Source organism: Lissotriton helveticus, chromosome 4_1 (genome assembly GCF_964261635.1).
Source record: "Lissotriton helveticus chromosome 4_1, aLisHel1.1, whole genome shotgun sequence".
Lineage (NCBI taxonomy): Eukaryota > Metazoa > Chordata > Amphibia > Caudata > Salamandridae > Lissotriton > Lissotriton helveticus.
In genome coordinates this window covers 1,436,288,773-1,436,841,568 of record NC_136063.1, presented here as the reverse complement: position 1 = coordinate 1,436,841,568, position 552,796 = coordinate 1,436,288,773, and the positions used below count along the sequence as shown (strand labels likewise).

Genomic DNA, 552,796 nt, shown 5'->3' with positions numbered 1-552,796 from the left:
TGATAGAAGGTATGGTGTGCTGGTTTTCTGTTCAGCCAGATTGGAGTGGACTGTCCTTTTGATATATATATATATATATATTTATATTTATATATTGTTTCCAACTCTTGCACCTCGGCCTTGGATGCCAACGTTGACACAGGTACAGACCACGAAATACGCGTAAATGGTATGAAAAGGTGTTTTTTATTGTCCCATCGTCTCCAGCATGACGTGTTTCGGCTAAGTCACTGTAGCCTTGTTCACATGACAGTTAGAACCAATGGTAGTGTTTAAATAGTGAGTGCAATCACTAGGTGGGTCGATAAGCGCATAGACATAGAAAACATAACTTAAAGTGCAGTCACATTCGATGTGGATATCATATCAAGTGCAAAAGAGCAAATTACATATAAAATAAATAATCCATAGACAATCAAATTAACAAATAATCCTTAGTTGCAAAATACTGTTTAAGAAATACAAAACCACATATTTAAGGACTTGAAATATTTCGATTTCATGACCACAACATGAGGGTTTGGACTGCATGGCATAATTAAATGCCCTTAATACAAAAATGTTTCTAATTCGCTAAAGTTAAGACCAGCCCAAAAGGACATAAAGTGCTAGTGCAAGATTATATGAATGTGCAAATCAGTGCGTAGTGCAAATTACAGTGAAACTTGGATAAAAAGATATTAAAATCATCATATCACATTTCCAAGCTAAAAATTGCAAATCGATCAATGGAAGCACTGGTAGAAAAACATGTTAAAAATCATTATAATGATGATCTACACCAAGGGTACTCACAAACTATCTCTCGGGGGCCAAATTTACAGTTTGGTTTGTGCCCGAGGGCCGCACCAGTGGGGGCGGGGTCAGTGGGGTAGGGGGCAGGGCTAGAGCAATAAAGAAAACTGACCATGAGGTTGATCACAGGTCCCTGCAGCGGACGCCTTCGTCCACTGAGCTACCAGACCCGGCATACACACATCTCTCTCTCTCTCTTTCTCTCTTGGTCTCCCTCTCTCGCTCTAGCTCTCTCTCTCCCTCCCTCTCTCCCTGTCTCACTTCCTCTCACTCTCTCTCACTCCCTCTCACTCTCTCTCTCTCACTCTCTCTCACTCCCTCTCACTCTCTCTCTCTCACTCTAATAGTCGGCGCTGAATCAATAGTACACACACTACTTTAACCAAATAAACGCTGGGCAATCCCTCTTAATAAAACCTGGCCTTTGCTATAAATGTGTTGCTGAATGTGAAAGAGTATTCGAATTCTTACAGGCATCCAGTATAGGGAAAGTGCTAAATTACCTTGTTTGGGTTTAAAACCGATTACATGTAAGAAGGTTACTCAAAGCTGCAGTAGCATTTGTTAGCGCTGATTATTTTTGGACAAAAATGTAAATCGTAATTTTCTCTCGGGTGGTCTTGCATTCCGTGGTAGACCCTGAATGTGGGCAATAGACTGAGCGAGCGAGAAGTGTCGATTAAGTAGGTGGTTTTCCAGCTAAAGAATGCGCTTTTCTTTTGAGGTGTGCATGTGTTTATAAGTCCCCCTCCCTCTCATCTCACCCTGCCTGTGTGTCTGCCGGGGCACACACACACTCACAGCCGCACCCGAGCACTTAACAGGTCTTTAAAAGACCGTTTTCATGTTAATGAGGCCTTGATATATTTCACCTCTCATGCCCCTGCAACTTTACTCTGGCTATCGCTAGGATCGCTCGGCCCCCACAGAGCAGCAGAGTCTCTCGCGCTGCTGCAGACACTCTTAAAAAACAAATAATTAAAACACGGGCATGATGACTTAAGGTCCGCGGGCCGCCACGGAAGGTTTGCCGGGCAGCCAGCGGCCCGCGGGCCGTACTAGGAGTACCCGTGATCTACACGTTAAAAGGTTAAACCACATATTGTTTACATTTGGTTTCAGGTAAAAGATTTAATCTAATTATCATGACATTGAAATCTAAACTTGGACTGCTGGTTACAGAGAATACCACATATCTCTAAATATTCCTCAAGAAAAATGTTTCCTATTATGAGCAGGGTTACTGGAGTATAATATAATGCCTAATACGGACCATAACCAGGAAACAGGGATATTGTCGGGAGTACCGAAGTAAGAGATGGCCACTGAAAGCAAATATAAACGATCCCACAGAACTTGTATTGGTAATGAGGGGGATTGGATTCAATGATGATTGTTAGATTAACTAATGCACTGTACAAAAGCTTCAAAAAACCTTCTAATCCATTACAAAAAACAGTGCAGGTCTTCCCCTGTATTCATCCCTCTTGGGATCCTGGTATCGAGTAAGAGAATGTATTTGCTTTCCAACTGTCTTAGTTGTCTTTCCCTATTGCCTCCCCTGATGTTTTTGGGTACCGCATCAATGATAAAATACTTCAAATCATTGAGGTTTCTCTTATGAACCAGTCCAAAGTGGCACGCCAAAGGATAGTTTTCAACTGAGTTAACAATTGTTCTCAAATGTTGGAGGATACGGTTAAAAGCTTGTAACTTAGTACTGCCAATATATTTTAGCCCGCAAGTGCATTGTAATACGTAAACCGCAAAATCAGTGCGGCACGTGTATAGCTCTCTGATCTGTATTGGCTTGGAGTCAAATGCAGAGTAATACTCACTGGTGTTAATGCCAAATTTACAAGCTCTGCATGATATACATTTATGAAAGCCTGATTTATTAGATAGCCAGTTTTTACTCAATGTTGCTTCAGGACTAGGTTTAACCAGGGCATCCCTCATAGAGGGTGCCTTCCTGAAGGTGATTGATGGCTCATCTGGTAGCAGTGGGGCTAAGCTGATATCAGTTTTGAGCAGCGGCCAGTGTTTTTTCAGTATCCCCCTCACTTTCCTTTCCTCAGTGTTGAATGTAGTGATGAGGCTAATCTTTTCCTCTATTTTGTTGGGCTCCTGGTTATTCTTGCTACTCCCAAGAGTGAGGAATTCATCTCTACTTAAACTGTTGGCTTTATCTCTAGACTTGTGTAATTCCTTGGGGCAATAGCCTCGGGCAAGAAATCTATTGTACGCCTCATTTTGGCATATCTCCAAATCCTGGTCTGAACTACATATCCTTCGCATCCTAAGGAACTCCCCATAGGGGATGCTCCTGATGAGGTGGCCTGGATGAGAACTGCGGGCGTGCAGGATCGCGTTACCTGCTGTTGATTTCCTATGTAGCCGCGTCTGAATCTTGTTATCACTAATATAGATCTTTACATCAAGAAATTGGATCTGACTAGTACTTATTTGTGATGTAAATTGTAAATTTAGATCATTCTCATTAATAGTGTTAACAAATTTTTATTTTATTTTTTTATTTTTTTTAAAAACCTTTATTGCACAAAGAAAGCTCACAAATACGGGCCTACAACCCCACGGGCTGGCCACCACACGGTAAAAAACGTAGCAAAGGAGAATAAGTTCCTCACAGGATATGACACCAGGAGCACAGGAGAAACAACAAAGGCCATCGAGCAATCAGCAAAAACAGGATAACAAAAGGTTAATTTTCTAATACGGGGCGGGGGAACAGAAGAATAACGGGCCGTGGAAGGAACAACAGGGGAGGGGCCGCGGCAAGCCGCCATTTTAAGAACACAGGATGAAACAAAAAGCCATACAAACATAGCTACCAAAGAATATACACATAATCGGCGTACAAAGAAGCGACAATGGCATCAGTCAAACCGCGCTCACCCTTCACCGCCCCCACCCAAATTGTAGAGACAGAACCAAAAAGGCCCCCATTGCAAAATACAATACGATACGCACCCCAACGGAAAGAAAGAGACCCCCATAAAGGAGGAAGGGGAAGAGGGAAAAAGGGGGACAAAAGAGGGACTCCCACCAAATCACGCACCCCCAGGAGACAAAACAGAACAACATGACCCGGCAAGTGATATACCAAAAAGTCGATACCAAAAGAACCAGCGGGCCACAATCAGACACACACCGGAATACGAACGCCACAGAAACTCCCCAGGGGGACACATGAGGAGACAGAGTCCCGAAAAGGTGAATACACAAGAGCCATAGAACAAAAAAAGGAAGAAAAGAGGGGGGAAAAAGACCCCCCAATAGAGACAGACCCCACCCACCCACCCTAAAGCCCACCCTGCACCCCTGCAGAAGGCTACGGCCTACCCCCCCGCAGCGTGCCTGTCGCCCTAATTAGAACCCGAAATATAGCGGAGTAAAGTTAAGTCGGAAACAGAAGACAAAAACGGGAGGGGCAGGGGAAGGGAACACGGGATGGGAGACACATACATACACATACACGGGGGAGGGCCGGGAAACAGGAGGAAACGCACCCGGCCACCCGCCTGAATCGAAGCTCCAAGACCCCGGGAAGCCAGAGATTATCAGGTTAAAGTCCAAGAGCACCAAACAATCACACATAACCATACCAGGACACATTGACCATCTAAATCAGTACATGACTACCGCACGCAGATGCCAGTGCACATCAGCCCTGTCCCTGTTTGTCCAAAGTGAGAACAGTCCGGTCCAGCGAGGACCAGGCCACGAAGAACAGAAGGCAGACAGCAGGAAAATACAACGGCAGTCCAGAAAATACACGGGAAGTACAACACGGAAGATCCAGGAAAGTCACGAAGTGTAGCAAACGATGCAGGCACAGGTCCAAGGATATGTCCAAAGAAACCGACCCATCTGGGCCAGCACAGGAGAGATCGCCGGGCAGCGGCGGCAAAAAGGAACCGGGAGAGTCATGAAAGTCAGGCCGAGCAAAATCCAGCTCCCGGGCCAGAGGCAAAGGAGGCAGAGCCGGAGGAGGAGGCATCATCAAGGTCCGCACACCCACGGACGCGGTCGTAGCCGGGGCCAATTCTGCCAGGATAATTCCAGCCGTACCCCGCAACGGCAAAGCCACATCCGGTCGTGGGGGCCCGGGAGGCCCGTAGCGAGGAACCATCTCCGAAGTAATGACAGGCGCGGCCACCAAGAGTCGCCAGGAGAGCAGGGCATCCAGGACCTCCTTAAGTGTAGGAAAACCTTTACAGTATTCGGCACCCGGGCCATGCGGCGGGCCTCCAGCGCTCGTCCAGGCCCGGCCGAGACAATTGGGGTCGGTCGCCATTTGAGAGCCCAACAAGGCCGCGCGGCCGCCAACCTCCGCCGGGGCGACTGAAAGGCAAGTATAGTCGCGCCGACCAGCGGCAGAGCACCCCGGGCAGGAAGGGGGGCCACCAGAAGAAAGGGACCTCACCGGCCACCCAACGCCGCCGGTTCCGTTCTCCGAGTCCGGGCGGCAAAATCAAAATGGCCGGACTGGAGAACAAAGGGGGAGCAAGCCGGATACACGAGGAGCTCCGGCAATGGAAGGCAGCGCCTCCACCAAAGGCCTCCTCCCCACAGGAATCAGCCAGGAAGGACCTCCGGCCCACACGAACAACAGCCTTCCGACCACCTCCATCGCGCCCCGAAGGGCAGCACCGTAGGCTCCGTCCGGCCCGGGAGCCAGCAAGAAGATCCAGGCCAGTCCGCCTCCGACGCCACAAAACGATCGGGGGGCACCGCTCCGGATCCACAGCAGCCAGGACAACCGGAACAAGAGGTAAGTGCCTGCAGGGCGTCGTAGCACTACCACACAGCAAAGAGGGCTTCCCGGGGCAGGATAACAGCAGGATAAATGTGAAAATACAGGCAGGCGAACGGAGCCGAGCTAAAGCGCGGCCATCTCGGTCGCGAGCTAGGCTCCTCCCCAGTGTTAACAAAATTGATGGCTGATTCATGAGTCCATTTCCAAATCATGCATATGTCATCAATAAAACGCCAAAAATGGACTATGTTGTCCGTAAATAGGGGACTCAGTGACCCCCTGAGGACATGCTTCTCCCACCACCCCACATGTAAACATGCGTAGGTGGGGGAGAAGCATGCCCCCATAGCCACACCTCTTAATTGTTGGTACACTTCCCTGTTAAACAGAAAGTAATTGTTATTTAAGCACAGTTGTATCATCCTAAGTAGCATGATATTATGCTGTCTATAAACAATACTTCGTTTATCTAAAAAGTACTTAATGGCATTGAGCCCATCTGCATGTTGGATGCTGGTATATAAAGTGCTAATGTAAAGAGCAATGAGTACAAAATCAGTCTCCCATTCAACCTCTTTAAGTTTAGAAAGGAAGTGTCCAGTATCTTTAATGAACGAAGGCAGTGCTTCCACAAATTCATGTAGGAAATGGTCCACATATTTGGAAATTGCTTCTAATAAGCTGCCCTGGGCTGAGATGATCGGTCGCCCAGGTACAGGGATAGTTAGCTTATGAATTTTAGGGATGAGATAGAGAGTGGGCGTGACAACATAGTCATTTTTCAGGAATGCATGTTCTTGTTTGCTCAGAAGGCCTTCTCGTTTCCATTGGTTCAGTTCTTTGTGTATATTATCTTTCAAACATCTGATATCATTAAATGTACCTTTTCTGTAACAAGTCAAATCACTGAGGTGTCGCTGTGCTTCCTCCATATACAAAGTACGTGGCCAAATGACTGTGTTACCCCCCTTATCAGCTTTGTTGATTATCAAGTTCGAGTTACTTCTGAGTTTGCTGTACTGTTTTTCCATATACCTCATTCGCTTGGCCTTTCTAGATGTATTGCTCTGTAACTCTTTCAGATCTTCTACTACAATGTCACTAAAAGCATCAATATTATCTTTAGGCATATGTGGGCAAAAAGTGGATGGAGGTTTGAACTGGGTGACACATGGTTGATTCATGGCAATACCAATCGCTTGTAAATGTTCTTGTGTTGATCCTTCTTCCAATTGGTCAATTTGAAGTGCTTTTTGAGCTTAAGCTTCCGAATAAATTTGATATATATTGCAAAATTATCATACGCAGTGAAGATGCTGAGAAGGCATTCCAGGATATAGTTTCCCCTTTACTGTGCAAGACGGTGACGCATCTTCATTGAGGGTACTATTTCTTTTACTCATAATACAAGCATGCACCCGGAACGAGCACCACTTCTGACATCCCTTGTGCAGAGAATGGTAGTGTAATATGTGTGTGTGTGGGGGGGGTTAGAGTGTGTGTTAGTGATTAGAATTAATTTAATTTACATAATTATTATTCTTATAGCCTGCCTCCACTGTTTTCTATGACAGTGAGTTGCAGTCCCAGTGGTTGCCCGTCTGCAGTGCTTGACCTACTCCATGGCTAATAAGTCTTTAGTAGAATTACAAGTGTATTTTGTGACTAACACATTTCTTACTCTTATGTGGATGAGTGTTTAATATTAGCATGACCCTCCCAAAACCATTCCTTAAATTTTCATTACCACCCATTTTTTAGCAGTTTTTCTTAATTTTGCCACCGCTCCCCCTGACCCGCCCATCTTTACTACTAAATCACATACTTTTGTGTGCGGAAGTCTCTGCCACCGAAATGGAGATCTACTTATAGAAAAAGAATGGTGTAGATGACTCCAGCTCTAAGGTTGTGGACTGCATTTTGTAGTAATGAAGTAGTACTACTGGAGTACTGCCTCACATACTCCAAATGCTTTTTGAACATTAGGCTCTTTGTTTCTAGGCACAGCGGTAGGCCACAACTGAAAGTAGCAAATATTATATAAGAATGTGAGAAAGAAAAACTCCATTCCTGAGCCATGACACTTGCATGCATCTTTCTCACCCAACCAGACACATAGCATTCCCACATACCAACCCCTTCTTGTATATGCAATCATTTTCAATGAAAGTGGCATTAAGAAACATAAATAGCACTTTGTTTGCACATGATTTCCTTTTTTAGCAAATGCCTTCACGGCCAATTTTCTTATGTTATCTATGTGAATACTGCTTTTAAGTTTAATTGAATTTCTTATAAACTTGCACAGCACTAATGCCTGAAATAGCCTGGGTAGTGCTCTAAGAAATTTAACAAGCATTGGAAAAGCCAGTAGGTCTGACCTTGGCAAGCTGGTATAAAGGTTACTTTTTAAATTAGAAGAACACAACATTAAAAAGCACAAAGGAAACATGTTGTCATTTCAATGTAGCAGCCATATGCTTGAAATAGAATGAAGAAATAAAAAAAAACCATTACATACAATTTTGAAAAAACAATATAGATGCTTTCTAGCAAGCAGGTGTACTATGAAAATTTTTCAGTTTTAATGCGCATCACATCACATCACATGAAAATATGAATTTTCATGGTGCAAAGAAAAGACACTATTGGCTTTGAATTACAATAAATTGGATTGTGCCTCATTGCATTGCGGCATTTGTATATTGCTTACTACTCCTATGTGGAGTGCTGAAGAGTTTACCCACAGGGTAGCAAGTTACATCATGTAAGGTGTGTGGTCAGAAAGATGTTGGTTTTGTTTAAGCCTTTGTGGTAAGTAGGAATTGTTTCATGCTGTGTGTGATGACCACCGACGTGTGGTTATTATGGCATGTGATGAGGAGCCTGGTGGTTTGATGGGTGAGGGTATTTAAGAGATAGACATGCAAATAATAATAATAATGACTAAAACATAATGGCAGGGTTCTGCCTCAGCGGCAGAACCCAAAGAATCAGACTGTCACCCTTCCTCTCCGAACCCATGGAAATCAACTGCGGAGTACCCCAAGGATCATCGCTCAGCCCCACATTCTTTAACATCTACATGGTCCCCCTCGCCGACATTGTCAGACACCACAAACTCAGCATAGTATCCAAGACCATCGACACCCGGCTCATCCTCTCCCTCACCAAGGATCCCGTCACCAACAGACTCAACTTTCAGGAAGGACGTCACATCCTGGATGAGCAGCAGCTGCCTGAAGCTTAACTCAGAGAAGACAGAGGTCCTCGTCCTCAGACCCTCCCCCTCCGCATGGGACAACACTTGGTGGCCCACTGCCCTCTGCAGCCCTCCCACCCCCACGGACCATGCCCGAAACCTCGGCATCGTACTCTACTCCTCCCTTTCCATAACCTGACAGGTCAATGCCGTCACCTCCAGCTGTTTCAACACCCTCCGCATCCTCCGAAAGACTTTCAAATGGATCCCCCTGATTCGAGGAAAACCGTCACCCATGCACTCATAACCAGCAGACGGGACTACGGAAATGCCCTCTATGCCGGGATTAACAAGTCGCTGCTCCACAAACTCTAGACCATACAAAAGACCGCAGCCAGACTCATCCTCGGCATCCCCGACACAAACACATCACCCAACACTTCCATAACCTCCACTGGCTCCCCGTTGAGAAAAGAGTCACTTTCAAGATACTCACCCATGCCTACAAATGCCTCCACAACACTGGACCCCTATACCTCAACGAAAGAATCTCCTTCCACGTACCCAAGAGAAACCTCTGATCCGTCAACCTCACCCTCGCTGAAACCCCACGAATCCGCAAAGCAAGAACAGGTGGAAGAGCCTTCTCCTACGTGGCAGCCAAGACCTAGAACACGCCCCCTCCCTGAACATCTTCAGGAAGACACTCAAGCCCTGGCTCTTCAACTGAACAGAGCTGCTTATCCCAACCACTCCAGCACCTTGAGACCCTAATGGGTGAGTAGCGCGATTACAATTCCCCTGATTGATTGATTGATCGATTGATGCTTAGTGTAGGTGCACCAACACAGGAGGAAATGGTTCAGTAATCCGTATGGCAACAATCACCAGGCAGAGATGGTGCAGAGTGAGTAAAAGGGTAAGAATTGGAATTGGTGCGTGAGCAGTAACTATGCAATTTTTAAGGCAATGATACTGCCTACTGCTGAACAAATACACCCCATGAACGAGGAAGGAAATGGAAAAGCAATCGAGGCTGACAACCTGAGCAGAAAGTACACATTCTTTACAAAGCTCAGATTCCAACTACTTCTGCTAGGCCAAAGGAAGCCAATGTTTTGAGCAGGATTTCGAACTCAAAGCCCTTCTCAAGCTCTTGAAGGCTCCCCAATGCGATTTGCGAAGAACACCTTTTATGTATCTCCTCTCAAGCTATAATTCATTTAGATCTCCTCTGTCTCATCTCTTTCAATTCTCCCTCTCTTCCCCCATTATCTCTGCTCTCACGTTTAGCAAAAGCCCTTTGTTCTGAGACAATATTAGCCAAGAGGTGTATATAGTCCTGTCTTAGGCAACTCCTAATTCATCTTCTCTGAAAGCCGACTCCAGGAATCTTAGGGGCAGATTTACAAGCCCCTTGCGCCTCTTTTACGCTGCCGTTGTGTCACTTTTGTGACGCAGCGGTGGCGCAAAAGATGCGCCATGCTGCGGGGTATTTAAAACGTGACGCATCTGCATCACGTTTTAAAGCCCTGCGCCAGAAGTAGGCGTTCCTGCGCAGGGCTTCCAAAAGTGGCTGAGTGAAATCTACTAGATTTCACTCAGTCACTTTTGAGCCCATGCTGCGTAAAAACCCAGCGCCTGCTTGAAGCAGGCGTAAGGATTGACGCAGCATTGTAAAGATAGGGCCCCCCCAGAGCATTGCTGGAGCTGCATCGCACCTGCGACGCAAGTCCAGCAATGCGCTGCCTTTACGACACAGATGCGTCACGCATCTGTCCCGTTTTTGCCCCATGGTGCGCCGCATTTACAATGCGGCGCATCCATGGTGGCGGAGCTGTGGCGCACAATACCTGGCGCATCCCTGCTGATATGCAGGGATGCGTCAGTTATTGTTAATCTCCCCGCAGTGTGATGATTGAGCTTGCTGGGTATGGCAGCTCCAGCCTGACCTGGGACAGCAGAGCCTTTACTTGCTTTGTTCATCCACAAACTTTGGCAGTGGACCTGGTAGCCACATTTTAGAGAAAAATGAAACTACGCATTACTACTTTAGGGCTGGCTGCAATGTTGTGAGCTAGCCTTGCTGATGCCTGGGCACTTAGCTCCATCCTGCAAAGATATGTTCCGCAATCTGTCTTTATCAGTAATAGAAGAAGAGAGTTTGCAGAGCCCAGCCAACCAGGAAAAAATCAAACTTTCCCCAATCTCTTTAAGTCTGGTTGTAATGTCTCACCCTAGCCTTTCTGATTCTGGGGCACCTGGTCCCATCCTGAGAACCCTTCCTGTTGCAAACATATGATCAGCAATCTGCTTTTATTTCGAATTAGAATATGAAAGTACGCATAGCCATGCCAGTTAAGAAAAAAACAGACTGCCTCTATCACTTTAAGGGTTGTCACAAAGTCTCGGGTTGGCCTTGATGATTCCTGGGCTATTGATCCCAACCAATTAACCATTCCCAATGCAAATATATAACCTACAGTCTGCCTTTATCAACATTAGATGATCAAAGCACGCCAAATACCACCAGCCAGCAAAAATCAAACTACTCCCAACCACTTTAAAGCTGTCCACAATATCATGGGCTAGCCTTGCTGATTCCTGGGCACTTGAACCTCCAGCATTGCAGAAATATTGGCCACATCCAGTCATTATCAGCATTCGAAGCTGAAGTAGAATGAGCCCTGCCCAGCAGTAACTTTACGTTGACCAGAGATGTCTTGGTGGCAGGAACGTTAGCTGGAGCATTCATTTTGACTCTGTAGTTCAAGTCTGCCTTTTAAGAGTGGATCCTTTTGCTCACTCGTAGTATTGCATTGAACTCTAGCATTTATATAGAGCATAGGACTCCTGTGTGGGTCGTTGAAGTGCTTACCCAAGTAGATAGCAATCTTCACCAGGTAGGGTGTGTCCCTCTGGCCGAAAGACAGAAACTCTCTGCCAAGGATCGCAAAAAGCGGGATACTGGTGATGATTTGCCAGGAGGCTGTGTACGCTGCATCTTAAACACACCATATGTTTGTATTAGAACTGACCTTGCTCTCCTAAACAATTTCCATTTTCCTTTTTCAGTAAGTGCCTATTCATTCCTGTTCAGTAACGCCATGTGTGGAAAATGACTAAAATTAGGTATATATAAGCGGAGTTCATTCATGTTCACCACAGCCACTGTTGAAAGTAAAGTAAGAATCGTGAAACAGTGGCCACGCCATCCTGTCCCTTTTAGGCCCCATCATGCTCGTAAGTGGCAGCCATTTTGTGTGTCGTGGCCTCTCTGCCCACTGCCAATAGCCTGCGCGTCTCTCCCCCTCACTCCCCGGCCTCGCAAGCATTCCCCCGCGCCCCGACAGCCCCCGGTCTCTCCTGCTTGGGCCATAAGCGCACCTCTAACGCAACCCTGTCTCCGAGCCACATCCCGTGCTGAACCCCCTCACTCTTTCATCTCATTCAAAGAACAGGCCCTTTTGATAACCTCTTCCTCCCTGCCCGATTGTCCGGCCTGATCCCAGGCCATCACCTAGCCCAACAGATGCAGTTTATTGCCCCCTACAGTAGGACCTCGCCTCACATCAAAGGAGCGGGGATTAATCAATGCTTTCGCACCCCGAAGATCCGACTGGTCAGACACATCCCCGTTCCCAGCGGAATGTCCAGCTGCGCGATAACCACCACATGCTGAGATCGGGGTGGGAACGCTACTGTAGATGTGTGTGGGAACGGGCCTGGCCCGGGGATTCCGAGGATGTCTTTTCTGTCCTTCAAAGAAACATTACGGATGCAGTGTATGTAATAAAGCCATAAACCTGTGTATAAGAGGCCAGGCCTCAGAGATGCGGTTAGAGCACCTCGAGAAGATACCCTGTTGTCTGATTTGACGTGTTCTGCTCCGTCGGAATAAACTCCTGGTTCCTGCCTTCTGTCTCCAGCGCCTGCCTTTTTGTTTGGTAATTTTGAATGGTATGAGAGGCGGCTAACGCCGGGCAAACACTGAAGGGTTCTTGGTCGAATTTGGCTCTACCTTTTTACAATTGGCGTCCCAAACCCAAACGTGGGACCCATCAGCGACACGTGGATCCAGTGGGAGAGGTCCCAACGACAGAGTGAACGACTGCAACAATCGGGAAGTGCACCTGCCCGATAGACCCTCGTCTGGCAGCCGATCATCCGAACTTCACTGGTTCCGAGCAGACCTCTCTCGAGTGATCTACGGTCCTGACTGGGAACCATCACGGAGAATAGAGGACGATCAGGCGCTGGAAGCGGAAGACGAGAAACTGTCCATGCGGTCCGGGTAAGGTCGTGTAACACGACAAATTGCGAATTGATTGTTTGATTGTTTGAAAATACTAGTATTACTCATTTGATTGTTTCTGAGAGATTCTCTATTTGCAAATAAGCACAGAGTCGCAATACTCTGTTTAGTCTTTGCAGATAGTGAAGGGTAGGTAATGCAGGCCTTTGCCCCCATTGTAATCCGTCGTGCCTGCCTCCCCTTCCATTTGATTGATTGTTATCCAAGCATTTACTGTTTTGGAATTGGTTCTCTTTGGATCATTCTCTATTTGCAAACAAGCACAGAGTCGCAATACTCTGTTTAGTCTTTGCAGATAGTGAAGGATAGGTAACGCAGGCTTTTGCCCCCATTGTAATCCGTCGTGCCTATTTTTATCCCTCATTTGATTGATTGTTTATCCGAACATTGATCGTTCGGAATTGGTTCTCTTTGGATCATTCTCTATTTGCAAACAAGCACAGAGTCGCAATACTCTGTTTAGTCTTTGCAGATAGTGAAGGATAGGTAACGCAGGCTTTTGCCCCCATTGTAATCCGTCGTGCCTATTTTTATCCCTCATTTGATTGATTGTTTATCCGAACACATTGATTGTTCTGAATTGGTTCTCTTTGGGTTATTCTCTATTCACAAATAAGCACAGAGTCGCAATACTCTGTTTAGTCTTTGCGGATAGTGAAGGATAGGTAGTGCAGACTTTTGTCCCCTTTGTAACCCGTCATGCCTATCTTCGCCCCGTTTGTTGGTAGTTGGTTCAGCCCGGACCGCTTATTAGAGGTAGATCATCCGGCTCCACCGGAGGACACCCCTAATAAAAAGGACATATATATAAAAATACGGATTAGCCGTTGTATCGTGCTAGCAAACTATAACATAAAAATCGTTAGGGAAAACAAAAGGAATCGAACAAAATCAGTAGGCCACTGATGGGATCTTTTTGGCCCCGCTAAAATAGAAATATTAGGAACAACCCCTCATGAGAAATATGAAACTAGTGAGAAGAACCGAGCTCGACGCCATGATGGCTGCAAGACAGCTCGGCTCCACCGCCCACCCCGCCCAAGTAACGACAAACTCTATGCAAATATTATAAATATATGCAACACTCCAGCCAAGTAACATGTTAAAACTTTTTATTAAACAACTATTTAAAACTTTTTATTAAACAACCATTTACATGGCAGCCGGCTGCAACAACAAACCCAACGCATTCGCCGTCTGCTTAAAGCTGTTCCTGTCCCGCCTTCAATGTTGGGCTACTTTGGGCTACTTTTTAGTTGGCTTTGGGCTATAAAAAGTCTACAAAAGCCATCAGCCGGCGAGGTAGCGTCGGTGGCGGCCCGTTGTGCGAATAGGCCGGAGGCTACCCAACGCGCCAAGACCCGTCCCCGGATCATCCAGAGGTGATGTCCAGCAAGTTGTGTGCGGGGGATGCCTTGCTGATGGCTCCCCCCTTTGTTGCCTGGTCCAGCCATTTTTTTATACCTGCGCCAGGAGATGGCGCGGGGCGCCCGGAGATGGTGTGGGGCACCCGCGGAGAGGTGGCACGGACGGCCCCCTCTCCCCCGCGCCCCCCAGGTGGAGGTTCCTCTCCTGCACCAAGACTGCCATTAGCGTTCCACTCGCGGACCCCCCCACGGCTGGCTGACCGGGAGGGGCCGCTCCGGTCGCCATGGTGAAGGGCAGCTGCTGGGGGGCTCTCAAGATGGCGGCCGACACCCCGGATTTGGGCCTGGTCCATTAGGATGGCTCTGGGCTACCTTGGAACTCGGATGCTTGCCTGCTCGGGCATGAGCCCCACTCTTGAAGACGTCCTCTCAGTTTTAAAGATTCTACGAGAGTCGTTGGCCCTCGACTCCCACGGGCTTCCGGTGGGGGCAACCGCCACTGTTGCTCGACTATCCCCCATGGATATGCCGCTGCCCCGGGCGACCGCCGCCTTATCCACATCTGGTGCCAAAGGAAAGACTGATTCAACGCATCTGTGGAGGGATACGCCTGCTGTCCCGCTCTCCGGAGTGGCCACAACGTTGTCACAAGATGGTGGCGCTCTCATGCTGACACCAGCCCTTGTCCGAATTACTAAGAGACACTGTAGACTGCCAACTCGATCAGCTCCGGTGGGACCTCAGCGTGACCCGGTAGGGAAGATTTTGCCTTCCTCGCCTTTAAGTCGCGGTTTATGCCGCCTGTCCTTTCTGCTGGCGTTTATGGAATTTTCTTGAACTGCCGAAAGGGATTCTGGTCCGGCTGCTAGTTATTGGAGGCATTTGAACTATACTCTGGACCCGCCTGGCCTCGGCCAAAATGGCGCCAGTATGGGTGGGACTTGCAACTCCTTATGACGATTCTAGTTACTTAGCCTTGATGTTATGGGGGATGTATGCGGTCTTTGTGCACATGGCGGGTGGGGAAGTGTACTGACTGAGCATGCAGACAACCCTATTGATGTCGGGTTTATTTACTATTGATTATTGTATTATTTAAGCTCCGAAGTAAATGTTACTCCTGATACTCGCCCTGGTATGCGTATGAACGATTTTATTGTAACTGATCCTGTTTTACTTTCAATTATAAAATCAACCTTCACTGACCCTGCAACCGTTTGTCACGTTTAGTTTTTTCCAATTAAATGGCTCGCTCGTTACGTACTCCTATACTACAGTGTAATCTCTCCTTACCTCATGCGTTTCCCGTCTGCCCCGTGGCCGGCCTGTATGGTTGGAGGACCGTATTTGAATGCTGACATTTTTACAATCAAGGTTTTAAAAGAAAAATATATGGAACTAGCATCGTAACAGTCATTTTAGATTGATAGGGTTGTTTTTTTAAATACCATGCTCTGCGAACAGGAACGACCCTATACCACCGTAAACCTTTTCTTTTCCTCGAATAAAAACATGAATCCGTCACCCCCCCACCTTATACTAAATACCCCTGGCCTCTGACTCTCCCCTACACGCGGTCTGTACTACCGCCCTCGGGCGATCTATGTAATGAACAGACTACCATTGGTTGTCTTTGCCCCACTACCACTTCCTCTGGGCTTCAATGCCGAGACATAAGGGACTGCATCCCAGAGAGATAAGTCAAGTACGTGGTAGGTAAAAACATTTTCGTGTTTATGCGCGCTGATGTGCTTTGAACGCTGCCCCCCCCTCTTTTCCTTTTTGCAGGTTACATCGGAATTTCAGCTGAAGTATGGAGAAGACCTAAAACCGCACCGTGTTCCACGCGAGGAAAATAGGCTAGCTCTGTTAGAACGGTACATTATATGTAGGAGCTATCTCTGGGAGCATGAAAAATTGTATGGTATGAATGTATGCATGGGCCCTGATTTGTACGGTATGAATGCGTATGTGTGGCGCACGTCTGGGTCAATAAAAGAATGCTTTTGTGTATGATTGAGGCGTGGATCGAAACGGTTAATGGGATAGGAAAATTAAGCCCGAACATGGTACCTGCATGTAAAAGACGAATAAAAATATAGCACTTTCTCTCTCTGGAGCTAGCGAATGGGAGAGTGGCCTACACCAGAAACTTGAAGGCTTATTTCAGTACAACGAACCCAACCCCAACCGATATCCCAAATGTACACCCAAAATAATGCGCACCAGTGAGTCAATTTATGTGCTGACTAAATAAGAGAAGTTAAGAGTACCCCGGGTTGGGGTTCATCCAGAATCCTCCTCAGCCCAGATATTAGGGATATTGTTATTTTTTTAGATTTACCCCTCCTTCTTCCACCCTCATAGAAAAGTCAGGATTGTACCATCGCACGTCCGACTGACACCCCTCCTTTACCTCAGCTTGGATCATCATTTGCTAGATGTTGGAAGACCCCACCGTGAGTATAAGCACGACTGGACTAGTGTCCGACCAATTAAAAAGGAGTAAGTATTTTTGAAGCGAGGTTACCAACAAAAATTGTCTACTATTAGGAAGGAAGGAGAACAAAGAGCTCGACCCCCAGAATGAATTAAAGGGAATACTGAGAATACGCAACATGCATGACAAAGTCCTTTTGCCCAAAATAGCTCTGTGTTCTGTCTTAGGTTTCCGTACTTGATGTATGTACTGTCGCACCCTGTCTGGTATTTGTGTGTACGTAAACTATGAATTTATGTTTTCCCTCAGCTTGTGTTTTATACGTGAAACCGACCCGTACTGTTCTATATGTGTGCGCACTGAATAACCTATTATTATACACGTCTCTCTCTCTCTCTCTCTCTCTTTATGTTGGACGTGTACTAATAGCCTATTTGGTGCACACGACGCTCTCTCCCTCTGAGGGCTCCCTTGCTCCCCTTTTGAATAAATGACGACCCTGTACCTCACCGGCACAGGTATAATTGGCTTTAGACACGACAGTGTGTGAACAAATTGACAGAAACAAAACAATCGTATTTTGCCATATTACTACCTCTCCTTTCTGTAAAATGATGGAACTTAATTGGCTGAGAAAGAAAGGACAGGTAAGACGACTAATGTCCCCTAATCTGACCCTTAAAAGGGAACTATATGTCAGTGGCTTTTGTTTCAGTGCTTTAGTAACACCACCCTCATCATTCGGATTACCACCGCCCATTGCACAAAAGTAGAATGTCCGAAAAGTCCCCGTTTTTCCAGAATGGTCCCCGTTCTGTAAACCAGCCGTCCCAGAAAATCTTAAAGACTGTAGCTGATGACCTTGTTTTTAAAGATAAATTGTCCAAAAACTGATAAAAGTTAGCCGTTGCTGTCAGAAAAGAAAAAAAATGCTTAACGTATGTCCTTCCCTGGAAAAGGTAGCTGTAAGCCCATGATAATAAGCACTTCACACTTTTTATGAATTAGCAGACTTTGAAGAAAAAAATAGCTCAACAGGATTTGTTTTAGAAAAACACAAGTCTCTACTGGAGGAGCCGGTTTGAATTCGATGAACCATGTAATTGTTGGATATCAGACTTCTTGCCACGCTTGCGAATATGACAGGAATAGACACCAGACAGACATGATGTTTGAAAATGGAAAGATACTTGCAGACCTGCACCACAGCCATGATGCATGAGTTAACAGCATACACCAATGTAAGGGTTACTAAGCATTCACCCTATCGTGACCAATAAACGTTTCCCCGACTACTTGGGGTTGGGAGAGAAATTAAAGTGTGTAAACATTTTCCCCTGCCAGTTCTTTAAGACTTGTTTTTTGTAATCATTTAAAGATAACGTGCGGTCGTCGGAGGAGAGGGGCCGGATGTGAGGCACGGCCTGGCTGCAGATCGGGGAATATCTATGACCTCGACCAAGGTGGAGCCACAGAGCAAAGAGTTGCGGGACAAGGCACCATTCTCAATGTGGGAAGTGAAGGAAAGAAGGGCTGTCCAGAAGCCCCTGCATGTTGATGAGCTTGTGCCGAAAGTCCCAGCCCATTGTGCCCGATCGATGGGCCCACTTGCTTGAAATTTCTGCCCTCCTTGGTCCGTTTCAGACCCGATCCCACTCCACCCTCTTTTCCCTCGGCCTCCCAAAGCACGCCCCCCATCACCCCCTTTTTTCATATGGAGTTTTTGAACTTGACTTAAAGAAGAAACACAGCACAAAAGATAGAATAGGGTTTGTCCCGAAAGAAGAACGGAATACGGGTACCCCGACTAAAGTACCTATGGTAGATTAGTTAGGTAGCAGGACAAACAGGACTGTGGTCCGAGAGCAAAGAGTGGCCACACCCTGCAACGCGAAGTCTGAATCCGAGCTGGACGCATAGCTCCACCGCCGGTGCTCAACAGTGCCAACGAAAGAAGAAAAGCAATGAGAGCCTACCAGTGATGGCTCGCTGTAATAAGACACTGGAAAGACGAACCTTTTTTTCGAACATTGCCACCCCTTGACTGTCCCTTGTATTAAGTTGAATTCCTCTCCCTACCGCTTTGTATTGATTATTACCCAATTGAGCTTTCCAAACCTTACATCGGTCACTTCCAACTGTACATGGATAACTAAGAAGGCGTTAACTCTGTATCTTGATGATTGTAGAACACCAGTTATGCACATGAACATGCTGTCTAGTTTTGACCCCCATGGAGTCCAGACCTCAAGTGATAATAGCCCTTATCCTGCCAGAACATTTTTGTATTCGAACGAATCTCCTACATCGTCTAATGTAATGTCCCCGCCCCCAAGGTCTAACGTATGACGCAGCTAATGTAATTTTGTATGCACTGTCTCCCCGCCCACCACATTGACTACATATGGTTATGTACGATTCTGTCTGCATTGATAGCAGAATTATTTCCATCTGCCTGTAATGCATATGGGCTACCAAAGCGAATTGTATAACTAATGTCAGCTTGTACATCCTCACCTATGACATGAACAGGAATGAACTAACTTATGATAAAAACTGGGGACTGTGGAAAATGACTAAAATTAGGTATATATAAGCGGCGTTCATTCATGTTCACCACAGCCACTGTTGAAAGTAAAGTAAGAATCGTGAAACAGTGGCCACGCCATCCTGTCCCTTTTAGGCCCCATCATGCTCGTAAGTGGCAGCCATTTTGTGTGTCGTGGCCTCTCTGCCCACTGCCAATAGCCTGCGCGTCTCTCCCCCTCACTCCCCGGCCTCGCAAGCATTCCCCCACGCCCCGACAGCCCCGGGTCTCTCCTGCTTGGGCCATAAGCGCACCTCTAACGCAACCCTGTCTCCGAGCCACATCCCGTGCTGAACCCCCTCACTCTTTCATCTCATTCAAAGAACAGGCCCTTTTGATAACCTCTTCCTCCCTGCCCGATTGTCCGGCCTGATCCCAGGCCATCACCTAGCCCAACAGATGCAGTTTATTGCCCCCTACAGTAGGACCTCGCCTCACATCAAATGAGCGGGGATTAATCAATGCTTTCGCACCCCGAAGATCCAACTGGTCACACACATCCCCGTTCCCAGCGGAATGTCCAGCTGCGCGATAACCACCACATGCTGAGATCGGGGTGGGAACTCTACTGTAGATGTGTGTGGGAACGGGCCTGGCCCGGGGATTCCGAGGATGTCTTTTCTGTCCTTCAAAGAAACATTACGGATGCAGTGTATGTAATAAAAGCCATAAACCTGTGTATAAGAGGCCAGGCCTCAGAGATGCGGTTAGAGCACCTCGAGAAGATACCCTGTTGTCTGATTTGACGTGTTCTGCTCCGTCGGAATAAACTCCTGTTTCCTGCCTTCTGTCTCCAGCGCCTGCCTTTTTGTTTGGTAATTTCGAATGGTATGAGAGGCGGCTAACGCCAGGCAAACACTGAAGGGTTCTTGGTCGAATTCGGCTCTACCTTTTTACACATGGACTTGGCAATATGTCATTGTGTGGCAGCTTCTAAAGCAACTTGTTAACCTGCTGCATCAATTTTTTACTCTTCTTGTCTAGAAAATAATGATTGCCTGTGTCCTGCTTAAGAACTTTCTTGCACACAGTATGCACTACTAGCATGTCTGGTGTGAAATGCATACAAATAAAAAGAAGGGCCTGTGGTGCTGGTTACATGTCTTCCCCAGCCGAAGGGGAAGGGGGCTCACCTTAACAGGGTCTTTAAATTGATCCATTGGAGCACTTTAGTATTGTGTTGAGCACAGGATGAATCAAGAGTAGTGCGTTCAAGTTTGAAATCATACGCTTACGAATGCATAGGTACCTTGTGGTGTGCCAATGCTCTTGCTATGATAGAGTGATATGCAGAGGTTTAATGTAGATTTTCTTAGTAAGATATGAAAGGAAAGTCTTAATTTTATTAAAGACATGGAGGCAAGTATTATGCTTCTCTGATCTTGCATTTATTTAAATAGTAGCAGCCAAGACCGTGAAAAAACTACAAATCCCACGAGGCTTATCCTGAAGTAGCCAAAGGGAGAAAAAAAGTACTTATAAGAACCAATAGTATCACAGACTCACCTATAACACCTATCTTGACTACTAACAGTCCTCTTTTCTTGAGTGAGAATTTAAGAATAAATAGTAAACAAAGGAAACATAGATAACCCAATGGTAAACGCTAATGTAAAGAGTTCTTTGCAAAAGTCCGTAAATCTGAGCCCCAAATTTAGACCTAGAAATTGCTGATAAAAGGAGCCACCAAGAAAATCTGAATCTGCATCTGAAGCACTCACAGACAAAGAGCCAGGGCATGTCAAAGTCTCTTTAGGGTGGAGCTGAAGCAACTGTCAGGGTGGGAAAAAACACCAGGTTAATACTGTGTTGAGGTGCATACTCGCCTCAGTGTCTTTAATACAATTAAGACTTCCCTTCATAACTTAAAAGGAAAATCTACATTTCATTGCAAGATGTTTGAAGAATGTTCATTACAACAGAAGATGCAGTATGTACAGGTTGTCGGAGGGATGGGCGGAAACAGAAGCGAGGGGGCTGGATATGGGTTATATTGGAATTGTTTTTTGCAGCCAATAACTCAATTGGAATTAACTCAAAAGTATCACGGATGATGTCTCAGTCACTTCATTCTTTTGCTTCTTCTCTCTCTTCCAGGTGTTCCGGATCTCTGGTGGGGTCCTGTGGACCCCACCAGAGGAGGAGCAGAAGAACAGAAAGGAGGGGTAAGTCACTGTGGTATGTTTGTGGAAGGCAGCATTAATCCCGTCACCACACCAGGGTGGAAAGTAGTGCACAAAAAAACCCAATACAATTCATCTATTCTTATGGTGCCTGGTTCCTGGCTTTCTATCAGTGCCCGGATTTTCCTAAAGTCCCCTTCCCTTTTGGTTGATATACTCCCTTTTGGTATCAGAGTTTAGTGGACTCAGGAATGACAAACACATGAGAGAAAAAAAAATAGTAACGGTTTCTTTTTCTGTGCTATGGGTGAGAAAGAGAAATGGAGGAGAACGGGATCGGGGAAGGGTGAGAGTAAATGTGAGAAGGGGTTAAAGAGAGTCAAACAGAGCCTTTTGGACATTGGGAAACGATAAATCACCTGCTAGCCCCCAACCTCACTCCCAACCTCCCCAAAGGTGCTCCCCGTTTAAGCCACGTACCGCCTCTGCCGCAACTCGCCTCGCACCACTCGTCTGGGGATTACTCGGTCTCGTTATCTGCTTCTCGCGATCCTCCGCTTTCTCGGGTCGTCTCTGGTACCTCTGGGGTTGTTGCCATTGAGCCGCCTACGTCCGATGAGTCTGCTTCTTGCTTCCTCTCTAGCTCCTTTACTCCTCCCCCGGGCTCCTCTGATTGGCTCCGCCTTCGTCCTGGCTTTTCCTGTGGGTATGAACAACAGTCCGTCTTCATTGTTGATTCCCTGTTCCAGCGCCTGTGGACGTCATCTGGACCAGAAAGTAACACGGACCATAGTGGTGCGCTCACAGGTAAGTCGGAGTTTTGGGGGGAAAGCGAGGGCGTCCTCTCATACAGGTTTAGAATAAAATGTGTGAAAAATATTATCATTAGACCAATCAGCTGATCTCAGGATGTCCTTGTAACAAGGTGTCCGAGTTGCCCAGTACCCAGGGGGACAGCGAGGAAATGGACTGGTGGACATATAATGATAAGGATTCCCTTCATCCTTCCTCACAGGACGAACAACACTCGTGGCATGCCCTTGCTGAAGGAAATCGATATGGCCCCTTTAACTGGCCGTGTGCCCCGGAAGAAGGCCCCTCCCACAATGACGTGTGCTATGCATCATTGGATAAGACACCGGAGGTCCAAGGAGAGGTGTGTGACATCACCGGAGGAAGGGAGAGCAAGACGGAGGAATTGGTGCGAGAGTACGGAGCCCTGAACGCCGAGCCGGGACGAGAAGCAGACGTGCCCCAAGAAGAAGCAGACGCGCTACAGAAAGAAGCAGACGAGCCAGGAGGCCAACGAGACGGCGCTGCGCCCGGCCACACTCCCGAGGGAGGAGTGTGGCTCCAACAGGTACGGGCCAAGTTCACAAGCTGGGTGGGGCGAAGGGGACTGTTCCCGCGTTAAATACCCTCAGCTTCCTAGTGGTCCCGCACCTACTTGAACCCTGTAAATAACCCTACCCTCACTACGAGTCACTGTATCGGCAAGGCAACGCTATGCACTAAAGGTGTCCCTCACTTCCCCGGTGTCCCCGAGTAAAAGAAAGAGGACGGAAAGTAATTAGTCCTTTCTTTGTTTTGTTTCCCCCCCGGTCATCCTGAGAGCTGCCTCGTTCAACTGCCCTGATCCCGGGCAAGAAGATTATCGGATAAGCGGCTGAACCCATAATCACCACGGACCCAGCAGAGTTCGCCAGAGACAGACTGACTTTAAGAAAGAAAAAACTGTACATGAAAATAAAACCCGCTTTGCCCAAACCTCGTGTCCAGCCCATTACTGACCCCCCTTTACAAGTGGTGTCAGAAGTGGGATTACCTGACCCCCACCAGCAATCCCTGATGGAACAAGTAATCCAGCATTTAATAGACGGACAAGATAAGTTGGAATGGGCTATAAAAAACCAGATTACCCTAGCGGATGCAGATAGGGAGCTCTTTAAAAATGCCATCAGTGCTCAAATAGATAGCCTCCAGAAAGTAGCACAAGTGCCTAGTTCCAGCACCGACCGCAGAGCGGGTGTTCCCCATCCCTCGGGGGTATCACTACAAAAATACGTTGCTGGTGAAGACCCGGACGCATTCCTCTCTAATTTTGAGAGAGCTGCACAGGCCTGTGGTTGGCCAATAGAGAAGTGGCCGTTCTTTCTAGCACCGTTATTGAGTGGAGAGGCTCAAGCAGCCTACCAAGTAGCTAATCATGCAGGAAACACTCCCTATGCAGAAATCAAAGACGTTATCCTTGACCATCTCGGGTTGGACCCTGAGGCGTATCGTGTACGGTTTAGAAAGGAAAAAGGGGTAACGGGGGAAAACCCCAAAACGTTATATTTGAGATTGAAGATGGCAGCCGAAAAGTGGTTAAAACCGACTCAAAGAAGCAAAGAGGAGATTATGGACAATATAATCCTTGAACAATTCATGGAAGCATTGCCATATGGAACGCAAAGATGGCTCCGCCAGCATTCTGGATTGACAGTGGCCCAAGCCATAGAAATGGCCACAAACTACTCTAGAGCCCAACCTAGGACTTTTGCGTGGGACTCAGAAAAAAACACCAAGCCAAATGTAACCCACAAAACAGAGAAAAAGAAACCAGAACCACTTCCACCCCTGAAACCACGACCCTTCCGGATGGACAGTGTGCAGTTCAAGGGACCCCAGTGTTTTGACTGTGGGGAGTGGGGACATATAGCCCGGATGTGCCCAAAGCGGAAGCCTCCAGAAGAACCCATGGAGGTTGGATACATCCCCAGAGCTGTCATGTATACTGCCGAGATGGGACCCTCCTTCTATGTACGTATCTTGATAAATGATAAATATATCATGGGCCTGTTGGACTCGGGATGCCGCCAGTCCGTAGTACAGGAGAAGTTAGTACTGCCTTCTCAAATTATACCCAAAGAACAGGTACATATCAGATGCGTCCATGGTGATGTAAAGCCATATCCAGTGGCCCAGATGGTCATAAAACCACAAAATCGAGCCCCTGTAGCTATCAAAGTAGGAGTAATAGACACCTTGCCAGAAGATATCATACTAGGTGTGGATAACCCCGACTTTTTGTCACTGTTCAGAGACCGCTTTCCTACCTCCTCTAAACAGGGCTCTGCCTACTTAGCAAAGGAACCTTGGGTACTGGATAGGAACTTTAGATTCGTGCAGGCCAATGACACGACACTCTTTAATGCCTGGGAATCTGCCCATGCTGGTAAGACCTCCACCTCCCTGACGTATCCCAGGTTTGTGATAACCAACGACCTGCTCTATAGGGAAGGCAAGGCAGGAGATTCCCCTCAGTTGGTAGTACCTACGGCTTTCAGGGAACAGATCCTCTATTATGCCCATTCTCATATAACCGCAGGACACTCAGGGGCAGAAAAAACCACCCAAAACATAACCAGACACTTTTATTGGCCTGGCATCTATAAAGAGGCTGAGTTGTACTGCAAGAAATGTGAGATCTGCCAAAAGAAAAACATGACACGTCCACAAGCGGTACCGCTACAATCCATGCCACTCATAGGAAAACCCTTCGAAAGAGTTGGGATGGATCTTATAGGTCCCTTACCACGTTCCTCGAGCGGACATACATATGCATTGGTCATAGTGGATTATCACACCCGGTTTCCAGAGGCTTTTGCCCTGAAGGCTCCCACTACTAAAAATGTAGCCGACAAAATGGTCGAATTGTTTTCCAGAGTAGGGTTCCCAAAGGAGATCCTTACCGACCAAGGTACTCCTTTTGTGTCAAAATTAATGAGGGAAGTCTGTAAGACGTTAGATTTACACCAGATTAGAACATCAGCATACCACCCTCAAACGGATGGCCTCGTAGAGAGGTACAACCGCACGCTAAAAACAACACTGAAAAAAATGCTATCTGTAGAACATAAAGATTGGGATAAGGTTCTACCCCTGGCCCTGTATGTTCTACGGGCACAAGTACAGAGTAGCATAGGTTGTTCTCCTTTTGAGCTATTGTATGGTAGACAACCCAGGTCACTCCTGGAGATAACCAAAGATGCATGGGAACAGGAGGAGTCAGAGGAACAACGGTCTCTGTTGGACTATACCCAACAACTTAAGTCCAAGTTGGGAAAACTAAGAGATCTGGCGTATTCCCACTTAGAACAGAGCCAACGGAAACAGAAGTTTCAATATGACAAAGGGAAAAGATGGAGAAGACTGGACAAAGGAGATTGGGTATTGGTCTTGCTTCCCTCTTCCTCCCAAAAATTCAAAAGTGAATGGTTAGGTCCCTATCCTGTTGTAGAAACGATAGGCAACACCACCTACCGAGTACAACTATCCCCGTCCAGATGTCAGACGTTTCATATCAACCTGCTAAAAAAGTGGATAGGACCCCCTCCTAAATCAACACACTTCGGTCTGCCGGTAAACAGAAAAACAAGCACCCTAGAGCAGTTGCCCTTAAACCCCGAGTTGTCGGTGCAAGAGAAAGATGACCTGATGAAGGCAATAAAACCTTATGCTCATGTATTTTCTGATACCCCTGGTCTGACTCATTTGTCCGAACACAGAATACAGACAGAGGAAGGCAAAATAGTCAAACAACGTCCATACAGGGTTCCTGCAGCTAGAAGAGGGGATGTGAAAAGGGAAGTACAGGACATGCTCGAGTTAGGGGTAATCCGACCCTCCCACAGCCAATGGTCTTCCCCTATTGTTATGATCCCAAAGCCAGACGGGTCCACCCGTTTTTGCATGGATTTTAGGGCCTTGAATGCCATTTCAGCCTTTGACGCTTATCCTATACCAAGGGTGGACGAGCTAGTAGAGAGAATAGGGGAGGCAAAATACATAACAACACTAGACCTCACAAAAGGCTATTGGCAGGTGCCATTGAGAGAAGAGGATAGGAAGAAGACAGCGTTCGCCATAGAAGAAGGCCTCTATGAGTTCAATGTTCTTCCCTTTGGACTGCACGGGGCCCCGGCCACGTTTCAAAGATTAATGAACAATGTACTTGCCACCCACACCAAATATTGTTCTGTTTATTTGGACGATATTGTAATTTTCAGTAGAACATGGGAAGAACATCTATCCCATGTACGGTACGTTATACAAGAACTCGACAAAGCAGGCCTACATATAAACGCAAAAAAATCAAGGGCAGCCTTTTCCAGGGTGAAATATCTTGGTTTCCTGTTAGGGGAGGGTGTAATAGCACTGCAGGAAGACAAAGTGAAAGCCATTGTACGAACCCCTTTTCCCTCCACCAAAAGAGAACTACGGGGATTCTTGGGTCTAGTAGGATACTATAGACGATTTATCGCAAACTTTGCGGCAACAGCAAGTCCCTTGACCGACCTACTGAGTAAGTCCTCAAAACTCTCCCACTTGAGCCGGCTGTCCATCGAAGCCAAGGAGGCGTTCGAAACTCTAAAAAGGGCTATCACAACAAGTCCGGTTCTCATACCTCCCGATTTTGAAAAACCTTTTTCATTGGCTACGGATGCCTCTGATATCGGACTAGGTGCCGTATTGTCACAGGAGGGGGAGGATGGAAAGGAACATCCTATTTTGTTCCTTAGCCGCAAATTGCATCCCCGAGAAAGGAAATACCCAACAATAGAGCGAGAATGCCTAGCAATTAGATGGGCCATTGACAAACTGCGATATTATTTGGAAGGTCGTCCTTTTGTGCTGTTTACAGACCACGCACCTTTACAATGGATGCAAAGAAACTCCTCCCAAAACCCTAGAGTTCTCAGATGGTTTTTGTTCCTCCAGCCCTTTTCCTTTGTCGTAAAACATCGCAAGGGACGTGACAATGGCAACGCAGACTTTCTGTCTCGATCGCCTCTTCTCCCCGAACGGGAGAATCCAGGGGGGGAGGAGTCTAACAAGGTGTCCGAGTTGCCCAGTACCCAGGGGGACAGCGAGGAAATGGACTGGTGGACATATAATGATAAGGATTCCCTTCATCCTTCCTCACAGGACGAACAACACTCGTGGCATGCCCTTGCTGAAGGAAATCGATATGGCGCCTTTAACTGGCCGTGTGCCCCGGAAGAAGGCCCCTCCCACAATGACGTGTGCTATGCATCATTGGATAAAACACCGGAGGTCCAAGGAGAGGTGTGTGACATCACTGGAGGAAGGGAGAGCAAGACGGAGGAATTGGTGCGAGAATACGGAGCCCTGAACGCCGAGCCGGGACGAGAAGCAGACGTGCCCCAAGAAGAAGCAGACGCGCTACAGAAAGAAGCAGACGAGCCAGGAGGCCAACGAGACGGCGCTGCGCCCGGCCACACTCCCGAGGGAGGAGTTTGGCTCCAACAGGTACGGGCCAAGTTCACAAGCTGGGTGGGGCGAAGGGGACTGTTCCCGCGTTAAATACCCTCAGCTTCCTAGTGGTCCCGCACCTACTTGAACCCTGTAAATAACCCTACCCTCACTACGAGTCACTGTATCGGCAAGGCAACGCTATGCACTAAAGGTGTCCCTCACTTCCCCGGTGTCCCCGAGTAAAAGAAAGAGGACGGAAAGTAATTAGTCCTTTCTTTGTTTTGTTTTTCCCCCGGTCATCCTGAGAGCTGCCTCGTTCAACTGCCCTGATCCCGGGCAAGAAGATTATCGGATAAGCGGCTGAACCCATAATCACCACGGACCCAGCAGAGTTCGCCAGAGACAGACTGACTTTAAGAAAGAAAAAACTGTACATGAAAATAAAACCCGCTTTGCCCAAACCTCGTGTCCAGCCCATTACTGACCCCCCTTTACAGTCCTCTAGATGGGAACTGGCCCAGAAGCCATAGCACCCCTTGATGAGTGGGCTCCAAAAATGGAAGTATCAATACCCGCCAGAGACATAACCCACTTAACCCAGCAAGCGAGAGTAGGATAAGACACTGATTTGTGGGGTTTTCTGAAGGAAACAGGAAGCTGGGTGTCTGAGGACATTCTCAGATCAATTGTGCTGTGTACATACACTTTATGACATTTTACAAAACAAAGCTTAGGATGATAAAAAAAAATGGGTTAAATACAGTAGTCGAATTTCTTTTTGTACATTTGCGAACTGTGAACAGCACACCCGCAGGAGTAAACTTGCGAAAAGATATATCTAACGCTTTAACATCAGACAGACGTTTAACTGAAATAAGGCATAATAGCATAGTGAGCTTTGTAGACAACATTGTAAGTGAAAGATCAGCATTATCAGGCCAGGAAAGAAACAATTTCAAAACATTATTTACATTCCACAATTTACAATTTTTTCAGATTAGGAGGGTTGCAAAATGTGACTCCCTTTATAAGTCGTCAGACGAGCGGATGCTCTCCCACCGGTTTTCCATTGATATAGGGCTGATTCATAGAGATGGCAGATCTGTAAAGGTTTATAGTTCGATGGGTCTTTATACCACTAGCATCACCTGCCAGGAAATTATCAATGTAGGTTATATCCACTGAAAATGGGTTGATAGATTTTACCACACACCAGCTTGACCATAAAGACCTGGCTCATTTGTAAGCCTCGGTGGTCCCTGGAGCCCAGGATTTATCAATGTACTCTGAAGCTTCTGGCGAAATAAAAGGGAAAGACTGGGAGCTCCTGCTATTTTCCAAGCAGAAAGAATGAGGAAGTTGTCTAACACTAGATTGTGAGAAAGCCCAGACGGGTCCAGGAGGAGGTTGGGAATTGCTAATTCTAGGAGAGGAGGGAACCATACCGGTGATCGCCAGAATGGAACCCTTAGAACCAGTATGGCTTGCTGTCTTCTGACCTGTGCCAGGACCCTGTTGATCATAAGAAAGGGAGGAAAAGCATAGTTGATAGAGTGGGAACAATCTTGTAAGAAAGCATCTGAGGCTAAAGCTAGGTAATCTGGGCGCCGGCTGAAGAATTGGGGAAACTGAGAATTAAGTCTGGTGGCGAAGAGGTCTATTTGGAAAGGTTCCCATTTGCAAAGTAAAGACCTGAATACTGAAGGATGAAGTCTTCAATTGCTTCAGTCACAAAGGGAATGAGAATGCTAGTCTGCAATGGTGTTGAGGTCCCCTGGCAAATACTCTGCATGAACTGAAATGTTATTTAGGAAGCAGAATTCCCCAAAACTCTTTGCCATTTCTGCAGGCGGCTTGGATCTGGTGCCACAGAGATGATTGATGTATCAAAGTGCGGTAATGTTGTCCATATGAAGAAGAATGGAGCAGTCCACCCTGTGTTTTTGCCAGGCTTCTGATTGCAAAGGAACCTGCCAGCTCTCTAAACAGTTTACATGCGATCTGGACTCCTCGTGAGACCATGGACGCCAGTGAGATTGGTCCACATCGGTCGCCCCAGCCTGTCCGGCTTGCATCTGTTTCTAACACAAGACCTGGGGCTTACGTGAAAATGGTTCTGCCGGCATCTTAATGATTTATCCAGGATTGAAGCCCTAGAAGATTTGGGATCAATATTTATGAAATCGGGGAAAGTGAGACCCCTGCGCAAATGGCAAATTTTCAGCCTTTGGAGAGCCCGATAATTGAGAGGGCCTGGGGAAATGGCCTGTATGGAGGAGGACAGAAGACCCACGATTCTCGCCAGGGATCTGAGAGAAATCAAAGAACTCCAAAGAGTCTATAGAATCTAAGAATTTATGTCCTTGACTTTCGCCGGTGGAAGGTACAGAGTCGTGCTGGAAGAGTTTATCAGAAAACCTAAGAATTACATATGATTTGAAGGAATAAGAATTCATTTCTCTGTGTTGATGAGAAAGCAAAGATCTGAAAGAAGGGAACAAGTGAAGTGAACTTGAGATTGGAGGTAAGTCAGATTTAGCACATTAAAAGAATATTTTCTAGGTAATTGATAAGCCTGGTACCTTGGGATCTGAGATGATCGACCATGGGCTTAATTCATTTTGAGGAAAAACAACATGTTTGTTTCTGCCAATGGAACTGAAAACATTTCTTGTGATTGTGATGAATGGGCCTGTTGTGGTAATGAGTCCCTGAGATGAATGATAGTCTCAATCTTGAAATGGCTGTAAACTACAAACTGGTTGAAATGTCTAAGAGTGATAACCGGTCTCCTCTTTTTGTTTTTCTTTTGTACTAAGAAAAAGGAACTGAAGAAACCTAAGGGACCGGGAGGAGAAAGGGGAATTGCCTGTTTTTGTAAAAGCTACTCTATTTCTGGAGATATCAGATTGGACATTTCAGAAGAGAATTTTGGAGGGGGAGGAAACACGGATTGAAAAGGCCTTTTGTAAAGCTCTATAGCATAACCTTGGACTGTGTTTAAAACCCAGGGATCTGATGTTATGGAATGCCACTTTGTGAGAAATAAACTGAGCCAGCCTCCTACAAGAAGATGGCCAGAAGAGAAACTCATATATAACAAAATAGGAGATGATTGGTGAATTTATGAAACCTTATTCATATGCTCAGAAGAAAAGTCCATCAAACACAGATAATTTGATGAGCACTAGGCATATGGGCCGATCCCATCAGCCCACCACTCTGGCGGAGCATCGTCATCTGGGAACCGTTGGAGTGAAGTCTGTGTCGCCAATATTGCCCATAGGCTAACTGTTCTGGCACATGACCTCTCTCTCCTGATGAACTCGGCCAAAGTGCTCTCAAAGTATGTTAGTGCTGGTGGTGTGCATTGCAATGTGAGTGTGATAACTAAAAATGACTATAAGGGCGAAAAATATGTTTATTCAGGATCGTCCAAATGTCATGATTAAAAACAACCTGATAGTATGAAAAAAATAACTATCTTTTGGCAAAAGGTAAGGTCAACATGTTTCAGCCGTAAGGGTAGCAGTGACCGGCTTTCGTCAGGACCTAAAACAAGGTGGTATGCTACTGCAATATTAAGAAATGTATGTAACAAAATTAAATACAATATCAGAGAATGAGCTACATCCGTGGTCATAAACCACCCTACCGGAACTGAATATGATCTGTGTAAGGCAGTAAGTAGGTATGTAGTCTTCTTTCCTGAAAGTGAAAAAAATTACACTGGTAGATGAACAAAAAATCCTTTGAGCAACAATGAATAGCTTGATGCTAGTCTAAAAAATCAGTAGACAGCAAAGCCCTAAAAGTGGCCAATGAATTTAATTTTAATTTTATATGTAGAAGTTATAGTACACACCCAGCTTTCTGTGGGAGTAAGCCTCACCTCACCCGGCAACTGCTCTGTGACTGAGGCCCCGCTCTATTCGTGAGTAAAACATTTAGACACATGTGAGAGACCCAGAGTGTGATCCCTTGTTAAAACAATCACAGCAAATACAGAAAACCTAAATCAAATATAAAATCTTCAACAATCCACTAAGTAACTAGGCAGAAAAACCTTCCTAAAAAAATGGGTTTATACAGAGGGTCCAAAGTAAAAAAGAGGTTCATATCACCCCAGGTCAGAAGACTGATATTCTGGACCCTCTGCATATAGGAATACATTACATATGCCTGGTATGCGATTTATAAGGGATTATATGCAATTTGGTTGCTGTCAGAGCATGTTTAGATGACCCTTCAACTCAGTCAATGATTCTCTAACAGACTAAGAACTGCCTGGCTCCAATCCTATATTTTCTAAGCAGTATAGGAATGTAAGAGAAGCAGGATACAAGGGGAAACAGGTTACTAGCTCCTAAATGAGTATCATAGCACTCTGTCTAGAAATGAAGAGTGTCGAAGTCAGGCTCCTTACCTGTCCGTCGGTACCTCCAGTTGAATTCCAAGCCGTAGGGGAGGTATTTGACGTCAGGCTGGTGTGGTTTTTATAGCGTCGCTGATTGGCTTAATTGGCTTAAAGGTTTTCTTCTAGAAGACCTGTTTGTTTATGGCGCCTGCGCATTGCCGTTCAGTGTGCGTCAGATAGCGCGTCGATACCTGGTTTGGTGCGCGAGCCTGCGCACTACTGAGTACTCCTGGCGCGCTCAGTTTTTCGTGATTATGATATGCTTACGACGTAATGAGCTGCCAATTAGGAAAGCCCTTTCACATTTTCCCCAATTAAGCCAAATAATGGTCTCAACATTAGTGGACGGCGCTGACTGTCCAACCTTTTTGGAAGGTGATTCCTTTATCAAGGCATGGCACTCTCAAGGCGTTACTTGGTATGGAGCCAAGGCTAAGTTTGAGGTCGAGCCACGGAGGGAGGATCTTCTGTGGAGGGAGCAGCTTCAGTTGATGGAGGATCCTTAGTGAATCTCTGTGTTCAGGTACGAAACCAGAGGTCTGCTACTAGTCCTAGTTGTAGGTTTCATAGAGTTGCCTGGAGATTCTATTCCAGCGTCAGAGTCATGAGAGGGCACGTATGCTGTACTCTCACTCTCAACCGACCCCACTGCTACGAAGATCAACTCCCACAACTTTATGAAGAGTGTCTCTGCTTGGATGAAGGGCAACTGCCTGAAGCTCAAACACAGACAAAACTGAAGTTCTGATCTTCGGCAAACACACTGCCCTCTAGATCTACTCCTTGTGGCCGTCGGAACTCGGCCCCACTCCCCAGCCGAAAGACCATGTCCGCAACCTCAGCACCATCCTTGACAGCAAACTCTCCATGAAACGTCAGGTCAACGCCGTCTCCTTAGCCTGCTTCCATACACTCTGCATGCTCTGAAAAATCTTCAAGTGGCTCCCCCCCCAGCACCAGGAAGACAGTGACGCAAGCCCTCATCACCAGCCGACTGGACTACAGCAACGCACTCTACGCAGGCACCATCGCCAAACTCATGCCAAGCCTCCAGACCATCCAGAATGCAGCTGCCAGACTGAACCTCAACCTGCCCAGGAGAACCCACATCACCCAGCACTTCAAATAACTCCAATGGCTCCCAGTCCAGAAGAGATGCCATTTCAAGCTCCTGACCCATGCCTACAAAGCCCTCCACGAATAAGGACCCGCCTACATGAACACTGCCTGAATTTCCACCGACCCCTCAAGAACCTCCGCTCTGAACACCTCGTCCTCGCACACCCTGGATGACGCTCCTTCTCCCATCTCGCTGCCAAAGCCTGGAACTCCCTCCACCTTCACACTGCTCCCTCGTTGACCCACTTCAGAAAGGAGCTCAAGACCTGGCTTTTCGTCTAAGGGCTGCTGCAAGTGCCTGGATACCCTCTCGGGTGACAAGCCGCGCTCTTCAAGTATGACCTGATTGATTGATTGTGTGGCTCCTGGTCTACAGGATAGGCCTCCCTTGTTGTCATTGGAGATTACGCCTTCAACATCTTCAAGGGCAAATGGTAACTTAGTAAAGTCTCAGCGCTACATTATAAAGTAATGCTCCCACCTCCAATCGCGTCAGTGCTGAATGGGCTTTCTTTAAATAAAATGTTATAAGCCGAACACTCACTTTCTGTTCGGTTCTTCAGTAAAAATTTTTAGAGACCCAATGCTGGCGGACCACTGGAACTTATAGCAAAAAGGATACATTAAAACATGAAAGGATGACTAATTTTTTTTTTAAAAGGGTGATGAACGGAATGCAAATAGCGCTGTGAAAAAAAGTAGAATGCTGTCACGCAAAATGAAGTGTGCTGACCTATTGCCCCAAGCTGTATGCTGTTGAAGGGAACACCAACATGTGAATGGCTATTGAACAGACCAATAGCTGAACAGGGCTAAACCAACGCCCCTCTTAGCATGAATACATATATGTATTTTTTTTACTCTATTACATGAGCCTGCAAAAGCTAAAGTTGTCACTAGGCCAGACTTTAAAAAATTGAATAAATGACCCCATGTTTCTCATTACCATTCATGGCTGCAAAGGAGATATTTTCCATTTTGCATTACTGAAAGCGGTTAAGTCGTTATAATATGCATTAACGTGTTACGTGATCTTCAGTGGGGGGGTTAAAACCCGTGTACGCCGGTATTCGAGCCACAACAGGGCCCAGAGCTCGGTGGAATCCGCAGCTCTCTCTCAGCAGCTTCCCCGAGCAGGTTCATTCATGCTTCCTCTGCCAGCACAGCAGCCCTGCCCTAATCCGGGAACAATGCACCGGCAGGTCCCACAACACAATTGGCTGAACTTTGACCTGCATCCTCTTCAGCGCCCCCCCCCCCCCCGCCCGCCGCGCGGACACAAAGGAGTGTGCTGGAACGGTGTGACCACAGCTGGCGCGGCTCTTTGTGGCCTATCGCCGTGTCTGATTATTCCAGCGTAATCTCCCGTTGACCTTGCAGTGCTGGACCTAATTGAACTGCTAAGAAGGCTGCATCGGAGCGCGAGAGCAAAAAAATAAATACCCGAGGTGGGTGGAGGGGAGGGAAGAAGCCGACACCACACAGGGGTGGCACCAGGGTCAGAGTATGGGAATGAATGACGTCATCTTTCAAGCACCCTTGGTATTTCCTGATTGTTCATGGATGTTGGATAGCGTTAATTAGAAAGATAGACCGAATTATATATCGCGTTGTATGGGTATCTTTATAGCTCAGACTTGGTCTGGGGAGGGAGGATTACAGCGGAAGACTTTATAGTGTTTATTCACAGCCCCTTGCGGCCTGTGCGTCACTTTTAAAATGGGAAAAAGTGACGTACCAGCAGCTCAAGGGGCTTGTTATGGGAGTAAAATGCAAGCGAGATTACTGAGCACGTGGGTCTAGAAAATGATAATTGGGCTTGGGGCAGGGTTTGGAAGGAGGGACGGTTTGCAAGGGGTTGGTGGAGATCACAGGAGCAAGAAATTCCGTGGGCAGCAGAAGTATGAATAAAAGGTGGACACAGACCCCCCAGGATATAGCGGCATAGATTAGCAAATTTAGCGGCACAAATATGGAAATTTAGTGGCATTTTTGCGGCACTTTATTTTACTCATAAACATTCATTCTCAGCCTTAAATCAATGGAAACTGTTTTAGCAGAGTAGCCTGCTTTGAAATAGGCAACCTGGGATATGGGACAGAAGAAGCAGCCCACTGGTGAAGGTTGTTATCCCTTGGAAATGCAATCCTCCATTTGCTTTAGTATAGGTTCTGAGAAGCCCAACAAAGATGACCTGGTAGCATCCCATAAGAAATGGCATTCCAGAAGCTACCTTAGTGAAATTAAATAATTGCCTAAGATCACACAATGTGCCATGTTACAGCCAGTTTGGAAAGCCAAGGTCAGGCAACCCAGGCCAGGGCCTTTCGAATGTAAGCGGCTGGACAACTTCTGAAGGTCCCCCAACCAGGGCAGTCCTGGGAATGCAAACTAGCCCTGGCAATTAGGTCTGATTGGCCGGGGGTGAAGAATGGCTGGTGGGAAACACTGCTGCTGCGTTTTTGTTCCAGGGGGGGCGATATTGCAGCATTGCTGCAAAACGGGCCCCAGTAACAACAAGCATTTACAATGCAAGTCTTTCGCCTTTGGAAAAGTTAGAGCTATTGGCATTGTAAATGACAAAATTTGTATTTATGTGTTGGTTTTGAAAACAGATAAATAAATGGCATTGTCATTTACATTGCCATTAGCAATGGGCTAATGGGGCTGGGCTCTTGTAAAATGGGATGGGAACAGCCAGGAGCGCCTGAGTGTGCCTAAACAGTGACACGGACAGCGGGGGGGGGGGCAGCGTTTCTAGGTATGCAGAGGCTCGCGGTGTTTTCCAAACCTGGAACCACGACTTCCTACCGAATTATAACAATTAATGAGTGAGTTCGATTAATAGAGCTCTGACATAATGAGATGGATGCCGTAATATGTCACGTCGGTCCTTGGCAACAAACGGGGTGCCCTCGCCTCCTTGAACAAGTATATATTTTAGGAGTCCACCAACTGATAAATGTACTTTAATGTATGTATACCTCACGAGTGTAAATTCAGCCAAGAAGATAAGATGTGCACCTGTGTACAAAAAGTTAGTGAGTCAAAACGCCAAATTGGTGGGAGCAGAGCTAAAATATATAGGGTCAAAGACTGGGGAAAGCTCCAGACAAGTGAAGTCTAATCATCGGCAGCTCCCTGGTGTAATAAAAAGTTCACAGACTCCCTTGGGTGACTCCATTAACCAGGGGACCCAGGTATAACATGCATTTTAATCCATCGGAGGATGAGGGGGCATGAGCGACAGCAGCGTGTCACTAAACACCGAAGCAGACACAAGGCACTGCTTTGCAGACGGCATTCCCGAGTGGCACAGCGACGCGTCCTAAGGCGGCAGTGTGCAGTCACAGTGCCTCAAGCGGCGGATGTGACCTCCCAGCTGGCATCGGGACAGCGTCAGCCTTCGGCTTCATCGCCGAATCCGGAGTTGCAATTAATAGTACTGTGTGTGTGTGTCCTGCACAAATCACTGAAACGCACGCCCAATGGGGCCTGTCAAATGGCATTTAATTCTACACTGCTTCAGTCTCAGAGTACAGGGGATCTGCAGCTGAGGAGCAACGAGGGAGTCACAGGAGGAGACATGCAGTCACTGGAGCAGGCAGGCAGTGTGACGCCCGGCCCAGCCTGCAGACAGGGACCAGGGGTGCACAGCAACGAGGGAGTCACTGAAGCAGACAGGCAGTACTAGGTACGCAGCATGGAGGGAGCCACTAGAGCAGGCAGAGTGACGCCCGGCACAGCCTGCAGACAGGGACCAGGGGTGCACAGCAACGAGGGAGTCACAGGAGCAGACAGGCAGTATTGGGGTGCGCAGCATGGAGGGAGCCACTGGAGCAGACAGGCGGTATGACACCCCGGCACAGCCTGCAGACAGTACCGGGGTGCGCAGCAACGAGGGAGTCACAGGAGCAGACAGGCAGTATTGGGATGCGCAGCAATGAGGGACTCACAGGAGCAGACTGGCAGTATTGTGGTTCGCAGCAAAGAGGGAGTCACAGAAGCAGACAGGCAGTGCTAAGCCCGGCAAAGCCTACAGGCAGGGACTGCGGGTGCAGACACTCCCTCGCAGAAGCAGACAGACACTCGGTGCAGGAACAAAGCAGGGGTAACCACCCAGACAACGCGTCAGAAGACACAGGGTGTAGAGGAGGCAAGGGCTGTAGGAAGCGAGGCGCTTCACGGGCTTTGGGTGGGTCACGGCGCTGTAAGTGGCCAGGTACTTTCATCTAAAAGGGAAAGTAGCTGCACCTCTCAATGGGGTGCGCGCGCTAATTTTGACAGGAAGGACCCAGCACTTTTCAATACAACGGGTCCACGGGAATAGCGGGTGCCTGCACCTTACAGCTCCATTCAAGGCCTGCTCGGTCCAGAGGCCGATCACACACACGAGGAAGAGGAGGAGGGCTCAAGCGATGACGCCGCTCACGTGAACGGAGGGTGGCATGCCTGAGGGGCACCGAGGCAAAGAAAACGAAGGAACGTGTGCCCGACATTTAATCTGGGAGGACGCATGGCATATGGTGGTAAGGAGGCAATCACCACATGCCATTTGAAGAAGGGAAATAAATGAGGTGGTTCAAGAAAGGGGTCGAGGGGTCACATGGATGGTAAAGGAGAGTTCCATGACGAGAAGTACGTATGGTCCAAAGAGCTGAACTGGAATAGAACTATGAAACAAGGAAAGGCACGGACAGCAGGAGGGAGGGCAGGAAAGGCACGGACAGCGGGAGGGAGGGCAGGAAAGGCACGGACAGCGGGAGGGGGTGGGAAAGGCACGGACAGCGGGAGGGGGGTGCGGGAACGGGCACACGGACAGCGGGAGGGGGGGCGGCGGGAACGGGCACACGGACAGCGGGAGGGGGGGCGGCGGGAACAGCCACAATCAAAAGCACTCACCTGGACCTGGACTTCCTCCGGCGGCGGTCCGCCGCGGAATGACCAAAAGAAACATGGACGACCAAAAAAATAAACCCCGCCCACCGCCGCACTGACGTCCTAAAAGGGGCAGGATGAGAAAAACATCGCAGGAACGCCCACGAGTCGCCTCGCAGAATGACGGACGCCTCTGTTTTCCAATGGCTAGCCTCCATTTATGGAGCTAGCCAATGGAAGACAGAGGCGGGACACAAGCCACATATTATTCTCAAAAGTTTTCGCCCTGCGCGAAAGTCTGCTGCGCAGCTTTCGGCGAGGTGAAACCTAAAAACTGCGTTCACTGGTCCGAAACCGTCCCCACTATTCCGGCCTACCGGGAAACCATCCTGTGCCCGCTACAGCCAGTCCTTTACAGGCATCTATTTCACCTTCTCTGAAAACCCCCTAATGGTTGTGAATTAGGGAACAGGTTCAAATTAAAGACTTGATCATGGCCCATCATGCTTTTTATGGTTCTGGTCCTCACTACCTTTCGGCTAGACTTCAGCACCATCTTCTGAGTAGGTCTCTTCAGTGGATCTCGTTGTTCATCGGAGCCCTGCTTATTACAGGTCCCAAAAATCTAACGGAAAAAGTGGGGCAGCACACATTCAACTATCAGACATTGTGTGTTTGGAATCAGCTTATGTTCCATCTTCAGAAATTGGGTCAGAGCCACTTTTCAGGTAAAGCATCAAAACCTGGATGTTTGGCCTGGCTTTCTAAGAGGGTTCTTTGTTCTGTAGTTGGATGATGAAGCAGTTCCTCCTACAGCTGGAACACTCTTCGGAGTATCTGTTGCAATTTATAAATAGCTGATTGATTGATTGATTGATTAACTAATTGAATGACATGGATGTTGACTTAACATGCTCTGTTATCCGTCTGGTGTCTGTTGTCATGGTAGCACAGTACAGGCAGTGCAAGAACAGTGGAAGTGTTGGCAGGTGACAGAGGACCTGCAAAGGAGCAAATGGCAAGATGGGGATGAAACAAAATTGAGGCGTATTCACTGGCTCTTTCCCAGAGTGCTGAGGACATTATCATGGCATATGGAGACAAAATACATTTAAGGTAGGGTTGAGCTACTAAAATACAAGTTGGGCAATACTCACTATGTGATTGTGACAGTTAAAACAGTGAGGCATACCAGGCTGTGGTACTGGGATGCATAGTGTTGCCAGTCCTGGTTGGGACCCTACCTCAGAAAGAGGTGGTGCAACTGCAGCTGTGACCAAAATGCAGGAATGAAAACAATGCTTCCCTTGGATCATAAATACTAGTCATACCCTAGCAACATACTGTGCAATTTCCAAAAACCTGTAAACGTCCATGCAAATGTCAGAAGCAACTACAAACATACGCAGATACTTTTATCTGTGAACAGGGTCCTGAATTTCAAGAAAAGTGCAAAATCTGTCACAGAAATCCCATACTCTGTTTCACCAGGAATTTTAGAGGAGGTCTCCAGGAGCCCTGTCAAAGGGGTTGGATCCCCTATTGTGTGTTGTCAAACTCATGTGGATATCCACAGAAAAACAGGAATCTCCATTCAAGAGGTTTTACGAGGCTTCATTGCACCCACGTTTTTACTAATTCCCTATCTTTATGTGACTGCATACTGTATGTTTTTATTACTAGTAGTAGCAGGTGTAGTGGTAGCAGGATTATCTTTGTTATTATTGTATTACCATTAGTAGTATTCTTACTATTGTTATTATTCGTTTTCATATTCGTATTACTGTCGTTATTCATTTTATTATTATTGTAATTTTTATTATTATTGTTAATGATAATACTAATGACAATACTAATAATACTTCAGAAAAACCATCAGAATAATGATGTTAGTCATAAAAATAATAATTATTAATATTATTATTATTATCGTTTTTTCATTCCGTAGTTCTCATTGCTGTCTTGGATTTCAAATACTTGTGCTCATAAAAGATCTTACATTAAAACACAGCTGTCTTATGTGAAACCAACAAGACTCGGTCGCATGCAGCCAATGAATGAAAAAGGCTGATTTACTCACAATGCACGGATGCTAAAGTGCGGATCACTATTTTTAGATGTACATTTCACAACATGCTTCAGAACCCAATACGTGTGTGCAGAATGCCTATTGTGTATTCTTCCAAACGGCTCAAATTATGGCTGTTTATAACCACTAAATCCTGTGATGCTGCCGAACAAGAATATTTATTGGTCAGGTGTCCATAAACCTGTATAAACCCACACAGACACGTAACCAGTGCAAATACTTAAACAAGTCGGGCAGCAGTGTAAGTGCATGAAGTGACGTCAGTGAGACACGGCTGTCCACCTGTATTGGACATTGCAGCAACATTAACTTCTGAAATCGTTTTTAAAAAGTGCCGATTTTGCGGGCACTTTTGTAAAAATCGAAGCATTTTTACAAAAGTGCAGATTTCGCAGGCACTTTTGTAAAAATCGCTGCATTTTTACCAAAGTGCAGATTTCACGGCAAACCGCGAACTCCTGGAGGGTCTGTTTACTTAAGGAATAATGAGAGGGACAGAGCCTGCGGGTTGTTGGTCATCATATAAAGCAGGAAATGTCTCGGCACAATATTTTCGAGACGGCGTATGCTTACCGTTGTACGTAATTACCCAATTGTTATAAACAAAGAGAGAGTGGCCCCACTATCCAAGAGTCAGGGTACCATATACAATAGTATATCAAATCAGGACCCAAAAAATCAATTGTAATTTTTTTAGTATGTATCAAAAACACATTTATTAAGAAAACTATTTAGATCAGATACAATACAATTCATAAATACAATAATTTTTAAAAAGTTAAAAAATGTGTTTTTGATACATACTAATTTTTTTTTTATAATTGATTTTTGGCTCTTGATTTGATAGTTGACTGAGGGTATTTGAACGGCCTTTGAATGATTGAGTGTGGATTATTCTTGATATTGTGATCCAAGATAAATTCTCTGTTAATACATAACCACCCAATCACAATCTTACACAACGCGATATGTTGGTGTTTAACGCAAGTACATTTTCACAGTGAGAGTAATGCCAGTCCTTGTGAGTTATGAGTTACCACTGCATGTTTAACCATCCAGGGACTGGTTCTAGGCAGGGTCACTAGAAATATGCGGCAGGAGAGGGCCAAATTATACAGCAGCGTTGATTAAATTATGTGGTAAGAAAAATCAAATTATGCGGCATAATGCTGCACATTTTTAAATAGTATTACTACATTATTTTGTTTTTTTTACACTTGTTAAAACGGTCTAGGCGTTTGGTGCACCTTATTAGTACCAGTTTAACACCCAAATATAGCAACAAGCAACAGAAGGGTGAACAGTCAACCTTTGCAAAAGGCCTTCCACTGCGTGGTAACGTGCTGCTGCGTTTTTCGTAACTTTTGAACCGTTTGAGCTGGAAACAAATTTATTTTTGTCAAAATGTGCAGCTTATGCAGCAGATGATGGATTTTTTGGCAAATGCAGCAAATATATAACTAAGCGAAAAATGCTGTGGCCGCACAATCGCATAATTCCAGTGACCCTGGTTATAGGTAGCACTTATAAGGTGGGAGGACACCAGAGGGGCAGAATACCCAATTCCTGCCTACATCTCACACTATATGGCAGCAGGCGCGCAATGCCCATTGGGCTTTAAGAGGTTTAATACCCTCGTTGTGGCTCACTTGAAATGCATATTGGCTGTGCAGTTGCTGGGCCTTGCTGCTGTACCTTAAGGTTTTTGCAGTCAGCTGGTATCTGCTTCACCTTCTACAATTCAATGCCAGTTTCAAACCAGCAAGTGTCGTCCTGTGGGTTAACACGCTGCTATGACACAGACCAGGTACCTTGCCTGTTTTTTAATGTCTGCATGGAGTAGATTTTAAAGCTCAAGCTTGGTGCGCAGACAAATCTTGAAATGTAACACATTTATTAGTTGCCTTATGCTTTTCTGCCCATGCCCGCTTTTTCCATCCCATGCGCTGCAGTGCATATCGATTACTAATGCATCATCCTCAATAGGCCTTCACCTGGGCCTTAGCACTGGTCATCCTGCCCTCTATCCCTGTAGTCACTCTTCTCATGCCGCTGCCTCCTCTCCTGCTCCCTGCTATCCTCTATTTATTTTTTTCTACATCTGCCGCTTCCCACTTACATTTCACTTTTGTATTATTTTTTTATTTACTGTTGTATCTATCCCATGTATCTACTTCCCTGTTTTTTTCAAAATGTCCTCAATATGAATGAAAGACAAACAAATATTAAATTGACCTAAAAGCAATAACTGTCAAGACAGCATTCACGACAAAGTGTAGATGGTGAGGAAGATGGCGGGGGAAGAGCGGTGTGCAGCAGGGAGTGGATTTGAAGACGAGATAAAATTAGATGAGAGGTTGATCTGCAGTGCAAAGCATCACATGTCTAGTGTGTTGCCGCACAATGAACCAATGGAGAGGTTAGGACTGTTTGAGAACCACATTTCAGTGCCTGTTTTATTAAGGAGAGAACACTAAAGTTGATTTCTCATCTCGAGTTAGGAATGAACATGTAGTAGACATAAAGGAGTTCCTGTGCTGATAAAATGAGTTGCTGCACATTTGGAAAGAGTGGGACTGTGTCATAAACAGGTCCCATCTTCTTGTAGAGCTGAGCTGCAACACAGATGCAGCTGAGAGCCTTTATACATAGATAGTGTCAAACCCAGGTAGAGATGGAGTAGAGTCCAACCACAGATGGAACAGAGGGCATATAAATACATTGTTGAACTCATTTACAGACAGTTCCTTTCTTGCACTAAACTAGAGCTGATTCTTTGGTATGCATAGATAGCCAGTTCACAGGCAGAGTCGAGCTATGTTAGTACTCATTCCAACAAAGTAAAAGCTGATCTCTGTTGGGATTGATATATTTGGTACCAACTCCTATTCAGTGGAAGTAACTCAGACCTCTCTCCTAGGTTAGTCACCAACATGGCTTGTCTGTGTTTCGAAGTGAAGGGGAGGTGGGAAGGAGTTTGAGAGTGAGAGAAAAGGAATTGACTGAAGAATTTGTGGAACGAGATAGTAACAAGAGATACAGAATAGTGAAAAAGAAGAGCGAGAAAGTCTTAGCGAATATGGAGGCAAAAGGGGACAAATAAATGAGAGAAGAATGGGAGTGAGACAGCGAAGAAGAGAAGAGTGTAAAATGAGAGAGGGCAGAGTCAGTGATTTGTGAACAAACAGCACAACAATGATGCTTAGGCAAATTATACAGCACATTTCACCAATTCCTTTTGCTTCTGTCTTCAGCAGACGTCTGGATGTCACTTCTCAGTAGATGATCCACCCCTGGCAGCAGAAGTCTCCAGGTATCAATCTCTAATGTAACATTTTTAACACCAGCACCTTGATAGCTGGGGACCTGGGTTTGAATCCAGCTTGGCACACAAATGAACAATATGCAGTTCTGCGCAAACCACAATCTCATTGTGCCTAAACTTTAAATATGTGAGATGCTAGTGTAAATATGTGTAATTTAATGATTTGAGGCCCCACTTGAGATCATCTCCCGTAGGGAGAGGAGTTGGCTTAACGGCTAGGGTGGTCGACCTCGAATCTGGGGAACTGGGTTTGAGTCTCGGCAATGACGATGAACATCCTGTGATTCTGGGCGAATCACTTAATCTCCCTGTGCCTATCAATAAAATGAACGTGTCCTCACGTAACGCAACTGGTGCTATGTAAAGCGCTCTGATACCCGATTAAGGTCTAGTTCTCGCTATATAAAACTCTGTAAAATAAATAAAAAATAAATGTACAGTGCCCTGTTGCTAACCAGGTAGGTCAGTGCAATATAAATATCAACACGTTTGTTTTACATTGTGAACAGGTATTCTACATATTCCACTTTGTGCATGCCACTACCGTTTGCACTCTAGGTGACCCATCCTCATTTTGTGACAGCCAGATATAAGCCCCCCATAATTTTATTCATCCCAGCACAGGCTCCATCCACAACATTAATGGGATTCATATGTCTACTTCTCTGTGTCTATGGGAGCGAACTCATGTGCTCATTGGGCGATGCTCCCACAAACATCTGCTTGTTCTTTGGAACCATTTGCTTATGTAGCTTATGTTGCTTTTAGGAAGAAAATACACCTTCCTATAGAGCTTCAGTGCTTTATTTCCTGTGTGTCAGACATGAAAACCAGACACAGGACTCCATTGGTACCATCTTGCTTTTATCTGATGCTCACATAATCTGGCTAGAAAATACAGGCATGAATAAATGCTGTTATGTGTGTTAGCACATTGAAGGCACACCTGCTGGGGTTGCTAACGTGTGTTCTCACACTGGCTCAGAGGGTGCCTTCCCCCATTGCGTGAACTGGCAGCCTCACCATTGTGGCTTGAACTAATAGTTCCCCCAGACTTTCAATTCTAGTTGCGCCCCTGACAGCAAGCATTAAAGATTATTCCACCCATAATATGGGTATAACACACAGGTACCAGCGGTACTGAGTCCTTTTCCACATCATTCTCCTTTCTAGGCCGAATATCTAGGTAGCCCTTTTTCACAGTAATTTTTAACCTGCTTTGAGCAGGTGGAAAATGGGTGTGGGGAACTGCTGCTGGTCAGGATTGGGAGGGGCAAAGTGAGGGCTCAGCAGAGTAGCGCAATGCCAGGGAGAGCGTTGTCTGCTTCCCCTAGTGGTGGTTGAAAACACTCCCCTGAAATATCTAAAAGGCTAATTAATCTATTGTTTGATGCACACCTTGTATTACCTTTTAGACCACCAGCCTCTAGTAGTATTGATACTGCCAGGATGCTACAAGGGCCGCCAACTCTTCTCAGCTTCAGGGATACTATTGTCCACTTGATATCTTTAAATTAAAACCAATTGTGTATCTGTCTATCTACAGCACCAGGCTGGGCGTTATAGTGTTTTGCCGGGGATGTGCTGAACAAGGGGTTTGGTATCAGTTCCAGCTGGATACCATCCTGCATAACTGGAGGGCCATATAAATTATCTAGATGTGCTATCCAGGTATAAATGAATGCCCACTTATTAGCGCACAGCAATACGGCAACAATGCCAGATTATAACAACTGGCCGGCTGGAATGTCTTTATTTAAGCGCCCATTTAGACAGCTCAATCCAAACTTGGCCAACTAGTCGACCAAAATAGCATCCTTCTTTGTAGAAGCCTCTGCCAGAAATATAGCTGCCTGTACCTTCTACTGGTCTAACTGAGTCTGTATTAAATTGTCCATTCGTTCTGGCAACAATCTGAGTTAAAATCGTGAAACCAATATAGCATCAGGATATTTCAATAAGGCATTTTTTAAAGCTGTTTCCAACTCGTCAATCTAGTTACTCCAAATGCTAAACAACTATTTTTGAATATTCATATTGATCAACATTAATATTTTCCTTTCTTTGTTATTTACTCTTACTTCCACTATTATTTATCTAAAATACTACTTTAGGACCCCACCACCTCTATAATGTTTGTTACAATTTTGGTGGAACTGAGAGTCAGTAACCCTGCTAAGAGTTTACCACTTCCTCTTTCGTTACCAGGGCTATCAATTGTCACAAAGCCCTCAATATTTGTGTTCTAATGCAACCAAGTTTCTTGTAATAATACAATGTGACGATTACTTAATATTTCATCTAGGGGGCTCTTTTTTTTATTATTTGGAATCAGTGTACATTCCAACTTACGAGTTTGAAGTTACGGCAAAACACCATATTCTCTGCGTCCTCCTCCCAGCCGACCAAATCTGGACTACTACGATGACTCAACAGAGGAGCATATCAAGCTCCACTCTGGGAGCCAAGCTAAAATGATTGAAAGGCATATTATTTGAGCTGACAATTCTCAGATAATTGTTGAACGGCATTCCTATAGGGCTGATAAAGGCTGGGGTGGACTAAAGTATTTGTTGATTGGAACAAGATAAATTCTCTCTGTTTTGAAGGCAGACCCTCATGGCGATTCAATTCCGGATTTACTGTTTGCTGCACTTAGATTTCAAAACCTTTTGTTGTTATCCTCAGACTTTGACCCAGCAGTTCTTCCTCTGCCTTACACACAATGTTGGCTTTCAGAGGTGATATAAATCCACCTTGGTCAATTTTCTACCCCTTCATACACCTGGAAACCCACAAGGGCAAGGTCCCCAGATGATATTTCTAAAAGTGATAGTATCTTCTTGAAAGTAAATAGCAACTTGGACCTGTTCTATGGGTGCAATGTTTTAGCTTCTTCCTTTTTCTGATTAAATCATATAGTAAGGAATGCCCAATTGGTTTTGGGATTGCGACCCGAGTGGCCGATGCCTCCGCTGAATAGACCACCTCCCCAGATGTATCTGAGTTCAATTCTCTCTGGGAGACATTTACATTAAGGCTTCCTTCAATGGATGGAATGTTTATGGTTTGAGAGTTTTTAAATTTTCCCTTTTTGCCCTTCTTTTGCCCTTTTTAGAGGATTTTATACTGGTGGACCTAGTGTTACCTCTCAAACGAGCTGGCACTGCGGTGTGTGCTCGACAGTTGGGTCTCCGATGTGGTATTAAAACTGTCTGGCATTTCCCATCTGATGAGCTAGCGCCATGACACTTTAGGGTAAAAGTATCGCGCTTCATACATTTCTTTTTCATTTCTTTTTCATTTCATTTCATTACACCTCCTAAATTCCGCCACCAATGGTTTGGTTACATTAGGTGTGGGAATTCCTCTGGCACTCTCCTGCTTCTCTTCTCTTTTTGAGTTACTCAACCCAAAAGACTTCTGTTTATACTTTTTGTACCAGCTGGCTAAGGACAACATATAATTTGGGGTGAATTTCAGACACACATAATTATACCTTTTCCTAACTAGCAAGGGTTTTCTGAAGATGTATTCTGTATGGGATCTCGTGCTAGGCAATCTCTCCATCCTTGGACCAACCAGGCAGGAGGAGAGCTGCCCTGTGTAATTATTTTCCAATCTTCCTGACTTTCAATATGCTCTAACAGGGAATTTTCATGAGGACTAAGTCTGGGAACTTCTCCCATGTTCGCAAATGAGACCCTCCAAAGAAACAATTGATGATTTTTGCACAAATTTAATTTCAGAAATCCCTTGTTTTTCTGTGGGAATTCCCTCTCTTTTTCCAAAGGCAGGTCTGTCTTAAGCTTAAAACGCTTAGAAACAAATTTCCGAGTTGAGTTAGGGAGGGGAGAACTACTCCTGTCACTTTCTGCATTTGTAGACCTTTCTCTCATCTTTTTCTTGTTCCATCGCTTTTTTGGTGACATATCCTTTGCCCTTCTGACTCATACCTGTTATTTCAATGGAGGACAACTTATTAGATCTTAAGGATTGGGCAGAGTAAAAAACTGGGGTAGTCATGCAATAACTTGCTCCTGTGACCATCTGGAATGCAGCCCCAGTAGAAATAAATATTAGCCAAGAGAAATATTACAGAAAATGATGAAGGGCTATTTAAGAGAGGACCAGATTCAGTCTCAGAATCTGGAGCCTCGCAATGCTATTGGCTGAGTACCATAATCAAGCCTGTTCCTATCAATTTATCAATGTGATGAAAGTTCTCTTTGGGAGCGGTAACCATTGATGATGAAACAAATGGCCATGGGGTAAATGTCAATCTGCGGTTGTAGAGCCACTTACCTCTCCTCCACAGCTCGCCTCCCTTCTTATCAACTGCTTCTGCCACCACCCTTCTATGAGCTAATGGATCCCAGGCCTCAGATTGGACCCCGGGACTGCCTGGGTACTTTACAAACTTTCTCCTGCCCACTTTCTTTTTCTTAACCCACTACTATTTCAGTAAAACCACTTAGAAGGTCCAGAACAGGTGGATGTTAGAAAGTCGACCTGGGGCTAGTCTCTTACACCATTTTACAAACCCGAGTATCAACCTAATCCTGTCAAGGTGAGGTGTGACCCTCTGCCCTCCTCTCCTGGAGGCCAGCGACCCGTTCAGACACCCTGCTGCGCACACTAACCACCCTGGCTCCCTGGGGGTGGGGCTGGACACAGTGGCGCTGGGCTAGGAATTCGCAGACCCCCCCCTCAGTCAGGTAGAAAAGAGTTTATTGCTATCATATGGACTAGTATGGTGGCCAATCAGAAAGATGTTGCATCTTTATAGAAGGAAGGGTATACCTGCAGCCTTATATGGAACAATTCTCTGGGGGGCGAGGGAGCAAAGTATCCTGCAAACACACAAGAATGTATTCTTAGCCAGGCTTCTTGCTTTACCACGCTCAACCCCTACCTTTGTTACTTACAGGGAACTAGGTGTAATGTGTGTGGGGGATAAAATCGACCTGTCTGTAATTTCTGGCTGTAATTGCAAACACAACAGTGATGGACAGAATGTGGATCAATGTCACACGTTCACCCCAGTCCAAAGATCTGGGCCCAAATCCATCGTTTTTCCACTCCACACCACCCTGGGTTAGACAATGGCGATATGCAAATCAGCGCTGACCCTGTGCCCCATGGGAACAGTCCAGTCCGAACTACAAAAGCCATGTCCTTCCCAGAACGTAATTTCTGGCTGGCATAATATCTGGTGCAAACCTGGTATGAAATTCACAGAGACATCATTATTGACTGCCTTACCCTTGAGCACTGTAATACATTTCCCTGGCTGATGCATGTTAACAGGCATTTGAAGGAATTTGATGTAGAAGCCCATATTAAGAACCCAGCAGACATAATACAGTATGGCAAGAATTAACTAAAAGCCATTTTTATAAGTAAACGTTCAGGATAGAGGGAATTCAAACAATTATCTGGAAGGGCCCCCAACAAAATGGACTTCAGGGCTATCTTGTTATGGTCACAGATAAACAGAAAAGATTCTATTTGACCAAGTTACACTTAAATATTGTACATCGCCTTGTAGCAATCCCAAAAAGAGACACATGTTTGAATAAACTGCCTAGATATCCCTGCGATGGCATGTCAGTCCAGTCCTCAATGAACATTTTATTATTTTGTGGTTGTTATTTCCAAATTAGGAAACAAATGTTACGCCCTGTTCTTTTACTGAGAAAGTTTATGAAGTATCAGGAAACTTGCAATTACCTATGTAGTCTTGAGACTGATTATATCTATCATGTAGTGTCTCTTTTTATTAGCGGTGCTATAAAAATAAGGAAGACTCTCACCCTGTAAGAATACGATTAGCTATGCGACTAATATTCATATCACTCTCTTTGATATTTTGATGTATTATATTACTTTTTTTTAAATCCCATGCTATTTACTGTTTTCAACTGTGGTTTTTATGACATAATGAATTTGATGATTGACGTATTCACTTCTTCACTTCTGCTTGCTTTTATGATTATTTATAATTGAATAAAGCTGAACTTGGCTTGACGTGTGGTGGCCCAGTCCTCACTATGAATTGACAACACTATAGAATCATCTGCAGGCGCCCGCCAACAGCAGGCCTCTATTATCTCCAGCCTCCTGCAACCTCTGGGGCTGCATGAACCCCCCCTACTGGGAAACAGCACTGGTTGAACCGAGTGGCGGGGGAGGAGGCAGCTCAACACCGCTCAGGCCACAAATGGTGGATGATTGTCCCTTTCCCCTGCTGGCCCATTCGCTAGAAGTAGGCGCCTTTGAGCAGGGTGGTGTACGGGCAGGTGGTGCCTTGGCTTTAGCGCAGCTCTGTTCCTGTCAGAAGCTCTAACGCACACACATGGGATGTCATGGCAGGCACAAGCATGGCGTGGTGTTGGAGCACTGTGGAAGAGTGTATGAGGCTATCAAGCAGAAATACCAGAATACCAGAAGAAAGGTAGGTCGCAAGACGAGAATCAAAATGAAAAAGAAAAGTACAAGGAACCAAGCACAAGGACTACTGGACCATGAAGGGACCTCAAGAAAAACACTAACTTGTGGAACTGGCCTGGAGGTGGAGTAAACAACATAGGTGCAAGGACACATACATGGGTGCAAACTAAAGTGAAGGGGAGAACTACAGCTGGTACGCACCACATTGACAGGTGTCTGCTCCATCTTGAAGGGACCTTAAGTACCTGAAACTTCCACTAACACGCCAAAAGTTCAGACCAAACCAGGAAGTTAGGATCTCAGTTGAAAATCTGTTGTGCAGGCTAGTGTATTCCATACTCTCCAAGCCCTTGCATCTGTCTTTGCTGTAATCTGGAATCAGCTATAGCCTCAACTTTATATTTCATTGAACCAAAGGCTTTGAGTCTGAAGACATGAAAGTCTTGGGCCAGTGTGAAGGTAGTACCAAGTGGTATACAGAAGTCAATATTTGACCATCAATCTCAAAGGGGCCTAGATATTCTGGAGTGAATTTGAGGTGAGAACCTGAATTGTCGTTGGAGTCAGGCAGCTCAACTAGCCATGTTGAGTTTGTTGTAGTTATTGTCTCCTAGATGAGCTGAGAGGGTTAGGAGATTTCGTTGTTGCCAAAGAAGAAATATACCTCACAACTGGGTGTTCTCCATTATTGTGGATATACTTCATATATGGTGGTGACCTATCAGAGAGCCCTGTCAGGGTTTGTGTGCGAAGGGATTTAGGCCGGTCACTACGCAGCAACTGGGGACTCAGTGCTCTAATACTGTGTCAAATACAATAACCTTGGAGGGCCCATACACCTGCTCTACAGATGCCTCCATGTTCTAAGAAACACATGGGTGGGGCGGATGACTTGGATTTCTTTGTATCAAGAAGACAGATGGAGAGGACTGGTCATAAGGGGCTTCAGCTGCCAGGCCTGGTCAACCATTGAAGCTGGTTATACAGGAGATGCTCCAGAATACAGAAAGAACTACAAGAGAAACTGCCTAAAAGCAGGCCATTCTAAGCTGAAGACTACAATGAACAAAAGAGAGGGCCACTTAAGACAGTGGCAGATGGATTCACTAGAACCGGCGTCATGTATAAAAGAGGGTGAATGATGCATGTGTAGCACATTTAAACTGCCGTTTAAATACTTGGCGTGACTGGAAAACCATGCAAGGGTTCCATAGCTGCAAGTCATCAGCTTTGCCGTGGGAATTTAAGGGTTAGATCTAAGAGGTTTCCTGGGGACCTGGAGGGAAGGTCTTGAGGGTCTACAACTGGAGATTGTAGTGTGTCAGTGGGTCAGATCAGATACTGGGAAGGACACCTTGGGAATGGAGTGGGACTCTGCTCATGGTTCAGTGCAATACTGAGCTAGCTTTGGAACATGTTCTGAACAAAGTTAAGAAGAATGGCCCAAGGTGAAGTTCTGTGAATTTTCAGCTTCAGATATATATTGATGTGAACGGTGGCAGAGAAATGAGAAGGAACTTCCTTGTGCCAGTACAGAAGGTGTTCCTAAACTTAGAGCAAAGGAAAGAATAGTGTTCCCAGCTAAGTTGAAAAAGCAATGCAACTACATTCAATACATTTTCAGGGGCATGGAGAAGAGTGAGGGGTTGATAAAAGAGTGCAAAATAGGCCAGGTCAGGGCTGGAGACGCTGTGTGTTTTGTTGAATTGGGTGGTGGGGCACAACAAAGTTTGTTTCTCATAATAAAACTAAGGGCTGAGTTTCTTTACTATTTTTCCTTTTTATGGGCTATTGTGCATTGAATGCTGAAGACAATTGGGAATTTTGATGCCATGTGTCTCAGAGTTTTGGTCAAGAGGTTCTCAAAGAGGGTGCGACTGAACCAATCAAAGATAAGGAAATGTTATTGTGAAGTTGCCCTAATGATTTGTTGGTCACATTCTATGGTTTAAGTACTTTCTGGGATTATGTAATGAAGTGAATATTGTAATTGCTCAAAAACCATTTAAAGATATATGATTTAAAAACAATTTGAAGCATGCCAGTGAAAGCAGATGTATTGAAACATTTTTGTCTGTACTGTTTTACTCCACACAGCACTACATAAACACGTTTTTGAATTGTTGGAGGGTACAATTGTTGTTTCAAAGTTATTTCCGGACAGCGTGCAAATGTGGGACAAACGGCAATGCAGGATGCAGATGGAGTCCAGAAATGAATTGCACAAGCACCTAGAGAGGCCACAAAGAAAAGCAAATGCTATGATAAATGCAAGGCAGCGTCACGAGCTGTAGTTCAACCGAGAACTTACATGAGGGTGGAACACCCTCATTGTAGGGGTCAAAGCAGCATGTATAGTGAACCAGAGGAAGCAGATAATTTTGAAGAAAGAGTGGTTAAATAAAGAAGTGGTAAATGGTGGAACATGGCACATTCAGGGACAATGAGCGCATACAATGGTGGTTAGGTATAATTCCAGTTTTGAAGGGAATATGGGTGAAGAGGAGGAAGAATCCCAGAAAAGTGGAATAGTTGAAGAAGGTATTGGTGAGACAAGTTAGTGAACATGGTGGCAATAATGTGAATAAGGCGGAGTATGTGTATGAAAATGTTGGAGTAGATAGGGGATGAATATATGGCAACTTGTCTTTGAATGTTGGTATACAAAGATTATTCAAGTGAGTAATACAGTGACTGCTGACACAGATCGGGGGTGGAGGGTAGGAAAAATATTAAACGTACCTCCTTGCCGCCGTGTCTCTTCTCGTCAGCCCTCCTGTCTTCGCTCTGCTCCAGAAGCACCCAGGTTCCCCCGTGCCAATCACAACACTGCAGTGTAGCGTTGAGATTGGTCCGAGCTCCATGGTTCAGCGCTCAGCCAGTTACTGGGAGCATGGACATGTTCTCCACCCAGGCTGTAATGAAACCTGCGCGGAGAACTTGCAAAGTGCGCATGGCGGTTTGGCCGGCCTGGTATGGCCGGCCAAACTGTAATGTACACTGATAACAGGACATACCACTCCTGTGGGTGCCTATTACCCCCCTGGCCCACCCCCAAGACTCCGGGACACAAAATGACAGTATAATAAACCATGGTTTATTATCGTTTTATTTTTATTTTCTTTGGGCTGCTGGAAGGGTGAGGTGATGCTCCTCCGCCATAGCGGAGGAGCCACCGCTAAATACATGCACAAGAATGTGAGTGGTAAAATGAATGCTGTCAATGGTGTTACATGAGCGGAATGTTAAGACAGCAGTGTCCGAGGGACTGTTGGGGGTAATAGTTGGTGGAAGTCACTGCTGTGTTTTTTTTTTATGTTTAGAGTCAGGAACTCTCTGTGTTAAATACAATTGTTTTTTCCAGATTGTTATTTTAGGAGATTGTGATTACAAGAGGAAAAGAGGGTGGGAGAAAGTAGGCAATAGAAGCTATGCAAGGAGGTGGTGCATGCTAGACAATGGCCAGGGTCTCAGTGCAAAAGAAGGATAACAAAAGGACTGTCCTCGCATCCTAAATAGGGAAAAGGGGTCCAGATATATTAAGGGATTGTACTCGACAAAGTGCACCTGAAAGGGCGACTAAAGAAAAAGAAGAACAGACAGAGGAAGACGCAGAACCTGCAGAGAGGATATAAAGGAACCAATAGAGGGAGGACAGGGAGTAGATGGAGAAGCAATGACAAGGGCAGCACAGTTCCAGGAGTGCAAGAAAACAAGCATTGGAAAAGCCAATAGGTCTCACCTAGAGACCTCCTGGATTTGCCAATGTTTTTTAGTCATATTGTACAGCCTCGTGGCTGCTGTACAGCATGGCTTACCCAAAAGATTTTAAGGCGTGATGATGTGGCTACTGTGTCATTTTGCAGGCGCATGCATGTGATCAACACACATGCCCGCGCCTGTAAAAGGACATATGTTTTTATTTTTACTTTTTATTTACCAAACTGAGATGGATAAGTATTTTTTTTAAAGTAGCATGAACATGCTTTTTAAAAACTAACTAGAGATCATGAGGGCAAAGGGAGAAACATGGAAAAGAGAGCAACGTAGCGCGCGCTGGGGGAGAAGCACACAGGTGAGAATGTAACACAAGTGCAAGTGAGGGAGAGAAGCATATCGGCAAGAGAGATCACATGAAGAGAGGTAGAAAAGCACATGAGGGCGACGGCTGAAAAACACATGAACTCTCATGGGGTGCTTGAATAAAAAGAAAAATAGGTCTCTAAACATGAGCAAAGGAAGCATAGAAGCTAGACACTCAAAGAGAAGGTGAAGAGGCTTTGCTCCATGGGAAGGACAAACACAAGATGGACAGGCGGAAACAAAGATAGCCATTGAATACAAAGCAAGCAAATAAGAGTGACAGTAAAACCAACCAATAGCAAGCAATAGGTGGGTTGCAAGCCCCTGTGTGTTATTGGTAAGTCTGCAATATGTATTTTGCAATCAGAGAGCTTGTGCTGCTTGGAAGGCTCGACCTAAAAATCCCAGAGTTCCAAAGATCACTATATGTAGTGACGAGAAGTATGAGACTAATTGGGCCTTGAAAATGGGAGGGGAGAGAGCTTCATTAACTGCTCCAGTAACAGTTGCCTCCTGGAATCTGTACAAATATATCAAAGCCGAGTGAAACTATAAAGGGTAAAGGGTAATATAAAGGGTGTTGAAGTGATTAAGCAGTACCTGGCAAATTCATGATTGTGGTTTGGACACTAAGAAAAATATATGAAATGATGTAAATCCTTGGGAGAGGTAGGAGGAGGAAGTAAGTGGAGTGGGAGAGGCGGAGGGGGAGTGGCAGTGCACAACAGATAATACAGACAGTGAGAAGTGGACCAGAGAGAGGTTTTATTTCCCAGACAGTTTTGCAAGGGAGGGGGATAACACCGAGTAGGGCCCTGATGAAAAAGGAGGGAGATCCTAGATTAGAGCGTGCTAAAACCTTGAAGAAGAGAGAGTGACAGAGTGGTGCTATAAGTGGGTGAATCTAGGACCTGTGACAGTCAGATAAGAGGAAGGGAAGCTCACTTTTAGGCGAGGGCAGTGTCTGAGACACACTTCATTTAAGAGAATGAAACAGGCAGAAAAGGCTGATAATATAGGGAGTAGCAAACATTTTATCAAGCGACATAATGTGACACAGGAAAAAATACAAGTGAAGGGGAATTTACAAAGCAAAAAGAATATGATATCAACAAATAGAAAACAGGCAAAGGAAAAATATATTCTAAGGACTGAGTGGAAATCCTGGGACAAATCCTTATAGAACAAAGAGAAGATGGCCAAGACTTGCAAGAGATAATGAGGACAAAAGGTAGCGTCAATGTTGATGGCAGAATGGAATTGGTGACAAACAATCGGAGTGCAAGATAAGAAACATTGAGTGCCAAGGCTGGGCAAAAGAGCAGTCAATACAATGATAAATTAAGCAAAAGAGGGAAACACTGAAGGAAGCCAAATCCAAGAACAGTGACACACTGAACAAGGGCTGCAAACTCACCTACATTACTAAACTGCTAGGTGCATACCCATTGACATACACCAAAGAAATTTGGGCAGAGAAATTCATCAAGGTGTTCAAATTGATGCACAGAGATGTGAGGTGTCAAGAGGGATCAACAAAGCAGGAGAGATGAGAAAACTAGGCTACTGTTGCTCATGAGTGCAAAGATGTGGCTGTTGTTTTTCTTAATATCTGCATACTTCCACAATGAGAAATTAGATGACAGTTGTTTGGTGCTTTTAAAATATACAGATGTTGTTAAGAAGACACAGGCTCAGATAGGCTGAAGAATTCTGCTCATGCACAGGGGAAGACCTGACCAAGGTATGCGGCAATCTTGATACGGATCTGGAGCTTCAGTGGGTACCACCTGCAAGGCCTGTTCTGGCAGCACACACAGTGAGTTACCAGTGCCTTACATCTCTTCCTTGGGCACCCCACCCAAAGACAGGAGGGTACCTAACAAATTAACAGAGATATGCAAGAGGGTACAAAGAATTTGGAACGATATCTGTCAGACTACTTACCATGCATGCCTCAAGCCAATGGTCTTTGTCGTAGGTTTATGCTGAAATCTCCTCAAAGTTAAGACAGGTTTGTCAGGGCCCCCAATTGACAATGATGATTTATACTGTTTCACAATCAATATGTTAAATTGGCAAGTATTATGAGCACAGAAAGCTCAACTTTGCAAGGGGGATTTGGGGAGATGTTCAGATAAATAGAAGGCAAAATCTGATGCTCAGTGCACTTTTTAATATCTTAAACCACGTGTCAAATATAACACATTGTGTGCAGACAAAGAGTTTTGAAGGGTGGTTGGGGCGATAGCCTTCCTTTTTAGTGTTACTTACCATTTTCTCACAATACATATGCACCATTTCACAACCTGCAGGCGTGGATGAGGCAGTTTCACACTTCGTACCACTGCCTTTCTAGCCACACCCCCCACCATCTGCGGAATCCCTACATATCCCTGCCTCTCAGAAGTGGAGGCCCCACTCTATGGTTTAAATCGGTCTATCAAATGGCAACAATGTGGAGCACAATGCGCAGTCACCGAAACAACTCCCCTGCTTTACAGTCTCCACCCACAGGAAACCACCAAACATGTCACCATTCTGTATTTCACAGGAAAATCAGAATATTTAAAACACCGCCAGGGTTGGACTGGAATACTGATTAGGCCCTAACACCACAATAAAAGTGGTTCCAGTAGTGAATTAGATAACTAAAAAAGTGACCCAGGTTTGCAAATTGTGGCACTTAGAACTTGTGAAGACAGGCTGTATAAGTGCTTTTGCAAAGTATGGAAGACTGCATGGATTTGAGCTTGCTGCAGACAAGGTTGTTTTAATATCAGGTTAGTGAACAATGTCCGATGGTCTGGTCTGACAGGTCAGTTTGTGGGCCTTGGGGGAAAAATCGAGAATGGCATTTCGTCCAGAGGGCTAGAGAAAGGATTGAGAATACCACTTGTAATGTTGATGATCATTTTGCAGCACTAGATACAACAACAGACTTCACCACCCTCTATAATCACATTTTTTAGGTCTGCCTAGGCAGCACATGCACTGTCTCTTCAAGATATGCTGTTCCTAAAATATTGGCTTAAGACACTGTCCATCTTTTCAATTGGCTTCTCTAAATGTCCTTTGTAAATGCTGGCTTTTTATTGGTGAATAGGTTTAGTAGTCCCACCTTTTGGACTTCTGTATTCTCCCATGAGAACTGCCCCTGTTACATGAGTTCCTACTCTTCAGGTTATTTAGGATACACTGAGAGAACTCTTTTTTTTTTGCTAGCCTGCCTCTGCTCATGTTAAGTGTTCTGGTTACTTTGTGTATCAGCTTCATGAAATTCTCGCAGCCGCTGCTTCATTTGATGTGCTGTTTGCCCATCTTTGATGTTTATTTAGCTTCGCCACCACTTACTCTGCCCATGCCGACCCCACATCCAGCCCCTCACCCCTCCCACAACACTGCTTTTTATTTTTGCACCCATCTTCGGTGCTTCAGCTTTGCCATCACTTAATATCCCCGTGCCACTCCCCCCAACCACCCTCAGCACTACTTTATTTAAAAAAAATAGTTTTATTTTTTTGCGGTATTGTATAGTGCGAACTCGCCCAAAGGCATCAGAGTGTGTTACATGACCACCAGTTGCATTACAGATGGGCACATTCAATTTTCAGGCAGGGGAGATTAACTGATTTGTGCAGAATCACAGGATGCTTGAGCTGACGCCGAGACTCAAACCTGGTTTCCCAGCTTCAAGGTCGGGCGCTCAGGCCGTTATGCCATATCCAACCCCTGCTTCTTCCTCTGTTGTTCCTTCCTCTTTCCTCCTCATGTGGTCACTCCTTCTAGGCATGCCTCGCTCAGGATTTCTCCCCTCTCAGGTCCTGCCCTCCTCTCCGGTTTCTACCTCTTCCCTCCTCCTCAGGCTGTATCTCCTTCTAGCCCCTCCTCATTCAGTCTTTCTCCCCTCCCTCCTCTCTGGTTCCTCCCTCTTCCCTCCGCTGGTCTAGCCCTTGCTCATGATGCTGCGTGCTCCTCAGTCCTGTGGTGGACACCCACCCCCTTCATTGCTTCCGGTCCAAGAGTCCCTTCCTCCAATGCCCCCGCAGCTCTGTCCTCCAGCCCGCGCACACAGCTCAGAGCCCAGCCTTCCCCTGTTTTTATAAATACCTGCAATGGCCTAATTGCCTATCGATTCCCAGAACTGGCCACCTGCTGGGTTTTTATGATCGACAATCACTGTGACAATGGTGCAAATACTCATTTGATGAGTACCTGTACCAGAGTGCACTGAGGGCATGTTACTTCCATGAACTATGAGTGTAACTGGCCTCTTCAGAGGGAGCTGGACTCAGCCTTAGGTCTGCATTGTTAAAATGGTTGTATTGTTAGGAAACTTCAAAATAAGTGCATTTTTATTCTTATATCCTCTGCGTTTGGAAATCTGGACATTCAAACTACAGCCGCTGCAGGGTTTATGAAGTATTCATGTTGGTGAGGCAGTGGATAGTGCACAGGCAGCACTCGGCGGCCTGCACTGACCGCACGTAATGAACACTGGTAATTGCTGAGCCAGGTAGTTAAAAGCAGTGAAATGGCACCTCTGTGGGTTGAGGGATCCCTGCCTTTATAATGAGCTCAGGTTTGCAACCGTGTCTTTATGGACTCCCTTTTAACTTTACTGCTAGCATGCAGCCCCTACCATACCAGTACTTTGTGTCAAGGAAGCTCATATTTGTTATTTCCTCACTTTATCTGTTCTGCTTGTGAGGGAAGTTGAGCTGCTGCTTATCCATGCTGTATCAGGCTGTTGTGTGTGATGGAAGCTTGCACTTCTCTTCTCAGTTCTGGATCTATTTACTGTAAGAGGGAAGCTTGATCTGCTGCAGTTCGTGGTGTAATGCCCTGGCAACCGCCCATATTTTGGTCCCAGCAGATATTATTGATTAGGAACCAGGTTCCAGGCCACTCCTAGCAGCTTCCTCTGCCTGTGTCCAGGGACAGTGACAGAGCCTGTCCTGGGCAAAGGCAGCAGCTCTCTCACACTCATTTTTGAGTGGACTACTGGAGATCAGCTGCATGCAAAGCTCTGAAGGGGCACTTTTCACCCTTCTCCAGAGTGGCGGCTACAATGCAAGATATGATCCGGTCAGTTAGCCTGGTGAATCATGAACTGGGGCCAAATTACGATGGGAGAGGGATAGTAAAATGATGCTTCACTAAGGTGGCAAAAATTCGAGCACAGGCACTGCATTTTACCCCTGCATATGTGTAGCAGGCTGAACAATAATCCCTGCATACATTGGAGCTTTCATCACTGATTTCATATTTAGCTGCTGCAGGTGTTTCAACCTCCTGAACTTTATATACAGGACATAGAGGGACGCAGACATTTACATAGACATACAAAGAGATAGACAGACTACTATAGGTACATGGTGGCTTAACACAAAGATAAACTTCGGCGTGCTCAAACCGACAGATATATACAGACACAGTCATACAGAGATGCAGGGAGGCACACACAAGCATACACAGAGATATACAGACACAGGAAGATACAAACACACATCAAAACAGACACATGGTTGCATACACTGCACACATGTATAGACATACACACAGATTAAACTCATAATAGACACACCCACTTAAAGACACCTACACACACCAACACATACAGACATAGGCATACAACAATATACACACAAACTCATGAATACAGACACAGGAGCACAATTGTGCACCCACAGGTATACAAAGAAGCAACTGCTATACAAATGCTACAATACAGTTGAACACACCCACATAGACACCTACACACTGATTCATCTATACAGGCCCATGCACAGACTCATAAAGACTCATAGACTTAAACACATGTACAATCTGTGTATTACTAAAATCACAAAAATCTATATTTTTGCAACACCATTATATCTCAAACATTTTTGTAGCAGTCTATATTATACAGTATGTGATGAAAAATGTAAATAATAACTTACATATTCACACAGGTTTCTGACCTTGAAGCACTAAACATACACACGCCACTATACTCTACTACACTAACCAAGATTTAATTCCGTTTCCTAAGGCAGTGATGCATTACAGAATCAGACTGCATGACCCAGTGTGTAGTAATTGTCTCTTCAATCCCTGAGGGCACAGCAATAAGGGTAATATTCTGAAGGGCTAAACCCTTATATATAGGGTAACATGCTGCATGGCTAAACACTTATGAATCAGACTGCTTGACCCAGTGTGCAGTACTTCTATTGCTCCTCAATCCCTGACGGCACAGCGCCCAGGGTAACATGCTGCATGGCTACACACTTATGAATCAGACTGCTTGACCCAGTGTGCAGTAAATGTATAGCTCTTCAATCCCTGACGGCACAGCACCCAGGGTAATACGCTGAATGGCTAAACACTTGTACATAGGGTAACATGCTGCATGGCTAAACACTTATGAATCAGACTGTTTGACCCAGTGTGCAGTAATTCTATAGCTCTTCAATCCCTGACGGCACAGCGCCCAGGGTTACATGCATGGCTAAACACTTATGAATCAGACTGCTTGACCCAGTGTGCAGTAACTCTATAGGTCTTCAATCCCTGACGGCACAGCACCCAGGGTAATGCTGCATGGCTAAACACTTATGAATCAGACTGCTTGACCCAGTGTGAAGTAATTCTATAGCTCTTCAATCCCTGACGGCACAGCGCCCAGGGTAACATGCTGCAGGGCTACACACTTATGAATCAGACTGCTTGCCCCGGGGTGCAGTAATTGTATAGCTCTTCAATCCCTGACGGCACACCGCCCAGGGTAACATGCTGCAGGGCTACACACTTATGAATCAGACTGCTTGACCCAGTGTGCAGTAATTCTATAGCTCTTCAATCCCTGACGGCACAGCACCCAGGGATAATACGCTGAATGGCTAAACACTTGTACATAGGGTAACATGCTGCATGGCTAAACACTTATGAATCAGACTGCTTGACCCAGTGTGCAGTAATTCTATAGCTCTTCAATCCCTGACGGCACAGCACCCAGGGTAATGCTGCATGGCTAAACACTTATGAATCAGACTGCTTGACCCAGTGTGCAGTAATTCTATAGCTCTTCAATCCCTAACGGCACAGCGCCCAGAGTAACATGCTGCATGGCTAAACACTAAATGAATCAGACTTCATGACTCAGTGTGCAGTAAATGTATAGCTCTTCAATCCCTGACGGCACAGCACCCAGGGTAATACGCTGAATGGCTAAACACTTATACATAGGGTAACATGCAGCAGGGCTAAACACTTATGAATCAGACTGCTTGACCCAGTGTTTAGTAATTCTGTAGCTCTTCAATCCCTGACGGCCCAGGGTAACATGATGCATGGCTAAACACTAAATGAATCAGACTTCATGACTCAGTGTGCAGTAAATGTATAGCTCTTCAATCCCTGACGGCACAGCACCCAGGGTAATGCTGCAGGGCTAAACACTTATGAATCAGACTGTTTGACCCAGTGTGCAGTAATTCTATATCTCTTCAATCCCTGACGGCACAGCGCCCAGGGTAACATGCTGCATGTCTAAACACTTATGAATCAGACTGTTTGACCCAGTGTGCAGTAATTCTATATCTCTTCAATCCCTGACGGCACAGCGCCCAGGGTAACATGCTGCATGTCTAAACACTTATGAATCAGACTGCTTGACCCAGTGTGCAGTAATTCTATAGCTCTTCAATCCCCGACGGCACAGCACCCAGGGTAACATGCTGCAGGGCTAAACACTTATGAATCAGACTGCTTGACCCAGTGTGCAGTAATTCTATTGCTCTTCTATCCCTGATGTCACAGTGCCCAGGGTAATATGCTGCAGGGCTAAACACTTATGAATCAGTCTGCTTGACCCAGTGTGCAGTAATTGTATAGCTCTTCAATCCCCAACGGCACAGCACCCAGGGTAACATGCTGCATGGCTAAACACTTATGAATCAGACTGCTTGACCCAGTGTGCAGTAACTCTATAGCTCTTCAATCCCCAACGGCACAGCGCCCAGGGTAACATGCTGCATGGCTAAACTCTAAATGAATCAGACTGCTTGACCCAGTGTTTAGTAATTCTATAGCTCTTCAATCCCTGACGGCACAGCGCCCAGGGTAACATGCTGCATGGCTAAACACTTATGAATCAGTCTGCTTGACCTAGTGCGCAGTAATTCTATAGCTCTTCAATCCCTGACGGCCCAGGGTAACATGATGCATGGCTAAACACTAAATGAATCGGACTTCATGACTCAGTGTGCAGTAAATGTATAGCTCTTCAATCCCTGACGGCACAGCACCCAGGGTAATGCTGCAGGGCTAAACACTTATGAATCAGACTGCTTGACCCAGTGTGCAGTAATTCTATTGCTCTTCTATCCCTGATGTCACAGTGGCCAGGGTAATATGCTGCAGGGCTAAACACTTATGAATCAGTCTGCTTGACCCAGTGTGCAGTAATTGTATAGCTCTTCAATCCCCAACTGCACAGCACCCAGGGTAACATGCTGCATGGCTAAACACTTATGAATCAGACTGCTTGACCCAGTGTGCAGTAACTCTATAGCTCTTCAATCCCCAACGGCACAGCGCCCAGGGTAACATGCTGCATGGCTAAACACTAAATGAATCAGACTGCTTGACCCAGTGTGCAGTAATTGTATAGCTCTTCAATCCCTGACGGCACACCGCCCAGGGTAACATGCTGCATGGCTAAACACTTATGAATCAGACTGCTTGACCCAGTGTGCAGTAATTGTATAGCTCTTCAATCCCTGACGGCACACCGCCCAGGGTAACATGCTGCATGGCTAAACACTTATGAATCAGACTGCTTGACCCAGTGTGCAGTAATTCTATAGCTCTTCGATCCCCGACGGCACAGTACCCAGGGTAACATGCTGCATGGCTAAACACTTATGAATCAGACTTCATGACCCAGTGTGCAGTAATTCTATAGCTCTTCAATCCCTGACGGCACAGCACCCAGGGTAACATGCTGCATGGCTAAACACTTATGAATCAAACTTCATGACCCAGTGTGCAGTAATTCTATAGCTCTTCAATCCCTGACGGCACAGCACCCAGGGTAACATGCTGCATGGCTAAACACTTATGAATCAGACTGCTTGACCCAGTGTGCAGTAATTGTATAGCTCTTCAATCCCTGACGGCACACCGCCCAGGGTAACATGCTGCATGGCTAAACGCTTATGAATCAGACTGCTTGACCCAGTGTGCAGTAATTGTATAGCTCTTCAATCCCCGACGGCACAGCGTCAAGGGTAATATGCTGCAGGGCTAAACACTTATTCATAGGGTAACATGCTGCATGGCTAAACGCTTATGAATCAGACTGCTTGACCCAGTGTGCAGTAATTGTATAGCTCTTCAATCCCCGACGGCACAGCGTCAAGGGTAATATGCTGCAGGGCTAAACACTTATTCATAGGGTAACATGCTGCATGGCTAAACACTTATGAATCAGACTTCATGACCCATTGTGCAGTAATTCTATAGCTCTTCAATCCCTGACAGCACAGCACCCATGGTAACATGCTGCAGGGCTAAACACTTATGAATCAGTCTGCTTGACCCAGTGTGCAGTAATTCTATAGCTCTTCGATCCCCGACGGCACAGTACCCAGGGTAACATGCTGCATGGCTAAACACTTATAAGGTCCCAAAAGGTAACCTTTTGGCTATGCCAATGCTTGTCCAAATCATGCAATGCATTGAGACCTATTCCTGAAATTTCCAACACATTTCACCCATCGGTGATAAACACCAGAATCGAGTAGCTCCTGACCCTATAACGTGTGGTCATGGTGGTTGACTGGCTCAGGCTGGGCAGCAACAGTTGTCTCTGAAGGGAAGCACCACAACCACGTATAGATAGTCTAGCATGGGTTTGCTGGTGGGGTATAGACAGCGTAGTAAGCAGTAAGTTCAACTTCACCAGAGTTGGAGGTGGGTTAAAAGAACGGAGGCATAAAAAGTATTGCTTTCAAGCGTAACCCAAGAACAGATTCCTGGCAAAAGCAACATAAGGAGCAGAAGTTTAGAAAACAGCAACACCCCCAGCAGAAGGTCTTAACACCGTAGGAATTTAATTATTTGTTCCATAGAGAAGGCTGAGGTTACTATAATGCATCTATCACTGGCATCTGCAGTCTTTCTAGTCACAAGTGTGTCTTCAAACACAGCAGTTGAAATAAACATCTTGCAGTGACCACAATCTTTTTAATTAAAAACAAATGGGAAAGGGGGATTCGAACTAAATGAGAATCAAAAAGCTTTGGCTTGTTTAGTGTAACTGCAACCTGCCTCTGGCGTGTTTCTTGCTGGTGTTGACTTTCCGTCGTTGCATATGCCTGGGTTAATTTACGCAATCAGTTGCAGTTCGGGAAACTGGCAGTCTTTTTGAGAACCGAGACTTTTGTTTCTAATCTTCATACTTTGACACAGAACAAGAGAGATCAAGGCGGGGAAAAGAAGAGAAAAACAGAAAACAGTGGCAAGGGTGTGTGCAGGGCTGAAAAGGAACCTCAGACAGTCTGATATGGTGGCAGAGACTATTGTGTTGGTGGAAGAGAGAGGCATGAGGTGAAAAAGACTAGACAGCCTTGGTATTCAGCAACCTGACATTCAGCAGTGGCGCTGGCAGCCATTTTAGAAACAAATTGAGGCCCAGCCCTTATTCTTTTACAAATTAAACACTGCTAGTCTCTAAACATCGGATGGCCTATATTCTGGCACAGGAGACGTGAAAGCTGGAAAATCAGCTTGCTCAGGCCAACTTTTTACATCTCTGTAACCCGTGACATCGGTCTACTAATTCTCAGGAGTTCAACTACGCACCTACTTATTCTTTTGATAAGAGTTTTGTCATGTGACCAATATTAAAACTGCTTGTGTAGTACGGTGTATATTTGAGCTCTGTCTTTTATTGAAAAGCCCTGTTCCATGGCTTATGTATGGGAGGAGTCCCCATGCTGGCAAGCTCTGTGACTCAGAAAGGCACCAGCTAGGATGTAAATGATCTTGATAATCTTCTGGAAAAATGTTACTGCAGGGACTACAATGTATAAACGGGAAAGGTGGCAGGCATTTACACTATTTCTTTTAGTTATTTTATTAAGGTACAACGTTCTATAAATATATACAAAATATTGTGTCGGACTGCCTGTAAAGTACTTCGGAATGCTTTGACCTGGGGGAGAATTTTTTGTGCGGAGCACCAGAGGTACAGAATAATTTAAGCAGCAATAGAGTGACAGGAGGAAGGGTCATCAGTTAATCAGTGGGTGTGGACAAATGGTTTTGGTCCTGCTTAAAAGAAACATCTACAGCATTCTCCAAGATGGTTGACAAGACCGCAGATTCATCAGTAGGAAGACACAAGATAGCAAAAAGCATAACTTTTGTAGTCCACATTTTGATTTCACCATAGGTCCGCTGGATAAAGTTTATACTCCGGCAGTACATCGACCAGAAAACACCATACGGGTTCAGAGCAAAATCTCAAGCAGACCACTTTTGTTACCGGATGCTGTAGAAACAGAATTCCTTCAGAAGTCATACATCATTTATATTGAAAAAACAGACACGGGTGAAACTGAAGTCAACAATGGTGCAGTGAATAAGAAACCCACGATGGAAGGCTTATGAAGATCCATGGGTTGGGGGAAAAACAAAAACAAAGCTCTCACAAAGAAAACTGGAGGTTCAGGTGGAGGTAGTCAAGGTAGAGCATTGGCTTCTGGGAAAACTGGTAAGCCAAATGCTCCAAGACAGCATTCAGAAATGTAGGAATGCAGCAAGTGTCACAACAAATGGCTTTAAAAATAGGTGTCAACATCGAGCAGGGTACCCATGCTTAACCCTGCCGTCTTCAGCCAGGATAGCTTGACTCCACGTCTGGGCATACCCTTCCCACATAGGGTGAACAGCAAAACACACAAGATGATGGACGGAATGTTGCACAATGGCAAAACATTCACCCCCAGTCGCAGATCTGGGTTTAATCCATCGTTATTTTGCTCACCAAGCCACCCCAGTTCAGACATGGCCATATGCAAATCAGTCTTAACCCTGTGCCTCATGGGAACAGTCCAGCCTGAACTTGCTGTTCACCCTATGTGGGAAGGGTATGCCCAGACGTGGGTCCCTTGCTCACTAAGCCACTGGAGTCAAGATATCCTGGCTGAAGACGGCTGTTAGCCAGAAACCGGTCCTAGGATGCTTGATTCCGGTCCAGGAAAGACATGGCTTGGCAGTTCGGGCTGGACTGTTCCCATGAGATCTATCTGCCGCTTTTGATACCATCTCTCATAGCATCCTGCTAGCCAGACTAAAATCTTGCGGCATCTCCAACGTGGCGCTGGCTTGGATTACTTCCTTCTTGTCGAATCGGAGGCAAGCAGTCTCCTTAGGTACCTTTCTCTCCTCAGAACGCACCATCACCACGGGAGTCCCACAGGGTGCCTCACTTAGTCCACTTCTCTTTAATATATATATGGCCTGCTCATCTCCCTCATATCTTCTGATGGGATTGAAACAGCATCCTATGCTGATGACACTCAGCTTATCCTGTCACTCGAAAAAAACTCTACGGAAGCTGAAGACAATTTTAAAGCCTGTCTTATGGCAGTCATCAAGTGGATGACAACCAACCATCTCCTCTGTAATATGGATAAGACAGAAATCCTGCTGATAGGGAAAGAGAACCCCTTTCAACCTAAGGACTGGTGGCCCGAAGAGGCAGTAGCCCCTCCATCCACAGAGGAGGTGGCAAAAAACCTGGGGGTGTGGTTAGACTCCTCTTTTCTTTTAAACCCCACGTACTTAAGATGGTGGGTACATGCTTTGGCATAATTAAAACCCTGAGAAGATTATTTGATCTGATTCCGTTGGTCGCAAGGAAAACAGTTGCAGTGGCTTTAATACTCTCACGCCTAGACTACTGCAATAGCCTCCTGGCAGGGGTCAACAAATCTACCCTGAGGAGACTACAGGTGGTGCAATATGCAGCAGCTAGACTGGTCCTAAAACTTCTCCGCAGCCTCAGCAGCTCTGCAAACCCTCCATTGGCTTCCGCTACACAAAATAATTATATTTAAACTTCTCCTCACGACATTCAGAGCAACTCGCCGACTAGGGCCAGTATATCTCTCCACAAGATTTACACCATACACAACAAGGAGGACTCGCAGATCCACCTCTGCAAACCTTCTCAAATTGCCAGGTTTCAAACTCAAAACCAGGGGAGGGAAGTTGGCTGCTGTGTTAGGGACAAGAGCCTGGAACTTCATGCCAAACAAACTGACATCAATAGAATCTGAAGAGCAGTTTAGGAAGGCCTTAAAGACATGGATCTATGGAACATCTGACGAATCGTGCTTTGCACTCATCTAGATCCTAACCCCTCACTGCTGAAGCCCGTTATCCTATAGCGCCAGGAGGCTCCTGTGGGAGTGAAAGTTTGCGCTTTATAAATGCAACATTTCATTTCATATCAAGACCTACAGGATCACACAGAATCCAACAAACTTTGTCCCAGACCACAATATTGTATCACAGAATCTGATTGTTGCACCATAAGGGTCCGTGTTCATTTGTTTCCAAATGCAGTTAAGTTAACTGGGGTATTGTTGGCTCACTAAAATGCTGTCCTTGCTAATGCAGATCAACAGCAATTGATCAAGTTTTAACATGTCTAGTGCCTTACAATATCCGTCAGTAGCTAACTAAAACATGCGTAGGGAGATGCCTATGAGCCAACACAAAACGACTCAATTCCTCCATACCATTCCAATTCAAGAAACAAGAGGTGGCACTTGTCCACATACCTTAGTTATGAACCATAAAGCGCGTCCTATACGTATAGCTGCGGTTCCACATTATAGTCATCCATGCCTAGGAAGAGGGTGTGCTCTGCTCAATTGGTAAATCACTGTTTCCCTTCAGTACGAGCCCTGGAAATCTACAAACACCCAACAAATACAAGTGACACAGATATTGTTACTCATATTCAAGTCATGACCCTTCTAAGCTTGCACTAATGCTTGTATGTAATATGTGCATTTACATCATGCCTGTGTGTCTGCAAAATACGTGTGCACGGAAATTTGAAAGTTCTCCATATCTGTTCATCAATGTCATCTTTTGATTGACACATGTGACACAAAATGTTTTTTTATGTCATATTCTTTTATCCTTGTGTCATGGGTGCTAGTGCTCACCTACCCATATTCATCTCATTAGTGTCTTAAAAAAGTGTAATATCACTCCCTATGAGTCCTCTACTACTTCCTTCCATATTTTTCAGCTCACGTTTACAGGCATGATGAACAAATTCACATTCTGTGCTCGACCTTGAGCTACAATGTGTAATCGTGTATCTTGGTGTGATTTCAAGGTTTATTTTGTCTTCACCTTAACTGTTTCATAATCTGCCTGGTGTTTCTTCAGACAAGCGATTTCTTACACATCATCTTTTAAATGTTGGCAATAAAAATGTTGTTCAAAGTTCCACTGTCGTGACAGATCCTAGCCATACATATAGCCACTCTTTGCAGTACCCAATAATTAAGAACATTTCAGCATATCCAGGTGCATGGAGGTCGTAGCATCCTGGACCGTCAAAACAACAGATTTTCATGCTTAGTGATCCCCTCGAATGCTAAATAAAGTAATAAAAAACACCTCTATTTCCTGACGTGGATTTTTTAAGGCTATCCTCACTGCACCCTAGTCTATTAATCTCCCCACTATCAATTAAAAGCTGTATATTGTCAGCTTTAGGGGTTCGACGCCTACAGCACCTGGTATCCGGAACTCGTGACTCATTTACATTTATTTTCACAAGCAAATTGCACTGTTAATAGAAATAATGCCTTCTAAATTTTCATAATCGCTTCAACAAGTACATGATTGACAAGTACTTAACGAACAAGTTACTTACCACTGGTAACACTCTTTCTGGTGTATACATTATTGAACCGTATATTCCTCAACTTGAAACTATTGCTCAGGCATCAGACTGGATCCAGATAACTCTAAAGCAGTACTCCTGCACACTGACAGGTGGTGCCCTGTGGCTCAGCAAAGACTTCGCTCCGCTGCGAAAGTGACAAACTGAGCCATATTAAAAAGCCACCCATACACGCTGATGTCCGTTCCTTTCAGATGGCATATCTGTGCCCTCAGAGCCCATCATCAAATTGGTATGACCAAGGTGGAAATCTCTAGATTGGGACCTTTTTAAATGGAAAAAAGGAGTCTGTACCCCAGAACGGGGCAGTGAGGAATATGCAGTTACAGTATCCACCAGAAAGAGCATTACTAAAGGTATGTAACTTGTTCTTTTGATGGATACTCCTAACTAGAGATTCCTGGACATTTGTCAGGCTGCTATGTGGGCTTCAGTGCACACGTTCACAAACCACTACTGTATGTACAGTCAGGTCCATCACGGAGGACATATTGCCCCTTTGGTCTTGCAGGACTTTTTAGTCTGAGTCATACCACAGATCCACCACCTTGGGAGGTAGTCCTTTGGTATCTATTTACGAGGTGAGGAATCCACTCTAGGCGGAATGAGTCTCTGAGAGACCGCCTTCTTGGGAACTCCAGTGCACACAATTTATGTTATGTTATGTTAGCCCAACTTGTAGAGCGCAACAGCTGCCTCAGCAAAGAGGCATCCCGGTGCTGTCTGCAGCGAGACTAAAAACTAGAGCCTAAACCAAAGGGAAGAGATTGGTTTTGATTGCGTTCCTAAATGTCAGATAAGTATCCAGACTGCGAATATGGAGGTGAAGGGAATTCCAGAGCTTGGCCGCTAAGTTGCGGAAAGATTGCCCCCGGCCCGTAGACGTTTTACCTGCGGGACAAGAGCCAGGCATAGCCCCATAGAGCACAGATTGCGAGTGGGTGTGTATGGTACCAATAGCTTGGACAAAATACATGGCGACGAGAGTTTCAGAATTTTGAAGGCCAGGCAGAGAGCTTTGAATTCTATGCACTTGGCCATAGGCAGCCAGTGTAACCGCCGGCTCACACCCGAAGTGTGGCACCTTCTATGCCTAGGAGTCCAAGAAGAATTCTGGCAGCCGCATTTTGGACCCTTTGCAAGCGCATGACCTCTGCTTTATTAGCCCCCAGAAAGAGCGAACTGGCATAGTCAAACCTTGACAGTATGGCCACTTGAACAATCAATTGTCTGGTGGGTGGGTCGTTGTAACCCAGAATGGGTTTCAATACCCAGAATAGGCCGAAACCCATGCCTGTTATTTTCTTGGTGTGGTCCTGAAATCTGAGGGTTGAATCCATCCATATCCGTAGATTTTTCACCACCGACTTAGGGGTGGGTGTGCACTCCCTAGGGTGTTTGGCCACCAGTTCTTACTCCATAGCTCGATGTCTTTACCCACCAACAACACCTCTGATTTATTAGCATTAAGCTGGAGGCAGTTAGCGGTTTTCCACTCTTTGACTGCCGCCAGCCCACTCCTAAATTAAAGGGCATCCTGCGTAGAATCGTCGGAGAGAACAATCACCAGCTGCATCTCATCGGTATAAGAGACAATGGCGAAACCCCGATCCATGGCTATCACTGCCAGTGGTTGTACATACAAATTGAAGAGTACGGGACTGAGGGCAGAGCCCTTTGGCACACCCTGGCCAATAGACTGGACACGTGAGAGGAAAGGCGGGGCAGACACCTGGAAAGTTCTTTCAGAAAGAAAGATCTAAAGTAAACCATTCCAAGGCAGAACCACTGATTTCGGCCTCCTCCAGACGATTTAGAAGGATCTGGTGGGATACAGTGTCAAACACGGCACTGATATCTAACAGGAGCAGTGCCACGGTGTTACCAGCATCTAGAACAGTCAGCAGATGTTTGGTCACAGCAAGGAGCGCTGTCTCTGTACTGTGCCCCGGGAGGAAACTGTTCTGCGTGGGATCCAGGATGCCGTTGGTGTTCAAGAATGCTGTAAGGGTGGTATTAATGTGTGCCTCAGCGATTTAAGCTGCCCAAGGTAGAAGAGAAATAGGGCGGAAATTTTCTAATTTCACTGGATCCAGTGACGTTTTTTTAAGAAGGGGGACTACCATGGCCTGTTTCCATTGCCTAGGAACCGTTGCTGTGGAGAGGGAGGTATTGAGCCATATTTAATTTTGCTGAAGAGAAGATGGAGCTCATCCTGATAAGCATGGGGAAAAGCCTTAAAAGTATGAGTGGTAGGGGGTCTGGGTACGGGATTAAGACAGGCAGGGGCCATATATAGTCTCCACTTTTTTAACAAAAAAAGTGGCAAGGTCCTCACAATGCTGCTCAGACGTGATCACAGAGGCCATGGGGGTTTTCCTAAGTTCAAAATCATTTAGTATTTTAAAAATGCACTTGGTCGGATTGCTACTAGACTCAATTTCCTTAGCAAAGTAGGCAGCACGCTCAGCTTGTATAGCCTGATGATAACTTTTGATGGCAGTCTGATAACATCTCTTAGCCAGCAGGTGATAATCCCTTCTCCACGCCCGATCCAATTTTATACGTGCTTTACGCATTACAGCCTGTCTGTGAGAAAAGTGTTCACATTGCGTGTTTTCGTGACATTGAGTCAAGGTTCTCCCCATTTCTGGAACACACATTGCACCACATCTGGGTGTAACTGCCATTCCCGATCCGCTAGGCATCACTGGCTGAGTTTTTCTGCCTTGGAATTTAAAGATCCTGCCAGGTAGTTCGTGATCAGAGGGATGCCATGATGACTCAACCACTTTCAGAGGTGAAGAATCTCCTGCCACATGACCTAAGACCCCACCCCACCCAACTCCATTTGTTGCACTATCAAAAGATGATAGTTTTGTCTGGAAGAACCTGAACCAGCCTCCCCTAGATGGTTGCAGGAAGGCCTTCAAAGCCAAGCAAATCACCCGTAAAACCAACAGATTGATTTGGAGCTGGGTTTCCACCAATGACCAGAGTTCTATGATCTCCACCTCTCTCACTTGGCCTTCCGTACCCAGCAGTGATGAATCAGGCACCACCGTGAGCTCTAGTTGTGGTGAGGAGAGAGGTCTGCCGCTGGTCAAATCGCGGTCGATTAACTACCACAGCAGTTTTTTTGCAGTCTCCTCCAAAACCTGAATGTAATCCGATATTTTCCCTGGTGCTGTGCCCATTAGGACTTCAGATACCTGTGCAGAGTCCGCATATGCCACCTGGCATGGTCGACCAACAGAATGTAGGACAAAAGGTCCAGAAGTCAGGTAGCTATGGTCACTAGGATCCAGGACTGAGGCTGAAACGGGATCATATCCTGAATATCCTGGACTCTGCGCTCAGCAGGATAGGCATGGAATTGCACTATATTCTGGATATCTCTGAAACACTGAAGCATCTGTGAAGAAGCAAGGTGTGACTTTCGCATGTTGATAGTGAACCTCAACAATGTTAGAAGGTTCCTGTCCTTTGAAGGTGGTTTACGACTGACTGGGCAAACCCACCTTCAACACCCAGTCATCGAGGTAGGAGAAAACTGAAACCCCCAACCTCCGAAGGTGTGCTATGACCACCACTATTGCAAAAAGAACAGATGATGGATGGAATGCTGAACAAATCAAAACATTCACCCCAGTCACAGATCTGTGATAAGTCCATCTTTTTTTGCACACCTGGCTATTCCAGCTTAGAACCAGCCATATGCAAATCAGTCTTTATCATGCTCCCCATGGGAACACACCAGCTCGAACTACCAGGCCAGATCCTCCGTGGACCAGAAACATGCATCCTGAGACCGGTTTCGGGGTATCACCCCACATCAGCCAGGCAAGCTTGAATCTGGTGGTGTAGCAAGCACGAGACCCACGTCTGGGTATACAAATCCATTTAGGGCAACAAATGCAAAAAGAATAGATGCTGAACAAATAAAACATTCATCCCAGTCACAGATCTGGGTTAAATCCATAGTTATTTTGCACGCCACGCCATTCCAGCTGAGACCCAGCCATATGCAAATCAGTCTTGACCATCACTATGACATTGGTGTACATGTGGGGGCAAAGGTGAGGCCAAAAGGGAGGTGCAAAGTGGAAAAAATGCTCCTGGCTTACTGTGAACCTGCATGTCTCCACAACAGGAAAATGGAAATAAACGTCCTGCAAGCGTGAGCATCTTGAATTTATCCCTTCACAGAAAAGCACTGAGAGGGCTAAGGCCTCAAACAAGGCTGGGGCCTCCGTCCTTCTTTGGCACACGGAAGTAGCGGGAATATCTGAGTCATATTTCAGAGTGAGACACCCTCTATATGGCCCCCTTAGCCAAAATGACCTGCACTTCCTGCTGCGTAATGGACACATGGTCCTACAGCAGCCATCCTGATGGTGATGGAATCTGCGGTGTGGCAGAAAGAAATGGAAGTGCACAACCCTGTAGGACAATTAGGAGGACCCATCTGTCTGAAGCAATTTCCTGCCACCCCTAAAAAAAATAGTGGATCCTGCCTCTTACAGGGTGGCTGTGTGTTGCATAGGATAAAATAAAGCTATTTTAGGGTGTTGCAGCAGGGCCTGGGCTCTGAGCTTTGCAGTGTCCCCGATGCCCTGGACATTGTCTCTAGGAGTCGTGGCCCCATCATTGAAATGACATTCAGTAGCTTATTTTGCTGGCAGTGGGGTCTGGCAAAGTCCACAAGCTAAACCCCTGGCATATACATAAAAGGGAAGAAAATGTTGAGAAGACTTGTCTGGCAGGCATGGAGAGACCCAATGAATGAGCAGTAGCACAACTCTCTTTGAACTGTTTGAACCGCATTCTCAAAGAGGCAAGAGCCATCAAATGGCATCCATCAGTGAATCCTGTGGACTTTGTTCAAGTATGGCGCTAAAGCACCACAATCGTGCCAATTTGCTTGTAGGCTTGGCCATGAATAAGTATCCACAGCAACGAACAGTCTAATTGTTTCAGGAATGTTCCAGCCCAGTGAACAATGCAACCTTAATGGTACAGATGGTGGCTGTGCTTCATGGCTTTTCCACATGGAGTTTTCACGGATTCACACTCCTTTGTATGTCTTGAAGAGGCGAAGATTTGATAGGCCGAAACGTGTCGACCACATACTATGAGAAGTCCACACTGAAGATATAAAAGGATAATTTATTTATAGACCACTGTCTAAACCCTGTTGGATGTTTCACAAACATATATACTTGACAGCACAAGACCTAGTAGACTATCTTTAGAAGAACCTTTATTGGAATTTAGCCTTGGTCATCTTATGGTATAACTACATATTTCATACAAGGATAGTGTAATCTATGAACCAAACACTTTGGAAACTTTTGATTTACATATTTGCCAACTAAATTGATTTTAAAAGATGTATTGTACATATATGAGATATTCAGGCTTTATATGGATCTCGAAAGGAGGTATCTGTATATAAGCTTAATACTAATGCTCTAAAAAAATGTTTTATTTGTCCAATAATAATTTATGCGTTATTGTTGAACAAACATTCAAGGCAAATCTGTCCTGCTAGAGTTATCTCTGTCTTGTTGGTTTGGCCTGAATCAGAGCAGAAAATGTGATGTAGTGTCTGTGAGTAGCGGCGTGGTAAAGGTAGTGTGTCGGAGTCAGAAGGACTGCCAATTAGTGGCTCTGCAAAGGGATCAGTATGCAGCTTCGGCCAAGATCGAGATGACTTTGGCTCAGATTTGGAAAGCACTACAGGTTGTGGACCCTCCTCCAGTGCCGGAAGCACTGATGTTGAAGCGCCCAGCACAGATTGTGATGTCGGCACTGAAGGCAATTGAGAGTCCAAAGCGGGTTCGAGGGGCATATACAATGCCCAGGGTGATCCCGCTGGTGGTAGCCTGACTGGAGGCCCTTGTTGACCCGTGGGAAATGAAGGCGCAATGGAGGGAGCAGGAAGCATACCAAAAATATGCTGCATGGCCTTTTGGAAAGCCTTGATGGCGGAGAAGTCATCAACAGGCCCGGAGAGGTGGAGTGCATTGGGATCAGACTTGGAGCAGGATTCTCAGGAGACCATGATTGGGACTGTGCAGCACGCTGACACCCTTGCGCCTTCTCTGGATATAGAGAATAGTGAGGAAGGGGACGATTGCTGCTTAGACTTCTTGTGCTTCTTCTTTGAGCTACTTGAAGCCTTTGGGAGCAGGAACAGGACCTTGCTCTTGGCTTTTTGTGGTGTTTTGAGACGCAGAACTTTGCTTCAAAATATCGTATGGCCGTCGGGTTCATCTGGGCACAGTCATCGCACATTTTGGAGTTGTGTTGCGACCCCAGATACAGAGGCACCCCTTGTGGGCATCTGTAACAGATATTCATTTCCGACAGACCCTACAAGCTTTACACCCTGTCATTTTAGGAGGAAACATTTTCCTTTGAAATTGGAATAAAAAGATTTGGGAAGATTCTCATCAGACTAAAGAAGTATAGTGCCAGATCTGCAAATGGAAGCATGCCAGGGTAATTGGCAGTCATTTATGTGTGGCTCTTTTCCTCACTTTCGCAGCCGAATGAGGTCAGTGTGGAGCCACAAAGCGCCAACTATCAGGGCGCAGGATCAAGTCTGACGATTAGGGAATATTCACAAGGTGAGGAATCTGCGGTTGGAACTATCCACCAAAAAGACCAGATATAAATATTAGGCCTTAAAGATGATCTCAAAGATGATCTCATTTTGGTGTCTTTATCCGAGAACAACATAAGCCTTCAATAGTAGAAATAGGTTTACTGACACGTTTATTTTCATCCATTATCTAGCCACAAATTTTGTCTTCGTGTTATTCCTCAAATATACTCTTGATTTAGTCTGTTAAGGATATCGCAAAGCACAAATTGAAGCTGTGTGAGAGAGAACAATATTACCCCTACAAATGTGTATATTACATGTGAAACACTTTCAGAAGTGCCGAACAATAAGGAAGGAGTGTGCAAAAAGAAGTGTTTGACTCAAATGGTCCTATTAAAGAAGAACTTCGATTAAATCAGGTGTTCCGGGTACTCTAAATACAAGACCATACATCCTTAAGGTAGAGAGATCAATGTAGTACAGACCAATGAGCAGAAGTTATGAAGTTACTTCTCCAGACATTCTTCAAGGTGTGCTCTTGTTCCAGAATTCATATTTTTTTTGTAAATATTCTTTTTTTTGATGACAGGGCAAAGTTAAAAACAGCAGTTACAAATTGAAACTTAATATGCATCTCACGTCTCACAGCACATTGACATAGTCATGACTCCAGTACATTCAGTACATTAATTTTGGCAGAAAGTTACAATCAATTATCTCACTCATCTCCCTCAGTCCAGAATTCTTTTTTTAAGGAGAGTAGAGTATGTGGCACAGCAGGCAGAGCTGCAGACTCAGGAGTTGGGGATCCAGATTTGAGTCTCGGCATCAATTAAAAATCTTGTGATTCTGGGCAAATCATATAATCTCCCTGTGCCCATGGAAAGAGCCTGGATACCCTCACATGTGATAAGCTGCGCTATTTAAATTTACAAATTAATTAAAGTTATTTTTCCCAAAAGAAATTCCCAAGAGAGAAGTTTCTATTGCTGAGGTTGTACTTACAACTTAAACTTGGGTACTGTAGAAGTTGTACCAGAATAAACTGAGTGTATAGCTGGGAACACACAGCCTAGCCCAAAAAAGAGTAATGCATCCTTTCTCCTTTTCTATCAATGTTACATTATTTGAGAGAATAGTCGGCGGAAGTCAGAGTAGACTCTGATCTGTGCAAACAACAGAAACAGGACACTCCAATGGTCGATCCACATCCCTCAAGGAATTCCCCCGATGAAACTCCATCAATTTGTCTCCCAAATAGAATGGCAATAGCTTTAAAGCATAATAACAAGTCCAATACACAGAACTATCTCTTTAACCTTCTCATATTAGTGTCTATTAGAGGACCTTGTAGAAAACAATGTTTTAGCACTAAGGGCCAGATGTAGGTAGCCAAATACCGGTCGGTAACGGCCGAAATCGGCCGTTACCGACCGGTATTTGGCTTTTGAGATGTAGGTGGGTCGTTATTTACAGAATCGGTATATATTTACCGATTTGGTAAATTTACCACTTCTGTATTTTACCGAATCGGTAAATATACCGATTCTGTAAATCCATAGGTAGCTGACACTCCTAAGAGTGACACAGGCCCTTAAGAGTCGGTATTTTACCACACAATCTTATTGTGTGGTAAAATACCAAATTCAGGTGTGCATGCACATCTGTAATATAAATAATTCTGAAGCTTATAAAGCGCATGGTTACACTTACTAGTGTGTCCCCGCGCTGGATACACCACTGAGGAACCCGTCCTGGCCTGTTCCTGTGAGGAGCCCAACTCCTGGGCACCCCCCTAGTGAAGCCAGGCATCCTTAGCGATTAGGGCCGGTGTGGAGACTAAGCAAGCTATTGCCCAGAGTTGCAGCGTGGGACCCCATGATTAGAGTAGGCACCGTGCCGAGAATTATCGGGTCCGCGGACATTTGAGCTCAAGACCCTGCCGCGACAGGAATTGAACCCTGGTCCCGGGCCAGACCTCTGCATCAGGGTCTGCTGCTCTAATCAGTGAGCCACACTCCTCCACCGGTGCAATGTGACACACAGACATGCCCTTAGGGCATGTATGTGTGCCACATGTCACACAAGCCTGTACTTGGGGTGCTAGAGGGTGTCAAAGTGACACCCCCTGCACCCTTGCAGGATTCGGTATTTACCGATTCTGTAAATACCGAATCTGTATTTCCCATTGATTCCTATGGGCTTCAAGGCCCATAGGAATCAATGTGAAATACCGATTCTGTATTTACAGAATCGGTAAATACCGAATCTTACCGAATTGGTAATTGGAAAATAAGATTTACCTACATATGCCTCCTTCCTATTTACCTACTCTTAAATACCGAATCGGTATGATTCGGTATTTAAGAGTCGGTAAATAGGAATTACCTACATCTGGCCCTTAGTCTCTGCTCTTCCTTCTGTCCCTGAACAAGAGTCAGTCTGTCCGGAAAAATCTCTTCTGACTACTTGTTTGACAAATAAAGATAGAGTCAAAAAGAAAGCTGAAGAGGTCCAAAGATTCCTTTTGTCTGTAGAACATGTTATGAGAGTAAGCAGGACCAGTGTTGCGAATAGAAGTAGGAACCACATTAGGCACTTTAGAATTCAACCCCCTTTTTGATGGGATACTAGTGAAGAGCTCTGTAGGTTGACTGGATGCATGGTTCGTGTTTCAGGTTAATCACACGGCTTGGTCGTGCACAATCAACAGTTTGCGGACAACAATTTTGGACAGGCCATAGTAAAGGAAATTATAATCATCCGAGTAGAATATTACCACAGCCTTGGACATATGATGTCTGAACCAAAGTAGGGGGTGAGGTTATGGTAACTATGAAAGTAGGTTTACTAGACGACTTTGTTAATTTGGCCACTCAAGCATAGGTGAATATGAATTCAAGATTATATACCATAGGCAGTTGCTGAGGAGATTGCAGATCTGAAGATATACTGTTAAAAACATTCAAAGCACTAATTAATACCTTTCAATAAAAAGCATGGCATGACAGTTGATCGCACTACAGAAAGCTACCAGTAATGCAGCGGACACCCTGGCTGCTGTTCTCAGTACTACCCTAGATTGCCTTCCCATGCCTTTCAAAGCAACCAATCGTCGTTGTGTCAAGTTTTAAATGCTAACTTACCGTTCGCTACAAGCTGAATGCAATGTATTTTCTTTTAAAAAAGGCAACATAAGATCCAATTCAATAATCACCACAAAACACGCCAGCAATTAGTTTTATTTGTGCGACTTTTTCAGAAATGAAGGAAAATGAGATTCCCTAAGAATAGAGAATTTCAGCATTGATTTTTAAGCGTCACACTTATGTATACAATTGAAATGTACAAAACACTTTTTACAACAAAGCACTGATTTCAGGTTGTAACTGTATTTTTCAGAGCATTTTTATTCTTTTTTTACAAAGGAGTAATATCACCATCCTAGGAATGGTATAAGAAAAGGGCAATTACAATAATGAAAGGAATATAGCAAAACTGAAAATATCAGGTGAGAGTTTTGATGCGGTTAATAAACGAATAACTCCAAAATCTTACATTTTATGTGAGCTATTTGGAGATATTCTAAAGTACTGAGGAGTAAAGAAAAGCCTGTAAAATGTGGGTGTTGCAAAAAAGACTGGTCTTTCTACAGGGTGACAGTATAACATTGGTAACATCGTTCTGTAGGAGCATAGAAGATTCACACTTGAAAGCAACTCTTTTTAAAAAAAAAATATTTGTGGTAATATGTATCTTTTGACAAATGTACATCCATTTATAGTTATATGCCAGTAAGCATACATTAAAGCTTGGTTCGATGGGAATCGTGTACATTCCTTTTAGTGCAATAAAGCAGCAGTTAACGTAGCAGATGGGCGAAACAACTTGGCATGTGGGTAAACAATGTTTATGAAGGAGAATTTTCCTGCAAACGCATTTTTGAAAAATTTCACACCTGCTTTTTTATTAAATTCTACAACATTTTTTTATTAAGTGTCAAGTTGGTTAAAAAGACAATTGCAAATTTCGAGTAGCCATTTCAACCCATTAACATGATAAACGAATCAGTATGAAATGTGCAACTGACACTGTCTGACCTACATCATTAGATCTAAAGAAGTATAGGAGAATATATGTCAGGCGTGTAAGGCAAGCGGATACAAAATGCACAAGAATAGGATAAAAAGAACATATTGGCTAGGTTTTTCACACTGGAAGTGTCCTTAGCACGTGGAACAAATAGCCATATGGACGGCAACGTAAACAATTAAAGTGGCTAAAAAAAAGAATTAAAACATTTTTGGGAATAAACTGTGAAAATACATGACTGCCTGCATAAATTGTATCTCGACTATTTGTGCATCTCCTAATGAAACGGGTGCTTCAGAGCTAAACTGATAAAAAGGGATGTACAGCGTTGTTTGTTGTTGCATTCAATTGTCACATTTCAAAGCTATCACAAATAAAATAAATAGAAGATATATCTATATTGATATATTGTGACAAATCACCAGATACATTCATCTCATGCAGCAAATGTTCTCTCCGTGATCACGATAAGGCACGACAGTATGAGGTCCGTTGCATGTGCAAATATTTTTTTTTACATCCATAGACGGTAAAATCCCAAAACGATGGTAAGGCATGTGAATACAGAACCTATAGGAGGAAAACAAAACATCATAAAGAACTTTATATTTTACAGTTATCACAGAAAAAAATCATGACATAGCAACTCAGTGCTTTGTATTAATACCTTGGAATAACATCTGCCTATGGATCAAAAGTCAAAGAGCGATTGACCATGGACTACAAATGCAAATGAGAACATAGACCATGGACTACAAATCCAAATGAGAACTAAGTGTCATTAAAGTTGCCTCCATGTAGGTGGTCCAGTGTGGGATTGGGAAAAGGGCAACAACAGTACTGGATGCAAAGCTGTAAGAAATGATGGGTGATAATCATTCTGATGTCTTGGTTCTGTGGAGCAATTTAGGAAACATTTCAGTCTGTGCATTGTAAAGGCGCAGCAGATGCATATCCCTTTGCATAGGACGCCTGCACAGGTGGCTATAGGTGAAAGGCTGGCCTCCCAATCCGTATATCATACAAAGATCGATAAAATGAGAGCCACTTGAGTAATTAACACAGTATTCAAGCTTTTAGAGATACCTACATATCTGATGTAAACACAAACACTCATTGTTATAGTCATTTGTCCAGAAGAGCGAAAAATAGTTTAAAGTTGCTCATGGCAAACTTATGTAGGTACACTTACCTTACATGTGTTCGTTGTACCTACAATTCCTATGGAGGGAGCAACATGCAGCCTGATTGGAGATGGTCAACTCCATTAAAACCTAGCATTAACGGTTTGACGAGTTTACCCTATATATGGTTAAAAACGAGTTTACCCTATATATGGTTAAAAATAAATTCACCCTATATATGGTTAAAAACAAGTTCACCCTACATATGTTTAAAAACCAACCCATCAGTCACCAGTTATCCTTCCCCCCAACTTTAATTCCAACCTACAGAGCGCAAGCAACACATAAGCATTAACGAAACAGGCTGGAAAATGTGGCAATATCTGTACAAGCAATCATGTTTAAGCACAGAATATATTAGGTCTGACCCATTCATTATGGTATATTTTTTCATGTCCACACCATCTTCAATGACTGGCAAAAGAATACCAGTATGGGATGGAGGAATCCCAGCCAGAAACACACTGAATAAAAAGATATAATTATGTGTAATTGCTCTACTAAAACGCATATAAATAGCGGAGTAAGAGTCAGCATAATTTAAGTCTAAGTTTGGAACGTAAATCAGGTTGCAGTACTCAGAACAGAAACTTGGTAAACACAACAAATCTACCCTGAATCTGATCACGAGTTGCAAGCCCTCAGGTGTCATCATGGTTAGCAAAGCTATACTATAAATAGGGCTCCCAGTTTTACGGTATTTATATTTTTGTAATTTCCGCCTGTATTTATCCATATTTATTTTTGGTTTCGTGAAAAAATGAGGCTGAAATGTGTATATTTCTGCATTTATTTAACCAGTTAATGTGCACTTGTGCCTGAACGCCTGACAGGTTTCAATGATATATACACACTCGGATGGTAAAACATTAACTTCTGTTTAAGGCTCTTTACTAAAATCCCTCTATTTTTTTAAACCCTTTGCCTGTCAGTCCGCACAGCTATTGCCCTGGCAGTCATGACAGACATGTCACACTTAGAATCACTCAAAAACAACCCAATTTCCTTTTTTATCAACATTTAAAAATAAATACAGACAGGAAAATAAATGGTTTAGGTCTGTATTTATCTGTAAAAATCCGTAAAAACTGAAAACAGGGAGCCTTAACTATACAGTATTTACAGTGCACAGACTATGTGGGCATTGCATTTTGCAATGACAATCTGACTGAAAACTACCACCACCAATTGCTGAATCTTTCTCATTGGCTACTGGCTGTCTCCTGGTAGACGAGTTAGACCCAATATATCGAGTTCGTGCAAGATCATTTCACTTCTAAGGGCAGAAGACCTGTCAAAAACACAGGAAGACTATCATCCTGATTCAGCTGAAAATAGAAGATAACATGCAACTTAACCAAATGACAATGGCAAACAATCTACTCTGGATAAGCGAGAAAATACTTCAGGTGATCTTTGCGTTTTTTCAAATAAATTACAGTGAAAAACATTGTTTAAAGTGAGCAGCATCGAGGATACTGTAAGGACCCTTTTGAAGGACCAACTATCAAATCTTTTGACCACTGCAAAACTGAATTTCGACTCTCCGACACAGCACGACATCAATACTTCCAATTGCACCATTGGGCATTGCACCATTGGGCATTGCATTCTCCTGACACCCTTGTGGCCTCTCACTGCCTTACACGTTTAGAAACTGTGGTCTGTACATTTGCGGGCACCCGGTGCCTTGTCTCTAGGACATACGATGTACTGCAACACTCTCGCTTCTTACATAGCCACCCGTACTAGCTGAAATGGGCCCTCGATGGCTCCCCCCGACATCTCACAGAACCAATGGGAATTACTGTGGAGGGAATTCCCTAAAATGCAAAGAAGTATTCCCCAACAAGAAACTGCATATATGATTATGGCACTACACCCCTACCCACTCTATATATCCTACAACCTCAACCTCGTGCTGGAGCTGCAGGGCTCAGCTGGATGAATTTCACCACATATGGTGGGCAAGGCCACCTATTGCCAAATTTCAGACGGAGATTCTGAGAAACATAAAAGGCCCCCGGGCTACCTGATTCCGGCAGACTACCACACAGTTTTCTGGGTATCTGCCCAATGACACTGGAAGCAATGACCCATGCTGACTGGTATCTTATAAAACATATGACGAAGGCAGCAAAACAGCTCAAGGCTCTGGCCTGGGAAACCCTTCTGGTCCTCCTGTAGAGTCCTGATTCATGAAACTTTGACACATCCTAGTAATGGAGCAATTGACTCAAACTGTCATCCTCAGAGAAAAAATGACTGCACCTCTGAACACATCTTGTTGACTATATGTCCTGGCCTCAATATCTAAATTTCCAACTACCCAAACGTCGCAGCCTCCACCTGTTTGACTAGACTGGGAAGACTTGAGCACACCCTCGCTTCCACCGATGGGTCACACCAGTGGGGACACCCTAGACCCTGGGGCAAGTCCCTCTCCTCTCCCCTTCCTTCCCTTAACATACCTGCCATTACTGCTTCAGGGCTGGAGACTTCTTGATAATATTTCGTTCTTCTCCCTCCCCCTTTATTTCTATGGTCTCCTGTTAAACTGTTATCCTCTGCATAGAGGAACAGCTACGAGGGGACCTGCAGTCCTTTTCTTGGGAACACTCACCCATCACCCAGACATAGACTAGAACGCAAGGGCCTCCAACTCTCCTTTGTCTAGGAGGAAGTTTTCGTGGGCAGGTATCTCCCTACTTCACATCATGACGCACCATACGCCTCTCAAGATTACGCTCAGACATAGACAGCACTCACCTGCCACCTATGTTTGTTTGGCTGCCCCAATGCCATGACTCTGCTATGTTAAAGTCTATTTTGCTTGTGATGAGGCGCCTCTGCCCTTGTACTGTTACTGGTTTGGTGTATTGTCTGAACGTCATGAAAACTCAAAAAAACTGATTTTGATAAACAAAAGTATTGATAAAGATGTCTGAAACTGGGAGGGAACACAAACTCAGCCTCCGATTGGCAAGGCAGGGAACCGGCAACCGGTCGATGGGCCTGTAAATAAGGCCCGCTTTTTTGGTGGCAGTCTCAGTCTCCATCGCAAGGGCACAAAGTCAACGGCTGTAGTTAAAGCCTTTGCATACATATAATGAGCCTGACCTGATGCACATTAAGGTCTGCCTGCCGCATTGTCAGAGGCAGAATGACAATGGGCTGCTCTGGCTGTCACAGCATGACGTGTGTCTGCCCTCTGGCTCCCTCCAGGTGTGACAGCGGCTTCATGGAGCTCCTGATGGGAAGCCATTAGCACTTGCTTTGCAGGGGACTCGGGCAGAGGAAAAGACTAGAGCCGGTAGTAGGGGGGTTGGGGAGTTATTTTTGTATCCCTCCCCCGCACTGAACATGCAGAGATAAATTCGTTTTCGCTGTTCTTCTTTGCCTGCCATAAATCAATTGCTGCAGTCAACAGGGAGAGATCGTGGCCTTAGCCGACTCTGAAACTGGGAAACAGGGTTTGAGTCCCAGAGTCAATTCAACACCCTGTGATTCTGGGCAAATCACTTAATCTACACGATCCTGACTGTCTGTAATGTTCTCTGGTGCTAATGTATAACTCCAATGTTTCTGGGCGAATTTCATGCTATATAAAACTGCATGTATTTGAGGAAATTGACACTATTTTTATTTTTGCATTTACACAATAGCATAATTTCCTTTATTGGAAAGTACACGTGATGTTAGCAGTAAAACAAAACACATACACCTTTCACCAGTCTCGGAGCATTGGAGAGCCTCTCTTAAGTACTGTAAAACATAAATATCTAAAAGCCCAGGGTGAGTGTGAAAGGCATTCTAGGTCTGTGCCATTTCCGGTTTCCCAGCGGACATTAATCAAAACATCCAAAGCAAACTTATAGATTGGTATGGGTATAAGTCCCCTACCCTCTTCAATCTCTACCTTGAACCATTAGCTGAAATTCTTTGCACGGCCAACATCTCCTTCCACATGTACGCCGATGATACTCCGATATACATCAAAATCTCTCCTCTTGAGGAGGTTACCCATCTGAATGACACCCTGAAACTGACTGTTCAATGGCTCGCCAATAACCAGCTCAAACTAAAAACAGAGTTCCTTCTCATCTCCTGAAATGGATTAACTCGATCACAGTACTCAACTGCACACTGACCATGGTGGATTCTGCCAAATCTCTCGGTATAACCTTGGACAGCAACCTGAATATGCGTGAACACATCAACTCGATGGCCAAAACGGCCAGGTTCCATCTGAGCTACTTGAGAAAACTAAAGCCCTTCCTTGAAACTGATGACCTAAAAATCACAGTTCAGGTGTCAGTTATCTCTAGAATTGAATACGGCTGCTCTACCATATCTGGCCTGCCAAAGACTTCTGCAGCCCCTCTAAAAGCTTGCTTCAACACAGCAGCCAGACTCCTATCTGGCTCCAAAACATTTGACCACATTTCACCACATCTGAAGGCCTTAAACTGGCTTCCTCTTGAGGCCAGAATCCAGCTCAAGCTGGTCTGCATCACACACAAAGCCCTGTACACAAACTCCCCGGAATACCTCGCCCAGAAAATTGTGGTATATGGGATATTCAGAAACTCCCGGTCCGCCAGAGACCTTGTGTTCCAGCCACCCTGCTTCCGCAAGGAAAAAACATATAACCAAGCGTTCTCTGGGGCTGTACCAAGAATCTGGAGCTCACTACAATCCTCCATCAGAAGAATACCTTCTCTGTCATTCTTCAAAAAGGAATCTAAAACCTTCCTAATGAACAAATTCCTCCAATAACTCTCCTTTATCGGGCCAAGCCCCCTTTTATCATGGTTTTTGTTTCTGTGCATAATCTCCTGTACTGGTTGGCCCTCTCTTTGTACCAATTCTCACTCCTTCAATGTTCTGCCGGTTCTCTCTGCATTTTGCTATCATTTGTTGCTGGTTTGCCCTTTTTATCGCAGACATGTCGCTTGCTGATTTTGGTACTGCATTGATTATTGTATATAACTCTGGATTTTGTCCTATTGGGTTCAATTCCCTAGCCCCCATTCCTTGCATTTTGTCTATGCCTAACCTGTACGTAACATGTTTATCCCTGTAAAGCTCTCTGATACCCTAACAGGTCACGTTTGCGCTCTATAAAACCTCAAATAAATAAATAAAATAGAAAGAAGAGCAATTAAACATGAATTCCTAGTATTTTTTTAATAATTCTGGACTTCAAACGTATATTTTTTCCATTGGAATGTTAATTTCCAATTAAGTACTGCCCTTATAAGCCCCAGAATTATTTCATTACCGCAAATGTTTGCCAACACTTAGCTCCAAGACCGTAACCAACCAATTTAATGCGAAAGGTTGCAATCTGCGAACACGAGCCACTTTCTTTTGGCTACCTCGGCCTAACTGTGGCCAGGGCTGGATAGGCCGTAGCGGGCCCAGGTGTTTCCCCGGTGAGCCGCCAGGGTGGGGGCCGGTTTTGGGCCCCTGGGGGGGGGGGCATTTTTATTACTGGGGGCTAGCAATATTGGCCCCCCGTAACAAAATCGGCCAAAACTGGCCTTTGCGAAGAGCTCGGCCGCAGCCTCGCATGCCCCCAGGGGGGCTGGCCGAGCAATTTGCCAGCGCCGATTTCGGTTCCCAGTCTGGCCCTGACTGTGGCCCCAATCCAACTTAGCACATTCTTGTACGATAAAAGTCCATAAAGGAACTAAAGAAGTGATCAATTCTAGTAGCCAGCAGAGATGGTATTTAAACGATCATTGCTAATAAGAACCTTGAGATTAACCCTGGCCAGACACTGACAAAATTGAATAACTAATGTACCAATGTAAAAAATAGATGCCTTATATGCGCGCCAAATATAAAACCTCTAAAATTTAAATTAGTAGGTTTTCCAAGAGGTTTAGGATAAGGTAGCTTCACATTTTGAGCGTGGTGAATAAAGCACAATAACTGCAGTAACATCACATGGCAAATAGAGCAAGCCTGGCAAGTGGAAGTCCAAGCAACGTCAAAGAGAATCTCTTGCTCCACCTACCCACACCCATTTTGCCGACCAGCAGTGTGACACTAGTCGGTAAGTAAAAAATAAAATGTAAACGACTTGTGTAACATGATAAACAGGAATAATATCCCAGATACAACTTCAAAAATCTCAAAAACAAGGAAACAGAGAAAGAATCCAGAAAATAAGTCATAGGAAACAGTTACTACTTATATTAGCAATATTTAAACAAAACATTTATTAGAAAAGGTGTAGTTATAGCATAGAAATGCATACATGCTTAAGATGTAATATTATGCACTTGAAACATTTTGAATTGAAGATATTCATTACCATATAAAAAAGAAATATGCCACCGAGTGAACAAGCTATCGACTGCACAATTCCTGCTTCTGAGGGAAGAAAATCTGATTTTTTTTCTTTAGTTGTCTGATTGTCAACTATGTGATACCAAGCATTCCTAAATCTCAGTTTATGGATTGAGGGGGGTGGGGGAAGTAGTGTTAGGATGAATACCATCACATGCAAGGAAGGCTAAGACATCCTGCAACATTTCAGCTTTTTCTGGGCTTCCCTGTGAATTTCCCCCAGTGACCCAAGAATCCGTGAGTCCACTGGAGGTGCTCCATGTTTACCCTCGTTCCATCAACTCCGCACACCCCTTTGTTGGACTAAGGTTGATTCACTTTGTACCAACGCTCATGGTTTACCTCTTTTCTGAGAAATGTATAATAAACGATCAGAGTGGGAGCATGGGCTTTGACCATGAAACAAATCAAATAAGGAATTCTGAAAGATTGTAACCTAGACCCTTTTTTGTTTTGGAGTATAGCGTCATGACACAACAACGAGCTTTTGACACAAATTTAAATGAAAAAGTCCCTCATGCAAGACCTCACCTTACAAATCGGTTTAATAGATTTCCAAAACTGGATGACCACTAACTTCCTCAGGCTCAATTCCTAACTGACTGAATTTATCACATTTTCTCCTCAGATCACCAAACATGAACTGAATAGCTAAATGAAATAGCTGCTTTTGTCTTCATCCCCTCTAAATGAATCACATTTGAGGACCTCTGGCTTAACTCCGGCCCCTCACTAAATGCCTACATCAAACACCATGTTCAATTCTGCGCTCCCAGACAAAGAGGAAAGCCTTTTCAGCAACCATCAGGCTTGTAGGATGAGGTCAACCTACTGGTTATTTCCCAAATAGTCTAAAGAAATGCGCCACAGACATGTCTGCCAAGAACAAAATTTGCTTCACTAAACCCATTATTCCATTGGCTGCATGACTGGTATGTGGAATGAATGATTTCAATAACATAGCTCCGAATCCAGGGTATTGTGAGATATCCACTTGCTGCTCCTTGAAGTCAGAATACAATTCACATTTGCATGAGTGTTATCTAAAGCACTAACAATGAGACTGTTTCATCCACCCTGAATATTTCTAAAATTAAGAAGGAGCTCAGAAGCAAGGCTGTAATTCGACTACAAATATGAAAATTCTAGACCCTCATGACGTGAGGCCAAACTTTCTCTGAAGCAGAGCCTCCTTTCTACTATGCTCTGCCTCAGGATTTGAGACTATAAATTTACCTCTCCCAGTTCACAAAAGAATCCCAGGGATAAGTTACTTGTTAAACACAATAATGATTAGACTCTGCTAGTACACTCACTAATTTCTGTAACCATGCTTTAACCCAAACCCTTCTCTCCCCTCTGACTGTAAAGGATACTTCATTCGGCTAACTTTTTTTAAAAAATGTGCTATGATACCCTTAGTCTACGATTTCATTCGATAGCAAGGGGAAAAAAGTAGTGGATGCTGGATGCTACACTTTCAGATCAGCCTGAGTGAGTGGTCTTCTGGAAGCAAATTAGACTCAGGGGCACAGACATGTTTATTTGTACCCCTGATGTAGAAGAAGCCAACTGTCTGCAGGATGACTTCTGAGAAAAATGTACTTCTATAGAGCACAGTTACCAGAGGTGTTCTCAATGATTTCAAGCAGATAACGCTGTGTGTAGTTAATGCCCCACAAAACAGAATAATCCCCTCAGGCTGTATCTGTCTTTTGTGGACGACAATCTGCAAGTTTGGAATGTTTTGTATGCAAAAAATATGTTGAAGACCACATCCTCTTAGAGGAGTAGCAATTGGCTTTTAGGCCTGGACACGTGACTGAATCTGCCCTGCTCCTGAACGAACTTAGGATGCTGGTAGATGGTGGTCAGTCAGCAGTCCTGATCTTACGAGATCTCTTGGGCGCATTCCATGTGGTTAACCACAGTAGGCTCCTGGCTCGACTTGCCTCCATCAGAGTATGTGGTACCGTATTGAACTGGATGGGCTCCTAGTTGTCGGAACGTTCCCAGGCGGTTGCTCTTCCACCCTACCGCTTGGACTTTAAGACTATGAAATATGGAGTTTCACAAGGCTTGGCACTTAGCCCATTTCTTTTCAACATGTATATGAGGCCACTAGTTGCATGAATGACATCATCAGCTGGCTAAACTCCAACTACCTCAATTTTAACCGGGAGAAAACAGTGTTCTCAATGGCATGGCAAGACCTTTTGGCGCCTGTTGCGGTCCCTGAGTTTGCTGCCCGCGGCCGATTCCTGTCCTTGCCGCCAAGCAACGTCCACAGGTAAGAACCCGCAAAACTCGTGCTGCCTGGGGCGGATGCCCATGCAACCCCCATCCCTCCTTGCTACGCCACTGGCTGTTCTGCAAATAAAGTCCCTGTTATACTCCTGTTGAATTTCTGGCCTGTACCAACTGACGAAGAGCTGATACAATCCGAATTGGTCCACAACTTGGGAGTCACATTTGACAACAAGTTGTCCATCTAGTGTCATATAAATACAGTTTCTGGCACATGCTTTTCACTACTCCGGGGTCTCCGGAAGCTCCTTCCTCTGTTGCCTACCAACGTCAAATCTATAATTGTACATAGTGTTATTCTAAAAGTTAAAGTCCACATTTGTAAAGCGCACAATCACCCGTAAGGGTCTCTAGGCGCTGGGGGCCGTCGGGAAGATTAAGCGAGCTATTGCCCAGAGTCACATGGTGCTGGGCTACCCTGCCGCCGGAGCCGGGGATCGAACCATGGTCCCCAGATTCCAGCGTCAGTCGCCCTGGCCGCGGCGCCACACCTCTCCCACTAAGCAGGTTAGACTACTGCAATGCCCTGCTGCTAGGAGCGGTGGAATTCCTGTTAAACAGACCACACAGAGTTCAAGTCTCTGCCGCCAAACTGGCATTGAACAGACCCAGGAGAGCTTCAGCTTCTAATGCATTAAAGGATCTCCATTGGTTACCTTTGAGTCAGATAATAGTTTTTAAATCACTATGTACAGTTTTTATAGCACACCAGGGTCCAGGACCAGTCCCCCTGCAAAACAGAATAAAAAGATACTCCCCAAGCAGATGCCTCCGCTCCACAACAGCTAATGTTGTCTGTATTGATAAACTCAGCAATACAGGACAAGGTGGGTGAGCTTTTATGGTTAATGCAGCCCAGCTATGGAATCAGCTATCTGCCTTCCTTAGATCCCGGTCTGATCTACTGCACTTTAGAAAAGCCCCGGTTCTTCTCTAAAAATCCCCCTCTTCACATTTTAGCAATTATTTAGCTGCCGCGGTCTTCTTTCTTAGTCGCAGGTAGAGGTCTTGGCGCCAGGATACCAGTATGGTGATAGCGCATTCTATAAATGTTTTAAATAAATACGTTTTCCTCCTGGTATTGTGCCCGCAAAGACCCTATAGATGCCTAATGTGCTAGGAGAATAAATATTCATTACTGGGCAGGCCGAGACATCTGCCTCTCAATAATAGCTAAGCACCCCATTCTCCGTGTTTTGAGATGGGCATTAATAAGTAACAGACAGACCAGGCTGGGTGATTAGATCTGGCATCCACAAACAGACCACTTGGTGCCTGCTCTATCCTGTGCTCTCCTATACTCAGAATGGATGTCTGTCAAAATGTGCTGCCCCAGGGTGGGAGAGGATTTTACTTTTAACGGAATGCTTGAATTTTGGTTAGCCCTGGGTTTCCATTGGTGCCCACAAAATTGTATAATGTATGTGAAGGCGTCCTTGAGTCCACGTTGTACTGAATCTAGACATTGAGAATAATTTGTTCAGGCAGGCATAGCCAGGAATTGGCGTCTGAAGGCTGCTATTTCCCTCGAGGCCAAGGCCAGCCTTTGGGCTCGGGTACAAGTCCTGCTGCTACCTCCTGCACTGGATGCAAAGGAGAACAAAGGTCAAGGCTCAGCAGACTACAACCTGCATGCAGATCATCTTGCAGAAATGGAACACCTAAGGCTACAGCCCAGTTATCCAGCCAGATCTGATAATGATGTAAACACGGCCTGCCGACAGCCTTACATAATTGAGAGTGTGGTGTGCTTGCATCATCTAGGACATGCCGTTGGATCTACCCAAATCGAGTGACCCATTGTGCTGTTTGACATCAGAAAATATTTATTTGATCCTTCTTAAATCCAAAAATGAAATTCGTGTACATGTATATTCCATGGCTACAAGTATGACTATGAACATGCTTTTCATTATCTATCGTAAAACTACTCATACTCAAGGTCAGAGTTTTCAGAACATAGCTGGCAATCCTAGCAACTGGGACAGGAAATCCTCAATATCCAGTCCCCTAACCAGCAGTCAATTGTCTTGTTATAAGCAACATTACTCTTATGAGCAGGATATGAATCTGAGCTATGGCAAGGTAAGAAATGTATGCCGCAGCGAGACCATATCACTCTACTAACCTTATATGAAAGAAACAGTAGAAATGTAACTCATATATCTAAAAATGTAAACAACCAACATATTATCCAAGTATGGGTCTCAAATCTGTCACTTGTTATCACCCTCCTTTCTGTGTAGTCCTGGGCGAAATTTGAATTACACCAGCATCATTTGCATAATTTCTGGAATTTTGCATTACACCATTATTCTACCCTACTTCACGTAATTATGCACCATTCATTAAAAAAATTTACAGTGAACATGCCATTCTTTTCCAAAGTTTGCCATGAATGCACAGGAGCAACAGAATATTAGCAGCTGTGTGGTTTTTTCCAATTTTATTCTGAGCGAAATACATTCTTGCGTCAAAAATTGACACCAGATTTGCATTTTGCATAATTACATATACATTTACGTAATTTTGCATGATTACACAAAAGCGAATTAAGTGAAATTCACACTCTATTATTTTGCCTTCCTGAAATCCTCAAATGTATCTTCCCCTAACAGTGAACTCCGTGCTCCACCTCCTCTTACTTCTATGGTTGTCCTTCTCGTACAGTTAAGCACGCCCTTCCTTCTAGAACAATTTTGTGATTTCTGGTGCTTTCTCCATCTCCTTTCTGTCTCACTCCTGTCGCCACATTCCCCAGCCTCTAACAGGGTTTCAATATAATGGTTGTTCATCATTAATTATCTTTCGTTTAGTGAGTTACAAGAGCATATACTATAATGCAATGCAGTGGTTAGTTTCTAAAAAAAATAAGTGCTGGGGCTCTCAGCAGGAGGCAACTTGCACCAGCTCATTTATTCTGTTAACACCGCCCAAAACAGAACAAATTACTATGCTAGTCATGAAAGTGGGGAGAGGATGTGGTGTAATGGCCAAAGCTGCCGACTTCAGAGCTGGGGAACCAGGTCAGAGTCTCTGCGTCGGCTCAACATCCTATGACTCTGAGCAAATCACTCATTCTGCCCGTGCCTACCATAAATGTCCTTAACTGGTGCTCATAAAAAGCGCTGGTATTGATGATTAAGTGCCGGTACTGAGCATCGGAAACCACTGGCTCAAATTAAGCACTGCTGCCATGTCTTGAAGTCTTCTTGTAAACTGTTCAAACTACCTCTGTGCTTCTGAAGGTGCCGGGTATCTTCAGGGAAAATTATTATCTTTGATCCTATGGAACAGTCTGCCTGAACGCAGTGTGTCCCACCTGGGTGCACTTCATATGGGTTAAACTAATTCTCCAACTCCAAAACACCAGCAACCATGTATCCCAGTTCAAGGTCCCAAGGTGGAGTCCTTGTCATAGTTTATCTATGTTTATAGGCCAGATATCGGGATGGCATTCATGAGCTAATCTTTCAGAGGAGATGGCTGAAGGGAATGTGGATCATCGGTTTTCTTAAATTTCTCTATTGTAGCCCATCATTTCTTCTAGGCTTGGATCGCGTTGACAAGATAGGACCCCAAAGAACTCTACTTCACAGCATAGCTTTTGGATTCTGGAAATGGACTTCCAAAACAGTCCGTCTTAAGGGGCATTCCTGTTGAAAAATAACTTTTTTATCCTGAACCTACTGAGTTGGAAACAAAAGCTTTAACAGTTTCCACAAGTTCTTAGTCTGACATTAGTCAAATTTGTGAAAACAAAGCAAGCCCTGTGGTGCGCTAGTGTCTAATCATTCACAGCAGAGAAAAAGTTGAGTGCGACAATCAGCACTATCATTCTCTAAGAACAATTGACACACTCAAAACCCTACCTCAGCTGCTAGACAGTCTCATCTATCTTCTAACAGAGATAGTAAATTAAATTATTTTGCTCTTAAAGAAGCTTTGCCTTCTTAGCCGAAACTGAGGACTTCAAAATAAAGGAGTGGTCAAAAAATGCACATTTGTTAGAAGCACCGTATTCTTTTCAAATGTGTAAGTTTAATTTATCTAAACCCAGGCCCAGCTTACTGAAGGAGCCTGTGTGTAAACGGAAGGGCCAGGACAGTGAGGCAATTTCTGTGCTAACTTTCCTGCGCTGGCCTTCCAAGAGCGGAGCGAACACCAGGGCGTGTGTGCTCAACAGCTCATATGCACCATATGGATGGAGGGAAAGGAGTTTGTGTATGTAAGTATACTACCAAGTCTCCAGCTGTACAGGTGGGAATCACATGTCCATGGATAGTCTATGTGCAGGCAAATGTCAATTATATAATTTCCATCACCAAGTTAAGGGGTAGAACTGAAACACTTCAAAACTCCATCATGATTAGCATGAGCACCGGTGTCCTGTGGTCTCACATGCAGGAAGGGGTCCTGGCTTACCCTTGCCTTTACTGTGTATTATCATGTGTCTGCCAGGTAAGGACTCCCAAAAGGAAAAGAGAGCAATGCTAGACCCACATCTGCGTTCAGCACACTCTGAATATTGGCTGCTGAAGTGCAATGATCTTCTTCTGCCACACAACTACCCATGTCCAAAAATCACGAACTTTGCTTAAGGGTAAGATGTGTAACTGCAGAGTAATTTGCATACAAGTAACACATTCTGTGCTCAGCGGCGGCAACCAAAAACATAGGGCGTGTGGGGTCGCGTGGGAGGCGTTGCACGGGGGGAATACAATATTACAAAATATATAGAAACTTACCTTTTTCCGCCTCCAGCGTCGCATTTCCTCTCGTCATCTCTCCTCTTCCTGCCTGCTGGTCCTAGCAGCCCCTTGGACAGAATCCCTGTCCAATCAGCACGGGGATTGGTCTGAGCAGGCAGAAAAGATACCCTGCTCAGATCAGGGAGTCTGTGGGATTTCTCCAGCTCGGCTACTCAATGCAGCTGGGCTGGGCAAACCTAAGTGCGCATGTGTGTTTTGGTGAGCCTGAGACAGCCGGCCAAAACACATAGCACTCCTCCTCTGCCCCGCCCCTCCCAACACCGCTGGTTAAGAGCAGGGCACATTTAAAATAAAACAATGCAGGGACATTTTTTTATTTGACATTTGCTGGCTCTGAGCCAGGCAGTAGGGCGACGCTCCTCCGCCATTGTGGAAGATCCGCCACAGTCTGTGCTTGAACAAATTCCATTTGTTAAGCTGATCATGTGCAAAAGATGCTTTTATGTCTGTAAATGCAGATGGAAAAAAAGTGTTGTGACTAAGACTCTAAATTTATTGGGAGAGATCTGTGGAGGAGAGGGGTCTAAAAGTCCGAATGGAATGCCTGTAGGACATTCTTTCTCGTCATACTCATATAGCAAGCTTTTCAGCTGTGAGTACAAGTCTCTTGATCCATTAGTTGCTGCTGAAGGTCGCTACACTCCAAAGGATACTAAAAGCAGAGGAAGCTCCAGAAAAAGGCCAATATGCTTGGGAGGGGAATCCTTTAACTTTGTTAAGCACCACTGGATTTTGTAGTATTCCCTAAAATGCGAAACTGCTGGATATAGAATAACCTTCGAGATTCGAAGAGCAAAAAGTCAACCTCGACCAATAGCGGGAATGGTCAGCAGCAGCAGGGTCGAAACCCAAGATGCTGTAGCCAACTTATGCCCAGAAGGTACAGATCAATGCAAGATTTTCAGCGTATCTACATGGGGTTCATTGAATCTAGGTGATTTACTTATTGGAAATTTGGCATGGAACTGATCATCCTGGATCCAATTGGATATGACTGCTCTATGGCTGTTCCACATGAATGAAAGTCCTTAGCTTTCATTGTTAAACAGCACAACCCTGAAGGATGTATGGAAATTTTTGCAAGCAGGCTGGCAGGGTAACAGTGAAAAGTATTTTGTACAAAAAGGCATCACAGGCCTTCCGGAATATTCAGAAAAGGTCATTCAGATAAAAAGAAAAAACCAAACCTGCAATATACACAACTTCCTGCAGCAGCGGAAAACGTGTACCATTACTTGAGAGGAGACATACAAGATGCCACTACTACAGAAAGGGGTAGACCGTAACTATATACAGGTGTGGTGAAAGAGTCCTTCTCTAATGACAGTCTATAAAAGAATTGAAAAAATGGATAAACAATGGAAGCTGTTAAGGGACTGAGAAGGGGGGGTGGTCTCAAATGTGTGAGGGCTAAGGTTTCGACCTTTGGCTTCAAAAAATATGGACCACTTGGGTGTGTTTTTTAAGGCTGGAGAAGTGCCAGCGGCTAATACTCAAATAACAGTTACTGTAAAAAAATAAAATCAGATTTTCTTTACAGCAATTCAGATTCTAAAAAAGACCTAATTGTATTGTTTTTGGGAGATTTTTCACTTCACATGGCATGAAAATACCAACCAGGCCAATAAAACACTGGTCAGGTGGCAACCACTTGCGAGGCATAAATGAAACATGTAGATATCAGAGTATTCCGTTTTAATCGTAGGCATTTTTGTTACAAAGGGCTACAGCGGACTCCGAGAAAGGACTAAAACGAAGATGAACTTGGTGCAATCCAAATGTGTATTTCCAATATGTATTTGGAATGCAGCACTTACATTTTTAGGTCTGAACCATTGTCTAATTTGAACTCCCAAGACACCTGTGGCTTATGAACCGACCCCAAAGCCACACCAGTCATAACCTTTGTAAGTGATACCACATCAAACCCTCCCTCAACACACAATCGCACTCAGTCCATGTTGTCATAAGGATCGGATACAAAATCCTGTTTACTGTGCTAGGTTTATATACAGAAACTTGCACATCACTACACCCCAAACAGATACCTTCGCTCAATGTCGCCATACCTTAGCAAACAACAGTCATTCAAGACGATGAAATAGGGTTGAACGTTACTGGTGGTACAAGAACCTATACTTTGGAATGCCCAAATTTGCGATGAAAACCAAACTTCAAATAACTTCTATGTATTTAACTATTCACATTTACGGTAAAATAAAACTGTCAAATACACCTAACAGAGAACAGGTTCGCGTTTCAAGATTTTCAGATATGATTGATCACCTGGACTCAAGCACTCTGTCTCCTTCCAGGATTCGACGACAGAAGTAGAGGCTATGGTAATTCTCAGCTTGGTTATGGCCCCTCCCAACTCACTGTCCTATCAAAAGTAGACCAGCCTCACTCAGAGCTGTACTTAATGTTGCCGCCAGGGTCGTTACAAGCAAGCAAAAAATAAAGAGCAACACTTTACCCTTTCGATTGCCTACCTTAAGTGTCTCAATCAAACACAGCACGCTGCAATATAAGAACTGCTTGCCTCTCGTTCAAAGCCCTCAACCTCCAAAGCCTTAAAAATGTCGCTCAGAAACTCTCCCCTGAAGGCTGCTGCTTCCTCTACTGCAAAGATAAATGCTCGCTCTCCATTTTTCATTTCACAAATATATCCATGCTTCATAGATCTTTCGCCAGGAAAGCTCAGAAGGATTGGAATGGCCTTCCTCTCTAGACTTCAGAAAAGCCACCTCATGTTAAAGCTTCAAATCCCTCCTAAATAACTTGCTCCTTGTGACTGTTTAACGTCACCTCTTGCAATTTTTTTCTTTGTGTAATGATGTACCATACTCCAAAATTCTACTACTTCCGCCATGCTTCCTCTGCTGAAATGTTTTTATTATTTAACTCCCAACATTCTGCTGTCCCTGTAGTAGCCGCTTACACCTTAACATACAGTACTAAGGGCCTGATGGGTTACTCCGTCACGATGGTGACGGATATCCTGTCCGTCTAAATATAAATCCCATAGGATATTATGGAATTTATATTTCAACAGGTGGGATATGTGTCACCGTTGTGACAGAGTAAACCCATTGCCAAGATCTAAATCAGGCCCTAAGTCTTCTGTGTGTTTCCCACGCTCACTACTTGACAAACATGCCACCTGCTGCTTGCAGATATATATATATATATATATATATATATATATATGTACATACATACATACATACACACACCCACACACATATATAAATTATTATTTTTCCAGCTGGATGATGCTAAACTTGTTTATATGTTTATTGGGGCTCATATCTAAGACAGTGTTCATATTTATCCCTCATTACCTATGTACACATCCTGTAGTTAGTTTTGTTCTATAATTACCCAGTATTTGAATTGTAAATGATTTGTTTCATTAAACTATAAGTCAATGTCTGGTTGACTTTGCCTGGTTTTACACCTTTCCTCTGTATAGCACTCTGAAACCAAGTTGGGTGGAGTTTGGGCTTCATAAGACTATAATGGGGTTCTGTCTCCCCCACGGTAGCTCGGGAGAGTGGCACTGGTCACTGAAGTCTGGATGTGGGGATAGGTGAGGGCATTGGGAAGGGTGTGATTTAGTGTAGTTTACTAGTGTTGGGTGATCACAAGTTCAGCTTCTTTGACAGACTTCTGATCCACGGGCTCTCAGCATAGGCCAGCAGTTTTTTCCCTGCCACCCACTTGACCCACTTTTGATGTGAAGATCGTGGGAAAGTTTTCACACCACACTCCATGCTAAAAAGGATCAACAGCACGGTGCCTTGACCTCCTGCACCTAACCTCAATGGTGCATTCAAAAGTGCATAGAGTCCTATGCGAGGTCTAACAAAGATCTAACTGAATTTGAAATCACTAGTCATGCCAGATTCACTTTTATTATTTTAAATCTTTATTGTAAAATTCAGGTAGATTATTTCATTGCTTGATGAGACACAATCTCCAAAGAAACCGTAAATGAAAGGCAACATCCAAATGTCATAAAATGCTTCCATTATGAACTATTCGTCGGCTTAAAAAAAAACAAAATCACATGCATGTGTCTAACAACAATGCCAAGGGACGGGAGTTGCTTATTTGTGTAAAAATGATACTTCGGTAGCGTCGTAGTTGTCAAGTAAGGAACTGCCTTCTTCAAGTAGGCTATCCGTGCACAGCCTCTCCGTGCACAGTCTCACCGCGTGTTTCCAACAGATTATTACATTATTGGGAGGTGGCGGGCACCGAGGATAAGGCACCAATATGGCACGGCCTGTACCAGAGCGTGTCAGGTCGCGCATTTATCAGCCTCACGCACACATTTTTCTTCAGACACGGAAGCTGCTCTGCCCCCGGAAGTGCGAGGCTCGAGGGACACCGCCGCCGCCTCTCTCCACGCTCTCATCAGATCTCGTCTTTGTGATCGAACAGGAGGGGATCATGATTTACAAGCAAGGGGATTCTTTGAGTGTGTAAAAACACGTTTTCGGGCAGATGTACAGTCACCTCATCAAGCAACTGGCTCGGGCGGGAAAAACAGGAAATGGTCCCATGACACGTGCGGAAATGGTAATGTGAAGGAACCCATTGTTGTAGTCTGCGTGGGGCAATGCGGGGCGTGACAGCGTTTAGATCTCGTGATAGGAAGTCTCTATGGCCCTCCTTATTTAAGAATTATCGCAGACTGGATATCACAGATTGGCTAGGATCCCCCCCAACTCTGGGCAGGACTAGCAGAGGAAGGCTCTGTGGCCCTTACTGCTGACTGGAAAACTCAAATTGGCTTTGATTCACCCACAGTGGGCAGTAATCCCACAAGAGAGTCGACTGTCTGCTACTTACTGCAATCAGCGTGGATTTACCAATAAATGGTAAATACTGATGGAGCGGGATAGAAAACAAAAATTTGTTTAAACCCATGAAGTCACACTTCCATAAATAAATTAATAATGCTAACAACTTGTGCTGTGTGTATAATAATTCAACCTAGTTTAAAGTTGCATACACAAAAGACATGTGGGAAACTAAAATGTGTGCTCATAAATGTGCATTATGTTGCATTCTTATGTATGTGGAAAATAATAAAATAATCTTGTCTATTGTCATGTCATAACTAATAGCAGCTGTTTTTAAAATAATGGCATGTGCTTATTTTGCTTCCCTTGTCTATGTGATGTCATTTCTACTATTCTAGGTGCACATAAGGCTTTATGGATTATGAAGACTGGTAGATATAAAATGCTGCTTTATTTGTGCTTTACTGCTAGGTAATTTAGACTAATGGGTTAATTATTAGCAATGATGGGAGGCAACAGAACAAACTGTATTTCTTTCATTAATTATTCTTTGTGTTTGTTTATATAATAGTTTTACAAATGAAGCTTAGAGATGGCTGCAGGAAAATTAGTACCCTTTTAAAAGTGACGCAGGAAGGTGGCGCAGAAAAATTGACGCTTTCTGAAAGAGGCCTAATGATGAAAATGGCTCAAGTGAAAATAATTCCAAGAAGGATGGAAAAGGCCTCTGAGCTTTTATTTTGAAAGGTTTTGGATTGAACTGCTAAAAAGATGACTTTTTGGAGAAATTTGCTAACGTTTGCTAACGTGCCACGGGAGTTCAGAGCTGACTAAGCTCAAGGTTAAAAAGGAAGCTGTCGCTACAAAATGTAGCAGTCTAAGGAGAGCTGCCAAGACTTACATTACGGGTACAACAACATTTGGAAAGTCTGGTCACGTTGGTGCTTGGAAAGGGACTTGGATCCCGTGGAGGCACCTATGATTGATATAGTTAATTTTCTTGGAGAACAATTCGATAGAGGTTCAAGTTACAGATCTCTCAATTGTTTTAGATCTGCTATATCTGCAGGACATTCTCTAATTAACAATAAAACGGTAGGTAAAAATCCTAATATTTGTAGAATACTTAAAAGTATCAGACTTAGAAGACCTCCTCAACCTAGCTATCAATCTCTTTGGGATGTTAATTTAATTCTTGACCTTTTTTGTTCTTGGCCAGTTAATTCCCTTCTCAGCAGGAAGAATCTTTCTATCAAATTAGCTACTCTTCTTTGCTTAATTTCATGCATTAGAGTCTCTGATGTTAAAGCTCTAGATATTTCTTTTAGATCTTACGATATGTTTGGAGTAAAATTTGAAATACATAGAAGAACTAAAACCATGTCAGATTCTATTTTCTATCCTCGTTTTGATACTTGCACTAAACTCTGTGTTGTTCAATGTATGAAAGAATATGATGTGAGAATGAACTCTCTTCGTCCTTTGAATGTATCTCAGTTACTCCTCTCTTTTGTTAAACCCCATAAAGGAATTTCTTCTAGCTCTATTGCTGGATGGGTTAAAACAGTCATGAAACTTCCTGGAATCAATCTGAATATTTTTAAACCACATTCTATTAGAGGCGCAATGGCCAGTAAGTCATTCTGCTCAGGTGGTAAGTTAGATGATATTCTAATGGCTGCTGATTGGTCTAATTCTAGAACCTTTGCTCATCATTATTGCAAACCTGTTTCTCACATGTCTGATGTTGATTTACATGGCTACCAACATGCATAATGGTAGCCTCCGGTCTTGTAATGAAATTGCGATTCTCCTATTTACATGACCAGAGAATCTGGATTTCATTAAAGACACGGAGGCTAACATTATCCCTCCCACCCTTCCCTGGGTGGTTGATTAAATGATATAATATATATATATATAATATATGTTATGATATGCTTATTTGAATTTTTTACTTACAAACCAACATTATTTTCCTTTGCAGGATTACTTACATCCTTTCCTTTGTCAGGAATTGTTATTTAGATGATTGTTTATTATTCTTGTCCTTAATACTTTTATTTGGATTTATTAACAACCTTGCTTTGCCTTGCAGATAACTTGTCTTCTTGATTTCACACCTGTGTATCAATCGTGGATGGTGTTTTCTTCCGTCATCCTTCCTCAAGTTTGATGTTTCATTGGATTTGTTTGGACTTTTCCTTTTTCATTGTCACCACATTTAAAAGAGGGTGATTGCCTAGTGATTCATGCTATTGTTGATTCATATGTATTCTAAGTTGGAACTTTTGCTTTGTGACATATGCGGCTATGCTTGGACTGCATTAGGTTGAGGAGGTCTTCTAAGTCTGATACTTTTAAGTATTCTACAAATATTAGGATTTTTACCTACCGTTTTATTGTTAATTAGAGAATGTCCTGCAGATATAGCAGATCTAAAACAATTGAGAGATCTGTAACTTGAACCTCTATCGAATTGTTCTCCAAGAAAATTAACTATATCAATCATAGGTGCCTCCACGGGATCCAAGTCCCTTTCCAAGCACCAACGTGACCAGACTTTCCAAATGTTGTTGTACCCGTAATGTGTTCCAGGGGCCCATGACTCTCCAAGGAGAGTTGAAGCTGTTGACGAAAGTCTAGCGAGATCGTTAGACTTGGGATGGCCAAAAAGGAGTTACTAGGACAATTGAGGATCGTTCTTGTCTCACTTTCTGAAGGAGTCTCTGGATCATTGCAAATGGAGGGAAGGCATAAGCGTTGATCCCTACCCAAGGTTGGAGAAAGGCATTCACTGCTAGAGCACCAGGATCGGGCATCCAGCTGAAATAAGATATCAATTGGGTAGTCAATCTGCTCGCAAATAAATCTATTTGGGATGGGCCCCAGAAATGATTGAGGGAGTTGAAAACAGAAGTGTTGAGCTTCCAGTCGCTGTAATCCAAGATGAATCTTGAATTCCAATCTGCGCAAAGATTGGATTTCCCTGGAAGGTATTCTGCTCTCAGAGAGATTTTGTGTTCTAGGCAGAAAAACCAAAGCTTCTTTGCTAGAATGGAGAGGTCTTCTGACTTGGTCCCTCCTAGACGGTTTATGTAAGCAACGGCAGACATATTGTCCATTTTCAATATGACTGATCTTCCTTGAAGAAAGCGTTTGAAGCTCATTAGAGCATAAAGTCCTGCAGTTAATTCTAGATAATTGATTTAGTGCAGGGACTCTTGTTGGGACCAAATTCCTCCAGTGTTCTGGTTCAGTAGACAAGCACCCCAGCCATGAAGGCTGGCATCCGATTCTAGAATAAAATCTGGTGCTGAACCAAAGATCGCTCTCCCATTCCATGCATCTAGATTGTCTAAACACCATGTTAAGTTCTAAGATTGCATCTGGGTTTAAGGAAATTCGATCTCCGTACCAAAGACCTGACCTGAGAGCTCTTGCTTTTATTCTCTGAAGGGCTCGATAATTCAGTGGTCCCGCAAAAATGGCCTGAATGGAGGAAGATAGAAGGCCTAGAAGTCTTGCTAGTTCTCTTAGGGAGAGATTTTCTTGTTTCAATACATGTCTTATCACCTTTATTATTTTGGCAATCTTCTTGGGAGGGAGAAGGAGAAGACATTCTGTTGTGTCTACTGTGAAGCCCAGGAACTCCATCTTCTTTGAAGGGACTAGAATGGATTTTTCCCAGTTTATGATAAAACCCAGACTTTCTAAGAGGTCTATAACTGTCTTCAGATCTTTGATGATTTGAGCATAGTCTTGAGAAAGAATCAGGATGTCGTCTAAGTAAATGATGAGACAAATCCCTTTTTCTCTTAGACATGAGGCAACTGCTCTCATTACCTTGGTGAAACACCATGGGGCAGAAGAGAGGCCGAAGGGAAGAGCCTGAAATTGAAAGAGATGTTTTTTCCAAATGAACTGAAGAAAGGGTTACATTGTTATTGTTTTTGCAAATTGATATTTTTCCTTACAGGTTAATTATAATTAGTGACACAGGTAAATTAGGAGATATATTAAATTGACCAAATTATAAAGTTTTATACACCTGGTAGTGTTAAATTAATTAATTAATTAATTAGCAAGTGCTGCAAAGCAAATTTAGAGAGTACATTTACCAAAATAATTAAATAAAATGTCTTCCTTATATAAGAAAATGAAAAAGGTTGTAGCTAAATGTGAGAATAAATTAAAGATTCCAAAATTAGTGAAAATAAATAATAAAGGTGTCAGAGTAGAAAATAGAGATCAGTGTAAAATCGATGTTGTAAATATGGATCAGAACAGAAATTCACGAAGACCCCCAGAACAGATTAATGCAACGCCAAAAGTGTCAGATCAGATTGATAAAGTGCCAGTTCAGAATTTTACTAAAATTAATGCAATTGAAAAACATGATGAAATGATTGGTACATCTGGAATTAATATTCCTGATCATGTAAATTCATCAAATGATTTAAAGGAGTCCATGAAAATTATGGAAACAGTGACAGTCCCTGTACTTAGGAAAGATGAAATTAATTCCGCAGTTTTAAAGGTCCCATTAACTGAAAAGGTTTATTCCATTGTACTTGAGATTGAATTAGTAGGGACTACAGATCAGCAAGAAACAGAGATGACTTCAGTTCTGGTAAGTGAGAAGTCTGACATTGACCTAATTGAATTGACACAGTCAGACGAGTCAAAATTCTGGTCAATTAAAAAGGAAACTGAGATAAATGAGTTAAATAAAGAGTTACAAATACAACGACAGGTAATGACTCAAGAGATTGAGATGGCTTCATTGCCATTGCAAAATTTTATTAATGAACAGTCAGAGAAAACGGATACAGGATTAATTAATGAACAAGAAAACAGTCTAAAAGGATTAGATGTACTTCCAGAATATTGGTATAAAAATGATGTTCTTTTGAGTGAAGACATCAAAGTAAAGGACGTAATTAATCAACAGATTAAAACATTGACTTTTACAGGTTCACTTTTCAGAAATGCAAATTTAATTAAAAGATTGATTGATGATATACAATTGGCAGAAAGGTTTGCTGTCATGATATGTGCAGCATACAAAATGAATGATGAACATGCTTTGAGTTCACTAATACTAACATCTATAGTTGAAACATGGCAGGTAGTCAAAGACTTACGAGATGATGCAACTCATGAGGAGAAAAACACATGGTTGAGAAACACATGGTTGAGTGCAAATTTTAGACAGCGAGATGAGGATGAGATTTGGATACACAAAGATGGTAGAGTAGTTTTACCAAATAGCATGATTACTGACATGGACAATATGTGCCATAAAATTGCAGAATTTCATTACCAGAGGTGTCTGACTTGTCAGCAAGTGAATACAATTAAGAGAACAATTATGAGATTGGGAACAGAATTACAGGAGAGTGGTTCATTGACTAGATTACAAATGGATTTCTGTGAGATGTCACTGTATGATAAACTGTGCTACATTTTTGTGATTATTTGTTTGATTACAAAATGGGTTGAAACATTTCAGATGCGACATGATGATGAAATTACTGTTGCAAAGTTATCAGATAACAGAAAACATATTGAAAACAGATTGCTCCATTGTACAGATAGAACAGAAATTTCAGATGTTGAGGAGCATGAGAACAGTACTATAAAAGACAGAGATGCAAAAATGTGCCTAACTGCAGGTACAAAGTGGACAGATGTCCTTCCACTTGTTTTGATGTTTCTGAGAAACACTACTGATAAAAAGACAGATTTAAGTCCACGTGAGATTATGATGGACAAGGTCATGAGACAGACATTCATACCAGAGAAGAAAATGATGACTATCAATGATAGCATCAATTTGGAGAACTGCAGGAATTTATCAGATGAAATGATTTCTGTGTTTGATGAAGATGAAACTGAAGTGCAAACAAGAGAAAAAGAGCAAGTACTTGAATTGTTACCAGGAAAAAGAATCAGGAAAAAGGTTCGTCTAAAAAGAAATACTCTAGTGCCAAGGTGGCAGAAAAGGAGGCTAGTCAGTCTTGTCACAACAAATGCAGAGAAGTGCAAAAGACTGAAGAGGTGGATTGACACTGGCCATACTTTTCGTGTATCTACACCTGAAAATCCTGATGAGGATAGTGTCACAACTGTTGATTCAGATTCTGAAGAAGAGCCTGAAGAGAATCCAGATTTTGAAGATCGACAAGTTAGTCGACATCTGGAGAACATGAATAGAAAACAAGCCTTGATTGAAGAAGACTTGAAAGTTGTGACTGAAGACTCAGAAAATGATGGAAATCTGTCAGATAAAGAAGCAGAAGAAGAATGTGATCAGATTATGATTCAAGACCAGGAGAGTATTGAAAAGCAGAAAAGTAGCTCTGAAAGCAGGAACAGGAATTCTGAAACTGGGAAGTTGAAGGTAATTGAAGAAGAAAATGAATTGCCAAGTACCAGCTACAAAGATGACGTTCCTAATGGAGTGAAGCTGCTGAGTAAAGAAGTACCTGAGTCCAGAATGAAAATATCTGACACTGAAACTGATGAAAGTGATGAAGATTCTGAAATAAGAAAATTCAGAAAAGGAGCTTGGAGAACAGAATGTAATGTGACCAAGCAAAAGAAGAAATTACCAAGAAAAAGTGATAACTGGCCAGAAGAAAATGAAGGCCTAAAATTCAAATTGAGACACAGATCAAAGGAACAGATTGATGAGATATCAAGTGAAAAAGATTCTAAAAAGAAAAGTGAGGCAGGAAAGAAAATAGAAGTGATACCTGTAATGGAGGTAAATAGTCACAGTCAGGAAAAGATTGAAAACAAAAGTGACAATGATTGAAGTACATGCCTGTTAAAATTTTTGGTTTCTATTTTTGGCATAAGGCTGAAGAAATCTTGTTAGATGACACAAGGTCGAAGAAATACTGTTAGCTGAAAAATTAATTTGTGACATTAGGTCGAAGAAAAACTGTTAGAAGGTTTAAAAAAAAAAAAAAAAAAAAAAAAAAAAAATTGAAAAAGGGGGGTGTTAGAAATTTTTAGAAAATTTAGGTAAAATTTTTAAAATTTTTGTTTTATTTTTCTTTGCAAGCTTAATGCAATTATAATTCTGCTTTGGATAATTTAGGTTATTGTTCTTTTAGAAATAATCAAGGAGAAGTTTAAAGTTTATATGACAAGCAAGATACAGACATTTTATTAGTTATAGTTTTTGCAACACTTTTGTCGAAGCTTAGTTGTATGATACACAAGAGAAAGAAATAGAACTAGAGGGGTTTCTTAAAACTCAATATGAGAGTTGTAGATAAACTGATGAGATAAGTCTTTAGAAATACTAACACAGGTGAAATTGAATCATGTTCATCTTAGATAAAATCTTTGCTAAATTTTTGGGTGCTGGTGTGGTGATTTGTTAATCACCAGATGAGGGAGTTGATGGAGCGGGATAGAAAACAAAAATTTGTTTAAACCCATGAAGTCACACTTCCATAAATAAATTAATAATGCTAACAACTTGTGCTGTGTGTATAATAATTCAACCTAGTTTAAAGTTGCATACACAAAAGACATGTGGGAAACTAAAATGTGTGCTCATAAATGTGCATTATGTTGCATTCTTATGTATGTGGAAAATAATAAAATAATCTTGTCTATTGTCATGTCATAACTAATAGCAGCTGTTTTTAAAATAATGGCATGTGCTTATTTTGCTTCCCTTGTCTATGTGATGTCATTTCTACTATTCTAGGTGCACATAAGGCTTTATGGATTATGAAGACTGGTAGATATAAAATGCTGCTTTATTTGTGCTTTACTGCTAGGTAATTTAGACTAATGGGTTAATTATTAGCAATGATGGGAGGCAACAGAACAAACTGTATTTCTTTCATTAATTATTCTTTGTGTTTGTTTATATAATAGTTTTACAAATGAAGCTTAGAGATGGCTGCAGGAAAATTAGTACCCTTTTAAAAGTGACGCAGGAAGGTGGCGCAGAAAAATTGACGCTTTCTGAAAGAGGCCTAATGATGAAAATGGCTCAAGTGAAAATAATTCCAAGAAGGATGGAAAAGGCCTCTGAGCTTTTATTTTGAAAGGTTTTGGATTGAACTGCTAAAAAGATGACTTTTTGGAGAAATTTGCTAACGTTTGCTAACGTGCCACGGGAGTTCAGAGCTGACTAAGCTCAAGGTTAAAAAGGAAGCTGTCGCTACAAAATGTAGCAGTCTAAGGAGAGCTGCCAAGACTTCTAAATGAACAATGGACTAGTGAATTTGCCCGGGCATGCAAGAAAGAGGTGTCACAGTTTACTGTGGTACGAGGTGGCTCAGCCAATGGAGAATTAGAATTCGTCTGCTGGAATGTGAAAAATAGTTAGCTCAGCTAAAATTAGGGTATAAGAATAGGTTCAGAGAACACATAGTTGGCTTACGCTCGAGAATTCTGGAGGACGATGTTATGCTGATGGACTTTACACGTGAGGACAGGAGTTTTTATTAATTACTTTATTATTAGGTGATGAGGGTAGAGACAGAGATATAGTTAGGATTTTGGGAAATGCTTAATTTTACTTATTCCTGCTAATGAATAATAATTCTTGATTTATGCTCTTTTTATTAATACTGAATAAATCTTTCTTTATGACATTTTCTAATGCTTGTTTAATAAAATACCAAAATCTAAGTTTTCCTAGATGTGTTAAAATAAACTTTCTAAAATGACAAGCTGGTCTTGATTATTGCAGATGGTTTAAACAACTATATTTAGATCTTATCGCCTCATGATTCAAGCGCTCTATTGTTGTTATGGGCCTAGTGTTGTAGTGTAAGTTTTGTGGTAGTAGATAGTGTCATTTGTGCAATATTTTGGTGAGAGCGCTGGATCAATACCACCAGGGGAAATCACCGCCAGACTGCAAATAAAGTAGGTGAAACATGTATTTATATGCATGTAGCTGTAGCAGCTATACAAATACCCCTGGGTTTCAAAATGTTATAACACCGGCAGCAACACTTACCACTCTGATGGAAAATGTCTTATTTCATTGATAATGATGCAGGAGCGTTTTGTCCTGAAATAGCACCGAGCTTTAACTGACCAATCAGCAGCACAAAGCCGATCTTATTTTTGCTGGTGATGTTGGGACAGGCATGTCCCCGTCAAGGTGTGCCTGAATGCCTAAAGTGAGTATCTGGTTTCCTGGTGTTTGATTTTGTCACCAGTCTGATACTGATTTGGTGGGTGTCCGAAAGGCTTAAATTGTCAATTGATATGAGCGAGGCCTTGAACCTTGAGAAGTGCACTAAGTGTGTAATTTATTTGAGAGTGGACTACCGGCCCTGTCATGGTTTTAGCATGTACAGCAGTGGTGGGAGCATACTGTGTTTTGTGAATTAGTCACCAAACCTTTGTACCTGTGTCACTGGAGGGGAGGCCCACTAGCCCGCTCATGTAAAGTTCTCCGTCTTTGTGCTAACCCCAGTTCTAGCGCTAACATCCCAGTGCATTTTTTTCATGTATGTATATGTGTAGCCTGTGCTTTGCATGCGTTGCGTATACAATTGAACCAGATAATTAATAAAGGGGTGTGGTTCTTTTTAGAATCCCCTGGAATGTCCAGTGCGCAACGTGAAGGTGAGGTTGTGACCCTGACATTCTCAATAACAACAAACCAAGCAAATTCTGTAGGTGTTAGTATGACATCCTGTGTGGTACACCCTGCTCTGGATTCAAATGAATCAGAGGAACACAAAAATCCATGGTCTCGTGAAAGGTATCCAAGAAGGTGTTATTTCAGTAATTAAACATATCTTTAGGTCGTGAAGAATCTCTGGAGCACAGCTGTATGATGCCATGGTGTGCAGTCACAATGAGTTGCAAAGCTTCAACTATAATTTACAGTTAGATAAATCTGCTTTGCACAGGTGCACACATTGTGGCCATATGTAAAACCCATCATTTTGTTTTTGTGCCAATATGCGCGCACGCATAAGGATTCAGTACCTTACACTTAATTGTGCAACAAAATTACTCGAAGTAGCTGTTGTCTGGACCACAGATTAGAGAAGTATTCCTTAATGACTTCGGGGCGCACTTCACCTCTATGCAGGATTCATTTGCTGCAATAACTGGCGGCAGCAATTAGCACACAAAAGTAATTTCCCCCGATATGCTGTGCCATGACTTCTTTGCAGAATTTGTAAGTTCTTGTAAAAGAATAATGATAAACATACTCTTAGGATTTGAGGTTTGGCACAGAAGTGGTGAATGTATGTGGTCTCCTTCGTGTTACTGTACCTGATGCAGATGGTTCCAGGCAGCCTAATGGCCCCGCAGGGGTGAGCGGCGCGAGACGTCTCCCCCTGCGGATTTCGCCCAGAATGGTAGGGTCCAGGAGCGCGCTAGAGAGCGTCAGGGCAGTTAGATTAGCGTAGTGCTGAGGAGATTAGACGCAGGGAGTTTTAGAGAGGGCGTTTCGTTTTTTCTTAGCAGAATAGCGGAATCGGAATTTCAGGCATTTTAATCACTTTGGTGATATCAGTAGCGAAGGATAGTTAGAGTGAGTACGTTTATTATTTTAAAAATGGACATGAGTGACAAACTTGTAGCAGCGCTGAGAGTGATTCAGCAGGAGGGCAGGGAAGACCTGCTGACGCAGGCAGCGCTCGACGAAATGATGCCCCCAAAACGCCCACCACAGAGGCAAGCGGCAAAAGGAGTGAGGTATGCGATTGAAGCATGTCAACCGGCTTCTGTCAGAAAACAAAAAAGGCGCGTTCGTTCATTGAGTGCTGGGGCTGAGGAGGCTTGGCGTCATGGGGAGAGGAGTAAGACTGTGTCAGCATCAAGAGCGTCGTCCCTCACACGCCAGAAACAAGTGAGTGCGTTAGATAACAGGCAAAGCGGACCTGAAGTGAATATGCTGGTGGAGGGAACCCCTTCGAGAGCTGCCACAAGTGGTGCGCAGGTTTCCCTGAAGAGAAAAGGGAAAGAAAAGACGGTAAAGAAGGTAGCCCTTACGCAGGATGGTTTGGGGACGCAGTGCTTGGCATTTTCTCCTCAACCCTTGAATAGGATTCCTGTCAGTGAGGCAACGGGGATTGATAATGGACAGGATAGCGTAACTCAGAGGTTCATCATGAGAGGGGGGTCGGGGTCGTTGGTGGCATATTCAAGTGACAGCGAGGATGACGAAGTGGTCTACGACACACAACCCTCACATGCCACCCATAGTCAAAGGATTCAGATTCAGCCACCTCAGAATTCTTCGAAGTTTCCCATGGCTGTAGTAGTGGGTCCTCCAGTGTTTAAACATGACGCAATGGTACAAGGTTTGCAGAAAATAAGGAGTTAGGTCCCGGGACACAGGGTCAGCTGGACCATAGAATAATTTATAAAAAGAGAAATGCTGGCCCTGCGATTTTTGATAGCTATATTTTGAGCAACAAACCAAATCCTTGTTATGATTTGTATGGTCGAATTTATTTAAACCATTTACTTTTTCATATAAATCTCATTAAGTTAAAGCATTGATTGCATGAGAAAAACACTACGTACATACAATTTATACAAAAACATTTGACAAAGAATTTTAACAAAAATACATAAATACATATAACAAAATGACATCCAATCATTTAGTGTACATAAATATACAAATACGGTCATACGAGAAGCATCAGTCGTTATGTAGTATTAAGCAATGAAGCTATTTGCAGTAAGGAAAAGAAAACAAAATGAATTGTAACAAATACAAATTTTCAATTGTCTGATAAATAAACTTGAATTCTTTCTGCTATTGCCAATTCCTTTCTGCTATTGCCGACGCGTTTCGAACTCGCTCTGGCATTTGGCAAGTTCTCATCAGGGCTTTCTCGTATTATTCTTCTTTATTTTCAAGTTGGCAGCGGGTTTTCAATTTTCAAGAGATCTTATTCAATCAATGTAGATTCGGTTCTTCAAACCAGTAGTCTGCACTTCTGTTTGGTAAATATTTGAAACAGCCGTGCGTGGGACAAAAATCAGCTCCCACCCGCCAGCCGGCGGTGGACACGTCTTATTGCACCTTATTGTTGGCGCTTGGGCTGTTTGAATGCAGTTCCCCTGTTTTTCTAACTTCTAGCCGGTTTCAGTTCGTTTTTATATTCGTTTTTATGTTCTAAATGTTGGTGATCTTGAAGAAACACACGCTCCCAAGTGCACTCCAAACCAATCCAGGGAGTCATAAAACATAAAAACGAATATAAAAACGAACTGAAACCGGCTAGAAGTTAGAAAAACAGGGGAACTGCATTCAAACAGCCCAAGCGCCAACAATAAGGTGCAATAAGACGTGTCCACCGCCGGCTGGCGGGTGGGAGCTGATTTTTGTCCCACGCACGGCTGTTTCAAATATTTACCAAACAGAAGTGCAGACTACTGGTTTGAAGAACCGAATCTACATTGATTGAATAAGATCTCTTGAAAATTGAAAACCCGCTGCCAACTTGAAAATAAAGAAGAATAATACGAGAAAGCCCTGATGAGAACTTGCCAAATGCCAGAGCGAGTTCGAAACGCGTCGGCAATAGCAGAAAGGAATTGGCAATAGCAGAAAGAATTCAAGTTTATTTATCAGACAATTGAAAATTTGTATTTGTTACAATTCATTTTGTTTTCTTTTCCTTACTGCAAATAGCTTCATTGCTTAATACTACATAACGACTGATGCTTCTCGTATGACCGTATTTGTATATTTATGTACACTAAATGATTGGATGTCATTTTGTTATATGTATTTTTGTTAAAATTCTTTGTCAAATGTTTTTGTATAAATTGTATGTACGTAGTGTTTTTCTCATGCAATCAATGCTTTAACTTAATGAGATTTATATGAAAAAGTAAATGGTTTAAATAAATTCGACCATACAAATCATAACAAGGATTTGGTTTGTTGCTCAAAATATAGCTATCAAAAATCGCAGGGCCAGCATTTCTCTTTTTATAAAAAAAAAGCAATGGTACAAGGGACACAGGAGATGAGTGATTCTGAGGTGGAGGAGGAGGTTTCTGTGGGTTCAGACACGGATGACGAATTTGAACAGGAGCAAGGACGGGGAACATGGCGTGCGGAACAGGAAAGCAGGCGGTGGGACACTCAATATATGTTTCCGCGGTCCCGCCTTTCACCGTATGAAGTGCAACGCAAGAAGAATATACAGCTTGGAAGTGGAGACAGTCAGTCACATTGGGTTGAGCGCCCCATGTGCACTGAAATTCCGGCTAGAGTTCAGGCTCCTGTGGAGGTTGTTCATACCTCAAGAATGCCACGCGACATGGTTGAGGCGCAGATGGTTGGTGTTCGGAATGCGCCATCTGTTCAGGCGGCTGCCCCTATCGTGTCACGGTACACTGCGGAGCTTGGTAAAGTATGCGCCAGCGAATCTAGAGCGGATTTTTTGCGAGCAGACAGGTCTCAGGAGCGGAGCTCTGATCTGTTGGTCGAATTTTGACGGGGGTGTGGGGGATGGAGCTTGCCCAAGTTCTAGTGGAGGGTGTCAGGTGAGGAGTGTGTTTCGTCAGCCAGCAGGGGGTCAGGTGGGAAGCGCAAAGAAGAGCAAAAAGAGTATACATTCAAAACAGAGTGTAGTGGGGTTGGCGGAAAAAGAAGTCAGGGTTGGGGGGGGGGGCAACAAATTCTTCTTTGTTGTTACAGAAGTCAAGTGCGGATTTTTCTGTGGCGAATGTGGCCCCGAGAGACTATCAAGAGCGGATGTCTCCGACCGAATTGCAGCAGCGGGCAGGACAGCTACCATGCGGTAAGCATCAGTGGTGGACAGTGTGGGAGGAGGGTAGAGATGACAGGGGGACGGTCCGGGACTTGCCTGTGGTGCAAGTTGTTGGGGGAAGGGAAGGCGGGAGGAAGGGTGGGCCAGGTGAGTTGGCAGTTTCTGGTACTTTGCTTCCGAGGAAAGCATTAAATGCAGGAGTTTTACCTCAAGAGTTGCCCGTTATAACAGGAGGGAAGGCTAGTGATGCAGCATCGGAACATGTTCTCAATGTTAGGCAGCGGCTGCCTTATATGGGCTTGGCGATGCCGCTGGGGTCCCATTTGTCAGAAAAAACTAAGCAGCGGATATGGAATCACGAGTTTGTGGACATATTCAAATTGCTGCATCGAGACATACAGGCCAAGGAAGGTTCCAAAGAGGAGGAATGGGAGTTAGCGCGATGTCCCAGGGTACCCCGTACGATTGAGAACTGGACCTCCGCATTTTTGATCTACGCGAGCATTTATTGTGAACGGTACCCCGAAAGGTCCGTCGCTCTTTACAAATACATGGACATAGTAAGGAAGGCTCAGTTACACTTTGGGGGATACTCCTGGCTTAATTACGATGAGAAGTTTTGAGCCCGTATTAGTATTTGCGTAGAGAAGCCTTGGGGTGACGTAGACTCGGAGCTTTGGCTTCAATGGATGTCCACATCACATCCATCGGCTACGACACACACCGCAAGCGGCTTGCCAGTTCCCTACCGGCCCTTTCTATGGCGTCCCGCTCAACTTGGAGCGGGTACATGGGGAAGAGGTGTTTCATCCGGTACAGGAGCCTGTTGGAATTATAACAGAGGATTGTGCAACAGACCATTGTGCCGTTTTAAACACGACTGTTCCCACTGCGGGGGGCGTCATCCGCTCACGCAATGTAATGCCCCAGCGGGAGGTTTCAGTGGGCATAGAGGCAGTGAACAACAGCTGTTTCCAGAGCACGGTGGTTGGGCAGCGAGAGGTAGAGGCACCCCTTTCCCTCCTTTCCCAAAAGGCGCCTACTCCCATTAGATTAACTAGCTTGGTGCCTTGGTTGAATAGATATCACGATACTGAGGCAGCATCCCGTTTGTTTTGGGGGTTTCAGGAAGGTTTCAAATTGGGGTATCAAGGGCCTAGGCAACAGAGGTGGGCTGACAATCTGCGTTCGGCGAAAGAGATGCCGGAGGTGGTAAGTAAAAAACTAAAAATGGAAATTGAAGCAGGTAGAATAGCGGGCCCTTTCAGGTATTGCCCTTTACCGAACTTGATCGTGTCTCCTATTGGAGTCATTCCCAAGAAACATGCTGGTGAATATCGTATGATTCAGCATCTATCCTGGCCAGAAGGGGGATCTATAAATGATTTTATATCTGAATTGGACACTTCAGTATCTTACACTACAGTGGATGAAGCAATGGAACTAGTGACAGGCATGGGAAAAGGAGCTGAAATGGCGAAATGTGATATTCAGTCTGCCTTTTGGTTAATGCCAATTCACCCTACTGACTTTGATTTATTGGGGATGTTTCTATTTTGTTGACAGGGTATTGCCAATGGGCTGTGCGGCCTCTTGTGCGATTTTTTAAATGTTCAGTACATTCATACAATGGATTTTCTCTCAGACGTGTGCAATAGGTGTATGTTGTCACTACTTGGATGATTTCCTTTTCATAGGAAAGGCAAATACGGGACACTGTAAAGAAGCGCTGACGCATTTCCAGACACTTGCTAAGGCTCTTGGGGTCCCTTTAGCACCAGACAAGACCGAAGGCCCTGTCACAGTGATAACTTTTTTGGGCATTGAACTAGATACCACGCATATGACAGCACGCCTTCCTCAAAATAAGATTAGTGAGATTAAGGCTTTTATCCTCACAGTTTTAAACACAACTAAGATTGAAGTGAGACAGGTGCAGCGCTTGTTGGGTTATTTAAACTTCGCCTGTCGAGTGGTGAGGGCGGGACGGACGTTTTGTAGATGTCTAGGCATGGCTTTATCTGGTGCATATCTCCCACACCACAGAGTGCGTGTGACAAAAAACATCAAGGAAGATTTAAGAGTGTGGTTATGTTTTTTAGACAACTTTAATGGCATTCCTTTACAATTTGTGCATGACAATTTTGTGTGGCAAGTGCAAATCTATTCTGACGCTGCGGGGTCCAGTGGCTTTGGTGTCTTCTGGGACGGGCGGTGGTGCGCAGAGGGTTGGCCAGACCATTGGAAAAACCAAGGGAGAAGCATCGCTTTTCTAGAGCTTTTTCCGCTCATTGTAGCATTACTAGTGTGGGGCCAAGAATTTCAGAACAGGTCGGTGTTATTTCATGTTGATAACATGACCGTTGTGAATCTGATTAATAACCAGAAAGCGAAAGATGTTAGAGTTTTACAATTACTGAGAATGTTCATGCTTTTAAGTTTACAATTCAACATGATGTTCAAAGCGCGACATGTCCCAGGGGTTAATAATTGCATTGCTGCTGCTCTTTCCCGATTTCAATGGCAGAAATTCCGCGAATTGGCGCCAGGGGCGGATCTCTACAAAACAGAAGTGCCACACAACATTTGGGCCCTAGGGGAGTGAGGATCGTTCAACTAGTCGAGCAGTCCATTGCCCCTTCGACTAGAAGAAGTTATGTGCAAGCATGGCAGGAGTTTTTACATTACAAGCAGAGTTTGGGTGGATCTGAGTCAGTGGGGAAAGTTACAGGTGGTATTTGCGATTTTGTGCTGACTTTAATAGATAAAGGTTTGTCGCACACCACAATTGCAGGAAAATTGGCTGGTTTATCATTTTATGGTCAATTATTGTGGGATTTTGACCCGGTGGATGATCAGCTGGTAAAGAAAATGTTGAGGGGTTTACAGAAGGGGTCAATTGGTTTAATGCGGCCAAGAGCTCCCATTACATTTGAGTTGTTGCAGAAGTTGTTAGGACAATTAAGTTTGTTTTGTTATGATCTTTGGGAAATTGGGCGTTTTAGATTAGCTATGATTTGGATGTTTTTTGGGGCTTTTAGGGTTTCCGAAGTTTTGGGTATTGGAAGGGATAGAGGTTTGTCCAGTGCGGAGATTGCATTAAGAGAAAATAGGCTGGGGATATGGGTGAGGAAGTCTAAAACAGATCAACTAGGCCGAGGCATGTGGGTTTTTCTAAATGGGAGTGGGATGGCTGACTGTTGCCCGGTGCAGGAGTGGGTTCGATTTGTTTCTAGAGAACCGATGACAACAGGTCACATTTTCATTCATAAAACTGGGGAGAAAATTACTAGTTCCCAATTTTTAGCAGTATTGAGACGGGCTCTGACATACTTGGGGGAAAATCCAAAATCGTTTGCCACACACTCTTTTCGTATAGGGGCTGCTACAGAGGCGGGAAGATTGGGATTGGACGTGCTAAAACGCATTGGTAGGTGGAAGTCGAACAGTTACAAATGTTACGTGCGCAAATAAACTTGTTGTTGTGTATCTGGTTGGGGGTGCGTTGGTCTAATTTTTCTTTCATTTCAGGTACTGTGCGGGGTGCAAATTCGAAGTTTAAACGGCAGACCCGGATAGTAGGCCATTCGTTTGTAAAGTGGCCAGCCCTGTTCGCAGAAGAGCAGATTTATGGACGATCACTGGGTATTCCTAGTGCGCAGCACGAAGTAGTCTGGAAGGGTAAAGGAGGCATGCAGTGGGATGATTTAATTCCAACACTAACACAGATGTTTCACATGCGAGGTTGTCCGGACCACCTTATCGTCCACGTAGGTGAGAATGATTTTGTTAAAATGTCAGGACTTGCGCTCATAAAGCGCATGCAACTTGATTTGACGGTACTAAGGATGAATTGGTCGACCACTCGCTTGTTTTGGACTGAGTTCGTATACAGACAATCTTGGCGACAGGCCAGGTCACATGCAGCAGTCGAGAAGGCCAGGCGGAAACTAAATAAAGCCATGCGGGTTTTTTGTAAAGTGATGAAGATTGGGGTTTTACAGCATGAGAACATCTCGAGTAGCGAGAGTCATCTTTTTCGAGATGACGGAGTCCATTTGTCTCAGTTAGGCATGACCTACTACTTGGTTGAAATCAGAGACATGCTGGCGCAAGAGCTACAAGTGAATCTTTGGTGCAGTTCGCAATTGTAAAAGAAGTCTGTTTTTTCTTTGGGGTGGGGCCAGGAAAACTCGTTGGTTTTCCTGGGTGGCGTAAAATCCCCAGGGAGGAGGGGTCTAGAGCGGGCTCCTCCAGTTATTAGTTAGATAGGGGGAATTATACAGAACAATGGAGGGGAAAAAATGGAAAGTAAATGTTGGGGAAGTTATGATGAGTTCAATACAAGAAAAGAGATTATTTGATGGTTTCGGTATAAAGTCTAAATTTATAATGAAAGAAAATAAATAAATAAAGAAATGGTTTTGGTTCAAATGCCAAATTTACATGTTTGATGATCTGTTGGGAAATTTATGAAGTTCATATCCTGAATAAAGTGGCCTTTTCTGCTATGAGAAAGCGAGTGGTCTCAATTTGTGGGCGATGGCCCCGCAGGGGTGAGCGGCGCGAGACGTCGCCCCCTGCGGATTTCGCCCAGAATGGTAGGGTCCAGGAGCGCGCTAGAGAGAGCGTCAGGGCAGTTAGATTAGCGTAGTGCTGAGGAGATTAGACGCAGGGAGTTTTAGAGAGGGCGTTTCGTTTTTTCTTAGCAGAATCCCACCCACCCTCCCAAAAACGAAAAAAAAAAAAAAAAATAAGCAGGAGAGGGAGACACAGACGATGTACTCTGTGAAGAGGAACAACGCGTTATATGTGTTGCGTATAGTATATATATATATGCATTGGTGTATCGCTTAGTTTCCGAGCATATATTGGAGTATTTGCATATATATATATATATTTATATAGTGCTTTGCCACTTCAGGATGCGTTTCCCAGTACAGATGGCTGAGGCGTAAAATCCCCAGGGAGGAGGGGTCTAGAGCGGGCTCCTCCAGTTATTAGTTAGATAGGGGGAATTATACAGAACAATGGAGGGGAAAAAATGGAAAGAAAATGTTGGGGAAGTTATGATGAGTTCAATACAAGAAAAGAGATTATTTGATGGTTTCGGTATAAAGTCTAAATTTATAATGAAAGGAAATAAATAAATAAAGAAATGGTTTCGGTTCAAATGCCAAATTTACATGTTTGATGATCTGTTGGGAAATTTATGAAGTTCATATCCTGAATAAAGTGGCCTTTTCTGCTATGAGAAAGCGAGTGGTCTCAATTTGTGGGCGATATTCAGTTATATCACGAGGATTTGTTTACTTTACCTCTGTCGTTTGTATGGCCACTGCATTGAAACTGAGCACTACTTCTGCATGGTTTGGGGATTTCTTAAATAACTGAAGTCCTGATGATCGGTTATCACACAATTTAGGGACTTATTTAGAGGTTGGTGTATGGAGTAAAGCCCGTCATGATGGCTGAGGATTTCATCCCTGCCTTTACTCCGTCAGCCAAGTTTAGAGTTCACTGCCGACCCATTTGATCCAGCCACTCAAAATAAGGGCAGACTGTCCAATGGCTTACCTCAGACAGTCGGTACTCCAGCCAGACCGTTGGAGGAAAGTTTATGCTGATGGAGTACATTTTATTCCTTTGGTGTAAACCTGGCAATCTGCCTGACTCAGACTAGGGCGAATTGACCAGGAGTTTGCTAAACTATAAAACAGGCCCTTAGTAAGGAAATTATTTTTTATAAAGTACTACAAGTTAGTGATTTATGTTGGTCGGTAGACTGAAAAGTAGATTAGAACACTGGAATGTTGAGAGCTCTTTTGAAAACAAGAGAGTTCTTTGGGCTTCTAATGGCCGGTAGAATACCGGAACATCAACAATCCAGTGTTTAACAAAGGACTCACTGAGTCTAGGGGTATTTCCAGCCCCTCATGCTCCATGAGGCCTTTGTTGTTACAAATTAGAACATTCTTCCCCTTAGGGACGGAATGTTCTAATAGCCCTCCGTAGCGGGCTCTACTGACCATTAAAGACTTGTTAAAGGCCCTCACCTTTGGGTCGGGTCTTTAGCGCTGGAGCGAGCTTTTAATTGCCGGTAGAGCCGACTGTAGCAGGCTCTAAAGCTATATTATGATCCAGCCAAGGATCTTTGTGGCATGGTTTGTGTAGACTTGGGAGTGTAATCTCATGAGGAGATAAAAGATTCCAGTGCTTGTAAGGCAGCAAACGTCACAGCAAGAGTAATGCTGGTACACTGGTGGTGTGTCAGCTTACCTGTGAGCAGGTTTTTTACATTACTGTGCTGTTTGCCAACTGGGTGTTGGAAGGCTTATGGGTCTGTGGCGGGATCGATGGAAACACGTACTCGGGTGGTTTCGGTAAAGCAGGTTTTATTGCTTTTCTTAACAGACGCTTGCGCTGCGGTGGATTTCGGTAGTAGGGAAGAGGTGGTTCGGACCCTCGTCGTGCCGGTGAACTCCTCTCCTTCCGGTAATCTCCTCCCTCCCGTGGACTTCTGGGAGCTGTAGGCGCGTCCGTGTTGTCAGCCGGTCTCGGGATACATGCAACAAAAGAGAAATGCACTCAGCAAAGGGCTCTGGTTCACTGAGAGCTTAAGGGAAGGGTGTGGGGGAGTTACACACGTGCACACATGGTTCAGCGAGGTGTCGGAAGTGCAGTAGGGGAGGGGTCAGTGACTGGATAACGGTGGCGGGTGAACTACGGAGGTTTAAAACTTCTCCTACCCGCCCAGCCCACGATACGGTCCCGTACCTGGGTTAGCCACACTTCCCTTGAAGTGCGGCTGGGCGAAGCGCCTTGTCGTTGGCCTCCTGGCACTGCAACTGCTGGGCTCGCATCTTCCTTCTCTCCTTCTTCCTGCTCGTTCTTGTCCCCGTCTCTGCTTTCTCGGCACCGTACGACTCCTTCCTCCCTCCTCGACTCCTTGACTCCTCCGGGTGATGAACACCCCTCCCTCACCGTGGAGTCGGCTTTTGTTTCCGGGGTCCCAGCTGACCAGGGGGCGTGGCCGGGCACCAACTCCGTCCAATTAAAGAAACAGCTCTCGCCTTCGTCCCGAGAGTTGGATGCGTCCCATTGCCCCGTCTTGTTCCCGAAGTCAGGCTGCTGCAAGGATGACAAAGAGGGGAACAGACATCGAGGGGGTGTAGGAGAATGGGCCGGTCCCTCCGCCACCTGGTCACAGGGTCTTTAATCATTTGTGTATTTTGTCTCAGTGACAGACACCTGTATAAATGTTGTTGTGCGAAGAGTCTAAAATCCTCCAATTTTGAAGCTCCTGTGATGTTGGCAATCTAATTTTAATGCTGTGGATGCCTGAATAAGAGGCAGATGGGATTAGGCTGCTGAAGAGATAGGAATTAGGAGAGAAAGAGAGAGAGTGGAGGTCAGGAGCCACCATTTTAGATGGCGAGCCATTTGTACAGATTCCCTGAGGTGTAAAAATATATTTGAGAGCTCCCTGGCACCTCTCTTGGGCAGGGTCGTTTCTACCATTAGGAAAAACTAAGCGGTCGCCTAGGGCGGCAAAAGGGGGGCATCCGGGGAAAAAACATGAGTTTGGCAATCCACTTGGCGCCAGTTGTGTGAAATAACCCAGTAGTGGCAGCTAATGTTGCATTTTGAAAGTTTTAAATTTGTCACATTTCCCTAAATGTCAGTTTTTTCATTTTAATCCAAAATATATCTTTGTTTTGTGTTACGCATTCACTGAGGAAGTTTCATTTGCAGCACATTAATAATTGTCAGAATTGTTTGTTTGTGTGTTCCCCGTCGGAAATCGCAGTAGACCAGTTTTTAACGACTTCTAACGGATCCAGAGGTGGCGCATGGCTGTTTCAGACGTAGACTACCTATGTCCAGCGGAACTAACAAGGCAAATTCTAGCAACTAAATTAAAAACTAATGTCAGGTGGAGCCAGGCGAGACTGGTAGGATCTCTTCTGCATTTGAAGAGAAAAAAAGCATTTACAATGCAACTGTCTCGCCTTTGCAAAATTTAGAGCTATTGGCATTGTAAATGACAACATTTTTATTTATGTGTTGGTTCTGAAAACAGATAAATAAATGGCATTGTCATTTACAATGCCAATAGCTTAATCTCTCGCAAATGCGAGACCTATTGCATTTGCAATGCAATAGGTCGCGTATTTACGACAGTTTGAGCTATTGACATTGCAAATAACCACGTTTTATTTATGTTTAAAAAACACACACACAGCCACACACACACAGCCATACACACACACACACAGAGCCACACACACACACAGAGCCACACACAGAGCCACACACACACAGAGCCACCCACACACACACACACACACACAGAGCCACACACACACAGAGCCACACACACACACACAGAGCCACCCACACACACACACAGAGCCACCCACACACACACACAGAGCCACACACACACACAGCCACACACAGAGCCACACACACAAACAGAGCCACACACAAACACACAGAGCCACACACACACACACACAGAGCCACACACACACACACAGAGCCACACACACACACACAGAGCCACACACACACACACACAGAGCCACACACACACAGAGCCACACACACACAGAGCCAGACACACACACAGAGCCAGACACACACACAGAGCCAGACACACACAGAGCCAGGCACACACAGAGCCAGGCACACACAGAGCCAGACACACACACAGAGCCAGACACACACACACAGAGCCAGACACACACACACAGAGCCAGACACACACACACAGAGCCACACACACAGAGCCAGACACACACACAGAGCCAGACACACACACAGAGCCAGACACACACACAGAGCCAGACACACACACACAGAGCCAGACACACACAACACCAAGCCACCACCACTATTTAAAAATCAAAGAAATGTAAGACGCATGTCAAAAACCAACAACCATGACGAGTGGAACCAGCTGGTCAATCCTCAAAGGGGCACCCAACTGGGCTATTCCTCACCACGCCCAACCATTTTGCCTACACTCGCAGAAACTGACATCAGAGCAAAAGCTCAGAATTACATCATGGTATGTGGCTGGTCTGAGGGCAGTTCTACAAGCAAAATCTGAGGTGGCTTCCTACATAAAGTGATATCATCTGCCTACAGGAAACGTGGGCGCTCACCCCAACTGTCTTACATGGCTTCTACGATCTGTTTAAACAAGCCAAATGCACTAACATATTTGTCCAGCCACAACGTCGTTTCTCTGTCTTTATGAAGCAAACCAACAAGATCAAAGTTGTGCCCCACAATCAAAACTCCCCAGCTCTGCAAGTGGCAACAGTCTCAGGTTTAACAATAGCTCATAAAAATCTTCCATTGCTCCTGATCGACTGCTATCAGTCACACAGCACCCTCAAATAAATCTTAACAATCAATTACATCTTCCTGTGTAAAACCTTCGCAAATAATCTTACCAACTTTGAGATTTCCAACAGGGGGAAAGCAACCACAATCCCCTGACTCTAACTATGGACCTAGGAATACCAATGCCGACACCATTTAGCGCAGTGGACACTCCCGCATGCACGGAAGCTACAAAGTTAGACAGGAGGATCAAATGTAGGGCCACAGATACATCCACAGTGATCAACTGGCTACGCAAGGTGCCCAGAAAATTCAAAAATGAACAGGGAGACTTAAAAAAAAACTGTCTCAAACTGGCAACAGAACTTATGGACTCTTTACTCGCCACTGGAGCCCGTAAGCAAAGACCACCTTCCCCCGGCAAAAGGGAAGGTTCAGCTCAATCAACTAGAAAATAAGTCCACCGTTATTCACGGAGAAATCTAAGAAGATCCCTGCGCAACTATAAGCTCAAACCCACCACTAAACAGGCACCGGAAGCCACTGAATCATGTAACACGTATACAAAATAACCAAACCTCTCCAAGCCCTAAACAGGGTAAATACAGCACCCCCCACATGAGTCAACCCATTAAACTGACAGTAGTCGACACAGACAAGCATGTACGAAACTACACAGCCATCCAGCACGTCGGAATCCTGTGCGGCGTGCTGCGATAGGCTGAGAGGCCCGTAATGCTCCAATCCTATATCACCTTACTCGTTAGCAGTACCTCCTCTAAATCTAGACAACTCTCGGGATATGTTCTGCCTCGGGATTGGTGTTAACCCGACCCGGGATGATAAAAGAATTATGAGCAAATGAACATCCGTTAAAAGATCAACGACGGACATAATTAGCAGAGTGAATTGCATGGATGGTCAATGTAAGCAATGAACAAGTGGTCTTTTTAAGTGGGTCATATACTGACATGACACAAACAATGCAGCTCCACCCCGCCGCCTGCACTGCTGACAGTCGAGAGCTCCTTGCACTTGTCGCACGGCAGCCGGCCCACCCCCTTTTGTACCGCTTTGGCCGCCATAAGTGTGGCAGGGTATGCTCAGACGTGAGTCCCTTGCTCACTTTGCCACTGGATTCAAGCAAGCCGGGCTGAAGACGGCTGTAATGCCAGAAACCGGTCCTCGGAAGCTTGTTTCCGGTCCAAGGAAGGCATGGCTTGGCAGTTCGGGCTGGACTGTTCCCATGAGGCACAGGGTCGGACTGATTTGCATATAGCCATGTCTGAACTGGGGTGGCAGAGTGGGCTAAAGAACGGTGATGGATCAAACCCAGATCTTTTGACTGGGTGTGAGTGTTTGATTGGCTCAGATGCTCCGTCCATCACCACCCCCTTTTGTACCGCTTTGGCCGCCATAAGTGTGGCAGGGTATACTCAGACGTGAGTCCCTTGCTCACTTTGCCACTGGATTCAAGCAAGCCGTGCTGAAGACGGTTGTAATGCCAGAAACCGGTCCTCGGAAGCTTGTTTCCGGTCCAGGGAAGGCATGGCTTGGGAGTTCGGGCTGGACTGTTCCCATGAGGCACAGGGTCGGACTGATTTGCATATAGCCATGTCTGAACTCGGGTGGCAGAGTGGGCTAAAGAACGGTGATGGATCAAACCCAGATCTTTTGACTGGGTGTGAGTGTTTGATTGGCTCAGATGCTCTGTCCATCACCACCCCCTTTTGTACCGCTTTGGCCGCCATAAGTGTGGCAGGGTATGCTCAGACGTGAGTCCCTTGCTCACTTTGCCACTGAATTCAAGCAAGCCGGGCTGAAGACGGCTGTAATGCCAGAAACCGGTCCTCGGAAGCTTGTTTCCGGTCCAGGGAAGGCATGGCTTGGCAGTTCGGGCTGAACTGTTCCCATGAGGCATAGGGTCGGACTGATTTGCATATAGCCATGTCTGAACTGGGGTGGCAGAGTGGGCTAAAGAACGGTGATGGATCAAACCCAGATCTTTTGACTGGGTGTGAGTGTTTGATTGGCTCAAATGCTCCGTCCATCACCACCCCCTTTTGTACCGCGATAGGCTGAGAGGCCCGTAATGCTCCAATCCTATATCACCTTACTCGTTAGCAGTACCTCCTCTAAATCTAGACAACTCTCGGGATATGTTTTGCCTCGGGATTGGTGTTAACCCGACCTGGGATGCTAAAAGAATTATGAGCAAATGAACATCCGTTAAAAGATCAACGACGGACATAATTAGCAGAGTGAATTGCACGGATGGTCAATGTAAGCAATGAACAAGTGGTCTTTTTAAGTGGGTCACATACTGACATGACACAAACAATGCAGCTCCACCCCGCCGCCTGCACTGCTGACAGTCGAGAGCTCCTTGCACTTGTCACACGGCAGCGGGCCCACCCCCTTTTGTACCGCTTTGGCCGCCATAAGTGTGGCAGGGTATGCTCAGACGTGAGTCCCTTGCTCACTTTGCCACTGGATTCAAGCAAGCCGGGCTGAAGACGGCTGTAATGCCAGAAACCGGTCCTCGGAAGCTTGTTTCCGGTCCAAGGAAGGCATGGCTTGGCAGTTCGGGCTGGACTGTTCCCATGAGGCACAGGGTCGGACTGATTTGCATATAGCCATGTCTGAACTGGGGTGGCAGAGTGGGTTAAAGAACGGTGATGGATCAAACCCAGATCTTTTGACTGGGTGGGAGTGTTTGATTGGCTCAGATGCTGCGTCCATCACCACCCCCTTTTGTACCGCTTTGGCCGCCATAAGTGTGGCAGGGTATGCTCAGACGTGAGTCCCTTGCTCACTTCGCCACTGGATTCAAGCAAGCCGTGCTGAAGACGGTTGTAATGCCAGAAACCGGTCCTCGGAAGCTTGTTTCCGGTCCAGGGAAGGCATGGCTTGGCAGTTCGGGCTGGACTGTTCCCATGAGGCACAGGGTCGGACTGATTTGCATATAGCCATGTCTGAACTGGGGTGGCAGAGTGGGCTAAGGAACGGTGATGGATCAAACCCAGATCTTTTGACTGGGTGCGAGTGTTTGATTGGCTCAGATGCTCCTTCCATCACCACCCCCTTTTGTACCGCTTTGGCCGCCATAAGTGTGGCAGGGTATGCTCAGACGTGAGTCCCTTGCTCACTTTGCCACTGGATTCAAGCAAGCGGGGCTGAAGACGGCTGTAATGCCAGAAACCGGTCCTCGGAAGCTTGTTTCCGGTCCAGGGAAGGCATGGCTTGGCAGTTCGGGCTGGACTGTTCCCATGAGGCACAGGGTCGGACTGATTTGCATATAGCCATGTCTGAACTCGGGTGGCAGAGTGGGCTAAAGAACAGTGATGGATCAAACCCAGATCTTTTGACTGGGAGTGAGTGTTTGATTGGCTCAGATGCTCCGTCCATCACCACCCCCTTTTGTACCGCTTTGGCCGCCATAAGTGTGGCAGGGTATGCTCAGATGTGAGTCCCTTGCTCACTTTGCCACTGGATTCAAGCAAGCCGGGCTGAAGACGGCTGTAATGCCAGAAACCGGTCCTCGGAAGCTTGTTTCCGGTCCAGGGAAGGCATGGCTTGGCAGTTCGGGCTGAACTGTTCCCATGAGGCACAGGGTCGGACTGATTTGCATATAGCCATGTCTGAACTGGGGTGGCAGAGTGGGCTAAAGAACGGTGATGGATCAAACCCAGATCTTTTGACTGGGTGTGAGTGTTTGATTGGCTCAGATGCTCCGTCCATCACCACCCCCTTTTGTACCGCGATAGGCTGAGAGGCCCGTAATGCTCCAATCCTATATCACCTTTCTCGTTAGCAGTACCTCCTCTAAATCTAGACAACTCTCGGGATATGTTCTGCCTCGGGATTGGTGTTAACCCGACCTGGGATGCTAAAAGAATTATAAGCAAATGAACATCCGTTAAAAGATCAACGACGGACATAATTAGCAGAGTGAATTGCACGGATGGTCAATGTAAGCAATGAACAAGTGGTCTTTTTAAGTGGGTCACATACTGACATGACACAAACAATGCAGCTCCACCCCGCCGCCTGCACTGCTGACAGTCGAGAGCTCCTTGCACTTGTCGCACGGCAGTCGGCCCAGCAGGTGAGCTACCTGGAAAGCGCGCCTCCAAGCCTGGCGCCTCCGACCCCGGCCGCGCACGTAAGGGGCCGTCGTCTATCCTTGTGAGGAGAGGGGGGCAGGGCGGGGAGTGGGGTCCGTGCCGCGGACACCTGTGGGCGAGGAGTGCGTTTCGCCAGGCCTTGACCGCTGTGTAGTTGGTGTGTTGTGTCAACAGACAGCTGGCACTGATCGCTTCCGTTGTCATTGGTGGCTGAGGGGTTAAACTCCACTGATGTCCCGGCCGTGGGGACCTGGAGAAACGCCTGGCTGACGGGAAGAGGGTGCCCTCAACATATGGGCCGGCTGGCACCTAGACCCCTCCATGTTCGGGTGCATTGGTCCAGTAGATTCAAGTGACGCGAATTCGGGCTGTAACCTGAGCTATATCTGGGCAGACTGGACCTCGGGCACTGCACCGCCGGGATACTCCTGGAACGGGGTCCGAACTGTGACCCTAAGGACTGAATGATAGAGAGCAATGGCAAAGCACATGCCACAAGAGTAGCGTGCCAGGGAAGAGGCTAAATCAAGAAGTGCTACTAGCAAAGTTGAAAACAGCAATAGAAGGGAGACAGAAAGAAGCTAGTAGGCGCTGAGATACCACAGGAAGACATAGGGGTGAGGGCGAGAGGCAGAGATATTCAAAATTCGAGCAGAAGCAGGGAAAAGAAAGAAGAAAAAGGAAGGCAGCACTTAAGAGAGGAGGTGTTGCAGAGAGGGGTTGTGCATTTTACTCGGGAGGAAAGATAGAGACTGTTGGGAAAGGTAAATGAGTGAATTGCTACAGATTTAAACGAGCAAGGATATCTGGAGATATGTATGGAAAATATGGAGGGAAACAAGGCTGGGATATGAAACAAGTATCGCGGAGGCCATGACATACACTTTTCTCTCTCGACTTCCTGCTGGCGTAAAAGCTTTCTTATCTTCTTTATGGGGCCATCTGTTGGCCCCATAAAGAAGATAAGAAAGCTTTTACGCCAGCAGGAAGTCAAGTCAGCCAGTCTTAAAGGGACGGGGCTTAAAGAGAAAGAAATACGTCATGGCGACCTCTTCTCCAATGGCTGGCCACCATTTAGGAGGCCAGCCAATGGAGAAGAGGGGTGGGGCTTAACCCTCGCTAGAGAAACTCACCCTAAAACATAAAATCTCGCGAGCTCGACTGCACATGTGCCCATTCCGCCACGCAAGACCTAAAACACATTTAAATGTTGGTCAAAATAGCGAGTTGGAACCTGGTATATGGGATTTCCTTCTCTGGGTGCTGCGTCTATTACTTACATCTCATTGGGCCCTGCAAATGGGAACAACTGGAAGAGCTTAATGTGCACTCCGTCAGGTCTCTCTCTCTCTGAGTCTAGGCAGTTTTCGGAAGTGACAAGCCACAGCGGAAGCCATGGAGACCTGGAGACCCAGAGGCCTGGAGTCGGAGTCGCTGAGCCCCGCATCAACGAGTGGAGGCTGCCTGTGCGGAGGTTAAGGCGACCCAGCAAGGCAAGTGAGCAGTTGTGCAGGGGGTGAAAAGGCTAGTGTAGCGGTTCCTCCCATTCCCGTATGTGAGGAGGCAGTCGGCGTGGGTGCTAGGCCCGCGCAGCTTGCGCAACTGCTTTCTTTGCAATCTTTATTTGCTTGCAAGGAAAGCAGGAGTTACGTGGCTTTTGTTGTCCATCATGGTGTTCTCTGAGCAGTGTTGGCAACAGTGAGGCCTAAAATTGCAACAAGACGCCCTGCCATTCCTTGAAGCTCTTAGCTAGCCTGCAGTTTACGAGGCAGAGGTCACGTTAATAAAATGCACCTCACCTAGAGCGAGCAAGCGCTCCTGACTTCCCGCGAGCAAAAGAGCTGCTGGAATGAATTATTGAGATGCATCATATAGAGGAATTGATGGTTGAATGTTCTATACCTGCTGTATTTTGTGTTGCACTGATATTTCATTTTCATGTGAGCAGTGTGTTATTTCGTGTTTGGTATAATTATATAGAAAGGTTGTTTCCAGGAGATTTATATAGCGCAATATCAGAGCGGTTTACATGAGCACCAGTTGCGTTGTACAAGGACACTTTTTTTCGCTGGGCAGTGGGCATGGGGGTATTAAGTGATTTGCCCAGGATCACAGGATGTTGAGCGTCATTGCTGAGAGTGGAACCCGGCTCCCCAGATTTGAGATCGACCGCCCTAGCCTGTTATGCCATATCCTCTCCCAATATTAGGTCATGTTTGTGTCTCCTGCGCACCTGAGTCTGTGCTCCGTTTGGCTGGATTTCCTGCTCGGATGCGCCGGAAAGCAGAAAAGCAAAAGTGGAGTTGAACCGTGATGACAGGGGGGAGAGACCGATGGTAGTAAAAGGGAGGGGGTGGCATTTTTCAATTCTCGCCTAGGACGGCAAAACACCTAATAAAGGCCCTGTTCTTGGGCATTCCCTCAGAGAGGTGCCAGGTTCCAGAAACCAGATGTGGGTTTCAGTAAACCAACCTCTCTTGGCAGTAGTATAGGTGTAGGTAAGTGGGAAACCATTTGCGCGGTAGAAAGTGGATAGATGACTAATGGAAATCCAAGAGCAGGGAGGTAACGACCCATCTGTAAATATGCGCCTGAAGATTCACCATAGTCTAAAGTAAGTAAATTGGCAATTCCTAGTGAAGCAGTTTAATCACCAATATCTGGTGAATGAAATGTGTTCCACGAAATAGCTAATTATTATATTACATATTCAAAGTGCCTTGCCACAATGTCGTCAGTGATATGTTTACAGGAAGGAAGGAAGAGAAATGTAGGTAATATATATTTTTCCAGGAAGGAAGGAAGGAAGGAAGAGAAATTTAGATACAATTTTTACCCAGCAGAGTCTGAGGCCTGTGCAGTTCAGGTGTATGGTTTGCATTTGTAATGACGAAAGGTGCTAATCCCTCATGATAACATTGTTACAATTGTTTGTTTTCCAGGATTCTCGGTATGTCTAGCCATTATGTCTTCATCCACCAAGCACAAAATGAACGATCAATTGAAAGAAGTATTACGTTTCACATTAGGGAAAGTGGAGGCACTACTTTTGTGAATACATACATTGTAAAGATTGTTACCCTGGTTCTATTAAGCACTTATATCACTATGGAGTGTCCAAAGAGTTCAGATATTCATTTTGAGGCTTGCTGAGCAAAGACTGCTATTCTGAATAAGGCTCTGCACATATTTTCACACATCAGCTGGACACATGATACTGCACCACACTTTGTGTGGCTCATCTATGCAGACAACTTTCTTCTCAAGACAAAGTAATAATTAATAGTAACTTTTAATTAGAAGTTAGAATAGCCAGCCACAGTGCATGCAAATGACATCCTTTGAGACCCTGCTGGGTGATATGTGCGCTTAATAAAATCTTATGACTTATGCAGCATTCTCTGGGGTGGCAATGACCCACCAAATGCTGACCTTATGGCTACAAGGCTGCAGGTGGTGGAAACTAAGCTAATGAAAATCTTTTAGGATTTACTTCCAGTGGCGCGATGGGGGAATACAACCATCTTTTTGGGGTTTGTATCGTATGTGTGCAATCGAAAGCCACACCACAGAAGGAGAGAGAGCGAACACAGCTGATATTGAGAGGGCGAGGAAGGTTCAAGGCCCGTGGCACAATTAAGTTAAAGGCAGAGCCCAGCAAGAATGTATCCACTGTTTTCTGGCCACTGAAATAATTGCTTTATGGAAGAGGATGGACCTGAGCAAAACATGCTATCTCATCATTCTAGCCTGAATATCTGGCAAGACTCCAGAGCTGGTGGACCAACATTGGAAACCCACGACCGACATCAATAGGCCTTTTCAGCACTTCGCCGTGTTTGACACTGGCTCTCACAATTACCTCGTGCTATTTATTGCACTAGAAATGAAGGCAGCAGAGTCTATACAGAAAGAAGAGAAGCAAAAAATAGCTTGAACTGCTCTACCTCGTGTTGGACAGTTTTGGGGACAGAGTTGCCTACATTTTGAGCTCCAATTATCCACCTTCAGACACTGAACTGTTTATCGCTTTGCAGGCATAGGGCTTTATCAGATGTCTTCCTCTGTCCCCCGCCTAACATGGGTAGAGTAAATGGGGAAACAACATTTCTTTCAGATGTTTGGACTGGTCAAGACAACACAGACTCCAGCTCCAATTTTCATTTTGCTTTGCGTACAGGCCAGCTATCCAAACCATTGTTGTAATTTTATTCGTCCACCAGTATTTTGAATTTCACATTATGTTTTCAACAGATGTTGATTTAAATATTAGTGCCATATGCCTCAGAGCAAGGCAGGATTTGGGACTCTACTATGGTGGCATGCCATACCGTTTTCACAGGTAGGGTCTCTCCGAGTGTGGGTTATCATGTGTTCACAAATTAGCCAGGGTCTTCTGAGTGCAGTTGTGGATCAGAATTTAGTTTTCTTTGTTTATAGAAGGGTATTTGGAGACATAATCTAGATCGTAGGGCTATAATGACATTAATATGCATAGAGTTCCAGTTTAAACTTCCTTCTGGGGCAACCAAGAAGCAGTATTGACATCCCTGGCTGGTGGATGCGAAGACAGAGCATTTGAGGTTGAAGCTAAACCAGACAATGTGGAAATGAGAATGAATTATGGAGACATATTTGACTGAGGTATTATGGGGAGCATTCAACGTCCCTCTAGTGAGGTTTTCTCTTCTCCCTCCCTGGACCAATACTTTTGGTGATTTAGTCCATAGTGGATTGAATACGTACTTTGATAAGGCAGCTGTAGTCACAGTGGAGGAAATTATGTTTGTGTCCCAGTCCATCGAATGGTATAGTGCTTAATGTTGAGTGGGTCAGCATGCAAGTCTAATCACGTGCAGAACTCGGTACTTCGTATTTGCTTTTTCAAGCTATCACGCCAACAATGGACATTCATCATTCCTGGCCCCATTATGAGGAGCTGGTTATACCACATCAGTATTTCTGCTACCAAATGACTGATTCCTTGGGTAGTCATATTTTCTGGAGTTTCAAACACCGCAGTATTCCGACTTTGCCACGAAAAAAGATGGCTTGAAAAATGGGGAAATGCCTCTGGAATTGGGAACATGGTACCCTATTTCCACTGTAATTCCACATTCTAATGGATACTTTTAACTGCAGATTCCTCATCTTTTGAATTTCTCCACACACCAGACTGGATCCAAAACGATTTCAAAATAATTGTTCCCACACACGGGAGATGGTGGTATCAGATTCCACTTTCACCGTGCTCCACCTCTGGAGTGACCACACAGAGCTGAATATAGGTGCGACCCTTGCACCATAAAGTCAGTTCCTTCTTTTCTGTGCCATTTGAAGCAGATCTGGAGCACTGCTGTGAACTTTGTTGGTTTTCACCAATGACAAAATTGTGTTTTTCAGAAAAAGAGAGTCTGCTATGGAAATGTTACCCTAGAAATCACACACTTCAAACCGTGCCACTACTGCAGGAAGCAGAGTAGGTCACAGAGCCACTCAATGCCAGCAACGGAATTTTAAGACCTAAGCATGACTCAACGTCATGCAACAAATGGTCCCAGATGCACTGTAGGTGATCAGCGATTGGGAGACACAGCTTTTTGTCGCTGAACACAAACAGCAAGGTAGATCACGCTCCAAGTTGTAGATGCACTCTCGCTCCAGGCCCTGGTTCCACATCAGGTCAACAGCTTCTAGTAAGTCAAAGATGAAGCAGAGGGACAAGTCATGTCAGAAGTCCAAGATGGTCTTGCCCCAGTCTTGCCACTCTCACTCTCACTCCAACAAGAAGTTGTGCAATCGGTCCTGATGTGTCCTGATGTGGTGGGGAAGGGTGTTCCAGTTTTTGACTGCAATGTAGGTGAAGGAGCATACTCCAGATTTGCTGGGGTATTAACACAAGGTGTAGTGTGTAGTGTGTAGTAGAGTGCAGTAGCCTGGTGGTTTGGTGGAAGTTGAAACAGTGGTTAGGGTAGGCAGGTCCGACGAGGGCTTTGTATGTGTGGGTGAGCAATTTGAATTGGCATCGCTTCTGGATTGGTAGCTACTCTCTGAGGTGGGGTGTGATGTTTGAGTATGGAGGATGTTGAGGATGAGTCTGGTGGCGGCGTTCTGGGTAGCCCGGAGCATTTGTATGAGTAGATTCATAATGCAGACTTAGTGTGTGTTGCCACAGTCTAGTCTGTAGTGATGAGTCTGGTTGACTGTGCATCTGGTGTCAGTGGGGACCATTGGAATATATTGTGGCTTATACGAAGGATGAAGAGGCATTCACTTGTTTGGCCATGATGAGTCTGTCGTCCAAGATGATGTTGAGGTTCTTGCCGCGGTCATTGTGGGTGGGTGTGGGTCCCAGGTATGTTGGCCATCAGAAGGAGCTCTTGTTCCCAAAGATCAGGACTTCTATTTTATCAGTGTTCAGTTTAAGGCAGTTCTCTTTCATCCAGTTTGCTACGTTTTTACATGCATGTGGTGACGTGGTTACTGGTGGTGTTGTTGGTGTTTGAGAGGGAGAGGATGAGCTGCATGTTGTCTGCTTAGGAGTGAGTGTTGATTCCGTGGGATTATATGAAGTGGACGAGTGGCGCCATGTAGTTGTTGCAGAGGGTAGGGCTCAGGGTGGTTCCATGTACTGATAATATTGCTGCAGGGAATTGTATCAAAGGCTGCAGAGAGGTGGAGTAGGATGAGTGCTGTGGTTTCCCCTTTGTCCGTGATGGTTCAGATGTCATCAAATAAGAGCAATATCCGTGCAGTGGTTGCTGCGGAATCCATACTGTGAGATGTCTGGTAGTTTCGTGTTTTCTTGGGGTGGTATCTGGGATTAAAATTGCCTTTAGGAATCCACTATGTTCAAATCCTTTGATCCTTTATGGATCCTTTGGCAAGATTAAAAACAGGCGGTTCAATGTATATGTAGTAATTATGGACTCATACATCAACAGCAGTCAACATGTTTCAGCCCCTCATTTAAAGTCTTGGTCAAATGGCTTTCTTCAGGACCATCAAGAATAATAGATCCCTACTTATGCTGCCTAATCAAATGTTACATTTGTGTGAATGCTGCACTATTTTTGCTTGATATTTTATCAAATTGCATTCTTATTTGCATGTCATGCTTACAGACCATACTGTGTATTCTTGTCAGTTGGCTAGCTGTAAATCAAAGGTGGAGACTAAGTTAAAACATTCATTCATTATATACTTTTTCTCTTTGGTGAATTTTTGTTATAGGTACCCACACTACTAAATTGTGACCTCATGGTTTTGTGCATGCATCTTCCCTATATTTTTAGACTGATGCTTTTCAAGCTCTAAAAGGTTCTTGTTCCAACCTCCTATATTGGTGACATGGTATCCTTTAAAACTTGTGTGCAGCTCATGCTGTCGACTACCATAGACACCAACGCAGACCTACTGACAGAAATCTTGCTGCCTTGGCTTGTTGCTTCGGAGCACTTACTGCCTATTAATGAGGTCCTGATGAAAACCTTGATGACGACTTGATCCAAGTCGTGTCCAACTCATTAAGTTGGCAAGTAGCTGGATATAATAGGCCACAAACCTGGAGAGACGCCTTTTTTGATTCCGCACTCAAAGCCAGAGAGTTTTTAATTCAAGCTTCTATAAGCAACGGATTCCCTACCATGCCGCCAGAAAGAGAATTGAAAAGCATTGATAAAATTCAGGAACAGGGTTTTCTCTTTCGCTACTTTGGCCCCGAGATCCCTGAACGCTGTTTGCCTATTGCGACCGTACATACTTATGCACTTCGGAAAGTGGCCAGCGAGATTTTGCCAACCTTCCTAAATGAATTCATGAACAGTTTGCTTAGACCAGTCAAGATAAACAATATGTACCAAAATATATCTTGAGGGCCAGCCTGGACACAATGGACTGTGAGTCGCGCTACACGCATCAGTATTGTGATCAGGCATCATACCTGGATGTGCACCATAGGATTTTCCAGTTATGTGCAGGCATCCCTTAAATGCCATTTGATGATTTCAGGCTTTTTACTGAGATGACGGATTCTGCTTTGGAGCATTTTACAGACTGGCATGCTTCGGCATTCGCTTTACTTTTACTCTCTCTGGCCTGTTATTTCCATCGACTTTACTTTAAATGTATTGGATGCCCTCAAGGACTTGCCTACTGCTCCATGGCAGGTCTAGCAACCCTAAGACAGCTTAACTCCGGGCTTTTGCAGCATAAGAGGGCATGGTAGTGGCACAGGGCAAGAACATCACAGCTGGGGCTAAGCCGCCTTTATTCCCCTCCCATAGTCATGCATGACTGGTAGGGGGAAGAATTCGTTTTTTCCTGCAGAATTGGCATACTATAACTTCAGACCGGTGGGTGGTGGATATCTTTCAAAAAGGTTAGATTTCAGCGAAACAAGCCTCCATCTTAGTGCATTGAGGAATTTAAAAAGTGATGAAATAAATGCTTGAATTAATCTCAGCTACTGGTAAATACAGAGGGCCACATTTTAGACCATCAATTGTTTGCCCACCATAGCACCTCAGGGAGTAACCAGCCATATATAAATCAGCATTGGACCTGCTCCAATAGGAATACTTCAAGCCTGAAGTGCTAGGCCAGGCCCCCACTGAAGCAGAACACAAACAACCACCAGACCACTTTTAACATATTTGGGCCTTGCCAGTGGGGTTTAGCCTGGTTCCAGACGTACAGTGAGCAACAAACCATGTCAATTGCACTTAGGGCATTGCACTGAGGAATAAAAAAAAAGTGATGTATGTAATGCTTGAATTAATATTAGCCACTGGCAAATACTCGGGCCACATCCTACAACACACTTTTTTTCACCACCATACTTGCGCAGGAAGTTTGGTCATGAATGGCTAAAGCAGCCTAAGTGCTACCCCTATTATTGTTTTAGGTGGCCAAACAAAATGGAGGACTTTTGACGATTCTAAACCTTCACCTTCTGAACGCCTTCCTGTGGAAGTACGGGTTCAAGATGTACTGAATCCTTGGACCAGCGTTCCAAAGACACTTCCTTTGGTCTCACCTCTGCCACTTGGGTGCTTACCAAGGTGATGATGGTAGTGACGGCCTATCTTCAGAAGTTGAGGATATATGTATTCCTGTAACTCAATAATTAATGGTTGAAGGAAGCCTACCCACACTCAGTTGTAGATCACCTGCCAACAATAGTAATCAGGGCCGGACTGGGAACCCAAAGCAGCCCAGGCAATTTTCTCAGATTAGCTCCTGGGGAAGCAATGCCTGGCCCCTGGAGGTTGGAAACACTTGCTTTCTGCTTTTGTAACTAGAGGCTGATATTTCAGCACTGTTGCAAAACGGGTCCCCCAATAACAAAACCGGCTCCCACCCTCCCGGGGAAACGCCCAATGCCCGGTACGGCCAGGTACAGCCAGTCTGGCACGGATATTTACCCTTCTGTCATCTCTGGGGTTTTCCATCACCAAGCCGAAATCTGGCCTGAAGCCTATGCAAAGTTTTCCCTTCATAGTGTGGAGACTGTCCGGTTAACCCTTTGTAGGCCAAACTGTAGAACGTTTTGTTATTTGTTCAATCACTAGCAAGGCAACTGTGGTGGGCACTATTGAGGTTATTTGTTGGCCCTTTCGGCCTCCCTACTTTTGTCTGATCAACCTTAGTTATTCAAATCACCAGGTGATGCGCTTTTTGAAGTGTCTCACATACTGTAGAACGTTTTGTTATTTGTTCAATCACTAGCAAGGCAACTGTGGTGGGCACTATTGAGGTTATTTGTTGGCCCTTTCGGCCTCCCTACTTTTGTCTGATCAACCTTAGTTATTCAAATCACCAGGTGATGCGCTTTTTGAAGTGTCTCACATACAAGACCTCCAAGCAGTCTTCATTATACCTTAATTTGGTCCTTACATTCTAAATATATATTCCCTCGAAGGCCTATGTAGATTTATTATCAGAGAAATGACCATCAAGATGGTATTTCTCATTGCAGTTACTTTTACGCATGTCAGGGAGCTGCAGGCACTATCAGTGCAACCTTCATAACCACCTTTTCCCCAGATAAACTGGTGCGGCAAACTCACAATTCCTTTTTGCAGAAAGTGTTATCGCCCTTTGATATGGGAAATTCTATCAATCTCTGCCCTTTTCGCTCTGCTTCACCCCTCTAAGGCGAGGACGCTTCACTGACTGAACACAAAAGCAGCTCTTAGCTTTTACATCAAGCACACAATAAAACTGAGAGGATGACCAGCTTTTTATTGGCTCTGCCGTTTTACTGAGGGAAAGATAGCTTAGAAGTGAGCCTTGTCTAGGTGGCTCATCTGTGCATAAAGACATTCTATGCCCTTGCCAAGAGGAAGCCTCCTGAGGGCATTCAGACCCATTCCACCAGGGCCAATGTCACTATGACTGCATTGACAAAAGGTGTTCAGATGTCAGACACCTGCCAGGTTCCCAATATGGGCCTCCATGCACACCCTCAACAGGCATAACTGCCTCGTCAAGACAGGCTTTCACCTGCTTGGTCCTACAGGATTTCCTAATGTCAATCCAGCTCTCAGATGCTCCACCTTTTTGGGAGGTACGGTTTTGGTATCCATTCAAAAGGTGAGAAATCTGAAGTAAGAAATATCTATCAGGAGAACAAGGTACTTACCACAGATAACATTCTTTCTGATAGATACTGCAGTTTTTCTCACTGCTGTCCATCCTCCCTATTCCGTGAAGAAAACTTTCAGTGTTCTAAAGAGGTCACAAGGTAGATTTTGCACATTGTCATTCTTCCAATTTGTCACAAGAAATCTGCACCCTCTGAGTTTAAAGGTAAAAAATGATGTTATTGTACAGGGTGGGTATCCCTATACCGGTCAAAGCTGTCCGTTCAGGAGGCAGAGCGAGGTTGCTGCTGAATCCGATGATCCCACCTGCCAGCGCATGGTAGCAGTTAGTATGAAAATGTTCCGGATCCAGTCTGATGCTCTGCAAAATTGATAAGCTGAGGAGAATCCACCAGAAAAAGCATTACAGAAGGTAAGTAAGTTGGTTTTTTGGCCATTTCCTCATCTAGAAATGTGAGCTTTAGAAGTAATTCCCGATTGTAGAACCTCTTCAGGCTGCTCACTGGCACTTGGCGGGAATTATCATGTGAGCTACCGCTTGGGAAGCTCTTGTGATAAATTAAACCCTTCTGGTCGAAGAGTAATTTCTTTTCAAACCCCCCACAAATATGATCATTCTTTCCTCCTTTGTGGACACAAAGTAGTCACAGTACTTTCTGTCTTTTGTTCATGCAGGCCAGCAAGTTTGTTGTTGATTGGAAACCTCACTGCTCCAGGTGGTGTGTCTTGCCTAGCCTACTGAGCAGGATTTGCTTGCTTCTTCACCCTGGTATAGTTGACGTTGATTGCCCTCTGTGGTGGATGCTCAGGCGTACACTCGGTCAACGGAGCCTAGGCAGCGCCAATACAGGCAGTAGAGCAGCTGTGCTGGTGTTGCGCATCTTGAAGTAGGACGGGTCCCTCTCCTTGAGTTCTTCTTCCATGTCAGACAATCCCCTCCAACCCAAACAAATATAGGAGCCAACCTGGTTGCGACGGTGAGGCAGCTGATGTCTTATGTGCTTTTCGGAAAACTAGCTGTATTTTTTTAGGCATAGCTCAGTAAGGCCCAACACCCACCTATGCCTTTTCTTATCTAGGCACTAGCTTCTAGTAGTGGGATTGCCCTCTACCACTTTGGGGGTCTCCAGGAAGGCCTTTGATGTCAAGCACTTCCAGGAGACTCCGATAGCTACAGCAGCCATCAACGTTTGCTCACTTTGCTGTCCTCCTTGTCTAGGCAGCACCTTCCTCTTGTAATGACACCTTCAGTGCTCCTCCTGAGCAGACAGCCAGTGCCTTCACCCAAGGCAGATTCAAAAGGCAGCTTATCCTGGCAGGCTGTCAGACTTTCAGAGGTTCTGATCCAGAGTTTGGCAAGGGGGATTGGCAGTTAATACCCCTACCTCAGTGCAATAAATAATTGCCACTGGTGTGGGCCTCGGATTCCAGTAGAGAAGTCTTATCACATTGGCTAGAAAGGTATACTCCATCTTTATAATAAAGTTACAGACAGTAGTTGTGTAGTCCAACAGTCAGCTCAGAGACTCAGTACTTGACAAGTCTGCCCATTTTGCATATTCTGCTCAGACTGGTTGAAGCAAGGTCTAGGATGCAGCTGCAAGTCTCTTGTCAGGAGCAACCCAAAACAAAGGTATAAAAGAGAGTGAAGATGCCCAACAACCTGTTAACCTGCGGGAGCCAGTCCTCCAGTGAATAATGGGCTAGCAAAGGGCAAGGAGGAACAACAATCTAAGCAAGCTTCAAGGGGCCCCTCTGTCGCCTCTCCTCCACACCAAAAAGTCTGACCTACTATAAAGGATCTCTGGAATGGCCTCAGTTTACATTACGTCCTATATATCCATTCCAAGAGGGTGGCTACATTCCTAGAGACATTGAGACCATTTTTGAATTAACCGCATTCTCAGAAGTAGAAGGTGATGGACCAAGGATGGTTACCAAAAAGTGTGTTAATTGCATAAAAAATAGAAACAGAGGGGTGCTTCAGGAACAAAAGCATAAAAACGAGTTTGAACTTTGAGAGTCTACGTAGGCTAGCTAGAGATCTGCAAACCTTACAGTGGGTTCCACAGTGTGAGAAATGTGGATTATTATATGGTGTGGATGTGGGACCTCACCATGCAATAATGACAAATCCTTATCAGGTCCAATCAGGTTTGTTTGTAAAACCATAGCTCAGTCCTGGGTAGCTGTGGCACAGAGCAATGAGGCTTTTTCAAAGGAATAAGTGTAAAGCATTAAGAAGCATTAAAACAGTAAAATAAGAAGAAAATAATAAACAAGAAAAATGCAACCCCAATTTATGAAAATCAGTTGTATTGTTTATCTTTAAATAGAGACATGAAATACAAATATTCACTGGAGGATTCCAAAGATATAAACTTTTAAAGAAACATTAAACCACTGCTTTTCACTCGATGCAATAAATCTTTCCAATCTACAGCAATAGCTGTTTTAGATTAACCACGACAAGCAATGTGAAATCAACTATATTGGCACTCTTGGATTTGCCAGCTGCTTTAGGGAGCCAGTCACAGGGCCCAGTCAGGTCCAGGGGGACAGTTACCCGTCGGTCTTAGCAATCTCCAATCCAGTTCTGAATCCTTAGGTCGAACTGCCATTAAAGTCAATGGAATGCTCCTGATTGCTGATCCTGTTGCAAGGGATAGTGAATGCTGAAGATACTGATGAGGCTAAACCGCTGCAGTGGGTCTTCCTGTGGCCACCCTTCAGTTCTCGAACCTGGGGAGAGGGGGTGACTTTGGCCTCATGGGTTGATCTCCCTATAGTGTCTGGGTGAAGTACAGCGCATCTAGGGGTCTCCGGTGCAGCAATCCTAGCGGTGTCCTTTGGTTGGCAATAACAAGCAGTCCTTCTTTGGTCTTCTCTTCAGAACAGGCATGACCTGAGCTCTGGGGGTCAGGGATGCCACTTTTATGCTTGTTACAAGCCAAGGGGATGGTTGCGACTAACTAGCCAATGGGTTACCAGGTCACCTTTCGCCTGATGACTTCCTGCAAACTGTGACACCTAGCTGTTCCAGGTGTACTATACTGCTGATTCCCAACATGGCAAGAACCTTCTCGGAGGTCGGATTCCTTTCCAACCGAGCCCATCAGAATGGCACTGTCGGAAAGGAATCTGAATGGACAAGTCCGATGGGGTTAGGATGGCTCTGACCGAGGGTTGGAGCCATTCCCAACCGAATCGGGTCCTTAGTGTGATTAGCCTTTACCCTTCAAAAGTAGCTCCTCCTTTAATACTCACCTTTGGTGCTTATACCCACTATAGCCATCCTGTCAGGAGGAGGTCACTCCTGAGAGTCATGTTTGCCTCCCCAGGAGAGCAGCAGGCTGTCTCGAGGACATCAGCGGTTTGCAACAGAAACAGCTAATGGAAAACTTGGGAGACAAAGTGGCAACCTTCTAAAGTTGCAATTTGTAAAATAGTTACATTAAATTCAACATGCGCAACAAGTTGGGTTACATGCAACAACTCTTTAGATACCTTGAAGTACCAGATTTAGTAGTCCCATTTGGAAGTTAGCACTGCTGAGCGTGTAACTCCATACTCGCCAATGAGGCTACTAGCCTTACTACAGTAAAGAGGACAACGCATAGTTTTTACTATCTGGACATGTAAAGTCATCAAAACACACGTCCATTTTTAATATAATGCACCCTGCCTTTAGGGCTTGTTAGGTCTACCTTAGGGGTGACCTATAAATATTAAAAAGGAAGGTATGGGTTTTGCCAAGGGTTGAAATGGCAGTGCTCTAACAGTGTACAAATACAGAGTGGGTGTCATTCTTTGCTTTTTTACATTCATGGTAGCACAACCAGTGCTTCAGTCCATGAGGTACACTTAACTTACAAGCCCTGGGAACACCCGATACAATATACAATACACAATATACTATAAGTTAACTTATGCCAAGGGGGTTTCAACCAATTAAACATGCACTTTTTAAGGGTTTCTTAAAGGGCCACTGGAACTGGGGCCTAGTTGGTAAAGCTTAGTGCACTTTAAGAGTCGCAAAACCAGCAGCATGAGACTAAAGGTTTGAGGGGGTGATGAAGCAAAAAGAGGCTCTTCCTTACACACAGAATCAGGCAAACAAAATAAACCTATACACATACAATTTATTTTAATAAAACTTTACACATCAATGTCATTACAGTAATATCACATCTTCCCAGTCCGGAACTGTGCTCACTGCTTGTACCTTGAGGCTGTTTTCGGAAGTGATTCACCCATGAAGCACTCTATGGGTACTTGGCGTTTCTACACAGGCTTCCGAAAACATTTGAAAAATTCTCGTTACTTCACAGGTAGTTTGGTGTGGGTAAGGTGAATAGACTTTTATACAACAACAAAGAACTACAAAATGGCCACTCGTCCAAAAATAACAAACCTGCCTGAAACAAGCTTCCAAATCAACCATGAGGAATCCAGCATTAATAAAGAGTGATGGGAATTTCTCTCAGGCACAATGGCGCATTCAGTGGGTTGGAGGGGGAGGAGGAGGACAACAGGGTTGCAGGCCCAAAATAAGAGGACAACAAACATGCACTCTAGGCAGTTCTTGACACAAAGACACCGACAAAGGCTGCCCTGGGGACATAGACAGTATGGGCAAATGAGATAGATAGACCCATTCCCCACCTCAAGCCCCTTTTACTTACATGCACGCGCGCACACACGCACACATGCACGCTCCCCCCCACCCCCTTTTCAAGGGATGAACACAGATTTCCAGACATTTTCTCAAATTAAGGAAATAATCTGAAACACTTTGGCCGTAAAAGAACCAAGAAATGGAAGCGTTGAAGGGAGTTAAAAGAACAAAACAAATAGTATATTGTAATCACTTGCAGGGGAACAGTCGTACAAAAGAGGAAGAGAAAAACACACTTTGAAACAAACAAGATTAGCACAAAAGACTATTGTGGGAAGTAAATAGTTCATGAAATTGAAAAGACACCACAACATTACAAAAAAGAAGAATATGTGGCTAATGAATGAGTTGTTGGCACCTGTGGCATGCAGCAGGTACATTAAGTTCCGTTCCCAGGTAACCAATAAGAAGGTAGATAATACAGAGTAAAGCAATGTACTGTAAAACCAAGGGAGGGCTTCTGAAACCCTTCAAAGGGCGTACCATCCTCAGTATTTACTTGTGAAGTGTTCCAAAAAGGATTTTTTATTTTCCGCCTTTTCTTTTCAACTTTGCTGAAATTGTAAATGAGCACTGCCTTCTATAAATAAGCATTATTTAACTTGCATGGTCTAAATACACCCAACCCATAATTACACATACTGTCATGCAGTAACAGTTATCATTCGTTCAACGCACACCACACACTAACTTCAGATGCTGGAAACTCGTGTTACTTTTACAAAATGTTCATGTACTCATAACCAGATAAACCTTAGACCTTGGAAGGATGAACAACAAAGACAACCAAACTATAATATGAAGCCTTAAGCTCACATACAGGAGACTGGTTGTAGGTGAACTTACACATTGAACTATCTAAATGGCTAAATGGCCCCTGCAATAAAGTGCCCATATGCCCTCTATTTCACCCAACTGACCAGCAGCTGGTTGGGATGATAATGTTTTTTTATACAATAAAACAAGGTGTGTCATGAGTCAAATTTATTTCAGGTTTAAAAAATGTACAAGACAAACAATATACGTAGATACGAAGGTGGCCATGAGTGTTGTAATTACAATGTACAGAGAAGTCTGGAACCGACCCACTATATACCTGATCAATTGATTTTTTGATGTACTTGGTGATGTGTGATTTGTTGAAAAGCTAAATAAAAGTTTATAATCAAAAAAAAATATATATATATATACAAGAAATGTATCAACAGTGGGAAAAAAACTACTGGTAAACGTGCCACATCAACAATAAACCATACCAGCCCTTTGCATGAATATTGGCAACAAGAGCTTTCAACATACATGCTCTTACAAACACAATAATACTGGCTTTACCTGCTAAATATTTTATAGTATCGAGCTTGTGGGATTCCTGCATGGTTTTCATCCCAGCTACTTCTGTGTCAATCTTCCTGTTGATCTGAGTCAATGCTCGATCTTGCTGAGCATACTTAAGGAGACAAAAGCATTCAATTAGTGCAAGATATTATAGATCTATTCACGTAAATTAGCATTCAAACCCAAATAAGCGATGATCCCCTGTAAAACAAAGAGCATCAACCAACCGGTCACACCCACTTCTGCATTAGACACAAGATCATTGGCCCTGCTAACATTCGTTGAACGATTTGCTGTTCCAGTGAAAGACTTGACCATCAACCCCCTCAAGGTACTGACAGCAAGCCTCCACTATCACCCCATCCTCCACACAGGTCCCCATATCCACTACTGATTCTCAGTCACGGGATGGGATTTATCGTAAGATGACACATCCACACTGAGACTACTGTGTTGGACTACTAAGCACCCAGAGCCTCATTCACAAACTGCACTTTGTACGATGTTTTGTAGTACTACAAGATGTATGTTTTACCTACACTTATGTGTATGAGTTCTCCACCCTGACTGCGAGATCGCAACGCCCACAATTATAGGTTTTAGTAGTATATGTGGGTGGGACACACAGGAGGGGGCAGGAAAAGGGGCAGGTTTAGGGAGAGTCAGGGATGTGTTTAGTGAGGGACGTCAACCATCCACACAAGAATAGGCTCTGGTGGTGGAGACATGTAACTTACACCCTTGTAGCAAGTTTACACTTTGAATTTGTGAATACTGAACGTTTTAAACTTACTCCAAAGTGTAAACTCAGTCAAAAGTTTAAGTTACCTTTGTGAATTAGGCCTCCTCCCCAATTAATTCAATTTGCTCAAATTCTCACCCTACCAGTGGTATTTACTGGATAATTCCGACCCACCATGTACCATTTATTTGACTTTATTTACTGTCCAACTGAGAGCAATGAAATGAGCAAGAAATCATGAATGTTCTAATCAGATTTTTAATGGTCGGGTTCAAATAGTCGACAAAATGTTAAAAAAAATGTGCTTACTCTTTCCTTTACTACAGAACTGAAGGTTTGCTTGTCAAAAATGTTTGGCTACACATAGTATGCCAATTGTGTTATCTAGTACAGCATGTATACATTCTGAATACAACGTTTACCCCAAAGCAAAGTGACTTACGCAAACACATTTGCCAAAATAAACCTGAATTCTTACCAATGCTCTTATTTCTGTTCTTGCTTCCAGCAACTTCTTTTCGCTCTCAGCATACTAGAATCAGAAAGGATATTTTAAGGCAAATTCCAATAGGAGAAAAATACAATCGTAGTACAATTTTAAGTAAACTGAAACATCATTTATAGGTTAGCATGTTATTACATACATCTCTGTTTAATGTGCAGAACATTAAATCTCAGTATTAAACTTTTTTTTATGTACCCTGCCTCCTAGCATTTGTATTTTCGTCATGGGGAGTACCTCACTGACAAGTTACGGTGAGGTGTGACCCTCCCTTTCCGTCACTTAACCAGTCCCATACTGTAGGAGCTTGTACTCCCTTCCCGACATGCACATCTTCTTCCTCCCCCCCCCTCATTGTCTGAGTTCTGTCCATCTTGTTTGCTCTTCTATTCTCCTATATGTCCTTGCCCTTCTCTGATCCAGTTGTATCAGCAAAAACAACAGTTGATGGACAGAATGCAGAACAATGTCATACATTCACCGAAGTACAGAGATCTGGGCCTAAATCCATTGTTTTTTTGCACTCCACACCACCCCAGTTCAGACATGGCCATATGTAAATCAGCCTTGACCCTGTGCCTCATGGGAACAGTCCAGCCCGAACTGCCAAGCCATGTCTTTCCTGGACCGGAATCAAGCATCCTAGGACTGGATTCTGGCTATCAGCCGTCTTCAGTCAGGATTGCTTGACTCCAGTGGTGTGGAGAGCATGGGACTCAGGGTTCAATTCCCCGCCTCGGCGGGTCTTGGTCTCAACATTCCACGGACCTGATAATTCTCGCCTCGGTGCCTATTCCAATCATGGAGTCCCACACGGCAACTCTGGGCAATAGCTTGCTTAATCTCCACAACAGCCCCCACAAGGCTAAGGATGCCTGGCCTCCACCTTGGGGGTGCCCAGGAGTGGACACCTCACAGGGAAAGCCAGGATGGGTTCCACAGCGGTATTCGTACAAGCACCTTGAGACCCTTGCGGGTGAGTAGTGCGCTATACAAGTATCAATTTACATTTGCATTACAGTGGGATATGCTTGAGGTTCCAACCGAACCCAGTGCGTGGTTTTGCTGGATGGTGCTGAGAAGGGTGTACGGTGTGATTTGAGATTGAACAGTATTTGATGGTGATCAGACCAGTCGATAGGTAAGATGAAGTGAAGGGAGACAAGTTCACATTTCATAATAATAGCATCGAGTTGAACCTTTATTGTGGGTTTGTTTGTTATAGAGTTGCTTGAGGTCGTTTATTTCCAGTAGGTTATTTAGCAGTGGCGGCTGGTGACATTTGAAAGTGGTGAGGCATAACAGTAGTGGTGGAGCACACCATGGCAAGCAAGCATACTGAGCGAGCCCGAACAACCTTAGGAGGGTTCGGGGGTGTTCTCCCCCTGAGAATTTTTTTTTAAAATGAGTGGGCAAATGGTAAACTTTCAAGACTTTTGGAAGCCACTGTGCTAAACAGAAACAGGCCACTGCCTCCCCTAAAAGTGTTCCAGATCAAGATTCACCAGTGTATTTCAGATTTATCTGATGCCATATTTGAAAGGCCAGAAAGAGAACCAGTCATATTGGATAGGCTGCACAGGCTGGCCTCAAGGGCTCAGTAAAGGGCTTGCTTCTAGATCGTCTATAGCTGATACATTTCCACACATAAATGGAGGCCATAGTGGCAAAATTGGCAAAACAAGCTAAAACCTCTACTAAAATGGCTTAACAAAGATTCTCAAAGTGCAAATCTTCAATCAGGGTCTGGCTCTCAGATTACATAACCAAATCAACATCTTTACCTTTCCAGGGAAGCCCAATCTCCTTCATTGGGGGATCAGATATAGCTCTTCCCAGATCTTTCAGCTGTCTCATGAACCGGAAACCCTTTAAGCTTGTCACAGACTTTCTGTCAGTCAAAGGCATCATATATCACTAGGGATAGCCCCACAGAGGGATCTTCCTGCGGGAGGGTCGACAGCCCTTCACATCCCTGAAGGAAGCCTGGTGACCGGATGCTGAGGATGAGGAGGTGCTCTCCTCTAGGGAAAACAGAGATGTAATCCATGAGTGAGAGGTGGCATAGTGTTTTGTGTCACCATAAGAACGACAGACAAAATTGAGATAAGGAAGGAGCGAGTGATCCAGCAGCCATGAAGTATGAGCGACAACCCACAGAAGGACGACCCGACACGTAAGAGAGACAGTGGAGATAAGAAAGAGACAGGCAGAAGTGAAGCCCTTCAAGGGAACCAAAAACAGTGCTTTAGGAGATGATCGCCATGTTCCTCATGCACTGGTACTTGGAATCATCCCTAGATAGATGCTTTCATCAGCCACATAATGCTGAGAGAAGTTTAAATTGTTCTTGGTCACTGGGTTTCAAAGCAAGAAAGGCTAGTCCTGAAATCCTCTTGGCATTTGTAGGGATAGTTCAGCAAAAGCTGTAGTTGGTGTAGGTGGTTAGATAACTAGAGAATACCAATTCGATCTTATCCCTAACAAGTTGAAATTTTGACAAAAGTATAAGCAAGAATTCCACCAAGTCAATGGAGCAGAACCATTAAGGTCTTGTTAAAGACTAACAGCTCCAATACCTCTGCCAGGCTGGGATTCATCTAGCCAAAAAATTGACAGATGTGGCGATACACCAGAAATCCACTGGCTTTCTTTGCTGAAAGGGCAATATGCTTTTGCCTCATTCTATGTTTGCATCATGGACAAGTTCCTGCATCAGATTAAGGTTTTGGGACATTGTTTCTCAGTCTATTTCTCTGAATGCTGGGGTACTCAGTTTGGAAGTTAGTTATACATACAATGACAAACAATTTGGTACAACACAGTAAATGGCAGCACAACGACAGTACTAGAAACAGGGAAAGTGCACGATCAAGAAAGAGGCCAGGAAGCTAAAAATCCACAAAAATGCCAGAAATTAACATCTCGCCCAAGGCCTCATGAATCTGCCACTTTAATCTGCAGGTTGCACACTAGAACCCAAGTTAGGTAGCTCGCCAGATGAACGCACGTGCCACCTCACTCAGGCAGATCACAGATTCGAACCCCAGTAAAAGAGCTTGCCGAGTTCATGATTGCACTTTTGTTTACACAGCAGGTCACGACTGAACCGTCCTATTCATTCTTTCAGCTATTAACGCCTCAATAAAAGAGCCAAGAAGCAATGCGCATTCTTGGTGAGCGCTAAATAAACTAGATCTATTCAACATGAAAAAACATCATCTGTGCACCCTGTCCCTGTACGATCAGACACAACAAGAAAAGAATTTACTGAAAATCTGACAACATTCCCACAATAGATTGCCACATGGGTTTTTAACTTGAAAACAGTTCCTTAAACACTGCAGACATTAGAGCGAGAAAGGGTTTCTTTCCTAAGTGTGCTGTCGACTCGCGACATTCTCAAAGCCTACAGGCCGGTGTATTTATGTCAGGGGATGAAGGGCGAGCGGTAGGGTGGGTGGAGAATGTAGGGTAAGGAAAGACAGAAGCGGCAGCGACTGGATTAGGGTCTCTTGTTCCAGCAGAAGCTAAATACTGCTCTGCAGCCTGTGACTGCAGAGCACGAATGAGAAACGTGTGTATTGTGTAGGTGTATCGGTTATGTATGTGTGGATGTCTGCCTGACTGTCGTGAGGTATGTATATCTGAAGTGTGCATGTTTCTCCTGTGGGTGTGTCTGCTCTGTGTGTGCCCTTCCGCTGCGTTTGTCTGTTTTGGATGTACAATGTACGTGTTCATGAGTGCGTGTGTCTGCACCTCATTGCATGTTTGATTGGTCTGAGCATGTGTCTGTCTGTCTTCTGCGTGTTAGGCATGTACGCATCACACATTTGCCAGCACATCAGGTTGCGAATGCACCATATGGGGAAATGTCATACGCCAGAGCTTGTTTCACGTCCGGAAGCCAAAAAATGTGATCACATCCCTGACTCCTGTGTTAATAATACCCCAATAGCTGCCTATTGGTCCCGAGCACACTGCAGATAATTTTGCATCACCCACGAACTTTTACACACAGATACACCCATCAACAAGACAGAAAAGCTCACATTCTCTTGTCTTTTAGTTGGGTGTAGTGGGCATAAGATTCATGGGTGATGCCTTTAGAACTCACTTCCTGTTGCAATTCCTCTGTCCCACCGTCCCCTCTCTCATTTCTCTTTCTAACTTTTACCCTGTGCATCTGACACACCGTTTTTGGTGTTACTCCCCTTTCCGTGCTTCCCACGTCCTCTGCACTTTAATTTTTTCTTATCTACTTGAATTGGTTTTGCCTGCTTCCCCACGTAATTTGTTCTTGTGTGTACTTGCTATGTAATGTATGATCTATGTAAGCTGGCCGTTTCCATTGGAAAAGGACAGATGGATCATACATTGTAGGGTGAGTGGATGGACAGATGGTTGAAACAAAGATGAAAAGGTGAAATGAACTCTAAGGAGGGTCAGTTTGCTCTGTCCAGGTGCACAGTGTGATTAGTTTCAAATAACTGGTTTTAAGAACATGTGACTCTTCCCTGGGGTACAGAAACCGGTTGTTACATTTTCACAAGGATTGCTTAAGAAACATAAGTACAGGGTGGCCAGGTTCCTTTTCAGAGGAGTCCAACAACCTAATGTTTAGACTTCAATGAGGTGGAACTTACCAGATGATGGAGGGAGAAAAAAAAGATCTACAAAATGTCTCAAGGAAAGATTGTATATGTCTTGCACAAGAAAGTCTCCACTCTACAGTGGTCCTCAACAGTGTTGAATAAGAAAATGTCCATTATAACAAACAAGACGTTTTAGAAAATATCAATGTGTTATGTTAAAAAACAGACTTCTATAACACATAGCTGCCCCAGCAACAGGGCTTCCCAACGCTAGACCAAGAGAACATGGTAGAGGTAAATACTCTCACCGAAGAAAGAGATCTAAAGATGGAAAAACTAATCAGAAAAGAGCCATGTCTTAATTGATTTCCTGAAGCTGAGATGGTTATGCATTTTCCTGAGGTAGCGAGGCAATTTGTTCCATAGGGCAGGAGCCATGGCTCGGAGGAGCATCCTCCTGCTGTTACCTGAGGGACAAGGATTACGTTGAAGTCAGCCGAGCAGAGGGGCCTGGATGGCAAATATGGAGAATGAAGCCTGGTAAGGTTAGGAGCACCTTTGGAGGGAAGAATCTTATGGGCAATGCACAGGGTTTTAAAATGTGTACATTTATCCACAGGAAGCCAATGGAGCTTCCGAGGAGGGAGAAGAGCAGTCTTGCTGCGGCATTTTGGGCAATCTAGAGTCTTTTTGTAACTGATTTGTTGGCACCTAGGTACAGGATATTACAATAGTCCAGGCAAAACAAGATTAGAGATTGAATATTAGTCTGTCTAGTTTGGGCATCGAAAAAGCTAATGATAGTTTTGAGGTTTCTCAAAACACTGAAGCAGGTACCTGCCACTGATTTAGCTTCGGTCTCGAAAGAAAGAGTGTCATCAATCCATACTACTAAATTCTTAATGGCCAGTTTAGGCTTGTGAAAGGGTCCATGGCTGAATGGCCACCAGTGGTCTCCCCAGGTGTGGGTGTGTTTTCTTAACAGAAGGTTTTCGGTTTTGTTAGCGTTTAGTTATATACAGTTGTTATTCATCCACTTAGCAACAGCAAACAACCCTTTCTGATAGTTGGCCATGTCTTGAGTTACACTGGCCGAGAGTGAAAGAATAAACTGAGTATCGTGCATGTACGATACAAGTGAGAGCCCAAAAGATTTCAGCAATTGCGCTAGAGGTTGGAAGTAAATATAAAATAAGGTCGCGGTCAGCGAGGTGCCCTGGAAGACTCCTTATTGCAAGGACTGTTGGTGAGATGCAAACATGGGAGACTCTACTTGAAATTAACGTTCACTCAAAAAAGAGGTAAGCCACGTCAGAGCTGACCCTTGGATCCCTATACCATGTAATCTCTGCAGTAGCACCTTATGAGACACTGTGTCAAACATGGTGCTTACATCCAGCAGAATCAGGGCACATGAACCGCCTTCATCCAAGGCACTGCGAAGTGTCTCTGACATTGCTATGAGTGCAGATTCAATGCTGTGAGAAGGCCTGAAACCATTTTGGGATGTGCCTGAAATAGGATTCTCCTCCTGAAACTTTATCAATGCACAATTGACATGTTTCTCTAACACCTTAGCTAAATAAGGTAGGAGAGAAATGGGGCTGTAGATTTCTGGCTCGGCTGGGTCCAAGGAAGGTTTTTTTTAAGCAAATGTGCGTGGATCCAAGCACAAGGCACCATAGCAGAAGTCAGAGAGAGATTAATGAGCCAGATTTTACTTGATTACAAAATGCCTGTAGAGAGGCAGTGTTGAATAGAGGAAACGCCTTCAGTTTGGTTCTAGGGCCTGCGGCATTTAAGTGCTGTCCGACAGATCGGAAGTAGTGCTTGAGGAAAAGTGTGAGTAGATGTCCCTAATATTACCAATGAAGTAATCTGCTAGGTTGTCGCTGTGGTCAGTAGAGGCCTCAATAGGCTTGGCCGAAAGAGCTGGTTTAATTAAACTATTGACTAAAGTAAACATTTCTTTAGCTGGATTGATGCTATTGTGGATTTGGTTGGAGAAGGACTCCGTCCTAACTTTCTTGATCATTTTGTGATTTTATTTAAAGCGGTCATATATTGTACTGAGAGGAGAATCATAGGTTTTCTACGGGCTCGCTCAAGCACTTTATGGTGTTTTGTTGCGGCAACAAGAATCTCATTAAACCTTGGGGTTGAAGGTTTATTTTTTACCAGCCCCTTTCAAGCGGGGATAAAGATGTCAAGGGCTGAGGTAAGCCAGGAATTTACCTTGTTTTCAGCGGTGGATGTTTAACGGAGGACGATTGGCCTGAATATAATTTCGAAATTCCTGTAGATCCAGTTTTTGCCATGGTCGCTTCAGAATAGAGTTAGGAGCCAAGGTGCATTCCTGAACGGTGATGTTGATAGTCATGGGGACCATATAATGGTCAGTCCAGGCCATGGGGTAGAAACATGTAAATTATTTAAGTTGGAAAACACATGATCGAGAAGGTGGTTGGCAAAGTTTGTAGATTCTACAACTATTTGGGACAGTTGCATGGCTGTAAGGTCGTCCAGAAAGTTGTGAACTTCACTGTCCTGAATGGAGTAAAAATGTAGATTCAGATTGCCAAAAATGTGAAATATGCGTGTTTTATAACTACCATTACACTTGGTTGACTCTAGAGGAGATCTGTAAGGGCATAAGTCTCTCCTAAACATTACGTAAACATTGTGGACCATTTTGGGCACTGTGCACTTTAAGAAAAATCCTTTTGCTACAGTAATAGCTTCTTTCGTGCAATATCCAGGACACACTCTGTCAGTCAGTCCGATCCCGCAGCAGGTGCCAGTGGCATGACACAGTGATTATCAGGGAAAGTGTGTGCCCAAATATCTGACCATGGTGTGATCAACCGGAGACCATTCAAATTGGAACAAGCATTTTCAATGCAATGGATTCGCCTTTGGAAAAGTTAGAGCTAATGGCAATGTAAATGACAATGCCATCTATTTTGCTATTCTCAAAACAAACACATAAATTCAAATTTTGACATTTACAATGCCAATAGCTCTAACTTTTCCAAAGGCGAAACCATTGCATTGAAAATGCTTGTTCCTTGAGATAGCACTAGCAGGCTCCAGGGAGCTAGGTTTCGCAGGGGCTTCACCGGTAGACAGGCCGGGGTGCTTCCTTCAGCATAGTGTAACGAAGCAATGAGGGATACGGTGGAAAAGGAACTTAAAGGGACGGGGAAATATTGGGGGGAGGAAGGGCATGGGGTAGAGAGTACAAACAAGGGAGCTTGAGTGAGGGCAACGCAGATATGCGATGAGTAAAGCATAATGGAAAGCGGGCAGGATGGAAGAGTGGGGTGTACACGCTCTTGGCCGAGAGGTAGAGAAGAGGTGAGCGAACTACGAAAGGGGAAACAGAAAAAATAGTTTAAGAGGGGAGAGCAGTGCGAACGGGAGACAGGGGGGGAAGGGGTTAAACATTGTTTAAATACGTCGCAGACCCACGGTGAGGGTGCTAGGACACACCCCCAGTCCAGGAGGCAGTGGCAGACAGCGGGGTGTTCCCGCCAAAGACCAAGGGGTGTGGGGGTGCGGTGCTGGTCAGAAGCGGGGTGCCGGTGAGACTAGGAGTGTTCATTGACAAAGAGTGCTGGTGAGAGTAGGGGTGTTTGTGGAGGAATAGTGCTACTGAGGGGGAGCTTCTGGCGGAGGGGGGTGATGAGCAGGAGGGGTGTGAGGAAAGCAATACTCGAGGAAGGGGAGTGCTGGTGAGTGGGCATGCTATGTGGGATAGGGGTTAGTGGTAAGTCCCTTCGGCTGGAGAAGAAGGGGTACAGGTGAAAAAAGAGTGGGTATCCGGAGGTACAGGAGTTTTGCTTGGTGGAGAGGTGCTTGGTTAGAATTTCTGGTGCAGGAAGGTGTTAGAAAGGGGCGCTAGAAGAGGCGCTCTCGGAAGTGACCGGAGATGTGGGGGGAAGGGGCCCTGGAAAAGAGTGCTGACGAGAGGAGGGTTGCTGGAGATGGGAGAGTGCCTTGGGGGAGGGGTGCTGAAGGTGGTGGTAGGGAGAGGAAAGGTTCTCGTAAAAGGGGCGGGCTGTGTGCGCGCCCGGTGTAAGCTCCTTGCCAGAGGTTTTTGACCCCCACCCCGTGTGATATGTTAGGCTGATCCTATCTGGGAGAGCAGGACAGGCAGTCTGTACATTCCAGCGCACCCCTGTCCAGCTCCGGTGCAGGCGGAAAGCTGCGAGACCCCAGAGGAGGAGGGAGTAAAGAACCCGGGACAAGGCAGACCCCCTTGTGAGAAACGCAGAGCGCAGGGCAAGTCGGTCCTGTGCTTTCCCTTCCAGGGTCACAACCAATGCATGTCGTAAGCCGTGTGCAGGGCAGGTCGCTGTGCTCAACACTGAAGCATCCAGTGCAGAGCGCACGCAACATCCTTGACGCGCGGAACCACCCGGCGCGAGCAGCTTAACGTGTGTAACATTACCGAAGTGAAGCTGTATCCAGCGTGCACAGTGCAGCCTATACTACATCTCAGAAAAGGAGTTCACTGAGGACTGGACAGAACGGACTGCCCTACTGGTACTGCCGAGGATCTCACAAATCACGCATCAGCCGGTGCAGGAAGGCGAGGCGATGGCGAGGCGATTCTGGGGCGTGTTTGGCCAGAATGACATGCACAAGACGTGCACAAAGGGGCCGGATGAGAAAAACATCCCAGGAACGCCCACGAGTCGCCTCGCAGGATGACGGACGCTTCTGTTTGCCAATGGCTAGCGTCCATTTATGGAGCTAGCCAATGGGATACAGAGGCGGGCCGAACATCCATACTGTTGACAAAAGTTTTCGACCTGGGCGGAGCTCTGCGAGCTCTCGCCAGGTCGAAACCTAAAAAAGTAGCACAATGACGGCAATGCCTTCTTAGTGCATGAAATGCCCTTTGTGTGTTGCTGTTGTGCTGTTAGCCAGGATGGCAGAAGGCACAGTTGGCATTCAAACATCTGGTTTCACTTTGGGTTCGTTCAATGGTACCATCCAGAAGAAACCTAAGAAAAAGCTGGTTGGCAATGAAAATAGATGTTGAAAGGTTTTCGTAATGTGGCTCACAGAAAAAGACTTGAACATGTTTTGATAACTCCTTTTTAGGTCTCGGAGAGGCGCGGGAGGAGCAGCGAAGCTGCTGCCACGCCTCGGCGAGAGATATTGTTTCTAAAAAGGGTACGGTCAGCCCCGCCCCGTTTTTCATTGGGTAGCGTCAGCGTTCATGGTAAAAGCTGGCTTCCCATTGGAAAAGAGGGGTTTTGGGTGCCACCTTGTCCACTTTTCGCACTGCCCCTCCGGACAATGTAGCCTGTTTTGTGGCTGGCGTAAAAGAGTAATCTTATTTGCTTGTTTATTTAACAAGCAGATAAGAACATTCTTCACGTCAGCTGCGAAGCAGGCACCGAGCACAGAGGCGCACAGGGTCACGGGGAGGATAGAGGGATCCCGTCCACGGGGGCGTTTTGCAGCTTGCAGTGCAGGAAACAGTTGGCCTGATAGTGGGTATCTGCTCCTGGGCTGACCGAACGTTGTATTACGTGCCCTCGGCGTCCAGATATTTTCATTAAAATGAATCAACAGTGGCAGGCTCGGCGAAAAGGAAGGAAGTCCCCGTGTGTTTATTTGAAGCTTGCTGTCAGAGCTCAGTTCAAAGAACAAACTTCACACTTCAGGCCTCTTGACATGCTCGACTTCTGCACGAATCCCAGAGGAAGAAGTATGCAGAGAGCTGGTGGAGGGAACAGGCCGGCTTCTTACCGCTTGTTTATTATTTGTTTTATTGTGTGTTAGCCACGGTGACACCTTTACTACTTTAATGCAGAATAACACATTGGTTTTTCCATAGTGGGAAAGTCCCATAAATTAAGCCTGGGTGGCACAGTTGCCTATTACGTCCTCTGCAAGTGCCAGAGTTTAACATTTGGTCTCAGGTTTGAACCCAGCGAGTCAGCTCGAACATTCGTCATGTTTCCGACATTTATAAAACAAGCAAAACTGAGTTCTAAAACAACAAAATGGTTAGGAGCACTTGGATGCTTGTTCTGAGAGAGAGGGTGTCTAAAACCGGTCACAATATAGCTCTTTCTCTCTAACTGCAGTCAAAACATGAGGCTTTTAGGAGCTATATCGTCCCCCCACCAGTTACCTTGTGGCATTCCTTTCGGACCATTCTGTCTTATGCTCCTCATAATGTATGTCATGTCACAGCTTCTTTAGCGGTATAAATTTAAATTCCAAATGTAGGCTTGTGACAACCAAGTCCATCCCTGGGAAGACAACAGCTCACAGAATATATAGCGGGCACCGATCTGAAGTCATCAGAAAGCTTTACATGAGCACTGCTTGCATTCAAAGTGCACATATACATTTTTTAGACGCAGGGAGGTTAAGTAATTTGCCGTGAATGACCCCATGTTTGAGCCTTCTGGCAGATTTGAACATGGCCCCCCAGCTTTGAAATCGGCCCTCTAACCGTTAAGCCGCACGTTTCTGAGGTGACCTTGAATACCTGGACGCCAAGCGGGCGTCTCTGTGTTAGTGTTGATAGCATGCTCGAGGAGACCCGTGATTGTAGGGCCAGAGTGTCGCAGATTCATATGTTACTGTCATTAAAACCTTTTAGATGGAGGTGCATTTATGGGAGTGCACAACAGAGGCAGTCACTACCCAACCGCGGTAAATCAACTCCTGCCCTGCCCATAAGTAAACCCGGAAAAGATCCCTCAAAATGAAGCATGAGGCACGGCGTCCATGGACACCTGCTTATAAAACAAAAGGCAAGGTTTGTTTACATAGCGTGGAAAAATGCAAATGCTGTCTAAACATGAAGCGCGGTGTCCTGAAGTGGGTGCCCTGCCGATTAATGTGGGAGGGTCAAGGGAAAGAACTGACAAAAAGAGGAAGAGGGTCTGAGTTTTTAGTCTTTGTGGAAGCTAAAAATAAGAAGGTCTCATAACACTTCCCCCTCATTCATTTCCCCAATTCAGAGGCCTGAATGGGCCTTATCGTCATAATCCATGCGGCTGCGATGTAACTTTGAACAGTCATTTGGGCTAAACCAGTAAGCTACGTACTTTGAAAATACATATGGTCTGAAGCCATCACTCTATCATGCCTGAATGCCAATGTCTAGGGTTCATCTGTGAGTGTTTCTTTGTGTGCTTGAGGCCACTCAGTGGTGTGCACCACAATACATAAAAGAACAAGCATTTGCAATGCGATAGGTCTCGCATTTACGCAACTTTGAGCTATTGGCATTGTAAATGACAATGCCTTTTATTTATGTTTTGTTTTTTCAAACATAAATAAAAGGCATTGTCATTTACAAGGCCAGTAGATTAAACTTGCGTATATGCAAGACTTATTGCATTGCAAATGCTTGTTCTGTATGCTGTGGTGTGCATGGGGAAAAAACTCCATGCAATAGCCCAGCGGCAAAGTAGAAGTGTTTGCACAGAAGTAGGATAGAAAGTTCTTAAAAACAATAGTGACTGTAGACAGAGTAAGAGAACCCTCCGAAATGGAAAAGGCTACCCTGCTTGTTAGAAATTGAGTTTTTGGTTGAAAGAGGTATGCATCCTGTCCAAGCAGGAACCGCAATCCTAATCAGGGTAAGTCACAACACATTCTAAATTATCTTGTGATCGTCCTCTGGTAGCTTGGCACATGAGTAAAGTATTTGTGTAACACTTCGAACAGTAACACAGTGAGGACACCACAAAAAGACTCCACACCAGGTTAGAAATATAGAAAATAATTTTATAAATAAAACAAGACCAGAACGACAAAAACCCAACAAGTAGAAGTAGAGGTATGATTTGTTTAAAGAATTAATGTAAAATAGAGCTTTGAAGCAAGTGCTTAAATGGGATATCTGGTCGCGCTGGACCGTGGCAAAGTCACGAGTTCAGGCCAACCGCGATAGAGCACAGGCAGGATAGAGGGACCCATGTAGGTCTGCTGAACAACAGTATCGTGACCCGGGCTTGCGTCAACGTCAAAGATGATGCGAGGTGCAGCCGAAGCGATGCATCGGTGTCAAGCCACACTTGATCTTGGCAAGCTCCCACTTGGCCTTTTTAAAATTGTCCCAATCTCTATGTGTTTCATTTAAAATTGAAATAGCGCTGAACTTACAGGAGGCTCGCTCGGACTACTAGAACGCCTCATCCACTTCCGCCCTGCTCCCGGGTCCGATCACGTGACCACGAGGAGGGGCATAGACACCAGGATGACTTAAGAGCCGGTCTCAGCACGGGAGCGGGCACTCGAGAACAGAGGCCGCCCCAACCACTGCGGCAACTACCACTGCGTAATTAAGGACACTAATCCTTACATTTTTTTAAATTGAAGCTTCCACTTGGCCTTTTTAAAAATGTTTACGATCTCTATGTGTTTGATTCAAAATTTAAATTGCGCTGCACTTACCGGAGGCTCGCTCTGACTACTAGAGCGCCTCATCTACTTTCGCCCTGCTCCCGGGTCTGATCACGTGACCACGAGGAGGGGCATAGACACCAGGCTGACTTAAGAGCCGGTCTCAGCGCGGGAGCGGGCACTCGAGAACAGAGGCCGCCCCAACCACTGCGGCAACTACCACTGCGCAATTAAGGGCGCAAATCCTTACTTTAAAAAAAATTGAAGGTCCCACTTGGCCTTTTTAAAAATTGTCACAATCTCTATGTGTTTGATTTAAAATTGAAATAGCGCTGCACTTACCGGAGGCTCGCTCTGACTACTAGAGCGCCTCCTCCACTTCCGCCCTGCTCCCGGGTCCAAACACATGACCACGAGGAGGGGCATAGACACCATGCTGACTTAAGAGCTGGTCTCAGCGCAGGAGCGGTTACTCGAGAACAGAGGCCGCCCCAACCACTGGCCAACTACCACTGCGCGATTAAGGACGCAAATCCTTACCTTTTTAAAATTCAAGCTCCTACTTGGCCTTTTTAAAAATTGGCGCCTCATCCACTTCCGCCCTGCTCCCGGGTCCGATCACGTGACCACGAGGAGGGGCATAGACACCAGGCTGACTTAAATGCCGGCTCCAGCGCGGGAGCGCAGCGGGCGCGCCGTCCGCGTGCCAAAGCAAGCCCGTCTGCGCCCGTCCGTGCCCAACCGGGACCAGGGGCCAAGACCCCTGGCCCCCGCCTCCTGTACTGCACGGAAGACCTCCGGAGCCTGGCCCATAATACTGTGCCTCTCAGTGCTTCTACTATTGAAACACTCAGATCACAAAAACTACTCAGGGCCCATAGGGGAACTGTCTCACACAGGCTCACTACACTCCCCTCAAAGCCACCTCAAGCCCTCACACCCCGTGGACCCAAGGTGGCCATCCTTAACACCCGCTCCCTAAAAAAACATAACCTCAAGCTTTTTTTCCTCCTGCAAGATAACACCTTAGACCTCCTTGGCATCACAGAAACCTGGCTTGAGGAGTCCTCTACCCCGGATATAGTAGCCTCCCTTCCTCCAAACTATGGTGTCATTCACCACAACAGACCGAGCAGTACCAGAGGGGGTGGGGTAGCAATTTTACATAAACAAGAGTTGAAGGCCGAAATCATCTTGGCAGAAAGCATTGAGGGGGCTGAGGTGTTAGGGGCAAAAATCTGCTCCCCAACTACCTGCTTAGCCATCTTAATAGTTTACCAGCCCCTGCATTCATCCCACAAATTCGTGGAGCTTTTAATTGAACTAGTCAATGACATCCGCACACGCTACCAATGCTTACTAATAATGGGAGATTTTAATTTCCATTGGGATCAGACTCCCATGGAAAGCCAGGCCATCCAGCTCAATGAAGCACTGACCTCCCTGGAACTTAAACAAGTGGTACACGCTCCCACACACGAGAAGGGCCATACTCTAGACCTAGTCTGGTCATCCCACCCGTTTACCTGCCCGATAGACATTAGTCCCTGCGCCTGGTCCGACCACAACCTAATTAGTGTCCAGCTTCCAGCCACCAAGCGTGCAGCTAACCCTGCTCCGGTGTGGAAAGTACAGCGAGGTTGGAAAAAAATCCGAGCAGATGACCTGGTTGACACCCTAAAAAACACAGTCCCTCCGAATCCAACTAGGGGAAATCCTGACTCTGCTAGCATTGCCCTGTCCACCTGGCTGAAGCAGGCCATAGACATAGTTGCTCCCCTGCATAGAGTCATATCCAGGGACAAAGGCAAAGGGGCCCCATGGTTCAATGACTCCCTAAGAGCCCTGAAGCAAACCCTCCACCAACAGGAGGGAGCGTGGCGGAAAGCCTACAACGCAGATTCCCGCACAGAGTACCTCTCAGTGCTTGGAGCCTATAAAAAAGCCATCCTTGCAAGGAAAGCCGAATTCTACGAACTTCGGATCACCACAGCTAAGGACACTCAAAATGAAACCTTTCGTGTACTCTCTGAGCTAAGACAAACAGAGACTGTGAAGCCCGCACATAGCCCAGAGGATTGTAACAAGTTTCAATCCTTCTTCCTTGACAAAGTCAAGAACCTATTGAACGTGATCACAGCAACTCCCATCCTGTCCTGTCCACTTTCACCGGTCCCCCCTGGCCCCCTTGTTTGCGGCACCACTCACTGTTTTCCCCACTCTGACCATCGACTCTCTGCCCCCCTTAATGGGACGGGTCAAGTCAGTCTCCTTAGCAAACCCGTGTCCACCAACCATTTTCAAGATGGCACTACCAGGGATTGAGGACGAGGTACTTTCACTTCTCAATCAATCCCTGGTACATGGGACCGTCCCCGCTAACCTCAAAGAAGCACGTGTCATCCCACTCCTGAAGAAGCCAGGAGCCGATGTGAAGAACTTAAAACATTTTAGGCCGATCTCCCAACTCCCATTCCTAGCAAAAGTGCTGGAGCAGCACGTGCTGAAATCTATGTCCCACCACCTCGAAATAAACAACCTCCTGCAGCACAACCAGGCAGGGTTCAGGGCCTATCACAGCACAGGAATGGTCATGCTAGCAGTGCTGGACGATCTCAGGCTCCGGGCTGACAAGAAAAGGCCGTGTGCCCTGGTCTTACTGGATCTGTCCGTGGCATTTGATATGGTCAACCACAACCTACTTCTGTCGCGGATACACGATCTTGGAGTCCAGGGCACAGCCCTCAAATGGCTCACATCCTTCCTCAGCGGCCGGTCACAGAGAGTACAGCTGTTGACCCACACGTCCGATTCAGGCAGTCTTTCCTGTGGAGTCCCGCAGGAATCGGCACTGCCCCCCTCCTCTTTAACGCCTACCTGCAGCCCTTGATAGCCGCCCTAAACACCATGGATTGCCAGATCTATAATTACGCTGATGACACTCAACTCATCATCCAGAGCGACAACTCCCCAGCCTCTCACGCTAAAACACAAAACATCCTTAAATTTATCACCAACTGGATGATGGCCAACTCCTTAAAAATCAACCCGGACAAGACCGAGGTCTTGGCCATCACCACTGCCTCTAAACCTTGGAGCAACCTCTTCTGGCCCCAGGAACTGGGCGCCGACCCAGTCCCGGCCATGGCTGTTAAGAGCCTAGGCATCAAAGTGGATGCTAATCTCTCCATGACCCAGCAGGTGTCTGCAGTAGTGGGTACTTGCGCCGGCCTGATGAGACAGCTCCGTAAGCTCGCCCCCCTCTTGAGCTTTTCCACCCTCAGACTGATCGTGTTGGCAATGATAATCTCTCGTCTTGACTACGGAAACGCCTTGTACATAGGCCTCCCGGAGAAATTACTTGCCAGATTTCAGGTCACCATGAACAATGCTGCCAGGCTAATTTTCAGACTGCCCAGAGGGGCCCCTGCCACCCCTCCTCCAACAACTGTACTGGCTCCCAGTAAAGCAGAGAACCAAGTTCAAGGGCCTCTGCATCATGCATAAGGCCATCTATCGCCAAGCCCCTAGGTACTTCAAAGATCGCCTAAAACTTTACACCCTGAATCGGGCGCTCCGGTCCTCAGAGGCCTGCCTACTGACATGCCCTCGCTTCCGGCTTACCTCCAAAGGGGGTAGAGCCTTTTCCATCGCTATCCCCCCATTGTGGAATAAACTACCAGAGACACTGCGCAAAGAGCGCGCCCTTCTTCCCTTTAGGAAGAAGCTAAAAACAGTCCTTTGCTTAGAAGCTTGGGGCTCTCCCCAATGCTAATCCCTTCGCATCTGCAGGCCAGGCCGTGCCTCTCTCTCTTGAGAGCGCTTAGAGACCTGTCGGTGATAATTGCGCTCTACAGATATAAAATACAAATACAAGTGGGCGAGATGCATTGAGTTCCTCCATGCAATGGTGGCGGTGCTTCGGTTTCGAGTGTGCGGCGCATGTTCCGAAGGCAATGTGCATTTACTGCTCACACAACAGGCAATTCTGAAGGTGATGCGCTAATTCAGAGTGCCATGCAACAGCCCTGTTCCACGCTTCAATAAAGATGCGCCGGTTCTGACGCACGCAAAGGTGAAGATGCAATGGTTTTAATGAGGATGTGTGGGTTCTGGCTGTAGCAGCACTTTATACCAGCTTCCAAGGGTCTAGGACTGGGTTGGCACCACTTGGCAGGGCATAACTGCAGAAAGCAAAGTTCAGGTGATGTAGCAGGATGCGTTGAATTCTTTGCTGTCCCTGAGACTTAGAACAGGAGGCAAGCCAGAAAGCCCTTGGAGTCACTCTGGGTTCAAGTGATGCATGTCCAGTCCTTCTTACCCAAGAAGGAGAACAGCAGGCAGCAGGGCAGCTCAGCAAGGGACGAGTTCAGCAAAGCAGCAGCCCTACAGAGTGGTAGTCATTTCAGCTATTCTTTGTCCAGGCAGAACCTTCACAGGCCCAGAAGTGTACTAAAGTCATTGTGTCAGATGTCTAGTTATTATACCCAGTTGTGCCTTTGAAGTGGAGAAGACTTCAAAGATGGCTTTGAAGTGCATAGAGGTCAACCCTGCCTGCCCAGGTTCCAGACTCACTACAGGGGGAGTATGCATGCCTTTGTGTGTGGACAGGACACAACCTGTTCAAATGTAAGCGTGAGAATGTGCCCAGCTTCTTCCTACCATCTCCCAGGATGGCCCATCAAGACACACTTAAGCTCCCTTTGTGTGAGGCTATGTAGAGGGAATACACAAAGCCCAGCTCTCAACCAACCTAGAATCAACAAGGACAGGTAGCAGGCACCAAATGGCTAAATTAAGTAAATGCCAACTTTCTAAAAGTTGCATTTTCAGAACTGCAATTTAAAATCTGACTTCACCATAAGTTGTGATTTTAAATCGTAAGTCCAGGGACACCAAATATGAAAAGTATATCTCTTCAGAATTGGGAATCACGCTTAAAAAATAAAGATATAGAAAGGAACTATATATGTCCCTATGCTAATCACCCTGACTCCTGGAGGTGTGTAACATGTCCCTAAATGGTTGTGCCACCTTACCTTTAACACATTAAAGGAATTCCAGCGGGAAACTGTTTGGTCCCAATGATTTCCTACTTTTCAGTTGGGACAGGACCTCTACTATCTACCCTTCTATAATATCCTTCATCAAAGAATGCCTAATGGACCTCTTTAGCCTCAGGACTGGAATATCGGTCACAAATTTGCACATATCCTTCACAGCCTCCGGAGAGAGGCGTGGGGCACATAAATCCCTGAAATTGTGTGTAAAGGTTTGCGCAATGCTCTCATCCATGTCTACCAGAGCACCCTGGGATGTGCGGATCATAGATATCCATCTCTGGCCTTCTTCCTTTTTGGCCAACCAGGCCATCAATTTCTGTTTGGCCCTAGAGTGTTGTGGCCTCTTGGTGCAGCTTTTGCCAGTATTCCTCTCTAAGTTAGGACAAACGGTCTGCCAGGTCGGGGTCAGGGGCCTCCCCCAAATCTCATCCACTACACTACCTTTGCTAGTCTATAGCGTCTCTTCCCCGAGATGTTGGAGATCATACAACTCTGTATCACCATCTTGTAGGCCTCTCAAAGGGCCATCTCTGAGGCCACTGAATCCCTATTTAATCTAAAGTATTTGGCTTTCACATCCTGTACGCATCTCTGGGTAATCCAATCCGTCAGTTCCCTGGGGTCCAACTGCCAGCCAGCACAAGCGTGCCTACTCAGACACCATTGCTCAGTAAATAACGGAATTGTCCAAAATACCCCTTGGGAGTTAAGTCATATTTCAGAATCTACCAAGTTGGGCTACTGGTACTAAGAAGTAGTCAAGGTGAGCGAGGGAGCGAGCAGCATTGGATGAGTAGGAGTATTGTCTAACTCCCCGATGGGCAATCCGCCAAAGACCAGCCAACCCCTGGGCTTCCACAAACCTACACAGGCGTGTGTCACCCATTGGTGTCTCCCCAAGTGGAGCACACTGACCAAGTCCCCCTGTAGGGTAAGATTACGGTCAACACCCACCACCAACAGTGCCTCTGGGATTTCAGCCAGCCAATCCCTCATCCTCTTCAGGACCTCACCCTGAAGGTCCAGGAGAAGATACCAAGATGCCAAAACCAGCTTCTCCCCATCCTACAGACCCTTCACTGCTGCCCAGCAACCCCCGGGGCCGACCCACGTTTTGATTATTTGGAGGGGCAGGGACCGACGGACTAGGATCCGCATACCCCTAGACCCTGTGGAGTAGCCTGCGTGGGCCAGGGTGTTATACCGACCTCTGCCCAGAAATCCGCAGTTATTTCATACAAAGTGTGTCTCTTGCAATAGTATAAGGTCTTGGGAGTCTCTTGCTTACTGCCTAGACTATTAACATTTATGATACAATTTCAAGGAAAGTGCCTCCGTACAAGGCGGGAAGCTCAGCCTGTGACATCTCTGGGAGTTAGATAGGTGCCCCTTAGCAAGCACCTCACCACTCCATGTCGTTACACCCTGCTGCGGCCCCAAACCTCCCAATCTCACCCCACTCAGCTACCTCATGCTGCAGGTGTACAACCACCAGCTTTTCTAATGCCCAAGTTGCCTGTCGCCCAATCCAACATGAAACATACATTACTATTTGTTCAAATAGTCTAACTAAATGTGGTCCAATTGGTAAGAGGGAGGGAGGTGTGCCCCACAGGCAGGAGCAATGACTGCTCATCAGCAGTCAGACCAATTTGTGCACCCCCCTCAATGTCTGGATAAGTCACTCCGAATCCACCCTCAAGTCCCCAATCATTACAAAACCTCATCTGCAGTCACAGGGGTAACCACTGGAAGGGATGGCTCCTCTGTGTCCTCTTCAGAGATAGACGTATCAGTAGCAGCTTGTCTGAGTCTCTATCAAGTAGTTCCCAGCGGTTTTGCCAGAGTATAGGAGAACCTCCCCGCAGTGCTGCCACAACTTTGTCCCTTTCCCGTTGCGCTTAAACCTTGGTGAAGTTGCCATGGAACGGCGCTACGGATGGACCTCTGCCCCTGTGGTTGCCATCCAGAGGAGCATTCCGCATTCTGAGCAGCAGGGAGTGGGTGACCCTGTCTTTCCAACCAGTCCCACACGTCCCCTGCTGTGTCAAAAAAATGGTATCTGAAATTATGTGGTCGAAATACAGAGGTAAGCCGGGAACAGCTAGGCATACTTAACGTTGAGATGGCGCATATGCCACTTCATGGCTAGATAGATGTATTGCTGGTTCTGTATCGCAGTTGTGTAGTCTGGATAAATGTTGACCAGTAGGTCATCGATCGTTTTGGCCCATGTGAGCGTGCATACTGAAGGATGTGGTCACTGTCTACAAAGTTCAATAAGTGGGCAAAAATCGGTCTGGGGAGTGACCCGGGTGCTGGGGGTTTACTAGGTATGTGGTGCGCATGATGCACTGTAAAAAAGGGTCGAGATCTTTCCCTACAACACTGTTACACGAACAGTTCAGCACATTGCCCCTCCGTATGCTACGGTGCCCTAACCAGGCAACTATTGTTGTGCCGAAAGCGACCCTCAGTGTCCTCCAACTAAGCTATAAGAAAGTGTATATCTTTTTGCAGATTGCGCAGTTGAACATCATGATTCATTACCGTCAGGTGTCGCTGCACCAATATGGATTTTACAGTAACCGCTCTGTCCATCTGCTTTTTATGATCTGCCTGTAGTAGACCCAAATCCACCACCAATGCTTCAATCTTCTGCTTGCTTCAATCTTCTGCTCCAGGGTGTCCTTGGTGTCCCGAATAGCTGCCAGAATGATGGCGTTATGTGCCTCCAAGTCAATTTCTTTCCCCCTCTTCGCAGGGCCTTCCGCAAGCGACCAGCCCCCATCCTGGCTGCCCCCCAGTTTGTTGCGGACCATTGTGATATAAGGTGGGGCATGTATCTCTACCACACCTACCCCACCAACTCTCTTGCACCAAAACATCCCTCAAAATTTCCACCTCCAGGTGAGGGGGGTTGGGTGGAGTGGCCAGGACCGTGAAGCAAGGAGTCCCCAAGTTATGTCACTGCAGTCACATGGGTCGGCTTCACCACAGCAAGATACCAGGCTGCAGTCGTCCTCATTGCCCTGGTGCATCTGCAATAGGACGGCCCTGACCAATTGGATGAGTAGAACCCCCGTTATGGAGGCTGTCCCTTGTCTCATAAAGTCAGGGCGGGTGCACGCCCTTTTGATTGCCCCTTATGTTTTCACCAGTGCCAGGTCCTCAGTGGCCTGCAGAGCGCCAGGAGGGGAGAGCACTCACAAATGTGCCAATGGGCCGCCCCTGCGCATCCTTGCCCACCAGGGGCCGCCATTCCTCCAAGTCCCATGGGGCTTCTACACTTTCCAATACTCCAAAAGCCCACATGTTGGCTACTCAGACAGTTTCAGGGGCAGATTACAATCCCCTCAATGGCACACTTATGCAGGCCAACGCATCCCCACGGCCTCCTATTCTATTCTATTCTATTCTATGTTTGGTGAAGCGCAACAGCTACCCCAGCAATGGGGCGTCCCGGCGCTGAGAGACAGGCACACACCTTACTGGACGGGGGAGGGGGGAATGGAAAAATACCCTAGGGGGCAGGGAAAAGGAGAGTTTTGATTGCCTTACGAAAGACCGAGAGAGTATCTATGGAGCGTATACTGAGGGAAAGACGTATACTGAGGGAAAGACAGATTGCTTTTTTACAATGTGAAGATGGTAGTAGGCTTTTGGAAGAGAAGAAGATCACGCATTTCATTATGTCTGCTCTTTAAGTCTATTAGACAAAGGACAAACATTTCCAAATATTAATTAATTAATTCATATTTTTCTTGGAGTGAGAATCCAAGCCCTGAGTGTAGGCATTGTGCCATTGAAACTCATTCTCCAGGTGAAAACAATTTGGCACTACAAGGCCACAAGATGCCATTGACGTCAATATTCTCCTAGAGAGTCTGAGGCTGTTAGTGATGGAATGGACTTTTCCCTATGTAGTATGGAGTATCTACCAAATAACTGGAGTATTTAAAAAGGTAAGAGCAAGGATCAGACTGACTTGAGAGAACCCCTAAGAGAAAGGCAGGCTAAAACATGAAAACCCGAGTTATGTGCACCGATAACCTGTGTGTAGGAAAAAGGGCCCAGCACTTCAAGGGTTACCTAGGAGACCACCAAGGCACATGACATTTCAAATATATGCATGCTAGACTTTGATCCCCCGTGACGATGCATGAATTAGACCACTTATGTCCAGGCACTGGATGAAAATGCATATCCAAGTTATACAGTCCCAAGATATGCATCTGCATACATTAGATCAGTACCATTAGATAAGGCTAAATGAATGGAATATTCAAATGCAATGGACTGAATGGCTGTCAGCTCCACAAACACGAAAGCTACCTGCGCAAAAGGTGCAGTGGGTTAAGCGAGGTGGTGCACAAGTACTCAACAAAAACAAAAAAAGAATATTTTTGAAAAGACAGTCACTATTCCCAGTTTTCTTTTTACAAAAGAAATCAAAGTTTACCATTTCTTTTACTCTGCTCTTCTGCACGTTGAAATCCAAGTTGTTTTCTGCACGGACCTTGACAATTTCATCCTACAAAATAAAAAGAGAATTAGGAACTACTACCTTCCACAGACCTGCAACAAGACCATGTTTACTCAACGCTATTGGATCACCACAGAAGTGCATTTCACTTACTGGATGGTACCTACCAGCCATGAGAGTCGGCATCCTTTAATAAACGTTCTGCACAGCTAAATGTGACCAAAACAATTCACATATTTTTTTTTCCAGGGTTTTATATAGTGCGACCTAGAACCTAAGATATCAGAGCACTTTACATGAGCACCAGTTTCGTTACACAAGGATACATTCATTTTTGTTAGGCACGGGGAGATTAAGTGATTTGTACAGAATCACAGGATGTTGAGTGTAAGAAAGTAGGATCTGCTTCTTATGGTTACCTGCAGCCTTTGGAGACCATTCTCCGGGGTTGTCTGCGATGCAGCCAGACATGTAGGTTAAGTTCCATTATAACCTTGCGGTAAATGCTAACTTTAAAACGGCTGCTTAGAAACATGTTGTGCTTGGTGTCAAACACTTTAAAATCATACCTCCACACCATTAACTGGTGAGGGAAGTATGATTCCACTCTTCAGAAGCAAGCTTCATGGGTCACCGGTCTACCCTGTACCAGCTTTCTCGACCTGGGCAACGCAAAATGGACACTGCCAGCCACAGACACATTTCTGCTCTCCTGCTGCTGAGCCAAGCTTGAGCAGAGGAAGGCATGACAATAGGCATCCTGCCACAGGAAGGTGTAACCACCTCCCAGACAGGGTTTAGTGTATTGGGGCTGGGTGGGTGGATGCACTCAGAGTGCCAGAAAGTCTGCACTGGGGGCACATTTGGTGTCCCCCTGCATAGTCCAGCTCAAACCAGTTCTGGGAGCCAATGGCTCCTGCTCTGGCGCGCAACTGGACAAAGGACATGGGTGTAGCGGTATACAACCTTTACAACACAACTTTTACAACGCACTACCATTACAACGAAACTTTTACAACGCAACATCCATTACAACGCATGCATTTACAACGCAGTCATTACAACGCATGACAGTACAACGCACACCACTACAACGCATGCCATTACAACGCAGTCATTACAACGCATACTATTACAACGCATAGCATTACAACACATAATACCCCACACTATCCAACACTTACCCTACTGTTGCACCCCCTGGAGTTAGAATAGTAATTTTTACCCCTAAACTATCCAACACTTTCCCTACTGTTGCACCCCCTGGAGTTAGAATAGTAATTTGTACCCCTGCACTATCCAACACTTACCTTACATGCAATGCAATGTAATGCGTTGTAATGGTATACGTTGGAAATGTAGTATGCGTTGTAGTGGAATGCGTTGTAAAGGTTGTTTCAAAGAATTTGTTGTAATGGCATGCGTTGTAATGGATGTTGCGGTGTAAAAAATGCGTTGTAAAGGTAGGCGTTGTAAAAGTATGCGTTGTAACGTCATACATCTGGGTGTAGCCACCCCTCTGTCCTGGGAGGCTCCCCTGAATCTGTCCAACCCGTTCCCGTGGGCATAAAGTGGGTTACCTGGCTTTGGATTTTACCTGGACAAGATACTACTAAGAAGAAACCAAGTACTTCGACAGTCTACGCTGGACGACTGAAGATTTCAGCAACACAGGAGATGGGTTTCCAAAGGTCCCTGAGGTCGATCTGCCCTCTCAGCGATTCTGAGACCAGTATCCCTTGTGGGGACCGTGTGACCTGAACCCCTGTGCATCGCGTACATTTGCAAGTGCATATGCTTGTTGGCGATTCCCGAGCTTGTGCATTGGAGTCCGTGTAGTCCTGACCCCAAGCAGTATTTGCACTGAAGAAATCCGGCCTCCTCGCACTGAGTGCTCTGTGGGCTGGTTCTTTGCAAACTTGCTTGAGGTCTCCTCACGACTCCTTGTCCGTTGGCCTGTGGGTCCTGGCGAGGGTCACCTTGTTTATTCTTGGGCTTCCCTGGTTGCTACAGATGTCCCTGACTCTCCTTTGCTTGGAGAGTCCCCTGGACCTTGCTGGTCCAAACGTAACCTGTTTGTCCTTCCTACGTGTGTTGCATTTGCCAAGGCTTGTTGGAGTTCCAGCCACACATCGACCCCTCAGCACTCGACATCCTTCGTGGGACAGCTCACCTCCGGATCCTGATCATCCTCGACGTCTCCTGGTCCCTGTGGCTGCAGAGACAAGCATCCCTTCTTCGCACTTGAAGCACCAGACATCGGTGGGTATTCGACTACGATGCCCCTGATCACCTGAAGTGACCCAGACTCTGTCCCCTCTGCTTTCAGGTTCCTCTCACCTAGACTCCAGGCTTGGATTCCACCTGACACTCTTCACCTTCCTGGCAGCAGTACTTCTTTGCAGCTTTCCATTGAAAACAACAAAGGTTTCCGACACTACTTGACCCCTACGCACCCGGCTCCTCTCAGATAGGTAACACCGGTACTTCGGTACTCATTGGTGGGTTGGCTCTAGAACCTCCTATGTTCCAAAGGGTTTGTTTGAGGTCCTCGTAGAAGTGTCCTTAAACTGTAACTTTGCAACTGCGACTTTCCCATAGAGTTGTACGGAGCCCATGGTTGTGTTTCCTCACTGGGTGGTTCTTTGGGGTCCCAGCAATTCTACCTGCTCTAGACACTGTGTCTAGTCAAGTCATGATTGTTATACCATCTTTTTTTAGCATATGGTTCGGTCTCCCCCTGGAGCCCGCTGGGCATTGTGCTACTTACGAATGTTCGATTCATCCAGTTTTGAGTGCTTTCTGTTCTAACCTCGTGTAGAGGGTAGTAGAGAGTGTTATATTATTAAATACATATTTTTATATAACTACTGTGTGGTTCTTCTTTCATTTAGTCATTCAGGAGGTGATATTCTGGTAAAACAAGCTGCATTACATTCCTTCAAGATTAAGCCTGAAGGCTGCTCTCCACAGCTAACACTAGGATAGCGTTCTAAAGGTTATCTTTGACCTCATACATCATAAGGGTGGTGTGGACTGGCACAGGGTGCCCACTTTAATTGGTGGACAGCAGGCCACCTTCTAAAATTGGGATCGCCTGTCAGGGCAAGGGGAATCCATCATAAATTGTTGCCAAATTAGAAATGATAAATTTGGAGGTAGTAACAATCGTATAAATTACATGATCTTCATTATGTCCACCAAAGTCACTGTGTCATTCACTTCTCTCGAAGAAACCATACTGTTGTGTACTCAATCCGATTACTATTTGTATGTTTATATCAAAGTGATCTAAGGTGGCAACTTACGGTTAATTGCTTTTTCAGTTGCAGCAGCTCCATTTTAACTTTCTACAAACAAGTACAAAAAAGAACATTTTAGATAAAACACATAAAATAACAATCACTGAAGAATACAACATTGGAAATGGCGGATGCAGAATGAGTCAAATGGCTTACTTCCATTAAAGTGTGTCTTTTATGTCCGTTTTTGGTCTGGTGTGAAAGCGTAGCTGGCGCCACACCTTCCGTAAACATAAGAACAGGGTTTTAATAAGCATTATTCGAGAGAAGCTTAGGCTCTGCCCGCATGTTGATCTTTTACAGTACAAGCGTGGTCAGCAGTTTTTGACTTTGTAAAAAGTACTTACAGTGCCATCAGATGTGTAGGGGTGTGCAAAGTTTCCCTAATTTGCATTTGAGTAATGCAAAATGTGGGGAATATTATACATATTTACACAACAAGAAAAACTGGCATTTGGTGCTATATTTTAGAGTGAAATGCAACTTTGGCCACAAGATATTTTGCATTAAAAAACCAAAGCAAGGAACACAAGTGCTGCAAACAGCAGATTCTTGTAGTCTGGTTGTTAGTGTTGTTCTCATGCGCTCGCACTAAATTATTGCAGGAAATGGCACATTCATTACACAACGTGGTGTAACAGTGTAAATTCAGGAATTTTGCCTGACAAACGAAATGTGAAATACCAAAATTATGCAAGAATATAAAAATCCCTAGCTTTCATAATGGAAAGTTTAAATTCTATTAATGATTCAGAAAAGGGGGTGGTGATGAACAGAGTGTCTGAATTAAGCAGACCACTCTTACCCAGTCCAAAGATCAGGGCTTGATCCATCACCGTTATTTAGCTCACTGCCCCATCCCAGCTCAGAACCTGGCTATATGCAAATTAGTCTGTCCCTGGCCCAGTGCATCATGGGAACAGGGCAGACCAAACTACCAAGCCAATTCTTCACCAGAAAGGAGACAAGCTACCGGGGACCGGTTTCTGGCATTTCAGCCTCGTCGGCCCGGCTTGCTTGAATCCTGATGGAGCAGTGAGCAAGGGACTCATGTCTGAGTATACCCTGCCACACCTATAGTGGCCAAAAATGATTCAGAAAAGGGGGTGGTGATGAACAGAGTGTCTGAATTAAGCAGACCACTCTTACCCAGTCCAAAGATCAGGGCTTGATCCATCACCGTTATTTAGCTCACTGCCCCATCCCAGCTCGGGACAGGAACAAACTAATTTGCATATAGCCAAGTTCTGAGCTGGGATGGTGCAGTGAGCTAAAAAACGGTGATGGATCAAGCCCTGATCTTTGGACTGGGTAAGAGTGGTCTGCTTAATTCAGGCACTCTGTTCATCACCACCCCCTTTTCTGAGTCATTTTGTCCACCATAAGCGTGGAAGGGTATACTCAGATGTGAGTCCCTTGCTCATTGCACCATCAGGATTCAAGCAAGCCGGGCCGACGAGGCTGAAATGCCAGAAACCGGTCCCCGGTAGCTTGTTTCCTTCCCAGTATAAGAATTGGCTTGGTAGTTTGGTTTGCCCTGTTCCCATCATGCACTGGGACAGGAACAGACTAATTTGCATATAGCCAAGTTCTGAGCTGGGATGGTGCAGTGAGCTAAAAAACGGTGATGGATCAAGCCCTGATCTTTGGACTGGGTAAGAGTGGTCTGCTTAATTCAGGCACTCTGTTCATCACCACCCCCTTTTCTGAATCATTTTGTCCACCATAAGCGTGGAAGGGTATACTCAGATGTGAGTCCCTTGCTCATTGCACCATCAGGATTCAAGCAAGCCGGGCCGACGAGGCTGAAATGCCAGAAACCGGTCCCCGGTAGCTTGTTTCCTTCCCAGTATAAGAATTGGCTTGGTAGTTTGGTTTGCCCTGTTCCCATCATGCACTGGGACAGGAACAGACTAATTTGCATATAGCCAAGTTCTGAGCTGGGATGGTGCAGTGAGCTAAAAAACGGTGATGGATCAAGCCCTGATCTTTGGACTGGGTAAGAGTGGTCTGCTTAATTCAGGCACTCTGTTCATCACCACCCCCTTTTCTGAATCATTTTGTCCACCATAAGCGTGGAAGGGTATACTCAGATGTGAGTCCCTTGCTCATTGCACCATCAGGATTCAAGCAAGCCGGGCCGACGAGGCTGAAATGCCAGAAACCGGTCCCCGGTAGCTTGTTTCCTTCCCAGTATAAGAATTGGCTTGGTAGTTTGGTTTGCCCTGTTCCCATCATGCACTGGGACAGGAACAGACTAATTTGCATATAGCCAAGTTCTGAGCTGGGATGGTGCAGTGAGCTAAAAAACGGTGATGGATCAAGCCCTGATCTTTGGACTGGGTAAGAGTGGTCTGCTTAATTCAGGCACTCTGTTCATCACCACCCCCTTTTCTGAATTAAATTCTATTAATGACACAGAGACATGAATTATGCTATAGTTTCTTTGCTTTATTTTAACCGCAGCCATATTAAAACATTAATAAACTGCAAATCCCTTGGACACTTTGAGAGTAAAGTTCATCACAGTTCATCCAATCAGGGTGCACATATCCCTCTAATAGTCCTCTGTTTATTTTGGCTCCTTTTTTTGTGCGACAAATCTGCTGGATAGTTAGAGCCAGATTCATCAAACTAAAATCTGCTCGCAAAGGCCAGATTCTGAGTATCTGGCCCTTTGCGAGCGCCATTTTTGCATTTGGGATTCATCATCCCAAATGCAAAAATCGCAATTCTAGAAATCGCTAAATTGCCATAAATTGCATTTAAGGAATCTCAATTTGAGATTCCTTAAATGCAATTCATGAACCATTTTAAAATTGCGAATTCGCAATCTGGGGCCGCTATTTACTGCGAAGTCTTACTATGTGGTAAATAGCAAAAACTTTGAAAAATGCACTAAAGTGCATTTTTCAAAGTTTCATGTTGCGCACACACATGCCCTAAGGGCATGTGTGTGCGCAACATATGTGCACACATCAATTTCAGGGTTGCAACAGGGTGTCCTTTGGACACCCCTGCACCCTTGAAATCACAATCTCAATTTGCGAATCGCTAATTGCGATTAGCAAATTGAGATTCTCTTCCCATTCTTCCTATGGGCCTCTAGGCCCATAGGAATGAATGGGGAGATATTCCTTAATTGCAACTCGCAATTTGCGAGTCGCAATTAAGGAATTACTAGAAATCGCTATTTTGTAAGTGATTTCTTGATTAATAGCATTTTGCTATTCCTTAATAGCGATTTGGTATTTTTCGCTATTAAGGAATAGCAAAATGTGTTCTTGATGAATCTGGGGGTTATTCTTTAGTTCTGCTTGTTGAAATCTTTTCCTGTGAACAAGAAAACGCTGGTAAGAACATGTTCCCAATGTTCAGAAAATCATGCATAACCATGTAACCTGAAAACTGTATAGCGCCATTATGTACCGGAAAAAGCACACACAAACGGTCTTACAAGGGCATGTAATCATAAAGATATTCCTTAGATCCATTACAAAAATCCTTCTCAACACCGGGGGGGGGGGTGGAGGGGGGGGGGGACCAGTTGGTCCTCAACCCTGATGGGATAATCCCCGCCTCTGTGTCCTTAATAGAATTGAAACTTTCCATTATGAAAGCTAGTAAATTTTAGATTCTATGTCAGGCCTGGACGCGAGGATTCTGCTACTGCAAAGCATATCCACCCCTAGGGTTGTCATGGTAGGAAGTGGTTTAAAATAGAAATGCCTGAACATTGAGTCCGATGACTAATCCGCTGCATTCATGATATCTTCCAAGCATAGTGCCAAGTATAATACCTTATAGGCCACCACTCCTCTGGTAGAATGTTCCCCAAACATTTTCATGTCTATGCCTGCTTCTTACATGGCCCATGTAACCCATCTAGCAATGGCAGGGGAGGACAAGGTTCAGTGTGGTTTTCTATGAGCTATAAAGAGTTGTTGTTCCACAGGAGGGCGGGAGTCTTCAGTCATGGCTTTGTAAGCATTAATTCATCTCACCACGCACAGTTTTGGAGAATGTGGAAAAGTTGGATAGGATACCACCTGAAAGTTGGTTACGTTTGTCTCGAAATTTGGAAGGTAATACCTTCTGGAGTGAACACTCGTCTGGTGATGTCTAACGCTCTGACATGAGACCTTCATCTACAGGAAATCCAGCATAGGAGAGAGGTCAATTTGGCTGACAGTTGTTTCCTAGAAAGATGTTTATTTTGAAACCAAGAAATAAACAGGTTAAGTGCTACATTAACATCTCACAGTATCGCAGTTCAGGAGGAAAGGATAAACGTATACCCCTGAGGATTTTGGGAACCAAAGTGTTTTCACCCACAGGGAGGCCTTTGACTGGGGGGTGCCCCGCTGATATTGTTGAGTGAAAACTATTCACTGTTATGTAAGCCAAACCCTTGGATGCCAAGGTGTCTAGAAAATTCAGGATACTGACAATTTCCGCCCCCATCGTGATCTAAGTGTCTTTGATGACACCAACCCCCTTCATCTAGACTAATCCGATCAATATCTCCTAACTGTGTTGCCTGCCCATTCCTTGGTGAGAAGATTTTCAGGCTGGAGCGAATGTCCGGGGACATGTCACCGTCCCCGGTCATCCTCCACACCATAAGCTGCAGCAAACCCTCCAGAACCAGATGGCGCTAGGGATGCCCTGAAAGATTCTTGAGGAAAGCTGGGAAAAGGGGTAGACAGATTGGAGAGTCCCAAGAAAGTTCCATCACAACTGGAAACAATGCTTGAGACTTCCAGAATGGAGTGATTACCATCACAGTCGCCCTTTATCACCTAACTTGGGTGGAAAGTCGCATTATCATGGAGTATGGTGTGAGTGCATATCCTGTCACCTTCTTCCAGTGTTGCTGGAAGGCATCTGTGGCGTATTCCAATGGATCTGCCCTCCAACTGAAGAATGTAGCCCCTTGGTGGTCCAACTGGGTCGCAAACAGATCCACTGAGAATGGACCCATCTGGATTCCAGTGCATGGAACACTGACGGAGCTAACTTCCAGAGGCTGAGATCCCAAAGGTACCTTGATTACCAATCTGCCACTTGATTTGCTGAGCCTGGGAGATGTTCTGCCGTGATTGAGATTTGGTTCTCGAGCCAGTATACCCATAAGCTCTAGGCCAAGTCCAATAAAGGTTTGGACCTTGTCCCCCCCAGATATTTGATGTACTGGACCGCCGCCACATTGTCCATCTTGAGGAGGACACAGCATTGAATCTTCTCCTTCTTCCAACACTTGACCGTGAGTGAGCCAGCCATCAGTTCTAGAGAGTTAATGTGTAGAGCACTCTCTTGTCCTGACCATTTTCTCTGGTGGAGAGTTCTCCGCATCGTGCTCCCCCGCCCACTCCGCTGCCATCGGATTAGATCACTAAGTCTGGATGTGATCCAAAAATGGCCCGTCCATTCCAAGCCTCCATGTGGGCTAGCCACCATTAGAGTTCCGCTTTCATCAAGTTTGTCAAAGGTACCAACTGCGAATACATCAGCCCCCTGTGGAGATGTGTTATCTTGAGCCTTTGAAGGGCCCTGTAGTGTGGAGGGGCAGAAAAAATGGCCTGAATGAAGGAGGAGAGGAGTCCTACCACCCTCTGTCTCAAGGACGAGACCGGTCTGGCTAGTGTGCAATTCAACTTGTGCCTGATCTTGGCCACCTTCTTGGATGGAAGGCTCGGGTGGCTTGGACTGAGTCCACTAAAAACACCAGGAACACCAGGGACTGCGTCGGGGATAAGACCAACTTTTTCTCGTTGATGAGAAAACCAAGAAACTGGAGGAGACCGGCAGCCGAAGGAGGACTAGCAATACAGTCTGGCTTTGATTCATCAGCAATATATCGTCCAAGTACATGATTAGCAAATGCCTCTGGACCGGAAGTGTTCTACCACGGGTTTGAGAACCTTGGTGACAGCCCAAATGGGAGCATCATGAATTTGAATGTGGCTTGATGCCAATGGAACTGCAGAAAGCGCCTATGAGGTGGAAAGATAGGTACTGGTAAATATGCGTCTTTGAGATTGAGTCGTGCTAAACAGTTGTTGGGAAGAAGAATGCCTCTGAGGAGATGAATCCCCATTTGGAAGTGGCGGAAGACCTATCACTCATTTAATTATTTGAGATTGATGATGGGTCCACCACAAACAAATTGCTGATAAACCTTTAAGTGTATGGGTGTGTCTGGAATATTGCTCCTTTGGAAAGGAGGTCTTGGACTTCGGAATCGACTAAGGAGGTCTCCACGTTGAAGAAGTGCAAAGGAGGCGGGGGCCGGGGCTAAACGGGGGAGCCATAAAACTATCTGGAACCCCCTGGTTGATCTGTAAATCCCAAGCACTGGATGTCAGGGACTTCCAGTTGTGGGCAAAATCTGTAAACCAGTTCCCAAACCTTACGTGGGTAAAAGGTATCACAATTACCGGGAGAGGTGCCTTGCTGGTGTCCCCCTTGGGGTCCTTCTCTGGAGACCATGTCGATGGTATCCATGGGTGGGGTAAAACCCACCAAACTTTGAGTGATCCTGCCATTGCCCACACCCAGAGGATTGGCCCCGGAATGAGGCCTGTTGCTGCCCACAGCCAGCCGAGTGCCCCATTCCACCCCCGGCCCCGATGAAAATACTAGAATGAAATATCTTTTTAAGGAAGACTGAGCTTTTCAAATGAACCGAATGTGGCGATTAATTTATTTAGCACTTTAATAAAGGGGTCGCCGAATAGCCCTCCCTGTGCCACTGGGCCACTTTCTGTGCTGGCCAGATCCCCCAACTTTGGGTCGAGTTTAATGAGCAGGGACTTCCTCCGCTCAGACGACAGGGCAGAGTTGACTTTGCCAAGGAATATTATGGTCCTCTGTGCATATCCGGACAGGACTTCTGGGGAGATAAAGGATCGCGAGGCCTTTGCATATCTAATATTCTGGTAAGGGGACCGGCAATGTCAAGGAGCTTGTCCTGACAGAACCAATAAGTGCGATCAATGCCCTTCTTAGGGTCACGGCTGTACTTGCCGAGGAAAGTCGCCATGTGGGGGTCTAACTCTGGGGTAAGAGCAACTTTACCCGCCATGGATGGGCCTTGAGGTGGTTGCTGATCTCCTTATCTAGACATTTCCTAAATCTCTCTGCCACTTATGTGGGTACATTGCCCGTAGTGATCCAATCAGATGAAAGCAAGAGGTCCTCTGGGTCAGGCATGTCCGAGTCTAACCCAGGTGTGGTATTTTCGCGGCCAGGTGACTTCGGATCAGAAGAGGGGCACCAGGGCTCTATATCCCCTTCTGAGGCAGGTGAGTCATCACCTGCCTCAGAAGGGGAGGCAGGATATGTCACTAGGCTTAAGGTGGGCTTTTGAGGCACGGGGGAGTGGGGGGGGGGAGGGTGAGTACCCACTGTCTCGGGAAGGGTACTGTGAACAAGGAAGGCACGATTCAGCGGGTGGAAGGCATCCAAATCGACACTTGGGTCATGGGTGCACTTCTTCTTTGAGGTTTGGGGCGACTCAGGTTGGCCTGTAGGTGCAAGGGTGGATGACCCTTTGGGTTCTTCCCTCGGTTTGAGGGGTCTTAGGCACAGCACTCCTGAGCAAAGGAATTTTTGCTCCAGGGGTGCCATAGCGTTCAAGACCACCCTCTGTATGGAGGTATCCATGATCTCGCAAAACTCATCGTCAATGGGGAGTAAGATACTGAATCTTCCTCCATGTAGGAATCCTGTATGTCCTGCATGACCAGGATACTTTATGTTAGCTGAACCAGGTAATCAAAGGGGCCTGAGAAGGCACAATAGGGCAGTGGACACCAAAATGCCCTTATACTCACTGGGCTAAATAATTAAACTGGTAGTGTACAGTTGTGACTGAAAAAATCTGTTTGAATTATGACTAAATAATGAAAGCCTGGGTAGGGCGTCCTAGATCACTTATGGGGGCCTGCATGTAATCACGCTGAACACTAGACACTATGTAATTGACAACGTTCACTGACCTCAAATAGGGACTCCCAATGCGGGGCGTGAACATGCGCACTGGAGCAGGAAGGGAGAATCTGCCAAAGGGCAAAAATACAGACCTCCGGCGTAGAAGCGTCTCACTCCAGGCACACAGGGTTTGAGGAGAGGACGTTGGCAGTTGAAGAAAGAGGAGGAGACTACTTAAACAGAGGACTACGAGAGGGATATGTGCACTATAATTGGATGAACTTTTCTCCCAAAGTGTTCATGGGATTTGTAGTTTAGTAATGGCTGCTGCTGAAATAAAGTGAAGAAGGTAAAGCATAATCCTCGCCACCGGTCCAGACATAGTATACACCTTTATAATGGATATTTCACCCTGTGGTGGGTCACATGCTGCTCTAGCACCAGTGAGTAAGGACATAATCTTTTGCTACTGATTATCAATCTAGAGGGCAGAGGAAAGAATTTAATAGAGCTTCCATTATTGGTTAAAAAGGGGGTTTCCCACTGAAACGATGGACTGGCACCACATCTAATGTGATAGAGAGTATTATTGTTATGCTAGTCTTTCCTTGAAGTCTATGTAGTGTTTGTAGAATGGGGCAGATGGACTGCGGCCACTGAATCAAGGGAGCATTGGCATGAAAATCTTCTATTCCCCCTCCACCCTTGACCAAGGGTGGAGGGGTTGATTTATAAGTTATCCCTCTGAGTTGGACGACAGGATCTGAGATCAGTGGCCCACATAACGTGAACCATGGAGAAGCAGGTCAATTACCATCCGCTTATCAGGTTGGACAGGGTGAAAGGGTTCAAAGAGGATCTCCTTCTGAGGTTTTCATGGCTTTGTCTTTGAAAAGCCCCCTTTGCCTTGGCCATGGACAGGGGAGGAAGGGTGCCATCTGTAGGAAGGTGGATATCTGACTATGGTTACCCCCAAACTTTTTGCCTAGTGTTTAGCTGGTTTTTTACTTAGTTGGCCTGGGATCCTGCTATTCAGGGCCCCAGACTAATTGCTCTCTCCTTAAAATGGACTCCATGTACCTTAGGTACATACACAATTGGAAATGGTTCACCTTATTGGCCCCTGTAACAGTGTACCCTAGGTACCCAGGGCATAGGTGTTTCCAAGGCCTACCAGGGGCTGCAGCATGTATTATGCCACCCCTGGCCTGGCCTCCATATTTGACACAACTGGCTGATCACTCAGCTGGGGTAAGTTGGTGTAATCACCTCTTGCTTAGGTATAGTATATCTATATCTAACTTAAAATGGACACATATGTTCCTATCAGCCATTCCTATGGAAGGCCTCATCAATCCTGGAGGCAGAGTGCTTGGAAATATGTGAGATGGTGCCCTAGCATGAGCTGAGCCTGTCTGCAGCTTTCGGAACCAAGTCCTTTAGCTGTTCCATGATACTGCCATACCATATACTCTTAAGTGCATTATGAACCTGTGGTATATAAATAAATAATACCGGATCTAGGTTTTACTGGACATAGTAATAACAGATAGCTCAATAAATAAGAGTCAAGATTCGAGGTAGTAGGAGTTTGCAGGTTTAATACAGCATAAAGGACAGGAACAGGACAACCTGCATAGGAATAGGATGGCAGGGCCCGGCAGCTGCCGGGGCTGGATATGGGATGAGCGCGCTAACTTTAATAACAGTACACAAGCATATATACTAAAACAGTTGCATTACAGCGAATACAGTAGGCGGAGCAGTGGGTGTGGTCAATAGCAGTCGCGAAAGATAAGAGTGAAAGTGGGTGTAACAAGAGGCGTGTACATAGACATGTGATGTAAACGTAACAGAATATGTCATAAATGGGGCGGAAACATGGAGGGGGCTACCTAAGGAGCCGGGACCTCTGACCTAATGGTGCGCGCAAACTGACAATGACGTGTTACTAGGAGAAGCTGGGGGCTATGAACTCTGTGCTAGGAGTAGAGACTGAAGTCTGGAGAGTCAGGGCGACATGTACCTAAACCCTATCTAGTATCTAATGTTTAGAGGACATGTTGATATAAACTAAGAGTCAGGAGGGGAGAGGCTAACAGACTCTAAGACTGGAGCATGCATTATTCTACATGTAGTGCGTGTTGAGGAATATTAAATGACCATTAAATACAGTATTTCTCTTACATGGAGACGTAAAGGCTAGACGATGACGGAAACTATTGATGCGATTCAGTAGCTTAGGAATGCAGAGAAGGAGGGCTGGACTGATAACTAGAATCATAACATACTCTTGGCAGACTCAGAGGCAGAGCCAGGCCGAGCCGGGCACTGCGAGGCAGGAAGTAAGTGAAGGGTCGAGGATACAGGTGGGGGCTGTATCGCTCCTCAGCGAGGGTTCACGAGACAGAAGCTGAATCTGGTGTCCGGGCCCATTTGAGGCCTAGAAAACGGGGACTTTACAATGAAATAACGTGCACACTGAGAAACGTGGCAACGTAACTTTACATAGGCCTAATATTCTTAGTATTCACGAGAACTGGAAACTGGCATACTAGAGATGGACACAACTATAATTGCATCTTAAATCGAACATGGGGAATACATATGCATATTAATCATGCACACATAACATAAGATGGGGGACACGTAGGGACACAGAACATGGCAAAATTTACTTTTCCACATTCCCTCCTTGTCACTACGTTTCCATCAGGAAACATCAATATTCATGATACCATCTATCATTTCATACAGTATCATTTGCTCGTCTCGGATTGTCTTGGAACGGGATTTAGAACGGGACTTGGAACTAGGAATACAAGAGGTAGCACAAATGCCGCAAATCGCAGGGCCACATTGTATACAGAGGCAGCAACTGAATATGATCGCTACTGCAATACCCAGAAATGACAATACTTTCCATCCCCAGGCGGAAATTATATTCCAGAACCAACCGGACCATGTCCAGGTGCCTGGATCTTGGTGTAACATATGGGCAATTTTATGGAGTCTGGTTATGGCTGAATAAACAGACGGCGCGTTATTAGGAATGAAAATGCAGCAACTAGATCCGATGACTCTACATGCCCCGCCCCTATCGGCCAGTATGACGTCAAGGACGAGACGATTCTGGAGCACGACAATTCTCATAAAGGATTGTTCTTCGGTTAAGTTACCTAGAGCAGAAGTAGTCTCAATCACTACTGCTTCAAGTGTTCTGGTTAATCTACGTATCAGTTTACTATTTACAACAGTGCCTAAGTAGGGGAAGACACCTTTATTGATATCTATGTATTGTTCTAGAGCAGTTTCAGTATAATCGACAATCGGGAGGTCTCTTTTGTGTCTAGTATGTACTAGGTGGGAATTCCTATGGTAGTCAGGTGGGGCTAGAAAAACTGGTGGCAGTAGGAAGGCAATGTAACAGGTTCCCTCCCAATCGAGGGGCAGACGAACATATGCGGTCTGACCACAAACAAAATAAGAATGACGTGAAGCTTTGAAAATAGATTTCCTACTGTCACTATACTTGACAATAGTAGTACAATCACTATGGCCTACATGTACGGAACCATTATTTCGGACACATAATTCGCCTTTAACTGGTAATACTGATATAGTAGGCAGGTCTGGAGTAGAATCAGACTGAACATTCAGGACCATGAAATTCGAAGAATAATTACCTAAATTATAAACTTCATTTTCTAGATCTAACCCTATTCTGTGGGGAAGACCTTGCTTGTCTGGAAAACATGTACTGTTAAGAAAAGACATATCTGTTGAGGATGACGTTAACGTGGACCATGCTCCACACGAACCATTATGTGAAAATGGATAAGGAAAGAGTGGCAGAACTCCCTTCGGTGTCTGGAAAGGGGGGAGTCGACCACACACCCAACAATTAGTGGCATTGCTGGTCTGGTGTGAATAATGTAACATGCGGATAAAAGAATTATTTCGCATAGCGAGACGATATGAGAGTTCATGAGGAGGCAGATCACTAAACGTGTGTTCTACTGTAGCATTAGCAGACTTATTTACATGAGAAACTGGAAAATACAAATAAAATGCATAACATGTGCAGGTAATCATAAGGCTGAAAAACAATATGAAACTTAGAAAAACGATACATCGGATTGAGTTTTGACTAACTCTCTCACTATGGGGGTCTATTTTATACATGTCAGACACCGGTCTAACCGTTTCACCTAGGGGAGGACTTAGACAATCAAACTGGCTGACTTATTTTACTAGACCTTAATTTGAGCTTATACTCCTGTTGCGGAGTTTTCTCTAATAGGGAGGGTTCAGTATCATTGTCTTTTGCGGGACAGTCCTTAAGAATAGTACTTTGGCAGTCTTTAAGATCCTCGGAAATGTTCTTGGTAACAGACTTCAATCCAAAAAATCTTTTCACATGTGACAAATGGACCCAGCCCTTCCTGCCTTCCAGCTTGACGGCAGTACGGGTGGCCAGGAGGACCTGTCGGGGTTCCTTCCAGCGAGGCTCCAGCGGACTTGAACGATCAAAATTCCGGACAAGAACCATGCATCCGGGAACGATGTCATGCGGTGCCACCTCGGTATTGTCTGGAAATGCGGCAGCAACCTGTGAACGACAAGAGTTGAGGGCAGACATCAAGGAAGCTAGGTAATCTGTCAGCATATTACTTGAAACATCGGTAATACTTCGAGGTCTAGGTGTACCCCACATGTTAGGGGGGCGGCCGAATACAACCTCATACGGGGACAGACCTGATCTGGAATGTGCGACCATGCGCATATAAAATAAAGCGACTGGCAGAGCTACTAGCCAGTCCACACCTTTCTCTTTACAAATCTTGGCAATACGGATTTTCAGGGTCTGATTATGTCTCTCTACTAGACCAGCTGCTTCAGGATGGCGTACACAATGGAACTTCCACTGGTACCCTAACAACAGGGAAATGTGTTTCATAAGCTCGGATGAGAATGGCTGGCCGTTATCAGAATATACGATTCTAGGGAGTCCATAACGGGGGAAGAATTCACGAACCAACTGCTTGGCAGTGGTCGCGGCTGTGTAATCTGGGACTGGATATGCTTCTGTCCACCTGGACAAAGCGCATACAACTACAAGGACATACTTGAAACCTCGACATCGCTCCATCTGAATATAATCCATCTGGAGGACTTCAAAAGGGTGGTCAGGGGGCTGGAATCCACCTTGTTCCACCGGGACACTTTTACCTGGATTAAACTGACAACATATCATACAGGTACGGACTTTCTGTTTGGCTGCAGCCCGTAAATGCTTGTTGAACCAAATGTTCTGGATACTGTCTAACATAGCTTTTTCTCCTAAATGTGCTGGACTATGTGCGGTATTGATAATGACTTGAACCATAGAGTCGGGGAGAAACCATGTGGCTTTACCCTTCGTTACCCATCCCTGATCTGTCTGGACCCCTCCTTGTTCGGACCATTTCTTGAGTTCATCGGGAGTAGCATGTAACTGAATATCTATGACATCTTGAGTGGGGTCCTTAACTGTCATACAGGTAGTCGGATCTGGAGTGTGTGTCGGTGTTGGATTAACTGAAATGTCTGGAGTCTGAGCTGTAAGCTTGGCTGTGCGATCTGCTAGATCATTACCTTGAGAAATAGTATCAGTAACTTTCGTATGTGCTTTGCATTTCATGATAGCAATAGATGTCGGTAAATGTATGGCATCTAACAGAGCCTGAATAAGGAGACCATGCTGAATCTTGGTTCCATGAGAAGTCATGAAACCTCTCTCCTGCCAGAGCACTCCAAAGTCGTGTACGACTCCAAATGCGTAACGTGAATCTGTGTAAACATTAACTTTCAGGTTCTTAGCGTGTATGCAGGCTTGAGTCAGAGCAACTAGCTCTGCTGCTTGAGCAGACAGGGTGTCAATACAGTGTGTTTCTATAACTTCAGTGTCTGTAGTCACTGCATACGCGGCTACTAGTTCTCCTGTACTTGTTCTCATACATGAACCATCCACATAAAGTGTCAGGTCGGGATCTGGTAATGGAATATCTGTCAGATCTTGTCTTGGCTTAGTCATAATGTTAACTACTTCCACACAGTCGTGTGTGGCAGGATTTGAATTAACTGATGGTAACAGTGTAGCAGGATTTAGAACGTTGCAGCGTCTGATTTCTATGTGTGGCTGGAACAGTGTCAATTCATAACCTGTTAAACGTGCAATTGTCAAGTGCTGAGTCTGTGTTCGGTTTAAAAGAACTTCCACAGAGTGTGGAACTTGTACTGTCAAGGAATGTCCTAATACTATGGAATCACTTTGTCTGATAGCTAGTGCTGTGGCTGCAACTGACTTGAGGCACGCAGTCAGAGCCTGGGCTACAGGATCTAGTGTGCTCGAAAAATAAGCACATGGCTTGTATTGTCCTGCTTGATCTTGTGTGAGAACAGATAATGCTGTACCTTCACGTTCAGTGACGAAAAGTGTAAAAGGCTTACTGTAGTTCGGTGTAGCTAGAACTGGAGCTTGGCATAGAGCTTTCTTTAATTCATTGAAACTAAGTGTATGTTCAGATGTCCAAGGGAGGACAGTCGATACGGCTGCCTCCTGTGTCGTTAACTGTATCAGTGGCTTGGCTAGAAATGCATACTGAGGAATCCATTGTCTGCAGTAAGAAGTAAGGCCGATAAAAGCACGTACCTCCTTCTGGGTCTTGGGCTGAGGAAGACTCGCTATTAACTGGATACGGCCAGGTGTCAACTGCCTACCCCTCTTGGACAGCAAGTGGCCTAAGTAGATCACTTGCTGGACACAGAATTGAAGCTTCGAAGGGGACACCTTGTGCCCCATCTCGGCAAGGAAATACAAGACTGTAAGGGATGCTCGCTCGCAAGCACGTTCAGAACGGGCTGTGATTAGTAGATCATCGACATACTGGAGCAGGGCAGTGTCAGTTGGCATGTGAATGTTGTCTAGTTGTCTCTTAAGTGCTTGACTGTAAATACTAGGGCTTTCTGTGAAACCTTGAGGAGCTCGTGTGAACATATAGCTCCTTCCATTTAAACAAAATCCGAAAAGAAACTGGCTGTCTGGATGAATGGGGACACTGAAAAACGCGTTCTTGAGGTCTATGACTGTAAAAAATGAGGCTTCGGAATCAATGGCTGTCAATAGGGAAGAGATATCTGGGACAACTGGGTACTGGGGAATAATACATTTATTAAGTTCTCGAAGGTCAATCACTAATCGATATACTGGGGGTGCATTTGGATCAGTACGTTTCATGACTGGAATGATCGGAGAATTACATACATTGGAGTCAGTTTCTACAACTACTCCTTGAGCCATGAGCTCGTCAATGATTTTGGATAAGGCTGCTACAGCCTCAGGTGGCAATCTGTACTGTCTGATTCGCGGTAACACTACACCTGGTTTGAGAGTCACACGATGGGGTGTGATTTGCATATAACCTACATCAGTTGGACCTTGCGCCCATAGATGCTGCGGAACATTGGACAATCTTGGATCAAAATCTCGTAATACATAGTGACCCTTGAAGTCACGTAGGAACAGTCGTATTCCCTCTGGGGAGCAGCAAATAACTGCACCTAATTCTTTCAGTGTTTTAATACCTAACAGATTTTCTGGACATGACTTCGTAAGTAACAGATCAGTAGTGCGGGACAATGGACCTACTTCTAGAGTAACTGGCTTAGATATCTCGTTTACAATAGGCTTTCCTGAAAATCCAAGGGAAACATTTCTAGAGCCTGAGAGCGGAGCCCCTGGAACTTCGGCGTGACTGATGGTCGTCCTACTTGCCCCTGTATCAATCAGAAACTTTCTGTCTTTCCCTAATACTTGACTATGAACATAGGGACCCTCTTGATCTACAGGTATCTCGATGAGAGGCAAGCCTACCTCCCTCTCTAGGCTGTTTCATGAATATGGCTGATACTCTGGATACTCTGACTGTGCATACTGGTACATCTGCTGTGTAACATGCTGTGTTGCAGCAATAGGCTGCGGTGCTGGAACTGTCTGTTGTGCATTCTGTGGCTGAGAAGTCTGTGAAACTTGTTCTTGTCTAGGCGGACGTGGTCTTTCTTTAGTCTTACCAGTAGCTATATTGTGTTTCAGAACTGCACACTCGTTTATATAATGACCTGGCTGTTTACAATAATTGCATGTCCCTTTAACGGGAACTGCAGGATGACTTGCTTGATTCGGACCCCTCTTCTGACTGTCTTGAGGAACAGATTGTGCAACTAGTACTTTCATTTTCGTGTCTTTCATACGTTTCCTTTCATGATCTTGCTCTTCTCTGATTCTATTCTGGTGGTACTGGAGCATCTGTAACATCTGGGACGGAGTACTAGCTTGCCAGGTACTTTCGACTTTCAAAACTCGATTCTTAACTTGTGGACTTGAATTCTCGACTAGTTTAGTAACAAAAAGATGAGGGTATGACTCGCTACTCGTTTTCAATCCACTGTTTATAATAAAACATTTTTCAAATCTAGAATAAAAATCACTAGTGTCTTCGTCTTGTTTCTGTTTACAGGCTGAGATTGCATCCCAGTCTTCCTTTTTAGTGGCTAATAATCTTGGCAAAACTTGTATCAATAATTCAGGTAATTCTTTACATTTCTCTCCAAGACCGGTACCTGGTACTCGTATCTTATCTTCAGCTTCTAGAACTGCCCAATCGATCTTTTTCTCTCCCACCTCCCAATCTTTTTCCTTGAGTTTTTCATATACCCCTGCGGGCAACAGGACTTTTAGCATTTTAATTATATCTGGATACGTGTATTCTCCCATACGGAGCATGTCTTTTAATTCTCGGTGGAACCCTGCTGGATCTTTGTCATGACAGGGAATTAATTTCTTCATCTCTAAGAGTTCCATCTTTGTAATCGGGGTGTAAACAAACACTCGTTGCATTTCACCATCCGTTGTCCTAACTGGGTGTACTTCTCGTAACGGATTCTGTCTGTCTATGTAAAACGGTTTACTTTCTGGAGGTGAGACATGAACAAAATGCGGGTTCAAGAACGTTCTATATTTGTGGCGCTGTTCTAGAATAACACTAATTAAATCGGTACCTAGACCTTTCCATCTATACTGGAGTAACTCGTTCAGGACATCGTGTAACGGACCTGGATCAGAATGTTGACCCTCATACAGAGTAATGAGGTGCTGGATCATATACATACCCACCAGTCGCTGCTCGGTTGGGGGCAATTTCAGAAACATTTGTGCCACTATTTCATCTGGGAAAGTGGTAGAATCAGTAATCCATCGGACTGCTGATCGGAATAGTTCTTGTTCATGCATAGTACTTAACTCACTATAACCGATTCGTGACTTCAGAATGTGATCGGTAGCTTGAAATACTTGTTCTAGAGAACCTTGTTCTGGTGCTGGATGATGAAAAACTGTCTTGTGTTCTAGGCATAAATGGCGATCTGGAAATCTAGATTTTCCTACATACGCTATTCTAGTGGGATTCTCGTCGTCTACCTCTTCGGTAGAGTCATTTTCTTTCTCGCTTACTTGTGCTGCTTTACGTTGTTCGTGTAACTTTAGTATTTCTTTACGAATTTTCTTGTACATACTCTCTATACTACTGATAGTCTTGTGCTTACCCTCGGCTATATTATCACTCCACCTTGTCAGGATTCTCATTTCGCTCGGATCTCTGGACGGGTAATCTTGTTCCCTTATTAAACAATTAATCAGAAACTTTAATATCATGAGCTGGATCTCAGCTTTCCTTTGAGACATGGCTTCGCCAATACTTTCTGGATCATCCCCTGTACGGATGAAACGATATATTCTGTCTAGATCTCCTTTCATATCTGGTAGGGTGTCTAAATACCCGGTCACCCGTCTTACACGGATGGAATATATTACTGTACTATCATCACCTGCAACCGGATCATAGCGGCATTCAGTAAGAGCTCGTCGGATATCTGCAACGGACTTAAATTTGGGCGTACGTTGTAACGCACATTCATGTAACTCGGCCAACGTTCTACGTTGGTGTGGTGGCGGGGTACCAGGAGGACCTCCTCCTGCGGCCCCTAAACTGGAATCGTCGACTGACACTCTTCGTGCTGGCAGAGTGGGAAATTGTAATGCAGGCTGAACCGGGGGTACCGTAACAGGTACTCCGGTGTCTGGAGGAACAGGAATTGCCTGATTTACAGGGACTGGCGGAACAGGATTTGCATATTCCGGGACTGTGTCGTCCAAATAGGACGAGATGAAAATATCAGCTGCGGTCGGTTTGTGACGTAGCTTAGTCGGAACTAATGTGGGCGGAAAATTACTGGATGCCTCCGGGGTCGCTTTTGGCAAGCCCTCGGCAAGAAGAGGATACATACCCTTAATAAGGGCATGCCTCTGTCTGTCTGACTGTTCGGTTTTGACTCGTTCACCTATCTCGATTAATTCCCTTTCTTGGGCTCGTTCTAAAGATTCTCTACTTAGTTCTGACTTTCTGATTTCTTTTTCGGTTCTTTTATGAGATTCTTTGCGCCATAACTCGATGGCATCTTTCTGTGACTGTCTGGCTTTCTTTTTCCACAATGCTTCTTCTACTCGCATGATGCACTCGGCATCCCATGTGCCTGATACAGGCCATCTATACTTTTCCTCTAACTGTTTGGTATACTCTACCCATAAATCTAGATATAATATGGCACTTATGCCATGCTTTTGATACATAAAATGACCTGGACTGTCCCTAGGCGGGACAGGAACTGCTGCTTCTAGCAGACCTTTTCTGGTTTTTAACTGACGTAGTTTAGAAAATAAGGGCATGACTGAACTGTAACCTAGACACAATACGCAATTACAATACACAATGAACACGATAAATACTCCACATTCATACCACGACATTACAATACATGAAAAACATTTAAAATAACAGTTCGAACAGAATACTACCTGGAATACTGGAAACAGAATACATGAATTTTCTCGAGAAACAGAACTGACTAGAACAGAAACTAGATGTACTGCTAAAACAGTACGAAACTCACCGGTCTCATAAAGAGACACGTTAGGACCCGCATCCACCAAAGTGGACACTTCGTTTTGGGTCTGTGTACCACCAACCCACGGACCAGAGTCAATTTAGATTGACCCTGTCTAGATACTACCCCAGCAATGGTACTCACCGGGCAGCAAGAACGGAAGGCCTCGGACTGGACTGGACTGCTTCGACGCCGGACGGACGAACTTCGGACTTCTGTTACGGGTGGGCCTCCGGATACCTCGGACCTTGGACTCTCGGCTTGGGCTCTGGTCGGGACTCGCCGCGTTCCTCCACCGCCTCGTCTGGATGCTGGACCGCCACCTCCGTCTCCTCCGTGGGCCTGAGGGATACTTGAAGCAGAAATATCTGCCGGTGCGCAGAAGAGTTCCGTCACGGCTGCAGAGGGTCAGGGGGCCGGCGTGGCTTCGCCGGCGCGTGGGGAAAGGGCAAGTCCCTATTCGGGCGCCATTATGTGGTATATAAATAAATAATACCGGATCTAGGTTTTACTGGACATAGTAATAACAGATAGCTCAATAAATAAGAGTCAAGATTCGAGGTAGTAGGAGTTTGCAGGTTTAATACAGCATAAAGGACAGGAACAGGACAACCTGCATAGGAATAGGATGGCAGGGCCCGGCAGCTGCCGGGGCTGGATATGGGATGAGCGCGCTAACTTTAATAACAGTACACAAGCATATATACTAAAACAGTTGCATTACAGCGAATACAGTAGGCGGAGCAGTGGGTGTGGTCAATAGCAGTCGCGAAAGATAAGAGTGAAAGTGGGTGTAACAAGAGGCGTGTACATAGACATGTGATGTAAAGGTAACAGAATATGTCATAAATGGGGCGGAAACATGGAGGGGGCTACCTAAGGAGCCGGGACCTCTGACCTAATGGTGCGCGCAAACTGACAATGACGTGTTACTAGGAGAAGCTGGGGGCTATGAACTCTGTGCTAGGAGTAGAGACTGAAGTCTGGAGAGTCAGGGCGACATGTACCTAAACCCTATCTAGTATCTAATGTTTAGAGGACATGTTGATATAAACTAAGAGTCAGGAGGGGAGAGGCTAACAGACTCTAAGACTGGAGCATGCATTATTCTACATGTAGTGCGTGTTGAGGAATATTAAATGACCATTAAATACAGTATTTCTCTTACATGGAGACGTAAAGGCTAGACGATGACGGAAACTATTGATGCGATTCAGTAGCTTAGGAATGCAGAGTAGGAGGGCTGGACTGATAACTAGAATCATAACATACTCTTGGCAGACTCAGAGGCAGAGCCAGGCCGAGCCGGGCACTGCGAGGCAGGAAGTAAGTGAAGGGTCGAGGATACAGGTGGGGGCTGTATCGCTCCTCAGCGAGGGTTCAGGAGACAGAAGCTGAATCTGGTGTCCGGGCCCATTTGAGGCCTAGAAAACGGGGACTTTACAATGAAATAACGTGCACACTGAGAAACGTGGCAACGTAACTTTACATAGGCCTAATATTCGTAGTATTCACGAGAACTGGAAACTGGCATACTAGAGATGGACACAACTATAATTGCATCTTAAATCGAACATGGGGAATACATATGCATATTAATCATGCACACATAACATAAGATGGGGGACACGTAGGGACACAGAACATGGCAAAATTTACTTTTCCACAAACCTCGCGGTCAATGCTATCTTTGGTTTGGCTTTATCAAAACATGTCGAGTAAGGTGTCATACGAATTGGAATACTACCCCCTCGCCAGTTCTGAAGAAGAGACCCGTGGAGGAACCGAGAGGAACCGAGAGACGTGGGACCGGCCATCTTGAAAGACCACCGAGAAGCTGACTGCGCAGCACCCGAGGCACCCTCGACGCTGTGCTTTGGGGTTTGAGAAGCCCCACCACCGAGCAGCATCTGCACCAAAGATCAGCCCCCCAGCATCTCCACGATCTGCGTGGGGCCCTTTTGCACTTTGCCACTCGACGCGTCATCCCGGTCGCTAGCCCGTTGGCTGGTGGCCATCTTGGCGACGAAATCTACGAACAACACCACTGGTCTGGTTGCTCCAGACTGGCCCTTGCTCCCCTGAAAAGGAGAGCCCGCTCTGACCTTGCTGGTCTGAGTAACAAGCTTTCTTCACTTCCTGCGAGGCTTGCATTAGCCAAGGCTTGTTTGCTCCAATCAAGTTGCCGACACCGCCATCAGCTAGAGCCTTCGTGGGACAGCCCGTGATCGACTCCTGGACGTCCTCGGCCTCTTCGTGTCCACGTGGCTGCAGAGACAAGCTACACCTCTTCACCTGTTGGCACCCGACATCGCCTGGTTCCATCCTGGTTCCACGGTAGTCACTGGCTAGTGACTTTCAACATTGTCCCCTCTGCTTTCAGGTCTTCACATCTTCAGATCCATCCTTGGATCCACCGGAACTCTCCTCGACGACCCGCCTGCAGCATCTTCATCTCCAGGCACCATCGACCTGCGTGACGAAACCCGACACATCTTCGCACCTGTGCACCCGCTTCCAGTGGGTGAGGTAACTCAGCAACGCCGGTGTTCCTACACTGGTACACACCTCTAGTGCCTAGATCTAAAGTTTTGTCCTTCTAGGTCAGTCGGAAGGTTCCTAAAACAGTAACTTTATAACTTTTACGCACCATTGACATTGCATTGGTGCATGCGTGTGCTTTAAGCGCTGCACCCGAGTCCCGCGGGCCTTTCCCAACTTCTTCACTGTTAGTCCCGAACAGCTCCAGCGATTCCCCAGGCACTAGGCCTATTTCCTTTCCCATTGGTGGTTCTTATACCACTATTTTAGTATATGGTTTAAGTGGCCCCTAGGGCTCATCCATATTGTGCAACTTTTGTATATTTAAACTGTGTTTTGTTTTAACGCATTTGCTTCTATGCTCATAAAGAGTATAGGGGAGTTTGTAGTAAATAAATATATAAATATTTTCAATATATATCTGTGTGGTGTCCTTTCATTTGGTATTCAAGGGGGATTGTGTATGGTAAAACAGCTTGCTTCACATGCCTTTACAGAGTTTAGCCTAAGACTGCTTTGTCCACGCTACTAGGATAGCTGGTCTATAAGGTTGACTTACAACCAATCATCATAAGGGTTGCTTGGCAAGGTACAAGGTGATCACTAGAACTAGTGAGCATCATATACCAGGCCAACTTCTCACACCATCCCTCCCACACATGGGAATCCAGAATCTTCACAAAAAGAGTCCAGAGGAAAATGAGCAAGTCATTGGACTAAAAAGACCACAAACTTACCATAATATGCTGAAATACTAAAAACAAAAGATGCAGGCTTGTAAATTCACAGTGTGGGGTAAAAACACCTCCTTTTGGGACTGGAGGACAGGACAGCTTAAGAGGGAAGTAGATGCAAGCTTAAGGGTCCGGACTATGCACCAGGACTTCAAAGTTCATTATTTGCTAAACATATTGGTGATCTATCGTATCGGGCAGCATGAACATCCACCTAGTCTGTTATTGTGGCGGATGGGAGACTAGAATTATCAGCATCTATTCACCAATTACTACCCTGTTGACCTCTGTATTAGTCCAAAGATACTCACTCTTAAGTACAAGTTCCCCAGGTCAAATCTGTTGTCAATTGGATCAATTTACAACTTCCCATCCTCCAGAAAATGCACCAATTCCTCAGAACCAACAATGAGGAAGTCCTAACAAGAGCCATTGTGATGGCACATCTCTAATGCTCTAACTTCATCTTAACCACCCCACGCTCCCAAAGAAGCTCACTGACAGGTTAACAAAGACTGCAAAATCAAGTGGCCAGAAGGGACATGAACAGGGGAAAATGTAAGCATATAGGGCCAGCTTTGAAAGAAATATGCAGGTTCCCAATGGATGCGACAATCATGTTTAAAGTCCTCTGTACCATCCACATGTCCAAATGGGAAACTTACCTGCGTATTAAATGGGCATGCATAGATGCCTGACACAGGAGAGCTCAATATGGCAGCAAACCTAGCTTGTGGGGCTGTCACATGCTTGAGACAGGATTATTTAAAGGGACACAGGGACAAACTGAACCCAGTACCAGACTTTAATACTTTGGAGTCCAAACTTACCAAGGAGAATATAGAGATTAAAAGCATTTTCAAGTTATTTAGAACCAGGGCTTAATTTGAGTCAGTGGTTTCTGGTGCCCAGCACCAGCACTTAATCAAACACTGGTGCTTTTCATGAACACCAGTTAAGGACATATTCCTTTATGGTAGGCACGGGGAGATTAAGTGATTTACCCAGAATCACAGGATGTTGAGCCGACGTCGAGAATCAAACCTGATTTCGCAGCTCAGTCAAAAGCTCTGGCCATTATGCCACATCCTCTACCCACTTTCATGGTTAGTAGTTGGTTCTGTTTTAGGCAGCGCTAACAGGAGAAATGGGCTGCTGCACGCTGCCTCCTGACGAGAGCCCAGCACTTTTTACAAATTAACCACTGTAAAGAACACTCAAACAACTCCCCAGACCACCTTCTGATACATAAGGAACAATGGGAACAAGATGTAGGCAAAATAGAGGAGGAGGGCTAGATAGATGCAGTAATGGTGGCTAGACAGGAAGCAATATCAGCACATGTATCATGTACTGATACTGCAGTACTGTAGTTTAAAGGCAACCTTACGAGATGCAGTCCATCCATATATTCTTAGGAGGCGAGGGCGTAGGTGGCAATATTCCCCATGGAATTATGGACATGTAGTTATATGTCCTAAACCTGCGGGCATGTGCAGCATTACAATACGGGAATCATCTTTTTCAATAATTTTTATTTTGAATTCCTTCTCTGTGTTTTGCTGCTATATTCCCTGTAGGACTCAAGGTATTTAATTATTTTGAAATAATAGTACTTATTTTAAGTGTGTTATTCCTACCACTGCTGAGAATAATCCTCAAAGAGACCCGTCATTATACAATTTTCATACCAGAAGGGTAACATTATAGCAGGGTTAGCATATAGTGCACAAGCGGAATGTACAACACAGGGCAACTTAGTAGGCAGCAAGTAGGGTTTTTTGGTTTCGATCTTCAGTCTTACAAGAGACACTCTTAAATATGGAGGTCTGGTACGACCTACTTTGACCTTGTGAGTCCATTGCACTTTGTCATTCAGGCCACACTCAAAGGTCCTTAATCAGTATATCCATCGCTGGTGGGGGGGGCGCGGCCAACCGCTGACAATGGCAGATGTTTCTAACTCCAGACGCCCTAGTAGCCTGCCTAATCCGCCAATCATGAATATGGTGACACCCCTCCACACCCCTCAACGAAGAGGAGCCCCAGCTGTGACTGCCAATACCTCCAGTGAATTACTCAGCTGCCTAGATGCTGCGCTGACTCGTCCTAAACTGGTGTCAGCGTGAGGTGCGGCCTTGCTAACTGGGACGATGTGACCCCCGGGGGAAGTGGGGTCAGCAGACCAGTCTCCGCCGGGGTGTTCGTGCGAGGACAGGGCGGACGTATAGGGTTAGGGGTGGGGTTTTAGTTAGGGTTTAAAGAGGGCAGGGGAGGAGTTGTCTGCCTCTTCCTGCCCAGAGTGCCGTTAGGGAAGGATCAGTTAGCTTTAGTTGATTAGTTTAGAGTTTAGGTGTAGGCCCAACTTGGCGGTTGTGGCGTTTTTTTGTGAGCAGAGGAGAGGTCGGGAGCGGTTGCGGCGAGGGAACGTTTTAATTGCAGAGGCGGCGCCGGACGCGGAGGCTGTCCGTGCTCGCTGCAGACTCTGGGGCCGCGCTGGGAGCGGATCTCCTGCGGCCCGGTGTGCTAGAGGAGGCGTTGGTTGGAATGACCTGCATGCCTTGAGCAGCGTCGGCCGGGGTTGCTGCAGCGGTGGTGGCGTGCCAGGACGAGGCCCCACCACCGCATAGAGGTATGTCTGGGTGGGGCTAGGGACAAATGAGCCAGGGAAGTGTGGGGATGGCGTAAGAGCCTGCCCCTACGGTTGCCAGGAGACGCTGTCACTCCTCTTGAGCCTTTGGGACCAGGGGGGAGGGGCGGGAGCAAGCCCACACATCACCGCACTGCTGAGGCGACGGCAGCAAGGGAGGTGGAGTACGGGGGTGGAAGCGGGGGGCCCACCCTCTTTGCATTGGAGAACGAAGGTCCTGGGTGCGGCTGAGGGGCCCCGAGGTAAGTGGGTAGGATTAGGTGAAGGGGGGATCCATGGCTGGAGTAGGGATGACCGCGACGGCACAGAGACCTGGCGGCACTGGGGCCCCCTCAGGTTCTTACAGCCGGGGGGGGAGTAGAGGGGGGGGCACAAGCCGGTGATAGAAGCTGGCAGAGGCAGGGCTGGGCCGGTGGGACGCAAAACTGTCATAGATTTTCTGCCATGATTCTCGGAAGCGTGGGACAGCGTATCAGTTGCTGGCGGTGTTGCGAATGGCGCTGAGACATTTGGGCAATGATCCTGCGCGGTATAGTACACATTCCTTTCGCATTGGCGCGGTGACGGCGTGTTTGGGGTGGTCTTGGGATAGGATACAGCAGATTGGGAGGTGGAGATCACTGCTGCGAGCGCTATGTGCGAAAATGAGTCCACTTTGAATCAGGAAAGACCAGTGACGGTTTTTGGTATAATGTTGAAGGACAGTTTGTATTAACATTCGTTTTTCTTCGTAGGTTGCGTTGGGGGTCCGGAGGCCAAGACGGTTACCTGGATTGTTGGGCACTCGTTTGTACATTGGGCTTTGAAGTAGGCAGACAGGCAGGTATACAGCCGTAGCCTGGGCCTGTGCAGCAGCCACAACGAGGTTCTTTGGTCGGGGAAGAGCAGGATGCGCTTGGGAGCACAAAGAGGTTGACTTGATAAAACAGTCTGGTGTGTCCGTGCTGCATTTGATGTAACGCAATTTGGAAGCCATGAAGAGCAATCTTGCAGGCGCATTCATTGTTTGGACAGAGTTTGTGCTGAGGAAAATCCAGAGGGGGCACTGAAGCCAGCTGCGATTGAAAAGGTGCAATGAGAGTCTTCTGTGGGAAGGCAGGCATCAAAGTGATTGCACATGTGGGTTTGCGGCTGGGAGAGCCACTCCTTTTCCGCGATGATGGTGTGCACCTTTCGCACATTGGTAAGGCATATTACATAATAGAAATGAGGGATGTCATCAGTAAGCTCTGGAACGAGTCCATTTGGTGCTGCCGGGTTTGAGGGCGAAAGGTGCACTGCAAATTTGGGGTGGGGCAGAGAACCCCCCCTACGGGGGTTCCCTGGTTGTCAGACTGTGGAGCGGTGGGGATGCGGCCCCCGGGGAAAGTAGGGTCAGCAGACCAGTCTTCCCCCGGGGTGTTAGCGTGAGGCCGAGGACAGGGTTAGGGGGTTGGGTTAGGGGTGGGGTCTTAGTTAGGGTTTAAAGAGGACAGGGAAAGAGTTACCAGCCTCTTCCTGCTCTCAGTGCCATTAGGGAAGGATCAGTTAGCTTTAGTTGATCCACCCGCCCACCCTCATGCTAAGGGAGTGGGAAGCGGGTTAAGTACCCGTTGGAGCGTGCCAGTTTAGGAAGAATTGAATTTTGGGTCATGCAAGACTGTGGAGGGGTGGGGAGTCTATGACAGGCATACTCATGCCCAGAGAGGGGGATACAGGTGCATGATGGGAGTGCGGGATGCAAGAGTGCGATGGCTGGAGATGCTGGAGGAGGTTGAAGGAGAAGTGTGGAAGCGAATGGAAGAAGGGAGGAGATCGCGGAGTGAAGCGGGATAGAATAACTGGAGTGTGGGAATGGATGATGGATGAAAGACATGACGTTTTTGGGGTTGTTGATAAGTTATTGATGTTTGGTTAAATAGTTTGTAGTCAACCCTTTCCTAATAAATGGCCTTAAATGCTAAACATCAGCGTAGAGTGGTTATTGCGCGATGTGCCTGTGCTGCGCTCTCCCTGGCCTGAATCGGACCACTGGCCCGACTGCAGGGTGCTCATTGCAGCAAACACAGTCCCCGACACCTCACCTCATCACCCTGGACACCTTCTGTGCCTCTAGAGCGATGCTCGTCGTGCCCCTGGCGGATGGGGCTGAAGGCAAGTGCTGCTGCCGCCCTGCAGGTTTATACCCAGGAAGCAGAGTCCCCTGATGGAAGCTGCATGAATCTCACTTGGCGCGGCTGCTGTCAGCTAAGGTGAGGCAGCAGTCCTTGCAGCGCCTGCGGAGCACGGCAACGATAGTGTGGGAAGGCGTGCGTCTAGAGGCAGAGGCCCCCCGAACTTGACAGTTGTGATGGTGGCTTGAGTGAGAAGTGGCGGTCTGCCCCCTGAGCCTGGATGTTATGGATTACCTGGGCCCTAAATGAGATTTAGAGAGGCCGGGCCCCACAGCCAAAGAATTGTTGGCACCTGCGAGACGCGCTGGGAGGCCCACACATTGATCATCAACTATGTGACTGGGGGGCACCGTTGTAGCGCGGTGGCTACTATGGACCCCTGAAAAATCTAAACCTGCCTGGGCCCTTGGAGTTTGTGGGACACAGGTCTGAGGCCGAATGAAAGGGCCCTCCCCACACAATCACTGCTGAGGCCTGGGATCAACAAAAGGCACTGGAGGCTAAAGGCGGCTGTGGAGGCCTACCACACCATACTTTAGGGCCTGTAGACCACGCTCTGGTGCCAAATGACTTCTCCGCATGCTGCCCATCAGTGTTGAAATATCAAAGTAATTGGGGGTCAGACCTGGCTTGACTCTCCCTGGTGAAAGGGTGCAGCTCTCCCATCGACCTCTCCCCACACTGGGCCCATCGTATGTGCGCTTGATTGTCTACCCTGCGGTGGGGCATCACTGGCCCTGTTGCCCCATCTCTGTACCAGTCCACATGAGGTGTTAATAGTGCACAATACATAGAGCCTGTTACCTCACAGGCCCGACAACCTGGTATGAGCTCAGACCCCTGCCTCACACAAGTTCAGCTCCTAAGAACAGTGTTTGAACCTACTGCTCATCCTGCCATTCAAATGATTACACATCCTCTTGAAGAGTGCATTCCACTTACAAACGTGGCTCCCCCCAGGACAAACTAAACGTGATTTTCCAAGAAATCTGTGAGCCTAGATCCACCATTGAACACCGCATTGAAATCCTGTCGCCCGATCTAGGAATTTTACAAAATGACCATCTCAAACTCTCAGAGAAAGTGACAACAGCCAAAAAAGCACATTGGCTACACTGGCCCCTCAACAGGCCTCACACTCTACTGCAATTGCTGAACTCCAAAAGCAGCTAACAGCACTACAGGACTACAGGACTGGGCAGAAGATGCAGAGGGCCGCACATGTCGCAATAATGTGCACATTGTGGAAATGCCAGAGGGGGGTAGAGGGCTCAAACCCAACGTTATTCATTGAACAATGGCTCCAGGTGACAGTAGCCCCCCAAAGACTTTCCAACCTTTTGACTGTGGAGAGTGCACATAGGGTGCCGACCAAACGCCCTTTCCCGGGAATACTACCACCCTCCATGAACGCACATATTCTCAATTTCAGAGATCGGGATGCTCTCCTCCAGAAGGCGAGGGCTCCCATAACAATGGACAAAGCTACGGTGTTGCTCTTCCCGGATTACACATAGCAAGTACAGCGCCGCCGTGCTTCTTTCCTGGCGGTCAAACAACAATTGCACACTGAAGGGCTCACATACGCCTTAATGTACCCGGCACACTTGAAAGTAATACATGACCAAAACTCCCTATTTTTTGACTCTTCAAACACTCTGTGGGAGTGGATAGAACAACATTATCCCAATGCCCTCCTGCCTCAGAGGAACCACAGAGGAAACCACAAGACCGTCCTTGACGCCATAGGCGCAGATTGACTCGAAAGGCAACCTCTAAGGCAGCACCATCCCCGCAACAGGCCCTGGACAGTAGGAAAGCCGTCTTGGCGACGATGTCCTCGATGGGATCACAATAGCAGCAGGCACCCTCCAGCTCCTCAGCAAGTGTTGACTGAGATTTGGACTTGAATGCAAGTATGGCTCTTTTCCCTACTATGACGCCACAGACTGTGGACATAGAGGACTGGTACCTACTCAGCATTGGACTACTCGGTTGTTCAAACTGCCACGTCTGGCAGTTGGTCCAGATAAGTTTCACTCTGCGATCCCCTGCCCCTTGTTTTCTATTGTTATCCCCTCTTCCTATATCCCCCCTCTGCTCCCCTTTCCTCACTTCCCCTCCCTAACCTTTAGGGCGGGTGTACGCGCAATTATATGCTTGTAAAGTCAAGTATCTATGATCCATCAACTTGTCTTCAATGACGTGGCCTGCATTGTTCACTGATGGCGTGTTTCTATTTTCTCAGGAGTCGCCGCTGGCACAACATATAGAGCATACACACTTGTTGTGCGGGTTAACTCACCATTAACTATCCTTCATTTGGTTTATTTACAGGTATTTGTCACTAATGTTCTTGTGGTGCCCGAGCAGTGCACTGTACCCACTGCTAAGGACACTCCGATTTTCCCCCCAGATACAGGTGTTGGCACCCTCCATAATCGGTTGCACTATGTATCATTTTGTTTTTGCTAACTGTTTATTAGTCTGTCTTTGTTAGGACGAGTGCTTTCCATTGGACCTAGCATTTGGGATATGTTCCTATGTTTGTTATGTTGGGTCCTCTGCCTGCCATGCTCATATATACATCATGAGGGTCCCCGCCAAGTTAACTAGTTGCGAAATGTTATCATGTTGACTGCATCACAGCACTATAAGATATTGACGCGGAAGATAAGGGGTATGGGGTCAGTCCATAAGCACCACAGAATCCTAGCACAACTCCATCACCGTAAGGCGCATATAGTCTATTTACAAGAGACCCATCCTTCGGCCCATGAGGCCGCTGAACTGCGCAACAAATGGAGGGGTCAGTTATTTACCCTAGGCGCTGCCATAGATTCTTATTTTACTGATATTGAAGGCACAGCCTCCCCACCACTTACAGAATGGGAGGTGTTGAAGGTTATGATAAGGGGAGTATCTATAGCTACCACAACAGGTGCTAGGCACTCTATACTCCGCAATTTGCAACATACAGAAATGTTGGGATCCCTTGAGCATGAGTCAATGCATGACCCCACATGGCCTAGAGGACCTCCAGAACACTAGGATATGGCACGCTGAGTTATTGGAACGTCTGAAAATAATTGACTATAGATCATACAAACAAAAGATCCACTCTGAGTGAGACAGGGCTGGAACACTGCTCGCCCGCATGATTAGACCGCCACTGTTTCCAAATCTTAACCATTCATCATGACACCGTCTGGAACAAACTGCACTACAGAAGTTGAGATTAATGATGCCTTCGGCCCATTATTGCACTGAGCTTTACATGGTTCTGCCTATACTACCTTACTCTGTCGGGGACGACTTCCTACTTAAGAATCCCACAATTTTCACCTGTAGCGCGGGCGTCGTTAGAGGCCCTCTTGAAGCCACCTGATTTACGACAAGCAATAAAGGAGATGGTACGTAATAAAACACCTGGCATAGATGGTTTGCCTATTGAATTTTACACTACCTTTGCCTCCCGACTAGTCCCACGCCTTGAGAAATTAAACACAGTGTCCCTAGAAGCAGGAAACCCTACCTCCGACTACCAAACAAGCCTTAGTTACTTCTCTGCTTAACCCCTTCCATGCTCAAGACGGAACGGTTCCGTCATGAGCGTCGGGTGAGCTGTGCTCATGACGGAACCGTTCCGTCATGAGCCCATAGGCTCAATAGAACCTTCAGCACAGCGCGAAAATTCGTGCCGCGCTGAAGGGGTTAAACCAGGCCGGGCCTCAGAAGATCTCTCATTGTATAACCCACTTTCCCTTTTCACTTATGAATATAAGATCCTCAGCAGAGTGCTAGCCCTATGGTTACTCCCCTTGCTCCCTGATTTAGTCCACATTGACAGCTGTGGCTTCATCCCACATCGGAGCACCTCTGTGAACATTAGCCGTTTATATCAGGTGATGGAAATATCACATTGTCCATTTCCGGACTGCTGGTTGCCTTTCATTGGACCTTCAACAGACTTTTGATTCTTTAGACTGGAACTATATGTTCTCAGTTCTAAAAACATTTAATAATCCTTCCACCTTTATTAATTGGATTAAACTATTTGACACCTCTTCCACAGTAAGAGCCAAAACAGGCACACATATCTCTGAGCAATATCTGATGCCCAGAGGGACACGAAAAGGGTTTCCATTGTTGCCTCTGTTATTTGTGTTAGCAATGGAACCTTTTGCACAGAAACTTAGACATGAGGACACCTCTGACAGGGTATCCTTCAAGACCTCCCTCAACCTTTACCACAACCTGCTGAGGGCAACATAGAAGACAGTCATAGCTGCACGCATCAAAGCCAGTGCCAACAACCCCAAGGAACTTTAAAGCATTGTTAAAGAATTCTCCAACCTGGCTGCCAGCGAAAACAACATTACACCCTCACAGGAATTGTGCCACAACCACTCTGACTTCTTCCATGACAAGAGCACAACTATATACAGAAACTTCGAACCCCAACCCACACCTACAGACTTCCTTGACAGATATGTCACCACCACAACCGACACGAACCACAGACTGACCACCTGGAACCTCCTCTCCACCCAGGTCACCATCTCCACCATGAAATCCATCCACTCGGGAGCTCCCATGCCGGCACCACATCTTCAACCTTGGAAAGCAAAGGATCAGCCAGAATCGCACCACCCTGCTCAACACCTCTATCACCACAGCAACATTTCCTGACACTTGGAAACAGACTGAAGTCAGACAACTACTAAAAAAAAACTCCGCTGCCCCCAGTGAACTCAAAAACTACAGGCCAATCTCCTTGCTCCCATTCCCAGCAAAGTGACTGACAAAGATCATCAACAAGCAACTCATGAGACACCTGAAGCAGAACCAGCTACTTGACGCCTCCCAATCTGGCTGCCGCAGCAATCGCAACCCACTGACGACATCCGAACCCTCCTCAACCAAGGAGAAACACCAGCTATGATCCTCCTCGACCTCTCAGCAACCTTCGACATAATATACCACCACACGCGGATTGAAAAACCACACCACATGGGCATCCAAGGGTACGTGTTCAGATAGATCACCTCCTTCCTCACCTGAAGAACCCAGAGTATCCACCTACCATCTTTCACCTCCAAACCCAAGGAGATCACCTGCATTGTCCCACAGGGCTCATCCCTCAGCCCTACTCTCTTCAATGCATATATGACCCCACTGGCCAACTTCGTCAGATCCCATGGTCTCAATATAATTTCCTAGGCAGACAACACCCAACTCATCCTTTCACTCACAGACACCCCCACCACCCCCACAACCAACTTCCACAGATGCATGACATGTGTCGCTGACTGGATGCAGAAAAACTGCCTGCAGCTGAACACAGACAAGATGGAAGTACTGATATCCGGCACCAGCAGCAACACATGGAACCACTCCCGGTGGCCATCAGACATAGGATCCACACCCACTCCTTCCGACCACGCCGGAAAACTCGGAATTATCATTGACAACAAGCTCATCATGAAATCAGAGCTCAACGCTGTCTCCTCTGCCTGTTTCCCTATTCTGCACATGCTACATAAGATCTTCTAGTGGTTGCCCCTAGACATAAGACACCGTGAAACAGGCCCTTATCACCAGCCGACTGGACTATGGCTGTGCCCTCTATGTAAGAATCACCGTACTGCTCCTACAGAGACTACAGCTCATACAGAACGCTGCAGCCAGACTCATCTTCAGCCTTCCTTGACAAACCCATATCACACTCCACTTAAGGCAACTCCTCTGGCTCCCCATACAGAAGAGATGCCAATTCAAGCTGCTGACTAACACACACAAGGCTCTACACAACCAAGAATCTGTCTACATTAACCACCGCCTGAACTTCCACCAAGACTACACTCCGCCTACCTCTCATTTGCCCTTACTCCCTGCATCTACTCAAGCACAAGTAAAGGACGCTCCTTCACCCACATCGCAGCAAAGACCTGGAACAGCCTCCCAACTCATTTCCAGACCATCACCTCACCCAACTCACCTTCTGAATGGCAATCAAAACCTGACTGTTTGAATAATCCTCCGGGACCCACAAGCGCCTGGATTCCCTATCGGGTGATTAGCCGCGCTTTATACATCCTGATTGATTGATTGAGGAATTGCAATTAGTTATGTTTTTGAGCCTCCAGGGTTGTGCGCAATTCAAGGTCCAGTTCTTTCATTTTTTTTGTGTATCTGCACACATTGCAATGCCCACTGGGAGAGTGGTCTACAATTGGGAGAAGATTCCATGATCTTGGTTTGTCAAGGCTGAAACTGTCCGATGTCAATTTGTGAACTTTGGCATCGGACAGTGGCAGCCTTGACAAACCTATGGTTTCTTTCAAGCATGGAAGATCTCTTAGAGACACTTTGGAATGCACTAGACCAAAAAAAGAGACAACTGAGAACACATTGTCAAGATCATGGAATCTTTCCCACCATTATAGGTCACTCTCCCTGAGGACGAAAAGAACACAAGTTTTCCTTTAATTGAATTTTTCCCATAATTCTTTGTATCCTGTGGCATGCCCACATTGACGTTGGAAAGCATTTCCTGTGTAAATACAGACCAACCCAGGAAGGGGGCATTTCAAGATACTCTAGATAGGAGGTGAGCAGGTTAGATGGTAGCGCCCACCTCTTGACGATGTGAGTACTTACATTTTCCTCTATTTATGGAGGACTGCTGAACTCAATTTGGGCAGTCTTTGATGGATTACTACACAACATATAATCAACTTGCTATTGCAATCAATACTTTATTGAAAGATATGCATTTTCGAGACTTAACAAAGGCTATCATTTAAACTATTTGTTGTCTATGTCCATGTGCATGTGACGTGATTACTTTACTGCACATTGTTTGTTTATACACTACTATGTCCAACATTCTCGATGACCTTGCTCCGCTAAAACTAAAAAGAGCCCCGATCAAAGACAGGAACCTCTGGTTCAACGGATCCCTCAACAATGAGATGAGATCCCTCCTGCAGACAGAACGCAACTGGAAACAGCACCCGTCAGCAGCCCATCTGAAACTTCTCCGCCAGCCCAGAAATCCCTACAATAGGAAAATCCTCAACTCAAAAAAAGAACTCTTCAAAATAGAACTGGAGAACGCCAAGAATAGACCTCGCAAGCTATTCGAGTTGGTCAAACACCAATCTAACAAACTGGCTAAAGCCTCCAAAGAAACCCCTAAAGCACTAATATCATGCAAGGAATTTTCCTCCTTCTTCTGTGACAAAATCTCTGCCCTAGGAAACGAACTTAAAGCCCCAACACACTCCCAAACCACGCTAGCTCTACCTCTTCTCTCCGCGTTGCCCTCCCAGATTTTACCCAAAAACCTAGCACACTGGTCCAACTTCAAAGTCTACGACAAACCCTCTCCCTCAAAAATTCTATCCTCCTTAAACCCGAACAATCATTACAACAATCCTCCCCCACTCTAACTGCCTAGCCGCCGCCACTCAAGCTATCATCCCTTCTTGGACTGCAATAATCAACGCATCCCTCCTACAGGGAACAATACATGACTCTCTTAAAGTCGGCCCCATCTTAAAAAACATACGCTGTATCCTGCACCCCCAGACAATTATAGACCCACATTCAACATCCAACTCCTAGCGAATGTTCTGGAGAAATGTATGCAACAGCAGTTGAGCCAGCACATCACCAACTTCCACGTACTAGATGACTTCCAATCTGGTTTCAGACCTGGTCACAGCACTGAAACCTCCCTCCTTCACATCGTGGATGATGCCCTCCAAGCCCTTGACCAAGGCAAAACCTGTCTCCTAATCCTTCTAGACCTATCCTCCGCTTTCGACACGGTTAACCACGAAACACTCTTTGAATGCCTCAAACTCAGGATGGGATTGCATGGCACCATTCTCTAATGGTTTAGGACCTTCCTCCAGAATCGCTCACAGAGAAGCCTAATCAACGATAACTTATCCGCTCCCACTCCGTTCACGGTTGGAGTCCCCCAAGGATCAACCCTCTCCCCAACCCTCTTCAATCTTTACCTTGAACCTCTCACAGAAGTGCTAAGCACAGCTAAGGGAAACATCCTTTACAACGCAACTTTTACCACGCAGTGCTTTTACATCGCAACTTTTACAACGCAAACCATTACAACGCATTGCGCTGGGGGGCGCTCTAGGATAGGGAATAGATTTAATTTACTATCCACCACCTTCCCTAGTGTCCACGGGGACTGGAGTTGGAATAGTAAATTAAACTATTCACTATCCAGCACCCCAAAGCGCTATGCGTTGTAATGGTATGTGTTGTAAAAACTGCGATGTAAAAGCATGCGATGTAAAAGCATGCGTTGTAATGTCATACATCCCACAGCTAATAATGCCTACCACATGTATGCCGACGACACACAGATCTACATTAAAATCTCTTCTCCGGAGGACGTTCTCTCCCTGAATGAGGCCTTGAAGCTGACTGTGCATTGGATCACCTCTAACCACCTCAAACTTAACGCAAAAAAACTAAATTTCTTCTAATCTCCCCAACCAAAACCAACCCAGACATTCAAGAATGGATCAAGGCTATCACAGCGTTAAACGTCCCCCCTACCATTGTGGACTCTGCTAAATCCCTTGGAATAACCCTGGACTGCAGCTTGAATATGCGTGGTAAAATCAACTCGATGGCCAAAACAGCCATATTTCACCTGAGCTACCTAAGAAACCTTAAACCCTTCCTCGACACTCCCGACCTAAAAATGGCAATCCAGGCACTAGTCATCTCCAAACTAGAATATGGATGCTCTACCCTCGCAGGTCTACCCAAGACCTCTTTGGCCCCATTGAAAGCCTGCCTCAACGCCGCTGTCAGACTCCTAACAGCTTCAAAGAAATTCTACCACATCTCTCCCCACCTGAAAGCTTAAAATGGCTTCCTCTCGAGGCCAGATTCCAACTTAAGCTAGCTTGCATCACTCACAAGGCTCTATACTCCAATTCCCCGGCATTTCTTGCCCAGAAACTCGCGATATCCAGAGGAACAAGAAACTCCCAGTCTGCCAGAGACCTTTTGCTCCAACCGGCACGGTTGCGGGAAAAAAAACGTACAATCGGGCCTTCTCTGGGGCCACTCCAAGAATTTGGAACTCTCTCCCGCCCCCCAACAAAAGACTTCCCTCTTTGGCACGCTTCAAAAAAGAGGCCAACACTTTCCTAATGGGCACATTCTTCTCCTAACGCTGGCATTACATTCACCTCAGTGACTTTGTTCCACCCACTATTACGGCATTATCCATGGTCTTTCCGGATGATAACAATGTGGTTTCAAGAGGAAAGTGTTAGCGCCACCACCGGATATTTCAAGCTTTTGCACTAGATAATTGGGTGTTTTGAGGTTGAGGGCTTTGTGCGCCAGGCAAGCAATCATTAGTTGACTACGAGCTTCGTAGGGCAACCTACTATCCTTGGCCCTTTTGCATTTTTTCGGCTCAGATGAGTCCAGTCAAGGTCATTGTAGCAAGGTGTTCACTGGAAAAGATGGGCAGAACTAGAAGTTGCCTGTCTTTATCAAAAAGAGAACCTGCCACCGAGCCTTCTCCAGTGCTGCCCCTAAGATCTGGAACTCTCTTTCACCGGAAGTACGCAGAATCTCCTCCACGGTTGCTTTCAGATTGGAAGCCTAAACATTCCTAATGAACAAGTTCTTACCTCAAATGAGTTAGGATCGTTTGCTCTAAGTCACTGACCCTACAACCGTTAGACCTTCATTGGATGCTTCTTTCCTTTACCTCATCATTTGCCCCCCTCCTAGCCCGCTATGTATCAGTTATTGTATTATTTGCCTTTGAACCCTTTGTCCTGTAATTATTTATGTGTGTTATCTTATTTGATGTAGATATTGCTTTTATTACCTTACTGCCATCCTTTTGTAAAGCGCTCTCATATTCTTCGGGATCTTGTGGACGCTATATAAAACTTTATAAATAAATAAATACCTACCCGGCACTTTGAGACTACTACTTCTTTTTTTTTTTGTATAATGTATCTACCTGTTTTTATCCCACATGTATCCTGGGATTGAAGTGGCTTGGTTTTTGGAATAATGTATGTACCTGTTTTTATCCCAATTGTATCCACTCCTCCTAAGTCTTTTGTATACCACCTGTCAATCCTGTAAAGCACTCTGATACCCTCTCGGGTCTGGTTCGCGCTCTATTAAACTCTAAATAAATTAAAAAAAGAATTAAAAAACTACAAAATGGGAGCATTTATCTGAAATTGCCACAATATCGATTCGTAAAGAAATAGAATCTCTTTTCATGACCAGAATTGAGCATGACCCTCTTGTGTGACAACACAATCTCTATATTTTGGTTGTGGTGTATTTGCATGAATTGTGCGTTATGTGTAATTATATTGCTTTGTTTAACAAACCTGGGCATACAAGCTTAATATCAGTCTTTTACTCCATAGGGAGGATGAATACATTTATGGATAACTTTAAGGTACCGCCTGAGCTATTCTGCATGGAACACAGCATGGTGAAAATCTGAAAGGCCAGCTCCCACTCCCAGTTTGTTTATTGGTGCCACCCTACTTATAGCAAGGATTATGACCCCTCTCAATTGAGCATCATTTGATTTTACAATAATAATTTCTCCTGTTTACTGTCCCAGAAAGGGGAAAGTGTTTTCTGTCACTTCCTTTAGGCACACGAGACGAACTCCAGATATAATTTTGAAGGAAAGAAACACCCGTTCTTTCATATGTAATCAGTGTGTGACTACTGAGGTGGTGCCCCCCCATCCAGTCTATTAGGCTCAACAGAATCCATAAGTAGGGACATTTCTCTAACAGCAAGGTATGAATGTTCTTCTACACCTGCACGTCTTTTCACAATTTTACCTCCCAGTCTTAACGCAGAAAAGATGTACCTCGGTCTACTGATTTGCGGTGCTCAGTATGGGGTGAGTACGCCTTCAGGGAAGTTAGTACGTATACACACTAAAACCTAAATGTCTGCTCTACGCACGAGTGAACTAAAGGAGAGCCATTCCATACTAATCAGTAAAGTTAAGATGAGGCTTTTTAAACTCTGTTTCAAATATGAAATGCCAATAGCATGACTGCAGCAAAAAAGGAAGGCAGATTTTTGTTTACTATGCATTCTTATACCATTGATCGTGTGGTTGTAGGGGGTAATACATCCACACACCTGCAATTGTTGGCAAAGACTGATCCAGACACTGCAGTTACTTGATGTCTACATTGGATCCTACCTAGATCATGTAGCCTTCGCATGAAAATAAGGCTGGACCAACTGCTGAAAAAAGGCCAAAAGCACTGGCAAGGCATAGTGGCCCGCAGGATATTGTGCAATTGCGACCTCTGTGTAACTGGCAAATTTTGCCATCTGTTAAAAAAATAATTAAATACATTAAGGCCGCACCTGTACTTTATTTTAGTAAAAGGTGACACCTGAAGAACACCAATTTCAACCAATCTGTTCTCTTTTGAAAATCATCTGACAGTGATATCAAGAGAACATTTTTAAGTAATATTGTTAAGTGACTATAACTGTAAATTAATAAGGAAAAGAATGTTAAATGCTACGCATATCTGTCGACAATTGAGATGTATTGTTGTTTTATATTTCGTTTATGAGGTCCGAAAGGCTAAAAAAACAATATAAAATATTAATAAAGCTACAACCAAATGACTGTATCTTTTTGGTTCGACTAAAAATGGGTATCAGGACCAGCGCTACCCTCCAATACATAAGACTTACGGAAGCTTTGAAAAGAGCCAAGATGACTACTTTGTCGATACTTCGAGGGTTTTAACATCATGAGGATGCATGGTTGGATAGGAGAATGCCCCACAGAGATAAAAACTCCAATACAAGCTTCCCTCTTAGATGCCACCCATTGGGCAATAAAAGACATTGGAAGCCACATTCCTAGGATTAGAACCACAAGACCTTCAGGGGAAAAATGGTGTTCCAAATAGAAATTAAGGTCACTCCGAATGCCCAGATGGCGAGTATCCTTTTCAGACCTGATCTTGGATTAGCAAAAAAGTTCAAAAAGAGCATTTATTGATTCAGATGGTGATCTGACAGACATTTATGAATAAAAATAAAAAGGGTCTTAAGAACTATTTTACCAGCGTGGAAAACCATACAAGTGTATGGTACAGAAAACCTCTACAACTCAGCCAGCCAGCAAGCAGATTGATCAGCAGCCAAAAAGCAGGATTACTAAGGCTTATAAACGGATTATGAACCAATGGCATAAAAATAACATTGAAACATGATGGCTGTCCCTAGATGATATTTGTTTAGGAGTCTATCAAAATACTTTTCATCAACTTTGTTATGGAAATAAATAAGTGCCTTGGTTTTGAAAAGGAAACTATACTTTTCAGAGAATCTCTATGCACCTATTCCAAAAATGTTCAGCCTCAGGGTGTGACCTATTTGCCGGGTATGGACGGACTAATAGAGCAGGCCAGCTACGGCATTAGGAAGTTTGGTCATTCGTTTTGTCCACACACCAAGGACAACATCTTGGTCAATTTTTTTTACTTTTGCTGCTTACAGAAGGTATCATTTTTGGTTGGAAGATCCAATGAGCTCATGTACCAGGTTAACATGCTCTTATGTAGAAAGCAAAAATGAGCAGCACAGCACCCGATGAGATGTGAAAACTGAAATAGAGTGGAAAAGTCAAACAGGATCATCCAGGTTGAGAAGGCCTACGCAGCATGTGGCTCAACCATGCACGGGTGCTATGCCCAGGAATCAGATATAAAAAGATTTAAAAAATTATGGGGACAGAACCGACAAATAGATGAGTGGGGGAAGGACCATGATAAAGACTAAAATAAAAAAAAGATGAAAACCTGTACCTAAAGGAAGACTTGAAACAAAACTTGCAGAAATGTATTTAAAATAAATGGCATTTGCCAAGCTGATATTATTTACCTGATAAATGAAGTTCGTTTTGAAGTTTTTGTGGAAACAAATTATACAGAATGGCTTAGTCAGAACTTTTGTTGTACAATGGTTTTTACTCAAATTCAGTGAGAAACGTAAAAAAGAGGTCCCAAAAGGCTTACAACAGAGCTAGGAGGTTGTGTTCGCTCAATTTTCAATGGGAGTTCCTTTAGACAATTTCAAAGTGAACCAGGTGGTTTTGAGCCATGCGGTTATAGTGCGCGTGCAAGCCCACCCCACAAACAGATTAAGAAATGAAATCCTATAATATGAAATTCATAGAAATTCCCTCAGGTAAGCAAAGAGAAGATAATTATGGCGTATCTGCAAAGGAAGGTTAGTCAGGCTGAAAAGCCAGGGACTGGTGACGCACAGTCTGAAGTTTCCATTTTCAGTCTCCATAGTAAAGATACACACACCCATAAACACACACATATAATGTTTAGAGTAACCAAATTGCATTGCTACATTACCTCAGGAGCTACGGATGCAGTAATCCAAGATCTTCAGAGAGAAGGCGGAGTTACCACAACTGGTCGACTCAGGGGAGCCAGTGTGTCTTAGTCACAAGGTACTTTTATGACCATTAAGCCAAGATGCTACTTCATAAAAAGCACGGTGTGATATCAAATCAAACTTTGCAAAAAAAATTATTCTCCAGCCAAATTAAACGAGTGCTGTAGGTTGAGTCACAAGCTGAACAAACACAAGGAGATGACGGACGGAGCGCCAAAACCTTTCCGACACTCACCACCAGTCACAGGGTTTAATCCATCATCGTTCTTTAGCTCACTTCGCCACCTCAGTTCAGACCCAGCTATATGCAAATCATTCTTGACCCTGTCCCTCATGGGAACAGTCCAGCCCGAACTACCAAGCCAGGTCTTCCCTGAACCGGAAACAAGCATCCTGGGTCTGGTTTCGGGCTAACAGCCCTCATCAGCCAGGCTAGCTTGAATCCAGAGGCAAAGTGAGCAAAGGACCCACATCTGGGCATACATTGCCAACTTAGGGTGAACAAAGCAAACACAAGGAGAAGATGGACAGAGGGAGGAAACTTTTCAGACCCTCACCCCCAGTTACAGATCTGGGTTGAATCCATCATCGTTCTTTAGCTCACTTCACCACCTCAGTTCAGGCCCAGCTATATGCAAATCAGTCTTGACCCTGTGTCTCATGGGAACAGTCCAGCCCGAACTGCCAAGCCAGGTCTTCCCTGAACCGGAAACAAGCATCCTGGGACTGGTTTTGCGCTAACAGCCCTCATCATCCAGGCTAGCTTGAATCCAGAGGCAAAGTGAGCAAAGGATCCACGTCTGGGCATATTCTGCCAACTTAGGGCAAACAAAGCAAACACAAGGAGATGATGGACGGAGCGCTGAAACTTTTCAGACACTCACCCCCAGTCACAGATCTGGGTTGAATCCTTCATCGTTCTTTAGGTCACTTCGTCACCTCAGTTCAGACCCAGCTATATGCACATTAGTCTTGGCCCTGTGCCAGGCCAGTGGATTCCATTCTAGAGGTTCACTGAGTGGAATGCAGCCTTCCAAGTGATTCCTACAATTGACCTGCACTCCTCCCTTGGGCTCTCACACGGATATGATTTAAGGGGAGGAGTGCAGCGTCTCCAATATGAAGGTGTGGATCTGTAGCACTGCGTTTTTCAGGTGACTCATGCAAGGTGCTGCATCAGAGAGACCTGGCCTACTGAAGCTGCGCATTACACAGAAACTTTAAGCACCAAGTGCAGAGGATGCAGTCACACCACAACTGGTGTGGTGAGTAATCAAACATTTAGCACTGGGCGGGTGGAGCTGCCGAGCAAGCTTGAAAGTGGAGCCCAAAATAGAAAATGTTACAACATTCATCACTTACAAGCTTTATGACTGTCACAATTACTAATGGCACACCTGCTTCAGTTTGTGAATGAGGATTTGTGCATGGTTGGACCTCTCCTCACACAGTGTACCATCAACGCATTCACCTGGAGGCCGGTCTGCAGCTCGGAAACCATCTTTGGCTCAATGTGCCCAGACCTTAGCCCATTTGCCTGCATGAGCTGAGAATATAACCGACATCTATGGAGTACTTAGAAAGTTACTCACTCTACTCTGGAAATTTAAGGGCCACTAATTAGTCATAAAACATTTCCAATATTAACAACCTGAGCGCCACTCAAGTAAGAATAGAATCTGCCCACTTCTGCCACTTCATGGGTGCCTAAGGAAAGTGTATGCTCTATCTGGCGAAACAAAACAATAATAATGGCATATTTCTTTGCTAATGACCTGTTCCCGATTGGTCAACCTGCCAGAATGCCGACTGAATCTGATTCTTATCAGCCTACACCCCGAGAAAGTTCTGACGGTCATCATGTCACTTTGAAGGAATGCATATACTTTACAACTTAATAACAACATGCGCACGGTCACACTCTCAAAAAGCATATTTACGGGTTACACTTATTATCTAGGCAAGGCAACTGCCGCTCAGACCAAATTGAAGTAAAAGATCTGAGAACACAAACTTACCTCGTTTTGGGTTCGCAGAGCAGAAAACTCGCTTTTCTCCAAAATGATCATATCCTTTTTCACCGAAGTAATTTGGGACATTACTTGCTGAAGAGTTATCTCCTAGAGCGAGATAAAAGAGACCAACTCACGTCAAAGACACAGGTACTTTATTTGGGGGGGGGGGGGGTGGAATCAGGAAGTTGTGTGTTGTATATTTATTTATATTTATTGAAATTTGAATACAAATTCTTTTCTAGGCCCCAAGAGTAGCTGCAAGAAACAAAAATACCTGTAACTTTATATTTACAGCTCTGGTTATTTGATGGTAGTATGGAAGCATATCTAGAATAAGCACTCACTAGTTCGTAAAGAAATGTGACAAAGAGAGAATCTTACCATATCTTTTCTCCTCATTATTGCATTAAATGGAAGTACATTGTTGCTATTAAGATCAAGCAGAGCATAGTTTACACAATTTTTCTCAAAACAGTACACTTATCAACAACGCCATACAGGTAGGTACAGTCGTCTTGAACGTTTGCACAACCTCAGCTAGTGCTACTGGTTAAGCCAAACTCCTGAGGACTCTGGCCCCTTAACTAATCTGACAAGGCAACGTTGCAGGGATTCTGCTCAGGAACAGAACTATGCTTGGGACCACAGAATGCTGTCAAGTAGGCACCAAGTCACAATAAGTACCACCTCGGCATCCCTGAGCCAGAGTCTGACTAGCTATAGTGTCTTACTTGCCCTCCTAACCATATCCAAACAGACAAGTGTGTTGACACCTCAGAAACAACACTTCTGACCCTCTCAGGGATCACAGTAATAGGGAACCCCCTTTTGCTCTGAAACTGTTACCCAGCGCTAACGCGCATTTGTGCATTTGTATTTTATAAACTATTGGGCTGGGGCTTGTCTTACCTGTCTCCTCTGCTCTGGACCCCGTTCCGCCCCGGCATTGTGCCGTTTGTGCGGAGGGTCGCAACATCGAGCACCACTTCCTGCCCTACCCCACTTCTGCCCTGCCTCTCCCTCGCGCAGGTCAGCGGTCTAGTGGCTCACTTCCCTTTTGGATATAATGGTGACCTGGTGGAAGCGCAGCGGACGAGCGCAGCGGACGAGCGCAGCGGGAGCGCCGACTTCGCGCCGAAGTTGCGCCAAAGTCGAGCCCGTCTGCGCCCCTCCGCGGCCGACCGGGGCTAGGGGCACCCCACTCTGCTCAGCTGATTAGATACACTCCATCACAGCTTTGCTCCTACTGGACCCCTGGTACCATTCCTCTCACTGTATTCAATCGTGTGACCTCCCTTGGTTTGTTTACTCCGTCTCTTTGTTCTCCTCCGGAGATTGTTACCCAGTTGACACTTTTGCCTTCTACCCTACCCCCCCCACCCCACCCCCTTCCTTCAATCCTCAAATACCGGTATTTAACATCTCGGCTGCCCTACTTAACACCCGGTCAGCTGTTCAACACCAGTACGAGCTATTTGATTATATTGACACGCATGAACCTGATCTCTTGTTTTTAACCGAGACCTGGTTCAGAGCGGACTCCCTGCCCAATGTTCTAGCTGCATTGCCCCCTTCACATTCTGCCATCCGAGCGGATCGGCCTGAGGGCAAGACGGGCGGAGGAGTAGCCTTGATAGCTCGTGCTGACTTGCACTTTCAGATCCTTCCCTCTCCTATAATCCCTGAAGTTGACTACTTGGTAGCGCGCTCGACCTCATACCAAACCCCTTTGACCTGCGTCCTTGTCTACCGCCCCCCTCAACTCACTTCATCTTTCATTCCTAGTTTTCAAGATCTCCTGGCTACTCTGGCGATAAATAATTCGTCAGTCTTAGTCCTAGGGGACTTTAATTATTGGCCTAACGACCCCGCCGAAACCTCTTACTCCAAGCATTTCAATGACCTCATGATTAGCCTCAACTTTGTACCTCACATTCATAGCCCCACTCATATTCATGGTCATGCACTGGACCAAATCTGGGCCCTAAATGTCCCTACAACGCCCCCCACCATCTCTCCCTGCCCTTGGTCGGACCATTCTCTCATTTCCTTTTCCCTTGCACTATCCCCTGAGGTTAAGCCCCCGCTCCCCAAGAATACCTGGATCAGGAAATGGGGCAAAGCCGATATGCCGTCCCTCTGCTCGTCCTTGTCCGAGTCCAGCCCTGACCTCTCAGGCCTTGCAGCCTCAGACCAATTGGAATCCATCAATAATTGGCTGATTCAATCGGGCGACGAATTCGCTCCCCTGAGGCGGATTACGGTTAAGCGAGCCCATGCAGCTAATAGGTGGTTCCACTCTGACCTTAAGGTGAAAAAACTAGCTGCACGGAGAGCTGAGAGAGCTTGGAGGAGAGCCTATAGCCCTTTACTGAAATCTGCATACCATTCTGCCTTACAGACTTACAAAAAAGGCATTCTTGAGGCTAAAACAGAATACTACTCAGGAAGGATTTTAGAGGCAGAGTCCCAGTCCAAAGAGATCTTTGCTACCGTCCATGAATTGGCAGCATCCGATAGAGTCACGACAACAGTCCCTCCCTCTCAACATCTCTGCGATTCGCTAAATGAATTTTTCATCGAGAAGGTCGCACAGATAAAAATTAATATACCACCTCCTTCGCTAACCTTTGTTAACCCGCCCCCTCTACTTCCAAACTGGCTAGCATTCCTCTGCTGACCAAGGACTCACTCCTCCCTCTGCTTCGACTGGTGAAGTCGGGCTCCCCCTTGGATTTTGGTCCCGCCCATGTTTTAAGAGAGATCTTCTCGGCCTGTCCTACCCCTCCCCTCACGTTTCTGAACGACTCACTAAGCAATGGTGTGGTTCCCTCCTCTCACAAATCAGCAGTCATCATCCCGATCTTAAAAAAAAACTGGCGCTGATCCCTTGTCCCCAGCTAATTACCGCCCCATCTCCCTCTTGCCCTATTTGGGAAAGATCTTAGAAACCCACGTCACGAGTACCCTGAGCACTTATGTGGAGGCAAATCATTGTCTCTCCCCTTGCCAGGCGGGCTTCCGACCTCTACACTCCACAGAGAAGGTAGTGATCTCAGTGATGGACGGACTCCGTGAGGGTATTGACATCAACCTCCCGCAAGCCCTTGTTCTCTTGGACCTGTCCGCCGCTTTTGACACAGTGGATCATTCCATTCTTCTCACTCGTGTCAGGGCGGCGGGCATAGAGGGCTCTGCCCTCTCCTGGCTCAATTCCTTCCTGTGTGACAGGGCACAGGCTGTTCATCTTGCTGGTTTTACTGCCTCCTCACGAAAGGTGGAGTGCGGCGTCCCTCAGGGCTCTTCCTTATCCCCTCTTTTGTTTAATTTATACATCTATCCCCTTATTTTTTCATTGCAGCAGCTCGAGGTCACGGTGTTTAATTACTCCGATGATCTCCAGCTTATCTTTAATCTCTCTCACTACCCCTCCTCTGTTCAGAATTTTCAAACCGTTATGTTATTCATCCAAGATTGGATGAACTGCAACCACCTTAAACTCAACCCTGACAAGACAGAGCTGGTCTTGACAGGAGGTGGTTGCAGCCCCTGGTCCCCCTCGTTTTGGCCCCTTCACTTGGTGTCCCCCCCCCTCCCGGTTCCTAAAGTTAAAACCCTTGGGATCTTTCTCAATTCCCAACTATCTGTAAACCCCCAGGTCAGTTCGGTGGTTTCCTCTTGCTTTTTTTCCCTCCGGATAATTAGGAAGATATCTCGCTTCTTCTCCCTCCCGGCACTGAAAATAATTGTGATGGCAATGGTGCTCTCGCGCCTTGATTATGGGAACATAATCTATAACGGCGCACCGGCCTATGCCATACACCGATTGCAGCTAGTGCAAAATCAGGCTGCTCACCTGATCCATGGGCTGCCCAAATTCCATCGAGCAACCCCACTGCTGAAATCATTGCACTGGCTACCTGTGAGGGAGCGGGCCTTATTTAAACTAGGTTGCCTCACCTTCCAGGCTAGGATGGGCACTGCCCCCGAGTTTATATGCTCAGCCATCAAACCCTACCTGCCGGGCAGAGAACTCCGCTCTACCCACATGGCACTCCTGGTCACACCTCGCTTTAAGAAAAAGAAAGCAGGTGGGGCGAAATTTGCGGTCCTTGCTCCTGTCTTCTGGAACTCCCTCCCCATGACACTCAGATCCGCAACCTCCTATTTGGAGTTCCGGAAGAATCTGAAAACCTTCCTTTTTTCCAGAGCTTTTGCTGCCTAACCTGCCCCTCTTGCTGCTGTTGCTAGTAGTAGCTCCTATAGCGCCATGAAACCGCTGGGTATAAGCGCGCTAAATAAATGCTTTTAAATTCAAATTCAAATTGCTCTCCCACTCGTCCACAATAACATATAACAGAGACAAGAAGGAAGTTTGTAATGTTTATTTAAACTATTGTGCTCTAGAATGCAGTATTTGTGCCACAATCAGAAAACAAATGCTTAACAAAAATACCATCAGCATGGTCAGTAAAGCCCGGTCATATTAGAAGACAGATAAAGCCTAACCCCAGTCCCTTTTACAGAAGCGGAATGATTATACATCAAAGATCTCTGGGATTAGCAGCGTACCCATACCGTAGCATACATAGATGGACGTTCTAAATCTCAGGTACAGCTGTGATCTTCTCTCAGAACGTCTGACTAGGCACATATGCTCACAAACAGCTGGCCTCATTTGTTGTGTCTAGGTACTAGTGCCTGACCAGAACGCAATAACAAGGGACATTGTTGTTTGACCTTATCTGCTGTGCTCAGACTAAATCCCAGGAAAGAACAGAACGTGAAAACAGGTTTGTGCGAAAACAACTGCAAATTCTGTGAGCAAATACAATGTGGCACAGAAATAAACATGTTTATATAGTAACGTGCGCAAAGCAAATGCGGCCTGTATCATGCACTGTTAGGCTAACACAAATGTCACCAAATTCACAATTGTATAGGTTGCTTTGGTTTTGAAATGTGTCCTTTGTTATATTATATTGTTCCCAGCCCTGAAGAGTCACAGGTAGCGACCTGTTGACGAAACACGTGTCGGCTGGCGTTGGTTCTCTTTCAAGAACATTTCTACATAAAATAACCCTCATGAAACTACCGGTGTCGACTAAACTATATTTTCAATTTTGTATCAACTTTATACTTTATACGTGTGCCCAGGACTTGTACAAATACAATGTGGCACAGAAATAAACCTGTTTATATAGTAACGTGCGCAAAGCAAATGCGGCCTGTATCATGCACAGTTAGGCTAACATAGAGAAAACTACAATGGGCAATGCACTGAACACGACCGTAATAAACATTTTATTTATTAGGATGCCTGAATCGTCTGTCTGAAGTGTTGTACCTCGCAATGGTATATTTTTGGAGGCAGTTGAGTTTACCTTAAAGATTTGGCAGTGCTAAGTAATCTCGGAGTAATGATGACACAAACACCTCCACATCTCCCCCTCAGTCCTCCAATGATGGTATGTTAGTACACAATTAAATGGCTACAAATAGAGGCATCTTTGTGGTAATGATGTCTTATGACAACATACTGGCGAGTGGGCAGGTTGCATTTCTACATAGCCGCGCGGGACATTCAGGTATCACTCTGGATATAAGAGGGTTTCAAGTTTTTGATTAAAAGAAAAAACAAAACAGTTCATTCCTCAGTAAATAGACTGCATGGTGGTTGGGTTGTAAGTGAATGATCATGAAAATGGCCGATTCCTACAATACACTCATCTTAAAGCCTGCTTGGTGTCTTCTTCAGAAAGGTCAAGCGAGGCCTATATTTATTCGCCAGTCGGGAATTTCCAGCTTGAACAGCAAACAACTCCTCATGTCACAGACCGGATTCAGGGATGGTGTGACCCATCAATAGGACTGCTCTTTCTGTACTTGTGAGAGAAATACTTGAACGAATCCAGTCCTTGAATTTATTACGCATGAAGACATTTCAGTGTATGGACCCCGACACTGACAATCAGGCCGACAACCCTTTTCCATGATACCTGTATATCTAGGCCGAATTGAGCCAGTTGACATTTCTGGGCACTGCACAGGCATCATTTACCATCTACAAGGCTAGTAGATGTGACTGTACTAGAATATCATTCGGGTTGGTCTGTAGAATGTTCATGTGTATTTCGATGCCTTTGGCAAGCTCCACCCATCAACCTTTATTGGTTGTCACCATGTTTCAACTTTTTAATATTAGTCCTCACATCAGAAATTGCTGTTTTGTGATGGTGGCAGTAGTGGGTTCACTGGTCTCGCTAGAGCCCAGATGGCTACTTTTAATGATTAGAAGTGACTCAGACTGGACTAGGCACAAGGAAATCTGGCTGGCACTGGCGGCAGGGGTGGCAAAAAGGAATATCGCAAGGGCCTGGGGCTCGCGGACTCCGCCCCAGTGGGACCAATGGGTGCGAGAAATAGACTGGTGCCAGAGGGCCGAAGAAACCATCTACAAAAGCAGAGGATGTGCCAAGAAATGGCGGATAATTTGGGGGCAAAGGCGGAAATACAGGAAGAGAAGGGGTGGTTTGGGACTGTAGTACCAACTGTCATTTGTCTCACTTGTGCCATCAAAGGTCCGTCATTGTCCTGTGAACTGCGGTTTCACCGCATGCACTGTGCTAAATGTCCTGTATTGTTTGATGATATGAGCAATGTTAATAAAAAGATTCCTAAAAAATTTTTTAAAATGCTATTTTGAAGCCGCGCTAAAAACGCACCTTTTGTGATCATATTCCTCCAATTTGCTGGGTCTCCTTTAAGCTCTCGGTGAGCAGTAACTTTCATTGATTTATCTTTTCTACTTCAGGAAAGTTACTGTTTATTAACTTCAATAACACTTAGATAATTATGCCCCCCACCCCCACCAGAAATACCTTGTATTCTTCAAATATGAACAGCAACTTCTGTTACTGCACAAAGAGGAATTATGAGTCGTGGACTCAATTTGCAACAGCTGGGTAAATTTTGGCAGGCCAAATCTGATGAAAGTTATTGGGGTAAATATATCTGCAAAATACTGGACCTGCACATATTGGTGCAGTAAACATAACAAAAACCAGACATGGGAATTTAGGTGTGATAGGGAGCAAAATACTGAACACATGAATTTTGAAGTGGTATGCACCAAAATCTGAATGATATGCCCCATTAGGCAGACACAACTAGTAATAGGTGTTAATTATCACACATGATAAAGTCCGAACACCTCAATGTTGGATTTCACATGCCAAATAATTATTGAATGAATGAATGAACGAAGGGAGACTTATACCGCGCAACTTAGCCCAAGGGCATCAATTATTGTGTGCAATGGGGCACTCGTAATGAGGCCCTAAGCTTCCTCCACTAATGTGTTGCACCACTGCATTCTTAAGGACTCAACAAGAAAAATTGCAAAGCTCCAAGTAAGAGATCAAAGGGGAATAGCACATTTTCATGGGTGCCGCCAGTGAAACGCCAAACACAAAGGGACTCTTCTTGTTTGGGCCAGCGGGCTAGAAATAATGCTCAACCCACTCACAGGGAGTACGGCCAGTACTCAATATAACCAATATTGTTAAACTGCAAGACATTTACCGCTAAATGTAAAATTCCTACGTTATTTTACTAACGACCAGTGAACAATCTAGAACATTGCAGTACCACAAGGCCAGCACTTAATAGTGAAAATAACTTATCAACACGTCGTTTCCAGAGGTTGCCATGTTCTAAGGCTGAGTCCACCCTGGGCTTATACGCATGTTCATAAGGATGTAAAAACCACTGTAAAGTAACAAGCTACTCTGCTGTTTTATCCTTAGACAATTAGCCCACTAGATTTCTACTCTGTATGCCATATTGCTTTCAGAACATATTATCGCCCATACAGTTCCTCGTTCCCAGGACATGGAGTGAGATGTTACCCCTCTGCCCTGCCTACCATGGATGCCACTTAACCTCTCATGCAACAGACACACCTAAGCAAGACAAGCGTCATGCAATCTACCCACGTATACTGAAGACCATGTAGACCTCTGAATACAGGATTTCACCTCCAGGGAGGTCACTGCATCTTTCTGAGGATAGAAGGCCCCATCTATCTGCAACAAAAGCCTTCATCACCGAGATTTTGATACCCACAGCTCCACATACCACTTCACTTCAATCACCAAGATATGGACTGACCTGAAAGATTACTCCCTAACTCAACGTTCCTGCATCTCCTTATTTGACTCCTGCTCCTATACCTTACTGGTAGACTTGAATCAAATTACTGAGCCTAATATAATAATTGTCTTGGCAAGAGCGAAACCTAAAGATTGTCCTATTCAGCCTCATACTCTCTTTATAGCAAAATTCAGCTTTCCTCTTTTTCCCCATCTTCTTCTCCTATTTAATGCTTTGCTCTTGTCCAGAATTTGAACTGCCTCCTATGTATCAGTTAGTGTCCTGCCAGGCAATGCTAAAAAAACCTTAATTGGGTGCGACTGATTTATCTAATTTCCATCCGATCCCCTTTCTCCCTTGGTTAGCTACAATTCTATAATGTGTTGGTTTCTCTCAACTGTTCTCTTTTCTAACAATATATTTTCCTGCGTACAATTTGGATTTTGTCAAGCCTATTCTGCTTAGGCTGCTTTATTTTCAGTTTTTAATCTTCTGCAGCATGTTCATCATTGAGAGGTGTGGCTCACTGGTTAGAGGCGGCAGACCCGGAAGCAGAGAACGGCCCGGGACCAGGGTTCAATTCCCGACGCGGCAGGGTCGTGGACCAGGGTCAGTGGACTCGACAATTCTCGCCTCGGTGCCTACTCTAACCAGGGATCACACTCGGCAACTCTGGGCATTAAGCTTGCCTCATCTCTACAACGGCCCCCCACAGACGCCGGGGATGCCTGGTTTCACCTTGGAGATACCCAGAAGGGACCATCTCACAGGGAAAGCCAGGACGGGTTCCCCAGGGGTCTTCAGCGCCGGGACGCTCACGGGCAGCTGTGCGCTTTACAAGTCCAACACATTTACATTACAGCCTGTCCTTTATTTATATTCAGTTAGGCCTCTCTGCATTGTTTGGGTCAGGGTTGACTTTGGAGAACTCTGCTAAATGAGATTTCTAATACATTATCCAAGGAAATCTTGTATTCTGCCAATGGCGCTCTCACAGTTCAACACCCCAAAGACTCCATTGCCTACTGTTGCTCTCTAAGGTAAGGTACCAAGCAGTTCAGATTACTGCAAGGAATTCACATTCTAAATGTTACTGTATGTAGTAATGGTTCAGTCCGAATAAGTCGCTGCTTTGAATGACCACAGCTGGCGAGAAAGCATAGGTTCTCATCCAGGCACAGGTTTTGAGAGGACAGGTGCAACCCCTTGGGCACCTGTGATCTTCCAACTATTGTGTTCTAAAGAAACTCCGACATAACACCAGCAAGTCCTTGTCCATCTCGTCTGTTGCACAGCAGGAGTTAAAGGGCAGCATCCTGTTCTGCTGTTCGTGACGTCAGACAAACTGACAGGAGAAAGAAACACTAACAAGGTTGCTTTCCCTCGCATTGCACACAAGGCGCTCTGCAGCCAAAAGGACTTGACATTAAACAACAAGCCAAGGTCCCTCTCGCCCCAGATAGGACTGTTGCTCTTTCAGATCCAGGAATCTTAGAGTGCAGGACGATTCCAATTTCAGAGGAAAAATACAAAATTACAGAAACCATCCGTATCCATGAATTGCAAGGTTCCTCGGGGCAATGTTACCTTTTAGTACAGAAACTGTCCATTTATTCTGAATGGCAAAAAGGATGTGGTGTAAGAAACAAACAATAAGCCCGATTAAAAATTAAAAGTTGAAACTGTAAGGACGGTCACATTACACTGATAACTGCAGAGGCACAGCTGTTCGAAAGTGTTTAGTAGACAATAAAGGACCAGGAGAATGATCTGTTGGGAAAGAGCTCTGTTTGCCATAACTGTACAAATGTAAAAAATGTAAAAAAAAAAAAAAAGCTGTAGTGTTTAAGCGTTGGTTATCACGACCTAGGGAAAGAGTGTACACTCCTATACATTTTACGCAAAATATATCATGCTCTCAATACTGAGTTGAGACGATGCTTGTTTCCGGTCCAGGGAAGTCATGGCTTGGCAGTTCGGGCTGGACTGTTCCCATGAGGTACAGGGTCAGACTGATTTGCATATGGCCATGTCTGAACTGGGGTGGCGGAGTGGGCTAAAGAACGGTGATGGATTAAACCCAGATCAGTTGACTGGGGGTGAGTGCTTGTATTGTCGGCGCTCCGTCCATCACCATCTTTGGTTTTGCTTTGTTCGCCATAAGTTGGCAGGGTATGCTCAGACATGAGTCCCTTGCTCACTTTGCCACTGGATTCAAGCAAGCCGGGCTGTAGACAGCTGTAATGCCAGAAGCCGGTCCTCGGAAGCTTGTTTCCGGTCCAGGGAAGGCATGGCTTGGCAGTTCGGGCTGGACTGTTCCCATGAGGCACAGGGTCAGACTGATTAGCATATGGCCATGTCTGAACTGGGGTGACGGAGTGGGCTAAAGAACGGTGATGGATTAAACCCAGATCAGTTGACTGGGGGTGAGTGCTTGTATTGTCGGCGCTCCGTCCATTACCACCTTTGGTTTTGCTCAATACTGAGTTGGCATTCTTGGTGTTTGTGTTTATTATCCATCCGTGCTCAGAATGCAAATCAAGTCCTGTACTCCTAAACAAAGTAAGGAAAAAATCTAGATTCAAGAAAAAATGTGGAGGTGAATGCTATAACAAGCAGTGGCAGAACCCAAAGGTCTGCATTAGCTGCCAGTCTTTTGGCTTTCAGGCTGTTTTTAGGTCGTGCCTGTCGTACGCATCGCGAAACGCTGACGCCAGCGAGGGTTGTGGACTTGCCTCGGAAGTGGGACAGGAGATGGTCAGCAGGAGTACAGGGTCATGGTGGGGTGGAACAGTATGACCGGGATGAGTATCTAGGGGGCCGGTTGGATTTCAGTGGGCCAGTTGGGAGGCAACAAGGTGAGAGTGTTGTTTCTAGGACGGGCAGGAGTTGGGGTCAAGCTTCCGCGGCGGTAGGGTCTAGGTTGGTTTGGAGTTATGTTGATGAAGGGAGGTCGTATTTACCAGTGGCGAGTACGGGCAGGATTGTGCAGTCAAGGCGGATAAGAAGGCGGTCGGCGGGCACGGTGGTGTCTAGTTGGCAGGGGCCAGAGTCCGTTTTTTTTCTATTAGGGGTCCCAGCATTTCAGTCCAAACTTGTTCTTTTCAGGATTCAGATCAGCGTGGCGCAGCAGACTCGGTAGGGCGCGGTTCGGCCCAACTGCGCAGAGGTGAAGGGAGGGTAGAGCCTTGCGCTGCACTTTCCATACCACTGAGGGATCACGTCGCGGTCAGCACACAAAGGTCAGGCGCGACGTTGCTGGCCCCAACGAATAGCAGGTCTAGGTGGTCTACTTTACCGTCGGCTATGGAGCTTCAGAGTCAACGCTTGGGGGAGTACCGACGGGTACAGTCGGCTCCCCAGCCAGGAGGATGCCCAGAGGCCTTGAGGGCCAGTGTTGGTAATACGGGGTCTGGTAGGACCCGTGAGGTTGAATTTGATAATGAGGGGCTTCAAGTGGTGGAGCCGATTTTGCTTGATTATGATGATGACAGCCCCGAGGAAGGGGAATTGCAGGATATGGAAGGAGGAGGGCGCTCTCACGTATCTCATAGTGTTTTACAGGTTTCAGGAGTGGTACAGAAGCCAAGGAACAGACGAGAGCACAGACCCTTGGTGAGGGCTCCTCGGACAAGGGACAGAGTGGAATTATGGGCTCGGCAGTCGGAGTCCGGTGGAGCAGCTTCTTTAGAGCCAGGTGAGACAGCTCATACACAGGCCAAACCAAAAATGGTGTCTGTGGGGACTGGGGTAGAGGGGGTCGGGGGGATGTTGGAGGGGAGATTGCTCAAAGGTAAATATGTTAAGGACGCGGGAGTGGGCACTGAGGATGGAAATGTGGCCTTGGGCAATAAGGTGGAGAGTGGGACTAATACTGATGCAGCCGTGGGAGTTAAAGAGCCACTTGATAGTAAGGAATTAAACATTAAAAAGCTGCCTTACATGGGGGTAACCAAGCCGTTGGGTGCTCATTTAATGTTGGCAACCAAGGAGCGCATTTGGAAGGGTGAGTATGTTGAAATATTGAAACTCCTGCACAGGGAGGTTAGGTCTAAGGAAGGTTATAAGGAGGAGGAGCATGAATTGGCTAAGCGCCCTAAAGTGCTGTTGACTATTGAGAACTGGACGGCAAAGTTTTTAATTTATGCAAGCGTATATTGTGAGAAATTCCCGGAGCGCAGCATGTCTATATTTAAATATATGGATGTGATTCGGAAAGAGCAGATTACTGGAGGAGGTTATGCATGGGCGCAATACGATGTGGAGTTTCGGGCTCGGATGGCATGGAATTCTGAAGCAAAGTGGGGGGAGTTAGATACAGATTTATGGCAGCATACCATGGGAGCGGCTGCAGGCGGCAAGACCTTTTTTTACAGCTAGCGGGTTGCCATTAATTTATCAGCCCTTTCAGGGGAAGCCCACCTGGGGTGGGGTGGGAAGCGGAGCGGCTACACAGACTGGAATGGGGGCATGCTGGGACTTCAATAAAGGATTATGCACTAGGGAATATTGCAAGTACAGACATGAATGCTCCAACTGAGGTAAGCGCCATCCCCTTGTTAGATGTTGGGGACCTAAACCGCAAGGTAGTCAGCAAGGGAATCAGACAAGTGCAGGTACTTCTGGCACCTCACGGCAATTTCAGGGGGGACGAGGTGGGAGAGGGGCGCAGGGCCCTGGGCCAAAGGGCTCCGCCAGTTAGGCTGTCAAAGCTTGAACATGCAATACGGGAGTATGAGGATGTGGGGGTGAAACAAAAGCTTTTGGAGGGTTTTCAGTATGGATTTCATTTGGGCAATCAGGGACCAAGGCAGAGAAAATGGGCAGATAACTTAAAGTCAGCGGCGGAGCATAGCGGGGTGGTGCGAGAAAAACTGAGTAGAGAAGTGCATGAGGAAAGGATGGCAGGCCCTTTTGATGACTGGCCAACAGAGAACTTGATAATATCACCTATTGGAGTGGTGCCCAAGAAAGAGCAAGGGCAATACAGGCTAATTCAGCATTTGTCATGGCTGGAGGGGTCTTCGGTGAATGATTTCATTGATGAGGAGGCTGCCTCAGTTTCTTATTCCTCGGTTGACGTGGCCATGTCACTAGTGGTGACTGCGGGCGCAACCGCAGAGATGGCAAAATGTGATATTAAGTCTGAGTTTCGGTTGCTTCCAGTCCATCCAGATGATTGGGATCTTCTGGGTATCCATTTCGAGGGTAAATGGTACGTGGACAAAGCATTACCGATGGGTTGCTCCATGTCATGTGCTCTATTTTAATGTTTCAGCACATTTTTGCAATGGCATTTCACGCACTACACAGGTCACACCTTGGTAACACACTATTTAGATGATTTTTTCTTTGTTGGTCCCCCGGGCTCCGCGGAGTGCCAGACAGCTCTGGACACTTTCCATGAGCTCATGGAGGACATGGGTGTGCCCTTAGGTCCTGAAAAAACAATGGGACCCGCTACAGTTTTATCCTTTTTGGTTATTGCAATTGATTGAGTGGCAATGCGGGCTCGCTTGCCGGATGACAAAAAGTTGAAAATGCTAGAATTGCTGGTCAGTATGCTGTCAAAACAGAAGGTGAAGGTGAAGGAGATTCAGGTGTTGCTGGGACATCTTAACTTCGCTTGCAGGGTGGTCAGGGCAGGGAGGACTTTCTGTAGGAGATTGGGTAGAGCTTTGGCTGGTCAGCATCTGCCTCACCACCGTGTCCGCATGTCTGTGGGAGTGAAGGAGGATTTGCGTATGTGGTCCGTTTTTCTTACTTCCTTTAATGGTGTGCCACTGGTCAGAGAGAAAGATGTGCAGTGGGATGTGCAAATGTTTTCGGATGCAGCGGGCAGTGACGGTTTTGGCCTATATTGGCGAGGCAGGTGGTGTGTAGAAAAGTGGCCACAAGACTGGAGGGATGGAGGGAGGAGCATAACATTTTGTTGAACTTTTCCCATTGTTAGTGGCATTGACCCTTTGGGGGGAGGAACTGGCACACAAGAAGGTTCTTTTTCGGGTGGACAACATGGCAGTGGTCGAGATCGTCAACAGGCAGTCAGCTAGAGATGAACAGATTTTGAAGGTAATGAGGGTTTTTGTTCCTGGCTGCCTGAAGCATGACATTACATTTCGAGCTTTGCACATTCCTGGTGTGGACAATGACATAGCTGATGCTTTGTCTCGTTCGCAGTGGGGGAGATTCCGTGGGCTGGCCAAGGAGACGGACAGGACACCGACCCCAATGCCGGAACATCTGTGGTATGTAGGCAACGTCGGGTATTACAACTGGTGGTAGGTTCTTTGTCTGCGTCCACGTGAACAGCATATTCCCTGGCATGGAAGGAGTTTTTGGCGTCTGGGGCATGTAGACGGAAAGAAGCTTGGCGTCGTTCTGAAGATGTAGTTCAGTTCATTTTGGATCTTATAGAGAGAGGCCTTTCTCGGGTGACCATCGCAGGGAAGTTAGCAGGTATCTCTTTTATGAGGAAACTCTTTTGGGGTTATTCTCCTTCGGCTGGCGAGGTTGGGAAGAGAATGCTTGAAGGTTGGGCTAGGGAGCGGGGAGTTGTTCAGTTTTCCCGTGCTCCCCTCTCGTGGCAGAATTTGGCTCGTTTGTTGGAAGTTTTACCTTTGGCTTGCAGGAATGACTTTGAAGCTTGTTTGTTTGCCGCTTTGATGGCATTCATGTTTTTTGGGGCTTTTCGAGTCTCAGAGCTATTGGGTTCCAAATCAAAAAAGGGAATTTCTTGCCAAGAAGTGTTTTTCTCAGAAGAAGGTGTGCATATTTGGCTTTCTAGTTCTAAAACCGATCAGAGGAAGATGGGAAAAGGGATTTGGTTGGAAGGGAGGACTCCTAAGATTACGTGTCCATTGTGTTTGGCCCATCGCTGGAAGACATTGTCAAGGGGGTCAGAGTGCGATCCCGTTTTTCAGCACATTAATGGGGCGCCAGTAACAGCATACCAACTGCGCATGGTGTTGCGTAAAGCTTTGCAGATGATTTGGTTGGACGGGGAGCAATATGGAACTCACTCTTCTAGGATAGGGGCAGCGACTGAAGCGCAAAATAGGGGATGGTCTCAAGGGGAAATCATGCGGTTAGGGCGCTGGTCGTCAAATTGTTTTCAGCGTTATGTGAGGGGCAACGCGGGGGAGGTGCATGCGTCATCCTCTTTGCTTTGAGATTCATTGTATTTTTCTCTTTACATGTTCTGTGGCTGGACCCCAGTCTAAAGAAGTGACGGTTTGGATAGTGGGGCATTCGTTCATCAAATGGGCCCAGGTTCAGGTGGCCCAAAGTTATTTTGGAAAAATGTTGGGTTTAATGACCAAATGTTTAATATTGTGTGGAAGGGAAAAGGGGGTATGCTTTGGAGAGAAATCATTCCATGTTTGAATAAGGCGATGGTGAGGGGCCCATGTCCGGATATTTTATTGATACACTCGGGAGAGGACGATCTTTGTGGGGTAAAAGGTGTGGTCTTGCTGCGGGCTATAAAGAGGGATTTATCTTTAATTAAAGAGCGATGGTCTGGTTGCCATGTGTTATGGACAGTATTAGTTCCGCGAAGGATCTGGATAGGGGCGGTGAACCCCAGAGCCATTGACAGGGCCAGGAAGAAGGTGAACTCAGAGATTTCAAGGTTTTGCCGTCAGTTGGGTTTCGGGAGAGTGTTACACCGGGATATTCGCTTTGAGTCAGTTGAGTTCTTCCGTGACGAAGGAATTCATTTATCCAGGTTCGGAATGGGTCTTTATTTGTTGGAGATCATCAAAGTTTTATCTAGATGCTTGAATGTTCAGAAGTGAGTTTTCAAATGTTTCCTACTGTGGGGGGGGGGGGCAGAAAGGGGGGTAGTTTCCCTCCCCCGTCTTTCTGGGTGGCGGGGTCTATTTGTTTTTGGGCAGTTTTGGCAGAGGTTTGTTGATTAATGGGTAACTTGTGTTATCGATAGGGAAAGGATAGGTTGGTCGTTTTTAGTTTGGTTACACGTTTTGGGGGATTTGACAGATGTGAAGGGGCAGGCATGGGAGTTGGTTAACGAAGGGCTTGTATTAATATAAGTTATAATGGTTGATATGGTGATGTAATGTTTGAAATGTTGTATTGTATGGGTGGGGACGGGGTCATGAAAATTTTAGGGCGGGGGGCTGGGTTAGGGTTGTTACGTATTTAGTGAGGCTTAGTTTTGGAAGGCTTTTTGCAGAGGTTTAATAATATGTGATGCACACCTGTTCCAATAAAAGCGCCCTTTTCCACATATTCCTTGTCGTGGTCTGCTTCACCCCCCCTCACACCTCCCTCCCAAGGTATGGGGGTAGGTTGTGGCGCATTTTCCTTTTATTCTCCTGCAGTGCGGTCCTGTTCTACACAGACTCGGCATGGGGATTGGAGTGGCGGTGAGCACTTGTGTGCCACTTTCTATTTTTTCTGCCTGGCGACATGCATTGCCCTTGCCCCGCGAGTTTGGTCCCACCTGGCCGTTCTAGGCGGCTTTGCCTGGGAGTCCGGCTGTAGTGGACTCAGGGGCTCCTTGGTGATGGACTCGGCCGATTTCTTTGTTTGGGCATTCGCACCTCCGTGCAGGCTCTTTACATGTTTTTTGTCCTGCTAAGCAGTTCTGTGTTGCTTGTTTTTGGGGGGGGGGAGGGGGTAGAAGGGGTCTTTGTGGCATGGTGGCGTGCAAAAGTATTTGGTAGGCACTTCTCGGCACGAGGCCCCACCCCCTCCTCACACTGTGAAATTGTTCTTCAAGTTGGCAGGAATGTTTAAACCATTAAACTAGAGTTGAGTCAGTTGATGTAAACCAGAACTACAGACCCCAGAAGGCACCATGTTAATAAATGAATGCCCAATGCTGAAACCTGATGACATGAAGTTCACTGGCAGCGGTACTTTAAACCCCTCACTCCTCCGGAAGTCTAACACTTAATTCGATCTTGCAGTTTCTTTGGGTTTCTGTAGGCTGTATGGTAAAAATCAGTGGGGTGCCCGAATTTAAATCCAGACACCCACCTTTCTAGCAATAAAGCTTTACGGCAAGTGATTAATTGATCACAGCACTTGTGGGTGTTTTTTAGGCTTTTTTGTAAAATGTTTTTTTAGCACGAAATGGGTGCTCCCATCATAATGGATCTGATTTCGAGGTAAAATATAGCACTAAATGTCAGTTTGGCTTATATGTTGTGGAATTTGACTTAATTACACAAAATAAATTTTCAGACACCCCTAAAAATATTAAAAGGGGAACGCAGAATAATATAATTATGTGGTGAGAAATTGGAATTGATTTCACGCACTGTTTTCAGTGTTGTATTTTAAGACGAAGACCAGTGGCTTCGTGGGTTTTAATACATACAGAGACCAGAAAAGAATCCTTTTGTAATGGGATATTTGTTTTCCTGGATTTCTTACTTCGGAAAGGCGAATCCCTTTCCCTGTGTAATATAACTGCATGAACATATTACTGCCATCTTAATGAGGCCTTTAAGAATATTTACGAAAGGCGTTTTCCATTCTCGTCATCTCCTGGTGTATATATACTTTGACGTATTACTCATCGCTCACAGGTGCAGTCAAAGTGGTAGTTTTAGGAAAGAACTATGTGTTCATCTGTTCCTCAAACTTGCGTCCACATCTTGTGCCAAGTTTGAGGAACAGATGAACACGTTAGAAAACGAGTTGTTTGTGGTCGTATTTTTTTTATTTTTATTGAATCCTACAAACTAGCTCACATCAATGACCGCTGTAATTCTCTTGTATGTTTTCTCCCTTTTAAATGATTGATTTTGTGCATTTGCTATGCATTTTTAAAGAATTTTGTGTCTACCTCTTATATTGAATTGATTTTAAGCTTTTGAAAGTCTGCAATATTTGCTATATGGACTGTTTTTAAAAAAAAGTTTGCGACAAACATTTTTAGTTAACCTTGTAGTATCTGGCTCATTCAGGATTGGGGTTATGAGTGCTTGCTTTGTGGGTATCCGTGTGTAGAGCTGGTGGAAGACCAGTGGTTGTTATGTTATGTTAATTTTATTTATATAGCACGTTAACCGCATGCGTGCAGGCGGAATTCCGCTCGCACGCTGAGATTTTGTAAAGTGCATGTTACGTGACGAGCTGGGCTCGTCATGAGCGTGCGAGGAGGCTACCTCATGACGAGCCCAGCTCGTCATGAGCGTGGAAGGGGTTAATGCCCAAGGGCGTTCCAAAGGGAATTATTTATGACTTGACTGTCTTTCATGGAGCCCTGTCCCTTTGGACTGGGGGTCCCTCCCATTGCATTTATGGACGTTGATATTATACTGCGCTTCATACAGCATGGTCAGCGCTCAACAAATAATAAAAACTGCCAGACGCAAGCCCAATCTATTTTTGGTTCCCTCGCATTATTAAAGTTTGAGCTATTGGCATTGCTAAATAATGCAACAGCAATAGCTCAAACTTTAATACTGTGAGACCTATTGCATTGCAAATGCTTGTTTTGTTTTGTCATAGTTTTTGCAAACGTGTATTATTAGGGATGCTGCCTAGCATTCATAAATCTAAAATACAAACAAAACCATTGGCTACAAGCAAAAACATGTTTTTAGTCTCAAAAAGTGCACATTGCCATGGCACTGAAGATAACTTCTCTGTGTGATTTGTATTATGAAAGATCAGAATGCCATCCCTTGCAGTGAAGTCAGCCAATAAATGAAGTGGGCTGATCCACTGCCGAGGATGTATGTTGTAATGTCCCATAACAATGGATTAGGAGGGCTGTCTGAAAGCCACTAGGAGTATGGAGCGAAGAAAAAGCGGAGCAGTTTGGAGCATGGCAGCCCGTCTGGAAGGAAGGAAGTAACCGCGAGGACTAAGACAGCAACCTTGATCTACGAGGCAAGAGAAACCTGGAAGTAAACTAGTACCAGGAAATTTACATTATTGCCCATCCTGAGACATTTCAGGCTCAGAACGACAACAACTGTTGGAAAGCTGTAGTGTCCTACACAAAAGTAAAGATGCCCTGATGAATACCTTCACCCAAAACACTTTTTTTGGTCCTCCTTTGAAGGTTGAAACGTGTCAGCTTTTGTTTTCTGCAAGGTCAAGAGTAACCATATAAGAAAAGTGCAAAGTCTGGACTTGAGTGAACAAGTGTAGGTATAGAGTCATTTGATCAATAGTCTGACCTCTTTAGGACCCATAAAGTCACCTGGCATCGTGGATCTAGTTACAATAGGTCCCGATAATGTATAAATAATTGAAGGACAAAGGTTATTTTTTCATGGCAATTATGTGTTTCGTGTAACACCATATGTAATAGTATATGTTGTGTCATGCACTGACCATGTCTTCATTCGTGACTTGTAAATATTGTTATATGTTTCTCCAGTGTTTGTGTACATTTTTAATGAGGAGCATGCTGTAAATATTGATTCAGAAAAAACTCAATGAGTATAAGAGAGAGTTACAAAAAAAGAAACCAACGAGCCCAGTGTTAATAAATATGAATTCTGAAGACATTATAAATAATGTTTGATTTGGGGTGGGAGAGGTATTCTTTGTAAGACTATGAGTATACTAGACATACAATTTTAGTTATATCAAAAGGTCATGCCTAATGGCAGACATTAAATAAAAATAATAAATAACTACCGTAACCCAAAGTTTTTCAGGGATTCCTGGCACCGCTGCTGCTGAATGCCAGGCTTGCCGAATATCAAGGCAGACTTCAACCACCTGCATGTATGTCTCAAGTTCTGTAGTAGGGGATCTCTGTGTATAGTCATAATCTAGTGAATAGTCCCGCCCATGTGCGTGGACCCCGGAGCAATCAAAAATAATCTCTTACATTGTCAAAAAATGCAGAAATGCATAGACACTTAAGAGAAAATTTTAAAGAGATAATGCAGCCTAAAAAGGCTACACTGTCCAGTACTTCAACTAGAAATTCCACCATAAAATCCACAAAACAGCAAAAGCCTGTACAGATTTCCATTGCTTTAATAGCAAACTCCCTCAGGAATGATAGAGAGAAGAACCTGGACAGACAAGCCCCATAGGCTGCCATTATGTGGCTCAAAACATGATACTGTGCCTTTAAGAGAATCTTCCAGAACCTTCTCCCAGTATCCCAGAATGCATAGCAGGTCCAACTTACTTTCAGTTCTTTTTTCCGGCTCCTGCAAGCAGGACCCTGGAGCATTGAGCTCTCCCTTTTCAAGGGTTTTGTTGGTGTTTTTTCACTAAATTCGATTTTGTGTACTTTTAAAGTACTTTGGTGACTTTCTTCTTGGTTTTCTGCACTCTTTTGTTGTCCATAATGCCTGCATTATTTGACAAATGCCCAGAGTGCTCCAGGAAGAAGGCCAAGTCAGACCCCCATGAGGTGTGTATCCTCTGCCTTCCCTCTTCCCACATCCCAGAGGAGTGTGTGATCTGTAGAGGCTTCTCTGGCAGGACCCTGAAGGACAGGAGGAAGATCAGACTTCAGGGACTTGAAGAAAGAAGACTGAAGGCTCAAGGTGGGTCTGGAGGGGCTTCTGCTGCCCATGCTGAGGCCTCTGGGGGGCTCCCCAGGGGCCGGAAGTCCAGCAAACGTCCAAGGTCTCCGTCTGGGTCTGTTGCTATGACCACGACGTCGAGAGGAAGGTCCACGGCCAGTTCCCGGTCTCCCCAGGGCTCTGGGTTGAGAAAACGTCGCCCGTCGACGGACGTATACAGGCCGCCATCGAACCCGGTGTCGATTTCCTCGTCGCCGGCGTCGAGTGGACGGCATCGGAGGGCCCGGCGTCGGCGACACCGCCGTTCGCCGTCGAGGACGAAGACATGTCGTCGTCGAGGGGATCCTCGTCGTCGAGGTCGCCGTCGAGACGGAAGAGGTCTCCGGCGCTGAAGAAGTCGACGTCGAGGCGGTCGAAGAGGTCGGCGTCGAGGCGATCGAAGAGGTCGTCGTCGAGGCGGTCGAGGTCGCTGTCGAGGCGTCAGCGCCCGTCGTCGAGGTTTAGAGGTTCGTCCATCTGGTCGGGGTCGACGTCGAGGCATAGAAGCCGGTCGACGCCGAGGAGTGTGAAACGGTCGACGCCGAAGGGCCGCTCGACGTCGAAGGAACCACGGTCGACGTCTGAGCACCGGTCTTCGACGTCAGGGGGTCGTAAGGACAGGCCTAGGACTGTGGGGGGCTCCCCTCAGTCAGGACAGGATGGTGGCTCGCCGGGAACGGCGTACTCTGAGGTGTATACCCCTAAGAAGACTGTTGCACCGCCTCCTCTTCCTCCTTTGCCTAGGGGTCCTCCTCCGAAGGCTTAGACTCCTCCTCCATTGCCTCCTCTACCTGCTCTTCCGTCAGGACCGCAGGCCCCGGTGCCGGGTGCTCCTCCTCCGGTTCCACAGAGATCGGTGTCGATGCCCAGACTTCCGACACCTCCGAAGAAGACTCCTAAGTCGAAGGTTCCTCCTAAGCCCAAGACGTCCGACCCGGGGAGGCCGGCGGAGCGTCCCAGACCCAGGAGATCGAGGTCACGCTCAGGGAGAAGGGACAGATCTAGGAGTGGACACGGATCCTCCTCGAGATCCAGACATCGCCATAGGAGGCATAGGTCCAGGTCGCGTTCGGCCTCTGGGACCCGTTCCTATTCACCTACATTGTCGGATTCGCCGGAGACGAGGGTGTCTCCGATAGATGACATTGGCACGTTCCAGGAGGTTCTCCTGCGAGGGGCGGCGAAGTTGGGGATCAAGGTTACGGCCCCTACGCCCTCAACTTCTGTGATCTTCGAGACGTTGCATACGAAGCACCTGTCTCGCCCCCTACTGCCTTTGGTGCCAGGACTGGTTGAGCCTGCTGAACAGCTCTTCCTTACGCCGGCGGTGGTGAAAGCTGCCCCCTCCAGGCTTGTCAAGAAGTACAGGGCTCCAGAGTCGGACCCGGCCTTCTTGCGGAAGGACCCGGTGCCGGATTCGGTGATTGTGACGGCAGCTCGGAAACTACATGCTACCTCCCCGTCCTCCACTGTGCCTCCGGATAAGGAGAGTCGCTGGATTGACTCTGCTGGACGGAAGGCGTGTGGGACGTCCTCCACGACGATGAAGGCCTCCAGTGACTCGGCGTTGTTGGGACGATACGACCGTGCACTGTGGGATTCCATGGAACAGTTTGCAGACCTTGTTCCGCGCGACAGGAAAGAGGACTTCATGGAGATCGTCCAGGAAGGGATGCTGGTTTCGAACCAGGCCATCAGCGCCGCGGCGGATATCTCCCTGCTGGCCGCGCATTCCCTCTTTAGCCACCGTGGGGAAACTCACTGCACTTGGCATCCTACGCAAATCCCCCTCCCTCCACGACTTCTGCACCCCCCCGACTGTCCCTTTAAAGAACCATATCTCCATCCGGGTATTATATTTAAACACCCGTTCAATGGTGAGACATCAGGCAGACATCTTCACCTTGCTGACGCAAGAAAACCCTGACCTACTCCTGCTGACTGAGTCCTGGCTCACGGAGGATTCTCTCCCCGACATCTTGGCTGCCCTTCCCCCAGATTATTTTATCCTCCATGCTGATCGTATCGCTGACCACCCTGGTGGCGGGGTGGCGGCTATCATTTCAAAACGATTTCATCTTATTTCCTCGTCCTCATTCGTATTATCACAAGTTGAGAACCTGATTATTAGTCTGGGAACGGAAGCCGGGGCTTTCTCTTTTGCCCTTTTATATCGCCCTCCTCGACCGATGCCGGATTTTGCAGAGAAACTATGCAAACAATTGACTGCTCTTCTGCCATCATATTCCAGTTTCGCCCTCTTTGGGGATTTTAATTACTGGTTTAACGATGTCAATGCAGGGGCACAAGCCACGGCATTACCCGAGACCCTGACAAGTCTGAATCTGAGTCAGCATGTTTCTTCACCCACTCACGTAAAAGGTCACATATTAGATCAGGTTTGGACTACTAACTTAACCCTTTCCCAACCTTCTACACTTCCATGTGTGTGGTCGGACCACTACATAGTCGACACGACCATCACTCTTAGTGGGCGGACTAAGGCCCCCATGATGGCAGGTGGCTCCTCACGCAAATGGAATAAACTCGACTCTAAGGGATTTTTAGCAACCCTGGCCTCTACCTGCCCGATCACTTCCCCCTATGATGATGTTAACAGGATGGACACTGACATCGGTGGCTGGTTAAAAGGGGCCAGCGACCAATTTGCCCCAGTAATTAAGTTCCCCTGTACCAGACGTCCTAACGCCAACCGGTGGTTCTCTGATAACCTCAAGCAATTAAAGCTTGAGGTTCGCCAACTGGAACGTATATGGAGGCGGGATTATTCCAACTCATCTAGACAGAGATATGCAACAGCTCGCAGAGAATATAAATTAGCTATTCTCTCAGCTAAATCGGAGCATATCTCCGATAGAATCCTCTCAGCTACTAATAAATCTCGAGAGGTGTTCAGGATTATGAATGAGTTGACTACTGACGACAGGACTCTCCCAGCCCAAACACCGACTAAGGAGACCTGTGAGGCCCTTAATCTTTTCTTCATCGAGAAGATTATTAAAATAAAAGACTCCATTATCCCTGCCTCACAGCCGTCATCACTCCTCGACGCTTCCCTGAATAACCCTCTATCCTTTACTCTGTTCCCTACCCTAGACGCCTCCACTTTAGCGAAATTAGCCACCCGTGTAAGATCGGGGTCACCGAATGACCACTGTCCTCCCTCGGTACTGCGGGACATCTGCCTTAAGTTGCCAGAATGCATACTACCTCTCCTGAATGCATCCCTTATTTCTGGCACAGTCCCCAGCTCCTTTAAGGAAGCAATTCTGGTGCCGCTCTTGAAAAAGCCAGGGGCGGATGCTGCTGAACCCTCTAACTATCGACCAATTTCCCTGTTGCCCTATTTGTCAAAACTCCTCGAAGCCCATGTCACCCGGTGTTTTTCCAACTTCATCGAGAGTTCTTGCTTCCTCGAGCCCAATCAGGCCGGCTTTAGGCCGGCCCACTCAACGGAAGCTGTTATTCTGGCAGTCATGGATACCTTGAGAGGGAATGCAGACGCCAAGAGACCACAGGCCCTTGTCCTTTTGGACCTGTCTGCCGCGTTCGACACGGTGGATCATGATATCCTTCTCCACCGTGTCGGACAGGCAGGCATTCAGGGTCCTGCTCTTAGATGGGTCGAGTCATTCCTCACAGGCAGGTCACAAGCTGTACGCCTAGGTCCCTTCACCGCGTCAAAATCTTCCACTACTTGCGGAGTCCCCCAAGGCTCTTCACTTTCCCCTTTCTTATTTAATCTTTATCTCCGCCCTTTAATTCGTTCTCTCCATAATTGGGACGTTACAGTCTTCAATTATGCAGATGACTTGCAGCTCGTCTTCCCACTTGATTCTCCACAGGCGGTTAACAACTTTCACGCCGTTATGACTTACATCCAACAATGGATGAATCTAAATCAGTTAAAACTTAACCCTGGAAAGACTGAGCTGCTTCTCCCTGGTTCAAGTGCTGCATATTGGGGCCCGCAGTTCTGGCCCCCTGACTTCGGTCCCCCTCCTACACCACTCAAGGCAGTCAGGAGCTTGGGGGTGACGATCGACGCGGAGCTGTCACTTAAAGCTCAAGTGGGTGCTACGATCTCTTCGTGCATGTTCCAACTCCGAAAGATCCGGAAGATCAGGGACCTACTCCCACATGCGGCCCTATGTCAGGTCGTCATATCCCTTGTCCTATCGCGCCTTGATTTTTCCAATTCCCTTTACCATGCACTCCCACGATTTCTTCTGCACCGTCTTCAGGTCGTGCAGAATCAGGCAGCCCGCCTCATCTTTAAGATCCCTAGGTGGCAATCTGCGAAGCATCTGCTCCGCAGGCTCCATTGGCTGCCAGTGAAGGAGAGGGCAGCCTTCAAGCTGGGCTGCGTGGTATTTAAATCCTTCACTGTCCTTGTCCTGCTTTTCTGAAATCCTTGGTCACTCTGTATCGACCTGCACGCTCCCTCCGTTCAGCTCATCATCACCTGCTTGTCACCCCCAAATTCAAAATTAATAAATTTGGGGGTCGTCGTTTTGTTTCTCTTGCCCCTAAATTTTGGAACCCCCTCCCTCAGACCATTAAATCCAGTGCATCCCTTCTCCAGTTCAGGAAACTTCTTAAAACTTTCCTGTTTACTCTTTCTGGGTAATCTTCTCTTCTTTTTTCCTTCACACGTCCCTCCAGCAAGCGCCAAGAAACCTTCGGGTGTTAGTGCGCTCAAAAAGTGCCATCTAACATAACATAACATACTGCCACGGTATCAATCAGAGACGCCATGCTTGGCTCCGGCTGACGTCGCTCAAGCCTGAAGCGCAACAACGAGTGGCAAATCTGCCGTTTTCCGGCGACACCCTCTTCGGGAAACACTCAGATGACGAAATGGCCAGGATGAAGGCCGAGGCTGAAACCCTGACGGCTGTGGGCTTGGAGAAGCCCAAAGAAAAGTAACCCTTCCGCCAGTTCCAATGACGGTTCGGGTCGCAGGGTCGAGGAAGGGGACAGTCTTCTGGGCAACATCAGCAGCAGCAACAACAGCAGCAGTACAGAAGACCCTTCCAGAAACGTCAGAGGGGTAGAGGTGGACAGCAGTCCTCTACCGCCAACAAGGGCCCGGCTGGGTCTCGACCCTGAGCGGTTACTTCCCCTTCGTCCGTTACCCGCTCCGGTGGGGGGAAGCGTTCAATTTTTTCTGGCAGAGTGGAGAAAAATTACTCAGGACAAGTGGGTGCTGAATATTGTTTGCAATGGATACAGTCTTCGGTTCATCAGCCCTCCTCCATCGATTCCTCCGGTCAGCTCGCAGTATCAACTGCGCGAGCTCCAGGGATGTACCATGTTACTCCGCATACTTTTACTCCGCATACCGTTACAACGCGACTTTTACAACGCATACCATTACAACGCATAGCGCTTTGGGGTGCTGGATAGTGGTAAGTATAATTTACTATTCTAACTCCAGTCCCCGTGGACCCTAGGGAAGGTGTTGGATAGTAAATTATACTTATTCCCTATCCTAGAGCGCCCCCCAGCGCAATGCGTTGTAATGGTATGCGGAGTAAAAGTCGCGCTGTAATGGTAGTGCGGAGTAAAAGATGCGTTGTAACGGGTGTATACCGAGCTCCAGGCGGAGGCCGACATCCTTCTAAGGAAAAGGGCGATAGAAGATGTACCTCTGTCTCAAAGAGGAAGAGGTCTGTACTCCCGGTTCTTTCTGGTCCGCAAGAAGGACAAGAACGAGTTCAGGCCCATTCTGGACTTGCGACAGGCAAACAAATGGATTCGCAGAGAAAAGTTTCGCATGCTGTCGTTGCATCAGATTTATCCTCAGCTGCAGCGGGGAGACTGGCTTTGTGCCATAGACCTACAGGATGCGTACTTGCATGTGCCCATTGCACACAAACACAGGAAGTTCCTGCGATTTCAAGTCGGCACCAATCACTATCAGTACACGGTACTTCTGTTTGGGCTGAAGTCTGCGCCCCGGACGTTCTCGAAGTGCATGGCAGTGGTAGCGGCACACCTGAGGAAGAACAAGGTGTTTGTCTACCCGTACCTGGACGATTGGTTGATCAAGGCCTCCTCCTTCTCGGAAGCTCAAGCACACTTCCAGAAGACGTGCGTTCTCTTGAACAAGCTGGGGTTGCACATCAACATGTCCAAGTCTGTCCCGACTCCGGTCCAGTGCATCCAGTACTTGGGAGCCTCCATCGATACGCTGTCGGCAAGCGTGTCTCCTTCGGAAGAGCGACGTTTATCACTCCTTCGGAAGGCTCAGGCTCTCATGTCCACTCCATCCACGACAGTGAGGACGGTGTCTTCTCTGCTGGGATCGATGGCCTCTTGCATCTTCCTGACACCGCATGCGCGGCTGCACATGCGACCGCTGCAGGAATGCTTGGAAGATCAGTGGGACCAGAGGAGAGGATCTTGGGACGACAAGATACGACTGTCTCTACATGCTCTTCAGTCTCTGAAGTGGTGGTGTTCAGTGGAGAATCTCCTCAGGGGGGTTCCCTTCCACAAGGACATTCCCACTCAGACTATCGTGACGGATGCTTCTCTCCTGGGTTGGGGAGCGCACTCCGGAGACCTGCAGATTCAAGGGACGTGGTCCCCGTCGGAGTCCACGTACCACATCAATTTCCTGGAACTCAGGGCTGTTCACTTGGCGCTGAAGGCTTTTCACCCGTCCTTCCGGACCGACTCTCTGCTTGTACAGACGGACAATACGACCACGATGTATTACCTCAACAAGCAGGGGGGCTCTAGATCACGCACTCTGTCTCAGGAGGCGCAGGCGATCTGGCATTGGCTTCTGGCTCGAGGACTCTCGATAACGGCCACTCATCTGCCAGGTGTGCAGAATGTTCAGGCAGACGAGCTGAGCAGACTGATTCAGGAAAACCATGAATGGGTCCTAAACGACGAAGTACTAGGAGAAGTCTTCGCAAGGTGGGGAACTCCAGACATCGATCTGTTCGCCACCGCCGAAAACAGCAAATGCCGAGGCTTCGCCTCCAGGTACTACCAGCCGGGGACGCTGGGGAACGCGTTATGGATCAACTGGTCGAACAGCTTTCTGTACGCTTTTCCACCCATTCCCCTGATTCCAGCGGTTCTCATCAAGCTCTCCCAATCCAGGGCGAAGATGATTCCGATTGCCCCGGAATGGCCCAGACAATGGTGGTTCACGGATCTGCTTCACCGGTCTCTCCTTCCTCACATGAAGCTGCCGTGCAGGCCGGACCTTCTCACGAAGTTCGGGGGGCGGATGGTGCACCCCAACCTCTCGTCTTTGAGTTTGGCGGCATGGCTCCTGAAATAGTGCAATATGGCCATTTGAATCTCCCAGAGGATTGTATGGACATACTGAAGGAGGCTAAGCGACCTTCCACTCGGACTTCTTATGCTTACAAGTGGAAGAGGTTTTGCATCTGGTGCCAGTCTAAGAACTATGACCCTACGACATGCAAGGAAAATGTCATCCTTCCATATCTGCTACATCTGGCGCAGTCTGGCCTTAATGTCCATTCCATTAAGGTTCATCTGGCTGCTTTGACTGCCTACAGGAAATGCCCTTCACAGACTTCCTTCTTCCAGATCCCTGTGATCAAGGATTTTTTGGAAGGCTTGAAGAAAGTGTTCCCTCCTGTCAGGCTTCCTTCGTCTTCATGGGACTTGAATGTGGTGCTGTCCAGATTGATGAAGGAGCCTTTTGAACCTATTCATAAGGCTTCGTTGCAGCACCTGTCCTGGAAGGCGGCGTTCCTCGTGGCCATTACATCGGCCCGCAGGGTGAGTGAAATTCAGGAGTTGTGTTGCCAAGAACCTTATACTGTATTTCATGCTGCTAAGGTTGTTATGCGTACTCACCCTAAGTTTCTTCCCAAGGTTGTTTCTGATTTTCATATCAACCAGACTATAACTTTGCCTACGTTTTTTCAGAATCCTTCCTCTCCAGCGGAAAGGTCTTTGCATTCCCTGGATGTTAGGAGGGTGTTGAAATTTTATCTGGATAAAACCAAGGATATTCGTAGGTCAGACCAATTGTTCATCAATTATGGATCAGTCAGGACGGGTCTTGCGACCTCTAAACAGTCTATCTCGCGGTGGATTGTGTCCTGCATACAATTGTGTTACCAAAAAGCTAATAAGACCTTAGGAGGTAAGCCTAAGGCTCATTCCACCAGGGGCAAGGCTGCCACGACAGCATTGCTCCGTAATGTTCCGATTGAAGAAATCTGCAAGGCGGCCACTTGGAAGTCGGTTCATACCTTTGCTAAGCATTACTACCTGGACACTGATGCCAGGGCAGACGCTCAGGTTGGACAGGCTTCGCTGCGAAATCTGTTCGCACAATAGTGGTGTTAATTCTCTTTTCTCCACCGCCGCTTTGGTGTGGGGATGGGCTTGCCATTCTATTCACTAGATTATGACTATACACAGAGATCCCCTACTACAGAAGGAGTAGTTTCTGTCCTGTAACTCCAGTTCTGTAGTAGGGGTATCTCTGTTATAGTCATAAGCGCCCGCCCTCCTCCCCGGTGGAGAGAGACATATTCCTTTAAGGAATGCTACAGGTCTGGCGTGTGACGCCTTCAAAAAGAACGGAAAGTAAGTTGGACCTGCTATGCATTCTGGGATACTGGGAGAAGGTTCTGGAAGATTTTCTTAAAGGCACAGTATCCTGTTTTGAGCCACATAATGGCAGCCTATGGGGCTGGTCTGTCCAGGTTCTTCTCTCTATCATTCCTGAGGGAGTTTGCTATTGTAGCAATGGAAATCTGTACAGGCTTTTGCTGTTTTGTGGATTTTATGGTGGAATTTCTAGTTGAAGTACTGGACAGTGTAGCCTTTTTAGGCTGCATTATCTGTCTTTAAAATTTTCTCTTAAGTGTCTATGCATTTCTGCATTTTTTGACACTGTAAGAGATTATTTTTGATTGCTCCGGGGTCCACGCACATGGGCGGGACTATTCACTAGCTTATGACTATAACAGAGATACCCCTACTACAGAACTGGAGTTACAGGACAGAAACTACTCCATCTCACTCTTGCAGGTTCTTTTTCACCCCAAGTTACTTTCTTTGGTACTTCTTTTCTAATGTTCTCATTCTTCTTTCTCGCTTTCCTGCTTTTCTCTTGCTTGCTGTGTGTCAAAATCCAAAGATAGAAAATAAGCCTTGAGGGCTTATGCCCACTAACTGTAACCACCTGCACAAACTAGGCACTGCATAACTAGGTCCCCATGAAATGAGCCAGCCCCATCACCAATGTCACGAGCTGGAAAAAGCTGAAGGTTGACGAAAATAGAGGTGAATGTGTTACATCCAACTGTGGTCCAAGAGAATGTTAGGCGGTATACTCTGGAGTTAAACATCTTCAGAAATGCAAAATTCTGAATGCTGCTGTCCTACACTCAAGACATCCATACCAGCTGGGAACTTTCGGAAGCTAGAGAGAGATGGTCTGGCAAGTGACTGGGAGAAGTTGACAATGGAATAATGTAAGCACATGGTGGTGAGGCAAATACAGACAGGCACACGAGAGTTGAAAATACAGCCCTACAACATTGTGGGTACTTTTTTCAAAGTGGTTACAGAAGATGCGGACAATCGTGGGAGACTCAATTTATGTGGGTTTTAGAGAAAAAGAGAGTGTTACTTGGTGATAAACCTAATTTATAGGAGTTATAAAAGGGACCAATGCTCATACCAGCACGGACACACACTTATGCTGAGCTGTTCCTGGAGGCTTGGACACTCCTTTGCCACTTTTTTCCTACACGAGTCTAGCATATTGGTTTAATAGACTGACTTCCAGTCCATCAGAGAACTCCTGTCAAAGTGTTATATGTGTTCATGAATGCTTCCCTATTGTATCCAGGTACATACTCTTTCTTACATGTTCTGTGAATAAAATTTGGTGTTCAAAATACCAAGTAGTAATTTTATTCTTTCTGCAGGAAGTACACTAATGAAGGCAGTGTGTGGTACCATCCAGAGCAGCACCTGCAAGCTACTCAGGACCTGGTTATATAGGGAATACCTGAATGACCCTTTCTGAAACTGTCTATATAATTATGTAAAGAACAAAAGAGCGCTCTATAGAGATAAATCCATTGTAGGTTTTTATACCGCAATAGCGGAGTACCTCACTACCGTGAATCCATTACAATTCTGTATTTAATAAACCACTTCACAATTATTGCCTTAGTAATGAATTCCCAATAGTGACTGACTCCGCCATTCTGACACAAAAACATATAATTAATTTATCCCTATAAAAAGCTCCTTTGTTTCTTACATATTTTACTTTCTGATCAGATTCAGTTTAGCTTAATGAGGTGTGCCACTACATGGCTTATGATCAAGGTTTTAGCAACTGTTCATCAAGGTATTCTTGACAAAGCAACAAATGCCATTGTGCTACATCTTTCTGAAGTCGCTCAAACAAATAGCACATATTTGGACACTTCTCAAAAGCACTGTTAAAAGCACAAAGAGACAATTCAGTTTGTGTAGTGAGTTACTGAACTGTTCAGTAATAATAAATGGATCCTAATAATAATTAAACTCTGCATAACTACGCTAGCGAGTTCAAGTTCAGAACCTTGAATGTGTTTTTGATACTAAAAGGTAAAGAATTGTATCCTTAGCCTACTCAACGATACTAATTTTATCGATTTCTGAAAAATGAAAAACAGGTCGGGCCCTCCAAGATTTAAATTGGCAACCATTGGGTCGAACATATATCTGCCCAGTTGATGCATTATGCCACTACACCACCAGATCCTTCTTATGCATAAATCTTTGTCTGTGAAATGTTGGTGAGGGACATGGAGAGCTAAGGACTACATAATGAGGAAAAGCCTACGTATAGGTTAGTCAGTACCCATGTGTGCCTATTACAAATGCTTGCCATATCCACAGTCCCTTCCAGAACCGGAGCCTAGATGATTTGTTCTTTGTCGGACCTTGGGTTAGGGAGAAATAGGACCACTTATTGGCACACGTGGTCCGGGAATACAACAGACTGACCTGGCAAAATCATTCTGGTGAAATAATTGGAGGGATGGCCATCATCAGCTGCCGTCTATCTGCTACCAACATACATTTTACCAGCGGTGGCAAATTTAAATTTGTGGCAAAATAATCTACACCTACTGGACACAGGGAACATATACGAGCATTATGAATATGTGCCTTGTCCATATTGACAAACTATCAAACACATACCAAGGGATATTGCTTAGATGCCATTTTATCATGGGGATTAGGATACACCTCACGAGCATTATTTCTATGGCCTGGTTGACATAGCACTCGGCTGATTTAAAAAATAATATGCAATTCTGTGCCAATAGAGAACACAGCAATCAAACAAAAGGAAAATGTAGTATCTTCCAATGTGAGAGATGCTAAATCTCTTGCTGTGCGATAACATGAGATTCACTGTAGTCTTTTATATAGGTGCTGAAGTTTAAACAGAACATCTCCTTTAAAGATTGGCATTCAGGAGTCCGGGAAGCACATCTTTTTAAGGCTACCAGCCATGGTTAAGAATATCAGCAGACATAAATTTAAATTTAAAACTACCATACATTTAACGGACTTAAAACAACATTTGACAAGTTATATGAAAGACATTTACCCTGCTAAACCTGAGCTCCTAGGCAATAGAGTCTCAGCGGCCAATCTCACTAATATGTGCTTTTCTTACGTTTTTCCAGCCACACCAAACTTACTAAACCATTTAACTGGTCCTTTTCTGGTTTGGTTGCCACAGAAATTGAATTGTAAATACCATTTCTCTGGGATTACCAAATTGATAAATCTATCTTTAGGCAAAGGAATTGCCTTGCTTGCACGAAGAAAGTTGGTCTTGGCAACACTCTTGATAAAGCCATTTTGAGATGGGAGCATGATAAGCAATTAGGGTTTAACTTCTCGCCTTCCCTGTCTGGCTGAGAATCTAGAACGAGTGGTGGCAAATCAGTTTCAGGCGTCTGTAGAGCGAATGAATGATGCTGCTACACATACTAATACCACACGTGCCATTACAATGCGGGTATTACTACGCCAGCACCCCTACAACGGCCTTCCATTACAACGCATACTTTTACCACGCATATGCCTTTACCACACATGCCATTACAACGCAAAGGCATGCATGCTAAAGGCATAAACTTGGTAAAAGTGTCCAAGGTAAGTTACACTACCCTGCTCTACCCTAAACCCTAAAACACTACTTGTGCACGACCCTCCGCGACCAACAGTCCTCTCCCTACCGTAAAACACTACCCTGCATGACCTCCCCAACCCTATCCTAAACCACTACCCTGCATGACCCTCCCCAGTCCTCCTCTAACTCTAAAACACTACCCCTGCACGACCCTGCCCCCGATTCCCAGTACTCTCCGTAACCTAAAACACTACCCGGCACGACCCCCCCGACCCTCCCCTAAACCCTAAAACACTACCCCTGCCCGACCCTCCCCCAGTCCTCTCCCAACCATAAAACACTACCCATGCACACAACCCCGATCCCCTTTTACCCTAAATAGTAACCCCCACCCCCGCCCAATCCGCCCCTTACTTGTGTCTCCTTGTGATTCCTCTCTCTCTTCACGGTTCCTTGTTCCCGCGGTCTGAGGGGCTATGCACGTCGTTGTGAGGAAACAGAAGAGCCTCGGTTTCCTCACAACGATGTGATCACCTATATTTTTTTACAATGTGCTTTTACCATACATACCATTACAACAAAATTTGTTGAAAAGGCATGCGTGGTAAAAGCACATGCATTGTAAAAAACAAGCATAGTAAAGACCAGGCGTTGTTACAACGCATGCGTGGCAACGCTTGCGTTGTAAAGGCATGAGGGGTAGCAGCCACGATGTAATGGCTGTTTCCCCAGCACGTGTTGTAAAAAAATTAGTAGTATAGACTGCGTTATTACAACGCATGCGTGTTAACGCTTGCGCTGTAATGGCATGAGGGGTAGCAGCCGCGATGTAATGGCGGTTTCCCTTGTAGAGCGCCATAAGTACCCCATCAATCAATATTTAGACTGTGACCTGTTAGGATAAAACACAGAACACATCTACTGGCAGCTCTAGACTAGAGTCATTTAGCTCTCCTAATCCTGCTTGATTTATCAGAAGCTTTAGGCAACTCCTATGTTTTCTTTTTTTTTTTTATTCTCGAGTATGGTTGGTCAGGTAGAAGAGCCTGTACAGTGCTGGATTCATTCAGAGGTGGGAGGGTGATATTGAGTAACGGTGAATCATTTTTAGTATCAATGAACTTCGTGGTGCTTCGAGGTTCCCGATCCCCTTCTTTTAATGTTTAAAATATTTATGATTGCCTTGACATGTTTACGATAAATGCATGTTAATTGATTTTTTTCTTTAGAAACTTTTGTTTACGTGTAGAATATTTCTACTCATACTTTAATTATGGACGGCCCAATACTTTGAAAGCTTCTGAAAGCTAGAAAACATACGTAAGGGTACATAGATTGAATGATTTACACAAGAAGTATGGAAATGTTTTATTTGTTGCAAAATACGCATAATGTTTTGCATAATTAAGTGAAATAAATGTTACCAGTTTCTCAAGTAACGTTTCTCCGCAAGGGTATAAACACAAAGGGCCACATGTATCAAAAAAAGAGTTTTGCGATTTTTAGCAAATCGCAATTAGAGAATAGAAAAATGCGATGTATGTAGGATTTGCTAAAAATTTTGCGAATCCTACATATTCCTAAGAAATGTGCACAGAAATGTGCACAGGCTCCCGGTGGTGCAAATATTCTTTCTTCTTATGTCATCCACACTAACTCTCACTTTATGTATATTTCTGAAAGTTGGCGTTATGAGGTCTCTTTCTGTGATGTCATTGGGCCAGAGGTCATACAATGTCTGAGATTATATAAAATCACTTCCTGTGGTGCTAATCAGGAAAACACCAAACTGACAATGCTGCTTTTTTTTGGCATAGGTTAGGGAACCTGCATAGGCCTGAACATCCAGAGAAAACTAGAAAAATAGGTACCTGGTGAACCACTTCATAGATCTTATACATAACGTGTATACAACAAAATGGTTGCCAATGGAGAGGAACGAACCAGCATTTAACGCAGCTCCATAGACTTCTTAACATGCAAGGAGCAAAATCGAAAACAAAATCAAATATTAATATTTCAAAGCATACTAGAAATAAGCTATAAAAACCTGTTTATGATATCACTAGAAGCTCCTAAAGAGCCCTCCCAACACCCCTGCATGCCTTTTACCTGTGAAATTAAGGACGAAGATCTGACCATTCACAAATAAAATGACCCCTGCTTATAGTCTTGTGGGGGTTTGTGGCTCTTAAATAGGCAGTGAATTAAATATCTGTCAGTTTAAGTACTTTCGCATCATCTTAGATAAGAGGACGCATAACACAGGTGCACTATATGTGTGTGCTGCGCATAATTTCCTGTGCATAACATTCCATCAATTTTGTAGGCTCTTGGAATAAGTACTACAAAACATAAGTCATCAGGTGTTCCATTGGTAAAAGTATATGTAAAAAATATTTGCATTGTTTGGGACAGAGTAAAATGCTAAAGGTGCACCACAGTCGTCCACATTTCAGGGGGGTGATGCCCAACATTTCCTGCTGTTAGATCAAGTCAGAAGCAGAGAACCTTCATTTGATTCGAAGAGTAGTGTTTTGACTGATCACATAATATCGGCACTCTTGCAGATGTGAAGCCAAGCCCAGTGGCAAACCAAAGGCATAGCTTCATAATAACACCCAACAACGCTGAGTCAGGCTAAAGGGTCTGCCACATGACCATCTGTCTTCATTCTCAATCTAGTGAAGTCACAAGGAGAAACTAGCCATGTTGTAGGGCCTGCTCTATCAGCTAAACAATGTGTGTGTGTGTAATGGGGCATGAAAGAAGAGTGCTAGCATAGCCTACTCACAAATAAGGGCAATCTCTCAAACCATCCTAATTTATTACATACAATCCTTCTCTCCACGACATTTAACACACTGTGGTGAAGATCCGACTTCCGAAAAACCAAAGGTGGTGATGGACGGAGCGTTGACAATACAAACACTCACCCCCAGTCAACTGATCTGGGTTTAATCCATCACCGTTCTTTAGCTCACTCCGCCACCCCAGTTCAGACATGGCCATATGCAAATCAGTCTGACCCTGTGCCTCATGGGAACAGTCCAGCCTGAACTCCCAAGCCATGTCTTCCCTGGACCGGAATCAAGCTTCCCAGGACCGGTTTCTGGCATTACAGCCGTCTTCAACCGGGCTTGCTTGCCTCCAGTGGCAAAGTTAGCAAGGGACTCACGTCTGAGCATACCCTGCCAACTTAGGGCGAACAAAGAAAAACCAAAGGTGGTGATGGACGGAGCGTTGACAATACAAACACTCACCCCCAGTCAACTCCCTCCAAGCCCACCTCTCAGTCTATCAAACCGAACAATAGGTTGTCTCCAAATGAGGTGCTATAGAAAGAGAACAGCAGAGGACCAAGAACAGATCATTGAGGAACAAAAATAGAATGACTCATTGGTGGGAATCTACTATTTCAAAGAGACAACAGGCTTCTGACTTTCCACCAAATCTGTACACCACTGCAACCAACCACATCATTAAAAAAACAGCTTTTGATACACACTATCTGTTATGCGTATTCTCTTAACCAACTACAAGCCTATAACCTTGGATTACTCTGGCGTTTCAATACTGATAATCAAGATGAGGGCACTTCTGCCGTCAAGAACTAGATTATAACCCTGAAAACCCCGACATCTAGAAACGTTTCTTGAACACACACCCTCAATCTCTCGACAATGCCAAGTGCTCTTACTTTGAAAACAAAAGCAGAACACTATGTTTTCATTCCAGTCTCTCACGTACTATTAGTAACGTAATCCCACCACAACATCCACCATCAATGAATCCACACTCTGATCCATCAACTGAACATCATACCTCTCCTCCAAGCTCTCCCTCATCAGAGATGCGCTCAATAATTTACTTGCATGCAAATCTTCTTGTACCACATTCTCTCCTGACTCCAATTGTGCATCTCCAACTGTCTCATTGCAATTCAACACTGGACGGCCCACACTCATCTCCAAGGCAGATGTCCTCCACCTTCCATCCTCCTCTGCTCTCATTCACTCACTTAACTCAACTTCCCTCCTGACTTACTGATTTTTGCCTAAAAATCTGGAGGTTTTTTTAAACCCTCAGTGCACACAGAAGTGTTCATTGCTACCACCGCCATTTCAGCTTGATATGAAGTAATATACAAAAGAAAACTACATCCATGTCCCCCGTTCCTAATGATACGGGACATTCGCAAAAGTACTTTGCCTACTCTTAAACAAGCATTGATAAGGCATGGGTTTCAACTATGTAATGAATAAAGAGATGTTTTCATGAATCAGTGTCCGAAAGAAGGAAAGCGCTCCCAGACAGATGACACAGGAGTGGAGCAGCAGCCAGAGCTGCAGACTCGAGAGCAGGGAATGCCGTTTCAAGTCTCGGCGGCACCGCACAACATTCTGTGATTCTTAGCAAATCACTTATTCTCTCCAGGTGATAAATTGTTATATAAAAATGCTGCAAGACGAAAAGGCAAAACTTTATGGAAATATAGTTCCACTAAAGCGGACGTTAATAGTATTTCGGTGGCGGGAAACTGATAAGAGAAGCAGACGAGGAACAAGCATTGGTAAATGCATGAAAATATGCTACAACGAATTGAAATGGAGGAAAGGTAAGAGGCATGCCCAGGAACCAATGAGAAGCCAGGAAAGAGAGGCGAAGAGATGCAAGTCCCTTTTAATTTTATACTAAAAACAATAGATTTCTCAAGCACAGTGCAAGCGCTGTGCTGGCAAAACCTAAAAATGAAAAGAAAACTTTTCATTTTTCTTTTTCAAAACATCCAGTTTTCCTTGAAGGAAAACTGGCTGAATTTCAACAATAAAAAATTGCTTCATTGAAAAACAATCACACACATTGTGGTCTGCTGATCCCAGAAGACCTCAATCTCTGTGATTTTTGCAATTCCCAATCAGTTTCAAAGCCAAGAGCTACCTCATGAGTATTAATAAAGTAGGTCTATTTGCAACCCACTGGGAATTGCAAAATGTATTAAACACACATGTACATGGATGTTTGCAATTACCAAATAACGAATCACAAAAATGTGCTACTTGGTAATTGCAAACACTTTTCTGCGTATATCTGGCCCTTGGTTTATGCAAACCCGAATCTGCTAGTCGCACCGAAACCACATTTTGCAGCAGCCAGGTTCCAATCTGTCCATCTAAATGGACACCAACACTGGGACACACTCCTTCCCGACATCCCCACCTGAGCCGCATATCAATTAGCCCAAAATCAGCTGGAAGAACCATTTCACGAGACTGGCGAGATAGAACAGCCATGAAAGCACATGGTTATTAAATTGTACCTGTATCTATTATGAATGTACACCATGTATGAGACCTGTCTATATGCCATTTCTAATGACGTTGTGCACTTGTCACACCACAGTATGCTTTTACAATGGCTAAATCGTAAACAATGGTTTGTGTTACTCACCCTGTCTGCTATGTACCGCCTCTGTCCTTTTGTACAACCCTTCCGCTACCAATATAATTTCACTTGTGTCAAATAAATAAACATATATATATATTTCCCTGCAGCCTCACCTAATGATTATTATTAATGACCGGCCAGTAGGTGGTTTTAAACTGGGCAGGAGCTCGGGGCATAGCGTGGATGTTATACATTGGCACTGCTGGGTGGTACAAAGGGACACCCTTTCTCCACAAAGTCTCGCCAGTTTGCAACAACATCAGGCCTGCTCCTCAATTAATACCCACTGCCAGGTAGGGTGAACGACGGATCCACAGAGGTCACATGCACCCTCCTCCATGTAACCTGCTAACATCACCAGAACATATGTTCTCCCTTTGATCTCACAAACTAAACAGAAAATTACCAAGAGAGTAGATATGTAGGCGAGAAGTAGAGCAACTTTGACATGTAGTTGAGAGGAGCATTGGATAGACGGCGTGGGGCAAGTGTGGTGTGTATTGAGAACATTCCGCCATCACTTGAGCATCTACACACCACCTAATGCTTGGAGCTTTGACCTGCTTCCTACTGGAGTAAATCAATTCATATGAAACTGCCAGAGCACTGAGAAGACATCAAGGTCTTCCTGAAGAGAAGCGCTGCATGCGTCATGGTGCTTAAACTTTTAACAACATTGATCACATGATACTAGTTAAGTGTGCACCTAGTACCAACCCATAGAGCCAAGTCCTTGTCCAGATCATCTGCTGCACAGCAGGAGTTAAAGGGCAGCATCCTGTTCTGCTGTTCGTGACGTCAGACAAACTGACAGGAGAAAGAAACACTAACAAGATTGCTTTCCCTCACATTGCACACAAGGCGTTCTGCAGCCAAAAGGACTTGACATTCAACAACAAGCCAAGGTCCCTCTCGCCTCAGATAGGACTGTTGCTCTTTCAGATCCAGGAATCTTCGAGTGCAGAACGATTCCAATTTCAGAGGAAAAATACAATATTACAGAAAGCAATTGCATACAAGAATTGCAATGTTCCTGGTGGAGTGTTACCTTTTAGGTCAGAACCAGTCGATTTATTCTGAATGGCAAGACGGATGTGGTGTAACAAGCTAACAAAAAGCCCGATTAAAAAATATTATTTGTATCTGTAAGGACGGTCACACTACACAAAGTGCAGGGGTAGAGATGCTAGAACATATTTAGAAGAGAATAAGTAATTAAAAGGAGATTGATATGTCGAGGAAAAGGATTCTAGTTGGCGTAACTCTACAAATGCCAAATAAAACGGCTGTAGAGTTTAAGCAGTGTGTAGACTGGCCTAGGGAAAAATAACACACTTCTTATACATTCTGTGCACGATAAATCCTGCTCTCAATTCTGTAGTTACCATTCTTGGCTTCTGTGTTTATTCTCCGTCCTTACTCGGAATGCAAAGCTTATTCTCAAACATGAGCCAAAAACTTGATTTAAGTAAAAACTTACAGACAAATATTAAAGCAAGCATTGGCAAAGCCAAAAGGTCTGCAGTTTTGTTTTTTCATGGTTTTTGCAGACGTTTATTGTTAGGGATGCTGCCTGACCTTCGTCAATGTAAAATTAAAAAACATAAATTCCATTGGCTTAAAGCAAGAAATTTTTTTCGTCCCAAAAAGCACATACTGCCATGGTAGTCCATGCCATTCAAGGGAACTACTTTGTGTTTGATGTGCTTCTTTTGAAAGAGCAGAATGACGTCTCTCACAGTGAAGTTAGCCAGTGCCTGAAGTGGGCTGACCCACTGCCCCATGAGGTCTGCTGTAGTGTAGTGGGCGGCAGAGAAAAGTGAATGACACAATCACATAACAATGGATGAGAAGGGTTGGCTGAAAGCCTCTATCGGTATAGTAAATATACAATTTTAGTAAAATCAACTATATCTGCAAACTTTTGAATAAAACAATTAATAAAAAAAAAAAGGTCAAGGTTAACGCCAAACATAAAGTAATAATAAAAAATAGGAACAGTGGCCCAAAGTGTTTCTTAGAAGCCTGGAGACGCTGCTGCTGAATGACAGCGTTGCCGAATATTTAGGCTGCCTCCAACCACCCCACATGCAGGTCTCATTATCTCAACTCTGGCAGATTCTTTTTCACCCCCAGCTACTTTCTTTGTTACTGCTTTCCTATAAAAAAAAATCATTCTCCTTTCTCTTTTTCAGGCCTTTCTTTCACTTTCTTTGGGTCAAACTCCTAAAATGGAAAATAAGTCTTGGTCCCAAAAAATGAAGGCTGGTGCCCACTAACTGCAATCACCTGCATGAACTAGGCACTGCGTAAAAGGACTTCAGAAATTGAGCCAGCCTTCTCCCCCAGTGTCGCGAGCTCGAAAAACCTGTAGGCTGCAGAAAATAAAGGAGTATGTGCTCCAAGAGAATGTTAGGTGGTACACTTCAGAATCATAAATACAAAATTCTGAAGTTGTTGCCTGCATGCCAGCGGGGAGTTTTCGGAAGCTGGAGACAGGTGGTCTGGCAAGTGACCGAGAGAAGTAGACAATAGAATAACAAAAGTACACGGTGGAAAGGCAGCTACATATACGCACAGCAGAGTCGAACATATAGTCCTACAACATTGTGGCTATTTGATTTTCTAAAATGGTACAGAATACGTGGATAATCATAGGAGACTTAATTCATACGTCATTAATGATCTACTTCATTTATTAGAATATAAAACGGGTTAGTGCCCAGACCAACATAGACACACCCTTCTGCTAAACTGTTCATGGAGATTTCGGGCCAGATGTATGAAAATACAATTTTGCATTTCCCGAATAGCGACTCCATGGGAATTGCTATTTAGAAATTGCAAAATGATTTGTATGAAATTACCGATTTCCTAATAGCGATTCCTACAAAGTAGCGATAGTTATTAGGAAATCTCATGCCATTCGTACCAATGGGTTGGTTTTGCATTTTCCAAAATAGCGAGTTCTCATTAGGAAATCACTATTTTGGAAATGCTAAACCGAGGATGGTTATGGACATAAGCCCCCCGTGATGCACTCCAAAAATAGCAGTGCACATGTAGAGCACACACATGCTGTAGGGCATGGGTACTCACAAACTTTCTCTCGGGGGCCAAATTTACAGTGTGGTTTGTGTCCGAGGGCCGCACCGGTGGGGGCGGGGTCAGTGGAGGAGGGGGCGGGGCTAGAACAACAACAAAAACTGTGACCATGAGGTTGTTCACAGGTCCCTGCAGCGGACGCCTTCGTCCACTGAGCCACCAGACCCCGCATACACACATCACTCTCTCTCTCTCTCCCTCTATCTCCCTCTCCCTCTCTCTCAACCTCTCTCAACCTCTATCTCCCTCTCTCCCTCTCTCCCTACCTCTCTCCCTATTTCTCCCTCTGTCTCACTCAGACTGTCTCACCCCCTCTCACTCTCTCTCTCTCCCTCTCTGACTCCCTCTGACTCACTCACTCTGACTGTCTCACTCCCTCTGTCTCCCTTTCTCTCCTTCCCTCTCCCTCTGTCTCCCTCTCTCCTTCCCTCTCCCACTCTGCCGCCCTCCTCACACTGTCGCCCCTCCTCACACTGTCGCCTTCCTCCCTCTGTCACCCTCCTCCCTCCCTCTGTCACCCTCCTCCCTCCCTCTGTCTGTCACCCTCCTCCCTCTGTCTGTCACCCTCCTCCCTCCCTCCTCCCTCCCTCTGTCTCCCTCCCTCTCCCTTTCTCTGTCTCCCTCCCTCTCCCTTTCTCTGTCTCCCTCCCTCTCCCTCTCTCTGCCTCCCTTTCCCTCCCTCCCTCGCTCTCCCTCTGTCTGCGTCCCTTTCCCTCTCTCCCTCGCTCTCCCTCTGTCTGCCTCCCTTTCCCTGCCTCCCTCTCCCTCTGTCTGCGTCCCGTTCCCTCCCTCCCTCTCCCTCTCTCTGCCTCCCTTACCCTCCCTCCCTCGCTCTCCCTCTAACTGCCTCCTTTTCCCTCCCTCCCTCCCTCTCCCTGCCTACCTTTCCCTCCCTCGCTCTCCCTCTGTCTGTCTCCCTTTCCCTCCCTCGCTCTCCCGCTCTCTGCCTCCCTTTCCCTCCCTCGCTCTCCCTCCTTTTCCCTCTCTCCCTTGCTCTCACTCTGTCTCCTTCCCTTTCTCTTACTCCCTCTATCTTCCTTCCTCCGTCACCCTCTTCATCTCTCCCTGCCTGTCTGTGCCCGGGCTGAGACAGCTTCGGGGCACACACACACACACAGCTGCACGAGCACTCCACAGGTCTTTAAAAGACCATTTGTATGTTAATGAGGCTTTTGTCTTTCACCTCTTAGCGCCCCTGCCCCTGCAGCTCCACTCTGACTATCACGGAATGCCCGGGCCCCTACAGAGCAGAAGAGTCTCGGCCCCCAGTGTTTGCAGACACTGTAAATGTTTGTTTTTTTTAACACGGGTAAATTGTCTGCAAGGTCCGCGGGCCGCCAGGGAAGGCTTGCCGGGCCGCTGACGGCCCGCGGGCCGTACTAGGAGTACCCATGCTGTAGGGGCATGTGTGCGCTCTACTGCACTTTAAAAAAGCTTTTTTCAGATTGCATTTGGTTACCATCGACTTTAAGTCTATGGTAAATGCTTTTCCTAAATGCTCATTTTGCATGTAGGAAATGCTTTGTATGTGCAAAGCACATGTGTGCTAAGAAATTGCAAATAGGAATCCCCATTTGCGATTTATTTAGGTAACTGCAAAATGAGATTATAACTGGGTAAAAATTGCATTTTGCTGTTCCCGAAAGGCCGTTGTACATAGAAAGAGGCTGTTTCTTAACATGCTGGAATTGCAGTTCAGCCCGTTAAGAAATGCAAAAGGCCTTTGTGCATCTGGCCCTTTGATACAGGGACGAATTTACTTAGCCACTTTTTAGGTCTCGCGTGTGAACGCAGCGCATGCGCTGTTTCGCTAGCGAGACTATTGTTGCCGCTTTCTGTGCCGTAGGGAGACAGGAGGTGGTACGCGCGGACAGGAGATGTGCACTCAGTACACGTGCACATCTCCTGTCCACGCGTGCCACCTCCTTTCTCCCTTCGGCAGAGAAACCGGCAGCACAGTGCGCGCATCGCCTCTCACAGCACTTACTGCCTTATCCCCTGGCCCCACGGCACCGAGGGGAGGCACAACCTTCCTCACATCTGCTGAGACAAATCAACAGGGCTAGAAAAAGAGGGGAAAGGGAAAATAAACACAGTAAATTGCTTTTTTTGCAACATGTCTTGTTTATTAATTCTGGATTCCAAATCCGAGTCTCAGGGCTGAATGCCACCTTCACCCATCACTGTTGGTGACCCCTCCATCCTTGCGGGTTAGATTTGTGAAAAGCAGGCATGAGTGGCGTATGCAACTGGTGACCTGAAGCTGCAGAGAGTGGTGGAGGACATGTCAGGGAGGGGGTGGTGACGGAGAAGGGGGCGTCACCATTCCAACACATGGGGGACGATCATACCGAAATTGCCTCTTTCCTCTGATTTAAAGACTCTCTCCCCCCCGGCTCCTCCCTGAGGCCAGTTAGCGACTGTAATTGGATTCCTGATGGGGCTGTAATTAATTGGGAGATTTTATTAGTGTCAACTCTGACGTGTGGCTCTGGCAGCCGAGGTCTGGGGGGTGTACAGAGATAAGAAAGGGGGGGGGGGAGACGCGGGACACCTAGGTGTAGTTTACCAAGACCTTAGGGAGTCGAGGGTGAGACAGAGGGGCAGTGGGAAAGTGGTAGTGCTCAGTGAGGGGGTGGAGCAGTGAGACATATGCGCAAGTAATGGGGAAGTATAGGGATACAGTTGTGTTTATCCAGAAATCAGGCTCATGGCGTGTTGTGATTTCCCGAGGATCACACAATGTCATCAAGTGGGAACGCCAGGATTATTACTCAGGTCATCAGAGAACGTAGAATCCAGGGGACAAGATCTCTGCTGTAACTATCTTGTGGATCCACTAGGCAAAACCGCCTTTCACCTGTGTCCCTGGCCGGCAGCGTGTGCCCACATTCTGTAGCCCCACCCACACTCTACTCTACTTGCCCTGCAGACTCCAAACCGGGTGTGTGCCCCCTACCCAGCTCTGGGCCCTCCACTCAAACACTGCAGTAGCCATCATGGTCCAGTGGTCTCCAAGGCCATTTGCCCAGGCTCTGTGCCCTCCACCCCTGCTCGGAAACCTTCTTCCAGGCTCTGTGCCCTCCACCACTGCTCAGAAACCTTCTTCCAGGCTCCGTGCCCTCCACCGAAGCTCTACAGTGTACGTTCAGGCCCAGTGACCCCCCCCAGCCTCTGTAGCCCCAATCCAGGTTCTGTCCCAGAGCCAACATAAGAAAAGAGAGTGACAAACTGTGCATTTTAAACATAAGGGCTAAACAGTTTTAGAATAAACCTATACATGCAGGTATCACCACAAAGGAGAGCCATAGTATCATTAATGTATGTTGAACTTTAAACCGGAGATGATCCAGCACAAGGGAGGCTTAAGGCAGTGTTACAATAGCTGCAAAAGCTCGAAAAAAGAAATTTCTGCACTATTTTCAAGAATATAAACAACAGCTAGAGTCCAATTCTACCAGAGACGCTGCCCCTCGTCATGAGGGAGAGGCGAAAAAAATCTTTGCTGGGTTGACGAGGTCAAACTCACACCTATCAGGCTGTGAAATCTTTAGCTATGCACATTTCGGCTCAGGCAGCCAGGCACCTGTTTAATTAGCGTATGTACAGCGCCTGGATCCTTGAGCTAAACATAAAGCGTGTCTTTAAGGCTGACCGTTGCTCATCCTGAGAGACACTCTTCATGCATCAGAAAAAAGTAGAGACATGGACCCTCCGCCCTTAATGATGGGCCACTACTGTCCAGAGGAGCGCCAATGAGCACTGTCAACTCAGTGAAAACGAATGCCTAGGGCCGGAAGAGTTAGGCGATTATGTGACTGAGGCATCCACATTGGCTCTGCCCTTCCCTTGCAGACATAGCCGCCTCCACCTCGGCTCAGTTGCTCCTCCCCAGGAATCTCTGTAGCCTATACCCAGGCTCTGGCACTCCAACCATGCTCTCCTTCTCCCATGCCATCTGTCGTGATACCAGGCATAGTCTGCGCATTGCGTGCAGGACTTGCCACCACCTCGCTATGCCAGAAGCACGGACCTGGTGCCTCAGGCACAGACCCAGCACGGAGCCTATCTCAGTGCCATGTGCTTTCAGTCTGACACCTCCGATGGCAGCAGCTGTTCACTCATTGGCATCTCTGCGTGTGACAACTGCCAGGCTACTGCTAATGAGAGGTGCCATCATCACAGTACCCTTCCACAGACCCCCACCCTCCCTAGACCCACCATTAAAGAATCAGTGATGGTTCATGAAACATAAAAATCCTCAAACTGTTCACACCTCGTATATTCATGCCGAGAAATCACCTCTGCCAAGCAGACAGCCCCCAACTAGTGTCCTGTGGAAAACCACCACCAACATTCACATTTAAGACCGGAGTTAGAGTTGGCGGACAGGTTACTCTGTCACAACTTGACGATTATGTCCACGGATATAATGCACATGTAATAAGGCACAGGATTGGACTGGGACAGAAAATAGGCCCTGGCACCAAATTATAAGTGGCACCCATTAGTGAATTAGATAGCTTAAAAATCCAGCATTTGCAATGCAATAGGTCTCGCAGTTACCAGAGTTTCACCTATTGGCATTGTAAATAACAATGCCTTTTATTTATGTTTTAAAAACAAAAACAAAAATAAAAGGCATTGTTATTTGCAAAGTCAATAGCTCAAACTCCCATAAATGCGAGACCTATTGCATTGCAAATGCTTGTTTCCTACTTGAGTCTAGTCTAAGGGCTAAATGGACTGACACCCAGTCCGCCAGAGAACTCCCATCAAAGTGTTTTATGTTCGTGGACGCTTCCTGCTTATATCCAAGTACATAATCCTTCTCACATAATCTGTGTTGAAAGTGTGGTGTTCAAAAGACCAGGCAAATTAATTGTTTTCTGTTGGAAGTACATCATTGAATACACTGGGTGGCAAAATGCAGGCAAGTCTCTTCCAGTCAGTGCCACTCAAGTGTGGGTCAGTGTATCGTAATCAGGTGTGCCACTACCTGACTTATGATCAATGTTTTAGCAACTGTTCATTGGGTATTCTTGATAAAGCAGCAAACGGAATTGTGCTGCATCTTTCTGAAGTCTTTAAAACTAATCGCACATAGTTGAACAATACCCCAAATCATTGTTAAATGCACCAAGAGACAATTCAGTTTGTGTGGTGAGTTATTGAACTGATCAGTGATAATAAATGAACACTAATAATAACTAAACTCTGCATAACTAAGCAAGAGGAGGGCAGAGGCTAATTTCATACCAATGAATGGGCAGGGGCTACCGAAACATAACAGTCATTTATCCTTACCCCCCTCAATGATACTCATTTATTGATTTCAGAATAAAAGATTGTGTGGGCCCCCCAGATTTAAATTGGCAACCACTGCACAGAGACTCGGCAAGGCTAATGGAGAAGGTATAAGCAAGCCACAGAGCAGAGATTAAGTTCTAAAAAGAATCTATAGCGGTTCTACAACTATGGATATGGCACTCGTATGACACATTTTTTAAAGTGATACCCAACATGAGGATTATCTACTGAGTATACAATAGCCACAGCGACTAATGCAGTAATGGCACACATGGTTTAAAGCCAGTTTCAATCAGATGAGAAATTAAAAAGAATTCAGCAGCCAAAGAAAGGATACTTTAATTAAAGGATTACAGAGTGCCCTAAGGGCAAGGACAATTGACACAAGCCAGACTTTGCCATAAGGGAGATCAGGGACAAAGAAGAACATTGGAGTGCCCATACTGTGGACATTTGGCAGAGATCGCTGTTAGCATTTAGCTGAAGCCATCTTGTTTCTGGCAGCCATCTTGTTGACCATGTGCTCCCCATGTGCTCTTTCCTTATTCGCTGTTGCTTGCCTTTGTGCTTTGGTCAAGAACTGGCTATACTTCGCCCCTGCTACTCTGCACATGCTCAGAAGAGTCTGTAGCTGCCCATGCACCTGCTCTAGTTCATTACTGTCAGGCTGTTTTAACTGGAGGTCGGCAATCAATGGCCCCTCCTTCTTTGTTGACTCTGCATTCTCTGTATGACCATTTATGTGTGTAACTCTTCCTATGTAAACTTCTACCGCCTCCTTTTGAGCTCCTGTGTGGGTATAAAAGACCTATGGTTCTTCTACTCCATGTGCTACTTCATACACTGCCGAAGGGTGTTGTGCAACTGTAGTTCCACCTCATGAGCTTTATTAAATTGTTTTTTTGACATTTCAGTTTCCGTGCCAACTTCTATTTGCTGGTCTGAGGACTTGTGTGCAGAGAAGGGCGAACCCCTAGCATCGGTAGGCCTTGCTGAGGTCTACTTCTACAATAAGTACTACTGCAAATAAGCAGGACTAGGACCAACGGATCCCCTACCATACCTCTACTGCATTTAAATTTACAATAGTAAGCGGTCCTGAAGAAGGTGGTCCTAATCAGCTTACCACCGAAACGTGCGTTGGCCTGGTTGTTGCCAGCAGGCTGCATAACCATGGACATTTAAGAAGATTTAATCACCATGAGTTCTGATCAGCAAGCCATTTCCTAGCTGGAAACTGTTGAATGCAGTGTGATGTATGAATGAGTTTGTGTGGTATGTTTTGATTGCATGTGAGGTTGGTATGATTGTGTTTCTGGTAGGGTAATGTTTATACACTGCTTTGTTAATTTGACAATATTTATTGTATTTATTATCATATTTTGATCTGCTACTTGGTCATAGGTGTCATTATGCCTATCTACATTTTTTGCATACAGATTGTTAAAAAATAAAAAAATGTTTGTCTCATTACTCATGAAATGGTATTATAAGAACAAATGAAAAAATGAGATAAAAGAAAGAAAAGAAAAATATTTTTCCAAGAAAGAATACATTCTCTGCAAGTATAATTGCTGCATTTCATATCATTGAGGGAGAGCCCAATAGACCCAGTGTTGGCCAAAGAGAATTAGTGAGTGGTCGAGTAGGAGGTTTATATATTTGCAACCACTGCATCAAAAACATATCTCCTCAGTTGATGCATTATTCTACTCCACCATCAGATCCTGCTCATGCATAAATCCTGGTCTATGAAATGTTGGTGAGGGACACGGAGGCCACTTAGCCTGAGTGTAGGTCAGCCAGTACCCATGTGTGTCTATTTCAAATGTTTGCCCTATCCAGTCTCTTTTAGAACCGGCGCCTAGATGATTTGTTCTTGGTCTAAACAGGCGTTAGGGAGAAATGTGGGCACTTATTGGCACCCATGGTTCGAGAATACTACAGAATTATCTGGCAATCATTCCCAGTGAAATAGGTGGAGGGTTGGCCATCATTGGTTGCAGTCTTCCTGCTACGAACATACCTTTTAGCAGTGGAAAATTAAATGTTTACGCTAAATAACCTACACCTCTGGATACAAGAAGATATGTGAAATTTAGGAATTATGCAAGATTATGCCGGTGTAATACAAATGTTGAGAAGTCCAAAAAAGAAGAGCATAGGATAGTATGCAGTAGGAGGAACAGGGTGGTGTGCAAGAAGAATGGCTGATGCACTGTAGTCAGCTTGCTTCCCCAGCCACTCCTTCCCACCCTCCGCCGTCAGTTTGCTGCCTCTTTCCTTCCCATCCACCCTTCCTTGTTAGCTTGCTGCCTCAGCCCCTGCCTCCCGTCCTCTATTGTCCATGTGTTTCCCCACTATGTCTCGCGTGCCCTCTTCCCCACCTGTGTCCTTCACTCCTGCTCTCCGTCTATTGACATTGCCTCATCCTCCACCCACTCCCCTGTTTGTTTGTTTTTTAATAAAAGAGTCTGTGAGACCTGGAAGTCACAGTCATTTAAAAAAATTATTTTTAGCCGTGCTGCTGCATACCACTGATAATCATTGCCAAAGCCAATAACTGTCATAAGAAAGACCTGCTTGCTTTGCCCATGCTTATTCTCGTTGGAACCAAGACTGAAACATCCCCATTAAATGAGCAATTCTGAGTCTCAATTTACATTCCCAGTAAAATAGCAATTCGGAGTCCCAGTTTAAGATAAAGCATCACTATATATGGTGTAGTGTCGTGAGACTATGTCTGCTAGACCACTGCGGTTCTGGCCGGACTCAATAAGGAATTATGTAACTTGCTGGGAGGTGTTACGGTATGGTTATTAAGGGTTATGACGTACGGAGTGTGGGGGTGTGCGTGATTGTATGTTGTGGAATAAAGACGTCTACTACAGAGCTCAGAGTGTGCCATATTCATTTTGCGTGCTCCCAGGCTGGGGAGGATGCTTTAACCACTTGGCTGCTAAGGGGTGTGCGAGGGGTTCCATTGACTTTCCATTGAAATCAATGGAAAGTCCATGACGAGTTACCCTTGTCATTAGCGCTGAAGGGGTTAAATGAGGACAAGTAGGGAATCTGTGCCCCCAAAAAACGAGACTGCTCTCCCTGAGAGTTTGCAATGCTACAGTAAATTGCTCATGGCAGCCACGTGTGTCCAAATTAAGGAAAAGTAGTTTGCAGTTGGCGTGTGTGGAATTGAAGCCCCGCTGAAACCCACATACAGCCCTCAAAGAAGTTGAAGGTGTTGCAGAGGTGCACATTCAAAAAGCCCACCAGAAACCCACTGCTAAGACCAAAAGAAGAGATATTGTGCCACATCATAACACAGAGCCATCATTGATACAAGACAAAACTCTAAAGGCAGCCACAACCAAGTACAATGCAAAAAGATAAACCCAACACTGATCAAGTGCGAGAGTTGGAACAGTCATCAACCATCGAGGAGGAAGGAAGCGCCATACATCCTAATAATGGTTACAGCGGCACAAGGAAATTATTTAAAGGAGGAGCGGATTTAGGTGCACAGCAAAAGCTGTCTGAACAGCATATGGTTTAAACAGCAGGAGAGGGGGGCGTGACCAAGATGGCGGTGTGAGCAGACGTGCTACACCGTCGCTCCCGCCGATGGCCCAACACAGCACCGGCTTTCAGCCTAATTAAGCTACAGACCGATCTTGGAACTGGACTGGTTCGCGTGCGGGCACCCCAGACGCACTAACCCGGTACACACCGGGCCGACGGGGCTTGTCTTTCCGCGGATCGAAGTGAACGAGCGGTGCGGCAGCCGGACCATGAGGAGGTGCGGCGAGGTGCGGCAGTGGCAGCCAGCGGAGACCCGAGTCCATCCTGCAGGGATGAAGGCTTGTAAGCGACCGGCTGGGGGTGCATCCGCCTGCGATGACCCCTCTTCCCGGAGGTCCCTATATGTCTCGGTACAGCAGAGGTTGAGCTCCTCGAGGAGGTGGAAGCTGGTGGGAGCTGCGTCCGCCCACGATCTTGAGGAGGCCTGGTGTGACACCGGTGACATCGGGCTGGTCGAAGGCCCCGTGATCCTACCTGTGGCCCTCCTGCCCCAACGTCCGCAGGCCTGACCCCACCCCAAGGCGGCGATCAGTAAGTGTGCAGCGGTGGAGAGAGGAGCCGCAGAGACAGGTGCCGTTCAGCCGCCGTGGCTAGGGGACCTGCTATGAGAGGCCCGGGGTCTGCCTGCAGGACCAGCAGCCGCTTGCGAGGGAAGAGAGATGAAGGACGGGCCCGGTGTGACCAGTGCCTACACCCTCGGCGGCGGGGTTCTTGTCAGCCCCATCGCAGCGATGCCGCGACCGGGACCAGAGAGGAGCAGAGCCCACCCGCCATCTTGAGGTGCCCGGCTGCGCCCGGGTGGATCTGGGGTAGGTCGAGGGTCCCGCGGCCCGCCCGGGACTCTTCCGCCCTGGCGAGGACAGGCAAGTGGTCTCTGAGGGGGGCCACTGCGTGGCGAGGGACACCAGAGGGGAGACACGCTGAGTCGGGTGGCGGTCTGCCATGGGCCACGTGGGGCCCAGCAGTGAAGCAGGGAGTCGGGCGGCTGGTCTGGTCACCGCCCAGTGGAGGTGAAAGCCTATACCTGCACCTATCATCCTCTGGAGCGCCTTGGGGGCCCCGCAGTAGTGGATAGCGAGGAAGTGAGACTGACTAACGGGCCCAGAGGGGGGATATTTAAGCAGACGGCTTGGTGGTGACAGAGGGGGTAGCGACATGAAGGCAAGGAGAGGGAAGAGACGACACAGGTTGTCACCTGGGATTGGCCGGGCCACGAGGGGCCCCTATCAGTGAAGCAGAGTCTAGCGGCTAGTGTGGGGATTGCCAGGTAGAGGGGAAAGACTGCTGTGGCGCCCGTAAACCTCTAAAGCGCCCAGGGGGCTCCACCTTAGTGGCTGGAGGTGAAGCGAGGCGGCCCCCCAGTGACTGGCGGCCCCAGAGGCGGAAGATTCCAGCGATCCGCTGGGTTGGTGGTGGAGGGGACGACGGCTCTGAGCAGGGGAGAGGAGGCGATAAGGTACCTGTAAACACATGGGATTAGCAGGGAGACCCTGTTCTGCTGCCTCTACTTGGACAACATCACAGCCTGGCCCCCCACGCCTCGTGACGTGTGATCTTGCTTCGTGACGTGGCTCAAGAAGAAGGCGCCGTGTCTTGCGGCCTATTGACCAGACTTAGACTGCGGAGCGACATGTCCTCCTCCCGGGGGCGTAAGGACAGATGCCATAAAGATTTATTTACGAAGGCGCAAGCCGTTCAGCACACTGGTGATATGGCAGCGGGGACAGGGCATTCCGCACCCACACGTGGCAACAATAGTGAACCGATCACCAAAGCCTTCCTGGAGTCCCTGTTTGTCGCACTGAGGGAAGATCTGCACACCCTCAAGCGAGAACTCACAGCAGAAATCAAAGATGTCCGTAGGGAGATGGACGGCATCGGAGAGAGAGTCGCCGAGCTAGAGGAGAAGAGCAATGGGAGAAATACGGAGATGGTGGCTCTACAACAGGAAATCCTCAAAATTCATGACCAACAGGTAGACCTCCAGTAGCATCTTGAGGACCTGGAGAACCGCTACCGTCGGCATAACATTCGGAAACGATGTGTAAAGACGGATAAGGAGGCGGATGACCTCTTTAAATACACCAGGGAACTCTTCAACCATATCCTGGGCCGACCAATGGATGTTGACCTACGCCTGGACAGAGCGCACAGAGTGGGCCCACCACGGGCCGTGACGGCCCGCCTTCTGATATCCTGGTTTGTGTGCAGGACTTCCGAACTAAAGAAGACATCCTACAAAAGGCGCGACAAATGCACCCCCTGTCGTTTCGGGGTCAGACCCCTGTTCTTTACCAGGACCAAGCAGCGCTCACCTTACAAAAGAGGAGAACTTTCAAGCCTATTACATTGTTTCTCCAGCAACACAAGATTTCATACAGCTGGGGTCACCCATTTCGACTGGTGTTTCGCAAGGATGGCAAATTGTACCAGCTGCGCTCCCTAACAGAGGCATGCAATTTGCTTGGCGTGGACCCCCCCCCCCCCCCCGAGGACAGTGGAGACGATGGGCCTAAACTGAACATGGATGACGACAAACCCCGTTTGCGCCAGCAAGGCCGGAGGCGCCGACCGAGAAATAAACCACCTCCTGCTGAGATTTCGCAGGGCCAGAAGTCGGCCCTGGAAACCCTATCCTTGGAACTGGCTAAATCACAGCCTGGCTGACTCACACGGTCCCGGATGTTTGATCTGAGGGAGTTATCTTACGCAATGGACCTCGGGAGGGGAGGGGCCGCCTTTGTCCGCAAAGTTCCCCCCATGTTACCTTTCTTCCTTCCTTCCGACCATCGAGGGATGATGGACTACGAGTTACTTCTTTCTGTTTCTTTCTGTTAAGGCTGCATATTGCGGAAGGACGCTCAATTGACATTTGGTTGGGGTTTTTGTTTTTTGGGGAATTTGAGGTTCCTTGTCCACCTTTTTTAATCCGCCACATATTCTCGCTTAGACACTATCTCCTAATACACCAGTTGTCATGTTCTTGCAATTCAGAGGATCCCGGATCCTGTCTAATGCCATTCATCTCTCTTAGGACGCATGCCCCCTACTACTCTTAAAATCCTCACCTTGAATGTGCGGGGTCTTATCAACCCTGTTAAGGGCAAATCGGTCCTGTGGTGCTTAGAAAACTCCAGAGCAGACATATGCCTACTCCAGGAAACACACTTATTGCGTAAAGACTGCCACTGCCTTAAATCTCCCAGGTTCCCGACCCAGATGTTTTCATCTGGCCCTGCTAAATCAGCGGGGGTGGCCATATTGGTCGCGAAGAGATTCCGGGGAGATATCCTCTATAAGGAAGCTGAAATTAAAGGTGACTGCTTACCTACCGATTCGCTTTAGGCGGCCTCACATTCACGATTGGTTCAGTATACGGCCCAATGAAGGGCAAGAGAAATTTTTGCACTCCGCATTCACCGAAGCGAAGGCCACGACGGAATGCAGGATTTTACTGGGGGGCGACTTAAACATGGTCTTCGATAACATTGCAGACAGATCTTGCCAGCGTACTACCCATACAGGTGCACTCTCCGCGCCAGGTTTGACCCGATTGCGCGAATTAGATCTTAACGACCTCTGGTGATGCGCTCATACGCATAGCTGCGAATTCTCCTACTATTCCAACGCACACAAGACATATGCTAGATTGGATTATCTGCTCGCATCCACTCCCTTACAGGCACTAGCCGCGACAGTGGAGATAGGCACAGCCTCCCTGTCGGATCATGCACTGGTCATTGCCACCTTCACACTCCCATTGCCACCTTCACACCCCCCCCCCATGCGGCGTCCCCCAAGGGTGTGCCACCTCCGCAATACCCTCCTGCACCGCGCCGCATTGGTAGAGCAGATACAGCGCACCATAAAAGATTATCTCACCCACAATGCAAACACCGACATTTCACTTTCCACGCAGTGGAGGGCGCTTAAGGCAGTCATTCGGGGGGAAATTGTGGCCATCTCGACGGCGGAGAACATAGAGCGCAGGCATAAGAGAGACGACTTCTCCCAGAAAACGAAGGAGTTAGAGCAGATACATTAACATACGGGAGCACTCTGCGTCTGGTGCCAGCTCAAAGTCATGCGACAACAGCTAGCCGCTCTAGACCAGGATAGAGCGGAGTATGCAGCCCTCCGGCTGCGACACGTTTACTATGTTGGGGGAGACAGATGTGGCCGCCTACTCGCCCAGAAACAGAGAGACCCGCCAAAAGCAAGGGGTTAAGGAGATCCAGCGGGAGGATGGCATGCGAGTCTCTTCAGACGCAGAGATTGCTGAGAAGTTTCGGGATTTATATGCCCATCTATATACTAGCTCCCCTCTCTCCCCCGCAGACGGCGCAGACTATCTTGCCCTTGATGGCCTTCCCACTCTGACCAAGGCTCAGGCAGAGCACCTCGATCGCGACATAGGGATAGAAGAGGTAATTGCGGCCATCTCACAGTTCTAACTTGCCAAAGCCCCGGGACCCGATGGCTTCTCTGCTACATTTTACAAAATGTTCTGTTCGGCGTTGGCCCCAGTTCTAACCAAATTGTTAAACTCATTCGCTGAACCAGGGACGATCCTAGCTGAAATGCTCGAGGCCTCCATAGTGGTCATCCAGAAAAAGGGAAAGGACAAGTCAGTATGTGGGCATATCGCCCCATCTCCCTTTTCAACGACCTCAAGTTATACACTGGGATTCTGGCGACCCGTCTCTTGCCCTATATGCCCAAGCTCATTGACCGAGACCAGGCAGGGTTTATTCCTCAACGGCAGACAAGTGACAACGCAAAACATGTTTTTCACCTCATTGAAAAAGCCTCTCGGTCGCAAGGTGAATATATGATGCTCACCATCGACGCCGAAAAGACCTACGATTGGGTTCACTGGCCCTATCTAGAACAGGTACTTGCCCAGGCGGGACTTGGGAAAATAATTTGGACACTTATCCTCAATTGCTATAAATTCCCATCGGCTACAATGTGGATCAATGGCAACACATCATCTCGTTTCCCAATAGAGAGGGGAACATGTCAGGGATGCCCCCTGTCGCCGCTCCTTTTCGCCTTTTATATGGAGCCGCTGGCCCACCGCCTCCGAACTCATTCGGAGATTGCGGGTATTCGGTTCGATGGATACACCCATACGGTCATCTGTGTGCCGACGATGTCCTGATCTCTCTGTCGGACCCCCTCCTCCCATTACCACCATGCCTGGCTGAGCTGGACTTGTTTGCGTTGGCCTCGGGATTCAGGATGAACATGGACAAATCGGTCGCTCTGGATCTCTCCCTCACGCCCTCCACCTGTGCACACCTCATAGACCCCTACCCCATACAATGGGCGATAGACGCGATCCTGTACCTGGGGATCCAACTGACTCGCTTCCTAGAGGAGATAGCATGTATCAACTACACAAGACTGCGGAAAAAAATACGTAAAGAGCTGAGCCAATGGAAGTGTTATCTGCCATCATGGCTAGGTAAAATAGCGGCCATTAGGATGACCATTATGTCTCAAATTTTATACCAGTTTCACACCCTCCCTCTCCGACCCCCAATAGGCTGGATTAAACAGACACAATCCGAATTGGCACGCTTTATATGGAATGGTCGCAAACCTCGGATGAAGCTGGCATTGACAATGCTCCCTCCGGAGGTAGGGGGTCTTGGTGTCCCTGATCTCCTTCTTTACTTTCAAGCAGCCCAGCTACGACACTTAGTTGAGTGGAGTCATTTGGAGTCAGAGAAACACTGGCCCTTCCAGGATCAGGCAATTGCTGCCAAACCCTTGCAGGGTATACCCTTCTTACGTAGGAAACAGAGGCCACCCCCTCTCTATGAATTCCCACATCACTCGGGTCTTGCTAAACACATGGGATCATACCAATCTTAAACACAATCTCACTACCTTCCCCTCGCCGTTCACCCCGCTGTTAGAGAATCCTGACTTCCAGCCGGGTATGACCATCGCCGCCCGATGGAGATCCTACGGCTGCCGCTCGGCGGGCCATCTTTTTGATCTAGACAGAATGATCCCGTTCCTTTAACTTAAATTGGATTATGAAATTCCCGAGCCAGAGAGACTCCGATACTGCCAGATGCGGCATTGGGTCCTCCACTCCCAGATGAAGCCCTCCGCCAGCAGGTTCCTGACTCCATACGAAAAGTGGCTTGTTAACCGTACATCTGATAAAAAGCTTACTTCAGATCATTATAAAATGCTTATAGCCCGGAACACACACATGCGTAGCGCCAGCCGCACGAGGTGGGAAAAGGACCCAGGTAGAGCACTCACTCACAAGGAATGGGAAGGGATATATTATAGAGCCCGTCATTCAGCATACCACATGGGATTGACAGAAACCTTCACCAAACTTGTCACCTATTGTACTATACCCCAGAGAGGCTACACTCTATGGACCCTTCTCAATATGCCACCTGTAAGCGGGGTTGCGGGGAGGTCGGCACTTTGGTTCTTCTGCTCTAGAACTGTGCACGCATACAGGGGTACTGGACTCAAATCTTGGATGAAATAGACACACACCTAGATACGCAAATACCACGCTTCCCAGCCTACTTTCTTTTAGGTATCCCAAATCCTGTGACCTTCCCACTTAGATCCCGTTGGGCCGGCTGATGGCGATAGCGCTGGGCTCAGCAGCACAAAATGTTCTAGCACACTGGCGCACTGCCCAGCTCCCTACTCTCAAGGGCTGGCTGCACCGACTATGGTACGTCCTGGGGATGGAGTAGTTAACACTGACTATGGCAGGGAAGTGTTCCTCGCTTGCTGAGTTATGGCACCCATTGTTGTCTCTTCCTTCCTCAGAGTTCCTAGGTACCTCTGCCTGTTGCGGATATCTGACAATCAGAGAGACAGAGAGTGAGGCCCGACTTACAAATACGAGAGCCTAACACTGAACATCTTCCCCTTTCCTTTTTAGTTGGTGGGCAAGGGACGGGGTGGGGGAGGGATGCGAAAGTTTCTTTCACAGTATATGTAATGTATTGTTTCTTTTTTTTTTTTTTTAAGTTTCAAAAACCTTTATTGATTCATAGAGCATGGTACATCAATGCATGAACTTCGAATAATGACATTAAGCATTAGAAAGCATATTTAGGCCATCTTCCCAAGCTGTGTCGTAGTAGTCATTAACCTAAGATGAAAGGGATTATCAAAAGTTACCCTAACCCCTCCCTCCCCCCCTTTACATAACATGGATGAATTCGTAGGAAGCAAATGTCCATAGTAGTCCGGAAGCAGTCCATATGCATAGCAAATGTACAAAGAGCGATGTTAGGGTGTCGTCCATCTCCTGCAACCCACCCTCCCAGCTGCCAGTAAGGAGGCATAACAATCAGGTCTTGACCCCGACATAGAAATCTTAATTAGGCCTAGTCCCGTATGAAGACAGAACGAGCAACAAATACAAATACAACCCTAATAGCCGGTGAGCGGTAGTAGAGTGTGTGCGGATACGGATTCACTCAGATGTTGTAGTGAGTAGCGTTGCAGTGGGTAGAGCCTCCCCAGCCTGAATTTCTTCTTCCTCTGCACTCAACCTAAGAAGATATGCCGTGAGTGGTGCCCATATGTCTTTCGGCTGTGAGGTGAGGGGTAGGAGCTCAGCTTAGTCGTGTAACCTCTCTCGCCATGTGGACAGGGAGTGAATCCAACATTTAAACTTGGGGGCGCGGCCCCTGCCCCAGCGGCATGCAATTAAACGCTTAGCAAGCAACAAACTCATGGCTAGGATTTTTTTGTGTATGGTGACCACAGATTGTGTTAGTCCCAACAGTGCCATGAGTGGACAGGGGGTGATTGTCACACCTAGCATGCTCGTGAGTCCCTCAAATACCTGATTCCAGTATCTAGCAATGGGGGCAGAACCAAGCTAAATGAATGAAATCGGCTCCAGCGGCGCCGCATCGAAGACAGCAGTCAGTGTCTCCTAAGCGAAACCTATGTAATTTGGCAGGTGTGGGATATAGCCTGTGAAGAAATTTATAATGAAGGAGCCGCAGCCTGTTGTTACTGGTAATTGCCTGTGTTTGAGTGCAGCTAGTTTCCCACTGTTCGTCAGTGAGGGGCGAGTCCAAATCTTTATCCCAGTCCAATCTAGATCTAGCATGGGCAGTAGTGGGCGCATTCAGCGCGTGTTTATAAAGCATGGATATGACGTGTCGTGGGGCTTCAGGTTGTACCAATGCATGAAGGGGGGCAAGTGTATCAGGTTCAGCGGGAAAAGAGGAAGTGAGGGCTTGCACATTTTGCCTCAGTCTGGTAAATAGAAAGGTATCCATGGTAGAAGGTGCCACTTCCCCGAAAAATTGTTCCGCCGTGCGGAATGTACCCTGTACATAAAGGTCTCCCCAGCACCTGATTTTAAATTTACGTAGCATTACGTGACATATTACCTCACATGTAACTCGGAGCCTAGGATCATTAAGCAAGGGTAGGTTGGGTGAGTAGGCAAATGGGTTACCTAGTGCAGTGAGAAGACGGTCCCATGCCTGTACAGTGCAGTCCACAGTGGAAGGGTCACGGCTCCTCTGACTGACATGGGTATGAATGTAGCCGGTGGGGACAACAGGACTCATATAACCCTCCTCAACGGCCAAATGGGCCATATATGGTGGGGAGTGATACCAGTAAACCGCAAAATGGGCCTGTGCGCAGTCATAATACCTCTCAAAATTGGGGACTTCAAATCCACCCATATGGAAAGGGAGCATAAGAGTGTCGAGGCTGAGTCTGGCTTGTTTCCCTCCCCATATAAGACGCGAAAGCTGGGAATTGAGGGTGCGGAAAAAAAGGCGCCAGGGTTGTAAGGGATGTTAACTAAGAGGTATAGCAGCTTGGGTAGTATGTTCATTTTAATCAGCGAAATACGGCCCGCCATGGAGAGGGGAAGGTGTAGCCATTTCGAAATGTTGTCTGTAATCTTGTCCATTGTGGTGCCATAATTGGCACGCATCAGTGCTTCCTTGTCCCTTAGTATATGGACCCCCAGGTATTTCACCTCCTCCTGCTCCCACAGCAATGGGTAGTCGAGTTGGAAAGTGTGCGTATTATCGGTGAGTGGGAAGACAGCAGATTTAGACCAATTAATCTGAATGCCAGTGACACCTCCAAATTTAGTAATTTTGCGAAGTATCGGGTTTAGATTCACGCTGGGCTTTTCGATGTACAAGGTGATGTCGTCGGCATTGAGCGACACCAGGAGAGGCCGGGAGCTATAAATAAGGGAGCGGTGGTTGTGTTTTTGCCGAAGTAGTGCAGCTAGGGGCTCAATTGCCAAGGCAAAGAGGATGGGGGACAGTGGGCAGCCCTGTCGGGTCCCCCGCTGGACATGAAACGGGGCGGCCCTAGAGCCATTGAGGAGTACAGTAGCAGTGGGCTGATGATATAGTAGTTTCACCCCGTCCAGGAAACTGAACGGTACCCCCATATATTGCAGTGTACCTAGCAAATAGTCCCATTCAAGGGAATCAAATGCCTTGGTGGCATCGAGAAAGACCGCAACGGCATCACATTTGGGGTTAAGGTCTTGGATCACGGCATGAAGTGTGCAGAGATTATGGGAAGTAGCCCGATTGGGCACGAACCCAGCTTGGTCAGGAAGAACTAAACGTTCCATGAGGAGATTGAGTCTCGTGGCTAGGACCTTGGCTAGTATTTTGGTGTCATTATTCATGAGGGAGATGGGTCGGTAGGAATCGCAGTGTGAAGGGGACTTACCAGGTTTAAGTAGAGAAGTAATAAGCGCCTCCCTCATGGTGCAGGGCAGGCTGCCCTCCTCCAGGGCTGCGTAATATACCCGTTGTAGGATAGGGGCTAATATAGGGGCATAGAGTTTATAAAAACCAATAGGGAGGCCATCGGACCCTGGGGCTTTGCCAGAGCGCATACTCATAATGGCGTCCGTTATCTCCTCGAGTTCCAATGGAGCATGTAAGAACTTTTGTTGTCCCTGACCCAGCCATGCCAGCGCAACGTCTTCGAAGTACGTTGGGAGGTCGATGGGTTCCCCTCTGTGTGATGTGTACAGTGCACGATAGTGGTCTCGAAATACGCAAAGGATATCATGGAGGTTCCTGTGTACTTCCCCATTGTCATCCTGTATCTCTGTGACGTAAGTTGTAAATCTAGGGGGTTTAACAGCATTCGCCAACGCTCTCCCCGGCCTGTCCCCTTCACCATACATGCGTGCCACGTGTGGGCGCCCCAAAAACTTCCCCTCCTTGTCCGCCAACTGTGTGTATTCAGAAATGTTGTTACGTAAACGCAGGAGAATGTCGGGGTCATCTGGGCTGCGTGTTCTGGCCTGCTCCAGCTCTTTAAGCTCGACGTCTAGTGTATGTAGTTCATTGCGCAGAGACCTCAATACTCCACCTCCCTTTGCGATGCACTACCCCCTGACGGTAACCTTAAAGGCCTCCCAGACAGTGGACATACTTTCTACAGAGGAGATATTGCGTTAAAAAAAGTCGCAAATATCTTGTTCCAGTTCGGCCTTAAAAGCAGCGTCGCGAAGGTGAGCAGGATTGAGCCGCCACGAGAGGTAGGGGGAAACATTAAGGGGCAGCTGGATCTCTACAAGGACCGGAGAGTGGTCCGAAAATGTGCGAGCAAGGTGTACCGCTCGGGTCAGCAGAGACAAACACATAATCAAGCCTTGCCCATGTAGAGTGTAGGGAAGAGTAATGTGTGCCTTCTTGCAAGGTAGGGTGAAGATGCCGCCACGTGTCCACTAGGTTGTTATCTGCTACGACCTCGCACAAGGCGCGCTGCATGTTAGTGTAATGTGTGGGGAGTGGGCGGGTCCTATCGATAGACGGTTTCATAGCAGTGTTAAAATCCCTGCCTAGAATAACGTGAGTAATGCCTAAGGTGTGTATCTTACTCCATAACATCAGCAGGGAGGATGGCTGCTCTACGTTGGGGCCATAGAAGTTGGCTAATAAGATATCATGTGAGCATAGACGGCCCCATACCAAGCAGAATCTACCCTCTTTATCCGAGTCGCATCCAGTAGGTATAAAGGCCACCCCTTTTTTAATTAAAATCGTGACCCCCCTAGCGTAGTTGGAATATTGTGAGAAGGTGCGACAAGAGGCCCATCTAGTTTAAAAGTGGGGGATTGGCCAGGGGATAGGTGTGTTTCCTGCAGAAGGGCCACATTTACGCCCTGTCTATCAAGGTATCCTAGGACTTGTCTACGCTTTCTAGGGTCATTCAAGCCTCTTATATTCCAGGACAGTAACCTAACGCTTTGTGCCTGAGCGGTGCGGTTCATTATGGTGGGGAAAAGAGTATGGTAGAGAATGGTGGTGCAGCTGACGAGTGAGTGTACACAGGTGGAACAACTGCAGTACTAGCAATACATAGCATTTGTAAATGATGTGGGAATGGTGCTCCGGACTTAGGACAACTATACTCCCCCCCCCCCCTCTCCCACACTGGCTACCCCAACATGCCGGGAAAAAGCCATCCCTCCCCCCATAAACCTTCCACTGGGAAGCTGCTCCCAGCAGTAACAGTCCCAACAACAAAAGAAAGTCATTAAGTCTCAACGGGGAATGCCCTTAGCAGGGGAGGCCACCAGGGGCTCCCGCCCATAATGCTCCCTCTCCCTATTTCACCCATCTACCACCACCTGAGTCTCAGGGGCGGAAAACAACGGGGTGGAGAGGAGCAGTCCAGGGACAATAGAAATTCTGTGAACTACTATAGTGCAATAAATCACCGGTCAGCAGGATGGCGTCTTGGTGCCCGAATGGAGAATCCCACCGCTGGATGAGTGCATCTTGACAGGGGCACCTCAAGAGGGTTCCGACATGGGTGAATGAGAGCGGGACCTCCGCCCGGCCGCCGCTTCCCGTGAGACCGACCTTCTGTCATGTTTTAGGTACACTTCAGCTTGATGAGGCATTTGGAAGATGTGCTGGCGGCCTCGGTGATGGACCCGCAGACGTGCAGGATAGAGCATTGCATACTGGATACTGCGAGATTGGAGCTGCTTCTTTACCGCCAGGAATTTACGTCGGGCCTCCTGCACCGCCTGTGTAAAGTCTGGGTAGAAGGATAGTGTGGTGTTCTCAAAGCGAATCTCCCCCTTCTCTCGTGCCAGTCGTAGCAAGGTGTCCCTGTCTCGGTAGTTGAGAAATTTCATGATAATCGGACGCGGTGGCGCTCCAGGAGGAGGCTTGGGCACCAGTGACCTATGTGCCCGTTCAATAACTAGGTGCGCCGAAAAAGAGTCACGGCCAAAGATGTCGTTCAGCAAACGTTCTAGGTAATCCTCTAGGCGGCCAGTGTTCGTGGATTCTGCTAGGCCTAGCAGGTGCACGTTGTTCCGTCTGGAGCGTGCTTCCAACTCCTCATTTTTGTCCGCAATCACCTTCAAGAGTTTGTCCATCTGTGCCACGTGCTGTCTAGTTGTGGTTGCGCCATCCTCAAGGCTTGAAATCCTTTGTTCAGCTTCATGTAGACGCTCCTCGTGCCCATCCAATTTGGCCACCACATTGTCCAGACGAAGATTCATAGAATCTATCTTGGAGTCTATTGAGGTCAGGCTTTTTTGCATGGTGACCAGAAGAGTCTTCCAGCCATCATCTTGCGTCTCTGGGGGGTCCGTCTCGACTGGATTTTTGGAGCTGGCACCCGGTGTCCTCCGGCCTTCGAATGGCAATTTCGACTGCCTGGGTTCAGTTTTCCCCATCTTGACGGTCTGGGCCGAGCAGGTGCGCTGCAGATCTGGGTTCCGGACGGTCAGCCCACTCTCCCCCACTCGGCTGCGTAAATCCAGCTCAATCGTGCTCAGGGCAAAGCACCGGCTAGCGTGGCAGCCGGGCCGGCAGTGTCAGCAGGCGCAGGTAACCGGAGGGGCAGGGTCTTAGGTCTCTGACGGGCCAAGTGTGAGCAGCCTTGATGATCAAACTAACTTACCCCTTGTAGGGTTTGAGGCGAAGCACTTGAAAGGACCTCCAGTAAAAATAGCCACAGACAGCGACGACGGCGCAGGTAGCAGTAACGTTCACCTCTCCCCAGGTTCAAGGTCGGCGAGTAGGGCCCCCAGGGGCCGGCACAGTTGGAGGCGTTCCAGGAGACCACGGAGGCAGCAACAGGGCCAGACGTGTTGTAGTCTTGTCACTGGGCGCTACAAAATGGTGGCCGTCGCACGGGAAGGCGAGAGAGGAGCAGGGGTCTGGAGGCTATTTCCGCAGGCGTATCACTTTCAGGACAGTACAGTTGTGTGAGTCCGTATATTCGGCGGGGCACAGCTTGGTAGGTCCCAGGATATCACGGCCTCCGACAAGGTTTGTAGGAGTCCAGAGCCCAGCCTCCAGGAGGACAACAAAATGGAGGTCGTGGGTCCCCACTCCCCAGCGCCTGTGCCCTCAGTGCCACAGGCGCCTCGCTGTCTTTTGCCTTCACCTCTCCCACCGCCCCACACCGAAGCAGCCGTACGCGGCAGTGTCTGGTGGGCGGGGGGGGGCTCCACAGGACGTCTCGTGACTCTGCCGTGCCGACCTGATGCAATCTTCGGAATGTTGGTGGCTCGAGGGGGGAGGGGAGGTCACAGCACCGGCCCACAGCCGCCGAGATAAGCAGATTCCTCCACAGCCCCGCCCTGCGGCAACTTCGTGCACGCCTCCCGGGCCCACCGTTGGTGGTAACGCCCTGAAACCTCGACCGAGTGTGGAGAAGGACCCATTGAAGGGATCGCGGGTATCTGTAGTCGCCTTTATGTAGCCAGGATGGGGGTTATGTGTGTCTTTGACCCGGCCGGGCAGGAGCTTTACGCTAGAGCGGCCATTACGCTCCAGCGCCACCTAGCGCCTATTGTTTCTTTTTCTACGTTTCTTATTTCCTACAGCCAGCCACTCCTGTTGGCAGTGAAGCTCAAGATGGCTATTTTTCAGCCTGACACGGTGGAATGTATTGTTTGATGATAAAACTCAATAAAAGATTTAAACCATAAACAGCAGTAGAAAAGAGTGTGAAATACGATACAGATGTGTTTCCAACACCATCACCGCTTTTCAACACCGTCAAGAAGCAGAATATTGGCGCCATGTGGACTGCATGGATCGAGAAGTTCTAGGACTTCATAGATGCACTAGAAAAAGCAGACAAGTATATAATTAAATTGCAGGTACAGAGTGAAAGAAGTGCTGAAGAAGATATTGCAGACTGATGTAATATCGTACCGCCAGATCAAAGAAGCATTGGGAACTAAGTTCAATCCGATGCTGAATGTCGACTATGAAAAGTACATTTTCAATTAAACGAGACTGCGAGCTGGTGAAACGATGGATGAATTGGTGGAGAGACTTGATGCGTTATCAAACACAGCAAATTTAGTGAATTTAATGATGAAGAAGCCATCGCTCAGATTTATTGATTGCTGTTTTCTAGACTGGTTTAGAAGGTGCATGTTGAGAGAGACGCTCAGTTTAGAGATAGTACTAATGGCTACAAGGGCCGATGAAAGAGCAGATCGACAAGTTGCTGATATGGAAGCTAGAACAGCGAGAAATAAGTTGGTGTTGGTCATACAAAATGAGCACAAGTTAGATGCATACAAGTCAACGCCTTCAAAGAAGAAAAAGCTGTGTTTCCAATGTGGGTTTTCTTTTCCCCATGAAGGCAAATGCCCAGGCCTAGGACAAATGTGCAAAGGTTGCGGCAATGAAAATCACTTCATAACAGTTTGCTAAGTGAAATAGAAAATATGTCACTGCGAGAAGAGAAAATGGACGCCAGAAGGTTCCAGAAGGATTCTCACTAACCCTTCTAGGCCAAAAAGCAACATCAGTTACGACAAGTAGAAACTAGATAATGTCGATCGTTGTCAAGTTCGTCCTACAAAGGCTTGTGAAAGTCATTAGCGAGCGCCAGTGAAGAAGATGGATATGCGACGATGGCATCAACCAAGAAATGACAGGCAGATGTTTGACTGCTTACAAAGACGAACTAAAGACAATGGTGAACCACCACACGAAACAACAGAATTCATTTGGGCACTGACCCAAGATTACAATAAAGGTCAAATGTTGCCTCGTAACCTTTATCATAGACAGTGGTGCACCGATTAACATCGTGCCGATCTAAAAGTTCAACAGCCTATCTCCTTTGCTACGCCTCAACCTTTCAAACACGAAAGTTGCATGTGGGCAGCTTCTAAACCATTGCAGAGTCAAAGGTCATTCAGTGCTACAATATGACATAAATCAGTATCAGTGCAAGCACCAATTCACGTTTTTCCAGGAGCTCCCTCCAGTGCATGCCTACTCAGTCTTGCCAATGCTGTTGACATGAAACTGATATCTCTCAATTACAACCTTAATACCCAATCTGAAGTAGTGAGTCAGTTTCATCCGTCATTTCAGGGCCTAGGAAGGCTCAAAACAATAAAAGTGCAACATCATATTAATGGGGACATTCGCCCTGTTGCCCAGCGGCACTGCAGAGTCACTTAACACCTGCAATAGGCTGTTGCGAGAGAACTAGAAATGCTGTTGAAGCATGACATCATTGAAGCCTCCACCAGTCCTACACCATGGATCTCGCCCATAGTTGTGATGCCAAAAAAGGACAGTGGAGGTGCAGTGCACATCTGTGTTGACATGTGCCAGGCCATCGAAGCAATTGAGAGAGAAAGACATCCTGGTTCACACATAGCAGACATGATCATGCAACTGAATGGTGCTAAAGTATTTTACCGTCTTGACCTGAAGAATGGATACCATCAACTCGAGTTGGAAGAAGGCTGCAGGAACATCACTATTATTTTGGCTACAGTGAAGACATACTGCTTTTGGGCAAAGCAAAAGGAGCATGACAAGTATGCCAGTTACTTGCTGATGCAGGTCTCACTTTAAATGCAGCAAAGTGTGCATTTCACAAGACCAAACTCAAATTCTTTGGGCACATATTCTCTGATGGGGGATTGACTCCTGACCCAGATAAAGTGTAAGCGCTATCAGCTACCTGCCCCCCACAAGCTGTCGTCATGCTGCTATCCTTCTTAGGCATGGACAGTTATTGCTCAAGATACATCCATGACTTTGCTACTGTGAATGCCCCATTGAAAGACTTGACAAAACAAGATGTTCCTTTCCAGTGGTCTGCTGAATGTGATCAAAGCTTAAAAAGAATAAAACATGCGATTGAAAAAGCAGCCGAGATGGCCCATTTTGACCTCAAGTTAAATACTGAGATCAGTCTATGCAAGACTGGAGGGGCTGGAGGCAATCCTTCCTCAACATAATGGGCATCCGAATGCTCCGAGACACATTGTAGCCAATGCCAGTCGAAGCCTGCCTGACACAGCACATGCCTATTCTCAGCCGGAGAAGTCTGACTGTAATGTGGGCCTGCGAACATTTTCATGTGTTTCTATACAGAAAATGTTTCACTATCATTACAAATCACCAAGTGCTGCTCGCTATTTTTGGAAACCCAAAAGCCAAGATGCCCCCTCTCATTGAGAGGTGGGGGTTGCGACTGAAAGAATAGGACTTTGAAATTGTACACAAGACAGGTAAGGATAAGAACCCTGGTGATTACTTTTCACAAATACCATTAGAGCAACACAGTTAGGCATCCAAAAAAGGCTGATGAGTACATTAACTTCACTGTGAGGTGCAGCACGCCAGCAGCCCTATCCATTGAACAGATTATTGCAGCTACTAATGATAAGAACATGCTTATCCTCAAAGACATCATTTCAACTCAATTGTGGAAGAAACTTACTGGATCTTTTGCTGACGAAGTAGAATTAAAAAAATGTACAGGATGAACTGTCTGTTACCAAGAAAGGTGTTGTTTTGAGGGGCACAAGGATCGTCATATCTGAAAGCCTAAGACTGCAAGTCATTGAACTTACCCATGAAGGACATTGTGGCTTTGCACCCATCAAAAGAACCCTAAGAGACCGAGCTTGGCTCCCGTGCCCAGATGAGCGAGTGGAGAGGGAACTAAAAAAAGAGTACCATCTTTGCAACTGCCTTTACCCCAAAGGGACGCAGCACCCACTGACAATGTCTGATCTTCCTCCATAAGCGTGGGAAAGAGTTGCAGTTGATTTCTGTGGAACTTTAGAAAATGGAAATCATCTCTTCGTAGTCATTGATGAGTATTCACGTTTTCCTTTAGTATAGGAGTTATCAATTACCCATGACAAGGTCATCGAGCAGCTGGATGACATATTTGCAGCGTGGGGTATCCCCACCATTCTCAAATCTGACAATGGTCCGCCGTTCAATAGCAAAGAATTCAAGAAATTTCTGCTCAGACTAAATGTCGAGCATCAAAAGGGTACAGCTCTGTGGCCCTAAGCTAAAGGTTTTGTGGACCGATTCATGGGTACCCTCAAATGGGTAATTCAGCGAGCACTGATCGAGGGAATCAAGTTAAATTAGGTTCTGTGTCAAGCCCTCCATTCGTATTGTTGAACTCCTTCCTCTACAACTGGTGAGAGTCCTGCCACCTTGTTATTTGGGAGAGTGATTAGAACTAAACTGCCCCTGTGGACAGTAGACTGATCCTTGAACGTGGATATGGTTTGTGTCACAGACACTTCTCGGAAGTGCCACATGAAAGCATAGACCGATTGTCACCGACTAGCTAAGGAAACAGTCTTCAATGAAGGTGACTGGATCCCGGTCAAGCAGAAACGAAAGTGGAAGACAGACACTCCTTCTGCTATAGATATTCTGAGGCTTGTGCTGTGCAAAGGACATATGGTGATGGCGCATCACCCCAGAAAGTCCATCACGCCGGTCTTCACACTTTAGGCACCTACCTCGACAGTCGTCAGCTCCTACAATCATGAATGAGCCTACCCCGCCTAACAGTCCAGATCAAGAATCAGAACCTGTGCCAACAAAGCACAATAAGAGTGCATCTCAACCATCTCAGACCTCTCGATCTCGACGTCTACTACAGAGCTCCATGTGTGGTGAATTTATTTTGCATTATCTCAGACTAGGGGAGGATGCTACATATGGCATGTTGACTTCTACACCAAGTACATAAATTACGCTTTTCACTTTCTTTATCAACAATTTTATCTGACACGTTTGTGCTCTTTTTGTAACTGAATAATCAAAAGGCCTTGATAACACTAACTGCATGTTTATCATCATATTCAACAATCATATAATCAATCCTACACAATTAAGTTTAGTAGCCTAACTGCTTGGACACTAACAAAATACTTTAGCAGTCTAAAACGAATAGCACTGGAGTTCCTGGTACATCACCAGAATCCTCCAAGTAGATTCCAGAGGTGAAGCCAAGTCCAGTACCAAACCAATGGCAGAGCTTCATAATAACACCCAAAACATGTTGTCAAGTTATGGGGTCTGCCACATGATCAACTGTCTCCATTCTCAATCTAGCTAAGTCACAAGAAGAAACTGGCCATGTTGTGGGGCCTGCTCTATCAGCCACACAATATTGTGAACAATAGGTTGCACAGTGCTGACTCACTAAAGAGTGAGATTGCAAGAGCCAGAGGGAAAACATGTTAGTTGGGTGCATGATCAGCTTAACAGCTGAGGCGAGCAAGGACATGGATCCAGAACAGAGACTAATAAGAGCCTCATGTGCATTAATCTGTGTATTCATAGTTATGCTTGTGCCTGTGTGTGAAATTGTGTCCCTTCCTAATAAACAGAGTTGCTCCCTTGAAGCTATGCCTGGTGCCCTTATCCCTCTTCATATGGGATTAATTCTCTGCAACATTTGCGTTTGTTCATAGTATTGTGACAATAGCAAAATAACTCTCATCCTTGACATCGTTTGGGCATTCTTGGCCTAGTTGTGGCATACTGGCAGCCATTAAAGACATATCAAGAGCCTGACTATTCTAATTCAAGGGACCCTTTACCTGGCGTCTGCCCCTTACATAATAATGGCTGTGGTTGCTATATGGTGGGCATCCTGGCCATCATGATGTCCAGCATTGGCACAATTGTGGACCTGGTAGAATGGTGGGTACTGTTGCCCCATTACAGGCGTACCTGGTGTTCTGGTGAGCATCCATGGCCTACGATTGTAATAGTGGGCATTTGAAGCCGAATCTGTCCATGTGAGTTATTTGTTTATGTGAGTACTCAATGAAAAGTACAAGCTGACATTTGGGCAGTATGAATTTCTAAAAATGAAAACGGATATTTTGAAGGCAAATTGGTTATTTTTCAGGATTTTTTTTCTTTTGCAAATCTGTGATTGCCCAAAATAGAAAGTGGGATTTGTTAGAACATATGTGTCAAATTAGGGTAATTTGTTATCGTCTGACACCACAACATTCTCCTATGTTTTATCTTAACAATTAACAGTGGACTATTTTATAACACAAGGAAACTGTAATAAATTGCACTGTTTAAGAAATCTTTTGCAGACAGGAAGTTCATTAAATAAATGAGAGACCATAATTGATAAATAGAATGTTTTAGGGTGTCCTCTAGTTCCAGATCATATAGCAGCATAGATGAGATCAATTTAATCTTCCTTTTCAGAAGGATACTAAGGATCGTGAAGTGCTTAAAAGTGTTCTAGTCGTCCGGCAGGTCTCCGTACAGCATAGTATGAGAGTTAGGGTTATATTCTGAATTTATGGTAAGGCAGGGAGGAGGCCAAGGTCTTTTAATGGCCAGTCACGGCAGCAACAAAATAAGGGATGTAGAACTGTGTAATAAACTACTCCTTAAAAGGAGTCCTTTTCCTTGTATTGTTAGTGCTACTCATACGCAGATAAGTGCAACATACTAGTGGAATGTCACTGGTTAAAATAGGAATGCAAGTTATTACAAAAAGCTACGAAGCCTGTGATTTGCTGAGCTATTACTATTTTTTCCAGAGCACATTTTTTACTTAATAACACGTTATGAGGTGACTGTGACAGTATAAAAATGGTGTGGGGTTTTGGCCAATGGGACAGCTTTTGGTTTCTGGGAAGTTAATTTAATTAATCCAGTGTTTACCGTATAGCATTCAGTTGCGTAACGGCATTTGAGGGGGTCCCCTGCAAAGTACATGGCGAGGCCCCTCTCCGGACTCATGCAAGAGTTCTCAGGCCAGTGTAGTGTGGTGAAGGGGCCCAATGGAGCTCAGGGGCCCCACCGCACCGTGGAGACCTTTGTTACGCCACTGGTCCCATTAGTGTTACCGAGGTGGCTGGGTGGCAAATGCAGGCCTGAGACTTGTAGGTTGGGGATTAACCTTCTTGAGGGTAGGGCGAGCGGGGGCAGGATGCTGGAGGACGGTATGCATGCAGTGTCCAATTTCAAGGCTTTGGAAAGGCAAGCCTTTTTAAACTGGACAGCCATTTGAATGTCTTAGCATAGGAATTATGGGTCGACGATATTGTAAAGGTGACACAACAGTCATGGCAGTAAAGTGGGGGTCAAAAGGATTTTAGACTGCCGTTGTAAATTGATCAAATTATTAGAGTAGCAAGGTTAAAAGAGTGGGTTTGACAGAGTGGCAGAGTAGAACAATGAGTAGGATTTGGACACGAGGGCTGCAAGGAGACTAAATAGGGCAGTCGAGTGAAAGGGCGATAGGCAAGAGGTTGGAAAAGGAATTTAAAAGACTGATCCCATTTCTGAGGGGACAAACAGAGGTAGTGTAGGACTGGGATGTGTTCAGAGGATGAAAGGCTGTGGTCAGCAGTGGGTGGGGAGAGGTCTGTAAGTGACAGGAGGAGCTGGAGAATGGCGTCCAGGAAGACGACAACTGTTTGCAAAGAAGCGTCAAAGGAGCGCATATTAAAATGAGGGCGCAATGAAGAAATTTGAAGAAATGGGAAAAGGAAGTGCTGAGGGTACACATGGTGGCTGGAGAAAAAGCACAGACGGGAGCAATTAAAGAAAGGTTTTAAACGATAGAATGTATAGTAAGGTTTCTTCTGAGCTGTCCTCTGAGGAGCAGAGATAGAGTTAGCTGTTCAGAGTTTGACTTCAAGTCTGACTTGGATTCAGAAAACAATTTGATCGGGTAAGAGAATGAAAACAATGTATTGTTTGATTCTCTAGTCAACAGTATGTGGGACACTTCATTGATAAATATCCTTTGTTGTTGGAGTGGTGTCCAATTTAGCATGTGAAGGAATATTTAGAATTTTGGTTAAGATGAGAAATACCGAGGTGAGAATTAGGTTGAGGTTTTAGCACCCATGATCACTGCTTCTGAATAAAACGTCTATAATTCCAGAGTTGGATGCCAGTAAACGTTCTAACATTTACAGGTAGAGGGAACAGGGACACTTATAAAGGTCTAAATGAAAGCATTAGAGCTTGGCAGGATTGAGTTTGGATAAAACACCCCATTGACAGAGGGAGTATGTAAATAAAAGGCAGATTGAAGCAGAGGATTTGTGTCAACTGGTTCAATGTATGATTTGCCTACCAAGTACGTCAAATACCACTTTGTCAAAGGAGAAACTGGAAAGTATACTGACAGAGTTGGCAAATAAAGAGAGAGGTCCAACAGCTCAATGTAGGCTATTTGGATACAATTTCATTGAGGGTGTGTCTAAACATATTGGGGTATGTATTCCAACAAAAAGCTCAGCCTGACATTAAGAATATTTTCAATGAGAGCAAAGACAGAGATAATTCCCTGGACAAGAAGACCCTATAACTTAACTTACTTAGTCCAAGTGGTAAATCTTTTTATAACATAGAATTAAGTGGATCTGCATATTAGACATCAGGGTTTTTCCCACTAAGAAGGACCTTGAGGGACCCATTACACAACATGAGATACACGTTGCCATTAAGTCCCTGAACCGTAACAAAACACCGGGCATGGATGGGCTACCTGTGGAGTTTTACGCGACCTACTCAGACACCCTGGTACCTGTATTGGAAAAGGTGTCCCGGACGGCGTTGGAGGAAGGCCATCTACCCGACTCCACTATGCAAGCATTAGTGGTCCCATTGCCGAAGCCTCGTAGGGATCAACTCGACATGTCCAATTACAGGCCCCTATCGATGCTCTCCACCGAGTACAAAATTCTTAGCAAAGCAATAGCCCAGAGGCTGCAGGCCCATCTCCCTGCCTTAATCCATAGAGACCAGTGCGGCTTTCCCCCAGGTAGAAGTACCTCAATGAACACGAGGAGATTACATGCTATCATGGCAACAACCCCACAGACCCTCCCTAGAGCAGGCTGCATAGCCTTGGACCTTAGGCAGGCCTTTGATTCCTTGTCCTGGGCCTTTATGTTTCCTTGCAAAGGTTTGGGCTCCCAGACTCCATCCTGGCGTGGATCAGACTACTCTACACGGCACCTACGGCACAAGCACGCACAGGCCGTCATGTGTCTGACACATATGCGGAGCACAGGGGCACCAGACAAGGCCCCCTGTCCCCAATGCTATTTGTTCTTGCTCTGGAACCCCTGGCCATAGCCCTGCGTACGAAAGAAGGACAAAGAGGTATACCGCATAACGGTACATACGACCTAATATCGATCTAAGCAGACGATATTCTGTTATACCTACGAGACCTGGGGGCGGATCATACTGCTATCTATGACATATTTGAGCACTTTGCAGGGGTCTCAGGCCTGGCCATTAACCCGGAAAAGTCCAACAGCTTCTATTTTCGGGACATCCCAAATCCAGGCCCCATTCCCTTTGGGGCCCATCTTATCCCAATAGCTCCAATTACGTTTAAGTACCTGGGGATTCAGGTGTACAGGACACCTGAGGACCAGATAGACGAAAACATCAAGAGGGCCATTACATGGCTCCGCAGCTCGGTAGGGTTCTGGACTGCGTTGCCAATCTCGGTAATAGGCCGGATCGCAATTTCCAAAATGGTGATGCTTCCCCGAATACTATACTTCTTTGTTAACCTCCCTGTTAACTTGCCTCAGTCTATTTTTTACTCCCTTAATACGTTACTAGTCACTTTAATATGGGGGACTGGAAGACGCCGGATAGGCCTCAGGAAACTGCAGCTGGGGACTAGAGACGGAGGGCTGGGGGTCCCAGATTTCAAAGGTTATTACCTGGCTAGTCAGCTTCAATGGCTCTCCTACTGGATGGCAGGGCAGAACCTACACGAAATAGGCTACACACCTGAGAGGCTGAACCGAGGTGAACTACACACATTATTACTCCCATGGAGCCGCATCCCCATGGACTGCCATCCACTCCGCCGCACGGGTTTAGTATGTTGGCCGAGGGCCCTGGCGTACACAGCCCCAACGGTGGCGTATGCGGATAATATCCCTCTATTGGGAATCCCGACGCCACAAGGTAAGCTCACTGGCAGAACAATGCGCCCTTGGCAGGAGGCTGGCGTAGTTGAGGTGGGTGATTTTTTCGGGGATGACAACTTGTTGGATCATGACGTCTTCCGGCAGGCCACCGGTGCCCCCCCCCCACAGTTATATTTGCTTCACGCCACTGTCACACATTTCATACGCACTAAATGGGCACCGCAACGTCTCCGACCCCCACAACATGCATTAGTTCACCTACTATACTACATGGGCACAGGGGGTCACCTAGTACGTTGGCTGTACACTGGCATCAGGGCACACGCCGCAATTCTAACCACAACACTAAAACACACCTGGGAGCAGGACACGGACAGGATAATGACAGAGAAAGAGTGGTGTATGGTGCTGGAGCATCCCCGGAGGGTATCGCAAAACGTTAGGTTCAGGTTCATACAAGTAATGATCTTGCACAGGGCATACCTAACTCCTAAAAGACTACACTTGATGTTCCCGGACGCCCCCCATAGATGCCCGCACTGTGGGGAGGATGACGCTGGGTTCCTCCATAAGATCTGGAGTTGCACAAGACTTCGGGAGTACTGGTCAGAGGTGTGCCGGGTGCTCCATACGGTCACAAACCTACCGGTGCCGGTCGAGGCACTGCCATGTCTGCTGGGGCTGCGCAGACGGCCTAAACCGCAGAAAGCCCGGCTGAAACTTTTGGACTTCGCTATACTACTGGCAATATGGGCATTAACAATGAGATGGAAATCCCCTAGGGCACCGGGAACACACATATGGCAAACTGAGGTATAGAAATGGGGCAGGGCAGAGGGGGCGGTCTCAGGAAGGAGGAAATATGGGGCCACAGAAAATACCCCATATCCCAAGACTGGGAGGTCATGCTCATAGCACTTGAAGATATGGACCTGGCCCCGGCACCTGGACTTGGCTCTCAGGGTTAGGGGGTGGGAGTTGGGGACAGTAAAGGTGGGATCTGATGGCCCCCGTGGGTCGTACGTCATGCAAGAATACAACACTTATCATGTTACGTGAAAGCCAGTACAAACCGAGCTCAGACGTAAAGTGAGTTGCATAGATCACCAGGGGACGGGGAGGGAGGGGAATGTGCGGGGGAGGTGAGAGGGAGGGGGAGGGAAGATGAGTTAGTCATTTGTTAGATCCCACAAAATTACAGAAAACGAATACAGACATGTGCATGAGTTGTGTAACACGCCGTAATTAGACCAACTGTATTGCTGATGGCTCCCCGTTTTGGAATAAACATGACAAAGTGGGTTGTTGTAGTTGGGGGGGAAATGAAAAATACCAGCTGATGTAACGCAGACGTTTATTGCACTGTCATTGTTCTGATGATACAGCTGTGAATAAAGGGTATATAAAAAAAAAAAAGACATCAGGGTTTTTCCCTTAGAGACCTTCAGGATGGAACTCATGCGAATAGCGATGTGTAAGAGGCACTTCAAGTTTGTTCAAGGTTAGCCTGCTCTTCTATCTATAGGTGGAAGACTTGCTCACTTTAATGGAAATAATAATTCAAGATCTGTGGGTGTTGGGCACTGTGCAGGGGTTCAGGATACATTTTATGGTGGTCCATTTCAGCCAAGGGTCCCTCGGCAGTTAAGGTTCAACAACCAGGACAGGATTTACATAGAACAGGAGATAAGAGAGCTAATGTTAAAAGGCACTATAGGTCAGGTACAACACAAGACATAGAGGTTTATGGGCACTATGTTTGTGGCAGAAAAGAAGGAAAATGGCGCAATTTCGGGGATCAATTTAAAGGAACTAAACAAATGTATAATGTATTATTACTTCAAATTTGATGGGATTAATTTTCTTATTAAATTGTCGCTTTTTATTAATTGACATGTTTAGATCTGAAGGATGCATGCCTTTCTATCCCAATGTGGCATCCTCATCAAGGATATTTACAGTTCCTTTAGGGTGGAATGATGTGGGATGTTCATCAGCTTTCCATATGGTCTGTCATCTACCTCGTGGTGTTTTACAAAGTTGTTGGGTCCTCTGGTGACATAGTTTAGAATCAGATATGTAAGACTGATTACTTATCTGAACTATATTCTATTTATGGGGCAGGACAAGCAGGTGACTTAGCAGATCCAAATGACAGCAGAGTTTTTTGGAGCCTTTGGATTTGTGGTGAACAGAAACAAATCAAATTAAGTACCAAAATAAGCAACACAGTTCCTGAATTTTATGGTTCATACAGTGGAAGGGGGGTTAAGATTAAAGTTAACAATAAAGAAATTGAAGAAAATAAGGACAAATGAAAATGTGTCTGCGGTGAGATATGCAAACAAAATAGAGAGACCTTGGTGGTCTGGCAAAGATTAAGTGATTTTCGGATTTTGTTTTGAAGAAGAGAATAATGGTGCGAGCGCAGCATATTCTAGGTTCAAAGAATAGTGTGCCGGACTGGTTTTCCAGAAAGGTTTAGAATTTGAGTGACTGGAGTTTGGACAGGGCAGTGTTTCTGAACATACAGAGGAAATGGGGCACACTTAGGGTGGATCTTTTTATGAACAGATTGAACACTCAGAGTTTCCTCAACTGGTGCCCAGAAGCTGTGACAGTGGAGTCATTTCAACAGAATTGGTCAGTTATGGTGTTGTATACGTTACCTCCATTTTCAGTTATTTCACAGATGTTGTTGCAGATTTGTCAACAGGGGTACCATTGGTGATGGTAGAACCTTTGTGAGAGGCACAGGCATGGATTCCAATTTGATGGAAAAGTCCATAGATTTCTTATTTCTTTTCCTTAGTTGCTTGAGTTATTAATAAGTCCCTTTGAGAAGTTAAACAAGATGGTGAATTTTGGGTAATTTAGAGGATACCAGAGCTTTCAAGAGGAGCATCAGTACTTATTTCTGAATTGTTGGCTCCAGACACAGAGTAAATCGACTGGAGTGACAGAAATTAGTTTGCTGGTGTTTGGAAAGAAACACTGATCCCACTTCAGCTCATACAGTTCAGATGGTAAACTACATTACAGAGATATCTGAGAAAGTGTTGCATACAGGACAATTATTCTTTACATGTCTACATTGCAGCAGACCATGGGTAAGTGGGGTTCCTGCCGGCAAGATATGCTGGTGAAGAGGCTGCTTAGGAATGTTAGATTATCCTGACTCCCATTCACCAAGTATACTTCATTATGGGATGTGAACCAGGTACTTCAGCTTTTCAAGTGCTGGGAGGGTAACAAGGTTCTTTCTTTGAGTAACCTGCCCTTTAAGCTCACAATGTTATAGTGTTTGGTTTCCTTTACGAGGGCATCAGATAGCAGAGCTTTGGAAGTTTCTAAAATTGTTTCCACTGGAATGTGTTCGTTTTACTTTATCTAGGAGAATGTAGACTTTGGCAACCAACATTTTCTACCCTAAATTTACAAATAATGCAAATATGTGTGAGTTTTGTGAAAACAGACAAGAGATTTGAGATCAATGGGTGTTTTGCAGCTATTACTTTTCAACACAACATAAACTGGTGCCTTCGCTCACTTTATCTAGATGGGTGAATTAAGTTAAGACGATAACTGCTACCAATGTGGTTGTGTTTGAAGGACATTCATTATGGGGAACTTCAGCTTTTAAGGCATTTATGTTCGGTGGAAGTTTGCAGGATATTTTACATACAGAAGATCGGTCAAATGATTCTATGTTCAGGCAATTTTATTTTAAACTAGTTGACAGCACTTCAATTGTATGGTTGCAAGGTGTGGCCATGTATCAAGTTAGCCTCCGCACCATACCCTAAAATTACTATTTTAATGGTGAATATATAATCTGGATTTTATTAAAGACACTGAATCTAATATTATCCTGCCCTTACTTCAATCCTCCATGATTTGTGTAACATGTTTTGTTTGCTATGTGATGTCCGAGGCTGTGCAAGGAGAGACGATGGGGAGGGAGGTTTTGAAGAATTTCCAAAATTTATGAGGAAGATTTGCATTCAAACCAAGCTATGATGTGTTTATACTAGTTATTGCTGGCTTTTTATCTGTTTTTTTGCAGCAATGTGATTAAAAAAAGAGGACTGTGTGTGCTGTGTATTTAAGGAGTAGTGAGACATTCGACCGTTCCAGGCAACTTGTTTTGTTGCTGCTGAGTTTGGTCACTTAGAGGATATGAGCAATATTAACATTTGTGTATTTAACAAAAATCTGGAACAGTTTAGCAATAGAATACATGTTTTCTTGGAAAGAGCAATACTTGATCACCAAATACTGTCTGGTTATCGGACATGGATTTGAGATACTCTTATTTGCCTATGCAAATAAATATTTTGAAAGTCCTTAAAACTAAAACATCCCACCTTGCAACCTTGCCAGGAATTTATAGAGTCGGTCAGTCTTATTTAAACCCTAAAAAGACTCTATAACACATTAAAGCTTGGTGACTAAATATAGGAATATGCTCTTTCATTGCCTAGGACATGTACAGTGAAAGGTAAAAGAGTGTGTGTGGTGGAGAAATGCAAACCAAGATTCCTCGACTGTCTGTGAGATTGTTCACCAACCACCATAAATAACTTGCAGGAGGTGGAAGGAGAGTGTGCTTACCTACGACAAGAGGCTTGTGAATCTTCCCATTGTAAGATCCCGTGATATAACTTTGGCCACTTTGCTTTACATGAATTCTCGGTTTAATTTTCAGCATTAACAAGGTTCCGAATTTGTTCTTGTGTAAGGTGGACCGCTATGCTCACTTCTTCCATCTAATCCCGTTTTTCTTAAAACCTTCTTTTTCTAATTCAGGCATGACTCATCTCTACATGGAGTTTAATTAGTTTCTGTTCCACTACCACAAGCCACCTCAGTGAGGCTCTACACTCTGACAGCCTTATGCAAGTCACCTTAATCCCCTTGAGAGCCAAAGAACTGCTGTTGGCATCCTGAGGAACACCTCTCCTTGAATTGTGACACCTCTGCCCTGCCAGAAGTCAGTGCACCTATGGAAATGAAGGGAAGTATTCCATTAACTCCAGCTCCAATGTTCGTATTCCTTCTCTTCAGCTTTAAAAAGAGGTAGCTAGCAGACAATAGGGGGTAGAAGAGGCTGATGCTTTGCCTTTTTACTTCTCTGGGATCCACCAAGGCATATATCCCTCTGATCCCGCTGACAGTCTCAAATTATATAACAGGCCGGAGAGACAGAAAAACAACCAGCAACACACAAAATTCCCACTCACTCTGTAGGTCTTCCTATCCTTTTCTCTTTTTGAACAGAAGCATAATAAATTGTACGTTACGCACATTCAGATCAAGAAAGCCCTTCAGTTCCTTATTAGACGTTGAAGATGCTATACCAATGTCACTCACATAGCATAAATCTGCGATTGCTCCTGTAAGATCAGTTTTCTTACCATTAATACAACCAAGGACAAAAGCAGAGCATCCATTAGCTCAATATTCAGTTTTTCTGTATTAATTGATGCTTTAAGCCAAATCATATGACAATGCGGTAGGATGTGCATTAGACCTGGGCAAAATTTAAATTGTGCTGGCGTAATTTGCATAAATCCAGGAATTTCATGTTACGCTTGTGAAGCAAAATTCTCAAAATTAGGCTATTATTTCACTTCGCATATGTATGCATAGATTGTGGTAAAAATGTACTGCAAATGGCACAATTCGGGGTAATTCGTAGTGAACAATTACAGCAAACATACCAGAACAACATAAATGAGCAGGTGTTGTTCGTGGTGCTCTTGTTTAAGTGCATCCTTGCGCCAAACATTGACATGCGGATCCACTTCACGCTCAAATATAGCGCAAAATGACGTGTTAGCATTTCTAGTAATTACATACAATTTTGCCAAATTATTGTGAAATTACGTGAAAGTAAATTACTGGAATTTTGCACACCACTTATCTGTATGTCTGGGAAGACTGCATTTCTTCACCTTTTGCTTGTCTCCGACAGAACAACAAAGTGTGACTACTCACCCTTAGAATATTGGAAAATGCCACTTAACACCACTCAATATATAAAATTGACTGAGTACTCTATAGCCAACAACTGCATCACACACCATTGTTCCATTCCTATCTACAAATATTCATTCTCCACCCACTTGTCATCAGGTGCAACAAAACAACGCTAGAGCCTTAATTATGGGACTGTCATGCGTCACACGAAAATACCCTCGAGAAACGTGCAGAAAAAAATATGGACATAACCTGGCGGTGTTGCTCGAATCAAAAAGCGCTGAACTCTGGCAGACCAAAAAACACAGAAGTGATCTTCCAATCCAGACAAACACAGAAAGTATTTCGGCACATCCCCCCATACACATAAAATACCATAAAGATCTCCCTACATCAAACTCACTTTATTGCTGCACTCATGCACACACACTATTTCGAATACTGACATTGTACAAACTCTCTTCTAACCACATACAAACACCAACAAAACAACAGACACTATCAAACCATCGATAACCTTCCAGGCCCGCACTAACATGGAGAATGCACGTCAATGTCATAATAATGGTGGCTGTTGCTATTCATACACAACTAACCTAACATTAAGTGCCTGTGCTGCTGTGATAGAATATGTAGTAAACGTGGGAGGGTCATAAGTGAATCTATTACAGAACAAGCAGGAAACTGATGGTTACCGATAATCCTTTCATTTTGCAGCATGCATATATTACATAGAATCACAGTCTATCCACAGGCTATAAAGCAGTGCTCCGCCTCCCTGAAAGGAGGCCCGAATTATATGTTACAATTCCATGCAGGTACTTGTCCTGTCTGCCACTACCATGTCAGTTACCTGCTGCAGTTTTGTGACCATGTCCTTGTAGGCCCCATCCATGTTGCGGTTAGTGATCTTCATTAATGCAGATTCAAAGATCTCCGACTGTTGAGTAGTGAACCCTAAGAAAACCATAACAAAAAGTTAAATTGAACAAACCCATTGGGTGATGACAAACTCTCAGTGTTTGTTGCAGATTCACATGATCATGATGTCACCAAAAGGGACAAATCTCTCCCTTAGGGTGTCTCAACAACAATGTACAGGATTTAAAGCTCACTCCATCAGGCATCAATCCCACAAATGTAAGTTTATTTTTCAGACGGTTTATATGGTGCTACATGAAAGTACAAGCGTCTTGAGGGAGCTCAAATAAGCTGAGCTAAGGTGCGATGGCGAATCTTTAATAGTTGATGCTATGAGCGTTCCTGAAAAATGACATCTAGATATTTTAATAACTATTTGAATCTTACTAGGTATGGCCAATGAAGAGACAGTGGCCAGGGTGCCACAGCACTGCAACCAGGCACTTGAACAACGTTTCATAAATATTTCCCAGTAGTCCATTACTGCCACCATAAGTCCACTGAAGCTCTGAGGTGCTAATGTTTTTGTATCAATGACATACGTAAAACACCCTAAAGCACTGAATGACTGCCTTGAATGCTCCTGGGGCTAAATCAGCCGGGGGATCAAACAGGACGTTTCCCCAGAATCGGTGGCAAGAGCCTAAAGCTACTAAGTCTCTTCAACCCCAGCAAACAAACAAGCTAAAAAACATAACTGGGCAGGCACCTCTGACATCCTAGTAGAACATGACTAACTGGATTGGAGATAGAGTACTTCTCTCTGATGCCCAAGATTGCCTCTCTCTTATATCCCAGATGACCTGTGTGATGTTCTATGAAATAATACTTGAAATGGGCAAAAGTGAGGTTTCCTAGGAAGGGCAATGCAAGTGGTACATATGCACACCAATTAGAAATCATGTCTTTCCTTGAATGAACTGGGGAGTGGAGGAATAAAAGATGGTTGCATTTTTTGCAGCCATAGCAACAAGCATTAAACAGAAATGTGCCACAAAATGGAAGGGAGACAAAGTAAGTAGAACACTGAAAGTCTACAGGATAAAAATAGACCTTTCAAACCCCATGGGATTTTTCAGACTGAAGTGGCTCTTTCACAAATAGTGAATAGGTTTTCAGAGGAAAGGCCTAAAAAGCAAGGCATACAGCCATCTTTCTCCAACAGAGAAGATACTGTTGTGTTGTCAGTGTAGACTAGAATGATTTGCATTTCGCCAAATTGAGGAGGTCTCTCGATGCTAGGAAAATTACAACCAATTCTAAAATACTAATATGATGATTCTTTACCTATAATCCTGGATCTGCAACCCTCCTAAGGTAGCTAACCACACATAGTCGGAAGTATCCTATGTGCTGAAAACCTTTTATTCCGACTAGAGAACAGTACTGTGACTCAATAGTCAACCATGGGCTCTGAAGCCCTGCTGCAGATACTGTTGCACTTGAACTCTTTCAAAATAGGAAGCAGTTGACTGTGGGGGGAGGGGATTAGCTTTAGCTACTGCAGCAGAGAAACTGCTTGAACAAAGGGCACCACCAGGCCTGTAGCCCTGCAAAGGCAAAAAATGTGATAAGAGAGTTTGCCGGTAAATACTGGAATGTTAGCTGCAAAGCAGCAATCCTAAGGTGATGGAAGTCATATCTTCTTCACCACTTTGTACAGAAAAGTATTAATAAAAGTGAGGTGCTCCTTTAGTACCAGGGGGACTCCGACACATTCACAAGAGAGTTCTGGACAGGAAAGCAGAGATCAGCTGATGCTACTTATCTTCTGGGCCCTCGCCAGCTAGTCATATTGATGGGGGTTACGTTGCATCTCACTATAGCACGGAGGCCAGCATCACCGCCACTGCTATACCCATGACCATGAAAAGGGGAGCAAACTCGCCCATAAAGCAGCAGCATGTAATCTCACTCCGCACCAAACCCTCTTCTTGGGCAGAGGGCCATGTTGAACTGTACACCTGTTTATTTACAATGCCCAATCCTATTTCACTGCTAAAGCAAAGACAAGATTTGTGCTACAGACACAGTATAGAAGGACTCTTTAAAGGGGTAGAAGGCTGAAGTGACGAGTTTCCATGATGTCCCACTGATCCCAAATTTTGCAAGCGCAGAAGTCCGGATTGAATTCTGCTAGTGGCAATAGCTCTATAATCCTCAGCACCAGGAGTTTTCTGGACCTTGTGCTGCTTGAATTAGAAGTGAGGGTCAGATAGTTGAACAGGTGGGAGATGATGGCTTAGCTTCTTCCGCATTATAGGTAGAACCAACAAGGAATAGGAAGTTTGCCCCCAAGCTTTGAAGGAGTAGATTCTTCTAGGATTCTTTGATTCTCCCATCCTGCTGCCTCCTTAACCCTCCTCCTTAGAAGTTGCAAAGAAAGCAGAGTTCACATATCCTCTGGATGACTTCCAATTCTTCCCTTGCTGGTCACTAGGGGGCCTGTCCTATATGAAAATGTAAGCTGTGTTCCTGTCTACATTGGAGTGTGCCTGAACCCTGGGAGGAATTCAGGGAGAATTTGAGGAGAGAACTGAGAGGGTGTTTTCTATCAACACCAGGTTATACACTAGTGCAAGATCTGGTCTGTGAAGGATGGATAACAAGAAAATGTCAAACCCCGTTGGGGCCACAGGGCAAGCAGAGGCTATTGGGCCTTAGATGTGTGGCTTGGGTCATTTGCCTCTGATCCTCCAAGGCCTGTCCTACTATGGCTCTGCAACCTGGTCCGAGTAGAACCCCTTCAGTATTTTATTCTCAGTGGGAGTGATGGTCAGCAATCGGAGTCTTCTCAGGGAGGTAATTTGCGGTGTACAAACTCAGCACTCAACAATCACCCAGCAGTGCAATAAATGAATGTCCAACACAGTGTTTCTATGATAAAAGAACAGTACTTAAATCTACACACTTAAAACGCCATACTTCACAGCACATAAAACAGGCACAATTCTTGAAATGGTTTACTGCGCCCTGTGTTAGGCTCCACCCCACTCCTCTTTCAGGCATTACTCCGCCATTGGTCTAGCTCAGTCTCCCGCCTGGGTTTCAGCATCTCGCAGGCAGGTATTAAAACTTAGGTGTTGATTACCCGTAAATTCAGTTCCTATTGTTCAGCACCTTTAGAAAGTCTCAGAATTTCATCTCACCACAGTGCTTCCGATTTGAGGCAAGATAGATCAGCTGGAGGCTCGACCTCTCCAATTCAGGGCAGATCACAGCAGAATGGCAATGGGAGCCAACATCGGATGTCCTCACTATCAGGTGTCCACTCTGGTGAATGAAGGACCCTCTTATGGGAAGTACGAGGACAGCACTCGTTGAACGGCAGAGACATTTTGCCTCAGCGCAAATTTCTGGATGGAGGTACACTATGCCTTGAGCACAGAACTTGTGGTTGGGGGCACACTTCACTTTGGGCACAAAATTCATGGGAGCAGCAGCGATGACCGCTCTCCACGATTCCTTCAGGATTTGTCAACAGGGACAGTCTGCAGCCCATACTCCTCAGGGCACTGAGATTACTTTTCTAAGCTTCCTTTGGCTGATGGACAAACACAGTAACAAGGGTCAAGCTAATCAGGTACTTGACACCTCTGTACGGTTGTCAGGTTACCTTAACAGCAATTTGGCTTCAGGTGTTTCAGGTCAGACATTCAGCTTTTTCCAGCCAGGCCAGACTCCAGGTTATGGCCCCTCACTTTTTGGAAGTTGGCTGTTAGGCAGACGCCAGTTCTGGTTTCACAGTAGTCCTCTAAGAACTCCTCTTCAAGAACTCTTTGGTGCATTCCCTTCTCGGTCGAAGAGAACTTGCAAATGGAACAAGTGGGTCATTGGCTCCCACATTTACACAGTCAAAGAAGCCAGGGTATGTCGACAGATCCTCGGTCTCCATTGTCAGAACCAGAATGCGGTGGTTCTTCTTTCATCTGTCCTTCTGTCCTTCTAAGCTGTTGTCCAGGTACAGCCTTTGTGCAGGCTGGTTTTCCTCACAGCAGGGTAGTCTTCAGTACCCACAAGAGACACACAGAGTCTGAGCTTTCTGCACCAAACTCAATAACAGCCAAGCTGACACTGATCACGAAAGAAACAAAAGGCTGGCCTCACATGAAGGACCCTTCTCACCTTTAACAACTGAAACTGCAGTCCCATCTTTCACCCCCAGACTCCACCAACTGGCAGTGGTCAGGAAGGCTAATCAGCAGATCTTGTAAGCAAAAGGACACTAACCAAATTTCTTAAGACGCTGTGCCTCCTCTTTCTTTACGTCAGTGTCTAGGCCTCCTCCATCCAGCTTCAGGACTGTCAACAATACACTTCCAATTTCGGGGAACACAACCTCAACTCCATCCTATGCACAGGGAAAGGCCAGAGGCTTCCAAAAAGTAACCCACAGGCCTCCATTATTATCATTCACTCATACACACAATGCATGTCCCTACAAGCCACATATATACACACTTATAACATACAATTGGGAAGTTAGCACTACTAGGATCAAGTTTAGCAGACAGAAGCAGAACTTCAGATGAGTCGCCCAGTAGGCCTCCACTCCAATGACACAAATAAAAAGGTCTGGTCAAAACTAAAGATTTACAAAACATAAAATGCGGTCACCACTGCTCTACATCCTAAACCGATATCAGGGATGATAGTTCCTGGTCAGTTAAATGAGGGCTTGCTTGGTGCTCCTCTCCAGGTTATAGAACAGGTCCAGGCCCTCACTCATGTCAAGAGACAGATTAGGGTGAGGTTGAGGCCAAACTCAAAAACCAGAATACCAGATACTTGCAGTGAGGCCCTACAGACCTTACCATTAAAGGAAACGTCTAACATTCACTCCTAAACCTCATTTGTGGGGCAGGAAACATAATATCAGGCTTATCCATCACAAGGTCTGGGTGCCATATTCAGTTCAAGGGAACGCCTTTTTTAGTGTATGCATACGTAGGAAATGGTGCTGGAAATTGTTGTAAATGGATCTCAACACACTTCTAGTTATGTTACAGGTAGCTTTATTGTAGACACAGCAGAGCGCACAACTCGCCAGCTGACCAGACCATCAACTGACAAGAGTGGAACACTCCGGTACAAGTTAGAACACTCACAGGTATTCTGAGGGGCCAAGGAGGTAAGAACAAAAAGTAAGGGCTAATGACCACTGTCAGCCATGTTACATGAAGAACTAATATACAACACATCTTCCTCCTTTACAGAGAAAAAGTAAATCACAAAACAGGAAGCTTAATGTATGGAAGACAACAACAAAAAAAATTAAGACAGGTAGAAGGTCTACAACGTCGTGAACTATTTTAGTTCGCGAAGGCAAAAGAGCGTTTAGGGGTAAAGAGTGTCAAGAGTGAAGGGTGAGGTGAAAGACATCACCCAAAACAACTAACAGGCATCACCACCTACTCCTATTAGACTGACAAAAACAGGAAAAGACAGTCCACTTTCTCCAAACTGCCCTTGTCCAGCAACAACATGAAGAGACAGTTCACTTTCTTCAATCTGTTTCTGTCCCCCACCGCTTTCAGTTCCAAGTTGAAGATGAACAGCTCAACAGATGCCTCCATGCTGTAGTTACAGATTCCTTTACTGTTAGGTTGTGAGAGCCGTAGAACTCCAACAGCAGATACCACAGTCCTGGGTACTCTTCAATATTTCCAAGTGCAGTACCGCATGAGATGTTAGGAGTTTTTTCTAGCTTGAAGATTACTTTTTTCGAGGGTGGACCCTTAGCCCTAGTTGTGATTCGCTCTGTCCATTTTTTTTGTTCTCTTCTTTGGTTCTGGGACTATGCCCAGGTTCTGGGTTCTTTATCGCGGGCCTAAATTTCTTTTTTCAAAGATTCTGGACTCATAGACCCGGTTTTAGTTCGCGGCTTTGGTTTCCATTCTGGGCTCTCCGCCCTAGTTCTGGAACGTTTGCCCCCATTTGGTACTGGTTCTGGGACCTTCAGTTCTGGTTCTAGGACCTTTCTCCCAGTTGCCGGTTCTGGGACCTTTGTTCCCTCTGGTTCTGGGACCTTTGTCCATTGCCGGTTCTGGGACCTTTGTCCCCTCTGGTACTGGTTATGAAACTTTTGTCCATTGCCGGTTCTGGGACCTTTGTCCCCTGTTGCCGGTTCTGGGACCTTTGTCCCCTCTGGTACTGCTTCTGGGACCTATGTCCCCTCTTTTTTCCGGTTCTGGGACCTTTGCCCCCTGAGCTGCCAGCTTTTTTTTTTTACTACATCTACTGCATTTGAATTGTCTTCTTTTGTTACTTTTGCGGCCATATCATCGCTGTCCCTGTTCAGGGCTCATTCTAGAACTTGGTTTCTAGGATGACTTTGTCCCGGTTAATTTTCTCTGGTACAGTCCCCATACTAGGCTCACTTTAGACTCCAACTCCTGTTCTAGATTTTCTGCCCACTTTTCTATCTCTCTGTTACCATTCTGGTTTGTGGGCACTCAGACTCACTGCCTATATTCACTCATCAATATTTCAAGAATCCGTCAGTTCATTTTTTTTTTTTTTTTAAATCTTTTTATTGAATTCAAATAACAAGAAACATAGAAATAAAACAAAAGCAAGGCAAAATAGTACAAATGTGTCACTTCGTTGCTGGGGGGGGGGGTTACATATGCAAATCAAATGTCAGAAGAATACGATGATTGAGGGGGGGGGGGGAGGAGACAAGAAGCAAACAAGACATCTAAACTCCTACGGAGGAAACGTCAGGTTGGGAGGATGACAGGTCAGTATCCAGTTCCGGACGGGGGGGGGGGGGGGAGTACATATATCACCACGGTATGTGTTCCATTGAGTCCAAATTTTCCCCCATTTGCGGGGCGTGCCACAGGAAACATAAACAGTCTTCTCTCTAAACATGCACCAGTCCATGTTCTGTTGCCACACCAGAACTATCGGCGGCCTCTGGGCTCGTCAGTTCATTATTAACACTATAGATGTTAGAAATAATACAGTTGACATACGACGGCAGGAAGAAAACTGTTCTAAAACTAGCTACACATCTCTCTGACTCACTGTCAATCCCCGCGCAGCAATCTGGAACTTCCAATTAACTTAATAGTCAATACCTGGTCGTATAGACTGTGTGAGCCTGGGTTAACCATAAACGAAATGGAGGCAAACATAATAAACAGAACCCAAGCACAGATAAAAATCACAGAAAGAAATACCTTAAATGGGAAAGCAGATTTGTGAGGAACGGTATACCTGAACTCACGCTGGAACTTGAACAAGAGATGAAAGTGGTGTGCGCATCACCTTGAGCGCTGTTAAATGTGAAGCGCAGGAAAAGCGATGCGATGAGTGAAGAAATCAAAGATGGCCGCTCTACGCAGCGTCATGATGTTTTTGACTGTGTAAGCACAATTATTGATGCTGAAACGCTGAGGAAATGCTCTTCTCAAAGACGCCGCACCATAGTAACACTGCTGCTTGGCAACCTTTTGTAGATGCAGAGATCACTCATGCAGATGGAAGCGTGAGTACTTGGTAACTGACTCACGTTTTGGAAGAGTGACGTCAGGGGTGCCTCATAATTCTAATTGCCAAACACGTTCTAAGACCACCGGGGCTCGATGCTTGCCCCCGATCGGCGCATTACAGGTGCGAGTCCTCAGAGTGCCTGACCTTCACACCAAGGCCCGATCCTTGCCCCCGACCAAATCATCTCATGATGCAAATCATCACTGCCAAGCAGCACCAAATGGTGTTGGGGTCTGATCATTGCCCTCGCTAGGCACTTCCAAAGTGTAAATACACTGTCTTGTGGCCAACAGTTTATATGACATTCAGGGAGGGACACGCATAAATCAGCAATTGACTCATGGTTGGAGCGAGTGGTACTTGCTTCTTCCTTTCTTTTCCTTAGTTTCGTTTTTTGTAGTTTCCCCTCGTTTCTCAGGTATCTGACTTCTTTTAACCACTTTACATGCAGTAGATGGTTAGACCGCTGTGGGATCTTGGTGCGAGGTGCTGCTCCGGCTGTGTAGGGGCGTTCCCCCTCTGGTCTGGTCAGTCAAATTGTCGCCCAATTGTTGAAATGGATCTCAGGAAACTTCTACGTATGTTACAGGTAGATTTATTATAGACACAGCAGAGCGCACACCTTGCCTGCTGACCAGACCATCAACTGACAAGATGGGGACACTCTGGTACAAGTTAGAACACTCACAGGTATTCTGAGAGGCTAAAGCGGTAAAAACACAAAGGAAGGGCTAATGACCACTGTCAGCCATGTTACTTGAAGAACTAATATACAACAGAAATCTTCGCAGAATATTTTGACAACGGTCCACATCTGGAGGTAATACTCACATAAATACAGCATAAATGTGGCTTTGGTCCAAATGGAGAGAGGAGTTCTGGTAGAATGCTGTCAATATTATGCAGGAATTCCCCTCTGTTTTCGGTGGATCAACAGATTAAGAAGCTGGCATTTACACCTCTCCATCTTATAGGGAAAACCTCATAAAGAGAGCAGTTTTGGTGGGAGTAAACACACAGTGCTTCATCTGAACTATTTGCTGATCTTTTTAGCAATCACATTGAGTTCACTTCGAGACATCCTTCTGCAGAAATAATGAACAATGACCATCCTAGACCAGATTGTAGCAGAAACTAATTCTTAAAGGGGGAGGATGAATGCAGTATCATCATTAGCAAATGATGGCATACTACATTATTGTGTTCAGATTGCACAAGATTGTCATGCTCCGAATCCACCCGGTTGTCTTAGTCTAAGTTTATGAAAAACTGGGTTGGCAGGGAGCAGTTATCCCTGTCAGTTAAGTGGTGGGTGGCTGTCATGTAAGGCCCAGACCTGGATGGTAACATTAGCTTGGGTCAGTCAGCCAAAGGCACAGGAGCCAGGGGCATGGGTAGCACTGAAGAAGGAACCCAAGTGATGATCTGAGTTCAGCAGAGTGCAATAAAAACAAGGGAGAGGTTTCCTGAAATTTATAAGAGCTCACAGAAGGTCCTGCACACTATAACTCTGAGGAGAGTTAACTAGAAATTGCCCTGGTGAAGGCTGAACTAGATGATGCCATGGGCTGAGTGGATGAGGAATTGGCAGCCATGCAAGCACACAAGGCCAATACTACAGCCTTTTGTAGGTTCTTATATTGATTTCATGTCATACTTTATAGATCACTGTATTATTTATAAGTGTAGAATTCTGTATCTCTTTTTAGATTTCCAGAATGTACACAGTGAAGTAAAATAGTCTTCAACTTTATCCACGGTCTTGTTGCAGAAACAACGAAACAGCTCATTCCTCCCCCTCCCACCAGCTCTGGAATGTGCCGCTGCAGACTGCCAAGCGAAGAAGAGCCTCTCCGGTGACAGGATGTGCCAGATCCTTAATCTGCCTCCTCGCTACCATAGTAATGTTACAGCTCAATGAACTGCATCTTTGGACGGCCTTATTCCTACTACTTTGTCCCAAACCCGTCTGCTCAGTGCTCACCAGTACACCTGTCCTTTTCCATGTGCAGATGATACAGTGCACACAAGCAAAAGGGTTTTCTTTCCATCTCATACTAAAAGTTTAGATAATGGTTCTTGTGATAGTAGAAAGCACATGCGCTGTCTGGGTCTCTTTGTTTAATGTGATGCATTAAAGACACACATTATAGCCTTGAAGTTCTGAGCACAGCTGACCATGCACGCCATGTATGTTTATGCTGACTACTATTAAATATCTTCTCAATTCTTCCAGTCTTTGCATTTGTTACATCTTGCATTTTGGCTATCAACAAACGATTGACTCATCCACAAACAAGCAGAAATAAATTACCACATTTATGCCCACGACACGCAACTTTACTAGAAAATTAAACCCCACTCCGATATCCTTCACCTAAATGACACCCTGACCAAGATCCAATATTGGTTCCACCATAATCATCTCAAACTCAACCCCAAAAAAACAGAAATCATTCTCTTTGCACCTAAAAACAACACACTTCCCATACAAGACCGGATCTCGGACCTTAATGCTCTCAACTGCTCTTTCACCACTTCTAATTCAGTTAAGTCTCTAGGCATCACCATTGATAACAGCCTTAACCTCACCTCCCACATTAAAACCTCAGCCAAAGGAGCACTCTTCTCTCTCCGTCATCTCAAGAAAATTAAGCCCTTCATTCCGGCTGATGACTTTAAAACTGATGTCCAATCGCTGGTCCTGTCGAGAATCGACTATGGCAACGCTATCCTCGCTGGAACACCTAAAGTCCACCTTGCTTCACTCAAATTAGTACTCAACTTAGCTGCTCGACTTATCTCCGACTATAAATGTTTCGACCACATCTCACCCGCACTAAAAACCATCAAATGGTTACCCATCGAAGGCAGATCCTCCTATAGGATTGCATGTATCACGCACAAAGCCCTTCATCAAAACACCTCACGCTACTCTTCTCCTCATCCTCCCTCCCTGCTTTCTATATCTACTTATGACTCCCAGCCCTACGCACGACCTTTCACTGATTCACTACTCCTGCTACTCCCCTAACTCCTACTCTCTTCTTCCCCTCCTTTTTCTCTTCTCTATCACCCTCACCCACCCTCCCTAACCTAAGTCCTCACTACCCATGTTAGCTTAATACATATGTTCTGTAAATAGCTTTCGTAAATTATCTGCTTTCTTTGTTATATTGGCTCTTGTTTTGTTTTAATGTTTTTGAATACTGTACCTCATCACATACCTATATAGCGCTCCGATACCCCTGGGTCTAACCAGCGCTATAGAAAACCTTTAAAATGAATAAATAAAAATAAATAAATAAATACATTTGACTGAGAAGGCAGGAGGAGTAGCACAGTCCCAGGAATTCGGAGATTTTTCATCACGTAGCTCCTTAGAAGAGAACAACCATTTTCCTTGAGAAGGATTTGGAAAAGCCAACCTTCTCAAGGAGGTAGAGTAGTGGCTGGTTTCCCCAGAGATGGAGCTACCAGCAGTTCCCATCAAAGGTGGGTTTGTGGTGTTAAAGCTGAAAGCTCTCAGGCATGGGATGCACAGCTAAAAGGAGACTACAGTTCACTGTCAGAGTTCTGACAAATATAAGTAGACCATCCTTGAACAAACGTAGGTGCCAGAGGTGTAAAAGTGGGTCTAAGTTTCACTGGTGGCCCAGATGTAGGCAAAAGATGCAAGTGGCATTATAGACAGCAGCAATCTCCTGCATTCTGCACCAGAAGCACCCAGAGGTCCAGCTCCCTTTAAGAGGTACAAATCTTGGCAGATACCGCTCACAAGGATAATGCTATGAATCAGGTCAAATGGGTAATTCTGAACAACTCCTGTCCAACGACACACCTATAAGAGCATGGAGATAATGACCTGTATAGGAGACTAGCCAATTTGCACCAATATATATTTTCTAGAGCATACCATTTTATGCTTATAGTGTTAGGAGGCTACTGGTGGGCCTCTCATGCTGTGTCTAGTATAGAAGCATGGACAGCAATGGATTTTGCAAGCATTGCAGGTTTCCCGCCCTGTCCACAAATGGACCCATACGCTTTAGACATAGTGAAAGAAAAAGAGTGCAGAGTTTTTGGATCCAAGATGGTGGTTGTATATTGCTATCTGCGTGGCCGGCCGAGTAGTATATTATGTAGTGATGGCGTAGGCTTGGTCAGAGTACAAACAAAAAAGCCATGCTATAGTTTTTTGAGGCACATACTATTTAATGTGTCTTCCCATATTAGCCGAGCTGTGCCGTCCAATTGCCCCATTGGACCTTAATACATGGATGCAGTTGATCTAACTGACCTGTGCTGTGGTTTGTTCCACTGTTGTTGATAAAAGGATTCACTCTGCAAACAAAGGGATTCATGGTAAAAACTAAAATATATTAATATAGTAAACCTTAAATTAACTACAATCTTTCCAAGTGATTTTTTGAGTAGGTTAGTATCAGGCAGCTAAACTTCCTATCAGAGGGCCTGATTACGACTTTGGCACTCCTACAACGGACGGGGAAATGCGCCGTCCACAGTAGGACTGCCAGAGCCATGGTGCTGCCGCCCGCCAGATAAGAACTTCAATCCTGATCTGGCGGATGTTCCTGCGGCAGTTGGACAGCAGTGGTCTGTTAGGCTCATAGAAGAGCCTAAAAGCAAACCGTGGCTGCCAGACCAACGACTGCACCTTCCTGCACAGTGTGCATACATGCCACACAGTGCAGGAGCTGGAGGTACAAATCCAGGGGGCACAACATGTGCCCACATGCATACATCCGCAGAGGCACCAGGGGGACCTGTAATGCCCCCCCCCCCTTGTTGTCTCTCAGCCACCTTTTTCAAGGCAGGCTCACTACCGTGAAAAGGGAGGCGGAGAGATAACTCAAAATATACTCGGCGGTACCGCTGTGGCACCGCCAGCATATTTCAGCCTCTGACCCCTGCGCAACTGCCTTGGGATCCTGGATTCCCGACGGTCGCATCAGTCCTGTGTCGGTCTGACAGCCACATGTGTAATACTGTGGGCGGGCCTTCAGTTTGGTGGTGGTAGGACTGCCACCATGAGTATGGTGGTCATATGGCCTGCCGTACTCGTAGTCATGCCCAGAATGAATAGTGTCATGATAAATGTGGAGCAAAAGCCTAAAAGACTGTTTTGTACAACAAACCCTTTGCATTCATTAAGAAGCATATGATAAGGGTCATTGATAAAAAGCTGAGCAAATATATCACACCAGAAAACTTTTAGCATGAAAAAGAGACCAGAATATGTAAAAAATTAAAGAAACCAAAGAATGAAAGAAACCAAAGTGTGCAAGTCACATATCTGAAAGAAAACAAACAAATAGAGAAATAGTAAAATATACCCAACATACCTTTATCCTGATCTTTTATAATTATGTAATCAATTGTTCAATTTACCTAAACTAAGCAGTTTCGTGAACATTCTAGAGAAAGGTTTTTAAGCTTTGAATTTAGAAACTGTACTACAGGGCTTTAGATGATAAAAGCGTTCTGCCATTTAAATCCAGTAATTTAACCAGGTGTTTTCAATATCTCCACCAGAAATACAAGCCCTCTCTCGAATGATATGATTTGTGTATGGTAAAGGTCTAGACATTGAAAGATAGATGTTTTTCTGTCGTTTAGGAAGCGCAATGTGAGGTTCTAGGGTATAGGACCAAAAAAATAAAAACCCCACAACACACTCCCAGCTTGTTACTGTTTTCCAGCTGGTGGCTTTGGTTTCAGGGTGCTGTGATAATCCCCTCACCACACCCCAGTATGCCAATCGCAGATGAAAATGAAAGATGGTGCAATCCAAGACACGTAGTTTAAAGTGGGATACAATGACATTATAAATTGACTTTTAATTTAATTTTGAATGTGTAACCAAAATGTAATAAATTGCGCAGCATATCTGGAACAATTCAACTAATATGTCACAAGTCATACTGGGTGTCCTAAATGTAGAAAACAAAAGTATTGTTTCACTATCTGTCTTAATTTGAAGTTTCAAACAAAGATTACCTTTCATCTCCAGATGACGAACTAAGGCATGGGTGTCGTAGTATAATCTTTTCCCCTCAGATGAGAAATAGTCCCCTTTTCCAATGTCATGCCGCAGCAATAAAGTAGAAGTATGAAATTCTAAAAACAAATAAGAAACATATAGTTAAGTAGGTCTAATTAAATCAGTAAATAAGCACAAAATTAATTGTTACTGCTCATATGGACTTAATATGATGGGTATCCAATTTGCGGTTATGGTTCAATCACATGAATACATCAATATCTGCTCTGATATGGCATAAAAAAAATCAAACCCTGTAGCTTTTCAACTTGACATCTTCTGTAACTCGCAAACAATAAAGAAGCAGCCAGCATTGGTATATATCATTGAACAACCTCCTATTCAAACTCTGCCACTCAGCCCAAGTTAGTCAAACAACCACAATACCAACTACATGAACCTGAATCTAGGAGTCAACAGAGGCTTTAACATGACTGTCAACACCCTCATTTTGACCGCTTCACCGCCCACAAACCCCGATTATAAAAAAAAGGCTCCTTGGGACCACCAAAACGAAAGAAAAATAATATTTTCCGGAAAAAATACATTTTCTTAATGCTTTGTTTTCACTCTTAAACAATAACAAATTTACAAGGATTCAGGTTGCAGAACCACTTAAAGCCGGAGAGTTTAGGCCCATTTCCCTGCTCCCGTTCTTCTCCAAAGTGGCTGAGAAACATGTAAATCAACAGTTATCAAACTCCATGGAAGCGGCAGAGCTGCTTCATGAGACCCAGTCGGGCTTTCGCCTGCAGCTCAGTTTAGAGTCTGCTCTGCTACTAGCTGCACTAATAATGTAGGACCTAACTGCAGTCTTTGATACCGTGTCCCAGGGCATTCTGCTTGAATGGCTATGGAACTACGGTGTCAGTGACATGGCTGTACAACGGCTAGCCTCCTTCTTACAGAACCGCACCTTTTAGGTGGTTCAAAAGCTGGGTTCATCTGAGCTCCTTTTGCTGCGACACAGGATCTGCATTGAGCCCCATCGTATTTGATCTCTATATGTACCCCTTAGCGGATGTCATCGAGCATTACGACTTTAACATCATGTCCTATGTCAATGACACGCAGCTTATTACCCTGTCCCAGGATGAAGGAGACACTGCACCTCGGTTAAGATCCTGTCTGTCTGAACTGGGAGGATGAACTGTAGCTGCCTCAAACTAAATGCAGGAAAAACTGAGGTTCTTGTGTTAGGGAAGCCCATAAGACCCTGTTGAGGAATTATAAAAGGGAAATCATAAAGGCCAAACAAGAACATTTCACGGCCTTGACAACCTCTTTGACCTCCCCTAAAGAGCTCTTCAGGGTAGTGGACTCCCTCATAACGCTTCAAACTCCAGATCCCGTAGTAGCTTCCCAAGAGCTTTGTAATAACATTGCCTCTTTTTTCCAGGAGAAAATCTTAGACATACACTCTGCCTTGGAGACACAAAGATCTCTTACGATTGGGCCCCCTGCCCTGGGAGCTATGGACCATGCCCCGGCAGAACTACCCTTTTTAAACACCTTAGATTCTTTTCCCCCTCTCTCTTTGGAGGACCTAGACAGCCTACTAAATAAAATTAAATCTGGCTCCCCCTTGGATGTATGTCCTCTTAGGATCCTCAAACAGTGCAGAGACATTTTTCTGCCCCCGTTGGTTGACATTATGAATAGAGCCATTAGGGATGGCCTTTTTCCCACCCAATGGAAAAATGCGGTGGTAAAACCCTTACTTAAAAAGGCCTCCTTGGATCCAGCAGTTCTAAAAAGTTTCCGACCCATCTCACTCCTTCCAGCCCCTGCAAAGATGCTAGAAATACATCTTAATAAGCATCTGGCTGCATTTATAGAGAACTCGGGTTGCCTCGACTCTTCCCAACATGGATTCAGGAGGGAACACAGCACGGAGTCGGCCCTCACCATCGTGTTGGATAATATCCGCACACGTGTGGATGGGGGCCAGACCTCCCTCCTGATCCTCCTGGATCTGACGGCGGCCTTCGATACCCTGTCTCCCTCAGTATTAACAGCCCGGCTGAGGGAGATCGGGATTCTGAGAGCAGCCTTAGAGCTACTCACTTCTTTCCTCAACCATCGAGTGCAAAGAGTGAAGTTGGGGGAGTACCTATCTCCATCCCTGCCTGTGCAATGTGGGGTCCCCCAGGGGTCGGCTTTAAGTCTGACCCTATTCAACATCTATGTGACCCCACTTGCCAGGCTAATTAGATCTTACGGGATGGAGATAGTATCCTATGCAGATGACACCCAGATCCTCGTCTCTCTCTCTCAGTCAGATATCCCGACTGCCTCTAATTTTCGATCTTGCATGGAAGCAGTCGGGCAATGGATGATTTATAATTAGGCTGTGGGGTTTTAGGTTTAAACCTATAATAACTGATAAAACCCCACTGAAAGAAAAATAGCCCTCACCGGTGAAAACATATAAACACTGAAAAAGCACCTGGACAACCACAAACTAAATGCCATTCAAAGAAAGGAAAAAGAGAGTGAAAGAGTCATTTGTATCTTCCTGAAGGGGTCAATACAATGAAACTGTGTTATACAAGTAGCAGTAAGAAAGACTGGCTAACATTATTCTGCTTGAGTTTTGTTCTTTAGGGATTCTTTCACCGATAGGTAAAGTGGCTGGTTTCATACAAATCTTTCCTAATATGTGTCATCACATTTACCCACAGAGAATGGGTAAAAACCCTTAATACATCAGACCATAGTTTCTAGTGGGTCAGTATTGATAGTAGGTGAATTGCCAACACCTCAGGCTTTAAACACTCAATGCAAGGTATAGTGACAAATATGTATAACACCAAGCATCTGGGATAGTGGTGAAAACATGACACCAGACTTTTGGAAAACATGGAACGCAGTGTCACTTGTAATGCTCTGCAAAAAAGGTTCTTTCCAAGTTCAACAAAGATTGGAGTGATATTGTTTGTATTTGCAGTGATTCAGCTACATATATAAAAAAAAGTTGTGTGATGACCTGTCAAGATTGATACCTGAGCTGAAGTGATTCCCTGTAGTAGATCCTTGCCACTTGTTAAATGGTATGCTGAAAGAATCTTTACAATCTTAAGAGTTAATGAGGGATGCTATTGACTTTTTAGTCCATTATGGTGCACTGGTTTCTAATGCACAGGAACTAAAAAGCAAATATTTATCATTTCGTGCTTTATGTGGCATCAAAGAAAGTGTCATCCCAACTGTGTCCCTTAGCTGATGGTTCTCAGCCCAATGGGCTAAGAATGCTGAGACGGCCTTTTCACAGAAGTTTACATGGGAAGGAAAGAGCGAGCGCACATGACCCAAAGACTCACTGAAGATGTATTGTATGGTGTACTACAATAAGATGAATTTGCAAAAACCTATTTGGACCTCATATACACTATAAGTACATTGTCTATATACCATGTTCTTTCAGTGCAGAAAGCAAGCAATAATAAAAGCAAAACATTCTATAAACACCAGAAAAACACTTTTTCAGTTGTTTTTAGTGGCACGAAAATGTGTAACCACTGATAACAACTGTTTTTTAAGATATTGAAAACACTGAAAAAACCCCACCAGAATTTACTAAAAATAGAAACTGAAAACAGGAAAGCTTATTTATAATTCATTGAAACTGAATGGAGAGAAGACGGAGGTGATGGTGTTCGGAGGGAAAGAGGATGTATGGTCATCTGTTTGGTGGCCAGACTCATTAGGAGCCTGTCCCACTCCCACCTCCTCGGCAAAAAATCTAGGGGTTATGATTGATCCCTCCCTAAATCTGGACAAACAGGTCAACAGAACTATCTCCACTTGCTGGGGCATTATTCATATCCTTAGGAGGATCAGGCACTACCTGTCATTACAGGCAAGAAAACAGCTGGCAGTGGCCCTCATTGGCTCACGACTGGACTACTGCAATGCGCTGTATGTGGGACTGAATAAAAGTCTACTGCAGCGCCTGCAAGTAGTCCAGAACGCTGCTGCCAGGTTTGTCCTTGATCTCCCCAAACGTGCCTCAGCTACAGCAGCTAGAAAGCTGCTGCACTGGCTTCCCGTGGAGTACCGTATCCATTTTAAGATCCTGTGTATGACCTATAGGGCATTGGCTAAAAACAGTGCCACGGGTGTAGGATCCATCTTGTCCCGCCATACTCCTGTCAGGAACCTGCGCTCTTCGAGTAAACTTCTTCTGTCAGCCCCTCGCTTTAGGAGGGCTAAATGGGGGGGTAGGGCTTTTTCCACCTTGGCGCCTAAATGGTGGAACTCCCTCCCTCTAGATCTAAGATCTCTACCCACTCTTGAGGCCTTCAGAAGTGCCCTGAAGACCCATTTATTTGTGCAGGCCTATCTGTAATGGTGATATGTCCATGTTTATGATATATTTTGTTAGGCGCCTTGATACCTTCGGGTTATTGTTTGCGCAGTATAAATTTTATTCAATCAATTCAATCAATCTATCTGGTCCACTGCTTGGTGGCCGGATTCACTTGGACCGCTACCAGACCCCACGTCTGTGGTGTCGTCTAGCTCAGCCTAGAAGGTTTCTTACCGACACCCGTGACGTCACCTTTGGAATGTTGAGGGGGGAATTGGATTGTGGGTGAACTGTGTTTGGCAGTTGGCAGCAGCTGCGGTGGGACGCACTTGTGTCCCGCACTAACTCCTTATATAATAAAGAACTTAACCTACGCCTGGCCTCAGAGTATTCTTCACTACAAAGTCGAAAGTGAAAAATCTCGTCATTTGGTTTGAGGCTAGTCTGTCATTTGACAGTCAGATCGCCAGCCTGGCAGAGAATTGTTTTGGAATTTTAAAAACTTTGAAGAAGATCATTGGTTTGATTCCAGCTGCCAGTCTGTAGTCCAGGCTCTGGTAATATCCAGACTGGAATATTGCAACGTGCTGTATCTAGGAGCCTCACAATTCAGATAAGGGAAGCTCCAGAGGATGCAGCATGCAGTAACTCGCCTGATGCTCAACCTCCAGAGGTGTTCGCTTATGGGTCCAGCTCTCACCAAATTACACGGGCTGCCTTTGAGCAAGAGGGCCTTTCAAAGCTATATGCTTCAGTCATAGGTTCTTGAATGGGAAAGGGCCTCAGTATCTGCACTCTATTGTGAAGTCTTATCTACCTGGCAGAAGCCGGAGGTCTGCAGGGGCCTCTTTAGCCATGATTCCCACAGTGAAAAGAGTACAAATGGAAGGATGCTCTTTTAGCCTCCAAATTATGGAACACCATGCTCCTGACACTGAGACAGGAAAGTTCTAAACTAGCCTTGCAAAAGAAACTTAAAACCTGGCTATTTAGACAAACTAAAAAGCCATTTTGAGCATGATGCATAGGTTCTTTCTCTGTGAGTGAATTTTTTGCACGGGGACAATTCGGCTGAAGTAACCATGCGTTCTATAGATCATTTATTATTAAGTACAGTAGGTCCCAGGGAGTCAGGGACATTGGACACTCAACTCTTACATATACTTTCCTCACCCCGCAACTACCTTCGAACACAAGCTTCTATGTATTATCCATCCTAAACCCTCCATTGATTCTCTGAATTAGTTCTCCAGCTGACTCTTCTTGATCGGAGCAGGGCAAAACCGTTATATTCTTATATTGCTTAGCACCTATGCATGACTATCTTGGCTTTTAGGCTTTTTCATCACAACAGGCAAATTAAATATCCATGTTCGAATCACACATTTTAGATCAACGTACTAATCAACTGATTAAACATTATTTTTCCTTGAGGCTGCTTTTTCTAAATAATGTTTTTAAGAAGCTTTAGTTGCCTCTGAAATACTTCCAAATATTTGTACTCGAGCCAAAGGAGTAAAAACGTGCAAGTAGAAATGTACCTACGTTGAGTTAATGTTCAAAATATTAGTTAACATTGTGCAGTTCTATTCCCCTTTTTGAAAGAGAGGCTGCAGTCCATTTCTTTAAAAAATGCTTGCCATGTTTTTCAACAGACGTCTTGTAAGGGGAGTATGAAACCTAAGGTTGACTTGAAGAAATAATTACATTTAACCCAGCCGGACCATGAGGACAATATTTCAATGAGAATTATCTACAAATAGCTGATCCCTTTATTAGGGCCAGATGTACAAAAGGTTTTTTTTAGGTCACAAAAAGCACAATTTTGCACAGCTAAAAAGCTTTTTTTAATGTACAAGATGCAAAATGTGATTTGATAATGTAATTTGCATTTGTGATTCAGTATTTGGAAGGGGCTTGTTTAGGGCATCCCTTTCAAACATCAATATCGAATCGTAGTTCTATGTATTTATGTTTTGCGACTGAATTCCAGTTGCAAAACATTAATACTTTACCACCAATTCTTCACTTGGTAAACACGTGTATTGTAGCTTTAGGCTGCCCATTTTGTAACTCCTAGAGCAACCATCGCAGCCAGGCTACCTAAATAGAAGGGTTTTACCCTCCTACTTAAACAGATCCCTGAGGGTACCCAGCTCGTGTCCAGGGAAAGGGCCACAGTTTGATGGTGCTGACTGGGCATGTTACGGCCTAGGGTGAGAAGCTTTGCCTCTTTCCCCCTAGACCACCAGGTAAGAAGCTACTCACCACCAAAGGGGATAACTGCTATTGGGCTCTAGGTTACTACCACATCTGGGTAAAAACTCTCACTTGGCGAGGATCCCATGTACTGGGTCTGGGGGGCTATCACCCCTGGGTACAGCCCATCATCAGGATTATAAGTGATTTTCGCTTCTAGACGCAGCCCTCTGATTGGACTCTAGGTAATTATCACTCCTGACTGTACCCGACCTACTGGGATCTAGGAGCTTATCACCAGGGTTACAGCTCACCAATAAATCATCTAGGCATATAGCCACCCCAGGTGCATCTCCTCTCCAGTTTCACAGGGAGAAGACAGTCACCACTAGGACAGCAACCCCTGATTCAGACTGTTGTGCATCGATATGGTATATGTGTCTGCCTGTGTGTATGCATTTGGATGAGTGTCTGTTTTGTCGGGTTTTGTGATTGGGTTCATTAGTGTTGTCCAGGTATTGTTTTTGTCAAGTGTTGGACTTGTGTACTTTGACTAACAGATTTCTTCTGTCAAGGAAAGGAGACGTGTTGCAAAATCTTGTCTTCCATTATAATGTTAATGACCTGCTGGAATTCCAGTGTATGATTCACTGCTTTCCATTCTTGTTGAGATTGGAATTCTTCTTGCCATTTTGAGCTTGTGACACCTTAATTAAGACCAGGCACCACAGTTCAAACTGACAAGTAGAATTATTCGAACCTCAACAAGAATGGAAACCAGTGAGTCGGATGCTGGAATTCCAGCTAGTTATTAACATTCTACTGGAAGACAAGACTTTACAACAGTGTGCAAGACATTCGGGAGCCCTTTTTCTGGATGTCTTTGCTTCCAAGGACAATGCCCACCTTCCCAGATTCTGCTACCGCAATCTGGCAAAGAGATCTGGCTGGTGCTTGCTTGTTCTGTGAAGTGGTCCAAAAAATTGTTGTACACCTTTCCCCCCTTATTCTTGATTGCCAGATTGGTATTAAAGATTCAGAAGAAGGAGGAAGAGATTATTATTGTGATTCTGTTTGACCTCAGAGGATGTGGTGCAGTCCTGCTGAATCATTTAGTCCTCTCGGCTGTATCATTCTAGTGGCTCTGGCTTAGAGATGTGTCCCGGGCAAGTTATAATTCTGGTACTGGTGAATGATTTTGGCTTATGTCAATCCAAATGAAACTGATAATTTATTTTATAGGCTTAACTGTATAGACCTACTTGAACTGTCGCCCCTACCAGAAGGGCACATACATGCAAATGGAAACGTACAAATCAAAACGTGTACCTGACCATGACTTCTATACTGCTGTGAGTTGGTATGTAAAATCTTAATAACATTTTTTTTCTTTTAAACTGTATACACCTAATATTGTTTTATACTGAATCTAAATAAATATTACTGGACACAACCACTCTCTGCAAACCCTCGTGAAATTTCAGAGCCATGGGGAAATGCACGTTCCAGATAGCCTGTTAAAGTGCTTTAAAATTGGTAGGTACTCAGCACCTGCACTTCTTTAATTTGAAAGAGAGCAAACATGCACTTCTTAGACTCTTAGGGCAGGTGAAGTACCTTTAAGGGGAGAGGACCTGTAATTCTCAGTAGAAAACAGGTATTATGGGATATTGAGTACCTACAATTTCATATTTCTATTTCATGCACCAGTCTGCTTTTCGGGAGTACATTGCGTGGGTGTGCTTCCAGCTTCAAGCAGGAACAGAAGAGAACAATGCGAGGCGGCAGCAAGGTAAGTAATTTTGATGTTCTTCTATTTCACCCCATAACGTCCCCGCCTCCCAATGTTACTCAGTGGAAGCTGCCATTGGAGCAAAGTGCACAGTCCTAAGGCCCACAAAAACGAGATCAGAAAGATATGGAGAAGTAAGCCAAAAGATTTGGGGGAAGACCACCCCAAGTCTAACAGGTCTAACACATACCAGTAACGTATGGAAGATATATGAAAGTATGTGAAAGTATACCCATTCGTATCCCCTCCCTATGTATATAGAGATAACTCTAATCACTAGTATATGCAGTAGACCTTTGTACTCTCCACCATTCCTATGTGGCTCTTAGAGTATATCCACCCGTATCCCTTCCCTATGTATATAGAGATAACTCTAATCACTAGTATATGCAGTAGACCTTTGTACTCTCTACCATTCCTATGTGACTTTTAGAGTATATCCATCCGTATCTCTTCCTTGAGTGACTCTACTATTGGTACGTCTGCAATTTCTCTTTCTGTTTGTATCTCTTCCTTATGTGACTTTGCATCTTGTACATTTGCAATTTTTTCTGTTTGTATCTTTTATGTAACGCATGGAATCCTAAGTCCTTATGTTTTTCAACTGGTTCTTATGTAAAGCGCTCTGACACCTTCGGGTAAAGTTCGCGCTATAGAAAATCGCATTAAATAAAAAAAAAAAAATATATATATATATATATATATATATATATATATATATATATATATATATCAACTTCAATCAATGACATTCAAAACTGAAGTCTTTTAGCAATGCATATGCCTAAGCGGATGGTTTAACTTCGATCTGAAATAAAAGATACAGCCAGATTTCAGTTGTAACTGATACAGTAGCTAACATTTTGTTGCGAGTAATGTAACTGATAGACTGAAAGCGTGTACTATTGGGACATTTAAAGAACTCTTCAATACAGTTGCGAACACAAGGATTTTAAGTCAGAGAATCTACTGTTATGCTATTTGTCCCCCAAGGCTGTACATGCTAGTACAAGTACCAAATCAAACAGTGTGATCTTGCGCAAGGAATCCAGTAATGTATCCGTTTACAACCCTACCTTCTTCTCATTGGCCCGCCCCGCCCCTCCATGCTCACCCGTCCTGCTGCAAGCTGCTTGTAATCTGCTGTTCTGGGCAGACAAAAAGGATTCGGAATAGGCATTCAGGGGTGACAGGCATTTGAAGTTGAATACACGCCATAGCGAGCACCCTCTTCCTTCGAGAATTCTTCTGCCTGTGATTACAGCAGCAGGAGGCGCCATAATACAGCCACAAACTCAAGGCATCCGCAAATTGTCCCAACTCCCAGGGCATGTCATGAAAACAAGCACAATTGATTTTCAAAACAATCCATTAATGGCAAAATATAAAACAAGGCGAAAACAAGTCCATCCCCTCATAAAGAGAAAGAGTGGCTACTAAAACACATTAACGAAAAATAAATTGACCATTAGGTAACTAAAGTGTCTCCCAGAGGCATTTTCTCCTTATTAAACATAATACAATGTTTGTCAACAATAACGTTTACATTGTAACCTGACTGCTTTCGTGCGCAAAAGTGCACTGTGTAATTGGGGGCCATGTTGGTAAGGAAACATTTTAATTGAATTTGACACCAGCAGCGGATGTGGGTTACTCGGCTAAAGGGGACCCTAACACTTTGGTCTTTTAAAGTTCGTTCTTTGAAATCAAGTATTGCAGTAGCAGACCTCAAATATATAATTGTTTTATCCTAAATACATTGTCGTGCTATTTTTAGTAGGTAATTATAAACATATTATTTTATGTAAAGTCATTTAATTGATAAATACAAATACTTAGTTGGTAAATACATCAAAAATAATGCACGTAATTTGCCTTTAAATTCTTGCCACATAGCAAATCCAGTTAAAAATGGCTCACGTTTTAGGAAGCATGGGATACAACAACCTTCACAATAGCTTGCCTTTCATTTCTTTATTGACTAACGTGGCCGGGAACACGCTGTCTGTCTACTGGCTGCTATTAGCTAATCATCGCCTCCAAATATCTTTGTGGGTGGAGTGGAGTTGATCATGTATGTTATGTGCAGAATAAAAAAGCTGCTGGAATACGTTGTTCAGATTTTTTTTAATGAAAAACCGGCTTAAGACATAGAAGTAGGACTATAGTTTATCAGGATAGTAGTCAATGTGTGATTAGACCTAGGAGCAGGCTACAAGTGATCCCAGTCTTGAGTGATCGGATAGTGATTGTACTCCTGGGGAAAATTTGCAGAAAATGGTGCAAAATGATAACTATTATAGCATGTTTTAAAGCATGGGTACTCACAAACTTTCCCTCGGGACAAATTTACAGTGTGGTTTGTGGCGAAGGGCTGCACCGGTGAGGGCGGGGTCAGTAGGAGCGGGTCTAGAGTAAAAAAAAAAAAAAAAAATTGCTACAGTTTCAAAACATTACTGGACAAAATATACACACACAAGCGCATGTTCACCCATAGGTATCTTGGCGCTAAATAAGAGATGTTTATTGTTACCCAATTTAATAGTACTCATTTTATCAACCTCAGATGGATGAAAGGTTGAGTGGACCTGCTGGTATATGAACCTGGGACCATGAGATTGAACACAAGCACCTGCATTAGACACATTAGTCCACTGAGCCACCAGACCCAGCATACACACACAGTGGCGCAACTAGCCCTGAACTTTGGGGGGAGGTTAACACTCCCAGCCAAGGCTGGCCCTACACTGATCGCACACGGTGCAACAGTCTTTTTTGGCGCCCGCCCCATTTCCTCCTCCTCCAGGAATTCCCTGACTACCACTCACCAAAAATGCACCTCATCTCTCTATAGCACCTTTCTGACAAACATTTCATTTGTTATAGCACTACTCATTGTTTACTCACACTCAGTTGTGTGATCTGCATGATAGATGTTCTTTGTAGCAGGCACATTAACCTTCTGCACTGTGTGTGTGGCAGGAGTGCCTATGTGAGTGCATGGCTGGCATTTTTCTTTTGGCAACCCTACTTTACATTCTTTTTCATTAAATGCATGCTCACACTACAGCAGTAAATGTAAAAAACAAATGTAAGGAATAGGCAGAGTGGCTACCCAGGGGGGATTGGAACCATAAAAAAAACTAAGCCACTTACCAAATGAAGTGCAAGCCGCAGGTGGAGACAAAGCTGCTGCGGTTCGGAGATGAAGCTTCTGTGGGTAGAGTAGTGGCTGCCGACGGAGAAGAAGTGTCCGGTGGGGAAGAGGCTGTGGGCGGAGAGGACGTTGCAGCAAAACAGAAACAGGATGCTTCCCAAAATACCCTTTAAAAGTTAACTGTGAAAGCACTTACAACTGACTTTTAAAGGGCCTGTACTTCCCGCTCCCTTGACGTGTGTGACGTCACAGGGGTGGGCACAGTCAGAGGCCAGCAGTAAACACGGAAGATGGCCGCAGGAGCATACGTAGTGAATACGTATTTACCATGTATGCTCCTGCGGCCATCTTCTGTGTTTACTCACTGGAAATGTAGAAACGGCAAGGCAGGGTCAGCAGGCCATCAATGAAGGCCTGCCGGGCCGCTGACGGCCTGTGAACCGTACTATGTGTACCACTGTTTTAAAGGGATTTGGCCAAAAACGACACATTTACCAGTATGGACCTATTTCCCTCATTCAGCTTTTACATCTTCTTTCTTTCTTTTCACACTTCTCTGTTCCCACTTTCCATCACCTTTCTTTTGATTTTATGTGTATTTCATTCTTTCTTCCCTCATCCCATTAGTCCTTTTTTCTAGCTTTCTCAGCATCTTTATATCAGTTGCTCCTGTCATTCTTTCACACCTTCTTTGTATCTTTTCTTTTTGTGTTCCTTACATTCATTAATTCTTTCTTTCTCTCCTTTCCTTCAATCACCCATCCTTTCGTGTCACATTTTCTTTTTTGTTATTTCATTATATTTGTCTGCTTTCCATCTTTCTCCTTTCATTTTTACTTTCTTGTCTTTGATCTTTCCTTTTCTTCTTTCCACCCTTCATTCTTTATTTTCTTCCTTACCTTTCTTTTCTTACACCCTTTTTCTTGTTTCTTCTGTTAATTTGTACCATTTTTCCAGCATGCCTCCTTTTTAGGTCTCGCCTGTCGATGCGCATGCGCATCGAGCTTGTGAGACTATTGGGGCTTAACCACTCTTTAACTAACTTGCAAGGAATCGTGGCGATTCCTTGCAGTGCCCGTGACTTTTAAGCTCAATGCGCATGCGCATTGAGCTTAAAAGCGCGTGCACATCAGTTCCCTCAGCCGCACTCCAGGCCCCTGCTGCTTTCACACCCTCTCCCCGCCCCCTCCCCTGCCCGCCGTGTCGCATTTCTCCTCCCCCCTCCCCTTATTTTTTTACCCGCTCCGCCCCCTCCCCTGCCCGCCATGTCGCATTTCTTTTCTCCTCTTTGCTCCTCCAGCAGTTCTCTGTCACCTTTCCTTCTCTCCTCCCTTGTCCACCTTTTCATTGTTTTTGCCCACCTCTCCTCCAGTTGAACTCTGTCACTAGCTCCTTTCAGCCCCTTCTCATTCCAGTGTTTTCGGGTCCCATCTCATGCTTGTTATAAAGGGGCTGCCAAAAGCGTACTTACTCCCCTCACGACGCTCCTCCCGCTCCGCCCCCTCCCCACTCTCTCTCCCGGCACACCTCCCCCTCCAGCATACAACACGAAATTCAGGCTCCGCCAGCTCGTCGATTTATTTTAGTACCAACCAATTGAAAAGTCGCCAAACATATGCTTTACTTGAAGTTTGAATTATTTTACTTAGCTTGGGGCTGACGATTATTTGACAGTGAGCGCGACACGCATGAAAGGGTCTCCTTGAAGGAAATTCAGTTTCTTCAACAGGCACTCCGCTCCGCCCGCCCTCCCCTGCCTGCCGTGTCGCATTTCTTCAGGGCACCTCCCCTCATCACTTCCCCAGCAGCATCTGTTCCCCAGCCTGCCTAGAGCAGCTCTTCCTGCTCCGCCCTCTCCCCACTCTCTCTCCCCTCACGACGCTCCTCCCGCTCCGCCCCCTCCCCACTCTCTCTCCCAGCACACCTCCCCCTCCAGCATACAACACGGAATTCAGGCTCCGCCAGCTCGTCGATTTATTTTAGTACCAACCAATTGACATGTTCCTGTAACTTATTTAAAACTACCATATTTTATAAAACACAATTACGCCCAAATTATTTACTCATCACTTTCGCGGTGGCAAGTTTGCAATTCATGAAAGGGGGAATGGGACGTCACCAAACATATGCTTTACTTGAAGTTTGACTTATTTTACTTAGCTTGGGGCTGTCGATTATTTGACAGTGAGCGCGACACGCATGAAAGGGTCTCCTTGAAGGAAATTCAGTTTCTTCAACAGGCACTCTGCTCAGCACCCCACCCTTCCCACACACGTGACTGCTGCCTTCTTTTAAGCTACAAATGAAGCGTACTTACTCCCCTCACGACGCTCCTCCCGCTCCGCCCCCTCCCCACTCTCTCTCCCAGCACACCTCCCCCTCCAGCATACAACACGAAATTCAGGCTCCGCCAGCTCGTCGATTTATTTTAGTACCAACCAATTGACATGTTCCTGTAACTTATTTAAAACTACCATATTTTATAAAACACAATTACGCCCAAATTATTTACTCATCACTTTCGCGGTGGCAAGTCTGCAATTCATGAAAGGGGGAATGGGAAGTCACCAAACATATGCTTTACTTGAAGTTTGACTTATTTTACTTAGCTTGGGGCTGTCGATTATTTGACAGTGAGCGCGACACGCATGAGAGGGTGTCCTTGAAGGAAATTCAGTTTCTTCAACAGGCACTCTGCTCAGCACCCCACCCTTCCCACACACGTGACTGCTGCCTTCTTTTAAGCTACAAATGAAGCGTACTTACTAACACTCAAACCTTCCTGCCTGAACAATTACCTTAACCGGCATATTACACCAGGCTCCAGCACGTGTGACGTGTGGAGTTCAATCTCTTACCTAAATGTCATTTCAAAGTCACATCTGAAAAGAGCTTGCTTATAATGTATAATGGCGCTGACGCATGGCTGATATAGTTCACGTGATAAATAATGATAAACTTGTAACTTTCATTGTTTTACGCACAATTTCCGCAGGAGCATGATAAAAATTAAAACGTAGGCACTCACCCACGCAACGCCACTCACCCACGCAACAACACTCACACATGCAACGCCACTCACCCACGCAACGCCACTCACTCAAAGCAATGCCACTCACCCACGCAACGCCACTCACCCATGCAACGCCACTCACACACGCAACCCCACTCATCCACGCAACGCCACTCACACATGCAACGCCACTCACACATGCAACGCCACTCACACATGCAACGCCACTCACCCACGCAACGCCACTCACCCACGCAACGCCACTCACCCACGCAATAACACTCACACATGCAACGCCACTCACCCATGCAACGCCACTCACCACGCAACGCCACTCACCCACGCAACAACACTCACACATGCAACGCCACTCACCCACGCAACGCCACTAACCCACGCAACGCCACTCACTCAAAGCCACTCACACCCACGCAGTGCCACTTTCACCCACACTGTACAGTGCACAATAGGTCTCGCAGTAGGAAAGTTGGAGCTATTGGTTTTGTAAATGACAAAGCCCTTTATGTTTTTAACATGAAAACAAAAATAAAAGGCATTGTTATTTGCAATTGTAATAGCTCCAACTTTCCTACTGCGAGACCTATTGGCAACGCCAGTGCTTGTTCCTTCTCTCTTTATTTGCATTTTACTTGCTTTCCTTTGCGCTGTCTCACTCCATTGTAGGGTGACCAGATCTTGAGAACTGTAAACCAGGACATTTGGGAAAAAAGAAGAAGGACTGCACTTTTTCATCCACGGAATGGCGCAGAATGACAGCTGTCATCAACATAGAATCACAAAAAGATGCATTAAGAAAGTAAGTAAAATGTCATTTCTACAACCAAAATCTTACCTATTAATTAAATTTCTTACTTATAACAATTGCTAACTAGCAAAGCTTTAGAACACCCCAAAAAGTGCCTTTCACTGTTTTCAGTCAATTCCCTCTAAAAACCGGGACATGAGCCAAAATTGATGAAATCTGCTGGGACAGCTGGTGAAAACCCGGGCAAATCCGGGACGTCTGGTCACCCTACTCCATTGGCCTCTTTTTTTCTTTGTCGTTTTAATACTTTGGCTTTCTCTCTGTCACTGTTTTAGACTGTTTTACCTTTTCCTCTCGTCCCCACCCACAGCTGTGTTAATATAGTGTTTCTTGTAGAATTTATTAGTTTTAACTTCTGACTTGCTGTTGACCTGGGCCATAAAAAAATGTAATCTGCCTCAGTAGCACCCCCGCTTAAGCTGGTATAGGAGGTTGTTTACTATGCCCTAGCGTGTGACACACACTAACAGCCAGGGGTGCAACTAGACTCGAACATCGGGAGGGCTTACACTCCCAGCTAGGGCTTGCTTGAACGCTGGGGGTGGTCGTGCAGACAGTCTTTTTTGGTGCTCTCCTCCCCTATATCTTCCTTCTCCATGAATTGCCTCACTACCACTCTCCAGCAGTGCCCCTCATCTCTCTATAGCCTCTCTGGCGTACATTTAATTTTTTCATAGTGCTACTCGTAGTCCACTCATGTTCAGTTCTTTGATCTGCATGGTACACATTCTTTGCCGCAGGCACATTAACTCTCCATGCTTCTTTATAATGAGCCAAATCTGCACCTAGACAACATTCTGAACTCTCACTATCAAGAACATTAATCACCAGAGTTATCTTGATATTTTTCTTGTTGCCTGGAAGCTCATGTGTTTTTAAACCAAAAGTCTGCACCCCTCACCTAAGTCAATGCCAGGTGCAGCTGCACCAGTCGCACCGCCCTAAAGACAGTCCTGCTTCCAGCAACTTGGCAGGACACGCATTGCCAGAAATGGGGTGAGAGCTTACCTCATGCCTATTATATGAGGAAAAAGATCTATGTAACTGGTGTGGTGTGATGCTTCCCCCAAAATCCAGCAAGCAAAACAAGGTAATAGATTTTTTGTAGATGATTTAAGGGAGAGTTGACTTCTCACCTGAGAACTTTCTAAAAGTTTCGGAATCAAATTTGCTAAAATTCTGCAGACCCTGATGGGCATTCGTGAAATATTTCAGTACTTTCATGGTGCACCAGAGAAACCTAGCCTTTCCTAGGAGTAGATCTATTTTTTTCAAATGTTGTTAGTCAGAAATTACCTCCATTATACGAAGATCCTCATTTTTTCATGGGTGATTAAGGGGAAATGTAAAGCCATTTGCCCAAATATTTCACTGTACGAAGATTCCCTGCCACAGTGGATGAACTAATATTAGTTTTCACAGTGAGTCCAGTATATCCTTATGGAATATTTTATGAATGGTTGCAATTTCAACAGTTTGATACTATTACTGGCCATTTTGCCACATATAAGCCTGCACCAATTCATGCATGGTATATATGAACACCAGGAGATCCTGTTGAAGAGCATGGAATATAGTTTGATAGAAGATTACCACATGTACACACATATATATATATATATATATATATATATATATATATTCACTGAAAAAACCATAGGTTATAGACCATATATAGTTAGGAATTAGCATTTAAAAAACCTTATTTTACTCACACAAAACCATTGAAATTCCATATATAGTTAGTTGCACTAACTATATATCGCGCACCCGCAATCCACTGCTGATGATGTCACATATTACATCATTCATGACATGGTCAGTGACATCACTGATGACATCACTGATAACAACATCCAGTGATTTTTTGTTTCTATAAAGTTTAAATATGTCTTACATATTGAAGAATGAGTGGATGTGTAAGTGTCTGGACGAAGGATTTAGTAGGTGCATGACTGACTGTATGAGTGAGTGATTAAATGTGTCTCACTGAGTGCATGGGTTAGTGACTAAACTGTCTTAATTTGTGCATCATTATGTCTGTTGTTCTGTAAACTGCTGCATGTGTTGATCAGTAGCTATATGAGTAACTATATGGGTTATTGATTGATTGCCCAAGTATTTGTATGGGAGACTGAGTGTGTGTGTGGCTAGCTGGGAGGTGTGTGACTCTGTGCAGATCAATCTGTACTTGTATCAATGATTGTATAAGAAGGTAAGTATGTGTTAGTATATGTTTGAAAATGTAAGGTGCTCTATGTTTAACTGTATAGACAAGAAAATGGAAGTCTCATTGATTCTTTAAAGGACTGACTAGGTGTGTGAGTAACTCCATGGATGAGTGGCAGACTGTGAGTGTCTGTATAGGTGTATGAGTGCATATGATAGTGTTGTAAAGATGAGTGATTGTATGTATGAATGATTGTATGGGTGAATGAGTGAAGGTGTGTGTAGACGTAGCAATCAGTGAGTGCGTATGTAGTAACTAGTATTGGTGTGTCAATGGTTTCAAAAATTATACTCTTTTTAACACTGGGTGAAACAGAGGTTATATTAAAATGTGAGGAGATGCATTGTATTGTCACATGAATGATATCATCAGTGATGTGGTCATTGATGTCAAATGAGATGTCATCAGTGATGTCATCAGTGATGTCATTTGAGATGTCATCAGTGATGTCATCAGTGATGTCACTGACCATGTCATGAATGATGTAATATGTGACATCATCAGCAGTGGATTGCGGGTGCGCGATATATAGTTAGTGCAACTAACTATATATGGAATTTCAATGGTTTTGTGTGAGTAAAATAAGGTTTTTTAAATGCTAATTCCTAACTATATATGGTCTATAACCTATGGTTTTTTCAGTGAATTTCAATGGTTTTTTAATAGCAAATATCATAAGCTGTCGAATGTCAAGTACGTGGTAAGTAAAAACATTTTCGTGTTTATGCACACTGATCTGCTTTGAATGCTGCTCCCCACCCCTCATTTCTATTAGGAGTACTCTCTCTTTGCAGATAGTGAAGGGTAGTTAACGCAGCCCTTTGCCCCCTTTGTAATCCGTCGTGCCTGCTTCTCTCTCCATTTGATTGATTGTTCTCTTTGGTTCATTCTCTATTTACAAACAAGCACAGAGTCGCAATACTCTGTTTAGTCTTTGCAGATAGCGAAAAATCGTGTAAAAAAACAAAAGGAATCGAACAAAATCAGTAGGCCACTAATGGGATCTCTTTTTGACCTCGCTAAAATAGAAACATTAGGAACAACCTGTTGAAAATAGCAATGCGTATGTACATAAGCGGCGTTCATTTGTGTTCACAGTACCCCTTGTTGATTGTTTCAATCGAGCATTGAATTGTTCGAAGTTGGTTCTCTTAAGGATCTTCTCTGCCTGCAAACGAGGAAGAATAGGAATATTCTCTCTCCCTTTGCAGATAGTGAAGGGTAGGTAACGCAAGCCTTTAACACATCGTACCTATTTCATTCCTCATTGATTGATTGATTGTCCGAACATTGACTGTTTGGGAATTAGTTCTTTTTGGAGGTATTCCCTGTTTGCAAATAAACGTAGGAAAATCTTTGCAAGTAGTGAAAGGGTACGTAATGCGGACCTTTCTCCCCCGTTGTAATCTGTCATGCCTATCTACTCCCCACTGATTGATGCACCTGTTTCACCCGGACCATTTACTAGAGATACGTTATCTGGCCCGACCAGAGAGCACCCCTAGTGAAAAGGACATATGCAATAATAACGAAGTGATCACTGTATCCTGTTAACAGAAACTTTAGCATGAAACAACCTGGAAAGAAAAGAATAGGAAAACGAAAATCAGTAGGCCACTGATGAACATGAACTTTTATTAAACAACGAACAAAGAAACGATAACATAACGTAATGATAAAACCTATTAATGTCCTAGAAACAAGAAAACGTTAAAATATGCCAGTGGTGAGAGACCAGAAAAACAGTAAGAGAAACCAAATCACCCCTCGCTGTCCCACCGCCTGCCACGCCAAAAAAATCGATAGACTAGGGAAAATGCAAGTCAGTAGAACATCCGCCCCCACTCTGGAAACTTCCATGGTGGGGCAGGGTTGCGGCTACGCCCAGCCGGGAGCAGCCCATATAAGGCAGGTCCTGCTGCCACGCCTCGGCCAGGAGATCCTAACGTAGGGTGTAGCCGGAGGAGAGGCCGAGGCCAGCGGGACCCGGCCAGGGGATTGCCTTTACAACGCTGAACAGTTGCAGGGGGGGGGAATGTCTCCTCGACCCTCCCCTCTCTCTCCCAGTCCGGCCGCGGTGGCCCTTGAGAGTTGCAGGTAGTCCCGCCACATGCTCTTCCGGTCCGGCCACCAACGGTCGGGGGGCCGAGGACGACGGGATCCGGCTGCAGCCGATAAACCAAGAAACCCGTTCATGGGGCCAGAGCCAGGGGCGTCCGGCCGACATCTACCGGAAGCCCGGCCCGAAGACGGACGGGACACTTCTTCTTTCTTGAATAATGGCTGCGACAACACTGGGGGGGGATTTCTTGCACATGCCTCCGACCCCCCCCCCCTCGTCCTCATCGCCTGGTCCGGCCATAACAAATCTCAAGCGAGACGCCGTGGGGTGCACTGGGAGGGAGAGACGGTGCGAACAGGCCTCTCCCGCCTCCCCAGGTGGAGGCTTCCCAGCTGCACCCTCAGCGCTCCAGGCGCCCGGAAAAGGGTTCTTCCACTGTGGCCATGCTGCAACGTCTCGCCCGGCAGGGTGGAGCCAGTCCGCTCATTTGACCCCGCGATCGCCAGTAGCTACCGAACTCTCAAAATGGCGGTCGACCTGGCAAGACCGGGCCCAGCATAAAGAAATGGCCCGGTCACTGCTTGACTCCACCACCGTAGTCCTCCACGACCTTGAAGATTCTAGAGGAGCCGCGGGAGTCTCCGACCCCCGATGGGGAATGACTGCCATGATCGCCCGTGGAGTGACGAAACTGTATCCGCGGGACGTCGGCGCTCCCATGCTGGCGCCAGCCTCACTTTGAATTACTAGAATCCTGCAGACCTCAGTTCCGGTGAAAGCACAGTGTGACCCGGTAGGAAAAATTGTTGCACCCCCTCCCCTTTTTCACTGATAGTTCAAACCACCGATCCTTTCCTTTGCCCTTTTAACGGAACTTTGGACTGCCTCCCCCTCTTTTACATTTTCTAGAGAAAACAAAACATTAACCACTACATTAGCATAGCAGTTGACACCAGAACTGTTTTCAAATTTAAAACCAACAACATCTTCAACAAAATCCTTTTTGTTTCTGCTGTGACCCTGCTACAGCACAGGCATTGTCCCCAGCAGTAATTCTGCCATGCCGGTAAGAATAGCTGTGGTGCCTACTGGACTCACTCACCCCCGCGGCGCCCCACGCCGTTATTTGCTGGGCGGCAACTTACTAGACATCACTTTCGTGCCATCTAGATTTCAGCGCGTTCTGCTGCCTTGTAACTATTCGCACAACAGACCGCTACTGACAAGAATATTTCATTATTGGTGCTGTCAATTTCAATAAATCTATTGGATAATTCAAAAGAAATTGCCACGGTCTCTTCGTTGTTTAAATGTTTTTACTGTTTTTGTTTTGTTGTATATATTTATATGTTATTAAAGTTTTATATTCCTACTACTTTGTTGGAGTGCTATATATTTTTAATGTGACACATAATTGTAAAAACTTTGATGTACAAAGAGTCATCCCTGGAATCTTCCGCTTCAGGCTCGGTCCCCTCCCCAATCACAATACAGGATGGTTTTCAGATAGTAGGAACGCGTGTGGTGTGACGGATCTCATCGGGTGTGGGCCTTGATCTACTATAACTCCTTTGAAGAGGGGTGATTCTTTACAGCTGGGGCCATAAACTACATCTGCAGGGCTAGCTGATAGCCTGGACAATCGGACACAGAGGAAGAGGAGTGTCAGAGGGTGCGGTAGTGAATAGGGCGAAAGGGAGGTGTCGGGCGGGCACAGAGTGTGATTTTCAGGGAAGAGCAGCGCAGATGGGGGGAGGTTTATTGCCCATGCATAAGACAGAGAGCGGGGGTGACCAGTGCCTGGGGAAGATGCTTGCGAGGGTGAGGAGCCATGCTACGAATCGACAGCGTGCAGAGAGTGGGTCTGGTCAAGACATCTAAAATGGCTGCCGTGCACCACAAAAGTGTGGCATTTCAAAAAAGGCAAGATGGCGCAAACAATGTTTTTCAACACTTCCTCATTTCCTTCGAATCGAACGTTAACAGACGTTGGGGCATATTACCAAAGTTAAGCGATATTTATCGCTAACGATGCTTACCAACGAATTTTTTACCGCTAAGCATCGTCAGAAATTATCGAAGATAAACCTTGCTATTATCAAGGTTTATCGCAAATGCGATAATAAACGGCCGCAATGCATCAATATCGCTAAAAACTCAGCGATATTCATGCATTACCGAGCTAATGCTCTTAGCCATGTTATCCACCTCCCATTGGATAACATGGCTAAGAACTGCTCAGGGCAGGTGTTACTTTTTGGAGATATTCGCGCTTAGCGCGAATATCTCCAAAAGGAGATAGATATCTTGCATGTTGTAATGCAAGTTATTGTGGTATATGGAACTCATACCATAATCTCTCAGGAAAGCAGAAACTGATCCTTTTGGGACCGCCTAAAAAGGCCTAGGGGGTGAGGAGTACTCTACTTTGCCCCCTTTTCACGTTCCGAACTATTTTATTTTACTCTCTTCTGTAATTACACAAAATAGCAGCGATAAGATGCATCGGAGACACAGTGAGAGAAAGGAGGCCGGAGATGAAGAAGAGATGTCAAATACACATTGGAGATAATATAGTGGCAGAAGGGAAGTAAATATGAGTAAACTTACCATGTAACATAAAAATGTTGCACTCTATACTATAAGTCTCATTTTATACTACAATCACTTCGCTACAACCTCATAAATTAAAAATAAAAATGAATAATGTCTCAAACAATTTTTGATTTCTAAATATAAATTTATTCTTCAGAATTTTCTAAATTTGAAAGAACTAGTAACATGTCCTCATCAGCAATGTCCTCATGAAAAGTCTGCAATGATGATTCTTGTAACTCTATGGTCTCCAAACATTCGATAAATTCGCCATCAAGAGATTGATCAAAAAAATCATTCAAGTCATCTCCTCCTTGTGACAATATTTCATTATTGGTGCTGTCAATTTCAATCAATGTAGTGGAATCATTCAAGTCATCTCCTCGTGACAATATTTCATTATTGGTGCTCTCAATTTCAATCAATGTAGTGGAATCATTCAAGTCATCTCCTCCTTGTGACAATATTTCATTATTGGTGCTGTCCATTTCAATCAATCTAATGGAATCATACAAGTCATCTCCTCCTTGTGACAATATTTCATTATTGGTGCTCTCAATTTCAATCAATGTAGTGGAATCATTCAAGTCATCTCCTTGTGCCAATATTTCATTATTGGTGCTGTCCATTTCAATCAATCTAATGGAATCATACAAGTCATCTCCTCCTTGTGACAATATTTCATTATTGGTGCTCTCAATTTCAATCAATGTAGTGGACAATTCAAAAGAAATTGCCACGGTCTCTTCATTGTGAGCCATTTTATTTTGAAATTGCTTGCTGTAAATTGCAGAAAAAAATAATCACTTTCATTTATCGTTTTTAGTAATACATAATATAAAACTAACTTTATCAAGTATTTAGTATAACAGAAAGGACTGCAAATAAATAACAGAAAACATTTTTCAAATTATCTTCAAGTGTACAACATAGTTCCCCTTACAAATTAACAACTCACCTTTTTAAAAGTAGGAGAAGTGTTAGTACTGTGTAAATCAAACACCAGAAATTCACCACCAAAAATTCCTCACAAATGTACCTCAGACAGTAGTATCACAAAATGGCTGTGGTTTCCTCTCATTTGAAATATATACATAACCAATTAACTTTCATCACACACAAATACAAAACCAAAGTAACATTTTAATTGGTTCTAAATTTCAACACTTTCAAATGTGTTTTCCCCATGCAATTTTCCATAGGACATTTACATACGTCTACAGCCTGAATGGCTGAACGGAATTACACCAAACTTGGCAAAATGGTACATCAAACCTAAGAGGTCAGGAAGGATCTACTATGCCCCCTTATGGTCATTTCCCCCTTCGCTTTGGCCTCCTCTTGTCTCTCAATCCTACCGAGAGACAAGATGGCGGCCGCTACGGACTGTTTGGAATGTTGACAGACGCCGGAGAACCAATCAGCTTCGCAAAGCTCCGTAACGCGAAAAGTACGCGAAGCGGAGCGCTGTTACAGATATATATCTTTTTTTGAACGTTAATTTCTCAAAATCCACTGGAGCACATATATTGAGACCTAGCAAAGGCACATCGGGCTACCAGTCCCTAATATTTTGCCAAGTTTCGTGCAAATCCATTCAGCCGTTCGATTATTATTATTATTTTTTTTTTTGCCCCGCGGGGCCCTTTTAAAACCTTCACATCAAACGTAGGGGGTCAGCGAGGATCTACTATTCCCCCTTATGGTTATTTGCCCCTTCGCTTTGGCCTCCTCTTGTCTCTCGATCCTACCGAGAGACAAGATGGCGGCCGCTACGGACTGTTTGGAATGTTGACAGACGCCGGAGAACCAATCAGCTTCGCTTCACAAAGCTCCGTTGCGCGAAAAGTACGCGTCCTGGAGCGCTGCCCGGTCCGCTGTTACAGATATATATCTTTTTTTAAACGTTAATTTCTCAAAATCCACTGTAGCACATATATTGAGACCTACAAAAGGCACATCGGGCTACCAGTCCCTACAATTTTGCCAAGTTTCGTGCAAATCCATTCAGCCGTTCGGGCTAAAAGTGAGGCCAACCGCCCTATGGAAAACTCAATGTTAAAAACACGTTTTGGGACCCCCCTTTTTTCTCAGCCCCCCCTTGACGAACCCCCCCCAAATTTTCAAGGGCTGCTCGGAAACAAAATGTGCCATTTTCCTGAAAATTTCAGCCAATTCCGTCCACAAACGCCAAAGTTATTAGACATAGAATTTTCAAAAAACCCATAGAGGAAAAATCCTAACTATATATACCTACTGGCGACCGCCAGTAGGTAATATATATATATATATATATATATATATATATATATATATATATATATATATATATATATATATATATATATATATATATGCAAGTTACCAAAAGAAGATCGACTCGCACTCACAGGGGGGTTTCTAAATCCAAGTCGGATTTATTTGCACAAAGTCACAAGAACAAGACGCGTTTCGGCGGTACGCCTTCGTCAGTATATATATATATATATACGGAAGATATGTACATTTTTTTATAATATCTATTGTTCCCCACATTAGTATACCCACCTTTCCTAGCCGGTCATTCTACACATGTTTAATCTGTATATTTTCATGAGGCAGGTTTAAATTGATTTTGTTTACTTTTCTGGTCTTAATTAATAGGTTCCCTATTATTCAGAACAGTATGAAATGAATTGGATTATATAATCACGATAACTCTAAATGCCGCCTGTATTATGAAAAAAAGAAGAAAAAAACAAAATATATTTTATCACCTCGTTTTTGCACTATTAACTGATATGATGAATTAAAAAAAAATATTTATATGATTTTAATAATAGGAACCAGCAATGGCAATTTTATTGTTAACAATATTTATACATTATATTTAATCATACAGTTTGCACTTTAAATAATGTTTTGCACTATTTTGCACAGTTTTGCACAGTACTATGATTGCTGCTTTGCTATCAATTTTTGCACTTTAAAGGATAGGCCAACCATAAGATACTGTCTAAATCGATCGATAAAAAATCATGCAATTGTTAATTCAACCTATATAGGGTTAGCGGCTAAAGTTATGGGATTTATCCCTACTATGAAGAGAACCAAGAACTTTTCCGTTTGGTACTGACTGGGTTCAAGTAAAAGACAGACACACAACAAATTTAAAAAAGATAATAATTTTTGGGAAAAGTCTTGTCTCTGATCTATGTATTTATACAGATAGAATGATCACAGGAGCCCCATGCAATGCGATTCAGGCTGCTACTCAAATAATATTATGAAATGTATTTTTATAGTTTTTATATATGATTTTATATATTTATCTATTTTAACTTTCTATTGCATATGTGAGCATTTAGAATTCCGAGATATATCTCTGCATTCCAAAACTACAATCAATGTAATGCTCTGAATATTGAACAACAGAATATTTTTTCACTTTCTATGGTCACATGACCGGCAATGTGATGGTTGGGGGTGTGCACCTTTAAACATTTAAAATGGAAGCATGGTTACTGTAACCCGCATGTGAACAAGGGCTCGTGGCCCAAAACGCGTCATTGCTGAAAGTATCTGGGCTTAAATAAAAATGCTATCTTGCCAGATCCTGTGGTCCGTCTCCTTCCTCGCCAGTCTCTGTGGACCAGAGGTTGTTTGGAGTTGTTGCTGCATATATATCTATCTATATATATATATATATATATATATATATATATCTATATCTATCTATCTATCTATCTATATATCTATATATATATATATATATATATATATATATATATATATATATATATATATATATATATTATATATAAAGAAGCAATCCTAGTCCCGTCCAATAATGGCGGAACCGTGTAGGTCCAGACCTCAGAAGCCTCACATCCAGCAGTGAAATACAGCCTCAAAAATACCAGGAATCCAAGAATGGATAGCAGGGAAGACGGTTTATTCAAATAAGGATGACGCGTTTCGCTCCACAAGGGAGCTTGTTCACATAGCGCGTCAGGAACAAAAAAAGCATTTAAATAGTGAAAAATAAAAGTAGGACAATGCACAAATTACAAATGGTGAACGCCTTCTCTAAACTTCACAGTAAACATAGTGAAAAGACTCACTAACTGACAAGTGCATAAAAAAATAATGACGTGGAATCCATATTCAAAAGTGAGTAAAGCAGTTCATAAATCAGGGTTCATTCAACAGAAAATTCGATAGTCATTGTAACCAACGGAAATATATTCTGAATGAAGCAGATTAAAATTCCAAACATGGACGAATTAAAGTATATATATAGAGATTTCATATCCACCTAATACATGTAAATTAACGCCCGCAGTTCATTTGAGTGAGTAATGACATAGTGCCATATAGATGAAAAGAAGCATAACTATTCACAAGTAAAAGAACATCCATGTTCTGGAATAGATGGGAATGCAATAACTAATATAATTAACGCATGTGACTCAATGACCCTAACTGTTGCTAATTACACAATGGATAAAAAATCAGATATAATAAAAGGAAGCGAGTGATAACAGATTAAACATAAAATCAAAAAGATGAAAGGAAGCGAACAGAAAATGAATAGTGAGAAAAATAAAAAGCAAAAAGAAAATGAAGAGTTGAATAAAAAATGATGAAAGAGCCAAAGCTGCAAAGCTGACAAGATGAAAAAAGAATAATCATACCATTGTTATATTTCATAAATCTGGCGTACCAAAATTCACTAACCAAACATATGATTATAATAATAGAGGGTCAACACCAGAAAAGAATATATAGAAAAGCAGAGACAACCAAGTGTCCAACAGGGAAGTGGAAACCTGAATCACAGTGGAGATAACATCATAAAGAACAATGGGAAACAAGATCACAGTAATACAAAAACAGTTCATAAGAAATTACTACGGTCTTCAGTCAAATTCAGCCCATTAGGGGCCTTGGTATCTAAGGCCAGAATCAAATGTGATTCCTTCTGTCTGAGAAGCTTCATACGATCACCCTCCCGGCCGGGTTGGGGTACCGAACAAAGAACTGTGTATTCGAAGTCCTTAAGCTTTTTGTCATGCACTGAACGGAAGTGTCTAGCAACAGGGTAACTACTATCACTATTAACGATTGCACGAATGTGCTGCAAAATACGTTGGTGAACCGGAAGTTTAGTACTTCCGATGTACTCAAGATTGCACGTACACTTCAATTTGTACACAACATACTCAGATCTGCACGTGAGATGTTCACGGATAGGGATGGGTGTGGTGCTGAATGCAGTGACATAGTATGTACTATTTTTGGCAAAGGTGCAGGCATGACAGGAGGTACATCTGAAAAAACCAGTTTTAGTTACAAAGCTTTTTTTGAGGGGTCCCTCTGGCATGGGTCTATCGAGTGCATCACGCATCGTAGGTGCCCTTCTGAATGTGATGTTAGGTGTGCTAGGAAGCAGTGGCCCCAGAATAACATCAGTTAGAATTATGGGCCACTCAGAGCAGATGATGGGCCTGATTTTGCGTTCCTGTATACTGTAGTTGGTAATGAGACGCACACTACACTCTGAGGTGGATATATTGGGAACCTTGGGTGCTAGTAGTGTCTTGCGTTCGAAAGTGCAAGCCTTCTGAAGGGCTTTTTCCAAAATGGAATCAGAATAGCCCCTATTGATGAATCGTTGTTTAGACTCACTAAGGCACTTGTCGAGGGAATCTTTGTCACTACAGATCCTGCAAATACGTATGAACTCCCCATAGGGGATGCTGCAGATGGTGTGGGCCGGATGGGCACTACGGGCATGCAAAATTGCATTACCCGCTGTGGCGTTTCAGTGCAGACGGGTTTCAATTCTGTTGTCTTTAATGAAAATAAATACATCCAAAAATTCTGCTGCATCAGCGGTGACAGTGGAAGTGAATTTCAGATTGAAATCATTAACATTCAAATCGGTAACAAAAGCATTAGCTTCCTCTGATGACCCATTCCAGATTATACAGACATCATCTATGTAGCGCCAATAGTGCACAATATTGGATAGCCAGCGTTGGTGTGCGGTCCTGAGCTCGTGTTCCTCCCACCAGCCCACATGCAAGCATGAGTAACTGGGGGAAAACACGAGCCCATCGCCACTCCACGCAACTGTTGGTATATCTGGCCCTGAAATCTGAAAAAGTTGGTGTTAAGGCAGATTTGTATCATTTCCATTAACATGGCATTGTGGTCCCGGAAACGAATGTCTCTTTTGTCCATATAGTGTTTGCACGCCTGCATGCCGTGCTGATGATGAATCGACGTATAAAGTGACTCAATGTCCATTACCAAGAATAGAAAGTTGTCACTCCATTCCACTTCCATGATTTTGTTTAAAAAGTCAGTGGTGTCCTTCAAGAAAGTTGGGAGATTGTGCATATGAGGCTGCAAAAAGTAGTCCACATATTTGGAGAGGTTCTCATTCATGCTGCCAATTGCAGCAATGATAGGACGTCCTGGAGTGGGAGTCACTTGTTTATGCACTTTCGGAAGAAAGTACAGGACAGGTGTGATAGGGTAATCTTTGATCAGAAAGTTACATTCACCTTTAGTAATCAAACCCAATCGCTTCCATGAGTGGATTGTTTTGCGTGTTGTATCATAACTTTTATTCATAGCGAATTGAGTAGACAAAAGATAACACGAAGTGTCACTTAGATGTCTTTCCGCTTCGATGATGTAATCCTTGGTGCGCCAAAGCACCGTATTACCTCCTTTATCTGCATTTTTAATTATGACATCCTTGTTCTTTTGGAGCCTGCTCACAAGTTGATGGTACTGACTGTCATTGTAATTAGTTTGTTTCCTTTGATTCATGGTTACTCTATTGAGAGCTTTCAATTCTGTAATGACCCTGTCGCTAAAAACATCCACCGCATCACGGGGCATGATGGGTAGAAAGGTAGATTTGGGGCGAAAGGGAGTGACAGCTGAACGTCCAACATCGATGCTTTGACTCACAGTGGGTGTTGGTTGTGAATCGTTGTCAAAGGCTAAATCTAACAGGTTCTGTAGCCTATATATATCCGCAATACCTCGCAGATTACCCTTGCATAGATGCGAAATCACGAGCGTGGACCCACACAAATAAATCCAGTACTCCTGATCTTGCACTGGAAAGACGACACCGCAGTCACCACCTTTCGGCAGGGTCCACTGCCTTGATCACATACAGAGCCATTTTTACAAAACTCTTTTTAAAGACACACCTATGACAATCACATGACCCCATGGACATAGAAAACATACTCCAGTGGGTCGCAACATTCATTATTTCTAAAATGCATTGACATTTTTGTTTCTTTTGTGGTTTTTACACTTTTTTATATGTTTTTCTATTTTTTATCTCTTAGTACAATTGATTAAAAAAAAAAATCATATGTCAACTAAACTTTATTGTACCACAATCACGAGCCCTTGGGTGTCTGTTCAGTTTTTTATGGTGCATACATATGGCTGATGTTTAGAATGTTTCCATCCTCATGTCATCATTGTGTAACTGGCAGGGTTGGGTCAGGTGGGATTTGATTGTTTTCTCGTTACCCTATCATATCGCAAGTTCCGGATGGTATACCATTGAACTGTGCAAATAGGGGTTATCCCCACAAATGTAAACACTGTTTTGTGTGCTTATTGTTATTCTGCTAGGCAAGTGCCATTAAATGGCCCATCTAGGTGATATCTTATGTTCTTACTTCTTCGAGATATGTATTGTTCCAGTTCTCCTCGCCTGCACACCCTGACTGATGCCATTTGTATATGGCATATGTCTAATGGGTATGAAAGACTCGATGTGTTATGGGGATTGAGAATATGACCCGGTTGTTCTTGCCTGTGTCTGCCCAAGCTGGTTTAATAATGTTGTTCTTTATCGCCATGTATGGAAAATGCCTAGAGGTGTTGATGCATCAGTGCATATTGTTCTAGGTAAGGACACATATGTATCCCTATCACTGCCCAGTCGTTAAGGCGCTTTTGGAAATGTGTATTTTCACAAAATATGTTCGCTTTGCATGTGCAAATTATCTTTGTTAGATGCGGGTGTCTTACTGGGCAATGTCTCTCTTTGAGCAGCATAATCCTTAACGGTGCAGTTTCTTACTGGAAGTGTGCAAATACGCAATAGCAGCTTACAGATTCGTGTATGGTTGCAGTAGCATCATATTTAGTAACAGCTCTCTTCTAATTACAACCATAGGATGTCCGCAAGTGCAAGTACCTACTAGGTATTTGCAAATATACAAAAGTAGCTCATAATTATGTGCAAAATTGCACACCAGCCAGAATAAATGTGCAAAGTTACAATAGCAGCTACCATGACCATCAAAGCACAAGTGCAAGTGCAAAACAGTTTCTTCCAGTAAAAATAATCTGAAATACTTTAACACCAGCTAAAATATAAAAACCTTCAATCCTTAGTAATGCTATTACTTCCCACACTCGGTGTCTTCCTACATCCCTTTCTCCTATTAGAGGAACAGTGGAAACTTTAATTAAAGAAAAATATCATCCCTCGACACCCTTCCATATGTATTTGGTACAAACAGATGTCTATTAACAATACTTAAAAACCTTTTCATTGTCATCATAATTGTGTAACACAGACAACCCCCTCTAAGTTTACATACACAGTATGGTTCAAAATTGACCATCGGGGTATAGGGGTCATGGGTCACCTTTTCTTCCAATTTTTTCAATTTTTAACAATATTGTTCACATTCATTATAGACTTTTACTACTGTTCTTCTTCCCAAGTGTACATAGAGATCTTAATCTGAGTTAAGGCCATTCGGGGTCTTGGAGTCGAACATTAAAATATATCGGGACTCTAATTGTCTCAACCTTCCCTCACGGTTTCCCCCTCTCCTCCTTTTCGGGGCCGAATCGATTACAAAGTACGATAATTTCTCGCTTCTGCCACCATGCACCTCATTAATGTGGCGAGCTACTGGATACGATTGGTCCCTGTTGTTAACTGCTCTGAGATGTTGGAGGATCCTAACGTGGGCCATATGTATGGTGGTGCCAACGTAAACCATGGGGCACATGCATTGCAGCATAGTCACTTCTGCAGTTGAAAAACCGAGGAATTATCCACGGTTTATGCATTAGGGGCAGCTGTACTCCTTTCATGTTCACTCCATGCTTACATGCCTTGCATTTAGAACAGTTATTGAAACCTGGATTTGTTTTGAGCCAGCTCTTGGATTCAATTACTGCAGGGCTACTATTTACCAAAACTTGTCTCATGGATTTAGCTCTTCTGTATGATACAAGTGGTTTTCTTGAGACTAGATCTCCCAGTGTGGAATCTCCTCTAACCAGGTGCCAATGCCTATTCATGCAGTCTCTCACACTAACATGATAGGCATTGTACTCGGTTATCATCCTTGCTACTTGAAGTGAATTTCTGGTACTTTTTTCTCTCTCTTCTGGTGCCCAATAGAATTTCTTCTCTTGATAACCTGTCAACTTTTTCCGCCACCTGGCTCAATACTACCTGGCTATAGCCCCTCTCACTGAATCTATCTGTTAAGTTATTGATGGAAGATTAAATAACACACACACACACATATTTGGGGGGATTTGTAATGCGCACAGCTAGACAGAGGGGTTTCCCGGTGCAGTATAGATGCAGATAGGATGTCCCAGAACAAGTATATAGTATAGCCAAGTCTTCAGATTTCTGTGAAAGACAGGCAATGAATTGCAGTTTCTAAGATGAGCAGGCAGAGAATTCCACAATTTTGGACCAAGGTAGGCTAAAGAGCGGCCCTTCATACGGGTTAGATGGAACCTTGGCACAGAAAACAAAGCAAGACTCGAAGATCTCAAGGATCGAATAGGTTGATAAGGAACTACCAGTTCCTAAATGTATAGAGGAGTCATGTTTGGCCGTGAACATATAATACAGTGCCTTAAACTCAATGCGTTTAGCGATCTTGAGCCAGTGCAGTTCCTGAAACAGATCGGAGACTGAAGCATATTTCGGTATTCGAAACAGCAGCCTAGCAGCAGCATTTTGAACAATCTGCAAGTGGTGGATCGAAGTCTTATCCTCACCCAGGTACAGCACATTGCCATAATCCAATCTGGGATATGACTAGATCCTGAATTACAGTCCTTTGAGCCGCTAGGGGAATTAACCAAATAATCTTTTTCAGCTGGGCAGAGTCCCTAAGGATTCTGGCCAGTGTCTTGGGCTACAAAGAGAGGTGTTGTTACCCAGGACCATGACCTCAGTCTTGCCACTATTGAGCCTGAGTGAGTTTTATTCATCCATGGTTCAGTAAAGAAGGGTCATGGTTCTGAGCTGATAATAAAGAAAAAAGTAGTGTGTGTGTTATCAGTATATGAAAAATGGGTAAACCAGCAAATCTCTATTAAGTCCACCAATGGGTGGACATAGATGTTAAAAAGCAAGGGGCTCAAAATGGAATCCTTTGGAACACCAGAAGTCAGGGTTTGTGGCTTTGATCTCAGATTAGCAGAAAAGACCTGATAAGTACGTTCTTTTAGGAAAGAAACACGCCACCTCAAGGCAGAAATTATGCTCTAGTCTGCCAACCAGGATAGCATGAGCCACTTTGTCAAAAGCCACGCTAAACCCAGAGGAATGAGCGCAGTAGTACCTCCTGTGTCCAGATGTTTTCTAGGATGTTCTGTCACACTGAGAAGGGCAGATTCAGTGCTGGGCACAATCCTGAAGCCAGACTGCGTGGGATGAAGAAAAAATGGGTCTCAACTAATGCAGCGAGTTAGGTGTTGACATGCTTTTCCAGGATTTTGGAAAAGACTGACAAGATAGGGGATAAGGCAAAAATTCGAAAAACAAGAGGGATCCGAATTAGCTTTTTCTTAAAGAGGAAGAACCAAAGCATGCTTCTACCTCTGAGGCACAATCCCATCCCCCAATGATGAATTAAGGCGCTCCAGAATCACAGTTAAGACAGATGTATCCTATAGACTGATGAGGAAAGATGCAAGACCCAAAGGAGACCAAGCACTGATTTTGACAGCACCCTCAGGCTTATTTGCTGGGTGATTAGCCTCTGCTAGAAGCATAACAGAGATGTCCATATTTGAGTTGGCTTTTGTATTCACATATTCTTTAGCCAGTTGTAAGTGAATCTTGTCCACTTTTTGCTTGAAAAAAACGGATGTACGTTGTTACAACGCAGGTTGTAACAACGCATACCTTTACCACGCGGCCGCTACAACGCAAGTCGTTACCACGACTTACGTTGGAGGGCGCGGATTTAGGATTTTTATAATTTTATATTCCAACACCAGTCCCCGTGGATACTAGGGAAGGCGTTGGAATATAAATTTATAAAATTCCTTATCTCACAGCGCCCTCCAGCGCAAGTCGTGGTAACGACTTGCGTTGTAACGGCTGCGTGGTAAAGGTACCGCGTAGTAAAAAATTCGTGGTAAACGTTGTTTACCGAAAAAAACTGCCTAACTCATCACACTGGCCCTGCGAAAGAGGGGGCAAGGGCAAGATGTTACTAGCATCTGATAATTCTTTCACCACCTTAAAAAGTGTCTTCTGACAGTGTTGGCATTGGCAATTTCTTCTGTTTAGTACAAAGCGGGAGCAGACTTACAGAGAGCATGATAACCTTTTAATGACTACCTATACTCAGACTTGGCCTCATTATCATACAACTTCCTTCAGTGTCTTTCTAACGCTTTACAGCGTTTCTTTTCTAATCTGAGTGTATCAGTGAACCATGAAGCTGGTGGATGAGTACCGCCCATGTATTTATTGGTTGTTGGTAGGATGATATCAATAGCCTCATTGAGCCAGAGATGAATTAAAGTTTGGTCCAAATCCATGTAGTGGAGCCATAAGAATGAGTTTATAATTAATAGAGGTAAATAATAAGTATCTATACCTATGGTACGTGTTCTTGTGTATTATGTAGAAATGATGTAATAGTTTGCGTCATTCGTAATAAAAGGAAGAAGTAGGAGAGAAATTCTTCCCAGAGGTTGAAACTACCACATAGCCTCATCTTGTGAGTAAACTGGAATAGTAGATATGTTTGGAGTATACACAGCGAACAGATAGGAGCAGTCGTGTGCAGATGCCCCCCTTATTTATGAGACAAGATTAGTGCATGTGTTTTACAAAAGAAATTTGCAAATCATAACAATAATTGCAAAAAATGATGGAAAAATAATCACTATAAAATGAAAATATATTCTACAGGCCAGAAAAGATGAGCAGAGTACAAAGATAGCGAAAGTTGTGATAACAGAGCAGGAGCAAGAACCAAAGTGGTGGAGGGCTCTGAGTCATAAGACAATGTGGATGATGGTGCAATGAAGCCAGTGAGGTTACAGATGTGATATGTGATGAAAAAAATAGTCCAAGTGTTGGACCAGTGGCTTCAATGCTGATGAAGGTATTGACTACAGCAAGGAAGTGGTTTGATGCAATGAGCCAGTGGCAGAGACAAATTACTAGGCTGATGATGATGCAGACCATTGAAAAGGCTGGTGAAGATGTGACAACTAGGTACAACCAATAGCTATCCGGCATAGGAAAAGAAGTCAAAAGGGCAAATTAATGAGGCATTCTTCACTCGACAAGCATAAATATACTCATAAGCCCAATTGAACATAGACTGTGTTTGTCCAGTAGCAGTTATAGACCTCAATGCCTCTATGTGATGGAGGACCAATATGTTCTTTGATGCTGTGCTCCCACTCTGGAAATCTATTCAATTTATTAGTGCTGCACTGCTTTCTTAAAAAATGGGAGAAGACCCTTCACAAGAGCTACCAGTGGGTACACGGATACAGTGTTCTCGGCTTCTCTTCCTTGGTGTGCTCCTTAGATCAAATTCAGAGGAAGCAAGTGGGCGTGAATTGCATTTCATATAAAGGCCGATCATCACTGATGCTGGTTTGTCTGTGGTAACCACTCATACTCGTGCAACCCCACCAGTTTGGCTTACTCACTTGTGTTATAGCTGGTGGGGTGCTGTTTGACTTATTGGGTCTAAGGGCCTGATTTTTGTGGATGCGTTACTCTGTCACAAATGTGAGGGATATCTCATCTGCCATATTAGAAGTACAATATAATAGAATTGTATTAAGGTAAACAGGTTAACTGTCACTTTCATGACAGAGTAACCTGGTCCAACAAACTCTAAATCAAGCCCCAAGTCCCCATATAATTATGAATGTGCTATACTCGTCATGCCAGGGGTTAAAAATGTGTCAACGGTGGTGCTTCCTTATTTTTATGTACATGCACTTTCACATATTTAAAAGCAAAAAGACGTGTAGACCTCAATAGGGAAGGTCAAGATGTCTCGCTTCCCAAGAGTTAGGGCAGATTCTCCGGGGCCGGAGGGTAAAGCTAGAAACAGTGCCTCATTCATGAAAAGTGTTGCATCGCTGCGTGAAGACAGTGATGTAACGTTTTTCAGTGAGCACTCCTTGCGACAACGTGGATGCGCCATATTTACTGTACGGGGCTAATGTCGCAAGAATTTACAGATATGTCAGTATTCCAGAAATATCTGTAGGAGCAAAAGTGGCACATTGTTGGGGCGTGTCTGAAAATAGATGCAACTCCAGCAATGTGTCGTTTCAAATGGGGCAGGCCCCATGTGAAAGCGCCTGCGTCACTCCTTATGCCTGCTGTGAAACAGGCTTAAGGATTTGACTCAGTGGCGTCCTAGAAGCGATGTAGTGAACTCTCATAGAGTTCACTGTGCCACTAGTATGAGCCTTTTTTGCGGTGGAACGCCCACCCTGCATAAATTATACCTGGCGCAGGTATTATGAAGTGCAGGGATTTACAAAGTGATGCATCTGCCTAATTGCGTCACTTTGTAAATATGGCGCATATTTTACGCCATCGCAGAGTCACAAAAAGTGACGCAACAGCAGCGTAAAGGGGTCATAAATAAGGCCCAGTGTCTCCCAAGTTTATGGTTGTGATAGCTGCAAAAATAATAGGTATTTTCCTAGTAATCAGCACCGTGTAAATCGTCACCATTAATCTAAGGTAATATGACAAATTGTGAGTGGATTATATATTTGCAGCCACTAAGGTGCAAAAAGAACAGGTATTTTGCAAGTAACGATCATGGTATGAATTACAATGTTAAAATAAGATAATATGATCAATTTTAGGGTGATTATGTACCTGTACCCTCTAAGATAATAGCATAATAGTGGGGTCAAACGGTCTAGTTGTGCTGAAGAAACTTCAAAATTCTATTGATTTTGTGCCTGATACAGGAAAAAGAGAAAAACACTCTATCAATATTGTAAGGATAGTTCCACTGGGAAAATTTGTAGAAAGAAGAAGGTTCACGTAAACGAAACTGGGCTCATGTTCTATACATAATAAATAAACGTTTCACATTGTTTGTAGTTTGAAAGGATGTACCGGTAGGTAAGAGTAACATTGAAGATGGAGAGCAGTGTGTGCTCTCTAAATGTAGGCAGAGTTGAACACTGTTTTGTCATTGAGCCCCCGTGTAGTTATTTTAGCTCACAAAGCAGAGAAAGCTCTCTGCATGGGCGTTCAATGTTACAGCACTTAAAAGAGGATAGCCTACTATCCCCTTAAAAGAGGACAGTCCACTATCCCCGTAAAAGAGGACAGTTCCCTATCCCCTTAAAAGAGAACAGTCCACTATCCCCTTAAAAGAGGACAGTCCACTATCCCCGTAAAAGAGGATAGTCCATTATACCCTTAAAAGAGGACAGTTCACTATCCCCGGAAAAGAGGACATTCCACTATCCCTGGAAAAGAGGACAATCCACTATCCCCTTAAAAGAGAACAGTCCACTATCCCCTTAAAAGAGGACAGTCCGCTATCCCCTTAAAAGAAGACAGTTCCCTATCCCCTTAAAAGAGGACAGTCCACTATCCCATTAAAAGAGGACAGTCCACTATCCCCTTAAAAGAGGGCAGTCAACTATTCCCTTAAAAAAGGACAGTTCCTTATCTCCTTTAAATAGGACAGTCCACTATCCCCTTAAAAGAGAACAGTCCACTATCCCCGTAAAAGAGGATAGTCCATTATACCCTTAAAAGAGGACAGTCCAATATCCCCGTAAAAGATGACAGTCCACTATTCCCGGAAAAGAGGACATTCCACTATTCCTGGAAAAGAGGACTATCCACTATCCCCTTAAAAGAGAACAGTCCACTATCCCCTTAAAAGAGGACAGTCCGCTATCCCCTTAAAAGAGGACAGCTCCCTATCCTCTTAAAATAGGACAGTCCACTTTCCCATTAATAGAGGACAGTCCACTAACCCCTTAAAAGAGGGCAGTCCGCTATCCCCTTAAAAGAGGACAGTTCCTTATCTCCTTAAAAGAGGATAGTCCACTGTCCCATTAAAAGAGAACAGTCCACTACCCCATTAAAAGAGGACAGTCCACTATTCCCTAAAAAGAGGACAGTTCCCTATCCCATTAAAAGAGGACAGTCCAGGCGTGGCCAAGATGGCGGCGAAGTAGGACGTGCTTTCGAGTCCCTCCGGCACCGTGCCTTCTATAGCCTTGTATAGCATCCTGTTTCGGGCTCGTTTGTGACCCTCTCGGTCCCCCTGCATCTCCTGGGGGCCCGTCTCCAGCTATCGACCCCAAGCTGCCAGCAGAGGCGCCCCGGGGACAGAGGCAGACTTGGAGCGGCCGAGCCGCGCAGATGGGAAGTAGTGGTGTGCGGTCCCTGGAGGTCGCGAACTAGTTGGACGGAGTTGTGGACCGAGGCTGCCCTAGAGGTGTCGATCGAGGCCGCTAGGAAGAGCGAGGAGTGCCCAGGACACGTTTGCGGTCCCTGGAAGAGCTGCAGCGACGGGGTCCAGGCGTGAGGGGGGCTGCGCCATCCGGCCCGGCTGCCTACGCAAACCCGAGGCTTGCGGCCTGGATACAGCGACGGCAGGGATTGTGCCGTGAGACCTGCGAGAGGCGAACCCGCCCACCCGGAGACGCGGGGACCAGCCCAGGATGCTTCGACGGCCCTTGGTAGGGGCGATGTGACACGACCCCACGCGAGGGGGACTGCGCCACCCGGCCCAACGGACTACGCGACCCCGAGGCTTATGGCCTAGTTGCCTCGGCGGGAAAGATCGCGGACTGCGGCCTACCCTGCTGCTGAACTCCCTAAGCCTGCGGAGCGCCTGAGGGTGGTGAGTGAGCACAGAGCAGCGCTGAGCGCAGTGAGACGCCCCAGGGGAGCGAGTGGCCGCCAGAGATCCCCTGGACCACGTGGCGGACCGCTTGCGGACCGATCGGCCTATTGGAGTGGCCCCCGCTCACTCGCTGCCAAGGAAGGAGGGACGGCTAGGTGAGCAGGGGGAACAGCACTTTGGTCACTGCGGCCCAGCAGCGGGGTGGAGCTCGGCGCAGAAGACACCAGCTCAGACATCGCACCCGGGACCTGTGGATCTACTGCGACGAGAGGCCGATCGGTGACATCGATGGGCCTGGGGGGCCTCTGGACATTGTGCTCTACCCTGTGCTAAAGTACTGCCACTGCCCGAGCGAATGTGCGGCTGAGGCCCTTGGGACCTCGGCCGTTGGACCAGGACAGCCCTATCCCAGATCTTGCACGATCGAGCGCGGAGAAAGCGGTGTGGGCGCCATTTGCCGCAAAGGACTCTCGCACTTGTCGGAGGGCCATTGGGGTGGACGGTAGGCTCTTGGGCCGGACCTGGACTGGGGGGGCGGGTGGTCGGGCCCGGGGGGCTGCATTCTGGTGGAGAGTGATCCCCCGCCTGAATACCCGAATGAGCAGAGGTGCCGCGATGTCTTCCACACAGCGCAAAGGGAAGCCCGGCAAGGATGGCCCTCCGAAAGGATCCCAGCAGCCGGCATCCCCCGGACCCAGCGCGTCACCCAGGCAGACAGATGATGAGGCCCCCGCAACAAAAGTCTTTATGACGGAACTTTTTGCCTCTATTAAAGAGGACATCTCTGAGCTCCGCTCTCAGCTGGCGTCGGACCTTCGCGAGGTGCGGAGGGACGTGGATGGTATCGGAGAACGGGTGGCCACTCTTGAGGATCACGATTTAAGCATGGCGAACGATGTCCACCAATTGCAACAGGATGTAATTCGGCTCACGGAGCAGAACTTAGACCTCCAGGCGCACGCGGAGGATTTGGAGAACCGTTCCCGCCGGAACAACATCCGCATACGTGCAGTGCCGTGGGACGGGGAAGCATGTGACCTACGGGGTTACGTGCAGGCGCTTTTCTTGCAGATCCTGGGCGAGGAGGACCTGCACGATATCAGGATGGACAGGGTCCACAGGGTCGGTCTGCCTAAACGAGGAGGAGGGCCGCCTCCTGACATCTTAGTCTGCGTGCATGACTTTCAGCTCAAGGAGCGTATCCTTCGGAAAGCACGGGACACTCCGTCGCTGCAATTCCGAGAGCATTGTCCTCAACTTTACCAGGACTTAGCGGCGTCGACGCTCCAGAAGAGACGCGAATTCCGCCCGGTGACCGCCTTTCTACGTGAACGTAACATTTCCTACTCGTGGGGACACCCCTTTCGCATCGTCTTTAGGTGGCAAAATAGACTAGTGCAAATCCGTTCGCTCCGGGTGGCGAAAGATCTTCTGGGCCTGGACGATGCGTCTCCTTCCCCAGAGGCTGGCAGTACACCATCGCGGAGGAGGCGGCGGTCCTCCTCGTGGCAAAGAGTGGGTCCGGAGACGGATCGAAGGAGACCCGATTGTACAGCTAGCCTACAGGAGAGGGGAGAGGCGGTGGCATCTGTGGCCTCCGCGACATTGGCGTCTTCCCAGCAGAGCTCCGGAGCGGCCTGAACCTTGTGATGATGGCCGCATGGTGCCGGAGGGCTACTTGATCCCAGGTACCGTGGGTATATTTGTACTTTTCGAGAAGACACCCCGGACCGTGGCCCTGGGGGGCCTGCCAGTGGTGCCCCATCCCCAGCCCAGGAGGGACTCTGCGGACTATTGTCCACTGGTACTATTAAGTACACTGTTTCTCTTGTTGATTTGTTGGGGGGGGTGGGAACCGGAGGGCCCTGGGGGAAGGATGGGGGGGTAGTTGGGGACCAGGTTTGGGGGGCAGTCTTGAGTGTCCTTTGGGGTGGGGTGGTGTTGCAGGGGTTTGTTGGGAGTAAGGGGAGGTGGGGGAGCGGGGTAGTGGTGGTGGGAGGTGTGTGTGGATGGCTGTGTTCCTTGCTGCGTGGTGTGTGCGTGTGGTGCCCCAGGCCGGCCTGAGTCTGGCTGCTGGGACTCTAGAAGACTCTTTCCTGCTCGTGCAGTTTTGGGGTGGCTCCTGGGGTGGACTCTGTCTGTGCGGGAGAATAGGGAGACGGGATGGTGCATGTGATGGCTTGGTGGGGGAGCTTTGGTTTGATGGTGGACTGTGGAGACGTGCTTTAGCCGATGCTCTCTTGCTCCTGGCCCTTTCTATTTGCTGGTATTATACTGTGATGCCTATGGTACTTGAAGGCGGGGGTGGGAAGGTGGGACGGGGGTGTGGAAGTGGCAGGGGTGGGGTTGTTGCCTAATAATGCCTATTAGTATTGGTACGTGGAATGTCAAGGGCCTGAATTCCCCGCAAAAACATCAGAAAGTGTGGAAATATGTGAATGACCCTCAACTTGATATAGTGGGTCTCCAGGAGACTCATTTGGCGCGTAAAGATGAACTTCACCTTCGGCACAAGCTTTTTCCTCTTATATATAGGGCTTCTGCCTCCACTAAACACCGGAGGGTGGCTCTTCTTTTTCGGGCGGCCCTTCACTTCCAGCCTGTGGATGTGCGTAGCGACAAGGAAGGCCGTTGGCTGATGGTGAAGGGATTGGTCCATGGTAGATTGAGCACATTTGTAATAGTGTATGCTCCCAATACGGGCCAAAACAGCTTTTTCCAGGGCCTGCTTTGCAAGATTGGTGACTTTGTTGAGGGGCACTTGTTTCTGATGGGGGATTTCAACTTGGTGTGGAGTAGGGAGATGGATAGCTCGGGCACCCAAAGGGCTGCTACAGGATTGTTCTCTGATGAGACTCAGCGGCTTCTTGGTGACCTGGGCTTAATCGATGGCTGGTGCTCCATGCACCCCCTATCCCGTGACTATACCTTTTTCTCCCATGTCCACCATTCCTATTCCCGTATTGATCACATTTTTCTGAGTCAGGCCCTCAAGGGAGATGTCCGCGATTCTAATATATTTCCATTGTCGGTTTCTGACCATGGTCTACTCGTGCTTGCACTCCGCTGGTCACCGGTAGGTGACGGAATTCGTAAGTGGTACTTCCCAGCGGCCGTGGTTAGGGATGCCACGTCATGCAAAGAACTGTGGAAGGCTATCAGGGAGTTCTTTGCGCTTAACCCTGTGTCTGATACGTCCGTATCCACCACCTGGGACGCCTTCAAGGCGTCACTCAGGGGCACCTGCTTGGCCCTTAATGCTAATCTGAATAAGTTGCGACGTAGGGAACGGGAGGAGTTGGAGAGGGAACTCACAACCCTTGAGCAGGCGCACAAACTTAATCCGTCAAGGTTGACCCTCCGCCCTTTGACGGCGGTTAGGGGGAAATTGAGAGCCCACTATAACAATAGAGCGGAGTTTACCTTGCTGCGGCTACGACACCTTTCGTACTCCCAAGGGAATAAGGTGGGGAGGCACTTGGCTCGTCAACTTAGAGAAAAGAGGGAACGGGAGTATATAGGGGGGATCCGGGACTCGTTGGGGGAGCCGCAGCACCGGGATGAGATTAAGGCTGACTTATTTGGCCGCTTCTACACGGACCTTTATACGGGAGACTCACTGGATTCTGACGCCCAGCGGGAATATCTACGGGGTTTGCCTATTCCACAGGTTTCTGGGGAATGGAACGATCTCTTGACTGCCCCGTTCACTTGCGACGAAGTGCTTGACGGCATTAAACTCTTGAAACTGCATAAGGCCCCTGGGCCGGATGGCTACACTGCCCTGTTCTATAAGACATTTGCCACTGAAGTGTGCGATTTTCTAGTCTCCCTTTTCAATGACATGGCTGAAACTGGCGCCTCATCTGGATCGCTGACTGAGGCCGTCATCACCATTACACCGAAGCCTGGAAAGGACCCCACTCAGTGCTCTTCGTACCGCCCGATAGCTCTCCTCAACGTCGACGCCAAGCTATACTCCTCGATAATTGCTAATAGGCTCCAAGACCTGATGCCGGCTCTCATACATCCGAATCAATCTGGATTTATTAAAGGCCGCCAAACTCACGATAATACTAGGCGAGTTGTCCATTTGATAGAGAAAGCTAACAGGTTTCGGATTCCGGCAGTCCTAGTTGGCCTCGATGCCGAAAAAGCCTTCGACCGTGTGAATTGGGGCTTTTTGTTCCAGACTCTGGCTGCTTTTGGTTTTTCGGATTAGTTCCTCTCAATGGTAAAAGCAAACTATAGCAACCCCCACTCTAGAGTGTCGGTGAACGGTCATCTGTCTGCCTTTTTCCCGCACTCCCGGGGCACTCGACAGGGCTGTCCTCTCTCCCCCCTGCTCTTTGCCTTGAGCATTGAACCGTTAGCGATGGCAGTACGGGAACACGAGGGTATACGGGGTATTCCCTTTACGGGGGAACAGCACAAGCTTTCCCTATTTGCAGATGATGTGCTACTCTCTATAATGGACCCAGCACACTCCCTCCCACATGTCCAGGAGGTGTTAGGGCGCTTTGAAGAGGTGGCTGGCTTCAAGGTCAACTATGACAAATCATATATCCTCAATCTCACGCTTCCTCCTGCGGAGGTGGAACAAGTGCGGTCTCTTACCCCGTTAGCCTGGGCCTCCAGCTCCATCGTGTATCTGGGTGTCCATTTGACAACCACGATTGGGAAACTGTACGCCGCGAACTTTCCATCATTGTTGGCAAAGCCCCGGGCGGACTTGGATCGGTGGAAGCCTAAGTACACTTCGTGGCTGGGCAGAATTCACGCCGTTAAGATGGTCCTCCTCCCCAAATATCTGTACCTCTTTCAGGCGCTCCCCATTCCCCTGGATGTAGACTTTTTTCGATGCCTTAAAACCCAAGTGCTCCAGTTCATCTGGCAGGGGGGTCGTCCGCGGTTTTCTTTCACGACACTGCGGCGCCCGCGAGGGGAGGGAGGAAGGAGTGGGTCTCCCTGACATGCATCTGTACTACAAGGCGGCACAGCTACGGGTGCTGGTGGAATGGTCCCAACAATCCTCGGAGAAGCACTGGCTACACATGGATAGGAGCGTCGCGGGTAGATCAATCTGGGATTTGGCGTGGAAACCAAGTCCGACAGACCCCTGAACGCCTACATTAGTACTCCCACCAGCACCACCTTGAAGGTCTGGGATACGCTAGCCGCGGATGAGCGTTGGACTACCTTCCCGTCCCCATTCACACCAATACATTTTAATCCGGAATTTCCGCCGGCAATGCAGGAGGGCCCCTTCAAAGTATGGAGAGAGGGGGGATGTAGAGCTTTAACCCATCTGTTCCACGGTTACACTCCACTCTCCTTTGACAATTGCATGAGGGACTATGGAGTCCCTTCTTCTGAGCGATACCACCATGCTCAGCTGCTTCATTGGGCCAATTCGTCTAGGGTCATCGATGCAGCCATGAGACCTCCTTCGCCCTTTGAGGCTTTCATCCTCCGGACATCGGCCATGAAAGGTGTTGTATCCTTTCTTTACCAACTGCTGCTTACCTCATCAGCATCGCCCCGCCCCCGCTATATGGGGCAATGGGAGGAGCTTCTGGGACGGGACATCTCGGATAAGGAGTGGTCGGCTCTCTGGCGCGACATGGCCGCGCACAAGCGCTCGTTGGATCTGAGAGAGGCCCACCTTAAGACGCTCATGGACTGGCACTTATATCCGGCCAAACTTCATCGAATATTCCCGACGACTTCTGACAGATGCTGGAGGGGATGTGGTCTGCTTGGGGACTTCCGTCATATTTGGTGGGATTGCCCAATCATCCGACCATTCTGGGAGGAGATCCTTTCCCATATTAGGGAAATCCTTGGCTACCCGGTGGAGGACTCTATGGCTATTAGTATTGGTACGTGGAATGTCAAGGGCCTGAATTCCCCGCAAAAACGTCAGAAAGTGTGGAAGTATGTGAATGACCCTCAACTCAATATAGTGGGTCTCCAGGAGACTCATTTGGCGCGTAAAAATGAACTTCGCCTTCGGCACAAGCTTTTTCCTCTTATATATAGGGCTTCTGCCTCCACTAAACACCGGGGGGTGGCTCTTCTTTTTCGGGCGGCCCTTCACTTCCAGCCTGTGGATGTGCGTAGCGACAAAGAAGGCCGTTGGCTGATGGTGAAGGGATTGGTCTATGGTAGATTGAGCACATTTGTAGTAGTGTATGCTCCCAATACGGGCCAAAACAGCTTTTTCCAGGGCCTTCTTTGCAAGATTGGTGACTTTGTTGAGGGGCACTTGTTTCTGATGGGGGATTTCAACTTGGTGTGGAGTAGGGAGATGGATAGCTCGGGCACCCAAAGGGCTGCTACAGGATTGTTCTCTGGTGAGACTCAGCGGCTTCTTGGTGACCTGGGCTTAATCGATGGCTGGCGCTCCATGCACCCCCTATCCCGTGACTATACCTTTTTCTCCCATGTCCACCATTCTTATTCCCGTATTGATCACATTTTTCTGAGTCAGGCCCTCAAGGGAGATGTCCGCGATTCTAATATATTTCCATTGTCGGTTTCTGACCATGGTCTACTCGTGCTTGCACTCCGCTGGTCACCGGTAGGTGACGGAATTCGTAAGTGGTACTTCCCAGCGGCCGTGGTTAGGGATGCCACGTCATGCAAAGAACTGCGGAAGGCTATCAGGGAGTTCTTTGTGCTTAACTCTGTGTCTGATACGTCCGTATCCACCACCTGGGACGCCTTCAAGGCGTCACTCAGGGGCACCTGCTTGGCCCTTAATGCTAATCTGAATAAGTTGCGACGTAGGGAACGGGAGGAGTTGGAGAGGGAACTCACAACCCATGAGCAGGCGCACAAACTTAATCCGTCAAGGTTGACCCTCCGCCCTTTGACGGCGGTTAGGGGGAAATTGAGAGCCCACTATAACAATAGAGCGGAGTTTACCTTGCTGCGGCTACGACACCTTTCGTACTCCCAAGGGAATAAGGTGGGGAGGCACTTGGCTTGTCAACTTAGAGAAAAGAGGGAACGGGAGTATATAGGGGGGATCCGGGACTCGTTGGGGGAGCCGCAGCACCGGGATGAGATTAAGGCTGACTTATTTGGCCGCTTCTACACGGACCTTTATACGGGAGACTCACTGGATTCTGACGCCCAGCGGGAATATCTACGGGGTTTGCCTATTCCACAGGTTTCTGGGGAATGGAACGATCTCTTGACTGCCCCGTTCACTCGCGACGAAGTGCTTGACGGCATTAAACTCTTGAAACTGCATAAGGCCCCTGGGCCGGATGGCTACACTGCCCTGTTCTATAAGACATTTGCCACAGAAGTGTGCGATTTTCTAGTCTCCCTTTTCAATGACATGGCTGAAACTGGCGCCTCATCTGGATCGCTGACTGAGGCCGTCATCACCATTACACCGAAGCCTGGAAAGGACCCCACTCAGTGCTCTTCGTACCGCCCGATAGCTCTCCTCAACGTCGACGCCAAGCTATACTCCTCGATAATTGCTAATAGGCTCCAAGACCTGATGCCGGCTCTCATACATCCGAATCAATCTGGATTTATTAAAGGCCGCCAAACTCACGATAATACTAGGCGAGTTGTCCATTTGATAGAGAAAGCTAACAGGTTTCGGATTCCGGCAGTCCTAGTTGGCCTCGATGCCGAAAAAGCCTTCGACCGTGTGAATTGGGGCTTTTTGTTCCAGACTCTGGCTGCTTTTGGTTTTTCGGATTAGTTCCTCTCAATGGTAAAAGCAAACTATAGCAACCCCCACTCTAGAGTGTCGGTGAACGGTCATCTGTCTGCCTTTTTCCCGCACTCCCGGGGCACTCGACAGGGCTGTCCTCTCTCCCCCCTGCTCTTTGCCTTGTGCATTGAACCGTTAGCGATGGCAGTACGGGAACACAAGGGTATACGGGGTATTCCCTTTACGGGGGAACAGCACAAGCTTTCCCTATTTGCAGATGATGTGCTACTCTCTATAATGGACCCAGCACACTCCCTCCCACATGTCCAGGAGGTGTTAGGGCGCTTTGAAGAGGTGGCTGGCTTCAAGGTCAACTATGACAAATCATATATCCTCAATCTCACGCTTCCTCCTGCGGAGGTGGAACAAGTGCGGTCTCTTACCCCGTTAGCCTGGGCCTCCAGCTCCATCGTGTATCTGGGTGTCCATTTGACATCCACGATTGGGAAACTGTACGCCGCGAACTTTCCATCATTGTTGGCAAAGCCCCGGGCGGACTTGGATCGGTGGAAGCCTAAGTACATTTCGTGGCTGGGCAGAATTCACGCCGTTAAGATGGTCCTCCTCCCCAAATATCTGTACCTCTTTCAGGCGCTCCCCATTCCCCTGGATGTAGACTTTTTTCGATGCCTTAAAACCCAAGTGCTCCAGTTCATCTGGCAGGGGGGGTCGTCCGTGGTTTTCTTTCACGACACTGCGGCGCCCGCGAGGGGAGGGAGGAGTGGGTCTCCCTGACATGCATCTGTACTACAAGGCGGCACAGCTACGGGTGCTGGTGGAATGGTCCCAACAATCCTCGGAGAAGCACTGGCTACACATGGATAGGAGCGTCGCGGGTAGATCAATCTGGGATTTGGCGTGGAAACCAAGTCCGACAGACCCCTGAACGCCTACATTAGTACTCCCACCAGCACCACCTTGAAGGTCTGGGATACGCTAGCCGCGGATGAGCATTGGACTACCTTCCCGTCCCCATTCACACCAATACATTTTAATCCGGAATTTCCGCCGGCAATGCAGGAGGGCCCCTTCAAAGTATGGAGAGAGGGGGGATGTAGAGCTTTAACCCATCTGTTCCACGGTTACACTCCACTCTCCTTTGACAATTGCATGAGGGACTATGGAGTCCCTTCTTCTGAGCGATACCACCATGCTCAGCTGCTTCATTGGGCCACGTCGTCTAGGGTCATCGATGCAGCCACGAGACCTCCTTCGCCCTTTGAGGCTTTCATCCTCCGGACATCGGCCATGAAAGGTGTTGTATCCTTTCTTTACCAACTGCTGCTTACCTCATCAGCATCGCCCCGCCCCCGCTATATGGGGCAATGGGAGGAGCTTCTGGGACGGGACATCTCGGATAAGGAGTGGTCGGCTCTCTGGCGCGACATAGCCGCGCACAAGCGCTCGTTGGATCTGAGAGAGGCCCACCTTAAGACGCTCATGGACTGGCACTTATATCCGGCCAAACTTCATCGAATATTCCCGACGACTTCTGACAGATGCTGGAGGGGATGTGGTCTGCTTGGGGACTTCCGTCATATTTGGTGGGATTGCCCAATCATCCGACCATTCTGGGAGGAGATCCTTTCCCATATTAGGGAAATCCTTGGCTACCCGGTGGAGGACTCTATGGCTATTAGTATTGGTACGTGGAATGTCAAGGGCCTGAATTCCCCGCAAAAACGTCAGAAAGTGTGGAAGTATGTGAATGACCCTCAACTCAATATAGTGGGTCTCCAGGAGACTCATTTGGCGCGTAAAAATGAACTTCGCCTTCGGCACAAGCTTTTTCCTCTTATATATAGGGCTTCTGCCTCCACTAAACACCGGGGGGTGGCTCTTCTTTTTCGGGCGGCCCTTCACTTCCAGCCTGTGGATGTGCGTAGCGACAAAGAAGGCCGTTGGCTGATGGTGAAGGGATTGGTCTATGGTAGATTGAGCACATTTGTAGTAGTGTATGCTCCCAATACGGGCCAAAACAGCTTTTTCCAGGGCCTTCTTTGCAAGATTGGTGACTTTGTTGAGGGGCACTTGTTTCTGATGGGGGATTTCAACTTGGTGTGGAGTAGGGAGATGGATAGCTCGGGCACCCAAAGGGCTGCTACAGGATTGTTCTCTGGTGAGACTCAGCGGCTTCTTGGTGACCTGGGCTTAATCGATGGCTGGCGCTCCATGCACCCCCTATCCCGTGACTATACCTTTTTCTCCCATGTCCACCATTCCTATTCCCGTATTGATCACATTTTTCTGAGTCAGGCCCTCAAGGGAGATGTCCGCGATTCTAATATATTTCCATTGTCGGTTTCTGACCATGGTCTACTCGTGCTTGCACTCCGCTGGTCACCGGTAGGTGACGGAATTCGTAAGTGGTACTTCCCAGCGGCCGTGGTTAGGGATGCCACGTCATGCAAAGAACTGCGGAAGGCTATCAGGGAGTTCTTTGTGCTTAACTCTGTGTCTGATACGTCCGTATCCACCACCTGGGACGCCTTCAAGGTGTCACTCAGGGGCACCTGCTTGGCCCTTAATGCTAATCTGAATAAGTTGCGACGTAGGAAACGGGAGGAGTTGGAGAGGGAACTCACAACCCATGAGCAGGCGCACAAACTTAATCCGTCAAGGTTGACCCTCCGCCCTTTGACGGCGGTTAGGGGGAAATTGAGAGCCCACTATAACAATAGAGCGGAGTTTACCTTGCTGTGGCTACGACACCTTTCGTACTCCCAAGGGAATAAGGTGGGGAGGCACTTGGCTCGTCAACTTAGAGAAAAGAGGGAACGGGAGTATAAAGGGGGGATCCGGGACTTGTTGGGGGAGCCGCAGCACCGGGATGAGATTAAGGCTGACTTATTTGGCCGCTTCTACACGGACCTTTATACGGGAGACTCACTGGATTCTGAAGCCCAGCGGGAATATCTACGGGGTTTGCCCATTCCACAGGTTTCTGGGGAATGGAACGATCTCTTGACTGCCCCGTTCACTCGCGACGAAGTGCTTGACGTCATTAAACTCTTGAAACCCCCAGGGCCAGATGGCTACACTGCCCTGTTCTATAAGACATTTGCCACGGAAGTGTGCGATTTTCTAGTCTCCCTTTTCAATGACATGGCTGAAACTGGCGCCTCATCTGGATCGCTGGCTGAGGCCGTCATCACCATTATACCGAAGCCTGGGAAGGACCCCACTCAGTGCTCTTCGTACCGCCCGATAGCTCTCCTCAACGTCGACGCCAAGCTATACTCCTCGATAATTGCTAATAGGCTCCAAGACCTGATGCCGGCTCTCATACATCCGGATCAATCTGGATTTATTAAAGGCCGCCAAACTCACGATAATACTAGGCGAGTTGTCCATTTGATAGAGAAAGCTAACAGGTTTCGGATTCCGGCAGTCCTAGTTGGCCTCGATGCCGAAAAAGCCTTCGACCGTGTGAATTGGGGCTTTTTGTTCCAGACTCTGGCTGCTTTTGGTTTTTTGGATAAGTTTCTCTCAATGGTAAAAGCAAACTATAGCAACCCCCACTCTAGAGTGTCGGTGAACGGTCATCTGTCTGCCTTTTTCCCGCACTCCCGGGGCACTCGACAGGGCTGTCCTCTCTCCCCCCTGCTCTTTGCCTTGAGCATTGAACCGTTAGCGATGGCAGTACGGGAACACGAGGGTATACGGGGTATTCCCTTTACGGGGGAACAGCACAAGCTTTCCCTACTTGCGGATGATGTGCTACTCTCTATAATGGACCCAGCACACTCCCTCCCACATGTCCAGGAGGTGTTAGGGCGCTTTGAAGAGGTGGCTGGCTTCAAGGTCAACTATGACAAATCATATATCCTCAATCTCACGCTTCCTCCTGCGGAGGTGGAACAAGTGTGGTCTTTTACCCCGTTAGCCTGGGCCTCCAGCTCCATCGTGTATCTGGGTGTCCGTTTGACATCCACGATTGGGAAACTGTACGCCGCGAACTTTCCATCATTGTTGGCAAAGCCCCGGGCGGACTTGGATCGGTGGAAGCCTAAGTACATTTCGTGGCTGGGCAGAATTCACGCCGTTAAGATGGTCCTCCTCGCCAAATATCTGTACCTCTTTCAGGCGCTCCCCATTCCCCTGGATGTAGACTTTTTTCGATGCCTTAAAACCCAAGCGCTCCAGTTCATCTGGCAGGGGGGTCGTGCGCGGTTTTCTTTCACGACACTGCGGCACCCGCGAGGGGAGGGAGGAGTGGGTCTCCCTGACATGCATCTGTACTTCAAGGCGGCACAGCTACGGGTGCTGGTGGAATGGTCCCAACAATCCTCGGAGAAGCACTGGCTACACATGGATAGGAGCGTCGCGGGTAGATCAATCTGGGATTTGGCGTGGAAACCAAGTCCGACAGACCCCTGAACGCCTACATTAGTACTCCCACCAGCACCACCTTGAAGGTCTGGGATACGCTAGCCGCGGATGAGCGTTGGACTACCTTCCCGTCCCCATTCACACCAATACATTTTAATCCGGAATTTCCACCGGCAATGCAGGAGGGCCCCTTCAAAGTATGGAGAGAGGGGGGATGTAGAGCTTTAACCCATCTGTTCCACGGTTACACTCCACTCTCCTTCGACAATTGCATGAGGGACTATGGAGTCCCTTCTTCTGAGCGATACCACCATGCTCAGCTGCTTCATTGGGCCACGTCGTCTAGGGTCATGGATGCAGCCACGAGACCTCCTTCGCCCTTTGAGGCTTTCATCCTCCGGACATCGGCCATGAAATGTGTTGTATCCTTTCTTTACCAACTGCTGCTTACCTCATCAGCATCGCCCCGCCCCCGGTATATGGGGCAATGGGAGGAGCTTCTGGGACGGGACATCTCGGATAAGGAGTGGTCGGCTCTCTGGCGCGACATAGCCGCGCACAACCGCTCGTTGGATCTCAGAGAGGCCCACCTTAAGACGCTCATGGACTGGTACTTATATTCGGCCAAACTTCATCGAATATTCCCGACGACTTCTGACAGATGTTGGAGGGGATGTGGTCTGCTTGGGGACTTCCGTCATATTTGGTGGGATTGCCCAATCATCCGACCATACTGGGAGGAGATCCTTTCCCATATTAAGGAAATCCTTGGCTACCCGGTGGAGGACTCTATGGCTTATGTGCTACTGGGCCTCCGAGACCCCGCTCTTGAACATTAGACACATGCAGATAAACAGATCCTGTGGCTCTGTCTTGGAGCCGCCAAACTTACTTTAGCCTCGGCCTGGAAAAAACCGGAAGCTCCGGCGATTTCCCTCTGGCACGCAAAATTATGGAAACTGCTTAGCATGGAAAGGGTAGCGGACATCTTCCTGGGCAACTTCAAAAACTTCCACTTCCGCTGGGGTCCCTTGGTTCGCTTTCTTTCCAAAGGTTTACCATCTGCAGTCTGCCCCTCTTCCACGCGCGCACTCCACCTATTTCAGATCTAGGCGGCCATCTTCCTGAGTGCATTTACCAATTCCTCCAGTCCCGCTGGGGCACCTTGGGCCCCCTTATTTTCTCCCTTGACAGCTAGCCATCTGCAGTTCTCCCATCCTGCACACGCATACACCATCTATACCAGCCCTACATGTGCAACCACACGGTGTGATTGATGAATGTTGTTGCTACCACCACTACGGGGGGGGGGACAGTGTTTTTGTTACCTATTTGTTTGAGGCACCCACGCAGCTGATAAGGCCTACTGTAACTGGACTTGATGGGATGCATGTACTGGCGGCTGCTACTCCTACGGCTGCTTGCCTACCTCGAAGGGCCTTCCGTACCGTTCCAGTGACTACACTGCTCCTCGGCCCTGTGGCTATGCCTGTCTATAATGATTGATGGCAGCCTTCTGTTGCTCGACACCATTGCTAATTGCCTACGCTTATGGCCCCTGTGTGGGACGATGTGCGGGACTGCCGCTGTTATTTCTACTTGTTCTTCTAATAAACTACAAATAAAAACTTTTTAAAAAAAGAGGACAGTCCATTATACCCTTAAAAGTGGACAGTCCGCTATCCCCTTAAAAGAGAACAGTCTGATATCTCCCTAAAAGAGGACAGTCTTAGCGCATGTTTAAGTCTGCTGTTGTTAGGTCGAAGTGCAATTGACTGCCACTGTGAGCATTCCTTTGTTGTACCAGATATGAACATGGGCATCAAGCCAGTGAACAAGGAGGAAAGGAAGAGGCTGGCAGAGTTAGGCATGCCACCAAGATGAAGTTCAAAAGCGTAAAGAATGCCAGAGCCCAAGGTCTTGGATGCTGAAAAAATAGCTGACAGGACATCCACAGAGTCTGTCGATGTGCAGTTTGCAACAAGTGCAGCTGAGTTAAGTGCAATATTCTTAGAACATAACATTCAGCTATCGCAGTGATGTGTACATCAAGTTTAAGCAAAAGTGATATAATAGTATTGAACCCTTTCAAGTGCAAATGTGTTAGTTCATGGGGAGGCCACTGCACGAGATAAGAGACCTTTTGAGGTGATGAGAAGAAGAAGGCGAACTGCAACAGTGTATTTGTGCTGAGAGAACAACAAGACAAAGAATCCCACGATGTAGTGCACAGTAGGGGACTGAAAAAACGTACTAAGTTGGATGCATTTGGTAACAGAGGCAAGTGTAGAATGAGCGACCTAGGGGCTTATTTCAGAAAGCAAAGACTCCACAGGACTGAAAATTTGAAGGGGGAGGGTATGGCAACTTCCTTACCTAGACGTACGTGACCTGCAGGTTTGACCTGGAAGTAGTGCTTGGACGGACAAGCTCTCTGTTAAGGATGCAAAAATGTGATCCTCAGATCTCTCACCTATGAGGCACTCTGCTGCTAGCTAAATGTGTAAACGGCCCAGAAGATTGCTGCAAAACTTCAGGGGGATAACTTTGTATTGGAAATCAAATTATACAATGAATCAACAGTTAAAGAAGGCCAGGCATTTCAAAAAATGCGAGTAGCTGAAGTTTTATTTGTTGAATGGACAGTAGCGAGTACATTGGCTTTTGTCTGCTGAAAGCTTTCTATGGATAATGCAAGCTCTAAGGATCAAAGAGTGTGTCATTGAAAAGAAACCGAGGAACAGAGTAAGGGCCATATGTATGAAAAATAGAATTTGCAATTCTCAATTTGCGACGTATAGCGAATCGCATTTTGAGAATCGCGAATCGGTATGTAAATAAAAACTCGGAAATAAATAGCAATTCCATAAAAATCGCATTTTTAAATGCGAATACCCAAATAGCGATTCCTTAATTGCGTATCAGCAAGTTTCGAAAACTCGAAAATAAGGAATCGCAAATCTGCTAATCGGAAATTCAGGTGCAGCTTGATGACATCACAACCAGGAAGTGTGACTACCCATGCTGCACCTGAGTTTCAGAAGCAGAGGGAGAGGCTGGGAGGAGAGTTGAGGCACCACTGCACTGCTACTGTGAGAGGAGACATGGCCAGCCAGGACAACCAGAAGGGAGAAACAACAAAAAAGCGAAAACAAACGTTTTCTGAAAGGGAGCAGGAAGAAATCCCTGCGTGTGCCAGAGACACACAAAAGAAGGATATGGGCTGAGATACAGGAGAAGGTAAACTCCATTGGCATCACCCACCGCAGCATTGAGGATTTGCGAAAACGCTGGTACAACATGCGCCAGCGCTCAAAGGAAAAGGTTGCTGCCAGGCTGGAGGAGGCTAAAAAGACCGGTGGAGGGACCTCCATTGCCATCGCTTCCATGCCACTGGAGGAAATGGTCGAGGGGACTCTGCTACCGGAGAGTGTGAGGGGCGTGGCAGACCTTGATAGCTCCGACCCCCCAGACCCGTAACAAGGTAAGAAGCATGCCATCACACCCCTGATACCTCCCTACTTCACTCCCACACCCAGGAGTGACCCAGGCACACAACAAAAATGCTAGTCCAGTGCAGACACACAAGAACCCACAGCAATGCATTATGGGAGATGTAGTCACATGCACCTAACAGTGGAGCAGTGAAACCCAGCTAGGCTCAAGCAGAATGTGTGCATCAGTAAAGGCAAAATACAGACAGTCAGGACCCATGTAACTACAAATCGTGTAATTTATTGCATTACAAATGCAAGGCAGGACACCAAATGAATGTGTGCATTTACATCCACAGCACCACAAGAAACACAGGGACAGATGACCGGAGGGGAGCATGAGTCCCACAGCGCAGCAGTGCCAGGGCAAGTGGAGGAGGAGGAGGGCAGCCCAGTCATCCCTGCAAAACGCCCCCGGCGCATCGCAGTGGCACCATTGCCACCGCTGGAGGATGAAACACAGGACGCTGATGTTGATGCCCACCAAGTCCAGGGACAGTCTGAGCCACAACCCGGAGCACAATCACTCCCAAGTCCCATTCCAGCTATACCATCCAGGCGCAGGGCACATCCATCCACAAGTTCATCTGCCGCAGGAGAGGTGACAGTCTTACGCGGGCCTGAGTGGAACATGCTTGAAGTGCAGCACGTGCAGGGATAAGCATAAGGTCAATTCAGAGACAGCTTAGGGTGGGCTTCAGGGGCATTACGGGTGCCCTGGAGGCACGCTGTGCTGAGATAAGGGAGGACCATGCTGCTAGGCGCAGGGAGAGGCAGCGCCTCCACACAGCCATGACCTATTTACAAGGGCTGTCAACAGTCTGGCCTCAGCCACCTCAGTGCAGTCAAGGCGCAGCATCAGCATGCAGTGTGAGGTGGCACACTGCAGCCAGGACGTGGCCAGGTCACATGTGCTGTGGACCAGCTGCAGGCAGTTGCCACTGCTGGAACAGGAGTCCTCAGTTCACTGGAGGAGGACTCCCAATCAAGCAGGAGCAGCATCACTCCACCGCTCCCACAGGACAGGCGCCGTAGTGTGCGTTATGGCAGGGCTGCAGATGCCACTGAAGAGGGCAATGTGCACTCAGGGCGAGGAGCTTTGAGCCTTCAGCGCCGCCGTTGAGGTGCCCTGACTACCAGATGGCAATGGGTGGATTAACCCATTACACACAGACACTTGTGAAGTATTGTTTATTCGCACTGTGTGTCCAACATGTGTGGGACATTAATACCTACATTGTGTGCTACACAGGCTGTGTGAATACATAGCATTGTGTCATCATTACTCACCTAGAAATAGTTCTGTGTGATCTCATCTCGCCTCTGGTGCCCGGCAGCTGCACCAATAACACCGGCTGGCCTATATCCTGGAGCTGGCCCCTCCTCATCTGATGATTCCGAATCTGTGAGCTCCACTGGGGTGCCTTTCCTGGTGGTGATGTTATGCAGCATGGCACACGCAACCACAATCTTGCAACAGGTCTCGGGCTGTATTGTAGTGCCACTCCACTCTTATGCAGGCAGCGGAAACGGCTCTTGAGTATTCCAAAGGTCAGCTCAATGGTACTGCGGGTGGCTGTGTGGGCACAGTTGTACCTCCGCTCCCCAGAGTTGGCAGGATTCAGGTACGGAGTCAATATGTAGTCACGGACAGCATATGCAATGTCACCTGTGGGGTGAGAGAAAATAGGTTAAACACTGTCCTGCCACTGCTGTACTTTACTAGTGTGTCCTTGTTTCCAATGCAATTACCTAGCAGGTAGCCCTCAACAAATTCCCTATTTGTGAGTCGATGGTGGATCCCTCTGTGTCGGAAGATGAATGAGTCGTGGGTGCTGCCTGGGTATTTTGCTGTCAGTGATAATGTGCTTGGCATTGCACACCACTTGTATATTCAGGGTGGTGGGACGTGCTATTCCTGAACACACACTCGTTCGGGGAGGGGGGGGGGAGATAGCGACACGGGTCCCATCAATGCAACCGATGACGTGGGGAAATTGTGCAATTTGATAGAACTCCTGCTTGGTCTGCTCTAGTGCCTGTGGTGTGCTGGGGAAGTGGATATGGTGATGCATCAAGGAACGCGTGGAAAAAGCGCAAAAGTGCACTCTCTGAGACCCCACCTGCTGTGGCTATCACCCCCTGGAAGCTCCCTGATGCCAAGAGGTGCAGTGAGCACAAGCCCTGTGTATGGATGGGGATGGTGTGTGTCCTGCATGTGGGGTGTTCAAGTATGGGTTTGAGCTCCTCTATTAAGTCTAGGATGCTGTCTTCATTCAGCCTGTAGTTAATATGGATCTCCTCCTCAGTCCGCTGGAACAGGGTAATGCGCGCTCTGAAGATCCTTTCCTGGCATCTCCTTCTCTGTACAGCAGCTCTGAGTCGCAGCCTCCTGGCTATTACATAGAGCCCAGCCATTGAGGAAGAGTACTGTGGCATTGTGGGTCTCTTTAAATAGGTTGCACCTGGTTACCACCTGTTCAGACTTGCGATTAGCAATTTTGCGATTTTCTTGTTTTCGCAAATTGCAATTTTTTGATGCATTCCGTTTAGCGAATTCACAAATTGAGAAGTCCTCAATTGCCATTTTCGCTATTGTGGTGTAGCTGTTTGCGAATTCGCAAATATATTTGAAGAATCCATTTTCCCACAATTGCTAATTGCTAATTTAGCTATTAGCAATTTTGCGATCAGGATGTGTCTCATACATAGCAAAGCTGTGTTTTGTGATTGCAAACACCATTATTTTGCGATTCGCAGTGTTTGCGATCGCAAAACAGCTTCATACATATGGCCCTAAGCTGCCAATGTTTAAAAATGTCAGTGTAAATTTTATATTGCTCTACTTTCAAATAAATGACTCCACTTCACCCCTAACAATTGTAAGGGCTGAGGATGTGAGTTCCGATACTTCATATATTTTGTCAAACAATACTTGCTCATAGTTTTCTATTAATTTAAGAGCTGCATTTATGATATAAGTCTCAGTACTCTGAATGTGAGCAAGGTTGCGTATAGATTCATGAATAAGCCTGAAAGAATGTTACAGAGGGAGTCGGTCCTACAAGAAAAATATCAACATCCACATTTTCATGTAGGCTGTCTATATGTGTGAGAATAGAAGAAATGGATTTGTCACAAGACCACATTTCACAAAGATTAGCAATACAGCAAGTAATCACCTTCGCTGGAGTGAATATGGGTCCCATGCAGTTTGCTAAGGGCCTCAATTCATACTTGGAAATCTTCTAAACATTTGTTGATCTGTGTCATGTACAGCATAGTATCTTTAAAGCATAAGTTAAAACACTGAGAGTACAATTATCAAGCAAAGTACAAAGCTCAGATGAAAACATATCTCTACCCAAGGCAGTAGTTCAGCTGTGGAGCCTAAGGTATTTGAAGATCTGTGTGTGATGTGGTTGATGCCTGTTTATTGTTGGACAGTATGACTAAGAAAGATTATAAGTCACTAGTAAATGCATGTGGGAACAATGTATCAGATCCACCAAGGTAGCAAGAATCTATGTCTCAAAAACTTTGTAAAAAAACAGCAGTATTTAATATATCATACCCTAATTCTGCCTATGACTAAAGCAAGCTTTATGCCACAACAGCAAAGTACAGAAAAGATTTTCTGGTTTCTGCAAAAGAAATTACCTGTTATTTAAAATGAGCATTCACATCAAAATAAGGACTCTCTGTAGCCAAGGATGGGGAGAGTGCAGTGCCGTGTATGGTTCCCACAGAGTGTATTGAAAGATATTCGGTAGGAGTGGACATGCAAAGGCACAAGTTCCCAGAAATGTGAAAGTTGTACATATTCTTGTAAGTATCCGTGTCCATGTTGGAATTACTATTTTGGAAGGAGGCGTAGACTTGAAAATCTACAAGAGATTGTTGTACAGTCTCACTGTAAGAGTCACTGGAAAGGGTCCCAGTGACACGGTGGAATCCAGATGAAATCGAAAGGTGTGTGGGACTTGTACAGTCTCTGTCTGACCCAGGATTTGATGATGCATCTTGTTTCAAGAAAATGTCATCTGGTAGAGGATGCCCTCAGGCTGATGGGAATCACACTGCTTGGGCTGCATTGCAATTAAGAATGGGTGTGGAGTTCAACTGCAACTAGAGCAGGTTCCACAAGATCAGAAAGGTAATGAGCATGCACCATCTTGATGATCTACACCATTAAATCTGCTCATAAAAGGTAGCCTGCGACAGACAGCACCATCCAGACATATGCAAAGGGTACGTGTAAAGCCGGTTCAGTCTGTTGCGTGGGCCCCAGTGCAAGCCTGTGGGCACAAGCAATTGGCTTAAGAGTCTTGTCTATAGCAAAATTACATGCATGGTGTCTCTGGTGCTGATGCTAGTAGTTGCAGCTGCATTGAGGGTCTATGCTGTCATTTTTAGTAGCTGTAGGGTTTTAGCCATGTGCACGGTCTGCGCCTTCCACAAATGGGCTTACAATGTCTACTCTGCTGAAGATTTCTTCAGGTATTTCCAGACCATGTAAGGACAATCTCATTGAGGGACAATCTGTAGACACTGGAGTAGTGGTCTTGCATGGCTGATGAGATTAGGCCACGTGGTGAGGCTGTATAGAAATTCATCTTGGTTCAAGTCAACAAAAGTTGGAGTTTCTTTTACCCCAAATCCTGGCACCCGCGAGCGAAAGGCATTACTAAAGGCTGCACCCTCTGCAATTCATTCATGTACAAAGTCACTGGGCTTTGATAACCAGCCAACGAGTAGAGTCACAGATAGCTAGAGCAGGGAGGTGCTTGGGTGTTATAGACATGCATCCTGCTCTCCTGGTAATCCTGCAACACCAGTTCCTTTGAGAGATTAGGGACAAACATTTTAAAGCCATAAAATATTAATTTGGTGTGTGGTTAAGTTACAGATTGATAACAGCTTTTTGTTATGTAGGAAGGTCCCCCTTGCCAGCTGCCTGCTGCCTCTGCCTCGCTTGTGCTTCCACGCCTGTGCTCCCGCTTAGTCCTAATTGAGCCATGTTGTCCCAGCTGATCGCTCCTTGTTATTTCGGCTGATTGTACCTTTTTTCCCGCTGACTGTGCCTTCTTATTCCTGCTGATTGTGCTCTCGTATGTTATGGTATTGATTTTCCTGATATAGCATAGGTGTTGTTGAGGGGGGCGTGGCTAGCAGCCGGAGACGATGGCCGCAGCCTAACGAGGCTCCCGACCCCTCGCCCAGTGATACTGCAATTCTATCCTATACCTGACCTGGGATCCCCGCGAAACTTCGGGTGATCCCAGATACCACGACAGCGCCTACTCCGGTCTGCTCGGCGCACCGGTGGACGCGCCGCAGGGCGCCCGATCGGAGTGATGGAAGCGAGGGTCTGGAGCGGACAAGATGGCGGCTCCCGTACACCGGACGGAGAATTGAGAACTGCGCTTCTGCCCCTCTTGCCTGACCGCGGCAACCCGACTGATGCCCGGACATCGTGTGGATAGTGAGGCCAGCTGCTGAGAGCCCCGGCTCCTCCTTCCGACGGGATTGAGGTCGCGCTCTGCGCCCTGGTGTTCCCGGCGCAGCTCCCGGCACGGCTCCTCCCTGACTGGAAGATACCAAATCGACCCCCCGGCGTCCTGAGGCCTTTCCCGCCGGGGGTACTGAGGAGCGAATCGGGACCGGGTAAGCGATCCATCCGGTTCGAGAGACAGTGCTGAGCCTTCAACGACAGGGCCCATGGTGCGTGGCGACTCCGGAGCCCCCTGGAGTTAACCCCACGGCTCACGACGACCTTGGAGGGGGCGGCCATCTCACCGTGCCTCCCACGGGAGAGATCTTCTGCGGACAGCGGCCTGGAGCAACAAGGGACCCACCGGGTCCACCTACCCCCCACGGGGCTTACTACACTGCACAGCGGCCCAAGTTCTGAAGGTCGCTCTGACCCTCCCGAGTGTCTCTCCACCGGGGCGCCCAATAACGCAGCTCCACGACTTGTAGCCTTCAGCGGGCGCGGGCCCCTCCGAACACCGGCGCGCTGTGAAGCCCCCTGCTCTGGGACTCCGCTTTAGATCCCGACCCTCCACCCCGGTCGCCTTCTTCACCACCAGCTAGGGGGCAGCGAACCTTCCTCCCTTAAGGGGTCTGCGGTGGGACAACATCTTGGGACAGGCTAGACGCTCGAAACCGGGGCGCGTGGCGGAGATCACTGACCACCTGGACGTCTCCACAAATTACGCCCTGTGGACGGGGCGGCCGAGTGAGCCCCACCAGTGTGATCGCTGGCTGTCTTCTTGCCGACCCCGAGGCGCTTATTGGAGTTGGTGAGCCCCCGAGGAGACGGGACCCTAGTGGCCTGTCTAGCCTGCACCAGCGGAAGAACTGAGCCTGGTGCAAGCAAACGAAGATCGCCCGCCTCAACGTGGAGATTCAGCGTTGGGAGTGGGCTCAGTACCGGCTCGGCTGCCCCCTGAGAGCAAACACGGGAGAGAACTACTCGTTCCAGACTGACCTGCACTCGGGCCCGATCTGAGCCCAGCCTGGCCTTCGCCCTCCGGATCGCCTGGATTGCGGACAGCCTCAGCTCCGGTGGCCTTTATCAACGATCCGGTACGTCCCGCCATCCCACCACGAAATGGGGAAGCCAAGGGGAGTGAAGGGAGACGGACACCCACCACCGGAAATGACTGAGGATTCTCCGCCACCCTCCACCGAACTGCAACAGATGCAGGACGGAATCCTGGAGGCCATAGCGGCCATGAAAGACGCACTGCACCAAGACATTGCACAAGTATCGACAGGGCTGGGGCTCCTCCGAGCAGACCACGGAAAACTTGCAGATAGGGTCAAGTCGGTGGAGGATATGCTGAAAGACATAGTGCCAGCACACAAATCTGCGGAGGGTCGACTCACGGAGGCTCTGGAGCGCATACAAACCCTAGAGAGGCGAGAGGAAGATGCCGAAAATTGCAGCCGGAGGAATAACGTACGCCTAGTGGGCCTTCCGGAGAAAACAGAGGGCTCGGATATGGTGGGTTACCTTACTGATTGGCTGCGTGCAACCGTCCCCCCCGGAGGGCCATTCACCCTTCTTCACGCTGGGGAGAGCGCACCGAGTCCCGGCCAGACCCCCGCAACCGGGCTTCCCACCCCGCCCAGTGGTCATCAAGCTATTACATTATAAAGACAGGGACTTGCTACTCCAGAGAGCCCGGGAGGCGGGCCCCTTCCAGGTGGACAATAGCCGAGTTACGCTATTCCCAGACTACACCTTCGAAACTCAAAAGCTAAGGGCCTCCTTCCTCTCCATCAAGAAAGAACTGCGAACTGAAGGTATACCATATTCGCTTCTCTTCCCGGCCAGGCTCCGGGTGGTGGTGGACGAGAAATCATTGTTTTTCCCGACAGCAGCGGAGGCATGGACCTGGTGGGACACCTACAAAGCAGGCACAGACGGTGCCCGGTTCAGAGCGGAGGATGAAAGACAGAAGAAGCGTGAGGAGGGGGTGCGGGGGCACCATGGGCGCAGCCGGAGATCCAGAAGACCCACGGAATCACAGACGGAGGAGGAGAGAAAGGCGGCGTTGCAGGCAGTGATGGATGTATCGGGGTCGGTGCTCGCCCAGTCGGGGAGAGCCTTGGGCTCGGAGGAACAGGGCACGGGCTCAGAGACTGAACAATCGGAGTTTGGCGACATGAGGGGCCCGACGATCACGCCACAGAAATCAGAGAACATAATTGAGGGCTAAAGGACGGAGTTGGCGCCCCTACTAGTGTAGTCGTTGCAGGAGCTACCACCTTGGACACCTGAACAGGCGCTTGTGAGACTGGTTCACTGTGAGTTTTGCTGCGTATTGCGGGGCGGGGCGAATGGGACCTGTACTGACAGTACTTGAGGCTAGTACACGCTCCTTAGGGCCCCTACGGCCTCCGTAGTGCAGACTGGGGATTAGTGGACCTTGCGAGCACGTTGCTCACTTACTGTTTGGATGGGGGCTGCACTTTCAGGGTTAGATCCTATTCTGGGCGGGGGAGGGCCTAGAGTAGTTGGGGTGACTCGAGGCATACAATTGGGGTGGGGGGAAGGGGTTGTTCATTGGGGGGATGGGGACAGTGTCGCGCCTGCTGCTAGTGGGCATAATGTGCTTGTTTTAGACCGAACACTGTGGGACAATGGCTAATGCGGGTCCGCTGAAATGTGTGTCTTGGAATGTGAGGGGGCTGCACACTATGGCAAGGAGGCACAAGATCCATGCCTATCTAGTGCGGAGGGGGGTGCACATAGCATTTCTGCAAGAAACCCACCTGACGAAGAAGGAAGGAGTCGCGCTGCAGCGTAGGTGGAGAGGGCAATTGTTCAACACCATGTATTCTGCTTTCGCTAGGGGGGTGTTAATATGGATCCGAGCGGGCACTCCTCTCCAAGTGACCAGACACATGATTGACCCTAATGGGAGGTTTGTGGTGCTTGAGGGTAAACTTTGGGGCCGACACATAGTGCTCAGTAGTGTCTATGCACCCAACGTTGATCAGGCTAACTACCTTATAAAGTTATCCGGAGACATGGCCAGTTATCTCACTGGTCCTGTTTTGCTGGGAGGGGACTTTAATTCTGTGGCAGACACAACCCTAGATAGGTCGCATCCACCACTGCATTCATCCCCGGTACACAGACTGGCGAGGTCCAGACTGGACTGGCCGGGACGGTGGGGACTAGTGGACGCCTGGCGCACACAACACCCAGCAGAACGTGATTATTTGTTTTACTCAAGTCCACATGACCTTCATGTCCGCATTGATACCTTTCTGTGCTCCCACTCGGCGCTCCCTGCAGTAGCTAGGACTGAATACCTAACGCGGACCCTGTCCGATCATAACCCTTTACTCCTGACTCTGGACTGGATGTCCGAGATACCGCGAATCCCGACGTGGCGGCTGCGGCCGGACACGTTGGACGACCCACCATTCCGGGCGGCCCTAGAGGAGAGGATTTCCCAATACTTCGAAGACAACGAGGGTTCTGCTTCTGCCATAGCAGTAGAATGGGACGCCTTCAAGACTGTAGTGAGAGGACACTGCATAGGAAAGTATGCGGGGGTACGTAGGACTTTGTTAGACCACTAGGAGCAGTCAACCGATCCTGGCCCTGAAAGGAAAGGATGGCTGCGTCGGTACCACACCGTCTGAAATAGTGGAGGGCTTCCGGGAGTATTATGAGGGCCTATACAAAAGTGCCCTTGGGGACCAAGGCGAGGCGATAGACACTTTCCTAAATGAGCTCCAGCTCCCGCAGCTTGAACGAGACCAAGCTGACGCCCTAGGGGGCCCCAAAGACCTGTCGGAAATAAAAAGTGCGGTGAAGCGGATGGCCCGAAACAAAACCCCGGGCATTGACGGATTGCCTGTGGAATTCTACGGTCGGTACCTCGACCAATTGGCCCCTAGACTCCAAATACTTTACAACGAGGCCAAAGATAAAGGCCGACTCCCCCAATCAATGCGTGAGGCCATAATGATTCCTCTGCTGAAGCCGCGGAGGGAGAATACGGACCCCGCCTCCTACAGGCCACTATCGATGTTAACGACAGACTATAAAATCCTGAGTACGGTGCTGGCCACCAGACTGTTGACCCACATGCAAGACCTAATCCACAAAGACCAGTCCGGCTTTATACCCACTCGCAACACGACCCACAACATACGGAGACTACTCCGTCTGCTGGACGACCCCCTCCCTGGCGCAGAGACCCCCCTTGTATTGGCTGTGGACATTGAGAAGGCCTTTGACAGCCTCGAATAGGAATATTTGTATAAAGTAATGCAGAAGTTCGGCCTGGGGAGGGTTACATCGCTTGGACAAAGGTGCTATATGCGGCGGCTAGGGCGAGAGTAAAGGTTGGTGCCCTGATATCCCTCCAGTTCGAGGTACTACGTGGCACTAGACAGGGATGCGCACTCTCTCCCCTGCTATTTGCATTGGCGGTGGAACCCCTAGCAGCGATGGCCAGGCGGGGCGAATATTATGGAGGACTAGAGTTCAGGGGAGTGCGACAATTAATCTCATTATATGCAGATGACATTCTCCTTTACCTGGAGGATGCCGATGGTGCTGTTGAGGGGGCAGAGAGACTACTAGCGCGCTTTGGCACGATATCAGGCCTGAAAGTGAACTGGACTAAAACGTGTCTTTTCCCCCTGCGGAAGGAACAGGACCAACCCCCGATCCGCCCATTGATCCGATGGGAGCCGGACTGCCTGCCCTACCTGGGGGTGTACATGTACCACGACCCGGCGATCATGCTGGACGGCAATGTGGGCCGCTGTGTCCGCGCCCTACGGAACAGCATGTCCTTTTGGGCCACCCTGCCGCTGTCAGTGGCTGGGCGGGTATCTCTCTTAAAAATGGTTGCCTTGCCTCGCTTATTATACTACTTCAGAACGCTCCCCGTGTGGGTGCCTGGAGCAGTTTTTCAACAGTTAAAATCGGCACTCGTGTCATTCTTATGGGGCAAGGGCAGGCGCAGGATCGCCTTAGCGACACTGACCCGCCCCAAGGACGAAGGAGGCCTAGCGGTCCCGGACTTCGAACTCTACTACCTGGCCGCCCAACTGCAGACGTTCACGCTGGAAGTTGCGAGAGCCTACCGCGGGCCGGACCCAGAAAGGGAAGCCGACACCCCCCGCCATGTGTTGGCTTATATTGCCCTGCGGCAAAAGCTAACGCTAGGTGACCTCTCCCAGGAAGAACGGACGTTTCGCTTATGTTGGAACCGTTCGCAGAAACGAGCGGGAATCCATCACCCGTATGCGCCCGAAATCCCACTGGGCATGCTGACGGCGCTCCCACACGGGGGAGACTGGTCGAGGCTCCAGCTATGGGAGGAGGCGGGATTGCAAGTAGTTGGAGACTTATATGACGACGGCGTGCTAGCCCCATACCAGACACTGCAGGAGCGCCACGATCTCCCGAGGGGGGACTACCTACTACACGCGGCCGTGGTGAGGGCCATCCAGGCACACTGGGAGGAGGGTTTGGCCGAACCGCCAACGGCATCGGCTTGCCAGTATACAATGATGGTGGCGGGTACCTTCAAGGCGGTGACATGCCTCTACTCGAGACTGATGGGCGAGTCTCTGCAGCCGCTAGCAGCGCTGAAAGCCAAATGGGAGGCGGACCTACAACGGGAGATTCCGGACACTACCTGGTCCCAATTGCTGCGAAGGCCAAGTAAAAGCACTAGAAACGCGCGCTTCCAGTTAATACACTTTTATATTCTTCATAGAGCCTACCTCACCCCTGCTAAAATTGCGCAGTACTTCGGAGCAGTAGACGCGGCGTGTCCCAGATGTAATAAGATGGGTGCGGACTTAGTGCACATGCTACGAGACTGCCCCCATCTGCAGGAATACTGGACGGACATTGGCAACACACTGAATGAGGTGACAGACAGGAATCTGCAATTCGACAGTGCCACCAGCATATTACACTGGTTCCCACACACACCCAAAAACAACATATCGAGTAAATTCATCGATATGGGCCTAGTACTAGCGAAGAGGGAGCTGACCAGGGGGTGGAAGTCGAGAACAGGACCGACGCACCGGAAATGGTTGAACGAGTTCCTAAAGTGGGGGGCGGCCGAGAGTACGATCAGATACCAACTGGCCCGCCGGGGTTCGGATGACCGCGCCCAGGAGGCAGCTCTGGCATGGGAGATGTTAGTGCAGTCTCTACGAGATAACTCAGTGGAGGAGGAGAGGGAGGAGGACCCAGAGGACTTTGAAGACCCGATCGAGAGGCCCGAGGTGCCGGCCCCCCCACTAGACACACACACATAGTACACACTACATTGCTCCTACCCACTACCATACATTTATGTCACCCAATGCTAGGCGCAGGCGTGGACACTGAGGGAGGGAGGGGGAGGGGGGGAAGTAGTGCGAGGTCGGGGACGAATTGTAGATCAGGGGAACTACTGCCTGATGTTACTGGAGTGATGGGGGTATTGACTAAAAGCAGATACCGGATTGCCTCATAATAAAACCATGGGAGGAAGAATTGTACAATGCACTGTGGAAGTAGGGGATGCCGCCCGGCCTCCGGGATGTGGGCTGAATGGCAGTTTGTAACAATCAGGTGCGGAATTCGATTAAGGATAAATCTGTACTGACATGACCCAGTAATGATATGTATACTGCAATTTGATCTGCAATAAAAAACGTTTAAAAAAAAAATAGCATAGGTGTTGTGTCATTTTCAAATTTCTTCTTGTTTTTCGATGTTGGTGGATTTACTCTGCCGCTCACTCATGTTTTCCCACTGTTGCCTCCTTTATTTTTCTCAGCCGCTTCCCACCACTATAAACCCCGCCCAGCGCCCCTTCCCCCGCCTAGGACCTACTTTAATGGAGGATGCAAGGCAACCCCATTGAGCAGGTCCCCCATGCCAGCTTGTGCTCCCTCACCTATGCTCCAGCTTAGCCCTAATTGTGCCTTGTCACTCCCACTGACTGTACCTAGTTATTCCCGTTGATTGTGCCTCTATCTCTGCTGACTGTGCCTTGTTATTCCTGCTGATGTTGCCCTTGTATCTTATGGTATTGCTATTGCTTTTACTGTTATAGCCTTGGTGTTGTGCTATTTTTAAATTTGTTCTTTTTTTCATTGTTGTTGGTTTAGCCCTGTTGCCCGCTTGTGTTTTCCTGGTGTTGCTGTCTTTGTTTTATTTGCCTCCTTCTCACTGCTGCTAACCCTGCCCAGTGCCCCTCACCCCTCCCAGGACCTACCCAATGGAGGCTGCAGCTCGACCGTGCAGTGGACATGCTGCTGGCATGCCACTGGTATGCTAAAGTCAAGGCTGTCTGCACCTGTCCGTGCCTGGACCGCGCCCAGCTCAAAGAACCCTGGATCTCCTGTCACCCACAGCTACACCAGGGCCAAACTCATTGAACACCAGACTCTGCAACAACAACTGCTGCCGCACCTCTCCACGCTCAGCAGCCGGACCTTACTCATGCCGCCACTGTCTCTTCTCCTGCAATACTGAAGCTCCCGTACATGCAATTGCCTCCAACATGCCATCCACAACTGCACCTGGTCAACTCCACTGCCTCTGCTCAATGCCCGATCACTGTACCAGCACGCCATTGAGATCTGGGAGACCATCACCTCCCTCTCCCCTGATATCATCTTCCTCACTGAGACCTGGCTCAACCCTGCCTCCACACCCAACATTGACACAGCCTCACCCCCGATGGCTACAAGATAGCACACTGGTACCGCATCAACAAACACGGAGTTGGGATCTCCATCATCCACAAAGATACCATCCACTGAACCACCACTGCAAATGACACCACCCTGATCATGGAACACCTCAACTTCCAACTCAAAACCAAAGGCACCAGGGGCACCCTCACCTACAGACCTCAAGGTCCATGCCACGGCTACTGCAACACCATCCTTGAATTCATTGCACCACTAGCCATCGACACCAAACACTAGATCTTCCTCGGAGACCTCAATTTTCACCTCGATGACCCCAATAATGCCAAACACAGCCAACCTCTTTGAAAGCATGAAGAACATCAGTCTTACCCAACTTGTCACCAACCCCACACACAACACAGGACACACACTCTACCCTACTTTCCCAGCCAGTAGCAGAGTTAAGTACAGCCATGTCGCCGAGATCACCTGGTCAGATTGCTCAATTATCCATGTCACCATCACAGCAGCCCCCAGTACCACCACCAAGCCACCCAGCACCTCACACTGCAGGTGGAATCATTTTTCTGAAAGCCACTGGACCAACGTCTTCAACACCTCCCAGCCTGACACCACAACCAACCTTGAACAGGCTGTCAAGAACTGCACCACCTGGACCACTGACAGAATCGCCCCAATAAACCCACCATGTGTGTCAGTTGGTACACCTCGGAATCGAGAACCACAAACGCAACTGCAAGCTACTAGAAAGGAAATGGTGCACCAGCAAGGACTCCACAGATTACACCACCTTCAAGATATTGCTCAAACGCTACTACCTATTCCTGAAAACGACAAAAAAGAACACCTTAGTTGACTGCATCGAAGCAAGCTCCAACCACAGCAAAGAACTCTTCAGTATTGTTAAGGAATTCTCCAACCACTCAGTAACCAGAAACATCATCACCACCTCCCAAGGACTCTGCCACACCCTGGCGTACTTCTTCCACAAAAAGTTTGCCACCATCTACAAATACTTTGAACCCCAACCTACTTCCTCCGACATCCTCAGCCTCCTCGCTCCCACATGCTAACTCTGACCACCGGATCACCCCTTGAGACCAGCTCACCACACAGAGCACCACAGCCATCATGCACATTGTGCATTCTGGCGCTCATAGGTAACCCTGTCCAAACTTCATGTTCAACCTCAGGAACAAGACTATCAGCAATGAACTCACCAGCATTTTCTCCACACATCCATCACCTCTGCCACCTTTCCAGAAGAATGGAAACCTGCCAAAGTCAAACCCCTCCTAAATAAACTGTACGCCAACCCCATTAAGCTCAAGAACTATTGGCCCTTCTCCCTGCTCCCCATTTCTGCAATGTACTCGAAAATGCCGTCAACTGCCAACTTACGGAATACCTAGAGAACAACCATCCTCTGGATCAATCCTGATCCGGATTTCATATTAACCACAGCACCAACACCGGCCTGATCGCAGCTACCAACAACATCAGAACCCTAGAGAGATGGCCGTCCTGATCCCCCTTGATCTCTCAGCAGCCTTTAACAATGTTTCCCACCACACCCTGATCAAGAGACTTCATCAGATCGGAATCCAAGAGGGCACCCTCAAATGTATTGCATTCTTCCTCACTGGAAGAACCCAGAGAATCAGCCTACCACCTTTCACCTCAGAACCCAAGGATATCATCTGTGGCATCCCTGAAGGCTGATCCCTCACCCCCACTCTGTTCAACACCTACATGATCCCCTTGACCAACATTGTCAGAACTCATAAGCTGAACATCATATGGTATGCAGATGACACCCAGTTTGTCGTCTATTTCTATAGGTTCTGAATCGATCCCCCTATTCCTGACCCTATTCTGGTTAAACTAACTATCTAGTTAACTAACAGTCAGCCCATGAGGCAAGAAATCCCCCATGATGCAGATACCGTTATCTGACGCAGTCACACTATGGCACAGGAACGTGTTATCTGATTAGGTCATAACGCTTGAGATCTAATTAGACAAGCGACATTCCTCCAGCCCCTGATAAGGCATACGACGTTCTCATAACAAATCAAACCTATGACAACCTGGATAATCCGTGCGGCCATTGTTTTGATTTCACAGAGAACTTTAGTAAAGAATGTGCTAACGAGCAAGTCGTATGACATCTTTATTGACGTACCTATGTCCATCCTTACGTCAATCCCGGCACCTTTAAGGTATAAATATTGCCGACCTTGCCCTATGCAAACACACGCGTGGTGACAAGACGGAGCAGCCATACTTGCCGAAGCCGAGAGCAGAAGCAGACCCCGCTGGCGCAGCCCCGCCTTCCTGACGCGCTGAGAGACGCGCTGCTATCTCAAGCCGAGAGACCCAGCACCGGCGCTTCCGGGTAGCCCTCGCAGGCAGCCTGGAATATCGAGAGCAGAGAAAGAGATACCATTCCTCATTCATCCTAACTTCCAGGTACAGAACTGAATAACCCCTCACAGAGAATTCTTTAGTTATTCACTTGGCAAAAACAAACTTAACTTAAACTGTAACTTTCTATTCCCGCCCACGCATTAGACTTAGGTCAGGTACACGGGGTAGGCGTATTTAGAAACACCAGTTGAGTACGTTTAGTCAAATGTATATGTGTATGTAAATATATTTTAATCATTTTAAAACATCATATGGCTCAGAAACCATATCAATGTTTTTACAGTATTATTTTATACTATTGCTTTTAATGTATGCACTTTACTTAACTATAAGTATTGCAATAATATCGATCCATTTCTCTTGTACGAGAAAAGAGACTGATCAATAAATAACACCTTTTTATTGAACACGCCCGTCTCTTCCTTTTCTCTACATTCTGATGAGACTAAGAATGCACGTACTGACTGAGTAAAATAATTGCCTTGTGCTCACACGACTCTTGAGATTGACTCTTGATTAGGGGAGAGCAAAGTTGTCATGTTCTATGGTTGTCAGAAACTAAATCCCTTCTTGTCTAATCAGGGGAGTTAATCCTTCCTTGAACATTCGAGAAAGTTTCTAGCGAACTCTGAGCTTAGCTGGCAAACCCAAAAATTAAGTCTAGTATCGACAGTAGTAGACCTAGTTAACGTCTGGTCTAGGCCTTTACTGCTGTAGGTACTATTCCAATGCGCAGAGCCTATTGGGAAAATAGGAGCTACACTACATGGCGCCCAACGCGTTTGGAAAGGGCGATAAAACTAACGTAAGACATTTAGAGTAACTCAGTCGTGCTTTCTCACTCAGACCCCTTTTCCCAAATACTCCAAAGACGTCTGGAGTGGGTGAAAGGTTATATCCTCCAAAACCTCGCAGGAGGGAACTCCTATGTATGGTTTTTGGTCAAGTCAACGTTGAAGGATAAAACAGTTCCAGAATATTGTGCATCTAATCTCTGTTTCCATAAAGAAACCTGATCTGCAAATAAACATAATACCATCCTGTCTGTAAAATGGGAGACAGTGATGAAGAAAGAGAAGCAATTAGATTAGCTACTGAAATAGCAGATGCTGATGCTACCATGCAAACAGCAGACCCGGATATAATACTCATCCAGGTCGCCAAAAGGAGATCTATAACCTTAAAACTTATAGAAAATGGACTGACACCTAGAGGTGGCACAGTCATATTCGTAATTGAGGCACACGAATATCGGCAGACAGAGGTATACTATACATGGATACATTTTCCAGCAGCAAATGCTGTAACAAAGTACTTCCACTATTACAAAGTAGAGGAACCTCCTGACATTTACACTCCTTTCGAGGAGGTGGAAGTACCACTCAAATTCCAAGAGCATTTGCTCTTATTTGATGGCGCCCTAATACATAACAATCACATTACAAGGCTCGGTCCTTTAGGAAGACCAGGAGCAACGTGGCCGGTCCTAGCCGGATACACACCACATCCAGACATCGATAGGATGCCTGCAGCTGAATTATTAACACAGCTGAAACAATTACTAAAAATTCATAGACAATTAGTTCAGTATGTAATGCGGACTTCAACAATTCAGCCAGCGATTAAACTACCACAGCTGACCCCACACCAGGGGAACACAAATAAAATTACACCACAGAACATCCAATCCTGCCTAGGTAAGGTTCCAGCTAAACGGGAACAAATACCATTCTGGTTGGCACAGAAAATTACCCAAATAGAGGCGGTGTTTCCTGACACCACCCCGCTGGAAAAACACAGGATTCTGACTATATGTCTCCCAATGGGAATCGCACCACACATTGAGGACTGTGACACTTGGGGTACAGTCTTTGCTTCCATCTACACAAAAACGCACGGTGTTCCATCCATTTCGGTAATACCAGATGTGCTTAAACAAATTCAAGATGAATACGGTCCAGAACCTGCTTTAACTCTTGGTATGAAATTACTAAAAGACTTCAAACAGGTTTCGGCTATATTACTAGCCAACATAAAAGGTGAAGCAGCAAACGTGGCGATCCGCCAGAGGTTAAAAGAGACAGATATAGCAGACCAACCAGCTGAAATAGCCAGAATCATAGAAAAATCCTATGAAGAACTAGGCAGAGATAGTCTAGGTGGAATACCAGTAAAACCGCAACTGACTACAAGTCCAGAAAAAATGTTTTTTAACAATAATAATAATTCACCAAAAAAGAACTGGGATGGAAACAAACAATCCAATCCTAAAGAAAAGAAATTCCAGTCCAGAGGAAGGTCTCCTAGGCGAAGAGAGAAATCTCCAAACCCGAGACAAAGGTCACCCCAGAGTGACCCCTCTGGGAATAGATATAACCTTAGAAATAGGGATAATATTAAAAAACCTGATAGATATCAAGACATTGATACACGTCCCTCTCAATCTTTTCAGAATTCCTCGCAGAAATTGGAAAGAAGAGGACGATCAGAAGAGCACGCCAAGTCCAAAGACAAGGAACCTGCTCAACTGAAAAAGAAATTACAATTTCCAAAAAAGAAGGTAGCCAGTATCAAGGTAGTTAACAATGCCGAGAATACTGAGGACACAACTGAAAAACGGAGAGTGGGCTCAGACAATGCTAGACAGCGCAGCAGAGGTGAGCATAGCTCGCAAAGTCCTTATGAATCATCTGGAGACAGTGGACACGAATGAATACCTTCAGAGTTAGCAAGCCCCACAAGATATACGAGATAACATTACGTATAGAGGGAGATAAGACTAGGAAAATAAGGGGACTATTTTGGGATAACCTATCCAAGGGCTATGACATCCTTCTAGCTGAAAAAGACTGGCCACCAGAGTTTGTCAGGGAGTGCCCTCATGGCGAAGAAGTAATTATGCCTGCCTTCTCGAATCAAATCCCGATTCATAAAAAATATACACTTGCTAGAAAGTGGGCAGTGGCCTTAGCACCTGCTTTATATAAAAATCATGTAGGATGGGATGAGGATTCTCCTCCTCACAAAATCTAGTTAAAATCACAACCAACTGCACAAAGGCAGTACCCAATTAAGCAAGAAGCTAAAAAACAAGTAAATGAAATACTAGATCAGCTAGAATACCAGGGGGTGATTGAAACTTGCACCTCACAAATGAACAATCCTTTGTTTCCGGTCTCCAAACCAGACAATTCGTACCGTCTAGTTTTGGATTACCGACACCTTAACACATGTTGCAAAACTTTTGCAGTGCAAAACTCACACAGTGCTGCACTAATGAATAACATAGTGCGCAAAAAATACAAAACAACCTTGGACATCTCCAATGGATCCTTTTGTCAAAACATAGCACCAGAGAGCAGATCTTTAACTGCATTCTCAGTAAATGGCACTCAAAAACAATTCTGTCGGTTAGCCCAGGGGTACAAGAACAGCCCAGGGGTATTCTCAGCGAGAGTAACAGAATTACTACAACTATATGATGATGAAGCATTATCTTATGTCGATGACATTTACTTAACAGATGATGACTTGGAGACTCACTTGAAAAGGGTGAACACCATAATACTTGGGTTCGCTGCAGAGGGTTACAAATTCAACTTCAAAAAATCCAGAATTGCCCATCTAAAAGTTCTATACGAAGGATATGAATTATCAAGCATAGCATGGTTGACAATTTTTTAAAAATATGAAAAGACGTATCCTCTGCCTCTACGACATTACGCCTGTGTAATCTATACAGACGGACATGCTCAACCCTCCGTTTGGGGAAAACATGCATACAACCCCACATGTGAGATTACAAAAGAAGTGTGGCGCGGAGGTAAACTAAAACCTCTATTAACAAAATCACACTCAGTAGAAACTAATTCAGAACTACAAACTGAAATAATAGCTTTGAAAATGGCGCTAGATAATGCGGATCGCGAATTCCCGACACTTATAGTGTCAGATTCATATTACTGCGTCAAAGCATATAACAAGGATTTGCAGACATGGATTCAGAACGGTTACAAAGATGACACAGATGCACCAATAAAGCAGAGACTGCTCTGGGAACAAATAGCTCTTTTACAAAAAGAACTACCAAAGACTCACGTGACACACTCACTGAGTCATCAACGTGATGGCGTTCACGTTGTGGGGAATTCATTGGCTGAAACAGCCGCAGCGGCAGCCACTAAATCGGCTCCCGTAGATCGAAAAAAGCGTACATTAAAATACATTGACGGTGAAACATTGCTGGCAGTAAAAACGTCATCAAACGGCGACTGCTCAGCACTACCGATCAACTATCCACTCAATTATACATACATAATCGATGCAAACTCCGTCCCTTTTGCTCGAATCCCTGGAGTGGGGGATAGAGTGATTCCAAACATGGACAGGAGAAGCTTGTTAATCGCAGACGCACACATGGGCGAGGGTCACAGACACCTTAAATTAAAAGATTCTCTGGAAGAATTACAATCACGGTACTGGTGGCCAGGCATGAGCCTGCACTATACCATGTTCGTAAAAAACTGCCCAAACTGCAACAGAGATCGCAGAGGGGAGAGAAGCAGTTTAATACCTCGTCGAATCAAGGCAGATAATATTACCAGCAAAAAGAATGGCTTGCGATTAACATATACAGGCTAGTTTCCACTTATAATGTAGATCACCAGCACTCGGCTGACGTCCGGACTGTTATACAAGATTTGCGAGTCTAAATGGCATATACGCTAAGAGCATGCTACGTTCGACCATTTCTTTCACTCAGGCAAACCAGCCTGGGGGGGAAACATGGCCAAATGAGCACAGCCCAGCGGGAATCTTCTCACTTCCTTCCTGAGGGTATGGGATGGTGTAAAGAAAAAACCAAGGCAGAAAGCAATCTATAATAGAAAGGATATTAGGTTCGGGAGCTGGGTGGGTCAAACATCTAATAAGTGTCCAACGTAGTCTAAATAACTTGCCAAGAAATTCTCTGAAGGGATTCAGTCCGTGCGAATTATTATTCGGAACTAGGATGTTGATCTCTGACCTTGATAGTCAGACTTCAGTGGTAATAGAAAAAACCTTTGATGTCAAAGACCGTTTGGCTATTTTGCAGGACTTAAACAAAACAAGAAAAGACCTGAGCAACATACAGTTGAAACAACAGCCAACAACCACTGAAGAATCACCACCTGTCCCAGCAAGACCTGTCTGGATTCCAAAAGTCGGGGATCTAGTCAGGGAGAAGATCGCGGTAAAGAAGGAATTTGGGCCTTCTTACAGAAAAGCAGTTCCTGTCTTGTCTGTCAACGGGACAAGATCAGTTGTACTACCGCCACTTGCTGGAAAAAAGGAGAACCGAGTTGTATCCATCGACCTGGTAAAACCACAACATGTGGCCGATAACAAACGGTAGGCCAAGTGGACTCCCAATAAGTAGCAGAACACCAAGGTTTGCTACCAGTACAGAGGTCCTATCAAAGAGGCTCATCACATTCGAAACGCCTACAGAAGAACAACAAGGACTAGGCAACAATGCAATAGAACTAAGACCTCTGAAAACCCAAATAAAAACATTTAGCAGAGACACACCAATCTACAATGAAGTTCCAAGTGAAAATGCAAGAAACAAAAATCCTGAACCAATTGGAACAATTGACAGAACTGCATCTGGTTACTTCATCAACTTCGATGATTCCTCTGAAGGTTTCAGCGAACAAAAGACACAGCCATCATCAAAATCCTTTAAAGACAAAGCTAAGGAACTTTTGAAACAACTGAAAGAAACATATCTGGTTTCTCCATGGATTGAATTTTGGGTGGGTTTTGGTGCATTTATCCTCATACTTTGGCTCATCATGGTATTTACTTTGGGACGCTTCATTGAGGGAAAATATGCTAAAATGGACACAGCAAGTCAGAACATCAACTTGGTCCTCAAACCACACACATCTTCACACGTCGAGAAAAGAGAACTTTCTTCAGAACTTTCTTCAGCCAACTTCACAGCAATTCCAATACCTGGTGGGGTAGCCTGGGACAACACTGACTATGAAATTTATGGTCCGGTCGAGATCCTGAAATATCCACACCAAATCAAGATCTCCTTGAGTGACTTTGCAAAACCAAACTCATTTGCTGATGATTGGGACTTTGAAAGTATAAACAATATGATGTCTGACTTAGTAATGTCTGCTAAATTTACAAAACATGATTATTTGCAAGGTTCTACAAATTATGATAGTATGTATTGCTATAACCATTATGGTAACAGTTTTTTGCATAAATCTGCACAACCAAGAAATGTTTTAAATTATAATCAATGGGAACATTGTGCTACACCTCCAAAAGGGAGCTCTAGAACCGTTTATGACAAATATTCATACTTTCAAGGTTTTAACACTAGTAATGCTGAAACATTTTATTATAAATTGTCAAACAAGACAGGGATGAAAACCATGATAACGAACACAAAATTGATATATTCAGATATATTCTTTGAAAAGATGAATACTTTTGGATTTGATTATTGGGACAAAAATGTTGATTTGAAAAGTGTTTGGGGTACAAAAGAATGGCAAGTACAGGGTTTAGAAGCTTTGTTTAGAGCCTGCATGATCCCAGAACAAATGATATTTTTAAATGACACTGTTCAACAAACCACCTGTCTTGGCTTAGCCAAAATCAAAGATTTAAATAACCCGTCTATTCCAAAGCCAACAATGTTTAGCAGTAGCTCTGAAACAGATGAAGAAATAGACATAAACCATATACTTAACCAAAACAGAACACATCCTGATTGGAAACAATGGTTGATCTGGCCCACAGATACAAATAACTGTCAAGATAGATTCCTGAATAAAACACAGGGTTTCAAAATGACCAGGCCAGACCCTAGATATCCCCAAAGACATCACCCAGGGATAATAACAACCTACAGTGTGTGCAAATTATGCCTTCAATGGCTACAAACTTCCACACTGCCTGAAATTAAGCAACACCTAACTTTACTTACTGATGGTGCTGACTTGCGTGATTTCATACTGGGACCACGCAAACAGCGTCAAAAGCGTTTCATAGCAGCCTCTGTATATGCAGCATACAATGAGGCCTGGAAGGTTACTCAAATTGAAACAGCAGAGAGAATACGTGAAATTGATCGTATTAATTTGGAAAAATCACTTTCTGTAGTGGACAATGGGTTAATGACTCTGTCCTCCAGAATATTTTCATTGGACAGCATTGTGTCTTCAGCAATCGATATATTATCGCAAGACTTACTGTTATTACAACATGGTCAGTCACAATTGCGTTCTATTGTACAGCTTGGCTGGACGTTACAAAATCTGCGTTCAGGCTATGTGCCTTGGCGTTTAATCAACACAACGTCACTATTCCAAATCTTTAACCTTACTGATAGACAAATCGGTATGGCGCAGAAGGGTGCTGATTATACAATCTTGAGCATTGAAAAACTAGAAAGATTACCGTTGACAATGTCAGAACGACCTGTCAGTGAATGGATAATCCACGGAATCATAAATATTCCAATCTCAACCTTCAGGTTTCAATACTGCCAAAAATATATACAGGCTGGCATGTACGAGAAATTGGGAAAGGGGTACCTTAAAACAACTTGGAACCTGCCCTATTCACATGCATGTGTCAGTAATAAAGGACAGAAAGTGTTTCTTAGTGGCAACAATTGTGCTATGTCACTAAGCGGCACACTTCTGTGTAACGGTATTAGTTTGCACGGAGCCTGTGAAGGGAATTCATACAACCTTTCATGTCACCAGCAAGGCGCACCTGCAACTGAAATAGAACCATTCTTTCAAAGACTCTATAATGGGAGTTACATTCTTATTGTAGACCGCAGATGTTGTAGTCTTATGCCCGGGACTCCTTATCTCGTCACTACGACGGCGAAGGTCAAGTGCTGTGGACGTTCTTTATTCCCCAGCTCCTTTCCAGACAGGGAGGCGAGGGCATGGCCCAGTTTGAAAATTACTTCTATTCGAATAGACACTTTAAGCAGAATGAAAATAGTGCTTCTCCAGACGCCTACAAGGCTCACGTCATCTAAAGAAACGTATGATCTACAAGTCGCAAGGACGACTGCAGAGATACATACATTATTATCAACCAATTCCCCCGTACATTTCGCAGAAATCCTAAGCGAAATCTTAAATATTTCTGATACCACAGGGGTCTCAAAGGTATTTAAGACAGTATTTTCGATGGCATTAACACCATTCAAAGCCATACTGGGTATTTTTCCAGATTTCGTCCATTCGATTTTTGGCGGACTTCCCCTGATCCTAGGACTAATTGCAGGAATCCTATTCCTAGTCCTTATTTTTCGTTATGGCAACCCATGTCACAGATCAAACTCTCGCGACAATGGAAGATACGATCCTAGCCATTGGATACCGGGACCGGATATCAAAAATCCTGGGACTCTCCCGGCTTAGAGACCTAAACATGACTTGGTTTCTATCATTTCCACCAATGTGGCAAAGGTGTGTTTTACCTGTACTAAGGTGTCTGCTATGCGGAGAAGAATGCGTGTTAGACACCTGTCTGACGCTACAATCGGATGCGCCGGTGGATGCAGATACACTGCTGGTTCCTACCAAGGTTCACGCTTTGTGCTGCCCTCAAAGGCTGCCAATTCTGATGACGGCATTCCTGGAATCTTCACCACTGCGATTGAAGAGTAGTGAAGTTCAAGATGAAAGCAACATCGAACAGGTACGACCTTCTGTCAGCAATGCGAATCAGAATGTCAATGCAGACAATCATGCGCATGAATGCATGGTTACACCTATTTCCGACTTAGTGGAACTTTCCCATGAAGCTGTTGACAGTTTTTTCGAAAGCCTGAATGATATGATGTTCTCTCCGGAACAGAAATAGAGACTTTTGAGTAAACTCGCACACGGCGTTCCCTGAATTCGGCCTTCAACTTTTAAAAAATAAAGTCACATGAACAATTACAATCCAGTTCACGGACAGCAACTTTTTTCAGCAAGCCCCTTAAAATATTTTTCTACATATTTTTTCCCGGGACACTGATCTTCTGCTTAAAGTAAGAAACTATTCCTAGAGAACTAAGATTTCTATTTTTAGATACTTTATATAGACTTTAGCTGCCCGCTGGTATGTTCACAAATATTTTATTATGTGATGAAATGGTCTCGACTTTCCTTTCTGTATAGCTATATTAAGAGCCATTTCATGTGTACTACTCATATACCAAAAAGCAATAATGCATAAAAATGCGTGTTTACTTTTGCATTTAATTCATAGCTTAAGTGCATACAATATATATGACTGCAATTTTTCAGTATATTTGAAAATTTCGAAATGCATTTATGTATTTTGGGGTGGTAAGGTATACACTATACTCTATAGTATGTTGTACTATGTTATACTATGCATAGATTAGTAGATATGACCATAGTTAGCGTGGAGTGGGTGTCGTGTATTTCTATAGGTTCTGAATCGATCCCCCTATTCCTGACCCTATTCTGGTTAAACTAACTATCTAGTTAACTAACAGTCAGCCCATGAGGCAAGAAATCCCCCATGATGCAGATACCGTTATCTGACGCAGTCACACTACGGCACAGGAACGTGTTATCTGATTAGGTCATAACGCTTGAGATCTAATTAGACAAGCGACATTCCTCCAGCCTCTGATAAGGCATACGACGTTCTCATAACAAATCAAACCTATGACAACCTGGATAATCCGTGCGGCCATTGTTTTGATTTCACAGAGAACTTTAGTAAAGAATGTGCTAACGAGCAAGTCGTATGACATCTTTATTGACGTACCTATGTCCATCCTTACGTCAATCCCGGCACCTTTAAGGTATAAATATTGCCGACCTTGCCCTATGCAAACACACGCGTGGTGACAAGACGGAGCAGCCATACTTGCCGAAGCCGAGAGCAGAAGCAGACCCCGCTGGCGCAGCCCCGCCTTCCTGACACGCTGAGAGACGCGCTGCTATCTCAAGCCGAGAGACCCAGCACCGGCGCTTCCGGGTAGCCCTCGCAGGCAGCCTGGAATATCGAGAGCAGAGAAAGAGATACCATTCCTCATTCATCCTAACTTCCAGGTACAGAACTGAATAACCCCTCACAGAGAATTCTTTAGTTATTCACTTGGCAAAAACAAACTTAACTTAAACTGTAACTTTCTATTCCCGCCCACGCATTAGACTTAGGTCAGGTACACGGGGTAGGCGTATTTAGAAACACCAGTTGAGTACGTTTAGTCAAATGTATATGTGTATGTAAATATATTTTAATCATTTTAAAACATCATATGGCTCAGAAACCATATCAATGTTTTTACAGTATTATTTTATACTATTGCTTTTAATGTATGCACTTTACTTAACTATAAGTATTGCAATAATATCGATCCATTTCTCTTGTACGAGAAAAGAGACTGATCAATAAATAACACCTTTTTATTGAACACGCCCGTCTCTTCCTTTTCTCTACATTCTGATGAGACTAAGAATGCACGTACTGACTGAGTAAAATAATTGCCTTGTGCTCACACGACTCTTGAGATTGACTCTTGATTAGGGGAGAGCAAAGTTGTCATGTTCTATGGTTGTCAGAAACTAAATCCCTTCTTGTCTAATCAGGGGAGTTAATCCTTCCTTGAACATTCGAGAAAGTTTCTAGCGAACTCTGAGCTTAGCTGGCAAACCCAAAAATTAAGTCTAGTATCGACAGTAGTAGACCTAGTTAACGTCTGGTCTAGGCCTTTACTGCTGTAGGTACTATTCCAATGCGCAGAGCCTATTGGGAAAATAGGAGCTACACTACAAGTTCATCCTCTTTCTAGCAAAAGAACCATACACCACCAGAGCTAAGTTCTGCTTGTGCATGACTAGCATCGCCGACTGGATGTAAAACAACTTCCTCAAAATCAACACAGACAAAACGGAAGTTCTGATCTTTGGGAACAACACCTCTCCATGGAATTACTTCTGTTGGCCCAGCAAACTAAACCCTCACCCATTCCTACTGACCACACCTGGAACCTCAGCATCATCCTGGACAGCAAACCCACCATGAAAAACCAGTCTCCTTTGCCTGCTTCTTCACCCTTCACATGCTCCTAAGGATCTTCAAATGGCTCCCAGTCCGCACAAGATGTACCGTCACGCAAGTCCTCGTCACCAGCCGCTTGAACTACGGCAATCCACTGTATGCAGGAATCACCATCAACCTCCTAAGGAGACTGCATACCATACAGCAAGACGCAACCTCAAACTCCCCAAATGGACCCATATCACCCCATACCTCAAGAAACTCCACTGGCTCCTCGTCCACAAGAGATGTCAATTCAAGATACTGACCCACGCCTACCAGGCCCTGCACAATCAAGTGCCAGCATACATCAACCATCGCCTTAGCTTCCACCAACCCTCCAGACACCTGCACTTCGCCTCCCTCTCTCTAGCTCTGACCTTGCATCTGCTGAAGCAACATTAGAGGACACTTCTTTTCCTACCTCGTCGCAAACTCCTGGAACAGACTCCGTCTCTACCTCGTGTCCTCACACTGTTCAGGGATTCAGAAGGGGACTCAAGGCCTGGTTGTTCAACTGATTCAACCCAAGCAGTATGGCTCTGAGTACCTGGATACCCTTACAAGTGACTAGCAGCACATTATAAATTCGGTTTGATTGATCAATAGGCTACATAGTCAAGCTACACCATTACTTAAAACAGGACGTCAGAGCTTAGGGGCGGAGTCTCTCTACCTCATCAGTACTAGTTGGCCCAATCCTGGCTAGCTCACAGGGCCTCACCTGATCTCAAAACCTTTCCAGAGTAATATGTGATTTTGGCACCCTTGAACATGACTCTTTAGTCCCCAAGGGAACCATGGAAACAGATCCTCCCCTTTCGGTACTCACTCATGCATGCCCATAGTAAACGTAAGAAAATCACAAATTCAATTGCTATACATTTATTGAAAATATCTTAGTCTATCATGAAGCAAATGTGCGGCGTTCCTTATGCAGATGCAACTAAACAATGTAATTAGCTTTACTGACTGTATAGAACAAACATCCCAACCACGGCAAATTATAGATCTGCCTAGGTCTCGTCATGCTATGTAAGCATAGGGATATGTTTGAGATCTCTGGGATTGGCATAGGACCTCGTACCTGGTGTATGCAGTTAGGTGGTCTGCATCATGAGTGTACACTCAATTTATGCAGGGCTGCATGTCGGGTACTGCTGTCGTTCCAGAACAGTTGTCTCTGCTGGCATTCTTCACTCTGGCTTCTCCTAGAGGAAATCACTAATCCTATTTCTTATTTTACAGTGTTTAACCTCAACAGTGATACAAATATCAGCATCTCAGAAAACCCACTGAATTTCAACAGAGTAGTCCCAGGAACAAAGAAGACTCTGAAGTTTGTTCAAGTAAGTTCAATGCACATAAGGCCAGTTTCGATACACTCTGAGCTCTCACATGACTTTGTCTATTCAAGTGTCCTCCGAGATCTCAGTACTCAACTTAGTGCCTAATTATGAATTTGATGGACGGTACTCAATTTGCCAGGATATTAGCTCTGTTATCCTGACAAACTACCATCCATCTGGTTTACAGATGACCAACTTCCAAGCTGTCGTTTCTGTACATTGCAAGGAACCACAGTCACGATAATTACTTTTCAATGTGCAAAACATTTAGTGGACTGCTGCCGTCAGTTATGATGTTCATATACCAAACTTTTCAATATATTTGTTTTTCAGACACAAACTCCTAAAGCGGGAGTTTGCATTAGAAAAACAAAAATCTAATGACCCCCACACCCTACGAGTTCCTCCAACGGTATGGGGATCATTATCTTCTATCCCTCACAGCCAGGTTTTTCTTGGAAGTCAATGGAAAAAAATAAATTACATGGTATGCCCAACGTAGGGTGGGTGCTATAGTGTCCTTCCTCTGACTGCCCCAACTCCGTCAGATCATCATAAAGACGTTTTCATTTGATGGAGCCAATGGTGCCTCCTACACCAGAAAATTTAAGGTCCATCCATCTCTAAATGTAGTCGACGGTCTGAGAGTTTGGCAGGCATGGCACTCTGTCTTAGTTGCGGCGGAGTACCCTGGCAGCCAAAACGCTAAAGAAGACCATCAGCCCAGAAGAGAGTCTGCGGGAACAATAAACGCTACTGATCAGGTTAGGAAGAAACCTTGAATGAGCTACTGGCAAACGGGAAACATCATTAACCACGAACGCATTACCACGCGTTACGTTTACAACGGGTCACTTACCACGCAAACGTCTTTTCACCGCGGGTGCATTCCACGAACGTTTTTACAACGCAAGCTTCATTGCTTACAGTCTTCGTTCCTTCGCTTCGTCTTGCGTGTATATCATTAGGAGAAAGGGACAATAAAAAGGGGGGGTTGGGGGGGTCTCCCCCCCTAAAAAAAAACCGGAATAAAAAAAAAAAAGAAAACTTTAGAAAAAAACGCTATTCAGTGCAAATTGAGAGAAAGGAAAGAGCCTCAACAACGACTTGGCGTGTACGTCAAAATAGAAGTCCTATCTCTATTTTGAAAGACGTGTTTTGACGCTGGTTATCGTAACGTAAATATGGCGGAGTACAGTCTTGCGTGCTCAAATGCTGCGTGGTAAAGACACATGCGTAGTAAAATACGCGTGGTAAAGCCATGCGTGGTACAGGTAAGCGTTGTATTATCATATATTCCTGGCAAACAACAGTTTTAGACCCTAAGAACACCATGAGTATGGTAGCTTAAAACATGCATTAGAGGCTAGAGCACACTTGTCTGAGGACACATTCTTAACTAGGGCTCAAGTTGAAGATGATCCCTGTGAGATCCTGACAGCTAGCATCACAATCATTCACCTCAACCTTGGAGTCCCAGACATTCAGTAGGCCTTCCCTTCTGCTTCATTGTTCCATACTCACTGTTCCATTATTATTCACTATTGCCTTCCACAAAGTGGGACAGTCCAGGCCATCAAGGGCGTCCCCTCCTCTCTTCTATCCAGGTGATGTCTTGGCAATGATTAGACGGCTAGGTGTTTACGTTTTATCTTTGATGGATGTGCTTAACAAACACCTGATTTGATTTGATTTTTTATTTGATTTTGGACCGGCGAGATTCCCTCCAGCTGTTTAACCAGTCCTAGGCAATCTCCAGGGATAGAAAGAAACAAGCTCAGCCGTCTTTGATGATTCTGAGCATGGCCTAGAATATCAGTACGTATTTCATCCTTTATTGGGAAGATTTCATTTAACCTCCTCAATTCATTTGTGTTGCCTTTGAATTAGTTTTGTTTAATATGGACTAATTAGGCACTAAGTTCTTCATACTGCGCATTCTATCGGTTGTGTATTGCTTGCAAAAGCTTATCCCTGACTCTGAAATTCAACATGTATACACAAAAAGAGGGGGGACGGGGAGCTTACATGGGAAAGCAAAAAAGAAGAAATAATGGAGGTCCAGTGCCCTTGCTCCCAGGATAAATGATTAAACACACAAAGGGGGCATCAGTTCCTCTAGGAGAGTGAACCATAGTCTAGTTCGCTCAATAGTACAGATTGAAGGAGAGAATATTCTGGGTAACGTGGTCGTTTGCTCTGTCAGAAAAACATAAGGAAGGGAAAGAGGTGTGAGGTGGGTTGATTCTCCTCGGTGACCTAGTGCCCTCAGAAGACCGTACGAGCGCCCTGAGTCATCATTGGGCGTTGCTCCTCGTGTGGGTGGCGCTGCAGTCCCTCACGGGCCCCACAAGGGGGCTCTTTAGCGGAGTTCTTTTGGTGGAGATGCCGCAGTTGTGTATGCGGGTCTGAGGGCCTAGTGAAAAAATTATATATAAAGTGGGTGCAAATTTAAAATGACCAGACAGTACCCGTCAAATAGTTTATTCAAGGGTCTGGATAGCCAATTAAAAGAGGTGGACCCTGGAATATCCCTATATAAACCAAATAATAGGGGGGCGTCTGTGATACTAGACGCTTGTCTCAGGGTAAGAGTGTGGGTGTGAAGATAAAAGATATATATATAGATATAATTATTGGGTCAACATGTTTCGCGCATCGAGTGGTCCCTAGTGGATCCTATTGCGCTTCTTCAGGACCAAACAATGTTACTCAAACCAAAAAGTTGGGTTTGAAAACGCAGGTTCCAGGCCTAATGCCTATGAGCCTGCAATACCTTTGTCATCAAGGTGTCCAGCGTCTTAGCACTATCCGGTACGTTCAAAGTGTGTACCTAAGCCCAACCTGTAAAGAAAAGAGAGTATCAACACAGAGCAAAGCGACTGCACATTTGTGACGTAATTCTCATCAGGATAATGGTGATTCATAATCCTGACACATTTAATAAGTTCAGTCCTAGATCTGAGTTTAATTTGTGGCTTAAAGACATGCCTGGTGTCATGCATATGGCTTGTCTCACAAGAAAAAATCGCCATCTCACAAGCTATAGTGGCGACCGCCTGAGAATGGTCAGAACTATTCATGTACATGCTATAATGGACATTCTAGTATTACTAGTTCAGGTGCGAGGGGTAAGCACATGCAGGAAATGGATTAGGTAGGCGTCAGTGATGGGGTGGTGTATGATGTTTATAATATCGCAACTAATTGGCTCCCTAGAATTATGCACTTAATAGCGGTAAAATGGGATTAGCTCGCTGTTGGTTGTGGTTAAGGTATACGCTCGCTGGTGACTGTTGTCTCCTCAGAACCTCCAGTCTCACAATGCGTATCATGATTTGGCAACATTGGCAACCACTGATTCATAAAAACGCTTGCATGTTATCTAAAGTGAATTCTCCTTAATACATTAGTGTCCCCAAACATCGGGCAAGCGTGTAGGTGACACAGACATAACACACACGTATTTAAAAGTCAACGTACCCCAGCAGTCCTAGGTGTTGGCCCCCTCGGCAGCCATTTGCCCAAATAGCAAGAGAGTGCTGAAAAAACAGATGGGAGAGGACCGGAGGTCTGATAATATAGTAGATTCTCACATGCCACATGCACAACCAACAGCGAGCTAATCCCATTTTACCGCTATTAAGTGCATAATTCTAGTGAGCCAATTAGTTGCGATATTATAAACATCATACACCACTCCATCACTGACGCTTACCTAATCCATTTCCTGCGTGTGCTTACCCCTCGCACCTGAACTAGTAATACTAGAATGTCCATTATAGCATGTCCATGAATAGTTCTGACCATTCTCAGGCGGTCGCCACTAAAGCTTGTGAGATGGCGATTTTTTCTTGTGAGACAAGCCATATGCATGACACCAGGCATGTCTATAAGCCACAAATTAAACTCAGATCTAGGACTGAACTTATTAAATGTGTCAGGATTATGAATCACCATTATCCTGATGAGAATTACGTCACAAATGTGCAGTCGCTTTGCTCTGTGTTGATACTCTCTTTTCTTTACAGGTTGGGCTTAGGTACACACTTTGAACGTACCGGATAGCGCTAAGACGCTGGACACCTTGGTGACAAAGGTATTGCAGGCTCATAGGCATTAGGCCTGGAACCTGCGTTTTCAAACCCAACTTTTTGGTTTGAGTAACATTGTTTGGTCCTGAAGAAGCGCAATAGGATCCACTAGGGACCACTCGATGCGCGAAACATGTTGACCCAATAATTATATCTATATATATATCTTTTTATCTTCACACCCACACTCTTACCCTGAGACAAGCGTCTAGTATCACAGACGCCCCCCTATTATTTGGTTTATATAGGGATATTCCAGGGTCCACCTCTTTTAATTGGCTATCCAGACCGTTGAATAAACTATTTGACGGGTACTGTCTGGTCATTTTAAATTTGCACCCACTTTATATATAATTTTTTCACTAGGCCCTCAGACCCGCATACACAACTGCGGCATCTCCACCAAAAGAACTCCGCTAAAGAGCCCCCTTGTGGGGCCCGTGAGGGACTGCAGCGCCACCCACACGAGGAGCAACGCCCAATGATGACTCAAGGCGCTCGTACGGTCTTCTGAGGGCACTAGGTCACCGAGGAGAATCAACCCACCTCACACCTCTTTCCCTTCCTTATGTTTTTCTGACAGAGCAAACGACCACGTTATCCAGAATATTCTCTCCTTCAATCTGTACTATTGAGCGAACTAGACTATGGTTCACTCTCCTAGAGGAACTGATGCCCCCTTTGTGTGTTTAATCTGAAATTCAACAGTCTGGTGATGTTAGTCCTTGGGAGGGCCGCATGCCTGGGGAGTGGCACCAACGCCTGATGAGCTATCTCAATGAAAAATATTTAGGATAACACCCTGAGCTTCAGCTCTCAGAATAGCCCCGCTGACCGGCCTTCCAAGAAATTGTTAGAAGCAATGCTCTCGCAACCACAATACAGTGTAAAACATGCAACACAGTAATAACAATAAGGTAGCAAACAACAGCAGATCTTTATGTTCTTATTCTTTTTCAAAAGACGTTTTATTGGATCCACATTGGATCCACATTCAGCCGACACGTGTTTCGTTGTGTTCAAAAGTGGAGTCGACACGACTCTTCAGGGCTGGTATATAGACCCAGGTATCTACGGGTCGATGCGAAACGTGAGTGTAGTTGGTAGAAGGATCCTGTGTGTAAGTTGACGGGTGTTCAATATCTTTCACATCCAGAGAACCCTAGTTCCGGGTTTTGAGCTATAAGTAAGACTGCTCCGCTAACGATAAAGCCCAATGAGGCTCGTCAGTACCAAAATGAGACTAGACACGTGTGAGTGTCTGACTGTACCGGGAGGGGATCCAATTTTAAAATTAGAGCTGGTTATTAGTTCGGTTTCTCTGTAGGTTAAACGAACTGTGGCTCGGTATCCCTCCTTTGTGTGTTCCCGGTCGCCGTGTTCCAAGAAATTGTTGTTAGCATCTGTCACTCTCACTTGATGGTTTTCTGCATACCCTTTTGAACTTTCTTCTTTCCACCACCATATTCTTGCCGCTATGCTGGAGAGGTGTGTGACATTGGTCATTGGGGAAAGATCAATATGAGAACTATGTGACTGGACTGGGAACGCTGGACTGGGAACGAAAAGCACCTCTGACAAAAATGTTCAAACCAGCTCTGCCCCCTTAAAAAAACCATACACACACACGTTTTCTCTCTCTCTCTCTCTCTCTCTCTCTCTCTCACTCTCTCTCTCTCTTTCTCTCACGCTTTCTCCTCTCTCTGTCCTAAAGCACCTGCTCTGATAGCTATAATTAACCTGAGGTAGTTGGAGAAAGTAGTAGAGGGACTAGCAGCTGCGCTGTGCCTTCAAAATGCAGTCAATGGCACCAGCCCCCCATGGAAAGGCCCGATGGAATAAATGGGCAGTTTGGCCCTGACTAATTTCTAATTCTGTCCTTCTTAGATCCCACCCTTCTATGGGTTCTTTGCCAGTGTTAGCAGTGTTAGTAGCTTCCCTTCATGTGCTATGCCTTTTAAGGTATACTCTAACTTGATGCAATCTTCTCTTCAGGACAGGCTGGCCGACCGGCCTGGTCAACATCATATCACAGCCAAAAACAGATGTCCCCCGAAAAAACAAATTGAGGAAGCTTAGCAAAAAGATAGACTTTCTAACAGTCACGTGCAGTGTGGTCTAGCCTTTGGCTGCTCCCACTCTCCCTAGCAACTTCATTGCTCTAATAGACAGGCAGAGTAACTGAGGGCTATCTCACCCTTCCCAAAACAGCCTGTGATTTAGAGGCCCTTTCCCGGGCCACCACAACATGAAAGCCCCACAAAAGACCAGACCTCCATTACAATTCTAAACACGCTTTAGAAATGCAATAGGTCCCGCATTTTTTTTTTTGTTTTAGTTATAGCTATTGGCATAGCTCAACAGCTACCGGAGAGAAATAGTCACTTTGCGGGTACCGAACAGAGCATTGCTCTGTGAAAGGACCGGAACGCCTAAAACGATGTTGATAGCCTACAAATAAAAAAGCAGATCAGGATGACCAGGAGGAACCTTATATAATAGGATGGCCAGCGCAAGCAAACAATGAGTGAAATCGCCTGGGTGTGGCCAAGCACGCAAAGGCGGGAGAATCAGACCCAATGCACCAATAAAAACCCTGTATTTCTAAATGGCACAATAACGAAAAAATGGCAATTCAAGGGCATGACTAAAGCCGATTGAGGAGATAACAACAGGTCTTACAGTCAGCAATGGGTCCTGTCACTGAGTCAAAAGTTTGACGGACAGTAGAGTCAAAATTATGGTACTATTTGTCACATTTTTTAAAAACAACATCCCGATGCAGGATTTTGTTTTTCAATAAACAAAAACGAATGATCCACACACCCTGGGAGTTTGCTCCCCTGGTGTGGGAGCATTTAAACATTTTACTGTCCCTTACTGACAGTTTTTCACAGCAGTAAGGGTGACGAAAAAGTGCCCATTCGACTTCCCCCTGGCTGAAAATCAGGCAGGCAGAACCTTGACTGGCAGAGAGGGCACTCCGTTGCTGGCAGAGAGGGGACCCCGTTGCTGGCAGAGAGGGAACCCCGTTGGTGGCAGAGACCAAACTCTAAATCAGCCCCAATGTTTTTGGATGACTGGTCAAAAGGCTCTTCAATGCAGTGATTCATTTTAATATGAGATTATAGGCCTCATTACTAAGTACAGAGTCTACTGCCAAATTGTTGCTCTGTTTGCCTGGACCTTACTGTTGTCAGAGCCACAGTCCTGTTAATAAGATCTCCATGGCAACAGCTTAGCTGGACAGTTTATTCACAGGGGATGTTGTCACAGGAATTACATTGCCCACTGAACCTGCTGCTCTGACAGCTCAAATAAAGTATTTATAATTTGAGGTGATTTCTTGCATAATGTATGGCTTTGACATTTGCTCAGGCCAGTGGAATATTATAGTGAATTACTCTGTCCATAAGTATGGTGTCTGTCTGCAGACCTACCAGAATACCTGCATGTCTACTACCAGTGGCACATAAAACACACTTTGCTATCTGCCACAAACTAATAAGGGGACGCATTTCTAGTGACAATCGTGCTGATTAATATAAGCTTCATCTTCAAGCACATCCTCACACAGGAATGTCTTAAAGTTTTGTGGAGCCTGGGTCAAAAAGATGGTGCTAGGCCCCACATGTGAGAAGCAACTGTTTGTAAGTTAAAAAAACATGTCTTCAGGTAAAGCTGTGACAAATAAACAGGGCAGGTTTGCTTCAAAGTCTGAAAATATAGTTTGCAACATGTGCGAGGGCCCTGGCAAATTGCAAGGCCTGTTAAATAATCCAGCCTCTATTCCTGCCTTTCGATGGCCCCACACTTAATAGAAACACGTTCCTACATGTACACACTCATGCGCATTTCAATAGGGCATATTTGTATGATGCTAGCATACGTTTTATTGATTGGCTAATCTGCTTTACTCTCCAACAACTATTAGCCCCTGGAAGGGAATGCTGGTACTGGCTTATCCAATAAGAATGCTTAGAATGCTCTCGCAAACTAGTGAATGTTGGATTACACGCCAAGGACATAAATCACACATAAACAGTGCGGAACTTATTTACAAAACAATTACGCAGCACGGCGCCGTAAGCCATTTTGCTGCGCTGAGCTGCGTCCTTTTAAAAGCACAGGGGTGCATCGTATTAACAACAATGTGACGCCTCTGTGTGCTTTCCCCTGCGCTGGCGCACAATTGGCGCCATGCACCAGCGCATGCATCCTTTTGTCATGTTGCAAGGTTGCATGCGTTGTGCGGATGATTGTTTAAACAATCATTGATGGAATTTTCATCTTTCTATGTGTGCTGCAGAATGCAGTCCGCATACATAAAGGAAAAAACAAGGAGAAATATAAAAGTATTTCTCCTTGTTGCACCATTCCTATGCCTCCCCCGGGAAGGCGTAGGATTCTGGTGCATTCCCAGTTTCACAAAACGTTGTAAATCTGGGAATGTGTCTGTCAGGTTCCATGGATGTTGCGTGGGAACACCCACAGCAACACTCATGGAACGCTCCTTTCAAACAATGCGTGAAAGGCGCCCATATTTATAAGGCCATGAAAAGCCACAAAGGGTGACTTTAGGGGCCTTGTAAATATGGTCAGGCACACTGCGCCACCGGTGCTTCAAAAACAGTTACCCACCGGCGCTGCTATGAGACAGAAGAACTGGCACTATTAACCTTATTGCCTCGCTGCGGCCCGATTCACAAATCCATATAGGACCTAAGTTCAACCTACATGAAAAAAAATCATCATATTTAGAATTTGCAAAACATGAATTAACACTTGTATTTGCATATACTCACATATTACATTAAAACAGTATGGCGTCATATTACTTTTGAGTAAATCTACTCATTGTGGTGGAGTGCTGGACTTTTTTGAAAGGCATGCCTGGCGAAGTAGATGAATTCCCATAGCTGGCATGTGAGTGGGTATTCACAAACCTTTGCCGAAAGCTTGCCACCCGGAATGTGACCCTAAAGTTGCTCCTATCAGAAGCCTGATTAAATGCATATCTGGGATGGGAATGTGGGGGAAACAAGCCCAATATATGTGGGAGCTAAGTTAAGGAGTTTCTTCACTGACAACCCCATGCTCCTGGGGGAAAGAAAAAGAAAATACATTTAAAAACGATTAATGCACAGATGCACTTTTGGATTTACATTTACACATTTCTAATTACAGAACTACTTCTGTGAATCTATGAGTGTCACAGATTCCTTGGAAGAGTGCCTTCAAGGCAATAGGGAGGGTGGGTCCTTTTCTTATGCTATTCATAAGTTGCGAATTGGGCCTCAACCATTGGGTGCAAAATATTTCGAGAGAAATGGGACAGGACAAATGAGCAGAACTTGGAACAGTGGATCTACAAGAGAGCAGACAACACCGTGGATTCGCAGACCTGACAACTCACACTGTGCCACGGTGTGCCTCACGATATTGATTCACACAGTCTCCCAGTGAAGAGCTGAGATCTCATGGTTGGTGTGGGACAATGTGAGCTGTTCGCAGAGTGAGTTTCCAGCTCCTGTGTGGAGGCTCTGCACAGCGTATGTCCACTGGGGGTTTTGCAACCTCGAAATATCATCAGCAAAAGCCAGGGATGCTTTTGTCTGTTTTTATGGAGGTGGAGGAAGGCAGTAAGGCTCTCTGGCATTGCTGGTGCAAATCCCTGCCATGCCCACAGCCCCTTCCTGTCTGAGAGGTAAAACGTAAACATCTTCTGATGCTCACAAACTATTGATGGGAACAAGGGCTCAGAGTGTGATGCAGCATGCCAATGTGATAAGAGGCTAGAATTTGCTTCGCCTCACTAGTCTGTACTTTAAAAAGGGCCTGTTCCCTTGTGGACAGGCAAGGGCAGGACCACTGCACTGATGGGGCCAGGCTGCAGCTGTAGAGGAACAATCCTGATTAAAAAACTCAAAACCTGGGCGGATGTGGAGGCGGTGGTTACAGCAGGTCGAGTGGTTCAACAGCTTACCTTTGCCAATTCTGTCTAAATCTTCTTGAATTGGGCATCACCACACAATACAACAAGAAAGTTTGGTGTCATGGGCAGACACAGGACACACATAGTATTTGGACTAATTCGAGATTAATGGCATGTAATATTTATTACAAATGATGAAAGCATCACTGAAAGAAGTCTGGTAGAGAATAACACTCAAACAGTCCAAAATACATTGCCAAGAACACTTACCCTTATCGCTAAGTGCTGCTGGCCCATATGCTTGGTAAAGAGCCTTTATTCCCTCACTATTGTTAACTCTTGGGTCTTGAAACACAGGGTAGAAATGGTTGACCAGGCTCACAGTTTATCTGCCCAGGAACTATATGCAAGCTGATGACCTCTGGCACTGTGATGCCACCATCATTACCTGACAAAGGGAGCCAATGTTGATCTTGTGTCTGTCCCATATCCCTAGCGTTAAGGCTCCCCTGTCCCATATCCCTAGCATTAAGATGCCAAGTTCTGAAAGAAGATTGGTCTTCTAGTTGAACACAAATCTGGGCCTACATTAGTTTGGCAGTACACCCAGAAGCCTACATTGTAGGCTGTGACTTTTCACTTCACTTTTCTTTCAGGTGTGGACTGGGAATGAACTATGCATATATCTGGGCTAACCCCCAAATGAGGACCGTCAGCAATTCCAAGACTGAGCGGGGAAAGTGTCACTATGTGTTCTAGTGGTGATCACTGCTGAGAGGCACATCCTACACCTCTTCAAGTGTCCATGACTTCTGGCGGAACGGCTCTGGCGCCAGAGAACACAAACAACCCTTTGGCTTAGAGTCATTTCCCGCAAGTCCCTATAAATAAGGCCTACCTATCCGAGATCATGTGGGGGCTTGGGGTAATTGGGGTGGCTCTGGCAGACCCAGGTGTCTCTGGTAGCCGAAGGGCTGGACACAGGGTCAGTGAGGGTCTTTCCTATGTTGTTATGTTATGTTAATTTATTTTGTAATGCGCACAGCTACCCAACAAGGGTTTCCCAGCGCAAGCCATAACAAAAACTTGGAAAAATCTGAATCAGCAATGTTGATTAAAAAAACAGTTTTTTAATTGCTTCCGGAAGTTGGGGAACAGCTTCTCCCTCCTCATCACATCAGGTAAGGAATTCCACATGGTTGGCCCAAGTAGAGAAAAGGAGCGGCCTCCCATTCTCGACAATTTGAACCTAGGAATTTCAAAAAGCTCTTCTGAAGACGAGCGAAGTAGGCGCAGGGGACGGTACCCGCGTACCAGATCTTGTAAGTATGTAGGGGCAGTACCGATCTTAATTCTGAACATATAGCATAGGGCTTTAAATTTTATACGGTGATCTACCTTAAGCCAATGCAGTTCTCTCAGGGCATTTCCCATGTTGGACATTCTGGGAAGACCACAGAGCAATCTGGCAGCAGAATCTTGCACCACTTGAAGCTTGCGCAATACCTCTTTGTTAGACCCCAAGAAGAGAATGTTACCGTAATCCAGGCGAGATGTTACAAGAGCCTGGACAACTGTCCTTTGGGTGTCAACAGGGAGCATCCAAAATTTTTTTTTAACCATTTTAAGATGGTAAAACAGGTGGCTGCAGTTTGTACTGCCTGTTGTTTCATTGACAATTTGTTGTCAATAATGAAGCCTAGATTGCGAGCCTGCGAAGAAGGCGTAGGTAAAGGTCCCATTTCAGCAGGCCAATGTTGGGGGCCCCAAAGTCCGGAGTCTTTCCCAAAGATAAGCACTTCCGTCTTTTCCCTTTAAGCTTGAGCAAATTGGTTTGCATCCATGATGCAATCTTGCGCAAGCCTAATTGCAGAGTAGAAGGGTCTTGTTTCCCATCCGCCAATAGAGAAAAGATGATTTGAGTATCACCGGCGTAGGAAAACAATGCAAGCCCTGCCGCTTCCACAATCGTTGCTAACGGTTGCACATAAATGTTGAAAAATAATGGGCTCAAAATTGAGCCCTGTGGCACACCATACAGGGATGTATAGGACTTTGAAGAGGCCCTAGTAGAGAACACCTGGAATGTTCACTCCGATAAAAAGGAGGACACCCAGCCAAGCGCTAATCCAGAGATGCCCAGTGCCTGTAAAGATTTAATTAATACGGTATGGGAAACCCTTTCAAAAGCGGCACTTAGATCTAATAATATAAGGGCCACTGTATCCCCGGCGTCCAAACGCTGACGTAGCATCTCAGTGACCCCTCGCAATGTGGTCTCTGTAGAAAACCCTGCTCTGAAGCCCGATTGTGAGTTGTGCAGAAATTGGGAGGATTCCATGAACGTAGATAACTGGCCGTTCACATGTTTCTCCAAGACTTTCGAAAAAGTCGGGAGTAGGGGGATGGGCCTAAAGTTAGACGGCACGGCCGGATCTGCGTTTGGCTTTTTTAACAATGGTAAAACCATTGCGTGTTTCCAGTCTGTTGGCATCTGTGCCTCCCTAAGAGAAGCGTTTAATAGCTCCATCACTACTCTTAGAGCGGGTTGTTCCATCTGAAGAAGCACTGTGGCTGGAAGCAGATCGCACGGAGAACCGGATTTAATGTTTTTAAAATTTTTTAGCAAGGAGCCAGTGTCCAGGAGAACCCACTGCTCCAATTTTGGCCGAGAGACTTCTGCCACGGTATGTGACCGGGCAGTATTAGTCAGGGCTGGGATTGACGCATTAATTCCCCCTAATGTCTGATGAATTTGTTCAACTTTGTTTATAAAAAACTTGGCAAGGGAGTCACATTGTGGTTCATCAAGAACAGGCGGACTGGGCTCAGTCCCTGAACCTGCCAGCTTTTACACCATGGAAAATGAGGGTCCGCGGACAATTGTTTGCCCCCAGGATAGACGAGCAAACATAGTCAGCTCGTGCCTTTTTACATAAAGCATGATATTTTTTCAATGTGGCTTTATTGATAAGTTTGGCCTCGGGAGCATGATTCCTTCTCCAACTTCTTTCCATAGCTTTACACTTGCTTCTTTCAGCTTTTAGCTGCTCCGTAAACCAAGGGGCAGGGGGCGGATGGTTATAAATTCTTTTTGCCGTAGATGGAAGGCAGACATTAGCAGCGGAGGTGATCCAATTATAAATACTATTCAAAGAAGCTAGAGAAATGGAATTATGAGAAGGGACATTATTTAACAATAACTGATTGAATTTAGCTTTGTCCAATTTTCCCCAATTTCTGGACCGACCTGATAATTCGGGAAGCAGAGGGGGCAGATTAAGTAAGCTACTATATTGGAACTTAACCGCGAAAGGGTCTAACCAACACAATGGCAGTGCTGGCGGACAGTTAATGCCAGGCAGGTTAGAAAAAATAGGGTCCAACAAGTGACCAGCTCTATGAGTGGGGCCATCCTTGCAAAGGGGTAGGTTCAGTGCAGATAAGTCAGCAATGAGCGCCCTACTTGCTGGACAATCAATACTTTCCAAATGGAGATTTAAATCTCCTAAAACTGTAAAATTGGCTAATGTAAGTAGCCAAGGAGCCTACAGGTCTGACAGCTGGGGCACCCAGGAACCAGCTGGTCCTGGGGGACGATAAATCAAGGCCCCAGATAGAGTAAGTTGGGGTGAGAGCATAAGTTTAAACAGGGCAGCTTCACACTCCTGTAGAGGGAAGTCCTCAAATTTGCATGAATAGCTCTTTTTATAAATAATCGCAACCCCTCCACCCTTCCTGAGAGTTCTGTCTCCCCTTATTATTGTGTCTCCTTATTATTGTGTAATTATCGGGGAGGGCGCATGCCACATCAGGTCCTGAACTATCATTCAACCACTAGTCTGCTATAATGGCTGTTGGTTTCTTAGGATTTGCCACTAACATGACATGACAGCAGAAGAAGAATATGGGCCCGATGGAGCAGGGGACCGACCCAGAAAATTAGGTCCGACATAACTGGAGATCTTCACAAATGTATTCCTTGCTCGTCATTGGTGTAGAACACAACATCAGTACACCTCCTGGATCTCAGAGAAGCCCTATGCTTCATGCCCATTGTGGTAGTGCTACAAAACTCCCAGGAGTGTGAGTTCTAGCACAAAGGTTGAGGTCCTCAAGTAGATTCCTAACCTACAAAGAGACTTTGATAACATTAATAATTAGCAGCATGGGAAATGGATCGACCAATAAGAAGATGGAGCAGATTACAATAATGCTCCCGCTCCCACACTCGCTACTGGCATTGTTCCTGCTCTGCTACAGCTTCGACCCCCCCGCTTTCATTAGCGGTCTGATGGGGGGTCGTGGGCAGGCTGTGGCTGTGGGGGATAGCGGTGGATTCCGGTGAATTGCAGTGGGCAGCTGCGGCCCAGACTCCCTTGTGGCCTGGGAGGTGCGGTAGCAGCCAGACTACCCTCTTTCTTCGCCCTTGCCCTTTCACCTCCTGATTCCAGTTGAGGCTGTATACTGAGCTACGGAGCTGTGAGCAGGGCGGTGGTGGAGGTGAGGCAAGATGCTCGGACCGGGAGTTAAGTTGATTCCCTGCCGAGAATTGGAGGCGAGAGACTGCAGGTATTGCCACAAACTGCAGAAAGCATCTGGTCAGACCCGAGGAAGCGGGGGAAGCGGCACCTGAGACCGCCAGCACGCCGGGGGCTACAACTCTCAGCACCAGTGCCACGGAGGTCGCGCTGAAAAGCGAGGCACTGACCCGTGGCGCGTGCCCCCTCGCTAACTCCTGCATCTAGGTAAGATAACAGGCTTACCCCCAGGCCACGTGGGACACCTAGTATTCGGTGTAACCGGTGAGTCCGGTGAAATAACAAGTGTAATAACCCATAAATATATCCATCTGACCCCTTCTGTCTAACACCTTGAAAGTGAGAGCCCCAGGTGTTAAAAATTTTTTAGAGGCTTCCAGCAAACGGATGTGGAAAAACCCACGATGAGTACGATGAGTACTAGAAGTGCAGTAAACCCCGCGAACCCCCTGATGACGGGGAAGGTTGTGAATACCCTGGACTCTTTCTTGGCAAGAGCGACAAATATCTTCAAGAATGAGATAGCGATGACTGAGCGCCGTCTTTCAGCGGAATTGTTATCCCAGAAAAGATCTTCATTAGGAGCGCTTGCAAATAACACTGGTGCAGATGGCCAGAAGATTATCGAAGTGGCCTCGGAGGCAGCAATAGCGGTGGCCCTGCAGCATGCGACATCCCAAATACTGGAACTAGTAGCATCCAGTGAGAACATACAGAAGACCTCCACAAGGGCCCAAACCGGGAAAAAATCAGAGGACAGTAAACGGAACATGGGGGCAAAAAGAAAGCGGGGTGTGGGACCGCAAAGGGATAACGCAGCAAAGGTTTCAAAACTAAACAAGAGTAAAAGTATGTGTGAGGTAGAAGGAGATGGTGGAGGGGGGAGAAGCCATGGTGAGATAAATATTGCAAACAGTGTAATTCGAGCCATAAATCTTGACGAAGCATCGTGGCTCAGATTTGAAACCCTGGTTTACTCACTGTTAAATCCTATTATAGAAAGGCTGACCCAGATGGAGCAAAAAAATCAGTGATCTAGGAGTGCACGCATTGGAATTACATAATACAATGGAGACACTAAGGAAAATTATACCGAGGCAGGATCCCTCCACTTCGCCCCCGGAAGTGAGGCCAACCAATTCTAGATTAAGTAGACTAAGAGGGCCTAACCTAGACCCAAATATCCCCGAAGACCCGAATGAAAGGACACCAGGGGGCCAGCTAGACAAGGACCTAGGTAATCATAATATTAGAGCCACCAGTCTACCGGGAATGGGTGAGGCCTTGAGGATAGCGGGTCAACGTGGGGATGCCCTGTGGAGGGAAACAGGTTTGACTAAGGGGCAGGAGGTGAGGATGGACCAAACTTTACATCTCCCACCAGCAGCTGCAACTCTGGTCCTAGTGCTGGGAAATGTTCCTCAGTTAAGGAGGGACCACGCTGAATCCACCTCACAGTTGATATCGAAAGCCCTCCATTGGCTAAATCAAACCCTAAGTAAAACAGGAGCGCCGGGAGGGATGGGAGCAAATCAAATATTGATGGCAAGAAGAGTTTCATGGGTGGGGCCCACAAGTAAGCACTGGGAGGGGTATTGTGTGGTTGTAAATTTTAGTAGTAGGCACGTAGCAGGTTCTATTTTAACACACTTAGGCCAGATGTCCCCAAGTATCTCCAGTATTGTTCCTTTACCTCTGGGTTATTTTTATAGGCCACTCAGAACACAGAGAAGGTAGCCACAGATTCTGCATACTGCTGAGCAGGGTAGGAACCTGCACCGGGGAGATATCACTAGGGGCATATTAGATATGAACCACCAGAACCGTTTTGCACCTCTATCTGAACTAGAGGAATGTGATTGACTTCAAGCCAACCCCCGTATGCTGAAGGCAAACTAGAGGGCCAGGCACTCCTAATTGAAAATAACTTTAATGACATCTCGCCTCAAACCCCAATGGGACCAAGGGCAAAGAAGGACAATCTAAAAATTGCCTCATGGAATGCTGCAGGATTATTACTTAAGCTGAGTGACAATGGGTGGTTGAAGGAGTGGCAGGATCACCAGGTAGTGCGCTTTCAAGAAACTTGGGCTATGGACTTCCAAACCAAAGCAATTCCATCTTCCTCAGGGAGGGCAAAAGGGGGTTTATTAACCTTAATCCAGAATGACCTAGAGGTCACTGTGACAATGTGGAGTAATCATAACCCAAACTTTCATATATTATTGCCGGAAGGGATATGGCTGCTAGTCAACTACTACAATTATAGATTTGGATCATTGATGCATCAGTTGGTGGGGGAGGTTGAGAAAGAGATCAATGCAATAGTGCACAAGACCAAAAGGGCTATCAACAACATAATATGGCAGGGGGATTTTAATATACACCCCTGTAAAAATAAAGTACTCTCCACATGCGGCGTGGTGGATGCAATGGGTATCCCAACCCATCATTTTGCACATGACGAGTATGGGGATAGATTAAACCAGGCGGTCACAGAGTTAAACATTGACATGGTTTGTCAGGACATTGAAGGGACTGGAAATATCTCGAAAACATTTAGGAGGAATAGAGTGGAGACAACGCTTGATTATATTCTGTTAACCCCTTCGCTAAGCCGCAGGGTGTGTAAGGTCAGATATGCTTTCAACATCTATAGCGACCACGCCATAGTTTCATTAGAGCTGAACTCGGTCCGCAAAGTGAGACAGCATATTAGAAATGCTGGTAACTCCCGCAGCAGTAAGAAGAAACAGGGGCAGTTAAAATGGGGGAAGATACATGAATTCAAGGTTACCCATGAGATAGTCTCTAATTCACAGGATGAAATTAATACGTGCTTGAACTCGGAAGCAATCCCCTCCAATGTAGTTCAGGCTTTTAGTGGAATCTTGGGAAACATCAAAAGAGCATTATCACTAAGGGCAAAAAATAGCACTAAAGACGAAAAGAAAGGGTGGTTTGACGCTGCTTGTACAAAGGCAAGGGTTGCTCTCCATAGAGAGCTTAAGGTTAAACCTAGAAACCCGGTCCATATAAATTGTCTGCGCGCCTGGTATAAAGAAGCTAGGAAAACCAGAGAAAGGGAGATCAGGGTAGAATTATGGGCAGACCTAGACAGAGCCGCCCAACTAGGAAACAGCTCTGATTTTTGGAGACTGATAAATGCCCTATATTTTAAAACTGCAATTGATCCGTCCCTAGATACAAATGTGGGAGAGGATGATTGGGTCTGCCACTTTGAACAAATTTTTTGTAGTACAGATATTCAACCGGGCCATAAAAGGACAGCAATCGAGACTCAAAACCAATTCCTAATGTTTTCCTATAGCAAGGTCAAGAAGAGGCTGGAGGACTGTAGTTTGGGGAAAGCCCCCGGGCCTGACGGCGTCCCAATAGATATTTTCCGAGAAAATATAGATCTATGGACGCCGTTATTGGCAAATGTTATGAATAGCATTACCCGGATAGGTGCCCCCCTATCATGGTCTTCAGGAGTGATTGTCCCGATCCACAAAAAGGGACATAGGTCGAATCCAAATAATTACAGACCCATCTCCCTCTTGGACACAACCTCAAAGTTAATGGGCCAACTTTTATTGTCAAGGCTAGAGAAATGGGGATGGGGCAACAAAATTCTTATCCAAGCCCAATACGGATTCCAGTAGGGGAAGGGTACGATAGAGCCCGCCCTAAATTTAGCCTTGATGATAGATAAGTATACTAGTTTAAAGGAAGGAAAATTATATATGGCGTTCATGAACCTGAGCGCAGCCTTTGACTGCGTGGTCCATGACAAACTTTTGAGTATAATGCAGTCAATGGGGGTGGACCTGGCTATATTACATTTCATAAGGCAGCTATATGTCAATGCAACAGCTTCAGTTTGCTACACAAACAATGGAGACTGCACGCGCCCATTTAAAATTGGTAGGGGGTGCGGCAGGGATGCGTGTTGGTTCCTTTTCTCTTCTCTTTGCACACTAATGGAGTAGAGAAAGCACTTTTAGCGGTTACTGATTATGTCCCCAGATTTGGAAAGTGCAGCACTCCCATACTAGCGTATGCAGATGAAGCTGTATTGATCGCTAGGACGGGGTTGGGGTTACAGAGACTAATTACAAAATATGTCTCTTTTATTGGCGCCCTCCAGATGAGAGTAAATCACACAAAGTCGTTTGTAATTGTAGCAGGGGTGGGAAAAAGAGATAAACTCCAAGTTTTCATGCGGAGGGGAATAAAATCGAAGTGGTAGAATCCTTCCCGTACCTGCGTATCCTCTTTGATAAAGACCTCTCTTGGAAAACAATAATGAAAGGCAGAAAGCGGGTAATGGAGAGGGGCATCGCCGGATTGAAATCCTTTGCTAAAAAACTGGGGGCCAAACCACTACCCACGATTAAGAATATCTATCAGGCCCGTGTAAAAGCATCCGTATCCTATGGAGCAGGAGTTTGGGGGGTGGCAAACCCTAATGCATTGCAGACAGTTGAGAATAAATATTTTAAATCCGTAGTAGGTCTCTCCTCATCCTTCGCAAATTGTATATTACATATGGAACTAGATATTCTTACATCGCTGAACAGATTAAAGCGGCCCCATTACTTTTGTGGTACTCAATATGGAGGAGGGAATCTGTACCGCTCATTCAGCTAATAATTAAGAGCTCCCTAGACATGGACCACTGGAAGAGATCTAGGTGGCTGAATTATGTGGAGCAAACTTTCAAAGAAATTGAGCTCCCGGGATTTTTTAATGATCGACTTGCATGTAAGGGGTTATCCAAGCAGAAGGTATCTGATGTGTTTTTCCGAATGGCGGAATATAAGAGGTCTAAATCTGAGGTGGGGAAACACGCTCTGCGGTCATACCAAGCCAATACACCTGTGATAGAGAGAGGGTTCTTGTACCTAGCAATAGCAAATATCTCACAGCACAGATACATTTTGCTAAGGTTTAGAACTAACCTGATAGTGTGTATGCTAGGCTATCCAGATTTTTTTTTTAGCATTAATGATTTGTGCATTTCCCCATGTGACAAGGTATCAACTCAATCTGAGATACATCTAGTCCTTTTCTGTACACTATATAAAAAGGAAAGGAAAGGAAAGCCTACCTGATGCCGATTTTAAATAAGACGAGGTTTACACATTGTCGGGTGACCTTATATTTTTTTAAATCTTTACCAGACCCGTTTGTCTGCTTCTCAATTGCCTCTTTCTTATGGCCTTGTTTGAAGAAGAGAAAGGGTTTGGTTACGAGTTCTGTGAGATGCATTCTGAATAGTAATTGATCTTGTGTCTCTTCCCTTTTTTATGTGTTAATATGATATGATTGGATTTTAATGATGGTATTTTATGAAATTGTGACGTGTATGTATTCATTCTTTTATGATCATTTTAAATTTTGATCGAATAAAGAGTTTTGACGATGATGATGATGTATTGGGTAATAAATCCATTTTCAAAATCACAGAGGCAAAGTTGATAATCTTCGGCATGTGGCAGAAGGGAACTAAAAGCTGACAACAGTGGTAAGCTAGGCTCATACCTAAAAAGTGACATTCAGTGTGGAAAAGCCCAATTTCAAAGTTAAGCATTTATTAAAAAACTTGGTAGTATGCCTTGGACATTCACGTGAAAACATATTGTAGAAAACACCACTTAGAAAAATTTGCAAAATACACCAAGCAATCATATTCACTGTTAGGCCGCAGTTAGCTTTCCTTTAACAAACAGCACCTTTAGAAATTGTTGAATCATGCACAAATGTATTTGATAGCTTGACCTTAATGTGACTTGCATAGAGTTTTAGTCATAACTGCAGAATGTTTAGCAACATGTTCTTTTAGCACTTGGCTTGAACTTTCTATTTATCTGGTGTTCATATAATGCTGAATAGAAAGTCGCATAATTTAACAGACTCACACTCATGTAATACAAAAAAATTACCTACTTAGAAGTCTGCAAGTAAAAGTTTCTGTCTTTAGTATAGTTCATTGTTACCTGGTGAAACAATTGATAGTATAGACTCTGTATCAACCTTCACTGGGAACCAATGTTAGAGCCTCCAGAAGCACAACTGTTTAGTGATGTCTGGTATAAATTGATATTACACTGTCAACTTCACATGCTTTCCATGGGAAAGGAAATGGACAAAGCCTGCTCACCATGGGAAGTTGTCTTTCGTTGGACAAGAGTGATCTCACCTGCAACAATGTGCCTAGGTATGTCCATATCTTTTATATTAGTGCGTGTTTCTAGTTTAGGTCAGACTGACTCTCGGACACTCAGACTCTCTACATGCATTTCAGACACATAGGCTCCCTCACAGAGGTCTTTCCCTTGCTTCCTTTCCTCGATGGTTGTAGCTATGTTGCATCTGTTGCTCCATACCTTTCCTGTTTGGATTTGAATTGTACTGGCTGCTACTGCAACTATAGTTGGGCGCTCATTTGATAATGAGACACAGCTGAGTTTCAAAAACTACTCTTTATGGGAAGTTCGACTATATTCATTTGAATTTGATGATGCCTCTCAGATCTCACTCTTTTCTCGAGTCCTTTATGGGTTCTGATCATTTCTGATTCAGATCGTTTATTGAGAATAGGGCTTAATTCATTTATGGAACACGCTAGAGGTTTTTGCATTATTATTGAGTCTAATCATATTTTTCTTGAGAAATGTCTGTAAACTGATTTATTTGATTCACTAAGTGAAAAAACCGAAAAGAATTTTATTATTTTCTTAATCAGAATAAAGATTTTTCAAAAGCAATCCAAACTTTCATTATTGACTGAACTTAAGAACTATTGAAATTCTAAATGTCAACTGAAATTATTTGATTTAGCTCCCATTCATAAACGGTGGCATAGATCTGTCGCCTAGAAGACGATATTGGCGTGGAGCTGGAGCCCATTCTTGTAAATTACAGGTTGAACTGGTACAGTAGATTAAAATGAGGACTGTTTCCTTTCTATCAGGTGTGTACAAAGCATGAGCCTTTGACGTTGATGGGGGCTAATTGTAGGTTTTGATTAATATTACAGAAGCAATCCATGTGCAATTTTCACAGCTGATGGTTCCTTTCTCTATGCATTGCTCTGAAATCTAAAAGCACATTCTTGGCGCATGCAAATAATGGGAATAATCAGGAGGTACAGTAGTGTTTGGTTCTGCTTCAGAACCTACTGCTTGTGCCACCTTGACAACAATTACAGGGGGTGTAATGTGTAATGTAGCTGGACGTGGAAACAACAGTTGCTGGGTTCTGTCTGCTCTACCATTTGTATTATACTTATTTGCAATAAATCTTTGAAAATCACTCTAGACGTGTCTTCCTTGAGAGAACTTTTCAGTGGCAACAAGAGAATTTTTAGACCCTACGACTGGCAGAGCAGGTGTTCCGGCGCAGGAACTCCTGCTAAAAGTGGCTGAGTGAAATCTACAAGATTTCACGGAGTCACTTTTAAGCCCATGCTGCATCAAAACCCTGCGCCTGCTTGAAGCAGGCGTAAGGATTGACACAGCATTTAAAAGAAAGGGCACCCCGGAGCCTTGCTGGAGCTGCGTCGTGCTTGCGACGCAACTCCAGCAATGCGCCACCTTTATGGCACAGATGCGTCCCTGATATGCAGGGATGCGCCAGTTATTGTAAATCTGCCCCTAGTGTGGAGCTGGCAACAGTATCCAAGTTATCTTTCTATGGGCACAGATGCCCAACGCAACTTACGCGATGCTGCTTCTCGACCCTGTTACCACTCCGTGAGTCCTAAAGTGGCTGAATGTGTAATGCCGCTGAGCATTCTAGGCAGATCAGAGCTGTTCTTCAAAGATATGCGAAAAAAGTTGGATTTCTAACACTGGCGAGCGTTAGAGGGGTGCTGTTCATCGCTGAGCTGTTCGCTGCATCATATACCGGCAAGCTGGTGAATGCATTGAAACGCTGACAAATGGATAATGAGCTGTTTCCATGTGCATCAGTGATACGCACACCTATTGTACAATGAGCATTAACTGTGTTTTTCTCTCTTCGGTGATACGCACAGCTTTTACGTAATTTCTTTGGCTTTATTCTCTCGGTCATGCACACACTTATTTGAATAACATGCCAACTATTTAGCATTTCGCTTAGGTTTTTTTGTGCATTCTCTCGGTGATGTGCACACCTGCCGAACAGCATTTTAGTAATTAAGCATCTCATCACTCACATAATACTCAAAGTTCATCTGCAATTGCATTTGATTATTTGTGCAAGTGTGTATGTGTACATTGTGTTCTTCTTTTGAAGTTTTTTGGTGTTTATTCCCGAAGTGTTGGTAAAGTTGCTTAGCGACAGTTTAGTGAAACATCTGAAAAAAAATGCAGCAATCAGTACTACTTCCATCTCCTTTCTTATCCACACCGGGAAATCCCCCAGGTAGAGTAGGAATTGTGGTTGGAGGGGTTTGAGGTCTATTTAGAGGCAATTGCGGGTTTAGGTTTGTACCCAGAAGAAAAAAATCGCTTTATTGCATCACTCTTTGGGCACAAAAGGAAGAAAAGTACTTAAACACGTACCTGCTGCTGTTGTTATTGGGGAGGATGATGCTGTAGATGATTATGAGTCAGCCATTAAAATGATGAGTTCCTGGTTCATGAAAAAGTGTAACATAATTAACATAATTATGGAAAGGCACACATTGTATGTGAGGAAGCAATTTCCGGGGAACTAATGGACAGTTTCATGAGCGATCTAGAGTCTTAGCTGCAACGTGTGACTATAAAGCTTTTGAGGACGAAATGATGAGGAATTGGTTAGTGAAAAAAACAAATAGCAGAAAGATCCAGGAGAAGCTGTTGATGATGGAAATGTATCTTCGGATAAAGTGTTAGAGATAGCTAAGAGTGTGTAGACTATCATTGTGTACATGGTTCAGATGGCTATGGAAACGGAGGCCAATGCAGAGGTTGGGATGAACACAATGTATTAAACTTAGATTGCATTAGCGTCAAGAGGCCATTCGGTCATATTGAAGTTATTGGCATTTCCGTGATGGCGGATTCTGGTTAATTTTTTACCCTTTTTTAGTTCAGAAGAGTGGCGCTGATTTGAGAATGTCCCATTGACAAAGTCTCATGGGAGGCTGGAGAGCGTCTTTCCCAGACGTTTTTAGCTAAAGGCTGGAAGAGATCAAAGTTTTTTCCCTTTGCATAATTTTGAAGGAGGGTGCCCCAGTGGTTCACAAACCCAGACAAGTGCCTTTTGCCATGAGGAAGGAATTGAATGAAGGGCTGGAATCCCTATGTCAGCAAGGGTTCACCTAGCCTATTTAGAGTTTGGAGTGGTTGTCCCCCGTATTGTTAACTGGTAAGAGAAATGTTACCCTCACAATGTGCATTGATTTGAGGGATTTGAACAAGACAATTTGGGTGGATAGGCATTCATTACCCAACATTACTGAGATGTTAAATTCATTGAAGTGAGTTTTTTTTATTCCTTCTGGACATGTCATAGGCCTAGCACCAAATCACCATGCAGAGGGAAAGCCGACATTTCATATAATTTGTGACCCCTGCTGGCGTTTATAGATTTAAGAGAATGCCATTGGATTTGGCATCATCCTCATCCGTTTTTCAGAAGGTGGTGGAGACTATGGGGCAGATTTACAATAACTGGTGTATCCCTGCATATTAGCAGGGATGCACCAGTTATTTTGCGTGACGTAAAAAAACCCTTGCGCCACCATGGATGCGCCGCATATATAATGCGCCGCGCTGTGGTGCAAGGGTAGACAGATGCGTGATGCATCTGTCGGCGTTAGGGTGACGCAGTGCTGGTGTCGTGTCGCAAGCGCGATGCAACTCCAGCACTGCTCAGGGGCGGCCTATGCTTGCTGTGCTGCATCACTCCTTATGCCTGCTACAAGCAGGCATAAGGTTTTGATGCAGCGTGGTAGTAAAAGTGACTCAGTGAAATCTTGTAGATTTCACTGCGTCACCTTTACGGGGCTTCCTTGCGATGGAACGCTGACCCTCCATACATTATACCTGACGCAGGTATAATGTAGCGCAGGGCTTTACAATGTGATGCATTTTCCTAGATGCGTCACGTTGTAAATATGTCACATAGTGGCAAATTGTTTACAATGCCGCTGCATCACAGCATTGACGCAACAGTGTTGTAAAGATGTAGCAAGGGGCTTGCAAATCTGCCCCTATGTTTTAATTGGTTCCCAATGTGAGGTGCTTCCAAGATGACATTATGGTTTATGAGAAAGATATGGACTGTCATGACAAGACGTTAGCCAGAGTGTTATCCATTTTGACAGAGAGGGGTGTTACCTTGATGTGCATATTTGGTTGGATGCAGTGGATTATTTGGGGTACAAATTGTCCGCTCAGGAGGCCAAACTGAAGGAGGATTTGATAAGGGCAATAAAGGAATTCCCAGTTCCACAAAATGAATATCAGTTGCAATCATTTTTTGGAATGCTGGAATTGTATGCTTGGTTCATTCCCAACTGCAGTGGGAGTACCCCTAACATGAGGGCTCCTATGAAGAAGAATCAGTAGTTTGTGTGGTGCTTAGAGCAGGATTGAGTGTTCCAGGATGTTAAACTCGAGTTAGGAAATGCCACTCCTCTTCAGTCATTTGATACTCATGATCCATTGATTGTGGTGACAGATGCCAGTCAACACAGTTTGAGGGATGTCCTACTACAAAAAAATAGACGGCTGGGAAGAAGTAGTGACATTTGCATCAAAACTTTTACGGGGTGCAGAACCTACTTATTCTGTGAATGAGTGAGAAGCTCTGGCTTGCGTGTGGGGCCTGGACCATTTTAGAAACTATAATAGGGTTCTTAGTTTGTTATCTGCATGAATGAAATGAAAAGGGGTTTTATAGAGTGCGATAGCTGCCCTGAGGTGTCCAAGCGCTAAAGAAAAATGGTGCTACCTGATGAGACCAGTTGGCAGAAAGAAGTTAGTCTTGTTTATTGAAAAGGAGAGTTTTTAACTGTTTACGAAATGAGGACAAATTGGGGTTGGATCTCAGATAGAGAGGGAGTGAATTCCACATCTTGGCCGCATTATAAGAAAATGACCGGCCTCCTGATCTTGATCTCCTGATTTTAGGGACTATGGCCAAAAAGGCATGGGCAGAGCGCAGTTATTTGTTAGGCTGATATGGAGTGATTAGGGAATGATTAATCACCGGGCCTGTTTTCCAATAGGCCTGATGGGAGATGCACAGGGATTTAAAATTGATTCTCTCCCTAACAGGGAGCCAATGAAGGCTCCTCAGCCCGGGCTTGGCTAAGAGCCTGCGAGGGAACTGAAGCAACATGCGCGCGGCACAGTACTGGATCAGCTGAAGTTTCCGTAAGGTGTATTCAGGGGCTCCTAAATAGAGAGCATTGCCAAAGTCCAGGCGGGACTGAATCAAGCCTTGAACCACAGTTTGTTTGGCTTCAAAGGGTAGGAGGGGGAGAATCTTCTTAAGGAGCCTGAGAATACCAAAGCAGATGGCTGATAGCCTGGTAGCCTGGCTGTCGAAGTTTAAAGTCTTGTCCAGCCAGACACCAAGGCTTTTTAAAGTGTCTTTGGGTATTGGAGGCGGACCCAGACAGGGGGGCCATATAGAGTTAACTGTAAACGAGGTAGAGCAGCCAAGGAGCATAAGCTCTGTTTTGTCTCCGTTGAGCTTGAGACATGATGCAGTCATCCAGCTTTTTAGTTCCTCCAAGCAGCTCGCCAAATCAGCTGGTGGTGATTGGCTGTCCCTCTGCGCAAGGGAGACCACTAGCTGAGTGACGTCCGCATAAGTAATGATCTTAATACCATATGGACGGACGATCTCAGCCAGTGGTCTCATATATACGTTAAACAATGTAGGGCTCAAAATGAGCCGTGCGGTACCCCTCAACCCAATGGTTTACTGGAGGAGATAATATCCTCTTCAAAGACTTGAAATGATCTGTCACTCAGGAAAGATTTGAGCCAGGTTATTGCTCTCCCTGATACTCCTAGACTAAGAAGTTGGTGCAGTAAAATTCTGTGGTTCACCGTATCAAACGCAGCACTTAGATCGAGGAGGATGACTGCCACCGATCCCCCCAATCCAGAATCTCTCTGGTTTCCTCTGTTACGGCAAGCATGCATGGACCACAAGCCTTTAGTGAATGTGCTTACCATGAGGGGGGGCACTAAAGCCACTCCTCGCATAGCTAAGTGGCACTATAGGATGATGGATTTTCAATTCCAGTTGGAATATATTCCTGGTGCACAGAACATCTTTGCAGACTGTTTGTCCAGATGGGAAAGTAGTGCTGAGTAGGAAGATTGTTGCATGGTAGCTTCATTGGAAGAGGCTGGTTTCGGAAGCATATCGAAGGAAGAATGGAATATGGTCGTTAAGGAGGATAAAATGATTCAAGAGGGTGCCTGGTATGTTGAGCAAAGGTTGGATGCCTTAAGACATTAGCGGGCATGTGAGCTCTTTTAAGCATGTGTTTCTTGAATTGAGTGTGAAGGAGTGGTTGATAAAAAAACAAATTTGCTGGTGGTTTCACAGAAGATGCAGCGCAAATTATTGCCATTGGACCATGAAGGACACGTGGGTATGAGAGCCATGAAGAGAATGATCAGGGAGATCTTTTGATGGCCGGGAATGGATAGAGATGTGGAGCATTATGTGAGAGATTGTGTTGCCTGTGCAGTGAGTGATAAAACTCAAGTTACGTTTCCGAGTCTGATTACAGCCATACCTGTTCCAGATAAAGCTTGGTTCAAATTCGATCTGGGTGTCATTGGGACAATTTATGTATTCAATGAACAGATCAGGTATGGTTTGGTGTTAGTGGATTGCGACACATGATGGTCTGAAGTGCAGTTCGTGAAGTCAGCCAACACCGAGGAAGTGTAGAACTTTCTTTTTTTTTAGAGAGATGGGGGTGTGAAGCTTATTACAACCTATTTATATCATCCCGCAGTAATGGCTTAGAGGAATGTTGTAACAGAGTCATCAAGAAGAGTATTCACTTGTCAGTAGTCAGTGGTTTTGATTGGGAGAAAGAACTCAAGGACTTGTTGAGTGTCAAGTACCGAACACCTGAACTCTGGTTTTCCACAGGAGCAGAAGACCTATTCCTCAATCCCCAACTCTACTGCCAAGGAACTTGAAAAGCTCACTCGCAGTAAAGAGGGATAAAGGGGGTTGGGATGAAAAGAGAGACTGCCACTGCTGTGCCTCTTTGTGACTGGACTGGAGCGAAGATCCTTTTGGGCACCTGTAACAAAGAACACCATATAACTACTTTCATAAACAGTAACTCTCTCTTAGAAGCTTTCTAATCTAACCCCTGTTACCTGTCTTCCCACAGTGGTTGGAGGACTTACTTGGAACTCCTTCAGAATATATTCCAATTCTGTACTCACTCAGTTGACAGGAAAAGCATTTTTCCCTTGTCATCACCTGAAGACTGGAAACAAACATTAATCCTCTGAGCTAGAATCGCTGAAGAAATACTGAAGTCCCGGAAGAAAGGTTCACCAGAAAAGCACTACTCTGAACAGGATTACTGTACTGGGAAAAGAGCATGAAGAGAGATGCGATCCTCTCCTCACAGTTTTTTCAGTTGAAGTGTGCTTGGCGCTTAGAGTGCGAGGGCAGCTGCTGTTCCCTGGCAGCTAAAGCACTAGACCGGCTATCTTCCTGAACTTGAACGGCGGCCATCTTGGATTTCCGCGGCTGCGGGCACAGCATTACTTTCATCACAAGTGACAATAGCTTCATGGAAATGGAGCGACGCAGCCTTCCATAAAGGTACTTAGGCCATCTAAACCCTTTCAACCTGCTATGGTGGTTATAAGGCTTTAATAAGGTTCACCATGGCCAGCCCTGACAGTACCCCCCAACAAGACACATTCTCCTCTCTCCTTGGGTTTATTGGGATGGGTCCTATGAAACTCTCTCATCAACCTATGAGCATGCAAATTAGCTTTAGGTTCCCATCTTCTCTCCTCCGGGCCATACCCTTTCCAATCCACTAAAGCAAACAACTTTCCCTTCTTCTCTTTGGAATCTATAATTCGCTTAACCTCAAATTCTTCCCCAGGCTAAACTAGAACAGGGGCTGATGGATTCTCCGGTCTCAGATTAGATGGATTTTTCTTGATCAAAGATACGTGGAATACTGGATGTATCTTTAATTTAGGGGGATGGATCTTAACACTCACAGGATTTACCGTCCTTTCAACCTGAAAAGCCCCCAAAAACCGAGGTTGGAATTTTCTGTTTCCCTTAAGGCACATATTTCAAGTCGAAATCCACACCTTATCTCCTTGCTTGTAAATTGGATTCTCTCATCTCTTCTTGTCTGCCTGTTTATTATAGGAACTCTTAGCCTAAACTAAATTACTGGTGGCAACCTGATAGGCTCTTTGTAGATCATTAATTACTGCCTCAACTGCGGGGACCTCACCTGCTTTCCTATGAACATGTAGCGATGTCTATCTGAATTGAAATAGAATGGGGAAAATCCTGTGGAGGAATGTACCGCACTGTTATAAGCAAATTCTGCTACCCAAATTAAACTTGGCCATTCATCCTCATGGTCCATCAAGTACAGGCAAAAATATTGCTCCAGCTCTTGATTCACTCTCTCAGTCTGTCCGTTCGTCTCCAGATGGAAACTAGTAGACAATGGATAATCTACTCCCAATCTCTTTAGGAAAGCCCTCCAAAAGTGTGAAACAAACTGAGGACCCCGGTCGGAGATGATCACCTTTGGAATCCCATGAGCTTTTACAGTAGGCAAAGTGAAAAGTGTTGCTAGTTGTGTAGCATTGGGGGGAGATTTCAAAGGAACAGAATGACTCATCTTAGTGAAATGATCAACCACCACCCAGTTAGTTGAGTACCCTCGACTAGAAGGAAGATCCACAAAAAATCCATGGAAATTGTATGCCACGGGTGAGGAGCAATGGGCATAGGAAGCCACAAACCTTGTGGAGCCTGTCTAGAGGCCTTCCCTTTAATGTACTGCTCACAAGATGTTAAATATTGTCTCACCTGAGCCTCCATTGCAGGCCACCAAAATCCTCATTTAATAAGATCCAAAGTCTTTTTAACTCCCTTGTGTCCAGCTAACAAGTTATCATGGAAATGTTGAATCACCAGATTATGAAGATCATCGCTGGGAACATAAAGATTTCATTCATCATACGGTTTTCCATTCTATATTTCTCTTCCAGCTCCTCCATTGACCTAACTCTTCTCCAGAGAGGGAGTTCTTTAACTTGGCTTCCAAATCTGAGTATTGTATGGAGCCAATTATCTTCTCTTCGGGAATAATCAATCCTTTTTCAACCATTCTCTCATCTTCGTCAGTGTTTAGACGCAACAGGGTGTCAGCCATGCCGTTTGCAGAACCAGCTTGTAGGTCAGGGTAAAGGTAAAATCTGCAAAGAAAAGTGACCACCTCAATTGCCTAGGGGTAGAAGTTCGAGCGGATTAAAAAAATTGCAAATTCCTATGATCAGGAAATACTGTCACCTCATGCTTTGCTCCAAGCAAATATTGCCTCCACTCCTGGAAGGCATCCTTAACCGCCAACAGCTCCTTGTCAGAAAATGAATAGTTTATTTCTCGATAATCTAAGCATGTTCTAAATTTGCCATCCTTCTTCGGAATAAAAAGTAGCAGAGATGAAACCGGAGACTGGGAAGGACGAATTAACCCATTGGCTAGGTACTGATCCAAGTATTCCTTCAGATGATGATTCTCCACTTCCGAAAGTGCATAAATTCTGCTGCCAGGCTGCAATGCTCCTGGCGCCAATTCTATCTTACAATCATAGTCCAGATGCGGGGGTAATTTCTGAGCTTCTTTTTCATCAAAGACAGATGCCAAATCGAGATACTCTTGTGGAATTTCTTGCACTTCAATGCCACAAATTGGTTTTGTCCGTCTGGCCGAATTGTTGGAGGCGATGTGTGATGCTTAGTCTAATCCAAATCATGACAATGCTTCTTACAATAATCTGAATCCATTTCTATGGATCTTCTTGCCCAGTTAATCATCGGATTATGCTCCATGAGCCAAGGTAACCCTAAAATGAGCTGACATTGAGGGGCATCGATTAGACTAAAATTCAAAATACTTAAATGTTGACCTCGTCCCCACAAAGAGATTACTTCGGTATCATAAACAATGGGACCTGACGAGAGATTGGTTCCATCGCCAGCATTGACAGATTCTGGCCTCTCCTTCTTGAGCAAATCTAAAGTCTCAGAAATTTCCTGTCGCTCCGGAGTCAATCATTACAGAAACCTTATCCACTTCTGAAGTTCTAAATGTGATCATACTGGAAATAATTAGATGAGGTGCAGAAGATTGTAAAGTATTAGCAACAAATTGGAAATCTGGAGTCGACTTATCTGAAGCACCCACCAAAGAAACTCCTCTTACTGGTGGGACCTGTCTTTTACCAATGCATTATTCTTGGGTTTCTTTGGACACTCTTTGACAAAGTGTCCCGAATTTTCACCATACATGCATAGTCTTCCAACTCGTCGTTTCTCTCTTTCTTCTTTAGACAACGGTCCTCTGGCCGAACTGATTTGTATGGGCTCTTCAACTGATAGAGCTTCACTGAATTTCGAATTGTCTGACCCTATTCAGTCAAAACGAGGGGGAAAATGCCTCACATCCTTACGCTGTTCACTTTTTATTTCACTTTGATGTTAATCAATTTGCAAAACCAAATCTATTAGTTCAGAGACGTCAGTGGGTCTCTTGGGTATTTGCGCCAACCCATCTTTTACCTCATCTTTGAGTCCTCTGTAAAATATAGTGGCTCTCTTAGCCTCCAGCCAATTAGTCTCAATGATTAATTTATTAAATTGTGCCAAATATGCAATTAAGTCTCATTTTCCTTGCTTCAGATCTAAGAGTTCACTGTCTGTAGTTTGCGAGACGGAACGCCTGTCAAAAATGCGCAAAAACTCTCTCTTAAATTCATCAAATTCATATAAACGGTGATCGTTGTAGTTTACTAATGGCCTTGGCCAAGTAGCAGCATCTCCACTCAAGAATATGGAAATGTTTTTCCTTGTCTAAAATTTTTTTTTTTATGTATATTTTTATTGATTATAACACAAGAGTAAAAATGTACATAACGGGTGTCATTTGGTGGGACATATTACAGCGGTGAACGGGCGAAGGAATTGTAGAAATACAGTACAATTATAGTCTTCTGAAGAATATCAATACCAGCTTAGAGCTGAGGCAAAACAATACGATATAGATAACCCTAAGCAAACCTTATCAAAACCCGCCCACCAGGAATACAGGATACGCAAATTGAACACTCGACACGGTTATGAGGGACAAAAAGATCAGGAGAATATGCCACATCCCTTGTGAAGAAGGGAAAAGGGAATAGAAATGTCATAGAACAAAATAAAGGAAACAAAAAAACCCTCAACCCCCCACCCTGCACCCCTGCAGATGGCTACGACCTAACCCCACTAGCAGCGTGCCTGTCGCCCCCTAAACTACACCCCAAGGAAGGGAAAAGACGGAGGAGGAGATGTATTACAAGACGATACGGGCTCCCGGACTCCCCTCCCCCCCGCCAAAAGCAGACATCCCCTACTGTGGTATTAAGCAAGTTGTAACAGACTAAGAAGCAAACCAATAGGGGAGCCACCGACAGAGAAATGACTGTCCCGCCCAGCCCCTGGTACCACAGAGGCAACAAATCCCTGTTCGATCGCAGCAGTCACACCAAACCCAGACAATAAGAATTCCATCCAGCCCGCACTCCCACAGATACAACCCAGCAGAGCCAAAAGAAAGTCACTGTACCAAATTCAAGTCAAATTCAGCCCTGGCCATTACGATCCATTGCACAAACCCCATCCAGGAGAACCAATATAGTAGCAAAAGAGTCAAAGCGTTGCTGGAAAAGGAGATCAATATAGCCTGAAAGAGTAAAAAAGGTTAAGTCTTGAAGTCTATCGGATACACGAAAGTCAATCCAAAAAATATTAGTGGAGGTCTCCAGAAGAGAAGGAAGAAGTGAGTCCTGTGCGGGCGATGACTTTGCCGATCTTGCTAGGTGTTCAGGGGCTCCAGTAACGTATCGCTGTAATCGTGCGGGTACAACTGGTACCAGTTTCAGAACAGATTCGGGGTTCTCCTCTCGAGGTAGATCAAGCTTCGCCGGGGTAACCGTATGTTGCAGGTCCGACACAAGGCTGGAGTCCGGTCTCAAGCAAACAGTCTCGAGGCGTGCAGTCAAATTGTGGAGAGAAGCCTCCATTTGCAGGTGAAGAGCCCCGATGGCGGCCATTACGGTCTCCAGGGTCGGTCCACACACCGTCCGTTCCATCTCCGCATGAACGACAACAAAGCAAATCTTCAACCCCGGAGGCCAGCTACTCCGGGGGAACCAACAGGCGCGGAGAGGACGGAGGCGACTGGCGACTCACAGGCTTGGCAACCGTTACACCACTGCCGAGAGCGGGGGCCCCACCCGCGGACCCCGGGGGCGGCAGCAGGGTCCCGGGACCTGGCCCCCCACCCACCGTGGCAACCACGTCTCGTCGCCGTTCATCCAGTATTCGCAGGGACCAAAGACCACCACCAGGATGGAGAGTATATTCCACTCCGATGAGACCGGACTCTGCCGGGCACCCGCGGCTGATGTTGTTCAACTGAAACCCGGCTGGGTCAGTACTCGAGGCCCCGGCTTACACACTGGAGGAGGCCCAAAAATGAAAGACGGTGTAACTTCGTCAATAAAGGCGAGAAAAACTCCGGGATTGCCCCCATGGGCTCAGCAACGATTCAGACACACGGGAGTCTGGCGGGAGGTCAGGATGAAGTTCAGGATAAGTCCACCAGCGACGGAGGTTGACGGAGCCGGGAGCTTATGCGGCCATCTTGAATGCTTGCGTAGCTCCTCCCCTTGTCTCACATTTTTATTGTTCACAATTACAACTATTTATTGATTTCAATTGTACTGTTCAAAACCACATTGCTATATATAAGCGAAGCGCTCTGATACCCATTTCTGGGTCATGTTTGCGCTATATAAAACACTAAAAATAAAATAAAATAAAAATAAAGGTAGGACAATATGAAGGCCACCTTGAATTGATCTTCCTTGAAAATAATGGGTCTACACAGGAAATGCAAGGAGCACTGAGTGAGGAAAATTTGGGCCTTATGGGGTCCCCACTAAATCTTTCAGGTGCTGCTAAAGGGCTAGTTGGAGAAATAACATGAATCACTTGTGTAGTCAGTTCTGCCGCTGAAGGGGAAGGAGAAAACTGTTGGACCTTACTTTCTTTGGACATGGGGTTCGACCCAATTGAAAACTCATCAAATCTTTGATGTAGATAAATGGCTTCCTGACTCGATCTTCTAACCTCATCTCTAAGGGACTTATTCTCTGCCATAGGTTCACTCAACTTCTTCTGTATTCCCTCTAACACTGTTGCCAATGCCTTTACGTCAATTCCCTCGGCCATTCTGCTTGGGTGGAAATAGGTAACTGACACTTCAATCTGTCAAGTACCAAACACCTGAACTCTGATTTTCCACAGGAGCAGCAGAACTATTCCTCAATCCCCAACTCTACTGCCAAGGAACTTGAAAAGCTCACGCGCAGCAAAGAGGGGGAAAGGGGATTGGGATGAAAAGAGAGACTGCCACTGCTGTGCCTCTTCATGACTGGACTCGAGTGAAGAAGCTTTCGGACACCTGTAACAAAGAACACCATATAATTACTTTCATACAACAATAACTCTCTCTTAAAAGCTTTCTAATCCAACCCCTGTTACCTGTCTTTCCACAGTGGTTAGCTGCTCTCTTGTGATCTAAAGAAATTAATTAAATGTTGATATTGTTCTCAGATTTACAGTTCTGATCTTTTTTTTCTTTATAGCGTTGAACACTGTTGAGTCCTTTGATGGTAAGTACAAATATTTGATAGCAACAGAGAGAGTCTCTAAATTGTTGCTACTAAATATGCTTAGTTCAAAAGAATTGCTATCACTGACTCTTTACTTAGTTGCTTCTAGATATTCCTCACCAGAGTCTGCCTCGTAGGCAAAATTAGGCAGCCTCTAGATGCTGAGAAGAAAAATAATAGAGGATTTACTTGGAACTTCCTCTCAGAATATTCTTCCAAAAACTCCTTCAGAATATGCTCGAATTCTGTACTCACTCAGTTGACAGGAAAAGCATTTTCCCCTGTCATCACCTGGAAACAAACGAAAATCCTAATCCTCTGAGCAAGGATCACTGAAGAAATACTGAAGCCTCTGAAGAAAGGTTCACCAGAAAAGAGCTATTCTGAACAGGATTACTGAACTGGGAAAAGAGCACGAAGAGAGACGCAAGCCTCTTCCCACAGTTTTTTCAGTTGAAGTGCGCCCGGTGCTTGGAGTGCGAGCACGGAGACAGCTGCTGTTCCCTGGCAGCTAAAACACTAGACCGGCTAGATTCCTGTACTTGAATGGCGGCCATCTTGGATTTCAGTGGCTGCGGGCAAAGGATTACTTTCAGCACAAGTGACAATAGCTTCATGGAAATGGAGCGACGCAGCCTTCCATAAAGGTACTTAGGCCAGTTTAACCCTTTCAACCTGCTATGGTGGTTATTAGGCTTGAATCGTGGTTCACCATGGTCAGCTCTGACATTGAGGGTTTACGCACCACTGCAAGTGCCACTACCAATGTGTCACCCTTTGCCTTATTGAAGGGTAGGATGGCTGCCACTAAACTGGTTAGGCCTTGGATGTGTGTTTCGAAAGTGTCTGAAGTGAAACGCGATCAGGTGAGGAACAGTTGTGAAATGGCTCAAGAGAAGTATGTAGGCAAAAAGGCAACAAAAGGGAGATCTCAAGTCATGTTCAAAACTCGGGATTGGGTTAAGGTGAGTCTGATAGAGCGCGCGAGGCCACCCGGCCAATAGTTTTCGCCGTTTCCGGCTTCAGGGCCCATATACTTTTCAAATCACCATATACATCGATCGGGTGACTTCACGAGCTCTATCAAGTTGGTGTGTGTGTGTTCCCTGCTACCAATTTTCAGTGCACCCGACTTACCATCCACCGATGCGGGTGCCTAATGACCACAATGAATCAGGGGCCTAGCTGTAAAAGGAAAGGCAGCAAAATGCAATTTCAAATGACATTCAATATTGTTTAAATGACCACGGACAACTGGAAGTTTTAAAATGTTTATCTAAAGTTCAATATTTTCTTGCATGAGATACAGTAAAATAAGGCAATCAATAACCAAGATAACGTAAATCACATAGGCAGAAAGAAATAATGACAGAGTAATCATCAAAGTACTAATAAAATGTAACGAGAAAAGATACTATATAAGTCAGTATTATCTAGACAGTGATAGACTAAGTGTGTGTGACTATAGAAGAACTTATAATGAAAAACACGCTTCACTTAAGGTGAAAGGGCCTTTGAACAACCTAGGCAACGAAGTTCTAGACCATATCAGAAAATGACACACTGCAATGCAAAATATAATCTCTAAAAGGTAAGGTGACATGAGAACATATCATGAAAAATATGCAAATGACTTTCGTTCAATAGTTTGCGGTAAAAGCATGGAAAATCAACATATGCAAAGGTGTCACTTTATTGTAGCAAAAGGTAGAAATATAGAAAGGTGCAAGTTCAAAGAACTTAGAGCAGTATTTACCTAGACTGGTGTGGAAACCAAACCCTGGCCACGGGTCAGTTAAGGACAGGAAACCCTCAAGGAAGGATACCCCTCAAAGGACAGCAGGTGCAGAATGGACACCCCGGACAGGACAGGATACCCTCAGATTAGGAATCAGGACAGGACCTCAGGACAGGACAGCAAACCCTCAGGACAGGACCGCTCAGGACAGGACCACACCCGCAGTTTGGAAGCAACGCCTGCGTTCCACCCTCTCTGCAGCTATCGATCAAGACCCCGATTGGGTCAGCGAACTCCCAGCTAAGTGCCTTGCCAGCACTTTAAGGTTCAGTAAAACCTTAGTCTATGGTCAAATTCGGACAGAGTGCTCCGCAGCGCTCTGTATCTTCAGTCACCTATTGAGTGCGTTGGGTCAGTGACAGGTCAGCTAAACCAGACAAGTCGGACGGTTCACTAGGTGAACCCAGGGTAGATATACAGTTTGGGGACAGTGTACCACCCCCCAATGTTGCAAAGTGTCAGAATCCCTCAATTTCGATTGGTCCTAAGGTAGGGTTTGGGTAACACACCAATCACAATACACGATTTGAAGCCTTCATTTACATATTTGGGTACCGCCTAGCAGATTTGGGGTTCCCATGAGCTAACAGTAGCGCATCAATACATTGTATCATATAAGAAGCCACATTCGCTGTTCTCGCAGGGCAGAGGTGACTTTCTCAGGAGCATCTCGCCCATCACTGCCAGCTGGCTATGTTCCATCAGCCAAGGTCCCTCGTGCTGCCGAATGTCGCACAGGCGCAGAAGGGACCTCCAATATGGCTCTCCTCTCACTCAGACCCCCATTGCCCGCGGTACATGAAAAGTAAGCGAAAACAAATTAATACATAATAATGTCATTATGGAAACACATCACAGGGTTTGTACTTTTAACTCATCATCAAGAAATAAACTTATTGCATTTAAATGTTAGCTACATTGACACGATCACAAGAGCAGTGGCACGAGCAGTACCACATGATAAGCACAGCTATGAATTACGCATGCGCATAACTTTCCCTCCACTTCTGCAGACGCGTCAGGACACGTGAGTGTGGCTGACACATGCGCAGTAACCAAAATACAAGCGGCGGCCATTTTAGAGGACACAAGTAATTATTTTAGTAAAAACACATGTGCAAGCTTCACGGTCTTTCTCCAAACTAAATATAAATGTTAGTAAAACATACACGGGTTACCTTATTACACATAAATGAGGTTCTTGATTTCGGCAAGCCGCAAAATATGCAAAGCTTTGCTTCATCAATCCCCTCTTTGATGATATTTACTATCATCACAAATTATAATGGAACCAGATGCCAACTTTCTTTCACACTTTATAAAGTTCTATTTCTTCCAGCAACCGTTCTAACTTTTCTCTTTCAGTTTTAGCAGGGTGAGAAGTCTTCACCTTTTTGTATATCTGATCATTCACTTCCTCTAATTCAATCTCATCCACACTTCGTTTCACTCCTCTTGCATTTATCTCGTGCTTTTTAGTGCGCTTGCGGTATTTACAGCATAAGAAAATGGCAAGTATAATAAGACCTATAATACCAATTGGCATCAGAATTTTGAATAATAAGCTTTTACCTATGCTAGCAAGCCAATGACCTACATTTGAGAGACCATCTACCAGTCTCTTCCAGGCACTATCAACCTCGAGTGGTTTGAGTTCCTTTGCCAAATTAGTAATGTTTTTCACATATCTTTTGATCTGTACACTTTTGTCCGGAATATAAGTGCAACAATGTTGCGCCTTCAACATCCGGCAGACTCCGCCCTCTTTCGCTAATAAGGTGTCAAGAGCAAGTCGATTTTGTAAAACCATTGATCTGATCGCAACCATTTCAGTATTGACCAGCAGAAATCCATGAGCTGTTTCAGTAGACAGCACATCTACTATAGTAGACAATTTGCAAATTCTGTGAGTGTTCAGAACCACTCCCACTCCAGGTATCAGTGCACTGAAAATACTACCCATAATTTCCCCTATACTTTCTCTTTTACTACGCACTAAGCCATTAGTATCTTCATTGCTTCCAGCTTTTCCATTCACATGGTATATTTTCGGGAAAACAATGCCAAAGTAGCAGCTTCCATACCAGTGATCCGGCAATTTGAAATAAGCCTTGTCCCCACAAATATAATAAATTCCAGGAAACACAGGCTCTGACCCATTTTTGAAACCCCAACCTCCAATTACCTTGTAATTATGTTCGCATTCACTGGAACCAATGAAAACATTATTATAATAGCTAGTCTTCTCGCGGTGAAGACATAGCTTGCCTTTCTTTTCAAAATCCAGCAACAGAGCAGGACCCGCTCCACCAGATGAGGTGCCTTCCATGTTTTCTGCCCACTTTGGCTTTTTCTGACTTTCGTCATTAGCCTTCTTCTGAATTTTAATTCTCCTTTTCTCTGCCATGTTCAGGAACATCTTTTCCTGCTCACGCAAAGAACAAGTCAAGTTATCTCTGTGTGCGTCTGCTATGTCAATGTTCCCTATAGTCAGAAAGTAGTCTCCCATATATCTTATGGTGTCAGTTTTGGTATGTACAGGATTCAAGTTCCCACGTATAGGAAGTTCAGAAAAGATCACGTCATTGTTAGAGTAATAATACTGTAACGGTCCCCTTTTGTAAAATAAACTAGCTAAAATGCTACAGGAAATTCCATATGTCAATGGCAGATGATGGTATGTCACGCCTTCAGCCACCGAAGTAGGTAGCTTCATGCAGACATAGCAATCTTCAATTTCCATAGTCTCTACATAGTGTATTAACAAGTTTGCGAAAACATTTAAATGTGTCCTGTTCTTCATGCCATGATAATGTAGTCCTTTCTCATCTGATGCTTCTAAGTCTCGTTTAGTTTGTCTCAATGCTCTCTCATGTCTTTCTACACTCTGTGTTGTCAGCTCCTCATTGTCAGTATTTACAACTTCAGTAGGGACAATGTTAGTATCTTTACTTACAGCAAAGGGAATGAAAATTGTTAAACCTATCCAGATAACTATCAGCACTACTACACTACATATACACACCTTGCAACACGTCTTAAAACGGCTGCAACTAGGACTACCATTCACTGTTGAATCAGACATTTTAGCTCAGAAGGAGTGTTCTCACCCCTCTTTTTTACTTTTTACACAACTAGCTTACTTTGTGCAAATTCACGGTGGCTCGTCTTCCTCTTCAGCTGAGTACTCTGGGACAGGTTCTCCGTCGCTCACGTCAGTTATATCAAGATCTTCAAGTTCTTCCAAAACCAGTGTCCATTCAGGAGACTTGTACTTTTTGTTTTGTCTTTTTATTCGCTCACTCCTTCTTTTGGAAGAGTCTTCTTCTTGTTCTGCTATTCGAGCACTTCTTCTTGCTTCTGCACGTTTTTCTTCCACTGTCTTTATCCTTAGTCTCAGTCTTTTTACAAACCTAGGCTCAAGGTTGTTTCTTTTCTATAGTCTCTTAGTGGGTACTTGGACTTCACTTTCTTTTCCTATTTTCTTATTCTCTTTATCTTGTGGTAATTCTTCTCCACTTTCTTCTCCTACTTCCCTTATCTGACTAGTTCCAGGGCTAGCATCAAATTCTTCTGCCTGGTTGCTAATCTGGCCTTGTTCAGGAATATTTTGTTTTTGGCTTTCGATTGTCTCTGTTTCTGTTCCTGTTTCCTGAACCCGTTTTTCTAACTCTATCTGATCCTGTTCAAGCACTTCGATCTCTTGATTTTCTTCTGCTCGAACTATTACTCTATGTCTAGTCTGTCCCTTATCCACATCAGGAGTTAATGGAGGAGTATCAAACACTTGTTCTGTATCTTGCACTGGTTCAGTATCGGGTACTTGTTCAGTATCGGGTACTGGTTCAGTATCGGGTACTGGTTCAGTATCGGGTATTTGTTCAGTCTTATTCACTGGATCTGTATCAATCACGTGCTCTGTCCCTGTCTGACCTTCTCCTTCCTCAGTTTTGATTTGAATCTCAAGTGGCTGAGGTTCTTCGCCTGTGCCTTGCTTTTCCTGACTAGTCCACTCTCTACCTTCACTAAGTCGTTCTCTTGTTCTGATAGGATCTTCGGTCAGATCAATCATCGGTATCCATTCTTCTGGCCATATGCTTGGCAGCTCGTCTTCAGCTACTCCTGGCTCAGTTTCCTGGACCTCTTCAGCAGGCTGGTTTCTTGGCAGTTCGCAGTCAACTACTCCTGGGCCAACGTCTGCTGTTCCTGTAACTTGACTGGTGCTGGGTTGCTCGTTGTTAGTTGCTACTGGTCTGGCTCCTTCAGGGTCCTCTGCTGGTTGCCCTTCTTCTTCAAATCCTCTGTCTGGCAATACCTTCTGGGTGTGTCCGGCGTGGATCCACTGGGGAACACCTGCGACTTTCACTGCAGTGGTTGTCACCAGGATTACTTGGCGTTTCTTTCCCCACCTTGGTGCCAGACAGCTTGACCGAGTGTGCTTCTTTATTTTGACCCAGTCTCCTGGAACCAAGTTGTGGAGAGGAGTCGTTGGATTAAGGATGCCGTCGTCTCCAATCTGGCGAGAGATAGAACGCACTTGGTCACCCAATCTTCTGCAGTATTCAAGCACCAAATCATCAGTAATACTCAACAGTTTGCTTCCTGGCACCCATGCTTGTCTCATCACTCTTCCCATAATGATTTCATGGGGACTTAGGCCTGTCTTGCGGTCTGGAACACTTCTCAGTCCCATCAGGACCAGGGGCAGGGCCTTCACCCAGTTCATGCCAGTAGCATCTGTCAGCTTTGCTAGTCTGTTTTTGATAGTTCCATTTACTTGTTCCACTATTCCAGAAGCCTCTGGGTGGTATGCACAATGGAGTTTCTGCCTTATTCCAAAGGCCTTACAAAGTTCAGCCAGTATGTCATTCTGAAAAGATCCACCCTTATCTGATTCAATAATGCATGGTATTCCGAACCTAGGTATCAGTTCTTTTAGTAAACACTTCGCTACTGTCAGTGCATCACTTTTGGGAGTAGGGTAAGCTTCTACCCATTTCGAAAATACGCACACAATGACAAGGACATATCGCTTTCCTTCACAATGGGGCATGGTGATGAAATCAATCTGTATTTTTATAAAGGGACCCCCTGACCTCCCAATCTTGCTCAGTTCAACCATTGTCCTCTTGCCTGGGTTCATCTGTTGACATGACAGGCACCTCTGGCAGAGGGACTCTGCTACCTTCCTGAACTTTTTACTGTACCAAGTCTGTTGAAATACCAGAATCATGGCATCCCTACCAATGTGTGATCCTTCATGTATTAATCTAGCCATTGTGCCAAGCAAGTGTCGGGGTAACACAGGCATACCAGTTGGACCTATGATGACGCCATCCACACGTCTCGGTCTACATCCATCCTCCTTCCATTTCTCTCTTTCTTGCCAAGGAGCCGACTCCTGCCACTCTCTCACTTCATCCCATGTAGGCACTTCCTCAAACACCTGAAGCTGGCAGCTGGTTCCTGGCCCCCCTCGTTTTGGATTTACAATATACCGATCTTTGGCACACCATTGAGCCACTCGATCAGCATAATCGTTTCCCAGAGATACTCTGTCCATGCTCCTTTGATGAGCAGTACATTTTACCACTGCCAGTTCTTTGGGCAACTGGATGGCCTCTAAAAGGTCATGAACAACTTTTGCATTCCGAATGGGAGTACCTGAGGAAGTCATGAATTCCCTCTGCAGCCATAATTGGCCAAAGTCATGCACAACGCCATAACAGTACTGACTGTCAGTATACACTGTTATGCGTAAATCCTTCCCAATTTTGCAAGCCATTATCATGGCTATCAATTCGGCTACTTGTGCAGACTTGATGTTATATAGGTAACCTGCTTGTTCAATTTTTGTGAAAGACACTACTGCATAAGCAGCACTCAAGCCTCCTAACTCATGTCTTAGACAGGAACCATCCACAAATAATTCTTTATCATGCACAGGCAATGGTACTTCTTTTATGTCAGGGCGTGGCTTGGTACTGAACTCTGTCAGATCAATACAATCATGTTCATCATCATCCCCACCTTCCATTTCCAAGGGGTCGGGGAGTAAGGTGGCAGGGTTCAGAATACCGCACCTAACAATGCTTACATTTGCTGCACCCACAAGAATCCTCTCGTATTTAGTCAGCCGACTAGGGGTGAGATACTGTGTTTTAGTTCTGGTCAATAGAATTACCACTCCATGTGAAACATACACAGTCACAGGATGTCCCATGACAATGGACTCACTCTGTTCCAAACTTGCACAGGTAGCAGCTACTGCTTTTAGACAGCCTGGTAACCCAGCAGCTACTGGGTCCAGTGTGGCAGAGAAATAAGCCACAGGCCTCCTGGTCGTGCCATGTTCTTGGGTCAGGACTGACAATGCGCAATTATCGCGAGTGTCACAGAAAAGGGCAAACTCTTTGGAATAATCTGGCATTCCCAACGCAGGGGCTGTACACAGACAGTTTTTCAATCTTGTGAAAGCCATTAGACTTTCATCGTCCCACTGTACAACATCTGGCATTCCTCTTGTGGTCATTTTTATCAAGGGCCTGGCTAAGGCTGCAAATCCCAGAATCCACTGCCTGCAGTACCCTAATACACCCAGGAACATTCTGACTTCCTTTTGAGTACGGGGCAACTGCATCTTTTGAATTATTCTCACTCTTTCTGAAGTGACTTTTCTGACACCCTTTTCTATCTGGTGTCCTAGATATTTCACTGATTTTGCACAGAACTGTAGTTTGTCAGGGGCCACTTTATGCCCTTTCTCACACAGATGATTTAGGAGGGCAATGGTGTCAACTACACAGTCCCTGTGACTTTTAGACGCCACTAGAAGGTCGTCTATGTACTGCACTAATACAGAGTTCCCAGGTAAGATCAAAGTCTCTAGACATTTTTTCAAGATCTGATTAAAGATAGAGGGGCTCTCTGTATACCCTTGAGGGACCCTGTTCCAACAATACACGTGACCCTCGAAAGCAAATGAGAAAAGAAATTTGCTGTCAGGGTGCAGGGGTATCGAAAAGAATGCATGACACAAATCAATCACAGTGAACCACTCAGCATCCCAAGGAATCTGGTACAGAATTACTGCAGGGTTCGGGACAATAGGGCAGCAAGGAACTACAATTTTGTTAACCTTTCTCAGGTCCTGCACTACCCTATACTTGCCACTAGGCTTTTTGATGCCCATAATCGGTGAGTTGCACGGGCTGCTCATCACTTCCTGTATGATGTTTCCTTCCAATAATTTTTGTATTTCCAGAGTGACACCTGCTTTCACCTCAGCATTCATTCGGTAGGGCCTAGTGTTAGGATATACTGCATTGTCTTTGATGGCTATTTGTATGGGGTCCACATCCTTCATCAACCCCACATCCTTACCAGTGAAATCCCACACCTCTGGCTTTACGGCTTCCTGTAGTTCTTGGGGCAAGTCCTGCAGGGTCAATCTTTTAATTTCTGAGTCAGGTCTAAGCAACAATAATTTATAAATGCCGTCTTCATCTGGGGTCTGTATTTCAACACCTTTTGGTGTGCAAAAGATGGTACAGTTCATTTTGCACAGCAAATCACGTCCCAGTAGATTCACTGGACTGGTGTCACAGACGACAAATCTATGCATCTGTTTAAAATTTCCAATTGAAATCTCCATTGGTTCGGTAACAGGAGTACTAATCAATTGATTAGATACACCTACTACTTGGATATTTTCTCCCGAGAGGGGTAGGTTTGGAACGTCCACTGTTCTTACAGTAGAACGGGTAGCGCCAGTGTCCAACAGAAAGGTGACATCATTTCCGTCAACCTTTCCTTCAATATATGGTCCAGACTGGTCTACCGGCAAGGAAGCGCCAAGTACGCACTCCTCGTCCTCCCCTCTCAGGCCCCGTCAGTCCTGATCGTTACAAAGGAAGGTATCATTTAGCAGATACTGCGAAGTTGCTGTATTTCTGTTCTCCCCGCTTTCCCAAACCTCTATCTCTTCATTTTCTGCCTGCCTTCCCCTGTATACCTGTTTGGGTGCTCGAGGCACCTGAACTGTTTTTACCTGGGGTTGAGTCTTTCTTGGTCTTTCTTTCTGCGTCTGTGGAATTAAATCAGGAGTTTTCTCATTAACATCGACTAATTGGGGACACTCGTTTCGCCAGTGTCCAATTTCGCCGCACTGATGGCAGGGAAATTTTTTCATAGCCTCTTCCCTGCTAAATTTGGGCCGGGGCTTTCCTCCACCCCCTCCCCCAGGACTTTTGTTTTCAGCATTTTTAACCATGTTACTCAATTGTTTTTCCTGTTGTTCTGCGAGCTTCACCTGAGCCCACATAACCTTCTCCTTAAGGGCCTTTTTCTTTTCTGCCATCTCGTCCTCGCAGTACTTAGCGTACCGCAGGACCTCATCCATTTTCTTAGTATGCCAACAAATTTTATTGTCTTTTATCCACTGACAAATTTCAGGTCTTAAACCATTTACAAACCTGTAAATAAAGTGCGTCATATCCTTCAGGTCGATGTTGTCAATACCACTGTATGTTTTAAATACCTGCAATAACCTCTCATAGAAAGAGTGCACTGTCTCGTCCCTTTCCTGTGTTGTTCTATCTATTTTTGTCCAATCAGTTTCCTTAGCGGGCACCTTTTCTTTCAAATGCTGAATTACCTGCTCATATTTTCGCATGACTTCCTTTGATGGCTCCCCTGTTTCCTTGTTTCTGGGATACTCTTCACTGGGCCAATTTATGTTTATTTTACACTGGGTCCATAAATCTACTGGAACCACAATGTCGAAAAACCCATCCAGGTCTTTCCACAGACATTTTTGTACCTTCACGAACCTCTCCACCTGCCGGTACCAGTCAACTGGTTTCTCTCGTAACTTTGGAAAATCGTTCGTGAAGGACACAATATCCTGCCTAGACCAAGGGACATGCACATATTTCCCTCCTGGAACTTCGCGCATGGGGCATAACTGCTCAGGTTTTTCTACCTCTCTTAAAGCAAACTCGGGAGTCACTTGTCGGGAGCGAACCTCTTCCCTCTTTTTCGCCCACCTGCTTCTCCATTTCTCCACATCTCCCCATTTCTGCAGTACCCCCATTAATTCTTTGATCTGCAACTTCTTCCCTGCCACATTCAGGTGTTCTATATCTTTGTCTGAGAAGTCTGCTCTGTACGGTTTCTGTAAGGGCTTGGATTTTGAGATATCTACCCCCATACTAACTGCTGTTTCGGTCAGTTTTTCATGGAGCACTCTGGTATTCCTTGTAAAGCTTTTACATATGAACGACAATTCTTCCTCAGAGTAGGTATTCAAACGATCCAACCCCACATTTCCTGCCATTAATTCTTCTATTTCGACCCTCAGCTTGTAGAGGTCTAAAGGTTTTGTTTGCGGAGTCTGTTTCTCTAATTCACGACTCCAACTCTCAATTTCATCCGGAGTTACCAGAGAGACATTCCTAGTACCTGTTGCTGTCTCTAATTTAATTTCTTTTGTATTAAAAGGGTTATACCTCTGCTGTATTCCCTTTCCAGTCTGTTTGTTTGGCAATTCTAAGAATGCAACTTCAGACTCGCATTCACTGGACTGATCATCTATGATGATTGGTTCCTGTCTCGGGGTTGCTATGACTGGGGTCATGACTGGTGTAATCGGATTTCCCTGACCATTTCCGTATAACGGGACCACCGGTCCAATAGTTACTGGAATAGTCAATGCCTCAGGACTGGTATTTATCTGAGAAATTTTCTGAATTATTTCTGTTCTTTGTCTAGCTAGAGCCTCTTGCTCCTTTTCCACTAGTACCCTTCTTAGAGTTGTGTCATGTAATATCTGTGGGGTCAATGGAGGAGTAAAACTCGGGGCAGTAGGATGCGTTTCACTTGGTCCTCCCCCATAATTTGGTTTCGGGAATAAAGTTCCAGTATTAAAGGACCTGCGCTCTTCCCCATATGGAGGTTGAACAAAAGGCAGTCCTGAATTTGATGGTTTCTCTTCGCTTTCATACAAGGGTCTGGGAAAAAAAGTTTTCGTACGTGAATATTTATCTTCCTGACTTGCGGGCACTTTGGGATATATATCCCTTGTTTCCGCCAGTTCGGGTTTCTCAGGATAGGGTAATACTTGACCACCCCCTCCCAGTCCCAGGGACCTGTCTTCTTCCTTTAGGAAGTGGCGTCGGGGAACATCTCCTACACTGGAAGGTCGGGTTCCCTCATTGTAAGGTGGCGGACTTCTGGTACAGATGTCATCTATTAGGTCATCATCTGAATCCCCCAGGGCCCCCCAATGCTTACATTTTTCAGTACTTTTCTCACCCGCTCCAATGTTATGACATGCCGGCATCATGGGAAACAGACCCTCAACAATCATGCTCTGCCTCCACTGTTTCATCCTTTTATCCCTGGACTCCTGTTTCTGCCTGGGGTACCACTTGGTCAAACCCTTGTCCATTCGGGGTCTTTCTCTTTCAAAAGCCTCAATCTCCCATTCCTCTAATGCCTCATACTGCGTTAGTCTTGGTCTGGGATGCAGTTCATTCATTCGGGTTCTTAAATTAAATAAGATCCTACCATTGAAAGTACCATCTAACGGAAAAGCCAATACTCCGTCATCTTTTGTGTACTTCACCCAATTTTCCAGCCACACACAGGTATTGTACCCTCGGTCAAACATCATGAATGAGGCAGGAGTATTGGGTGCTGGGACAAGAACACCTTCCCTAGATTTAATCGGTTTGTCCGTTTTAAAATAATTTTTCACCTTATTTATAAGGGACATTTTTCTCTTGGTTCCGTACATAATATCGTATCTGTTAGCCTTCCACTGATCCCTTTCAAACCCTAGATGCCTTGGATCAGGTCGCGTCTCTGTAGTCCGCGAGTGCCACATACGACTTCTGCGCTAACTTTGTTTACAAACTACCTCCAATCAGAATACGCTTCAGAAAATTCGTGCAACCAATGGGTGCGCGACACAAAATAAGCTCCGCCAATGGGTGCGCGGCCCCTTCGTGAGACAGTTCCCACGCTCCGGCGCTCACCCCTCCTTTACAATTTCAGCTCCGCTACCCGCCCGCTGCGTCTACCAATCCCAGCGCGGCACAGAGTGACGTCAGAGGCGCTTCGCGACTGACTCCCTCCCTTCACAAGGTAACGGAAACTTTCTTTCTTTTAAAGTGCTCAGTGCTTGGTTAATTTACAACAAATACACATTCGCCACAGTGCTCAAGTGTCTAGACAGAGAAAGAATTCTATTGCTGCAAGTAAACTACTTCCATTTACTTTTCACTCGCTGCGGGCAGATCTCTTCCGCCTACCCTTCACTCTAGCATCGGTGAACCTGTTATTCCCCTAAACTCATCCACTTCTTTCCGGGATATGTTCCGAGTTTAAGGTTTCTCAGCGGACCCCTCTGCTTTCACGCTAGCTCCGAGGAACCTGCTACTCTTCCGATGTGACCCTTACTAGGTTACGCCACTATGGGAATTTTGCCAATGAACCCCGTTACTGTCATTTATTCACACATGTATTCAGAAAACCCTAGTTAGTGCTTCCCGGTTATCCTAACCTGCACCTAACTTTCCTCGAACCTGTGACCTCAGGACAATGGATTCTATTCACCACTTGCCCTTTCAATTCCCCGGGGAGTTCGGACAACACTTAACTAGACGATTTACAATTGCATGGATTAGTACATATAACAATATAAGAACAAGAATAATGGCAATACAGTAATTCATAAATTTCAGCAGCGTATTCACAAGAGAGTGATCAGTTCCCTCAGAACAGCCGCTCTTTTAGCAGCATTAATATAATAGCAGCTTCCGACTTAACTAGTCTAACTGGTCCTACCTAACCTTTAGCTAGTCCCTAACCATCCTCTGATCTACCAGAAAACTGATAGAGCGCGCGAGGCCACCCGGCCAATAGTTTTCGCCGTTTCCGGCTTCAGGGCCCATATACTTTTCAAATCACCATATACATCGATCGGGTGACTTCACGAGCTCTATCAAGTTGGTGTGTGTGTGTTCCCTGCTACCAATTTTCAGTGCACCCGACTTACCATCCACCGATGCGGGTGCCTAATGACCACAATGAATCAGGGGCCTAGCTGTAAAAGGAAAGGCAGCAAAATGCAATTTCAAATGACATTCAATATTGTTTAAATGACCACGGACAACTGGAAGTTTTAAAATGTTTATCTAAAGTTCAATATTTTCTTGCATGAGATACAGTAAAATAAGGCAATCAATAACCAAGATAACGTAAATCACATAGGCAGAAAGAAATAATGACAGAGTAATCATCAAAGTACTAATAAAATGTAACGAGAAAAGATACTATATAAGTCAGTATTATCTAGACAGTGATAGACTAAGTGTGTGTGACTATAGAAGAACTTATAATGAAAAACACGCTTCACTTAAGGTGAAAGGGCCTTTGAACAACCTAGGCAACGAAGTTCTAGACCATATCAGAAAATGACACACTGCAATGCAAAATATAATCTCTAAAAGGTAAGGTGACATGAGAACATATCATGAAAAATATGCAAATGACTTTCGTTCAATAGTTTGCGGTAAAAGCATGGAAAATCAACATATGCAAAGGTGTCACTTTATTGTAGCAAAAGGTAGAAATATAGAAAGGTGCAAGTTCAAAGAACTTAGAGCAGTATTTACCTAGACTGGTGTGGAAACCAAACCCTGGCCACGGGTCAGTTAAGGACAGGAAACCCTCAAGGAAGGATACCCCTCAAAGGACAGCAGGTGCAGAATGGACACCCCGGACAGGACAGGATACCCTCAGATTAGGAATCAGGACAGGACCTCAGGACAGGACAGCAAACCCTCAGGACAGGACCGCTCAGGACAGGACCACACCCGCAGTTTGGAAGCAACGCCTGCGTTCCACCCTCTCTGCAGCTATCGATCAAGACCCCGATTGGGTCAGCGAACTCCCAGCTAAGTGCCTTGCCAGCACTTTAAGGTTCAGTAAAACCTTAGTCTATGGTCAAATTCGGACAGAGTGCTCCGCAGCGCTCTGTATCTTCAGTCACCTATTGAGTGCGTTGGGTCAGTGACAGGTCAGCTAAACCAGACAAGTCGGACGGTTCACTAGGTGAACCCAGGGTAGATATACAGTTTGGGGACAGTGTACCACCCCCCAATGTTGCAAAGTGTCAGAATCCCTCAATTTCGATTGGTCCTAAGGTAGGGTTTGGGTAACACACCAATCACAATACACGATTTGAAGCCTTCATTTACATATTTGGGTACCGCCTAGCAGATTTGGGGTTCCCATGAGCTAACAGTAGCGCATCAATACATTGTATCATATAAGAAGCCACATTCGCTGTTCTCGCAGGGCAGAGGTGACTTTCTCAGGAGCATCTCGCCCATCACTGCCAGCTGGCTATGTTCCATCAGCCAAGGTCCCTCGTGCTGCCGAATGTCGCACAGGCGCAGAAGGGACCTCCAATATGGCTCTCCTCTCACTCAGACCCCCATTGCCCGCGGTACATGAAAAGTAAGCGAAAACAAATTAATACATAATAATGTCATTATGGAAACACATCACAGGGTTTGTACTTTTAACTCATCATCAAGAAATAAACTTATTGCATTTAAATGTTAGCTACATTGACACGATCACAAGAGCAGTGGCACGAGCAGTACCACATGATAAGCACAGCTATGAATTACGCATGCGCATAACTTTCCCTCCACTTCTGCAGACGCGTCAGGACACGTGAGTGTGGCTGACACATGCGCAGTAACCAAAATACAAGCGGCGGCCATTTTAGAGGACACAAGTAATTATTTTAGTAAAAACACATGTGCAAGCTTCACGGTCTTTCTCCAAACTAAATATAAATGTTAGTAAAACATACACGGGTTACCTTATTACACATAAATGAGGTTCTTGATTTCGGCAAGCCGCAAAATATGCAAAGCTTTGCTTCATCAAGTCAACCTGGAATAATTGCCACGGGTCACTCTAAAACTTCCAATCCTGTGGAAATTGTATCAGTCGACAGAGTGGATCAATTAAGTGACGGGAAATGGTGGAATAAAGAAAGATTAGCCAAACAGAGTGAGTGGAAAATGTTCTCAATGAATGCAGCATGTTTTCATCTGTGTAGGTAGATCCAGGTATGTGTAGGTCAGAAAGGGACAAGAGACCACCTGCATGGTTTGAAGACTATGTTGGTTTTCCATTTTAATCTGTGATTTCGAATTTATTGTTCTGCATGTTATTCTGTTCAACAGTAAACGTTTTGCCTATTTTATGTTTGGCTGGTTAATGCATGTATTTTAGGATAAATAATGTATTTGATGTATTCATGTAATTTATCTCTTGCATGGTTAGTGTGGGTACAAGTTTCAGTTATGTAAATATTTATAATTTTGGTTTTTCGTTTATGGGGTAAAGATGAGTTGGGTTCTGCTTCAGAACCTACTGCTTGTGCCACTTTGACAACAATTATTAGGGGGTTGAATGTAGCTGGAGTTGAAAATCACGGTTTCCGGCAGATGCTTGTTCTGCCCGTTGTATAATGCTTATTTAAATAAATGGTCAAAACTCACTCTAGCCGTGTCTTCCTTGACAGAACTTTTCAAGTTGCAATAGTGGCAGGCAGTAAACAGCCTATGAACTGCTTCGACCCTAGCCCACTCTTTATTGTGCAACAATCTAATACGCACTTATGTTATTCGGTTCATGCTGGCGGTTACCGGTGGTGGGCACCCGGACTTACTTGTAATCATCAGACATTGACCCAAGACAAGAGAGTGGAAGAGTAAAAAGGGAAAAGGGACTGGAAGAGAAAGATATGAAAACAGTGACAAAGAGAGGAAGCAGGGATGAAATAGCACCTGCAAGAGTGAGATGAAGGAAGAGTAGGGACGTGGAAAAAGAAGGCAGCAGATGGACTCAGGACCAGGAAGCCATGCTATGTGGCAACTCCCGCATTTTGCAATGCCAGCGGTGGGCTCCTAAATTAACTTTGGGCCCCTCCATTTATTTATTTACTTATTTCCAAATTAAGCACTGTTCATTGTTCTACATAAACCTCCAAGAAGATGTCAAACCTACTAACACGTTACCACTCAGGTTACTATAAGCCTATCCGATTTCTTCCGCAGTACCCAGAGGTCAAGCTATTTCATAAGTGTGTGTAATCTACTTTAAAGATTTACGTGCAGGCCTTTCAAAGACAATGGGAGGGGCTAATAATTATAGCTGTCCCAGATTGAATGAGACACTAAGATGTAAACGTTCTCATTGTTTTATTTTACATCGTTTGACCTAGAATCAAGAAATGTAAGTTATTTTGCAATTTCAAACACCAGCTCCACATTTAATAGATAACGTTCACTACTCCACTACTTTCAAAACCGCAGCCATTCCGTTCAAGGTCACCTTTATTATGCATTTAACCAGCCATAGTGTGGGCTGACATATGTAGACGACAAGACGTAGATCAGACAAGAAGACAACCCTAATTGTTTCTGAAAAAACTGACAATCTTACTCTTCAATCAATAGTTACATGTTTAAATCTCATGGACTGTGATGTCCTTAATCTGAACCACTCTTGAAACTCTTATCACCCTCTTCTAACCCACCTCCCCACCCCACGTTTCTTTGTTCAAAAAGTTCTTGTTGATGGGATCTGTTTTCGACTCCAACTGTTATTTGTCCACCAGGGTCTCTCAGATATAGTTGTGATTGTGTAAAGCCCTCTAAAACCCGGCAGGCATTGAAACGCTATTTAAAATAACATCTAAATAAATACATATGAAAGTAGACATGTTGATGTTATAATGATGTTACCTCCGATTAATGGAGAGAGACTGTGCTAGCCCTTTTTAAAAGATAGATTTTTTTACTGCTCTCATCTCAGGCCATTCGTCACATTTGCCGTTTCTCTTTCCCTATGTCGAGCGCCTGACTGCACAAGCCCACAACATACACATATTTTGGATAAAAAGATGGCAAATACTTTTCCCCAGTTACTGTAATACTGTAAACAGAGTAGTATCTTCCGCCCCAGAATAATATAGTGGGATGTATAGCAACTTTCTGTGCCTTCATAATCTCGAGTTAGCCTGTCCAGCTTCCTCAGGTTAAACCAAAATGGTTGAAACAACTTCCATCACACTTTAATGGGCAGGTACTGTCCAGTACTGACTACCTGCACATCTTAAATTTGAAAGAGAGAGTATATGCACTTCTTAGCACTCCTATAATATATTGAATGAGAGAGTACCAGTTCTCATGAACAAACAGGTGCTCTAAATAGTGAGTACCGACACTTTTGTATTTCCATTTAAAGCACTGATGGAGTCTTAACTATGATAAACAGGAGTCAACTTGCCCATTCAACACCAAACCAGATTATGTACATGGTGATGAGTCCCAGCTTCATAGTCCTGCAGTCTTGTGCAGGTGCAACAACAACTTAGGGACATTTTTAAGATGTAACTGAAACATCATAAGGTGGTTGTTTCAGGTGGTCCTAGTTTGAGCCGGTCTGCACCTGATGCAGACTAAAGCTGACAATCTGTTTATCATAGTAACCGCCTTCTCTGCATCGGGCAACTCTTTGAGTGGAGTGCGGTGTGTGGTCAGAAACCACAATTCCCAGCATTCCTAGAGACGCAGTCCGCGTCAATCACGCGCCAGGCGGCGCTTAAATCTGCTGCCACCCCGGTCGAGGGGGGGACCTGTTACTGCTGCGGAATCCTTTGAGGAGAGAGCACTCCTCGTTTACCTGTGCCTTGACAGCCTTGACCGCCCGCCTCCCGCCGCCAGACCCCAGCACAATCACCGGGTCCGGCCGCCGAGTGGAGTGCGGTGTGTGGTCAGAAACCACAATTCCCAGCATTCCTAGAGACGCAGTCCGCGTCAATCACGCGCCAGGCGGCGCTTAAATCTGCTGCCACCCCGGTCGAGGGGGGGACCTGTTACTGCTGCGGAATCCTTTGAGGAGAGAGCACTCCTCGTTTACCTGTGCCTTGACAGCCTTGACCGCCCGCCTCCCGCCGCCAGACCCCAGCACAATCACCGGGTCCGGCCGCCGAGTGGAGTGCGGTGTGTGGTCAGAAACCACAATTCCCAGCATTCCTAGAGACGCAGTCCGCGTCAATCACGCGCCAGGCGGCGCTTAAATCTGCTGCCACCCCCGTCTCGCGGGACGCCGGGCGAAGCCCGGGCCAAGGGCGGGCCCGTTTCAGCCCGTTCCAGACCGACCCAGGCTGGGCTGGGCCTATTCCCTTGGTTGCCATCTGCCAGGTGATCTACCATCCTGTTGAAGGTATTCTTCTTTGCACTGTGACTTTTGTGCTTTTGACTTTATCCGTGGTGCTCTTACCTCCGCCAAAATGTCTGTTACAAGGGGATCCAGAAGTAAGACTGCCCTTAGAACTGCGCAGTTTACAGGACCTATTGATAAATTTATAACTTCCACTCATGAGGCAATTAATTTAAGTATTTCCCTCCTGGAGCGCAGGGTTTCCCAGGACCTGGCGATCGCTAGGAGATCATCTTTGGGTCCTATAGCTACGGCCCTAACCCCGCTTCAAACAGCTGTACCTATTCCCATTCTACTGCAGCCCGGAAATGCAGTAGCGCAAGTTCATTCAATTCCTAGTGCAGTTGACCTGTCGGCAACGAATTTGTCTTCGGAATTGGATACCACCGGGAACCTCTAGATAACCCCTGATCTAGAGTTGATCGTAGCCGAAGACTTTGTCCAAGAAGCTCGGTCTATGGGGGAGAGAGAAGGTGCAGTTCCTAAGCAGCCAGCACCTATAAACAAAGGGAATAAGGTCAACCAACCACCAAATCATAGGAGAAACAAAGACCCTATTATAGCTGTTAACATGAATGCTTCCCTCAACACTAATCCTGTATCTTCTGCTTTGTCCAATTTACCTTGTCCCACCTTGAATGCTGTTCGGGAGGGTGATCCTAGTCAGTTGAACCATGATTACTCACAGTTGTATGAAAGTATTAGGGACCTACTAATACACCATCTCCAGCCTTTGGAACGAAGTGTAATGGCAATTGAAAAACAGCTCGCTATACTTCTTGCTAAAACATCGAACCAGCCTAGGGTAACATTTGATAAACCTGGGGGGGGTTGTACAGCAGTCGGCCCGGGGGCTCCCCCGGTTAATATTGATAGACCGTCTGTTGTACATAACACTCATCCCAAAACAAATGTTCCTATAACCCCCATACCATCTGTGGTGAATACTTGTGCAAATTGCACAAAATCAAAGCCCAAAGCTATACCTGTACCCCAGACAGTGACTCTTAGCCAGCAAACACCTGCTGCCAATACCCCCCTAGCCAGGTCAACTGACACTAACCACACCCCGACCAATGTGCTCCTACAGCAACCAAACAGTAAACCTCAGGCTTTCCCTAAAACCCTCTCCCATGCAGGCAAGAAGGGGCCCAGATCTAAACGACCAGTTCATCTGGCTCCCGAGGTATCTCCATTTACTGTCATTTTAACAGGAGTACCTGAACTTACAGCTGGAACAGATGAACCTCATTGGTCCCTCCGGAACAAAATTCTTCAGTGGCTTAGTATCAATAGGCCCCTGAAGTCTTCCATTACCTGTGGAATTTCATCTGTACGTAGGGTATCCTGGGTGGGGAAGAGCCCTAAGAGTATTCAGGGGGATTGCGTTATTGTCACATGTGACGATGCCTCTACTGTAAACCATATTTGTTCATGGTCAGATTTGGAGAAGAAAGGGGGAATTGATACACATCGTCTCTCCTTTTTCTACCCTCCCACATTTAATTACCATTACCCAATTCCGCCACCAAACTGGGCCATGTCCGAAGAACATTCTTGGAATTATGGCGACCCATGGCGTACCCAACAGAATAGGGGCAGGGAATGGGTACATCGCCCCCGGTATTCCAACAATAATCATTATGCAGAAGGTGGGTGGCAAGGTATTCAGACATCTAACAGATACGACTGCCTGGAGATGGTTGATTGACATTATGTCCCACCATCTGTTACTCAACCAGTCAATAGGCAGTCAGGATCTGGTTTAAGTGTGCAATCCGTCCATACTGGTAGACAAGCGGTTCTTACCGCGGCATCTGTATAGCCAAGTGGTCAAATGGGTTTAGAAAGGGTTTCCGTACCGGAGTGTATTTCCATTCAACCCCCTTTCAGTAATTATTCCATCATCACTGAATCTCCCACCAGGAGGTCAGTAACTGGACAACTAGGGACTACAGTCCAGACTACAGTTCTGGCCACTAAGTCAGCAGACCTTACTCTGATTTCCTGGAATATCGCCGGTATTGCAGGAAAATTAAACACCCCTTTTTGGCTCAGGTTTATAGGAGAGGGGCTTGACATAGTCCTCCTCCAGGAGACCTGGAGCCAGGAGGATATAAATGTAGAAGGCTACTCATCTTACTGTCTTAATGCCACCAAATCTAGTTCAGGTAGGGCAAAGGGGGGACTTTTGATACTTCTATCTAACAGACTGAGTAACTGGAAAATTAGAAGTAGCTCAACTGTGGGGGCTCATAGCCAGGTGCTAAGGATTGAATGTGGCAAGGGGAAGGACCTGGTACTAGTTAACTTCTATAATAACATCTTCGATGCTACCAGAGGGAATATTCTGTTCCCTTTGGAAAAAGAAATTGCTAAGGCCATGGCCATTTCCCATAAGGCGACAGACATCCTTTGGGCTGGGGATTTCAACCTGCAGCCATGCCATTTATCTAAGGGGAATCCCTGTGGTTTTGGGACGGAGTTGGATACCCCTAGTGGGGGCATTAATAAGGGCGAGGATTTTCCCCACTTCTCACATTGCCAGTATGGCTCTGTCCTAAACAAACTGCTACTTAAATTAGATCTAGTCCTGTTAAATTGTAATAAAAATAACCATAATGCCAGCTGTCCCACTTTTACAGGGAGGGAAGCTGGGACTTTTATTGACCACATCTTGTTTTCTAGTAACGGTGATTACTTAAACTTGTATGTGAGAGAGGAAAGTCTGAGTGATCACAACAGCATCTGTGTAACCATTCCTGGCAGAGGTGCCATAACAGAGACCAGGGAATTTTGTACTACTGAAATTGTTTCAAGCAGACCTAATGGCCCGAGGATTAAATGGACAGGGGCCAATTCTGCGGCCAAACAAAGGGAGGTCGTTGTTAGCTGTAAAGCTGAGATTAGTTACTGCTTGAATGATGTTATTGATTCTGATCTCTTGTTATCACAATTTATCAGTATTAATGTTGTAATTGAGGGTATCTTCAGGAAAAAATTGTCAACCAACAAAATTGTAAAATTGGGTTGGTTTGATATTTCTTGTACTGTAGCGCTTCGGGATTTGAAGCTTGCCTTAGGATCCAAACCACGAGACGGCAACAGGATTAAACAAACAAGGGCCAATTATAAAATGGCCATTACAAACAGGAAAAATGTCTTAAAGAGAGAAGCATGGGACAAGTTGAACGAAGCAGTTGAGACAAAAAACAGCAAACTCTATTGGGAAATAGTCAACAGCCCATTTTTAAATACAGAAGGCATTCCGGAAATTATTTCTCATGTTGCATGTGAGGAGTGGATTACCCATTTTACAAAATTTTTTAACCCTGCAGGGATATTATTAACACCAGCCCTTGTTGAATCGTCCATATGGAAACCTCTATCCCTGGGGATAACCCTGGAAGAGGGACTGGAAGGCCTTACTAACAGCAAGGGGGGGAAGGCCCCGGGCCCCGATGGGGTCCCGATGGATTTATTAAAAGCTGCACCTGACCTGTGGGCCCCTATTTTAGTGAGGACCTTCAATTGCGCAGCTGAAGGTAACATTCCCCCTTCCTGGGGCCAATCGGTTATTATCCCTTTATTTAAAAAAGGAAGTAAATCCGAGGCCGCCAACTATCGACCTATTTCTTTATTGGACGCCTCTGTAAAGGTTATGAGCAGAGTGCTGCTCATAAGGCTAGAAACTTGGGCCGAAGACATGAATATTTTAACCAAGGTTCAATATGGATTTAGGAAAGGCATGGGCACATTAGAGCAATGTGTAAACCTGGATTTGTTAATTAACAAATATACAGTAGCTAAAAAGGGCAATTTATTTTTATGTTTTGCTGATTTGAGCAGCGCGTTCGACTTAGTCGATCATGGTATTCTTTGGGAGGTTTTACTGGAGTTAGGAGCACCGTCAAAAATAGTTCATTTTCTGGCAAGGCTCTACGAGAAACTTTCTTGTAAAGTCCGATAGGGTACCCTTGGTGAATGCACACCATTTTTTAAAGTGTCAAGGGGCATCCGGCAAGGATGCGTTTTAGCCCCTCTTTTATTTTCTCTTTTTATTAATTGTGTTGATCGCACTTTAGCTACTATACCGGCAGACGCTCCGCTGATTGGTGGCAATCCTGTAACAATCTTATTATATGCGGATGACGCTGTCCTTTTATCCCGCACCCAGATAGGCTTACAGCGTCTCATAAACAGTTTTATGCTGTTTATCAAAAACAGGAGACTCTGTGTCAATAAATCAAAGACCTTTGTTATGCTGTGTGGTCAGTCAGCTAATAAACTTAAGTCTAGTTTTTATTTAGACAATGACAAAATGCTCCAAGTTAAATCATTTTGTTACTTAGGTATTACCTATGCCAATGATGGATCCTGGAAATCCGAGCTTGATAATATCAGGATGAAAATGTTGCGAACTACAAGCAGCGTATTTCGCTTTGCTTCTAAACTCGGATCAAGAAGTATCCGAGATATGATCAATATATATAACATACGCTGTGTTCCTTCTGTATTGTACGGGGCGGGTGTGTGGGGCCACATAGATGGCACACTTTTACAAAAAGATGAAAATAAGTTTTTAAAAAGAGTGTTGTGCCTCCCCCATTCTGCTTCTGTTCAATTAATCCATGATGAGGTTGGGGTCGAGTTCATTTCTGACTTAGCAGCCGTTCGTCCACTCTTATTGTGGCGTTCTATTTGGGCTAAGCCAGAGACTCGATTCACTCAAGAAATTATTCTTGATTGTATAGGCTTGGACTTCTCATCACGCATCCTTTGGTTGAAATATATCCACTTTTGGTATAAAAAGATGTTCGACATCGATGTTTTCCTTGACCCTGAATTGGTGGTTGACATACCCAAAAAAGAAATCAAACAAACTTTTTTAAAGTATAAAAAGAAAGGGCGCGATGAGGTGTCTGGCAAGTTGGCTACCGTGAAATTTTATAGGGAACTCAGTTTACCATCAGGGTTCCAAGTTTATCTTTCAGTGGTCAACCGCCCATCTCATCAATTTGTCCTAACTCGTGTTAGGTTGGGTATCGCACACCACCTTGTTGCATTCCCAGTACAGAAACTTAGATCAGAAACTCCCTGCCCATGTGACAACATTTCACGCCAGAGTTGCTGCCATTTTTTACTCTTTTGCAAATTTTACCATTTTTTAAGAATTAGGTATTTAAAACCTATTTTTATCAAATATAACATACGGTCCTTTAAGAATGCCTTTGCATTATTATCAACACTTGAGAATGAGGATATTTGTTTTTTTACTGCTACTTTTATTCTGAAATGTACAGCTGCCAGGAAATGCATTGTATTGTCATAATTCTTATATGTTCCTGTCTGTACTTTATGTTTTTATACACTGTATGCTACAAATAATTATGTAAATTGCTCTTTTTATTTGGGCCTGATTTAAACTGTATAGTTGCCAGTAAGAGTATTTTCTGTGATAACCATTTCTGGCCTTATTTTCATAGTTATACTCCCCTGCCACCTAGCCTCCAATGTTTAATGCTTAATTACTGCTTTATGTACTTATTGCACCTGAAGTTATCTTATTTGGAAAAGTACAGCTGCCAGGAAGTGTTTAGAGCTGCCATATTTTACACCGTCCTGTCTGTACTTATTTTGTTTTAGGTCTATTTTGTTATTCATAATGTCTCATGTCCTTGGCTTGGATTTTGTCTTAAAATTACAGTTGTCAGGATATGCACTACATGTGAAGATTATAACTTTTGTTATATATGAAACCCTGCGCTTTTAGTTTATTATCATATTTATAAAAATGAATTAATACCTAGATTTGTTATTATCTATTATGTCCTCTCCCCATATTTCTGGAGTTCTTTTTATAACTTAGCCTTCTCATTATAATTTTAATGTAATGAATTGTTATATAGGTTTTTGCTTGTATAATTTGTACTAACAAATTGAATAAAAGCTTTTGAAATTGAAATTGAAATTGAGTTGGCAGATACACTACTGATAGCAGAGCAAAGACACAAGATGTGGTGGTTCACCCACTGCTCTGTGTTTCTGAGCATGTAGCCTCCTGACCCTTGAATGGAGCCCGTAACCTCCCCAAACTGTGTGTGCTGTCAGAGGCTGCACACACTGTCATGGGAGACTTTGAGGTACCACTCAAGCGCTCCTGCCAAACTGTCAGTGTCTCCGTAGCAGCACCTGCAGAGTTCAGTCCCTGACTTCACCCACCATGGGGGTACAGGTAACCCAGGGTGCACCCAACCAAAGATGGTCTGCTCTAGCTGAGTGACACCTCCTGATCTCTGCTAACACATCCTTAAAAAGGCATTTTGTCCCATGTGGCCATAACTGTAATATGGGGCAGAGCCATTTTCTTATTTGGTGCGACCGTACCCATGTGCAGATGAAGGTATGTCCACTTTAGGCACCAACCTTGCACCCATACACTGAGTGTCACAGGAGGTAAAGCCCCCTCTGTAATACCAAGGTACGTGGGAGCACTAAAAACATGTGCAAATTCCTGAGCCCTACAAGCGCACTTAAAAAACATGGCCTGGAGCTTCAAAAAATGAACACCCCCCATAAGCTTTTTCATGTCTAGACTTTGAACATTTTATGATACACTGTTCCTGATAGGTGTAGAATTTTAAAGTAAATATAGGGGATTATTTAGTGTTTGGTGGATGCGTTGTGAGCCTTGCATGTTAAGATTGCATTTAGCACTCCATGTCTGAATAGGCTTTTATATTATTACCTAATCCTCTACACTTAACAGTGAGAGGATTGGTTGGATACAGCAGTGCATAGGACATGAGTGAGCCTTTATAATCCTAATGTTTCAGTGTACTTCTTGAAACTGGAACTATTACTGAAGAGCATTGAATTAAAACAGCATTTTCAAATGTCAACAGGTTATTTCTGTAAGTGTATTCCTATATGTCATCTGCTGTCTCTTTCAACGCACTTATTTGAGTTATAAGAGAAACTTTCTTGCTATTGGCTGTCAGAAGAACCATCACGCGAGATGCACCACGCTAACGGACAGCGTCACTGCAATGAGAGCCGCACCGCAGAGAATAAGGGACAGGATATACTGCCCTCCACGGCAGCACCTCAGAATACCGCCCTCCTCCACAGAGAGCATGGCCAGAGAGGAGGCTTCGTTGCTGAACACCTCGTCTTCCCGGCCACCGCTGGCCTCCACGGTCCACCTGAGGACGTTGACCTTCATCTCCATGTCGTTGAGCATTTCGTCCACTTTCTCTATTTCCGCTGCCAGTTCACTCAGCTCCAGGTTCTCTTTGCTGTTGACAGCTTCGTCATAGATGATGTTCTGGACACTTAGGGCCCTGGATGCTATATGAGCTGTTGTGCCTGCAAACAGGATGTTGAAAAACAAAGACAGTATCCTTAGCTGTAGTACATTTCTTCGTTTAATGTCTTTTTTAGGTTTTGTAATGTTATGTACAACACAACAACAAAGGGACTACATAAGAGATATACACTGTTAGTTGGAGACCACTGTAAACTCAACTATGTAATTGGTACTGGTGACATTCGCCTACTTTCCTGAGTGTCTCTGTGAGTCTGCGATTGCAAATGAGTCTAGTGAGTAAATGTTTGTATTCTTGTGGCTATGTTTAACAGTGACTTTTTGGTCTTTGTGTGATAAGGCTCATAATGTACCTCCGCCATTCATGGTTAGGTTAAATCATGTCCCTGAGGTGGGTCCAGGATCCAAAACAACTTATGAATGTGATCATTAAAGAAAACAGAGCCCCTCCTCCAGCATTACAATGGAGGTCATAGTAAGATGGAATCAGGTGTCGCTGAGAGACCTGCCTTTGGGACCAGAGGGTCCTGTTCCCTCTGATTTCATTGTAAATTATGTCATTGATCTGTTGGATTTCGACAAGGAGGACAATCCTCTTTACATAGATAGATGTCGCAGAATTAAGTGCAACGAGGATCGTGTAGCGAAAGAAGGTCCAACGGGCCCAACCCTGATCTTTAGGGTGACAGACCTGACAGTAGACAAACATTTTTTTAAACTTTACATTTGATCTAATATACAACAGAAATCGCAGTGCACCCTAGAGATGGGATATAACAATCCATAGCAAACAGAATATAATACAATAACAAATGGAGGTAAATTATATCTAACAGTGCTTAAAGCAATGAAATTGATGTAGGCATTGACAATTGAATGGACATTTCAGTGGCATAAGTCACATCGACATATGAACGTTCCCTTTGAGAAAGTACTAACAATACACTTGCGCCTACTAAAAGCAAGTAGCAAAGTGTCACTGCGTGTACTATATTCGACAATCTTAAAATATAGAAGGTAAGAAACAGAACAAGTATTTGACAGTGAGATATGCCTGGAGGGGCTGAAGGATGTCTTTAGCCCAAGGATGCACAGTAAGAAGGTCTGCATATACAACCTCCATATTGTTGCATTAGACCACGTCCTATGCCAACAACTGAACGCAAGTAGGTGGGACTCGCCCCAAGCACAAACTACCCTTCTGCTAGCAAAAACTAGTGCAACAGCCATAGTCTGAGTATCTACTGGGATATCTCCAACCTAGACCAGCAGTGCGTTTAATATGAAGGGCATCGCCCAGAGAGAGGTATCCTAATCTTGTTAACAAGGATTTCAGGTTTTTCAGGAGTGGAGTCTGGGTCCAAACAGGTGAAATCTCATTCCATGTTATGATCAGGAGTTCTGCGAAGCTTGCCCTCCAATATTTCTATACCAAAGGACATAGCCATGCCAGGTGCACAAAGCCTGCATCTGGATGACATATAGCATAGCAATATATACAAACATAAAAGCTAGGGACCAGACAAAACAAACACTACAAGAGGCCTAGACAGTATTTCTCATAAATACAAACCCAAGAGGAACAAATGTTTGTTGAATTTCAGAAAAGGGCCTTTTCACAGTAGAAGTTGACGTTTTGGTCCTAATACTACAATTCTCCTGAACCATCATCAGGACAACCACAATATACTGGGACAGCGGTACTTTCAAACAGCAACTAAGTCCGATTTGTATCAGACTGTGAAGGGGACAGTTATCCTTAGCCATATCCCTCATACAAAGAACATATTAGCTAGCTCACTCGCAGTGTGAGTCCAAAAATAGGAACTCTAACAGAGAAGCTTTCGTTATAGGACTGTGAAAGCATTCAGAACTGTTTGTAAAAAATGCAGCTCAAGGAAGAACAGACGCAGCGGTTGAGTATTGTGTGTGGATTCGCAGATACCATGCAACTAGAATCTGTTCCCTTGAAGTAGCAGGGCTGGCTTATTCGATTTAATGTTTACCATAAATCTAAATGCATGAAGTGCCACATCTAAAGGACATTGAGCCCAATTCACAAAGGTAAACTTAGTCGTTTGGTCTAAACATAGACCAATCTTTATGTTTGCATTCGGGGCGGAGATCTGACCCAAGTGAGGACATAAAGATAGTACTCATAAATGCCCTTTGTGAATTCTCAAAGTTGTAAACTTACATTTGGTCTTTATGAATCGGGCCCACTTTTTTCCCTGACACCTGTATCTTTAATAAGCGTGTCTCTGTTCCTCATAAAGTTGCAGTCACAAGAGTCACTAACAATTCTGAATGTCTTTCACAGTTCTTTAAAGAATACTTCTCTGTTAAAGTACCAATTTTCGGACTCACATGGCAGGTGAGCCAACTCAAATGTTCAAAGCTAAGTGTGATAGCTGACCCGAGATGCGAATAAGTCCACCTACCTTAATAAATGATTTGGGAGGTTCTTCTAAAGAATATTTGGAAAAAATAAGGTAGAGTAGGAAAATGGGCCCCTGCTGGGTAGTAATGGCCAGACACAGTTAGGGTGCAGTGTGCCCCTTACACCACTAGGTGCAGGTCCATTGAACCTGCTGCACTAATCATAGCTATTACACACCTAGGGGCATATTACCAAGATTAAGCAATATTTATCGCTTAACACGGTTAGCGGCAATATTATTATCGCCGAGCTCCGCCGATTTTTATCGCAGATAAACCTTGCTATTATCAAGGTTTATCTCAAAAGCGATAAAAATCGGCCGTAATGCATGAATATCGCTGAAAAGTCAGCGATATTCATGCATTACCGAGCTAATCCTCTTAGCCATGTTATCCACCTACCATTGGATAACATGGCTAAGAACTGCTCTGGGCAGGCGTTACCTTTTGGAGATATTCAAAAAGATTTCCAAAAGTACGCCTATTACCAAAAAGTACGCCTTTGTAGGTAATAGGAGATAGCGATGTTAGTGACTGTTTACGCCCACTTTGCATGTCATTAGCGATAAATATCGCTGACATGCAAAGTGGGCCCCAAGATGATCGCTATCTCCTACTAGCTGTCGCTAACTGGTGTTAGCGATAGCTAGGTAATAGGGCGATAACATTTTCGCCGCTTTAGCGGGAAAAATTCCCGCTAAAGCGGCGATAAGGCTCTTGGTAATAAGCCCCCTAGTTCTGAGTGTTAGGAACTCTTTCACTGTTATTGCATGAACAGACCTGTTCTCGGTCTTAGGAAAGCTTGCATTGTTGCTGTCTGTTCATAGTTCACTGAAGAGTACATTATTCTTTAAAAAAAAATGAGAGCATGATTGTAACAAATTGCTTGAGGTTCTACAATCACGACTTGACAGATTTATATTTGTTTATTCACAGAGTCAGCAGGCGCAGTGTGGCTGCTGAGAGTTTTAGTACACCTGAGTGACCTGAGCCTTCCTGCTCAGTTCAGTCAGTCAGTCAGTCAGTCAGTCAAAAATACTTTATTCGGCTGCATCAGCAAACATAAAAGTGTATTGCTATACATATAAATAGCCAATGTATTTTAAAAACTACTTAAAACAGTAAATTCGTTCAGCAAGATAGCAAACTTATAAAATAAATATATATATATAGGCATAAAGATATATGCTTCTCATCACTTCATGGTCAGAGTCTCTTCCGAGTTCGCAAACAACATTTAATAAAATGTAACAAAGCATGACACAACACGCAACAATTCCTAGTTGTTGTAAAAAAGAAAAGGCAACCTTATAAGACCTAGTGTTAAGACTGTGTAATATAGACATAAGAAAGTGTTTCCGGTATGTAGTATAAAGCCCACAGAGAAAAATAAAGTGCAACGTGCTCTGTTCGGATCTTCCATCACATGGACATGTAAGGAGGGACAGAAAATACAAGCCTTGCCCCCAGATTCATCAAAGTCCTCTTTTGCGAGTCCTTAATAGCGATTATTAAGGAATCGCTATTAAAGACTCGCAAAACGGGATGCATGTAGAAATCGCAATATTTTTTGCGATTTCTACTGCTTCCTTATTTGCGATTCGCTAATTGCTAATCGCGAATAAGGAATGGCTTTCCCATTCATTCCTATGGGCCTAAAGGCCCATAGGAATGAATGGGGAGTCATTCCTTATTTGCGATTAGCAATTAGCGAATCGCAAATAAGGAAGCGATTTCAAGGGTGCCAGGGTGTCCAAAGGACACCCTGCAGCACCCCTGAAATGGTAATGTACACTGGTGTTGCGCACACACATGTCCAAAGGACATGTGTGTGTGTAACATACAACTTAGAAAAATGCACTAAAGTGCATTTTTCTAAGTTTTCGCTATTTACCACGTAGTTAGACTTCGCGGTAAATAGCGGCCCCATATTGCGAAATCGCAATTTTAAAAAGGTTCATGAATTGCATTTAAGGAATCTCTAATTGAGATTCCTTAAATGCAATTCTTCGCATTTTATCGATTTCTATAATTGCGATTTTTGCATTTGGGATGATGAATCCCAAATGCAAAAATAGCGCTCGCAAAGGGCCAGATTCTCAGAATCTGGCCCTTTGCGAGCCGATTTTGGCTTGATGAATCTACCTGTTGGTTCGGAAACGCCACTAAGAAATGTACAAGAACAAAGCGTAGCCTTGTGAGGAGAATCTGTTCTGTTCATGTGAAATACGTAGTAGATAGAACTCCGGAGCTGGGCTCACTATCACACTCCATCGAGGTGGGCCTGGGTATGTCATCTGCAGTTCTGCCCAGTGCTTATTTATTTTTATTTTTTAAATACAAATCTTTTACCTGATCCGATGCTGAATGAATTGAGTTCTCAGGATTAAAAAAACAAAAACAAAAAACTCAAGGACGCCTAACTCGGTAAAAGAGTTCCTAATATAAGCTAGCCATGGGATACTCAAAACATTGTCTAGTGCCAGGCAATCCAATAAAATCTATTTACTAAAACAGGCTTCTGGTTTCCTCCAAGATCGAAGCCAGGCTAACAGGGGTTGCAGTTGGATAACCTTCTGCAAAGTCCAAGCCCATCTCAGCACGGCAACAGACCATAGTGGTGGATTTATGGAGTGCCAGAATCCAAACATGAAGCTATTATCTATCTTTTGTTTGTATGTACCCCCACACATCCGTGCCATATGTGCCATCAGACAACATTTTAATTTTCTACAACTAAACTAGCTCCTTACCTGGTTTGTGTCCCAGTCTCTTAGCCAAACGTAACCATTGATAGATCTTTCAAATTGGAATGCTCTAGTTTAACAAATAAAACATTTCAATTAAAATTTGAGTCTAACGGGATTCCCAATTAAGTAAAAGTGTGAACTTTAGCCACCTCTTTATCCGAGATTATATATTTCCTAGATTTGGAAGATCTCGGGCCACATTTCATGATGAAAGATTTGCAGAGATTAGTCCTCAGACCCAGATCATTAAAAGCATCTAATAATGTCTGCAGCCTGTTGGCAGTTCTAGCTAGGAGGACCGCATCGTCCATGTACAATAGCACCGGTACGAAGCAGGAACCAACTTTAACCAGATCTCTACCTCTTTACAAGGAAATTCATCCAGGCCATTAATATATAATAAAAAAAAACAGAAAAGGTACCAAAACACACCTTTGACAGGCCCAAAAAAGCAGCATTCATTTTAGGAGATAGGGCCCCCTCTACACTATAGCGGATCTTAACAGATGTGGGACAATGTATTCTCTGGAGCAGATCAACAATAGCCCTATCACACCCGATGCCTTCCATAATGTCCCATAACTTGGGACACTGCACCCTATCGAAGGCACAAGTAAGATCCATAAATGCTAAGTGCATGGGTTCTTTCTTCGCACTAAGGTATTTTTGCATAATGAGATATAGATTCAGAGTCTGTGCCACGGTGCCCACTCCAGAGTGGAACCCTAGCTGCACGCCCAACAAGACCCTATTCTCATGTGCCCACTCTACAAGTTTTGACAGACTTACTCTTTCCGGAATTGTAAAAGTGCTGTCCCATAATGAGATAGGTCGACAGCAGCAAGGCTGTCCTTTGTCCCCCTTTTTAAATATGGGGACACCTATCACCTCCTGTCAGGTTGGCACCAGCGACCACACTACAGCAGCTTTTAAATCATTTGTAACAATTGGGTCCAAAAAGATTGGAGCTCTTTAAATAAATCCTGCTCAGTTAATTTCCCTTTTCCTTGTAATTTCTGAAAAGCACCAGCTGAAATAAGTAGCGCATGGTCTCCATGGTCACAGGGATTTGTAAGGGTAGAGTGGAGCAATCTATTCCAATCTTCACAACAGGGATTTCAGCTTATTCTGGCTCCAAACAGGTGTCAGGGACATGATCATTCCCCAGGCCCCACAAGGCAGTTATATGGCCGCCACTGACTACCCAGCCCACACTTCAAGCCAGCTCGACCCAGCCTCAGGGGAGAAGCCAGGAAGGAGCCAGAGTGTGCAAATTGAGTTCCAACCATGTACGTTGGGCGCCCACTCACTTACTCGGGTGTCTGGGTATCTGCTGCACCTCAAAAACACAATTTCTAATGTTGCCTTGTACAGTGGTACAGATCGTATTGCTTCTGGCTGACAAAAGGTCATTGTAGCATATTGATGTTATGCGCTCAAGGACCCTCGTGGTTCAGGACGGACTTTGGAGAGGAAATATCTGATATGCGGGGAGGAGTTACGGTGTGGTTAATGTTGAATATGAGATCATGCACAGCTTGTGAGAGTGTGCTGAGGAATAAAGAAGTATTTGACTGCAGCTTCTATGTGGCATATTTCATTTGCATGCTCCAGGGCTGGGGAAGAAGCTACAGTCAGGCTGAATTTTGGTTCTTTCTGAAGTAAATGCTCAAGTAGTTAAAAATTGAAGACGTTCTTATCAAGGGATACTTTATTTGTATTTGAGATAGCAGGAGTTTGGATCCTGATGCTGATCATAAAGGCCAAAAGTTTCCCTTGGGCCAATATCAAAATGCAGCCAGACACAATCTCAATTATACTATGCTAGTCTGGCCATTCATGTTCTCAATGGCACATGTGTGTGGTCAATAGAAACCCCAAATGCAGTTGTAGTGGCCTCTGTTATATTCCCTCAGTTTCCTGATTGTTCCTGCTACGCTCTCTGATCTGATTATGGTCTTCTATAATGATAACATATCGGTGAAATAATTGTATGGAACTGTTGTGATATTATCTGGGTTAGCAGTTGGAGGTATAGATGAGCAGGAAATCGTGCGCAGTGACATATGTACTACTGGTATGATGTTGTTGTTTATTATATTTTTATTTGGCATATATAGCCATAAAAATAAAATGCTGCAATACATACAATTAAAATCTGATTTGTACAGACCCTGTAACCGTAAAAACAGTATAAAACACAATAAAATCCTGATAAAATCGACAAAAAGCACTCGACCAAACCACAGGGACTATCTAGTTCATCATTGGCAAGGGGAAGGAGTCACCTATACATTAGCTATACATTTGTACATCCACCCTAAATAACAAGGGCCCGGGGAACCCCGAATATTGGTGCCATCACATTTCTGCCCCGCCCCTTTTAAATTATATAACCAATTCCTTCAATGACTCCTGTATAGCAATTATAAATCTGCCCATTGCACATGTCACATTTAAAAATCTCATATTTAACAGCAGGCTAAGTGCTTGATCCCTACTAAAGATTTCATAAACAATAAAAAGGGGTTTCAAAATATTTTCCGCTCTTCTAAGAACCACAAGCACTCTAACAGAATATGTGGGCCGTTGCATTTCACTTGTAATCCACATGTGCACAAGCCTTGTTCATTCATCGTAGCAGATTTTATATTCCAATCTGTGTTGCATGGATTCAGGCCCACTCTAAATTTCAAGATTATATTTCTAAGCTTTGGGTTAGGCATGGCCTCGATATAGGGGAATATTTGATCATTGGTCCACCCGTTTATCAAGAACCTAGAGGACGATTTACTCCTCAAATAACCCAAATCTTCCTCTCGGACCTTCAAATTATTAATAGCACGCAACACCGACTTGGGAATCTGCTGCCCCAACCTCCATTGTTCTGGTTCTAGGGATAGTTTTACACACAACTTATCTAACCTAGTTCTAGCTTGGGGCCCCCAATTTAGTTTGCTAGCCTCTATTTCTTTTTTTATAGAATTTAGCTATTTTAGCGGGCCCTTTCTCCATTCATTCTCTGCCAAAAATTCAATACTGCTTGTATACCTTGAAAACTCCAGGCTGTAAGGTGACATTCCATTCGAACAGCCTGTATCATTGTTGACGGGAGGAGTGCAAGGAGCTGTTTGACACATTTACCCTCTTCTAAGTTCCAATCTGATTTACCTCCCATATATTGTTGTATAGCATTTTAGGACCCTAGTGTAACATTCCCGATTCAGGCCCTTATATAGGTATAAATCACCATATCCTTATGTAGGCATAGAATTCATACCCTTATTTAGACATAGCTCATGCAGTCCAAATACGGCATGGCTACTTCCACTAGTTCCGAAAATCCACAACGATTTCTTGGAAAAACTCGGCTTCAGCAGTTAGGGACTTCCCCTTGCTTGAATACTGACTTGTCCAAGAACTCATGGAGTTTTCAAAGAACTGAGACTCTTTGATGACGTTATTATGTCCACCTTTACGTCATTCTCTGCACCTTCAAGGATTAAATATGCCCACACTTGCCATAGCAAACACACGGTGGTTTGGAGCAGTTCGACTATCTACTTGCCCGACGCAGCTCGCTACAGCAAGTGCCAAAGGAAGCCGACCCTCCAACAGACACACTGAGAGAGACGCTGTCTTTTCTCTTGCCGAGAAATCCAGCTCCAGTGTTTCCAAGCTACCCTTGCAGGTTGTTGGGAAATCGAGTCCTTAGACAGAGAGATACCAGACCTCCTTCATTCTAAACCAAGGTACGGAGCGGATTAGACCCTAAGAGAAATCTTGGATAGATTCTTGGCAAAAAGAATACTAGATTTAGGCTACACCTCACTTACTCCTTCCTTCGTACCAGACTTAGGTTAGGGACACCGGGGGTAGGCGTATTTTAGAAGCAACAGTTGAGTACTTTTTAAACCTTTTATTATTTATGTATGTATTCTATGGCTTAGAAACCATACCATGCTTTTACAGTATTATTTTATAATACTCTTTTTGCTGTACGCATTATACTTTGCAGCCAGTATTACGATTGTAGCAGCTAATTTCTTCTGCATGAGAAAGAAGACTGTTCAATAAATACTATTATTGAAAACGCCCGTTTCTCTATTTTCTCTGCACCTCTGGTGAAACGAAGCATGAATTTGAATTTAAAATATTTATATAGCGCTACATACACCATGCGGTTTCTTGGCGCTGTGGAGACTAAATTAGCAGTAGGAATGCAAATACTGATAAAGAAACAGGAAATGAGATCAGTTTACATTGGAAAAGGCTTGGGTAAACAAAAAAGTCTTAAGATCTTTACGGAAAAGGGAGTAATGTCTGGCCAGACGTAAATGATCGGGAAGGGAGTTCCAGAAGGATGGTGCCAAGAATGAAAAATTGTCTCCACCCCATTTCTTACGTCTGTAACGGGGTACCTGAAGAAGCGATTGAGTAGATGAGCGAAGCTCACGGGCAGGGGTGTACTCTTTTAATAAGGAGGAAACGAAGGCAGGGGCTGTGCCCTGGCGCGCCTGAAAGACCATACAACCTGTTTTAAAAAGGGATCGCTCCCTGACAGGTAACCAGTGCAATGCCTTCAGTAAGGGGGTAGAATGATGAGAGCGGGGAGACCATGGACCAGTCTGGCCGCCTGGTTTTGAACCAGCTGGAGCTTCCGCAAACTATACGCTGGAATACCGTTGTATAGAGCGTTAGCGTAGTCCAGCCGGGAAATCACCAGAGCGGACAAGATAAGTTTAAGTGCGAGAGGGGAGAAAAAGCGAGAAACAGAGCGAATAGTTCGAAGGACCAGAAAGCAAGAAGAGACAACAGAGGTTATTTGTGAGTGAAGAGTGAGATGATTATTGATTTTAATGCCCAGGGTCTTTACTGAGGGAGAAGACGTGGGAGGGGATCCTAAAGAAGAAGGCCAGAATGAAGAGTTCCAAGGACTGGAAGAACCACCCGTGAGAACCAATTCCATTTTATCGGGGTTCAGCTTCAGATGATTGTGGTTCATCCAGTCCCTGATGAAAATCATAGTAGTCTGAAAATTAGAAATAGAATGAGAGGAGGAAAAAAGATTAAAGATAAGCTGGAGGTCATCCGCATAATTATAAACGGTGACCTCCAGTTGCTGAAGTGCAAAGATCAAAGGATAGATGTAAAGATTAAACAAAAGAGGGGAAAGAGAAGAACCCTGAGGAACACCACATGTGACCTTGAGTTGGGTGGCCGAGAAATCCCCCAGCCGGACTGCCTTGGTGCGGTCCCTCAGAAAGGACGATAGCCAAACCAGGGCTGAGCCCTCGATCCCCGCCGCTCCGACACGGGAGAGTAAGATGGAATGATCCACCGTGTCGAAGGCGGCGGAAAGATCGAGGAGCACCAGGGCCTGGTAATTGTTCTGGTCCATACCCTCCCTGAGGTTGTTCAGGACCGACACCACGACGGACTCGGTGGAGTGCCTAGGCCGGAAGCCTGCCTGCCGGGACGCTAGGCCCCCATTTGTTTCTACATGGGCACTGAGGACCGATGTTACATGTCGGTCCAGCACCTTGCCCAAATAAGGTAGAAGCGAAATGGGGCGATAGTTAGCTGGAGCAGAGGGATCCACGCCAGGCTTCTTCAGGATAGGCACTATTTTGGCAGATTTAAGTGCTGGGATTACCACCCCCTGGGCCAGAGAGCTGTTGAGAAAGGAGATTGGCGGTTTAGGGCAGGCAGAATAGATCTGTTGCAGGATATAGGCTGGACAGATGTCCGCCGGGGAACCAGACTTTACTTTGGGGAGTATTGCAAGAAACACTTCTTCGGTAAGAGGAGGGATAGACGAGAGACAACAGTGAACAGTCGGGGGAAAGGGCTCAACAAATGAAGGGGAAGGAAGTGGAATATTAGCTTTGATATTGCTGATTTTATCCAAAAAATAAAAATTCAAGGAATCACAGAGGGACTGGGTAGGGGGAGGCTTAAGTGAAGCCCTGTCAGAATAGGCCAGGTCAGGTACGATGGAGAAAATCTCCCTAGATTTGTTCTCCGCCACCAAAATTTTGGCTGAGAAGTACGCAGTCTTAGCGCCTAGTATAGCCTGATATGCACGATTGACTGAGTAAAATATCTATCTATTGTTTCCACGACTCTGAAGATCAGTTTTATCTTGGGGAAACAAAGTTGTCATGTTTATGCGGTTGTCAGAAACTAATCCCTTCTTGTTCATTCGAGAAAGTTTCTAGTGACCTCAGAGCTAGCTGGCACTCACAATTAAGTCTAGTATTATCAATAGATACCTAGTAGACCTCAGTCCTATGTATAATCTATAGGATATATTATTCCGATGCGCAGAGCCTATTGGGAATATAGGAACTACACTACAATATAATACCTCTACACCGTATTGGAACTGTGGGCGTACCAATGCATTAAAAGCCGATAGAATTGGCCGCAGAGAGGGACCTCCGTACTTTTGCTTGAAGTGTTTGAGGCCCCACACTGAGGAGAGCGCCTTTAATTTGAGTGACTGTATGTGATCCCTCCAATTTAACTTATTATCGAACCGCATACCCAAGTATTTGTATTTATCCACTTCTTCCACTCTAACCTCTCCCAATTTCCAGTACAGGGAGCTCTTCTTTTTTCCCAATACCATTATTTTGGTATTTTCTAAGTTGACAGTGAGGCATTTTTTCTTTGCAATATTCATGAAAGATATCCAGTTTTTTTTGCAAGTCCAGCTCTGTCTTATCCATTATCACTAAGTTATCTGCATATAACAGACAAGATATATGGGTGCCTCCCATCTTTGGACTTACCCCACCTGACCTACTCAATATATTGGGTAAATCTGCGAAAAATTGGAATATAATGATGGCAAGAACACAGCCCTGCCACAATCCATTCATTATCTGGATTTTGTTAGATAGGGTTCCCTGGGTATTCAAGATAACCTTAGCCCAATTGATTGAGTGCATTTCCTGGATTAAAGCAAGTACTGCCTTGTTGATTCCGAGCTCTGCCAGCATGCTCCACAGTAGGCTACGATGTACTGAATCGAAGGCAGCTCGGAAATCCACAAAGCAGCAAAACAGGTTACCTCGCACTTTCATTGCCTTTTTGCATTTGCCCATAGACTGAGGCAATGGTCAATGGTTGAATGGCCCTCCTGGAACCCTTCTCTATTGGTATCAGGTTATACTGCTCTGCCCAGGATTTCACTACGCCTAGTAGTATTTTAGAGAAAACTTTCTCCCCTACATCCAGCAAACTTATTAAGCGGTAATTCTGAGGTAGTGTGGCCTCCTCTTTTTTATAAATTGGCCTCACTATAGCGCCCTTCCAATTTTCTGGGAAGATGCCCGAAGTTATAATATGTTGAAAGGTCTCTTTTAGAAACCTTGCCCACCAATCTGTACTATTTTTTAATATGATTGCAGGTAGATTATCTGGCCCTGCTGCTTTAGTTAGCTTTAGGGATTGAATTGTTTCTTTTATGTTTTGGATAGAGAAGTACAGCCCTTGTAGTTCTGACGCTTCGTACCTTATTTCCAGGGTCTTTTCCCTATTTGAACCATTGTACAGTTTACTCAAATGGCTAGCCCAAACGTCTTCCCCCACTAAACACCGCATTTCCTCTTGTACGTCTCCCTCTTTTACCAGGCACAAGAATGATCTTATATTATTTGTATTTATCACATCTAACATTGTATCCTAATTTTTGGCCGTATATTCCAATTTGCTGTCTCTCAACCTATTTTTATATTCCTGTTTTTGCCCCTCAAAGGCTCTCCAAAGTTCCTTTGTCACGCCTTTTTCTTAACTGTCTTTCCCATTTTCATACCCTCAATTTTAACTTCCTACACTCATTATTAAACCACCCATTTGTTCTTGCTTTTTTCTTATGGGCGGGCCCTGCTTTTACCTGGATCCTTAGACAATTTACAACCTGCTCTATTATATGCTCACACCGGGTTAAAATTGTATCACCTTGCACCGCTTCATCCACAGCCCTGTAATCAATTATTAAATTATTGACCAATTTCAGGCTGTCCTCTGTTATGCGTGTAGTTATACGTCCAGGGTATTCAATCTGTAAGGGAACCACTTTTTCTCTTTCCAACTCTTGTTCCATCTTTATTAGTAATTGTAAAGGCCAGTGGTCACTACCTTCACACTGCAGTATTTCAAATCGTTCTACTTCCTTGAAATACCATGCATTTATAAAGGCGTAGTCAATTGGGCAATTCTGATTTCCTATGCGGAAAGTCTTCCTTTCAGGGCGGTCGGTATTAAACTGTCCATTGGCACTAAATAATCCTATGGATCCTAGAAATCTTACTAAATGTTTATCTCACATGTGTGTGGCCAGTAGAAATCCCAAATGCAGTTGTAGTGCCCTCTGTTATATTCCCTCAGTTTCCTGATTGGTCCTGCTACGCTCTCTGATCTGATTATGGTCTTCCATAATGATAATATATCGGTGAAATAATGATAATTATACGGCACTGTTGTGATATTATCTGGGTTAGCAGTTGGAGGTATAGATGAGAAGGAAATCGTGTGCAGTGACATGTGTACTACTGGTATGTGCCTGAAAGATGTCTTGTTAGGAGAGTGTTTGCTATATTTGAAAATGTCTGGCACGGAGTTACTTTTTTAGTTTGTCTGGGGGGTGTGAGTGGCCAGTAGGTGAGTTTGACTGCCTGATAATATTCTGGATCATGGCTAAAATGTTCTTGTTTTGTCTCAGGTTTGTGTTGCTTTGGTGGTGTAACTTTGTAAATTATGCATTCCTTTCCTCTTTGGTGGTGTTTTTATAGCTGATATTTTTGGGGGATGTGCAATGGGCATGTGTTGGTTACTGTTTTGTGTGTTTTATGTGTGTGTGTGTGAGTTTATTTACTGACAGTTACTTCTGTGGGACAAGCTGATATTACCATGCTCCTGGTAGGGTATCCTGGACTATCTTCCTAATTTTGCCTGAACATAATTCTATTATAGGAGCATCCAACATGTACTCCTGGAGTTTCGTTTTTAATGGGATCTAACATTGGCACTGATATTTCTGAACTCAGGGAGAGGCTAGGTCTTAGGAGACTATCATCAGAAAGACTGCAAAGACTAAGGATAAAGGACCTCAACAGCAGATGCGGCTTCCTCATATGGGTGTTGGGGTTCCACCCTTATTCTTTGCTCCATTTCTCTACTACCCTAATAGTGAATAGTTATATAATATAAGTTATTATTAGTATAGTCAAAAGACATGCTGATGGACCAAGAGATAGTCTGAGGCAGGCATTGGTATCCGTGTGATGGCTGGCACTAGTTCATGAAGGTGCCTGCACGAGCCGCGAGACAGATTGTCGAGGGCTGACAAGGTCCTAGCCCTGGCCCAGCAGCCTGCCATAACACAATGCCTTTCCCACTGTAATGCACTGCAGCATCACTGGTATAGGAAGCACTGGGCCTCTGTGATGTGCTGCAGAATCACTGGTAAAAGAAGCTCCAGGCACTTTAGGCTTTAGGCTTTAGCCTGTAGTGTCGGAAACTACATGCCAATGAGCCTGTCACCCCAACATTTTCCAGCTTGTCACAGAGTTAAGAAAGGGTAGAGTGAAAAAGCAATAGGTTGAAAGACAGAGTCTGAACAATGCATCAGCATGAGCCCTGTGATATTGATTCCATAATGATCCATTGTGAGGCTCCAGTTCTCAACTTCTTGCTGGAGTCCTTGAATGCTCGAGGTGAGTGAGAACTTCAAATAGAGCACCAGTAGTTGAGGTGGGTCACATTGGCAGTCGAGGAATTAAGAAATTGCTCTTGTGTGTGCATGCATGGGAGTGTGAGTGTGTGTGTGAGTGAGTGTGCGAGTGAGTCAGTGAGTGCAACTATGACATTATGAATGAGACAGTGTGTGAGCATATGAATCAGAGTGAGTGAATGACTGCTGGAGTGAGTGAGCATAAGAGTGAGTGAGAATGAGTGTTAGAGTGAGACACCGAGTGAGACAGAGTGAACATGCGAGAGTGTGTGAGCATGAGTGAGACAATATGTATGCATTTGAGTGCGACAGTGAGGCAATTCAAGGATGTGAGTGAGTCATTGAGTGTGAGTAAGGGACAGCAAGAGAGATAGCAAGAAAGACAGCCAAAGTGTGTGACATAGTGAGTGAGACAGTGAGTGAGCATGTGAGAGTCTGAATTGTGCATTATGTTTAGGTCTGTCACTGCACAGACAATCTGGAGGTAATTCTTGGCTTACGAAGGCAACCTTGGCAACATGCTGGTACTGGTGTATTGGAGGTAATTCTTGGTATATGGGGCACCCGTGGCAAATTGCTGTCAGTGGCATATTGGAGATAATCATTGGCATAAGGGAGGATAAAAAATGGTATCTAGGGGGCTGGCCCTGACATATTGGAGTGAACGTTTGACATGGATCACTCATGGTATGTGGATGGCATCAATTATTGGTCTGGCATATTGTAAGTCGTTTTTGGCATAATATCTGCCCTGGCATATTGGAGGTAATGATCGACATATAGGGGCACCCATAACATGTTTTGAAAAAAATATCAGCAACTCATCATGAGTGCCTTTTCAGAACCTTTGTTTATTAACAAATTTATATGAACATTTTGCATTAAAATGAACAATGAAAAAAAAAACTGGGAATCATTTTCAGCTAATCCTAAACATTTTTGTAATTGATCTTTATCTTAGGGTGGAGAAGCATATTCAATGACCTTCACTAATTTTAATTTGTGGAAAATGCATTTCTTATTACATTTATGTCCAAGAATCAACATTTTACACCTCAATTTTACACTTCTCACATTTTATGCCCATTTTTTTCAAAATCTCTAAAACAACTTTAAGGGCCTGATTGTGTTCTTTTTCATTTGCATCCAAAACTAAGATGTCGTCTTGGTAATACGTCAAAGTACTCATTCCCTTGAATATTTCATGCATTGCCCTTTAGAACACTGCTGCAGCAGAAGCTAGTCCAAATGGTATGCAGTTGTATCTGTAAGCTTATTTGAAATTATAAAACGGGTCAGAGGTCTTGAATCCATTTTTGATGATAGTCTAACACATCTCAGGTGGAGGTCATCTCAGCACTTTTCAATGTTATCAGCATTTCACTAATGTATGCAAGGGATGCCTATTTCTGTATTCAGATCCCTCAAATCAACACTGAGACATAATCTATTGCAGGTTTCTTGGGTAGTATGGCTGGCACTAATCATTCAGAGGCCTCCACACATTTGTTTGTATTTTCCTTTCATATCTCTCAAGTTCTTCTTTCAAAGGGTCTCCCATGAACAAGGACACATTCTTACTTTGGATGTTTATTGAAACTGATGCCTATTTATAGATTATTCTATGATCAAACTCTTTCAATAATTTTAGCCTCTCATTGACTTGTTCTGAAGATCTCCACATGCATTCAGGACTTGCATATTTATATAATTCTGCTCCCAAAACCTGTTATGGATGATTAGGGTCATGTTTTTATCCGTAAATCATGATGCTTCCGGCCTCCAACCAACATCACGTTCTAGAAGTACACTCGCAAATATAACCCGTTGCTCGGACATAGGCAGTAAGGATTGCAACCCTCAAGAACTAAATGGGTTCATAGAGCCACTGCGCCCCTTGGAGTTAGCCCAGATTGTTTATCTTCCATGGAACATTGCAGACCTTGGGTCGAAAATAGACTCCTTGGACTGGTCTCGTTTAATAGATGCCCAGGTCATTTGTCTGTATCAAGAAACATGATCCATAGACCCAATCCATCGCCTAAGCTATCTTAATTTCCACAAACCGGAAATTAAGGACGGAGGGGTAGACTATCGGGTGGTTTGACAAAGTGGAATACGCAGGATATAGGATTCAGGAACTTGGTATCAAAAGCCCAGACATTATGGCCATTTGCATGCTAATCAACCCCCAGACGCATATAACCATTCTTAATGTTTATGCAAGAGGTCTTACGTTGGATCACTGTCCAATACGATCTCCCTCTTAGATGATTTTTTGGATAGAAACCCCGAAAATGACAATTTTGTTATAGTAGGGGACTTCAATACTACTTTTGAGCCCCTTGACCATGAAGATAAGAAACTGACTGAAGAGGAAGATGCACAATGGAATATCCCCTCCCTAGATCTACCCCCCATCAAAAGATGGACTGAGGCGGCATTACAGTTAAAATCATTGAGCATGGAAAGGGGCATCAGGGCAGTTAATGGGAAAACCCCATCTGATAGACTGCGGTCAAATACATTTAATAACGCGCATAATATGAACCGCATTGTTTATATTTTCATTAACATAGAATAGTGGTCTGCCCTCATCGATATGGAGGTGCGTGAAAGAGCAGAACATGATCACAACCCTTTGGCATTAACAATGAAATGATTAAGATGCAGTACGGCCCCAATGCAGACTATGCAGAGCACAACAAAAAATGCCTTTCTCTGTAATGATATGAGGTAGGTTATATGGGATGAGATAAATGAAAATCAACAAATACTTTTATCAATTAGGGCAGATGTCACTAATACCCTGCAAGAGTTGCAAACGGCCCATACCCAGGTACAATTGATCATAATAATAACTGGGGCATATAATAATCTTTTTCACAAAATAAAGAAATACTTCCTAAAGTCTCCCAGACAGCCTTCAAAATCTGGAGTGAACCATGAGAATTGGTATAACAAGGACTGTAGACAGGCATATAAGTCTCTAGCGGCTGCAATTAAATCAAAAGATAAAGGGTCAGATGTACAACCATTTGCTTTTGCGACTTGCGAAAAATTGCGAGTCGCAATTTGCGAGCCACAAAAGCAAATGTACAACAGTGTCAGAGACACAGTTAGCGATTCCCAGTGGGGTCGCAAAAAGCGAGTCTCATGAATATTAATGAGCCACACGTATTTGCGACCCCATTGGGAATGGCTGGCCCTCCCAGGGAAGGTGGCCTGCTGGGCTAATCAGACCTCCATGTCTGGGACTGCTTTTAAACAAAGCAGTTATTTTTTTTTAAATGCAGCCCGTTTTCCTTAAAGGAACACGGGATACATTTAAAAAAGAAATAAATAATTAAGGGGCAGATGTATCATCACCATCATTTGCCATTCTTAAATAGCGATATTTTAGAAATCGCTATTTAAGAATTGCAATTTGGGATGTATGTAGAAATTCGCTATTTTTTAGTGATTTCTTAAAATTCCTTAATTGCGATTAGCAAATTGCTAATCGCAATTAAGGAATAATTTCCCATTCATTTCTATGGGCCAGGAGGCCCATAGGAAGGAATGGGAAGTCATTCTCAATTTGCGATTCGCAATTTGATAATCTCAAATTGAGAATAATTTCAAGGGTGCAAGGGTGTCTTAAGGACACCCTGCTGCACCCCTGAAATTTACATGTGTGCACATATAGCGCACATACATGCCCTAAGGGCATGTAAGAGCGCCACATGGCACCTTTACAAATGCCAAAAAGTGCATTTGTGAAAGAATTCGCAAATTAACACCAACTACAAGTTGGTGGTAATTTGTGATTTCTTAAGGGCAAATCACTAATTTGAAATGCTTGATACATAGCATTTAAGGAATCGCAATTTGCGATTCCTTAAATGCTTATGCAAAATTAAGGAATTGCAAATTTTGCGATGCCTTAATTTTGCTATGCATTTTGCTTCATACATTCCAAATTGCGAATTTTTAGTCGCAAACGCTGCTTTTTTGCGAATCGCAGCATTTGCGACTAAAAATTTCGCTGGGACCACTGCCTGCCCTTAAAAAATATTTTCCCATGCATTCCCAAAGGGGAAGGCGTCCCCTAGGGACCCCTTCCCGTTTGCGAATGCTTTACCACCTACTTAAATTAGGTGGCAAATTGAAACTGTTTCGCGATGGCAATTGCGGTCGCAAAACAGTCATACATAGGGCTCACTCGCTATTAGGAAGGGACGCCCTTGAAACGCCCCTTTCTAATAGCGAGTCACAAATCCAAATTAGCGAGCTGCAAATAAATTGCGAATAGCTAATTAGGGTTTGTACATGGACCTTAGGTATTTTTGCATGTGCAAAAGGGTCGTGAACCCGTTTGCACATGCAAAAATACTTCGTACATCTGGCCCATGGCCACTATTAAACAAACAAGGAAGTTGTACAAAGCCATACAGTTGAGAGCTAAGAAAAGACTGGTACAAACAGAGATGGCAAGATCTCTATTGGGCCAGAACTGGGGAAAACCTCCAAACCTTTTGGCAGCTGGTAAAATGGGACAGAGGTGGGCAAGTAGCATCACCACAAAACCACGTAGCCCCAGAAACATGGGTTGCACACTTTTTTAAACAATTTTCAGCAGAAGAAGAGCTGGAAATGGAAGAGCCTTTCCAGATCCCACCCCATAAGCCAGACTTGCATTTTAATAAATATGATGTAAAGCAGCGTTGGGGATTGATGGTATCCCGGCGGACCTATTTTTGCACGATAGGGATACCTGGCAAACGTATATACAGTTGCTAGCCAACGCATTGGTCAGTGGAGCGCCTATTCCCAAATCCTGGTGAGGTGCAGAAATTCTACCAATCTATAAAAAAAGTGATCAATCTAGTCCCAGAAACTATAGGCCAAGAAGCCAAATTGATTTGCTACAAAAGGTGAGTGGCAAGATTAGTCCTGGCAAGAATCCAGGTTTGGATCACCGATAACGACATACTAACACCTTTACAGGCAGGTTTTCGTGCCCATGTTAGCACCATCGACCTGTTATTTTGTGATATATTAATATATTGGCGCACTGTAGTGATCTCAGACGGAGCAATTTACTCTGCCTTTGTAGATTTGAAATCCGCGTTTGACTTGGTTTCCCGAAAGAACCTATGGTTGGTCCTAATGGACCTAGGGATGCCATTTGACTTACTATCTATAGTTGTGAGACTACACAAGGGTAATTTTGCACAGGTGCGATGGGGCGCACAGGGCAACACCACAAACCGATTTCCTGTATCGTAAGGGGTTTGTTAAGGGTGTGTCAAGACCCCAACATTATTTTAGCTATTTCTGAACGTGGTTGTTAATTTCTTTTCTTCCCACCCAACAGATGCACTGCCACTCGCAGGCACCAAAATACCCATACTTATGTTCGCCAATGACACACTTGTCATCTCGAAAACACAGAGTGGTTTACAACGAGCACTCACGCGCTTTGAAGATTTTTGCAAGGCCTGTGGTCTTGCGATAAATGCTAGCAAAACCATATGTATGGTTCTTCACAAGCATCAGGCAATTAAGGGCAGAGTTTCTCTAAACAATGGGTCCCTTGAACAGACTGACGTTTTAATTACTTAGGGTTACTCTTGCAAAAAACTAAACTGGAAACCTCAGATCCATATCATGGCCTTAAAACATCGCCAACTGGTAGGAGCATTGGCGGGAGAATATAACACATCATTAACTAAGCCTCTAAGCTCCACCCTGAAGATCTATAATATCAAAGTTATGGCCTCAATACTCTATGGCGCAGAACTATGGGGCTTTGAAAACTTGTCACCATTAGTTTCAGCCCAAAACCGATTCTTAAGGGGCATCACAGGTCTCCCGCAAAATACCCCATTAAGACCCCAATACCATGATTTAGGATGTAGTCCATTAGATGAGGTTGCAAGGTTTCACCTGATAGCATACTGGCGCAGACTGTGGACCACCCCTGAGATAATACACTACGCTGCAAGATGTCTGGGAAACTGATAACACACATAAGATCATTTGGTTACAAAAAGTTAAAAGCACATTGGTTAACATGTGCTTGAGACAGCTATAGGAAGACCCTATGGGCAAACAGTTCCCCATCAAAAGGCAATTGAAAGAGCTTTATTGGTCTATGACTATAACCAACATCACAAGAACCATTAAGCACTCATCACTGACAGGTAGATTCCTAGAGTTCAAGCCGTGCCCCCTGTACGAACCATACTGGGATTTTATTTCCAAGCCTACAGATAGAATTCTATACTTTCAATTTCAGGTGGGTACTCTACCATTAAAATCTTTTACCCATAAATGGTACACAACATATGACAGTAGATGTCAACTGTGCACAGAACAAGTGGAGACCTACTCACATATTATTTTTGTCTGCCCTGCCTATGAGGCCCCCTGGAAAAGATGGCTAAAACCTCTATGTTAAAAGTATAGGTACCAGGAGCAGCACTATTGCTTTAAGAATACTGCATTCTAACACAAGTGAGCTGTGTGTAATATCAATTGCAAAATTTCTGAGCTGGATGTGGATAATAAGAAACAAAATGCTAAATATGACCGCAGTTACACTAACCAGCAGCCAACAAAGCAAACAGGATGGCCCTCAACCTGATGGGTTATTATTGCCTGGTCTGAAATGATTAATACATCTCCAGTTTTTTCCATAAATAAGTGTGGCAGCCAGGAATGCATATAGACAATAGTAACGCGCATCAGTGCTATTTGGTAGCCCACGATTAGTAAGAAATACACCACGTAGTCCACTCTGTCCCCTATTGGGAAAATCATAATTCAACACCAGTCAATCCATTGAATTAAAATATGATATGCTTCAAAAGTAAAACATTTTTAATAGAACAAAGATACTCTACAATTGATTTTTAACTCTTTCTATTAAATTACATTGATTTTGGAACAGTCGATCATCATTCATGCATATATGTACATATGCTTAGTTTTATGGACAAAATTGGTGTTTTCCCTTTTGTCAAAATGCTTTATGTATTTATGTGAATATTCTTTTATGATCTTGGTGATCGAAATAAAGATTATGAAATTGGTTAGGGTAATGTTTTATTGGTAGATCATGTTGCAGAGTCCAGCCTTAAAGACAAGACCCATCATTAGCAACATTTACTTTAGATTTTTCTTTTCACACATATGAATTATAATATTGTCTCAAAATAAATAACTACTTCTATGGGTGTGTTGCCAATTTTAGGTCAGGTGGTTTCAATTTTAGTATACTGAAAATAGGAAATACGGTTTGCCCAATAAGAGCATATCTTGCCTATGAATAGCTAATACTTTCAATTCAATACCATCAATTTTTAGAGCATGATCTTTCCATTCTTCTCCCACTTCACTAATCTGTAAAATAAAGGCACAGGACATAGTGAACGCCTTTGCGGACTACTACCCTGCTTATACAAACAACAGACCGCGGTGATGCACAGATCCGGGAATATCTCGAGAGTATAGACCTCCCGGCCCTGTCCTCAGAGGACCAAAGTTCTTTAAAGGAGGAGTTGACATTGAAGGATGTGATGGAAGCCGTTAATAGACAAAAATCGGGGAATTCCCGAGGCCCTAATGGCCTGCTGTGGAGTTTTTCAAGGCTAACTCCACATTACTGGGACCGCACCTGTTGGGTATGTTTGGAGCGGCTAGGGAGGAGGGTCACTTCCACCTGATTTGCGGAGGGCCACTGTGATGGTGATCCACAACCCTGAGAAGTCATAAATGGATTGTGGGTCCTACTGACCAATTTCTCTCCTGAATGTGGAGGTCAAGGTGCTAGCTTCTATCTTGGCAAACAGACTGGCTCCGGGTCAGGTCGCCCCCACGCCGCCGCTGCTTGCCTGCCTGGTGGCCCTGCTTGCAGCCCTCGTGCTCTCCAGTGCTCGCTCCCCCCGTCCTCCCGGACTTTCCCGCCGCTGCCTCCATGCGGCCCCGCCCCATCCCTGCCCATTCGCAGCCCCGCTCCCGCCACCCAGCTGCTCTTCCTTCCCGGGTTTCCCTCATTAGGGGACCTCGCAGCGACGCAGGGAGTGACCTCTGACCTCTGCTCCTGGTCGGGTCGCCCCCACGTCGCCGCTGCCTGCCTGCCTGCCTGGTTGCCCTGCCCGCAGCCCTTGCGCTCTCCAGCGCTCGCTCCCCCGTCCTCCCGGACTTTCCCGCCGCTGCCTCCCTGCGGCCCTGCCCCCTCCCTGCCCATTCGCCGCCCCGCTCCCGCCACTCAGCTGCTTCTCCCTCCCAGCCCCCCTCATATGGAGACCTCGCAGCGGGCGCACCGAAGGCGCACCAAAGGCATGCCCGTCGGCGCCCGTCCGCGCCTGGACCGTGCCCAGCGCCAGGACCCCTGGCCCTCAACGAAGCCAGCCCACCCGACAGACTTACAACGCCGCCATCCTCCACGCACTCAACGCCGGCCGGAACCCCGCCTGCTACCGAGCCATCCCGAAACGCACCCACGGACCTTTCACCTGCCAAGCCTGCAACTTCACCTGCCTCCAAACCGGCACCGCACCCGCCAAGCCAAGCACCAGCAACAATCACCTCAAGTGCATTCTGCTCAACACCCGCTCCATCCACAGACACGCCATCGAACCCTGGAACCTCCTCGACACAACATCACCAGACGTCGCCTTCCTCACAGAAACCTGGATGAAAGCCTCCTCATCCCCCGACATCGCCATAGCCATCCCGGATGGCTACAAGATCACCCGGAGGGACCGCATCAACCAAACCGGAGGAGGCGTCGCCATCGTCCACAGAAACACCATCCGAGTCACGACCAACTCCTACGACACCCTCACCGCCGCCGAGCACCTTCACTTCCAGATACACACCGACCCCAAGACCACCCTCAGAGGTACTCTCATCTACAGACCCCCGGGACCACGCACCCAATTAAGCAAAGCCATTGCAGACTTCATCAGCCAGCACGCCCTTACCTCCTCAGGCTACATCCTCCTAGGGGACCTCATCTTCCACCTGGAGAACAACAATGACAGCAACACCGCAGCCCTACTGGACAACCTCGCCAACCTCGGACTCAAGCAACTGGTGAACACCCCCACCCACTACGCCGGCCACACGCTAGATCCCATCTTCTCCTCCAGCAAGCACATCTCCTTCAGCCACTCCACCGGACTACAGTGGACAGACCACAGGGGCTAGCGGAGTGCGGTCCATTGCTTCTGTTTCTACAAAATGGCTCCCTTGAGCCTTGAGCCGACGGGCTCCTGGACTACGCACCTGCGTGCCGGTTTGGGCAACAAGGCCTTTGACGGTTGTTTGGCGGCCTTCTCTTCCACCCCTAAACCATTTCTCTACTGATGAGGGAAGCCATCCCGAAACCCGAGCCATGTCTCGGGCGACATCCAAAAACCCGGGACATGGATCGGGTCTAGAGATCATCAGTCTTACAAGTACTTACTTGCACCCACTTGGGTGAACCACTCTTCTACACCAAGTACCAGAATCCCAGGGGCGACCCGGAGGAGGGGCTAGCGGAGTGCGGTCCATTGCTTCTGTTTCTACAGACCACAGCTGCGTCCACTTCAACTTCAAGAGAACCACGACCCACCACCACCCGCAACAGGTTCCCCGCAGAAGCTGGAGCAAGATCACCACCGACCAGCTCACCAACTCCCTCAGCCAGAACCCTCCCACCAACACGAGGGACCCCAACGAAGCAGCCCGCAACCTCACTCAGTGGCTCACCAACTGCGCCGATGACCTCGCACCACTGAAGAACCCTCCCAGCTGACCCGGCAGCAAGAGAGCCTCGTGGTTCACCAACGACCTCAAAAACTCCAAGAATACCTGCCGCACCCTCGAGAAAGCCTGGCGCCATGACCAGACAACAGAAAACATGACAGCCCTCAAGGACGCCACCTGCAAACACCACCAGCTGATCCGCACCACCAAAAGGACAACATTCAAAGAACGATTGGACAACAACACCCACAACTGCAAGGAACTCTTCAGCATCGTCAAAGGGCTCTCCAACCCCAGCGCCGGCAACAACATCACACCCTCGCAAGACCTCTGCGACTCACTCGCCTCGTCCTTTCACCGCAAGATCGCCAACATACACAACAGCTTCGGCGCACAGACCACGCACCCAACCACCGAACCAGCGCCCCCCACCACCACCCTCTGCACCTGGACCCCGGTCAGCACCGAAGACACCACCCGCATGATGAACACCATCCACTCTGGCTCCCCAACCGACCCCTGTCCACACCACATCTTCAACAAAGCAGACTCCATCATCGCACCCCATCTCCGGGACATCATTAACTGCTCCTTCGCATCCGCCACCTTCCCGGAGAGCTGGAAACATGCCGAGCTCAGCGCCCTCCTGAAGAAACCCACCGAGGACCCCACGGACCTCAAGAACTTCCACCCCATCTCGCTCCTCCCTATTCCTGCCGAAGTCATCGAGAAGACTGTCAACAAACAACTCTCCGCCTTCCTCGAGACGAACGGATCCCTCGACCCCTCGCAGTCCGGTTTCCGTGCAAACCACAGCACCGAGACCGCCCTCATCGCAGCCACCGACGACATCAGGTCCCTGCTCGACAAAGGGGAAACAGCTGCCCTCATCCTCCTAGACTTCTCTGCAGCCTTCGACACCATATGCCACCGCACCTTGATACAGCGCCTCAGCAACACCAGAATCCAAGGAACGGCCTTGGAGTGGATCATCTCGTTCCTCGCCGGAAGAACCCAGAGAGTCCGCCTCCCCCCGTTCCGATCCGCGGCCACCGAAGTCATCTGCGACGTTCCGCAAGGATCCTCGCTCAGCCCCACCCTCTTCAACGTCTACATGAGCCCCCTTGCAGCCATCGCACGCCAACACAACCTCAACATCATCTCCTACGCTGACGACACCCATCTGATACTCTCCCTCACCAACGACCCCACCACCGCCAGAGCCAGCCTCCAGGAAGGAATGAAAGACGTCGCGGAATGGATAGGCTCATCCGTCTGAAACTGAACTCAGACAAGACGGAAGTCCTCATCCTGGGACCTTCCCCCTCTGCCTGGGACGACTCCTGGTGGCCTCCGGCCCTGGGCTCCACCCCCAAGCCAACGGACTATGCACACAACCTGGGCTTCATCCTGGACTCCTCCCTTATGATGACCAAACAAGTCAACGCCGTCTCGTCATCCTCTTTCAACACCCTGCGCATGCTCTGAAAGATCTTCCGGTGGATCCCCACCGAAACCAGGAAGGCGGTCACCCAGGCCCTCGTCACCAGCCGACTGGACTACGCAAACACCCTCTACGCGGGAACCACAGCCAAACTCCAGAAAAGACTCTAGCGCATACAGAACGATTCTACACGAGTCATCCTGGACATCCCCCGTCACGGCCACATCTCTGCCCATTTGAGAGACCTGCACTGGCTCCCCGTCAGCAAGAGGATCACGTTCAGACTCCTCACCCACGCACACAAGGCTCTCCACGACATGGGTCCCAAATACCTCAACAGCCGCCTCACATTCTACACACCCACCCGCCAGCTCCGATCAGCCAGCCTCGCCCTTGCCACTGTCCCACGAATCCACAGATCCACCGCCTGAGGAAGGTCCTTCTCCTACCTGGCGGCCAAGACAGGGAACTCCCTCCCCACCCACCTTCCGCTGACCCAGGACCATCTCTCCTTCAGGAAACAACTCAAGACCTGGCTGTTCGAGCAGTAGCGTCTCCCCCTCCTCCCAGCGCCTTGAGACCCTAGCGGGTGAGTAGCGCGCTTTACAAATTTGCTGATTGATTGATTGATTGATCAGTCAGGATTCATGCCAGGGAGAGCGACACAATTTAATCTGAGATGATTAGTAAACTGGATGAGTATGATCCAAGGCAGAGCAGAGCCACATACGTTACTGTCACTGGATGCGGAAAAGGCCTTCGATGCGGTCCACTGGCCTTTTATGTGGCAGACACTAAGGACATTTGGGTTTCGCCCCACATTTATAGAATGGATTCAACTGCTTTACAGGTCCCGACTGCCAGGGTGAGGGTGAACAGGGCAACGTCAGAGGAATTTGAGATAGAAAGAGGCACGAGACAGGGGTGCCCGTTTTCCCCGATGCTTTTTTGCATTGACCCTGGAGCCGCTAACCTGTTTTATCAGAGTACACCCACAAGTAAAGGGATTCAGGACAGGGGGAAGGGAAGAATGCATCTCACTTTATGCGGATGACATCCTCTTGTATGTCACTGATCCCCCATCTACAATCCCAACTCTTTTTCGAGAGCTGGACGCATTTGGGAAATATGCAGGTTATAAGATCAATTGGGGTAAGTCGATCCTTCACCTAGTGAGCGGGCCACTTCACACACAGGATCTATCCCGAGAACTTCAAGTTACTTCGGACGGGTTTAAATACCTGGGGATATATATATCCATGGACAACACACGCAGCCACTTGCAAAACATTTGAAGGGTATTGACTGACTTTCAGGCTGTCGTGAAGAGATGGAGAAGGCTGCCCCTCACACTGCTGGGAAGAGCAGAAATTTACAAAATGGTTACACTCCCTAAGCTATTGTACAGCCTGCAAAACACATACCATAAGACACCTTTAAGGCCATAGATGGGGAGGTCCCTACTCTCTTGTGGGACGGGGGGCATCCTTGGCTTGCGCTCAGAACGCTACAACGTAACCAGTATAATGGAGGGATAGCCCTCCCCGACAGCAGGTCTTATATAGGGCGGCACACTTGATAGCAGTCAATGATTTGCGGCATATGTTGAGATCCCATCCAGCTTACGAGCTCGAACAGGACCAGTTTGCAGTCCGATCCCATTTGCATTACATTTATGGGGGGAAAGGGGTCAAACTGCTGCTGCCAGCGACCCAAAGGGCCCTGGAGGCTTTGAAGGGCGCAGAGAAACACATGGGTTGGCACAAGAGAGTTACGAGGCACAGCCCACTATGGGAGGGTGGGTGACTACCAGAATTGGGGAAATTAAAGGGATTTCTGGATTGGGACCTGATAGGAATCTCCATGATAGGGGATCTTTATTTTATTTATTTTATTTGCAAGCTTATACCGCGCTGGGAATCGACTCCCTAGGGAGTATCTCCGCGCCATTGGCAACGTCAGAAAGCAAATAGCCCTGTCATGTGTAACTATAGTACTGCAAGTATTAATAGTTGAATAAGAAAGTTTTTAGTTTTTTCCTGAAAGGAAGATGATCCCTGCAAGCTCTGATTTCCAGTGGGAGTTCGTTCCAGAGTTTCGGGCCGGCCACTGACAGGGCTCTACCACCTTGTCGTGATTTCCAGAATCTGGGGACACATAGTAGTTCATGGTCTCCAGATCTCAGAGTTCTTACGGGAATATATGGGGAAAATTTCCCTATTAAGATCTCCGGGCCATTACCAGACAGGCACTTATGGATAGTGCAACAGGTTTTAAACAGCACTCTCTGTTTTATAGTAAGCCAGTGGAGTTTTTTTAGAAGGGGTTTTGAGGGGGTTCTGGCCGGGACGTTAAGGACAAGGCGGGCAGCCGTGTTCTGCACGACTTGAAGTCTAGCGATGACCCCTTCATTGGCAGCTAGCAACAGACCATTGCAATAGTCCAGTCTACTCAACACGAGTGACTGAACCAGAGTTCTTCTGGTGGAATCAGGTAGCATGGGAAACACCCTACGGAGAAGACCAATAATGTGAAAACAGGAGCCTACTACAGAAGTAGCGTGATGTTTTAAAGTAAGCTCCTGATCCAGTTTGACTCCCAGATCTTTCACTACCATTTTTGGCTCAGGGACTGGGCCAAGATCACAAGGCCACCAGTCCGGAGTCCATAGTCTTTTTGCTTCCCCAAAAAGCATCACCTCCGTCTTGGAGACGTTGCACTGAAGGAGATTTACTGCCATCCAGCGTGCCACTTCTTTCATCCCTTGAGCAAAGGAGTGGCGCACTTCGGGAGTCAAGATTTTAAAAGGAAAGAGGAGTTGTGTATCGTCTGCATACGATACAGGGATAAACCCGTGGGATCTCACGATGTTAGCTAGGGGTGCCACGTAGATATTAAATAATGTAGGGCTCAAGCAGGAGCCCTGTGGCACCCCCTTTGAGATCTCCACCTCCTCTGACTGGTAGGAACCCAGTATAACTCTCTGAGTGCGCTTGCTGAAAAAACTCCTCAGCCAAGCCAGAGCCTTGCCACCCAGACCGATGTTAACTAGTCTGGTGGTCATGATCTCGTGTGACACCGTGTCAAACGCCGCTGACAAATCTAATAGCACCAGAATAACGGAGTATCCTTTATCCTGAAGCATGCGAAGATTGTCAGTGACGGACAGCAAGGCGGTCTCGGTGCTGTGCCTAGGCCTGAAACCCGATTGAGAGGGATCTAGTCCCCCTACACTCTCAATAAAGTTGGATAAGTGCCGATTAACATACTTCTCGGCCAGCTTCCCTAGGAAAGGGAGAAGAGAGATGGGTCTCAGGTTCGTGAGGTCAGTCCATGGAATGGAACTGTTCTTACGTAGAGGCCTCACCAAGGCACGCTTCCAGTTAAGGGGAACATCACCTGAAGCTAGAGATAAATTAAGCACCTGCTGAATTCCTACTCCTAGATCTTCCCTTAGGAGTGACATGATCCGAGCTGGAACAATATCTGACGGGCAACCGCTCTTAGTCTGGTTGATTAGAGTATAAATTTCCTCGATAGATATAGAGGGGAATTCAACCAGTTTATTAACACTAACTCCTGTTGTGCAGGGATACGGTGGAGCCGCACTATCCACAGTACTAGAGATATTAGGAGAAGAGTTTGAAGCCAGAATCTTTGCATAAATACCCTCAATCTTCCTTACAAAAAACTGCGAGATACTGTTGCAAAGTACCTGGGACTCAATATCCTCAGTTTCACAGGCTGCAGGTTTAACAAAGGTCTGTAAGATCTGATAAAGGACTTTCACATTATTACCTGCAGCTGTTATTTGGTCTGCTATGTGATGTTTACGAGCAGAGCGAATTGCTTTATGGTAATTTTTCTGTGCGGTCCTATAAAAGACCTTATCCTCAGCCTTATGAGTAGCTCTCCACAATTTTTCCGATTTCCGTGCCGCAATTTTTAGTTGCCTTAGATCATCTGTATACCAGATTTCTTGTCTTGGGGCAGGACGGGGCTTATATGTTTTAAAAGGAACAACAAGATTAATGGAAATAGCTACTGCTTCATTGAGAGCTGTTAGTGCCGCATTAACATTGTTCCCATATTCAGGCCAGTTGGGTTCAATAAAGTTGTCTCTAAAGCTCTCAGCCTTCAGTTTATTCCAGGGTCTTCTAACATCAGCCAATATTTTATGTGCTCCCTTAGGCACATAAGTGGATCGAGTGTAAAACTCAATTATAGAGTGATCCGTCCAATCCACTTGGCAGGGAGGTAAACACTTTATAGAGGCGGAGTTATATAGCACAAGGTCCAGGGTGTGACCAGCTAGGTGCGTGGGTCCCTGATTAGCTTGGAGTAGACCTAGAGTGGCTAGATCTTCCAAAAGAGTCTGTGCCTCCACACAAGAAGAAAGTTCACTGTGTACATTAAAATCCCCTACCAGGAGAAAATCAGAGTCAATCTGTATGTGTGGGGCCAGAATTTCAACAAGTTGGAGAGAGAAATTCCCAAGCGAGCCAGGGGGACGATAGGCTAATGCTCCCTTCCTTGTATTTTTCGAATTGGGGTTTATAGTAAAGATGAGGAGCTCCATTTGTGAATTACATATGGTCTCAGTAACCACAACCTCAAGGTCTTGTTTAAAAACAATAGCCAATCCCCCACCAGTTTTGATGGGTCTGTCCACCCGTACTAATTTATAGCCTTGTGGTATCCCCATAGTAATGGCTGGAACAGAGTGGGGCTTCAGCCACGTCTCTGTTAGAAAGCATAGATGGGGCTTTTCTGATGTTATCAAATCCCAGACCTGGGTGGCGTGGGCAGCCAAAGAGCGAACATTGCACAGTAGGTTCTTGCAAGACAGAGTTGAGTCAATCGAACTGTCAAGTACAGTTTGCTGACATTTAGAGAGTTGTAGCTGACGAGGTGTAATTACTGCATTGCAAGTAAATTGAGTATGACAGGTTATGCAAGAAAACGGTCCCTCCAGAGTACCAGAAACTTTATGTGAGCACAGGCTGGCAGCGTACCTGTTTAAAGCAGCTAGGGATTGACTGGTGTACGTAAGACCATGCCGAAGACGCGACTCAAGAGTGTGTATTGAATCCGCCATTGCCCCCTGCCTCTAGCCTCGTCCTGACGCGGACGGGCGCAGGACGATCTAATCAAAGAAGGCTCTCTGATTTCATTTGCAGCCCTGCAGCAGGAACCAGATAGGCGAGAGACAAAGGTACAAGTATATACAACTGCAGCACATGTGGGCGGCTGAGGGACTAGAGGTGGGTGACATCTCAAATTTGCGCCGCTGGAGGGAAGACTCCTGCAAGATAAGATACCAGAGAAAGCCATATCTTGGACCTATAAGACTCTCATCAACAATGTCCCAGACAACTTAGGCGGCCCTGATGCACCCTAGAGAGATGGCAATAAAACTGAGGTTAAGGTTAATTCATCTTAAAATACTGCACAGAACCTATATAACCAGGTCCCCACTACACAAAGGTTCCGACTACACAGAATGGGAATGGCGGAATCCCCATTGTGTCTCCGTTGTCTGACTGCGAGAGGCATGTTTATACACACATTATGGGAATGCACACGAATACAAGGTTACTGGATTGTAATTGTGAAGGAACTAAGTGAAGTCCTAGGGGTTCAGCCACCAATGGATGCTAAATATGTACTGCTGGGGATAACTTTTGACATAGACTTACCCAGACGGAGTCTTAGCTTGTGTGATCTAGGCATGAGAGTGGCCAAAAGGGATATAGCCAAGAAATTGGGAGCACCATAAATTCCGACCCTTAGTGAGTGAAAAACAGGGATGGACATGTATGTGGGTGTGGAGCAGGTGACTTACAAAATGAGAGGGTGTCCGCGGAAATTCTTTAAGATTTGGCGCCCTTGGCGGCGGTACTATGGGCTTGAACTTCAAGACACACAGGAGGGGCAAGTAACGAAGCGACGCTCTTGGAGGGAAGAGGTCCCAATGTACAGTCGCCCGAGATGGGAGGGGAGTAGATCCTAGTGGTAGTCCAAGGCTATGTTCATAGTAATACTGCATTGAGTCGACGAGAAAAATGCATTTACTGTACCTGCTTGAGAAACTTGTGGTGCCTGTTGATCATATTTGTACCATTTGAGAGATTGATGTCTTGCTAATCATGAAAAAGTTTCAATAAAAGGAGTTCTAAAAAGAAAATAGAGGTGGCGCAGAAATGCCCTCCGTATTTAATTGACAATCATGACAAATATACCAAGAGAATTTAAAATATTTTGTTAAAAATGCTCCCTTATTATTCCTTTTATTTAAATTAAAAATGATACATTTATTGCTGAATACTAATATTTCCATTAATAACGTCTCAACACATCAATGAATACGTCTCCGTTGGCTCAACTCTTGTTACTTTCAATTTTATATTCACTTTTCAAAGACTTCCACTTATTGTTATTGACTTTCTTTTCACCGTCAGCAGATGGCACTCTTCACCTGCAGTTGTTGAATATTCCCTGTAATAAAGTGTCTTTTCTTCCTCACTTACATCTTTTCTTCCTCATTAATGACACCCAGGCCTTGCCTTCCAGGCAGAAAAAAAAATAGCCAGGGCGTTCTATGTGCAAGATCTTGCATGTTTGTTATGACGCAATGATGCATTACTGCGTCACTTCCCTAGTAGGTCTGAGGCCCAAGCCGGGTTCAGGGGTGCGCCATTCCTGCAGGTATCCAAGGCCGAGCGCATAACAAGTCAGGTAAATCGTTCTGAACAGTACTGGAATTGACAAACAATGTTACTTCTGGGAACCCATAGATTGGGGGTCAAAGTGTGGTAGAGGAAGGGAGCTTGGAGTAACGAATGGGCGGAGCTTTAAAAGCAGAGTGTAGCTGCCAATCATTCCTGCAATCATTTTAGAAGAGGAAAGTGGGAAGTTAAAAGAAAAGAAAAGAATCGGAAGAATGTATTTCTCCCATTTAATTCTATGGAAGAAGATGCAATTGCAGGCGGGAGGAAATCAAAATGCTGCCAATTTATACATTTTTTTAAAATCTGCTGCAAAGAAATTGCCACAAGGACAAATGTGGCAGAAATGTTGTTCTAGCTTACCTAATTGGTAACAAAGAGGGGGCATTTTAAAATATCTTACAGGCTAAGACACCTGCTGAAGAGATCTTTGTGTGCCCTGCAATTTTGAGGGGATTAAAATAGTGGTATCATAACTCTGTTGGTCCATGCAGTTCTGGGAGAGTTCTGTGGTTTGTTCAATTACATATTTGACTCAAAGTAGCATAGAGGGTTCATGTCCCTGCTGTAAAGCACATCGTGTAAACTGCAGATTGCATTTTGGCATTTTATGTCGATAGGTAAGTGGTCTACTGCTCTTGCACTATGATAATTTTGTTACTTCCAGTTCATAAACTGCAGTCCTTCTAACATAGCACAGTGATATATTTACCCGCATCGAGGAGCTGCATGCAAACGTCGTGGTTTTAGATCTTTATTGTCTTTGTTTCTCAATCTGTCATTATTCTAAGATTTCAAAGAAGGACTCCTCTGGGAACTAATAAAGGCTTGTTAGCACAGACAACCACAACCGCTGCCTTATGGTTTATATCTTGACGTTGGGTTTTTCCTGACCGTTCACTCTTAATATATAATATGGACGCTAGCATGAACGACTTGTGATTCCTACGCCTTATAACTCTCATTGTCTTAAGTAACAGTTCCAGTAAACTTATTTGCACACTTTCATGATTTATTGTGCCTCCACTTGTGACGTAAAGCACTCTGACACCCTACACTGCGATGAGCAGCGCTATAAAAGAACTAAATAAAAAATAAAGTAGTAGGTGCTATTTAAATTCTCTTTAGTGTAATTACTCATACACACAGATTAATACTGCATTTATACAGTGAGTGCACATCTTTTACTTAAGGGGTTGAACAAAGTCAAAAATCTCCCTCCAAGTTATAGTTTCTTTAACGTATGTATGAAGTGATAAGCTATGTCCCTTTGTTTCCTTCCATTGCATTGACATCTGGGATTAGGCTCCAGATGACTCCCAGTTAGGATAACAGTGGAACGAAAGAAGGCCTGATGGCTTTTAAATCAGGACTTTGTTTTGGGCCCAGCCGGAAGTTGAAATAAAAAGCCCCCTCTCCTGCCTTCAAGTTACTGCACCAAATGGATATAATGTTCGGAAATTAAGACCAGGAAAAAATGCAGCATGTTTCAATGGGTCTAGAAATAGGTGCTGGAACCAGGATCCGGCGTTATCCCATACTTTCCAGCACTGGGCCTCAGACTGTAGTGTATTCACAGTGCAAGCAAGATTGTTCGACAATACATGACTGGCCACCCATAAGCTCCCATTTAAACATTTGAAATTCATGTATATTTTTAACACAATGTTGTAAAGAGGATAACACCTGCGTAGATGCGTAGTTATGTTTTTTTAAATTATAAAATAAAAGGAGCAGCTATCAACGTAAACGGCCTACGGATAATCCTTGCTCCACCAACTGTCACCCCATCGAATCGCCTTTCCAAGCTCTCGAATTCCACTCTCAACATTTCACCCTCATTCCAGACAACCATGGGCTCAGATTATAGTATAGACTACAACACACCATACGACTTTAAATGACAATAATAGAACCAAAAATATAAACAATAAATATATACAAATAAAAAAAACAGATCTCACAATATAAATCCCTATGGGCATAAATTAATACTCGACATATTCTGCGAAACTTGCAGGAAATCCTCGAAAGATTTACTAAAAAATTGGGGACCACTGTCAGAAGCCAAATCTTCTGGTAACCCCTCTCTACAAAACACATACTCCAAAAAATCAATGAACGCCTCTGAAGTTACTTTCTCTGTCATTTTAACTTCAGGGCATTTTGAAAGATTATCCACAAATACAATGGCATAGCCTTCTCTCTTTGGCATGGGACAAAATGGGCCCAACATGCCTATTCCTAACTTCCTCCAGGGTCCAGTGGCTAACTCAATAGGAGACAATTTTGTGACTTTTCACTATTTGCACACAAACTGCACTCCTTCACTATTCCATCCATGCCGGGCCACCAATAGAACTGTCTAATGCGTCTTTTAGCAGCAGACATACCCACATGTCCTTCATGTCCAATTTGGAAAATATTCTTTCTTAACTCAGCGGGCGGTATCACTTCATCACATCGAAACAAACAGAACCCATCCTACATTATTTCATTCGGTACCTTAAAGAAAACTGCTGCTTCTCCACTCACCTTCCGTTCCTCTGGCCAACCTTTAACCATGTAAGCACATACCAACAATTCCACATCTTTCCTGCATTGACACATCCAGCTTTCCTTAGAAATCATTTCCACATCACCCTTTGAATGATCATATCCATTGATGTCCTCCATGGTATATGCTACCTCACAATCACTTTCCAAATCACTCATTTCCTATTTATTATTTACTGGTAAACGTGATAAAAAATCAGCATGGACATTCAACCTTGCTGGAACATGTTCAGGCCTATACTGATAGGATTGTAATTTTGCTGCTAACCATGCCAGTATAGCAGTCAGATTTCTGCCACCACCAGGCGATAATACATAAACTAAAGGTTTGTAATGTTCTTAACACAAAACTAGATCCCTACAGTATTGCCTGAAATGGTCTGCTGCCCAAGTACAGGCTAAAAGCACTTTTTCAATAACTGAGTAATTTCTCTCAGATTCTCTCAGATCACTGGATGCATACGACACTACATACTCCTCCGACTTTGCCTTTTGCAACAGAGTGGCCCCCAACCCATAATTGCTGGCATCAACAGCAACAAGGCACTCTCTTCCAACATTAAGTGATTTTAGGAAAGGTGCATTGGCCAGTTCTTTCTTTCATCTCCATGAAATCTTGATCTTGAAAGGTTCAAATTTGGCAGCATAGTTATCTATAAATCTACAGTAAAACTCTGTAAGACCCAACAATTGCAACAATTGTTTCTTAGTTTTTGGTACTGGAGCATCCTCTACACCTTTGGCATGATTTTGTTTAGGCTTGATTCCATTCTTAGTGATACTGTGTCCAAAATAGTCCACCTCATCACAATTCAACTTGAACTTAAATTTCTTTAGAGCCAAACCTGTTTGTCGCAACCTTTGAAGTACACCCCTTAAATTAGTACAATGTTCTCAATTTCTTCCATAAACCAAAATGTTGTCTTGAAAAGCAATTGCCCCAGGCTCTGGAAAATGGGCGCAGCACTAGCCAACCCGAACGGCATCCTGCAAAACTGAAACATCCCATCCTTGTTGCCAAAACTGTGTTGTAAAGAAGACAACACCTGTGTAGATGCATAGGTAAGGTTTATTACTTATATAATAAAAAGGAGATGCCATCGGCGTAAACAGTCTCCGGTTAGTCCATCCTCCACCGACTGTCACCAGATTGAATTCACCCCGTACGAGCCCTCAAACTCCACCCTCAACAGTCCACCCTCATGCCAGAGCACCCAGGGCTCAGATCATAGTATGGAATACAATACACAATATTTTATTTCTTGGTGAAAACGATAGACGCGTATCCTCAGTTCAAATATTTTCTTTTTATTATTTTTTATTAAATTTTCCCCTGTTGTTTCCTCGGGTACTGTTGAGTGCTCAATATCTAAAAGGATTCGTCGCAGCTTTCATTTCTGTCTCTTTCTAGAATCCTTAAACTCGCATAATCTCTCTCCAAATGACTCATTACCACCTAGTCCCTCTCGCTTATATCATTACACAATGAGACCCCTGCGCCTCATTGTGTAATGTAGATAAGCAAGAGTAGGACACAGAGTAATGCAATTACCAGTAAGTAATAGAAGCATTTAAGCATGTCCAGTCCTTTACTTCCACCTGCTAAGGAAAACATAGTCAAGAACCATTTACAAACCCTATTGATTCCATCAGAATAGACCCACAATGTGCTTACCTCCATTAACCTTTCCCTTCACAACTTTTCCGTTGGACATATCGTTTGCTTCAAATGGTCTGAACTTTATCATTTGTCCTAATGATCTTAAGGATGTATGTTAGCTGGTTTAAGTTTTGCTTCCATTGTAATTCAACTTTGCTTTGTTCTGTAACACCTGAAACATCTGTTTCGACACAATCGTGTCCACCAATCCTAAATTTGCCAACATCTGCTCTTTAGATTTTCGAGTAGCTGCCTCTCAAAATGATGGACTCTTTGACCAGCTATTTCCATCCCATCCACAGAACATTAAACCTTCTTTTTTTTTATTTTTTATTTTTTTTTATTTTTGAAAAACCTTTATTAGCATCAAAAGGAGAGACAAGTCAAGGCCTACAACCAAGCCGGCCGGCCGCAATGTGCAAAGCAATCAGAGGTCTCAAGGCACATATCACAGAATCAGTCAGCACAAAGCAGAGGCTGTACAATTGTAAAAGGGGAGAAGAGACGTAGGAACCAAAGGGCCAGGACACAGGAGTAAATAGGGTTTAATTTTACAATATGGGGAAAAGGCGTATGACAGGCTAACTTCCAGTATGGAGACATCCGATATCCCGTAACCAACCTCAGCATCAATAAGGGGGCATGGGGCCGCAATACAGGGGGGACAACAAAATGCACTCAAGAAAATCAGGATATGTGAGACAGAATCGGCCCCTGAGCATTATCCTCGTAACATGCCCGCCACCCAAGACACAACTAAGCCAAAACAGAGGGATCGGAAAAACAGTGCATCAAAACCAGCCCGTCATAGTAATCTCTAGGAAACAGGAAGGAAAAGGGGAGGGGACAAAGAAGGGAGGGGGAAGAGGAGGGGAAAGGAAAGGGAAGGGAGGACAAAGTGAAACAATGAAAAAAGGAAAGAAATATAAAAACGAAAGGAAGAAGACACGTCGACACAGGCCCCCCGTGGCGGGAATATAGGAGACAACAGGAGTAGCAGCACAAATGAGGGTATGGCGATCGAGGAGAAAGGCAGCCTAAGCATAGCAGGAGGAGTAACAACGCCACACACCCCACCCGAAACACCCCACAGGAGGTCGGGACAGACGCGGCCTCACGAAAAAGAGATACAAAAGGGCCATAGAACCAGAAGACAAACAACAAGTAGAACCCAACCCACCCGTCCCACCCTGCACCCCTGTAGAAGGCTATGGCCCACCCTTCAAACAGCGTGCCTGTCGCCCTAAACCAGAACCCGAAATATAGCAAGAAGAAAGAAAGAAGAACGAGACAAAAAGGGAACAGAAGCAGAAAGAAGAAGACAGGAGGGAGGAGCGGAATAACAATAATCAGAATGGCCGGCCGCCACCCTCCGCCCAACCAAACAAGCACAGTCAAAAACAGACCAGGACGACACCCCATCACGAGCCACAAAACATACTGAGAAGGGGACCTCCCACCTTTATACGGTTAGAAACAATTGTGCTACTAAATCGTATACCAGGAATCAAACAGGAGTCGTACATATCACCCCCAACCCTTTCGAGCGACAAACCCCACCCACCATATGTCAATGTAAAACCAAATACTAAATACGAAAGCAGCATATAATCGAGTAGAATGGTGACTAGCATAGCTACATGGGGGGCAGATCGAACCGCAAGGGAGCAGAAGTCCAAACAGAAAGTATAGATGCATCAACAATCGCAGTACGAGTAATGAAAAACAGGAGTTCGGTTTCGCCACTGGAGCGGGCGAGGTGGTCTCTATTATAGACACAGGCAAAGTAATCGGAGCAGGTACAGGAGGCAGTCCACCAATAGTTCCAGGCATTAATGTCGAACAGGGCCACGGCACTGTGTCCAAGTCCCCGGGGTCCGAACCCCGAAAAACAGGGCGCCCCAAAGTCACCGGCACACTACACGATCTTCGATCAGTGGTGGAAACACTCAAGGCAATCGAGGGGGGTGAGGCAATGGAGTCCGTGAAACAAGAGGGCGACAAGAAGAAACGGCCGCCCAAAATGGCGGCGGATCGTGGCGGAGCCACCGAGATGCCCGGGGCCAGAGATGCGTGCAGGGATCTCAGAGCTTCCAGGATATCCCTGACCGTAGGCTCACGCTCACCAGATCCGATCCCCGCACAATCAGGCAACACGAGCCCGCTGCCACAGGGTGATTCTTGTCCCAGAGGGTCGGCCGCCATTTCGTGAAATCAGCCCAGTCGCCGCCCACCAAGACCCCCGGAAAGAACAGTTCGAAAATGTAGGACTTTACAAGCTCCGGGGGTCCCAGCAAGGGCGGCCTCGATGCCAAAAGGATGTCTGCCCACGACGGGTCTCCGCCAGCACCAGCACCGGTGCCCCAAACAAGCGTAGTCCGGGCACCGAGGACCAGGGCCGCCGGACAAAGCAGCGGCGGGGGGAGACCCCTTCACAGAATCAGGTCCCGGGGCTTCTCACCCACTTCGGCCGCGCGGCCACCAGGGCAGGCCCGGATCAGGATCGCCGGGATCTTCGCACAACGGCTCCCATCACTGGTTCACCCTCTCGGCCGGGGCCGAGAGCCGACGGATCCCACCGGCTAGGTCCCGGTCTAAGTTTCACGGAGGCCCCGATCTCGCAGAGGACACAACTCCGGAGCCGCTGCACACCGAGACCCCGGGGCCAGATGGTAAGTACAAACAAGTCGTTCTGATTCCAATTCCCCAAAAATGTGTCGTCCCCGGACAGGATAAAAGACAGGATAGGCGATCAGGCCAGAGGGCTGCAGGAGCCGAGCTAAAGGGCGACCATTACGCTCGCGAGCTAGGCTCCTCCCCCAACATTAAACCTTCTTATCCTCCAGTCCATCTTCCACTTCCTCCTAGGCACAACTCACATTCCCATTTTCCTGTTCTGTAAAAAATCCCACAAGATGGCTTTTAGGTTACACATGATGTATGGCTTGCCCTACGCTTGATAACACTTTTAACAACAAATTTGGTATAAAGTCCCAATAACCCACAGCAGCCCCTCTTCTGTGCAAGTGGCAGCCTACTGGTACAGCTCCATACCTGCCAACTCACATGGTCCGACCACGTGACACCCGATATCGGCTCCCACCACATGGTCTCACGGTGAGGAGCTGATATCACCTGGTGGCAAAAACGAGCTGAAAGCCATAGTAAATAGTGGTTTTTCAGCTTGTTTTCCGAGGCTTTGAACTGTTGACATCCATTAAGCGGTGTGAAAACACCCTAAGACATCAGCACCATGCTTATCAACCTTTTTTTGGGGGGGGAGGGGGCTTGGAGCCAAAGGGGCTACAAAAGTGTCTCGTAGGTACTTCTAAGCACGAGGTTCCACCCCCTTCAAGGCCCCTCCTCACATGGTGAGATTGATCTTTAAGTTGGCAGGTTTGCAGCTCCCATACAGTAATGGCTGCCAAATAGTATTACAGTATTAAAGCTCATGTTGCCCCCAGGCAAACAGAGAAGCTGGCACTCCAAGATTTAGGGCTCAATAGTTTATTGACAGATGTGACGTGTTTTGGCATTAGCCTTCAACAGATATGTTTGTGTCCAATTTACCTCACAATACAAATAGGGACAACATGGATTACATAAGGACTACATTCCAATATATGTCAGAGCTCCACAGGCTCCCTTATCTTAGAATAATTCATCATTGCTAATTTTAGTTGCAATCTTACTTTTAAGTAACAAGCAATTTATAAAAAAGATGTATGAACAATAATTTAGGGGAAATCTTCTGGTTGTACAATTTTCTTTTAATTTATTATTTTAATGAATATTATTCAACATGTTATTTGTTATAAATTAAATGTTTCTTAAAAGTAAGGTTGCAACTAAAATTGACAATGATGTATTGTTCTAAGATGGTGGAGCTTTTAAAGCTCTGACATATAGTTGAGTTATAGTCCTTTTTTTTTTATACATTTTTTTTATCGGTCTCAGAGCCCAAGCTTTATCCGCAACCACAAAGGAGAGTGATCGGAAATACCACGGGCCAAATGTTTAACCTCGGTGACGGAGAGGGCCTGCGCCGCCGGTACCAATACATAGTCAACCCTGGAAAGGCTACCGTGTGCACTAGAATGGAAAGTGTACTGCTGCTGTACTGGGTGCAGCATTCTCCAACAATCAACCAAACCCAGGGTATCCAGGAAATCAGATAGCCAGTTTTGTGAACCTCTCAGATCCCTGGGTGGGTGCCGATCTACCATACCAGAAACCACCGCATTAAAATCACCACCTAAGAGCAATGGTCCCTCGGGGAGAGCTAGGATAACCTGACCCAAGTCAGCGAAAGTAGTCGATTGCAGGCCAGGGGGAACATACACAGAAACCGGGGAAATGGTCCGGCCCTCCCACCTACCAGTAAGAGCAACATAGCGCCCTCTATCGTCGAGGACCGTGGAGTCAATTTCAAGTGGGAGCGAAGTCTTGATCAGGATACCCACCCCTCTGGAGCCAGAGGAGAACCCAGCATGTGCAGCCAAACGGTACCCCTTCCTGTTCATAGCACGACAAGTATTGACAATCAAGTGCGTCTCCTGAAAGAGGACCACATCTGGGGAGAGACGCTTCAACAGCTGCAACACTACACTACGTTTTATCCGATCCCCCAGACCATTTACATTCCAACTCATCAATTTCAGCCCTCTACCCCACCCCGAAAAAGAAAGAGGATCCAACCCCGGGTAGAACACAGCACCTCGTTCAAACTAGACATGGATACATTGCCTTGCAAAGAAACACACACAGTCCCCAACAAAACCCCCCAAACCCCCAGCAACATCCCGTTACAACACCCCCCACACTGCACCCCTGCATAATACTAGAAAACCACCCAAACTTGCAGTATGCCTGTCCCCCCCCCCCATCTAACTAAGCTACAAGAAGAAACACAGAGGAGGACGTAGACCCGCTACTGACCCCGCAACCCCCAAAATATATATCAAGTCAATTGTCAGGATTATCAAACCACAGTTCGAGGCCAGCAAGAGACCCCAGGATACCATCTGCCGGCACCTATTCCTGTTCTGTCGGTCCTCCCTCCGCTCTACCAGACTGGTTCTCTGATGGAGGCTGATTCGATAGAGTCTCAAGCCAGTCAGCCACCACCTCCGGACGGTCGAAAAAATAAGTCCACTCGGCATGTGCAATTCTTAACTTGGCCGGAAAAACCATGGCGTATTTGAGGCCCATGTCTCGCAATCTTCTCTTCACACCCATGAAGCCAAGTCTTTGCCTCTGGACCGATTGGGTGAAGTCCGGGTAGAAGTTGACAGTTGTGTTTTCAAACTTTGTAGGGCCACTCATCCGTGAGGCCTGCAGGATAGCGTCCCTGTCTCGAAAATTGAGGATTCTGGATATTATAGGCCGCGGCGGGGCTCCCAGCTTCGGTCGGCCACCCGGAACTCTGTGGGCACGTTCGATCGTAAAGAACTTACTCAGTCCCTTAGGTCCAAGATGGCGAACGATTAAGTCCTCAACAAAGAGGACAGCTGCCGGATCCTCTGCTTTTTCCGGGACCCCTATGATACGGACATTGTTCCGGCGAGCCCTCCCTTCGTAGTCCTCGAGACGACGTATAATGAGATCGCTGTTGGTCTTCAAGCGACGGACATCTGTCTGCAGATCAGTGACATCACCCGCCAGACTGTATGTCTTAATGTCCAAAGATTTAACTTTCTCATTAGTTTTGCCCAGATCTGCACGGATCAGATTGACATCAATCGCCACAGTGTCAAGTTTATGTGCGAGACCCTCAATTTGGTGTCCTAGTGAGGACTTGATGCCATCAATCGCGGCCATGACATCTTGCAAAGTCGGTTCGGTCGCCGAAGCGGCGGTTCCCTCGTGCCAGCTCCACCGGGAGAACCCTTAACCTGGGTATAGCGATCCATACTGTTAGAATGAGTAGAGCCACCCCGCCGAGTGTTCTTAGGTTTCAGCCTGTCACCCTCCGGTTTCCCCGCCATTAGGGGAGATGGGCCAGAGTGATTTCGATGAAATAAGGCAGGAAAAAGGCGACCCCGGCCTCCCGGGCGAAGACACCTCCAGTCAGAGGGCCCAAGTCGAAATTTCTCCAAATCCGGCCAAAACAGTCCGAAACACAGTCGTGGGTGACCAGGCAGCTGTCTGCAGGCACAGGGGTAGGCTCGTTCCCAATCACAGGTCACTTTGAAGTCAAAACCGAAAATGAAACCAATGGGACCGGTCGTACCAGTCCCCTTAGCCGATGTTGTTAAATTACAGATCGGGTAGCATGGCCACTCCACAGCCAGGCATCACGGAGGCATAGGCCGCAATCTTCAAGGCACCATAACTCCGGCTCCTGGGGTCCGATTAAAAATCAGAATGCAGATTTCGCCTCACGCATGGTTCGTCTTCACGAGAACATCAATGAAGAACAGGATATAAGACAGGATAGATGCGGGAGGTTGCGAGGGTCTCGGGAGCCCTACGCTCACGCGGCCATCTTAGTTGCGCGCGAAGCTCCTCCCCCCGATAGTCCTTTTTTTTAATGTTCACTATTTGTATTGAGAGGTAATTGGGCACATACATGTCTGTTGAAGGCTAAGGCTGAAACCCGTCACATCTATCAGTAAACTATTGAAATTTACAAAAAAGAAATTCATCGACCTTGGTTTCCTCATGGAAAATTTTGCACCGATCCATTGAGCATCAAACAGGGGCTAAATGTGCAATTTCCCACTTTACTTACTGATATAGAAAAATCAGCAGATAGTAGCTTGGACTGAGCGGTGAACTCTCCCTTTGAGAGGAGTGCAAGAGGGCGGGGCTTGGCGATGATGGTTTACAGCACGAGGACGGGAAGAAGAACCTGTCTGCAGAAGGGGTCGAACTAGGCTACGTAATTGCCGGATCTGGGCCTAGTCGTGCAATAGTCAAGAACATTCAGGCCTAATCAGCCTTAGAAATTACTCTGCATGGTACTAGTCACCAGGAGAAGAAAGTGAAAAGGAACAATATTACACAAAAAATATATCACAAGTGCTATTGGTAACCTTGGATCAAGTATTTTTGGAAAATATGGCCGATAAGAGATATGCTCATAATAAGATGGAATGATATACAGGCCCCAAAAACTCAACATAGAGAGAATGACGGTCAGTTTTTAGGTGTATACTGGCCCTCATGTTAAAAGGAGGTTTCTTTAAGAAAAGGACATTGTTTGTTGCAGACAACCTTTAGGAGTGTGAGATTCCCTTTTTTCAATCTTTGGTACTGAAGAAGGTGGCGTGGCCACTGAAACGCACGTTGACCAAGTTTGCTCCAGGGAAGTGGTCCATGTGAGACATTTCCATCATAAATCAGTGTCTGTAGGCAACTACAAATACAGATCTCTCCAATACAACGTGATACTTCCCAGAGGGCTGAATCTCTAGTGATGTGTATTTATAGTATGATTGTAGCTAGAATGAGTGTGGTTGTGAGATACGAATGAACGAATAACAGGTTGCTGCTGGTCTATATATTTTGGTACTTTTAGTAAATTCAGTTGTAATAAGAAATGAACTCTGATTTTACTGTTTGTAGCGATGAGTATCGTTTTGTATTTATGTATGTATTTGTGATTTTTTTTCTATTCAATATGTATACTAAAAGATAAAATAATGCAATGAAAATTGATAATATGAATTCATTTGCATAAAGGAAACATGTTATAAATATAATACAATACAGTAAGGAAAATATTGTTTGTCTTAAAGTTTGAGACATTGTTCCACATTGGTGGGTTACTGTCATTTTGAACCTGTTTAGGTCACAAAAAAGCAATATAGGTCAGGTAAGAGGTCTTTAGTGTTACTACATTCCACTATATGTCGGAGCTTCAAAGGCTCCCTTATATTAGAACAATTCATCATTGCCGACTTTAGTTGCAATCTTACTTTTAAGTAACAAGCAATTTATAAAAAATGTATGAACAATAATTTTGGGGCAATCTTCTGGTTGTACAATTTGCTTTCATTTATTATTTTAATGAATATTATTGAACCTGTTATTTGTTTTAAAATGCTTGTTTCTTAAAAGTAAGGTTGCAACTAAAATCAACAGTGATGTATGGTTCTAAGATGGTGGAACTTTTAAAGCTCTGACATATAGTTGAGTTATAGTCCTTTTTTTAATGTTCACAGTTTTTTCACTATTTGGATTGTGAGGTAATTGGGCACAAACATGTCTGTTGAAGGCTAAGGCCGAAACCCGTCACATCTATCAGTAAACTATTGAGCCACGAATCCTGGATTGCCTGCTTAAATATATGTGTCTTTTGGTAACTGTGTAGCTGTAGTTAGGTCAGAATTTTCACACAGGGAGCATCTTTTGTTTCTTAACTTTGGTGCCATTTGACAAATCATTTTAAACTTTACAAAAAAATAAGTTCATCAACCATGGCATCCTCATGGAAAATTTTGCCCCGATCCATCGAGCATCAAACAGGGGCTAAATGTGCAATTTCCCACTTTACTCAATGATACAGAAAAATAAGCAGAACAGAATTGCACCAAATATTGCAAAAAGTTAGAACTTAACTCAGAAAGCGTGCTTTTTGTGTTAGTGTAAATTCTTTCAGCCGTTTTCCAGGAATTAGCATTTAAAGAGGGGCTAGGATTCAGCATAAGGAAGTTAACCCTGATAGAATAAGCTATGTATATCTAAATGGCTGGTACTACAGGAGTCCGTCGGGACTCCCAATGTACCAAAAAATAAAAAAATAGGGCAGTTTGACTGAGGGAGATTTTGTACCTGTTATTCATTTCTGTACTGCAGTACTGGTGCTGGTACCACAGTACCGAATGATCTGATTGCCCGCCTCAACACTGAAGAAAAAGTTGCAGCCAACATTGCAGGACTCATTCTCTGAGTCCTAAAATAAACAAATCAAGGCCACATAAAGGAGCAGGATGGGCACACTGACCATGCTCGGAAGGGCGGGGGGGGGGCTTCCCAAAGGGACCCTCTCTTCAGTGAGATATAAAATATTAAAATTGGCTTTCCAGTACTGCAATACTGGTACCCAGTACCGTGGTATCCAGAGCAGCTCACCCTTCGATACAGGAGCACCAGTACCGTGGTACCAAAAAAAAAAAGCTAATACAAGGGTCTGGTCAAAGCCCAGGCCCTGAGTCCAACTCCCATTGGGAAGGTTTGAGTCCATGCTCTGTGGAGTTTGGACATATTTGATGAGTTGGGCTCGGGGCCAACCCACCGCTGCACATTGCTGAAGTCTTTGCGCAGAGAGAGTTCGGCACCCACCGTGGCTAGATCCTGCAGCCAACCCCCTGCTGCGCATGGCCTTTCGCAGTGGGGGTTGACTGATCCACAGCAGGTTGGGCACAGGGCTTTTTAAAAAAGAAAATGTATTTTGACTTTAGGAGAATTTGACAGGAGTGGGTTGGGGGTTTTCAGACCTTGTAGAGTCCCTCTATAGTGGAGCTAGGATCTACGCTCACCTTTATACACTATTAAATGTACAACTATCATCATGTTAGCGCTTATGGAGAGTAAGATCTTCAACAATGCATCATTGGATTACCTTGGAAAGTCTTGTAAGAGAAAGATTTAAAAGCGTAAACTTAGCACACACAATAAATAAGTCAAGAGAAGTAAATGGGCATATGAGGAACACTCAACTCACCAGTCATCCCAGTTTGAATAAGCGGATTTCTAGCTGTGGAGAGAGGGGCCACTTGTCCGACCTCAAATATTTTACACATATCATTGTGGAGGAGTTCCACGCATGAAGAGAACTCAACCCATAGCCTTTCCAGCTCTATGCGATCCTCCTTGGCTAGTTGTTTGTTCTTGAGAGCTGCTGTCAGTTTGTTTCTGTTGCTGATAGCTACCTCTTGGGCCTTCTCCCGAGTTCGCCGTAGTTCATCTCGTAGTTTGAAGCTGTCGGAAGATCCTCCCACAGATGTCGCAAGGTGTCGGTAGCAAGCAACCACCTTCCCATATTGCACAGAGAGCACCATAGAAACCAAAGACAAACACAAAAAACACACTCTTAGACACAGTACATTTCAGTAAGATTACCATGACATTATTAGGTTTTGCCTGCCCAGCGCTTGCGCTATGCTGGTGAAATCATTTGTATTTAATAGATCTTAAGAGGGGGCTCTTATCAGTTCCCACACACTAAATTACTGTGTCCATTCATATTTGTGTGGAACTTTTTTTGTTAACTTCGCCTGGCTGCATGCATTTACGATACTTCTACTATAGCTGTTCACACTGTTTCAGTGCCATTCATTTTCAAGATAAGATCTCTTCCCACGGAAAAGGCGGACATCTGCTGGAATGCTTTCTTATTAAGTAGTTGTGTAAAGCAGATGCTTTAGCCTTAGAATGTTTGTGGCATTTCCTATTCATGCTCAAGTACCTTTCTTTGTACTTTGTAGGTATTATCGGATTGATTTTTTCAATGTAATCTATTTGGTCATTGTGATCAAATTATAAATGTTGTAATTAACATTGCACATAAAAAAAGTAAGTTAATGTACTAGAGCTATGCTATATTTTAATGCGAAATAGGCATCCACAAGTGCAGTTACCTTGCAGACAACAGGGCCACGATTTGAATGTTGCGGCAGGTGCAGTAACAACGGCGCCGAAAGTTAATATTGCTATATTGAGAACGGTGTGTGAAGCGAGCAACATTGAACCACATCGACCATGATGCATGAGGTAATTCAGCTGTGACATGTCAGCAGGGTGCTCCAAACCCCTTTGACTGTTTAATATTGCCATATTTGACTACTAAAAAGGTTGTCACAATTGCGATGACCTTGCAGTTGAAGGGGAATTGATTTGAATGGTGCAGCAAGTGCAGTGGCACTGGGGCCAAAAGCTCTAGAGACCCCCAGAGTATTGCTAAATTTCACTTCTAAACTAGATAGTTACAAATGCATTTATCTAGCAGGCAATAGGGTCATAATTTGAATGGTGCAGCAGGTGCAGTAGCACCAGGACCAAAAACTATAGGAACGACACTAAACACCTAATATTGCTACATTTTACTACTAAACAGGAAGTCACAAGTGCAGTTACCTTGCAGACAAAAGGGTCATAATTTAAATGGTACAGCAGGTACAGTGGCACCAGGCCCACAATTTATCATGACCTCCTCCAAACACCTAGTACTGCTATATTTTACTACTATACAGGCAGACAAAATTGCAGTTGTCTTAAAGTTAAACAGGCTTGATTTTAATGGTGCAACAAGTGCAATGGCACTGGGGGGGGAGCTCTAGGGACCCCACTAAACGCAGAATATGGCTAAACTTTACTACTAAACATGCAGTCACAAGTGCAGTTATCAGGCAAGCACTAAGGCCATTATTTCAATGGTGCTGCAGGTGCAGTGGCACAGGGCCTAATATTGTCAGAATTCCTCTAAACACCAAATATTGCTATATTTAACCAATAAATAAGCAGCCACCAGTGTAGTTACCCTGAAGGCACTAGGGTCGTGATTTCAATGGTGCAGCAGATGCAGTGCCACTAGGGCCCAAAGCTCTAGGAACCCCTCTAAACACCAACAATTGCAATATTTTACTACTAAATAGACAGTCACAAGTGCAGTTATGTTACAGGCAAGAGGGACATCGTTTGAATGGTGCAACAGGGGCAGAGGCACCGGGCCCAAAAGTTGTTAGAACTTCTCTAAACACATAATATTGCTATTACATCAATTGAGTATATTATTTTCCTCTTTCATTTTTCAAAACTTTTGCCATTACTTACCTGCACCTAGTGGTATACTAGTTACAGCACAATATATTGCCTTTTTGTACATAAACAAGTCATAACACTTTGACAGACTTTATGTGACTTATATTGTACAACTACTCAGCAAGCAACAACTGACAATAAAAACAGCGTATTATTGATCACATAGGTGAAACCTAATGCGTTTACCAATACTTGTTTTTCTTTGAAGTTTTTAACTCTTGGAGAAAACCTCTAGCACTTTGTTACCGCTTCCTAGTTGAGATTGGTGCAGCTAAAGAAAAAAAATGCATGTTGAAAGTTAAAAACTGGTAACTGGATAAATACTTTAGGTACTATTCGGCAAAAGGTAGTGCTTTCATAGAACTACTCATACGAATGAATGCAAAATGTACTGCTTTTTGCAAATTTCAAACATTGCCAGTAGCTTGTAGGGCATCTGGGAGGGTTAGCCAGTTTCAGTGATTCAGGCATGTTACTATCAATTTTATGTGTAATTTTTCCAATTGCAAAATTGTATGCAGAGTACAATTGCATTAGGGAAAGGCACCCCGTGGATTATGGGGCTGTTACGATTCTCCTCGCATTTTGAAAGGGGATTTACTCGCTGAACCAACAAGCTTGAACACATCAAAAAACTGCCAAACAACTCTTTGTTCAACCAACTCACCACCGCTTCTCGAGGTTTAACTAATGCGTAACCGCATGAAGTCGACATTCAACGACACAGTAGTAAATGAATTTTGGTTTACTAGGTACCCATTTGTGGAACCCTGGCAGCTGGAAATCCAGCTTTTTCCATCCGTAAAAATGTTTATGGCCGAACAAAGATTTCTGAATTTTACCCAGCAAACATTACTTATATGTCCCAAAAATTATGTTTCGATAAATCTTGAAGATGCTGCAGATACAATGCCACATTTTACTGGATTTCAGTTTTTCGCAATAACTTTCAAAACAAATTCTTCAATTGAAATCGCTTAGGTACCAAAGGAAACACGTTGCTGTACTCCATTTCTGAAAGCACATACACAGGACTGTACTTTGAGCTGAAGCCACAAAAGTGATCAGTGAAGATCTCTCCTCCAGCATTAAGGGGCCAATTATGATGGCGTACGGACCTGAGTCCGTCCTCCACCATAGAGTAGGAGGGACCGTCCGCAGGGGCTGCGGCGGTCCCTCCGTGCAGATTAGGATGTGACCGCCAGGGTGGCGGTCACATCCTCAATCTTTAACATTGCGGCGGGTGCAGCTTCAAGCTGCACCCGCCGCAATGTTAAAAATGCATGCACGGCATTTGCCTGCCGCTTTGTGCACGCAAATGCAGGGGGGTACCATAGGTACCCCCCATGTGCACCCCCCACCCCCCGCAACGGGCCCCCGAAGTGAAGCTCTGTATGCTTTTCCACGGCGGAAAAGCCGCCGTGGAAAGGCATACTTTGTACTCCATCCTAATATGGATGGCGGTGCCTGATAGACACCGCCAGCCATGTTAATGCTTTTGCACCGCGGTTGGAAGGTGACCGCAGCAGAAAAGCGGAGGACAGATTGTAAGACCCACCAGCCATCCTAATTTGGCGGTGGGTCTTTCAAGCCTCCGCGGCGGATATCTCACATCCTCCGGGCCGGCGGTGGCTTCCGCCGCCCCGGTGGATGCGGGAAATCCGCCATCGTAATAGGCCCCTAAGTGTTAATAAGCATTGGCAAAGCCCGATTACATTTTGAGTCCTGATTAAAACATAAAAACACCTGCTGCGCTGAACAAAAAATGTAAGAAATGGCTGCTTACTCTACAGTATGCATCTATGTTATAAATAATTTAATGTGCAGTGACTTTTGCAATATAAAATTGTCTTTCATGAATTGCAAAGTAAGCACTTCTTAGGAGGTAGAATGATACACCAAACAGCCAACAGTATGAGGCGAGCGAGGAATACTTTTCTGAACTGACCCGAAATCGACTCTATCTATAGTTTCATGAAATGGCAACAATAGGTCACTGTTCAGATGAGCTGTCAAGCCAGACCTAAATACTGACATTAACCTTTAAATGGGCAGTCTGGAGTACTGATCTACCTTCTGTGGATAAAACGGTTGTAAATTACTCAGCAGCATTGCCATTCCACAGCAAGACGATTGATCAAATAAGGATTAAGAGTCACTTAAGCAACAAAAGGGTGTTCCCCAACACAGTAACAAATATAGGGGCAGATTTACGTTTCCTGGCGCATCCCTGCAAATCAGCAGGGATGCCTCAGGAAAGATGCGTGATGTAAGTTTACCCTTGCGCCACCACAGATGCGCTGCATTTATAATGCTGCGCATTATGGCGCAAGGATAAACAGATGCATGTCGCATCTGCTGGTGTAAGGTTGGCGCAGTGCTGGAGTTGTGTCGCGGGTGCGACACAACTCCAGCACTGTTCCAACCTGGCCTATCCTCAACATGGTGCGTCACGCCTTACGCCTGCTTCAAGCAGGCGCAAGGTTTTAACGCAGCGGCGTAGGAAATGTGACTAAGTGAAATCTTTAGATTTCACTCAGGCACTTTTCCAAGACGTTCCTGCGACGGAACGCCCCCCTGCGCCGGAACGCCCACATGAAACCTGACGCAGGTTTCATGTGCCGCAGGGCTTTACAATGTGACTCATCTCCCTAGATGCCTCACGTTGTAAATAGGGCACAATGTGGCGCATGGTTTACGCCGCCGCTGCGTCACAGAAGTGACGCAACGGCAGCGCAAATGTAGCACGCGGGGCTCATAAATCTGCCCCTAAATTTCTTTCCCACATAGCTTTTCGTAAGTTTGTGCAACTATCTTAATGCCGGAGTTTAGCAGCAAAATAATTAGCAGAGTTAAAGTTTCAGGGAAGAGAAGAAGGACTTGACGATTTTTATTATCCATCAATGTATCATTTTAAAACTTTTAGAGCTGCATTGTATCATCCAATAAATCAATCATTCGGATCCGGAAAAGTAGAATTCAATTTATTGGAAAGAAATATGGAGTTCTTGCAGACCCACATTTTTCCCTACGCGAAGACGCAAGGACAAGCACCCTCTCGTGACCTGCTGTTTGATACATTCTCTTTGCACACCACTTGATATTCAGGCTAGAGAAAAGACACATGGGTTGACAAAGGTGTAGTGAAGATATCAACTCACAAGTCAACTGTTCGCGCAACAGAAAGCCCCATACACTCCTTAAGGATAATTATTTTGGAGATCGCCTGGATTTTCCTGCTTTCACAGTGATATCTTCAGAGCTCTGACGGAACTATTATTTCAAATGCAAAACAATTCTCACAGTAATGAATACAAGGAGCAGATGTTAATTAGGTTCTATGTACTTGATATGGATGCCAAGGAACAGCCAAAATGTGGCTACTTTCTGTTTCAGCCCACCCCTTGCTGGCATCAATTCTTCTGAATTCTGCAGATCCTACTGAATAATTTCTATTAAACTAAGCTATTCTGGAGTTGGGTCTTCTGGCATTGTCCTCTTCTGTCTGAGGTGACACTTCCTTGTCCAAGGGGCCCCAAGTCTTCCTTTGTTGATATTCATGGTGTTAACAGAGTCAGTGCTATGACCAGGACTTTTGTGTGGGATGCACAGTGCCGGGTAGGTGCTCCTCATCTGTGGTGATCCACTGTAAGGAGGCACATAACAGAGAGGCCTCAGAGATGTCAGCAGGAATAATTTTCTTATTCCTGTGAGAGATCACCTTTCTGATGTTCCCGCGGACAGAGGAACTCGGTCTCAATGGTCTGTAAAGGTGTGTGTGTGAGTGAGCCTCAAATAAGAGTGAGGTAGGCAGGCGTGGCGCTGTGGTTTATGGGTACAATGACTTTCCTGGGTCTCTTGTGGACAAAGATGTCTTAACTCGGGAGTCTGATGGGATTGAGTATGGAGGACTCTTTTCGAGGTGCAACTGACAAAGATTTGCTGCTGCGGTCTGTCAGCAGTCGCTGGCATGGGTTTTGTTGTCCCCACTGAGAAAAACAATACATGAGTGGTGTTAGACTATACCACTGATTGCAGGGTGAGGTAGAGATAGCTGCACATTAGGCGTATGCTGCTTGTCAACAGAATATAAAATAACAGACTGTTAGGGATCGTTTACAATGGCGGGCGGATCACCACCGCCCGCATGGCAGTGGCGATCCGCCCGCCATAATCCACCGTCCGCCACCCAATCCCCCTGCCATATTACTATGGCAGGGGGGACCACGGCGGACGGAAATACCGTCCGCGGGTTTTCTGCCCTATCGATGAGTCGACCGGGCGGAAAAGGTTTTAATATGTTGCCGGTGTCTGGTAGACACCGCCATCCATATTAGGATACATGCAGGGATTGGCCTTTCCGTGGCAGAGGCATGCAGTCCTTGACATTGGGGGCCCGTAGCGGGCCCACAGGTATTTTGGGGTGCACATGGGGGGGTACCTATGGTCCCCCCCTGCATTTGCATGTACAACGTGGCAGGCACCGCACGGTACCTGTCACATTGTGCATTCAATGCGCAACCTGCATTTTTAATCTTGCGGTGGGTGCTGCTGGCAGCACCGCCCACTGCAATGTTAAAAATACGTGATGCGCCCGCCAGTGTGGCCGGTGCATCCAAATTGCAAATGAGGGACCGCCGCATGCATTGCGGGCGGTCCCATTTCTTGGGGCTATGGCGGGCAGGCAAAGTCCACCCGCCATGCTAATCAGCCCCTAGGTGTAGAGAGCAGAGGCCAGGAAATAAGATCTGCGCTGCTCCGTCTTCCTTTTACACACTCCCAGGCATGGAACTAATCACACAAAGGACAGACCACTGAGATTCTAGTTAATCTAATACATACAGAGCTTTGTAATCTGGCTCTGTATGGTAACTTGAAAGAAACACTCCTAACCGGATGGGACACCCATTCAGATTCTTAGGCATCCTAGCTCCTTGACAAGTCCATAGCACATTCAAGGCACTGCAACAGGAGCAGCATCTTACACAGCTCCTGATATGGCTCATAAGTTCAAGAACTCATGAAAGGGATTCACGGAACTTGGCGGACAAAGAAGTTATTGACGTATACGGTGCAGGTGTCTGGCAGCAAACTGACGTTGGCCAGAGGTTTTTAAAAAAAAATACTTTATTTAAATATTTTCCAGCACGGTAAATGTAATAAGTTGGTAGTGTGTTAAAACATCTCTTTTAGCTGTTGCTAACCACCACTTCATGACTTAATATTTTCAACATATTTGAGTAAGAATCAGAGTTGCTGATTGTTATTTATCGTATATTAATCAACTCGTCGCATATAAATCGCATTTATAACCCCCTTATTTATGACCCTGAACTATGTGGTGTCTTTACGTTGTACGTGCTGCAATGTGCATCATTTGCAGGAATTTCCATGTTCCGGAACTTCCCTCTGGCTTCCTGAAGTTTTGACAAATGTATGAAAAGGGGTAAAGTTTTCTCAGATTTGTGCATAGTGTCTTAATCAGTTGCCTGAAGATATTGTATAGGTGGGCTGTGGACCCACTCGCTTCTTATCTCATAGCTTACGACTGGAAAGAATTTGGCCCAGTGGTCTATATTGCAGGTTTTCAGCTATCGATCCCAGCTACACAGTTCTAGCCCTTTTGGGCGGTGAAAGCCAGTGACTGCCCTGATCATGAGAATATTTATCTCTATGGCATGAATAATTCACATCCACCATAGACCTCGCCCCTCATCTCACCTCAAACAGACATGGCCTGTTGTTCCTGGCAGTAGAGGCTGGTGTCCACATTGAATGGCGGGCTGGGGCATGGGGAGGGAGGTATGGAGGGAGGAAAGGGTGTCTAACAACAACAAAATACAAATACAAAAAATACAAAATAACCTGCAGCACCACCACTCTTCTCCTTCTCCTCCTCACCAGCACAGACTCCCAGAATCCCCTGCAGCCAATCCTGACCCTGCTCTCATTCATGAGATCTGCCTCAGGATGGGCCTGAGCGCCGTGGATTTGAGCTACCAAGGAGACTGGGAGCCTGTGAATGCTGTCTCCAAACCAGCAATGGAGAGAGATTCAGTGCGCATGGTGGTTTGGCCGGCCAGACCGTCATGCGCACTGAATCACAGTGCTCACCACTCTCCCTCCGAGATTGCCCCCTACCCCGATGGCCCCACCTTCAAGATTTGCCTGGAGAGAAAAATAAAATGATACTAAACCTGGTTTATTTTTGCAGGTGCTGGGGGGCGACACTCCTCCGCCATAGCGGTTGCTGGTGTCTGCTTGGACCCTTGCTTCTTGTTGGCCAGAGTTAAGGAAACAAGGGGGATATTATGGTCTCACTTAAGAAAATCAAGGAAGGCATAAAAACAACTTGATAAGAATGTAGGTTCTAAGGTGCAGTCAGGCGTAACAATATAAGAATTTGAACAACTTATAAAATATTTAGACCAGCAAAATGAAAGTGTTTGTATAAGTACCGAGTCTGATTTGTATATGTTTGGGCAAAAAAACAAAACGACTGGTATGCAGCCTGAAGTAATTACCATCAACTGCAAATAATTCAAGCCTTCCACCTATTATTTTTTTTGTTTTTCTAAGTGAGACGTCTTGACAGTGATGGGGATGGCCAGTCCTGAAACCCATGCTCACTGTGCCACAGGACTCATGCTGTGCCTCACTGTGATTGCTCAGCTCGTCCGAAACTGTCTTGGGGTCTTTATACTCACTTTCTAGTCTTGCAGTTCGAGAAGGTCTATTCCTATTTTGAATGTTTTCCTGTAGGAGTGTGCTGTGACCTGTTATTGTCCAAGTGTGGTGTTTGACTTACTCTAAGGCTTGATGGGAGTAGATTTGGTCTGTTTTTCACCAGTGGTATTGTAGTTCTTTTAGTTGTAACTTTTGTGAATAACATTAGAGTTACTATTTTGGGGGGTAAGTTTTAGTATTTGCACGTGCCTCCTTAAGCCCCCCCTTAGTTTTCCCTTACTGTCATTCATTTATTTAATTTATTTAGGGCTTTTATAAAGTGATGTAAGCTATCATAGGCTCAGAGCGCTATTGGTTTAGGTACATGTTAAGATATTTCTAAATTGTGATCTTAGAACAGCGGTAAGGGGATGGCAAGGGGATTGGTAAAGCATTAGGAGAGAAAATTCACTAGTTGACCCAGTAAGGTTAGTGAGGTTGTTTTAGGCATCCAACCAGTCTGGACTACGTACAGGTGGCTGCAGGAGAGGGAATAAACTATATAATGTATTGAATAGGTGGGTTTTTAGCAGTTTTCTCATTCTTCTGAAATTCGATTCAAATCTTTGATGCTCTGGGAGGGAGTTCCATAAGGATGATCAGTGTATGTGAAGCCACCTTCACCCCCTCCACTTGCAGCCCCATGCTGTGGGGATAAAATGAATTTATTCATCGAGTAAATAATGGCTTTTTCCTCATAAGACTTCCGGTTGGTGGACCAGGGATGGGGACCAAGGTCTGCCAGCCTCCCTGTTGGATGAGGGGCTATCAACCACAAAGTCAAAACTACTTGCCTGGAGCATCAGCCTTCTGCCTGCCTGCCAAGAATAGGGTACTCTGTAAGTAAGAGAACACCTGGGGTATGTTTGCCTGCCAAGCCCAGAAAGACCTGTGAGGATGAGGAGAGTGCTTGGAGGGAGCAAGGCTCAGCAGGTATCCTGCCAAGCGGATCCTGGTGAGCGAAGAGTTAGATGCTTGGTCCAGCAGGGGACCGTTACAGTGGAATGGAACACCCGCCCGATCTTGCAGAATTGTGGGCTGTATCTGCAGAAGCTCTGAGGTCTGCAACCTCTGTGTGCCAAGATGGCGCCATCATGAAGTGTGGGCCATTGTCCATGAAAGCACTGCAGTCAGTGGCCCCGGTGTGCCAGGAGGAGGCCACTGCGAAGTGTGGGCCATTGTCCATGTAAGCACTGCAGTCAGTGGCCCCGATGTGCCAGGTGGAGGCCACTGTGAAGTGAGGGCAATTGCCTGTGGAAGCCGTGCATTTGGTGATCTCTGTGTGCCAGGAGGGGGCCATCGTGAAGAGCTGGTCTTTACCCATTAAAGCGTTTCTGACGGTGATGACTGTGTTCCAATTGGTGGCCACCGTGAACTGCGTCTATTGCCTGTGGCAACGATGTGGTCAGTAACCCCTGTCTGCCAGGAGACGAGGGCCACTGTGGAGACAGGGCAGGTTCCCTGGTTTGTCCTGCCAAAGATGCTGCAAAGAACACTTACATATTGCTGCTGGTGCCACAAGAAGACATCTGACACTGACGATGGCCATTCCAGGAAAAAGGAGGTCCGATGTGTGATTGAAAAAAGACTGTGAGAGGTCGCAGTCTCTCAGAGAAAGGAGACTAGAGCTTGCAAAGGAACGCCTTGGTCCCACTGGGACCGCTGGCTGCCATTGGATCAGGTAAGAATTTTCTGGCCCGCAGGGGCTCTGAGAAATTGCACGAACCTAGCCCCGAGGTGCTGGTGAACGTTTAAGGCAAAGCATTGATTTTGGTGTGCATTTTGGTGTGCATGGTGCTAAGGCGGGCTGCTTCTGGGCATTGCTTCCATTATTGGAATGGGAAATAACAACCCATACTAGAACAGGCAGAGGCACAATCATCTATTCTCGTCTTGCTAGACCTATCTGCCGCCTTTGACACCACCTCACACAGCATTTTAGATCTAAGACTCTGGGAGATTGGTGTCCAAGGGAAAACCCTTAAATGGCTGAGGAGCTACCTATCTGATTGAGTCTCAGCTGTCCAGATAGATGACATCGTTTCCAGCAATAGGCCAGTAAGCATGGGAGTGCCACAAGGCTCTATTTTGAGCCCGACGCTTTTTAATCTTTACGTAACTCCGCTGGCCAAGGTGATCAGATCCTGCGGCTTTGATGCAGTGCCATATGCCGATGATACTCAGGTTCTGATCACCCTAGGCCCAGACCCAACTGACAAAAAATCACATTTTAAAAACGGCATGACCCATATCGACAGGTGGAGGAATCTAAATCATCTACAATTAAATGGAGGAAAACCTGAAATAGCCCTCTTTGGCAAAGCTCATGAACACTGGTCAAATGACTGGTGACCTCAAACACTTGGACCTTGCCCAGTGCCAAAACAACCAGTTTGGACCTTAGGCATCCAAATAGACAATGAACTGTCTATGAAAGATCAGGTCAACCACCTAATTGGTTCCTGTTTTAGCATTATGCGAAACATACGCAAAGTTTTTAAATGGCTCCCGATGGAAGCCAGGAAGCCACTAGTCTAAGGCTTGATTATCAACCGTATGGATTACAGAAATGCTTTGCTGTCTTCAAAAAATGAAGATCTTCTCACCAGGCTCCAAGTCCTGCAGAATACTGCTGCCAGATTGGTGCTGAATCTCTCTTCCGGATCCCCTTCGTCCCCCAATTTGAGACTTCTTCACTGGCTTCCTGTCAGGAAACGGACCCGTTTCAAGATTCTCTGCCAAACCCATAAGAACGTACATGGCAATGTTCCTGGTTACTGGAAAAAGAAACTCATTTGGTACCACCCATGCAGGACTTTAAGATCCAGCAACAAATTCCTTCTAACATTCATCAAAATTCGTGCCACTAGAACGGGGGAGATCTTTTTCCTTGCCCGCACCCGCTCTCTGGAATAAATTGCCTTTACACTTACGCATTATCTCAGATCATAACTGTTTTCGCAGGGAACTAAAAACCTAACTGGCTCCTGTCTAAACCAAACTCCTGAGCCTCCGCAAAGTACCATGAGACTTTCGGGTGACATGTGCGCTAAATAAATACCCCTGATTTTATTTGAGAGGCACTTGGGGATCCAGCCCTGGATAGAGCTAGCATGCTGACCTTAAAAGGGCTGCGTGGATTATTTAGTGTATCATACAGGCTTTGTATTTTATCATTAAATACTCCTTTTTCCATAAAAGCTAGTTGTTAACTGGACAATCCTCTCATTGCTGATACTATTTGTGTTTTGAGGTATAAGCCTGTGTATGCCTAGCACCTACCTCGACCTGAAGAACTTTGGACTGCTCGATTCGGGGAAAGGAAGAGAGAGAGACACACACACACTGGAAGCAGGAAGGTCAGTGCTCCAGATGCTGCACCTAGGGCAGGAAGTGCCCGCAGGAATAATGGTAAAAAGGGGGGACCCAGGAGAGGGGACAGGAAGGGGTGGAACACGGCAGAGGAGCTAGGCCAGAAAGGAGATGCACACATATATTGTTGCCCCGCAAACTATGAAAAGAACAAAGAAGTTTACACTGGCAGCTGTGCATCCTTTCATTCCACCTGGACACCTCAGCTGGTGATGAATGGTGGGATCAAGCAAACCCCCTCAGTTATTCAGGACTGTAGTAGCTCGGCTCTTGGATATCATTGGTAAAAAGCAACAAGCCCCACAGTTGGGCCCATTAACTCCTGCTCGCCTCGTTGCCCTCTGAAAGGGGTTCTGATAGGGAGAGTGGCAAGCTTTGTGGAATCCCACGCTCTACTTTGAAGTTACTGACTCAAATTAACATCACATTACTTTGGTAAAACGGCTGTCTGTATACACATAGGAGCATATTCTCCAGGACTTATCGCTGAGGTAGCGGCACTTTATCACAGCCAAAGTCACGATAAATGGATTGCCCCATTCACAGGCTGGTGCTAACATCCGATATCACCAGTTTCCCTGCGATAGCAGGCGCAAAAAACATCACCACAGATGACACCGGCAATTATCCCTAATGATATGCAGAGTAGGCGTTCCCGTGCAAAACACCACAAAAACACCACTTCGCAACATTCTCAACGACCAGCCAGATCGGTGATAAGATCACAAAACAGGCGATAAGGTGCGCTAGCAGCAAGGATTTAACACCTGCTCTTACCTGGTGTAAAGTCAGATGACAACCTGCACCAGAAAAGGGAGCCCAGCCAGGGACACACCTGAAGAACAACAGATGCCATGGAGCCACAGATCATGCAGCTCGGACACTAAAGAGGGCCACAATACCCACCGCTACCACCCCCAAGACCCCACCACTCCCCCTCCCCCGGGCCATACCCCGGGCACCCCCCACCCCCGTGGACAAAGATATGTTACATCAACTTTATGAAATCATGAACAAAACAATTCGCCTGATGTCGCACAATTCCAACACTTAACATACATGTGGAGTCAGAAAAAGGAGAACCATTCATTCATCTTAGAATTTCCAAACAAATCTTTCTATTCAGAATAAACCCAAAACAAGTAGTTTTTTTTTTTGCAGAGATTTATATAGCGCGAACTAGAACCGAACCGAATCAGTTATCAGAGCGCTTTACATAGCACCAGTTACATTACATGAGGACACACTTTCATTTTAGGCACGGGGAGATTAAGTGATTTGCCCAGAATCACAGGGGGTTTTTGGCGTCGTTACCGAGACTCGAACCCAGAACCCCAGGTCCGAGGTCGAGCGCCTTAGCCGTTAGGCCAACCCCTCTCCCCAAGTTTGAAGAGTCATGGCGAGTCTTCTCAGAACAATCTGTAAGTCACAGCCAAAAGACAAAATACTAGATAAAAGGGTGTGTCATGCGCTCATCAAAGGACAAAGAGAGAGCGAAAGAGAGAGAGAGAGAGAAAGAGAGGGAGAGAGAGAGAGAGAGGGAAAGAGAGAGAGAAATAGAGAGAGGGAGAGAGCGATAAAGAGAGAAAGAGAGGGAGAGAGAGAAAGAGACAGAGGAAGAGAGAGAGATAGAAAGAGAGGGAGAGAAAGAGAGGGAGAGAGAGAGAAAGAGAGGGAGAGAGAGAGAGAGAAAGAAAGAGAGAAAGAGAGGGAGAGAGAAAGAGAGGGAGAGAGATAGAGTGCCGACACTGCGGACCCAGGCCTCACTGCTCAAATTCTACCACTGATGTGTCTCCAACCACATGCCGGTATACACTGCAGTCCATCAGGTCACTTATCTGAAACAGTGTCCAGAGTCGTCAATGGCAGAGTCCATACAGTTGCACATGCCATCATCGCTTGCACGCCCCTGCGCACACAGCTGCTGCACCTGAGCCCCTCCCACCGCCCAGCTGTGATTGCCTGCCCCTGCGCACCCAGGCCTCACTACTCTCCTTCCGCCACTGGCGTGTCTCCAAGAGGGCCCACCACATGTCTGTGCAAGCTCCAAGCCCGGGACCCACAACCATGGCAGCCCCCACATCATGCAGCCCGCACTGCAGGCCACCAGGTCACACACTTGATTCTGGGTCTTGATTTCATAAAGGCAAAGATCATATTAGTGCACACTGCACCATCGCAGGCTGCACACCCGCTCAGCTCTTGAGGTGCCACTAACTCTGTGACCCACGAGGCAACGCCACGTGGCGGTAGGCCCACACTGCCTGCTGGCTCAGGCCTACAATGCGGTGCAGCAGAGCTCACACAAATCCTTACCAGTCCGGACCGCCAGGCCGGGGCATCATCGCAGACTGCACACCCACTCAGCTCTTTAGGTGCCCCTACCTCAGTGCAGCGAAAGTCACCGTCCTGTGGTGGTGTGCCTGTGCCGGCTGCAGTGTAACTGGTGTCACCAAGTCTGTGCACCGCAAGTCATGGACCCTTTATGATTGAGTCTCGTAGTGGGGATGCCATCATGCCACCTCCGGCAAATGGGAATGTGATGTGGTAGGGCCCTGGGCCCTCATGCATAAATAATAACCACACAGATACACCCAGATAGAGAGTGGAAATGGCATCCAGCACGTGTGCCTGGCCCTTTTTATTGGCAGGGTTACAAGTCCTGTGACGCGTGTGCTGGATGGGTGTGGTGTGGGTGTAAACCAGCCATGAGGGAGTGGCTGTGGCGTACTGACAACTAGACTTGTGATCAGCAGATCACTACAGGGAAGACCTGGGACATGTAGCGTTGTCCCCCCCTATGAGCGTAAGCTGAGTGTGCTGGCCTGGTGTATGACAGTCCAGCATTAGGGTGTGAACAATGACCCCGAGGCTCTGGGCGTGGTTCCATCCTGGGCTGGACAAGGAAGTAACTAATGCTTGTGTCTCTGTTATAGTGTCGGCGCCACCCGACCGCAATCGACAATGTGTCACCCTGTGACCCAAAACCCACAATATGAGCAACATGGACTTAAGGTGGAATCACTGACCCTACATTCATCCATACTTCCACACTTGAAAGATCATAGACATGACGCAACTGTGTGAATATGAATGTTTAATGCACAATCATTGGAGTGTTGTAGCTGGAGCAGTGCAGGGCCATGCAAACCCCACTTTACATTGTTGGCCCGTGGAGGGCGAGCCAGAGTCCTTTGGGGAATGACAAGTTCATCGGAAGAGGAAGAGTACAGTCCGCAGTCTGAATGCTGTGTCATTGGTGACCAAACAGAATATGGCAGTCCATGTCGAGGTCCAAGGTGAGTGTCGCAGAGTGTATCAGGGGACATTGGAAGGTGATGATGCAGAAGGCAGAACCAAGCAGAAATCTGCCATATGGCAGGGATAAATGCTACTGCATCCTTCTTACCACAAAGGCGGATTCATTCGCATCTTCGCCCTCTGCTGTTTCATGTGCCTCACATGTGGGTGTTGGTGTTCTCTCCCCAGCACTGTGTGGCAGTGATATCTCATGGGCCGGTGGTGGAATGTCTGCTGCACTGTGTGGCACTGACACTTCAGGGAGTGGAGATGTGGATGGAGTGGTACCAGCACCATGCATCAGCGCCAGCCCTTGTGGCAGCAATGCCATGAGGAGGGTGTTTAGGAAATTGAGGAACCCAGCGACCTCTCACTGGTATGCAGCCATGGCAGCTGCTCTTTCCGCCTGCGCCCCCTCCATGATCCTCCACATGTGTCCCAACTCCCGGGTGACATTGCTGGAGCCACTCTGACTAGACAGTTGTTCTTGTCTCTGAGTCAGGACTCCAGCGATGTGAGCCAAGGATCGTTGGAGAGCATGGAGCGGACTGCGGTGGTCCATTAGGGACTGTGAGTGGTCCATGATGGGACTTAGACACCGACCTATGGCATCTAGTTTGGCTGCCATGAGGTCAAACCCCACCCACACCTGTTCAGCCAGCTTCACCTGGCACCCCAACACACGGTGTGGGAAGGCCATGTGTTATTCGTGGGGTCCTGGGAGGCAGCCGTGGTGGTGGGTGCTGACTGTTGTGTGTTCTGTGCAGGGGGTGTGGTCTTCTTGTTGCAGCTGGGATGACCTGCTCCTGGAGGTGGGTTGACGTAGCTGTCAATGAACTCTTGGAGGGCGTCGGTTTGGAAGGTGTGGTGGTCCTCTTCGTCATCAGTGAAGAGAGGTTCGGCCTGCTCTGCAGGAGGTGTTGGTTTTCCCTCTGCATTGTGAAGGGGAGATGCAGTTGTATGTTTACATACAGACTGTATGACAGTGTACATTGTGACTGTTTGGGAGGAGCTGCCTATTTGATGCCGGAGAGTGGACATCTCAACAGCATCACGGATGTGTGTTTGTACTTGTGCACTGTCAACTCACATTTCCCTGCAATGCCAAATGTGATTGGCCAGTTTCTACACACAAGCGGCACCAGTTGTGTCCTCTGTTCTGTTGTGGACGTGTTGCGGTTTGTACCACATTGTTCTTAATATTGATATGCTCTGCATGTTATGTTTGTGCTGCATTTTGGGAGAGTCGCCCCTGCAGCTCTGATTTTGCTGCCCCTTATGCCTTTCATGTGTTGAGCCTTTGACTTCTGTGCTTATACAGTGCTGAAATGTTGCATACTTGGGTACATTGGTCTCTTGGTGGGAGTTGGGGGTGTGGGGCATGGTTTGTCCACAGATGTGCTATACTTAATTGTGCATGTATGCCATTGTGCTCATCTCCCCCGTCCCGCCAGCTCCTGGTCGTTACTCACCCTGGTGCTGTTGTGTCAGGTCATGTTGAGCAGTGTCCGGTCCCCCAACTTCTGCCACCGTCTCCACTGATGACTGTAGACACCATTTCCTCCATCTCATCCAGCTCCTCCAGTGGCGCTGGACTCCCACCTCCAGTCTGCATTGCTGTCTTCTGGTTGTCAACTACATGCAAGCACGGCGGCAGGGTATATGATGCTGCACCGACTACCAGTGTTTGTTATAAACAATACTCCATATAATTGCAGGTGACTTTATCTCGGACATTTGATGCGTTATTAGGAACATATTACATGTTATCACCGTGTTGTGAATAGGACGTTGACACATAGGTTTTTTTCCCTGATAGACGGCGATATGAAACATTGCGATAACTGATTTTGGCAATGATTATCACACGTTCTTGAGAATATCCCCCATAGAATCAATTTGATTCTGGGTCTTCTGTGCTGTTTAAAAGACTAGCATTATTATTCTTACACACATACTCAAACATACTAGCATTTCTATAGAGTTTAAATAGACCTGCATATCGTGTTTAGACCCAGAGCCTGAGAAAGTGAGAAACCTTAAAATCTTTGATTGAATTTTAAATTGTGAACTCACACTGTATTGGGAATATATTTGTTTCTTCCTTTTGTTTGTGGGGAGGTCCGTCAGCTGCGAGGTTACAGCTGCGTTGATTTATGAATACAATTGCTCCCATCCAGGACACTATTTGAAAACAAAAGGAATTAGATTGTGCATCAAGTAAGGCATTATGTGGCAGGCCCCACTGCAAAGGAAAATAAGAGACCTTTACAGTTTCTCACAATGGAGCACACACTGAATGTGAGCTGGAACTGCTGAACCTGTCCCAGAGTCAGCACGCAGCACTGAGAGACAAGTGAGATAATTCGCTGGATCAGAACCAGGTTCTGGATACAGAATAGCTTCTCTGTTCCAGCACGTGTGCCACAAATTATGAGTATAATGTACAGATCCAAGAGAAACTGAGGGTCGGATTTACAAAGGTAGACTTACACATTTCTGTAAGTTTTCTCTTTTTCGGTATTCACAAACTAAGGTGTTCCGCCCCAGTCGTAAATCTACTATTAAATCATAGTTTGAGAATACCAAAAAAGTGTAAACTTACACCACCGTGTAAGTTTACCTTTGTGAATCAGGCCCAGAGACTGAAGAAAGGTGTGTTGCAGCCCGAAAAATGTCAGGTCCTGAAGCACAGTTAATTAAAGTTTCCATGACTGTTTTGATGTAAGTGTGTGTTTGTGTGTGCATGTATATGTGTCAAAGTTTTCATGCCTGTTTTGATGTAAATGTGTGTGCATGTTTGAGGTACTTTTGTCCTTTGTATTTGGGGTGGTGCTAGGTAGAAGCACTGCTGCTGCTTTTGTTACAGGGGGCCGATATTGCAGCACTGCTGCAAAACTGGCCCCCAGTAACAAAAGCGTCCCGAACCACTCATAAACCGGCCCCCACCCTTCCGGCCCACCGGGATAACACTTGGTGTGCGCTACGGCCAGTCTGGCCCTGTAAGTCACCCCAACAGCAGGCCATACAGCCCTAAGGCAGGGTGCATTTTTTACATGTGAGGACATATCTGCAAGAGCAGATATGCCCCTGTGCTGGCCGGTTCAATTGATAGATAGTACAAGTGAGCAGGGAAGCCATCTTAAGTATAGCATATGTATTGGACACTGGTCATTAGGAGTTCCCCAACTACATGATGGCTTCACTGAAACCCATGGTGTTTGGTATCCAACACCTTGTCTTAATAAATCCGTTCTGATGACAGTGGTGGATTTATTAAACATGCACCCTTAGATGTGCCCCCAGAAAACCTACCAGCTTCTTAGTGTGGTGGGTGACTGGTATTGTCCAGCCAACTATAACAGACATGTTTCTGACCCCTTGCAGGTGAGAGCCCTTGCTCTCTGAGGCCATAAACAATGCCTGCTCCAGAGGAAGGTGTTCACACCTCCTAAAACAGCATGGCTAGTGAATCTGCATACCAAGGCCAGGGACTTAAAAGCCCCTGCATCCTTTGATATGCCACCCCGGCTTCTGCCTGACCTGGGATATGCCACCCCGGGCCCTGACACCCATTTGGCACCAGGACAGGTGGAAATTAACTATGCTAGGAGGCGTGGTGCACTACCAGGCCAGTCACACCCCTAATGTGGGCTGCCTGATGTGCCCACAAAAGAAGGGTCCACTATATTAACTTTGGTGGAATTAGGAATTCTGGGACAAGGTTATGTCCACTTTCTACGGGAAGTGGTCTTATAGGGGGTGTAGTGACCCCAAGGGTAAGTAGCCCTTTGGCTACTACCCTTCACTCCCCTTAATGCCACTAAATTGAGTGTTTAGGTGGCCCCTTGACATCAGGAACTGAGAATCATCTGATTGAAGAAAGAAGAGGACAAAGAAGAGCCGAAGAAGCAAGAACTGTAGACTGCTGGTAGACTTTGGTGCGAAACCCTGCCTGCTTACCAGCTCCTGTCCTGACAGTTGCGATAACCCAACTTGTCCTGCAGCTGTGCTGCCTCCCAGAGCCTAGGATGGCGCCCAGCACTTTGCCAAGCAATCAGCATCTCACATGAAATGGAGGATCTACTTCCTTGGAGCCTGCAGGCACCGACCACAATGTCCGGTTCACCAACCTGCTGTTCACCGGATCTAATGACATGGCAGCCACCCAGTAAAAGGTCACTGTGCTCCAAAAGGTCAGATCCATCTCCCCACTTAGTGAGAAGATGCCAGGACCAACCAGAGCCGTCCTGCAGCAATATCAGGGGACCGGACCCCTTGCAGCAAGCAAAGCTTGTTTGAATCCAATGCAGGCTCCAACATCGCAGAGACTGAGTAGCCGACAAGGGGCATCGGCATTGCAGAGGCCAGCACTGAGAGTGGCCCAGCTATTCTGATTTGCCCCCTTTGCAAGTCTTACCAAGAACCGTGAGTGCCTCTGACGCATGGGCACCTGCCTACCAAAACCCTCTGCACCAGAGCTCCCTGGCCTGGGTCCATGACAGCTGATGGCTCTCCCTACTCCCAGGGCTCCCATGAAGCGAGCCCCTCGTAGAGACCTCTCGGATTTGTGCTTAAGTCCCCCTCTGCAGTCTGGTTCTAGCTGCCCCCCCTTTCTCCTACAGTGTAGCGTGCAAGGCTACCAACCCGTCCAGCACCTCTGCACCCAGACACTCCAGGGCAGGTAAACTTGAACTGCTAGTGATACTTTGGACCTTTGCCCCCTAACACCTTACGTCCTAAGGGGGACCACTGAGAACTGTTCGCAAATGAATATAAGCACTATGTACCTTTTTCTCCCCAGGAAAGCATTACCATGTAAAAACGCATTTAAGTGACATTATTACTTACCTGCCAAAATTGCTATTACGAAAATTACTTACTCACTTACAAGGTTCTTGGTGTTAAAATAAATATAAAAATACTTTATTGACTCTGAATGTGGGCTCATGAAATGCCTTGTCACTACCCTCTGATCAGCCTAAACTGCTCGCCCACACTACCACAAAAGAGAGCATTTGGGGTTATTAATTTAAGCTCTGTAAGCCAATAAGGGTCTGCTGTACTTTCTACATAGTATGCCTCGTTTTGGTATACTACATAAAAAGACAGCTTCCTACACTGTCCAGAGTAAAATGTTGCGCCTTTACATACGCTTTTAACCAATAAAGTCAGGTTTATAATTTTCTGTGGAAGGGCGCATTGAGACTTGACAGTATCTTTTTTTTTTATCCTGTCATGGCGTTCTGAAAGGTGGTTTTCCCATCATGACCCATCTCTGTTTACCAGTATGATGTATCAAGTACATTCTTCATAATCACAGACAAAACTTTTACTGGCACCTTATTTAAAAAAATATATATGTAGCACTGTAAAAAGAATAATATTTGTATTATTAGTGATAATAGTGTTAGCGTAAGTACTAACGTCAATAGAAGGTGTTTGCAATGCAACCAAACTCACCCCTGCATGGCTGAATGTTACAATGGGCGGCTGGCATTTTCTCCATTTCTACCGAAAGGCCAGACTGGCCCTACCAGGTATCAGGTGTTTTCCTGGGAGTCTGGAAGGGTGGGGGCGGGTTTGCAGGAGTTTTAAAAGCACCTGCTGCAGAGTTCCTCGTATATCCAGCAGTTTTCAGGCAACAATAAAAGTGTTAAAATGATTCTGGTGATTAATGAGCCTCCTGGAGCAAGATGGGAGTTTTGTCTAGTGGCAGTTTTAACTCATTGGCAGTTTTAACTCATCGACAGTAGAGCAGAGTGTTAATCTGCCTGCTGCAAAGAACTGTACCATGCCTATCAAAGAATAGTATTTATGTGTGTAGCTTAGTGGTTTACTGCTTTTGTCATAGAGATTATTTTGTTACTCTGCCGCATAAATTACAATCTTAATCTAGCACAGTGAGCAATGAACTGCCATCAAAAGCTGCATGGAAACTGCATGGTACAGTTTAGAAAGTTATGTTTTTCTCGATCTTTCCTTATTCTGATGTAGCTAACAAAGGTGTGTTTGGGTAGAAATAAATTCATATTATTAATGTCAACTGTAACCACTGTGTTATGTTCTGAATCCTGAGTATGGGCTTCTTCAGACCAAGCCCCTTGAAAAATGCCTACTAGTGTGGATGACATGCGAATCCTATACCTTGTAGTTCCCTTTGCCTTACGTAACATTTTCTATACACTGAGTTACCCACGTATGAATCGTTGTCTCTGTATGTGTGTGATGTAAAGTGCTTTGACACTCTGGTGATTTGAAAGCATTTTTTGCTGGGACTGACCTGCCTGCATTTCCACAGCTCGCGGAACCCGCTCCGCGGGTCCCGCATCGCGTTGGTGCTATCTGCTGCTGCTTCAGAGGTTTGGAGGGTCAGTGAAGGGAACTCTTGACCGGGGCTGCGAGCGAGTGCGTGCGCTCACGGAGGGACTCCATATCCCAGGAGCGCCCGCCAGCACGAAGGAGCAACACCTGGGCCGCTCTCCCCGACCCCTCCCACCCTTCCACCGATTATTTTAAAAAGGCACTTTCCAGTGTTGAAAGCGGGACGCTCTGGTGATTTGAAAGCATTTTTTGCTGGGACTGACCTGCCTGCATTTCCACAGCTCGCGGAACCCGCTCCGCGGGTCCCGCATCGCGTTGGTGCTATCTGCTGCTGCTTCAGAGGTTTGGAGGGTCAGTGAAGGGAACTCTTGACCGGGGCTGCGAGCGAGTGCGTGCGCTCACGGAGGGACTCCATATCCCAGGAGCGCCCGCCAGCACGAAGGAGCAACACCTGGGCCGCTCTCCCCGACCCCTCCCACCCTTCCACCGATTATTTTAAAAAGGCACTTTCCAGTGTTGAAAGCGGGACGCTCTGGTGATTTGAAAGCATTTTTTGCTGGGACTGACCTGCCTGCATTTCCACAGCTCGCGGAACCCGCTCCGCGGGTCCCGCATCGCGTTGGTGCTATCTGCTGCTGCTTCAGAGGTTTGGAGGGTCAGTGAAGGGAACTCTTGACCGGGGCTGCGAGCGAGTGCGTGCGCTCACGGAGGGACTCCATATCCCAGGAGTGCCCGCCAGCACGAAGGAGCAACACCTGGGCCGCTCTCCCCGACCCCTCCCACCCTTCCACCGATTATTTTAAAAAGGCACTTTCCAGTGTTGAAAGCGGGACGCTCTGGTGATTTGAAAGCATTTTTTGCTGGGACTGACCTGCCTGCATTTCCACAGCTCGCGGAACCCGCTCCGCGGGTCCCGCATCGCGTTGGTGCTATCTGCTGCTGCTTCAGAGGTTTGGAGGGTCAGTGAAGGGAACTCTTGACCGGGGCTGCGAGCGAGTGCGTGCGCTCACGGAGGGACTCCATATCCCAGGAGCGCCCGCCAGCACGAAGGAGCAACACCTGGGCCGCTCTCCCCGACCCCTCCCACCCTTCCACCGATTATTTTAAAAAGGCACTTTCCAGTGTTGAAAGCGGGACGCTCTGGTGATTTGAAAGCATTTTTTGCTGGGACTGACCTGCCTGCATTTCCACAGCTCGCGGAACCCGCTCCGCGGGTCCCGCATCGCGTTGGTGCTATCTGCTGCTGCTTCAGAGGTTTGGAGGGTCAGTGAAGGGAACTCTTGACCGGGGCTGCGAGCGAGTGCGTGCGCTCACGGAGGGACTCCATATCCCAGGAGCGCCCGCCAGCACGAAGGAGCAACACCTGGGCCGCTCTCCCCGACCCCTCCCACCATTCCACCTCTTTTTTGCAGGTCCTATAACAATCATTAGTACTCCCGCAGCGCGGGAGAGCGCGCGGGAGAAGCCCGGGACAAGGGCGGGACCGTCTGTGGCCGTCCGGGGCCGAAGGAGGCCGGGCTGGGCCTCCCCTCTTGGCAGTGCCATATACCACCTACCTCAGTAAGTGACATAGACTAATTTGCACAAACTTGCACCATTTGTAACCGATATGGCGATGTCTGAAAACACAAGCCCTGTAATTGGCCACTTGACGATTCTACCAACGGAGCCTGGTCCTTTGGCCATTGGTCCCTTAGACAAATTCTTTTTTAATCGATCATTGACTATAGATAAGGAATTAACTTTGGCTGAGAAGCGTGCAGAGCGTAGGCTATCCATTGAAATTCTTAAGAATTCCACGGACAAGTCTTCAATTGTAGCCTACCCCACTTTGGTAACCCCCCTATCATCAGTGAACCTACCAGTCACACACGAACACTCTGAGGTTCAGGGTGATAAAGCAAACAAGAGTGTTGTGGCAGATCTAAATAATCCTTGTGGTGGTAACTCCAATTTATCACCGCAGCCTGATCTAGGATCTCGGGTTACATCGGCCAATTCGAAAATTGGGTCCAAAAGGAAACAACCAGCTTCCGTAAATAAATCTACAAAGGCGGCTAGGCCTCCACAAAAATTCAGGAAGTTACATAAACTTGTGAACATTGGAAAGGCAGGTAATGAACAAGTCCAAAGTTCTGGAAGTGTAATACCAACTATCTCTGTATCCCAGGATAATCAAGACATAGCGGACAATTCTTGCACTGTTTCCAATGTATCAAGTAAAGAAAACACTGTATTATTTGCAAACGTGCTCCCAGAACTTGAAAAAATGTTTAGACAATTACTTACCCCTATCGAGGATAGAATTGCTAAGCTCGTAGATAGGTTAAACCACTTCGAACAGACAACTTTAGACAATTTCTATTCTACAAAATCCCTAATTAAAGCAAATAGGGTGGAAGTAAACACAAACTCCCAGGGCGCAAATAACCACCATGTACAGGACAAGGGTAGAATTCCCCAGAATGCCTCCCCTTTACCTCCTAAACAAAATAAACCTCCAGCTAAAGGCGCTACAAAAACTTTAGATAGGGCTGAGAGAGAGGCTGCCGGTTTTGAACCATCGCAGTCGACTTCAACACAGCCTACACAGCCTATATTAGCCCAGATACAAAATCCACCGGCTGTTGCAAACGTTGAGGTTACTCTGTGCCAAAAAGTGGGTAAAGTGTTAGCCTCTGCAAACGTAACCAATAGCATACGTATACCTCCAAACATCTCGGGGGGAGGAAACGGGGCTAATGTATGCCAGTTGACTGGTAAATCTTTAGCAACGTCCCTAGCAAATAATAAACAACAGGTGCAGCAACCTGCCCTTCAACTTGTCCCCCAAATTCCCAAATCTATTCCACCGCCCTTGCAAAAGCCACCCTATAGAAAACCCCCAATTAATCTTACTCCAGACTCCTTCCCCTATGTGGCAGTTCTTATCAATGTACCACCTTTACCCCCAGGTCAGAGAGAAAATTTCCAGATGCTTAAAAACAAGACCATGCACTGGTTAAAGGAAAACCGTCCTCTGCCGGGTGATATTGATGGGCTAATAATAGGGGCAAGGAGAATTGAATGGATGGGTTATACACCAAAAACCCTGGGGGGGGACTGTATAGTGGTTAATTTCCAAGATCCTAGGGTAGCGGGATGGATAACAAGGCAGGGATGGGGAACAAACAAGGGTGGTATCGGTATTGTGGACCTTACCTTTTTCTACCCCCGACCCTCAAGTGTCACAACAAGCTTACTCAATGAGCCCTTAATTCCCCCTACTGTCCCATGGCCAGTTATTCCTTTACCACCTCCCCCTGCTGGTCATATTCATACGTCACATATACATTATAATCCTTATGTAGGATGGCAGGATCCGAGCTGGGGGTACTGACATACTGGTATTGATAGTATGGGTGGAATTATAAAAGAGGCAGGAGGGCTACGTGAAGTTAGTAGTAATACCATTGCTATAAATCTATTGGTGAGTAACAGTGAGGTTGGGTGTGTGGCTGAAGAAGGTGACCTAAGACTGGGAACTTCAAACACAAATGTCTTATACCCTGTAATAGACGATTTAACTGTGAATCCAATAGTTGATTTAGAAAGCCAGGCTAGCCTAATGGAAAGTCCAATGTCAGCCCATGTATTTTCACTTGTTAAAGATCAGGATGGGACAAATACAGATATTGGTACCCTTTTATCTTGGAATGTTGCCGGGTTGGCTAGTAAGTTGGATTCCCAACTCTGGGTGGATTTTATAAGTGGTTTTGACATTTGTTGTTTCCAAGAAACCTGGGCTTGTGATCCCCTCTTTTGCCTAGGTTACTTGAACTATTGTATACCAGCTTCAAAAGGAGGAAGAGGGCGGCCCAAGGGTGGCCTAACTGTTTGGGTTAGGCAGGATTTGCACATAAACATAAAAATCCTAGACGTGGGAAATATTGATCTACAAGCATTAAGAATCCCTGTTGCTAAGGGCCAATCAATTGATTTATATAATGTTTATGTGAGAGGAGACAAAGTAACAAATCTATCCACTATTGAGTTGTTGTCTGATGCAATAGAGGCTAATTCCCAGGAAAATGTAAAGATAGTTGTTGGGGATTTAAATAGGACTTTTGAACCCTTGAACTGTACAAATGACCCTATGGAGAGTGAAGTGGATAATCTCTGGGGAGTACCATCTCTTAACTTAAAACCTGTGAAGCGATGGACCAAAGAGATTTTATTGCTAAATGGAATTTGTTTGGAACATGGACTCAGAGCTCTTAACGGCAGGACACCTGGTGACATGGAGGGCAGCCACACTTTTGATAATGGTATTAATAGGAGTCGAATTGACTATATATTGTGGAGCCTCCAGTTGTGGAGTGGGGTTGTTGACATGGCTGTTAGGCCTCGGGTGGAAAGTGACCACAACCCCCTATGTGTGTCCCACAGGTGGTGGAATTCCAGTCCAGGAAACCCATTTGAGACACACGATGAAACCCCTTTTTTAAGTAACGATGAGCGCAGGTTAAAATGGCCCAGGGTACTAGCAAATGAGGCCACTATGATATATATCACCAATAAGGTTGATTGTGCAATTTCTGCGATTGAAGCAGCTGTCCCAGTCGTTCCAGGGGATAACGGTATCACTGAAATTCATAATAAGTTATTCTCCCTTCTAAGACCATGCTTTTTCATTATGAAAAGGAAAGGGAAGAAAACTAAGGAAGTGGGCAGGTGGTTTGATAACCACTGCAGAAAAGCACGTTTAGACCTGGGGCATGCAATAAGGAACAGGGACCGCGCCGCAGTGGCAAAGAATAGGAAACTGTACAAATTGGCCATTTATCGTGCCAAAAAGAAATGGGACGAAGACCATTGGGCCCAATTACAAGAAGCCTCCGATAATAAAGACTCAATGTTATTTTGGAAAATCATTAAGTGGGGCAGTGGTGTGGGCCCAGTAAAACCTGACAGTAATGTACCAGTGGAAGCCTGGGTCGATTATTTCGGGCCACAGTACGCGGAAAGTAACAAATCCGTGGTAGCTGATAATATAATACCGGTTTATGCAACTAATGATCTATTTTCCCTTAGTGAAGCAGAAATTGCCATCTGTTCGGCGAAGTGTGGGAGGGCGCCAGGTCCAGATGGTATCCCACCCGATATTTTCAAACATGATGTGACTAGATGGGCTAGATACATCCATCTTGTAGTAAATGCCCTAGCAAAGGGGGCAGTGGTCCCAGACATTTGGAAGGGTGCAACCATCATCCCTATCCACAAGAAAGGCGATCGCTCATTGCCTGCTAATTACAGGCCCATAAGTTTAATAGCCACCATGCAGAAAATTGTTGGGAGAATGGTAACAAACCAGCTAATGGACTGGGTGGAAGATAATAGCGCCCTCTCCCCATACCAAGCGGGATTTAGGCAAGCAACTAGTACCATTGACCAGGTCTTCCGCTTCACCATATTGCGGTGGAAGACCGTCGAGTTGGGAAGGGGTAGCCTGTACGTCGCGTTTGTCGACCTACGGGCGGCGTTTGATTTAGTCCCCCGGTATAAGCTATGGTCGGTCCTCCAAAAGTTAGGTATCCCTGCTGAACTGTTAACATTAATCATGCGATTACATGAATCCAACTCTGCTAGAGTCCAATGGGGTGGAAGTAGTGAAACAACATTGGACTTCCCTGTGGAAAGGGGTGTAAGGCAAGGCTGTTCCATGGCCCCTCTACTTTTCTCGTTATTCATTAATGGGATAGTAGAGAGAATGTTGAAGGCTAGTGTAGATGCCCCATCGTTAGCGGACACCAGGGTTCCAATCCTGATGTTCGCTGACGACACTCTTATTTTGTCTAAGACCCCCATGGGGTTGCAACGTGCATTAAGCATTTTCGATGCTTTCTGCTTGGAGCACGGACTGGAGGTAAATGTAGGAAAAACCAAACTAATGGTCTTCTCTGCAGGACGTAGGAGTAACCCAAAGATAACCCTAAATAATTGCAGGCTTGATATAGTTAAGGAATTTACGTATCTGGGAGTGCAGATCGCGGGGGGGAACGGCTGGACGCATCATGTGAACAAAGTAGTCCTAAAGCACCAGCAGCTTTCAGGTGCCCTAAGGGGGGAACATCGTAAATCAAAAACAAAACCTATAAAACCTGCAATGACAGTCTACGATGCGAAGGTTCTGGGTGCCACTTTATATGGTGCGGAACTGTGGGCTTGGAATAGTCTGGTGGCTCTCCAGACTTCCGAGAACAAGTTCATGCGCGGGACTTCCACAGAGTACCCCCCTAATCCCATTGTTCTTGGAGTTAGGCAGACGTACGATTGTCGACAGAGCCCGATTGCGACCAGTTCTCTACTGGAGACGCCTCTGGACGACTCCAGAAATAAGACAGTACGCGGAGGGCTTTCTGTGGATAATCAAGGAAGATATCTTCCACAAGATAAAATGGTTAAAACACCTGAAGACCATGTTGGTAAATCTAGGGTTTTCGAATCTTTGGAATAACCCCGAGGGAGAAACCTTCCCAAGTAAAGAAGCCATCAAGGAGCAATATTGGGATTGGGTGGGAGGTAAGATGCTGAATGACACCAGGGCAGATTCTATGTCTGGTCGCTTCCTGGAGACTAAAATTTTACCTGTCCTAGAAAAATACTGGGTCAACATTACTGTACCTATGGACAGGAAACTTGTCTTTCAGCTAAGGGCAGGATCTATCCCCCTTAAGAAATTGACATCTGGCTGGCACAGTCCTACTAATAACCTATGTCCCGTTTGTGAGAACGCCGAGGAGAGCATAGGCCATTTTCTCTTCGCATGTCAAGCTTATGTAAATCCGAGGAGAAAATGGCTCTCGCCGGTATGCAGAAACCTGGGGACACGAGATAGTGCAGTGGCCCTAAGAATCCTGTGCACAACAAACCAGGATTCGATAGTTATGGGGGTAGCTAAATATATGGGTTGGGCTTGGGCGATAAGACGACGGTCTTTGGGGGGCAGCTGGTAACCAGGGATTCCCTTTTTAACAGATTTTTATGTAAATGGTATAAACTGTTTTATGCATAACATTGTATGAGCCGCACTGTGTTTAATGACTTTTTACTTTGACTATGTATTTCTGTGTAATTGTTCTGATTTTATGTGCTTTTATGAGAATTCTCTCGAATAAAGCTTATACAACAACACTCTATATTGGTATGAGAGGTGCTATACAACAAATGAAATACATGTTAGAGAGGGGCTATGGAGAGATGAGAGGCACTGTTAGAGGGTGATAGTGAGGGAATCACTGAAGAGCCCCAACTAAGATTGTCATATCCTGGTGCACTCACAATAAAGTCACCATTTGCTTTAAAAGCTAATAAAATTGAATATAAAATGACAAATGTGTTGTAGAATGCACCATTTTGTCTCAAATGTTTTTGAGGGGGAGAGGTCCCCTTTGTAGCGGTCAGGACAAAATTTGCCAAAGGTGCTTTGGGTTTCTAGTCCGGCCCTACTCCACCCTCTTCAAAATATCAACTTTGTAAGCATAGAAATATATCACACAGGGTCATTGCATAAATGCCAGGTCTTAGTGAATATGAAGGCTACACACATTGTATTCCCAACAAAGAGAAAACACAGCCTTAAAAATACCACAAGACAGAGTTTTCATTGAAAGGAAATGGTCTTGCTCCAAACAGAGGTATAAACAGTGCCCATTTCTAGCCCATTTCTGGCGTCTTTGCAGGAGACCGATACCTCTCGGTCAGCAGGAGGAAAGAGAGGACAGTGGAATTCAATCTTTCTAAGCTTTATGGCCGTAGCTGCCATTGGTGCAGCAGGCGCAGTGGCACCGGGGCCCGAGCTTAGGGGTGTATACTGAACCGAAATAAATACTGTATTTTACTATCACTACGGTTCTCTAAGGGGTCGTTTTCCTTGTTCGCCCCAGGGACCTTGGTATCTTTGTAAACAAAAAAGCACTGCTCTCTGTCTTGTCCTCAAACATTATCTTTTAGGGAAATGGGTGTTCTGATAGATGACAGTAAATAAGGTGCAGAAAGCGTGGGAGGGACAGGGCAAAAGGTCAGAGCATACATGATATTCACCTTGTTGAGCGCCTGCACCAGAGCCTTGCACTCCTCTCGCGTTTTCAGGGAGTTCACACTCCCCTCGTTGGCCACCCGGACATTTTGTAAGGGCATGGCGATCCGCGTCGTTGCTTCCGTGGGCCCGCGGGGCAGAGGGTGCGCTCTCGCCGGTTACATGTCCGCCTCTACGATCCAAGCATCCCCGCACTTTCAGATGTCAAAGGAAGCGGGTGGGAGGTCCAGCCCCGCCTCCTCTTCCGAGTCGGTGCAGAGCACAGCCATGCGAGGCCCAGACCCGAGCACACGCCGAAATGCAAGGTGTTTGTCACCTGTCACACCACCAGAATCCGTTTGTGTGCAAGAAACAGCCCGAGGGCTTAAAAGCACAACTACAGAGGCGCAGAGAGCGCCACAATGATCATCGTTTGCTAATCCAAGGGATTAGAACAGGACCTCAAGGTGAGGAAAACGATCTAATCTCATTATCCAGCGCTCTGATCCGAGCAATTCAGAAGCCCTCGTCGGATAGGGACTTTACACCGAGAAATGCTTTCATTTACTGTTACAATGGTAGGCCAGAGCCACCGTGGAGTCCATTTATCTCTCCGGATTATGGCAGTAAACCAGCGGAATAAAGCACGTTTATGATGTACACAGGAGGAGTATTGTAGATATGCAAGAAGCTTCAGCAGCAGAGGTTCCCTATTCCTGTAGCTTACTGCGGGGTCAAAGGTCACAGGCTCTATGACCTTCAGCTCTGCTTGTTTCACTGTAGGTGATCCTCTGCGACCTCTTGAGCAGTGGATCCATCTCACGGATCCCGTTTTTGTCGAGTTCTTTTAGGTTTATAGAAGTATATATATTTTTTTAACATAGGTGACCTGACCACTGATCATATCCAGTGCTTAATTTGTAAAAGAATAAGTGTTGGGGCCCAAATTGTTGCCCAGCAGGGTGAACAACACTTACAACGAAACTTTTACAACGCACTACCATTACAACGCGGTCATTACAACGCAAACTATTACAACGCATTGCTCTGGGGGGCGCTCTAGGATAGGGAATAGGTTAATTTACTATCCAATAACCTTCCCTACTATCCACGGGGACTGGAGTTGGAATAGTAAATTAAACTATTCACTATCCAGCACCCCAAAGCGCTGTGCGTTGTAATGGACTGCGATGTAAAAACCGCGTTGTAAAGGCAGGCGTTGTAATAGCCTGCGTTGTAACGTCATACATCCGCTCAGCAGCTCGCAGCAGACGTTGTCCAATGTCATTGATGGTGAATATCAAAGCTGCATAGTCTTAATTCCAGCTTAAACGTTTTTTATCCATCACCAGACACTCCCTGCTTCTTTCTCATGCTTGTGGGTTCTCTTTCACCCATGCTTTCTTTGTCACTGTTTTTCCATCTTTCTTTTTTTGTGTGTTTTTCTCTCTCTTTCTCTGGGTGAAAGTCTGATGAGAAAAAATAAGTGCTGGTCCTCAAAATGAGTGTCGGTTGTCCCCACCTGCAACCACTCCTCAAATTAAGCGCTGCAGCCTATCACCAAATAGGTATTTTACTGGAATATCCAGTTTATAGATAATATTTTAGTACTCAATATTCTGATATACAGGCCACCAGACATGACATGTCTAATGGCTGGGGGAGAATAAACAAAATACTGCAAGGCTGCAAGACATGGAAGAGAAGGAGATAAATTATCTGGTGTCTACAGAAAATGCATTTCCTCAGATCCGAATCCGAATACAGTGACCCAGTGCATTACCGTGTGGTGTACAGACGGACCAAGCAGCCAAGACTGGAGGCCTGCAGCTGCTACCAATCCAACCTACAGTGCTTCTGTGAGCAACATGGACCCCAGCATGTGGAACCACATATGTCTTCAACTGTCCCTGCACATAAGACTCCCTGAGAGTGACACTGACTCCAGAGGGAGGGCCAGTGTGCCTTCACACACACACTGCGGTGCTTGTGTACATCTGTGAGCAACATCAATCCTAGTAGGACGGTCCTTGAACATCTGCGCTTATGTCTGCATCTGTGTACGCTTGCAGGAAATTTCAAAACCAATGGACTGTGTGTGCCCTGACTCTTGCTACTGCACATGCGATCTCTGCAAGAGACCTTAACCCCCAGCATAAGGGCCCTAAGACTTAGCTGTTGCACTTGTGACCCCATCTGAGAGCAGTGCTGAGCCTGGCCACGAAGGCCCATGTGCGTCGTTAGCCAATTTTAGACCACCAACCTCCATAACTGCAACCAATGATTCCAATAAACATGCGAGGAAGAAAAGAAAGGCCTTTACTGGCAAAGACAGTGCCTAGGCAGTGCATTCATCCGACCCGCAAAGCCATTAAAAGGACCATAAACCTGCTCCACCTACGAAACTAAGTGAGGTATCTTAAATGTGTGACTTTGTTACAATACCTCGATATAGCACTTTGGATGCAGTATTCACACTTTCCCTTTGCAACTATGTTGTTGCTTTAAATTTATGAGGGTCATGAGAGGGTCAAAGATAGTTATAGAGTATCTGAAAGTGCCCCTAACATAGCCCGAAGTACTAAACATATTTCCTTAATGTAAATGTAGTCTTTTTCTTAAAGAACTACACTGCTTGCATCAGTTATTGTCAATGATACTTATGATAGGTGAACGAAACATCCTCCTAAATCAGACCAGGTTCCAGGAGTGACCCATCAATGTTTGACCTTGATACCCCCTGAAATGTAAAGCCCAAAATGGAGATACTGTGCAGTGATCTGCTGTATTACTTGGCTCCTGTAGATCCAAGGACAATGTCCATACCTGTGAGAAGGATTGCCTAATTGCCCTTAAGCCTCAAAGGCCCTAAAGAACTGGCTTCCTACGTTAACTCATTTTTTTTTTTAAATCACTGTATAACAATTTGGAGAGTTTAATCTCTTAATGAATGTCCATCAGTAATTTTCCTATTAGAGGTGAGCTCTGATGTCAACAAGGGAGTGGTGAGAACAATAAAATATTTCCCGCTTCGAACCTAACTCTGATGACACCAAGAAGGTGTAGCAAATGAGACGACCCTCCCCAGAAAAGCTCCCTTGTCTCTTCCATCCAAACATCTTTCATTCTACCTTTCATCCTTCCATCCACCCGCTGATATCCACCTTTTCATCTTTACTTTCTGTCATTTATTCATTAATTCTTTCACTGATCATTCAACCTTTCCATAGTCCTTCCATCGGCCATTCCATCCACTCCTTCCATTCGCATAGCCATAATGTATATCTATCTACCTGTACATGTTGATGTTTGATGTTTGATGTTTGGTGGTTTTTTATATAGCGCTCTGTCACTCCAGGGAGCATCCTGGTGCTTTGTCTTCATTGCTGACAAGTCGTACGGTGTTTCGACTGCATTAGGGTTACTTGAATATAATTAGACCAGAGTTTTGCATTTTGATTCTGAGAGTCCGTAGATCCAGGTTTTTAAGGATTTTTTGAAAGTCTGTTCTGATGATATTAGACGGAGGTCTGTGGGGAGTGTGTTCCAGGCCTTGGCCCCAAGAACTGCCAATGATTTACCCCCCTTGGTGGCAAGCTTAAACTTGGGGACAGTCATCAGATTGGCTGTGGCTGATCTGAGTTCTCTCGAGGGATGATACCTATGAAATCTGCTATTTAGGTATTTTGGGCCCCGTGTATGAAAACACCTAAATGTGATCACAATGATTTTAAATAAAATCCGCTTCTGAATAGGAAGCCAATGCAGCTTGTTCAGGGCGGCTGATGCTGATGATCTTCTAGGCAACCTTAGGACCAGTCTCGCTGCCGCATTTTGAATAGTCTGTAGTTTGTGTAGGGTAGATTTTGTTACCCCTGCATACAGACTATTACAGTAATCAATTTTAGATGTTATTAAAGCCACTGCTACTGTTCGGCGGGCGGGCAATGGTAGATAGTCAAAAAATTTGCGTAGTCCTTTCATGATGTTAAAGCAGACAGCTGCTATTTCTTTGGATTGTTGCTTGAAAGAGAGCAGATTGTCAAATTTTATACCCAGGTTTCTAGTGGCATTGATGGTATCGGGAGGAGCTTCCGCATCGGGTGGCCAACAGGTGAGTGGGGAAAATAAATTATTTTTCCCAAATGGAAGGATCTCTGTCTTTGCAGAGTTACATTTCAGATGATTTTCGTGCATCCATTTAAAGGTCGCCGTCAGACACTCTTTTAGGTCTCGTTCTGCTTTAGCTGTATCTTCGTCCAGAGTCAGGACCAGTTGGGTGTCATCGGCGTATGCGACCGTATTCACGTTGAAGGACGCAATTAGATTGATCAGGGGAGCCATGTACAAATTAAATAAGGTAGGGCTCAGACTAGAGCCCTGAGGTACCCCTGAGCCAATCTCCTTCTCCTTTGAATAGAATTGTCCCAACCTGACGATTTGTTTTCTGTTTAATAGAAAGTTTGTGAACCAGTTCAACACGGTGCCCCCTATACCCGCCTCAGCTAGGCGATGTAATAGGATGGTGTGGGACACCGTGTCGAAAGCTGCCGATAAGTCAAGGAGGACAAGGACAGCCTTGCCCCCCTGGTCTAGTGCAGTTCTTATAGTTTCTGTTGTGGATACATCCTTCCCTTGACTTTCCAATCCATCAATAAAGCCACCCATCCATCCACACTCTAAGAATTCTCTTTACTCTGCCATCCTATCACCTGTCCATTCACCTATCCGTTCCCTCATCCTTTCAACCCTTTCGCCCTTTGTCTGGCCAAATCTGTAACTCACAGGTATTGATTTTCTTTTTTTAATAAACATTTTAGGATTTCGATTGGCGTATATGCAGATTTTCTTTAACAACATTCGGCTCACTTATGATCACTACTTTCAATATCATATATGTAATAATATTTTTACATGCACATTTAATTAAAACTGGCTTTAAATAAAGCCTCAACAAGAAAGGTGTGGATTTCTAATGTGTGCTCCCTTGTGAGGAAAGGGCGCCAGTAACACAAAACAATAAAACAAATGTAGCAGTTTCTTTTACATGCCTAACATGCATTCTCTCTAGATAAGATTGGCAGAGATATGTGGGATATAACCAGGGCCACTGGAATTATGTGATTGTGTGGCCGCAGTGTTTTCACATAATTATAGATTTGCCACATTTGCTACATAATTCATCATCTGTTGCATAATCTGCACATTGTAATAAAAAAATAGTTTCTTGCTCAAATGGTTTACTAAAAATGCAGCAACTCTTGTTGCAGCACAGTTGAAGGCCCTTTGTAAAGCTGGACTAGTCCCCATTCAGTTGCTTATTGCTATACTTGGGTGTTAAACTGCTGCTAATGAGGTGCAACCAATGCCCATATAGTGCTAAAAATTATGACATAATGAAGTAATACTAGTGCAAAATGTGCCACATTATGCCGCACAATTCACTCAACTTTGCTGCATATTTTGGCCCTCTCCTCCAGCATAATTCCAGGGGCCCTGGTTATAATTTGCTGGTTCTCATTCTCCTCATTCCAGCAAGTAAGTTGTTATACCAGTGCTCTCATTGGCGCCACATGGGTGATCTGCCGGTTAGTGGATAATGTAATACGTGTATCCAGGCGTATTTGTAGGCTCCAAAAATAAGACTACCAATTGAGTGTTGTGCTGTCTACATTTATTTTGCAATTCCAAAGTTCAGGTGCAATCAAAGTGCCAAGAGATTTTCTTTGTTCACATCAGAAGTTCTGTGACTTTTTTCAAGAGATTTGGAAAGTGATGGTGGTATGGATCTGTAACCTCCATTTAACTTTTTAACTCATTCCTGTTCAGTGCTCTTCTGAGCACCTCCCTCCAGACTCGCGATAATTATGCAGTAAGGCTGAAAACATAAGAATTTCTGCTCCATCCTTCCAGTAAAATTCTGAGCAGCACTGTGATTTTTCTTATTGCTAGGAGGCCTTCTGTGTTGTTAAAAGTTGATAACTTTAAACTGTTTTTAGTACAACCTTGTGCTATGCAGCATGTAGTTTTTGGCTGCATATCGCCATAAAAATATATTGTGTGATCCAGGTAGAGGTTACCGTAGAAGTTTGAGTGTTGTGTTCATTTGATGTTAATCTGTAGTAAAATTCTGTTCCAGATTACATATTTACTTTACATTTTAGTTTGGAGTAACAGTCGTGTTCCAGTACTAAAGTATGCCCAGTTATAGATTGACAATGCAGGCCTTGCTAGGACCTTGCACCGTTGCAAACCTGCTTCATGATAATAATCCCCATTATGTAATCTCCGTTGACCTCTCCCAATCTGGGGAGACATCCCCAAAGTTTGACCACTAAACAATGTTTTTACCCACCTATCTTTAAAGTAGATTAAATGTTCATCTATACTAATATAATAAAGAGAGAGCCCAAACCTTTGAGGCGGGTAATCTCAGGAACCACAGCACCAATCACAACACCCAATACAGCGTTGGAAAGGGCAGTTGCAACAGAAGGACATAGGCTATGCAGACGCCCACCATCTACATTTAAAAGGTAAAAGAACCGTGCCAGCAAAGTAGTCCCTTGTGGGTGTGTCTGCATTGTGCTGTGGGCGTGTGCTGGGGGCGTGACAAAGACAAACACTGGGGGCGTGTGGCACGTTCTGCCCTTCATGCCATGTCTCATATCGTGTGCTGTGGGCGTGTGCTGGGGCGTGGGCGTGTGCGGGGCGCGGGATTACGGGAAAAAAAAGCGAGCGTTGTGCCCAATATTTCATTGTTTTATCTTCCCAGGTTCTGTACATTCCAGCTCCGGGTGTCCACCCTGCTCCCTTTAAATACCCCTGCACCCCATAATCATAACCCACCCTTACTCCTTAAAATACCCCAACACCCTTAAGCACTAACCCATCTTAACCCTATAAATATACCCTGTACCCCAAAACCCAAACCTATCCCTAAACCCTAAAAATACCCCTGTACCCCCAAAACCCAAACCTAGCCCTGAACCCTATAACTACCCCTGTACCTCAAAACCCAAACCTACCCCTGAATCCTAAAAATACCTCTGCACCTCAAAACCCAAACCTAGCCCTGAACCCTAAAAATACCCCTGTACCCCAAAACCCAAACCTACCCCATAACCCTAAAATACCCCTGTACCCCAAAACCCAAACCTAGCCCTGAACCATAAAAATAACCCTGTACCCCAAAACCCAAACCTACCCCTGAACCCTAAAATACCCCTGTACCCCAAACATAGCCCTGAACCCTAAAAATACCCCTGTACCCCAAAACCCATACCTATCCCTAAACCCTAAAACTACCCATGTACCCCATAACCCAAAACTATATCTGAACCCTTGAAATACCCAAACACCCCAAAACATGTACCTCAGTACCCCAAAACATATACCCCTATACCCATACTTACCTCATCCAAACATTAAAAAAACATGCTTTTACCATTTATGCATTTACAACGAATTTCGTTGTAAATGTATGCGTGGTAAAAGCATATAAAATGTAATGCCATGCGTTATAATGGCATTGCGGAGTCATGGTACTTTCGTAATGAAAATATGCGGAGTGATGATATGCGGAAAGAAAGTTGCGGAATAGTGGGTGTTTACCCTCCCCCGGTAAGTACATTGGTGGCACGGCGTCCCACATCTCCAGCAACATACTCATATTTTTTCACCACCGATTTGAAAAATGCACAGGTCTTTCTCATTGATGGCCAGCACCGACATACACTTTTAGACACACCTCCTGCCACAAGTTCTAGAATTGCGAACTTTAGAGCTGGGGAGCTACGTTCGAATCTCGGCATCAGCTCAACATCCTGTGATTCCAGGCAAATCGCTTTGCCTCCCCCGTGCCTACCACAAATGAATGTGCTCCTCTGTAATGTAAATTGTGCTCATGCCATGTTGTCAAGTTCGCGCTATATAATATTGCAAGGAAAAATAAAGTAGGGAAACTCGAGTTCACACACTACTGAACGCGCACTCTTAAGTGCATCAGCAGTGCACTGTGAATCGGAGTGTTTCACAGGCCTGTCACAGATAAGAAATGCTATCAAAACGAAATCCTACAAAACAATATACTACTGGCCGGCAGCAATTCATACCCGGACAACGTCGGGACGGGCTGCTAGTAATGTTTATATAACTAGATCCACTGTGTTATGTGTGTGTACATTGTATATTTCAAAACTACTCAAAATATCAATAGCTGGATAGACGGATGGACAGACAGGTGCTTTAACTATTGTAAATGTACAAATATGTAACAAACCTGGAATTATAGAGTGTAGTACCCCCCCACTTTTTGCCAGATTTCTGATGCACTTTGACTTGATGTGCCCTGGGTCCCTGCCAATCAGCTTCCCAGGGCCTAGGGGGCATATTATCAAGGATGGGCGATACATTATCGCCGCTTTTATCGGCAGGAAACTGCTGATAAAACGGCGATAATGGGCTTGATAATATGCTCTATAGAATTCCTATCGAAGCCCATGTTAGATGTCTTCACATCTAACATGGGCTTCGATAGGAATTCTATAGAGCATATTATCAAGCCCATTATCGCCGTTTTATCGGCAGTTTCCTGCCGATAAAAGCGGCGATAATGTATCACCCGTCCTTGATAATATGCCCCTGTGTTCTTTCCCAAAACTGTACCTTTGTACCCCCAATTGGCACCTCTCTGGCCACATGTAATTCCCTTGGAAAAGGTATCATGGGTACCAAGGGCACTGTGAGCAGAGAAGGCCTCTAAAGGCGCTGCAGCACATATTGTGTCACCCTTAGATGTCCTGTACCGTAACACCCACACACTGCCATTGCAAGCTGCATGTTTTGATGCAAAGAAAAGTGAAGAGTCGACATGGCATACGTACCTGTGTGCCATGCCTGCAACCCACTGCCTATGGTATAGGTAATACACCCCTCTAACTGAGTGCACTATACCACTGGTGAGGGTACAGTTGAATGAACACTGTACCCCTACAGAGTCTAAGTCCGTTCTTGGATATTGTAAGTGCAGTAAAGCCATGAAGAGTATATGGTCTGGGAGTTTGACATTACGAACTCCACAGCACCATAATAGCTTTACTGAATTCTGGGAAGTTTGGTATCAAAATTCTCAGCATAATAAACCCACCCTGATGGTAGTGTGGGATTTATTATACCATGCACTCAGAGGGCATCCTAGATATGCCCCCTGAAAAACGGCCTGCCTCTGGTCTGTTCCCTGACTGATAAACACCATCCTGCCACCACAAGACATGTTTCTGGACCACTGGGGTGGGTCCCATCACTCCCTCCCTGAGCCTAGAAACAAAGCCTTTCCTGGGCGGAGGTGGTCATACCTCCCCCATGTCAGGAAGAACCATCTATGGCAGGGGACCTTCAAAGGCATTGCCGCCTTTGTAGCACGACCCCTCAATCTCTCCTGCTATCAGAAGCAGGCCCCCTTCTTGTCTCCCCTCCTTTTCGGTAGAAAGACAGGCGGGAAAAATTGGCACAGCCGAGAAGGTGTGCCCACCTCTGCCAACCCCACCCATCAGGTGGGGGAGGCGAGGTGAAGCCCACTCTTCAGTGCCCACCATCTTGCAAATGGCAGGCATTCTCCAATCAGGGTTAGGGATTGTGCCCACTCCCCCACATGGAGTGAGTACTCCAAAGGTGTAGTCACCCGAAGGTCAGTAGCCCATTGGCTACTGACCTCGAGACCCTAAAAAATACCCCTACATACAGTATTTAGGGGACAGCCCTGAACCAACAAGACAGATTCCCGCAACCTACAAAGAAGAAGGACAAAAGAATACGCCCAGCAGAGGAGACTGCAGAGAACAACTGACTTGCAGCCTCTGCACGGAGACTCCCACAACCGTGTGTGGCCCGGTAAGGTCAAGTCCGACCTCAAAAGACACTCCTGCATCCAGCTGCCCTGTGCCCTGGAGAAGAGAACCCGAAGTGCACCTACATCTCCGAGCCCGCCAACTTACGTGCCCGGCTGTTGGTTCCTCCCGGAAGTCTTCCTGGACCGAGCCTGCAGCCAAAATCAAAAACAGGAAACTCCTATTGAAAACATCAGGGCACTTGATGCCAAATCAGCACCCTGCACCGGGCCCACCCCTGTCACGCTGTGGGTGCACTTTGGGTGCTAACTTGAACCCCCTTTTGCCCTGAGCGTAAGTCCAGGAGCTCTGCTCCCTCAACCTTGTGGCCTGCTCGTGAGACGCTACAAACCGGGGGGCCCCCTATCCCACATTGGATAACATTGGGCCTCAGCACTCTGCACCCAGCCGCCCTAGTGCATCCTTGACCCTGGGAGAACCCTGGTTCTAACCCCAGAATACCAACTAAGTACTTACTGTAAACCAATAACTTGATTTTCTCCCATAGGATGGCATTGTCTGCTTTTCTTTGAAAAAAAATGTAAGTGTGGAATTGGTCTGAAACCGTGAAAAACTGCAAATGTCTAAAAACGGAATTACTTACCTTTTCTCTAGGAAAATGTCCCAGTGTGATATCTAGGCATATCACACTGAGTATATAATATAACAACTCTTTATTCGGTTTATCACAAGAAAAACCATAAAAGAAACCATCAAAAAAATATACAATCAATAACAAGTACAGATTATAGAAAAAAAGAGAAATTTCATAAAAAAGAAAACAATGTACGATGAATATAAACAAGCATATTATAGTAATATTACGTTTCAGTGTTGTTATTTTTGCGTAAAAAAGGTACTAAAGATTTTTTCTGTGATTCATGATACATTTTAAAAAGTTTAAAACTACGTAACACACTTCTTCGGACTCTAAAAGTTGCTATCGATAAAATGCTGGTCGACATTGTCTAAGACCCCACCGCCTAAATATGGGAAGAAGCCAACATTTTCTGTGAGCGTGGTAAAATTTGCAGAACATAATCACATGCATGTTGGATTGTGTGGATTTCCCGTCACATGGGCATGGGGGCAAACTTGGTTCCCAAACCTTATTCATTGGAAAAACAACCAGTCTATAGAAAATGTTCAATCTGAGCCTAGTCATTAACATTCTCTCGTATGTTTTAATCTGCAGGGTTAAATACGGTTGAATGCCATATGTTATCTGGACCATATTCGCGTGAATGGCTGATGGTTTTGCGGCCTCAGATGTCAGTCTCATTGTTTCCAGGTGTTGAAGGGCAAGTTGCTTCAGGCCCTTCTTTGACAGGCCGACTATCGTCTCAGGTTGTAGATAATAATTCTCAAGTCCGAGATCTATGAAAAAGTTTCTAATATAGCGAAGCCACTTCAGTCTGGAGGAGTAATCAAGTGACATTGTATCAGCCACTATTGTCTGTGTTAGCGCGTTTGTGTCAGATGACCAAATGCGCCTCCACAACATCAGTGGCTGGATTTTAAGAAGGTCCTCAAGGTAGGGAATTCCCAGTTCCATATGGGAGGCGTAGGTTGATGTGCCTATTGGTGTAGCTAAGAGAAATCTTATAAATATATTTTCAATTATCTGTAGGGCTCTGACATCTGTGTGACCCCACACTCCTGCTCCATAAAGAACAATGGCCTGGCACTTGGCGTTATAAATTTTCAACAGCTCTACTGGGGCCCTCCTCCCCAGTTTCTGCGAAAAGGTCTGTAGGGCCGCTATCGATCTCTTAAATAGATGGCACCTCGTCTCGACTGCAGGTTTCCATGTCAGCCTATCATCTATCATGATCCCGAGGGATGGATATTGTGTGGTGGTCTCAAGTTCTTGTTTGTCAAGGTAGATATTTTTTATGCCTTTCTTCACACCCCCCGTGATCATGACAAACCTTTTTTTTACATTCACCTTTAGATCTAGATTACTCATGAAAGTCGTGTATCTGTTTAGTGAATTCTGGAGTTCGCGCGGAGTTCGCGCCAGAATGACGGCGTCGTCCGCATAAAGCAGAGCTGGGATCAGACGCTGTTTTACTTTTGGGAGGTCCTGTGCCCCCCTCAACATATCCCGCTCCAAACCGTTGGTATAGAGTGAGAAGAGGAAGGGGGCCAGGACACAGCCCTCCCTAACTCCCCGCTCCACTTCAAACGACGCCGTCAGCTCGCCGTTTCTTCCGAAGCGAACTCTCGCCGAAGCCCCTGAATAAAGGTCTCTCAGAAAATCTAGTAGGGAGGGGTCCACGTCCATTTGTCTTAGGACTGTCCACAGTTTTGAATGCGAGACGCAGTCGAATGCGGCAGACAGGTCCACATAGACCATGTATACCGTGCTCTTCTTGGCCTGCATATATTTGCCCATTATCAAACTGAGGTTAAGTGCCTGCTCTACCGTCCCAAAGCCTTCTCGGAACCCGAATTGCAAGTCCGAGATAATGCCTCTTTCTTCGCCCCACTGCTGAAGTCTGTCCAGGATGACCCTCCCTACCACTTTACCGAGAGAGTCCAGAAGTGAGATGGGGCGGTAACACTTCACATCCTGGCGGTCCCCTTTCTTAAAAATGGGGACCATGATTGACCTATTCCAAGAATCTAATACGCCCTCGCTAGCTGCAGCTATACACACTCTTGTAAGAATGGGCGCCCATACGTCTTGGTTGAATTTAAAGAGGTCTACTGGGACGCCATCAGGGCCGGGAGCTTTTCCAGTCTTACTTTTTTCTAAGGCCACTAATGTGTCAGATATGTCAAAGGACAGTGGGAATGGGTATTGTACCTTGGTGTGAGTATTCGTTGGCCCATCTGCGCGCGCGTGATCTTTAAAGATATTCTCGAAATGGGCTACCCAGGTATCCTCATCTATGGCCACCTTTATCTTGGGGGAGTTGTTATCTGCAAGATAGGGGGCTCTGACCGTTCACCAAAAGGCCTGGCTATTTTTCGAGAGAACGCTCTTGTTTAGATCTTCCCAGAGCTTCTCTTTCAGTTGTTGGGCTCTTAGCTTACGTTCCTGAGTGTATTTACGTCTCAGGAGTTGAATGAGGCCCGCATCTCTTGGCTTATTATGGAGAGCTGATTTTAAGTCGGATAGGGCTCTCGTGCAATTATGATGAAACCATCCTTTCTTGGTGGGGTGTTTGGTTGTTATTTTCGCCGTGAGCAATCCCTTGGTTGTTTCTAAGATTTCTATAAAGTTGTTCAGTACCTCTGCGTGATTTGACACGGGATCCAGGCATTTAATTATGTTTGAATATGCCTGGTCCACTAACTTTTTTGTAAGTTCATTTGGGTTAATCTTTTCCCATTTTATAGAGTAGCCATTGTGTTTCACTAGTTCTAGCCTGTCTTGAGTGAGAGTGTTAGCAATTTCAATAACTTTGGATTTAGATTCGGTAATATGAAGGTCCATCTTTAATGCGGAGTGATCACTTAATGGGTTATCCATGACATGGTAGGCTTTGACCATCGGAAGGAGTCCCGGAGACAAAAGGATATAGTCAACGGTCGTTTGATGGCCTCTGCCCACATAGGTCGGGTAGAACTGATTTTTCTCCGAGTTTGGGGAGTTAGCGATTGCTAGGTCAAAATCGGAGAGTATATTATTCATTGCATTTCCCGATTTATTGTGGACGAAATGGGCTAATGGGGCCTCATATTCGTCCATAAACCCACAACGTTGAGAGTTTGCCATGGAGCATGGGTGAATATTAAAATCACCTCCCCATAGGAGGTGGATCATTCTGGGATGGTCCTTCCACTGATGTAGACTTCTTAGTCTCTCCTGTATATTACTGACAAGGATCTGGAAGTCGTTTTCATCTAGGTTATTATACAAATTAACTAGGAGGATAATATCTTTGTTTACAAGGGAAAGGGATAATATCTGACAGTTGGAATCAGTAAATACATTGGACACTTTTACGAAAGAAAGAGTGTTAGCGATATATATTGTTAGCCCTCCCTTGGGCCTACCTATTGTGCTACGACTAGCTGGAGAGAAGTAGGTTTTGTAACCCAGAAGATGGAGCTCTGTTGTGGTCCAAGTCTCTTGGAGGCAAATTATTTCCCCTTGTTCTAGGAAATTCAGGGCCATAGCGTCTTCAATCTTTGAGCGTAGACCCGCCACATTCCAAAAAAGGAAGGGTATAATTCGTACGTCAGATTTTGAAGTTACTGTTTCTGGGACCTGCACCATATTTTCACATGGAGAGGGGGAATGTAGTGAATTAGGGCTAATATGGTCCATATCCCTTGGTGGTCAATCAACCATTTCTAAAGCATTGAATCTGTTTGTTAGTGGAATATTGTGCCAGGGGTCCCATCGGGGTGGTTCTCTGTGAGCCATCCTCTGCTGTTGATGTCCCCATTCCCCCCAGTTCCCTCCTTGGTGGCGTGGTCTTACTATATGCCAGGGGTTCTCGTACTCACGAAAGCGTGGGGCACCGTATTGTCTATTGTCATAGAATGTAGTCTGACGAGGAGGTGGTTCAACCCAAGGAAAGACAGGGTCCTCAAAGAAATTATTGTTATTAGGTTGAGTTATGGGGTAGAAGAAAGACAACGGTTTGATTCTAATACCTCCGTTTACATTAGATTGATCCCAGGAGGTAGTGTAATCGGCTACCCAGGAATCTTCGAAGTTAATAACGATGCAGTCCCCTGGAAGCATTTTACTACTTTTTCCCACCCAAGAAGTCCTACGCAATGAGGAAATCCTTCCATGCCAATTTGGTGGCATGTGGCGATTTGTCTGTAGCCAATGTTGTACTTTATTTTGTAATGACCAGGGAGGTTCCGCATTGTTGGGAGCTAACTCAGGTACACCAGTCATGACCGCTACGTATGGTGCGGCCTCAGGTGGTAACTCTAAGGGGGCTCTAGCCTCTCCGGGACCTCTTAGTGTGTTTCTTTTAGTTGGTTGAGAGAAGGGATTATGTGCCGGAGTTTTGGGAACTACATTTTTTTTACCACTGGTTGCGACAAGGTAGTTATTGATGGCGCGTTATTACCTTGTTTCGATGTGATTGCTACAGAGATGGTAGGGTTTGGTGTGCTCAAAGTGGACGTTGCTAAAGATGTTGGAATGGGAGTCGGTGCTATAGATGCTGCTGTCTGTGGTGTAATCGTTTGGGGAATAACAGGTTTTGTAGTAGCGCCCAAGGAATTCGAGGAGGGAATCTGAGCGGAATTAGTTCCCCCCTTCTTCTGTGGGGCAGGCCCTTGATTGTGTTGTGAGGAAATAATAAGCTTCGAAATCTGACTCTCTAATTTTACTAGTTTTTTTTCTACTGGTTGTAAAAATTGTTTAAAGAGTTCGGCAATTTTGTTTAGGATGATTGCATTATCATAATCTGTCGGACCCTTATCAGTAGATACTAGAATTGGTGAATCTAATATTATAGGAATGACACCTTCCTGGTCGTCCTGATGTACCAATGCGGTGACGACGTGGTGGTCTAATCTTGGAAGTGGGGTATGTGGAGAGCTAGGGGGGGGGTTCCGTTGTGAATCTATTAGAGTTTGTTTGGATGGTCTTATTCTTGCTTATTGCACCTTCCCTCCTTCCCCTAGCTTGAGTTCTCTCCAAGGTTGACGTTTGTGTAGGGGATTGGGGGGGTAACTCTGTTTTTTTTTCTATATCTGAGCCTAGGGGTGAGTCTGCGAGCTCAGATACAGACAGGTCTATGTTATTAGGTAAGCTACGTCTTCCCTCCCCAGCTAACCTTGACCTTTCTATATTGCTACTCGGGACAGGTGTTCTGGCTTCAGCAAGGTTTCCCAGGGAAGATCTTTTGGCAAAATCTAAATCCATTGAGACCCTTTTCTCCATTAGGGAAATACTTTGATCAATGAACGAGTTTGCTTTAGTAATAAAATCGTCCATAGGGCATAGCAATTTTCCTACGCTCCCTGGAGCCAATATCTTCTTTCCTCTGGTAACTACCATAGTGAGGTGTTAGGGGTAGAAAAGCGTGGATGGTAATGGCACTCAAAAGTTCTTACTTAGTTGAAGGATATATAGGAATAATAGAGTTACTTGCAAAGGGAGTGGCCCAGTCCAGTCTCTCCGGTCCTCGAACGGCCTCAAACGGCCCGCTCTTTGCCCGGTCTTCGCCCCGAGCTTAGTCCCGCGCGCGTCCTGCTACGCGAGACGAGATGTCTAATTATATCCACCCGGGTGGGGGGGGCGGTGCCGCTGCGGGAAGAGGCTTCAGGTGTGGAGACTGCCTCGCAGTCCCGCAGCGGTGTGGGCGGTGAGGGCGGGTCCTTGGATCAGCAACAACAGCTCGCTGGCAAGAGCCGCGTCCAGGGAGGAGAATTTCCACTCCAGCGATGTGGGAGATCGATTAACAAAGGCAGAAACAACGTCCAACCAGGTCAGCCCCAAGACTCTCACTCTTAGTATCACCCGCGCAGCGGGTGCTGCGAAAGTTAATAGAGCACCGGGTGAGGGGGCGGTGCCGCTGCGGGAAGAGGCTTCAGGTGTGGAGACTGCCTCGCAGTCCCGCAGCGGTGTGGGCGGTGAGGGCGGGTCCTAGGATCAGCAACAACAGCTCGCTGACAAGAGCCGCGTCCAGGGAGGAGAATTTCCACTCCAGCGATGTGGGAGATCGATTAACAAAGGCAGAAACAACGTCCAACCAGGTCAGCCCCAAGACTCTCACTCTGAGTAGCACCCGCGCAGCGGGTGCTGCAAAAGTTAATAGAGCATCGGGTGAGGGGCGGTGCCGCTGCGGGAAGAGGCTTCAGGTGTGGAGACTGCCTCGCAGTCCCGCAGCGGTGTGGGCGGTGAGGGCGGGTCCTTGGATCAGCAACAACAGCTCGCTGGCAAGAGCCGCGTCCAGGGAGGAGAATTTCCACTCCAGCGATGTGGGAGATCGATTAACAAAGGCAGAAACAACGTCCAACCAGGTCAGCCCCAAGACTCTCATTCTGAGTAGCACCCGCGCAGCGGGTGCTGCGAAAGTTAATAGAGCACCGGGTGAGGGGGCGGTGCCGCTGCGGGAAGAGGCTTCAGGTGTGGAGACTGCCTCGCAGTCCCGCAGCGGTATGGGCGGTGAGGGCGGGTCCTTGGATCAGCAACAACAGCTCGCTGGCAAGAGCCGCGTCCAGGGAGGAGAATTTCCACTCCAGCGATGTGGGAGATCGATTAACAAAGGCAGAAACAACGTCCAACCAGGTCAGCCCCAAGACTCTCACTCTGAGTAGCCTCTGAGTAGTGCATCCTTGACCCTGGGAGAACCCTGGTTCTAACCCCAGAATACCAACTAAGTACTTACTGTAAACCAATAACTTGATTTTCTCCCATAGGATGGCATTGTCTGCTTTTCTTTGAAAAAAAATTTAAGTGTGGAATTGGTCTGAAACCGTGAAAAACTGCAAATGTCTAAAAACGGAATTACTTACCTTTTCTCTAGGAAAATGTCCCAGTGTGATATCTTAGCATATCACACTGAGTAGAAAAAGTAACTTATAAAGTAATCTGTAAAGTAACATGCAAAGTCATCTCAAAAGGAACTGTAAAGTAATGTTGACTGTGTACTTACCTGTAAACAAACCAATTGCATCCAACTGCATTCCAATGTATTGAACTGCAATTATACTGGCAACAGTATAATGTTACTTACTTGCAACAGGCCTTGCTGGGTTCTAGAAATAAGATAACTAAATCATATTTGTATACAACCAAATTGGTCTGAGTTCAGTCTTTGAGTGTGTGACACCATTTCTTGTCTGAGTGTGTACACCAAATGCTTAACACTACCCTCTGATAACGCCTTTGTGCTCACCCACACTACCACAAATAGAGAGTAAGGTATTATCTACTTTTACCTCTGCCTACGTTTGTGGTTCCACTGTACTCTGTGCACACTATACCTTACTTTGGTAAAGTATATACAGAGCCAGCTTCTTACATAGAGTAACTCATTTTGCCACTTTTGTCGAGCTCAAGCAGTATGATTTATTGTAAAACCCATGTTGTAAGGATTTTAATGTGGATATATTGACATGCTGTTGAGTAATGAAACAATATCTGACTGCCAGCAACTCAGGGAAATTAGTGTAGACATTTTATTATATTAAAAACAACTAGGTCATGGTATTGAAGCAATTAAGTGAGGAAAATGTCCCTACAGATAAATTAAGAGAATTGCAGGGTTGGAAGTCCTGAATGTGGTGACTCTACTCCTGATTACATTCATCCTGACCAACACTGTATACATTCCTGCCTGAAATCTCATGCCACAAGTCCCTCTAAAGGTTCCCCACAATGAACTGGAATGTTTCTCAACGGTGGAGTACTTAACCCTGCTGGGGATGGCGGTTCGCCCAGTGTTGACCTCCTCTCGTAAAGAGTGACTAGTGTCCCCTATTGCCAGATCATGCCAGGCCTGCTGTTTGGTGGCATCTGTTCTCAGTTGGGTTGCATTATTTTTTATCTGAACCCCAGATTTGAGAAGCTCCATACTGGTAATTCCAGGTAAATTCTGTGCCCCTTTCATGACCGGACCCCTCACTCCCATGCAAGTGTGAGCTGTATATGGTTGTGTGTAATGTGCACATGAAGGGATGTGGTTCATGAGCCTGAGGGTCTCTTGTGTTGGTGGTTTTACCTTGCATTTTGGGCTTTTCATGCCCCAGTGATACTTATTTCTCTCCTCCTATTTAGGTCTGGCCACTATAGGTCAGGTTGTTGTGTGTACGTTTTTGAGTAACAAATGCTACAGTGGAGAGTAGATGGGTGCTCCGAGTACTTAATTTACCAGTTTGAGCACACCCAGAAGGTCATCCTAAAATAAGCTACACTCAAGGAAAAGAAGGCCAAAGGCATGCTCCATTGCTCTCCCTTCTGACAAATAGATATACCCTTTGTCCATACATCATATCCTTTGCTCTTCTCTTTTAAAAGAGCTGCAGCTGAAGCAAAGCCGTCTTAGTAGATGAGGTTCATTTGGTGTCACATTCCCTGGAAGTATTTATGAGATGTCGCTTGTTTCAGTTGCAATGGGGCACAGTGGGCTGCGCATTTGCATTGCCTGATGGTGCCTTGACCTGCAAATGTTCTATCACCCTTGCACCTACATTTGGACGCGGTGGTCTTTGTGCTCTTGCCAACTTGTCTGGGGTGTTCAGAAAGTCAAAAGGTGTGGGCATCCACAAATTCATATTTTTGTGGCCACAACATCACAAACATCTGGCTGGTCTTAAGCCCTGGGGTTCGTTTTTGGAAAGCGAAAAATCTATAACTGTGACACACTGGCAGTTTTCTCGGATAATAATTTCTTTGAAGAGTCCACCCTTAATAGAGCAGGCACTGGGAAGCCCTCTTTGTCTGCAGATTCCCACAGGCCTCTGTTTTCGGGAGGGAAGAGCCGTCAACTGTCTGCCATAAGGTAACATCAGTTTCCCACCTAAAACCGAGGCGGGGAAACCCCGAGGTGGGCTGATGGTTCATATAGTGATTTTTGGCAGAAGTCCTGATACCGCCAACCTCTACATCAGTGTTCTTCAATCTGTGGGGCGCGCCCCACTGGGGGGGCGCGACACCTTCCCAGGGGGGGCGCGCACTCCACGCTGACCTTTGTTCCCTGTCTTCTTGGAGGACTCCGGTATTTGATAGGGGGAGGGAGGGGAGTTCGATGGCATCTTTTGTGTTGCTAAGTGTCCCAGGAGGGGGTTAATTTGTAGGTGACATGCTCGAGCTGCAGTGGGAGGCAAGCGTAGCTAGGGGAGTGCGGGGGGTGGCGGTCCGCCCCGGGCGGCACAATTTTAGAGGCGGCTGCGCCAGGTGCAGAAGACTTTCACTTTATAAGCAGCGTGACCGGTCCAGGGACCACCGGGCCCACACCATCGTTCCTGTAGAGGAGGCTGCCCAAGAGTACAAGGGGCCTCATTTATGAGGCCTTGCGTGAGTTTTGCGCTGCCGATGCGTCACTTTTTGTGACGCATCGCCGGCGTAAAACATGCCTCCTGATGCGCACTATTTACAAAGTGACGCATCTAAGCAGATGCGTCACTTTGTAAACCCCTGCGCTACATTATACCTGCGTCAGGTATAATGTATGCAGAGGGGGCGTTCACCTGCAAAAAGCCTCGTAATAGTGGCGCAGTGAAATCTTTGAGATTTCACTGCATCACTTTTAGGATGCTGTTGCGTCAAAATCTTGCGCCTGCCTCACAGCAGGCGTAAGACTGACGCAAGCCCTTTCACATGGGGCTTTCCCCATGTGAAAGGTCACATGGGGCTTTCCCCATGTGAAAGGATGCATTGCTGGAGTTGCATCACTTTTGTGACACACTCCAGCAATGCGTCACTTTTGCGCCTACAGATACGTCAGAAATACTGACGTATCAGTAACTCCTTGCGACATGATGCGCCATATTATAAATATGACGCATCAATCATGTCGCAGGGAGAGCGCAGTGAAAAGTGACGCATCGCTGTTTTCACGCAGTGATGCGTCACTTTTCATAAATGAGGCCCAAGGTATGTGGGAGGCACTGCTGGGATCGCAGCTTTCACTACAAACTGTACTGCTTGACTGACTGTGCCCAGGAGAACAAGGTACGTGTGAGGTGCTTCTGGGAACACAGTTCTTTTACTGGGAATAATTACAACCTGGGGTACAGGGAATGTGTGAGATAATGCTGGGTAAGTAATTGTTATACTGTAGCTCCTTATCTATCCATAGCTGCCAAGGTGTAAGAATGCTATGTGTGACATTTTCATAATTTCAGTGTTATTTCGAAGTGACATATCAATAAATACGAGTGACACTTTCTCACAGACCACACCTCACCCTGTGACGATCTGTGAAAGGGTGGGTTTAGGAAGCATGCGAAAGGCGCCACAGACCAAGCTATTACGTCAGTCTGTGGCGTCAATTTAGGCTTGAGTTATTGTGTTTACGGCCATCCCAGGACGGGCTCTTTCATACTTAGTGGCAGCTTGCATATTAAATGTGGGAGCTGCGTCACATAAAGAAACGGAACATACAGCGGGACAGACAGTGCAAGAATCACAGCACATTGAGGGGAGTTCAGTTTCACTTATGAAGCAGGAAAGGCACTGGAAACATTATCATACAGGTAGGAATGCGCCTCACTAAGTAGAACAGGTTTGTCTGAGGTGAGAAATGTCCAAACCTGTATTATGGACGTCTTGGTTTAGTGAAGTTTATCAGGCTTGAAACCGTTTTCATCTTTATATCGCTCCACACAAAAAGCTGTAAATTTTGGAAATATTAATAAAGGTGTGATGAAAAGACTGTGGAACTGGAGAGCCTAGTTAGGGTCATGGGGTCAGCTTAATTAACATTCTGTGATTCTGGGCTAATCACTTAGTCAACCCTGCCTAAAAAAAACAACACAAATGTGCTTGTGTAACATAACTGGCGCTCCTGTAAAAAGCCATAAGACCCCTTTGGGTCAAGCTCCTACTAAATAAAAGTTAAAAACTGTAAAAAAAGAAATCCTGATGAGTGTGAGGTAACGTTAAGTTTTCAGGTAAAGTGACCGGATAAGCAGCTCCTTCAAAAAAACTCCACAAATAAGCTGGAGAAAAAAGTCAAAATCTATTCCTTTCTAACGGCTGTGCTGTCTTCTCTGCAGCACAAATGGGGTCAGTACAAAGCAACCTACTGTTACAACTACAGATGGTTGTTTTATCTCATTTGCAGATCAAATGTGCTTAATGTTGTGGCAGTAGACATTGCTAGATGTAATCTGCAGGGAGAATAAAACAGGCACTAACAACGCCACTTAGTGTAGCTTTTTATTAATGAAATTTTTGGTTACTCAATGGGTGATGTTTGGTGTATGAGAGTGTGAATGGGTGAGTAACTGAATGTGGGGGTTGACTGTGTGGGTAGGTAAATTTGACGACTGGTTGTATGAATTGGTTGGATAACCATAGGAAGCTTGATACGGATGGGTGAATATGAGTGAGTAAGTAAATGATGTAAGGTGGGAGAAAGTGAAATAATTGTTGAATGTGGGTGGCATGTCGTGCCCCATTAAGGTTTTCGTCCTAAATTACAAAAGGAGACATCTAAATGCACTACAATTTAGCCTTCCAGGGGTCCCTTGATAGAGACAGTTCTGTTTTTTCCCTGATGGACTGGAATAATTCCTAAACAAATTCTTGTAAATACCGTTTTGTTTAATTTCTTTTTAATGTAATTGATGTGAGGGAGTCTATTACTATTTGTAGAGAAATGTTTGCTTCATGCAACAACCATAAAAAACTTATTGTATTGAATGTTATTCGCTGAACATGCCCGGAATGTGCGCGTGGCGGTCGAGTCCAAAAATTTCTGTCAGGTGGTGGGGGGGTCCAACATCTAAAAAAATTCAGCTGGGGGGGCTCAACCTACAAAAGTTTGAAGACCTCTGCTCTACATGATGACATGATTCTCTTCCCAGGGCGGGGACGGAATTGGTACATCATCTTCTTTTGTTGAGGGAGAGAAGGAGGTGTTTTTCCATGCTGAAAACTGTTTTCCCAGTGAAGAAGAAAAGGATATCGGGCTTTTAAATTAAAAGATACTTTGTTCCATGGACATGAAATTAATTTCTTACATTTTTTTCCCCGTGATATTTTTTATTTTAAGATTTAATATTCCCTATAAGTATTTAGTATAAATGGCTATATCTCCATTGAATAGAAGCACATATTGGACGCAGCATCAAAAAGTACTGTAGGTAAGGCACCATGGTGTGTGTGATCCGAGAATGATTACTGGACAGAAGATGTAACTGGGAGTGGTGCACCTAGCAATTAGAACATTAGCAAACACCACAGGGCATTGGTTTTGCATTTCGCATATTTTCACTTTGAGGCCCAACGAGGTAAGGGGATTTGCCGTGAATGGCATGATTTTTTTCAGTCAGGTGCCAAAGACGGGGTCAGGACCCACGTTGCTGCAGACGAGAAATGTCCTGGACAAATGTGCTGCATCATGTACAGCAGTCTGGGATGAAGCCATCTTGCAAGTTTGCCTGGCAAGAAACTAGGGTCATACATTGCACCATCGCTCCATCCATGCAGCAAACTTTCCCCGCAAAGTTCCTTAATTAATTAAAGGGGAGGGAGAAAAAAAAGAGGGCAGTATCATGATCCTATTCTGAGCCGGTGCACTGTGCACATGAAGGGTTCATGAGTCAGTTTTATACAAAATTTGCCCAGCCAAGGGTTCAGACACTAACTTGGCAGGGAAGCAGGGTAAGAAAACTTACATTGGTTTGGAACACAGGGACCAGAATACACGATTAATCCTATCATTCATGAACCGAGTGATCCAACATATAATACAGGATCTAGGGTCTATGTATAACATGTATTTGAAATAAGTTTGTCCATGTACATATAAGGATTCTTATTTTGGCACTTGTTTCTTTCGTAACAATTCTACTTGATTCTATTGACTTTGCGTTGTATATTTATGGGTAACTGATATATATGATTTGAATGGTATGTATGTAGAGTGATTGATAGTTTGACTGTGGAATTTGGGGGGTTGAGCCTGGGTCTCTCTCTACATTGGTATGAATATTGCTATTGTGGTGCTGGTATTTGAATAGATAGTGTATATACCTAATTCTTAGTGTATGTACCATAAGAATCATTGTATATTCTGAATAAATATGATATATACATTTTTGTCTCAAACCTGGCTTTGAGATTTGTGATGTATTGAATCACTGGGCTTAATTGCACCTTATTATACTTAATTATGAAATAATTGATGACATAGTTTGCTTCAATTTATGTACCAGGCAGGTCGTTACTTGTACTAACTCGGCAACTTCCAGTTAGTGCATGAGATGCAGACAGCGCAACTCAGAAACAGGAAGCGCCCACCACTTCTCGCTGTTCAGCCACTAATTTGTAGAGATATTATGTTATTGTATAGGTTGTTAACGGTGAGAATTTGTCGAAAACGTTCACAGGGCCCCTCCGTGTCCGCAGATGGGGATCATGCTAAAGCCACAGGAAGGCTGGGTCTCATAAGCCAGCCCTCTTCATGACCTGTAAGCATTTCTGGGTATTAAGGCCAGCAGGCTATTAAGTGTGTCCGTTGATGCCGGCTAGCTGCCATGTGTGATCACTCTGCCTGAGGGCGGCCAATCAGCGTGGGTCAGTAGCTAAGCCGCGCTCTCATAACTGGAGTTTATAGAACTACGTGTAGCTGCATGTGGCCATGCCCTGCCATGTGGGGTCAACTGGGATTTTAATGATGGAAGGTTGTGTGCATGTCTAATGTTAGAGTTAAAACCTAATGAAGAGCCTAACAGCAGCAATTCTCCCATTCCTGCCAAGAAAAGTGTGTATATCCTTTTTAAATGTAATAACAAAGCAGTATGAATTCCTACAAGCATCAACATCAATTACTCTAATTCCTTTCTGCATGCATGAGTTACCATGTGCATCTACTGTTTAATAGCCTCTGTCGCCTGCGGATGCAATAATGTTTCGCACTGTATTATCTGGCTAATGCAAATGCCTAAAGCTGATAGTAGTTTGAAGCTGGTTTTGCATACATTTAGCATCCTTTTCTCTCTAGCTATTTTTTACTACATTTACACAAATAAGGGTAGTGTTAAGTGCTATAATGTATTGTAACCTAATGTAGCTCAACCCATCCCAACATAACCCAACCCAACGCAGCCTAAAATTCCCTATCCCAGCCCAGCAAACCCAACCGATCCCGACTCAATTCAACTTAGCCCAGCCTGACATGACCCAACATAATCAAACCAAATTAGACTGAAGTAGATCCAATCCAACACATCCTACCTTCACCTCCAACCAAACCCGACTTAGGGCCGGCTCTAGGGCGGTGCGATCGGTGCCACCGCACCTGGCGCTGACTTGGGGTGGGGGCGTCATTTTTGCAAGTATACTATCATTTTAAGAGCATCTGCTGCCGCATTCCTAGCCACTGGAAATTTTCAGGCATCAATTAAAATGTCAAGATAACTCCGGTAATAAATCTTCTTCGTGGAAAGAGACTAGAGGTTTGTTTAGGGAAGGTTTTGACTAATACTAAGGTAGCGCAGGGGGCTAAAATGCCTGCCACTAAGAACTGTACCATGCAGATAACAACGTGCATATAATGTATATAGGTCAGTGGGTTTCTGCTTCTGTAAGAAAGCTCATTTTGTTACTTGTTGTTGATAAGTCAAAATCCGAATATAGAAGATTGAGCTATTCACTGTCATCAAAGAGCTGCATGCAAACTGCAAGGTATATGTTACAGCTATATGTTTTTTGCCCAGTCTTTCATTATCCTAATCTTGCCAAAAGGGTTCATATGGGTAGAAAACAATTCATATTATTAAAGCGAACCCCTAACAATGGTGTTACGTTTTAAATTCTGAATTTGTACTTTAAAGAATAAGGACTCTTAAGCTATATTGCCTACCAGTATTGATGACATGTCACTCCTACATTGCACCTTGTAGTTCTGTCTGATGTAACATTTCTTATACACTAATTTACAAGCATATCATTGTCTCTGTGCAATATGTGTGTGATGTAAAGTGCTCTAACACCTTACATTGGTGTGAGTGGTGCTATAAAACTAAATTAATCTGAGAGACAGTGGGTATGGAGACTTGAGGGGCACTGTTAAAGGGTGCTAGTGAGACAATCCGTGGCAGAGGTGGTCATTGGGTGGGACCCCAACAAGCATCGTTGCACAGGGCACCACCACTGTTAAAGCCGGCCCTGACCCAACTCAACAAACCCAACCCACCCCAAATCTGCCCAACATTGACTCAACATAACTCAACTCAACACAACCTAAACCAACCCAATCCAACCAAGCCGAATAATATGCAGGGGCTGATTCTCAGTGTAATGCATGGGTGGCTCCTTTGTTTGAGGAGAGGAGCGTCACTCCACAAACCAAAATGCTCAAAAAAAGCCCCGAAGATGAAAAATATAATGGTTATAAACTTAATTTATTACCATTTTATTTTTCATCCAGTCGCCCCGAACCGAGTGTCTGGGCAGGACACAGCCTGCTACATGACAGCAGAAGGGAGGAGGGTGGGCAGCCTGGGAAGTTCAAAGTGCGCATGTCCCTTTGACCAGCCACCTTGTAATGGCTAGCCAGATGTGCACTTTGAAACCTCTAACCCATCTGTCTTAAGCCAGTTGGGTTAAACCAAGCCCAGGCTTCCAGTGACTTCTGGAGCACCAAGAGAGGCCGCTCCCTCCAATCCTGGTGCTATCCACATGCTGGTTAACAGCATGAGAGCAGCACCGGGATTGGTTAGGGAAGTTGAGGGTCCCACACTGGAAGCGGATCCGCGCAGAAGAAAACCGGACAGGAAAAACGAGGACCTTCATGCAGGTAAGTGAATTTTTATTTATTTTATTTATT

General features: G+C 45.5%; 2 protein-coding genes across 2 annotated transcripts; both read right to left on the bottom strand.

Annotated features, from left to right (window-relative positions):
* Window positions 1-79,230: 79,230 nt before the first annotated feature.
* MCUR1 (mitochondrial calcium uniporter regulator 1) lies at window positions 79,231-316,530 on the bottom strand. The gene is made up of 9 exons (XM_078687987.1): window positions 316,291-316,530; window positions 306,831-306,950; window positions 293,242-293,345; window positions 212,867-212,968; window positions 170,302-170,343; window positions 166,970-167,041; window positions 144,441-144,494; window positions 143,218-143,332; window positions 79,231-80,498 (listed from the first exon to the last, which is right to left on the bottom strand). The coding sequence occupies exons 1-9, from the start codon at window positions 316,454-316,456 to the stop codon at window positions 80,443-80,445; spliced, it is 831 nt and encodes a 276-aa protein (XP_078544113.1). The 5' UTR covers window positions 316,457-316,530; the 3' UTR covers window positions 79,231-80,442.
* Window positions 316,531-449,320: 132,790 nt separating this feature from the next.
* Window positions 449,321-526,628, bottom strand: LOC144827545 (regulator of G-protein signaling 9-binding protein B-like). Its single transcript, XM_078685809.1, has 3 exons — window positions 526,506-526,628; window positions 496,606-496,915; window positions 449,321-449,913 (listed from the first exon to the last, which is right to left on the bottom strand). Exons 1-3 carry the CDS (start codon window positions 526,599-526,601, stop codon window positions 449,555-449,557), a joined length of 765 nt encoding a protein of 254 aa, XP_078541935.1. The 5' UTR covers window positions 526,602-526,628; the 3' UTR covers window positions 449,321-449,554.
* Window positions 526,629-552,796: the final 26,168 nt, after the last annotated feature.

What these genes read in the sequence shown, in the direction of transcription:
- LOC144827545 (XM_078685809.1), bottom strand. Translation starts at nt 526,601, where the DNA reads ATGCCCTTACAAAATGTCCGGGTGGCCAACGAGGGGAGTGTGAACTCC. An exon ending in TGGTGCAGGCGCTCAACAAG is followed by an intron (nt 496,916 to 526,505) that starts GTGAATATCATG and finishes CAATATGGGAAG; the next exon opens with GTGGTTGCTTGCTACCGACA. An exon ending in TATTCAAACTGGGATGACTG is followed by an intron (nt 449,914 to 496,605) that starts GTGAGTTGAGTG and finishes TCCTGTTTGCAG; the next exon opens with GCACAACAGCTCATATAGCA.
- MCUR1 (XM_078687987.1), bottom strand. Translation starts at nt 316,456, where the DNA reads ATGGCGCCTCCTGCTGCTGTAATCACAGGCAGAAGAATTCTCGAAGGA. An exon ending in TCGTCATCTGGAGATGAAAG is followed by an intron (nt 293,346 to 306,830) that starts GTAATCTTTGTT and finishes TGGTTTTCTTAG; the next exon opens with GGTTCACTACTCAACAGTCG. An exon ending in AGAGCAGAGTAAAAGAAATG is followed by an intron (nt 144,495 to 166,969) that starts GTAAACTTTGAT and finishes TTCTGATTCTAG; the next exon opens with TATGCTGAGAGCGAAAAGAA.